Below are 556,114 nucleotides of genomic sequence, written 5' to 3' on the forward strand. Positions count from 1 at the left end.
TCATTGAGTCAACTGGCATGGTTTTGATTCCCAGGTTGTACGTGACAAGGAGTGGGGTCGCCTGTCCAACCTCGTGGGTTTACTCTGGGTCCTCCAGTTTCCTCCCACTGCTAAAGACCCCTACGCACAAACGAATTATTGAAATAAAATCACACCATATGTTAGTCCCGAAATTACCTAATTTGTGTCGAGTGGACGCTAAACCCAATTTTTCTCTCTCTCTTTTCTTGAATTGGGGGGGGGGGGGTGTGTGTGTAGGTGCTCTAGTGGTTTAACGCGTGCGTATAAAATCACAAGGTCTGTCATCGAGTCAAGTGGCATGGTTTCGAATCCCTGCTTGAATGTGACAAGGAGTAGGGTTGCCTTTCCAACCTCGTGGGTTTTCTCTGGTTACTCCAGTTTCTTCCAACGTGCAAGCAAATTATTGAAATAAAATTAAACCATATATATATATGTTAGTCCCAAAATGATCTAGTACTAGTCTGTGTCAAGTGGATGTTAAACCCCATTTCTCTCTCTCTCTCTCTCTTGAATTTCAGCAACCCTGATGTGACTATATTGAAAAAAAAAAAAAATCAATTCAAATTGTAATAGCTCTTTAATACCAATGCAATCGAATAACATGCATGCAGCTGTTAAAAAAAACCCAACCTTAATCAATCATGTGCTATCAACACATATAACCTTAAATTAATCGAACAAGCGGAAATTCTCTGTGTATTAAGTATTTCTCTCTCTCTCTATCTGAATAAATATTTAATAGTAAATGTATTACCAAGAGAATAGGCTCAAGTCTGGAACAAATAGTCTCAGGATAGAGTATTGATTTGGTATTACCACTGATGACATAGTTATTTAAACCTTAAACACGTTTTTTCTGAAGATTAAGAAAAAAATTTAATTTTAAAAACTGGCAATTCATGACTTATATATATTACAGACAGGTTTTATATATTTTTTTACTGACATGTCTATTATAAGTTGAAATGAAATGAAATGGGGTTTAACGTCCGCACCGATTAGGTTAATGAAAACAGACATACATCATACAGTGTTCCTTTATTAAACATGCATTATATGCAAGAGCTAAATCTCCCTATTGCATGTCTTTCTTTAGGCCTGAAATATTACCTAAATTATTAATTAGACATTAATTAACTTATCCAGACCATAATCAACAATCCATGGCCGATTTTCATTGGATAAGAATCCGATCTGCAGTTTAACGTAAAAATGGATATTCGAGATTTTGTTAATTATTGTGACAGCGGCAATAATAACAATCGAGGCTACAGAGATTTTAAAATAAGGTTATCTCAACTTAGAGTGAAGCAATTTGACTGAAATTTTCCGCATAATCCATTTACATCTAGTTTTTATCTATTGTAGTGAGAACTGTCAGCTCTTTATCTAATCTTCCATAATGTATCTTTAATTAAAATTATCATCTTTTGACATTAATACATGAATTTATTGTTCATTTGTACATTAACACTGGATTTAGTATTGTTTAAGTTTTATTTAATCTATGAATAAAATATTTCATTAAATTCAAGTTGTATCTGTAATTGTAAATACCATTCACAAAAAGATCATATGAAAAACCAATGTAAACATGGTGTTAAACATACTACTTTTCATGCACCACCCTATGTTCCTGAAGCAACGACCCAAGTTTTACAACATCTAGTTGTTGCTAGATTAGTCAGAAATTCCCGAACTTATACGTACGTTATCTCCCAATCAAGTGCCCAATCATGCAGAGGCCAATCAAACATGGGGACCTCCACAGAAACCTTGACTTGAACGAACCTTGAACTTTGCAACTCAATTATCACAGGTAGACATTTTAGCTGGAAACTGCAAGACTTGGTACCGGTAATCGAGATGACATTTTCTATCAAGGAATCTGGGAGGTACCCAGCCGGGTGAGTAGCCAATTGAAATTAGAGACGAAATATGCAGGGTATTACGTGAAGGGTTTGATAAGATGTTCGGAGTTAAAATGAGATCAATCCTTCGATTGAAAATGGCACCACCTGGTGGGCTAATGGGACGTACCCTTCATTGAATTCGTACAGTCTAAGTTTCGTTTACATGCAGGGCAATTTTCATATCATCCGAACAACTAAAACCTATCCCTTTCCGGTCCATCCTGGCCCACTGACATGGGGGAAACCATGCCAGTAAATCTCAAGAAATTTTCTTGGTCAACACCAGGATTAAACTTGGGGCATCTTGGTTACCGGTACTAAACCAGCACCTTTTATCACTAAGCCACTACGGCTGAATATTCACAAAAGGTTTAGGGGAAGATAGGTAATTTACAACGACACGTATCTTAAAAACAGCATTCATTTGGCAGTCTGAAGGATCTCGGTGAATAGCTATGAACTATATGACGGCAGATGGAATTCAATATAAGAGTAGGCCCTAGGCCATAGCACCGCTGTCCAGGCAAAATTTCCCTCATGGCGTATTACTTCATTAGTCCAGTCAGAGCAGAAGGACGTTAAGCCCCATTTCATTTCATTTCCTATACTAACTAGTTCTGTAATTGTGGCAAACATATAGGCTACTGGCCCACAACCTTCTTTTCTTTTTTCTTAAGGGGTCTGACACCTCTGGAAAATATGGACTTTGGGGGAAGAGAAATGGACTCAAAGACACCTTGTGTGTTATCCTTCGGATTATAATTGATTTTTTTTTTAGCTGTGGGATTTATCGTAATCTGTAACTCACTTAGTTGTTTTACACGAGTTACCTTGAAAAACATAACTAGCCTAGCATTTTTTAGTTTAAAAAATGTGCAGGATACTGTCTGGTATAAGGGAAATAACTCTGTTTTGTGTCTGATCCAGTAAGACCGGATAATCTAGTATTAAATGGGGTGTGGTGAAGTTGTGTTTGAGAAGAGAAGCTGTCTAATCTTATTGGTAAACACTGACACGCTTCAGGTAAATATAATCACTGTTTACCTTTACCTTTGTGTTTGTCTAAATAAGACAGTGGCATGTCGACTCGACCTCAAATATGGTAGTTATCTGACATTTCTGACGCTTTCTACTGCTTTTCACACTTCTAATTCTAATCATTCTGATTTCTGTAAATGATCATATTATCTATAATTTAATATTTTTTGGCATTGGCAGTTCATTTGTAACTAAATAATTACAATTATAGATTAATGCTATTAAATTTGATAATACACCAAAATTATATTAGATATTAGCCCTTTGGAGGTTGGGAAGACTGACCTGATCTGACTTTAACTTTAGAGGTTTATACTGCTCCAGTGATTTGGCAATGACTAAAAAAAGTTCTAAGCCTATATACATCAGATGCAGAATTTTTGGATAAAACAATAAACTGAAACACATAGCCCACTATATTAACTATATATAAATATAAAGTGAATGGATGTAACTGTTGGGCTCATGCCGAGTCCACTTTGTCCACACAGATTGGACCCTGTATACTCCGATTGTAATCTGCACCTATCAAGCTGGTGTGCAGATCGTCAACTTTGCACTGATTATTACTCGATGGTTTAAGGATCAAAGTAGGATGTTAGATATCTGTCCTCTATCGACTTTGTCTGTAATGATTTTTCAAATAATTTTCAATATCACTGCATAATTAACGTGTGTGCTAAGAATAAGATTTCAGTTTGAGTCTACAGATAATCTTTGCTATATGTCAACTGTCCAAAAATATTTGCGGTAATGACCGTAAACTTCAGTGTTATTTTTGTATAAGTGAGATAAATACATTTATAACAAACAGTTGACAGATTTTTAAATATTTTATTAAGTGCAATGTAGGCTACGTGTTTCTGAATTCTCACTACTGCTTTCCTTTAAGGTAATTCAACTGTGCGATCATACTTTTCTTTCCATTCCTTCGGATTGTGAGCAGCCAAAAATTGGTCAGTTCCCACTAAAATATATTATTGTGTGCAACTCCACATAAATACCGTTCGAAGATTTTGATAAAATCAATGGTTGTTTCGGGCAGTGGCATGCTAGCAATAAAAAAATAGATTCGTCTTCCTTTAAGATAATGAACTATGCGTTCATACTTAACTTTTCCCATCACCTTGCTTGTACTTGTACATGTACCATTAAACTGACTGTCACAAAATTCATTAAACGAATAAAACTAACGCAGTGATCCATGGTGTGTGAAATAGCTTTATTTAACGTCCATTTCCACCTAAGTGATCATGATATTGCAGACAATTAATTACATGTTAATATACAAAATAAAATCTTTACAAGATGATTGGTGAAAAATTGTATCATAAGGTCTGTCATTGAATCAACTGACGTGGCTTCAATTCCCCGGTTGTACGTGACAAGGAGTAGGGTCGTCTGTCCAACCTCATGGGTTTTCTCCGGGTCCTCCAGTTTTCTCCCACTGCTAAAGACCCCTACGCTAGCGAATTATTGAAATAAAATCGAACCATGTGCTAGTCCCAAAATGACCTAGTTTGTGTCGAGTGGACATTAAACTCTCTCTCTCTCTCCCTCTCTCTTTAAGTGTATGGTATGTCAGCCGAGCTTAAAGTTCATTGACAAATATCATCATTATTTTACCAATGATCAAATGACCATGTGGTAAGAATGTGAACTATGCGAGGTATTACATGTGTGTATTCTATGTCTGCCCACAGCTATCATTTGAAAGTTGGTATTTTAATAAACTTAAGTCTGTGATATGAAATAGGGTCAATCTCCAAACCCATACAAAATATTCCATAATATTCCATAATGTAAAAATTTGACCAACAGTTAGATTTATAGATCTGGAGTGTAAAAACATGATAAAATATATTAAGAAAATTGGAATAAAATTTGAATTCTTTGGAAAAAGTATCTTGCTGATTAAGGTACCAGTAATTTAAAACACTGGTCTTGGGCCAAGACTTCTCTTTAAATTAATTTTTATATGACTAGACATTCATTATTTATATAAAAACATGTACAATGTACCTACAGGTAAATTATTCAGGTAGATTACTGTGATGAGAAATTTCTCATAAAGTTTTTGCATGTTGTTTGGGTGTTTTACCATATAAGGACATGTCTTCTGTTGCATTGATAAACAATAGGTTAAAAGACAAGATAGATTTGTGTAACTGTCTTCTACCTGTTGTTTATCTTATAATATACCTGTACTATCCTCATTGTGTGTGACTCATCATTAACTCAAACACCTTGTTAAACAGGTAGGGTTTCTTGTTCAGATATATATTATTATATACCTGTATAATTATTTTGACGTTACGAATAAAGGTAAATTCTTGCTCCCAGTTTGTAGTAGTCTATATTACTTATTTTCTGATTGTCGATTGTGTGTTTTTGATTATTTGAATCACTGTGTTGAATACCGGTAATAGGAATAATAGATAAATTTGACTTCCCAGTTTGTAGTTGATGGCCTACTACCTTATTGTCATTTTACTTGTATTATAGTACAGGCTGTAAGTTGGTCTTCTATTGTTTGGTTTTTGGTATGTGCTTTTGAATATACATATACTGTGCATTTTAATTATTTTGACGTCTGGTTACGAAAATTCTGCTTCCCAGTTTGTGGTATATTACTTATTTCTTGCTCTACCATATTTTGTGTTATCGGACATACTGTAAGCTTGTGTTTTTGGTATTTGAATTTCAGTATGTGCTAATAGTTTTGTCTATATATATATAATAATATTGCTTCACATTTTGTTGTATTGTATTAGCTTGATAACTGAGAGATTACTCTTCTAAACGTCGCCTAAATAAATCAGTAGCTGTTTATCCATAAGTATGTGTTATAGTTTATTTATCTACCCAGTTACTAAGTGCCACTTAAAGAATATAATATGCATGTTGTTTTTATTATTTTAATCGCTGAATGTGCTTATATTATTCAAGTTGTATTTTTACTTATGTTTAGGAATAAAGGTAAATTCTACTTCCCAGTATGTCGTATTATATTACTTATTTCCTGGTTTACTGTACAGTTTATTAAAATTTTTTCAGTGTATATCTATATATATGCATTATTATATTTATGACTGTCTACATAGGAAATAGGATAAATTCTACATCCCAGTATGTGGTATAAATATAGGTTTATTATTATTTTTATTGTATCTTTTATTATTTAAATCCCAGTATTTGCTTATATCTCGGGATCACGTGGCTAATTGGGTAAGATGCTGGCACGCTAGCCTGGAGGTCGGGTGTTCGTTCCCTGCATCGGCCGAGAAAGTTCATCCAGATTTTCCGCCGTAGTTTCCCCTTGTCAGTGATGCAGGATGGAGGGCTTGACAAGGACAGCTGTCTAGTCATTCGTAAAAGATCCCTGGGCAGTTGGAATTCGATATAAGAGTAGGCCATAGCGCCGCTGCCCGGGCAAAATTTCCCTCATAGCACACTGTATGGCGTATGCCCGTCTTCATTAGCCCAGTTTAGGAGCAGAACAGTGGGACGTTAAACCCCATTTCATTTCATTTCAGTGCTTATATCTATACAAAGTGCATGCAATAACAACATTTTTCATAATTTGGAAATTTAGACATTTTGTCGTTATAATGTTGTGGTGCTACACAGGTATTTTTTTACTTTTTATTACTCATTATAGGCCAGGAGCCCCAGTGGCTAAGTGAGTAAGACGCTGGTTTGCAAGCCTGGAGGTCGCAAGTTCGATCACGGTCTTGGCTGAGAAAGTTCTTCATGATTTTCCGGCGTGGTTTTCCCTTGTTAGTGGTGCAGGATGGAGGGCTTGACAAGGACAGCTGTCTAGTACATGTAGTTCAGAAAGGATGAAAAACACAGAGGTCCTGTGTACACATTGACGTGCACGTAAAAGATCCTTTCCCAGTTGGAATTCGATATAAGAGTAGGCTGTAGCACCACTGCCTGGGCAAAATTTCCCTCATAGCACACTGTATGGCATATGCCCGTCTTTTCACTCATATAGCACACTACACAGAATGTGTCTATTTTCATTATATTGGTGTGATCGTAGGTTATGATATTTCCAGCATAAAACAGTATTTATCTTGGATTATAGAGGCTATAGTCTACAGCTGTACAGGTCATAAAGTTATGATTGACTTGCTTGATATCAGGTTTGATATTTGTTTAAGAGGAAATACCTAAGGGAAATTTTAAACTTTTTGATCTCTTCGAAAAAACACAAAGGGGAGAAATACATTCCACAGTTTTGTCAAACTCAAAACCACCCTACATTTAGTTACAAGTATGGAATGCTGTAGCAGACAAAATGATAATACTGCATTGTATTTCATATATTATTTAACACTTTGCATTTTGATCACTACTGCAATCAATACCAATAAATCTGGTGTTATTTGGTGTGACATACATGTAAAATGCCTAAAATTTACAATGATAATATAATGTAAAATATTATGAAATTACACTGATTTTTTTTTAAGAAAATTACAATAATATGATAGAAAATTGAAATATTATAAAATTTGACTAAATCATATTTCAAAAATTTGTTGATTGTTAATGTGACGTAAAAGATATTATCAAATTGCCTTAAATCTTGTTTTAAAAATTACAATTATAATTTGATACAAAATATTATCAAATATTACTGAATCCTATTTAAAATATTTTTTTTAATTGTTAAATTAGTGCTAGATACACAAGATTAAATAATACCTGGGTTAAACAGTGATTATATACCATTGATATTCTGGTTTTGTCTTGTTAAACATACATTATGCATTATGTAATAGCTAAGTCTGCCTATTGCACGTCTTTCTTCACGTTTTAAATGTTCTATTAATTAGACATTTATTGACATGACAACAAGACCATAATCAACTCTTGATGCCATTGGATGGGTCCGATTTTAAGCAGACTAGAATGGTTCGGTCATTTAATGATTTAATTTAAAAATGGAGAAGCGAGGCTAAGACTCGAATGACCAGTAAAGTGGTTACGATCAATGCACACATCTTGTCAGCACTACAACCATTGAAAAATTCGCTCAAAATAATGTAATTTGAATGAAATTTTCATTTTATTCATTTAGCATTATCTATTTTTGAAATAGCTCGTTATTTAATATTCCATAATGCCCCTTTAAAGGGGCATTATGGAAGATTAAATAAAGAGCAGGCAGTTCTCACTATAATAGTTAATAACTAGATAATGTAAAGAGAATATACTGAACATTTCAGTCAAATTGCTCCACTTTGAACTGAGATATTAGCTATTGAATTTTAGGCCTAGCCTCTATCATCATTACTAAAGTCGTACGATAAAAAGCATAGTCTCGATTTTCGATTTTTGCATTTAATCATCAATGAGCATTAAAGATGAAGACCAACGATTTTCAATAAGGTTTCCATAAATAATAAATATATATTTAGAAATAATCCCTCCTATAACATATGCAAAAAATAATTTGCAAGCGAGAAATTAATTTTTATTAATACCGGAAGTGACGTAGTTGGTTCGACACGCTCACTGGTCACTATAGTAAACATACAAGTTTGGAGCAAGTTTAGCGCTGTATTTTGTGATCGTTTCGCCGTTTGGCAGAAAATCTGATGAAAGGTAATCTTTATTAGGATATTAAGAACAAGAACTTACGGTGTTTTGAAGGTATAATATACAACGCGTTTGTGTAAATTAAGTTTCTAAACTGGACACTGTGACACAATTTAAGCCACATGGCTAATTGTTTACATCACGTGATAGCTGGCACGTGACAGATATTAACTGAACACAAATTGGCGACCTATTCGGCTAGCGACCTATTCGACCGATCCAGCTGGCAACCTGTTCGTTGGCAACCTATTCAGAATGAGAGCGCACCCCTTTAATATGATTGTGCCAACTTTTACTAATAATATTTCGAAAGCTTATTTAATCAGCTTTCGGAATATATTTAGTTGGATGTCCAGAATTTTGTAAGATAATGCGAAATTACATCTCTATTCTGAGCTAAAGGAATGGATAAATGATAATATATTCTACTTTCATTTGATAGACGTTACGTTGGATTTTATTGGTTGATAAAAATAGATGAGTTTGGGCGACTGTTGAATTTATTCTGAATAGGTTGCCAACAAACAGGTTGCCAGCTGGATCGGTCGAAAAGGTCGCTAGCCGAATAGGTCGCCAATTTGTGTTCGGTTAATATCTGTCACGTGCCAGCTATCACGTGATGTAAACAATTAGCCATGTGGCTTAAATTGTGTCACAGTGTCCGGTTTAGAAACTTAATTTACACAAACGCGTTGTATATTATACTTTCAAAATACCGTAAGTTCTTGTTCTTAATATCCTAATAAAGATTACCTTTCATCAGATTTTCTGCCAAACGGCGAAACGATCACAAAATACAGCTCTAAACTTACTCCAAATTTGTATGTTTACTATAGTGACCAGTGAGCGTGTCGAACCAACTACGTCACTTCCAGTATCAATAAAAATTAATTTCTCACTTACAATTTATTTTTTGCATATGTTATAGGAGGGATTATTTCTAAATATATATTTATTATTTATGGAAACCTTATTGAAAATCGTTGGTCTTCCCCTTTAAGCAGCAGATCGGATTCAAATCCAGTGAAAATCGAACACATAAGGTGGCAGCAAGAGTTGATAAAGGTCTTCTCATGTTAATAAATATCTAATTGATAGTTTATATAACATTTCAGGCCCAAAGAAAGATCTGCAATAGGCAGATTTAGTTCTTGCATAATGTATGTTTAATATAATATAAAAATATGAAATTTTACTAAATCTTATTTCTATAATTTGTTGATTGTTAATATGATGTAAAAAATATAAAATTTTACTAAATCTTGATTTAAAATCTTTGATTGTTGCAATTGTTCAAACTTTCAGTACAGAAGTTATGTAGGATATGTTTGGTTTAATATTTACCCAGACACCTCAGTTAAAATCTTCACACGATCCTATCAAGTGTGTTTTTTACCCTTGAAGCTTTTCTCTAGACAGACACTGTATCGTATCTATTGTTTGTGAACAGATTATTGAAACACAACTTACTAAGTTTTATTCTGTGACTTGAATTTTGTCTTGAATCCGACTGTGAATGCATTCAATATTTTAGTGCATTCTCCTCCTTCTGTTTCGAATGTGGGGTTCATACACAACCGAATTTAAAAGGGATAGACATTTTTGAAAGGAACACATGTTTAACAAAGTCTGTGCAAATGCAGCTTGACATTTGGAGTTTTTTGACAGCAGAAGTGTAAATGATGTTTGTATCTTCTACAGTTACCTCAAGATGTTGTCGCTTCTGGGGCAGTATTCACAAAAGTTCAAACTAAAATATTTTAAGGATTTGGAAATTTGACTGGCTGAAAGTTAAAAACTTGTACAAGTTTTAGCTCTTGACACGGCATACGATGTAACCATGATTTGGGTCTCGAAAGCAATGGAAGAAAAGTATTAAATGGACTTAAATTTATTTCCTTTCTTTTTTTCAGGCTAAAAGATGAGTGTAGAGGTCGAAGTAGTAGACGGCTCCGCATTTAAGGAAGCACTTCATTCTGTGAGATCAGACAATACTTCCGATACATACGTGATCGTTGGTCATGTGGACGGAGATCAAAATCGGATAAATGTGGTGACAGTGGGACAGGATAATAACGAGATAGCTTCCTACATGGATGATTGCCAGATGATGTATGTTCTTGCCAGATACGAAACTAAATTTGATATGTCACTGACTATTAAATTTGTTTATTTTCGATGGTAAGTAGATATATATTTTTGTTTGTTTATGCGTCATTTACTTTCTATTTGTAAATCTTACTGATTGTTGTTATATTATATAAGGATTGAACTAAATGAGTTGTTATATTTTGCAAGGATTGAACTAAATGAGTTGTTATATTTTGCAAGGATTGAACTAAATGAGTATTTATATTTATTTTATAAGGATTGAACTAAATGATGGTTGATATGTTTTATAAGCATTGAACTAAATGTTTGTTATCTTTTATAATAATTGAACTTATTTTATAAGGATTGAACTAAATGTTTGTTGTAATATTTTATAAGGAATCAACCAATGGTACATGTAAATGGTTGTTATATTTTATAAGGATTGAACTAAATGATGGTTGATATATTTTAATAAGGATTGAACTAAATGATGGTTGATATATTTTTAAAAGATTGAACTAAATGGTGATTATATTTTAAAAGGATTGAATTAGATGATAATTTTGTTATCCGAATTGAACTTATTAGCTAGAAGATTATTGTTATGTTTTATACTAGGTGATTATAAAGATTGTGTCAGAATTGAATTGCTAATTATATGGTTATTATATTTTATAATGATTGAACTGAACTTACATGTACTATTGAGATAGTTGTTATATTTTAGAATGATTAATAAAATTGTTATTATATGTTAGAATGATTAAACTTACTTACGAGGTGGTTGATATATATTACTAATAAGGTGGGGGGGGGTGGCTGAATGGTTAGCGTGCGTGCGCTGTATCATAAAGCCTATCATTGAGTCAACTGGCATGGTTTGACAGGCTTTATGATACAGCGCGCGCACGCTAACCATTCATCCTGTCATTGAGTCAACTGGCGTGGTTTCGAATCCCCGGTTGTACGTGACAAGGAGTAGGGTCGCCTGTCCGGCCTCGTGGGTTTTTTTCTGGGTCCTCCGGTTTCCTCCCACTGCTAAAGACCCCTATGCGTAAGCGAATTATTAAATAAAAATAAACCATATGTTAGTCTCGAAATGACCTTGTTTGTGTAAAGTGTTCGTTAAACCCCATTTCTCTCTCTCTCTCTCTTACTAATAAGATGGTTGTTATATTTTATAAGGATTGAACTGACTGAAAAGATGGTTGTTATATTTTACAAGGACTGAGCTTACTAATAAGATGGTTGTTATATTTTATAAGGACTGAACTTACTAATAAGATGGCTGTTATATTTGGTTACGGTACAAGGACTGAACTTACTATAAGATGGTTGTTATATTTTATAAGGATTGAACTTACTATAAGATGGTTGTTATAGTTTCTAAGGATTGAACTTACTAATTATATGGTTATTATATTATATTAAACTAATTGTTGTTATATTTTATAAGGATTGGAGATAAAGTACCTATACAGAAGAAAGGAAGATTTGGTGTTGTAAAAGGAAGTGTTGAAAAACATTTTAATCCTTATCACATGTTATTAGAAATAAGCTCTGTCGAAGATTTTAATACAGAAAAAATACTTCATCAGGTAACTATCTTATGATTTCAACTATATATAATGAGGTGGAGGTTCTGGCCCCTGTTTTAGTTGGCTATTGGGCAGAGCAATATATAAACAGCCATCATCGCCATTTTGTTACCATTTAGAAACATTAGAACAAAACAAATATATAATAATAATTGTCAGTGAAAATAGAGAGAGAGTGAAATGGGGTTTAACATCCATTCGACAGAAACTAGGTCATTTCGGGACTTACATATGGTTCAATTTTATTTCAATAATTGGCTTGTGCATAGGGGTCTTTAGCAGTGGGAGGAAACCAGGTGCCTTTTAGATAAGGCAGACAAGAGTAGTAGTGATGCCAGAAGATGCACATTGGCAGGCAACTGGAATCACATCGTCAATAGAAGGCTTGATCTCACGTAATACCATGCATATTTCGTCACTAATTTCAATTGGGTAAAAGCCCAGCGTGTGAGCCTATCAGATTCCTTGATCGTCGCGAATACCAAGTCTCGCACTTTCAAGCTAAAATGTCTACCTAGATGCAAAATTCAAGGTTCGTTTAATGTCAAGGTTTCCGTGGAGGTCACTATATGTCACAACCTCTGATTGGACACTACTGTTTACGTGTCTGTGGATAACGTAGCTATAATTTCAGGAATTGTGAAGTAATCTAGAAACATCCAGATGTAGGGTCTCAGTCGTTGCTTCAGGAACATGCTGGAGTCAGTGAAAATAAACGGAATGATACTTCTGCATAAAATGTAGTGAGTCAGAGGCAGGAACTGTGTAAAAATCTGTTATTGTATAACACCAGAGGAATTGTACCTGAAGGAAACTAATTTTGTGCCAGGCATTGTCTGTGATAGGTGTCTTATTTTCAGGCATGCTCTAATTGAGCAAGATGAAAAAATTCACAGAGAATATTTGTGAACATCATTCTCTGATTGCTGAACAAACATTTACCTCAAATTTACATAACTATTCCTTTTACAGTAATTGAGTTCATGGGTTTGATTATGATTAACATCATTATCAATCTCTTGTTTCTCCATTTCGTCTCTCAGTGGAACAGAACAGAGCACACTGTGTAAATAAATTATAGAAACCATTTTTCCCCCTGTTATCACCAAATTTTGTTGAGTGGAACTTTAAATTCAATTTTTTCTCCTTTCAATCTCATGGTCTTGGGGTTTTGAATGCAACCTACAATAATATAATATTTGCTGGAGATCTTATTTTCACAGTTTTGTTACTCATTTCAGAATCTCAGCTCAATATGAAACGATATATTTAATTAAAAATTGGAGGTTGGGTGGGTGAATGATCTAAGTGTGCGCTTTAGATCATGAGGTCTGTCATTAAGTCAAGTAACTTAGTTTCAATCTCAGGTTTGTATGTGACAAAGAATAAGGTCGCCTGCGTCTAACCTTGTGGATTTTCTCTGGGTCCTCTGGATATCTCGAAGTACGAGTGAATTAAAATTTGTATCATATGTTAAGACTTCTAAAGACCTATTTTGTGTCGAGTGGACGTTAAACACCCAGTCTCTCTCTCTAGCAATTAAAAATCTTATCTATTTCTTATAAAACTTCAAACTGGTTATTTTTTTTGGCATTTACAAATTTTACTGTAAATTATAATTGTTACATAAACAGCTTGAAGAAACATCAGGAACTAAATCAAAGGTTATCGAAACAACGGAAGGACGACAGGAACGAGGCTTCACCCAGACACAACTACCAAAACGTAATCAAGGAGCCAAGTTTGGTGTCAATGAGATATCAAAGACAGGAGCTAATCTTGAAATAGATCCAGGTTTGAATTTTAATCTTCATATTGATATGTCTGTATACAGTAAACCCCTACTTGGTAACAACCACACTGATCCACAGTGAATATTCGCTAGGCTGAAACTATCACTGATAAGGATGACATCGATGCGACTTAATGAGCCACAAATATTAACTTTTTTCCTCAGACAAATTAAATTTAAAAATTTTTTTTTTATTTATTTAAAAAAAAAAACAAAGACGTTTGACGTATTTGTAGGTAAAAATTATTTCCTATTTAGTGTAAATGGGTATTAAAAAAAGTAAAAGGCTCCATTTCGCCCGAACCAGTAAGGTCTTATGTAAACAATGCACGTGCCATTGAGCCAATGATAGGGAACAGGGCTAGTCAGTATTTATATGTACATGTAGCAGCAGGTAGTGAAAGATTAAACATACATTATGCAAGAGCTAAATTTGCCTATTGCAGGTCTTTCTTTAGGCCTGAAATGTTATATAAAGTATCAATTAGACATTTATTAACATGAAAAGACCTTAATCAACTCTCGATGCCATCTTATGTGTTCGATTTTCACTAGATTTGAATCCGATCAGCTGCTCAATGCTCATTGATGATTAAATGCAAAAATGGATAATCAAGACTATGTTATATTCTTGATTGTTTTTCAATTTTGAGTGAAGTCCCCCTGCACTTACTATTAGAGTGTTGTGTGGACAAATAATCAAATGCTTTAGATCATTGGTGCGCAAGTTTAGTGTCATTTCGATTGCATACTTAAGTTTAAAAGAGGAGTAGGATTACCTCCAAGGCTTCACTTCAAAATCTTACCAGACTTAAAAGGTTTTTGACTCTTCTTGTTTACTTGCCTAACCTTGTGAACCCTAAAGTTTCCTCCCACTGCTAAAGCTACCTGTATGCAAACATATTATTGAAATAAAAGAATACCATATGTTAGTCCCAAAATGACCTGGTTAGTTTCACAGCTATAATTACCTGTAATATGGTTTTTATTTCATATTTATATTACAGGTGTACGAGAATATATCAGTTTAGTTCAAGATAACGAGGATCCTACATCATGGCTTCTAGCCTGTTATCAAGATAATAATCCCAAGATGCCAATTATAGTAGCTGGTAAAGGGGAGGGAACTGTAGATGAACTGAGAGAGAATTTAGTAGACGATCAAGTTATGTATGGTTTATACAGAGTTACTGATAAAATTGATGATATTACTACTGTTAAATTTGTTTATATAATATGGTAAGTACATGTATATTTTGACTTTGATATCTTATTTGTTGCTTGTAAAGGCATTTTGAATCCGCCGTGGTTAAGTGGGTAAGACAATGGCTCATTAGCCTGGAGGTCAGGTGTTCGATTCTGCATTGACCGAGAAAGTTCATTATGTTTTTCTGACGTGGTTTCCCTTGTCAGTGATGCAAGACGGAGGACCTGATAAGGACAGCTGTCTAGTCGTTCGGATGGAACGAAAAACTGAGGTCCCGTGTATACATTGGCATGCATGTAAAAGATCCCTTGGCAGTTGGAATTCCATATAAGAGTAGGCCATCTTCATTATCACAGTATAGTAGGATGTTAAACCCCATTTCATTTCATTTTGTAAAGGCATTTAAAATTGTTGTTAGGAAAACATTGAAATAATACAAAAAACAAAGCTTGTATAATAATATCTTTCCATTGTTCTCTTATTGTTAGCCATAAATCAATCTGGCAGTCAGAGCATCATCCTGGCCCCGAGTTCACAAAGCATTCTCAGACTTAAGTTAAGAATTTACTCAAAATTGTTCGCCTTATTTTAACTGAAATATAGCCCTTTATAAAACTTTTGTTGTTTTAATGTATCAAATACATCAATAAGAAACTATGTGCAAAGTTTTGTGTTTCTGGATCAACGATATTTCTCATAAACAGTGATTGAAAGTTGAGTAAATTCTTAACTTAAGTCTGAGAATGCTTTGTGAACTTGAAGCCAGATTCTATACAGTATTTAATATTAGAGTAAGCAAAGTGTAGGGTCGTCTGTCCAACCTCGTGGGTTTTTCTCCTGGTCCTACGATTTCCTCCCACTGCTAAAGACCCTCACGTGCAAGCAAATTATTGAAATAAAATTGAACCATATGACCTAGTTTGTGTCGAGTAAGTAGGATGTTTTGATCTCCAGACAGTATTTGATAATGGTATAAATGGGATGATTTGATCTTTGACAGTATTTGATATTAGAATAAATGGGTGGGATGATTTGATCTTGGACAGTATTTGATAATGGTATAAATGGGATGATTTGATCTTTGACAGTATTTGATATTAGAGTAAATGGGATGATTGATTCTCGGGCAGTACTTGATAAATGAGTCTGTTGGATCAAGTAATTATAAGTGTGCTTATTTTACCTCAAACATTATTTGATATTTTACAGGGTTGGAACTAAAGTAAAACCAATGACAAGGGCTAAAATTTCAACACATCGTGGAACAATGGATGAGTTATTTGGACCAGCTCATGTCAATATATTTGCCAATGAATTATCAGATATTACTGAAGAACTTGTTTTAGAAAAGGTAAAACTTTCTTTTTCTGTTTTACTATGATGACCACACAACACCAATCTACAACGTGGCCAAGAAAGTTCCTCACAATTTTCCGACGAGGTTTCCCCTTATCAGTGGTGATGGGCCTGACCAGGACAGTTTTCTAGTCGTTCAGATGGGATGAAAAACCGACGTTCCATATACACATGATGTGCATGTAAAAGAACCCTTGACAGTTGTAAATCGATATAAGAGTAGGATGTAGAGATGCTGTCCAGGCAAAATTGCCCTCATAGCACACTGTATGGTGTAAGCCTCTCTTCAGTAAGCCAGCTGGTACAGAACAGTAGGACGTTAAACCCCATTTTATTTCTGTGAATGTAATGTTGACTATCTAACTAGAATGTGATGGGTTCGATTCCGGTGTTGGCCGAGATTTTCCATTCACCTATTTGTTTTTTCACCTTTACCAGGGTACAGGGGGGTTCGGTGGCTAGATGGTATAATGTGCAGAAAAGTAATTCATCCAACCCCAACTTGTATGTGACAAGGAGTAGGGTCACAGGTCCTCCAGTTTCCTCCCACTGCTAAAGACCCCTACGCACACATGAATTATTGAAATAAAATTGAACCATGTGTTAGTCCCAAAATGACCCAGTTTGTTTGTTGAATGAATGTTAAACCCTCTCTTTTATAAAAGACCACAGGGATCCACTGCTTAGGCCTATGGATTAACAAAAACCACAGAACACACCATGGCATATATATGAGATTCCAGCTTCCACAATTGTTGGCATTTAAAATATACAGGAATAAAGCTGATCCGTGAAAATTCTTCTTCATGCTTTCTTCAAATTCTTTTATTTTTATAAAGCATAATTATGAAATTAATCTTCTTTTGCAGGTGACTTTTGCATCTGGTACAAGATCCCATGTTAAATAATTACGATGACTATGTGTAAAGGAGTTCACTGTATATAGAAAGGAAGTGATGATGTTCAACATTTTAACCAAGATCGACCACCAGAAACTGCTTGACTCATTTATTTTTCGCAGATGATCAAATTATTGTTTTTGTTCAGTCCCAAGCATGCAGATAATAAAATGATTCTCTATCGTTCAACCCTTTAGCTCTCTGGTACTTATATTTACTGGCAGTGTCTGCTTTAAATCGGGGGTTGGATGGCCGTATGGTTAGCACTCGTGCGCTGTATCATACGGTCTGTCATTGAGTCAACTGGCGAGGTTTCGATTCAACGGTTGTACGTGACAAGGAGTAGGGTCGCCCATCCAACCTCGTGGGTTGTCTCCGGGTCCTCCGGTTTCCTCCCACTGCTAAAGACCCCTACGCGCATGCGAATTATTGAAATAAAATTGAACCATGTGTTAGTCCCGAAATGACCTAGTTTGTGTCGAGTGGACGTTAAACCCCATTTCTCTCTCTCTCTGCTTTAAATCGTAATGTCTGACATTGAGTCAAGTTGCAGGGTTTCGATCCATAGCATGTATGTGACAAGGAGTAGAGTTGCTTGCCCAACCTTTTGGTGTTTTTTTTTAGGGTCCTCCAATTTCCTCTCACTGTTAAAGATCCTAATGCGCAAGCGAATTATTAAAATTAAATTGTACAATATATTAGTACCGAAATGACCTAGTTTGTGTCGAGTAGATGTTAAATTAAACCTCATTTCTATTCCATAAGAAATTATACATAGTTGATCTTTTTTACATTTTTAAGCTCATATTTTAACAAATCTAAACCTGCATCCCCCTTGACCTCCCCAAACCACCCAAGTCAAAGAAGTAGTATTCAGTTCTTTAACAGTTCACAGCTATTAATATGACTCACTGTGCAAGACGAAACAGGCCCCTAGTTCATAAAGCATTCTCAGACTTTAAGTTAGGAAATACTCATTGTTCACCTTTATAAAACTTTGTTGTTTTAATATATCAAATACATCAATACATCAATAGTTCATAAAGCATTCTCAGACTTAAGTTAGGAAATACTCATTGTTCACCTTTATAAAACTTTGTTGTTTTAATATATCAAATACATCAATAACAAGCTATGTACAAAATTTTGTGTTTCTGGATCAAAGATATTTCTCATAAACAGTGATTGAAAGTTAAGTAAATTCTTAAGCCTGAGAATTCTTTGTGAACTCAGGCCAAATGTTTCAGGCAGTTTTATACAATCCAGATGCTAAAGGGTTAAACTAAAGAGACATTTTAACTGAAATAAAAATACTTTAAATTAGTACCAGGCAATGATTCTGTGTCTTACGCTGTAGGACACCTTAACAGAACACAATGTTTATGGGGAACAGTCACTGGTATTATCCTTTTATCATTATTGTTTGTGATTGTTATCCATAAAAATTGTGTTTCTCTATGGCTAAATGCCACTTAAAGATTATGTAGGCTGCTACCTCTATATATTCAACATTAAATCATATGATTATAAATATATTGACCACTATACAACGAGATCTGAGTGTCGTTTAACAAACTTTTTATTTTAACTTATATTATTTTTATATTTCTTTTCTTTTTTCTATTTTGTTTTATTGTAAGGGTTTTATTGCCCGTGCAGAGTTAAGTAATATTTCTCATTAGTGGCATACTCATATTTTTCAACACTTTTGTACTATTTCTTGGTATTCATATCGGCTCATATTCCTGAAGCAGTGGTAACAAGCACTGTTAGCTCATTAACCATATGTCGGTTTGGTGGTCATGTGGTCTAATGCATGCACTTTAGTTCAAAAGGTCTGTCACTGAATCCAATCTCGAGTGGCATGGTTACGGTGCCAAGCTTGCATATTAAGGGTCACCTACTGGATACTAGTGCTTGATGGTTTTCTCTGGATCCTACAGTCCTTCTCCCCCCCCCCCCCCACACACACACACATCACTACTGCAAAAGACACCTGAAATGATCTAGTATTTTTTTGAATGGACATTAAACCCCTATTTCTCTTTTTTTTTCTCTGGGTCAATCCAGAAACCAGCCCCAGGGGAAGTTAACTCTTTATAAAAACATTTTATTAAAAAAAATAACTAATCAGGGGGGATAACTAATAAGGGAAACCACTGTAGATGTTGCTGTGGTTAATTTGCTGATAATGCTTGTAACCACGGATACAGGAATATGATTGTTTTTCATTCAACTTCATCAATATTTTTTTTTTGTTTTGCTCATATTGATAAACATTCACTGGTTAAGGTGATTTCTTGTTGAATTGGAATTGAACTCGGATCTGATAATCAAATTTATAAAGAATATGCAACATACAAACCATTTCATCAGTCCACATTATATATTTGTTTTTATTTGACCAAATTTAAACATTTCCAATAATTATATTTTGAATTCCAACTTTGGTTATTTTTAAAGTTTTTGATATATATTTGTAATTTGTCTGTTATATTATTGTTATTAGACAGTTTATTAAACTGTTAAGTTTGTAAAGATGTTTGATAATCTTGTTTAAAAGAGCTGAACCTCTTTGATTCTAAGTCAGCATTAAGTATTGAATGGGGTGAATCTGATGTTTTATTTCGATAATGATGGGACAATGCTATGCGATTAAATTGTTGTTTTGAAAGATGAAAATGAACTCAGCTTGGTTTGTTTACTAATTCAGTTTCATATTTTAGCCTATTGTTTTGATGCAGAAACACAACAAATGTTTGACAGGAAAACCCCACAGGGGCCTGTAATGTGGAAAATCTCTTTCAATATTAAACTGTGATTAACTGTGTGAGATTATAAAATAACTGGTCTGAATCCGATTCAGGGGCAAATAATCCGTTTTAAGTGATTCTCCATGTTACAGGTGCCTGTGGAAAGCCCCTGGTGAATAGCATTATATTTAATGATTTATCTTAAATTTCAACAGATTTCCTATTGTATTTTTGGTCAGTAATGGTGCTACTTATTTTGCACATTGTATCATTATTTATTCTAGAATTTTCTTGCCATTCTTCTATAACTGTAATCTACTTAAAGATACATTATATAAGAGCTAAATCTTCCCATTGCAAGTCTTCCTTTGGGCCTTAAATGTTATATAAATTATTAATTAGATATTTATTAATATGAAAAGACCATAATCAACTCTCGATGCCATCGGATGGCTCCGATTTTAAGTAGATCTAAAACGGTTCGTCCATTTATTGATTTAATTTAAAAATGGAGAAGCGAGGCTAAGGTTCAAATGACCAGTAGAGTTGTTACAATCAATACACTACAACACTACAACCATTGATAACTTTGCTCAAAATAATGCAATTTGAATTTATTTATTTTGCATTATCTATTTTTGAAATATTATAGCGAGAACAGTCATCTCTTTATCTAAATCTTACAAAATGCCCCTTTAAATAATTTTTCAGGGAATTCACGTAGGCAATACAAAAAAATATTCTAGTTCTCAGACAATTCCTACTATAAAATCTGACGCGGGAGAGAAGTTTTTATTTTAACGCGCAAGGCACTATATTCATCTTATCAGGAATGTGTGATTATTCAGTATCATTTATGATTGTCAGTATCATTTAACTGGGTTGTGTACTTGATAAAAATGAGCCTTTGCCACATTTCAGGATTTATTCAAATTAATTTTTTGGTAGAGCTACTTCCTGTATTTTTTAAAATAAAAACGGGTCATGCGTTGAGACTAGAATATTTTTTTTTTATATGGCTTTAGCAATCTTTTTTAAATTAACAAATTCTGTATGCTATGTGTAGGGTGAGATAATTTAAATAAAAATGATAACATGTATATACTTTTAAATTTTGTACAGAACATGTATTAAACATATTATTATGCAAGAGCTACATCTGCCTATTGCAGGTCTTTCGTCTGGCTTCAAAGGCTATATAAATTATTAATTAAACATTAATTCACTAGATAAACCTATAATCAACTCTCTAGAACATCAGATGGTTGTGATTTTGTACTGATTGAAACAAGCTCGGCATTTAATACTTTTATTTAAAAATGGATAATCAAGACTTTGTCTATTATGTAACAACGGTAGCAATGCAAAATCGGGACCTTGCTATTTTTCAAACAGTCATTACTTCCCTCAGCATGAAGTAATTTGACTGAAATTTTCAATATAATCCTTTTTCATTATCTATTTTTAAACTACTATAGCAAGAACGACCAGCTCTTTGTCTAAATTTTACATAATGCATCTTTGAAAATATCAATAAAAACACAAAAATAGACAAATCGGTGTCGGACAAAATGACACAAGAGATTTCGACAAAATGACCCAAGAGGGATTTCAACAAAATGATACAAGAGGGATTTCAACTGACAAAGCCTGAATTTCTGCCTGAGAATGTCTGTGACGGGTGCATTATTTCCAGGCTTGTAATTAGTTTCTGAATTTTACAGAAAGTTGGTTAATATATGGACCTTATAAGGCCCATGGTTAATATATGATTCAACAGCATTATAGTGGACTCTCCTTGTGTTTTATATATAAGTATGGGTTTCCCTATAGTGATTGTGTTGTCTGATGACCACGACATCTGTACATTAGTGAAGTCCTATAAAAGGGTCTCGCTATAACATTGACGTAGTGTGAAGACCCATTATAATGAAACCCTACAGATATTATTGAGAATTATTAAAAGAAATGGTGCTCATTTGTAATTATTATTATTTGAAATGATAATAAATCATATTTTTTATCAAAATGTAAATAGAAAATAAGATGCTACACCTTGCAAACACGCATTAGTAACTGAATCACTTTTGAATAAAATTTGTCTTTTTCTTTCAAATATAAGCTTAGGAATTTCCAAACCCAGAAAACCCCAGATGTTATTAAAATGTTTAACAAGTTACCATTATCTTTACGATGCAGTATAAATAGCCACATGTCTCTCCGAAAGTTATACGTCTGGGGTAGTTGAGGTTGCTGGAATCCCATTTACCCCCCACCCCCCAGTAAGCCTGCTTTTTCAAATGAGAGGTCTTTTTGCATGAAACAAAGTTTATTGTATTCAATGTTATGAGTTGGAACAATGTTAAATAATTATCTAGATGTAACGATTTGTTTAAAATATTAAACAGCATGTATTTTATCATTAGAAAAAGAACATTATGTTTGACCTCTGTATTTCAAGGATACTGTACCCTTTGATCGATTTACTTTAGTTCTCTAAGGAACCGTAGTAAGTCTATGGTTAGATCTAAATATTAAGGCCATCTGCATATTTTGTCAAGGTCACGAGATGGAAACAGGGCTAGGTTTGAATCCCACCCTAGGTCCAGAAGAATCTTCTGACAAGAAAAGTGTGCCTAGTTGTTCAAGTGGGATGGAAAATGGAGATCCACCCATGTAGACACTGGCATGCACATAAAACAAATGGCAGAAACGACACTGTCAGGGCAAAATTGTCGCCCTTGCATTGCGCACATACGCATAGAAATGAAAATTGCTATATGTTAGTCTTAAAATGACCGACATATTTTGTTGACAAACTTTCAACATCATTCCATTCTAACATATCTAGTGAACGTCAAGCGACCAGCCTATTCATCTAGATCTAGTAATATATTATTATTCATAAAACAAAATGTAGTGTTAAAACAGAAAAATATAATGTAGTGTTAAAATATAGAGATTATAATGTAGTGTTAAAACAGAGAAATGATAATGTAGTGTTAAAACAGAGAAATGATAATATAGTGTTAAAACAGATAAAAGATAATGTAGTTTTAAAACAGAGAATGATAATGTAGTGTTAAAACAAAGAAAAAATAATATAGTGTTAAAACAGAGAAAAGATAATATAGTGTTAAAACAGAAATAATAATAGAGTGTTGAAACAGAGAAATAATAATATAGCCTTAAAATATAGGGATAATAATCTATTGCTAAGGGTTAATACAGAGAAAAGATAATGTAGTTTTAAAACAGAAAATTTAGAATTGTGACTTTAGCTAAAGTAATAATTGAAAATCTGCGTGTGCAAACCATACAAATGATTTTAACAATTTGACTATAGCTTTATATTATATATATATATTATTAACACGACAAATTTGAATGTAAGTATGAGAACTAGTGCTAAAATATGTTTGAATATAATTACAAGAACTAGTGTTAATCTTCGTGTAATTTCAAGAATTACTGTTAAACTAACTTCTAATGTAATGACCAGAACTAGTGCTAAACTAACTTCTAATGTAATGACCAGAACTAGTGCTAAACTAACTTCTAATGTAATGACCAGAACTAGTGCTAAACTAACTTCTAATGTAATGACCAGAACTAGTGCTAAGCTAAATTAACTTTTAATGTAATCAGGACAACTAGTTCTAAACTAAATTTAAATCTAACTACGAGAACCTAAGATAAATTCACTGTTATTCCTACAACTAGTGCTAAAAGTATTTTTTAATGTAATTTCGAGAACTAATGCTAAGCTAAATTTCATTGTTACTGCGAACACTAGTGCTAAGCTAAATTTCATTGTTACTGCGTACACTAGTGCTAAGCTAAATTTCATTGTTACTGCGTACACTAGTGCTAAGCTAAATTTCATTGTTACTGCGTACACTAGTGCTAAGCTAAATTTACTGTAATTATGAGAACTAATGCTAAACTAACTTATAATGTAATTTCCAGAACTAATGCTAAGCTCATTTCAATGTAATTACGAACACTAGGCTAAGCTCATTTCAATGTAATTACGAACACTAGGCTAAGCTAAATTTCAATGTAATTACGAACACTAGGCTAAGCTAAATTTCAATGTAATTACGGGCACTAGGCTAAGCTAAATTTCAATGTAATTACGAACACTAGGCTAAGCTCATTTCAATGTAATTACGTGCAATATTGCTAAGGTAAATTTTCAAGTGATACTGGCAATTGTCTTGAAAAGGCTCTTATATTTTAATGCACATGTCCCCATTTGTTATTTTTTAAACTTTCTTTTGTAACATCCATGAAACTATTGTTATTATTACACAATATGTATTGAGAATGCAAAAAAAGCAAATCCTGTGTACACTTTTTATTTGGGCATGTTGTCGTGTACTTTCATCAAGTCATTGATAAATATTCTGGTCATTTGTAGGTACGTACGTCTATGGAATCATATATTTTAATAGATACATGATGATAGTTTCTAAACAGAAATAAAATCTGTTGGTTTTGCTTATTATATCAATATATACTATGACAATGTTGTATGCATGTGATTTCAACAGTTAATTAAAGTTTATATAGTTTTACTTGGAGTTTGGTGTTTTAATATGATGGCTAGAAACTGGGGGCCGAGTTCACAAAGCATTCTCAGACTTAAAGTTAAGAATTTACTCAAAATTGTTCGCCTTGTTTTAACAAAAATATAGCCTTTATAAAACTTTTATTGTTTTAATCCAGTGATTCTCAACCAGTGTGCCGCGGCACACCTGTGTGCCGCGAGATCTTCCTAAGTGTGCCGCGAAATTTTGAACGGCACACTAAGAATGCGAAAAGCCACTTAATCCCAATAGAGTATTCAGTGGTGTCGACTGGTAAGTTCGTAGCTGTGTATTTCTTTTTTTTATCCTGTTTCTCTGATTAGTCTGTGTCTACGATTGTATACCGTCTATGACATGCCCTGTTTTAATTTTGCAAAATTCAGATATTTTTCATATTTAGCCAGGTGCGCCGCTTTTTTTTCAAAGGTTGAGAACCACTGTTTAATGTATCAAATACATCAATAAGAAACTGTGTGCAAAGTTTGTGTTTCTGGATCAAAGATATTTTTCATAAACAGTGATTGGAAGTTGAGTAAATTCTTAACTTAAGTCTGAGAATGCTTTGTGAACTCGGGACTGGGTGTAAGCCGCATTAGCTAGTGGGTAAGGGCGCTAACTAGCTCACTAACCATGAGATCCGGGGTACGATCCATTTGTTGGCAGAGAAAGTTCCACGGGATTTTCCAGCATGGTTTCCCCTTGTCAGTGCTGCTAGGCGTGTGGCTTGGCAAGGACAGCGTCAAGTCGTTCGGACGAGACGAAAACCGATGTCCTGTGCACATAAAATAACAATCTAAATAAGATTATAGACCGTGGTGCTGCTGTTCTGGCAAAATTCACCCATAGAACATTAGTCCAGTCGGTGAAGACATGTGGGATGTTAAACCCCATTTCATTTAGAATCTGGCTGGGTGTACAAAAAATGTCTTCCTTACACTGCCATCTTCAAACCCCTCTCTCTCCCTCTCTCTCTCTCTCTCTCACACACACACACCCACACAAACTTTATGAGAAAATCCATGTATGAGAAAGTGGTACCAAATTTTTTTTATAAAGGCTGAACATACCTTGGCCCATTTGGAAAGTGGTGACAATGTGTTCTAGAAAGGCTAAACATATCTCCTGTCACTCGATTAAATATTACTGTTTTCTCCGGTGTTGAGAATGATTTATTATACATTTAATAAACTGGTAAATGGTATGACAAGAGCGAAAGGTATGGGAATGATATAATGGATAGCAATTCAATAATATCTTATCTATCTGCTACATGATTTATTGCATCTATGATTAAATCACTATATTATCTTAGTTTATTATCAACCTGAGTAACTGAGTTGTCAGAGAAGGACTGTTAAACGTAAATCAGATTTTATGATGGGCACCTTGTTTGCTCCAGATTGTGCAACACGTTTAATGTTGTCAATACAGTATTTGTTAATCTGATACTTTTATCCAGTGTAGTGTATATCATGTCTTTCCTGTCTCCATTAGCCCAGTAGGACGTTGAACCCTATTTCATTTCCTTTCATTTCATTTCATTTCATTCCATGTCTTTGCTTCTGTATTATTTGTGTAGTCGACTGTTCTTACTTTTGATATTCCATGGTCTTCAATTGTATATCCATAACCTAAACATAGCTATTTCCCTGCTTTACTTTTTATTAAACATATATTATGCAAGAGCTAAATATGCCTTTCTTTAGGCCTGAAATGTTATCTAAATTATTAATTAGACATGAATTAACCTATCCAGATCATAATCACCTCTCGATGGCATCGATGGCCTGCGATGTCTATTGGATTAGGTTCCGATTTCCTGTTCGACTTCCATTCATAATTCAATCATTAAATGGATAATCGAGACTATGTTTTATTCTACCGACTTTAGTAATGCCGATCGAGGCTAGGCCGAAAATTCAATCACTAAAATCTTGGTTCATAGTGAATCCATATGACTGAAATTTTCAGCAAATTGCCTTTACATTATCTAGTTTTTAACTATTATAGTGGGAACTACCAGCTCTTTATCTAATCTCCCATAATGAATATTGAATTAATAATAATATGAACGTTTATATCGCACATATAAGGGCATGCTATTGTGTATTCTAAATTCAAACTTCACTTTCTGTATTCATTGTACTTTGTGTATTTGCTGTCCTTATCGTGTATATTCTCTACCGTGTCCTTATCTTGTATATTCTCTACCGTGTCCTTATCTTGTATATTCTGTACCGTGTCCTTATCTTGTATATTCTGTACCGTGCCCTTATCTTGTATATTCTGTACCGTGTCCTTAACTTTTATATTCTCTTCTGTGTCCTTATCTTGTATATTCTGTACTGTGTCCTGATCTTGTATATTCTTTACTGTGTCCTGATCTTGTATAATTCTCTACTGTGTCCTAATCTTGTATATTCTATACTGTGCCCTGATCTTGTATATACTATACTGTGTCCTGATCTCTTGTATATACTATACTGTGTCCTGATCTCTTGTATATACTCTACCGTGTCATGATCTTGCGTATTTATTGTCCTTATGATATATCCAGACCTTACTCTGTATATTCCCTGTCGTGTTCCTAACTTGTGTATTTGCTGCCCATGCCTTGTGTTTTCCACAGCCCGCCCTCGTGTTTCTCTGTCCTCCATCTGTATACTATGTGTCCTTACCCATGTATTTGGTCCTTAGTATGTACATTCTACGACCTTACCTTCTGTAATCCCCAACCACGCCATATAATACTTGTCAGTAGGCCTGCCCTTCAACTTCAAAAGAGCTAAACCCCTAAAGCCTAAAACTTGAATATAAATCATAATTATTTACATTCATATTACACTAATACATGCTTTTAGTCCCACTTTCGTCTAATTTAAGGTTCCAACGAATAGTGACGTATGTTTTCCGAAGGGACAGCAAAGGGACACACAATCCTATTTCATTTCGTTTGTTTTATAGTTCAAAATTTTGTTTTACTTGTCTTTACTACACCAGGATATTCTGGAAGAGTGTATGGCGTATGCCCGTCTTCATTAGCCCAGGTTAGGAGCAGAACAGTAGGACGTTAAACTACATTTCATTTCATTTCATTTCTGGAAGAGTTGTTATATAACCCACGTTCTGGATGATGTGAGGGATTAGCCAATGAAACTGTCTGTTATGGCGAGTGTTTGGCGTGATGTGCACGGAACTGTAGGTAACCCACTAGAAACATCAACGCTGATTGGTTAATCAAATGTTTGACGTCAGATCTTCATGTAGTGTAGGCCATCAAAAGTATAAAAAAAAACGACACGAAATATAGATCTGTATTTTAATAAGATTGTGGGATACAGGACGCCTGGCGCAATTTTCATTCTTCCATGAAAACACTGTGTAATAATAAATGAAATGGAGTTTAACCTCCTACTGTTCTGCTCCTAACCTGGGCTAATGAAGACGGGCATACGCCATACAGTGTGCTATGAGAGAAATTTTGCCCGGACAGCGGCACTACGGCCTACTCTTATATCGAATTCCAACTGCCAAGGGATCTTTAACGTGCATGCCAATGTGTACACGGGACCTCGGTTTTTCGTCCCATCCGAACGACTAGACAGCTTTCCTTGTCAGCCCCTCCGTCCTGCATCACTGACAAGGGAGAACCACGCCGGAAAATCTGGATGAACACCCGACCTCCAGGCTAGCGAGCTAGCGTCTTACCCACTTAGCCACGTGATCCCCGTGTAATAATAAAGTATATTTGATGTGTGTTGTGTTGTTCGTAAAGAGGTGAGGGTTGGCGGCTTCAAACTCAAGTCCCGGCTCTTTTCTATCATTTCATTACCGTCATATAAAGGATAAGTCTGAAAGAAAACTAATAAATACCACTTGAAATTTAGTTCGATCCCTCAATACTGGCTGTTAATATATTGAAAATGAGAAGACTCACATGTTATCTGTAAAGGTGGTTGTTAGGTTGCCTATTATGTTGTTATTAACACAACACTTTATATAAGTTAAGAATGTTGTAATATGTAAAATATAATAATATACTAGACTACTGTATTGGTTACCTAAAGCATAACAAGAGTTATCTCATTTACTTTCAGTATAATAATATTGGTAATATATTAAATGGCAGTGACCGATTTAAAAACAAACCACAACATTCCGCGCTCTTGTTTACAAAAAAACTAATTCTAAAGGAGCTAAATCGCTATCTCAATATTTTCTGTAATAGTCGAAATTAAAATCATGATTGGCCAATTTCAATTAATATTGATGTTGTTATCCTGCTGTAAAAATACAGGATCCTAATATCCAATATTTAAGACACAATTAACATTTGTAATCAGTACACGAGTCGTGCATTCTATGGTTTTAGTTGCCATTTTGTAATGAACAAATGAAAACATGTCCTGCAAGACAATGTGGAAGTAATAAGTAAAGGCTGATTCACAAAACGATAAAATAAAAATAAATAAATGTGTAGAAAGGACTACGCAGGCGTAAACGACTGTCGTTCAATTTGAACTATTCGTGTATTTCACCGAACATAATTGATTAGAAATTACAATATTTTTTTTCAAAAATTGAGATAAATTACTTTACATACATATTTACATTAATATGTGCTTTTAGAATCATTTTTGTCTATTTAAAGTTTCCAAAAATAGAGCAATACGCCCTTTAATTTTTTTCCATCGAAACACAAAAATTTAAATTATTAACTCGCATGAGACACAACTACTTTAATAGGTTGATATGTGTACAAAGTTTCCAAAAGATATCTTGAACGATTTATATAAAATCCCCGACCCATGCAATCACTTGGGATAATTATTAGCCTATTAAAGAAATTGTGCTGATTTGAACTTATACTAAAATCTGAGTATGATTTCCAACCAGTAGCCGTGGACTTGCAATGATGCACTTCAGACTACCTCTTGACATCTATCAATATCCTTAAAAAGAAACAGAGAACTTTAAAAACCTGGAAATAGACAATTAATATTATTACTGGTGATTAGACTTTCTCTATTAAACATACATGTAGATATTCCATCGGTTTAGTGACATTCATGTATCTAAATGTCAACGATCCTCCTTTTGGTCGTAATGAAAATACGACGAATTCTACTAAACTTTGAATGATATTAATGATCATTCTGCACACAGAGGACTATCTTCTTCGTGAATAGATCTCTGCCCTGAATGGCAGTATACTATATTGAAACGCGGTTCTAATCCATTTCACATCTGTCCTACCCATAAAGACTAAATAAAAAATTTAAATTTAATTAAATGTCAGCGGAATAAATACTTCTCAAAATTCTCGAAGTATACTTAGTTTTTTTCGGCTAAAATCATCGATTTATAAATTAAAATGTCGGTTTGCTAGCTTGGTGTTTGGTCTCAAGCAGGGCTAATTGTCGACAAACAGCGTAGGTTAGTATAGTTAATAATAAATAATTTTTATTTTCAAACAGAGGCGCTGGTCGAGTTGCGGGGTTGTCGATGCAACTGGACATATGTAAGTAACTTTACTATACTCGCATAAAAATACATGTTTCAAAATATAGAGGCTTAACTGTTCCTGAGAACAGTGCAAATGGAAGTAACCTGTACAGACTCTTTGAATCCTCGATATAACGCGAATCTATTTTCTAGATAACGAGGTTTAATTGTAATCATGTATACATGTATAAACATAAAGTATAATTTTCGTAAATATACTCAAAAAGAAAACTACTCTATGGAACATAATTTAAATGAGCAGACCCTTTGAATTTTTGACATAACGAGAATTTCGAGATAACGAGGTTTAACTGTAGTCGTGTACATAAAATATAATCTTTTTAAATATACTCACATAGAATAATACACTATAGAACACAAGCTTTAGTTTATCTTGGGGTAATTGTATCCGCGAAACCCTTGTTTAACACCTTGGTAAATAAACCACCCAATGACAAAACCCCTTTATTTAGACTATCAATATTATAACTGTATGGGGGAAATGAGAGAGAAAATGAGCCCCTCTATTGAAGACTATCATTCCTTGTTACAACAACAAAAAGCACGAAGCTATTCAAATTGAAACATAACTTATCTACCTTAAGACAGACGACAAGGGATATAATTGAAAATGGAGGGTTTGTATTGTGCCGTTTATCCTATTGATTTCAAGACGAATTATCTTCTGCTTCGAGTTTTATGATCCGGCTATTTTGCCAATGGACACAAAATATATTTTGTTGGTGAATTCCCGACATCGATAAAAAGATTGATTTTTGATTTGACGTATTCAGTGAGGCAGATTTAACGAGCTTACAAATTGGTGTTTGGGATTTTGTGCGGGTCGATCAGCTGTTAGGAGCTTGTAGTGAAGAAAGAGTTTGTCTCTGTCAAGAGGCGATTGGTTTGATATATGACGGTGTTTATTTGAGAGATCAGCTGAATATAGATTATACAATAAGAAAGATAGCATTACAGTATGTCATTTAGCTGATATTTGAGAAACTAGAAGGAAAAAATAGACAAAAGGCAAGTACCTGTTGTTTTTAATTTTTCGATATACCCTGTCAAAAAACACCAAAAAACTCCTGTTTTTTTATAATTCATATTCAAAACTCAGTTATTTTTTTTTCTTTATTAGATAATACACAAACTATTTTTATTATTTTTCCCGTTATGATCTAGTAGAATAATATATAGTCTTATACGGATAAAAATAAATAAACAGAAGGCAAATACCTGGTTTGTTCTCGAAATACAGCCCCACCCACCCCACCCTCCAAAAATCTTTTTGTTTCATATTCAAAACTCAGTTATTAATTACATGTTTCAAAACTAGTTATTAATTACATGTTTCAAAACTCAGTCATTAATTACATGTTTCAAATCATTTATTAGAAAACACACAAACTATATTTTCTTTTCTTAGATAATACACAAACTGAAGTTTTATTTTTCCATTAAAAATTTATTAGGATAATATAGGCTATAAACTGTGAGGATTTACCATTAAATCGACTTACCCTGTCCAAAAAAACCCCTTTTTTTTCAAATTCAAAACTCGGTTATTATTTTATACGGATGCGTATAGGGGTCATGAAAAATTTTGTAGAAGGTCTCGAGATCCTGTGATCCAGTTATTTGCTCGAGATCTCAATTTAATGTTCTTGAGATTCCCTAATACTTTCCCTGGGTTTACGATTTGATTAAAAAGAAATACCCCAAAAATACCCTAGCATTTGTTAAATGAATAACCGGACAATCGATGGTGTTTATCCATTCTCTTATGGTCCTAATGCTTTACACTAAATTAAAAAAAAAATGATTAAAATCGATAGGATTCATCGTCTTATGGCCCCAGTGCTTCATACCAAATATGAAAATCAAAAAACTACCGCGTTAGCTTTGAATGTGTGAAGCTCTGATTCACAGACTTGCTTGTTCAATTATTTCAATTTAATGTATGAGCGACGTTTTATCGAAAATGTTATTTTTTGCATGGTTTTCAGGTCACATTTCTTTTAGAATAAAGCTAGAGACATGGTGTATTGTCTTGTGGATCAAATGCTTCACGGCAGACTTTAAAATGAAAATCTTGAAAAATTGGGGCTCTATCGCGTTCACCATCTTTAAGGGAAAATATAATAACGTCATAACGAAAAGTCAGGGAGCGCTGCAAATCAATAAGGCTCATTCTCTAGTTGCAACAATCCTTTCAGAAATCTAGCTTCCACCCTGTCACAAGGATAAATCCCACGGAACGCCGAGGGCTCATGACACCAATGCTTCAAAAGAAATTTGATATAAAGTGTATGGAAATAAGCTCACACAGCATCTATGTCTCTACAGCATATCATCCGAAAGAAAAACATAGAGGTTGAATAAATTGAATAAGGATCTAGCATCCTTCAAGAAATCTAATCTCTATCTGTTCACGTGTTTGTTATATGTCTGTGACAGAAATCCTTACATTGCTGAAATGCAACAGGGGCCATCCTTTTTGCGAAACACTGAATATCGAAAATCCGTTAAAAACATAAGACTCTATCGCATTAACAAGGTTTTCAAGGAACGTCTATATGACGTTAACAAGGCTTTCGGGGAGAGGGTGTGTGGTATCTTAAGGAACAGAAGGTCACAGAATGCTGAGTATCGATAGAATTCGTCCTCTCATCGTCCTTTATTTGAAAAAAAATACGGACAAAGAGCGTAACTCTGAAACAGAAGTTTGCGGAGTACCGAAAATCGAAAGGCCCCAGTGCTTCACACCACATTTGAAAAACAAAATCTGTTAAAAACTGTAGAGTCTATTGCGTTAACAAGGTTTTTTGAAAAGGGGGTTAACTCCAGAACGATGCGGAACGCTGAAATTCGGGAGTATAAAAATACTCAAGATCTCGAGAAAATTTGCACAAGATCCCGAGAATAGTAACTTGAATTCTCGAGATCGTTAACATAGGATGGAGGAATCTCGAGAACATTGAATTGGGATCTCGAGAAAGTATCACAGGACCACAGGATCTCGAGGTCTTCTACAAAATTTTGCATGACCCCTACATGTTTTTGTTTTTTTATATTTTGTATGACCCCTATACGCTTCCGTACTTAGATAATACAAAAACTATAATTTTATGTTTTCCATAAAACTTTATTGGGATAATATAGACAACAAACAGCGTGGAGATTTATCATTAAATAAATGGATTAAACTTTAACCAAAATAAGCTACTATAGGGAAGGGAGGCACCACAGACCTTTTCCAAGTACCGGGTTTACCACATCTTCAATAGAAGGCTTGATGCAGATAATGTTAACTAAACACAGTGGACTAAAATCAAGTAAAAAATGAAAGCACATTCTGCCAATCACCAATCATATCATTGGGTGTCTTGCAAACCGGATTAATCTGCAGTTGTGTGAAGTTTTGCTTTGCCATGAGAAAATATAAATTTTAATTTCGGCAAATTTTTTTTTTATTCTTTTGGAAGATAAAGTTTTATTTTAGAGTTTAATGTCGTTTTTATGTTAGATTACATATATATTATATTTTATGCGTTTGGGCCTCGAAAGGTCTTTAAAACGGCCCTGGCTGCAAAGTTATACATGTATTTGAAATGGGTTAGTTCAATTTTTGTGAACTTTTGAATAAGCAAGATTGTTCAAAACTGGTAGCTGAGATACTTATAACTACATTCTAAACATAAGAGACAAGCCACCTGCGAAGAAAACACGGCTAGCGATATTACCAGTGGCGGCGCCAGCCGTCGGTGATTGGAGGGGTAAAGCTGGGGCAAAGTCCAAGGTTAAGGGGCAAAGGCACGAGTTTAAACTAGGGGTAGGGGACCTCCCCCAGAAAATTTTGAAAAACAGGTTGCCGGAAATGCAGTCTGGCAGTATTTCAGGCACTGATCGATGAGGTAAAGTGTCAAACGAACGGACTTGCGAATCACGACGAAGCCCACTCAAGAGCGTCAAAGTAGGGAGTCCTCCCCGAGAAAATTTTGAAAAATAGACTGCCGGAAATGCTGTCTTACAGTATTCTGTCAGGCACCGATCGTCGAGATAAATAGATCTGACCAGATACCGTCCGTCGCCTGATCACTAGTAATTATCCGACTAGAGAACAGAATGTCAAACGAACGGACTTGCGAACCTCAACGAATTCCCCTTGTGAGCGCCAAAGTAGCGATTCCATTGGGGACCTCGCCACGAAAATTTTGAAAAATAGACTGTCGGAAATGCTCTACAACATGCAAGTTTATGACTGAGTGGGGATGTGGGATTTATTCACCGTAGAAGGTATTGATTACCGAAGCGTATCACAAATACTTTTTTTTTATTTTCTAAAATTATTGGGGGGGGGGGGCAAACAGCGGGCAGACCAGATTAATGAAGGGGGGGGGGTAAATGCCCCCCCCCCCCCCCGCCCCTGGTGCCGCCACTGGATATTACGTATGTCATAATTAAAACTGAATTTTCACAAACGTTCACTTTGATCTTTTCATACAACGAACAACTTATTTCTATGGTTATGGCTACATTGCGAATAGTGTTTTGCCCGGATAGTGGCGCTTTAGCCTACTCTTCGAATTCCAGCAGCCAGGGAATTCGTATATGTGTACTATCAACATGTATACGAGGATTTGGGGTTGGATCCCATTTCCTATCAATCAGAGTTAAGACGACACGACCATCAAATCTCCCTTGTTTAGGAGATCTTTAAGGAGAGTCATTTCAATAAATTCAAAGTACAACATGTTTTATCACACGTGTTGACAACAACTATATACTCCGTGACTATTTACTACAGACAACTCGTGCAAAACACTTCCAGAGCTCATAGCTACAATACAGCTTGTTCAATTAATGAACATAACATTTATGTTTCCCCATTTGATCATATAACTCAAATAGACTAAGCTTTATACTGTCCATGTTTCAGTAGTCTCCACACAACGAATGAGTGTGTTATTTAATTTTTGACACTCAATTATAGGGGAATGATAAATCGCTTGGCTCCTGGACGGTTCAAAATTAGCTGTAGTTGAACGCGTTCTTTACTATAGAAGCCAATAAGTAGCTCTACCTCAGTGGAAGAGCGTCGGGACCATTAGAACAAACAGGGTTAAGGACACACGCAGCAATGCTTAGGGCCAGTGTTAAATGTTGGCTACTGAAAGTAACAGCTAGCACCCATTACAATATTATTACTGTCTAGAAGGGGATAATAGTAACGAAATAATTAGACCTATAAGAAGGTAAACGCCGTTCGGTAAATTTATGACATCCATCATATGGACATAAGGCCCACTTTTCAGAATATGCATATCTTATGGTATGTCGCGTATGTTTTAGGCTCGGTTTTTTTTTTGTGTGGATTTATCTCGACTGTCCCTGGATTTAAAGCTTCCATGTGCGTGGTGGACCTATGTTTCGCTAGGGTTAGAGCTAAGTTCTTGTAAACTGACTCCATAATGAAAAAAAAAATCCGTGTTGGCCTTCATGTCCCTATGATGGAGGTCATAAATTTACCAGTAATAATATTGGATCGGGTGCAGCTAGGGCCTGTGCACGAAAATTAAACTAAGATATTTTAAGACTGAAATCATAGCACAAATATTAGCTCTTGGTCAATGAAAAAGGGCAGCATTCTTATAATATTTGTGTTTAAATTTTCTTGAATTTGGTCCCCGTTATGCTTTTCCTGCCCCGGCATCACCTCGGAATTTACTTTGAGATGTACGGCATTAGCCGTGTTAGGTTCATTCGTTGACTTTGACCGATTATTTTTTCAGAGTACCAGTTGGTTGATAAGTCCAACAGGTGTATTTAATACAGACGTGTTTGTGATGCATAGTCTACGTATTCGAACTCACTTTGTACCTAAAAACTAATTGCTAATGGCAGAACATTATGTGAAAACTGAAGTTAATGAAAACGGTAGCGTTCCTCCATCCTCCGGAACAACGCCAGCCAGTCATGAATCTCCCGAAGACTCTTCTGCTGGTAGTTTAATGGACGAAGTTGCCGAGCAACGACTGTACGTCATCAGTCGATCTGGTAGTGGAGAGGCCATGTATTTGGTTCTGGAGGAAGATTTAACGGATTTTGTTTCTTATAAAGTTAAAATAGAACATTGGACTCAGATCAAAGATTTGGTGGATTTTGGTGTAGCGGTTGTGAGGAATAATGTTTATATTATCGGCGGGTATGATAGCGTTAATGCTAAACACACTAACAAAGTTCATAGGTGAGTTCAAATATTACTGAATTGGGATTTTATTTGGTTAGATCTATTTGATAAGGCCAACTTCAAGTTTGGTCAAAGGTCACGACATGTAGGTCCTAAACAGAACTAGCGCTAATCCCAATCCTAACCCTAACCCTGGGCCTAACCCCAATGCTTACCCTTACCCTAACCTACAATCTCGCCAACAATCACGTGCACCAACCTTATTTACATCTTAGCGACCATGACGAAATTGAGCTGGCCTTAACAAATAGATTTAGCCGATTTAGCGGTAGTTGGTGGTATTTGGAAGCCGTGTATAAAATGAAATCGTAACCAGTCTAGTGAAGATGCTAATGTTTGGATGGTATTTCAGATACTCTATTGTAAATATAAAAGATTCTCCAGTTTACCGTACAGTGCTAATTGATATTGAAATAATTGAGGGTTCCCTCAGTTTTTGATAATATTGAGATAGTTTGTGAGAGTATGTTTTTAATATTAGTTTATATTCGTTAATATTTGGTAAGTATTATTGGGTAAATCACACTGCAGAAAAGACAGAATTTGATCATTGGCTATATGAGAGGTCGGGTAAGGACACTGTTAAGTTTTACCAATGTACGTCAAAAGATTTCCCCCGTTTTCATTAGCTCGGTTCGGAGCAGAACAGTAGGACTTAAACCCCATTTCATTTCATTTCTAAAGATTTCTAGGAGATAGCCAATACATGCGTTCTGTGCTGTTATGATCTACTGAAGCAATCCAGCTACGGACAAACCACAGTCAACTGATTCATCGCTAGAAATTGTTTCAATGGCATTTAGTAATTGAACTGGAATATACAGGTCACAATTCTATGGAATACAATTAATTACTGCTTATTACTGAGCGACATTTCGACCAGGCTTCTCAGTTATAAGCAGTAATTGTATTCCATAGAATTGTGACCCGTATCATCGCTAGAAGGTTGAAGCGCCTTCTGAACATACACTCGTCCGCAGGTTAACAAGACTAAAACACTTAATACTGGTATGTAAAAAAAAAATTTCCATCGGGACATACAACCGCCCGCCTATACTGATAAGTAATTAAAATATGTTTCAGATACGATGTTTCAGAATTACGCTGGTCGGAATGTTCACCGATGCATTATGGCCGCTCAAAGTTTGGTGTTGGTGTCGTGGATGACTGCATTTATATTTCAGGTGAATAATGTTTATCTGATCAACATTTCCCAGGCATTGGGTACAACCTCTTTACACGAAAAAGATTGGCGTGTTCGGCTCCATGATACTTCAATGCTTAAATAAAAGGATGTCAGTGGTGCTGGACGGAGGGTCTTGCAATGAACCCAATAAACTCTGTCTTCATTAGCCCAGTTGATGCAGAAAAGTAAGACGTTAAACCCCATTTCATTTAACAAAAGATACGAGGACAAACCGACATTTTGGATGAAAAGAAAACATGGAACAGATGAATCCAGATTGAAAGGTGTGATCGAGATTACTAGAGTTCTTCTCTCTTTTTTTGGGGGGGTGGGGGGTGGGGGTGGGTTGGATGGCTGAATGGTTAGCGTGCGCGCGCTGTATCATAAAGTTTGTCATTGAGTCGACTGGCGTGGTTTCGAATCCCCGGTTGTACGTGACAAGGAGTAGGGTCGCCTGTCCAACCTCGTGGGTTTTCTCCGGGTCCTCCGGTTTCCTCCCACTGCTAAAGACCCCTATGCGCAAGCGAATTATTGAAATAAAATTAAACCATATGTTAGTCCCGAAATGACCTAGTTGTGTCGAGTGGACGTTAAACCCCATGTCTCTCTCTCTCTCTCTCTCTCTCTCTCTCTCTCTCTCTCTCTCTCTATTTTTTGTTAAGCGCATCCGTGTTTCTTTGGTTTGTGGGTCTTTATACTAAATGGGGGGAAACAAACATTTTATCTCGATTAATCTTATGTTCAACACCATTCTGTTAATAGGTGGCGAGCGAAATGGTGGCAAAGTAACTGGTAGTTGTGAAATGTACAATATGAATACTGGTGTCTGGATGAAAGCTGGGATGTTGATATCACCAAGGTTCAACCATTCCTGTACTGTTGATGGAAACGAGGTCTACTGTGCTGGAGGTTTCCATGGTAACCAAAGTAACAGTAACCTATGGTTAGCAATTCTCATTTTATTCTCTGGGAAGATGTTTTGTAAAAAATAAAGGCAACATTCTGACAATAAAGATTTCAGAATAATATCATATTAACACGGGATTCATGGGCGCGGGCTGACTACCCAGGGAATCCGGGATTCCCAGAAATTTACCCGGGATTTTCCAACGTAGTTTGTGATTTTCCAGCGTGGTTTCCCATACCAGGGGTCAGTTGGAGATCCGGACAAGATTTCCCTCTTTACACACTGTATGGCGTATGTCGGTCTGTATTAGCAATGTCAACACAGCCGAAACAAACATTTGACTAACGATTTCATCTGGACAACAGTTCTTATGATTTGGTTCTTATCCGCGATATTACCGAGACAATTGCTGAGAAAATGATGAGTCGTTGCCTGATGTATACATGTTTTCATAACCTATACCGTTTGTGCCTTTCTGTTTAAGTTCCCAATTTAGTGATATAATTTCATATTTATCAAAGAAACTGACACTTTATTGCAGGGTTTATGAGGAGTATAAATGGAGCGAATTAGATCGGGACTACCCTCACAAACTACCAGTACCCTTAGACAGATTTTGTGCCATAACTGTGGGTGGTACCTTTTACTTTATAGGAGGTCAGTATGATTTATCTTGAGCAACGGTGTACAGAGAATTAGTGCCACCGGGGCCAAATCCTTGATTTTATGCAGGGACGTAACTAGCTCAGAACAACGAGGGGGGCGGGAAGTGTTTTAAGGGGTGCTGTAAATTTGACGGACAATGTATATCTATGGTCAACAATATTTTCACGAGTAGGGGGGGGGGGGGGAACAAAACATTTTGCAGAGGGGAGCGGGGGTTGCCTGATTGTATGCCCCCAAGACTCAAATAACCCACAAATATGAGAAACGAAAACATTTTAAATATGTCAAAACAGATAAAACCTAGAAAATACGATACATACTCTTTGATTAGATGTGTCCCCACCTCCGAAATGGATGCCCCGGACCGTCAACCACCCTCCCACACCTTTGACACCCCTTCCCCCACTGCACACCACCATTCGCCAATGGGTAGATCGCAACAGTTCAGATGTCGAGTCCTAAGATTATTAATTACTCCACATATCTAAAAATTTCGCTCTACGTTTGTATTAAAATAACTTGGCTGAAAATCCCGAGGTGGTTACTCTACCCGCTAAATTTAACTGGTGACCATGCTAGTGTTGGATGCTAAGGCCCAATAACCATTCAACTATGACCTTACCTCAGGCAAAAGTCAAGAAATGTTTACTTTTTCTAGAAATTCGATACCGCTGTCCAATCCAACAACATCGGATATTAATTAATCCACATATCTAACAATTTCGCTCTACTATTCTATTAAAAAAAACTTGGCTAGTGCTGGTTGCTACGGCATGGCAGTCGGAATTCCATATAAGTGTAGGCCATAGTGCCGTTGCCCGGGCAAAATTTCCCTCATTGCACAATGTATGGCGTATGCCCGTCTTCATTAGCCCAGTCGGAGCAGAACAGTAGGAAGTTAAACCCCATTTCATTTTATTTCATTTCTAAAATACAAGTCAAGATAACCATACAGCTATGACCTTGCATCAAGCACCAGGCAAGAAATCCTTACGCTTTCTAGAAATCCGACACACCCTCCAATCAGACAGCACACAATTTCTGTTGTAATATTAACAGTTTTTCTTAACAACATTATTGTATCAGAACGTTCGAATCCGTATTAATGTCAAGGCTTTTGCCTTTTATCTAGGTGTGAGTTGCAGGGTTTCCACAAGAACTGGTAAAGCCAGACTCTTCACCCAGTCGGACATGTTCTCCTACACATCTTCAATATCTATAGACCAGGATATAACAGAAGCATCGGATATGTTGAGTCCCTGGAATTACAGACTCCCTTCATTACATCATGCACGACACAGCGCTGGTGCAGTATTAATAGGTAAATAACTTTTAGGAAATATACTTGTCATCAGCTTTACAGGGTGCAGTGTCGTGCAGGGAGGTTAGCGAGAGTATCATGGAGTTGGCTCCGGGCATCACCAAACCTTTGCACGCCCCTGATTGGGTGTAATCGTCTGATTGAATATCGTCGTCAAAAATATAATTCAAAGTATTTCCTAACCACCACTATAATATTCAATTCAAAACCTAGTTGTGGGTATCGTCAATGCTTTATTAATGAAGTTGAAACAATTGGTTCTAATGGGGATGCATTGCTTCATCTGCATAAACAGCAGTCGTCCAATCTGGACACAACACCATCTGCCTCTGCTGCTAATATTTCACCCTATCTGTAGTTACCGGTTACCTTCATAAACATTATCCCAGTAGCAGTTTCCCAAATTTCGTTTAACGAAGAACCTTCTGACATTATTTTGAAATACGTGGAACCCAACCTATATGAATATTAAGAACCACAAAATGTGAGAGAAAGAGTGAACTTTTTAAAAAATTATAAATGATTTAACAGAATAAAAAGATTGCTTTTAGGCTCCAGTATCTTCTGGAAATGTGGTTTAATGTTGGATAATTGAATATGTTGTATCAAATTTTAGCTTGCGGAACCCCTGACATTTCCTCAGAACCCCTGTGTTCGGGGAACAGGCTTTGGGAACCACTGCTATAATACCTAATATGTTTTAATTTATAGGTAAGAAGATCTATGTTATAGGCGGGTCTAATTTAGATACTGAGCAATCCGTCAGAATGGTCGAATGTTTTGATCTCAAGAGAAGACGTTGGAAAGAAGACTTCAGATTTCGAAAAGGTAAAGCCGAGACATAGGTTTGAAACTACTCGCCTTCCTTACTGCCAGCTGCTGATGGCTAATTGGCTATGTCCACCTGTTATTAAAGAGTTTTTGACATGGTGTTGGTAGATGAACATCGACAAATAAACCCAGTTTGTAGATTTGCCAATCTCATTAAATTACAGATCTATGTTTCGTTTCGTTTTTTTATACTTTCGGTAGCCTACACTACATGAAGATCTGACCGGTTGTACTGGAAGGTCGCATCAGGGGTCGTACGAGCGATTTTTGCCCCTATGGCGTTAGGCATTGATTCATCAATCAGCGTTGACGTATCTAGTGGTTTACCCACAGTTCCGTGCATCGGAAGGCAATAACTCGCCAAGAACTCACTTCAACTTGAACGCCTGTAATATAACAACTCTTCCAGATCCTTGTGTAGTAAAGACAAGTAAAACGAAATTTTAAACTATAGAAAACGAAACGAAATAGGATCTGTGTTTTAATCAGATTGTAGATTTGTTGAACTTAAATTGTTGTACAAGCTGCCCTACTTAAAGGGGCGTTAAGGAAGATTAGTTAAATTGCTGGCAGTTCATGCTATAATAGTGAAACAATAGATAACGTAAAGAGAATATGCTGAAAATTTCACTCAAATTACTTCACTGTGAGCCGAGAAAACCGCATAGCCTCGTTTGTCATTGTTACCGTTGTTTACGATAATAAACAAAGTCTCGATTATCCAGTTTTACGGTTAATCATGAACAGCCGTTGAATCGGAGATCAGATTCAAATCTGTTTAAAATTGTACCCATAAGATGGCATCGGGAGTTGATTATGGTCTTCTCCTTCTCATGTTAATAACAGCCCCCCCCCCCCCGCCCTGTGAAAAAATTATCGACCATAAAAACAATTGATGTACAGCACCCCTGAGAACACTTTCCGCCCCCCAGCACCCTCGTTGCTCTGAGCTAGTTACGGCCCTGGATAATAAATGTCTAAATTATAAGGTCCACGGTTTAATTTGAATGAAAAGTGTATTTCATCTGTTTTGACAAACATGTATTTAAAATTTCATATTTCTGAGTACTATGCCATATACAAGAATCTCTCTTGGGGGCATACACTTAAGATATTGGCCCCGAACATCACCACTGAATAAAAATTTTAATATGCTATATTTTTCAGGTGATGTATCTAATGTTGTCTGTGCTATATTAAAAGTCCCAAATATTCCAGAAAGTGAAAGGCAATTGACTTACAAACTAAAATGGGTGATGTGGTGATATTGCCACGTTTAATGCCAAAATGCCATTTTAATAGGACACGTTTGTCTCGTTCGTGTAAATAGTAGTTTGGTTGCCACCATACTCTGTTCTATACAGAGTTATCTTTTCCTGGAAAAGTTAAGGGCTCCTTGCCTGGGCACTACTTTATTGACAATTACTTTTGATAGGTACTCAGTGCTAAACGGTCGAGTTTAATTCTCGGGATTACAGTCAACAGTACCTATTGATGACTCTTATGGTCTCAAAACAGAAAATTGAAACTAACTGTACTACTAATATATGATAGCTATGTTATTAAATTTAATTGGCAGTTGTTTATCAGTAGGCTAACACTAACCTAGTTACCCCCCCTTTTTTACAAACTGTTGGCATTTGGCTGCAAGAGCAAATATTTTCACAACTTCACAACACTACCTTTCGAATCTGAATCACCCTGGAGAGCGCCCCATTTGGTAGGCGTGATATGGGGGCAATGCCCTTGAGATAAATGACTATATGTGTGTGTGCGTGATGTGGAGCACTGCTGTTTGGGGGGCATTAATTATTGGCTCCATTTAGTAGTGCAATCTCGGTGAACTTGGTGCCAAACTTGGACTGAATGGTAAGATGACCAGGCCCGTAGCTAGCCCAAAATTGTTGGGGGTCAAAGGCTTCTGGGGGCGCCGAAGTACCTACACTTGACGGTCCATGGTGAAGGGTACCGTGGATACGCCTCCCTTCAACCAATCATAATCGGCATTATGCATGGCCTGAAAATCATATATTGTCATCATAAGGCGCCCCACCAATCATGTCATTAAGGACGCCCCACGTATCAAGCCGTTTTGGGCACCCCATCAGTTGTGGTGTTAATCATGTGAGTCATTATGAGGCACCTCACCATTTGGGGGGGGGGGGGAGTGCCTCATACATAACGACATGTTTGGCGAGGCGCCCATAAAACCAAGTGAAATTGGTTGGGCACCCATCAATCTCGTCGTGGGCGCCCAACCAATTGCACTCGGCTTTATGTGGTGTCCATACTGATATGATCACATTGGTCGTTGGCTTCATATTGCGTCCAATGGAAAGGGCACCTGCATTGGGGGAGTTGATTTTTCTCCAATAGCAAAGGGAGCCTTCGGCATTATAGTGGTGGCTGTCATATAGAGTGGTTCTTTCTAAAATCATGTGAATATTGATCCCGTAATCTAATTATTTTCTACAGATATAAATTTCAGACATCCAAAACCTCCGTGAATAATGTCCATTCTGACCACAGCTATATGTGGGTTATTAAGATTTCCCATGTAATATACAAGTACTGTTATGTATATTGTTATAATTGACTACCAAAAAATCAAAGATAGGTTGCCAGGCAAAGAAACATGCACACACAGCAGCTAAGTCGTCTGGCAGTCAACAAGAGTTGTCACATATTTTTTCTATTTTCGGTAATAAACCATTTATAATACACTAAACTCTGATTATGTGTAACAACTCATTGAGTAATTATCAGAGTATCATTAGAATTTGTTTGGCTTTTAATTCTGCCCCAATCAGATATTAACTTCAAAGTGATCAAGGGCCATAACTCTGGCAGTAATTACCGGAAATTGTTGAAAATCAATAGGCTTCTTCGTCTCATGTGTATAAATTTAATGTCAATCGGATATTAAGTTTAGCTTCTAGAGCGTCCACAAGCAATTGTGGACGACGGACAGATGGATGGGGTTGACAACAATATACGACCACATTTCAAGGTGGGCGTATAACAAAAACTCAAACTATTAGATTCTTATGCATAAAAGATTTTACTTTACAATTGGATGCTGATGCAAAACAAAAAAAAATATTAACTGTACAAAAAACAGATTTTATAATATTTACCGCCAGATACATGTCTATATATAAATAGCCACACATTATCCGCCTCTATAATAATAATAAAGTTTATCAAATTATTATAAATGATGATATACAATATCAATACATAAAATAAATTACTTTGGCAAGCCTACTACTAATATTCAGGGGAGGCTGAAATCTTAAACAAAGGCATTATCTTGGGGTTTTATATTCAAAACAAACTAAAACAAAAATCGTTGGGTATTCAGTGGCAGAAAATGTTTTTTTCTTGATCCAAAAAATTAATGAAAACCATCAAATAAAAAATAAAGTTCAGCTAATTATAATTAGCAATACATCAAGGGAAGCAACTCTTGCTTTGCTTTTAATAATAAACCGGTGCCTCAAAAACAACAAAATCAAAGTGTCCCAAAATTCACAACACTGACTTAGTTTTGCCATTAATTATTTATGCATATGTATAGAACCTGGTGCAGCATTGTGATTTAGTCTGTGTAACTCCTGTTACTAGCATATATCTTTGGTATATTATTTATATTATTCATTTATTTATGTGCATTTCATCTATTTAATATAGATTTACTTTGTTAGACACCAAAGAATTAATAAATATTTAATACTAGAATACTTGGTATTGATACAATCACTATCTTTATTACACTGTAATATTTCTCAAGTTGTTTTTAAGCAAAATACAATTACTTTGTTTATTACACCGCAAAGTGTTAACATTAGGTTTTAGTTTGAAAATGGCTTGTGAAATCTGAGTGTAATAAGTGTAGTTTGATGGACGAGTGTGAGACATTAAGTAATAAATTGATATTGCACAGGTGCGTTTAGCACGAGGGCTATATCTATATATTACACAATGTCTTGCACAAGACCATTAAACAACTTAAAATACAGACAATATCCAGCACCTGTATTTCAATGAAATACGTCACACGGGTCCAAAATTTCAACTATAATGTACGCTTGGCACATTGCCCGTACCATTATGAGAAATAATGGTTCGCCAACATCAAATTATGTCACATCTGTATTTTAAACCTAGTGATTGTATCCATACCAAGTATTCAAGTGTTATATTATAAGCCAATTGTAAAATCCTCTAAAGGATTATATTTAAGTTACAAAAAAGAAAAATCTGCATTTTGCATCTTTAACTTGGTATGTACACTATCATGACAAAACCTAAAATATTTTAGAAAGTTGCCACTTTTACAAAAAATTTAATTAAAAAAATGGAATCAAATAAACTTTGATCAAACATTTAAGAAAAAAAAATATCACTATTTACCTTAAATAGTTATTATAATAAAATCTGTCCTAATTCACTAAATAATATCTTATCAAATTAAAAGAAAAAAATTGTACAAATTATAAATTATTACAGAAAAATGAAATAAATTGAGAAGAAAAGGTTGAGTTTTGATTGAGTTGAGTAAATATTTTACCAGTATTTATTATATGATTTATATTATAAGCTAACAAATTTTTAGACTTCTCTATATAAGCAAATTAGTTTGTATGTTTTTAAATATTGATTGAAGGAACCAAGAGTTGTCTGCCCATGTGTCATATTGATAAAGTAGTGCACTGACGCCTCTTAGACATGAAACTTCAACTGCCCTGATTAGAAACTTTTGGAATGTATTAAAATACTGTTAAATCTTTCATTATCAATTTTTATCTTTCTTACTGTCTTAAGAACTAACAGGTTAAGAGTACTTTTAGTAATTCTAAAATCTTCTTAATAATTAGAGAAGTCATCATTTTATTTTAAAATCTACATGCATGCACTTATCCATAATATCCAGAAAAGATTTATTTTAACCAGTTTCTCTTTAACAGGTACACATTTGTTGTTTTTTTTCATATGGGACTTTGTACCTTAATTCGGTCACTAACCATGATGTCCATCAAACATTTATTTCAACCAAAATCTCTCTTAAGTGCACATTTTTCTTTCCCTTTGGGACTTTGTACCTTAATTCGTATACTATCCATAATGTCTATCAAAAGATTTATTTGAACCAAAATAAGTGCACGATTGTTTTCCATCTGGGAGTTGGTACCTTAATTAATTTGTCAAAAAACCATGGGAAGACAACTCACTGATATCCTTCTTTATACAATTAGAATATTTCATTTCTTTTATCATAATATACACTATACAAAAAAAAAAAAAATCTTTATATACAAAATGGTAAACGTTACAGTACGTCGTGCAATGAAATTATGCCGATTATATTTACATATGATAAAGATAGGTTGCCTGGCACTGAAACATATGCCCACAGCAGCTAAGTTGTCCGGCAGACAACAGGGGTTGACACATATGTTTTTTCTTTTGTCGGTAATGAAAACATTTACAGCACACTAAAATCTGAGTACTGGTAACAACCCATTAAGTAATTATTAGAAATCATAAGGATTTGTTCCGCTTCTAGTTCTGCCCTATACTAACGTTTAGTACACAAAACAATTAATATTAAGAGCCATAACTCTGGAAGTAATAATCTGAAATCGTTGAAAATTAATAGGCCTCTTTGTTTCATGACCTTAAACACTGTGTATAAATTTAAAAGACAATCAAATATTAACTTTGGCCTCTAGAGTGTTCACATAATTTTTCAAAGTGACCAAGGACCATAACTCTGGCAGCAATTATCTGAAATGAATGAAAATCAATAGGTTTTCTCTGCATCTCATGACCTGAAACACTGTTTATAAATTTAAAGTCAATAGGATATAAACTTTAATCTGTAAAGCGTCCATAAGCAATTGAGGACGTCAGACGGACAGACAGGAGCGATGACAATATACAACCACATTTCAATATGGGCGTATAAAAACCAAGCTGAGAGCTGATCGCAACTAGTACACAAAGAGATGAACAAAAGACTTCTGCTGGAAAATGATTCACTGGTAACATCACAGGGGCTATGTATGCAGCAACATAGTCAAATTAGGATGCTACAGGTGATGGGAGGACCTGGCTTAAATAAATAGAGTGTGCCACAAAGTGGGGGTTTCAGCTTGTAGACTGAGCTACTTCCCTATCATCATAGGAGCATTTTGGTAACCTTGTAACCAAATTGGGGTGCTCAAGAATCTTATTTAGACAGTTGTGTCACTCCCTCAACAGGACAAATGCATGAACCAAAAGCCCTTGTAAATTGTACAGTGCAGTATACTAATAACAAAACTTTTGCAGCAAGCCAAATATATATCTGCTTGAAGCTGTTTAAATCACAGGGGTATGACACTATACACTGTCAGGCCCCTGTGGTTTCAATAATTAATAAATGAGCAAAACTAAATAAAATTGACCACCTTGACTGATTAAATCATTATCTAAAGATACCGGAGACCAAAGCTCAATTATTACACATAGCTGCTTAAATTAAGGAGATCATGTGCTTTATATATTCTTTAAGAGGATTCCTTCAAGTGCAGAACATACAAACTGAAATATTTATACATTAAAGGTTCAGTATCTCTTTATTTCAGGTTACTATAACAATATAACGAAATGAATTGATTTCATCTGCATTTCAATTTGCCCTTAATAAAATCAACATTTCTATATTTCACCCATTATCAAAGGAATCATTTCCTTATAAGAGCTTTGAGATCAACCCTTGCATTTGCGTCAATAAACTATCTTTGAAAATATATGCAAATTAGATTTATTTTCGACATAAACTATGAGCAGAGAAACTAGTGAGCATTAAATAGAGAAATGGTACAGAAATAAATCATAAACAAACCTTAATATATAGACAGATATATCTCAATGGACACTTAGACTATGTAGCGCCTTGAGCATGCATACTAGCATGGAACTGTGCATGGTATAAATGTACATATTATTATTATTATAATAGCCATTATTTTATAAATAGACTGCAAAATTTTGTCCTGGAATCTAATTTACAAGGCAGATGCTAATTATTCTAATTTGCTAGCCATCTTATGTCTGACTTCAGCAAATATTTTGGAAGTGTTAATGTTTTAAGTCTAAATGAAATATTGATACTATATTGACATACCTTGAGCACTACCAAGAAACCATTAAAATAGAAATTGATCAAATACTATCTATCCTGTTAACAGTTTAACATAATCTGCACGGATATTTGACTATTTATATAATGTAGAAACCACTTAATATCACTATGTAATTTGTATAATTATTAAATATAAAATCAATAAATGATAAATAAAGACACAATTCTATTGGTCACAACTAATGGATTTATTCAAATCGTTGTCTCATCATTTAATTTATAAAGATATCAGAATAAACTTAAAAAAAAACACCTTTCAATCAACCATTAGTGTAATTTTTGTCCGACCATCCAACTAGCGACTCTGTTGATGATTACTCCTGGGGTTATCATAAACCCTGTAGTAGATTTAGTTTCTGAAAATCATGTCCAACCTTTTGCTCCCATGTAATGATGGATGTCGTACAGTTAATAAAGCTTCTCACAAACTTGTGTTGTATATTTTGTATAGAATAGTGTCTTGTAATAATTAACTAGAGTAGTTAATAAAGCGTCTCACAAACTTGTGTTATATATTTGTATAGAATAGTGTCTTGTAATAATTAACTAGAGTAGTTAATAAAGCTTCTCACAAACTCTTGTTGTACATTTGTATAGAATAGTGTCTTGTAATAATTAAATAGAACAGTTAATAAAGCGTCTCACAAACTCTTGTATATTTTGTATAGAATCATGTCTTGTAATAATTAACTAGAGTAGTTAATAAAGCTTCTCACGCAAACTTGTATTGTATATTTGTATTAAATATGTAGATATTATAATTTGTTACTATATACCATATATTATAATCAGTTATCATTTAAATCACACAAGTTATCAGATCATTATATAATTACTTTATAATATACAATAAGGCATCAAAAATATATAAACATTTACTGCAGGAATAAGCTTATATAGTCTATTATAAATATATATCTTCCCATTCAATCACTCACTCACAGATATTCCCCTATTTGTTACAGCTTCATTGGCTACGACAATAATTAACTTACATATCCTTTTAGCTTCATTGAGTTTACAATCTCATTGTAAAAGATGGCGCCTGTGGAATGAATTACGCTTTTTTTTAAAGAATAATCTTCGTAACTTGTTAGTTCAGTATTCTTGATCATCCAAATCCTTACCGTCACTACCAGAGTATATTTTTGATTGTCTGGATTGTCAAGAATAGCAGACTACCTCCCACTGAATTGCTATACTAGCCCTATTTTTTTACATAATACACATCATTTCCCACACACACACATTTATTATCAAGTCATACACTAAGCTCGCACTACAAAAATACGCAACGTGACAATGCTCTCAGCTGAGTCAACTTTACCCATAGATGTGCGGATAGTTCAGAAAATCTACTTCTGTCAGTTTGGATGACAGAAAATTCAAATATTTAAGTAAATTACAATCTAATTACTTAGAAAGTGCAAAATATACAATCAATCTTATCTATATTCTTATCCTTGTTATTTAGTTTAAGTAATATATTTCAAGAACAAATTTTAAGATTTGAATATTGTGGATGTAAGACAAGTAAAAATATCTGGTGGGCAGAATTCAGAATTAAGAGCGAGTGTAATCAAGATTTTAGATATGTGTAGATTAAATCTAGTTACAAATACATATATACACGTAAATTAATAGAATATGTATATATATAGTCATAGATATATAAATAGGTGTTTCTAATGGCAAAATGTTGGATTATCTGAGTAAAAATGACAACCACAAACTTGCTAGTTTTAATATTACATACAGTACATAATAGATAGTTTAAAGTATTGGAAAAAGGAGTCATGCTTTATATTTAGAGTGTTTCTTTCTTCTTTTTTTATGGTTTCATATTCTCCATAAACCAATATTTTGACAACACACAATTATATGAACTATTCATTCTCGTTTCAATGTAGTTATCTTATGTAATTTAACACCCCTTTTAAGGTATCCTTTTAATCGTAGTGTTGGTTATCAATGCCATTGGCGCTTCCTTGTTTTCATTAGTATTAAGTACTATTAGGTGCTGTTGAGCCATCAAAAATATTACATAGTCATATCCAATTATAATTGTTCCCCGCCTAAACAGAGATTTCTTACCTTAATCAACAAATTTAAACCACACATCCTGCTTTTGCCTACATTAATAATTTCAAAGTTTGGTTTGTTCTTTTTAACCTTTGCTCAATTTCAGGAGTGCACAATTGTATAATAATGGTTTGGTCAAACCATTTTCTTAATACATCAATATAATTTAATTATAGATCAATGTACTTAATCATAAATCAATGCACTGTTTCAATCACGATGAGATATTTTGTAGAAATTATCTTTTTTTCTTAATAAACAATTAATGAGCAATGAGCAACACACACTAATAATAAAGAAAAGATTATGAATTTACAAATTAATTAACACATACATGTAATGCTTGCTGGTTGAAAATATGAAGCAAAAAGCATGTTAAACAATACATAATTTAATTCTAATGAAAAAGAAATAGTATTTACATGGTTTTTCAGTTCTACTTATGCCATTATTCTTATTCACAAGATAAAATAAAATATTATCTGATGGATCTTTGCCTTATATTTTCTACAAGTAATGGTTTGTTTTTTCAAGTAGACATATCAGAAAATGGTCAACATTCATAGTGATTTAGAATCATTATTCTATTTAATTCTCGAATTAAATATTCTGAATATTTCAATAAATAAATTCTATCTATAATAGCTCATGATGGCTGTATAAGAAATATTGTCGTTAAGTTTACAGATAAATAATAATAATAATAATAATATATTGAGCAAACTAAACTGATGTATGGATAAATAACTGGGATCTTATTCATGAAAATGTAAATATTTTAAGAATACTGATTGTTCATTGGATGAGCACTAAAATCATAGCACAAATAAAAGCTTACAGCCAATGAAACAGCTGCATTCCAAAAATATTTTAGTTTAAATTTTTGATAATAAGGTCCTAGAGCTATTATTTGAATAAATTTAATCAGTCACTGACCAGCTTGTAACAAAAATGTCTGTCAGTCTAAATTCATATCCAGTATTTTAATATACAGACAATAACTCTTAATCGTCTCTGAAGTTAAATTTCAATTTTTATACAAAAAATCTTATTTTTTATCCAAAAATGTTAAGTGTTAAATATGTAGTTCAAATATAACCTGCATTTATTACAATTTCACATATTTCAATACACTGGATTTTCCTTCAAGAAATTGTATCCACCAACAATGTGCCCCAGTGATGAAAGCCTTTTTTGGGGGGTAAATTTGTGGCTTGTTTCGTTAAACCGAATATGATCAAGTGAATATTAAAGAATAAAAGTTAACTGTATATTTGGAAGATGTACAGAAATACTTCTGATGCAATAACATAACCAATAAGATAAACATACATAAAGTTTAAAACTTCTTAAAAATTAGTAGTATATACGTCTTTACTTCGTAGCTTTGTGAGATATTTGAAGCTGAGGAGAGACTCCATTTTAGTTTGAATGATATTGACACTATGGCTAGGTTTGACACAAGAAAGTTTGAAATAAAATGAATGAGTTTGACGACGATAATGTTTTTTGATAAACAGGAAGTTAATGATTTTCCGCATTTCTGGAGGGGGAGGGGGGATTTAGTCATCTTCTATGACATACGCTAGTGGGAAATATCCAGACTGAAATGAGAAGAAAAAATATTAATTGAATACAAAATATTGTGAATTTTCTTGTCAGATTATTAATTTTGTTTCAAAGACGTTAAAAAAATAAGGTGTCACGGTCGTAAGTCCACAGACAGAATTACAATTAAATAAATCAGAATCGAGTTCAGAGTTTAAAATCAACTCACCCTTCCAGAAGTTAAGTTTTTGCCCTTCCACCATCCTTTATCGTTTCCATTTTTGCTGGTTACGGCTATTCGATCACCCGCAGCCAATGAAACTTGCGAAGTTGATGTAGCAGCATAGTCATACTGCACCCTCGCATAACATATAACTCTTTGACCTGCAAAATAACAATACAAATGTAACAAACTTTCTATTCTTCTTTCTAAATCCACTTTCAATTTGTATAGTAGTTTGGTAAAATGCTTTCAATATGATTCTCAATCTACTAGTAATGTCTAAAGTGGTGTTTAGATTATTTAACCTATCCTTACAAACAACTGTCGGATGCAACCGTTGCATCCGACCAAACCAACTCATACGGTGTATGATGTCATATCTGACTTTGCAATGAGAATTCCTGCTAATTTTCTTAAAGATATGGATTTTCTTGTTGCTTCAACATTCTCTAAAATTGATCTGTGATGGAATTAGAGTATAATAACTCTGTATAGGGAACATCAAATTTTGAGGAACCGGCGGCATCAAAATTACTCTTTTCAAACATTCTAGATCAAATGTCACCAGTGCGTTTGGAGCATTAGAACTATTGTATCGTGTAAACACCCTTCCGATATGTTGCTTTCAACTGTTGTATGAATTGTTTGTATCATGTAAACACAGCTTAAGACTAGAGCTATCCAAATACTAAACTACCAACTGAAAGAAGCAGTTATCATGTCAAATGTAATCAGGTAGTGAGAGAGAGAGAAATGGGGTTTAACGTCCACTCGACACAAACTAGGTCATTTCGGGACTAACATATGGTTTAATTTTATTTACATAATCCGCTTGCGAGTAGGGGTCTTTAGCAGTGAGAGGAAACCTGAGGACCCGGAGAAAACCCACGAGGTTGGACAGGCAACCCTTAATCAGGTAGTAGATCCTGACAATCACTGGAGGGTTGGATTATTGTGAATAGATTTCTATACATTTTTCTCTATTAAAAAGTTCCTCGTCAAGAATGGGGATAGATCAAAGATCCTGGTGAAGCCTGCAACCTGTCACAAGAAAGGATCTGCAGTGAATTTTCACTTGGTTTCTACAATCACTTCAAGGGATGGAGTAGAGCCAAACAATATTAACTTCTATTTGATAATAGTTCAAACAATGAGAAATGAAATGGGGTTTCATGTCATATTCTTCTTCCTGATTGACATAATGAAGATAAATTACTATATCACAGAAAACATATTTACAAACATATAACAGTAAACATGGAAAATTACTTTGCCCCTCCCCCCTATCAGCTCCAGCACACCTTAAGATGTTGATAGTTCTGATACACAATCCCGGCAATGGCAATACAACTGTGTCTGTAACCACGGCACAAGATACAGCTGTTACAGTATGCATCTGATTGCTCTTCATATTTTCGGTGCGTTATTTGCAATTTTTTGGGAAAATACGAAATTTTCCAGGCTAAAATGTACTTAAACTAATGATTCAAAATTTAATGAAACAAAAACAATATTGAAATATCAACAGTAGACAATAATAACCTTAGCCTTGATTCACTTTTATCAAGCATATATTCGTGCACAGGGAAATAAAATAGAAAACTTTCTTCGATAACTTATTTTTACCCAACGTCATGGTAACATGATTGGCTAAATTACCAACTGAAGGACAGAGGGTATTCTCTATTTTGCTTTATTAGGTACAAGCAAACAGACAAACATAAAAACATTCAGCCAAGCTTTAACATTACAACATACCATACACATAGCACCCCTATTCTAATGCATTTCTGACTAAAATTATTCTGATAGATGAAACTAAATAGTTAAGAATAATGTGGTATTTAAAACAGAGGGGAATAAAAATGATAATGAAACAAGAATGGTCATTTGAAAAATTATTTCACATGTTGGAAAATTTGAGAAAAAAGGAGATATTTAAATAGATTGTCCAGAATTTCTACAATATAAGCTAATATAGATGAAACTATATACAATAAGAATCATGTGGAATTTAAAACAGAGGGGGATAAAATGATTAAGAAACAAAAGTGGTCATTCATAAAATTAATTCACATGTTTGAGAAAAAAAAGAGATATTTGAATAGATTTTCCAGAATTTCTACAAAATTAGGTAATATAGATGAACCTAAATACAGTAGGAATTTGTGGAATTTAAAACAGAGATAAAAAAAGGATTAAAGGGGCATTATAGGACATTTCTTGTTAAAGTAGGTAAAAAATAGATAATAAACACAGAATATTAGAGATTCAATTTAAGGCTAGCCTCGAATCTCTTTACTATCACCGGTACGATAATAAACAAAGTCTCGAATATCCATTTTTACATTAAATCATCCATCACAAACCGTATTCAAATCAACTAAATATCTTAGGTTAACGATGGCATCAAGAGTTGATTATGGCCTTGATAAGTTAACATCTAATTAATAATTTAGATAACATTTCAGGCCAAAAAAGACATGCAATAGGCAGATTTAGCTCTTGCATAATGTATGTTTAAGAAACAGGATTGGTCATTCGAATAATAATGCTGGAAAGTTAGAGAAAAAAGAAACATTGGACTTAAATTTAGAAAAAAGAAACATTGGACTTAAATTTAGAAAAAACTTGGATGTTTTTAGATGACAGACAAGATAAATGACAACAATATGCAACAATAAGGGACGAATAAAAAGAAATTATCTATATGTCGGTTATGTAAATATTCAATCCATACATAGGCTAGTTATATATACAACAAGCTATATAGTTAATACACATATCTTACCTGTTGTTTGTGCACATGGATTATCATCTGAATAGAAAATGAAGAGGGGGTGCAGAAGCAAAATAATAATATTCTGATTATGGTTTGCATTTAGTATATGACCAAGTATTGATTGAATTATATATCAGAGTGTATTTTATATATCAGAGTGTATCAGAGTATATTGAGCATAATATATCAGAGTGCATTGTGCGTAATATATCAGAGTGCATTGTGTGTAATATATCAGAGTGTATTGTGTATGATATATCAGTGTATTGTGTATAATATATCAGAGTGTACTGTGTGAAATATATCAGTGTTTTGTGTATAATATATCAGGGTGTCCTGTGTGTAATATATCAAGCAATGAATATACATTATCTGTGTCTATTAGGTATCACAGTGTAGTGTTCATACTTTACTGTATCACAGTAATAAATTGTTTTAAAGATAAAATTTGCTTGGTGAGGAAATAACCCAAGCTATAAAATATCTATTAAAGAAGTCATATTTGTGTTACGTGATATGGCTGTCGCAATACCTAGGAACAGGTGTGAAGCTGGAGGAGAATTCATTGTATATAAAAGACAATGCTGTTCGGCTGCCAATTAGTGACGCCCTCTCATTTTTGTCCTGTGCACGTTCCATGGGTGTTTTTCAAGGAATCCAGTATTTTTCTAGTAAGATTGGGTGTCTCTACTTTCAATTCATACTAATATTGCCTTACTTTTATTGGAAATAACCACCCGATAAATACTTTAATGGGGAAATATCTTTAATGGCATTTATTAATCGAACTGGACATACACTGCTTGATAAAGACTAGAAAATCTTAGTTGAAACTTGGCTCAGTAATAGACAGTAATAGTATTCTACAGAATTGTGTCCTATGTACTGGTGTATCAAATATTATTAGCATTTATTGTGTATAACATTACAAAGTGTACAGTGCATAACATATCAGAATTGTGTCCTGTGTACTGGTATATCAAATATTATTATTGTGTATAACATTACAAAGTGTACAGTGCATAATATATCAGAGTTTAAACACAAGAGTCTACGCCACTGTAAAAGATATGAGAGCCAATCTCAGAAAAAAAACTGTGATACTAATATAGGTGTAAAAGTGAAGCCCATGTATTCATATATTGATAAGGAATAATAATGGGATATTTCAGGAACATTAAAGCCAGCATTGATGGTGAATTTCAAAACTAATTTCACAAACAAGCTATATTGGCAGTCAAAATAAAATACTATTTGACTTACTTGTTGCTATATCTTTATATGGAAACCTTAGTGTTGTGTTCACATCAGGAAAACTATCTGCTAAAGTAGTGTTTTGATAATATTCTACCAATCTCTGAAAAATCAATGAAAAATATTTGTCTTCTTTGTCTACAAATATTTGATCAGGTGGTCTTTCCCTCAAGAGGAAACCTTTTCCACTGTGTGCAGTATTGGAGAAACTTGATAACGTAAGAAAGACGACCAAAAAACATTTCACTGAGACCTTTATCTCTGGATTTTTCAGCGTGATTTTCCCCTGTCACTTGTTTAGGAAGCAGGGCCTTGCATTGCCTGGCAAGGAACAGCATGTAGTTGTTCAGATGGGATGAAAAATTGGTGTGCACGTACTAAACCCTTGCCAGTTGTAAATCAATGAAGAGTAGGCCGAAATGCTGCTGTCTGGGCAAAATTTTCTCTCATACAATAGGCTGGATTGATTAGGTCATTATATGATCAACGTATTTACCAAGTTTTACCGTCTATACACCTACCTTGATTAACTACTTAATCTGCCTTGATTGGCTGACTTATTAATACTTTGTTGAACAAATCATCAATCTAATCTTTAACAGAAGTCATTGCTTCTCTTTTGTCGAACTATGTATCAATCCAATAAGAGTGATTATAAACCTAATCTACGTGATTACCTTGTGATTTCTCTATTTTTTGGACAATTAGATCTTATCGATGTCCGCTGACAGCATATAAAAACTAGTCATAGATGTCACACATCCTAATAGTATATAACACCCCAAATCAAAGGACATGCCTGCAATATCACCCATTATAACTTTCAAAAAGCTCTGATTCTTATCTACTGCCTAGTCCTCTACCAAGAAAACGTGACGATGCTACGTGGTTCCACCTGACAACACATTTGCCATTACACACTATTTTCCATTCACAGTAGTTTGAATATGTATCAAACTCAGAGAGAGAGAGAGAAGAGATAGAGAGGGAGAGATTAATGCCCATTCGACACAAACTAGGTCATTTCGGGACTAACATATGGTTCAATTCTATTATAATAATTCGCTTGTGTGAAGGTGTCTTTAGCAGTGGGAGGAGACTGGAGGACCCGGACAAAGCCCACAAGGTTCGACAGACGACCCTACTCCTTGTCACATACATCCGGGGATTCGAAACCACGCCAGTTGACTCAATGACAGGCTTTATGATACAGCACGAACAAGCTAACCATTTGGCCATCCAACCCCCCAGGTTGTAAGAATTACCACATTAAAGGGGAAGTTACTTTTAACAGTAACTGAAAATAATGTACTTACCGGAACCGAATCAAATAGTTTATTTTCAACTAAGTAGAATTTTCCTTTATTTTCATTGAGTTTTATGTGACGCACTGCATTCGCATATCTGAAATAACCAAATAAATATCATTTAATCAAAAATCAAAATACACAGGAATCAGGCCTGGAAATAACGGTTTTAGATATATATATACCTGACAAAATGTCAAGCACTAATGAAATAGTACCTGACATTTTCAACTTAGTGCTGGACATGTATTAATAATATCAATAAACCAGCGACTGCCAGGCAGGATACGCCCACATTTTCGAGAGATGGATAGAGAACAAGCTAAAAAGAAAGTGATTTTTCCTACAATCCAGGGCCACAATTCAGGAAATTACAATTCGATATGCGCAAATATCGAAAGGAACCAAGATCTTTGTGTTATAAACTTACATTTCAAGTTTCAACAAAATCAGATCAGAATTGTGACCTCCATAGGATCGACAACCTTGATATACCATATTTTTACGCTACTTGAGAACGAACGGCGGCCATTTTGTCTGTCAATTTTGGGGCGATTTTCACAAAATTCAAACTCAACTGTCCTTAGGGTGGAACGGTAATATTATGACCTCTAATGGGTCCACAAGCTAAAAACATGATTTTTCGTACAATCAGGGGCCATAATTCAGGAAGTTATGGTCCGATATGGGCAAATATTGAAAGGAACCGAGATCTTTGGGTTATAAACTTATATTTCAAGTTTCAACAAAATCGGATAAAAATTGTGACCTCTATAGGGTCCACAACCTTGATATACCATATTTTTACGCTATTTGAGAATGAACGGCGGCCATTTTGTCTGTCAATTTTGGGCTGATTTTCATGAAATTCAAACTCAGTCATCCTTAGGGTGTAACGGTGATATAATAATACGTTTTTTTAAATCGGATAAAAATTATGACCTCTATAGGGTCCACAAGCTAAAAACACGATTTTTCGTACAATCAGGGGCCATAATTCAGGAAATTACGGTCCGATATGCGCGAATATCGAAAGGAACCGAGATCTTTGGGTTATAGACTTACAATCCATGAAGTTTCGATCCGATACATGCCAATATCGAAAGCAGCAGAGATCTTTTGGAGATAAACCTATATTTCAAGTTTCGTCAACATCGGATAAGAATTGTGACCTGTAGAGTGACGGATGTCCGGACGGACAGGAGCGACGACAATATACGTCCACATGAAAATGTGGGCGTATAAAAAGACAAATAAGTGCCAGACAAAATGACAGGCACCAGAGATTTAGTGCCTGACAAAGCCTGAATCTGTGCCTGACATTGTCTGTGAAAGGTGCCTTATTTCTAGGAATAGGTTTTATTTCATTTTACAATTATAAGGCTACACTTACTTAATACTTAGTGATAGTAGACCATTCCTTGCTGGGTTAATACTTTTTCTGATGAGAAATGCACCATCTTGGCAACCATCGAGATTAGCATGGGCAATATCACGTTCCATTGCGTCAACATACCTAAAAGTCAATCATTTTTTTAAACAAAAATCAGAATTCCATAAGGTTGATTTCAACTCTGGAGCCACCGTAAAAAATAAAACAAGGCCAATTAAATCAATTAAATCTTTAATCTATTCACGACATATGCAGATTAAGATATATATTTTCTTTTTAGATCAGTTGAGTTTTGCAAAATTTATTTGTATTTTGGGGTTGTGTTTTTTATGACAAAGAACTGCATGAGTCTGAATCATTGTATCAAACTACGCTTTTTTCTTAACATTTTTTTATAATTAAATACCTAATTCACAAACTCATTTACGATAATCCTATCATCAAGTTGCATTAAAATCTGACTTTCACTTATTTAAAGAAACATTATGGAAGATTAGATAAAGAGCTGGCAGTTCTCACTATAATAGTTAAAAACTAGATACTGTAAATGGAATATACTGAAAATTTCAGTCAAATTGATCCACTCTGAACCAAGATTTTAGTGATTGAATTTTCAGATTAGCCTCTATCATCATTACTAAAGTCGGTATGATAAAAAAAACATAGTCTCTATTATCCATTTCAAGATTAAATCATGAATGAAAGTTGAGCAGCAAATCAGATCCTAATCCAGTAAATATTGCAGGCCAGCAATGAAATTGAGTTGTTGATTATGGTCTGGATAAGTTAACTAATGTTTAATTAATAATTTATATAACATTTAAGGCCTAAAGAAAGACCTGTAATGGGCAGATTTAGCTCTTGCCTAATGTATAATGTATGTTTAAACTATAAGTGTGTAAACGTTTACTGAAAACACAACTAGTTCTCCGTCTGCCAGTGATGTCACAAACTTAATCATTAATTTAATGTGGCATGAACATGTGGACATACAAAAAGTTTTTTTAAAAGTCAGTTCCATTGAAAAAAGGTGGACTATCTGGTCTATCTCCTTCAAGAAGGAAGCTAAATAAATAAATATGTTATCTAAAATAATCTTAAATATTTTAAGGAATATTGCTAAAAAGATGAATCTGCAATGAAGTAGGGTATTATAAATAGATAAAAAAAAACTAAAGACATCACTCACTACATGCTGAACAGCAGGTAGAAGGAGTGAAAATCAAAAATCAAAAACTGCAAACGATCCATGCTTTGGAATTCGATAATAATACAAAAGAACAATGTCTAGATGTTTTTTTTACAAAATAAAGTAAAATCACTTTCTCATTTGATATATTTTTAATAGGAAAAGATAGGATAAATCGGATTCATCACACAAGTTAATGATAAAGTAAAATCACATTCTCATTTGAAATATTTTTAATAGGAAAAGATAGGATAAATCGGATTCATCACACACTTTAATGATAAAATAAAATCACATTCTCATTTGAAATATTTTTAATAGGAAAAGATAGGATAAATCGGATTCATCACACACTTTAATGATAAAGTAAAATCACATTCTCATTTGAAATATTTTTAATAGGAAAAGATAGGATAAATCGGATTCATCACACAAGTTAATGATAAAGTAAAATCACATTCTCATTTGAAATGTAGGATAAAAGATAGGGTAAATCATCACACACTTTAATGATAAGGGGAACACACAAAGGTTAGAAAATAGAAATAAAAAATCTTTTTCTAAGATTTTTTACAAGATAAAACATAAAAAAATGAAAAAAATTACTCTTTTGAATTTTTCTTAATAAAGAATAAATACTATTAGTTGTTATGTATCAATCTGACCAGCATTAGATATCAATTTAACAAAAAAAACTAAAAAAATCAAACAAAACATCAACTCCTTATCCCTGCCCCTTTCCAAACAAAAGAAGAAAAAAAAAAAGGTCTGCCACTTTAAGATCATCTGTGGCCAGTAATTCTACTGTGTTGCTATAGAGAGAGAGGAGAGAGAGAGAGAGAGATGGGGTTTAAGGTCATTTCGGGACTAACATCTGGTTCCAATTCTATTTCAATACTTCTCTTGCACGTAGGGGTCTTTAGCAGTGGGAGGAAACTGTATGACCCAGACAAAACCCACGAGGTTGAACAGGCGACCCTACTTCCTGTCATGTACAACTGGGGAATCGAAACCAGGCCAGTCAGTTGACTCAATGACAGACTTTTTTTATTTAACGTGCACGCACTAAAAATTTGGTCATCCAACCCCCGCCCCCCTGCCTATTCAGTTGGTATTCAACAGTGATGTGTTGCTATGCAACAGTGATTGGGGGGTGAATAAGAGAAACATGTGAACGTACCAAGGATATGTTTCTAAAGCTTTTGAGGGGGTGCTAGAGCCATTATGAGAGGCAGTTGATTCTTGTCGATCGAACATCATGAATCCCCCGTTACTTGCACCCGAACTCTTCACATCAATGTAGGAGGCTTTCCGCGTCTGAAACAAAATCTATGCTAGTCACACCAAAATGCACCAGAAAAATAAAGCAAGGCTATTGCTTGGTCAGATAACAATTGAATTCGTTAATTTTGGATGTATCCCGATATATGTTAATAACTTTGTGTATCGAAATTCAATTAAGTTCAAATATAATATCAAATAAATGCAAAGATTTTCAAAGTCATTGACGATGATTTAAGAGATTTTGAATTCATTTTAAACTACCATAATGTGAAAGTTGAATCTTTAAAAGGAATATCAAGTATTATTGTTACCATAATTCAATTCAAAACGACATCCAAAAGTATAAAATTGTTATTTGATCAATGAGGGTTAGTATTTGAGCATAACATGTAACAGAAAACCATATATGGGTATATTTTTTATATTGGGTTGTCTTATTACCATGGATACAATGATAAATCTGATGAGGTTATATTACTCCGATTTGGTACAATCTCTGTTTTCTTATCTTTTATTGTTGCTTGTTCGTATTTCTGTGAGCTGGCAGTATCCGTTGAATTCTGATTAAAATATCTAGATTAGACTTGCACTTTATCTCATTATTAAAATCATATTTCAATTCATTCTAATCGTTGTTATCTCCCTTGATACTACAGTACGAAAGAGGGAGAAATGGGGTTTAACATCCACTTGACACAAATTAGGTCATTTTGGGACCAACATATGGTTCAATTTTATTTCAATGATTCGCTTGTGTGTAGGGGAAACAGAGAAAACCTATGAGGTTGGACAGGCAACCCTACTCCTTGTCACGTACAACCAGGGAATCGAAACCACGCCAGTTGAGTCAATGACAGACCTTATGATACACAGCGCATGTGCTAATCATTCGGCTATCCAACACCCCTACTACAGTACAATCTAACAACATCTTTAAGAAATTTGTGTTCAACAGACCTTAATTGATCCCTCAAATAGCCAATGAAAGGATGTTTTTCTGTTAGCAAACATGGTTTTAGCCAATCCTAGCATCTCAAATCTGACTTCAACAAAAACAGATATAGCAAGATCTGTTTTAAAGTAAATTTAACAACATATCCAAGTTGGAACGATAAAAATAAAAATGAAATGGGGTGTAACGTCCTACTGTTCTGCTCCGACCATGTATAAGCCTGGAGAAACCCTCACTGTTAGGTAGGCAACCCTACTCCCAACCATGTACAAGTCTGGAGAAACCCACACTGGTATCTAGGCAACCCTAATCCTGGTCATGTACAAGCCTGGAGAAACCCACACTGTTAGGTAGGCAACCATACTCCTGATCATGTACAAGAAACCCATATTGTAACAACCCTAGACTGTACTGCAATAAACATAAACCTATTCTTCTTTCAAACTTACCACTGTTTTTGTAAGGTCTACACAATCTGCCAAAAAATGCCCTTCTTCACCACGGAAACGACCCTATAATAGTTAATGATCGTATTATAAACAACATTTTTAAATTCATTCTATAAATATCTAATCAATTTGTCATGGTATATCAATCACAAAAAAGATCAAAATCACACTTAAAGTTTTCAAATTCACGCACTTCATCTCAATGTATCTATAAATAATAGCGATCATATCAAATGCTGATTTTACATTTCAAATATCAGCATTTGTGTGAGCTCATGACCTGTAAATGTGCAATAAAATGGTCATTACTGCTGACTTGTATCCATGTGTTTCTTAGAAACATGTGTGATAAGAGGCTATATTGTGTTGTCTGGGAAAATTTTTTTTATTCCTGTGTCTTAGTCATCGCCTAGGTTCGCTATTGATATGTCAGGCCAAAGTCATCATCTGACTACCATTCAAATCTATGATTCAAGTATAAAATATGATACGACATGATACCTAAAAAAAAAACCCAAAAAACATAAACAACAAATCCCAGATGATTATTGTTATCAGATCAAGGTCCACAAATACCGGCAATACTATATACCGGAAAACAACCGGAAAACACCATTTTATAGCGAATACCGGAAAACACCGGAAAAACACTAAATACCGGAAAACACACTAGATACCAGAAAATACCCTAAATAGGTCACCCGGAGACTGGCACCCTAAATAGGTAACAGGGAGCCTGGGTTAGGGTTAGGGTTAGTTTCCGGTTTATAGTATAGCCCTTCTCAAGGTTACCTATTTAGGGTGGTTTCCGGTATTTAGTGTGTTTTCCAGTATTTAGTGTTTTTCCGGTATTCAGTATAACATGGTGTTTTCCGGTAGTTTTCCAGTGTTTTCCGGTATATAGTATAGCCCCACAAATACCCTGAAAGAATGCAACATCGGTAATGGAAAAAATGCAAAAAAATCAATATAAAATTGCTGTACCTTCCAAAACATTTGATTACTTCTATCAAGAATTTCTATTACATCGTTAACGTTAAATTTCAATGCTTTGTGACCATTGGGTGGTGGCTGACCGGTATATGCTTTACGGGCTTTAGCTTTTTGAACAGTAACTGAAATAAATCAGAATAATAACATTTCATACCCCTTTAACAAGCTATTGCATGCTTTCAAACGAAATGAAATTGGTTTTGATGTTTTATTTTTCTGCAGGGACGGAGGGCCTGACAAGGACAGCTATCTAGTTTTTCGAATGGTACGAAAAACCGAGGTCCTGTGTACACATTGGCGTGCACGTAAAAGATCCCTTGACAGTTGGAATTCAATATAAGAGTAGGCAGTGGAGGCACTGTCCGGGCAAAATTTCCCACACTATATGGCGTATGCCAGTCTTCATTAGCCCAGTTCGGAGCAAAATGGTGGGACGTTAAACCTCATTTCATTTTTCTGCAGACGTGCTATGTAGTTTTGCCGTGATAGTGATGTTACAGTGTACTCCTATTTTGATTTCCATCCGTTGGGAGATGTTAATGTAATGTAAACAATACACACAGGGATCTAGATTTTTCAGGACCACATGCGATACCCAGTGACAACTGAGAACTGGGCTTGAATAATCCTGATGGATCTTCTTTGCATCACTACTCAACCCCTGTGCCCCCCCCCCCTTCCCCTCCCCCGACTACCAAAGAAATTGACCAGTTAATAAATTTTTACATGATATACATGACATAAAGCAGTGATATAAATAATACAATCCACGATGATTCAATTAGGTTTTTTTTTAGCAAATACACGTAAAAATAGTCCTCTTCTCTGTAACGATGAATTAATTATGTGAAAAACTAAATGACTATTGAAATTGATATCTTTACCTGTCAATTCAATAGATATAAGAATATAAAGCATTTTAATGTTGTTTTCCAATTAATTATAAAATGTTCCACTAACATTTCTGTTATAGGATTAAAGATGACCCTAAAAAGGTATATAGTACTTGAACCTATCTTGGAGAATATTTCTACCTCCAAAACTATGTCTATATTCTTATTAAAACTTGTAGATTTTTTAAAGAAACAAGCAATAGCTACATTTATGTCTTCTAACTAAGTAAAATGAACTGAAACTTTACCTTGCCCCTTCTCTGATCTCGGTGGCCTAGCTGGCGCTGTAAATAAATTAATGATAGCAGAAGATAAAAATACTTCCACCAAATGCAAGCCTACACCAGCACACGAAATTATTACTTCACGTCAACCCATCAGAAGGAGAGAGAAAGAAATGGGGTTTAACGTCCACTCGACACAAGCTAGGTCATTTCCGGACTGACATACAGTTCAATTTTATTTCAATAATTCACTTGCTCGTAGGGGTCGTAGCAGTGAGAGGAAACCAGAGAACCTGGAGTAAACCCACAAGGTTAGGCAGACGACCCTACTCCTGGTCACGTACAAGCAGGGAATCAAAACCATGCCACTTGACACAATAACAGACCTTATGATCCAACGTGCTTAAAATTTTAAAACCCAGTTCCTACCCGCACCTCATTTGACCCAATTCTGGCCGGTTCTTTTCAAATTGGATTAAGAAACCTGCGTTATACCATTCGGACATCCAACCCCTCTTCTAGGTGAGAGTTCTCCCAGTGCCCCGACTGATCGCCTCTCCCCACCCCACCAATTTTAGGATTTATGGGTTAATCACTCTCCTTCTTTATTTCGTTGGGTCATAATAATTTCTTGATTTAAAGTGTATCTAATATTAGTTTTCTACATCTAAAGGCAATTTCTTCATCTTTCTCTGGAGTTTAAGGTGATATCACAGAAAAATCTTGCCAAAACAGGACAGGATAGTTGAGGCAATGTAAAAAGGAAATTGTTGTCCAGATAAAAATAAATAAGGAACAGTCAACAGGAATCTAACAATGAATATAACCATATCAGGACACTGGAGATGGTTGTAAGTTGGGGAGGGAGAGGGAGAGGGAGAGAGAGAGAAAGTGACTTCAGGACTAACATATGTTCAATTCGCATGCGCATAGGGGCTTTGGCGACCCTACTCCTTGACATGTATAACCAGGGAATAGAAACCACGCTAGTTGACTCAGTGACATAGGCCATCCAACCACCTGTGGCAAGTAGGTGCTGGCTAATCAATGCTGCCAATAGTGGGACAACACGTTTCTTGGCTTTATATTCGAACATTTCCTTGTCATTGTCACCTTTGCAGACATCTTGGATAGTAGCTCTGCTCACTAGCTAGCTATACTTGAACGCTACTTGGACATTGTTGCCTTAGCCAATGGCTTACTAATACATTCTTGAAAATAATTGCTGTTGATTTTTATCTAGGCTATTAGAAAGGCTAAATCTATCTATATTAGGCGTACAACACTTAGCCTGTACAAAGCACAGATACGTAAATTGTAAACAAAAATATTTCTTAAAATTCTACCAAAAATAATTCTAGCAGCTAATGATCAATACTGTTATAAGCTTAACATTTGTCAAAAAGGCTAAATCGAGATTCTTTGCAATGAAAGTCTAAAAATCTTTCCAACTTGTGACAAAAGTCCTAAAAAAATATTCTAATATCTTTAACTATATCTACAAAGCAAACTTACGTTTAATTTGTGATTCTTTCCCGATACATTCTTTATGAACTGCTTTTTTTGAATCTGAAATGAATTTTCATCAAAACACAAAATACAGATTTGAGGGATTTTTATTGCTTGAAAAATACTATGTTAAACATACATTATGCAAGAGCTAAATCTGCCTATTGCAGGTCTTTCTTTAGGCCTGAAATGTTATCTTAATTATTAATTAGACATTAATTAACTTATCCAGACCATAATAAACTCTCAATGTCATCGCTAGCGTGCAATATTTACTAGATTAGGATCCGTTTTGCTGCTCAACTTTCATTCATGATTTAATCATAAAAAGGATAATCGAGACTATGTTTTTTATCTTACTGACTTTAGTAATGATGATCGAGGCTAGGCCAAAAATTCCATCGTTAAATTCTCGGTTCAGGGTGGATCAATTTGACTGAAATTTTCAGCAAATTCCCTTTACATTATCTAGTTTTTAACTATTATAGTGAAAAGTGCCAGCTCTTTATTCAATTTCCCATAATATATCTTTAAGAAAGTTGAATCTCAGTTTAAAATGGTTCAACTCTACTCAGTATTTACAAAGGTTATAATACATTTAAAGTGAATTTACCTTGACACAGATAGCCTTGGAAGAAAATACCCCTGTAAAAAAAAAAAAAAATTCATATTATATTATCATATACAAAATTAAGGGGTAGGAGTTTTATTGTATATATTGTATATAATGCCTTACTCTAAGGAGGAGTAATAATCACTTATAGTGGGGGGATTATGACTAAATAATGACCTAAGTTACAGTATATAACATAGAGTAGGAGGATCATGACTAAAAGACTTAGGTTACAGTGGAGAAGTAGGAAGATCATGAATAAATGACTTAAGTTACAGTATATAAGGAGGATCATGACTCAGTAATGACTTAGGTTACAGTATATAAGGAGTAGTAGGATGATCATGACTCAGAAATGACTTAGGATACAGTATATAAGGAGTAGTAGGATGATCATGAATAAATAATGACTTAGGTTACAGTGGAGTGGGAGGATCATAAATAAATGACTTAAGTTACAGTATGCAAGGAGGAGTAGGAGGATCATGACTATATAATGACTTAAGTTACAGTATATAAGGAGGAATAGGAAGATCATGACTATATAATGACTTAAGTTACAGTATATAAGGAGGAGTAGGAGGGTCATGACTATATAATGACTTAAGTTACAGTATATAAGGAGGAGTAGGAGGATCATGACTATATAATGACTTAAGTTACAGTATATAAGGAGGAGTAGGAGGGTCAGGACTATATAATGACTTAAGTTACAGTATATAAGGAGGAGTAGAAGGATCATGACTATATAATGACTTAAGTTACAGTATATAAGGAGGAGTAGGAGGATCATGAATAAATAATGACTTAGGTTGCAGTATATTATAAGGAGGAGTAGAAGTGGTTCTGTAAAAACTTAACTTACCTAAGTAGTTTACCACAAACATCACATTCTCTGGGTTTTTCAAATGTATACATAATAAAATTCTGGCCTGCTGCTGGTTGTGTATTGTCTCTGTATACAGAAAAATTTAAGAAAATTGGTGGTGTTTTACAAAGAGTGAAAACTGCACAGAAAACATCAAGATTGTGATTGCAAAGATTGCAACGATGGCTTTTACTTCAAAATGTTGCCAAATTAAACAGATTTCTACAAACAATTAATCATCATCTTTTTTTGGGACATAAAAAATCTGATTTTCAACCTCGGACCTTTTATTTGAACAGGAAACCTAATTGTGTTTACTTACAGCGCCATCTGGATTGAATCCAACCATTTCTGTCTTGATTCTTCTGTTTTGGCAAAAAATGTATAAGCTGTTCCTTGACATTTTTGAAATAATATAAAGGGCCAGTTCCACTGAAATAAAATGAAATAGGGATTTAATGTCCAAGTATTCTGCTAAGGAGGACAGTAATCAGCCATTCAGTGTTCTATGAGGGAAAGTTTGCCTCGCCAGCTGCATTTTCTCACCAACTGTTAAGGGTTCTTGAACTTGTACCTTGAACCTCAGTTCTTCATCCCAATCAAATGACTGACAAGGAGACTCAATATCATACTGAGAATTCCCAAAGAACTATCTCAGCCAAAACCGGCATTGATCCAGGGACCATAAGGTCTACGCAACCTAAATCAGGATTCAAACCAAGACATTCTATATTCTTCATAGGAGGTCAATTTTCATAACCTTACATCCACAGCTGCACTCAGCGAATGGCAAACTTACATTTTTAGAACTTTTACTCTGATTATCATTTTTAGGTTGACTGTCATCTACTTTAAATTCACCGAGTACAATCGCATCTTTAAAACTGTATGTTTCACTCTGAAGGAGAAAAATAAAAAAAAACTTTTAAAAAAAACTTTTAAAAAGAAACATAAAAATTTATTTGTCCCCAAAACAGTCAAATGATTTCTAAGAATGGAATAATTTCTCGAACTCGGAATGAGCACATGGTTCTCATTTCTACCATAGGTTACACAGAAGCAAATCCTTTTTGATTACGGTTAAAATAAAATTTAATTCATCATATCTTTGTAAATACTGTACGGAATTGAACCATTTTTGGACTGATATTCCTGTTAGAGATTCCACTTTCACAATATTATACCATGCAAGGGATTCATCCTCAATCCCTCAAATGATGTTAAGAGGCTTTAATTGATTTAACAGATCAAGATCAGACCGATACAGTTTCTTCTGATCTAAATCAGAGATAGCTATCTCCTGCGACATTATCATGTCTAAGGGCCTAGGTTTTCAAAATTATAACATTCTGAGAAATTTTCTTTGACTGCTCTTTAACCCAAAGATAGAATCATATAGAAATTTGTGAGTTGCAATATAAATTGGACATACAATATTTGGATTTGTGCACTTTGAAAACTGCGTTATTTCTACAAAAATCGAACAAAAAATGTTTTTCTAATTTCAAACTTTCGATAATACAAGATTCATGGTGAATTCTAAATTCTAAAATCTTACTCTATCAAGTCCACAAGCAACTACATAGATCATTTATTAAAATTTTGTGCCAGAATTTAATTCATCAAGAAGCTACAATAAGGTGTAAAACCTGTATAATTTAACCCGAATATCACATTATCTTATCTTCTTCTAAAATTATTGGATTGAATTTCGATCGTGATTTATACATGCATGTATTATTGTAATTAGAAAGGGTTATATTGTCAAGATACAAGGTGTGTCTATTGTAGGGAAATTAGAAACATTCATTTTTTTTCCATGCAATTAAAGATTTAATGTTATATTGTTATTTTATATCAGGGTGTTTTATTGCATGCCAATAGGCCTTCAATGAAACTTCAGTCTATAAAATAGTATAATTATCTCCCCTAGCATGGGATATAATGGATGCTTGACTGTCAGTCTGGAATTCAGTAATGTCACAGTTCTTCCATTTCCGACAATGAAGGTGTTGTGAGTAGAATTGTGACATAATTAAACACAACAAAATTTTCAGCTGTAGGTTGGTTGAGATATATTCTTATTCACTCTGCGCATACGTTGTGGCCCGAATTCCCCCTTTTCACTCGATTGTCACGATTTTGGGGGTTTGGAGAATTCAATTCAAGAACACTTTGAGGAAATCTTTGCTGGACTCTGGTAAAACGGGCTACTCAAATTTCAACTGCTAAGGCTTCTTTTAGGTGCATGCCTATGTACACACAGGACATCGGTTTTCGTGCCATCCAAACCACACCGGAAAATCCTGATGAACTTTCACGGTCAACATAGGGATCAAATACAGGACCTCCAGGTTGTATATGTCCCCCTAAAGCGTCTTTATTTTGTCACTGGGTTATATTTGGCAAATATGTCCCCCTAAAGCGTCTTTATTTTGTCACTGGGGTAAGGCAATTCTTCATATGAATAAATTTCATGGTTGAAACTATTTCAGTAATTCTGAACAAGTCGAATAATTATTTTTGTGTCAGATGGACGGATGGACAGAATAAAATAATAAAACATCCATAATTTTAATGAATAGAAAATTACGGATGGTAGCAACCTGGTAACAGAAAAAAACAAAACATAGTCTTCTTTTACAGGACAGAAGTTTCCATGAGAAGATGATGACGAGAAGAAGAGAAATGATGGATAGATGAAAGTTACAATTAGAAATGAACAAGCCTGGAAATAAGCCACCTGTCACCAAAAATTTCTTTGGAGCCTTACATGTTGCTAGACACAAATTTCCATCTATCATTTGTTCATTTTGATGGATTTAAAGCATGTCTGGCAAAAAGCTATAATTCATTCAAAAGTAGTCATTTCCAGACTTGTATTATAGAGAGATCTATGTTCTAGACATGTACATGCTATATATAGACAGACACCTGCTTGATATACTTATTACACATTTTATAACCTGACTATAAATAACAAAACAGATATTTATGTCTTTGTTCTTTTCATTAACCGGTAATTAAATAGCTTATTTTACACCTAGCATTTTACATATAGAATTTTACATGTAGCATCTTACATCTAGGATTTTACATACAGATTTTACGTGTAGCATCTTACATCTAGCATCTTACATATAGTTTTACGTGTAGCAACTTACACCTAGCAGTTTACATATTGATTTTAGGTGCAGCAACTTGCACCTAGCATCTTACATATAGATTTTACGTTTAGCATCTTACATATAGATTTTACATCTAGCATCTTACATATAGATTTTACATCTAGCAACTTACACCTAGCATCTTACATATAGATTTTACGTATAGCATCTAACATAGATTTTATATGTAGCATATTACATATAGATTTTAAATGTAGCACCTTACATCTAGCATATTACATATAGATTTTACGTGTAGCACCTTACATATAGATTTTACGTGTAGCACCTTAATTACATCTAGCATATTACATATAGCATCTTACGTATAGCATCTTACATATAGCATCTTACATATAGATTTTACATCTAGCATCTTACATATAGATTTTACGTGTAGCACCTTACACCTAGCATCTTACATATAGATTTTACATCTAGCATCTTACATATAGATTTTACGTGTAGCACCTTACATATAGATTTTACGTGTAGCACCTTAATTACATCTAGCATATTACATATAGTATCTTACGTATAGCATCTTACATATAGATTTTACATCTAGCAACTTACACCTAGCATCTTACATATAGATTTTACGTATAGCATCTTACATATAGATTTTATGTGTATCATCTTACACCTAGCATTTTACATATAGATTTTACTTGCAGCATCTTTTACATATTATTTATTTTACGTGTAGCATCTTACACTTAGCATTTTACATGTTGCATTTTACTCATAGATTTTGAATGAAACGTTATGGTGTTTAAGTGATACTTTACACCCTACATTTTACACAAAGATTTTACATCCACAATTGTCCGCCCAATAAGTGCTATCCCTGGTATTCTCGTTGGTTAACGTCAGGGTTGGAAAATATTATATTCCAGTTGAGAGTCCACTGCCCTAGCTGCTCGACTACCATGGCTCGCTCCATCATGTGATTGGTGGAATTTTGAATTCACAATGGACCAATGAAGATGATTTGTAAAGCAAGCCAAAAAGGAGGGAATAAGCAATGACAGTTCTGCTAATAATCAGCCAACCCATCACAAATGCGATTTAACAGCCATAATAGGTCATTTCTGAACTTGCTCTTTGGGTTCTTTATAAATGGAAGGAAACCCAGAAGACCCAAAAGAAAACCCTGATCTTCACATACAAGCCTGGGATCAATGACAGGCCTTATAATCTAAAGTGCATGCAATAGTCAACTGTAGACTACGATAGACAACCCGTAACCATTTACAGCTGGGTATCGTAGACATAGTTGATATGGCAAGATAAATGAAGACGGGTTATGGCTTGATAAGCAGATGATCAGTTGATCGCGAGCAGGACAAGACAATGTAGATGAACGGCATACTATTATCTCTAAATAAATTCTTGTCATTTTCTTGAGGTGAATCAATTTTAATAAATCTTTTCATGCAGTTAAAGTACATATAAAATCATTACAATAAAAAAGCTACTAAAGTATTTGTAAATTCTGCTGCTTGATTTCATTATAAACATAAAAAATAATTTTAACAATCAACCAAATATGCAGATGATAAATATGAACAGGTATTCAAGCAGGCGCAAACCAAATTAGGATTTCAAATTATAAATTAATGTTACATATATATATATATATATGAGTTATTTATTATAATTATATATATTTTATTACATTTAATATTAATAAAACATTGTAGGATTCTATCAAAGCCTAAATAATACTAATAAGCCAAAAATTAAAAAAATGTTTCTAAAAATCAATGTTTTATCAATATAACAACAAACAAAGATGGCTGCTATGTGAGGGGGAAAGGGTGGTAACTCTGTGCTAAATATGATGCAAAAGATGGAGGAAGAATGATGCTGAAATAAAGAATAGGCTGTTTGGAGAATTTCTAATCTCATCGACCAGAGGTTTTATTAACAATGACTCTTGTCTTTTAATTTTTGACTTTTCTCAGTTCTGTTTTTTTTTTAATGAAAATTTAGAGTATTTCCATCATTCATGAATCATGTTATACAAAAATGTAGGAAATTTGTTAAGTTGTGTAAATATCATACATAACATTGAATTTAAATCTGAATAAAAATCCTTAAATTTTGTACTTGTTGCATGCAAATAGGCACTCCCAAAAACACAAACAAATGTACTCTAAGAGCTAAACTTTTAAACCCATTTCATGCACAATCGACCAATCAAGAATTGGCAATAACATTCGTGATCATCCAAAAAAAAACACACACTGTGTACGTATGGTAACTGCTGGAAACAAAAGAGCATGCAACCTATCCCAAGAGCCACTGTTAATATAAAAACATCAAGTCGTTTTGAGGTAATCTCGTATTATGTGCTGAAACGTCTAATTTCTTACCCAAAGGATTTTATCCACCATCTAATAAATGGGAGGCAGAAAAAAGAAAAATGTGAACAAAAGCAGTTGGTAAATAAATACAGAAATGTAGTTAAAACTGGTGAGTTTTTAAGGGGAGGTAAACGTGTTTTCAAACACTGCCTGCCAGACTGTGTTAGCTTTTTTAATAAAGTAATGATGCGTCATTTACATTTTTCGCTAAATTATGAAATTTGTCAAGGATTTATATTCCACACTAATATGTTCTAACATTGAATCAATCTGATTAAAACATAGATCCTATTTCGTTTTGTTTTTTTTATAGTTCAAAATTTCGTTTTACTTGTCTTTACTACACTAGGATCTGGAAGAGTTGTTATATAAATCGCGTTCTGCTTGGTATGAGGGATGAGCCAATGAAACGGTCTGTTGCAGTGATGCACGGAACTGTGGGTATTCCACTAGAAACATCAACGATGATTGGTTAATCAAATGTCTGACGTCATAGTGACAAAAGTCGCTTATGACACCTGACCAGACCTCCCACTACAATTGGTCTGATCTTCATGTAGTAGAGGCCATCGAAAGTATAAAAAAACGAAACGAAATATAGATCTGTATATTAATCAGATTGAACATTGATTAATTAACATGTGCTTGCCTCTATGTTTGTAAAATACTGAATGAAGTTAAACCATTGTTGGGCCGATACTCCTATTAGGGATTCAACTTTCACATTGTAGATTGCAAGTGATTCCCATAGCGTAAAATGACGCATCTAAACTTTAAGCGCAAGTTATATTGTCACGGTGCTATCATGATTGGCTTGGCCCCAGATTAAAGTTTGCTTATAGATCTGCATACACTGGTTTACAAATCGCAATTTTGCTTGTGCCCTCAAACTACATATCCTTATTTATCCAACATGTATGTTCACTTCCTAATCAGCATAATAATAGGATTTTGCTTGAAACCCACTAGCGAAATCTCAAGAACACTAACCAAGTTTCCTCTTATCTTTATTATATTTCCAATCGCTAAATGGCCCTAAGGTTTACAGAAATCTTAATGAAACATGTAATAAAGCAAAGCAGGTATTTGATTCAAGGATTATAATAAAACATTTCTAAAATGAGTAAAATCGTACGTCTGAAAAAAAAAAGAGGATTACTTCAAGGAATTTTTTTATTTCCAATTAGAAGAAGTGAAATTGCGCTTTGTAACCAATGGTGGATAGACTCCAGGTTTATTGAGTTTCAATGCTATTTGGTTCTATACACCTCACTGAAAGCACTTTGTTTTTCAAAAACCTACTGTCTTCTGTTAACTCATCGACTTTCACTTTTTTCTTAACTTCTGTACAGTAAGGAATTAATTGGAATAGTCCAATAATAATGGATTGTCGTTAATGCCTATGTTTAATTTTTATTTTTTATAGAGGCCTTTGCATTGATTTCTAAAAAAAGTTCTTCTGAAGCCTTTTTTAAGAACACTTAAAACTAAAATAATTTAACTGGTTAGGGTTAAAAAGTTTATCGATGAAGCCTTTTCACAAGTTATGTTAAAAATCCTCGACATTAGAGATTTCAGCTCTTGGTCAATGAAAAAGACAGTATTCACAAAATATCAAAGTTAAATATAGCTACTGCTCTAACAATGAAAGTTTTAAACATTTTTATACTATCAGTTATCTATAGATATTGTTGTCTTTTAATAAGTTTTTCAGAGGATTTTAACCATAATTGAGTAACAATTCTTTATTTAGGGAGATTTATATTTCTTTAATCAACATAATTGATATTTCCTGATACAATCTAACGAGAATAATTGTATTTCAATGAATGAAATGGGGTTTAACATCCTACTTTTCTGCCTAATAGTATTGCAATGAGTATTACAGGTATTTTTAACCATGGTCGTACAACAAATCTTTACTTAAGGCATTTTTTTTCCCCCCATTAATTTTCGTAAACCACAATTATAGTATTGTACGAATTGTTAATCTAGAGGGATTTTTTTCCATTAATCTTAATGAAATCTAACCACAATGATTTTTTTGACCACCTTCAATTTAAATGATATTGTATTTAATACATGATGCGAATGGCATTAGTTAAGAACGAAAACGAACTAGTAATTCCGATATAACATATGCAAGATATAAAACTAACAGACCTATTCTAAACCTATTTATAAAAAAAAAACATATTCAAAAACTATATATAAAAACATGACACTGTATTTTAAAGATTTAATAGCAAACGATATCCGAATATAAAAACTATTATTGTTAGTTTTTAGATGGAATATGCACAATTTATTTTGACCTATGACTACAACTAAAAGAATTAGTTTTGGATACGAAAAGTCCAGAAATAAATGTTTGTAAAAATTGAGGCTGAGTCGATGAGCTTATAACTGGGTCATATTCAATAAAACAAACATTTATTTTCAGGCTTATTTACCATCCATCTTGATAAATTCATAAAAATTAGTTGTAGCAGGCAGTGGTGAAAATGTGACGTGACGTGACGTGACATGATGTATGACGTGACAAGTGACAGTCAATCACTGAGACAACCAATTTTGTCACAATAACGGAACTAATAACTGGGTTCACTACAAAGGACTAATTATGCGATCAACATTTGAGACAAAAAATTAAAACGGTTCCAAATTTGATTCTGCAAAATTTGGTTTAAAAATAAACTATTGTTTTTAATTGTATAAAAATATCATCGAATTAACTGAGCTAATAATAGCCAATTTTAAATTTCAAGAATAAAATCATACTTCACAAAAGTTGATCTTTTTGAAATATTGAATTACAAAGTTCACAAATACGTAACTAAAATATACTATAAGATATACTCTATAGGTACATATAGGAAATTGAATATGGAGACAATAATAGAGTCTATAATAATACCAGTTTATAGTACTGTTATATACCAAACTATATAATATACTAGGGCTTCACTATAAACACTGATCCTTGGGGCCAATCAATGACTGAATGTCAAGGTTTCCGTGGAGGTCGCCATGTTTGAATTGAGTGTGTTTGTGTCACAACCTCTGATTGGACGCTATCATTCACGCGGTAAAGGGAGATAACGCCATGTTTGATTTGAGTGTGTTTGTGTCACAACCTCTGATTGGACGCTATCATTCACGCGGTAAAGGGAGATAACGTAGCTATAAGTTCGGGAATTGCAAACCAGTGCAGCAATGTCTAGATGGTGTAAAACTTGCGGTTGTTGCTTCAGGAACATGAATATACACAGGCACAGTGAGGTGTCCCTCCCCCTCCACCATAAACACTACAGATAAGGGCTTCACTATAAAACAATTGGCAGCCATATTTGTACCCATTGGATAGTGAACAAGGGGTCTTATTTGATAAAACACTTCAGCTAACATATTTTAAGGAAACCGACTGCTCTTCAGCTCAGCACTAGTTTCAAAACAAGGCTTCAATTCTAAAAATATTCTGATAAAGTTTTCTTGAATAAGGATCCTGTGCCATAGTCAGGTCCTAGCGTATATTACGCTAGCAGTATATTCTAGAAAGAAGTGTATATTATAATGAAATATGATATAATGGATGATGATGAAATTAACAAAAGCCGTTACCATTAAAACATAATAATAATCACAAAATCAGCGTCTGATTACAAATTAACGTTCATTTTATTTTATTACATTAAGATGGTCGTCTGTCACGTACACCTTTGTTGTACAAATAGTTTTAAAAATTATTTCGGTAATTTCTGTTCTGTTAATAAGCCAACTATATCTAATAGCTCTCATCAAGAGCAGAAGGGCTGATCGCAAACATTTTATGCTTCCATGAATAACAGGCTTTTGTATGCTAATCAGTGAAATAATTAACGTGAAGTAAAACTTGTGATGGGTTGAAAATAGAAAATGGATATATTTGTGAGGCTAAAATAAATTTCAAAATATGTTTTAAAATGGAAAAAATAAAAGTAGAATATTTACCCGAGCCCTGCACATTAACATAACTTTATCAAACAGAAAGATATGTCTGAAAAATATAATAATGATAATAAATGCGAGGTAGGATACTTTTGCCTCCACGGCTACTCTTTTGCCTATTCTTCTTCCAACTGACCAGGGTTATTTTACATACACACTAATATACTAATGTCCAAAAGAAAGTATACACTGTGCATTTTGTGTTGCATCAACCAAAGTCGTTTTTCCATGGTATACGGTATTTGGGTAGAATGTCAATTTGTTTCACATTTTTATTTTACTTAGAAATGTTGAGTTTGGATGCAAGAGACAAACTCAGTAATGCTTTATCAAATGTTTTTAATCTAAACAAAAATTAGTCATACTTTTAGTGTGTATACTTTCTTTTGGACATCAGTATATGTAACCCATCACATCGAAATGTGTAGTAAGTCGCACAGTTCTCTATTGTGCTAGAACTCGTAATAAAAATTTATGTAAATTTTCGTCAGCTCTCAGATCTTCACAAAACCAGCAGCTGCCAGGCAAGATACGCCCACATTTTGCAAGAGATGGATAGAGAACAAGCTTAACAAAAAGCGACTTTTTGTACAATCAAGGCCATAATTCAGGAAGTTACAATCCGATTTTGTCAGGCAATTTTGGTCTCAACTATCATTAGGGTGTAAATCTGATAAAAATTGTGACCTCTATAGGGACCACAAGCTAAAAACGTGATTTTTCGTACAATCAAGGGCTATAATTCAGGAAGTTACAATCCTATATGTGCAAATATCAACAGGAACCAAGATCTTTGGGTTATAAATATGCATTTCAAGTTTCATCAAAAACGGATCAAAATTGTGTCCTCTAGAGGGTCCACAAAGGTGACATATTCAAACGTTTTTTTTAAAACAGATATCAATTGTGACCTCTAGAAGGACCAAAAGCTAAAAATGTGATTTTTCGTACTATCAGGGGCTATAATTCAGGAAGTTACGATCCGATATGCGCAAATAAAGACAGGAACCATGATCTTTTAGTTATAAACATGCATTTCAAGTTTCATCAAAATCAGATGAAAATTGTGACCTCCAGTGGGTCGACAAGCTAAAAACGTGATTTTTCGTACAATCTGAGGCCATAATCCATGAAGTTATGGTCCGAAACTTGCCAAAATCGAAAAGAATAGAGATCTTTGGTAGATAGACCTATATTTTTAAGTTTCGTCAAAATCGAATAAAAATTTTGACCTTTAGAGTGTCCACAAACAAATTGTGGATGGACGTCCGGATGGATATGGGCGACAACAGTATACGTCCACATGAAAATGTGGGCCTATAAAAATGTTTCACAAATGTTTATTTATATACTCTAAGAAAGGGTTTGCTAAGGCATTTTATCTTTCAATAACTCATTTTTAACCTTGATTTTCTCAAAACTTTGGTTTTGAAATTCTCTCCAATTGACCTGGATGTATTCGGTGATATCTCGACCACCGAACATGACACAGAACCAGGAATGGTACCAAAATGAAGCGTGGAACGCAAGTAATGTGATAATGTGCATAACTCAATATGGCCAATTTACTACCCATTTTGATGTGATGGGTCACAGATGTACATGGCTCGACTTCACTTTTTTTGTCTCATCCAAATGACTAGGTACAATATTTTTGTCAAACCATGGATGTTACCCATGACAAGAGACAGCCATGCTTGAAGGTTCTCCTTGGTCCATGCAGAGATTTTAGTGAGGAAGTTTGACCTCCATTTGACACAATTTAATTTTAATAATTTGCTTGCAATGGGAGTAAACCTAGGAGGTTAGGCAGGCACCTAGTCATGTGCCTGGGATAGAAACAACGCCATTTGACTTGATAGGCTACTCTATGTATTTTTTTTTTTTAAATGTATACAGTTCTTGAAATGTTGAACAACACACATACTTGTATAAATATAATACATAAAAGATATTTTATATCAATTACAATCCATGCAAATAAAAGGAAAAAAGTAAGAAAATTCAACATTTGAATTCAATTTGTTTAGATTTTTGGATCCTATTCTTGAATGTGTACCGTGATGAAATATTATAATCAATACATGAATTAATAGATTGCAGACATTCAGACGGATTTTAAAAATTAAAAAAAAGCTACGCTAAGAATTCAAATAGAAATAATACTATTAAAAAATTCATTAATTCAAATTAAGGAATACTAAAAGCTAAATAAAAATTTAAAAACTAACTGCGAACTCGTAAATAAAAAATGACAAAAAAAAAAAAAAAATCAGTTAAATAAATTAGACTAAAGGTAAAGATAAGTAATAAACAAAAAGCAAAAATCCAAAACTTAGAAATAATAAAAGCAGGCAATGATTATGATATTAAAACCAAAAATAAAAGATATGAAATAAAATTTAATGGCACAAGAAATTAATAAAGGAATTTATAACCATGTATATTATAAAATAAGTATCATGATGATGTTATTTAGAATCCCTTGCAAACTACAATATAACCCGACATTTTGTTTTTCTTTTCTTTAATAATTAATAAATAATCATTGTGCATCCATAGTGGATGAATTCATGAAAAATTAGATATATTCCAAGGATGAAACACGGTATTTAGAAGTTATTCTTCGTAAATAAATGGTAAATAATCATTGTGCATCCATGGTGGATGAAGCCATGAAAAATTAGATATTTTCCAAACGATGTAACCTGGTATTTAGTTTTTATTCTTTGTAAATAAATGATAAATAATAGTTCATTTTAATGTAGTTAAAGCCATGAAAATTTAGATATTGTCCGAATTTGCAAGATTTTGACTTTTGACTATCTGCCGCCAATATAATGCAATTCTTTATATACTGTGGTATATTTATCCATGATACGATGGTTAATTTCATGAGATGGCATGCCGGATTTGGTAAAAAAAAAACCACATTAATTCTAAGTTTAAATTAGTTTAGATGTCTATGTTTATAATATTAAATGTTTGATTGTGATGAAATTATGATAAATTGGGGGGAAAACCCACATTAAATTTAGTTTAATAAAGATGTCTATTTATGATACTAAATGTTATATTAGGATGAAATGATGATAAATTAGGGGAAAACCCACATTAAATTTAGTTTAATAAAGATGTCTATTTATGACACTAAATGTTATATTAGGATGAAATGATGATAAATTAGGGGAAAACCCACAATTGTTTTTAGTTTTTCTTTATTCCAATTTAGATGAAATGATGGACTCGATTGCTCCAGCCGAAATGTCTCAGTTACAACTAAAGCAAATATCGTTCTGGACAAACAGCAGTGTCAAAAGTAGTACAGAGATTTTCATCGATCAGGACAAACAGCAGTGTCAAAAGCAGTACAGAGCTTTTCATCGATCAGGACAAAGAGCAGTGTCAAAAGTAGTACAGAGCTTTTCATCGATCAGAGTCAAAAGTAGTACAGAGCTGATCGATCGGTTGAGAGGAATGGATTGGGATTACGTAGAATGTATTATTAATAGGTTGAATGATAGATCGAAATGGATTTTAATGTCCACTCGACACAAACTAGGTCATTATTAGACTAACACTATGGTACCATTCTATGGATGGATCTATAGCAGTGGGAGGAAACAGGAAGACCCGGAGAAAACCCACAAGGTTAGGCAGGTGACCTTACTCCTTGTCACATACAAGCATGAGATTGCAACCATAACACTTGACTCAATGGCAGCCCTTATGAATTAAATTGCAACCGTAAGACCACTCCCCCCCCACCGTCCGGTTGAATGAGATAACATTTCTGATCTTCACAGTCGAAGGGGAGACAATTTGAGCTGTAGCAATCAAGACCAATGAAATGGTTAACTATATATATATGTATATATAAAGAAATTGAGGGAGTTAAAAATGCATGATCTAGTTTCAGAAATTTGTCAAAAATATGATGAGATAATACAACTTGATCAAATTTTGTGTTCTTCTGCTGATCAGATGCCAAGCGGAATCCATGTTGAATTTTTCTTACCTCTTTTCTGACGCCTTCGGATCTAATCTAGAGTAATTGAATAATACATATAGTAAATTGCAAGTCAGAATTCATCTCCCATCTTCCAACGTTTGTTTTGTAAAACAAAAATCTAACAATCGCTCTCAAACTACAAATTGTTTTTAATTTCTTTCCCATATTACAACGTGATTAAAATAGAAGTCTATATTTCGTTTCGTTTTATTATACTTTCGATGACCTACACTACATGAAGATCTGACAAGTTGTACAGGAAGGTCGTGTCAGGGGTCATATGAGCGGCTTTTGACCCTATGATGTCAGACATTGATTAATCAATCAGCGTTGATGTTTCTAGTGGTTTAAACACAGTTCCATGCAGGGCACACCAGGAAGTTGCAGTAACATACAGTTTCATTGGCTAATCCCTCACTTTACCCAAAAGGCCGGTAATATAACAACTCTTCCAGATCCTAATGTAGTTTATTTTATGATCAGTAGTGGAATACCGCGTTTTATCAGTGAAATAAAAGTGTTATTCCACTGGCTAGTTGTTTTTACCTAAAATGATTGTAAAATCATAAAATAAATAGAACATTTGTCGTTTTGTCGTAAATAACATATTTTATTTCATCTCTAAGCAAGAAAACGTTTATATTTTCACTCATGCTACGCATTCGTGAAAATATAAGTTTTCTTGCTTCTCGATGAAATAAAATATGTTATTCACTCTAAAACGAAAAATATCCTCTATGTATTAAAAATGAAACGAAATAGGATCTGTGTTTTAATCAGATTGACCATGTCATAAACACAGGGTGCAACTGTTGACTCTTTCAGAAGATTACAAGAGGGAGAGAGAGATGGGTTCAATATGCCCTTAACACAAACTAGGTTATTTCAGGATATAAAATCAAAAATGATTCTGATGTCTTACACAAACTAGAGAAAAGTATATAGACACATACTATTGGAAAAAACCCATCAATGTTTAAATTTATTGAAGTGTTAAATAATGAAAATAATATTGTGTTAAATAATTTAGGAAAATTTGTACATTTTGCGCTGAAATCTCATTTACAGAGAGAGAGAGATAAATGGGGTTTAACGTCCACTTGACACAAACTAGGTCATTTCGGGACTAAAACATGGTTCAATTTTATTTCAATAATTCGCTTGCGCATAGGTTTTTTTAGCAGTGGGAGGAAACCGGAGGACATGGAGAAAATCCATGAGGTTGGACAGGCGACCCTACTCCTTGTCATGTACAACCAGGGAATCATGCCAGTTGCTTCAATGACAGACCTTATGATACAGCGCGCATGTGCTAACCATTTGATCATCCATCCCCCCTCCTTTATAGAGCTATCCTACATAATTGTACATCTCCACCATCACTACTTTATTGTTTTCTAAAACCCTATATACTGTGTATTTGGCAATAAACAATTACAATTACACATAAAAAATCTAATATTGGAAATCCACAGTTTTTTTATATTAAAGATTGTCACATTTGTAATCTGAGAGCAATGGTCGAATTTCACGTTTACAAAACATTTGACAGATTAATTCTTAATGAATCCAAACGGTCTTGTAATGTATAAGCAAAACAAAAAAAAGCAAACTAAAAAAGAAATCAATCAAAAGAAAAGAGAATAAATTGCAATGTAGTGCAAAATTTGTACTTAAATAAATCATGAATATCTAACATTAATTAAACATAAATGGGGTCCAAGGCAGCTCACTTGGTTTTCTTTGATACCATAAATTAGACATTATGTCATTAAATCAGACACCCCTTACACCCATAAATCAGTCATACATGTGTGCCTTTAAATTAGACATCCCTCAAGCCAATAAATCAGATATACCCTATGCCCATAAATCAGCCATACCCTATGCCCATAAATCAGACATCCATTACGCCCAAAAACCAGACATCCTTTATCCCAATAACTCAAGACATTCATGATGCCCATAAATTAAGACTTCAATTATGTATGCCCATAAATCAGTCATACCTTATGCCCCATAAATCAGACATCCATTATGCCCAAAAAACAGACATCCTTTATCTCAATAACTCAGACATCCATGATGCCCATAAATTAGACTTCCCTCATGTATGCTCATAAATCAGACATCCATTATGCCCATAAATCAGACACCAATTATGCCCATAGATCAGACATGCCTTATACCCCTAAATCATACATTCTTTTAATGGCAATAATTTAGACACCTCTTATGCCCATAAATCAGACATCCATTATGGCAATAATCTAGACATCCTGTATGCCCAAGACATTACTCTTCTTGGTATTGTAAGATTTTAATTGCTAGAATATTACACTTATTACCCAATCTACAGTCAAAACAATCTACAGGGTCATGGTTTGGGGGGATGTTTATCTAGAAAGCATGTAGCGGAGACGACTGACATAAAAAAAAAGAAAAAGAAAAAATTGCTACAATATGCCCAAAGGAAATAAGAATATGGACTACTACAACTGCTGCTAACATTGTTATGTTAACATATACACAGGGTCATGATTTTTGGGGGAATTTATCTGGAACAATGTTAGCAAAGATGATTGACATAATGAACCTCGCCATATTCAAACAAACAAGAGAGAGAGAAGGAGAGGGAAGGAGGTAGGGAAGGGGTTTAACGTGGGGTCTTTAATAGTGGGAGGAAACCGGAGGACCAGGTGGAAACCCACAAGCTTGGACAGGCAACCCTACACCTTGCTATGTATAACCGAGGAATCGAAACAAACAGACAAGGGAAATATGCCCAAAGGAAATAAGAATATAAACAATGGAATCCAACCACTACTACAACTAATATTAACATACCTGTTTCTGACTTTTGACTCCATATGAGATAAAACCTTAAGTTCACCATCTTTCTGAAACCTGCCATAATCACGCAAAGATGTGTTCGCTGGCTGCAAATTTCAAACAGAAATAGAATTAAAAATTTTAATTTTCATTGGAATATTAAAGTAAATGGTTGCAAAGCAAACGGAACTAATACTTGCAGATAAATAAAACATCCAATAAGCTGTTGGTTATATGTCTTATTTTCATTTGTTAATGTCTGCATTGTGCATTGTTATTTGTTGACAGTATGTCTTATTGTTATTTGTTTATAGGGCCTATATACAGTAGAGGTTATCTTGAGTTCTGTATAAAAGAAGCTCTGGTTAATGTATTGATGTCGTTTGCTAGTACCATGACGAGAACTAGGTTAACAAGGACAATTCTGGTAGTTTAAAATCAGGCAATGACATCATAGTCTGCTAATTCAAAGATGGTAATCCCATGCTTTAGACATGCGGGCAACTGTCCTCCTTGTGCCCATATTAGTACAATGAGTTTAAATCCAGGGTAGTGTCTGTGCAGCTGACCAATCCGATAAAAGCAGTACCTAGTCAATTTCCCAATACATGACTCATGCACGGATCATCTTTATATTATAAGAGTGGGGTAAATTTCCCTTCAGGTATCTTTGCTGACAGTATGTCTTATTGTTATTTGCTGACAGTATGTTATATTGTTATTTGCTGACAGTATGTCTTATTGTTATTTGCTGACAGTATGTCTTATTGTTATTTGCTGACAGTATGTCTTATTGTTATTTGCTGACAGTATGTCTTATTGTTATTTGCTGACAGTATGTTATATTGTTATTTGCTGACAGTATGTTATATTGGTATTTGCTGACAGTATGTCTTATTATTTGCTGACAGTATATTATATTATTATTTGCTGACAGTATGTCTTATTATTTGCTGACAGTTATTATATTGTTAATTTGCTGACAGTATGTCTTGTTATTTGCTGACAGTATATTATATTATTATTTGCTGACAGTATGTCTTATTATTTGCTGACAGTTATTATATTGTTATTTGATGACAGTATGTCTTATTGTTATGTGTGTAGTGTGCATCATAATTTTTGGACAATGTCTCTTAATTTTGTTTGTTAATCTGTGCATCATCTTAATTTTATTTGCTCATGTGTGTAGAATGCATCGTTATTTGTTGACTGCTTTATATGCAATGGCAGCTGTATTTTAAACTACCAATTTAAACGATTCGAACCGCAGCTTATACTGTTTCAATTTTAGATAGACACATTCAGGAATCATTGGTTTACATTATTATTAAAATAAAATCTCACCATTTTAAGATCCACAATGCTGAAATATATAAGAATAAAAATTTTAACATAAATAAATCACTCAAAAAAGATTTTAAAAGACCTGTGATTGCTTCTTCAGGATATTTTGAATAACAGCGGTGAAAATTCTATGCAGAATCATTTGCAGAGTTTAGCGTCAACTCAACAATATCCTAAGAGTGGGATACATACCAAAAATGAACTGGTGATGTTAATATGGTTCTTCATCTCATGAAAAAAAACACTGTGTATAAATTTGAAGCCAGCAGATATAACCTTAGCCTCTAGAGCATCCACAACATTTTCCAAATTGATCATGGGGCCTTCAGTCAGGCAGTAATTATCAGAAATTATTGAAAATCAATAGGATTCTTCCTCTCATGACAATTTCAGCCTCTTTGTCTCATGCACATAAACACACTGTATAAAATTAAAGTCAATCAGCTGATAACTTTAGCCAAGTAATTGTGGACGCCGGTCGGATGGAAAAGGTTGACAGCAATAATTGTCATAAAACATAAATTCTGACTGACCTTGTTTGAATTTCTTCTATTAACTGTAAGGCTTCATTGTCTCTTTTAACTTCATTAACATATAGTGATAAATCCTAGATATAATAACAGAGAGAGAAATGGGGTTTAACATCTACTCAACTAGGTCATTTTGAGACTAACATATGGTAGGATTTTATTTCAATAATTAAGTTTGCTTGGATTCAATCAGATTAAAAAGAGGCCCATCAAAAGATTTTACTCAATACTTATAGGTGGCAATGGCTTGTTTACACTGTAACCCAGGTATCATTTAATCTTGTGTATCTAGCACTAATTTCTTTCACATTTGTTTAATATCAGATCTTTGTTTAAAGGTTCAATACCACTCTTGTTGTAACTAAATAATATGTCCCAATCTTTATTCTAGTCAACAAATTGTACTACTTTACAATATTCCAATTAATTGATGATACAAATTTCATCTTAACACGCCTAATTTAAAAAATTTGAAAAATTCAACTAAATGATTTGAAAAGCCTGACGTAAAGCTTTTCAAATGTGACTTGGATTTAAAAATATTTTTGAACCCTTTGGATAAGTAAAATAGGATTTAATGGATAATTTACACAACAGGTAGGACACTAACACATCTAGTACTTAGAATAAGGCTATTTTTTATTTTCTGGAGCTGTCAAGTCAGCAAGAGTGTTATTGTCCCTTTAAAAAATTTGTAAAAATCATTTAAAATCACCAAAAATCATTTAATTTGTACTTGTGTCCAGTTTAAAGCTGACTGATTAATTTTGATAATGAGTGTCCAATTTACAAGTATTTAATTTCCTGACCACTGTTCAAATATTAATCATTATACATCATTAATCAATTGGCATGGGTTGTTTATTTTTCAACAGTGATTGAGAAATTAAACACTTGTAAATTGGACACTCATTATCAAAATTGAATGGTCAGCTTTAAACTGGACACAAGTACAAATTAGATGATTTATGGTGATTTTAAATGTTTTTTACAAATTTTAAACAAAAATTTGATATTAAACATATGTGAAAGAAATTAGTGCTAGATACACAAGATTAAATGATACCTGGGTTACAGTGTTATATCATGCCATTTTTAGACCAATATTACTTTTTAGAGATTCAACTTTCACCATATCATATTTTAACTTCCCTTAGCGTAAGATCAGAGGCTCTAATTTGGGTAAATAAAAGTAAAAACTAACCTGCATGGCTTCTAGAGCATTCTCTAATGGCTGTCGTTCAGGATGCGTTTTGTCTGTATTTCTGATTAATTCCTTTAAAAAAACATTCGATGGAATAAATATTTCTCTAAATATCTGGTTAACAAAAACAGGCATAAGCTATCCAGTGTGCTACAAGGCAAGTTTTGCCTGAACTTATATTAAGCTTTAATTCATATTTTTAATGTTGAAGAGTAAGGACAATATTGAATCAAAGGTTTAGCGCTATCCTTTAACAATAAGAGTACATTTTATTTATAAATTATCCCCGGCGCCACCACATCTACACCAAATTCGTGTTGCCAGACTGAGATGTATAACTGACAAGACTTCTTAAGATGGGGCTAAAAATCCAACCAACACAACCCAGACTTTAGTGTATTACTAATTTCCAATGGAGCCATGCCTTGAACCATTACATTCCACTCCTCCAGACCTGACCCAACCCTGCATTTCTAACATGTACCTACCCTTAATAACAGATAATATTTGGGGTATTACATATATCCAATGGAGCCATGCCTTGAACCATTACATTCCATTTATTCAGACCCGACCCAACCCTGCATGTCTAACATGTACCTACCCTTAATAACAGATGATATTTTAACACTCTCTGCATGGGTACTGATAATAAATCTCTCAGATGGAATTTACCTTCATTTGCCTGTCTTTCACATTCCTGAAATAATCACAAAAGATTAACAAAAATCTTTTAGAACAAGTTCGATAACATTCAGAAGAAACCTGTGGATTCCAACGAGTATCATCAAGTTGCATTCATTAACAGTTGATTGTGGTCATATACAAGTCATCTCTAAGAAGACAAGAGAACATATGAAGCTAGCAGCATGGGATAAAAAAAATCAAAAAATCAAGGGGAGGTAACTCTTCCTCTGTGACCCAATATACATATTATCTCCCCTTTGACTACACCCATAAAGCAAACAGTAATACAAATTTATTCTTCAATTTCCTGATGTCTCTTGCAAGACTTCAGGAAATTCAGCTGTCAGCAATGATTACTTTCAGCAATCAAATTTTCAAATCCAGATAATTTAAAAAATTGTAGACGGATAATGTGGGCGTATAAAAAAAACCTTACTTGTATCTTCTGTCGATGCATCTCGCTTTCACAAAGTTTATCTATTCTTTCCTGGGCAATAGGCAAGTTAGAGCAATATGCACCATATAAAATAAGTTCAGATTTATAACGAATAAAAATATCTGCTATTTTGGGGTTTGCTGATAACACTGTTTCATACAAGTCATCATACATTCTCCTGTGAATATCATGAAGTTTCTGAAAAAAATGAAAATATATACACTGTATGACTACACTACTATGCATTGAAATGAAAGAGAAAAATAAATTGAGTTTAACATCCACTTGACACAAACGAGGTCTAACATATGGTTCAATTTTATTTCAATAATTTGCTTACGCGTAGGGGTCTTTAGCAGTGGGAGGAAACCAAAGGATCCGGAGAAAACCCACGAGGTTGGACAGGCGATCCTACACCCTGTCACGTACAACCAGGGAATCGAAACCCCACCAGTTGACTCAATGACAGACCTTACGATACAACGTGTACACGTTAACCATTCGGCCATCCAACCCTCCGCATAGAAATGGAATGGATTTTAAATTTGTACTATTCTGCAGCAACTGCACTAATTTACAAAGACGGCATGAAGTGTGCTATGAGAGAAATTTTGCCATGACAGCGACGGTTGTGCCTACTCTTTTTTGAATGGGACTTCATTGGTAATGAGGATGTTTCCTACTCACTTTGCCACTTTGACTCCTCCCATTATATTGGAAAACAGTTCTTTAAATATACATACCTCTATATTAAGGAACATAATCTCTCTATCTTGAAGTGACAAGGAATTTGTTAACTTTTTAATAAAATGCTGAAAAATGTTTTTTAAAAATATTTAGAATTTTAATAAAATGCTGAAATTTTTAATAAAATGCTGAAATTTTTTAATAAAATGCTGAAATTTTTAAAATAAAATGCTGAATTTCTTTTGTTTAATAAAATGCTGAAAAATATGTACATGTATGTAATGGCTGGAGTTGTCTATTTGACAAGAAATCTCAGATATATTTTGGTAAATAGAATTGATTATTTAGGGATTATTCTAGTTCTGAACAACTATCTGAATCTCTGTAAAATGTTTTATAAGAAATACTTATTTTAACAAACTTTGTTCTCAGGAACTCTGTGATAACCAGAATTTTTTCTTCTAAAGATTGTAAATGGACCCACTAGAGTATGATTTTCAGCCCCAAATGGACAATTAGTGAGAAACCTTTGAAGTCCGGAAACACACTTGGAATAACTTACCACCACTATCATCTCCAATGCATCAACATAATTTTTCTCGGTGTCGATTAACTCTTTTACACAATGTTCCCTTTTACATGTCGGAGGTGGTAGGCCCAACGATCGCTGAAAAATTATAAAATTAAATAAACCATAAATTTTTCACAGGAATCAGATATAGACTCTTCAGTTTATTGCTATATCTTGCATAATGTGTTTTTTGGGGCTTTTTCAGCCTTCTGTCTATTGAACTGTTTCATCAGTATCTTGTATACTCAACTTTTTCAGTTTGTTTTGTTTCAATATCTTGTATACTCAACTTTTCAGTTTGTTTCGATATCTTGTATATAGAACATTTTGGTCTGTTTCAGTGTTCAGTTTTTTGTATATTATCAATGCAGATAGATGAACGATGGGATGACTTATGCCTGGGCAATAATCTGATCAAATTCAAACCTGCTTTTAATCTTTTACTGAATACACAAGACCTTACTAAGCTTTCTAGTCTTAGCTAAATAAGAATATATAATTTCCGAGTCAACACAAAACTTCAGTTCTTTTAAGACTTATATATACAGTTATTCTTCTTTGGCCTTGTGTACAATGCAGGGAGGAGAAATTGGTCCAAACAGTGGCATTTTCGCATACTCTTCGAGTAGGAACGGGGCTTGAAGAATCACAAGATTCTCCTTGACCTACTCCATGATTCGAACCCAAGACGTTCTAGTTGAGAGTCCAGTACCATTACCGGTTGACTACTGTCAGTTCAGAAAGGCATCTTCCCTTGATCAGAGGTAATTTGGACCCAAGTTGAGTCCAACATGGCCATCATATATAATTACTATTTGACTAGGGTTAGGAACCCTAACCCTAGCGACGGCCATGTTGGACTCAACTTGTGTCCAATTTACTTCCGACCATTTTCCCTTATCACAAGGCATCTTGCATCTTACTTTGATATCACTTGGAATTAAGAGTCTTGCTTATTGGAAACAAATCTGTGAGTAACAGAGCCTGAATATTAAGTCTGAAGATGAAAGTGACATGCCTACACTGACAGATTTTGAGTAGCATACGTACTTCAGAGGATCGTCTGTTGTGGCCTTGTAATTGCATGATATCATTATAAATATCATCTGTATCATCTTGGTCGGGACTAACAATATCATAAATATCTTCTTGGTCTACAAGTTCATTCTCACTTAAATAGATTAAACAATGATAGATTAATATCATCATTTAAATGAGAAGATTTATAAAAAATGATAACTTTTCTTGACAGTCATGATTCTGAATACGTAACTCATCATTTAAATATGAAGATTTATAAAAATAATATCTTTTCACGACGGCCATGATCCTGAATACCTAACTTAGAAAATTTTCTGAGGAAATTAAAATAATTCTGTTACAAAAACATATTTTACACTTCAAAGACAATGAATTGAAGAGATGAAAACTAACACCACTTGACAAAATGGTTGAATTCCATTCAGTGTTTTACAGATATAACAAGGTGAAAAGCGCCACCTATGATTTTGATGGGCATCCTTTTACTTCAATTGAATCCAAGCGGAGAGGTTATCTACTGGTTTAAACAGGCTTGCAATGAAGAAAATGATGGCAAACAAGTAAGCATTTGCACAAAATTAACCTTGCGCGAGAATGGTGATTGATTAATTTTACGTGAGCAATAGGCTCAACTGGAACCGCAAATTCAACTTGATTTCAAGTTTAAACCAAATATCAGAAATGTACATATGTTTTATAAAATCAAAAAGAAAAAGTCTATTAAGTTATACATATCAAAGTTTGATATTTCTTTTATTTATCAATTTAGACCGGCGTAAGTCTGGAATCCCCTTGTAGCCCATGGCTAAAAACAAAACAGTTACCTCCCTAACATCGCTTGCTGACAAAATCTGACGTGTTGTCATTGGTCAATACGGATTAGAAAGTAACATAATTGTGATGTACAACATGCTAATTGATAGCATTGGAATCTGTGTCCGACGTGGGGGTACAATGGCTGTTACAATCTTTCAGTTTTACAGCGTCCATTTTGTAAAAACAATAAATATTGACCCAAATAGCAACGGGTTTGGTAACAACTATCCATTGAACGATGTGTGCAAGTGACTATCTCCTCACGCAAAAACAAGTTTGCATGAGTTTTGCATACGTGCGAGTGCTTGCTCGCATCTCGTGGCAAGCCCTGTTTATATATTAATTTTGTTTTCTTAATTAAATGTTAAATAATCAATCCGACTACATTTAAGCGTGGCTTGATCCAAGGAAAATTTGATATTTGGTCATAAACACATCAGATAAAAGTAAGTTTATAACTAAGATTCCATTCATTATATATACCAGTCAGATGTGAAGATATAGTGAATGAAATAAAACAGGTAGCCATCCCAGATTTCTCTCATAAAGCTAATAATTTCGTTCTTATACGAAATAAATAATTAAAATTTTTATTTAACCTTGAAGATCAAATTTCATGAGATAATAATTTATCTGACTGATTTGCATTCCAAATACACATGACGGTCTAAGGTATCCATATCTTAACACATCACAGGGTGTTATACTTTCTATAGACCAGTTTTCTTCCTTTAATTAAATTGGATTTAAATTTACTCATCCAAATGGTGCACTTTTTGGACAATATCCAACATTTCATGACTTAATCCACACAGAAATGTAATCAAATTTATTATGTAACATTTAATTAAGAGAAAAAAAACCCAATAGAACACCTTGTAATTCTATGATTATTTTTTGGAGAGAAAGAGATAGATATGGGGTTTAACGTCCACTCGACACAAACTAGGTCATTTCGGGACTAACATATGGTTTAATTTTAATTCAATAATTCGCTTGCGCGTAGGGGTCTTTAGCAGTGGGAGGAAACCGGAGGACCTGGAGAAAACCCACGAGGCTGGACAGGCGACCCTACTCCTTGTCACGTACAACCGGGGAATCGAAACCACGCCAGTTGACTCAATGACAGACCTTACGATACAACGTGTACACGCTAACCATTCAGCCATCCAACCCCCCATTATTTTGGGGGTAAGTCCAGTTATGTTCAAACTATTCGTAGAATAACAGCATTCACAATCTCTACTCATGACAAAAGTATGGTTATCTAAAACTATATGACACATATTCACGATCAAGAGATATTTATTATTAGTAATAAAAACAATTGTGTTAATTAACTCTTCAGCTATTCTATTACAACATTTAGGACATAATATATTATTTACAACATTTATGATGGGATATTAATAACGATTATGTTACTTACTTGGCTAAGTCCTGAAGATTACCGTAAATATCTTCATCGTCATGTTCGCCATAGTTATCAGGAGGGAAACCACTACAACCAAACACAATTCATTCAAATAACATGGCAACATCAAAACTTTTAAAATCTCAACATAATCACAGAACTTCTGTTTCAATATCAGAGATTATCTTTTTTTTTCATATTCTCATATTAATACAAGTGTGGATTAAAGCCAGAATTCCAATCGGAAAAAAGTTTTTTTTTTTATAATTTAATCTTTTGATGTCCAAAAGAGAGATCTCTGTACCTGTCATTTTAAACAGTTTGTCTGACATGACCGGATTGTTTGATCAACACAAAAACTCTAATCAAAACATTAAACAGATACAAATTCTGTCAGGTCAAACAGATTTTGTGTTAAACACTCAAGATAAAAATTTCAGTGTAAAACTCAAGATAAAAATTTCAGTGTAAAATTCAGATCAACCCAATTCCACATCCTATCACAGAAAACCCAATTGATTCAGCTTTTTGAAGTTACATGTACATGTATCATTTCTAACAGTATCGAAAGATGTGGTAGATTTTACGGAAAAGCTGATTTTAAGAAATTTCCTTACAATACATCTTTAGGTCAGTCATGTGGCCAATTCTAACCACAGCAAATGTTTTTATATCGCTAAATTTACATTTGTAAATACTGACAGAATCCAATGCAAATCATGCAATTTTGCCACATGAAGTGATGCTGAAATCAATGTTTGATACAGGGAATTTTTCTTTTATAACAGGTGTTTCAAAAGACAGATAATTGAAACTTATTGGTTCTGTATGTGACGTAAAAATAATCTTGTGGTCTATGATGATGCTAAGATACATGCTGTTAGTTCTTGTTATCTATCATTCAAGTCAACATAGTGGACTGGTGGAGTGGTGCAATTCTTGATCTGTGAATATTGCTAACCATTATAGCTGGATTTCGAATTTTGCGTAAACTGAATTGAAATGAAATGAAATGGAGTTTAACGTCCTACTGTCCTGCTCCTAACCTGGGCTAATGAAGACGGGCATATGCCATACAGTGTGCTATGAGGGAAATTTTGCCCGGACAGCGGCACTACGGCCTACTCTTATATCGAATTCCAACTGCCAAGGGATCTTTTACTCCTTGTCAGCCCCTCCGAAACTGAATTGAACTTTAACCTACATTTACATAGCTCCTCAATAACCCACTGTACTGTGGCCATATTTTTCTTAAATTGCCGAGTAACTAATAAATCCTAAGAAGAGACATTTCATTTCCAATTACGGAAACGAAGATTTTTCACTTCAAAAATATCAATGAACCTAGCATTAAATCTGTTCATATCTTGTATATATATTATAAATAAAATACAATGTTTCAAAGAGCTATTTTAATAGGTACTTTATCTATCATTTAACATAGAATATAATGGATGAAAATTTAAATTAATAAAAGATTAGGAACTCTCTTGATTTGTTTATGATATGATTATATCGAAGAAGGGTTGGGGTGGGGCGGAATTTAACATTTTGTCAACACAATACTTTGGTCATTTTCAGACATTCATGTTGTTTTCTAAGATCACATAAGTGTTAGAGACTTGACTGTATTGGTCAGTCTTCATCAAATTCCAACAATCAGGAGTTCTCTATCATGTTTTTTTTATACCATCCAAAGGACTAGGTTTAAGCTTTGGAGATTTTCAATCCAGATAATATAATAAAATCATTTTTTTTTTTACAAATCAAGAAAGTTCTAGTGATTCTGAAAAATCAAAAATGTGGTTTATTAATACGTGTAATAACAAATTAATCAATTCAAAAATCTTAATTAACTACCCATATCCGACCGAATCAGCAACTAAAACATGTACGCAAATCTGGAAGTCATCTGTGGTGATAGACAATATCAGACAAAAATGAAAAAATATGGGGTTTAATGTCCTACTTTTCTGCACCGTCTGGGGTAATTAAGTCAGCAAAAATTAAGATGTTGTTACCTACAATTTCCCTCGTTCCCATCATTTTGTTTTGTACAAGACGACAGGAACGAGAACGAGGCCAGAAATACGAACAATGCTCTCGTGCCCTACTTCGATAAAACTATGGAAGTCCTAAGTGGTAACTCTACTATCCTTAGACATCATGCAGAGTGACTGGGTCCTTAATTTGGTTATTTAAAATATAGTTAATAATAACTCAAACGTATATGCCATGCAGTGTGATATGAGTGGAATTTTGCCCAGGAAGTTATGTTTACTTCCTGCTCTTCATCAAATTCCATATGTCAAGTGTTTTTTCATATTTAATATATGCACAGCCATTCTGCACACATCTACTCCATACTTCGAGAATAGATCTCGGCCCTAAATGGCCTACATATCCAAAGATAGGTTGCCAGGCAACGAAACATACGCCCACAGCAGCTAAATCGTCCGGGGAGTCAACAAGAGTTGTCGCATATTTTTACTTTTTTCGGTAATTAAACATTTATAATACATTAAAATCTGATTAAGAGTAACAACTAATTAAGTAATTATCAGAAAACCATTAGAATTTGTTTGGTTTTTATAAAGTTCTGCCCCATGCTAATGTTTAGTATACGAAACTTTTAACATCATGGATTTAGTTGTTCAACTCATAAAAATTCATTGGAAATCAATATACTTGTTCGTCTCAAGACCTTAAACTCTGTGTATTAATCTGAAGTCAATCAGATGATAACTTTAGCCTCTAGAGCGTCACAAGATTTTTCAAAGTGATCAAGGACCATAACCTCAAACATAAATTTAAAGTCAATCGGATATATACTGTAGCCTCTAAAGCATTTACAAGATTTTTTGAAGTGATCAAGGGCCATAACTCTAGCAGTAATTATCGGAAAATCAATAGGCTTCTTCGTCTCATGACCTTAAACACTGTGTATAAATTTAAAGTCAATCGGATATTAACTTTAGCCTCTAGAGCGTCCACAAGCAATTGTGGACGCCGGACCGACGGACGGGGGTGACGACAATATACAACCACATTTCAATGTGGGCGTATAAAAATTAGTATATGATTTTGTATGCAGTTCTACTCCGTTTCACATCTGCCATACACACAAAGACTAAATAAACTTTATCAATTTTATTAAATGGAACTGGAATAAATACTTAATAAAATTCTCAAAGTATACTTAGTGTTTTCGACTAAAATCGTCAATTTAGGTCTTAAAATGTCAGTCAACTAGCTTAGTGTGAGTGTCTGTTCTCAAACAGATCTAATTGTAGACATACAGCCTAATTTAGTATAATGTACGACATAAAGCTAAAAATGTCTGAAACACCTTTTTTTTTTCAGTCGAATAAGGTATGTTAATAAAATCAACAATGTACATTTCATTTATAAAATTAGAACATTAAGGTTAGGATGCAGCAAATACAGTGCAAGCCATAAAAATTCAGTTTGGAAAGGGTGGGGAAATTTACATGAACACAAAGCAAGCCAGTGATTTGGGTTTTCATTTGCAGACTTACTCAGCCAGTAGCTCCAAATCGTTATAATATGGATGCTCAAGTGTTTCTTTACTAGCTTCACGCGGAAAGCCTCTAAAAACAAAAAATTAATTGCAAAAAAAAAGAAGGAGATTTAGAAAAGCAATTGAAGTCAATGTTAAACTCAGGAACAAAGAGGATTCAGTATAGAATCTGTGCCACATTTCCAGATTTCTGTTAATTTTCAAGTGATTTGAGAATATATATATTTACATGTAGGGTTTAACGTCCTACTTTTCTGCTCTGACCAAACTAACGAAAACTGACTTACACCATGCTCTACCGGTCATGCTACAGCTACAGCCTACTTCAAATTGGAACTGACAAAGGTTCTTTTATGTACACACCAATGTATGTTCGTAATAACTAGATGCTGTTCATTGCCAGATTCTCTGACAAAGGGGAAACCCCAACAGGGGAACTTTCTCAGCCAATACCGGGATTAAATCCTGGACCTACTGGTTAGTGAGAGAGTACCTTACTCACTGAGACACTGTGGCTCACAGACCAATTTCATCAATAGCTAGTGTAATGCATGGAACTTTTATGAATTTCTTTTCACAATCAACAATGGCTTGGATAGATACAGTGTAAATAACCAAAGAATTTGGTTTTAATTTTCTATCTGAAACTAACTTAAAAGGAGAGAGAGAGAGAGAGAGAGAGAGAGAGAGAGAGAGAGAGAAATGGGGTTTAACGTCCACTCGACACAAACTAGGTCATTTCGGGACTAACATATGGTTTTAATTTTATTTCAATAATTTGCTTGCGCGTAGGGGTCTTTAGCAGTGGGAGGAAACCGGAGGACCCGGAGAAAACCCACGAGGTTGGACAGGTGACCCTACTCCTTGTCACGTACAACCAGGGATTCGAAACCACGCGTGCTAACCATTCGGCCATCCAACCCCCCTAACTTAAAAGGACAATGTATTTTCATGTGGCTGTTTTTGAGTGAAGCCACATCATCTGACAATAAAAAATATATTCTTTTAAATGTGGCCTTGATTTCATGTATTTTAGGATTTGTGACAAATAAATAGTATTTATTATTATAAAGAAATTCTGGAAATGCGACACAGATAATATAAATAAATCACATTAAATTCTGTTTGAAACATGCAAATTAAATAAAATTCACAAATTATGAAAAATGAGCTGAGAATTATTTTGATGTAAGCTTATAGTGTTGTTACTTTTGTGCAGACAATTCATTACGCTAGTTTTGATTCACATTTTTATCACAAATATGTGTTTCAATCGTGAAGATATCAAGTTTCTTTCAAGCCTTAAGACACAGGATCAATCTGATTAAAACGCAAATCCAATTTCGTTTCGTTTTTATAGTTTAAAATTTCAATTTTACTTGTCTTTACTACACTTGGATCTGGAAGCGTTGTTATTTAACTCGTGTTCTGCTTGAAATGAGGGGTCAGCCAATCAAATGGTCTGTCAAATCAAGCTTTTTTGAGTAGAACTTTGGGTAGATATTAGCGGCAATAGAAATCAAAACAAAGCAAAGGTAGATAAAAAATACACAGGGGTCCTTAATTGGTTAATCGAATGACTGACGTAATCGGGTCAAATGTCGCTTGCTTGGTACCTGACGTCATAGAACGTGAACTCCCACTATAACTTGTTAGATCTACATGTAGTGTAGGCCATCGAAAGTATAAAAAAAACAAACGAAATATAGATCTATATTTTAATTAGATTGGACACAGGATCTAAAATTCCATTCATGTCGAAAGTCACTGATCTTATGTTCCTTTCAAGCTTTAAGAAACAGGAACTAAAATTCCATTCGTGTCGAAAGCCACTGATATTAAGTTCCTCTCAAGAATGAAGACACATGATCTAAAAAATTTTCAAATCTAAAGGCACTGATCTTAAGTTCCTTTCAAGAATGAAGACACAGGAATAACATGATCTAAAAAAAAATTCTAATCAAAAAGTATACTATTCAAAAAAAGTAGGGGATATTTGATTTTTAAGTGTTATTAAAGTCACCTAATGAAACTGACGAAGAAACAAATGACAAAATGAAATGAAGTTCACATTCATCGATTTATTCCAAATGATCGTTAGACTAAGTAAGGCACAGACTGACCATTATAAGGGTAAAATGATACCCGGGGTCAAACAGCAAAGTTACCACAGCATCACAACCAAGTCAGTAACGGGTAAATCCTCCTCTCTTTGCCAAACAAGCATTGATCCGACGTGGCATACTCCTAATGAGACGTCTAAGGTCATTTTGGTCCAGATTGTCCCATTCCTGTTGCAACGCAGCAGCAAGTTCTTGGACATTGGCAGGACGTTGTTGACGTTGACGTAACCTCTGTATAAGCATGTCCCAGACATGCTAGATGGGGGAGAGGTCGGGACTCAGTGCTGGCCAAGGTAATGTGGTGATGTTCTGTTGTTGGAGGTAACCTGTAACGATCCTGGCCCTGTGACATCTTGCGTTGTCATCCTGGAAGATGAAACGGCGGCCATGACGTCGTGCGAACGGCACAACATGGACTGCCAAGATGTTGTCCCGGTAGTACTGGCCTGTAACACGCCCTGCAACAACATGTAAAGCCGTTCTTCCAGCAACAGTGATGCCTCCCCACACCATAACAGAACCACCCCCAAATCGATCATGTCTCATGACGTTAACGTCTTGGAAGCGCTCGTTTCGACGACGCCACACCCTCCTACGTCTGTCCAAAAAATCAACAGTGAACCTTGACTCATCTGAAAACATCACATTGCTCCAGCGTCGATTATCCCAGTGTTGACGATCCCTACACCAACGACGTCTTGCCTGAATGTGATGATCTCTCAAACAAGGGATCACGCGAGGACGTCGGGCGCGAAGGTGACCCCTATGCAGTCGATTCCGAATCGTCTGGCCACTCACTCTCACACCAGTGTCTGTTTGAAGACGAGCGCTGATCTGATTTGCTGTGATGACACGATTTCTCAAGGCCAAGGTACGGATAAATCGATCCTGGGCTTGAGTTGTCGCCCTTGGTCGACCTGAGCGTGGTCTGTCCTGTACAGATTGTGTATCACGGTATCTGGACCATAGCCTGCTTATGACAGACTGAGAAACATTCATCGTCCGCGCCACAACCGCCTGTGTTGTGCCGATCCGTAGCATGCCAAGGGCACGTAACCTTTCATTTTGGGTAAGCCAACGCATATCAAAATTTGTTTTCTGGTCACTAAAACAATTAAACTGATGTTTCCACCCTGGAATTCAATGCCACAATGACTGTAACATTCAAAGTCAGAGTCGTGCAAATCTTGGGTTGGACCCCCATGATGATCCCAAGCATCACCTGCATTCCATGCGGTAGCTATTGGTGCGTTTGGGCGTCACATGTAACTGGAAATGTTTCTTCTGTTAGGTTCTATAGTGACTTTTTTCGTAGTCATTTGCATATTTTAGTATTATGCCCCCAAAATCAAATATCCCCTACTTTTTTTGAATAGTATACTTAATTATCGGAAGGTCCTTTCACACTGATCTCATTTTCCTTTAGATTCACTGATCTAAAGTTCCTTTAAAGGATACAGACAATTAAATTTCTATCATATTGACCATGACGTAACTTTTTGAATATTCAAATATTTGTGTGATCACAATTAAAAAGGTTGAGAAAAACAAACAATATGGCGAGTGACTCTGACAAGCAGCAGAAGTATACTGTAAAATATACATACCTGAATTTACTGATGGCAATATCTGTTTTTGATAATTTGGAAAGGGTTTCAATAACCTGTAAACAAAATTTAAAAGTATTTTCATTAAAAATTACAATATGGTAACCAGGTCAGTTTGGCACTAACCTATGGTACAATTTTATTAAAGTAAGTAGTTTGCATGTAGGGGTCTTTAGCAGTAGGAGGAAAATAGGAGACCCAGAGGAACAACCATGAGTTAGGCATACATGTACTCCTTGCCATATAAAAGCTTGGGATAGAAACCTTGCCACTGGACTTATAATGATGATCTAAAGTGGAGGCGTTACACCACCCAACCACCCAACCCCCATCTGTCAGTGGAATACTGGCTAGCCTTAATTAAAAGTCACTTGAAACGCTTAAAATTTTTTTCAAATAATGCAATTATGTCGACATATCCTTTCCATAAGCATAACACGAACCCGAATGTCAATATTACCTGCAAAAGGTAAATTTCAATGTTAGTAATTTCCGCCGTTCTCCGTGAGTAGTCATAACTTTCCGTCAATAAACAATCTGTGATGTCATTTTAGTCCTGCTCGTGTTATACTTATGGAAAGGATATGTTGACATAATTCCTTGCAATATTAAAAAAAGAATTTTTAAGTTATTCCAGTGACCTTTAAAGCCAAAAAGCTATACCGATACTTCCTGGATTCATTGTATACTGTTAACTGATTGCTGGAGAAACTCTCAGTGTCCATATGAATGGTTGGTGGTTGGTGACAGGTGGTCTGCACAAGACAGAGTAGGCTTACTAAACAGGGCTGCCAACAACCAATATCACAGCGCAATTTGCGATACATATTTTGTCCCTTGCTAATCAAAAATTAAAATCGAACGTTTTTTGATTCGCAGTAACTGCCAAACATTGATACGTCTGTCATTTTGGATATTGACACAAAGATTTATCCACATTTTGAAGACTAGAAGGCTTTCTCAACACTTTCAACGTGTATAAAATATGTCAAATAAAATTTTATAAAGAAAACTGAATTCTCTGTGTGACATGTTCTTCTCGAACTATCCAGACACAATTCATTGTTCTATATAATACAGGGATATAACTCTATGAATAGTGACTATAAAACCGGAAATGAGGAATCAAGTAGTACCACTCATGCGGCAAGACATGTCAATTTCGTTCGAGTAATTATATCAGTATTACCATTTGAAAAAAAAATAAATCCAGTGTATCCCCCACGTATTGTAAACAAAATATCAAAAAAATAAATACATGTTAACGTATCTTGTAAAATGAGAAATGAGAAATCAAAGTAAGAATTCCCGTAAAATATCATTGTTTATATCACGTGAGTCTATATAGTTAATCGAGTTTATTCGTTAATTCTGCGTGTGTTCGATTGAACAAAAATGTTTTATGTTGAAACTGAAAAACTGCTAACCAAATTTGGTAAAATTGGACTTTTTGATTAGCAGTGCTGTTAATCAAATGTGAAAAATTACCAACAGCCCTGTTACTAAATACTATCTAATTCTCTTTGATGAAATTTATAATACACATGTACATACCTTTCGGAAGTTTTTCACATCAAATAAATCCAATGGTTGAAATAGATCCTTATCCTGCAAACCAAATGTCTTTTTACATGTCTGTAGAAATGTCCTTATATTTTTCATGCACAGGAACTGAAAAATATTTTTAAAAATAACATAAATAAAGATCTATTATAAAATTAATAACAATACATGTAAAAGAGAGAGAGAGAGAGAGAGAGAGAGAGAGAGAGATTCGGTTTAATGGACACACAGTCATAAATTCTGGATGAATGACAAAATTTTTGAAATAAAATCAAATTAAATGGAGTTTAACGTCCTACTGTTCTGCTCCTACTGGGCTAACGAAGGCGGACATACACGACACCATACAGTGTGTCCTGAGAGAAATTTTTCCCGGACAGTGGCAAAATCTTTGATACACCTACGTTGTAGAAGTACTGAAAATCAGATTGGTTTTGTTTATGACCTGATAAATACGATGCTCAAATTAACTCTGATGAATCTATAAAGAAAATTATTGCTGCCACACAAAAGAAATGAAATGGGTTTAACGTCCTACTGTTTTGTTCTGAAGTGGGCTAATGAAGACGGGCATACGCCATACAGTGTGCTATGAGGGAAATTTTGCCTGGACAGCAGCACTACGGCCTACTCTTATATCAAATTCCAACTGTCAAGGGATCTTTTACGTGCACGCCAATGTGTACACGGGACCTCGGTTTTTCGTCTCATCCAAATGACTAGACAGTTGTCCTTGTCAGGCCCTCCGTCCTGCATCACTGACAAGGGGGGAACAACGCCGGAAAATCTGGTGAACTTTCTCGGCCAATGCAGGGATGGAAGCCACACAAAAGAACATTTTATCTATATTATAACATGAGAATGAGAGTAATGAATAATGGTATTAAAAGTCTGGAGTCCAAAATAATTTATTGATTTCATTGAATCTTATATGTTTTGGGGTTTGTTTTTTTTTAATTCGTGGAGAGACAATCTGTATTCAATGAAAATATTACATCTATGTTCAGATTTTGTGTTCTACCATAGTCAGAGAGAGCAAAATTTAAACATACATTATGCAAGAGCTAAATCTGTCTATTGCAGGTCTTTCTTTAGGCTTGAAATGTTATCTAAATTATTAATTAGACATTACTTTCTTAACCTATCCAGACCATAATCAACTCTAGATGGCATCGCTAGCCTGAGATCTTAAGTGGAATATGAGCCGATTTACTGCATAACTTTCCTTCCTGATTTAACGATTAAATGGATAATTGAGACTATGCTGTTTATCATACTGACTTTAGTAATGATGATCAAGGCTAGCCGGAAATTTCAACCGCTTAATTAGTTCTTGGTTCATAGTTAATCAATTTGAATGAAATTTTGAGCAAATTGCCTTTACATTATCTAGTTTTTAACTATTATTTTGAGAACTGCCAACTCGTTATCGAATCTCCCATAATGTATCTTTAAACTAAAATTAAAGTCAACTTGCACTTTAATCTTTCAAAACAAAAATTTAAACATGCATACAATATCCTTAAATGACATTTAGAAGTAGAGGTACAATATTCATAATAACACAACTTTATGGATTTACTGTAAGAGTATTGAAACGTTGCATGTAATAAACCAAGAAGTAGTAAATCCATAAAGTTGTGTTATTATGAATGCATACAATACATGTACATACATGTACATGCACTATGATGCATGTAGAGCACACTTTTTGAAGCACACACTTCAGCTCAATCCAATTAAATTCCTTATTTTGATTGAGACTTGGCCCTTAAAGTTTTTCGGGTTCATATACAATGTATGTGTAAATTGTTCAATTTTGAAAACAGACAGGCATACCGATACATGTATTTAGAAGTCTTGGTTTTATAAAGCATATGGGTATAGTAAACATTCTTAACATTCCTGTAACCCCCAAAACCTAATCTTTAACAGGATTCTAAACAGCAAAACTTTGACTTAGTTACTCCAACAAAACAAAAATAGTCTAAATACACTGGCAGTATAATTCAATCTTGCCATAAAAATAAATGGCATAATTTAAAACATAATTAAAGTTGTCTCTTTTTTAATTAAATGTCTTGAGATGGAAAACAAAGTAAATATTCTTAATAAGCATTCCTGAGAATGAAATATTTATGTATTTCTTAAAAAAAAGAGAGTAATATCCATGCATAACCAGGAACTAGTTTAGTGAGAACATAAATTGATTATTATTGAAGCATACATGTAGTCTAACAAACCTGTGACATTTGCGGTCGAGGACTGAAATCTTTTAGTTCGACACATCCTGGACTTAGCTGATTTAGTAGATGACATATTAATACTCCATCTCGAAGGGCTTGTGCTATATCAAAAGCATTGGCATTTGCTTGATTGGCTTTGTGATCTTCTGGTAATATCTGACATCTTACGAGCCATTCGGCGCACATACGCCACTCGTCCGTCGCCATTATTATTTTCTTCCTAGTTCCTGGCTGAGCTTTAATACGATCGAAACTAATTTTTACAAATCATTACACAACTTGTTTCCTTATCCTGAAATTAAATGCAAAAACGTGTTCAATATTATCTATTAACAAAAAAATAAACACTGTATTTCTTTATTTTGAAATTAACGCGACAGTCTTTATTATTATTTTTCTTCTACGAAACTAATAGATAACCTAGTAGTGTCAGCTCTGGTAACAGGTGCCTGATTTCCGGTTGAGGCGGTTTCCAGGCAAATTCATCAAACTGATGATATTTTGGGTGGAAATTGAAATGAAATTAGGTTCGTATTGGTTATTACATATATTATATCGTATAAGGGATTATTGAACTTAAGTTTTCTATTCCCAACTTGCCAATTTCGGTGAAATAACAGTCAGACTAACTGCTGACATCACGTGTTGCTTACTCAAAAACAGGCTTCCTTTTCTCAGTTTCAATCGTCATTTTTAGCATGTAAACAAATAATGAAAGGGTGGGGTTGACTGAATTTTAAATGCAGATTTTAGAGGAGAATTAATGCTTTTTGTTGCCCGTTGTTAATATATTTTCAATTTGTCATAATTTCATTATGTTTTATAGCTTTTAGAGAAACATTATCAATCGGATCAATCACACGAAGGAAATAAAAATTATGAATGAAAATATGAATAAAAAAGCATATTCAGAGTGATATATTGAGATACTGCAACGTTGGATTGGGTATAGTTTATCCTAGTACTTGTAGCCATAATTCAGCGTGAGATCTGTTGGAGTTAATACTGTCAACTTTTTCTTCAAAACTACGATTCATTATTGTTGTTTATTAAATATTAACCACGTCCAGTTGCAATTAACAGGGATGTAGCCAAGCCGGGCGGCACTATTTTTTGCTGCCCAACACAAAGAAAAATCGAAGAAAGCCGCACAGTCGTATTTAAACCCCTTCATCCTTCTCTGTACACAAACTCAGAGCTTGATATTTACCACGGCAAACGGCAAAGCCATTGTAAAAGTCGACACAAACCATGTCTGCCACGGCCTAATTTATTTTTGTGTGCCGTAGTAGACCCTATCATCCCAAATTAGTTTAAAGAAAGAAGTATTGATATTTTGTTTATTTATATTTAGAAGTTGTGTAGGTCTATTCATTTTACAATTCTACGGTCTCTAAATTTGTATATTTGCCGTAAATAGCTCACCCAGACCAATTTACAGCACTCCAATGTTACAGGTTTGGATGTCGCAAATGGTGTTGTAATTTGTGAGACACAAGTCAAATAAAACAATGTGTTTTAGTTATCAATATCTACCTGTTGTCATAATTTGTTGTACTCAAATAAAACACAAACACCATTTTAAGAATCATTTTAATTTTTAATCTCAAAGTAATATTTGAAAAAAAACCCAGAAAAACTGAGAAACAGAGTGGGGTGGGGCAATTTTATGCTTGGTTGGTTGGTGTCAAAATGTTTTTAGATCCCTGGCAGAGTCTCTGTATCATTGATAAAAATTAAGTGAATTTGGTAAAAATTTGAATATATAAATGGAAATTTGATTTGCACTGAAGCAAATACAAAAGGCAGCAGATGCTCTGAAAATACACCAAGAAGGGTTGAATTTTCATAAAAGACCACGCCCCCCTCCCAAAAAAAAAATACTTCCCTTGCTCCACTCGCTACCTATTTTTTCCACTACTCAGCAAATCATGGCTACATCCCTGAATCAAGCATATATATGGTCATAACGGACGATTACATGACATAAAACAAAAGACACAGTCATGGGCACAATCATATTTTTTAAAATCTAAGCAATCAGTCGGTTACTATGCAGGTATTTGTCATTTCAAGTCAAGACTGAAAGGTTTGACGAAGGCTAGACTTTGACAAATGAAAATTGCAATAATATTTATTATTAATACTATGGCCTCTGCATGTTCTATTCGCGAATCTTTTTGGAAAAAAAAATTCAATTACAACATTAACATTGAATTAAAAGTGGACTTGGGAATCATTTTAGACCTAATAATAAATGACAATAAGAAAATAGGTCAATGAATTAAGCATGGTCGACAAAATACCCAAAGAGACCAAATTGAATGACAGTCTTTGGCATCTGGTTATTGCAGTCTACACCTGTAGTATTCTGTGGGGTATGTTTAGCCTCGTTCATCTCGTTGCTTCATTACAAATGGCGCTCAAAAGCATTCTGGCCCGGGATTCATTTGCCAATTTTAAAATTTACAAATTTGCTTTAACTAATGACATCAGAAGCCCATCTTTTCACGGTAAGATAACAACATCAATGTTTGTTTAAAGGCTCAATACCACTCTTGTTGTAACTGAATAATATGTCCCAATCTTTATTTTGGTCAAGAAATTGTTCTATTTTACAATATTCCAATTAATTGATGATACAAATTTTATCTTATCACACCTAATTTAAACAATTAGAAAAATTCAACTAAATGATTTGAAAAGCCTGACGTAAAGCTTTTCAAATGTGACTTGGATTTAAAAATATTTTTGAACCCTCTGGACAAGTAAAATAGGATTTAATGGATAATTTATACAACAGGTAGGACACTAACACATCTAGTACTTAGAATAAGGCTATTTTTTATTTTCTGGAGCTGTCAAGCCAGCAAGAGTGTTATTGTCCCTTTAAATTGACCAATAAGTTGTGTTTGCAATGTCGAAGACTATGGATGATATTGGATATTTCAGAAGCCCATCTTTTCACAGTAAGATAGCAACATCAATGTTGATTTAAATTGACCAATAAGTCGTGTTTGCCATGTCGAAGACTATGGATGATATTGATCTGATTTGTACATGTAAATTGTTTCTAACACATGACACAATTAATACAAGTTACTTGAAGGGTTTATTTCAGCGACATTTCGACAATGGTTCTCCCGTCTGTATTAAAGATACATTATGGGAGATTAGATAAAGAACTGACAGTTCTCACTATAATACACAGTAGTTGAAAACTAGATAATGTAAAGGGAATTTGCTGAAAATTTCAGTGAAATTGATCCACTATGAGCCGAGAATTAAGCGATTGAATTTTAGGCCTAGCCTCCATCATCATTACTAAAGTTGGTAAGATGAAAAACATTGTCTTGATTATCCATTTCATGATTAAATTATGAATGGAAGTCGAACAGCAAATCGGAACCTAATACAATAAACATCGCAGGCTAGCGATGCCATCGAGAGTTGATTATGGTCTGGATAAGTTAATTAATGTCTAATTAATAATTTAGATAATATTTCAGGCCTAAAGAAAGACCCGCGATAGGCAGATTTAGCTCTTGCATAATGTATGTTTAAGCAAAGACTGACAACCATAGTACAATGAAGATACATGTATACAAAATATGGAACAATGACAAACATTTATATACAATCAGAGATAATCATTGTTATCCAGTTACTAAATGCCACTTAAAGTTGCAATTGCAAATTTTCAAGTTATATTTTTAAAATGTATTAAAATAAAGCCTTAAAATAGATGGTATAGTCCTACCTTGTTAAAGAATAATCCTATTATTCCTATAATTCGCTATTGCCAGCTGAGAAATTGGCAAAAATATCATTTTTAACTTCAAATTCCAACGTTGGAAAATGGCTGTATTGTGTTGTTATTTCCTGTGTCATAGATTTTTAAGGGTGGGAAATAATGCCCATGATCGTATAATAGTGATTTGATAACCTATTGAGCAAAAGACATAAAAATAATTATGTTTTGACTTTCTTAGAAAATTTGAAATTCTCGCTTTAAACGATCAACATTGTTGAATAATTTCTTGATAAGTTTAATCTCTTCATATTAACTGGGGGTTCTGTAATACTATATTAGGTAAGAATAAAATCTTTCTCAAAAGTTACCAGGTACCATATTTATTTAAGCTTGTATTGGCCAGTTGAGGTTGTGAACTATAAATAGTTCTAAATCTATTTACTTTAGACTTTCTTGACATGTCTTATGTAAGCCTCGAGCCTCTCAACCCAACAGTAAAATCTGTTGAAAGGTCAGAAGACAAGATTGAATTGTACATCATCTTCTCCGCTATAACTTTCATATTGCTCAGTGTGGTTCTAAATCTCAATTAAATTTCTGGCTTCCTGGATGAGGTTGGAGTTCAATTAATGGACTTGCAAACATTTCCCATAATAAATTTGTGCCATAGGTTTCCAAATTAATTAGGTTTGAGGTCTGGTTTTAACTACATGTAATTAATTAAAGGTTGTTTTTTTCATTAGCCCAAAGTGAAAATTATTAGTCTAAAATTTGAGATATAAGTTGAAATGTATAAAAACACACATTTTACATGTAAGCAAAATATGTCTATATAGACCAGTGGTTCTCAATCTTTTTTGCCAATGGCACACCTTGGAACACATGAAAAAATAGCGACACACCTGGCTAAATATATATGAAAAATATTTGAATTTTGCAGAATAAAAACACGGCAATTCATAGACGGCATGCAGCCGTAGACACAGACTAGTCATAGACACATAGAATGACTCAAACTAATTAAAGAAAAACACAGAGCTATGATCTTACCAGTAGACACCAGTGAATACTCAAATAGGGTCACATGGTTTTTTATACGCCCACATTGAAATGTGGTCGTATATTGTCGGCGGTCCGGCGTCCGCAATTGCTTTTGGACGCTCTAGAGGCTAAAGTTAATATCCGATTGACTTTAAATTTATATACAGTGTTTAAGCCCATGAGACGAAGATGCCTATTGATTTTCAGCGATTTCCGATAATTACTGCCAGAGTTATGGCCCTTGATCACTTCAAAAAATCTTGTGGACGCTCTAGAGGCCAAAGTTAATATCCGATTGACTTTAAATTTAAACACAGTGTTTAAGGTCATAAGACAAAGAAGTCTATTGTTTTTAAGCAATTTCCGATAATTACTGCCAGAGTTATGGCCCTTGATCACTTCAAAAAATCTTGTGGACGATCTAGAGGCCAAAGTTAATATCCGATTGACTTTAAATTTATACACAGTGTTTAATGTAATGAGACGAAGAAGCCTATTCATTTTCAGCGATTTCCGATTATTACTGCCAGAGTTATGGCCCTTGATCACTTCAAAAAATCTTGTGGACGCTCTGGAGGCCAAAGTTAATATCTGATTGACTTTAAATTTATACACAGTGTTTAAGGTCATGAGACGATAAAGCCTTTTGATTTGTTGCTCTTAATCAGATTTAAGTGTATTATAAATGTTTCATTACCGAAAGTAAAAATATGCGACAACTCTTGTTGACTGCCCGGACGATTTAGCTGGTGTGGCCTTTTTTTCGTTGTCTGGCAACCTATCTTTCGCGGCACACTGTTTGAGAATCACTGATGTAGAGTATAAATACTGAACATTTTGATAACTCTGTAAAAGATTATTGTTCTGTTGTCAGTTATATGTACAGTTTAATTGGGTCGCCTTCCAAACCTCATGGGTTTTATCCACTGTGTTGTCAGCGGCACATTTTGTAAGAATATACAAGTACATGTCACGTATACTGTATACCTGGTATTTTAGCAAATAGATAAGGAGCTGACCGTTCTTGCTATAAAAAATCAAAAATAGATAATGCAAAACGAATATATTGAAAATATCATTCAAATTGCTTGAATCTGAGCCAAGTTATCACTGTTTATAGTCTTGACAAGATGTGTGCATTGATTGTTTATTGTCGTAACCACAATACTGAGACTTACACTTGCTCCGCCATTTTTAAATTAAATCTTTATATGAGCGTACCGTTCTAAATTAGTTAAATTCTCAAGCCTGTTAATGGTCTTGTCATGTTAAAGGGACAATAACACTCTTGCTGGCTTGACAGCTCCAGAAAATAAAAATTAGCCTTATTCTAAGTAAGGATGTAACGAGTCAAAAAAAATTGAACCGGTTAACCGATGGGCAAAAAACCGACCGTGACCGGTCAACCGATTCACTTTTTAGTTGCGGAGTTATTAATCGCCGGACCGTACGCAGGATTAAAGTTTACTTTTTCACACTGTTTAACTTCGTTTTGAATATAAGAAGAGTTTATTTATTGCAGCTTATTTTGTTTTTCATTCAAATTTCTCGGAAGGAAACATTGCGTCGTCTAACAGTCAAAAAGGTCATGGTCTCACGTGGTCGTCACTCGCCCAGTAGCACATGCCGTTGTGTGACAGATCGGAAAATTGATACAATATTATTAGTGTTCGACCCGTTATAAATATAGGAATATTCTATGGCCCCACCTACCTCCATCTCAATGTGCAATGTTATAATGTAATCCATTAATAAAATATTTAATTCGACATCTTTATTCGCCCGCACGGCATTACTTTCATTTTCATACGCATTTAATAGTCAACCTGTAGTCAAGATTACCCAGCCCGAAGATACAACGCAATAAGTCGCTCTTTTCTGGAGAGTCTTAGATCACGGTCAAAACATTATTATAACTTACATAATTTATATTTATAAATATTGCCGTATTAAAAGCTAATACTATAAAATTTGTATGTTTACCACACGTGACTGAACATGTGACCCCATCGAGCCAATGAAATGACGAAAAGATTATACCATTTGGCCACATGCCAGAGGGACGAAAGATACTTTGTTTACGGCATAATTTTTCTACTACGTTTTCGAGCAGCGAACACGACCGTTTTATTACCGGGAAATTTTTGTATCAACGTGTAATATGAACAAGAGAGCCTGGGCTAATGCTAGTTTACTACTAGGTCGATATACACTGACATTGTTATATAGAACGAATAACGGTCACAGGAATATCGAACCGGTCTGGTTGCAGAACCGAACCGTAACCGGTCAACCGAGTAACCGTTTACATCCTTAATTCTAAGTACTAGATGTGTTAGTGTCCTACCTGTTGTGTAAATTATCCATTAAATCCTATTTTACTTGTCCAAAGGGTTCAAAAATATTTTTAAATCCAAGTCACATTTGAAAAGCTTTTCATTTAGTTGAATTTTTCCAATTTTTTTTATATTAGGTGTGTTAAGATGAAATTTGTATCATCAGTTAATTGGAATATTGTAAAATAGTACAATTTGTTGACCAGAATAAAGATTAGGACATATTATTCAGTTACAACAAGAGTGGTATTGAGCCTTTAATATATGTCTATTTACTAATTTACATGTATAACATTTAAGGCCTAAAGAAAGACCTGTAATAGGCAAATTTAGCTCTTGAATATATGTACCTTTATGAGTATAAAATCTAGACAGTTCTTTTGAATATAATATTTTTCAAAATTATATTCATTGTCTTGGTGCGTGTGCTAATACTTCCTTAAAGTCACCAGCTATAATTAAACCCTAGAATACCAATACTGTCTTCCATTATCCAGTAGTTTCAACTTCCTCATATTGTATATAGTTTTACTAATGTGAATTATGATCATGTACGTATGAGTAATAAGATGAATGTTAAAAGAATTCTAGAAGTTTTATTAGTTTAATAGAATAAACAGAATCAGACAGTGCTACAGTAATTATTGTTATTTAGATAGAGCATTAAAGAGCCAGAAGGGGATGGTTGAATGGTTAGCATGTGAGCGCTGTATCATAAGGTCTGTCATTGAGTCAAGTGGCGTGGTTTTAATTCCCTGCTTGTATGTGACAAGGAGTAGGGTCGCCTGTCCAACCTCATGGGTTTTCTCCGGTTCCTCCGGTTTCCTCCCACTGCTAAAGACCCCTACGCACAAGGGAATTATTGAAATAAAATTGAACCATGTGTTAGTCCCGAAATGACCTAGTTTGTGTTGAGTGGACTTTAAACCCCATTTCTCACTCTCTCTCTCTTTAAAGAGCCAGAAGGCCTAGAAATTTTTTCCCTATTGAAAGTCTGTGAACGTCATTTGCAGGATATAGGAAATCCTTTGCAAACTACAATATTGTCTTAAGATGAATCTCTAAAAGAAATGTCAGACCAAAAATGATTCATTTCCTTTCAAGGAGGGTTGGGTGTCATGAAGTCAAGTGGCATGGTTTCAATTCCCTGCTTATACCTGACAAGGAGGTAGGGTTGCCTAACCATCCTCAGGGGTTTTCTCCGTGTTCTGCAGTTGCCTCCCACAGGTAAAGACTCCTACACGGCACCAGTGAATTATTGACATGAGAATTGAAATGTATGTAAGTTCCAAAATGACCTAGTTTGTGTCATGTGGACGTTAAACCCCATTTCTCTCTCTTTTCCTTTCAATATTTACAAGTATCACAAAATGAAATTTTGCCAACATTCATCATCTTATACATAGAGTTGACCGAAAAAGTTCATTCGGATTTTCCGGCATGGTTTCCCCTTGTCATTGGTGCAGGACAGGAGGGTCTGACAAGGGCCCATGGAATTCAATGTAAGAGTAGGCTGTAGCTCCGCTGTCTGGTTTTCCATTATAGCACACTGTATGGTATATGCCCGTCTTCATTAGCCCAGTCGGCGTAGAACAGTAAGATGTTAAACTCCATTTCATTTTCATTTCTTTGGCATAGGGAGAGAGAAATGGGGTTTAACGTCCACTTGACACAAACTATGTCATTTCGGGACTAACATATGGTTCAATTTTATTTCCATAATTCGCTTGCGCGTAGGGGTCTTTAGCAGTGAGAGGAAACCGGAGGACCCGTAGAAAACCCATGAGGTTGGACAGGCAACCCTAACTCAATGACAGACTTTATGATACAGGGCGCACATGCTAACCATTCAGCCATCCAACCCCCCCTTTGGCATAGAATATAAATAGGATATAATAGGATTAAACAGGATATAAATAGGATATAAACAGGATATTGTTAGAAACCAGCACCATTAACAATCTTTGAAGCATTCTTTTGATGGCTTCTCTTTAATCTGATTGAATCCAAACCTTAGATATTTTGATTTTGTTTCCTTATTTGAATGTTAAAAACTTAAGGGCGTTGCCATGTCTAACCTATGGTAACTTCGCCATTAATTTTATGTTATTTTTCAAACTCTGTTCCACATAAATTTAGTATGATCGTTAAATAGACATCTGACGCTGTGATTCAAGTCATAGTTTGGGCACATATCTTTTGTGGTTTTAAAGATATTAAATTTTGAAATCAGCTTAAATATGATCAATTTTTGTCATAAATCTAAAAAGTTCTCAGTCTTGCCTGATCCGAATTAAATAATTTTTGGCATGCAAATAGCTAAGCTAGTGTTTAATAAAATTACGGGAGTTTTTTTTTTCATGGTGCCAATAATAATGCCAAAATTCTAGAAAATCAAAAGATTTCATAGGTCGTTAAATAAACTGATCTGAAATAAAATCTATTACATATAATCACAATTGGTCCCATAGAAATGTTCCTCCGAATGTAAGCTTCAATTTGATGCCAAGTTTGTTAAAATCGGTTGAGTAGAACTTGTATTTTCTTCATTGTTTTCCTTGGTTACAAAAATGGTCCGTTCGAATGTGACGTATTCGTGTAATAATTAATGCTATTTGTAAAAAATTTGACAAAATATCATGAATTAGCAATGAGTAGACTTTGCCGCTCCTGTCTGTGTAGTTTATGAAAAATAATATGATATCTTCGTCCCACAAAACAAAGAAAACGAATGGAGCCATTTTTTCGTTATTGGCAGTTGTCAGAAAGACTGGTTATCCGAGATCGAATGAATTCCCCCTATTCTAGTTTTTGTGTATCAGAAATGACCAAAACCAGGCTACAGAAGCATATTTCTATGCACAAACAAGAAATACAAGCTACTATACTTATCGTAACGTTCAAAACAAATTCGGATACTATTTTTAGATCAACCAAGGTCAGGGATTCCCTCCCTTTGACCGACAACCCTGACCTATCCAGCGAAGTAAAAGTTTCTTTCTGTTGACAATTTAGGTTTTTAGGGGAAAAGGAGACAGGTACATGTACTAAAGTATCACCAAGAAATAGTTTGAAAAGTTAGTGCGAATCTTAGACATGGCAACGCCCTTAAATAATCAGTTAAGATTACATCTAAGAGAAACAACAAGATGGCAGCCTGATTAAAGGAGCTGAATTAATTACATGAATATATTGTACGCATGCATTGTTATTGTTAATTATTTAATGTAATAAAATTTTGAAAGTACAGAAAGGTTTATCATTTTTAAAGGGAATAGCATTCTGGTGATTCGAAGCTACAATATAAAAATACTTCCGGTTTTCGAAGTTACAGTATTTCTGGTTTTGGAGAAAGCTTGGTATTCCGACACGCTGTGTGATCCGAAATATTGTAACGATCCCGTACGATGTCGGATGTGACAGAGTCCACTGTAGTATGCTTTTTGTCCAATTTGATTAAAACACAAATCCAACTTTGTTGCAATTTGTTTTCTTCAAATGTTTGATTTTTATTTCCAATAGTAATATTCGGTAGAGTGCACAAGACTTCAGTTTTTTATCCCATCCAAACAACTAGACACTGTTCCTTATCAGGCCCACAATCCTGTATCGCTGATCAGGGGAAACCATGCTGAAATATCCCAAGGAAATTTCTCAGCCACCACAGGGATAAAAACTGGGATCGTCAGGTCATAGTGCGTGGGCTATAGCTATACACACTGAGCCACTATGGTTCACCTTTAAGTACATGTAAGAGATAAATGTATACAAATAACTTTCTTGTTTTTAAAGTCATTAACATAATTAGCTCATCTAATTACAAACAGATGGAGAACATCTGAAACTAGATCTGTTTAAACCATTTGCTTCTGAAGTAGGTAGTATCAACAGAGATATACATCTCTGTAATAGTACCATGTGGCTAATAGTGCTGGGAGGTTGGGGGTGGCTAAATGGTTAATGCGTTTGATCACATAGTCTGTCATTGAGTCAAGTGGTGTGGTTTTGATTCCCCACCTGTACGTAACAAGGAGTAGGATCGCTGTCCAACCCCAACTCGTGGGTTTTCTGCAGGTTCTCAGGTTTCCTCCCACTGCTAAAGACGCCTATGCGCAAGTGTACTATCGACATAAAATTGAACCATATTTTAGTCCCAAAATGACCTAGTTTGTGTAGAGTGGATTGTTAAACTCTCTCTCTCTCTCTCTCTCTCTCTCTCTCTCTCTCTCTCTCTCTCTCTCTCTCTGTATTGAGAAATGTTGATGTTTGTACATGTAAGATTCAATAAATTTGTTGATGCCCATAATATTTGTTTTAACTCTATGCATAGACTAGACCTTGTTGTCTTTTTATAAATTAATGCTTGGTACATTAGAAGAAATACCCATGTTTTCACCGACCGACCGCAGGGACATGTTAATACTTTAAGTTAATTGGAATGTTTATGTTTGTTTAATCTGTAATAATCCTGTCAGTCAGCCTGTTGATCCCACCAAATGACCTCTCAAGGCTATTTTCTAATGTCTTGTCTCTAAATTGAAACACTTCATTCTATTACTACTGTAAATAATTGTATAGCCTTGAACCCTATATCATGTCACAGTCTATAGCCCTACATTAATAGCAGGAACTCATATTTGTATATGTATTGTACATTAACCAGCAGTTGCTAGGCAAGATACGCCCACATTTAGCAAGAGAGGGATAGAGAACAAGCTAAAAAAAAAAAGCTATTTTTCGTACAACCAGGGCCCACAATCTAGGAAGTTATTGTCTGAAATGCACGAATATCGAAATGGACTGAGATATTTGGGATATAAAGATAAATTTTAAGTTTCATCAAAATCGGACTCAACTGTCATTAGGGTGTACCGGTGATACATTTAAACGTTTTTGAAAATTGGATAAAGATTGTGACCTCTAGAGTGTCCACACAAGCTAAAAATGTGATTTTTCAGAAAAATCAGGGGCCATAATCCAAGAAGTTTCGATCTGATAAATGCCAAAATTGAAAGGAACCAAGATCTTTTAGAGATAAACCTACATTTCTCAAGTTTCGTCAAAATCGGATAAAAATTGTGTCCTGTTAAGTGTCTACCATTGTGGACGGACGGATGGATAGGGGCAATGACAATATACACCACATGAAAATGGGGGCGATAGTCCATTATATCCAAATTAATTATTTAACATTTAATTAAAGGCTTGATGTGTCATTTAGCGTCATCGGAATCGCTAGAAAACTACAATAGTACTATGAATGTTTAATCTGTAATTGGGTAAAGGGGGCCAAATGGTTAATGCATGCGTGTTGCATCATAAGGTCTGTCATTGAATAAAGTGGCTTGGTTTCATTCCAACACTTGTTTGTATAATATGATGGTTTCCTTCCTTGAAATTATTACTTTATAGAAAAGAATTTTCTCTTTTTCTTATCTACTTTTTACTACAGATCGCATTTTGAATTTGATACACTTCTATAAGAACCGACCTACAAGTATATACATGTACATTGTATATATATATAAAACCTTTTAGAGGCATTTCGGGGGTTGGATGACCGAATGGTTATTACATGCGTGCTGTATCATAAGATCTGTCATTGAGTCAACTGGCGTGGTTTCGATTCCCCGCTTGTACGTGACAAGGAATAGGGTCGCCTGTCCAACCCTTTGGGTTTTCTCCAGGTCCTCTGGTTTCCTGCCACTGCTCAAGATCCTTACGCGCAAGCGAATTATTGAAATAAAATTGAACCATGACCGAAATGACCTAGTTTGTGTTGAGTGGACATTAAATCCCATTTTTCTCCCTCTCTTTAGAGGCATTTAGTAACTGGATTGAGCAATAAACTAAATCAGTATTTAAATTGTTCTTCCATATATATAACTGTAATGAATAATAGTGAATCTTTTATCGAAAGAAAAACTTGATCAAAAATAAAACTGAATGAAGTTATATTATTTATCTCACCTGGTGCTTGATTTTATATCTGGGTGGTGATCATGTCAGCGACGTATTGAAACCAGGTCATGTGTTAAACTGACAGGATGATTGATACATTTGATTGACAGCTAGGTCAGATTGATTGGTGAGAGGTGAACATAACTTGACAAACTTATACAAAAGTAACCTATTTAATTAGGTATGATTAGTACAAATTAACTTTTAAAAGACCAGAGGCCTTATTTTTTTTAGAATGCAGTATTTTTTTGGGTTAAAATCTATAATTCATAATAAGATTTTAACCCTAAACCAAGAACATCAGCCAATAAAAAGGCCACATACTTAAAACATTTTAGTTTGAATAAAAAAAGGAAAAGAAAGTTGGTTATTTTAAAAGATGAATCAAGCTGGCTTTAATATCAAATTAAAAAATAATCCATTACATAGTACATGTAACTTCTTTGATAGGCATTTAGTCATTGAACATATTAACATAAGGTTCAAGTTTATGGATACACTACAATTGCTGAGTTTAATACTATGCACGTTTTGATGAGGATATTCTTATCTTTATCAAGCAAATGATACAAATATGTGAATACATGTAGTAGACAGATATACACAGAATACATGTATGCAACAGAAATAACAATCAGATACAATTAAACAGTAAAATTTACAATCTGGCCCCAAGGCCCAAGTTCACAAAGGCATTCTTAGACTTAAGAATTTTCTCAACTTTCAATCACTGTTTATGAGAAATATCATCAAAACAGGATTTTATTCTACTTTCAATTTCATTTTTAGTTGCACTTCATTAGTTAATCTGTTTCATACAGGTATTGCGAATTCCTTCCTTTTATAACTCTGTATAAGATGTTTGACCTTCATAAAGGTCATACGCATTCTACATGTGATGTCACATCACATAACGTTGATTATTTTTCTAGTGCCTCCAAAAAATGTTCTAGAATTTGATTTACAAAAGGAAAAAGGTTAATCTTGCGAGCTCATTAAATGGTACTAATTTTGCAGTGTAAATCTTCAATAAAACTAAAGACTGGGACTATCCTTGAGACTATTTATTACCGGAAAACATTTAACATCATATATGGAGAACAGCACGTCTGACAAGCAGAGTAACTGTCCTGGAAACGGGATGAAACCTAGAACCCCATTTAAATGTACAAATCGGTATTTATAATAAAATAGTATCTAAGGAATTAACAATATACCCCAGCTATACTAATAACAATTAAAGAGGAAAGATTAAAATATAAAAGACATTGCAATAACATAAAACAATAAGGTAGTATTTAAACTCATTAATGTGTCCGCTGTCAACCGTCTGTCAATATATTAGTAGCTCAAGGTCTAATTAAAATGAGGGATTAACAGAAATGTAAGAATAATAGAAACATTTAATTGAATGAATGAAAAATGAACAAAGGAATTATTGAAAGAATAAAATAGAAACAGTTCATAAATTTATCACTTTTATACTAATGTCATCCCTCTCAGTGATATTAGCGGCATAGCAAATATTCACAGTTGATCAGTGTGTTCAATAGTGTGAGATATATGGCTGTTGCTACATTACTTTTGTTGTCAATATAATAAACATCTCCAGAAATAAACTTTAAGTGACTTGTATTCCATATAATTGTGTCATGTGTTATAGACAAAATAATATTAAAAATGAAAGTATAAATTAATTCTAGAATTTGGTTAGCACAGATTAGTGATTTTGATAAGTAATATGACAAGATCTAGGGGCCTACAATTAGATTTATGTTTTGTTCTGAAGTTGAATTGTTCACTAATTTTAGTTTCGTTTTTGGCCTAAACTGTAAAAAGTTAAACTCCACAAATACAGGTTATATATGTATCTCAATATTGACACAATCTGTGGACATACTGCACTAACTGCAGAATAAATGTGGCTCATTTTTATGTCTAAACAAAATTGGTGAGGTTTCACCTACATGTACCTTGACCGTGTAGATATAATTGTTTTTTAAAAATATCATATGGAAATAAGCATGTGTGTTTTCATAAAACCTCATTAAAATGTATTGTGGTCACCCCTGTCGATTGATTAATTCTCCCCATCTGTCTGTGGACGTTTTTAGAGGCTCAAGCTCTATCCAATTCAGTTTAAGTACACGCAACGATGAAGCCTATTGATTTAACTTGCCAGAGTTATGTCCCTTGATCACATTGAAAAATCTGGCAACCTATATTTATCAGATTAGATTGTTTCTTTAACTTCGAAATTTTGGATAATTAGCTACACTACATCTAAGCTCAAAGTTATTTTAATTATTATTTAGTTTGAAATTAATTACATTTATTGAAAGTGCAATTGCCTCTTTAAAACAACATTTTCGGATAAATTTTGTGTCATTGTATTTGATGACATAACAAAGTCACTGTATACAAATATCTGACAAGTTTTAAAATGTGTCAGGGTTTTTAAAGTTCCTGTCTATTGTTGATTTCTATGCTGACACATAACAATTCTTTTGATCATTACAATGTTAGGGCTTTTGTCATGTCTATAAATGGTCAATGAAAAATCCATATTTAGTTCAGATTTATTCAAGAAAAATGTGGGGAACAATGCAGAATGACCAATGCAAACTTTGTTACTTTCCTTTCCAAATAAGGTATACCGGTACATAATATCTGAAGATTTCCTGTGATTTGATCGTCATTGAATTGATACTAGCTAATCTTTAATAATCAGAAGTCTGAATCCTATTTACATAGGGGGTCGTGGTGGCTTAGTGAGTAAGACCACTGGCTTGGTAATCAGAAGGTCTTGTGTTTGCTCCCGGTGTTGGCTGGAGAAATTCCTCAGGTTTCCCCTTGTCAGTGATGGAGGACGGAGGACCTGGAAAGGTCAATGTCGAAAAACTGGGGTCCTGTGTGCACATTGGCTTAAATGTAAAAGATCCCTTGACAGTTGGAATTTGAAATAAGAGTAGGTGGTAGTGCCACTTTTTGTGCAAATTTTATCCCATAGCACACTGAAATGAAATGAAATGAAATGGGGTTTAACGTCCTACTCTTCTGCACCTAACCTGGGCTAATTGAAGACGGGCATACGCCATACAGTGTGCTATGAGGGAAATTTTGCCCGGGCAGCGGCGCTACGGCCTACTCTTATATCGAATTCCAACTGCCAAGGGATCTTTTACGTGCACGCCAATGTGTACACGCGACCTCGGTTTTTCGTCCCATCCGAACGACTAGGCAGCTGTCCTTGTCAGGCCCTCCGTTCTGCATCAGTGACAAGGGGAAACCACGCCGGAAAATCGAGATGAACTTTCTCGGCCAATGCAGGGATCGAACACCCGACCTCCAGGCTAGCGAGCCAGCGCCTTACCCACTTAGCCACGTGATCCCCCCATAGCACACTGTATAATTAGAATGTACATGTCAAGTCTGTCTTAATTAAGGGGTAGATGGCCAAATGGTTAAGCAAGTGCGCGCTGTATCATAAAGCCTGTCATTGTGTCAGCTGGCGTGGTTTCGAATCCCCGGATGTACGTGCAAGGAGTAGGGTCGCCTGTCCAACCATGTGGGTTTTCTCCGGGTCCTCCGGTTTCCTCCCACTACTAAAGACCTCTACGCACAAGCGAATTATTGAAATAAAACTAAACAATATGTTAGTCCCGAAATTACCTTGTTTGTGTCGAGTGGACAATAAACCCCATTTCTCTCTCTCTCTGTTTTAATTAGCCCAGTCGGTACAGAAAAGTAGGACGTTGAACTTAATTTCATTTCATATTTACATAAACACTATACATCACACTAATATGAGCAATCATATCCATGTATATGATATGAGTGTACAATGTATTATGTTTTTTTCCTGGTTTAAAATATCTCTATGTTCAATACTTTTCAATGAAAGACCATTTCTCCAGGAAAAAACCCAGAAGTTTTGTAAATGCTAATATAACTAGAATGACAAAATATTTCTGTCATCCAAACCTACGAGTATTGTACAAGACACCTGTAATACCCCCCCTTATTGAAGAAAGATAACCTTAAGCCTAACATTTTGAAGAATTATTCACCAGTCTCGAACCTTCCTTTCATCTCCAAAATAATTGAGAGAGCCGTAAATAAGCAACTTATTAATCACTTAAACATGGTGTGCCACGAGGCACTGTATTGGGACCAGTGTTGTTTGTTCTCTATACTGAATTTGTATCTAACATCATTCACTAGATCATCACGCATATGCAGATGACACTCAGATAATTGGAAGGTTTGAGCCATTGACATCTTATCAGAAATTCGAAAAAATAACTGCATGTACCAAGTCAATAAAGTCATGACCACATGCTGAAACTTAATGATGACAAGACTAAGGTGGTTTTAATAGACACTAAACATCTGTGGTCAAAGTTAACGTACATTGTACATGAGCAATCCATAATGATCAAAGACTCAGATATGAAGCTGCTTATTCATTAGTTCGTGCCTTGATCCTTTCCTGACTTGATTATTACTATCATTTTCTGTTGGGTGTTCCACTTATTATTGGTTTATATTTTTAGATGTACAAGTCATGACATCATCATATTGGTCACTTTAATTTGATCGGCAACTCTTTGCAAAATTTAAAAAAAATAAATTTATTGTTGTTTTATATTTTTAGATAGATTGAAGTTAACGAGAATGTGTAATTAGAGAGGTACAAGTCGTGACATCATCATCCTTCCATATGAGCAGATCTCCGAAACACACCGAAAATGTGTACATTTACAGACGGTACGAAGACGTGGCACTAGTCATATTTCAACAACAACAGAAAAAGAAAGATTTATATTCCAAACATGGACAACCAGGACATTACAAACCATACAACGATGTACAAGTTTATGGACATACATCCGATTCAAATTACGGAGCAACTGCGCTTCCGCCGTCTAGCTATGAATACGACCATCCTGTCAATGTAGACGTCAGAGCGAAAAGCAAAAGTCGTCAGGTGTCGAAAACAGACGTCAGTAGAGTAGAAAGTAGGATTTGTAGTTTAATGTGACAATAGCATAACCTAGGCATTTACATGTAGATAATTAATTAATAAATTAATATCACACATTTTAATTAATTACTTTAGAGATATTTAGCCTTTATTTACATATGATTTAGATCTAATTGTCTTGTGATATTTCAAGTTTTTATCAATCAGTTTAACTATTTTGTGAATTATTAATACTACATTTTAAATTTAAGAGATATATTTTTGTTATTGAGCTATAATAACTTATAATATCATTTGTATTTTAAATTTAATTTTTTCCTTTATCTATTGTTTTGTTTTAAGAGCTTAATTTGTAATTAATTTGTATCCGTTTATTGTTTTGTTTAAAGAGCTTGATTTGCAATTACATATCTGTCTCTTTGCATTTATTTTAGGATTAGCGATTGGCTAAGCCGACACAATTTACATAATACTAATCCCAGTCGTCAAGACTTGATAATATAAGTGCTAATTAACTATATACCCAATTAAACTGTAAGCATAGTCATCCAATCAAAATCAGATTAGAAGCCAGCTTTTCACTTGAGCCAAAAGATCAAAATTTGTAGCAGAAATCTCAAAAAGTAACCTCAGCAGGCTAAGATACAAGCTCAAAGCAATAAAATGGAGCTTCATCCTATCCTAGAAAAAGATACTCAGCCAAATTCAGGATTATGGTATGTGTTATCTGCCCTTGGAGATTCTCCGACAATGCGTGTTGGTCACACATGCACCTACATCAAGGGTCCAGATGAGAGTTCGAAGGGAAGAGTCTACGTTATTGGTGGAGCGAATCCTAGTGGATCTTTTGGAGACGTTTATGTCCTTGACCTCGAAAACTTACGATGGGACACCATGGATACGCCAGGATTTAAATCACGTTATGAACATGTAGCCTTCGTACCAGAAATCCATCCTAATAAGATTTACATATTTGGAGGAGCAGACCAGACAGGGAATCTGAATGATATTCAAGTGTTAGACATTACAACAAACAATTGGTCAAATTTGACTGTTCAGGGCACCCCTCCCTCTCCTCGCACACATCATACCACTGCTGTGGTCGGAAATAAAATGGTGGTATACAGTGGTGGCCACAGTGGTGCTGATCCTGTTGGAGATCGCAAAGTTCATGTTTTTGATGTTTCAACTTCCACCTGGTCACAACCGTCAATTAAAGGAGATCCACCAAAACCTAGACATGGTCATGTGATGCTGTCACTAGGGAACAAAATCTACGTTCACGGTGGAATGGTGAACGCAACATTTTATGATGATCTTCACGTCCTGGATTTGGCCAAAGAAAGTTGGACGAGTATAAAAAAGAAGAAGACTAGTCCATCTTCCCGTGCAGCTCATGGTGGTGTTGTACATGGAACAAACCTGTATATTTTTGGTGGAATGAACAAAGATGGCGCCCTTGATGATATGTATAAATTAGATACAGGTAAGAAATTTTTTATATTCAATCTGATTAAAACACAGATCCTATTTCGTTTCGTTTTTATAGTTCAAAATTTCGTTTTACTTGTCTTTACTACACTAGGATCTTTAAGAGTTGTTATCATTGACGTGTTCTGAATGATGTGAGGGATTAGCCAATAAAATGGTCCGTTACGGCAAGCTTTAAGCGTGTTTTGCACGGAACTGTGGGTAATCCACTAGTAACATCAATGCTGATTTTTAATCAAATGTCTGACATCATAGGGTCAAAAGCCACTCGTGTGACCTCTGACACGACCCATCGCTTCAACTGGTCAGGTCTTCATGTAGTGTAAACCATCGAAAGTATAAAAAAACAGAAACGAAATATAGATCTGTATTTTTATCAGACTGAAATATATTGAATAAATAAATAGTTTACATAACATTTCAGGCCTTACGGAAGACTTGCAGTATACATATTTAGCTCTTGCATAATATATGTTTAATATTTTCATTGATGGAGCAATCATTACGATTATAATCGGTTTATCTTATTTATGTAATAACTTTGGATCCAGTCCTGTCCTTTTGATTTAAAAGAAAAGGGATGTCTAATTGTGCTTATTAAATAAAATGAATTGGGGTTGAATGCCATGCAATGTGCTGTCAGAGAAATTTTGCCTGGACAGCGGCACTTTTGCCAACTTGGGCAATTTATCAAATAGCAAAAACTGAAGTTCCATAATAGAACGAGGGGTGATTGATGGTGTGCCCCTCTGATATTATAGCCCTTTAAGTTATGAAGCTGAAATTTGTTCAATCTATGTGGAAAACGCTAGTGGATTTTCTTTGGGCCCTCCAGTTTCTTCCCACTGATGTAGACCCCTATGCGCATGCAAATTATTGAAATAAAATTGAATCATATGTTAGTCCTGAAATGACCCATTTTGTGTCAACTGGACAATAAATCCCATCTCTCTCTCTCTCTCTCTCTCTCTCTCTCTCTCTCTCTCTCTTACATGCATATAAGATAGAGTTGTATAGTTTATACAACTACAAGTCAGTAGTAAAATCGTTAAACTTGTAACCAATCTTTAAAAACAATTTTCAAGTGTGGGTTATAGATTGTGCTGCTTGGTTCTGTAATCAGTTTAAGAGGCAAGCCAGCTAATAAATAGTTAAAATTATCTAAACACGATGTGATTAAAGATTAAAGCATTAACATCTGTCTTAGTAGTATCTAAATTTATCAACGTCCTAACTTTACTTATCTTTCTAATGTTCAATAACAATGTTTTATGAAGATTATTAACCAGACATTCCATATTCATATTCTTATCTATTATGGCACCAATATTAGGGGCAGATGATGTTGAAAAAATGGGTGGGGTGGTGGATGGCTGAATGGTTAGCGTGTGCACGCTGTATCATAAAGTCTGTCATTGAGTCAACTGGTGTGGTTTCGAATCCCCGGTTGTGTGTGACAAGGAGTAGGGTCGCCTGTCCAAACTCATGGGTTTTCTCCGGGTCCTCCGGTTTCCTCCCACTGCTAAAGACCCCTACACGCAAGCGAATTAATGAAATAAAATTAAACCATATGTTAGTCCCGAAATGACCTAGTTTGTGTCAAGTGGACGTTAAACTCTCTCTCTCTCTCTCTCTGTTGAAAATTTTTTGCCATTACTGTCAACAAAAACGGAATCACACTTTAGTTGTCTTTGAATGGCTTTGGTCTGTTAATTAGTTTGTTGTTAACCGTTTGTATAAAGCCTTCTGTAACATGTTAGATTGTATCATTGCATGATAACGGTGACAGTACCCTCATTAAAATGTTGCAGTTAATAAACCTAGTGAATGTTATCCATACAGCTGTCTGTTATTATACATTTTAATTTGACAACTGATTATTATTTGCCGAATTATGCAGCACCTTGTATGGGCATAAGTTACTGGACTTAATGTGTACGTTGAATTTTGTATGCCCATTTTCATGTGGATGTATATATATTGTCATCGCCCATTATTATTCGCTCCATTATGCAGCACCTTGTATGGACATAAGTTACTGGACTTAATATGTACGTTGAACTTTGTACGCCCATATTTTCATCTGGATGTATATATATTGTCATCGCCCATGTCCTTTGGGATGTCTGTCCATCCACAATTTTTATCTGTTTTTTTGACGAAACTTGAAATATAGGGTTATCTTCCAAAGATCTTGGTTTCTTTCTATATTCGCGTAAATTAGACCGTAATTTTATGTATAATGGCCCCTGGTGGTACGAAAAATCACATTTTTAGCTTGTGAACCCTCTAGAGGTCGTAATTTTATCTGATTTTAATGTAACTTAAAAAAATAAGTTTATATCCCAAAGGTCTTGGTTGCTTTTGATATTGTTGCATGTCGGACTGTAACATTCTGGATTATAGCCCCTGATTGTATGAAAAATCACTTTGTTTTGTAGCTTGTTCTCTGTCCATCTCTTGCAAAATGTGGGTTTATCTTGCATGGCAGCCGCTTGTTTTTTTCTAACACTATTAATTTAATTAATTTACATATTATAAAGATATAATTAAAGCATCTGAAAACAAGCCGGAGCTTATAGGATCTGAAAAATAAGTGGTATGAAATTATTTACATAAATGAAAAGTACAATCATAAATCATACACTAGTATCAGAAAGGAAGAGATGATTAATCTTAATTATTTAATTAAACAGTTATATTGGATACATATCAAATCAGTTAATATACATGTACAGAAGGTACAGGGTGACCCCAAAAAAAACAGAACCCATAAAAATGTTATTAAATCCTACAAAAGTCCTGCAAATTTCAAGAAATGTCTTTTCCTTGGTTGACCAAGACATGTTGGGGAAGGCTATTGTTCCAATATTTCATGCACAAAGTCGACTTGTACATTGTATACCCTAAAAAGAAAAGAAGAAAAAATTAAAATTAACAGTTTTATTCAAAGATTAGGCCGTAACGCCACTGTATGGGCAAATTTTCCTTCATAGCACACTGTATGACATATGTGTCTGTCTTCATTAGCCCAGTTGGAGTATAACAGAAGGACATAAAACCCCATTTCATTTCATTTTGTGGGTTCTGTTTTAGTTTTTTTTGGTCACCCTGTATATGTATTATGGTTAGTGAAACGATTATCTGATGTTTGTACTATGGAAGACGTACATTCAACATTGAATTAACAGGTACATGTATATATATATATATAGATATCTGATTTACTTGTATCTAAAGAGAATTATCCCTGGTCAGTGGAAATAGAAATTTGGTTACATAAGCTTATACATGTAGATTACAATGTTGTCAAAAAAATTGCGAAACAAATTTGCATTTTTTTGACAACTGTGAAACAATTTGCATTTTTTTGACAACTGTGAAACAATTTGCATTTTTTTGACAACTGTGAAACAAATTTGCATTTTTTTGACAACCGTGAAACAGATTTGCATTTTTTTGACAATATCTCACTTTTCAGGGCTTAATCAAAATTAAAATGTTGTCAAATTAATTGTGCAAAATTTATATCTTCTAAACTATGGATATACTATTTAAGTATAGAAATACGATGGAACATTTAATCAGTATATTTTTTTCCCTACATCAATGATCATGAACATGTATTTGATTTTATTCTGGCTGGTTGTCCCTACAGTTATTTTACTATATCCGAGGTATAGAGTGGTAATAATAGAATAGAAGCATGTGTCATGAACATTTCTTTTGTTTGCTGGCTGACGGTGAGTCAGAAATCGAGGTCTCTATCTCTTCAAGAATATAATCAACGATGCTTGATTCATCTTTTTTTACTGTCACCTACTTCGTCTACTATCAGATCAATGGCGCTTAAACTTTCTTTGTTCCCAATATTCCTTAAAGACAAAAGAGTTAATTAGACTCCTTTGATTCACAGAACCTTGTATTACCTAATTTGGCATTGATCTTGAATAAGCCTTCTTCTAAGGAATGAATTTGACGGCGAACTTTGAAGGATGTTTTGTTGTTGGTTATAATTTCGTTAAAACTTTTTTAAAAACTATAAACTTTAAAGGCTTGATGCATTATTAACGCTATATATAGTAATCCCTTACAGTAACATTGTGAAAATAAACTATCAGTCCAAAAATGATTTAATTCCGTTTACCATTTACAAATTTATGATAAATTAAAATTTTATTGATCTATGTTCCTCGAGCGTGACATGACGCCACCAGCTTTTATTGGTAGCGGAGAAACGTAAGGGCCAAATTTAAAGTCAATTGAATTCAAGCCGGGACATTATCTGACATTGGTACATATTTAGTGTGCATTAATCCGTGAGGATGAAGCCTTTAAGTACACTGTAAATTGATACCCGCCAAAAGATTCAAATCTCACTTGGTAATACAATAGATATAAAGAATTTGTGTCTGAAAGATGCATTATGTAAGATTTAGATAAAGAGCTGACAGTTCGCGCTATAATAGTTTAAAGAGAGATAATGAAATGGGAATATATTGAAATTTTCAATCCAATTACTTGATTTTGTGTGAAGTTATGAATATTCGAAGTTTTGATACGAATAGCATTGTCTCTATTTTCTATGCTACAATTGTTACAATAATAAACAAAGTCTTGATTATCCGTTTTTAAATTGAATTATTAAATGACGATCGTGCTTCAATCCATGAAAAATCATGACCATTCGATGGTCTAAACTCTGAAGGGTTGATTATTGGCTTGACATCTGAAAAAATGTCAAATTAATAGTTTAGATAAGATTTAAAGACAAAATAAATATCTTCAATATGCAGATTCAACTCTTACATAATGCATCTTTAACAATCTGCGTTTGACATAAATTCTTTGTTCAAGGTCGTGGTTTCGAATCCCCGGTTGTACGTGACAAGGAGTAGGGTTGCCTGTCCAACCTCGTGGGTTTTCTCCGGGTCCTCCGGTTTCCTCCCACTGCTAAAGACCCCTATGCGCAAGCGAATTATTGAAATAAAATTAAACCATATGTTAGTCCCGAAATGACCTAGTTGTGTCGAGTGGACGTTAAACCCTATTTCTCTCTCTCTCTCTCTAAAAAAATGTCAAATTAATAGTTTAGATAAGATTTAAAGCCAAAATAAAGACCTTTAATAGACAGATTTAACTCTTACATAATGCATCTATAACTATCAATATCTGCGTTTGACATAAATTCTTTGTTCAAGGTACATGTTGACATAGATTCTTTGTTCAAGGTAACCTGATGATATCAGTTGAAAGTTTATACTTACTACCGGTATATAAGTTTTATTCACTATCTTTATTTTTATAGGGGAATCCCCTTGATTGCTCTTAGATCAAAGGTTGATGTACATTGTATAAATATGGTAAACATGTACTTGAGATAATAAAATAACAAAATCACCAGGCTTAGAGAAATACTAGGATTTAAAGGGATTAGGCTGCTTTTAAAAAATAAACAAAAAAATCAAAATATTTGTTTTGACAACACAATAAAAAGGAATATATGAGATACACCAGAGTGGTGGTGGGTGGGGGTATTGTTTGTCCGTTCTTCAATCCTCGTGGACATAGACATTTGTACTCATTGAAATGCATTTTGATTTCGCAATGTGCGTTGATACTACCGTACTGAACTAGTACCTCGTATTTTAAACTTTGTTCTGGATTAAGTAATGTCAATAAAAACACAAAAAATAAAAAGGCAAATAGGCAATGAGTGTTTGCACCTAAGATTAGTATAAAATACACATCTTGGCTTACCTAGTAAGTAGTGAACAGGTACTGATATTTTTACAACATATTAAATTGCATATTTTATATAAATACAGTCTCGTATTGATAATTTCAAGAGTTTTCTGGACAAATTGTAATTGGAGGGCAAAGGTACATGTAGCTTAGTGCTATTAAAAACATTATTAGGCTTATTAAATACTGGCAATCACAATTGGATGTAAACACAATTAAGGGCAGAGTCACACTGGTAGATTTTTCTTTGAGTTAATACAACTGTATTTGTATAGAACAAATATAGATTCTATATTATATTTGCCCCTTAGGTACATCCTAAAATATAGAAAAATGACTAATTCAAGTAGAAATTGATATGAACTGATCAGCACATATTCCTAAAATAGCTGACCTCAAATGGACTGAAACCGAGACTCATTGCCATATTTGGGGACTCTAGTCAGCCTTTAGGTTTAATTACTGCACTCCTGAGACATAAAACCTGGGCCTTGTTTCTCGAAATCTTAACTAAAGATGAAATACAATTTTAGTAGATACTTAAATTTTGATTGGCTAAGCACTAAAATCAATCTAATATTATCCTATCAAATTTACTAAAATTTGGATTTTATCTCAGTTAAAATTTCGTTAAACAGGCATCTGGATTGTCCTTTAAGATTTTTATTAGGATATGTTTTAAAGGACCAATCCACTGAAATGAAATGAAATGGGGTTTAACGTCCTACTGTTTTGCTCCGAACTGGGCTAATGAAGACGGGAAAGAAGCGCGCATCGACCGGGTCACTTGTTTGACACCTGCCTTATAACTAATACAAACAAAAAGTATTTGTGTTACTGATATTGTGTTTGAATAAAATATTAATTCGTTATGTAATAACAAGGATGTACATGTATGTGTGTTTTATTGTCGGCTAATCAGAAGGAAGAGACACACCCATGTTTTTTTTAACCCAGTGTGTAAGGTGTGCACAGATCTGTGTAATTATCCATTATATGTTGACACAGAGATGGTATGATAAAATACAGAGATTTATATGTAATACAGTACAAGAGAGAGAAAGGGGGTTTAACGTCTACTCGACACAAACTAAATCATTTCGGGACTAACATATGGTTCAATTTTATTTCAATACGTAGGGGTCTGTAGCAGAGGGAGGGAATTGGCGGACCCAGAGAAATCCCACGAGGTTAGACAGGCAACCCTACTCCTTGTCATGTACAACCGGGGAATTGAAACCACGCCAGTTGACGAAATGACAGACCTTATTATACAGCGTGCACATGCTAACCATTCGGCCATCCAACCCCGCTACCACATGGGATATCACAGAGGGATAATGGCGTGCATCAGTACCGAGGTCCCGTGTACACATTGGCGTGCACGTAAAAGATCCCTTGGCAGTTGGAATTCGATATAAGAGTAGGCCATAGTGCAGCTGTCCAGGCAAAATTTCCCTCATAGCACACTGTATGGCGTATGCCCGTCTTCATTAGCCCAGGTGAGGAGCAGAACAGTAGGACGTTAAACTCCATTTCATTTCATTTCATTTTTGCATCGGAACCAGGTTCGACTGAACCAGAAAATAAGTAACAATCATCCGATGCAAAATAGGGTCTCCTGTTCAACCTTGTGGGTTTTCTCCGTGTCCTCCAGTTTCCTCCCACTGCTAAAAACTCCTACGCGCAAGCGAATTATTGAAATAAAATTAAACCATATGTTAGTCCCGAAATGACCTAGTTTGTGTCGAGTGGACGTTAAACCCCATTTCTCTCTCTCTCTCCGATGCAAGATGGAATAAGGTTTGCACGCTAACCTGGAGGTCCGGGGGTTGGCACTGTTTCCCCCTTGTCAGAGGTACAGAACAGAAGGCCTGGCAAGGAACAGCAGCTAGTTTCTGTGTAACCAATGGAAACCTGTCTCCACAAATTGTCTTAATAACATCAGCCATTATAAGTGGATATATGGATTTGATAGTTGATGAGGTCATACCAATTTAATTTTTTGTTCTTATGCCTAGGGCAGACGAGCGTATTTATTCGCCCAATCGCCCCAAATTTTAAAATCACTTGAAAATATTGCCCATGTGCCCATTCACTGTGACAACAATTCTGCTCGATGATCCATTTGCCCGGCCGATTGCCCGTATCTGGCATGTTAGATATTTTGGGCAGAATATTTTACGCCAGTGATCGATTGGTCGGCATATCCGCTCGTCTGACGTGTCCAGCATAGATTGTCGGTCGAATCATTTTAATAAGCCAATCGGAGACATCATTGATATCACATGATCTCAAAATGTTCGCCACCTGTGCCGAAGCGTGGAGTCTGATGAAAGACGAAGAATTAGTGATTCTTTGGTCAGAAAGGCCTTGCCTGTTTGACGTCACGATTTCAGAGTTTCAATACCAAATAAATAGCAGCTACCACAGCAGGCTTACGTTTGGTCAATGTAGTTTACATGGCCATTCCTCGGACGCAAATAGTGTAAAAGTTTGTATTACCAAGGTTATGGATTCTTCTAGAGGTCAGAATTTTTATATGATTTTGATGAAACTTGAAATATAGGTTTATATTCGTGCATATTGGTCACAATTTTTATCTGATTATAAAAAAAAAAACGTTTTAATTTATCACTGTTTCACCATTATGACGGTTGAGTCAGAATTTCATGAAAATTGGACCAATACTTTCCATCAAAATGGCCAATTCTCGCACTCATATCATATAAAAGCTTGTAATTGTAATACTTAATACCAAGGTTGTGAACCTTCTAGAGACCACTATTTTATCCAATTCTGGTTAATCTTGAAATATAGGTTTATACCCTAAAGATCTCGGTTCCTATCGATATTGGCATGTATTGGATCCTAACTTCATGGATTATGGTCCCTGATTGTATGAAATTTCATCTCATTGTCTTTCTAGTGGACACTCTAGAGGTCACAATTTTTATCCGATTTTGATTAAACTTAAAATGTATATTTATATCCCAAAGATTTTAGTTCTTTTTTAAATTGACGGCCTGACAAGGACAGCAGCTGTCTAGTCATTTCATTCGAATGGTACGAAAACCGAGGTCCCGTATACACATTGGTGTGCACATAAAAGATCTCTTGACAGGTGGAATTCGATATAAGAGTGGGCCTTAGTGCCGCTGTCCGGGCAAAATTTCCTTCATAGCACACTGCATGGCATATGCCCGTCTTCATTAGCCAAGTTCAGAGCAGAACAGTAGGATTTTAAACCCCATTTCATTTCATTCATTTTTCTGTCCATCTCTTACAAAATGTGGTCCTATCTTGCATTGCATCTGAAATATTTCGAACTAAAAGCATTGAAGAAAGCAATTAATTGTGTCTTCATTAGCCCAGTCGAAGTAGGACGTTAAACCCCATTTCATTTCATTTAAATTAATTTCTGAAGAAATAGGTTTTCCCGAAGAACAGACATTGAATTTGTGTGGCCTTACCTAGATAGATGATTTAAGGCTATAGGTAATAGATACCGGTATATATAATTACAGTTTTAGTGGAATATTAAAGATAAACGGTTATTACCAATGAAGTAGGCCTATATATACATGTACATATATCCAGTATCACACTAAAAAATAATTTAAATTAACAATTACTGGTTTATTAACATGCATCGTTATGTCCAAGATACTCTCCTCTTTATGATGCAAATGCCAAAAGCATCATCGTCGAAACTTTACATGTTAATAAACCAGTAATTGTTATTCCATAAATAGTTTTTAGTGTGTTACTGTTTAATTAGTAAATGCCACTCAAAGAAGTAATTTACATACTAAAAATCTATTAAAAAAGATAAAATGAGGTTTGGTTTCATAAACAGGAAGTTCTATATATTCCAACTGCAAATTTTGGCACCGTTTAAAACCAACTGACAGGAAATATCAGACTGTGTTTAGTAGCTGACAGTATATAAACAAATTCCATTTCCTGCATATCATAATAAATATTGACTTATCAAAGATATAGTTACTTCCTGTAGGAAGATAGCAAGTTGTGGGTCGGGTTAAGATCATTCATTAGAAATGAAATGAGGTTTAAAAAAACATCCTTTAGATTAAAAATGAAATGAACTGAAATGAGGTTTAAAAAATCATTTGATAGATTATAAATGAAATGAGGTTTTAAAAATCCTCCTATAAATTATAAATGAAATTAAATGAGGTTTATAAAATCATCCTATAGATTATAAGTGAAATGAAATGGGGTTTATAATATCATCCTATAGATTATAAGTGAAATGAGATGGGGTTTATAATATCATCCTATAGATTATAAGTGAAATGAAATGAGGTTTATAAAATCATCCTATAGATTATAAGTGAAATGAGATGGGGTTTGTAAAATCATCCTATAGATTATAAGTGAAATGAAATGGGGTTTATAAAATCATCCTATAGATTATAAGTGAATCCTATAGATTATAAGTGAAATGAGATGGGGTTTATAAAATCATCCTATAGATTATAAGTGAAATGAAATGGGGTTTATAATATCATCCTATAGATTATAAGTGAAATGAGATGGGGTTAAGGTCTGAACCAATTATCTTAATCGGCTGAAGTTCAATCAAGCCGATTGTTACAACAATGAACCAGCCACTATGGTATAATAAATCAATCTACTTTACAACGGGTTAATTATTACTTGTAATTAATTATATATAAGTAGTCAATCAACTTGGTTCTCGGCTACAATAACAGTCATACCTTAGTGAGAATCGGTCACGTGGTTCATAATCCGAGTAATTAGAATGAGTAACAGTAATTTTGATATTCTGGTCAAAAAAACAAAACAAGCTTGCTGATTATTCATGACAGGTCCAGTAAGTTGCCTTTGAGGAAATAAGCCACGTGACAATCGAAGGAGGACGATCTCGGCATGGATTGTGCCGTATGAATTCCAGGTGTACTGGTAGATATTAAAATAATAATTAGATCATAATTTAATGGTTTCACTGACCAGTTGAATATAATCCTCGGATAGAACGCTGAATACACCGAGAAACCGTCATTATATTATGAATCTCCAATGCCGATGACACATGACATCGGTTGGAATTAGGTCAATAAACCAGCAATGCTAGTTTTAGTTTTAAATAGCGTTTACCATTATGATGTTTTATTTTATACACAGGCTGACAGAGGCTTAATTCTTAAAATGTTGTCGTTATTATTATTGAAAGCTATATGGCATGGTCATATGGAATTTAATTTTAAAGCAATTTCAATTATGGTTGTCACATGATCACTGTGTCGTGTGTCTATCATGGACAAATAAATAAAAACATTTGCAGGTTACCTGATAGAAAAAATTACGCTACTAATTGTGTTATAAAGAAATACCACGGGGCTGTATCAGCTTATACCTGTAATGGGGATATAATTCGTGCATTTATTAATTCATTCCTTTATTAATTCATTCATTTAATGTCCAATGTGTTGTTTTAATAATTTATTTAAATTTCAATAGATTTCTTTTGATACCGATTATACCTGAAGCCATTAATCTTGTAACTTGGTAACCGATGGTGGACAGCCAACTCTAGGATGAAACCTAGAATCTTGAATGAATGTACAATTCGGTATTTAAAGAAGCTTGTATCTAAGGATTAATTAAATATACACAGTTAACGAAGACACTAATTACATATAATAGAAATAATAAGGAGTGAGCTTATCATATAGTCTAAACTATTAATGAATTGGCTGTCCACCATCGGTTACCTTAGTTACAAGATTAATGGTTTCAGGTATAATCGGTATTAAAAGAAATCTGTTGAAATTTAAATAAGTTATTAAAACAACACATTGGACATTAAATGAATGAATTAATAAAGGAACGAATTAATAAATGCACGAATTATATCCCCATTACATATCCATAAAAAAAAAACGAATACAGTAATTTATTCAGGAATACGTGAATTAGATATGGAAAATATTCGGAACTTTGTACCTCTTTGTCGTTATTTTTGTGGTAATGACATGTAGTAGAATACAACATTTCTTATAACAAATTACCAAGAATTATTTTTGTTAAAGTCTGGTTATAGTAAAGGCAATGGAAGCTTAAAATTTTAAAACCTCATTTGACCCAATTCTGGCCGGTTCGTTTCAAAATGGATTAAGAACCCTGGTGTGAACCAACAAGGCTAATAAAGACAGCCTGGACAGTCGCACAACAGCCTTATGTTATTGACAGGACCATGTTTTTATACGCCCACATTTTCATGTGGACGTATTATGCCGTCCCCCCTGTTCGTCCGGACGTCCGTCCGGACGTCCACAGTTTGTTGGTGAACACTCTACAGGTCACAATTCTTATCCGATTTTGACGAAACTTGAAATATAGGTTTATCTCCAAAAGATCTTGGCTGTTTTCGATATTGGCATGTATTGGATCGAAACTTCATGGATTATGGCCCCTGTTTGTACGAAAAAGCACGTTTTTAGCTTGTGGACCCTATAGAGGTCACAATTTTTATCCGATTTTGTTGAAACTTGAAATGTAAGTTTATAACCCAAAGATCTCGGTTCCTTTAGATATTCGCGCATATCGGACCGTAACTTCCTGAATTATGGCCCCTGATTGTACGAAAAATCGCGTTTTTAGCTTGTGGACCCTATAGAGGTCATAATTTTTATCCAATTTAAAAAAAACGTATTATTATATCACCGTTACACCCTAAGGACGACTGAGTTCGAATTTCGTGAAAATCGGCCCAAAATTGACAGACAAAATGGTTGCCGTTCGTTCTCAAATAGCGTAAAAATATGGTATATCAAGGTTGTGGACCCTATAGAGGTCACAATTTTTATCCAATTTTGGTGAAACTTGAAATGTAAGTTTATAACCCAAAGATCTTGGTTCCTTTCGATATTCGCGCATATCGGACGGTAACTTCCTGAATTATGGCCCTTGATTGTAGGAAAAATCACTTTCTTGTTAGGTTGTTCTCTATCCATCTCTCGAAAATGTGGGCGTATCCTGCCTGGCAGCCGCTGGTTTGTTCTATCGGGGGGTTGGATGGCTGAATGGTTAGCAAGTGCGCGCTTTATCATAAAGCCTGTTATTGAGTCAACTGGCATGGTTTCGAATCCCCGGTTGTACGTGACAAGGAGTAGGGTCGCCTGTCCAACCTCGTGCAGGGCTTGCCACGAGCAAATTGGAGGCGAGTAGATGACTACTCACGCAAATATAGACTTGCGCGAGCGAGGCGAGTACATGTATTTACTCACGCAGAATGATGTGCGTGAGTAGCCATTTAAATTTCATGTGCCTAATGGCAATGCTCTTGTCACTTCGGTGGAAGCGGACGTTGAATAAAGCTATTTCACACACAATGACAATGCTTACTCTTTTATTTCCTTGGCAGTAATATTATCTGTAAATCGTCTTCCCATGACAAGAACGTTGCAAGAGAAACTGGGCTTCCCTTTGCCATCGTTGGCGTGCTGAGGGGATTCGGGTAAAGCTTAGAAAGGTAAAAGAACAGGCAAATCAATTTCAATCCCATCAATTTGCAGAAAAGATGCGGGATCGAAAGAATTGCTATTAATAGAAACTACAACATCCGCTCAATGTTTGATTATCCAGACACGGCAAAGGACATCCGCTTAAAAAACGCCTGGCAGTACGCGTCTCAAAGTATTTTTAGTAACAACAGTTGGCACTGGAAAGACACGCCGCGTGCGCAATAGTGCATCGATATGAAGGCATACAAATTGTTTACGGCTTTTTATATTACGATATTCAATTATTTCTGATTAAATTATTTTTTATATTTGCGCGAGTACTTAATCACTCACGTAAATTTGGTTTTACGCGAGCGTAGCGTGCGCGCGAGTAATTATTCGCGTCTCGTGGCAAGCCCTGTCGTGGGTTTTCTCCGGGTTTCCTCCCGCTGCTAAAGACCCCTACGCGCAAGCGAAGTATTGAAATAAAATTAAACCATATTTTAGTCCCGAAATGACCTAGTTTGTGTTGAGTGGACGTTAAACCCCATTTCTCTCTCTCTCTCTCTCTCTTTTTTTGTTCTATCCAAACAACTAGACACTGTTCTTTTCCAGTGTTCTGTGTGTTAGAATATTACATTAGAATAACAGCAATTTGTACCATGATAGATTCTGTGTAAAAGAGGAGTGGGGGTGTGGATGGCCGAATGGTTAGCATGCGCTCACTGTATCATACAGTCTGTCATTGAGTCAACTGGCAGGGTTTTGATTCCCCGGTTGTAGGTGACAAGGAGTAGGGTCGCCTGTCCAACCTCGTGGGTTTTCTCCGGGTCCTCCGGTTTCCTCCCACTGCTAAAGACCCCAGCACGTAAGCGGATTATTGAAATAAAATTGAACCATGTGTTAGTCCCGGAAAGGACCTAGTTTGAGTCGAGTGGACGTTAAACCCCATTTCTCTCTCTCTCTCTCTCTCTCTCTGTGTAAAAGGCCTTATATTAGGCATAACTTAAGAGAGTCAGACCCAGTAACAGAATATAGTATCATATAGTACCAAGTACTAGAATATGAACAGCTTTCAGCATTGTTATATATTTTGTATTGGAATGCTGCCATCAGGAAATAACCATTCAAGTTTTCATAAACCTAATTTCTTTTAAGCTGTTTATTTACGTATATATTATATTTAATGTCCTAGTAAACCCCAGGATCCAACCACAAGTTCTATTTTTAAAGTGGCAGTATGACTTCAACCATAAAAATAACCCGAATTAATTTTGAATATCATATTTGGTGTTATCGCAGATTATTAAAAATCCATGCACTATTAAGTAAGTTGATAAATCACAACTAGGTATTCGTTAAACTCATTGAACAACGAAAAAATGTTTACAATTTGTAAACTGAAATTTATGATATGTAAATCACATCTATGGCATGGAAGATGTCAACTTTTGCACATATAATTAATTGGAGTACATTTCACTGTAGATTAGGGGATCTCGTGGCTAAGTGGGTAAGACGCTGGCTCGTTAGCCTGAAGGTCGGGTGTTCGATCCCTGCATTGACGGAGAAAGTTCATCCAGATTTTCCGGCGAGGTTCCCCCTTGTCAGTGATGTAGGACGGAGGGCCTGACGAGGACAGCTGTCTAGTCCTTAGGATGAGACAAAAAAACGAGGTCCCGTGTATACATTGGAATGCCCGTAAAAGATCCCTTGGCAGTTGGAATTCGATATAAGAGTAGGTGATAGTGCCGCTGCCCGGGCAAAATTTCCCTCATAGCACACTGTATGGCATATGCCCGTCTTCATTAGCCCAGCATAGGAGCAGAACAGTAGGACGTTAAACCCCATTTCATTTCATTTCATTTCACTGTAGATTAGTTCGTGAACTAATTTAGATTTTGTCCGAAAAATGCAAAATATGATAAGAATCTTTAAAGGTTTTTTTTTGTGTTTTTAATTCCAGGAATTTTGCATAATTTAGTTCATTTCAGTGTCGACTTGTCTGTGAAAATACAAATGAAATGAAATGAAATGAAATGGGTTTAACGTCCTACTGTTCTTCTCCGTACTGGGCTAATGAAGACGGGCATACGCCATACATTGTGCTATGATGGAAATTTTGCCCGGACAGCGACACTACGACCTACTCTTATATCGAATTCCTACTGTCATGGGATCTTTTATGTGCAAGCCAATGTGTACACGGGACCTCGGTTTTTCGTCCAATCCGAACAACTAGACAGCTGTCGTTGTCAGGCCCTCTTTCCTGTTTCACTGACAAGGGGGAACCACGCCGGAAAATCTGGATGAACTTTCTCAGCCAATGCAGGGATCGAACACCCGACCTCCATGCTGGTGAGCCAGCGTCTTACCCACCGTGATCCACGAAAATACAAATGACTATCAGCATCTTTAATTGTTTTTGAGTAATGTTTTTAATTCCCATACTCGTCCGAATCGCTAATGATATTGTTATCAAGATGATGCAAGTTTTATTGCGTCTTTAAGATTTCGCCCTTTGAAATATTCCTGTGAAGTTGTGTACATGTAAACTGTAGAGTTGCCAGTGTTTATTTCCAATTGGTTATATCAATATACCTACTAGTTTACCTACAAGTAAACTTAAAGAGAGAGAATTGAACTCTGGGTTAAATCAAATAATAATTATCTGCTGTCTGACTCCGACAGTTACTACATGTGTTAACCATTAAACAATCTTTAATAAATTAGTTGCACATTGGATAAGTCAATACAGACACCATTCATTATCTCTCTCAAAGATGGTTTAAAGTTGCATTATGTCAGGGTTCCCGCGGTCCTTGAAAATCCTTGAATATCCTTAAATTTAAAATTTCATTTTCAAGGTCTTGAATATCCTTGAATTTCGCGGAAATAGGAAAATATCCTTGAATTTCAGTTGAGATCCTTAATTTTGTTTCAAATGTCTTCAATTCCTTTTAAATATGAGATTATAACAATAGTTGGTAATGTTTCGGTTATTTTTAAGATGAAAAATTGTAACTTTAGGCTAAAAAATGCAGTGTAGATCATTTGCTACCGTAGCAATGGTGCTGGAAGACTAAGTCTCAATTATCCATTTTATTGTTAAATTTAAAATCTGGCCTATGTTCAAATCCGTTTAAATCTCGGCCATCCAATGGTTTAGAGAGTTGATTATGGTCTTGACATTTGAATGAATTTCTACATTATAATTTATGTATGATTTAAAGTCAGAAAAAAGACCTGAATTAGGCAGATTTAGCTCTGGTGTCATAGAACGGGTAGACCAAAATCGTTAGTTTAGAGATACTTTCCCAAAAAGTATTTATCGTGTCCCAAAAATTTTGGTACATGTATACATTGTATGGAAATTAGAGACACCCAGTCTTACTTCTGTAGAAAAATACTGGATTCCTTGAAAAATGCCCATGGAGCACGCACAGGGCAAAAATGAGAGGGTGTCACTAATTTGCAGCCTGATGATTAAGGGCTGTTTGCTCGAGTGACGTCAAAGGTTGCACGCATTGATTGTCTGACCTCTTTACGTTAAGGAGCGCTTGATGCATATATACACTTGATGGTGAGCGGACGTAAAAAGAGTGAGACAACAGTTTTTGAGACATGGGCACTGGATAAGCTGAGAATTTACTATGGTAAATGGACAGCGATCGGCTCGGCACCCATTGCTAGTCACCGCGACCGCTAAGTACCGTGACAGAAACATGACTTCTTTTTATAGCTTGGAGTATTTTTTCGTAATACAATGTTTGAAGAAGGATTATAGCAAATGTTTGATAGATTGATTAGTTTGAATCTGTTTTTAGTTCAAATATATCATCAATACATGGGAAGGTATCTTTAATATCTAAGTAATGAGTTCATTGATTGACATAGAATTAATACATTTAATTCAAAGATGCACTTAAAGTCTGGTCTTATAAATTGGGTAGAGCTTTAATAATCTGGGATGGGGCAAATGGTTAATGCATGCATGTTCGATCAGAAGGTCTGTGATTGAGTCAAGTGGTGTGGTTTCAACTGAAGGTGACAAGGAGTAGGGTCGCCTGTCCAACCTGGTTTCACCCCACTGCTAAAGACCCTATGCACAAGCAAATTATTAAAATAAATTTGAACTACATGTATATGTTAGTCCCAAAATGACACAGTTTGTGGCGAGTGGATGTTAAACCCTCTCTCTCTCTCTCTCTCTCTCTCTCTCTCTCAATGATCTATATTATGTTATGTGGCCCTCTATCTTATACATAAGTTATTTTAAAAAGTGTAAAGTACACTATGTTTGATAACTCTGAGCCAACCAATGACAAGATGTTTTTATACTTGTAGTATATACTTCCTCAATAGAATCAGGCTGACATTGTTAATATATATTTTTTTATATGAATTAAATAGTGATGAGATATCTGATATCTGTCCTACAGTGATAAATGGCTAATAGATTATAGTTTTACAGCCCAATGATTCATCATATTTATAGATGCCTCAAGCTTTATGGATTAAAGGAGCTGTCCTAGATGTGGGGTGGTGAGGTGGGGCAGATGCCTCAAGCTCTGTGGATTAAAGGAGCTGTCCTAGATAGGGGGTGGGGGTGATGCCTCAAGCTCTGTGCATTAAAGGAGCTGTCCTAGATGGTGGGGTGTGTGGGGGTGGGGTGGGGAAGATGCCTCAAGCTCTATAGATTAAAGGAGCTATCCTAGATGGTGGGGTGGGGAGATGCCTCAAGCTCTATGGATTAAAGGAGCTGTCCTAGATGGTTTGGGCGTGGGGGGAGATGCCTCAAGCTTTATGGATTAAAGGAGCTGTCCTAGATGGTTGGGGGGGGGATGCCTCCAGCTTTATGGATTAAAGGAGCTGTCTTAGATGGTGGGGGGAGGGTGATGCCTCAAGCTTTATGGATTAAAGGAGCTGTCCTAGATGGTGGGGGGGGGGGCGCTTTAAGCTCCATGGATTAAAGGAGCTGTCCTAGATGGTTGGGGGGGGGCAGAGATGCCTCAAGCTTTATGGATTAAAGGAGCTGTCCTAGATGGTGGGGGGATGCCTCAAGATCTATAGATTAAAGGACCTGTCCCAGATGGGGGGGGGGGGAAGTGATGCCTAAGGCTCTATGGATTAAAGGACCTGTCCCAGATTGTAGGGGGGGGGGGATATAATCTTTCCTCAATTATTTTTTAACCCCAGAGGATGGAGTTGGCTATGGTAGTGTGGTAGCATGTCTTGTTATAGTGTTTTTTCGTCTGAATGTAAATTTAATAAAATAAAACCAAGTACGAACGATCCAAACCATAAGACAGAATTCAAAGTCTATACAATGTAGATTGATAAAAAAAAAGTCCCATATATAAACCTTTTTCCTGTTTATTATTAAGTTTGGTATAAGATTTCATGTTGCTCACCTTATGGGTGTGTTTTAGGTCATGAGGTCTGAAATATTCGTGTAGCCTGTTCAACCGTGTATTTTGATATCTTCAAAATGCATATAAAACCTATTTATAGGGTAGTTATTTCCAATAATAGTACGACGAATGGTTATAGCGTGCACGTTGGATCATAAGGTGAATAGTTTAATCGTATGGTCTGTCCTTCAGTCAAGTTGCAAGGTTTTGATTTCCCGCTAGTATATGATACGGAGTAGAGTCACCTGTCCAACCTCGTGGGTTTTCCCCAACTCCTCCAGTTCCCCCCCAATGCTAAAGACCCCTAAGTGCAAGTTTGTATTGAGTGGAAGTTAAACCTCATTTCTCTTTCTCTCTTGTAGGTTTTATCTGGGTTCTAAGTCCCTTAGTGCTATCAAATTTTTACAAAAAAGAAACGAAAAGAAAGTCCTGAAATGACATAATCTTGTTTGTTTGAATGGAGTAAATGTTAAACCCTAGTTCTGTCTCTTTCTTTGTCTGAAAATTTTCATTAAAGCATCTTGAGCTGTTTGGAAATAATTGACAGATTTATTTATAAGAGTTAGGCCCACGTAACGCATATAAAAAAATCAGATTACATAATGATTATAGACATGCTTATCCTGACTCTGTTGCTGTTTTCACCACGAAAGACCCCTATGCACAAGCGAATCATTGGAATAAAATTGAACCATATTTAAGTCCCAAAATGACCTAGTTTGTGTTGAGTGGACATTAAATCCCATCTCTCTCTCTCTCTCTCTCTCTCTCTCTCTCTCTCTCTGCTGTCAGCAATAACTGAGGACCTGTGCACACATCAGCATGCACAGAAAAGAACCCTGGCCTTGACATTTGAGTACAAAATAAGAGTAGGCCATAGCAAGGATGTCCAGGCAAAGTATCCCTCACAGCACACTTCATGGGGTATGCCCGTCTTCATTAGCAGAAAAGTAGGACGATAAACCCCATTTCATTTCATTGGTGAAATATATCTGGGACATAACCTTTAACTGTGTATACACATATTATAAAGCCATCCATCCATCTTGTAATTTAGTAGTAGTTAGAACCAACCTTCAGGCACTAATAGCTTTTCTATTTAAAGATATTTTCACACTTTATTAATTTGTTGAGTAGATTAGATATATTTCATAATGTCGAGAACATCCTGGCATTCTTCATGCAACATTACCAGTTACAACAACTATTATTACAGGATCTATTACCATCTATTAAGTTCAGATGGTTCAGCCAAGTTTGTTTAAGATAAATTATTTTTTTTTTAAGCTGGGTTATCGTGGCCTGGGAGGCTTGGATGGCCAAATGGTTAACACTGCGCGCTGTATCATGAAGTCTGTCATTGAGTCAACTAGCGTGGTTTCGATTCCCTGGTTGTACGTGACAAGGAGTGAGGTCGTCTGTGCAACCTCATGGGTTTTATTTTTCTCTGGGTCCTCCAGTTTCCTCCCACTGCTAAAGACCCCTCTCTCTCTCTCTCTCTCTCTCTCTCTCTCTGCCTGGCAAGAATCAGCTTCTAGTCCTGATTTCCTCTGTACAAATTGATGTGCACATGAAAGGACCCTTGACAGTTGCAATTGTAGGTGGAAATGCTATTGCTGTCCTTATATATGGTATACATGTATGTCCCCTGTCCAACTTTTTTCAGGGTCCTCTGGTTTCCTCCCAATGCTAAAGACCCCTATGCCCACGCAAATTATTGAAATAAAATTGAACTGTATGTTAGTCCCAAAATGACCCAGTTTGTGTTGAGTGGACATTAAATCCCATTTCTCTCACCCTCTCCCATTTGATTTCTAATATGTACTTAACAAACTTCTGTTGATCTTTTGTGTACTGGTATTGTTGATATGGTCCTTACATAATTCCAGCTGTCTCTACCGTACTTGAGTCTATACCATACTTCACTCAATAAACTAGAAATGTTATTAATATTATCTAAAGAAAGGGCCTTTAAATTCCATTCTTTCACACTGATGTAGTCAGTGGATCCCTGTGTATTTTTTTTTACAAGGAATGTAATACCTTTCTTTTTTACTACCATTAAATAACTCGTATAAATACTTTCATGAGCATGTATCTTTAATATAATCTATTAATGTTAATTATTCCTTTGATTGAAAACTATATCCAACGTACGTGATTGTTGCTGAAAACACCATATGTTACGGGCTATGATTAAGGGATCCTATCATCTTTCATATCTATAAATACTGTGATTAAAACGCACGAGATATACACGAGGTTTAATATTCACAAACCATGTCATTTCAGGACTAACATTTTAATTTTATTTAAACATGTACGTGATTGTTGCTGAAAATACGATGTTACGAGCTATGATTAAGGGATCCTATCATCTTTCATATCTATAAACACCGTGATTAAAACGCACGAGTTATACACGAGGTTTAACATTCACAAACCATGTCATTTCAGGACTAACATGGTATAATTTTATTTAAACATGTACGTGATTGTTGCTGAAAATACGATATGTTACGAGTTATTATTAAGGGATCCTATCATCTTTCATATTTATAAATACCATGATTAAAATGCACGAGATATACATCTGAGGTTTAACATTCATAAACCATGTCACTTCGGGACTAACATGTACAATTTTATTTCAATAATATGCGTGTGCGTAAGGGTCTTTAGCAGTGGGAGGAAACCGGAGGACTTGGAGAAAAGTGAATAGTTTGAGCAGGTGACACTTTTGTCCAGGGATGCTATTTCGCCCGTATATTCCGGACATGTCCTACACGATTTTCCCAAAATCCGACTAGGAATATGCCCAATCGGACATCAAGATTTGGTGAATAATATTCAAAATTCCAAAATATATTGACTGTAGTGATTGTATAACTACTTGTAATCTCGATTACTATTGATAAAAGGCTGGATTATAATAAATAATAATAATGACTTTATTTAAGAAGGGTTGAAGATTAGGCTATAATAGCCTTTCTAACATCCTGTCCTTCGTAGAAAATATAATACAAAAGATATAGCTAATAAATTGAATAACACATGACAATAATTTACAATAGAGAAAAAAAAAAAAATATACAGATCAGTTAAAAGATTAATTTAAGTACATGTATATGTGGGTCATATAACAGAAACTTTGAATACATTTAGATATAACATGTATTAACCAATATACAATATGTACATGTTTATAATATGGTAATTAGGTGGTCACATCATCCAGTAAATGAAGGGGAAAACTGTACTACATGTACAATATAGCTTAAACAGCCCTGACCTTTGACCAGCATGAACAGTCATATGACAAACTTTATTTATTTTTAGCGTGTGCGCGCTGTATCATAAGGTCTGTCATTGAGTCGACTGGCGTGGTTTCGAATCCCCGGTTGTACATGACAAGGAGTAGGTTCACCGGTCCAACCTCGTGGGTTTTCTCCGGGTCCTCCAGTTTCCTCCCACTGGTAAAGACCTCTATGCGCAAGCAAATTATTGAAATAAAATTAAACCATATTTTAGTCCCGAAATGACCTAGTTGTGTCGAGTGGACGTTAAACCCCATTTCTCTCTCTTATTGATTTATTGTGAGCTTTGCTGATCACTTTCCATATTGCTAGAGGAAATAAGATAATTCCACTTATATCTGGGGTTTTTTTTATATATATTTTCAGTTAGTATGACATGGAGTGAAATAAAACTTGATGGTCCACCGCCCTCCAGTAGGTTGGATTTTGGGATGTGTATCATAGATATATACAGATCATCATCAACAAACAACAACGACCAGTCATCATCGTCCATTAACGAACTTCGCCAAAACACAACACATTTATTAGAGAAAGATTTAGAGGTCACAGGTTCAGTTCCTACTCAAACCACAGGTATGTATTTCCTGCTGCATGGTAAAAAAATAAAGGTACACGTAAAAACCGCACAAGTCGAAAAATTACAAATAAGGTTTAGTTGACCCTCATCCTTCCAAAAATAATTAAAATGTATGATCATTAGTTGAATATCGAATGAAGTGGGTAGAAAGTCAATCTGATTATAAACACAGAACTTATTTCGTTTCGTTTTTAATAGTTCCAAATTTCTTTTTGATAGTTCAAAATTTCGTTTTACTTGTCTTTACTAGAATCTGAAAGAGTTGTTATATTACCAGAGTGTTCTGGTTGAAGCGAGTTCTTGGCATTTCATGCTGCTCATATAACCTCTGACATGACCTTCCAGTACAACCGGTCAGATCTTCATGTAGTGTAAGCCATCGAAAGTATAAAAAACGAAACAAAATACAGATCTGTTATTTAATCACGTTGGTATAACGTAGAGTGCTGTTGTTTCGTTTAAAATCAAAATATTCACTTGTGTATCCAATTTGTCAAACATTTGAAAATCAAATGCCTTTCTTTGTTTTCTGTATTTGGTTAGTGAGCTGAAAAAAAATCTCCCATTAGTCATGCTCCTTTAACAGCTCTCTGCTGAGCGATTTGATACCATATTAGGAAGATTTAGCATCTGTTTAACCAGGACTTCGATCTTAGTGGCATACAAAATTACACATTGACTTTTGATCATGTAGCTCCATTTCTGTGATGGTTAAATATGGCACCTTATATATTGGAAAATATCTAATAGTATGTACAGGAAGACCACACTACACACAAAACAAAACTGACAAACCTGCGGATAGGAGAAATTACATTGCAAGAAATAAACATATATCAAATCACCCAAAAAAATTCTGGTGATGTCATTTCTGATTAGCCAGGTAGCTGTCTAGTTGTACGGATGGGACAAAAAACCGAGGACCTGTGTACACATTGGCGTGCGCGTAAAAGATCCCTTGACAGTTGGAATTTGATATAAGAGTAGGCTGTAGTGCTGCTGTCCATGCAAAATTTCCCTCTTAGCACACTGTATGGTGTATGCCCGTCTTCTTTAGCCCAATTCGGAGCAGAACAGTAGGACGTTAAACCCCAATTTTATTACATTTTCAGAAGTGACAGCAGAAACGGAGACAGAAAAATTGACAGATTCGGTTGGAGCTTGTAATATAGTCGACGTGACAGATAGTTTCACATCTCCAGATAAGGCAAAGAATGTTACAACAAACGATTCAACCACAGGAGATGCACCCGTCACATCACAAGCGGACATGAAAACTTACACGCTATGTTTAATAAATGGTGGTATGGACACAGTTGGAGAAATATTCGATGATACTTTAGTTATGTTACTGGAATGAAAATACTACAATATTCCTTACAACTGTCGAAAATATCCCCAAAATTATAATCCCTCCCCCCTCCAAAAAAAAAAAAAAATTTTTTTTAACAAAAGTGTAACTCAAACAAAAAGCCCATGTCATCAACATGCCAAATGCCAAAACCTAAGTCAAATTGAAACACATGTAACCATTAAATCTGAAACATTTCTAATTAGCAAAGTTTCATAAAGATATCTTTAATGGGTTATTAGATATGCTTCGGAAAAAAACCCTGAGAAAAGACGAAAAACATGACCCATTTCAATATCCATCCCTTAACATTGGTCGGTGCTCGATGGTAAAACTTATTTTTGATCAAAGTTTGTGCAGTATTTTAGCAGATTTTGAGTAGATTTTTTTAAACTTTGTATAACATCTTATAATGGCTTGTCTAAATGGTTATGGTGATTAAAAATAGACAAAATAATTGATTAGAAAATAATTGATGAAATATATTCATTGAGTAATTTATTGATGAAATTGATGAAAATTGTTTGTTGTATTTTAAAAGGGATCAAATTTTTTAATTTTTTTTTTAATCATCACCATCTTAATGGACATCATATCATCAGCATTATTTAATTACTGGTTTCATCAGTTCATTGGTGGAAGTGGATGTTAAATAAAGCTATATCAAACACAGGGCTCATCATAAACTCTAGCAGTAATTGGTAAAACTCAGTTTGATCCATGGCTCTTGTTTCAGTCATATCTGCCAGTCTTTACTGACCAGGCAGTGAAATTGACCAACTGTAGAACTTATCTGTCAGTCATTTTAGCATTAGAATTTCAAAGAAATTTAACCATAAAGGAGCTAAATCTCTATTCTTTGTCACCTAGAAATGGACACAAATGTGTATAATAATGTATTATGAATGTATATAAATTGATTTACATTCAATATTACTGTGATTTCTAATCAGTTATGTTCGGCAAAATATGCAAAGAGTCCCAATTAAATGGCAGTCTTTGGCGACTGGTTATTCCAGTCTACACCGGTAGTATTCTGTGGGGTATGTTTAGCCTTGTTCATCAAGTCGCTTAATTACAAATGGCACTCTAAAGCATTCTGGCATGCGATTTGTGTGCCAATTTTAAAATGTTCATTTTGTCTTAAATATTGGATATCAGAAGCCCATCTTTACATGTTAAGATAACAACACCAATGTTGATTTAAATTGACAATAAGTCGTGTTTGCAATGTCGAAGACTGTGGATGATATTTGATATTTCAGAAGCCCATCTTTTCATGGTAAATAAAACAACAATGTTGATTTAAATTGACCAATAAGTCGTGTTTTCAATGTCGAAGACTGTGAATGATATCGAGTTAGCGACTTGCCTCCTCTAAAACACTTGAAAATATATTTAATAAATGGAATAATACTAAAAGTTATCATATTCTTTGGAAAAAAAATATCCTACTTATCCACAGTAAACAAAATTTGTAAATAAAGAGCTTGCTGAAATCCCTGGTATCATTTCTTTTGGACCTTGCTCCCTGCTTCTAAAATGGTAATATATTTCATTTTTTTGAAGATATAAGGTGTACATTTTATTGTTAATTGTTATACTAATTTGGTGTTAGCATTATAATTTTGTATTTATTATTTAAGATGATGTTGGATTTTATTGTTCAAATAATATTATTTGTTTCTATGCTTGATTATGTATGTTGTGAGAAATTAGCTAAAATTTAGGCCAAGTCAGTTTGATTTTTAGTTCTTCAGCATAGACGTAGGAGCTCAAAGTAATTCAGGGGGGCATAAGAGAAAATTGCCCGAAATCAATACCTTTTTTCGGGCATACCTATCATAAGAGAGCTTCGGGCATATTTTCGGGCATGCAGTGGACAAGAAAAAGACGAGAAAATACTTTTCGGGCAGTGTGGATCTCATAGAAATAAGTTAGTTATATTTTTTCTCTAAACGTTAATAGAAAAATAAGGTCGTCGAATTTTTCATTGCCCGAAAATAAATTTTGGGGGGGGGGCAAATGCTCCCGCACAATTTTATAAACATGAAGCACTGGTTCTTTAGGATCTTGATGATTTGGGAGGTTGGATGGCCGAATGATTAACGCATGCGCGTTGGATCAGAAGGTCTGTCATTGAGTCAAGTGGCGTGGTTTTGATTGTCCACTTGTACGTTATGAGGAGTAGGGTTGCGTGTCCAACCTCATGCTGTTTTCTCCCGATCCCCCCGTTTCCTCTCACTGCTAAAAGACCCCTACTCACAAACGAATTACATGTATTGAAATGACCTAGTTTGTGTGGAGTGGAGTTAAACACACCTCTCTCTCTCTCTCTCTCTCTCTCCAAAAAGAATAACACACAAAATTTTTACTGGATTTTTTTGAAGAACACAAATTAAAATTGATTTGGCCTAAGATAATATTTGTTGTAACATATTTAGTAGGACCGTATTTAGCATAGGTTATATAGTTTATAAAATTATAAAATTATAGATTTACAAATAAATAGGCATTACTTTTCTAACCCTTTGAATTCAAAGCTTCTGAATTTTAAATATCCATGATCCAGGAGAATCAGGAACACTCCACTTGTTAACCCCGTTAAAGGAATGCAAACTTATCAACCCTATGTCCCGAAGCTAATAACGACTTATGGTGAACTAATTCTGACCTTTGTTCACTCCAAAAATGTCCTAACACATAAGATTTTTGAACAGCAACTCATGTTCTAAGAGTAATGCTTAATTTGAATAAGTTCAATATGTAAGATCCATTCTCATTGGTCAGTCTCTTCCTCTTATTTCAAACTCTGAAGCTTGCACAGCTCGCGATCGAGGGATCAGTGCCAGGCAGGCATACAATGGGAGCTCGGTTCAGCCACAAATTAGCCGTCGCAAGGAATTACCACCTGACCGTCTCTCCCCAATATATCTCTTGACCTCCGAGACCGCCATTTGTCCCGTGCTCTCAAGACAGCCACAAATACAAAACCACATCATATTGGTCAATGTGCATGTGCTAACAATGCCAATTACTGGACAACGTTATATTGAGAAAAAAATGGATTGAAGGGTTAGCTGATCTAGCGAAATCAATATATACATACTGTATGCTACCAAATTGTTATGCAAATTTGTAAATACATGTATTTTAGATTTTGTACATTTCTATGAATGGTACTAATTAGGTATTAAGTAATAGATTTAGAGTTAAAAAAAGCTTTAATATTGATAGTTGTTTCATCACAATGGGATCATGTGATATGAAATTATACAAACTGTGTCGAGCCAGGGGAAGGCCAACCTGTTACATTGTGTGTGCCAAACACTATCGCTGAGACTTCAAAAGATTAATTTAAGAAAAAATGTTTACATACATAGAAATGAAATGAAATACGGTTTAGCATGTACTATGAGGGAAATTATGCCTGGATCGCGGAACAACGGCTTCAAACTCCAGCTGTCAAGAGTTCTTTTACCTCTGTGCCAAACCTTGGTTTATCGAATAGACACGGATCCTTGCCAGGTCCTCCATCATATACATCTGTCAAGTGGAATTCACATTGGAAAATCCTGAGGAACTTACTCAAAATCAGCTCCTTCTGATTGGTGGGCCAGCACCTTGGCACCTTACAGAGATAGAAACATTCATTTACCTTAATTTTAACATATGTGTCTCACTGGTCTTATTTATATTAGATCATGAGGACCAATGTGGTACCCCTTCTTGATTAGTCCGGGGGTCATGATGGCTAAATGGGTAAGACGCTGGCTCGCTAGCCTGGAGGTCGGGTGTTCGATTCCTGCATTGGCTGAGAAAGTTCATTCAGATTTTCCGGCGTTGTGCCCCCTTGTCAGTGATGCAGGACAGAGGGCCTGACAAGGACAGCTGTCAGTCGTTCAGATGGGACGAAAAACAGAGGTCCCTTGTACAAATTGGCGTGGGTGTAAAAGATCCCTTGACAGTTGGAATTCAATATAAGAGTAGGCCGTAGTGCCGCTGTTCGGGGAAAATTTCCCTCATAGCACACTGTATTGGATATGCCCGTCTTCATTAGCCCAGTTCGGAGCAGAACAGTAGGATGTTAAACCCCATTTCATTTCATTTCTTGATTAGTCCAGTCGGTGCAAAAAACCCAAAGGACATTGAACTCAATTTCATTCGAATGGCTACTTGTGATATAGGTTGGCCACCCCTGGTCTTGTGTGTACAATAAGTGATGGTCAGATTTGTAATTTCACTGCACCCTTAAAGTAATATGAATGCTTACATGTCAATGTCCTTACCCAAGAATCATAGAAATTTGCTTTCTCATAAGAATATATTATGGTGAAACTTAAGGGAGAAACCTCTTTGATTTAAGTCAAACTAAAATATTGAAATTGTTTTAATTTGAAGAATTATTTTTATTAATGAAGGGACAAAATTATATAATTAGTTATACATGTATCTTTTATTTTTTGTCGTATAAACGAAGACACGTTTTTTAGGAATATTACTGACAGCTTTGATTTCCTATCGTATGAACGAAAACATATATTTTTTTAGGAATATTACTGACATGACTTAGAATCCTGTATGGAATATTATCCTATAAACGAATCCTGTATGGAATATTATCCTATAAACGAAAACACATATTTTTTAGGAATATTACTGACATGAATTAGAATCCTCTACAGGAATTTAATATGTTAAATAGCAAAATGCACCTGTTTTTTGTACTATTATTCAGGACACGATATGCTACATAACATAAAAAATATTTGTAATTTGTTGTTAAAGTCTATTAAAGGGAATGGAAGCTTATTGACTCTTTTTCCTAAAATTGACAACTTCTGTTGACCTGATTCTGCCCTCTTTATTTAACCTCAACTAAAAATGTCTGAGGAGCAAAATTTTGAAATGACACCCCCCTGATGTCAACACTAGATGGAGGTAAAAGTTTCAGTTAAGTCAACAGCAAAAAAATCAGTGAAATCAAAAAATTTTGACCCAAATCAAAGAGATCTTTTCATTTTAAGTTTTATCAGGAGAGCCTAATGCATACAATACTAACCCAAACTTAGAATTATATAATTCATCCCATCTGTGTTATTTTGTATGGTAAATCTATGCATATCATAAGCAAAAGCTCAATTCTAATTGGCTTTAATTTCTTTATGCATGTATAAATAATCTAATATCATTCAGATATTTTGAAAAGTTATCGTTTTTTTTTTCTCTTTCATTAATTGAATTTTGTGTACATCTTTCATATAACCAATAAACGAATGTCGCAAGTCAAATCTATGGATATGGAATAAAATGTGTAACGGAAAACTATTGCAGCGTAATTTGTTGTTTTTCTGAAAGGGAGTGTTCAGGGTAATATGCCTGTATTAACCTTCTCAAACTGGTCAATAGTGGAATTTCACTTGACCGTTAAATAAAATGTGTAACGGAAAACTATTGCGACGTAATTTGTTGTTTCTCTGAAAGGGAATGTTCAGGGTATAGTAATATGCCTATATTAGCCTTCTCAAACTGGTCAATAATAATAATAATAATGATGATATTTGTATCTTGCAACTATTCAATCCACTAGGGAATGCACTAGGCACTAGAAAATGTTCTCACTTTGGAGTATTAATGATAGTGACTAAATAACAAAGTTTTCACTTTGGATTTAATAACTGACACAGAATCACATAGTCGGATATTTCTTGGGAGTGTTTTTCACACAATTGATGCACTATATCGAAAAGGTCTGGATCCAAATGATTTCAAATTATGGGTAGGTACATCAAGTGGAATTTCACTTGACCATTACATAAAATGGTGTTTAACTTCCTACTTTTTTTTCTTTGTCAACTGGGCTAACGAAGATATGCATATGCTATGCAGTGTGTTATGATGGAAATATTGTCCCAGAGAGCAGTGCTACGGCCAACTGTTATTTCGAATTTGAACTGTCAAGCGATTCTATTTTGTGCACGCTGTGTACACAGGAACTCGTTTTAGCTTCCCATCTGAATGACTAGACACTATTCCTTGCCCTGCACCACTGACAAGGAGAAACCACACTGGAAATCCCAGTGAAATTTCTCAGCCAACATCGGGATCAAACCCCAGACCTGGTTAGTGAGCAACACAGATCCCTGTTTCACACAAGATATTGTGGACGTAAGGGAAACTACTGGTTAATCCAGGGTGAGAGTGACGTATCATAAAAGTTACATGTAATTGTAAATAGAGAAAAGGAGAGATGGGCTTTAATGTCCACTTGACTCAAACTAGGTCTTTTTGGAACTAACATGGGTTAATTTTATTTCAATAATTTGTTGCGCATATGGATCTATAGCAATGGAAGGTAACCAGAAGACCGAGAGAAAACCCACACGGTTAGACTGGTAACCAAACTCTTGTCACATACAACCTGGGAATCGAATCCACGCCAGTTGACTCAATGACAGACCTTAAGATACAATTTGACCACCCAACCCCCATTCTTCTTCAGTAGCACGTACAGTTGCTGCAGAAGAGACATTAAACCGCATTTCTCTATCAACACCGGGATCTGACCCATGGCCCTCCAGGTTAGTTAGCTAGCACCTTCCTCACTGAGCCACAACTCAATAATAAACAACCAGATTTTAATATTTTCCATATAATTTATTTTCAACATCAAATAAAGAGAAACATGAAGGAATCATTAATAATCATCACCATGACTATTTCACATTCAAATTTAATTTGTTATCCTTAAAATAATCTTTAATATACACAATCATTTAACAATAATAATAATAATAATAATAGCACTTACATTAAACTCACATGTGATAGCAAAATGTGTCGAAAGTCATTCAATACTGACATTCTTTAAATGACATCTAGAAGCACGGTTAACTATTCATAACAAAACAAAACACAAGGTATATATGGATATAACTACTTCTCTATTATTTAATAACCACGTTTCGTAACACATACAGGTCACGTTTTCAAGTAACAAGGTTTCGTAACACATTCAAGTCATGTTTTCAAGTATGTGTTACGAAACGTCGTTATTAAATAATAGAGAAGTATCCATATATACCTTGTGTTGTGTTTTGTTATGAAAATGTCGAAATAGGCTAAAAAAATCTTTTTTGTTGGATCATATCCTTAAATAACATTTAAAAGTAGAGGTATGATATTCATAATAACACAACTTTATAGATTTACTACTTCTTGGTTTATTACATGTAACGTTTCAATACTTTTGGTTTGCTTTTATTCATTAAATATAACTTTCAATTTTGAAATCATGTTACATCTTTAAAACTAAAAAAAAAAAAGAAATTTTAGCCGCCAATTTTGATATACAACAATGACTTGTGATTTTCTACTCATTTTGCTGTCACAAGTCAAATATTTGATAAGGACAGTAGGTTGTCACAAACAAAAAAACATATTTATCCGAGAGTGGGTTCGATTGCTGACTATCCATCTGGATAAGAATTAATTCAACCTTTGTCTACTATATTTCTGGGCGATATTCACAAAACCTTAACATCAAAATATTTTTAAGAAGCAGCCTTTTTGTTGGCTATAAAATAAAAAGGCTACATCTTTAATATATTTTAACTAAAATTCTCATTAACATGGCTCCTAGTCAATTCTGAAAATTTGAAGAATGTCAACTATTATGTTGGAGCTTGATCCAAATATGAAAGATATCACTATTCTAAAGATATCAATACAAATCAAGATATTTTTTTTCATGAAAGAAGCAGCAAGTTTGGTCCGTCATTGATATGATTATTTTACTGCCCAAAAATTGACCTTTTTGTTTCAGATTTAACGAACCAATGAAACTCCTGTAATAATTATAAATATTGCCCTATTTGATATTGCTAATGGAGACATTTTCTTGGTAGGATAAACAATATCTTACTATTGCCATTTATACTATGATCATGAGCAAAAAACACAAAAATATTTCTTTTTTGACCCAAGATTTGTTTTGGGTGGACATGATTATGACTACATAATTTACAGTTATTTTTTTTTTTTTTAAAAAGAAACATAGTGAAACAGAAGTAACAGAAGTATTTACAACATCTTATGACATGGATGACAGACTGCAATAGCACTATCAATAGACTATAAAGATAGGTTGCCATGCAACAAAACATACACCCACAGCAGTCCAATGGTTGTCGCATATCTATTCTAATGTAGGTAATGAGAGATAGAGAGAAATGGGTTTAATGTCCACTTGACACAGACTAGGTCATTTCAGGAGTAACATGTGGTTAATTTTATTTCAATAATTCGCTTGCACGTTCAGGTTTTTAGCAGTGGGAGGAAACCAGAGGACAGGCAACCCTACTCCTTGTCACATACAAGCGGGGAATCAAATTTAGGTAATCAAATCAAATGTGTCTGTAAATTACAATGAATAGAGTATGTTAATTTCAATAAAACATGGTAATGATTAATGTGGGTTAATTAACTGTGTAGGTTTGAAAGTAAATGAGAGCCACCTCTGTGTAAATATTAACATTCTCTAAGAGATTAGGTTCTGGCCACTGATGAGACAAATTTAGTAGAGGTAGACAAATATATATATGAAATGACAAATGAACAAATGGACAATATTTATAAGATGCATAAGAAGATTCCACAGAAGTGTGTGTGGCTTACTATTTATTATTTGACACAGTGATTCTCAACCAGTGTGCCGCGATATACAGGTGTGTCGCGAGATCTTCCTAAGTGTGCCGCGAAGTTTTGAACGGCACACTTAGCAAATTTCTCACTTAAGAAGTCAGCTATGTGACTGATGAAATTTGAAACACTGCAGTAAAATTAAGTTCATAGCTGTGTTTTTGTTTTATTTAATTTGAGTCATTCTATGTGTCTATGGCTATTCTGTGTCTACAGTTGTATGCCGTCTATGACTTGCCGTGTTTTTATTCTGCAAAATTAAAATATTTCTCATATATATTTAGCCAGGTGTGCTGTTACTTTTTCACGTGTTCCAATGTGTGCCACTGGCAAAAAAAGGTTGAGAACCACTGATTTAACATAATAATACTTAAAACTTTCCAGGTGATATTTAATTATTAGAATGGCCTATACTAGAAATCTGCAGAGTGTGCTAATAACTGGTAAAGAAAGGGTTAAATATTCTAGAAGAGCATTCATCTCAATGTACGAGACACTAACACAGTCAAGGTATACACTCGACAGTGATACTATCATTAATACTAGAACATGGATCTTCTATGCAATGGAAGTGATGCAAAACGTTTAATATGAATATGAAATATTTCGACAATAATATATTTACATATAAATACAGGATTATCTGAATAAAAATAAATTATATACAATTTATACAATAATATGTTGAATGTACTCTTAAACCCATGAAATGGGGAAACTAATAGTTTCTGTGTAAATTCAGTGAAGTTTAAATACAAAACTAAATCCATAAAGGACTGATTTGTCCTACAATTATAACTCAATCAAAATTCATGAAACATTAACCACACAATCTTATTAAAATACAGACCTTATTTCATTTAATTTGTCCTTAATGCAGTAGGATAAGGGACCCTAACTAAAATATTTTAAGAATAAAGCCTCTTCATTGGTCAAATGCTAAACTATTTTAAGAATGCAGCCTCTTCATTTGCCTAATTCTAAACTACTTTAAGAATGCAGGCTTTTCATTGGCTAAATGCTAAACTATGTACTATGATTTTAGTGCACATCCAATGAACCGTCAGTATTCTTAAAATATCTAAGTTTAAGTTTTCATGATTAAAACCCCTGGAAAGATTTTTATGTAAACTATGTTCTGTTTGATGTAAGGGAATGGCCAATAAAATACATCTGTTTAAGTCAACCACAACACAAAGTGTTCCTTGAATTCTGGAAGATACTTCTGACTGGTTTAGAAATAATACTAGAAACAGAGATGCTGATTGGTTAAAAAAATACTTACATTCACCTATATTCAGTCAAGGTTCACCTACACAAATCACTCTCAGATCTCCAATGACAACCGATGAGAGATCATCGAAGCTAAATGAGAACCAAATGAAATTTGGGCTGTGTATTTTAATAAGATTGTAACTCGATGTGTGAAATACCATCACATGAAATGATTATTATCTGAATATAATAATGAGTGTCTATATTATAATCATTTATTAAATTTAAGTCACCTACAATGCCTTGTGAAATACCATCACATCAAATGATTAATATACTTAGTAATGGACGTCTATAATATAATCATTTATTCAATTTAAGTCACCTACGATACCTTGTCATTCATCTATAATAATATGAATTAACCAATAATTTAGTAACCGGGCTTCGAGTTAACAAAGCATTCTCAGACTTAAGTTAAGAATTTACTCAAAATTGTTGGCCTTATTTTTACTAAAACATAGCCCTTTATAAAACTTTTTCTCGTTTTAATGTATCAAAAACTATGTGCAATGTTTTGTGTTTCTGGATCATAGATATTTCTCATAAACAGTGATTGAAAGTTGAGTAAATTCTTAACTTAAGTCTGAGAATGCTTTGTGAACTCGGCCACAGATGTTATTTAGAAATTTTGAATCTGATCAGTTATGGGTTAATCTATAAATTCTTTGCTTTACCCAAGTTGTCAAATAATAAATTATTAAATTTGTAAAGAACAAAATATTAAGTTAACTTATTAATAGTTAGTTAACCCTTTATAACTTGCTATATGTAAATATTGACTACCCCCGGCCCCGAGTTCACAAAGCATTCTCAGCTTTATTATCGTACCAACATTATTAATGATGATCAAGGGTAGCCTGAAATTGAATCGCTAATATCTTGGTTCAGAGTGAAGCAATTTGACTGAAATTTTCAGCATATTTGGTTTTCATTATCCATTTTTTAACTATTATAACGAGAACTGTCAGCCCTTTATCTACTCTTAATTAATGCCCCTTTAAGTCTGAGAATCAATCAACACAGAATTTGTATAGCGCAAACAATACTTCGATAATTTTTCTAATGAGCTTTTAAGTTTATGTGGATTATGTTAGTGTTTATTTTCGTAAAATAGATGTGTCTTCAAACGTGACTTGGAAATGTCTTAGAGTTTTTGATTATTTGATGTCTAAGGGTAGAGAATTCCAGAGAAAAGGTGCTGCAAAATGAATGCTTTGTGAACTCAGGCCAGGTTCCCTGAAAATATCACTAAAGGGTTAATTATCTTTCATTAAATAACCCAAACATAATTACTAATAAATAAGAACAGAAATATTTCCCAAATCTTAATTAATAATAATTTAAATAAATTTCTATATTAATTATAAATCATCTTTCATTAAATAACCCAAACATAATTGCTAGTAAACAAAGGACAGAAATAAATCCCAAATCGTAATTATAAATTTTAAAAAATTTCTATAATAATTATAAATTATCTTTCATTAAACATGCATTATGCAAGAGCTAAATCTGTCTATTGCAGGTCTTTCTTTATGCCTGAAATGTTTTCTAAAGTATTAATTAGACATTAATTAACTGACCCAGGCCTTAATCAACTCTCGATGGCATCAGATTTCTACGATATTAAATAGATTAGAACGGTTCAGCGATACTTTGATTTAATCAAATATGGAGGGCCGAGACTTAGCTTCGATCAATCAGTATGGTGGTTGAAATTATTGCACACATCTGTCAAACCTTCAAAGGCTAATATCTTCGCTTGCAATAGAGTAAGTTGAATGAAATTTTCAAATTATTCATTTTACATCATCTACTTTCAAACTATTATAGCAAGAATGGCTAGCTCTTTATCTAAATCTTACATAATGTATCTTTAAATAACCAAAACATTATTGCTAGTAAACAAAGAACAGAAATAATTCCCAAATCGTAATAATAAATTTAAATAAATTTCTATAATAATAATAAATTATCTAATTTGTAATGAGTGAAATTTTAACTTATTACTCTTTCATTAAATGGCCCACTAACAATCAATAGTAAACAAGGAACAGAAATAATTCCAAAATCTTAATAAATGATAATTTAAATAAAATTGTATAATATGGATACTGGATTGTAAAGATCTTAAAATATAATACATTATATATCTCTCCTAAGGTCACCAAATCCAGCAAATCCTCCCCACCCCCAGCCCCATTTACAAAGACTGTTTATTTGTATAAATTTTAATAGTTCCTACTTTATAAACAAACAAATAAAAATGAAACCTATATTAGTATACATATAAACAAACAATTATTTGCCATTGTAAAATTTGAAATGAAATATTTATATCACATAACATTTTGCTCTCTTTTATAATAAAGTTACAGAAATTGTATCTCCATATCAAAGGGCTGTACATTACATATAATACCTTGACAGAGTTGGCTGACATTATTAAAGGAGATAGTCCATCTGTTTCTATATTTTAAAATTAGTATGAGTGTTCTATATGGACCAGTCACTGAGCCAGCTTGAAATTGTGACATCATTTGTAAATTGGAAGCCTGTCAATTGACGCATAATTGTCCAAGGAACAAGCACGGCAAGTTTCATGTTAGTCCAAAAATTCTAGGTGCTCGTGTTCAAGCACTATCCTTAATTATAGAATGTGTTAGTCACTTATACAGCCCAATAAAAACTTAGAACAAACCGTACCTGAATACTGTTCTTCAACGTAAACTTAGAACAAGTGAAGCCTGCATCGTACTGTCCAACCAACATGCAGCCTGTATGGCACCGCCCATCCAACATAAAGTTAGAACAAATGAACCCTTTGTAATTAAGTAAGTATTTATGTTGAATATTTACAGATGTGTGAATGACATCAATATGATGTATGGTATATATAAACCATGATATATGATGAGGCACTGTGTGTTGTTTCTATATAGGGTGTAATGAAAGACATGGTGGTTGATAATCCTCTCTCTATATAATATACTATACTAGTTCTAAAACCTGAAAATATATAAAACAATAACTATTATACTCCTCTCTTACTTATCTGAAACAGGACTAACATATGGTTCAATTTTATTTCAATAATTCGCTTGCGCATAGGGGTCTTTAGCAGTGGGAGTAAACTGGACAATGCACACGCACTAACCATTCGGCCATCCAACCAGCCACAATGGGGGATTAATGTCCACTCAGTACAAACTAGGTCATATGGTACAATCTTTATTTCAATAATTTGATTGAGGTGAAATTAGAGGTCACGGAAAATCCCATGAGGTTGGGTTGGGAAGCCGACCCTACTTCTCATCATCAAAAAGCTGTGAAAGAAACCATGCCACTTGATTCAATGACAGATCTTATGATCTGAATTGCATGTGTTGGACCACTCGACTACACAACCCCCTCGGGGAATAACAAGGGATTTATTGAAATTAAATCTATCCTGAGGATATCTGTAATCACCACATGACACTAACACATCTTGAATCTTAAATAAACAATAAAACTTACTTTGACTGTGCCTTGACTGTTAGCAGCTACAACAACATTTGAACTCTGAAATACAAATCAAAACAATTAAATCTTCAAACAACTGCCCCTTTCCATTAAACAAAGTTGGTCTGTCTCATGTTTTAAGAAGAATCTCAGAACACACTATTTTAATATGGCTTTTAATCAGTGATTTAAATATGTTTACAGTACTGTTAATCATTAACCTTTTAAACTCAGTTTTACTTTTAAATTTTAAGGAGTGTTTTAAGTGATTTTCAACATTAATTTGTGCGTCACTGAGCAGTTTTACTGAATGTACCAATCGCTATGCAAGAAGGATTATTATTATTATTAACATTAGAAATAGGCAGCACCATAAAACAAAGAACAGATAACATATGACTTATGGATACACTACTTCTCTGTATAACAGAGAGAGAGAGAGACACACACACACACACACAAACTAGGTCATTTTGGGACTAACATATGGTTCAATTTTATTTCAATAAATCGGTTGCATGTAGGGGTCTTTAGCAGTGGGAGGAAACCGGAGGACCTGGAGAAATCCAACCAGGTTGGACAGGTGACCCTACTCCTTGTTACGTACAACCGGGGAATCGAAACCACGCCAGTCGACTCAATGATAGACCTTATGATACAGCGCGCACATGCTAACCATTCGGCCATCCAACCCCCTTCTCTGTATCAGAACATACAATGCCTCATTATCAAGTATCAATAAATGAATTGTGACTAACAAGTAACGAAATGAAACTGTAATCTATTACCAATTAGATTACTATGTATTTGGTTGCATCTAAAGACATGTCCTGAGTCTTGGACAATGGTAAAAAACACATTTGAATTTCACTTGGCACTCAATAAAATGTTTGATAATGATTGATTTGGAGTTGACCAATCACAATCTGTCCAATCTTCAACACATCCTACACAGAAAAATAGAACCAGAACAAATTTTTTGTACAATTTACCACGAAACATAGATTTACTTACCGGTCTCCAGGTAACGGCACTAACAAATTCATTTTGATCCTCATCTTTACGATTATTCTCCTGAAAAACAATAAATATTTCATATACAATTGTATTAAAATATTTTCTTTTCAAAGGAGAGAATTCAACAGAATTAGAATCGTAAAATTAATTGTCTGTTATACGGCTATTGTGGAACCTTGAGTAAGCTGATATATATTATGTATGTAAACCGCAGTTTAGCCGTTTCCTCAATAAAGAGAGAGAGAGAGAGAAATGGGGTTTAACATCCACTCGACACAAACTAGGTCATTTCGAGACCAACACATGGTTTAATAATATTTCAATAATTCGCTTGCGAATAGAGGTCTTGAATAGAGGTCTTTAGCAGAGGGAGGAAACCGGAGGACCCGACGTAAAACCCACGAGGTTGGACAGGCAACCCTACTACTTGTCACGTACAACCGGGGAATCGAAACCACGTCAGTTGATCCAATGACAAACCTTATGATACAGCGCGCACATGCTATCCATTGCTCTGAAGATAATAGCTGTGCTATATAATAACACTAATTATCAGTAGATTGTACTTTGCTCTGTAAGCTAATGGTCGTGCTATAAGATTAATTAAAATGTTATATAAATTAACTTACGAGAACACTTCTAGCTGTATCAAACTTATATGTCATCAGTTGTTTAGCTAAGCCCTTATAGTAGATATATAGGGAATTATTCTCACTACCTATAAAATATAAACATTATACAGGTGATTATTCTTACTACCTATAAAATATAAACATTATACAGGTGATTATTCTTACTACCTATAAAATATAAACATTATACAGGTGATTATTCTCACTACCTATAAAATATAAACATTATACAGGGAATTATTCTCACTACCTATAAAATATAAACATTATACAGGTGATTATTCTCACTACCTATAAAATATAAACATTATACAGGGCATTATTCTCACTACCTATAAAATATAAACATTATACAGGGAATTATTCTCACTACCTATAAAATATAAACATTATACAGGGAATTATTCTCACTACCTATAAAATATAAACATTATACAGGGAATTATTCTCACTACCTATAAAATATAAACATAAATAGTATAAACCTTAACGATACTTTCCCGTATACAAACTGTGTGATTTGATGATATATTTGGACTAAAAACATATTCAAAATAATTCATCTATCAAAAAATTGCTTCAAATCCCTCTCAAGACTTTGTATTCATCAGGAGATACCGAAAGCTATAAATAAACTATTGTTAGACGCCATGTCAGTCAGCTCAATTCATTGAGGGAGGGTCCATTTTTCAGAATGTATTTTTTGTTATATTACTTACTGTCCATTTATTATACATATTGAGGCCTAAGTAAATTCTACCTTTTCCACTGTTTAATTGCAGAGTCTTTTGAACGGTGACACCCATAAATGTTTCCAAAACTGTCTAACCTTTTGATCAAGATATAAAAACCGCTCCCTCAGTCAAGCTAGCACACAATAAGCTGGCAGACAACAGTCGGGTGCCAGTTAGGGAAACCCTGACATTTTTGCCCAGTGCTTGCCCCATAGATGTTTTTCAGGTAATCTGTTATTTTTCTAGTAAGATTATAGGTCTATACTTTCCATATATACCAAATTTGCCATACTTGTATTGGATATAACCACCCAATAAATACTTTTGGGACAATGTATCTTTAAACCGTATATGTCTATTTCATTTTTTTTGTATTCCCACTACAAATGGTTAGCATATTTTTTTTTGTTTCTAGGAATAATAAAACTTACCACAAGCCACGTAATCGCCATCTGTTGATAAACCCACAAAATTCTTCTCATTAGTATGACCTTGAAACGTTCGTACAGAATTTGGTCGATTTAGATCCCATAGTTTTAACTGACTGTCTGTTGACCTGTCAATATATAGAAATATAAAATATAATATCGATTTTCTCGAAATAAACTGAACTTGTTGTCTACAGCAGGACATAACATTCGCCAAACTTTTCTTTTTCTTTAAAGACTCAAGTTAACCCTTTTGCATTTGGGGCTCAGTCATCCAAACACAAGAAAGGTCAAGTTAACCCTTTTCGTCATTTGGGGTGGAGTAATCCAAACATTGTTGCCATACTGTGGAACGATAAGAGGATATTCGGAACAATAAGAGGATACTTGTCAAAATGTCATGCTTTTAGAATAAAACTAGTGATTATTTCCAATAAAAACTGTGTTCTGTAAAGGTGTTTCCCGATCGCTAAATGCCACTCAAAGATTAAGAGAATACTTGTCGAAACGCTGTGCTATATGTGTACCAACCAGTGAATGTTTTCCATATAACCTGTTTTGTATTTTTCATTTTGCTCAATCGCTAAATGCTACTCAAGAATTACATACTGTGGGAGTTTAACAGTTCCAAGTAGCCCTATATTACTCAGAGTTATATCCCCTTGAAAATCACTGTTTTTGACAAAATAAAAAAAATCTTAATTTTTCTTTACAAAAAGGGATAAATATTATCGAATACATAACAAAGGTAGGCACTAGTATCATGAAGATAGGTCCTTAATTTATATCAGAGGTTTGGAGGCAAGGAATATGAGTATCGATGTTAGTTGTCAATGCATGATGACTTTTACCTGATAGCAGTACACACAACACAGCAAGCCAGAGAGAGAGAGACAGAGAGAGACAGAGGGTTTAAGTCCACTGGACGCAAACTAGGTCATTTCGGGACTAACATATGGTTCAATTTTATTTCAGTAATTCGCTTGCTCGGAGGGGTCTTTACAAACAAAGTCCACTGGACACTAACTAAGTCTTTTCGGGACAACATATGGTTCAATTTTATTTCAGTAATTCGCTTGCACGTAGGGGTCTTTACAAAATAAGTGCACTGGACACAAACTAGGTCATTTCGAGACCAACATATGGTTCAATTTTATTTCAGTAATTCGCTTGCGTGTAGGGGTCTTTATAAAATAATGGACGAAAATAGACAAAAAGCTAAGCCTTTCTACATGATGAAATAAGATAAAAAGCTAGCTTCGCTTGTGCGTAGGGATCTTTAGCAGTGGGAGGAAACCGGAGGACCCGGTGAAAACCCACGAGGTTGGACAGGCGACCCTACTCCTTGTCATGTACAACCAGGGAATCAAAACCACACCAGTTGACCCAATGGCTGACCTTATGATACAGCACGCACACGCTAATCATTCGGCCATCCAACCCCACTTGATGCCAAGGGGTAGCAAATATACTCTACGGATCCCATATTCATCTCAAAAGATACATTTACAGACCAGATTTCTTGAAAGTGACTTACGCTGAGACTATTTCTGTACTGTTTAGAAATTTAACATATGATACAGCTTTACGATGTCCTCTAAATACAGTTACAGCTTGTTTGGTATTACGTAGATCATAGTAATGTACACAGTGATCTAAAAATAAAACACAAGACATAATATTATCAAATCACTTTATTTAACATTTGCTTGGACAAAAACTTTATCCAACATATTTATTGTTTTTATAGCAAAATCCTTGTACATAGTATATGTGACAATTACATAACTGACTGACCCAATCCACCCACAAAACTGCTTTTTTTATCTTCAAATCTTCTTATAAACAGGAGAAATAAAATAACAAATTAAAAACAATTCAGTCTTGTCTTTTTAACCCAACATATTACATATTACTTATTACAACGGCATTTAGTAATTGAACTGGAAATACACAATACATAATATTTACCATTTCCAAATACTCCTGGCTGGGATCAAACCCGGTACCTTCTGTCTGGCTTGTGAGTTAGCTAATGGCATACTCAATGAGCCACCGCAGATTAGAAAAAATATAATACTGAATGAAAACTAGTTACATACCTGCTGAGCCATACGCTAAATGATATCTACTCTGAGGATTAAATTTAACACAACAAACATTTGCTTTAGCTTCTAGACTTGCTATAGAATGATCAGCATTTGTCGACCAGAGTTTCACTAAAACAAAATAAAATATGTCACATTTTTAGACTAGAGTATCACTAAAACAAAGCAACCATTTCACATTTGTAGACCAGAACTTCACTAAAATATGATAAAACATTTCACATTTGTAGACCAGAATTTCACTAAAATATCACATTTCAAATTTGTAGACCAGAATTTTACTAAAATATAATAAGAATTTTTACATTTGTAGACCAGAATTTCACTAAAATATATAACATTTCACATTTGTAGACCAGAATTTCATTAAAACATGATAAAACATTTCACATTTGTAGACCAGAATTTCACTAAAACATTTCACATTAAAATTAGGGTTTCAATAAAACATACAATTGTACACCAGAGTTTCCTGAAAACAGTAAAATATTCCACATTTTAGTATTATTATTTATACATTTTTTTTCCTTTTCCAAATTATCTTTTTTCTGGGACACTAAAGAAATGAAATGAAATGGGGTTTAACTCCTACTGTTCTGCTCCAAACTGGGCTAATAAAGACGGGGTAAAGAAATGAATATCAACTAACCTTTAGCATCATCAGAACCTGAGGCTATGAGTTTAGGATCCATTCTGTTAAAATCTACACTCCAACATCTCTTCTCATGTTCCTACAAAATAAACAGATTAACATTTCAAAATTTTTCAAATCATGTCTTGTCAATCAGTAATGCTCTTGTATGCATTAGTGAATTTTAGAAAGAGGTAGAGAGAGGGGGAGAGAGAGAGAGAGAGAGAGAGAGAGAGAGAGAGAGAGAGAGAGAGATGGGGTTTAAGGTCCACTCGGTCATTTCAGAACTAACATATGTTTCAATTTTATTTCAATAATTCTTTAGCAGTGGGAGGAAACCGGAGGACCCGGAGAAAACCCATGAGGTTGGACAGGCGGCCCTACTCCTTGTCACATACAACCACTCGCTCACCATTCGGCCCTCCAACCCTCTAATGAATTTTATAAGATAATAAGTTAATTTCAATGTTCATATGCACATCTTATTTCTATTTTTTTTTTTGTGTACCATATTTTGTAAAGCACTGGTGAGTACTTAACTGTGCACTATAAAAATGTACAATAATAACTATAAATAAAAAATCAACCCACCTGAAATGTTTTTGATTTTTGACCCGTTGAAGCATCCCACAACGTAACAGTTCCTTCATAATCCGAGCTAGCTAACATGTTTTTATGATAAGCACTCCACGTAACACAACTATAATAATATAAATAAATCACAATCATCAAGTATGAAATAAAACGAAATGGATTAACATCCTAATATCCTGCAACAAGGGGGGCTAATCACGACTGGCATACCCTATACAGTGTGGAAATTTTTCTCAGACAGTGGCATCTCTGCCAACCCTTAAAATTCTTTTATTTGCTCACGAGCGAGCGTGTACACACAACCCTTTTTTTTTTGCCCCATCTCCACGTTCTTAGAAGGATGACACCAATCCTGAGGAACTTTTTCGGCCGACACCAGAATGGAACTGGGGCCTCCTGGTTAGTGAGCCAGCATCTTACTCAACTTTGGTCATTTTGAGACTAACATATGGTCAGATACTTCAAACAATATAATTGTAACCTAAAAACCATTGTATTAATAGGGCTAAATCTATTTGTTAAGTCCAGCTCAATTTCCATTAAGGTTGCTGAGATGTGGTTAGGGCATGTGATTCTTGGTGAGATTGTATTTTAGGTCCAGGGTTAGGGTTGGGGTTAGTGCTAGCCCTGTATACATCTCTTGGCCTTTGACCAAACTTGAAGCTGGCCATATCAAATAGATCTAACCATATTAATAGGGTTCGTTGTGAAAAACACTTAAAAACTGATTTAGAAACTGAAATAATGTTAAAAATTGGTCTAAAGATGCTAACCAACTTTATCATATACTGGCTAATTACTATAATAGACTATACCTTATTTTAGAATTACAGACCATCTCTAATGTAGGATAATGTATATCTACAGCATCTTTTATCACCATATTATATTCGTATACCTTTATCTTCTTCGTTACACCAGCTATAGCAAAATAATCACAGTCTCTATCAAACTCAATACTGAAAAACAACGAAAAAAAAATGATCACAGTCTCTATCAAACTCAATACTGAAAAACAACGAAAAATGAAATAATCTCAGTCTCTATCAAACTCAATACTGAAAAACAACGAAAAATAAAATAATCTCAGTCTCTATCAAACTCAATACTGAAAAACAACGGAAAATAAAATAATCACAGTCTCTATCAAACTCAATACTGAAAAACAATGGAAAATAAAATAATCACAGTCTCTATCAAACTCAATACTGAAAAACAATGGAAAATAAAATAATCACAGTCTCTATCTGATACTGAAAAAAACAACAAAAAGTAAAATGAACTATCAGATTGGCTAGTATATGGCTTTGTTCTAGAAAATTCTTAAACACAGCAGAAAATGACTAACAATGGAGAAAGAGAGAGAAATGGGGTTTAACATCCACTTGACACAAACTAGGTCATTTCGGGACTAACATATGTTTGAATTTTATTTCAATAACAGGCTTGCACGTAGGGGGTCTTTAGCAGTTGGAGGAAACCGGAGGAATCGGAGAAGACCCACGAGGTTGGACAGGCGACGACTAACAATGGAGACCGCTTCTCGCCATTGATAAGATTCCCACCTGACAATTATTGTTCTGCTATAAGACATTCATCATAAATTATCTTCTGTTGACAATTATGTATACAACTCATAACACCAATCATGAGATTAAGTGGCTTCTATATGTGTGCATTATTCTGTACAGGCCACTGAATTTTATATTAACATGGCGGAGGTTGATCATTGCCATGTAGAAAATTGGGTTTTCATAGCCCTCAGTCATGAACGGCATATCATATGGCCAACAATGAACTACCTGATTGGCCAGAATACTGTAGGCAAAGTTATAATTAAGACAAAAAAATAATAGCTTAGTACAGCAGTGTAGGGGGGGGGGGATAAAATGAAAGACCATGAAGTGTTTACAAAGAAACTGACCTAGAAACAATACTTGATCCACCACTTAATAAATCTACAGCATAGCTTAAAGTAGCTAATGGTCGACATGAGGTAAAGCGGGAAAACTTGGATAAACTATTTGTAAATTCTTCTAAACCTTCTTTAGAATCGTTATCAACTGAAAATAAACAAATATATAAATTATTTACACCTCAGAAATATAAACTTAACTATATTTCTTAAGTTTTAAGATTAATGATGCATTATGTAAGATTTAGATAAAGGGCTGGCCATTCTTGTTATAAATGTTAAAAAATAGATAATGAAAAATTAATATATTGAAAATTTCCTTCAGATTACTTTATTTTGGGTGAAATTATGACTGTTTAAAGATGTAGCTTAGATTGGTACTTGACAATCGAGAATAATCCTCAATTGTTCATTTCATCTTTAAATTTTTAAATCTTGCGAGTGTTCAAATTCATTTAGATCTTGGCCATCCTATAATCTATGAGTTGTTCCTAGGCTTGTCATGTAAATAAAGATCTAAATAATAGTTTACATAATATATGAAGCTAAAAAAGAGGCATGCAATATGCTGATTTAGCTCTTACATAATGCATCCTTATGATTTAGTTCTTTGAAATTCTAATTTTATGGTATTTATATTGACAGACCGGTTAATTCTTCAGTCAAAACTGAAAAATATAATTGAAATGAGAGCCCTGATCCAAGGTGGATTTCACTCACCGCCATTTACACCTTTGACCCGTACAGAAAAATAACATTGTTCTAAGTCTTCAAAATGTTGACTAATTTTCTTTCTTCTAGCTGCCATTGAATTCTGTAATAGTGGTTTACCAACCTGAAGAAAAAGATCAAATTGTTACAAAATGAAATGAAACAATTTGAAATGAAATTTAACAATCTACTGTTCTGCTCCGACTGGGCTAATGAAGATGGGCATACAGTGTGCTATGAGGAAAATTTTCCCCGGAAAGCGGCAGTACAGCCTACTCTTATATTGAATTCCAACTGCCGAGGGATCATTTACGTGCTTACTAATGTGTACATTGGACCTCGGTTTTTCGTCCGATCCACACAACTATCAAATTGTTATAAACAAACCAAGCTCAGTATGTATATAATTCTTCAAGAAATGTATTGATGAGCCTCATTTTGTGAATATCTAGATGCAGTCCCAATCTGATTATAATACAGATCTATATTTCGTTTCGTTTTTTTATACTTTCGATGGCCTACACTACATGAAGATCTGACCGGTTGTAGCGAATGGTCGCATGAGAGGTCATACAAGTGGCTTTTGACCTATGATGTCAGACATTTGATTAAACAATCAGCATTGATGTTACTAGTCGATTACCCACAGTTCCGTGCAAAACATGCCTAAAGCTCGCCGTAACAGACCGTTTCATTGGCTAATACCTCACACCATCCAGAACACATCAATGATAACAACTCTTCCAGATCCTAGTGTAGTAAAGACAAGTTAAACGAAATTTTGCTAGTTTAAGAACATGAGTTTTCCAACATTGTATTTGAAAAATATTGAAGTCTGTAAGAATCCAGATGAACATAAACTAGCATGTTTTAACTCCAAGCAAACACTGGAATTGTTTGTTTTTATAAAATATTGCTACTTTAAAAACTTACATTTTTACTTCCGTTAAAACCATCTTGACTAGTGGCTTCAGCAAACGCCCTGGCTGCATCAAAACCACTTGGTACTAGATGATCCTAGAAAATATAACCAAAGTAAGAGATAATGCTGAGTAAACACAAGTTTTCTAATACCAACCAAGAATAATTACTTGGATCGTCGACGGCGTGAGTCTGCATTTGCAACATGGCCAATTCTCACAAAGGTATGACCGTTAAAGATTAGTTGCCAAGTTGATTAACTGTAAGTAATAATTCAGTTAAAAGTAGATTGACTTTTTCTATCATAGTTGTAGGTTCATTGTTTTAATATTGCCCAAGGAACAAGTATGTCAAGTTTAATTTCGACTGTACTTGAACTGGTGGAGCCTCAGGCTTTTTAAAAAGATGAAATGAAATGGGGTTTAACATCCTACTCCAACTGGGCTAATGAAGATGGGCATACATGTACGTCATGCAGTGTGCTATGATAAGGGAAATTTTGCCCGTCAGCGTCGCTATGGCCTACTCTTATATCGAATTCCAACTGAGAGGCATCTTTTACGTGCGTGCCAATGTGTACACAGGTCCTTGGTTTTTCGTTCCATCCGAATGACTAGACAGCCGTTCTTGTCAGGCCCTCTGCTTTTTTTGAAAGAGCATCGTTCTTAAAAAGAAGAACAACAGTTGAGCAGGTCTTGGGGCCCAGTTCCTGGTCAATATGTTTTCATCTAATCCAAGACGAGAATATTTCGTACTTACTGGACAGTGATTGTATTTACTGTTATATTCATGTATCAAATCCTACAAATAACAAAACAGAATTCAAGTTAGTATAAAATAAGTTGATCTATGCTTGAAACCAGTCTTCAGTCGATATTATTGTTGAATTGATGTATCGTTTGAAACTAGTATTCAGTCGATATATTATTGAATTGGTGTATGGTTTGAAACTAGTGTTCAGTCGATATATTTTTGAATCGACGTATCATGATTCACCTTTCCGCACCACACTGTATTGCATCGGGAGGTGCAAATCATAATAGTTGACACATATCTGTTTTAATACGAGTTATTTTAGACATATTGGTTTAACACGACTCAAAGATTGAAATATATAGTCAATATACACCAGATTTCTGCGTCCACTCAACTCAAACAAGGTCATTTCAGGAATAACATATGGTACAATTTTATTTCAATAATTCGCTTGCTCGTAGAGGTGGTTAGCAGAGGAAGGAAATACCATCAGATTAAGTAGGCAAACCTACTCCTTTCACGTAAAAGTGTGAGATGGAAACCATGCCACTTAATTCAATGGGAGACCGTATCATGATCGAGACAGCAGCATTAGACAACCCAACCCCCACTATCATTATATAACACAGCAAACTTACGTCAACTTTTTGTATATCTGTTTCTAATACACTGATCTGTCGATTTAGTTGTTCTAATTGCTGAAAACAGAAATAAAACAAGAATTCTTTCAGTCATATTGGGCCTTTATGAAGAGTTCTTTCAATAACAGGTTAAGTTCTTTGCTAGGTTTGAGTAAAAAATCTGATTTTTTTATGTTTGAAAATACCCAAGATAAAATGTTGAATTCATATACATACCAATGATCTTAAAGCAATATTTCTACTGTTGTTTTCGTGTACATGCCTAGGTGTACATAGGTTGCACAAATCAACGCTGTTCCTTGCCACGTCAACATAAAGGTGCATGGGGTATTGTCTTACTATTGAAACATTAGATATCATTAAGAAATTTACCTCTTGTTTTCGTTGTTTAACTTGTTGTAGAAATTCTTTCAATATAAATGTTTCTGCTAATTTACCATCCTACAAAAATAATGGACGAAAATAGATAAAAAGCTAAAACCTTTCTTCTATCCTCTACATGATGAAATAAGATAAAAAGCTAGTCTTTCTTCGATCCTCTACTTTTAATATAATAAACATTCCACCATTGGGGGGGGGGGGAGGGGGAGAGAGAGAGAGAGTTTAACTCCACTCGACACAAACTAGGTCATTTCAGGACTAACATATGGTTCAATTTTATTTCAATAATTCGCTTGTGCGTAGGGGTCTTTAGCAGTGGGAGGAAACAGGACCCAGAGAAAACCCATGAGGTTGGACAGGCGATCCTACTCCTTGTCACGTACAACCGGGCAATCAAAACCACGGCAGTTGACTCAATGACAGACCTTATGATACAGCACTCAAGTGCTAACCAATCGTCCATACAACCCCCTCCACCATTAGGAAACTGTTAATGTCATATTTATGATACAATTACTTACTGCTTCTAATTGTTGTTTTTTCTGTAGTAACATTTCTAATAGATTATTGACGTTTGATAGATCTAGATTATCTTCTGATACTAATTCTTGTATATCTAATAAACTAGATGATGGTGGTGTCTGCAACATAAAATTTACATTTCATGGATACATGTACGTATATGATTCACAAACTGCTCATTTAGAAAAAATATAAACATATTAAAACACACTGTTAATCACAAACTAATTTTATAAACTTGGGTCAGTTTTTACCCCATGGTGACATGAAGAAAGGTTCTTCAGTTAGAATGCTGATTTATGGTATAGTTCTGAGGAAACGTTAAGACTAGTTATATTATATGAATAGTGTCAGTTTTTACCCCATGGTGATATGAATAAAGGTTCTTCAGTTAGAATGCTGATTTATGGTATAGTTCTGAGGAAACGTTAAGACTAGTTATATTATATGAATAGTGTCAGTTTTTACCCCATGGTGATATGAAGAAAGGTTCTTCAGTTAGAATGCTGATTTATGGTATAGTTCTGAGGAAACGTTAAGACTAGTTATATTATATGAATAGTGTCAGTTTTTACCCCATGGTGATATGAATAAAGGTTCTTCAGTTAGAATGCTGATTTATGGTATAGTTCTGAGGAAACGTTAAGACTAGTTATATTATATGAATAGTGTCAGTTTTTACCCCATGGTGATATGAAGAAAGGTTCTTCAGTTAGAATGCTGATTTATGGTATAGTTCTGAGGAAACGTTAAGACTAGTTATATTATATGAATAGTGTCAGTTTTTACCCCATGGTGATATGAAGAAAGGTTCTTCAGTTAGAATGCTGATTTATGGTATAGTTCTGAGGAAACGTTAAGACTAGTTATATTATATGAATAGTGTCAGTTTTTACCCCATGGTGATATGAATAAAGGTTCTTCAGTTAGAATGCTGATTTATGGTATAGTTCTGAGGAAACGTTAAGACTAGTTATATTATATGAATAGTGTCAGTTTTTACCCCATGGTGATATGAATAAAGGTTCTTCAGTTAGAATGCTGATTTATGGTATAGTTCTGAGGAAACGTTAAGACTAGTTATATTATATGAATAGTGTCAGTTTTTACCCCATGGTGATATGAATAAAGGTTCTTCAGTTAGAATGCTGATTTATGGTATAGTTCTGAGAAAACATTAGACTAGTTATATTCTACAAATAGGAAGATGTTGGGCTTGTTATATTCTACGAATCTCAGTCACAATCTCTCTCTGGTATATGTCATTTCGTCCAGCAACGACTTGGCTTTTTTTTGTGTTTTATTTGTATACAATCTCTTGTATGGTAGCTGCTATGTCTTTTCTATGTGTTTTTATTTGTATCATTAAAGGGCATATGGCTCTATTTTTTGGAATCATAAATGGGTCTAAAAGCACATATTAATGTAATATAAGTGTATATGAAGTTATTTATATTTCTTTTTTTTTTTTTTAAATTGTAATTTCTAATCAATCATTATTGCCACATTGTAATTTAGGATATGTTTTTCTTTTTTCATTGGTTTTGCGCCCGAAACAACTCATGAACCATATTTTAAAACGTTCACTGTGTCTTAAATATTGGATATTAGGATCCCACATTTTCTGTGACAGGTGCCTTATGCCTAGGCTTGGCTATATCTCCCAGTATTTTGAATATAATTATCTATATATCGATCTAATTCAAACCTACCCCTTGTTCTGTTTTGATTTTCTTCTCTGATAATTTCCCTTTAAACTTCAATATTAATTCATTTACTGAAAACAAAATAAATATATTGATTTCTAATTAATCAATTCAAACAAAATATACATATTTAAAACAATACAGATCTATATTTCATTTTGGTTTTTTTCTTACTTTCGATGGCCTACACTAAATGAAGATCTGTATGGAAGGGTCTTGAAGACATTATTGAGGGAAGCATCAACCATAGTACAGTGGTCCAACTATAATGCCAGTTTGTTTAATTAAACATACATTATGTAAGATTTAGATAAAGAGCTGACCATTCTTGCTATAATAGCTCAAAAATAGATAATATAAAATGAAAATTTCATTCAAATTACTTCACTTTGAGCCAATTTATCACTGTTTGTAGTTTTGACAAGATGTGTGTGCAGTGGTAACCAGGGCACTGGTATATTCAAGACTTAGCCCTGCTTCCCCATTTTTAAATTAAATTTTTAAATGGCAAACCGTTCTAATTTAGTTAAAATCCTGAGTATCCGATGCCATTGAGAGTTGATTATGATCTTGTTTTGTTAATAAATGTCTAATTAATACATTAAATTTAATGTTTCTTACTATTCAATCCATTTTACTCATCAATGATCAACCCTGATATAAGAGGCATCATCACATTCAGCAATAAAATAATTTTAAATTTGTTTTTATCAAATCCAAAATAACACTAGATTCACTCAATTATTCAAAATCCGAGCCTAATTAGAGCAAAACATTTTGTACAAGTGTAAATAACATACTAATAGATCTATCCTAATAGGTCTATCTAATTGGGGGAAAACCTAAAATATGTAAATTTAAAATAAGCAAAGCACTGATCTCTTTTTAAAATATGAGTCACCACAGCTCCTATTATTATGTGATAAGTAATAATACAGTATTAATTAAATCACAAGGGTGTTAAAACCAACACTAGTATTATACATCACTGTCAGTAGTCAGTAGATCCTGGCCAGTAGTAGGTGTTAAGTCACAAAGGTGTGAAAATCACTGCTGTTAATTACCACTACTAATAATATACATCACTGTCAGTAGATCCTGGCCAGTAGTAGGTGTTAAGTCACAAAGGTGTGAAAATCACCACATTTAATGTTGTTAGTTAGTTGTATTTTACGTCCGCTTCCACCGAGGTGATATCGCAGACAAAAATTATCACTACTAGTCATATACATCACTGTCAGTAGAGCTTGGCTAGTGATTATACAGTAGTCGTTAACAAATATATATATATACATTACTATGGGTGAAGTTTGTGAATTTAAAAGTGATGTATTGAGATTATTGCATTGTTAATCGATATCAGTTACTCTTTACTAATAGCCATACATGTACAGTCAGACAGCAAAGTTTTCATTATCAGGGGAAGTAACTCTTCATAAAATTGATGGGCAAGTCTTTACTTTGACTAGGACAAACAATCATATCAAGTGGTGGAAGAGTGTTTACAAAGTTTTGACGACAGTATCAATGACTTAAAGCACTGGCCTGAATTTCAGTAGGATTCCTTGAAACAAAATATGTCAAAAAATCTGATCTGTTTAGCGCTTACCAGGTTTCAATGACAGGGGCAGTAACTCTGGAGAGAAAAAAAACATTGCACGAATTTCAATAAGGACTACTTAATAGAATTGAGGACAGGCAATAATAATACTCTCAAATGAATCGTGGGTGTATCAAAATTATTGCAAAGATAATTTGACTTACAAGTAAAATTTGGAAATATTTGTCCATTGTTCTCTATGGCACAATTACATTTTGGACATCTGTTGCTTCTTTCAAGACTCAGTTTTATACATTTGTGGCTGAAAAAAACAAAAAATTCAATTCAGTGTTGTTTAATATTTCCTTTTAAAACCTCAATAAATAAGGTCTGAAACATGGTTACAGAGGTTTAATGCTCACTGGACAAAATCAAGGTCATTTCGCATTTCGGGACTAACATATGGTTAAATTTTATTTCAATAATATGATTCCTTGTGGGGTGGGAAGAAACCAGTGAATGTGGAGAAAATTCATGAGGTTGGACAGACGACCCTACTAAAAATCACGCCACTTGACCTAATGATGGACCTTATGATCTAAAGCACACATGTTACACCATTCGGCCAATCAACCCCGCTAACATTTTAAGATAGAAAATGAAATATGAAATAAAAAATCAAAATTGCTTAACCAGGCGTTACTCTCTGTAGGGCGGGGATCACATGGCAAAGTTCATCCCCTTGTCAGTTATGCAGGACGGAGGGCCTGACAAGGACAGCTGTCTAGTCCTTCGGATAACATGAAAAACCGAGGTCCCATGTATATATTGGAATGCACGTAAAAGATCCCCTGGCAGTTGGAATTCGATATAAGAGTAGGCGATAGTGCCGCTGCCCGGGCAAAATTTCCCTCAAAGCACACTGTATGGCGTATGCCCGTCTTCATTAGCCCAGTATAGGAGCAGAACAGTAGAACGTTAAACCCCATTTCATTTCATTCTCTGTAGGATCAATAAGCTTTGTAGGTCTATTTATAGCTCACAGCGTCACTCAATGACAAAGCTGCCTAATTGACGTCGCTTGACCTCCAGGCTAGTGAGCAAGCGTCTTACCCACTTAGCCACTGTGACCCCTTTGTGTTAAGGATTGCTAAAAGAAGAAATTGGAAATCATTTTTAGTGCCGTTGTATATGTAATACAATGGTACTAAAACTGATTTCCAGTAATACAATTGTCCTATTTTTTCTAAAAATAAGTGTCATGTTATACATTAAGTCAGTGATGAGTCATAATCAGCATCATATCAGATTCATATTTATGACTAATATACCCAAACAATCAATATTTTTACACTATACTACACCTACGTGTTTGTGTCGAATAACGTATTACTTTTATATTCTACCTGTGTCAATAGTGAAAAATAAATGTTACAACCAAAGTCGAAAATATTGTTCCAGGAAACATATATCATTGCAAGGCTAAAAAATAAAGCACCTGTCAATGTCATTCGCATTGTCACAAAAAGTTAACACCTGTCATTTTAACCAGGGTTGAAATGTCTTTTTTTTGTTTGGAGTTTTTAATGATATTTAAAATACAGATGGAAGTCATCCTTTGATGTTGTACGGGCAACTTGCCAAGCGTACATTATTTATACTAGTTATTTGCAACATTGACGCGTTTGACGTATGAAATTGAAATGAACATTCTGGATAGTGTCTATATCTTAAGTTGTTTAATGGTCTTGTGCAAGACATGGTGTAATATATTGATATTGCCCTGTGCTAAACACACCTGTGCAATATCAATATATTACTATTATACATTTCCTGCACAAAGTTTCATATCATTACTGCCTGACATATTTTACATGAACAGGTAATATGAATGTTTCCTGACCTGACTCTTTGGAGAAAATATCAACTAAAAATAAACTTACCAAAATGAATGTCCGCATTTAGTCATGTGAGCTTCATCAATTATATTAAAACAAATTGGGCTGAAAGAACAAAAATTAACTCTTATTAACCAATAATTTATATGAAAAATCAATGCTCCAGTCATAAAAGCAGTACTTAATACGCTCACCATAACGTAGTTTTGCAGACAGGAGAGTTTATTTTAAGGAAATTTTCTTGGGAGTTCCACGTTTTCTGCTGTATCTCATCAACCCATACCTTTGATAAAAGGGATTAACTAAAAACCCTGCAGTCTACTATGTTTTTATGACAAAGTTTGTTGAATTTTAGGCTACGTGTAATGTGGTCAATTCTTATCAGGTGTGGTTATTGACCAGTCTGCAGAGTATGTCCAGTGCATGCTGTAATAAGATTAATTGTGTATCCATAAAATTGTACCTTGTGTTAATATGTTCAATTACTAAATGCCAATCAGAGAAGAAAAAGATTAATAGAATTTTTGCTCTTCAACTTAATAATTTAGCATCATATTAAAGAAGTCATATATCATGCACTCAAGATCTGGTTGACACATAAAAGATTTATAAACCCAAAACATACATGTACTTGGTTCTGTGTGAAAACAAAATATCACCAGATTACTTATGGTAGGAAATTACCATTGCATTATTTGGCTGAAGTAACTAATAATTATAATTAATTACGTCATATTTGAACAATTAGACAATTGAAAGCCAAAACCCAAGGGTAGAAAACCATGGAAGCTCTGGTCAATCGACAGACATCCACTAAATTTGAGAGAGACCGCCGAGGTTCAACAGACACAAGCTGGATTGAGTAGACCCTGTTGATTTGTAGGAGAGAGAGCCATATGATGTAGGCATTCCGTCAGTAAACTCAATCTGCATATTAGGGAGAGAGAGAGAAAAATGGGGTTTAACGTCCACTCGACACAAACTAGGTCATTTCGGGACTAAGGCATGGTTCAATTTTATTTCAATCATTTGCTTGCATGTAGGGGTCTTTAGCAGTGGGAGGAAACCGGAGGACCAGTAGAAAACCCACGAGGCTGGACAGGCAACCCTACTCCTTGTCACGTAAAACCAGGGAATCGAAACCATGGCAGTTGACTCAATGACAGACCTTATGATACAGCGCACCCGCGCTAACCATTCGGCCATCCAACCCCCCGGGGGTGGAGAGAAAAGACATGCTAATCTTAAGTATTGTAATGTAACCTAAGCTTATAACCTACAGTATGTATCCAGTGCTTGACATACAACTATGGAAACGAATTGATGCATTGTTATTCCTGGTAGACAAATGTTAAGATAAAAATATATACACGTATTACACAACATGAGTCCTAAGAAGAGAATAAGAAACAAATATAACCAGTGACAATACTAGACGATCTGAAGCTATCAAAATATGTGTCAAAAGAGAGTATGCGTCACACGTTGGATGTGGGGATTATTCAGTTTATTTTTTTTCAGAAATCGGGTGGCACATTTTAATCTGTACACATTGTCATGTCTTTAGTAATCTATTGTTGATCCACAATTATAGTGATAATACTCAGCCTTTTTCAATGGAGAAAACTACCATAACTGTAAGTAGTGACTCAGTGAATGGGTTAATATTGACCCCATTGAGCTGTCGTGTATGGCTCATGTTTATGTACTGTGCAGTTGTTGCTACAAATTTGAATTTCAGTGGAACTTTTTTGAAATTACATGCCAGGCAAAAATAGACTATTTTATCACATATGGATTTATTTCCTTCACACTTGAAGTTTAATGTTGCATGCTGGAAAATTAAGCATTTTCATTGCGCGCACGAGATCTCGTTGAAATCGGATACATGTACCCTGCAGACTGGGTTATTGAGAAGATGAGGATAGCAAATGGACAGGGCTAAGAAGAGCTATAAAAAGCTCTACCAAATCTAATTTCAGTCCTGAGAGCAATTACTCAGTTTCATTTCAATGGTTCATGAAGTGTAAAATTTATTAAATATGCAATAATGATTGAATGCTGAAGGCACCTTTTTTGGTGATACCATACCTTAAAGGTCACCGGAAATTAAGCTTCAAATTTTTTTTTAATAATGCAAGTAATTATGTCAACATATCCTTTCCATAAGTATAACACGAACCCAAATGTCAATATTACCTGCAACAGGTATATTTTAACGTTAATAATTTCTGCCGTTCTCTGTGGGTAGTCGTAACTTTTCGTTAATAAACAATCCGTTACGTCATTTTAGTCATTCTATTCACAGAATCATAGACCAGAATTAGAATATGAGTAGAAGGATTAAAATTGGTTCTTGATGGAAAGTTACGACTACTCACGGTGTAAATCCAAAAGATGAATGATAATCTTTCAATTTCGGATCATATTTACAGCTAGATAATGCTTTAGATCAAAGTAATTAATTTATTTGTTACTTTATCTGGTTTCCTATTACATGTATTTATTTAACAATAAGTGAATACAGCCATTGAATAATCTACATGTATGGTTGTATTCAATGGCTTGGACAGGTACTACTTTTGTCCAGAATGACTTCACTTTACGCCAAACTGTAATGACGTCACCACTGGGCAACCCCAATTTTTGTAAAAAAGAAAGAAAAAAAAGCGGAACCTATGATGAATTCTAACATTTATATTGGTGATGATTCTTTTTTGATAATCTGGATAGAACAGTGTATTTTGAGATTTGCATGTAGTTATAGAATAAAAACAGAACTTAATGATGAATAGGGGTATTCAATGGTTCACTCAAGTGCATCCCTGCCGCATTCCACTCGCTATCGCTCATGGAGGCAGTGGAATACTTGCACAGTGTTACATTCTCTTGAACCATTGAATAACCTGAGCGGTATTCTCAATGGTCATTGAGATCTATCTATTTATTTAACACTAAGTACAACTCAGTTAAATAACTATTTTTAATAACAAGGCGGGATGAAACAGCCTGATAAAAAAGAAGGTGAAACCGTCGTGGGATGAACTGACCCGCATCATTCTGCTGGCATCCAGATAATATTTGATGTATTAATATTATGACTGACTGAACATTATGACTTTGACTGCACTTGCTGACTTATTCAATTATTACTGTACCGTAATCAAATATTTACCAGACATAGTCGTTGTCTTTATCTTCATAGGTCCCACAAATTCCACCATAAACGGGTGCATGTGGTCTCTTTCTCCGGCGAGGCTGCTGTGCTCGTCCTGCCATCGTCAATACTCGGAATACGTCCAGTGTGCGGATTCACAGTTCTCTGTAGGCCTAGTGAGTTACCTGTCTGAGGCTGTCACTCAGTCACAGTGTAACATGCACGTGCAAATATAATGCAAATTATTGAGCCATAACGGACATAAATTATTCTGCTCAGTGTTGCACTTTGGTGACAAATGATCAGTTTATAATTCAGCAGACAAACAGGTCCCTGCAACTTCCATTATTTGCAGAAATTCTACAAAACAATACGTAAGGATCCTTTGATGAAAACAACGTAATGTAACCGGAAGTGTTCTATTGACGCAACCTTCTTCTATTCATGCGCAGACGTGCTATTACTGTCTGGAATGTGATGTCAGTTAGGTGCAAGTTGTTATTAAATACGCCCTTTTGACACCATGAACTAAATTGTATGGTATATTTTGACGAAATATGCGATGAATCTATCCGTAGCTGTTCATATTGATTGAGAATATTTACTGGGATACGATGTCGAAGTCTGAAACAGGCGCTCAGGTGCATTTTCCGATTTTGCTCTACTTTCGTTTTTATTATATTCGTTTTCTGCTATGATCAGTCAAAATAAACGTCATACCTGCTATAGAATAACATACTAACCCACTAACCCAATTGCAGCTATCATTTACACCAATAAATAGTTTTAAACAGGATCGGTGAATAGATAAATTCTGGGTATAATTATGGCATTAGTTCTCTGCTCTTTTGGTTCATATAATAATAGGCTCTATTATCATTTATAAGCAGTGACGCCAGTGAGCCTATAATTATCTTGCTTCCAATAGGCTACGAGGCTGGAGAATTTGGATCCCAATGAATTAAAATAAAACAACCTATAATTAAAATATATCTAATTTTCCATAGCTTAAACATATATTATGCAAGAGCTAAATCTGCCTTGCAGGTCTTTCTTTAGGCCCGAAATGTTATATAAGCTAAGAATTAGACAGTTATCAGGAAAACAAGACCATAATCAGCTCTCAAGATTTTAACTAGATTAAAACAGTTCGCCAATTAAAAATTTAATTTAAAAATAGGAAAGCGAAGCTAAGTCTCGAATATACCAGTGCCCTGGTTACCACAATGCACACATCTTGTCAAAACTACAAACAGTGATAACTTGGCTCAGAATGAAGTAATTTGAATGACATTTTCATTTTACATTATCTATTTTTGAACTATTATAGCAAGAATGGTCAGCTGTTTATCTAAATCCTACATAATGTATCTTTGATAGAAGCTAAAATGTACTCCAAGTGATTATGTATAATTTTATTATGAAAACGAAATCAAGATAACAATGGTAGATAATTCAGTTGGATTGAAAAGATGTACTAACATCATTGCTAAATACCCAATTAGTCAGTGAAGTGTCAAAAGGGTGTATCTAAGAATTTCTAAACATTAAGAAATAGAACTTTTTGCATTTCAAAATTTCCACAAATCAAGATACAACATTTGGACACATGATACCCAGAACAGTTCTAATTGGCGTAGAGATACACAGGTTAGATAGAAATGTGCATATTAATTGGGAGAGTTTAAAAATGCAAAAAAGTGTATTTGACTAATTTCCCGAGATACACCCCTTTGACACTTCACCGACGAATTATTGTGTTTGTTCATGAGCATTTTATACTCGGGTTAGGCAGAGTGATAGGCTTGATATACTTTATAAAAAGAAATGAAATGGGGTTTAACATCCCACTGTTCTGCTCCGACTGGGCTAATGAAGACGGGCATACGCCATACAATGTGCTATGAGGGAAATTTTGCCCAGACAGCGACGCTAAGGCTTACTCTTATATCAAATTCCAACTGCCAAGGGATCTTTTAGGTGCACGCCAATGTGTAAATGCGACCTCAGTTTTTCATCCCCTCCGAATGAATAGACAGCTGTCCTTATCAGGGGGGGTGGATGGCCGAATGGTTAGCGCGAATGCGCTGTATCATAAGGACTGTCATTGAGTCAACTGGCGTGGTTTCGATTCCCCGGTTGTACGTGACAAGGAGTAGGGTCGCCTGTCCAACCTCGTGGGTTTTCTCCAGGTCCTCCGGTTTCCTCCCACTACTAAAGACCCCTACGCGCATGCGAATTATGGAAATAAAATTGAACCATATGTTAGTCCCGAAATAACCTAGTTTGTGTCGAGTGGACGTTAAACCACATTTCTCTCTGTGTCCTTATCAGATAATCTGTCCTGCACCACTGACAAGGGGAAACCATGCTGGAAAATCACGATAGGTCATTTTGGGACTAACATTGTGCAATTGTATCTCAATAATTTGCTTTCGTATAGGGGTCCTCTCAAGAAGTGAGAAGAAACCAGAAAGCCGGGAAAAAACAACTCATGTCATGCGTATGACTGTCTTCATTAACCCAGTTCATGCAGAAAGGGAGAGAGAGAGAAATGGGGTTTAACGTCCACTCAACACAAACCAGGCTACCTTGGGACTAACATATGGTTTTTAATTTTTTTTTTCAATAATTCGCTTGCGCGTAGGGGTCTTTAACAGTGGGAGGAAACCGGAGGACCCGGAGAAAACCCATGAGGACCTGGGGAATCGAAACCCCGCCAGTTGACTCAATGACAGACCGTATGATACAGCGCGCGCGTGCTAAACATTCGGCCATCCAACCCCCCCAGTTGATGCAGAAATGTAGGATGTTAAACTCCATTTTGTTTTCTAGGCTGGACATGCATGTTTCACCAGACTACTAAACTGTTTTCTGTTTTCAGTTATTAGCAAGACTTGGGGGCAGACCAACATTACAAGGTTTGGAGGAAGACCTCTTCAATAAAGATGGACCTAAGGGTGGTGATGTGTTTGAATTCTATGGGGAAGAGGGTGTTGGCAAGACAGAGCTGTTTCTTCATTTCGTGACGAAAGTGATTTTACCCCAAAATTGGAATCATTTTGAAATTGGAGGATTTGGTGGCAAAATAATTTACATTGACACAGATTATAAATTTAGCGTACTCAGACTTGCCAAAATTTTAAACAACCGTATTCGAGTCATAGTGAATGGTGTTACCATGGCAACAGATAAAAAACAAGATTTTAAAAAAGCCACTGAGGAAGACATAGATTCCTTTGTTAAAAATTGTTTACAGAATGTTAAATTGGTTCGATGTTCATCTAGTCATCAGTTAATATGTACCTTACACAGTCTGGAAAATCAAGTCTGTGAATGTCCAGAAATTGGACTGATCATGTTGGACAGTATATCTACATTTTACTGGATAGACAAGGCTAGCAATATGCTTGATTATTATGTTAATCAGATCAAATATATTTTAAACAAATTAGTTACTGATTACAATCTAGTTTTATTCATAACCAAGGCAGCACTTGTTAAAAAGAAAACTAAAGATCTCTCAAGGGTAGAAAACTCATTCGACATGGGTGACAAGTCCAGTAAAAGCGAAGATATGTATCAATATGCTGAATTCCTTGGCAACACATGGCACAATTTTATACAGAAAAGATTTATAATGATAAAGGAAGTATCTCAGAACCAATCAAAACTCAGTTTACATTGCAAACAATCAAAACTTACCAAGACTTTTACAATTTCAGATAATGGAGTTCAATTCTCATAGTTAACATTTTTCAAATTTGTTAATTAGAATAATTTGTTATTTTTTAGTAAATTTATTCCTTTGTTATCTTTTTTGTTTTTTGATAATGGATGGGATAGAAATGGTAACCAAATGGTCTGTGAACTCAGAACTGAAGCATCAGCATTTTCTGCATGACATCTGAGCAAATCATGATAGGTGTCCCATGATTTGAAGTGACAAAGAGTAGGGTCGAAAAGGTTCTATTGTTTCTTTCGAGATTTAAGGAGCCTTTTACGTAAGCAAATTATTGAAATCAGAATACAGTCGCTAAGGGACAGTCGCAAAATTTCGTTTTTTCGTCCCATCCGAATGACTAACCATGCTTCTTCTCAGACTATACCAGGATTCTTACAGTTTGACTACTGGGACCTCAGGTCATTTAGAGACCATCAACACTTGCATCCAAAATATTATCCTGTAAAGTTGCCCAGGATTTATCCACATGGTGCAGGAAGGATGGCATTGCAAGGAAACGCTTCTAGTCATTCAGATGGGACAAACAAATGAAATGAAATGAGAGAGAGAAATGGGGTTTAACGTCCACTCTACACAAACTAGGTTATTTCGGGACTGACATGGTTCAATTTTATTTCCATAATTCGCTTGTGCGTAGGGGTCTTTAGCAGTGGGAGGAAACCGGAGGACCCAGAGAAGATGCACAAGTTGGACAGGCGATCCTACTCCTTGTCACGTACATCCAGGGAATCGAAACCACGCCAGTTGACTCAATGACAGACTTTATGATACAGCGTGCACGTACTAACCATTCAGCCATTCAACCCCACTGAAATTAAACGGGGTTTAACGTCCTACTGTTCTGCTATGAGGGAAATTTTGCTCGGGCAGTGGCACTACGGCCTACTCTTATATCAAATTCCAACTGCCAAGGGATCTTTTACGTGCATGCCAATACACGGGACCTCAGTTTTCTGTCCCATCCAAACGACTAGACAGCTAACACATGACACAATTATATGGCAAAAGTTACTTAAAGGATTTATTTCAGCGACGTTTTTAACGAATGTCTCCCGTCTTTATCAAGCAAAGAATGACAGCCATAGTACAAATGAAGATATATATAAAAAATATGGAAAAAAGAAAAACATTAATATACACTGACAAGGATCGAATGCAGGGATCGAACACCCGACCTCCAGGCTAGTGAGCCACCGACTTACCCACTTAGCTGACTTGAGTCCTGGGACAAACAAATAAGGTTCTATGTTAAGGTTGGCGTGCACGTAAAAGAATCCTTGGCAGTAGGGGTGAAACGCAGCTGTGTGGGCAAAAATTCCCTCATAGCACACTGCATGAAGCATGCACATTTTCATCAACATGGTTGGTGCAGAAATATAGGAAGTTAAAATCCCATTTCATTTACTTTGATCCATCCAAACGACTTGACACTGTTCGTTGCCAGGCCCTCCATCCTGCACCACTGACAAGTGGTGGAAAACATTCTTATGAACTTCTTGGCCATCACCTAGAGCGAACACCATGCCCTCCATCGTGCACCACCGGCCAGGTCAAACCACACTGGAAAATTTAAGGAACTTACTTTGCCAACACCTGGAGTGAACATCCCCACGTCCTGTTAGGCAAACCAGCTGCCTTACACACTGTGCCAATCTGAGACCTTGGGTTTTCGTCCCTTCCGATCGACTCAGCACTGTTCCTTACCAAAGCCTCTCTAATACACCTATGACAAGGGGAAACTCTTCTGGGAAATCCTGAAATTTCTTGGTCAACACTGGGATTGAACACCTCAACCTCCTGGTTAGTAAGCCAGATGCCATGCTCACTGAGCCCTTGGTTTTTCATCTCTTTCCCATGACCCTTGCCAGGCCTTCCGTACTGCACCACTGACAACAGGAAACCACTGGAGCGAACACCAGGCACTTTATCCTGCAGCCCTGACAAGGCGAAAAATCTTGAAGTCTTTTGCCCGATGCTCACTGAGCCCTTGGTTTTTCATCTCTTTCCCATGACCCTTGCCAGGCCTTCCGTACTGCACCACTGACAACAGGAAACCACTGGAGCGAACACCAGGCACTTTATCCTGCAGCCCTGACAAGGCGAAAAATCTTGAAGTCTTTTGCCCGATGCTTGGAGCGAACACTTATTACACTATGACCTCATGCTTAACAAGCTGTCGCCTCACTGAGCCATGGTGATTCCCACGCAAGAAGGAAAACAAGACTCTTTTTCTAGCTGGCCTAAAAAGGGGAAAGCATGGAGAAAAATCATAAGGAAGTCTTTTGCCCAATGCTTAGAGCGAATACTTTGACCGCATACTTAACAAGCCATCGCCTCACTGAGCCGTGTTGATTCCCACACAACAAGGTTCTTTATCCTGCTGGCCTAACCATGGATTAAAATTGTAAGGAAGTCTTTTGCATGACGCTTAGAGCGAACACTTCGACCGCTTGCTTAACAAGCCATCGGCTGAGCCATGGTGATTCCCATACAAAAAGGAAAACAAGGTTCTTTTTCCTGCTGGACTAACAAGGAGAAACCATGGAGGAAAATATTGAGAAAGTCTTTTGCCAGATGCTTGGAGCAAACACTTTGACCACCTGCTTAACAAGCCATCACCTCACTGAGCCATGGTGATTCCCACACAAGAAGGAAAACAAGTATTATTTTGTTATGTTTATTGATTAGAGAGGAAGAAAACAAGATCTTCCCTACAAAAAGCACTGACTAGAATATGTACTATATATAATATATATAAAATATTAACAATAATAATAATAGACCATCGCATTATCATCAACAGTATAATATTATCACTAAAACGCTTGCTTTATTTACAGCCAACTCTCACTCACTAGTTGCTTGTCGCTTGCACTATGTACAAAAATGAAAATATACAAATAAACTATACAAAATATTTAAATAAAAACTCAACATTATGCCATCCGTCTTTATTATCCAGCCGTTCACCTCATTCTTTTTTATCCAGTCGACATTTTTTTAATTCAATTTCAGACAAGTGCTCATTATGAAATTATTTGTCTGAGTCATTTCAATTTTTTTAACATTTGACAAAACGCAAAAGAGAAACGGCCTGAACGAGACAAATATGTCTATCCTGCCTTCTGACAAATGCAGGCTTGATTGAACACATGGATCCAAATTTTAAAATCTGACAAAATATTCTGGAACCGACTGTTAACAAGAAAGATGACATTGTGTCTGATTCCAAGAACAGACACATTAAAATAAGAGGCTATCGGAACTTTGACCTCACCTGTATCACATTATCACAGATACAACTTACTTATATAACAAAACATTTTTATCGAAAAACAATTGCTTAGAGGTAGTTGTATGGGAAGAAATATCCACCAAAATGTTCAACTTGGTTAATACCATGTAAGAAATCATTGAAACATTTTTTTGCTATATTTCTCTCCATAAAACCCATTTAAAACAAATGCTTAAAGGTATGGGAAGAAATATCCATCAAAATGTTCTATTTGGTTAATACTATGCACAAAAACATTGACACATTTTGGTCATATTTCTCAACATAAAACCCATTCAAAGCAATTTGTAATTTCGGCAAAAACATATTATTATAAAATACATGAGACAAACTAAAATATATATATATCTCTATATATGTACATGAATCAATCTATATATCATTATAAATAAAACTGATTGATAAACAATATCTCTTCATATCAAAATATTAAAATTGCGTAACTATATTCCGCAGCAGTTCTTATATTATTATGTAACCTTTTCCCTGTTTATACGATATGCATGTTTCAACAATAAGAAATATGTACAAAAAGTTACAAAAATATAGAGATTACAAAATAGTAACAGATCCCTTTAGGTTAAGACAAGATATAGACAGCCCCATTTGGCTTAACATCGAGACAAGCTTGTAAAAAGTACAAATTTATATTCATTCTTTGTACATATTAAAATATTCATCAAGAAATATGAAAGCTTTTTTACATTTTATTTACATATTCAACTTCAACCATTCATTTGGTTTCACAGTCAAAGGTCATTTTATTTACATATTTCATAATCATAGACCTTTCAACTTTGACCTTTTATTTGGTTTCGGGGTCAAAGGTCATTTAATATACAATAAATAGTTAATATTATTCATAAATATACAGAATATATACACATAAATATCATATTCAATATTGCATAAAATAAATTATACACATTCAAATTCTGCCATTATTTTCCATCACTTTGTAGACTACATTTTACTTATTTATTATGCATTGCACAGTGTGGCCTTCTAGAGGGGGGAACAATTTGTGAAGAAACATCACAAAATCGAATCATTCTATGTCTATAAACCAAATCATTCATGATGAAGTGTCCGCAAAAACCATATACGACACAACTTCCCAATCATAACTCATTAAGCTGGAATCAATTCCATACTACTAAGCAGACAAGATCTTTGGAAAAATATATTATGATTTGAATTCTAGACAAAAGTCTAAGTCATGAAATAAAGAACAGCAAACAAATCACGGTTCCATTTAATTATATAACAACAAAAATTATAGTAAATCGTCAGGATAAATAATAAAGCTTATAATATTAATAAAAAATTATAAAAATCCAAAAATTATTTTAACAAAAAAAAAAAAAAATCGACTACAAATACCCATTTACAATTATGTCGAACACATAAATCTATTAAAGAGAATATATGGAAAATTGACAAACAAAAAAATATGACAAATTCACAGAACACAATGAAGAACGAGAGTGAAATAAAGTATTAAGTATAGACAGAAAGATTCTGTGAAATTTATTACAAAGCTTTCATTTCAAAATGTTGCCAGTTGGTCAATTTTTGACATAGATTCTTGATATCGGATATTTTTTCCAAAGAATGCGACATTTTTTTTTAGCATAATCCCAATTTTACATAAATATTTCTATTTTTGAAGTGTTTTTACAAAATTAAAACTATACATTTAACTGTATTGTCGTGTTTTAAGCTTACATTATTTAGAATTTTAATTTTAAGGTATTCAAATTGACTGGAAGGTAATTTCACTAGTCAGTCAATTTGACAGTAAGTCAGTCAAAACTGGCAAATATGAATAAAACGAGACCCCTGATGATTAAGGATATCGTTATGATTATCAATAATTTTTGAAATGGTTATTACTTTAAATTTAAATCGTATTCTCAATGTTTCAATAATTTATTTTAATCAAAATTGCCGTATTCTCAATGTTTCAATAATTTATTTTAATCAAAATTGCCGAAATGAGACTAAGGAGGAGTTGCTGTAATTTTAAATAGCTATTTACACATTTTTTATTATTCAATGTGCAGTATCTCTCTGGATCCTATTGGATTTCCTCGATAAAGGTTTAACGAAAAATGAAGAAATCAACTGGAATGAGAGAAGGTGCACAAAATATAAATAACGCAAAATATTTATTTATAAAAGGGTTCAAATATGGGCTATTATATAACAACAAAAAAATATCATGGTAAAGTTACAGAGTTAAAATGTAATATAGTATAAATGGCTTTGGTATTCAGATATGTAATAAAATAGAATTTTCAGAGGGAATATAGCTTTAGATATAATTCAATCAGTATTCATGCAAACAGTACTTTGTGAAAGGAATATTGTTTTTTCAAAATGTTTGGGGAGAGAGAGAAAAATAATGCAAAATCGTTTATTGAGACTTAAGTATATTGTGTATCTCTTCCAGAAACATAAAAATAGAAATTAAAACATCCAATGTCCATTTATATTTTTCACAAGCTATCATCATATTTCTTAAGCAAACAAATTATCCCATTTAACAGGGTTAAAAGGGTTGGCGGAAAACAAAATTTAAATTAAATTTGAGCTACACTTCTCTTCGTTCCATTGATTTCGGTGCATTTTTCAAAATATTTAATGTAAAAAATAAACCCATTTTAATTATTTTTGTTAAGGTACGATATCAGGAGTTTATTTTTTAAAGGCAAACCACCAAACAGAAACTAAGTGAATTTCAAGACAAGTCACCAAAATATTGTAATATTCTTAGAATTTTAAGACAAGTCACCTGAACAATATTCTGCGACTACAAAACCCTTAAAAATTGCATTTAATAATCCTGAGTTTATGTGGAAGACCATTTATTACCAGTTATTATAAGATCTACAAAAGGACCATCAGCAGTTTGAAATTATCTCAAAGAAGTTTAAAATATTCTCAGATATTTGAACTATAAGATCTACAAGTGGACTATCAGCAGTTTGAAATTATCCCAAAGAAGTTGAAACTATCACAAAGAAGTTTAAAATGTTCTTTCTCCATTAATGAATTATCTCTCAGCACTGCACATCAAATCTGCTTTTCATTTCCATGCATACAAGTACATACAATTTTATGTATCTTAACCCATCTTCTGGATGCTGCATCATTTCCCCCCTGCCGATCTGTTGACGTAATTAATGTTCCAATGTCTTCTGCGCAGACGTAAAATCGTAGCAGCCAATTTTATTGGCTCATGTTCAATCTCTTCATACTGATAACGGAACTGTCACTACTTCCAGGAGATGACATCAACGATAATCGTCTCATGTAGTTAGGCATCTTGGCGATTTTTGTATGAGGGCAAATTTCTAAAATAGGTTCATTCGTCCACATCATCTGTAAAATATAAATAAAACAGTGGTTATACCAAGGATAAAAACTTTCTATTGTTGATGATAAATGAGGTGATCTGTGGCCGTGTCTAGGACTGGCAATTCAAGTGAGAAGCTCTCATTAAGAAATATAAGTGACATCTGTTTAAATTTTTGACGTTGTTTGAAAAGCCTTAGGTTAAAGCTGAAATAACCGAGCTACTGGAGACATTTTAATTACACATGTACAGGTGAAAAAGAATGTGTTTGAACCTTGAGACATTCGCAATATTAACATTAATATTAATATTATCAGGCCTGCAATAATTTCATGTTTTACATGACAGATAAAGATACGGAAAGGGATCTTGAGACATTCGCAATATATATGATGGATAAAGATTTATCAACCTACCTCATTTGCTTCTTTCCTCCATTTTAAAACAGCTTCATCGTCGCCATAGGAACCAGACATGCTCAGCATAATGGGATCAGCTTGAGACCTATAATGAAGAACATATTTTATGGTTTTAAAATATGTACAATTGGCCAAAACAAGTGGATCAAGAAATTCCAATCCGTTAATATTTGGGCTGAGATGACTTTAAATAGGTTTTTTGTTTTATTTCTTATAACATTCTGATTATCTGTAAGTGCAGATACATGAAATTTGAAAACGGGAGAGGTCACACCATAGAAAAGATGGCGGACATTTATAAAAGATACAAAAGTAAACAGGATCCGCCTTTGATTTGAAATGGAATTTAATGTGATTAAATGTCTCATCAATACTTCGGTCATTTTGAGAATAAATTAATTTTTTTTTTACAACATCTGTACAATGTGAGGTGAGGCAGGTAAATTTAGTCTGGACAGCTACGAGATTCAACTAAAAGGATTATTTCTAGGCCTGAAAATGTTTTTTTTTTTATACTTACGTGTCTTTGAGCAAGCATTTGACTGGTTTATCTGAAATCTTGACTTTAGCCTGGAGACAAAGGTCGGCAGAGTAGAGAGATTCTGACATGGTAGTAGCAGAGATGATGCTAGTGGCAGCACTGATGTTACTCTGAATGGAGTTTACTCGTAACATATTGGGACGCGCACTCTTGGCACTAACCGAATCTACATCCACTCTCGACGGGGTGGAGATTTCATCATAACTTGACCACGTCTGATTACTCTTTGGTGTTCCGAAGCAGCCATTGTTGTTGTAAAGCTGCATTAGTTTGTCCTCTGTGTTGTCTAAAGATGAAATATCGAAGTCTGCTGGGAAAATTAAACTTGCAGGATCGATTCCTGACAGGCCGTTCTTGTGGTGCAAGAATTCCTCTACCTGTTTGTAATCTGCTTCCGAGCTCAAAGATCCATGAAGCGAGAAAGAGACGTTACTTTCAACATCTGTATCCACTTGAATGTTGGTGAAGTCAATTCGGTATTGAGCTTCTCGATTTTTGGGTTGGAACTTTTCTGGCACGGTGGAGGAAGATTCAAGTCTTGAACGATCACTCAAAAGAGATGATGAACTGCTTCTGTTGGGTGTGAGTTGTTCCCTAGCACTCTTCAAACTATACACACTACTTTCACTTTCTGAATCCTGGTTGCCAAGGAAACTATCAGCCATTGTGATCTGCCTGGTTGGTGTGGTTGCTTCTTCATCCTGTTCACTCACAGCTAGTGTAGATCGTGAATGAAATGGACTCTCCTTAGCATCAGTAAAAACCTCATCCTGATCCACTTCCGAATCTGTACTTTGGGGAACGTGTGAGTCTTCTGAGTGCGTGCTGAGTTTATTTACAGAAGTATTACGCGAGGTTCCACAAGACGATGTTCCAGTGGAATTAAAATTACTGCAAATATTACCATTTTTACAATTTTCACAATTAGCACATCTTTTATTATTGTCTGATTTATTTTTGTAACAGTCACATGACTGAGATTTGCATGTCACACAATCCAAGTCTTGCACAGTTTTCTGTAATGAAATAAAATTGTCCACGCGTCCGTTTGACCTCGTTTTATTGCATGTACAAATTATGTCCGATCTCAAAGTTAAACTATTGTCCGTGCACTTGACACACTTGTTGTTCAACTGATTGGAAACACTGTAAGTGTCTTTATTAGCACTGTTAGATTTAGGAGAGTTATTTGTAGTTGCCACACTGTCGCTGATATCACTGACGTGACCTGAGTCACCGGCAAAGCCAGATGTCACACCTGTTGACAGTTCCGTGTCCGTTATATCTGTCTTATTAGCTTCATTAATAGCATTAACGATGCTTTCATTGTCTAATTTTCCCGTTCTAGATTTTTCATTATTTTCTTTTTCAACTGCTTCTCCGGAATGTTCTGAGTCAATCACAACCAAACTTGAATTAGCACTTTCTGGCATTTCTACGACGTCAAAACTGTGAGACTTGTGTTCACCACTGCTGATAACTTCTGTTGATTCTGTGATCAGGTTGTCTCCCTTTTTCTTTTCTTTCATTTTCTGATGAACGCTTCTACTCTGAGCCAGGACGTATCGTGAAAGAAGATCGTTCTTACTTGGAATGTGTCCATCTGGAAAGACATCTTTGGTTGTTTTTGAATCATCTGTGTCATCGTTAACAGTACCAGTGCTACCCTCGGATTCTTCCATCAAATGACCATTACACAATTCACTTGAATGTGAATCATCAAAAAGCTTGCGTCTGCCTTTAGTGGTGTCTCCATCTTCATTTGAATTCCCGCCATGTTGACAATGATGAGAAAAGCTATCACCACAACTATCAAACCAGAAACTACCCTGAGACGAGTGAAATTCTGATTCTGTTTCCTTGGTAACATTTCCTCTGTCTTTCAGTCTCTTATCTGGAGAATTCAAAGGTGTGGAGGACAGAAATTTATTCTTTACAGAAATTGATTCTTCGACATTGCCAACAAAGATCGTACTTCCAACTGACATGGCCACCATGTTGTCCGACGCTTTCCCTGTTATATTAATTGGGGATGATGGAGTCGTGGCCACCTGACTGTCCTGTTTAACGGGAGACAGACTGATACCTTCATTTAGTTTCCGATAATACATATCCCGAACTTTCTCCTCCACTTTTCGAATCGGATCATTTTCGTCAGTAACCAGACAAAGGTTTTCCGCCAAGCTTCCTGTAAACGACTGTTCTGATGGTGTTTTACATGCTCCCGTTTCTATCACGTCGTAGATCATCAAATTTCCCTCTCCTGTTCCGACCCAAACTGTGTTCTCGTATGACATTATGGAAGTGATTCGAGCTCTATTGAAGTAGGCATCGTCTTCCTGAAATTCAAAAATTGCACTTTGTAAGTAAAATCAAGATCTGTTTATCTTTTCATTTCTAAATGAATCAATTATAAAGGAATTTATTTCTTTTCAAGTTAGCACCTGGAACATTGAGATTCTTAATTCTAGACTATCCTCAGAAACATGTCTCATATCAACCACTACATGGGAAATGAAAAGATTAGGTAAATTTTGTCCGGACAGTAGTATTTCTGCTCACTCTTCATCAAAGGTGCTTTTGTGTACATAGGAGCTTAGTTTTTCGTTCCATCTGAACAACTAGATACTGTTCCTTACCAGGCCCCCAATTCTGCCCCACTGACAAAAAAAATCCATGCTGAAAATTCCTGAGGAACTTTCTTGGCCAGTGTAACACTAGGAGCAATACGGGCGACAACACAGAGAATAATCATGGGATCTACTGGTTAGTGAGCCAGAGCTGGTGCACAGAGAGGATAAGGGCTTAGATCTAAAGGCAATACCATCTGGACAAAAAATACACAGAGAGGATAAGAGGATAGATTTAGAGGCAATACCATCTGGACAAAAACTAAAAGTCTACCAATTTACTTAGCAAATAACCAAAAATAGACAACTAGCAATGACTTTAACAATGCTTCCAATTTTCTCAAAAACGATACTGTCTAGTTTCAAAACTAATGAACAAACTTGTTCTTACCTTTCTCAGATTTGGGTATCGACAAGATCTAGTGTCATACAGCATCTTACAGCTAAGAGTTTGAGGATCCCATAATTCTAAGATGGAGGAGCCACGAACTGAGATAAACACGCCAGTCATACTTGGCTCCAGTGACAAAATATGGTCATAAGGATTACTCGAAACAGTGAAATTATCCATGGCATCCAGAGTACTGCAGATAAATAATAAAAATATTTCTTTAAATATATATGATTTGAAATCAATAGCAGTTAACTTTCTTAACATTGCTATGCCAGAAAAACATGGATTTGTGTAGATCAGAAAATTATTTCAAACTATCTAAAATGGATTCAAATGATTTACAGTGAATTCAAATGATCTATAATGAACTCAAATGATCTATAATGAATTCAAATGATCTATAATGAATTCAAATGATCTATAATGAACTCATGTGATCTATAATGAACTCATATGATCTATAATGAACTCAAACAATTATATAGAGGACTCAAATGATCTATATTAGATTCAAATGATCTATAATGGACTCAAATGATCTATATTGGATTCACAGGATCTATAGTAGACTCAAATGATCTATAGTGGATTAAAATGCATCAAGAAATCACATCAAGGTATCACAGGTACCAAGAACTTTAATAATGCACCTCATGCTTTGTTTTGTTTAATATTAGTGTGTCAAGGGAGATAATTTGTTATTTTATGAGATTCACACATTCTATAGTTTGTTTGGCATTTAGATAAGCAAAACACTTTCAGGACATATTCCTTTTAAATGCATTATATATAAAAAATATACCATCAATTAAACATTTGTAATATATTCCCGGAATATCAACAATTGATTCTTTTCTTTACAATATGGTAAATAGTCAAGAGTAGGCCTACATTTTTATCTTGGATTGAACTTTGGATAATTTGATGTTTCCGCAAAATGCAAATGAAGCACAGAGACATTAATCATTAGATATGAAATAATTTGATAACTTACCCAGCATGTATAACATGTACAGTATTACCACAGGCACACCATAGTTGTTTACCTATTACCATAACACAGGTAACAGGTGATTGACCAACAGGTATATACATAACATCTATAGGAGCTATAGCACTCTCTCCATTCTATAAAACAAATAAATATACACAAAATTACAAGCTAGAGTCTTTACCTATTTGATTTATCACTCCTTCATATGTAAATAATTTAAACATAATATGCAAGAGCTAAATCTGTCCATTGAAGGTCTAACTTTAGGCCTGAAATGTTATCTAAATTATTAATTAATTAAGTTATCCAGACCATAATCAACTCTCGTTGTCATCGCTTGCCTACGATATTTACTGGATTAGGATCCGATTTGCTGCTCAACTTTCATTCATGATTAAATCATTAAATGGATAATCGAGACTATGTTTTTTTATCATACCGACTTTAGTAATGATGATCAAGACTAGAACGGAAAATTCAATCGCTAATTTCTCGGTTCAGAGTGAATCAATTTGACTGAAATTTTCAGCAAATTCCCTTGGCATACTTGATCATCAATTGACATGAAACTTGGCATGCTTGATCATCAATTGACAGACTTTGTTTTTTGATATGATGTCACAATTTCAAGATGGCTGCGATAAAGTAATGGTCGGCTAGTGGTTCATATAGCATTATCGTATTCTTTGAATGGCATTTAGTAATACTTGTTTAATTAAATCATATTTAACGGTTAGAATTAAAATATCTGTACAAAGTCAGGGCACATTGTACTGTAAATACTTTATAAACAGATGCTTCATTTCTACATCCCATAATATTTACCTCAATAATGGCAACTGTACCGTCTGCTAATCCTGCAAATATTCTAAACTGATGATCATCTTCAGAATATGAACAAACTGAGAGAACGGCATCATGGAGTCTAATATGCCATCTTTCTTTTCTAAAATTAACAAAATAATTTTTAATGACAGAAGTAACAAAATTTTAATGACAGAAGTAAAATATTTTTTAATGATAGACAAAATGTTAATGACAGAAATAAAATAATATTTAATGATGGACAGAAATAAAATAATTTTTGATGATATAAAAACAATAATTTTGGATGACAGAAATAAAACTAACATACATCAAAAGAAACTAATCTATAGGAAACTAAAAACTTAGGCAACTCAATATAAAAAAAGCTAATTAGAGGAATGCCTTTGACTTGGATAACATTAATAGCCAGATTGGTCACTTTATATCATAAGGTCTGTGATTGAGTCAAGTGGTGTGGTTTCGATCCCTAGCTTGTTCGTGGCTAGGGGTGGGTTTCCTCTGGTTTCCTTCAACTGCTATAGACCCCTATGTGCAAACAAATTATTGAAATGTTTGTCCAAAATTGACCTAGTGGATAATTAACCCCATTTCTCGCTCAATCTAACTTTTTTATTCAAATAAATATTTGATATCCCAATAAAAAATAAAACTTACTTTTGCTGCATATCATAGGAATAAAGCAGCCATGACAGAGAGCCATAGAAGACAATGTTGTTAGGTAAAGCCAACATGGACATCATCTTCGAATCAAACTAAAAACAAATAAAATAAATCAAAAAATAAATTAAAAAATAAAGAAAGAAAAAGAAAGTTTTATTTTGTTTTGAAAACGAGTAAATAAAAATCCAAATACTCTGAGAAACACTGAAACTGATGATGCATTTATTCAAATAAATGTTATTTTCATGAATATTTAGCAGAATCATTTAAACAGTTCAAAACAAATATATTTTCTTATTTATTAATTCTTTATTTTAGAAATGAACATTAAAAGATGAACATACAAATTTTTAATTTCTAATTATTATTAGTCTGTAGAATTAAATCCATATAGCTAAGAATGATTTAAATTTATGAAATAAAACACAAAAATCAAGTAAATTATTACCTCCAAGGATATATCTAGCATGACCCCCTCATAACAATTAACACGACACACATGTGACTGATTCTGTTCTCCGTAACACAACCAAATCTCACCTGAAAATATCAACACATATATAAAATATATTGTTTAAATTGAATTGAATTAACTAACAATGGGATGGGATGGGATGGGATGGGATGGGATGGGATGGGATGGGATGGGATGGGATGGGATGGGATAGGATGGAATAGGAGTGGGATAGGAATGGCATGGGAATGGTGTAGGATAGGATAGGATAGGAATGAAATTGAAATGGGATAGAAATGGAATGGGATGGGATGGGATGGGATAGGAATGAAATGGGAATGAGATAGGAATGTACATGGGTTAATATCTTGTCAATACAATACTTCAATCACCAACCCATGGTTACATGTGGAACACCAGGTAGGAGAATTTTACCTGGTCACTACATGGGTGGACCTCAGCTTACCATCCCATCTGAAGAACTATGCATACTTTCCTTGTCAGACTCAAAGGCATGACCCCTGACAAGTGAAGGCCGGGCTTCAAAAAATCATGAAGGTTCTTTTCGGTTTACACTGGGAATCAAGTCAATAAGACTTGAAAATCTAATGGGGAAATCATAATGATGACGGACATTCACTTTTGTTTTTTCTAATTTGACATTTTTTTCATCAGGCAATATAATGTTCCAATCATTGTTTTTAAGATTCTGTTACAATGGGAAAGATTATAAATGTCTTAATTCTAAACTAACTTTTCTCTCAGTACAACCTAATACTTCAAACAAAACAAAAACTTGTAATATCATTTTGGATTATGAGATTAAAATTAGTCTTTAATTCATTAAGAACAATACCTAATAATTTAAACAGAAGAGAAACTTGGATTATGAGATTAAAACTAACCTTTAATTCATTAAGAACAATACCTAATATTTTAAACAGAAGAGAAACTTGTAATATCATTTTGGATTATGGGATTAAAATTAATCTTTAATTCATTAAGAACAAAACCTAATACTTTAAACAGAAGAGAACCTTGTAATATCATTTGGGATTATGGGATTAAAACTAATATTTTAATTCACTGAGACAATAACAAAACTTAATACAAAAACAGAAACTTTTGGGGGATTAAGATCAAAGTCTTAACAGAAAACAATCTGAAAAGAAATAATAACCATTTGCATGTCTTTCAATATCAAATCCTGTTATATAACATATTAGAACTCACACGGTTATCTTTTTAAAAAGGTGATTTTCAACAAAGACTACATTAATTATCAAGGTCATAGGTGTCTCTTAACTAAATCTGTAGCCCCAATTAAATGGACATTATACAAAGCTAAAAGAGACCGAGAGATAACCCTCAATAGCTTTTTTGATCTTGGCATTCCCTTCATGAACAAAGACATTTCTCAGGTCCAGTCACATTAAAATCTTTTTTTGTAGCTGTTAATGTTTATTTTATTAGGGCCAAAACAATTTACTTTTTACTTCATTGGTTTTGATAATAAATGAACAGACTCTTGGGTCTTGTGAGTGATGTTTGTTTCAAATTTGTTTCAAGTTTTGAAATTTAAAAGTTTGGAAGTATAAGCTTTTGAGAAGAGCTAACAATTCTTTTTAAGTTATTTTTAAATTAATAGGAAGCAGAATTTTTACAGGTCTGGGAGCCACACTGGCTCTGTGAGTAAGACGTTGGGTCGCTAACCAGGAGGTCCCGTGTTCGATCCCTGCATTGGCCGAGAAAGTTCATTGGGAGTGTCTGGCGTAGGACCAGGGCCTGGCAAGGGACAACATATAGTTGCTCGGATGGGATGAAAAACCGTGGTCATGTGTACACATTGGCATGCATGTTAAAGATCCCCTGGCAGTAGTGCCAATATCTGGGTAAAATTTCCCTCATAGTACACAGTAACCCAGTCGAAGCAGAACAGTAGGACGTTAAACCTCATTTCAATTCATTTAGTGTTCTTCCCGAAGAACTAATAATCAGATTGGTGTGGCCAGAAGGTTATTTTGGATTTGGACATAAAGGCATATTTTCAATTAGCCAGAAGATATATATAACAATTACAGATAAATTGGTAATTAATGATATATTTGAATATAATCCCTATGGTGTTCATATCTCACTATGATATAATATTGATAAGAGATATCTAATTACAGGGGTGTTAATAATAACCATCTAATCAATCAATATCTAACAAGTCTATTAATTAACATGTGACATAACTTTAATCTTTTTATCACAGACTATAAACAGACTAATTACATTAATAGCTTATTAAATGACAGATTTTACCCACAACATACCCTGTACACAGTAGACATGAATTAATATAAAACCTGTTTTTGTTGTTGTTAATTGAAACCATATTCACAATGATTTTGATTCAATCGTCATGTTTCTCAAAAGATTATTTAGAGCTGAGTTATCATATTTTTATTAAAGAAAAATTGACATTATATGAATATATTTTGGACATTTTGACTAAATTATGGTCATTTTGACTAAATTATGGTCATTTTCAATAAAGTTAATTTTGTTAATGGCTATGACCACACCATGAAAGGTTCCATGACTGGATTAACCACAATTCTGTAAATGGGGTTAATAAGATCAAAACATACCTGAAGGACTTGTGGTGCAGCATTCAAAAGACAGGAAACTTCCAGCTTCAGCTTCCAGTGCCATAAACTGAAACATACAGAAATCATTTATAGAGAGACAGACAGAAGAAACGATTTTATAAAATAGTGTAGAATGGATAAAGACTTTTCCGTAAAAAAGACTTTGGCATCAATATTCCTCAGATACCAAAAATAAATCATTGAAATTTAAAAAATTTCTATTTAAAAAAACAGGGCACAATTACTATAATAGGTTGATGTGTGTACAAAGTTTCAAAAAGATATTGTAAATGATTTCTGAGATATGCTCTGGAAAGAAAACAGGTGAAAAGCACTTTTCAATATGGCCTGTCATAATTCCGTTTGGCACAGAATAATTAAAAACAATACACGATTTTCTTCATACTTTTTTCTTCTGTTCTTTTTGATTTTTGGAGTTGTTCTTCAGTCGTCTCAGCCATTTTGTGATCATGTCAATGATTGAAGACATTTTGTTCACTTTGATGTTGATTAATAATAAATTATATCCCAGATGCTGATGAATTTTAATCCATGTTCAATCTGGACTGGTTATTATTTCATTTTCCCATATACAACCTCTTAATAAATGAACATTACTCCAATCCCAAATTCAAAATCTATCAATTGCTTTCACTCCAAACAACAACTCTCTAAGACTGAATCTATCATTTCAATCAGTTTGTTGTGCTTTCACATTTCATATTCCGAATATTATTTTAGATCAATTTGTTCTGTTTCCAGTATAAGCTACAACTCCCTGACTGAATATGTCATCTCAATCAGTTTGTTCTGCTTCCACACTCACAGAAGTTATCATTTGAGATGAATTTGGTCTGCTTCTGCTCAAACTCATGTACTGAATAAATATCCATCCAACAAATATATACAATTGATTTAAAGTTCATAGTTCCTCCATTTTAGCATATAACTGCTAATGTAGTGAAATGGCTGTTGAATAATATATCTATGACCATATACATTAAAGTCACCTTCCAATAAACATTATGATGTAATTAAGTTGACCCTTAGATGTATTAAGTCATCACAAGGGATGCAAAATGGACAATCTGACCTCGTGGTGAACATGTGAATGACCAAAATTTTGCACACATTCTGTCATCAATTTCAACCAACCAATAGGATTTCATAACCTACAGATCAATCAACCTTTGACCCCCATGATGTCATCAGAGGTGTAAAGAATCAATCAAAATGGAACACAAGGCTTACATAAACAATGGCTGTCCCCCCTCAAGGCCCAAGAAATCACACCCTACTTTGGTTTGCTGTAAAAGTGTCAATTAAATCTATCTATCAATTCAAAAATAATCACTGTTGAGATCATCTCTTAGTTGACATAATCTAATTAAGGCATTAAGTTGATATTTGGATAGACAGTTAAAAATAACAGAAGACAGTGATAATGAAATGCAAACAAAAAACAAATTGACTAATGCAAACTAAGGTCTCTGCTGAAAGTCCCAATTCATAAAAATAAAATAAATGTCATTTCTGTTTGTCTTTTTTTATTATTAAGATTTTCAAAAAATTTGACAGAAATAATAAATACATTTTGATTTTTCAGTTTTAAAGATTATTTCTTTAATTTAAATCTGATCATTTGTTTTAATAATAAATAAAATATTTGAAAGTTATATATAAAATATTTGAAAGTTATATGTAAAAAAAAATAAGTTTTAAAAATAAAATTGTGGAAATAAGTTCGAGCATTTCATACTTTATAATAGCAAGTCTTTCAAAATATAAATTTGATATGTAAAATCTGATTTTGATTAAATGAATGAGCAACATTTGACATTTAAAACAGTCTTTTTGAACAAGTGAAAGATTGCATGTTTCATTTTTTAAAGATGGACATTTTTTATGTGAATTCATTCCTTTATAACCAGCATTTAGACAAATGGCAGTGAATGTACTGGTAAGTATAAGTGAGTATTTGAAATGGACATATCACACTTTTCCCTTTCATTAGAAATACTGTATATAAAAATAAAATTTATGACCTAAATACAGGCATGCATCTTTAGGATAGTATTTGGAAACCAATTTACTGGTAAGCATTGTTGAGTATTTGAAAAACTGAAATGGACATACTTTTCCTTATGGTATATTTCATAACATAAATATGCCCATAAAGCATGTATCTTTAAGTTTATATTTAGAGAAATAGAATTTACCGGTAAGGATTGATGGGTATATAAAATGGACATATTATACTTTTCCCTTTCATTATAGAAATATATAAAAAATAAAATTTATTCTTAAGTTTTATCAAGATAAATGTCATCGAAGGCAGTGAATAGATTGGTAAGGATTGATGGGTATATAAAATGGACATATACTTTTCCCTTTCATTATAGAAATATATAAAAAGTAAAATTTATTCTTAAGTTTCTATAAAAATAAATGTCATCCATGGCAGTGAATAGATTGGTAAGGATTGATGGGTATATAAAATGGACATATACTTTTCCCTTCATTGGAAATATATAAAATATAAAATTTATTCTTAAGTTTCTATTAAGATAAAGTCGTCGAAGGCAGTGAATATATCGGTAAGGATTGATAGGTATATTGGACATATTATTTATCTATCTAGACTCACCATATGCTCTCGTTCAGCAAAGGCCATTTTCTGTAATTCCCTTCGTTTGTATTTCTCTTTTAATGAAGTCAGATAAAACGCCTGTTTACTTTTAATGGCCTGACGATGTGGGAAGGGTTTCAGATCTTCAAACGCTATCTGAAATAAAATCAAACAGATATTTTAAAACATTCAACCACAGCATCCTGTTTTTCTACATCAATCCAGGACTACCAAAGATAGGCTCAGAGGGAAATTTTGCCAGGACAGTGGTGCTACAGCCTACTTGATTTCACTTTCTAACTGTAAGGGGAATACGTTACTGCCAATGGAATACATGTTACCATAGTTTCTGGTCCCATCCAAACGAATACGGTAGTCATTTTCACAAGGGGAAACCAGGTTAAAAAATCTTAAGGAACATTCTCAGCCTATACCACAAATGGCAACCTCCTAGTTAATGAGGAAGCAGACTCCAAGTTCACAAAGCATTCTCAGATTTAAGTTAAGAATTTACTCAACTTCCAATCACTGTTAATGAGAAATGTCTTTGATCCAGAAACACAAAACTTTGCACATAGTTTCTTATTGATGTATTTGATACATTAAAACAACAAAAGTTTTATAAAGTGCTATATTTTAGTTGAAATAAGGCGAATAATTTTGAGTATATTCTTAAGTCGGAGAATGCTTTGTGAACTCGGGGTCTGGTCTGTCACTAAGCCACCATGGTCTCGGTTTCAGTTTGATGTGGTACTTCCTGATTTTTTTATATTCAAATTTATGAATTACATGAAATTTTGCATTTCATTGACTGGTGAATCCTGCACTCCCATAGATTTTGACCACAAGAGCCAAAATTTGCCAATATTGTACATGTAAAAAAAGAAATATACCTTTACTAAGCCTTCAACATCATAAGTCATTTTAGCACAGGATTTCAAATGTCGCATCACACTAATTGTGTCGTTCTTCATCAGAATCTCTCTTTCGTTCATCTTCAAAATGGCCAGACAAAATCGAAACAAAACCTTTGGACCTTCAAGTAAGAAGCAATCCCATATTCTCAGTAATGTCTGAAAGAATAAAATATACACTGGTCATTAAACAGAGACATGAACGACACGACAGGTCAATCTGTCTAAAATAAAATTCCAAACCTAAAAGAACAAAAGTGAAATAATAAAGCTGACATTTGTAATTAATTGAAATACCATTTCAGCGTCTGTAACAACTTGAAAATTGATCAACCAAATAGAAGCATATTTATAACATAACAAGCTTGGGATTGAAATCATGCAGGTGGGTTGGATGGGCGAATGGCTAGCATGTGCACGCTGTATGATAAGGTCTTGTCATTGAGTCAACTGGTGTGATTTCGATTCCCCGGTTGTGCGTGACAAGGAGTAGGGGCGCCTGTCCAACCTTGTGAGTTTTCTCCGGGTCCTCCAGTTTCCTCCCACTGCTAAAGACCCCTACGCACAAGCGAACTATTGAAATAAAATTGAACCATGTGTTAGTCCCGAAATGACTTAGTTTGTGTTGAGTGGATGTTAAACCCCATTTCTCTCTCGATCGGAATCATGCTACTTGACACATCTTATGATCTAAAGTGCACAAATTAGATCACTTTACTCCCCCCTGATGTGTTAGGACTGGTAATTATCACGGAAATAAGAGGCCTGGTAGTGAGCCATATGTCCGTATGAGATTGACTATGTGTAGTTATTGTAAACTGTATATAGACTAAAGATTAAACAGATGGCCATCTACCAGTCTATATTATTATATTGTTTATATATTATTAGTATTCAACAGGGTTTCCGGGCTATATTATCTTTACATCAATAAAATTATCATACATAAAGCTTTAATACGCCAGAAGACAAATAATGATTTTCTGTATTTAAAGTGTCTGTGCGTCATATGTGCATTTATTTTTGTTTTTTATGTTGTTTCATATAGTCTATGTATCTTGTATGTATTTATTTATTTATTCTTCAAGTAAAGGTTACAACATGACAACAATAAATATATAGATATGTATATGAAATAAGAACTATGTGCTGCATTGTATGATTGAGAAAGTCACATGAGAAGAGAATGGAGAAGTATGATAGGTATGGTGTCATGAAGAGACCTTTACTTAGGATAGCCCATAAACCTTGACATATATAACATCATTGCTTATTTCCAATGGGGTACTTTGTTTGCATTATCTCACTGAATTTGTGCCTGAGTAAAATTTTTGTACTTTTATTTTTCACCTTTAGATATTGTATGCCACCCTGAAAGGGCATTTCAATGCAATAAAAAAAAAAATATCTATTCAACATTTTACCGGAAAATATGAAATTTTCCATGGCTTAATCTACGCTTAATATGTACTCAAATTGATTATTTAACTTTTAATTAATAAATCAAAATCAACAGTAGATAAGCTCCCCCGGTTGGGTTCAATCAAGTTTGAGAATGATCAAATCCAAGTAGTACACAGTTTAGAGTAACTACAGGATTTCTAGTTTGTTCAAACTACAAACCCTGTAGTCACTCCAAAAATTTGCAAAAAAACTCAGTTCACTATAAAGTAATAGATTAAGTTTTTCACTTATTTAAAAATATTCTAATGGGAGAGGTACAACTTGCTTAAAGTATATCACAAGAAACTGTCTCTTTAAAAGGGGGGGGGGGGGTAACTACAGGAGTTAATAAATTGCTAATTGTTTATTTATTAGACGTAATCTGAGTGTTTATATTATTATAATGATTCCCAATTAAATACAGTTATCACTGATAGATAAAGTTTGGTATAAAAGAAATATTTGACTGTTTGATGTGAATGAGAATCTATGTCAGGAAGATATACAGATGCAGAAGAAGATGGGATGGTTTAATGGAGCTGCAGGGTCTGAGTGCTAAAGACATTCGGTAGGGACAAAAGCCCAAGGTCCCGTTAATTTCGACGAAGGCGTACACCGGCACAATTATGATTTTAATATTTGACTTGATGAATGACTTTAATCTGGAAGATTATCTACCATTGATATTCTTGTTTTGTTTTCTTAATTGAGGGAGATGCTAATTGTAGGCCGGTTGGGGAGGTTCGGGTGTTTCCGGAATCCAAAATGGCTGCTTTTTATAAATGAGTATTTTGGGGAATACTAACCCGAACCCTAACCCTTTTAAGAGGGGTAAACGTTAAATTAGATCCAAGTTCATCCTTCTAAAAAGGGTTAGGGTTAGGATTAGGGTTATTATTCCAAAAAAAATTCATTTATATAAAGCGGCCATTTTGGATTCCGGAAACACCCGAACCTCCCCAACCGGCCTACAATTAGCATTTCCCAATCAAATCAAAGCTATGAAAAATCAGAAATTGTCCAGAAAATACTCGATCAGTGATTTTGTCACAATTATATTTTTACAGTGTTAGTCATTATATAATGATTAAGGTGTTCTACTCTAGTCATTTTACAATTAGTTTATTTACCCATTTGGATCCCCCAAACTTATGTTAACAGTTTATCAACTGCAGTTGGAGGTCGTGAATATTTTCTACTGAGCTACTTTCGTTTGATGCTTTCCTTATAATTCTATTTACCTCCCACTAACTTACATCTGGCCTCCATACTTTATAAATATGAAATTTATTAACGTGGAAATTATTCCGGCTGTTCAGGTATAATGTTTGTAAAAACAATGATGTTATCACTTTACTACTGTCTTGATGCAGTCGTTAGAGAAATAGATATGAAACGGAATGGACTTTTAACATCCCTTGAGAAAAAAAAATGCAAAAATGAAATCCAGAATGATTTAATGTTGTGTCATCAATTTAGTAAGAAAAAAGACACAAACTAGGTCATTTTGGTGGAGAGAGAGAGAGTAAGAGAGAGAGAGAGAGTGGGTTTAACGTCCACGAAAAACAAACTAGGCCATTTCAGGACAAATATATGATAGAATTTTATTTCTATAATTTGTTTGCGTGTAGAGTGTTAAGCAGTGGGAGGAAATCAGAGGACCAAATAAACCCATGTGGTCAGACAGCCATTGAAGCCACGCCACTTGACTCTATGAAAGACTTTATGATATAAAGTGAACATGTTAAGATATTTTTTTGTTTTTCCTCTGTCATATTATCATGGTGATTTGAAGGAAGTGAATTTTGTCATGACAGCTGCATTTCAAAGAATTCAACCTCGAAACTCAATACATTCAGTTCATTTTATAGTAAAATAAAATTGGGAAATTGGGAGTATGCTTAAACTGCATATTCTATCTGAAGTAAACAAAACATGTCCAAAAAAAAAATGACCCGACTGACAAAATTTTGAAATGTAAGCCCTGAGCCCTGATTTAGCCACCATATTTCTAAGATTGACATTCTTGTCCAGATCTCCACCAGATGTAAAATATCCTTCATAGTGACCAGAGTGTACCCCGTGAAATTTGAAACTTCAATACTGGTATTGGTTATTTAATAACCTACGTACTGCTGATCCGTCCACTCAATGAAAACAATTGTATATTTAGGATTAGAATCTATAAACAAAATCTGTTTTATATAAATCACTATGCATTTTAAACCTTTAAATAAACATAAGATCAAGTATTTAATGTAAACTTTTGGAATCTTTTGTTTTTATAGATCTGATGTCTTAAAACTGTTTTCACATGCATTAACTTCCAGCCAGCAAAAAAAAAATTCAAATTCAAAAATCCCCTAGATGACTTGATGAGAGAGAGAGAGAGAGAGAGAGAGAGAGGGAGAGAGAGAGAGATGAGTTTAACAGCCACTCATCACAATTTAGGTCATTATGGACCTAACTTATGGTTCAATTTTTGTTTCAATAATTTGTTTGTGCATAGAGGTTGTTAGCATGAGGTTGGATAGACGACCCTACAAGAACAAGCCTTGGGTTAAGAAACAACTTCAATGATAGACTTTAAGATCGAAAGCACACACGTTTGAGCCCATCCCCCTACAAGAACAAGCCTTGGGTTAAGAAACAACTTCAATGATAGACTTTAAGATCGAAAGCACACACGTTTGAGCCCATCCCCCACAACTATAATGCTGTTGATGTCCTGTTAAACTCTAGTCTTATAACTTTATACCAACTTTTAGCGAGGTCTTAACATTCATATTGGAGGGCCTGACAAGGACAAGTGAATAGTCGTTTGGATGGGGCTAAAAAAACAAGGACCCGTGTATACATTGGTGTGCACGTAAAAAAAACCCTTATTGTTGGAATTCAATACAAGAAGAGGCCATAGTGCCACTGCCCTGGCAAAATTTCCCTCATAGTACACTGTATGGAGTATGCCCATCTTCATTAGCCCAGTCGGAGCAGAACAGTAGAACGTTATACCCCATTTCATTTCATTTCATTTAACATTCATATACTGCATTATTAGTGTTTTGGGTTGTTTGTGTTATAATTAACCTAATTTTGAGATTAACACAGGGGAATAACTGCTCAGGAGATCGTCGCACTATTTGTACCACCGAACCTGCTGCTCATCTGCTAAAAGTTATAAACATCGTAAAATCTTAACCCCTGTACTTGTCATCTGACATTTATTCATCATGGGCAGAAATATTATCAAAATTCCACGGAGCATGCCTGTGAAATATCAAAAGTTAAGATGATATTTATGTAGTGAAAATTTCATCCGACAATGGCAGACGGACGATCTGACATTACCACTTCCTCCTGTATCGGTAAAAGGTACGATTGTCTATTCTCACGTACTGTGACCAGATGTCGACACAAAAATATGAACTATATGTGAAGTCATTCATAACTTTGAGTATTTACGACGACTGGTGCAAGTTAGGGAGACAAGTATGTTTATGGTAGAACCACAGCTAGGGAGGAAGAAATGGTGCTTAACAGGTCATTTTGGGACTAACATAGAGTATATTTTTCCCTTAAAAAAATTTGGTCGTGTCCAGAAGTGTCAGGAAACTGGAGTACCCGCAGTAAACCCACAAGGACAGGTACATGTTCCTACTCCTCGTCACGAACAAACCCAGGATTCAACCCCTTATGCTTGTCAACCCCTCAGAATCATCACTAGTATACCCTGGGGTTGAATGTTGGAATTGACCCAGAAGAACAATTAGAATCTTTTCTTATATAACACATGTACAGTGCCTACCTTGGCAAAATTCTACCCTATATTGCATACACACCCCAACAAAAATAAATCACCATGTAAGTCTCAAAATGAATTTTACTGCATTAAGACATTAAATCAATTTCCCTTGATTTCGAAATATAGTGGAGGTACCAACTGTTTATTAACTTTCTGGAACCAATTGTTGTTTTTGCATGGTCAAAATCTACAAAGAGTCTCATAACGTTCTTCTCAACCAAACATCAAGCTACTTTTTCATTTAATTTCTTAAACATTAAAATCTAAAATTTTTGTTTACACTCAATATTCAACCACCAAATGTTCCATTTTATAAACTTTTTCATTTAATTCTTCTAAGATTCCAAGATTTCTAAAAACTCAAATCCCAAATTTTAGTTTACCCTCTGGATTCAATTGTTTAATAACATAAAATACTGCACTAATGTCGCCGCCATTTTTAATAAATCTACATAAACTAGGTCTAATTGTTTTCAATGTCTACCACCTGTAACACAGCCTCATATATATATATATATATATATATATATATATATATATATATATATATATATATATATATATATATATGTTTATTATGTGAAATCTGTAAAACAATTTATGGTGTAGCTACCATATCTTTCACAATTAGTGCATTAACCCTTTCGCACCTGGTATGTGTAACTATTGACTACCTTTTGGTAGTTCATTCTAGAATCCGTCAGAAACTACTGCTCTCTGGTTCCCTCTTGTTAGATGTGCAAGACGAAGGGCCTGGCAAGGGACAATGTATAGTCGTTCGGTTGGGACAACAAAAAAAAAGTTAAAAAGCTATTAATAGACTTGTCAAATTTCTGTGCTTAGATTTTTACCTATCTGAGATTGGTGAAACAGGTGCTAATATGGCATATGGGTTTTTGAATTTCTAAAGCCTTGAGGTTTATATATCTCTTGTGCAGGTCTATCATTACAATAAAAACATGTTCTATTTTACATGGACACTTTGATTGACCAGAAGTCATATACTTGTCTACATAAACCAACCAAAATAAACACTCACCATATAAGACATGTGACACCATTCATGTCAAAGGTCAAACATTTACAGTGTTTGTTTATTTAGAAATAGATAGTCTTTGATGCTAATTTACCCTTTAAGCAAAAGTGTTTGATACCTTGATACATCAGAAGAAATCAAACATTTCCTAGTCATTTGTTTTAACTTCCGTACTCTGACACCTATTATTAGCTTTTTTTCATCTACCTCTTTCAGATAATATTTTTTTCAAAACTTTTAAACTGATCTCCTACATTTTTGACATTTAAATTTAGTGCTTACAACTGTCGTTTTGGGTGCCATTGGTTATGCACTTGATGACCCGTTTAGTGCACCAATCTGGCTAATGAAGATCGGAATAGGGAGAAAGAGAGAGAAACTAGGTCATTTTGGGACTAACATGCGGTTCAATTTTATTTCAGTAATTATCTCAAGTCTAGGGGTCTTTAGGAGTGGGAGGAAACCGGAAATGAAATGAAATGGGGTTTAACGTCCTACTCCTAAACTGGGCTAATGAAGACGGGCATACGCCATACAGTGCGCTATGAGGGAAATTTTGCCAGGCAGCGGCACTATCGCCTACTCTTATATCGAATTCCAACTGCCAGGTGATCTTTTACGTGCATTCCAATGTATACTCTGGACCTCGGTTTTTCGTCTCATCCGAATGACCTGGGAAAAACCCATTAGTGGGTAAAATAGGAGACCCTACTCCTTGTCATGTACAACCAGGGAATCGAAACCATGGCACTTGACTCAATGACAGACCTTATGATACAATGCCAATCGTTCTTGTTTTGGTCCATTTGCCAGTCCTCATTGCTATTACCAGCTGTCAATGGTTCCTTTAGATGTGCAACAACATGCACTTACTTTTTTTTGTACCATCCAAATGACTAGATCCAGTAGATGATGCTCCTTTGCAAGCCCCTATTCCTATAATCCCGACAGAAGGAAACCACACTGAGGAACTTTCTCAACCAATACCGTGATTGAACCTAGGACCTGGTTAGCATGCCAGTGTCTTACTAACTGAATCACCTGGGCAACCTTACATGCTTTCAGGTAATATTTCTCTAAAAGGAGTCCCTTTAATATCCATGTACAGTTGATTAGATTCAAGTGATAAGTTACTGGATTATACATTATCAAATAAATTTGACGATATATAGACACCTGCATTTCATTAAAAAAAAATTCTAAAAACTTCTTCAATAAAAAAAAAAGATAAGCAATAAAAGTATGTTACAAGTTGCTGCATTACGATTTATATAGAAGATAAGTCTGTTGACCATGCTATTAACTTAATCTCCCCCATAACTAATGAAATGAACTTTTCCTACTAGTAAAGTCAACAACACCTTAGGCAGAAAAAGGGGGGTAACAGGTTATACATCTTGAGCCGTCTGCTGTCATATCAAGCACCATGTGCGTTTAGTCGGACTTCCAGTATACCGGTATTCATTTCCCATTGATGTTACACAACAAGGCAAATGATGGAGGGAGTTACAAAAATACATTTTTAAATATCTTTCATCAAGAAACCAGTATTATTACAGGAATATAATTTTAAATATGTGTTGATTAATTCGTGAAATGTAAGATTTTTACAAAAGAAAAGAGGAATTACCCGGTACCATTAAGATGCCTCGACAATTTGTGTTTTTCGTGTTTATTTTGGAATTTTTCATCTTGACAGATGGACTTTTTTTCTCTAAAGTTCAAAGAGGGGATATCACAGAGACCGAATCAAAAGAGGAAATCTACAAAAAGACGGAGTTAAGTTTGGAAAAAAACATGAAATTTAACGATAAAAAAGATACAGTAAAGGATTCAAATGTTGGATTCAGTGAAAGGGAAAATGATCCGACGCTATCGAGCCTGCCACCAGTGAGTACGGGATTATACGCAACCATTCAAAAATTACAAGAACAAGTATTAAATTTACATCAGCTACATGACAAAGAACGGTGAGTGAATATATCCTAATATCAGTTTTTATTTAATCATTTCAAATTTAACCAAAAAATAGTTTTTTTTTAAAAAGTCATCATTTTGATATGGTTCCATTTGATCTGCCAGTTGAGAAGATAAAACTTTAAACCAACGAATTTAATGTAATTTGTAAATGTAAAACACATATTTATAAGGAATTATGCATGGTAGCTCAAAGGGTAAGGTCTAAATATTAAGGTCATCTGCAGATTTTGTCAAGGTAGCGAGACGTAAATAGGGTTAGGGCACATGATTGTTGATGAGATTGTGGGTTTAGGGCAAGAGTTAGGATTAGCACTAGTCCTGTTTACATCTCATGACCTTGACGAAATCTGAAGGTGGCCTTAATATTTAGACCCTAACTTAGCTCAGAGAGTAAGATAACAGGAATGATTCTGGGTTTAGATTGAGGAAGTTCCTCATGATTTTTAAATAATAGATAAATAAATAAACCCCAACCCCATCCTTCCACCCCAATATTACATCTGTCTGTTTTAACTGGGATCTTCTACAATTGACTTTATTCATTCATTTATTAAACAAAATCTTTTGAACGTTTGAAATCAAAGACCTTTTAGTTTTACCATGTTTTAAAACATATGTTTTCTATTGTTTATATTTAAAAATATTCCCATTCCATTGATCAAATTTCCTTGAACTTATTTTACTAAGGTTTTTTTTTATTACCACCCACTTTAATGACTTAAAGATGCATTATGTGATGAAATGAAATGAAATGGGGTTTAACGTCCTACTTTTCTGCTTCGACTGGGCTAATAAAGACAACAATACACCATACAGTGTGCTATGACAGCCTACTCTTAAATCAAATTCTAAACCATGTGATCTTTTATGTGCACTCCAATGTGTACATGGGATCTCGTTTTTTTTGTACCATCCGAATGACTAGACAGTTGTCCTTGTCAGGCCCTCTATCCTGCACTACTGACAAGGGAAATCCACGCCGGAAAATCTCGGCCAACGCCGGTAGCGAACCTGTGACCTCCAGGTTAGCGAGCCAGCGTCTTACCCACTTAGCCAACGTGGCTCCAGATGCATTATGTAAGATTTAGAGAGCTGGTCGTTCTTGCTATAATAGTTCAAACATAGAACTTCAGTCAAATTATGTTATTCAGGGCAAAGTTATGACTGTTTGAAGATATAGCACAATCGTTTATTATCATAGCAACGCTACTTGACAACTGAGGCTAAGCTTCGATTATCCATTTTATGGTTAATTTTTAAACCTTGCGACTTGACATTCTGATCCAACGTGCACATGTTAACAATTCAGCCACCCAACCCCCCTCTCCCTCTTTTCTCTTTTACAGCAGCTCTATGGCCTACTTTTATTTCGAATTTCAACTGTCAAGGGTTCTTTTGTGTGCACGCCAATGTCGCTTTTTCATCCAATCCGAATGACTATACATTGTCCATTGCCAGGCCCTCCTTTCCTACACCACTGGCAAGGGGGGGGGGCCACGTCGGAAAATCCTGATGTTCTTTCTCGACCAACACAGGGATTAAACACGGGACCTCCAGGTTAGCGCACCAACATCCTACTCACTGAGCCACCATGGCTCCCATAAAACTTACAAACCCAAAAGATATAATTTATCTTTACAAGATGGAAATGTTAAGATACCGGTCAATTCACTCATTCACCCTGCTTCAAGTTTTAGCTCCAGGTGGCAATCAGGTATCCTATAGGTCAAAGGTCATACAGGATTAAGTTTGTCTAGTTGATATAGAAATGATTCCATACACATTGTTAACACATTCACAAAACTAACAAGAGGGATGCTATAACTTTCATTCTTAACAGGGATAAATAGACACAAGCTGTAAAAAAGTGAATGGAGCAATTAGAAGGTTTAAACCTTCATTCAACCCAACATTGATTGAATCACTTGGACACAAAAATGGTGTTCAGATTTCTTTTACCGTACAATTATGTTTAAAACTTATGCCTGCATTAAAATATAGCTTAATATGGTCATACATGTATAAAATATTAAAATATTGACAATTTCATCAATAATTAATATGACATTGTAAGATTTAAAATTAGAGATTCTAAAGCATAACTATGTGAAACGTTTGTTATGGCTTCCATATTCTTGATTACACTTTTAGTTGCGCTATTTGTACTACTACTGCTACTATTACTGTTACTACTACTACTGCTACTATTACTACTACTCCTGCTGCTACTATTACTAATATTACTCCTGCTGCTACTATTACTAATACTACTCCTACTGCTACTATTACTACTACTCCTACTGCTACTATTACTAATACTACTCCTACTGCTACTATTACTACTGCTGCTACTATTACTATTACTAATACTACTCCTACTGCTACTATTACTACTACTACTGCTACTATTACTAATACTACTCCTACTGCTACTATTACTACTACTCCTACTATTACTCCTACTATTACTATTACTACTACTCCTGCTGCTACTATTACTAATACTACTCCTACTGCTACTATTACTAATACTACTCCTACTGCTACTATTACTACTACTCCTACTGCTACTATTACTACTGCTGCTACTATTACTAATACTACTCCTACTGCTACTATTACTACTGCTGCTGCTATTACTACTGCTACTACTCCTATTGCCACTATTACTACTACTGCCACAGCTGCACAACCCTTAGATACATCACTATTGAAATTTTTACATTTTAGTAATTGTATTGAAATATATCAATTACAAGGAGATGAATTTAAATAAAATTTGACTTGTTTTCAAATCCATATCATATATATACTCATGTCATCCCCGTAATAAAATATTGTTTTAACCAGATTTCAGATTGGAGGCTTCTTGTCTCTTTAAAATGTGCAGTTAGTTTTCCATTCCTAATTTTATATCTCAAAATAACCTTGACTTTTTTTTAACACACGCTGCATCAACATGTCTGTCTATAAAACTTGATGAACTTTATATTATTACTATTTTTTGTTTGACAACAAAAAGAAAACATGTGAATCCGGACAACATTAAAACAATCTACATATGTCTGTAAGAATTATGGTGTAAAATTACCTAAAATTTATCCAATTATTCTGATAAAAAATCAGAACAAAAACAGCAAAAAAACGTATTCTTATATATCAACTTACTACAGAAAAAGAAAATCTTCTTCTTTTAAAGAGTCTGAAGCCATTGTGTCTCAGAGAGTATGAGCCTAACGCACTATTAGCCTCAAGGTTCGATCCATGTTTTTCCAGCGTGGTTTCCCCTTGCTAGTGGTGCTGGCTAGAGGGCCTGGCAACAAAAAGTGTCTGGTCAATCAGATGGGACAAAACAAGCCCCTGAGGTTCCAAGTTTTTCATCGGCAGAACATTAAATATCCCCTGACAGGTGGGAAATTAAATTAGAGTGGGCTCTAGTGCCACTGTCAAGACAGCATGTCCTTCTTATCACATTATATGTAGTATGCCCATCTTCATTAGCCCAGTTGTTCCAGAAAGTGGGAATCGAAACGTCACTAGACTCAATGACAGACTTTGTGATCCAACCCACACACGAGTTAACCATTCGGCCACCCAACCCTCCTGTCTATTTCAAAACCAAAATTCGTCAACTAGAAAGTGAGAAGTGAAACACCATTCTATTTTGTTTTCAGATGGTTTTCAGATGATGGTGGAGTAGCTATGTCAATGGAAGACACAGGTCTTTGTTACCCTTTTTTTTTCTATTTCAGAACCAAGATTCGTCGACTAGAAAGACGAGTACGAGAATGTAAAGATGGCGTCGCCGTTACCAAATCAGACATGGTCCAGCTTAAACAGAGTGTGCGTGAAATGACCAGTGGTTATAGTGAAATACAGGAGTCATTTCAAGATATCAAATTACAAACTTCTGGCATAGGTCTCAAACTCGACCAGAAACAAAAGGATTACAGAAAACTTCACATTCTAGCCACATCAAATGCTGAGTCTCTGAATAATTTATGGAATAATTTTACAGAATTATCTAATTCCAAAAATACTGACATTCAATATCCAAAGAATATCAAAAAGGATGTGAAAATTTTGTCTGCACGACAACGCCAACAATCCAATGAAATTGCTCAATTGCAAAGCATCATGGACAATCTCGTAACAGTGTCAATTAATAAAACAAAAACCACTGTCATCGTTAATTTATCGAATGGCACGAATATAACAAAGAACATTTTGGAAGAAATCGATAATTGGGACGGCGGGTCAGGGGATGTCGAGAAGGAATATATTGTTGTCGGGGATCGGGAAGGTTCCAGTGGAGAGGAGGAAGACGTCCTGGGATTCAGTGGCGATGGGGAACTCCCTGACCTTTTTCCAGACTATGAAGACCTGGATTATCTGGATAATGTCATTGATTTAAGAGACAATATATCGAACATTGAGAGCAGTTTACAAAATCTAGAAAATCAAGTTCAAGAATCGGTTTCTTCGAACATTATGGAAAGGGTGACATTAGAAGTTAAGAATCTAATACAGAAAGAAAGAGAATCGATTGATATAATGGCCGACGACCGCGACGAAGCATTTGCTCAATTACAGGAACAGTACAACAACATGGTGGACAAAATCAATGTCATCGATGAAAAGATTCAGTCCATACAGTTGGGTGATTTCATGCAAAATCTACAAGAATCCTTGATCAATTTTACTCAGAATGTTATAACTTTGGACCAATGGAAAACAGCCAGTAGTCAAATTATTAACTCCACACAATACAATCAGTACCAAATCATGCAGCTTAAAGGGGAGATAATTAACACTACCAACATCATCAGTAAATTAAAATGGAGGACGTCGAACCGTCAAGATAAAGTCGATCAGCAGTATCGAGTTCTTCAGATGCACATTATAAACCTTAACAACAGCATGCAGGATCTTCGAGAACATGTGACTTATATCGCCACCATGCAATCATCCAGAAGACCAAGAATGGAAACCAATGGCAACACAAGATACCTGCCTCCGTCAACGGATGTTCTCAGCCGATTGGAGGATTTAGGATTACAGATTACCTACAACGAAAACAGAATCGCCAAAATGGAGACGAGGGTTCTTAATCAAAGTCTTTATGAATGTCAGAAGGCAAACAACGACCTATTTCAAGACTCCAAACTACTTCAACTCGATCATGATATCCGTGAATCCAAAACATCAGTGACCATTATGAAAGGAATGTTAAAAAGATTGGACAGGGCGATATATCGAGTCCACAGCTATGCTAAAAATAGCTCAGATGTCATCAATATGTTACAGTCCAAGTTTTTCTCGTGGGATGTTTATATACCCATAATACAGTTGTTACGACAGGAAGTTAGCAATCTACTATATACACTTCCTATTGGTAAGATTTAATTACAATCAAATCACATAAATTACCATTTTTTAGTAAAATTTCAAATTCTGATGAGACTTAATTTCTAATGAATTATAAAAACTATTTTCGTCTGAAGATTAAAATGCTGTAGGTCATTTTGAGACTAACATATGGTTCAATTTTATTTAAATAATTTGCATGTGAATAGGGGTCTTTAGCAATGGGAGGAAACCGGACCCGGAGAAAACCCACAAGGTTGGAAAGGCGACCCTATTCCTTGTCACATACAAGAAGGGAGTCGAAAACATGCCACTTGGCTCAAAAAGGCAACCCAACCCTCCCACAAACAAATCTTAAATTTATTAGACACTGGACATCACTGGATTTAATAAAAATAATTTTACGATGGAATTTGTAACCATGTCCCTTCAAAATCCAAAATAATGATAAATATTTTATAAAATATTTCAGATTGCAATTCTTACTATAGACGAGGTTATACAGACGATGGTATTTACGTTATATTCCCACCGTCTGCCTTACAGTCCATTAAAATACCGTGTATAATGGACCAAGACGGCGGCTGGACAGTCATACAGCGCAGAATTAACGGAGCTACGAAGTTTGCGAGAAGTTGGTCAGAATATGCTGTTGGATTTGGTAATCCGATGACCGAATTTTGGATTGGAAATGAATTTATACACCTGCTTACATCAAGGAAGAATTACTCGCTACAAATCGAAATGTTGGATATATTTGACAGTTATTGGATAGTTGATTACGATTATTTTAACCTCGCAAGCAAGGAGGACCAGTACCGCCTCAGTGTTGACGGATTTTCAGGGAACGCCACCGATGGAATGGCGTATTCAAACGATATGACTTTTAGCACTCAGGATAAAGACAATGATCTGAGTAGTACCCATTGTGCAAAGTATTATACAGCAGGATGGTGGTACCGTCATTGTCAATATTCAAATCTAAATGGCCGCTTTGACGCCGGGATTGTGTGGTTCAATAAAGATTGGCAAGACTGGATACAGCTCAAGGCCACTGTCATGAAAATTCGGCCACAGATTTCCGATAAATCGTACTCTTGACAATAGTGTAGTTTTGTATAGGTGTATATCATTCAAACTAAATTCTCTAGACAATTCCCTGGACGATTCTCTAGACAATTCCCTAGACAATTCAATGTGCTGTGGTTTTCAGGAATACGACAGTTGCAGTAGTAGGACATAATAGTCATATCAAATGCCAAATTTATTATTAAAATAATTTAAGTTTGTATTTCAATGATATTCGCTTCAGTGGATTTCAAGTGAGAATTTGAATAGTATTCACTTCAGATGATATCATAGGTGTATTTGAATAGTATTCACTTCAGTTGATATTATGTGAGTATTCGAATGATATTCACTTCAGATGACTCCAAGTATTTGAATGGTATTCAATTCAGTGGATTTCAAGTGAGTATCTGAACGATATTCACTTCAGAATGTTATTTGAATATTCTCTAAAGTTCAAATGATTTATTGTACATGGATAATATATGCGACCTGTGAGAGCAAAATGAGTCAGAAGTCCATATGAACATAAAGTATCGAATTAGACTAAAAATATCTGCTTTTTTAATTCTGCCTTATTTGTTAAATTTAAAGTTATTTCAATAATTTGTTCATATGTAAAACAATGACTTGAGACTTCCAATTCAGGGGCCACAATTGATCATTTTACATGATCTGTTTTTTTGGGACCACCAAAAAGTTTTGTTTATACTGTCACTAAGACACATAGACAATTGTTTTAATGTTACCTTGATATCTATGTATCAAACCCTGTGTACTGTTTTATCATTTCAAAATAGTTTAACCATGGGTGGCCACTTGTAACAAAATAAAGATATCCTCTATTCTCACAAAAATTTTATCAACAATTGTCATTCGAGTATAGTTAATTAATGTCCCTTCTATTGTACTTCTTATCTAATGGGGGACAAGTGTTCACGAAAACACAGATAAAATACCGATCTACGGTGGACTTGAAGGATGCTTGACCCCCACTTGATAAAAACTGACCATTGGATATTTATTTATTATTTGACTTTAGTATTAAAACCTCCTTAAAGATAAACCAAGTGCCTGTATACTCTGTTACTGAAGGACATTGTAACAAGTCAATAACAACCCTATTCACAGTTAGTTATAATGTATCTAGAAAATCCAGGAGAACTTTCTCGGCCAACATCCGGATAAACCCTGATTGCTTGGTTAGTAAGGCAGCACCTAACAAAAAGTGCAAACTGATTTCTTATCCAGTTGTTATATCGAATGCCAATTTTACTATTCAAATATTCTAATATTAAGTGCAGAGGTACAAATGCTACTGATTCAATTAAAATAATCCACTTTGGGGCCATGTTTTAAGCATTTTCAAATTTCTAAATAATATAAATTTTTCAATCAATATATTTTCTTTTAATTCATGTTTGTTTATTTTTGAAAATTGGTTAATTTTATTTTCAGTTCAAATAGCCTTGAAGAACTATTTGAATTCAAATATTTGTGAGAACACTTTCAGTGAAAGTTTTATCTATTCAAAATGTTTGTTAAAGAAACAACCCTGATCAATCAGTAGGGGTGTGTTCAGAGTTTTTCATCAATCCAAATACCTCATTATATGCAGACCTCATTGCTATACTCCAGTAGTTTCATGATTTTGTATCTATTATCATTAATGTGATTTTATCAAAACATTTAGTGCTGTCTTCAGCGAAGGGGAAAGCACCAGTACATTCATTATTTCATGGGCGGATTCTATCTGAAATCAGTGTAGGTGCTTTGCATACATTTCATCAAACACCTGTACATTCATTATTTCATGGGTGGGTTCTATCTGAGATTAGTGAAGGTACCGGTCACATGAAATACCATGTATGGTACACTACATAAAACCATTAATAGATAAACAATGTACCAGTAGAAATTCCACAAGCTCAATTAAAGATAACCCTTTGACTTCAGAGAGAGAGAGAGAGAGAGATAGATACGTTAAATTAATGTAGAGGACAAAGGTTTCTGGGTTTGTTTTTATTTGTGTGTCTGATAAAGGGTCCATATTGCGTTTTATAACATTATATTTTTAAAGAACAGTGTATTTTTCTTGTACATAAAAAATATCATATCCTTTTTTGTGTGTTGGATAAAGCCGTCCATATTGTGTTTTATATAATAGCATTTAATTTTACTTGAAAATAGAAAATATTATTTTCTTTTTTCCTGTCTGATAAAGTAGTCCATATTGGGATTTCATATTTTGAAAATACAATGTTTAACTTTACTTGTATATAGTAAACATTATTTCTTTGTTTAGTGCTCTGATTTAGACTTTACTTGTATATAGTAAACATTATTTCTTTGTTTAGTGCTCTGATTTAGACTTTACTTGTATATAGTAAATATTATTTCTTTGTTTAGTGCTCTGATTTAGACTTTACTTGTATATAGTAAATATAATTTCTTTTTTAGTGCTCTGATAAAGAAATCTATATCCTGTTTTATGACAGAGTTTAATTTTACATGTATATAGAAAATAAATAAATAAATTGATTTATAAATAAAACATTTTGTGGTTTTATCTATTAAGGTTTCAAAGCTTGGTCGGACTGTGGGTGATATTACAGTTTGCATAGCTGAACTAAAAAACATTAGCCTATTGTACAACCGACCCTTGGATCTATTCGCTTGATTTAGTAATACTGTTATTGTTTACTTCTTGTAATTTCCAGAGAGAGAGAGATGGGGTTTAATGTCCGCACGACATTTCGGCACTAACATATGGCTTAATTTTATTTCAATAATTCGCTTGTGCGTAGGGGTCTTTAGCAGTGGGATCTGGAGAAAACCCACGAGGTCGGACATGCGGCCCTACTCCTTGTCACATACAAGTGGGGAATCCAAACCATGCCACTTGACTCAATGACAGACCTTTTGACGTAATGCACCCACACTAACCATTCGGTCATCCACACTGGATTGGAGAACCGTCTTCATTAACTCAGTCAGTGCAGAACAGCAAGACGTCAAACCCCATTTCATTTCATGATTGGAGAGTTGTATTTTGCTTTTTATGTCTGTGTGTGTTATATCTTTGTTATCAGGTTTTCTTGTGGGGTTCCATTGCACTAGCTATTAAAAAACTTAAAATAATCCAAACTTACCATAAACGGAACGGCATCAAAATAAATCGCCAGGAACCAGTTGAGTGTGACCGTTGATATTTCTATATCTATGGCATCTAGATGTTTGGCAGTAACAGAGAGTTTTTCAAAAACGATATCTTTGAGCACTTGTTGATCCGCTTGAGCTCCAACTAGATTATGATCAAAATAATTGCTGGAAAAATATCTTTCTGTCGTAGCTACCAAGGTCCTGTTGATAGGAGATAAATAAAATATAACTAAATATTTAGAAAATTGGAATAATGCTAATGATTGTCATATTCTTTTTAAACAATATCTTGCTAATACAGTGAGAGAGAGAGAGAGAGAGAGAGAAATGGGGTTTAACGTCCACTCGACACAAACTAGGTCATTTCTCATTTCGGGACTAACACATGGTTCAATTTTACTTCAATAATTTGCTTGCGCGTAGGGGTCTTTAGCAGTGGGAGGAAACCAGAGGACACAGAGAAAACCTTCGAGGTTGGACAGGTAACCCTACTCCTTGTCACGTCAAACCAGAGAATCGAAACCCCGCCAGTTGAGTCAATGACAGACCTTATGATACAGTGAGCACGTGCTAACAATTCAGCCATCCAACCCCCCTGGCTAATACGAAGTAAAAAATAAAATATGTCTAAAATTGACATTCTGGAAAACTATGTAGGTGTAAGCTCTGCATTTAACACAAACATAATTTTCTTGTGTGTGTAGGATCTTTCAACAGCAAGAGTGAGAAACTGGAGAAAAACACATAAAGATAAGACAGGTGATATTACAGGTGTCATGTTAAAGCCTGGGTTTGAAACCACGACACTTGCATCAGTGACAGACGTTATCATCTAAAACACATATAAAGTTAGCACATGTTTTTACAATAACAGCGAGAAACCAGAAAAAAACACAAAGATAAGACAGGTGACATTACTCTAGGTCATGTAAAAGCTTGGGTTTGAAACCATGACACTTGCATCAGTGACAGACGTTATCATCTATAACACAAATAAGGTCAGCACATGTTTTTACAATAAGGTTCTATATGCCAACATACCAAAAAGCATCTTGGGCATCCATAAATAATAAAGCCATTCCAACTATAAAGTTCATCCCCTGACAGTAACCAATATCAGGACTGTGAATACAGAAAGCTAGTAACACATCTTGTAAATCCATTATCTGAAATATATAACATACAAACATTAATTATGGTCGACTTCGATAGACAATTATCAAATCCATGTATGCACTCTCCATTTTATTAATGTTCAAATTATTGGTTTTATTTTATTGGTGATTTTATGTTAGGAATGTTAAAATTAATTGATGTATTTTAAATATTAATGAAATTTTTTGGTTTCAACAGACTTTAAAATTTTGTATTAACATTTGTAGTAATACATGTATTACTTAAGTACAATTTCATAAAAAAATTACATATAACTACAAAATATACAAATTCATTACTGAATAAATCAGTCAATTATATCTTATTAACTATAGCATTTAGAATGATATGTCTAAATTTCTGACCACAGGTGATGATAAAAATGATTTAATAGTAAACAGAGAGAGAGAATTGGAGGATACCAGAGAAATCTGAGGTATCCTGGGCAATCCTACTGCTGGTCAGGTACAAAAAATGAAATGAAATGGGGTTTAACGTCTAACTCCGACTGGGCTAATAAAGACGGGGTCAGGTACAAGCTTGGGAAAGAAAACGTCCCACTCGAGTCTATGACAAACCTTATGATCTAAATCGCACATCTTATACCATTCAACCATCCTCTCCCATTCCTTTTTTTTAATAAACAATATTTTTATGCAGTCAATCTGAATTTGGAATGGGAAAAGGCTGTGCCTATGTATAAAACCTTCTAATAATAGTAAAAGAGTGTAGACTTACCCCTCTAGAACCTGCTGTAGCAAATTTAACATTACTTGGCATAGTTCTCATCAGATCTAAAGATATCTGTTTTCTGTATCTAGCTGCTAACTGTAAAGTACAACAGATATTTCAATTTTATTTCATGGACATTTTTACACTTCAAAATCAGATATTCCATTAGTAACCATATTCCATATACAGGGCATTGACAAATTATTTTTGCTATATTTTTGTTGTGGTAATCATAAATATTAGCTTATTCAGCATACGATACGCTACACAAACCTCTGGCCAGTTTATTTCGAAATGGATTAAGACCCCTGATTCACTGACAATGGCAACATTAAAAAAAAAAAAAAAAAATAATTGATTAAAGATTATGCTCCATTTACTAAATGCCATGGACAGAAATTACAAAAAGATCGGATTTAAGATCACTTACAGGTGAATCAGGAACCATGTTGCATAAATTTCTGTAATAATGAGGACCTTTCTCTGTGATAACATCTTGAACCCGACTGTGGACTAACTGACGCCATACTTGTTTTCTGTACTGATCTGGTATTCCACCCCTCACTAACTGTTTTAATACTCCTCGCTGAAATAAACAAAAAATATGTGTCCGTAAAAGGTTTGGAATTGTTAAGATAAAAATAAGCAAATTTACGCAATATTAGTTTCAGAAAATTTTGTAATTCTTCATACAAACATAAAATAAAATTACGATTGTCGTTCCAATCCAAATTACTAGATGGTTGTCCTTGCCAGGCACTCAGTAATACACTGCTGGCAAGCAAACCCCAGAATGGAAAATCCACAAGAAAACAGTATTATGTTTATAAAAGAGACATTTTCAAATAGAATGCAAAAAAAAATCATATTTTTGGGGGGCAAAGGCAATGAAAACAAAATTTAATTTAAAATTAAATTAAGATAGGGAATTCAATGAGTAATTTTGATATAAGTTCAAAGTAAGATTTCTACAGTAATCAGGACCATAATTTATATAAACAGGACTTAATTTATGGAATACAATTACAGTTTATTACTGAGCGATGTTTTGACTAAGCTTCTCTACTTTTTAACAAGCATCGATTGCCAAAGACTAGAGAAGCCTAGTTGAAATGACACTCAGTGATTGTATTCAATAGAATTGTGTCCTGTTTATAGAAGTTCAAGTACTAAATGCCAATGTGAAACAATTCATAAAACTTACATCTTTAAAAACTGATTTACTGTTTTGTCTAAGGTACAACATCCATTTTTTCTGATGTTCTTCATATGAACCAGCTTGTGTGATAAAATGTTGACTCAATTCTTGACATAAATAATGTAATAAGAGACCATTATCCTCAAAACTATGTTTAAAACCATAGGCATCAACATGTACTTCTTTATTTGCAAGTCTGAAAAAACAATCAAAATAAACAAAATTTGTTCTGTACAGAAACTTATAACCTCCAGGTAAGTTAATAATGAAAAAAACCCAAACAAATTATAAAAGGTACATGCATTATTAACCGGGCTTAGAATATCCAATAAAAGCTAAAAATAAAACAGTGAATGTCTTAAAAATATGAGCATAAAATTTAAGTTCATTGAATTTTATTTGAATTAGAGTTGTCTCCCTTGACACATTATCAGACATTATAATGTTAATTTTTTATGATATGAACAGCTTGACTTTAATCAAATGGAGTTATTCAACTACATTTATGCACAATCTTAATATACAAATATAGTCCAATATCATAACTTTGCAAATAAATTGATCAGCTTTCATTTTATGACTTAGTGTTCATTTATCTAGAGTTATGTCCCTTGAATAATAAAATGTCAGCTCATACCTTTCATACGTGGGTAAACTTGGATTTAATTTTCTGGCTTCATCTAATAAACTTAAAACACGCTTTTTATGCTAAAATACAAAGGAACAAATACCCTTTAATGCAACAGAAAAGAAAATATTGTAAACGTATAAAAAATATGAATAAAAAAAAATAAAATAAAAAAAAAACATGTTTAAAAAATGTTGAATGTGACAGATTTTCAGTTTCATTTACCAATTCCAGACAAATTTTATATACAATCTATATTTTTTTTCTTCTAAATCTATCATATCTCTTTAAAAAAAACCTGTTCTATGTCCGAGCAAAAATTTAAAAGAACAAAAGGGATATTTACCCTATCACCACCAAATAGAATTAATTCAGCATCGTCCATGCTATCTGTACCAGAGAAGCGAATACTAGACTGTATCAGAGAAACATAATCATATTTCCATTTCTCTATCTCTCCTTCTAATGATGATAAATGTCTGACAAATAAAATGAAAACAATCTTTACTATTCCTTCATAATTTAATAATATTATAAGGTAACATGTACACAGTATTTAAAATATTTATTCATTTTTTAAAGTCCTTCAATTATTCATTTATTGTAAAACATCAACAAATGTTCATGGTTTAAGACCCAAATTGTATTTATTTATCGGTATTGAATCATCCATAAAAAATATATTATTACATATAAGGCCATATCAATTTGAATTTTTGTTCTTTAGGAAAATCTATCAAAATTTTGATTTCTAATTCTTCAGGAAAAGAACTAAATTTAAAAACAAATAATATGGTAGTTGGTTGTTCTTCTCAAAAACTTCTAGTTTCCAATTTTTAGTTTTTAAATACTGACTTAAGTGGTTATTTTTCTATCAAGACCCTAAAGAACTAAAAATTGGACTTCTATTGAAATTGCTCGACTTGTCTCGCTGACGAGTGTATTTTGTTACTTACAGATCTTGATCCGTAAATCTGTTGGCATCAGTACCACGTAATTTGGCCAATCTGCGAACTTCTTCATTTAAAAACCGATTTTGGTTTTGTAGTACCCGTACTCTTTCATGAAGTTCTGAGGAAGCCACAGCTCTAAAAATAAATCAAAAATGCGTTTAATTTAGCTTTTTGTTATGAATAGGTGAAATTCTATGATAGCTGCTTTCTAGACAAAAATTATTTTACAATTTACAAATACAAATATCCTAAAGCCTCTTATGATAAGATAGTACCATAATGAAACTGCTAACTAACTTACTTGACACGTTTTTTACTGTCATAAGGTTGATCATTGGGACTGACTTTACTGAGTTTGTCGTCAAGGTCACTGATAATCTCATCCTTCTGTTTCAAGATCTCATTAAAACACGTCTGTTTGTTCATCACTCGCGCTAATTCACATTTTGTAGCACTGCAAATAAAAGAGAAGAAGCTTTTATCAAAATGAAACACAGCAGGCTCCGAGTTCACAAAGCATTCTCAGACTTAAAAATTTACTCAACTTTCAATCACTGTTTATGAGAAATATCAAAAAGTGAAAATGTCCAGATATTATCTCTCAGTAGTTATTATCTATTTAGACGAGTCATGAATCTATTTGCATTGGTTTTAGGAAATATGTACAATTATCATGGGATGACCATAGAAACATAATGTAAAATATCCCCTCCCCAACTTGTAATTCTTATTTTACATATCCAGCTAAATTGACCAAAATGCCTGTGTCAATAAACTAAAAACAATTTGCCCATTATTGCATTTCAATCTATTGAATATTTCACCCATCTAGCAATACAATAAGCAGAAGTGTTATATGAAAAGATACAGCCTTTCCACAAATTCTAAACCTTGATTTTGAACACATTCCATACTAATCCATTTCAAGTTGAACAAAAACATTCTCGTGACAAAAACAGTAAGTAAACCTTCAATACAGATTTCCATATTCAATATAGATTCTGGCTTATAAACATTGAAAATATCAATACATGGCACATGGCTTTAAAATAAACACACTTAAACATGTTTACTTTATTATAGTATATAAAGCTTCTGATGGTCAATTGAGGGATTTTTAATCCCTTGAAGCTACAAGACTGTGAAAGTTGAATCTCTGAGAGAGAGAAAAAGAAAGAGAGAGAGACAGATAGGGAGAGGGGGGAGGGGGGTAAGTCCACTCAACACAAATTTGGTCATTTAGGGACTAACACATGGTTCAATTTCTTTTCAATAATTCGCTAGCGCGTAGGTGTCTTTGGCGGTGGGAGGAAACCGGAGGACCTGGAGAAAACCAACGAGGTTAGACAGACGACCCTACATCTTGGAAAGGAATATCAGTTCAAGAATGGTTCAGTTCCTTTCAGTATGTACAAAGATCTGATGAATTGAATTTTTCGCTCCATTATTCTCTGCATATAATATAAACAATCCAGTGCCACCTATAAGTGCCTGGTAAAAAGTACATGCCAGAACAATATAGGGAAAGTTGATCTGCTCAGGTGTTCAGAAAATAAACACAGATTTTGAGCTAATGACAACATGCACATTCCCTGTTCCATTGTTAGAATATGAATACAAAAGTACAAAAAAAGAAAAGAAAACAACAATAAACTAGACAAATTTATATAAAAAAATCAAGTGGACTTACTTATTATATCTGTCATAACATGACTTGAATATGTACACCATTGTGTATGATATCGAGAGCAACATGGTAGCGTCATATATTTTAACAAATTCATAGACCTTTATCAAAAAACAATTCCAAAATGCTGCCAAATTAACGAAGTCTGAATTTCTGGAATTTGGCGACAACAACAGTTCCTCAGATGTACAATCTAAAATTGCCTCAAATTAACTCAATAAGGTTAATGTAAAAGAAATAACATGTAGAATTTATAAGAATTGTTCAGGTCTACACACAAGAGATGTACTGTACATCAATGGAAGAAGAAAGTGTAATGACAGCAAAATGACAGGAAAGATATTTATTGAAGTAAGTTTAAGATATGCTCAACTTGAAGTCAAAGCCACCAGTTTGATTGTTTGATTGGAAAAGAGATTAACTTAAAGTCAAAGCTACCCATTTGATTGTTTGATTGGTAAAGAGATTATCAAATAGGTGTTGTGCTTTCCTTAATCTATCTAATCAGGTGCTAATCCAAACAACAGCCATATTATCTATTCCTTTATGACATTTAGGAGCAGAGGTATAACTTTAATAACAACACCAAAGCTTTACGGTTCTACTTGGTTTATTACATGCAATGTTTCAATAACCTTACAGGTATTTTTATTTAGCCCCTTATCCTCGTGTGGTACCACATTCCATAATATTTTCAATTTAAAATATTTTTGATAAAGTGTTTTTAGTCTGTGGTGTTTTGGACTTAAATAAAATTTCAATTTATGATATTAAACACCATTTAATTATTATTGCACTTGCATTTCAACTAAGACTTTACAGACTAGAATACAAAAAACATAACATCCTGGATCAGATAACATATTTTTTATGTAATGATGGTTGTCTATGTTTTTATTTGTATAAATTACAGCCTTCTCCTGTGCCATGAATAAAGTTTAATGTTTCATGAAGCTATATTTTGCTCTTCAATTTTTAGAAAAAATTTTTTATTTAATTTTGATGTGAATGATATTACGATATAAAGTATAGATAAAGAGGCTTGTAGAATTTCATGACATCAGGACATTTTACTTTTGATCAACAGCTAGAATGAAATGTGGGTGTTTTAACGTACTGCTTTTCTGCAGCTAGGATAATGAAGGCGGGCATACATTGTGTAGTCTGCCATGAGAGGATTATTGCTCGGACAGCAGTGTTGCTGCCTACTTTTTGTTGAATTCTCCACGTGTTAACGACACCATCCGACTTAACGTTGTACCTGACTGTCTTAATTTTGTGCTAGACATGGATTACAAATATTAATAAAAAACGTTAAATAATCACAAATCAGTGCTGTCCAAAAAAGACAGACACCAGAGGGATTGTGCCTGAATTTGTGCATGATATTATCTGTGACAGGGGCCTTATTTTAGGCTTAATTACGAGACAAAGATACTTTAAAGGTATTCCATAAAGTTATGTGTGTATTTTTAACCAGTGAGGTATTCCATAAAATTATGATTTGGTTTTATAATTAAGTCTGGTGTTAATCCAAACAACAGCCATATTGTTTATCTTTGATTCATGTATACAGGTATATAATAACAGATCAATATGTTAAAACAACAAGGTAATTAACTCAGGTGCTTAAATTAGATTAATAAAACTGTCAACAGGTATTCCAGCAATCAACAATCTAACACCTCACTCCTCTTTCTCAACAATTTTAAATCCTATTTAACTATTTCTAGATTTTTAATTCCTATTTGACTATTCCTAGGGTTTTTTTTAACTCTTATTTGACTATTTTTTTTACCATTTCTAGTTTTTTAAACCCCTATTTGACTATTTTTTTTTTAACCATTTCTAGTTTTTTAAACCCCTATTTGACTATTTTTTTTAACCATTTCTAGTTTTTTAACTCCTATTTTTGAACAATTTCTAGTTTTTTAACTTCTATCTTTGAACCATTTCTAGTTTTTTTAAACTCCTATTTGACTATTTTTTAACCATTTCTAGTTTTTTAACTCCTATTTTTGAACAATTTCTAGTTTTTTAACTTCTATCTTTGAACCATTTCTAGTTTTTTTAAACTCCTATTTTACTATTTTTGTACCATTTCTAGTTTTTTAACTCCTATTTGACTATATTATATTTGAACCATTTTAACTTTACTGAACCATTTCTTGACTTTTCTAATTATTTTTTAAAGAGACAGAATTATCATTCTCACCAAGACAATAAATGTAATTAATTTTATTTAATATTCAAAATAAATTTAAATTACAAGCACTGGCCTAATCAAAAACACCAATTAGGGTCAGGGCTCAACTGGCTAAGTGAAGGGGATACAAGACCAACTTTGTGTCATGGGGTTTAGATTTTTTAGCGGCTCCTGTCAGATGGCAAAAAATTGTGATGTAACCAGAATATAGACAGCTGCACCACTGACAAGGGGAAACCACCTTGGAAAATCTCAATGAACTCTGTTGGTCAATGCAGGGATCGAACACTCGACCTCCAGAGTCCTACCCACTTAGTCACCGTGCCCCGACCAAAATATATTTATCTGTATATTATTATGATGATTAATCTGTATGACCAATACAATATTCAGTAGAACATGAGTCATAAACATATGTTGATAAGTAAAAACTTCAAATATAGATGTATGTATGTCAAGCTGCCTGTACCAATAAGTACATATTGATTTATACAATATACAGTAGTTTTCATCTTATATAGTTTACCATATATATATCTACCATATTCAAAATATAAAACAGAACATGTCTAAAAAGATAGACCAAAGTTGGGATTTAACAAGCCTGGAAATGAGGTACCTGTCACAGACAATGTCAGGCACAGATTCATCAGGCTTTGTTAGGCCCAAAACCTCTGGTGCCTGTCATTTTGTCAGGCACTGATTTATCTTTTTATTGATATTATAAACACATGTCCGGCACTAAGTTGAAAATGTCGTACTATTTCATTAGTGCCTGACATTTTGTCTGATACATCTAAAACCGTTATTTCCAGGCCTGGATTTCAAGAAATAATCACACATATATATCTGAGAGAGAGAGAGAGAGAGAGTGAGAGAGAGAGAAATGGGGTTTAACGTCCACTCGACACAAACTAGGTCATTTCGGGAATAACATATGGTTTAATTTTATTTCAATAATTCGCTTGCGCGTAGGGGTCTTTAGCAGTGGGAGGAAACTGGAACATATATATCTAATTCAGAACTTGTCTAAAAATATATAGACAAAAATTGGGATTTAAAGAAGCAATCATAGATATATATACTAATGTCCAAAAGAAAGTATACACCGTGCATTTTGTGCTGCATCAACCAAAGTCGTTTTTCCATGGTATACGGTATTAGGGTAGAATGTCAATTTGTTTCACATTTTTATTTTGCTTAGAAATGTTAAGCTTGGACGCAAGAGACAAACTCAGTAATGCTTTATCAAATGTTTTTAATCTAAACAAAACTTAGTCATACTTTTAGTGTGTATACTTTCTTTTGGACGTCAGTATATATTAGTGAATAAACCTGGTTGATTTAGAGTTAAAGTTTTAATTGACAGATTGCCCTGGTCCCAGTTTCACAAAACATTCTCAGACTCAAGTTAAGAATTCGCTCCAATGTGTTCACCTTATTCTAACTAAAATATAACCCTTTATAAAACTTTTGTTGTTTTAATTATAGCCCTTTATAAAACGTTTGTTGTTTTAATGTATCAAATACATTTGTGTTTCTGGATCAAAGATATTTTTCATAAACAGTGATTGAAAGTTGAATAAATTCTTAACTAAGTCTGAGAATGCTTCCTTAAACAACCAGGGGCCTGGTCCTGCACAATAATCTGAAATGATATAAGATTTAATGTCTTACTATTCTGAACTCACTGAGCTAATAATAAAGACAGATATACACCATGAAGTGTTGCTATGAAGGAAATTTTGCCAGGACAGAGGTGCCTCTGCCTACTCTTCTTCCAATTTCAACAGCCAAGGGTTAATTTACAAGCACGCTAATGTGTACATGTTTTTTTTTTTGTTCCATTTGAATAACTGACACTTTCCCTTGTCAGGCTCTCCATCATGCACAACTGACAAGGGGAAACCTGGCTGGCAAATACAGAGGAACTTTCTCAGTCAAAAAGGGGTGAAGCCCAGACCTAAAGATTAAACCTGGCTTACAACCCACACGCCGTAAGGCTACTACGGGTTGTCTACAGAAAAATCTTTAGTAAACCTGTGCGCAAGAAGATCGTAGACCAGCCGTAGAGACTTTTGGTCCTGCATATACAAAATTTTAACCCGGATTCTTGCGGCTTGTCTCCGAGCTACCAAATCCAAGACCTGTGCGTGTCGTGAGCTAGGGTTTAGTGAGCCAGCATCATTCTCCATTGGATCTCGAATGAACAATTTAAGTGACAAAAATCTGATCCGTCCATTTCTTATCTTATCAAAAACTCTCCACTGACTTGATAGAGAATATGCAATAAAAAAACCAATAGTTACAAGAATGCTGTAATAAAAACCTTTGTTGTGTAAATTATACATTTCAAAATCACAACTTACCTCATAAATGAAAATGGTGGACAAAACATATTTCAAATAGAGCATACAGTATTCAGATAGAATATTAATCCAATTTCAACATACAGTATTCATATAGAATACTAGTCCAAATAGAGCATACAGTATTCACATAGAATACTAGTCCAAGTTGAGCAAACAGTATTCAGATAGAATATTAATCCAATTTCAACATACAGTATTCACATAGAATACTAGTCCAAATAGAGCATACAGTATTCAGATAGAATATTAATCCAATTTCAACATACAGTATTCACCTAGAATACTAGTCCAAATAGAGCATACAGTATTCACATAGAATACTAGTCCAAGTTGAGCAAACAGTATTCAGATAGAATATTAATCCAATTTCAACATACAGTATTCACATAGAATACTAGTCCAAATAGAGCATACAGTATTCAGATAGAATATTTATCCAATTTCAACATACAGTATTCATATAGAATACTAGTCCAAATAGAGCATACAGTATTCAGATAGAATATTTATCCAATTTCAACATACAGTATTCATATAGAATACTAGTCCAAATAGAGCATACAGTATTCAGATAGAATATTTATCCAATTTCAACATACAGTATTCATATAGAATACTAGTCCAAATAGAGCATACAGTATTCAGATAGAATATTTATCCAATTTCAACATACAGTTTTCACATAGAATACTAGTCCAAGTTGAGCATACAGTATTCAGATAGAATATTTATCCAATTTCAACATACAGTATTCATATAGAATACTAGTCCAAATAGAGCATACAGTATTCAGATAGAATATTAGTCAAACTTCAACATACAGTATTCACATAAAGTATTTAAATAAAATATTAGCCAAACTTCAACATACAGTATTCACATAGAATATTAGTCCAAACTGAGCATACAGTATTCAAATAGAATACTAATCCAACTTCAACATACAGTATTCACAAATGATATTCAAATAGAATATTAGTCAAACTTCAACATACAGTATTCACACACTATATTTCCATATGGAATTCAAATAGAATATTAGTCCAAATTCACATGTAGTATTGAATTAGAATACTGGACCAAATTTAACATACAGTGTTCATTATAGACAACTAGTCCAAATTTAACAAAAGTGTTCAAATAGAATATTAGTCCAAATTCAACATACAGTATACAAACAGAATACTAATACTAATCCTAATTTGACATACAGTGTTCAAATAGATTGCTAATTCAAATAGAATACCAGTCCAATTTTAACATACACTGTTCACGTACAGTATTCAAATAGAATACTAGTCCAAATTTAACATTCAATATTTACATCTTGCTGCAAACTTAGCATCTGCTGCCAGTAATCCATTTTAAAAGCATTCAAGTACTTGGTAACTGAACGTATATCATTAAAAATTCAAGTACTATTATGATTATAATAAATTCAGCATTAATATCAACACTGAAAAAAAGAAATGATCATAAATTGCAATGACCATAAGACTAAATCAATATAAATAGTCACGACGTGACTCTCAAGAAAGTTTTGTTTAATATATAAAATTTGAATGTAAAATTAAGTAACCAAGTACTTTTTGTATTTTTTAATTAGTTTTCTTTCCTGAAGAAATAAGAAGCAACATTAAGAGAGAGAGAGAGAGAGAGAGAGAGAGAGAGGAGGGTTTAACATCCACTGGACACAATGTAGATCATTTTTGGACTCACATATGGTTCAGTTTTATATTGAAAATGGAGAACCTTGACAAAAAGGCAGGAGGTTGGACAGGCGCCCTTGCCACTCCTTGTCACGTACAACCAGGGAATTGAAACCATGCCACTTGACTCAATGACAGACCTTATGATACAATGCGGGCGCTAACCACTCGCTCCCCCCCCTCCCAAATGCTATTGAAAAAAACTCATTGAAACTAATGGAAGTATTCCGAATTTACATAAAATGTGGCATATTTAGGTTTGTGGAGGGGGCACCACTCAGCTATGCTTCCTCCATCTCCCCCCATATCCCTCCTTTAAACTAAGTTCAGTTCCCTGACCATTCAACTACTGTGACCCAGTGATGGGATTTTGCCCGTATATTCTGGACTTGTCCAAATCTTTTTTCCAAACGCCCAAAATTGTTCGATCGGGAATATGCCCAATCGGACATCAAGACATGGTGAATAATATTCAAAATTCCGAAATTAATATAGTTTACTGAGTGTATAACTACCACTCAACCCGATTATCGTCGATAATACGCTGGGTTTATTAGGTAATTAAGTGATCAACGTATTTATCGTGTTATACCGTCTATGTATAAACCTACCTTGATTTAACTACTTAATCTGCCTTGATTGACTGACTTAATCCTTTGTCGGACAATTCATCAATCTAATCTTAAACAGAAGTCATTGCTTTCCTTTTGTCGGACTATTCATCAATTCAACAAGAATGATTATAATTTTAATCCACCCGTTTGCCTCATGGTTTCTCATTTGTCGGGCATCTTAATCACATTGATGTGAGCCGACATCATCTATAATAAACTAATCATAGATGTCACATATCGTAAGAGTAAATAACACCCTAAATCAATGGACAGTCATTTTGTCTACGATATCTTTTACGTCTTTTAAGAATCCATATAGAAATTCTCATCCACAGTGGCACTTTCCCTTGATCTCAAGCGCGGCACGAATATTGCTTAACATATTATTAGGCAGATGCCGAAGCAGGATCGGCAAGCTTTCATTCAACATATTAAGAAAATGCTTAATTTTGTAGGACATTTACTGACATAAATTTGAATGCCGTACGGGAATTAAATGTGAAAAATAGCGAGGTCACAATTTTTATTATGTACGGGATTTGAATATTTTGTTGACATGTGGTTTTTAATTGTGGTATGAATTGAATACTGTACGGGAATTAAATATGAAAAATAGCGAGGTTCACCTATTTTTATTACGTACGGGATTTGAATATTTTGACATGTGACTTTTGTGGTACGAATTCGTCTGCTTAAATAACGATAAGAGTTATGCCCCTTTATTTTCGGTAAAATGTCCGACAAGAAAAATTTTGAAATCCCATCACTGCTGTGACCCCATCACATAACAGATCACACAGTCTAATAAATTTGAACAAGTACAAGCCTATATTGATGCAATCTGATTAAATTACGGATCTATATTTTTTTTTTTTTTTTTTTATACTTTCGATAGCCCACACTACATGAAGATTTGACCTGTTGTAGCGATAAGTCTCATCAGAGGTCACACAAGTGGTTTTTGACCCTATGATGTAACAGATCGCTTCATTGCCTAAGCCCTCATACCATTCAGAACACATCAATGATAACAACTCTTCCAGATCCAAGTGTAGTAAAAACAAGTAAAACGAAATTTTTAACTATAAAAACGAAACGATATAGGATCTGTGTTTTAATCAGATTGACATTGGCGGAACCTTACGCGTCGCTACCAGTTCCATGTCCATAAATCAATCTCGACACGGTCCTTTAAATGAATAATATATGATCGAACAGCTTGTTAATATAGATATAATAACTAGACAACATTAATCATGTAATTATTCAACTAAAATATGATAATATCCTAGATGAAAATCGTATTTATTCATGTCTAACACTCGTGACAACAACATGAAACTAAAATATGATAATATCCGAGATAAAAATCATATTTATTCATGTATAGCACTCGTGACAACAACATGAAACGTATTAGTCCACGCCAGACATAACAAAAACATTTGGTTCTGCATAATGAATTTATATTATGTTTAGTTTTCTGAATATCATATCATTCGTATAATAAATTATTGAGGTCAATTATTCTTCACATTTAATATATCCTTGTCAGTTTACGTGCAATAAAAGTTGACAAATGCACACACATATTTTAAGAAGAAGAAGAACTTATTATTTATTTAGTTTGCAAAAAAAACTAATCTTCCATAAGTCCATCCTAAGCTACAAAGACATATATACATGCACCCTGTAGCTAAAATTTATACCATGCCTTCAGTGATCAGCCAATGAAAAGGCTGAATTCTTGAAGTATTTTAGTTTAACTGATCTGTAAAACCATTATGTCAGAGTAAATGATAACGTATTTGATAGTAGCGTGGCAATGAGGAATTATGTACAACTCAGCCATCCTAAGCTCAAGCCTAATGGTAAGGGGATATGCTAATTGTAGGCCAGTTCATGGGGAGGTTCAGGTCTTTCTAAAGTCCAAAATAGCTGCTTTATAGAAATGAGTATTTTGTCATCTTATCACTATTTCAAGGTCAGAGGTTAAGGACAGAAACTGATGAAATGATTGTTTAAAATATGCATGCTGTACCAATTAATTCAACATATGATCTAGATGTGAACAAAATCTAGTAACCCTTACAGCACCTGGTAAAGGGAAATACTATATTAATTATCCAGGTTCTCTAAAACAATTAAAGAAATGTGAGTTTTATAGCTCATTTTTTAAACCTTTTGAAACTAATGCTCCTTAGGCTGCCACAAACTGTCTGAGGCAAATATCTAGTATAAGATCTGTAAAGAGTCTACAGTTATTCACACGACATCTCCGATTTGAGGTTCTAAAAGGAACAGTAGTTTTGGGAGGTCTATATAGGTACCAAAGGGTTAAGCTTCACATAGAAAACATTCCATATTTGTATTTGAAATATTTGTAATAAAATAAAAAGTTAAATTATACAATTTCTAAGGAAGGATGCCACCACAGCTAATTAAAAAAAAATACAATTTGAATCTAAGAAATATGGGAATGAAAGAAATCATGCAATCGTGCAAACCTAACGATAGCCCAAATAATAATCCAAACCAGAAATTTCAGATTTAAAAGTATTGACTGGAGTGTCTTTCTCAAAGCAATAATTTTATATCAATATTTTGACTACAGTCAGGTCACTTTTGGGGAAGTCTGCTAAATATTGCTCTCAGCCCAATAGAAATGATTGGTGAAATATATGATCCCAAACCACAGCTTCTTCTAGAAGAGAGTTTGCTAAGGGTTTACCTTCACAAGTCATGACTCGGCTGGGTCAGGGTTGGTCATGCCCATGATAGCAGTCAATTACACTATGATCAGTAGTCTGAGTCAGGATGGGGGTTGGATGGCCGAATGGTTAGCACGTGCGAGCTACGGCGTATCATATGGTCGGCCATTTAGTCAACTGGCATGGTTTCGATTCCGCGGTTGTACGTGACAAGGAGTAGTAGGTTCGCCTGTCCAACTTCGTGGGTTTTCTCCGGATCCTCAGGTTTCCTCCCACCGCTAAAGACCCCTACGCGCAAGCGAATTATTTAAATAAAATTGAACCATGTGTTAGTCCTGAAATGACCTAGTTTGTGTTGAGTGGACGTTAAACCCCATTTCTCTCTCTCTCTCTGAGTCAGGATGGCCTCAGTACATTATTCTGTACTATTCTACTAGTTAATCTCATTGTAAAACTTACATTAATTCTTTCTCCAGGTCGAGCACACGTCCGTTTTGTTCTGGAGAAGTTGCCTCCCCTTTGTCTATGGCTGAATCACTAGACAACGAGACGGATAATGAACTGTAACATAAAAATCTCGGAATAATAACAGGAATAAAAATAAAAATAAAATAGCAGGGATCCAAAACACCATCGAATAATAATTTGTATCTATTGATCCAGATCAACCCAGTAGCATGTCTGGATTCAACTGTTGGTTAATTAGAGATATGGGCAAAGCATGGAGATATGCCCACACAGCAGCTATGTCTTGACAGCAGCTAATTCGAAAGGAAAACTTGGATGTTGACCAAATTTGATGAGAATCCTGATCAATAATATCATGTTCACAAGATTGAAAAAATCCACTAAGAACTGTAAAACCTATCACGCTCGCAAGGTTTTCAGAAAAGGGGAAGTAACTAAGAAACTGAAGGCTGCGATGTTAAACATTTATAGGGTTCGTCCTTGCCGACCTCAAATCTCTTAAAGTCTGTCATTTTCTCTGTGAATATCAATAAGGCTCATCCTCTTATGCCCCTAATAATGCTTTACACTAAATGTTTTAAAAAATCTGTTTCAAACTATAGTCTCTATTGTGTTAACAAGGTTTTCAGAAAAGAGGGGATAACTCCAGAATGGAAGTTCAGAGAATGCTAAATATCCACCGAGTTCATCCTCTCATGATCAAAATGCTTCACACAAAATAAATTTGAAAAAAAATCTGTTAAATATTGTAGTCTCTATCTATTGTACAAGGAGCGGAAGATTGTGGAACATAGAATATCCGTAGGGTTTGTCCTTTCATGAACCAAATGCTTCACACCAAATTTGAATAAAATTGTTAAAAACTGTAGCCTTCATTGCATTAAAAAGGTTTCGGAAAACAGTTCATCGGCTCATACAGACCGATGTACAGGGGTGACAACATAATACGCTCACAGTTGATAGCTATATGCTATGGAGCATTAAAAAGGTTTCGGAAAACAGTTCATCCGCTCATACAGACCGATGTACAGGGGTGACAACATAATACACCCACAGTTGATAGCTATATGTTATGGAGCAAAAAGCTAAATCTTAAGCGACGGAATAAAATCAGAATACCATCTGAACAGAATTGAATGGAATGTGACTGTTAACATCTGGTCTACACTTTATGTAAGTCATTTTGGTACTGATAATCTTTATTTCTACAGTTATATCTACATGGTAGCACGATTAACCCAAACCCACCCAAATCTACCATTATTTCAACTTTAAAGACCATAATTTATATTGATATACCATTCTTTATGCCAAATGTTTCCGTATCAACATGTCCCACAAAATGCAATTTCCAAGCAAGTTTGGAAGTTGTAACCAAATCCACCATTATTTTAACGCATGACAATAATGTATATCGATATTCAATAATATACCGTTCTTTATGCTAAATTGTCATTTTTAATTAAAAATCGTAGCGTTTTTGCATCAAAAATCACCTCAAAATGTGCTATCCAAGCAAGTTTTGAACGTGTAACCAAGGAACATAACCTGTGTATTGCACAAAATCGCTGGCTTGGAAATTGCCTTTTGAGGGGCATTTTTGAAACAAAAACGTTAAAATTTTAAATTAAAATGACAATTTGGCATAAAGAACAGTATATCATCAAATATAGATATAAATTATTTTAATAGTAGTAGAAATAATGGTGAATTTGGGTAGGTTTGAGTAAATCATGCTACTACATGTATATGTACAATGTAAAGTGGAGAATCTGGCACAAACAGCAGCATTTCAAATGTCAAGTATCTTTAGCAGTGGTGCCTGGTCATCACAGACTACCTTACCATTCTATACTTAGTTTTGGTCAAATTAACCAGTCTCTAATGAAGGACTGACATAAAGTGTCGATAAGATGTTAAATTCAAAATAAAGACAATAAAATTAAAAGAATGTTTATCCCCAAGTCATATTGATGTGCAATGTTTTCATAAAAGAGAAACCATGCCATTTCAGAGAAAAGAACCATTTTACCCATGCTACAGTTATCCATAAGGTTGGAGTCAATGATCGCCATTTATTTATCTAGGACAATATCTAATTTTTCATGACTTCTTCCAAGCTGTACTTAGAATGTTGACAAAATTCCAATGTATCATATCTTTGTAATTACCACTGGAGGCGGGAACAAATTGCGGGACCTTGAGCCTGAGTAGAGTCCCAAGTCCCTGCTCGTCAAGTCCCAAGTCACTGCACGTCCAGTACCAAGTCCATGACTTTAGTACTGAGTAGAGTCCCGAGTTGCTGCACGTCGAGTCCCGAGTCCATGACTTTAGTACCGAGTCCAGTCCCAAGTCACTGACTTTAGTCGAGTAGAGTCCCAAATCGTCACAAAGCTCAAGTCTTGTTCAAGTCGGCAGTTCATCAAAGCAGTCAGCAAGTCATGGCAAATATAAGGCAAGTTAGTGTTATGCCCTGAGTCCTAAGAGCTCTTTCAAATTGCAAATCAAGTCTTGAGTAGCAATAAACATTTCAAGTCGAGTCGCAAGTCAGTAACTGACGCAATTTAAGTTCCCACCTCTGGTAATTACTGGATTGAATTTAATTATTATTACTATACTGTAGAGTCCACAGATTATCCATCCTTAAAATGACGATCAGAGACATTAAGAAATAGAATTATGGGATGAAAAAAAAAACAAAATCATTTTAAATATTTCAACTCTTCTCTGAAGATCTAATACTTTAAATAATAACTTTCTCTAGATCCTATCTGAAGTAACTTTACAGGTTTAAATATTGTCCAATTTCCTTCGTAGGGAGAAACAGTGGATCGGTGATGGCCGAGAATGTTCAACAGGACTTTTCAAACACATTTCCCCTTGTCAGAGTGTCCGATCGTTTGGATGGAACAAAAAACCAAGACCCCTCGGATACAATTGGCTGCATGTCAAAGATATATTAAGATGGCAAACAATTACACTAACATCTTTCCCCAGAGTACCCGATCGTTTGGATGGAACAAAAAACCAACATCCCTCGGATAAAAATCTGCTGCATGTCAAAGATATTTTCAGATGACAAACAATTACACTTACCTTCGTCTGTGGATTGAAGATTCTTCATTATGTTTGTCTTTTTCTCGATCATCTTCCAAGTTCAATTTACGTAGAATTTTTGTTCTCCAGCTCTCCTCCTTGGGGACATTGTGCTGACTTTCTTCTCCAAACACTTCGTCGCTATCTCCCGTACTTCCACTACTCGAATTACTACAAGCATTCACTTGTGTTCTCTTGTTTTGGAGGTAGAGTTGCATGCCAGACGCATGTTCCACGCTGACAGAAAGCTGACGATTGTAAGGCTGACTGGAATTTTTTGGTGCAACTTCTGAAAACATACAAATATCAAGAATTCGATACATGACAAATGTTTGATTGTTAAGTCAATGCCAAAATATATTAAATTCTGAAAATAAATAACGTGAGCATGATATTCCACAATTTAGTCAATTCAAAAGAATTATTCAGTTCTGAAAATAAACATCGAGCGCATGATATATATTCCACACACATTTCAAAAATAAAATTTACTGGATTACACCATGATTCGAACCAAGACCAGTATTCTAACTACACAACCACCACGGACAAGGGATGAGAGAGAGAGAGAGAGACGGACCTTATGATCCAAATTACAAGCGTTAACCATTGGCTACACAGCCACCACTGACAAGGGGTGAGAGAGAGAGAGAGAGAGACGGACCTTATGATCCAAATTACAAGCGTTAACCATTGGCTACACACCCACCACTGACAAGGGGTGAGAGAGAGAGAGAGAGAGAGACGGACCTTATGATCCAAATTACAAGCGTTAACCATCGGCTACACAGCCACCACGGACAAGGGGTGAGAGAGAGAGAGAGAGACGGACCTTATGATCCAACTTACAAGCGTTAACCATTGGTTACACAGCCACCACGGACAAGGGGTGAGAGAGAGACAGACCTCATGATCCAATGCACAAGTGTTAACCAATTGGCTACACAAACACCACGGACAAGGGAAGAGGGAGACAGACCTTATGATCCAACCCACAAGCATTAACCATTCAGCTACTAACCACCAAGGACAAGGGGAAAACGAGACTGGAAGATGTTTTGGAACTTCTTTGGCTAACACCAGAATTCAACCCAGGACATCCAATCTGATTACAGAACGGATCCATTCCTTCATTCGTTCCTGGGGTTTAACGTCCATTTACACCTAGGGTGATATCGCAGACAAGCACACAGAGATCCAATTCTGTTTTTGTTTTTATAGTGCCAAATTTCCTGTTACTAGGATCTAGAAGAGTTTTATAATTATCCTGCATTCTGGTTTGATGTGAGGGAATAGTTCCTTATTCATGTATTAGATACATTATTAAATTAGGAGAGAGGTCATATAGGCTATGCCTGTTCGTCAATCCCTTTCAATTTCTGAATAAAATATTGTTTAAAAAAAAAAAAAAGAAAATAACAAAAGTTTTATAAAGGGCAATATTTTAGATAAAATAAGGCAAACAAATAAATTATTATCTTAAGTCTGAGAATGCTTTGTGAACTATGGACCTTCTTTTCAATCATACTAGCCATATATTTCAAAATTAAATTTACTGGGTTACATACTTTTTAAATACACTCGTTTTTCTCGTCGTAGTTTTAAGACTGTACAAAAATCATCAAAGAATCCAGAATCCTGATTGCTGAAGCTAACACTACTCCGGCTAGCCATCTTAGACAATTTGGAACAGTACAATTAATTTAAAGTTCGAAATTCATCAAATATAATATTTCTTGTAAATTTCAACACTTTTCACTTCCATCAAACAATATTCATAGCACACTGTTTCATCAAGAAATCCAAAACGAATAAAATCAAGTTCTAGCAATCTCTGATTGCATTTAACAACAAATGATGTCTATCTGCACTCTTTCTTCATTTAGTTTCTTAGATCAACAAATCAAGACTTGTTGAAATTCAACAATGGAGTCTTAAAGTCTTTTTTTTGCTTTTGAGACATGACTTGTCCAAATTTATCACTGTTTGATGAAGTCTCTCTTGCTCGAAATCCATTTACTTCAAGATGAGAATATACTTGCGTAACTTTCTATATGTTCGATGAATTTTTTTTTATCCCATTTAACATATAAAGTTGATAGACCTAGAACTTTTCCTATTTATGAGTTTCATAAGAACAAATAAACAAAACCAATATCAGCAGTTTTAAGATCTGCATTCTACCAATATGTATGCAGAATTTAACTCAAAGGAGTCAGCTTCACAGATCACATCCTGCACAAAATTGACTGCAACACTCCTTGCACAGCACTGTGTATTCTACTTTCAATTTGAAAATCTGAGGTTCTATGAGAAGTCATTGCTAAGAACTGATCAAAACCTGTGAGATGACTAGCCTCCAGCACCAAGGTATAACCTACCTTTTAAACTTATAAAAATATATATATTGGATATATATACAAAATGACACCAGACAAATGAAACAGGTGCATTGTAAATACAAACATTGATTAAAAACTGATATAGCTGACACTAACTAAATACTAATATAATGTTTATTACAAGTAGTGCTATATTTAATTCCTTGATAAGTATGTAATTATCAGATTAATCAAATAACTGTTGTATATTTCACAAGGTAATCATATGTTAAAATCATCAATAAAAATTTAAAACACATTGGCCTATAGCAATCGTAAAATAAATATATCAAACTTCAAACAAAGTTTTGTCAACAATTAATTTTAGAGTTTTCATTTTAAATCTAGATATGTGTTTCCTATATACCGGTACTCAAAATAGTTTACCAAGAATTTTGTCAAGTTTTTATAGATCTTTAAATAATATAAGACAGAATCAAATTTTTGTCAACATTTTCTTCACAGATTTCATTTTGAATCTCAAAATATGTTTACTATAATACATGAAATTCCAACAGTTTACCAAGAATTTGTGTAATTTATACCAAAGTGTTAACAAAACAAAATTGTCAACATTTTTTCCCAGTTTTAATTTTGAATCTAAATCTATGTTTCCTATACTTCCAACAGTCTACCAAGAATCTTGTGAATTACTGGATATTTCTAAAAACTTTTTTGAATTTAACAGTTACACAGAGCCTTAAAGAACATCATATAAACCCAACTCGAAGCAAAACTGAAAAAAGTCGTCAAATCTGAAAAAACTCAAACTCAAACCATAGATGATGTGAGGTTAAATAAATTTTCCCACGAACAAACTTTGTGAACATCGTATGCGGTCAATTAAACAATTCCAACTGATGAACCAGTCATAGTTAAACAAACTAATATAATATCAAACTGGAGAAACATATTTTGTATATGTACCGGTACAATAAAATTAATTCAGTCAGTAGACTGTTAACCTAGTTTAGATTGAACATCATGTTAAAAGTAATTTGAACCTAGTGTTGATGTAATAAATATTATAGAGATAATGATCTGACACTGTGGCTTATACCTTCACAACCATATTAACATCATAGGCTATTGCCACCTTGGTACCTCACTGACATCAAGAGAGAGAGAGAGAGAGAGAGAGAGAGAGAGAGAGAGAAATGGGGTTTAACATCCACTTGACACAAACTAGGTCATTTCGGGACTAACATATGGTTTAATTTTATTTCAATAATTCGCTTGCGCGTAGGGTTCTTTAGCAGTGAGAGGAAACTGGAGGACCCGGAGAAAACCCACGAGGTTGGACAGGCGACCCTACTCCTTGTTGACTCAATGACAGACTTTATGGTACAGCGCGCACATGCCATCCAACCCTCCTCCCGGACATCAAAGTCAGTCTTCTGACCCAATATTACCAATAGTATGTTAATAATAATAATATGTCCATTTATAATATGTCCATTTATATATAGGGAGTCACGGTGGCTAACTTGGTAAGATGCTGGCTTGCTTTTAAAAAAAAAAAAAGAAAAAAAAAAGATGCTGGCTCACTAGGCTGGAGGTCGCGTGTTCAATCTCTGCATTGGCCGAGAATGTTCATCAGGATTTTTTGACGTGGTTTCCCCATATTAGTGGTGCAGGATGGATGACAAGGACAGCTGTCTAGTCTTTCGGAAGGGCCAAAAAAGGAGGTCCTGTGTACACATTGGCATGCACATGAAAGATCCACTGGCAGTTGGAATACGATATCAGAATAGGCCATAGTGCTGCTGCCCGGGCAAAATTTCCCTCATAGCACACTGTATGGCGTGTGCCCATCTTCATAAGCCCAGTCGGAGCAGAACAGTAGGACAACAAATCCAATTTCATTTCCCATTGATATAGTGTCAAATACAAAAAAAACCATGCTCATAGGGGATACAATACTATATAAAAAAGTTAATTACCGGTACCCCACTGACATATCAATGTCAAAGGCTATTGACCTGATATTACCAACGGTACTGTTAATTATCGGTATCGTACTGACACTATGACTGAGTGATACCTTTATAACCATATAAACATCATCGGCTATTGACCTGATACTTCCAATAGTACCATTAATTACCAGTACCTCACTGACACTTAATCATATTAATGTCACAATAATACCATTAGTTACCGGTCTCTCACTGACTTATCAGGGGGATTGGTGGCTGACTGGTCTGATGCATGCATTTTAGAAGATATGGTCTGTCATTGAGTCAAGTGGTGTGGTTTTCAGCTCAAGATTGATTGTGACAAGGAGTAAGACCACTTGTTAAACCTCATCAGTTTTCTTCAGTTTCCTCCAACTTCCCTACAGGGAAGCCAATTATTGAACAAAAATGGAACCACATGTCAGTTAAACCCAGTATCTCTCTCTTTCTCAGTAAAATATATCTATATTAATCATATTCTTTTTTTTTTTAAACAATATTTTATTCGGAAATTGAAAGTGATTGAGAAACAGGCATAGCCTATATGACCTCTCTTCTAAATACAAGAATTAATATGGACATGTAAAAGAAATAAGTGAGTAACCAACAAAACAATAAAATGAATACTTCATCAATAACATTTTGTATTTACATATTTACAAATTGGCTACACAGTTGTTCATGTTCGCATATCCTTGACACAGTCACCATGTTGTTCAGATGGAGGTTAACAACCTCCATGTTGTGACAAACTGATACCCTGATAATCATATTAATACAACACAAGGATATTGAACTGATATCACTAATAGTACGGTTGATTACCTCACTGACATATATCTATTATATATTTTATTTTATTTATTAAATTTTTTAATTATAGGATGAAATAAAAATATATTCACATGAGATAAAATTGAATTTCACATTGAAATGAATTAAAGGTGACATCAGAATGAATTAAGTTCACATTGGAATGAATTAATGTTCACATTGTAATGAATTAACAGTCACATTGGAATAAATTAAAGTTTACATTCGACTGAATCAAGAGAGAGAGAGAGAGAAATGGGGTTTAACGTCCACTCGACACAAACTAGGTCATTTCGGGACTAACATATGGTTTAATTTTATTTACATAATTCGCTTGCACGTAGGGGTCTTTAGCAGTGGGAGGAAACCGAAGGACCCAGAGAAAACCCACGAGGTTGGACAGGCGACCCTACTCCTTGCCACGTACAACCGGGGATTCGAAACCACGCCAGTCGACTCAAAGACAGACTTTATGATACAGCGCGCGCACGCTAACCATTCAGCCATCCAACCCCCCCGACTGAATCAAATCAAAGTACACAAGAATAAAATCCATGGGAATGATATTAAAAAAAATATACAAATATTGGAAACTCAGACTGGAGAGAGAGAGAGAGAGAGAGAGAGAGAGATTTTAATGTTCACTCAACACAAACTAGGCCATTTTGGGACTAGCATATTGTTCTATTTTATTTCAATAATTCGCTTGCGCATTGGGGTCTTTAGCAGTGGGAGGAAACTGGAGGCTCCAGAGAAAAACCCACAAGGTTGGACTGATGACCCTACTCAGAGTGGAGTTGGAATAAAAGATCAATATTCAGTCTTGTCATAAATGAACAATTGACAATCATTAGTTAATAACAAAGAAATCAATTGCTGTATAGAGTTGCAATGTTACTTTAATTAAAATGTTTTGAAAATAATTTCTTTTGCTGTTTTTCAATCCTTATATTATGTGATTGAAAATTTGGTATATTATGCATGTTTGTTTGTTTATTCATTAATTGTTTATGTTGTTTATCTTTTGTATATATTGTATTTTTTATTCGTCATTTATGAATAATTAAATGACCATTTTCAGATCATCTATCATCCTTTGCCTTATTATTTACTTGTCGGGTGCTTGGGGGGGGGAATGGGTTCCACCCAACGTCAGTCGATAAACATTGTTTTTCATCCCCAAAAATCAATACGAAACAAAGGCCGGAGAATATAATGTCTTAATCTATTTTCTGATCAATGAATATGGCTGAAAGATAGTTATCTTGGAAATAAATCTTGTCACGATTTAGAAAAATCAATCAATTAGATCTTATTTTACTTGATATAAATTAATATTACAAAATCTTTGCTAAACTTATTTAATACTATTTGTAATTCAATGTCACTCAAATAAATTTTTAAAGAATGTAAATTAGATATTATTTTATTTGATATTAATTAATATTACAAAATCTTTGCTAAACTCCTTTAATACTGTTTGTAATTTAATGTCACTCAAATAAATTTTGAAAGAATATAAATGCCCCCTGAATTTAGATTAAGTACGTTTAAATTTGACATAAATTAATTTTTAGAAATCTTTCCCGATACTTGACTTTATTTATGATCAAATGTCCAAATAGGAAACGAAATGGGGTTTAATGTCCAACTGTCAACGGATCTTATATGTGCACACCAATGTGTACACGGGCCTCGATTTTTTGTCCCATCCAAACAACTAGACAGCTGTCCTTGTCAGGCCCTCCGTCCTGCATCACTGACAAGGGGGAACTACGCCGGAAAATCTGGATGAACATCCAAATAGGATTACATATCATATATAAAATAAATATTAAAAGAATGTAAATGTCCCCAATTTTAAATCTCGTTGTTCTAAACAACACAAAAGATCTTAATGATTAACACATGGTCTATTGAGTCATTTACCCACACAAAAGAAACAATATTGTCTTCGTAACCCTGATCTATTGCTACTGTCAAAATTATGCAAATCATATTGAGAACAAATGACACTCTTACCTTATATAGACGTCAGAACAGTCGCGAACTAATAAAAATTATAATTTTTCAGAGGAAAGTCAACAATTACAAATATTGATTAAACCAATGTATGGTAAATAAACTCAAAATAAACACAAAATCAATCTTCCTTATTACCTACAAGGTCTTACTTATGATATCATCATGCCTTAGAAAACTTTCCGTGCAAATCTGGGCCAGCCAAAGCAATATTTATCTTGAAACTTATCCGAGAATTATTTTGTAATTTCAGATATTAAAAAATCAACAAAAGATTTCTAGTTGAGCAGCTGTTGTAAAATCAATATGGATATATTAAACGACGTGGTCGTATATAGAATTTATATTTTATTTATAAACATCTATATAGAAAAAAATCTACCAATTAATCTCAAGAATAACAAATTTAAAAAGACATTGTCCCATCTCTTATCAACATCTACCATATATAGAAAAAATCTACCAATCAATCTCAAGAATAATAAATTTAAAGAGACATTGTCCCATCTCTTATCAACATCTACCATATATAGAAAAAATCAACCAATTAATCTTGAGAATAACAAACTTAAAGGGACATTATCCCATCTCACTTAGAAAATGTTCCATATTGCTTAGAATTTTTTTTTATACATCAGATAGAATATATTTCTTGTAAACGAAATAATGAAATGAAATTTAACGTCCTACTGTTCTCTGACTGGGTTAATGAAGACGGGCTTACGCATAGTGTGCTATGAGAGAAATTTTGAACAGGCAGCAGAACTATGGCCTACTGTTATAATGAATTCCAGGGATCTTTTACGTGCATGCCAATATATACACAGGACCTCGGTTTTTCGTAACATCCGAACGACTAGACAGCTGCCGTTGCCAGGCCCTCAGTCCTGCACCACTGACAAGGGGAAACCACGTTTGAAAATCCCGGTGAACTTTCTCTGCCAATGCAGAGATCGAACACCTGACCTCCAGACTAGTGAGCCCGCATCATACCCACTTAGCCACCATGGCTCCCCTTCTTGTAAACATCTGGAGAATAACAACTTTAAAGATGCATTGTCCCATCTCACTTCCAAAATATCTGCGCACATCAGATGGAATATATTTCTTGTAAACATTTACATACAAAAATATAGCTTGAGAATATACAAATTTAAACAGGCATTGTTTCATCTCAATTAGATATAACTCTGCCTGATAATAATTTTTTTTTCCATTTCTATGTAGAGTTCAAGAGGAATTTCACGACCAGATCAGTAGTAGGTCAGAGCTTGTGGACTTTTTATGATTAAACTACAATGAGTTATATAGTCTTGATCATTCAGTCTTGTAATATGTCATCATTATAAATTATGAATCAAGTAGAGTTATCTCTGCTTATTATATGATATCAAGTCGTATTCATAATTTATAATGACGACGTATTACAAGACAAGACTGAATAATCAAGACTAGTAACTCATTGTAGTTCAAGCATAAAAAGTCAAAGCACTGAACTTACTACATAGAACCAGGAATTTTTACAAAAGCCCTCATATAACTCCATAAAAAACACAAAGGAATATTTGTTTTAAGGCCTGACTAGACTTTTGTGATCATAATGTGTTTACCAAAATGTGTGCAAAGTACTGCTGCTGAACTTTACTATTTGTTGGCAATTATAAACCCTTCCGCTATATCTGGCTGTCAAATGACCAAAATAACTCTTGTTTATCATGTGCAGAGAGAGAGAGAGAGAAATTGGGTTTAATGTCCACTCGACACAAACTAGGCCATTTCTGAACTAACATATGGTTCAATTTTATTTCAATAATTCGCTTGCGTGTAGGGGTCTTTAGCAGTGGGACGAAACCAGTGGACTTGGAGAAAACCCATGAGGATAAATCTAACAAGCCAGCACTACATATAAATGTTGGGTTAATATTCTAGCTTGTGAATTATCTACCCAGGGCTAGAAATTCACATGAATCTCCGAATCTAATTTGTGCAAGGATTCTCGCAAGAGCTTGCATTGTGAATCTATAAGGATTCGCATAAAATTTTTGTGTAAAAAAAAAAAAAAAAAAAAAAAAATCTTGGTTTACTGTCAAGTCCGAATATTGAATGTCAGTCTGGATATTTTGAATCAAATTTTTATGATTTACTTTATAGGATACTACATGTATAATAAAATGATAAATAAAATATTTGTTGTGTATTTGTTTTACTGTTTACTTTTAACTTATAATTTTGATGAGTTTCTGGCTGGCATTGTCTTTTGCTTTTGTGTTTATGTTATGTAATGAATTGTGTGAAAATAGTCCCCAATCATGTCACGGCGTCTTGTAGAAGTAGAGCACTGAAAGGAATCTGTATTATACCGGTGCAACTCCATTTACATTTGTATTTATGCATTGTATTTCAGTATTTCTGTCACTGTCAATGTCGGTCACCTGTTGTTTTTTTTTTTCACTTTCGTTTGTGCGGACATAAACTATATTCCTTTATTATAACACTCTGTGCTGTTATCAATTGAATTTTTCGGAAATTGACATGACTTCCGGAAGCAAAATTAAAGCTGCATCTAAAGAAAAATAACAATCAAATTCAATTAAAGCTTAACACCTTTGATTAAGCTTTAATTGTATTTGATTTTTATTTATTTTGCATATTCTGTATATATTTGCCTACTATTCACATACCTGTAACATTTGCTTGATAAAGACGAGATTATCCTCGTTGAAACGTCGCTTAGTATTAAACTCAGTAATTGTGTATCCATAAAATTGTACCTTGTGTGATTAAAGGATAGTTTAAGTGATTTACTACTATTCGTTATTCAACATGGTCACATCCAATGACAGTGATCATTTCACCAAAAATTAATCTTGACGTAGAATATTCGAATAGTATATGTGATAAGTCTTTATCTATTTGTATTTGATGTGATAAGCATTTCTCTTTGGCCCCATCCAATCGCAAGTCTTAAGCCTGTTTTCCATGTGCTGGTTTTCGCAGTGCTCCTGTGCAATTTTTGGGCGGTTACATAGAAGCATTCCCATTACTTTTTCGTCACTGAAAACATGTACAGAAATGCTGCGAAAACGTGTACATGGAAAGCGTAGCTAAAATTGTTGTTTGAAGATTCTTATTACAGCCAAGGGTGAGTAAGCGGTTGTACTTCAAAACTGAATACATGAAATCAAGATCACCACCATTAAATAGCTGTAAAATCAATAACTACCAAATTAAATAAATTTCATACACTTGTAAAAAAAAAAACAACAAAGCAATGAAAATAAAAAAAAATCACCAATTTTCCACTATCTATTCTACAGTAGGAGATCGAAGTCCAAGGATCACCAGTCTAATCTATTATGATGAATTTGATCTTAATTTTATTTTGAGCTTTGAAACATTTGACGAATTTGTTCTTCATTAAATGGGAGCCACGGTGGCTCAGTGGGTAGGGTGCTGGTTCACTTATAAGGAGGTCATGGTTCAATCAGATTAACATACAGATCTATATTTCGTTTCATTGTCTTATACTTTTGATGGCCTACAATACATGAAGATCTGACAAGTTGTACTCGAAGATTGTCTCAGGGGTTGTAAAGGTGGCTTTTGACCCTATGATGTCAGACATTGATTACTCAATCAGCATTGACGTTTACCCACAGTTCCATGCATGGCACGCCAAGAACTCGCTGTAACAGACCGTTTCATTGGCTTATCACAGACTTCAACCCAAACGCTGGTAATATAACAACACTTCCAGATCCTAGTGTAGTAAAGACAAGTAAAACGAAATTTTGAACTATAAAAAACGAAACGAAATAGGATCTGTGTTTTAATCAGATTGTTCATGGGTTTGATCACAGCATAGGCTGAGAAAGTTCATCATCTGTCAAGGGTTCTTTTAAAGATGCATTATATAAGATTTAGATAAAGAGCTGGCCGTTCTTGATGTAACAGTTCAAAAATAGATAATGCAAAATGAATATATTGAAAATTTCATGCAAATTACTTTATTCTGCGCAAAGTTATCTCTGTAGATTTGACAAGGTGTGTGCATTGATTGTTTAATATTATGTAACCACGGTACTGGTTATTCAAAACTTAGCCTCGCTTCTCCATTTTTGTATTAAATCATTAAATGGCCAAACCGTTCTAACCTACTTAAAATCAGAGCCATCTGATGGCCTAGCGAGTTGATCATGGTTTTTTCAGGTTGATAAATGCCTAATTAATCCTTTATATAATATTTAAGGCCTAAAGAAAGACCTGCAATAGGCAGATTTAGCTCTTACATAATGCACCTTTAAATAAATGGGTTATTTTACGGGCTCGCCAACGTGTACATGGAGGGAGCTTATTTTTTTTTCCATCCAAACAACTAGACACTGTTTTTTCCCAGGCCCTCCTCCATCCTTCACAACTAACACCATGTCGGAAAATCATGCAGTACGCCAACCCTCAGATCGAACTCCAAACCCTCTAGCTAAAAAACCAGCACATTACTCACTGAATCACTGTTGCTCCGTTTTTCAATGAATGGATACACGTGTAAATTTTATCATGCGTAATTAGAGCTACAGACTTCTATTTCCTGTCGGACATTCAAAGCCATGTTTAAAATCATTCTTATGTTTCTTCTAAACTTTCCTCACACAGAGGGCAGCAATTACAATGTAAATTAAGATCAACGCAAAACAAAATTAAGATGATTTGAGTCGATTGACTCAACGATAAAAGAAAAAGGCCAGGATTCTACTTTCATTTTTTTACTACTTTCATTTTGTTACCTTCAAATACAGGTGGAAGAGATCTAGAGCGATCTCCCTTCTCAAAATATGCTTGAAGAGAAAAAAATAGTGGAGGAAAATAAGAGATTAGTATACTATTATTAATAAACCACAGAAAATCTGAGCAAACTGTTCTTTTCTGTGCACAAAACTTGAATTCACTGACCTATATTCGTAATAGTCCCGAAATTACCTAGTTTGTGCATGTTAAACCCTATTTCTCTCTCTATATATTCGTAAATTTGCTTTAGTTGAATTTTCTGACCTTTCTCCATACCTTTTCCATATTGGATTATTTGTAACCATCAAATATTGGCTGACATTCAAATAAAATGGGGGGTGGGGACCTTTAATGTCCTACTTCTCTGCACCAACAGAGCTAATAAAGACAATCGTGTGTAGTCTGGTATGAGGGAAATTTTGCACATACAACACAGATAGAGAAATGGGTTTTAATGGCCATTCAACACAAGGTCAATTCGAGACTAACATTATGGTTTAGTTTTATTCCAATAATTCGCTTGAGCGGTAGGAGGAAATTGGAAGACCCAGAGAAATCCACGACGTTGGACAGGCAACTCTACTCCTTGTCACGTTCAAGTGGAGAATCGAAACCACATCACTTGATTCAATGACAGACATTGTGATTTCACACGCACACGTTAAACTGCTAGACCCCTTACCTCCCAGCACATACAGCAGTGTTTCCGCCTAATAGAATTTCAAATGCTATGGCACTATAATGCGTACATTAATGTGCAAATATAGAACCTTGAATTTTCGATTCATCAGAAGGACTAAACACAGTGGAAGAAAACAGAGGATTCAAAGAACCCAACAAGATTGGGCAGGTGATCTTACTTCTTGTCACGTATAAGCTTGGTATCGAAACCATGCTAGTTGACTATATTTAATGAAAGGTGTCATGTAGAAGACAGACCATGATTACTATGTTTATAAACACTTTATATCACTTCCCATTCTGAAGAAAAGAGAACAGTTTGCTCAGGTTTTAAAACATAGTCATTATAAACATTCTATAATATGCAAGCAAGTTTTTCTTTCCAAATATTAGAAATTCATCTTACTTATAAATTATCTACTAGAGTAGGCAGTTAGGCATTTTGTTAATTGTTAGTTCCAACAAAAGCAAAAAAAAATCCCCATGATAACGCCAACTAAGCTCCAGGACAGTCTAATAATAACATCTAGTAAGCCCCAGGTTTCCGATAGGGACAATTAATAATAACATCTAGTAAGCCCCAGGTTTCTGGTAGGGACAATAAATAATAACACCTAGTAACCTCTAGGTTCCCGATTGGGACAGTCTAATAACAATGCTTAGTAACCTCTAGGTTCCCGATTGGGACAGTCTAATAATAACCTCTAGGTTCCTGATTGGGACAGTCTAATAATAACACCTAGTAACCTCTAGGTTCCCGATTGGGACAGTCTAATAATAATGCCTAGTAACCTCTAGGTTCACGATTGGGACAGTCCAATAATAACCTCTAGGTTCCCTATTGAGACAGTCTAATAATAACCTCTAGTAACCTTTAAGTTCCCGATTGGGACAGTCTAATAAAAATGTCTAGTAATGTGTAGGTTCCTGATTGGGACAGTCTAATAATAACGTCTAGGTTCCCGATTGGAACAGTCTAATAATAGTCTCTAGGTTCCTGATTGAGACAGTCTAATAACCTCTAGGTTCCTGATTGGAAGAGTCCAATAACAACGTCTAGTTTCCCAATTGGGACAGTCTAATAATAACCTCTAGGTTCCCGATTGGGAAGTCTAATAATAACCTCTAGGTTCCTGATTGGGACTGTCCAATAATGACGCCTAGTAAGCCTCAGATTTCCGATAGGGAAAATTTAATAATAATGCCTAGTAACCTCTAGGTTTCCGATTTGGAAAGTCCAATAATAACCTCTAGGTTCCTGATTGGGACAGTCCACTAATAACACCTAGTAAGCTCCAGATTCCTGATTGGGACAGTCCAATAATTAGCAATATGAAAGGGGTCTAAGATTTATATTTGGTTTGTGTGTGTTCTTCAATACGAGGACGGGATGGGAATGATACTGGTGGCAAAGACTTCTTGCTATTTTGTAGCTAAACACGTTAAACACGTTCCAAATATAATTTTAACACAGAGATCACTTCTACGATAGATGCGTAGTGAAGGTTTCTACAAAAGCAAAATATGAGTTATCCTTCTATATAACTGACTAAAGTGATGAGTGATAACAGATCCATGGGCGAATTTCTGTTATCACTCTTCACCTCAGGCAGTCATGTTTTCTGTTTACTTTCATCACTTCCATTTGTTGTAACCTTGATAACGCATCTATCGTAGCAATGATTTCTGTGTTAAAATTATATTTAGAATGTGTTTAACCAGTTCTATCACATATGTGATAATGACTGACACCAATATTGTCCTTTAAGAAGGTTTGTGGGGAGACCTATTACTCTCCTATAAAAATTATGGTGAGGTTGACGTAACAAATTATGGAAAATATTGGAAAGTTATTTTGTGGCTTTATTTTGGGTGCCGGAGGAATCATTTGGAAAGAAAAGCACCAAATAAAAAATAGCAATTGGGGTAGGGGTGGGGAAACCTGAAAATAACCAAGAGGTAATTTATGCATGCGATAATATTTCTAGCAAAATACATGGCTTGTTTTGATACTACATGTTAAGGATACATAATACATTTCTACTTGGTACCTGCTCAGTCTTTTGGTTATTTTTTCAATCCTTGGGTTACATGATCAGTCATTAATTTATATTTTTTAAAGACCTGCGAGCACCCACATTAATACATTATTTTTATGCAAAGGGCGTAATTTTTTATAAAATTTTCATTTGATTCACCATGACTTAATGTCCTGTTGGCCATATTTGCTTAGACTTTTACCAGTTTATGTAGAAAAATATCTGGCATATATATATATATATATACAGAGCAAAACAGAATCCCAACTTCCAACCCTATTTAAAGTTACCATTAAAATAAATGTTTCCAAGACCAGACAGCTCACTATGCTGGACAGTCATTATCCAGCTAGCATTGAAAAAATGTCTTCCTAAAAAATGGTCTGTCAGTTTGCATGCTAAGAAGTTCCAATATATTTCTAAGGTATATTTTTAGATTTCAATGTCTTAATTATTGTAACATGAATAAAATGCCTAGCTGACAAATTTGGAAGTATGAGTCTTGGAGGGAAGGTATTACTCAGGAATGGTTTAGGGTCGGTCTGTTAAATTGACAGGTCTTTATTCCACATGCTGCCATCACCACAATGCTATGGTCAAAACAAGGGTAGAATTTAACAGAAATCATATTTTATTTTTTTGCTATCTGTCTCTTGACACTCACCTTTTTTTATTTTTGTTGCTAATGATGTGTCGATTGATTCACCAATTTTATTGAGTTGGTATCGTCTCCAATCTGATTCTTCTGGTTCATCTCCTCCTGTCAACGCTTGGGGTAATGGTTTACCAACATTAGAATGTAACGATTTTGTAGCGCACAAAGTTCTGTGACTACGCATCACTTGTGGGGAGTGAGACAAGTCAGATGAACTCTAAAATATATAAAACAACGGTCTGGTTAACAGGATACTCTTGACAAATTTTTTAATTGTCCCATTTTCAATATGCGAGTGCAAAAACTATAAATCAAACTGATTTTTTTGTAATGAAAGGTTAAATTCTTTGAAATTAAAATTTCATGGCATTAAAAATGACTGACAGGTAATTTCTCCAGACCGTCAATTTCGCTGCCAGTCAGTCAAGACTCATAGATATATATGAAACAAGAGCCACGGACTCAACCTAGGTGTGATCAGATAGAGAATGAAGAGAAATATTTTTGTTTCCTTTCTCTCAACGTAAAAGATCCCTTGGCCATTGGAATTTAATATAAGAGTAGGCTGTGCCGCTGTCCAGGCAAAACTTCCCTCAAAGCATACTGTATGGTATATGCCTGTCTTCATTAGCCCAGTCAGAGCAGAATAGTAGTATGTTTAACCCCATTTCATTTCTTTCTAAAATAGAGAATGGTATTATAATGGTCTTTATTGTCAATTCCACCTCACTGCCGTTTATTATATTGTATTTCATTTATTAAAGTCGATTTTCAGGAGAATTTTGGGGACATATGAACATATTATTTGCTATTAATTTACATACAGATGTCATTCTGAAATTATATTTAAAGGTAATGATACTATACACAGAAGCTAAAAGCAGAATCAATGTGTTTACACTGGCAAGACTGCCGAGGAAGCTTGTCCATGACTGTTGAACAAAATGGTGTAATCATTTTTTCAGGCCTTGGCAATGGAAATGCTCTTACTTGGCTTTACATATGTGTTAGCATTTGTTACCAAGGCTTTAATACATCTCGCATGTCCTGACTTTGCCTTTTTTACTCAGACTAAAGATTAATTGTCTGTCCTTATTTCACTAGATAGTGAATATGGGTAACATCAGTAGTACCTGGAGAGGGTAAACATCTGTACAAAAGGGTAAAATGTTACACTAAAATAAACAATCTGAGAAAATCAGGAATGAGATTTATCAATGGAGGCTCATTCAGCCATGAAACTGTGTCAAAGCTGCTTTTTTGGGGGAAATTTTCAAGGCATTTGTATATATTCTTTGAGTGGCATTTAGCAATTTAGTAATAAACACAAAACCATAATATGGAAAACAATTACTCTTTAAATTAAAGCAACGTGTTCCATGGTTTTGTGTTTATTTCATTTGTATATACTGTATATGCTATGCGCCATGAGCATGTATTGTGGATACAGCGCTTTATAAATGGACATATTATTATTATTAATATATTTTACCAGATATTACACGGCTACAGTAGAAAGCATGGCATAGTATGGTAAAAATATTAGGCATGTTTCTGATAATAAAAGAAATACTATAGGCTGCTATGCATGATGTTATTACATTAATCTTATAGCCTAATATGTTATTACATTAATCTTATAGCCTAATATGTTATTACATTAATCTTATAGCCTAATATGTTATTACATTAATTCTATACACTAATATATTATTCTTTCTTATTCTATCTATCTTAAAATTCTTAAAAATAAGGCATTAACTAAGTGAGTGAGCGTACCTACCTTCTCCTTTTTGTGTTATTAACAAATATTCTTAATTTGATTTTAATTAGAACAAATCATGCGCATTCATAATTCTTTTTACACAATTAAACAAAATATAAAACCATGAATAATGAGTTAAAACTAAACATAACTAGAAAAATTATAACTAAAAATAATAGGCTAAACTCTGGAGTGTACCTTCCTTGCCGAAACTTTTTTTTTCTTTAAAAAACAAAAAGAAAGAATTAAAGAGAAACTAAAATTATGAATCGTGAGTAAAAACTAAACATGATAAGATATTATACAACTAAAAGAACACAAACATTGTCATAAAAACTTACATAAACAAGGCTTTTCTTCTGAAAGGGGTTAAAAAATCTTTCTCAATGTCAACAAAATACTAACAGATATTGTTCATACTTGAAGCAGATTACCATATGCAGACCAGAATATGTGATGAGTTTCTAATTCGCAAAGCCGCGTGTAAATCTAGATCAGATTTGAACCTGCCACATATAGCAAAGGTTAGTATAATCTAAGCATCGTCTTTGTGAAGAAAAATAGGATTTTGGTGCAGCATATTAAACCTCCATTCATTTCATTTCTAATCTAAACAGATCCTTTTAGAAAGCTTAAGACAGTTTTCTAGAAGGCTAGAGTACTTCAATATGTCAACTCCCCAACATATCACAGATTATCAGGATTTACTTCATCCATTCTTCATTAGTCCACTGGGTCCAGAAAAGTAGGATATTAAACCTCCTTACACTTCATTTCCAATCTGAATATATCTTTTTTACCAATCATAAAACCACTGCACCAATTCTCAGAAAAAACAAGCACAGCTTAAACTGTTCTTGTTTAAGGTATAAGGAAATGTAGATCTGCCCAGGAAAACATCCAAAGTAAAGAATTTTATTTTCTCCAAGGGATTAAAAAAATGTCAATAAATTGTAGAAAAAAAAAAAGATTTAAATAAAACATTATTGATCAATCTCTTTAATCCATAAATAAAACACTCACTCTAATTCTTTGATCCATATCATCTGCTTCTAACGTTGTATCTTCAGATTCGGTCGTTCTTTTTGAAAAATGGTCTCTTTTGGCCTAAACCAAAAAATATTATACTTTAATCAATAAGCTGTTATGATATAGCACATGAACGCTCAATAGTAAGCAATAAACTAATAGAAAACATTTGAACAGCTTAATCAAATTATTTTATGGGTTTGCTCGAATCACATCTGGTGGGATAACTTATTAAATGCGCTGTGCTTGGGACCCATCTGTCAATTTACATGATGTAAAACTTGCATATTTCCCCATCCCAGTATCATGTTTTCCCATCCTACTGGCATGTTTTCCTATCCCACTGGCATGTTTTCCTATCCCACTGGCATGTTTTCCCATCCCAGTGCCATGTTTCCCATCCCAGTGGCATATTTCTCCATCCCAGTGGTATATTTCTCCCATCCCATTTTTGAACCTGTCACTGATCAATCTCTGCCACATCAACAGCCAGTATAGATAAGTGCATATGTACAGAAGACTTATCAACTTCTTATTTTGACTCAATATGACCATCTTGGCGCAGTGTTGTCAGTATATTTAGTAGTATTGGTTTCTTTGTTATATTTTGAACTATCATTTCTTAATTTTAAATTAATATTGACTGTGTATGTTTGTTCTTTCTGTGTTTTATTGCATAGTTTTCCTGGAAGGTTTATTAGAATTTAGTGTTACTCACCTGTAGAGCCATTAGCCATATCATCATAGATTCATGATTTTCTGCTGTTAAAAAATGGTCTTTACCATCAACACTAGAAAATAACCAAGAGGGATAATCAAACTCAGAGAGAAATAGAGAATAGGATCGGGGGAGAGAAAGAGAGAAATGGGGTTTAAAGTCCACTCCACACAAACTAGGCTATTTCGGGACTAACATATGGTTCAATTTTATTTCCATAATTCGCTTGTGTTTAGGGGTCTTTAGCAGCAGGAGGAAACCAGAGGACCCGAGAAAACCTTCTATGGTTGGACAGGCGACTGTACTCCTTTCCTGTTCAACCAGGGAATCGAAACCACACCAGTTGACAAAATGACAGATCGTTCGGCCATCCAACCCCCCGAATAGGATCGGAATGTTGTTTAATGTCTTATCAACACAATACATCAGTCATTTTGGCATAACACACGGTTATTTTTTATTTCAGCGTGCAATGCTAACGAGTCTTGTCCAGACAAGTCTTCATTAAATTCCACCTTTATTTAACATACAATACGTCAGTCATTTTGGCATACATTTATTTTTTATTTCAGTGTGCAATGCTACAAATTCTTGTATGGACAGCAGCAAGCAGCATTAAGGCCTAGTCTTCATCAAATTTCACTGTTATTTTACCTATGCACAGTTTGCACGTGGACGGACCTCAGTTTTGCGTCCCATCCAACTGACTTGGCAACACTTTCCCGGTCATTTCCTGAAAAGTGGGTACCATGCTTGACAAACCCCCAGGTTCTTCTCACAACATGTTTTGAATTGAACCAATGACATTCTTGTCAAGAGTCCAATACCTTTACTGCTCAAATTCTGCAGTCCCAGCAGAGATAGAGTATCTAATTTACCATCCACTAAACACAAACTAGGTCATTTTGGGACTAACATACAGTACACTTTTGCTTCAACAATTGGTTTGTAGCAAGGTTCTTTAGAATTTGGAAGAAGCCAGTGTACTGGGCTGGTAATTCTGCTGGGGATCTTGTCCTATCACATTGGCTTAGCACATGGCTATTATATCTTTATTGGGATTCCATGCTACGAAGCTGGTGTTCATTGAAATGGTATCTGTGAAAATTTCATAAGATTCCATTGACTTATAGTAGAATGACATAATGTTCAAATTGTGGTCATCACTTCAAAATTTTGCACATACATCAATTTTGTGTGTACCATATATGCATATATATCAAATAAGCCAAAATGTTGTTCCATATGAACATTTCAAGCATAAGTCAAATCTAAAATTATCTAAGGCTTTTAAACTGCCAGACTGGTCAAATCCTCAGTTAAGTCATGTCCACTGCTTGTTCTGAACTAGCAAAAACCGCCAAAAGGTGGATCAAAGACCGACAGAGAACATATGCGAGAGAGAGAGAAATGGGGTTTAACGTCCACTCGACACAAACTAGGTCATTTCGGGACTAACATATGGTTTAATTTTATTTCAATAATTTGCTTGCGCGTAGGGTTATTTAGCAATGGGAGGAAACTGGAGGACCCGGAGAAAACCCACGAGGTGAGAACATATGCACCAAGCATGCTAATTAGCATAAAGTCAAATAAAATGTAAATAATTAAAAACTTTTAAATAATTTAGAAATGATTAATGATGACTTACATGATGATGAATTGGTTTTGATTATCTAGGTCGAGTGTAATGGCTGCCCCCTTGAGATTAATTAATCCTTGGGGCTGTTTACGACCTGCATCGTCTTCTGTTTTAAAATAAAGTAACTGACATTGACTTTCTTCTAAAGTAAACCACATCTTTTTCTTGGCCTTTAAACGACCCAATGCTGTAATAATATTTTATAATATTAATTAATTAATACCCCTCCAAACATTCAAAAGATTATTTTTACATTTAGTGAAAACATTTATCATGAAATAGTAATTGGAGGTGCTAGTGCAATAAGGTGGACAAGTGCCATTGTTTTTTTAAATAAGATCATTTGATTTTTTAAAATAGACAGTAAAAAGAATAGACAAAGAAGACAGTACACAGGACAGAGTGTCATGGAATACAATTGAGGATGCTAGTGCACAATAAAGTTGTCAATGCCATTGTTTTTAAATAAGATCAATTGATTTTTTTCAAATAAATCCATTTTTAGCAGATTTCTTAACAACTTGTTCAGTTTTATCACAGGATATATGTCAATTTTAGTGTTCTGGTTTAAAAATATACAAAAATACTATTTTTGGCAGATTGTGTGAAATGGCCATTGTCCAACTTATTGCACACTAGCATCCTCAATTCATTCTCCAAAAACAAAAATTCGTAAATTATTTTCCATTTTTAACCCTTTAGGACTTGATTCATGTAAATATTGCCCAGGATTCCCTGAAAAATTAAGAGAAAATTTGAAGTTGAACTTGAATGCTGCTCTCTTGACCACGATAAAACAGTCGTGTAACAGATCAAGTATATCGTCTTTAATGGCCAATTCAGCGCTTTATTTGTCTTTAACCAAGTAAGAAATTTTGACGATAAAAGCTATTTAAATAGCCAAAAGGAAATATTTCATTAATAAATAATTATTATAAATCCTACTATCTCTTACACCATACTGACAAAACATGTGAATTCACGATACCCTACCATAAATAAAAACCATGAAATATGAATTTAATTTGCAAAGTGTTCGTGCATTATCAAAAATGACCGGCAGTGAAAATTTTGAAGCGGAAGCCCTGGTTCACAACTAATTACTTTTGAATTGTTTCGGGAGGTCCAAATGTTAAACGGGTAAAAAAAAAAAAGATTTTTACTTTAAGTGATACATTTATGTAATGATGAATCATTAAAACTAATCAATATTGTACCGCATGTTTAAAAGATATTTTAAAAAAATTAGTAATTGTGACAGATTGGTTTAGTCTTGATTTAAGAGATCCTGCAATATTGAATCATAGAAATGAATCACATCCCAGCTACACAATATAGCGCTATGTTTTTGTATCCGTAAATTGATCTGTATCAAGGTTGGGTTCCGAAAGTATATTGTATAGGGGCTTCAGTATAACATTGGCATAGAGGTCTGTGGTAACTTGATCTGTAATCACACAATTTTAGGATTGATCCACTGCTGTATGTTGATTCCTTGGCTCCATGAATATTATTTGGGTAAAATCGAATACACGTTCTCAAAATCCATATATTACAGGCACACATGTTGAAAATCCATATTACAGCAAATATGTTCAAAATCCACATTGCTGAAAACGTTCAAAATCCATATCAGAGTAAAAAAAAAGAGTCCAAAATCCACATCAGAGAAAACATCTTCAAAATCCACATCACAGAAAACATGTTCAGAATCCAGATCACAGAAAACATATTCAAAATCCATTGTACAGAAAACATGTTTAAAATCCAGTGTACAGAAAACATGTTTAAAATCCGTTTTACAGAAAACATGTTTAAAATCCACATCACAGAAAACATGTTCAAAATCCACATCACAGAAAACATGTTCAAAATCCACATCACAGAAAACATGTTTAAGATATAAATCACAGGAAACATGCTATAAATCCATATTGCAGAAAATGCACTAAAAATCCACATCACAGAAAACATGTTCAAAACCTACTTCACACAAAACATGCCCAAAATCCATATTACAGAAATCATGTTCAATATCCATACTATAGGACACATAGCCCAAAAATCATTACACAAAACTTATTCCAGGTCCATATTACTGTTTTAAAAATCCATATTATAACATAAATCGGGGTAAGTTTATCGACGGATGACACAAAGCCTTAAGTTTAAACAGTAATCCAGTTTCCAAGCCAGCCAACATACATGTACCGGTAAGCTCCGTCCACCTTTCATAAAATTTGCATTTCACATTTGAAATGCTACATTCCGTTATCATATTTAAAGATACATTATGGAAGATTAAAGAGCTGGCAGTTCTCATTATAATAGTTAAAACTAGATGATGTAAATGGAATATACTGAAAATTTCAGTCAAATTGGTTTACTCTAAGCCGAAAATACCTTATTTAAAAAAATCACTGTAGCCTCGATTGTCATTGTTACCAATGTCATGATAACGATAATTAACAAAGTCTTGATTATCCATTTTTGTGTTTAATCATCAACAGACATTGAACAGCAGATCGGATTCAAATCTGTTTAAAATCGTACCCATCAGATGGCATCGAAAGTTGATTATGGTCATTCCATGTTAATTAATGTCTAATTAATAATTTAGATAACATTTCAGGCCTAAAGAAAGACCAGCAATAAACAAAATTAGCTCTTGCATAATGCATTTTTAACAGATTGAAGTATCCATACAAGATGATTATAATTATTCGTTATAACAGTAATTATATATGTTACGATTCCCAAAAGAAAAAAAATATAGCCTGAATGTGAAAGTTTGGGGTTGGTTAAAATTTTTAGTCACTCAGCAGTTTACAAATGTTTATAAATTGTTTCAATGGTATTTAATAATTAAACATTTAATACACCAGACACCATTCTCTGGAATACAATTACTATTTATAACTGAGCAATGTTTCGACTTTAGATTCTCTGGTCTTTTCTACTTGATAAAGACTAAGAGAATCATAGTCAAAACATCGCTTAAAAATAAAAACAGAAATTGTGTCACCCTGTATAATTGTTTACAGGTCTTCTTTAAAGTAATCAGTTTTTCTATAAAAAGTTCAAATTTCCAATAATTACTATTGTTTATATCTTTATCATATTCATATCTATAATTATATAAACAGGTGTTCCCATTACCTCCCTTTGATGTAGTAATTATTACCTGTTTATCACATGATCGATATCACATGACTTATATATAACAATTAAACAATAATAAATATCTGGTATTACTTATATATCACAAATCGATATATATAATATTCATCACAATTTGTAAATGTGTGTTTCAGCGTGTTGCACTACAAAGAGGTCGAAATATTGTACATGTACTTTTAAAAAAAAATCCCAATATCTAATAATTCCAAATAACAAAGCGGTCACTTTAAAAAAAAAATCTGTCATACAAACAACGACTAAATGGAAGCAGAATAAATATTTAGTAAAATTCTTGAAGTGTACTTGGTGTTTTCAATTAAAATTGTCGATTTAGGACCTAAAATGTCGGTCAACTAGCTTAGTGTCTGTATTCAAGAGAAGCTGATTGTAGACAGACAGCCTAAGTTTAGTATGGTTATTATATTATTCCTCACTGTTATAGTTCTAGGGAACAAAGGGTGTTTTTTGAGATCTAGTTTTTTACTTATACCGGTAGTTCCTGGTAACAAAATACTGTTTTTTTACTTATAGTTCCAGGTAACAAAATGCTGTTTTGTACTTATAGTTCCAGGTAACAAAATACTGTTTTTACTTATAGTTCCAGGTAACAAAATACTGTTTTTAATTATAGTTTCAGGTAACAAAATGCTATTTTTACTTATAGTTCCAGGTAACAAAGTGTGTTTTTTGAGATCATAGAATATAAGCACACTTGAGTCCCACTACAGCGACTTTCATAGTTAACTGGGATTTTATTTTCCTTCAGTGGGAAGCTTAATACCATATCTATTGTCCATCTTTAATGAATCAGGACTAAAGCAGTATGTTATTCAAGTTACGATGAAGAATCCCGTTAACGCAATCACTGCCTAGTTGATGATAAAAATCTGTAAAGACACATTCTTTTTCGCACAAAATATACCCAACCCATTCTTTCCATCACAATATCTCTGCACTTTTGATGATCAAATTATTTAGACAACACACTGATTCCTTGCATTCTATCCATTTTTCCAGATCAGGAATGTTCATATTGACTTTCATGTACATATGATAAAATAAGCTTCATTCTTGAAATCACATTTTTTTTTTTTTTCAGAATGGTCATCACAAACATTCCACAGTCTATATCAGAACATACAGAAATCGTCGAGTTTGCTGCAAGTGTATGATGATGATGGTGATGATGATGATATCCAAAATTCCACATTCTAAGTCACAACATATAGAAACAGGTAAGATTGATGCAAACTGGATTATGATGATGATGATGATGATGACAATGATGATATTTCAGAATGGTCATCATAAAATTTCACAGCCCATTCACAACATACAGAAATAGATGATGATGATGATGATGATGATGGTATCTAAAACTATACTTACTAAATGTGGTAGTACTTCCGCCAGGTTTGTAATGAAGATATCCCGACAAACTTGTCCAACCTGCCATGGTGATAATACAGGTGGATTACCTCCCTTGTTCATTCACATTGGTTATTACAACTGCTTTTTAAATCTATGTAATTCATGTAGCACCTGGATTCTACATGTATATCTAGGAACTTTATAATCCTCCCATTCTTTTATTTACCTACAAGAGAAAGACAAAATGGTTAAATAAGTAATTATTTGAATTCATGCCAAAAATGTTGATTGCAGAATTAGGTTTCCGTAATTTGAAGCATATTTGGGATACCTATCGTTAAAAACCAACACTTCTAACGTCTATACATGTGTACAAAGAAAATTCTGTAGATCAATGCGTCCTGTAAATAGGTTTAAAGAAATCAATTGTGTGACTGCTGAATTCCAGCATTTACTACCAGACCAGGCAGCTTTCACGTACAACAAGCAGGGAATCAGAACCACGCCATTTGACTTAAATGACAGACCTTCTGATCCAATTCACAGGCCACCCAACGCCCCTGTTTAGAGGGTGCCCCTTAGAAAGTTAATCAGCGATATCATGCTAAGCTTGAAAACAACAATAACAACAAAAAACATAAACTTTAACCAATTCGAAATCTACAGCATTGAAAACAAAACAAAAACAAGATAAAAGATTTCTTCAGTAATAAAACACCTGCACATTAACAGGTAGCTCTAAGGTAGTTCAAGGCCAAACTAAATTAATGTTTAGTTATACAGGATATTGATAAATAAATAAACCACTTTATTCCGGAGACCAATATGTTTGTTTCAAATTCTAAAACTTAAAGGGGCATTAGGTAAGATTAGATAACTGTCTCGATTATCCATTTTTACGTCAAATCATCCATCACAAAACATATTAAAATCCACTAAAAATCGCAGGCTATCGATGGTATCGAGAGTTGATTATGGTCTTGATTAATTAATTAATTAATGTCTAATTAATAATTTAGATAACATATAGAAAGAACTGCAATAGGCAGATTTAGTTCAGGCATAATGTATGTTTAAAAATGTGGAACTAAAAACCAAGACATGATAAGTACACTTATTGTTTTTAATCCCTGACTCTCCATCAGAACGAAGAAGTAAGCACAATTTTTAATATTCAAATTGATGTGGCCTTATACGCAGCAAAACAATTCCATAAATTATCACTGGATATTTATAAGTATATTGTTGAACATGAAACAAGTGCTCTAGATCATCTACCTGCACTGTATACACCCACTACTCATGAGACAAATTATGTACTTGTGAATAAAAATGTTTTACTTTATTATTGACTGCTGGCGTTCTGGAAAAAAGAGTCTTTGTGGCCTACACATAAAAACACATCCTGAATATGTGCTTGACTGATGAATTATTTCTACATTCAAATTTCAATTTCATTCTGAGAGAGCTACATCCACATGACACTAGCTAGGTCATTTCAGAGAGAGAATGAGAAAGAAATGGGGTTTAACGTCCACTCGACACAAACTAGGTCATTTCAGGACTAACATAGGGTTCAAATTTATTTCAATAATTCGCTTACACGTAGGGGTCTTTAGCAGTGGGAGGAAACCGGAGGACCCGGATAAAACCCACGAGGTTGGACAGATGACCAGGTAATCAAAACCAAGCCAGCAGATTCAATGACAGACCTTATGATAAAGCATGCATGTGCTAACCATTCGGCCATCCAACCCCACTTGGTCATTTCAGGGCTAACGCATGATATCTTTATTTCACTAATTTGTTTCTATGTAGGGGTCTTTAGCAGTAGGATGAAACCAAAAGAATTAATTGAAATATTACCATTAACATATATTCTTATTAGACTATGCTCTAAGATGTTATATCAGTGTTAAGATAACCCATAATTAATTCAACCATAGAAAGATAATTATAAGGTCCCGACAGACCGTGGTGACATTAGTGAGCCAACATCTTACTGAGCCATCATGGCTCCCCTAAACCAAAGGATGAGAACAGATATATGACTTCACAAACATTACCAGTAAAATGCAATATTCAGACCACAGTAATTAGAACATTTAAAGTGGGAAATGAAATGGGGTTTAAAGTCCTACTCCTAAACTGGGCTAATGAAGACGGGCATATGCCATACAGTGTGCTATGAGGGAAATTTTGCCCGGACAGCGGCGCTACGGCCTACTCTTATATTAAATTCCAACTGCCAAAGGATCTTTTACACGCACACCAATATGTACACGGGACCTCGGTTTTTCGTCCCATCCAAATGACTAGACAGCTGTTCTTCTCAGGCCCTCAGTCCTGCATCACTGACACGCCAGACAATCTGGATGAACTTTCTCGGCCAATGCAGGGATCGAACACCCGACCATTTAAAGTGGGAACACATTAAATTTTTTTGATAACGCCTAGTCAAAACGTCACTCAGATAATAAGCAGTAATTGTATTCCATAGAATTGTTACCTGTATATTCCATTTTAATTACAAAACACCTTTAAAACAATCTATGGGAAATAATTCACCTACAATGTTTTGATCAGCTTACAACTACTAGTATCCAAATTGTCAAAAGAAAAAAAAAAAAAGCTTAAAAGAAAAAAAACACACACACAGGCACTGACATCATAATGAAATATAATCCTTAAAATAGAAATTAACAACAGTTCACCTAAGGTGCCACGGTGGTTAGGTGGTTAAGACGCTGGCTAGGTAGCCTGGAGGTCGGGTGTTCGATCCCTGCATTGGCCGAGAAAGTTCATCAGGATTTTCCGACGTGGTTTCCACTTGTCAGTGGTGCAGAACGGAGGGCCTGACAAGGACAGCTGTCTAGTCCTTCGGATGAGACGAAAAACCGAGGTCCCGTGTATACATTGAAATGCACGTAAAACATCCTGTGGCAGTTGGAATTTGATATATAAGAGTAGGCGATAGTGCCACTGCCTGGGCAAAATTTCTCTCATAGCACACTGTATGGCGTATGCCCGTTTTCATAAGCCCAGTATAGGAGCAGAACAGTAGGACGTTAAACCCCATTTTTATTTCATTTCACAGTTCACCTATTATATATGTTTTGTTGAGTTTATAACTACCAGTTAACAAATTCACAAAACTTCCCACAGAATATGATCCTTAGAGTAACAATAAACAGCTCCAACTATTAAAGGTAATTAGAATCCCCCTATTACATTTGTTTTGTTCAGTCTACAAGCACATCATCACCAGTATGCAAAAACCCTTCAAAAAATTTAAAACAAACAAAAAACACTCTTTATATCAAAATATAATCCTTAAACACAACCAACATACAGGTGATCACTGTTGTACAGGTAGATATAATTAATCCAGGTAAGCACATGAGATAAAATCACCTGTAAATCACTATAAACAGCTACATAATATAATTACTTATAGATAATCACAGGTATAGGGATTACACACAGGTATAGCGTTTTCACTAATGCAAAATTTAAACATCCACTAAATAAAAATAGGTATAGGTATAAACAGGTATAGGTGTTACACATACATAGGCATTGCCTATATCCAAATTCAGATATCTACCTATAAAATGTTGTTTACCAAAAAACCCCACAAAAAACAGGTTTATACTATATAGTTACTTATAAATGGTGTTATATATAGGTATATAGAATGTTCTTCAATCGAAATTCTGGTTTCTACTGAATAAACATATTGTTTACCAACAAAACAACTCCAAATTAAACAGGTATATATTATATATAATCACATGTAATTAGTTATGAATATACTCCAAGAAGACAGGTATTGGGGTTACACACAGGTATGGAGTGTTACCTTGTCCAAATACTGAATAAAAATATTGTTTACAAAAACTACAACCAAAAACAATAATTTAAGAAAATACCTGTAACATGTAAATATGCATGTGCAAAAACACATATAATAAATCTTTAAACCGACAAAAACTAGATATATACCTGCTTAAAATTCAGGTAAACCTATAATGACTTATACATATACAGGTATCTAATATATAATCCAAGAGGACACCTCTGACATGGTAAATATGCACTAGCAATAACACTGCATGATAAATATTTGAACCAAAGAATAAAACAAAAACTATATACCTGCTTAAAAATCAGGTGACTAGTTTGAGTAATAGAAACATTTACCTCTACGCAACAACTATACAGGTAGGTAATAAAAATAAACTGAATAACCTCTAGGCTAGAGAAGTCTCAACTTCACTTGGATCGTACATCAACATTTCATAAAGCTCATTTGATTGACACCTGTCAATTATGTCTGTATATAAGTTATAGATCACTGTTCAATAAGACCCGACCAGCCTCCAATAAATAAATATAATCACTCCCACGATATATACAGGATAGACACCTCTTATATAATGTACTTAATCCACTAATTCATGTCCTGTAAAATTTGTTCTGATAATTAATAATTATGTTAATCATTTATCAAACAGGAATGTGAGATTTGAAGAGAGAGAGAGAGAGAGAGAGAGAGAGAGAGAGAGAGGGGTTTTAGTCCACTTGGCATAGGACTAACACATGGTTCAATTTTAGCAGTGGGAGGAAACCGGAGGACCTGGAGAAAACCCAAGAGGTTGGACAGGCGACCCTACTCTATGTCACATACAACTGGGGAATCGAAACCACACCAGTTGACTCAATGACAGTCATATGCATTTTTGCTCAAACATAATTCATGATTATGTTGAGGGGTTAACAAAAAGGGTATAGAGACCCGAAAAGTTATAATTAAATTACCATCGATCCTCTTTTCTACCTGATTTTGGTTAGTACTTTTGTGGAAAATGGATTATTCCTTGCTGATAATTAATGATTATGTCGCACAATGACCAAAAGGGTTGTAATACCCAAACCGCTATGATTAAATTACCACTCTATTCTTCATGAAGTCAGTACTTTTTTGAGCGAGTATTATTCCATGTTCTAACAAATGATATCCTAAAAGATGTGCAAACTCGCTGATAATCCATATTATGTTAATCAATTATCAAAACAATACTTAACTTATTTTATAAATTTATCTACTTCTTCTGTAAATATTTAATCTGTAGAATTAATATTATGTAAATCGAATCGACAGTCGACATGATTAGAATGAAATGAATTTTAACCTCTTACATCTCTCTACTGACTGCACTATATGAAATGGAGTTTAACGTCCTGCTGTTCTGCTCCGACTGGGCCACTGAAGACAGCATATGCTAGTGTGCTCTGAGGGAAATTTTGCCCGGCCTACTCTTTTATTGAATTCCAATTGCCATGGGATCTGTTACGTGCACACCAATGTCACACACGGGTCCTTGGTTTTTTCGTCACATCCAAACGACTAGACAGCTGTCTTTTCACGCCCTCCGTCCTGCACCACTGACAAAGGGAAACCACGTCGGAAAATCCTGTGAACTTTCTCTGCCATTGCAGGGATCAAACATGGACCTCCAGACTAGCAAGCCAGCGTCTTACCCACTTAGCCACTAATTGCACTAACATAACCATTTCATATAGATGAGAGACACAAACTAAGTCATTTTGGGACTAACATGACTCAATCTGAATTCAATAATTCGCTTTCGTGGGAGAAAACACATGAAGTTGGACAGGTGTTAACCATTCGGCCATCCAACCACCCAATATAGATTATAATTAATGCACATGTTATAGGATTTTTATAATAATAATAATATTCTAAATAGGATGGATAAACCCTTAGTTAATTGCTATGATGTAAATCAAGTCATTATCCAAAAGATAATTCGCATCACCTATATTGAAAATAAAATCAAATATTATCCACCTCTTTGAAGTATCTCAATTCTTTTATAAATTCAATATTTCATCATTTCATTCATAATATATTCTACGAAAAATGAAAAATTAAATTTTAGCCTCCCCTTTGAAGTATTTCAATTCTTTTTATAAATTCAATATTTCACGATTTATTTTATAATATATTCTGAAAAAATTGAGCAATTCAATTTTATCTTCCTCTTTGAGGTATCTCAATTCTTTTTATAAATTCAATATGTCATAATTTCTTTCATAATATATTCTCAATAAAATGGGCAATTCAAGCAATTATCCAAAACATAGTTCACATAATCTATATTTCAATTATATTCAGAATATTTCAACCACCCTGCTGTAACTAAGAAATGTAACTCCGAACTGGAGTATTGTGTGCTACGAGGTGAAATTTTGCCCTGACAGCGGCACTACGGCCTACTCTTATATCGAATTCCAACTGTCAAGGGTTCTTTTACGTGCATGCCAATGTGTACACAGGACCTCAGTTTGTCATCCCATCCGAATGACTAGACAGCTATCCTTGTCAGGCCCTCCGTCCTGCATCACTGACATGGGGGAACCATGCCGGAAAATCTGGATGAACTTTCTTGGCCAATGCAGGTATCGAACACCCGACCTCCAGGCTAGCGAGACAGCGTCTTACCCACTTAGCCACCGTGACCCCCCTGTAACTAAGTTTTTTTTTTTATAAATTCAATAATTCAATGTTTGTCGCATCTAGTTTTTAATATACTTAACATGAAAGGCAAACTCTCGTAAAATTATTGTTATTCAAATCATATCTATAAAATAACTCAATTCTTTATTAAACTTATATAAATTCAAAATTTTATTCATACTTTGGATGTTCTTTTTTGTCTAAAATATAGTGGAGACATAAATTTTGCATGTAAAAAAAAAAAAGAATCTTGTAGTTATTTTGTATACAACATACTTAAAACAATTTGAGTTCTTTTTTCTAAAATATGGTGGTGATAAAAATTTGCATATTAAAGTAAAAAAAAAAAAACCCAACAAAGAATGTTGTAGTAAATTCATATACTAAATGTATAAAAAGAAATTGAGTTTTTTTTCTCTAAAATAAAGTGGCGATAAAAATTACATTAAAAAATCCCCAAAACGCACTAGTATATTTATATACTAAATATATAAAATTCAACACAGTAGTAAATGTTATACTGAATACACAAAAAGGTAAGTCAACATATCCTCCAACACATAAATCAATACATAAATTAAAAGGTTGTTTCTATCACTCTAGAGTTATAATTCTTTCTCTTATTCATAAATACAGATAAGTACAATGTAAATTCTATTCATAATATTAAGAATTACGTAAACAAATTTGATGAACTTGGTGAGTAATAATTTTTATCTTTCAGTAAAAAAGAGCCCACTTTGTAGTAAATCTTAAATACATATGACACTTTTCAAGTGTGTGTGAAATTGCTTCTATTTAAGTGATATCACCAGCACTTTTCAAGTTTTTTTCTCTAACATATGGTGAAGATTTATTATAGTAAAAATACACTTTGTTATAAGTTTAAAATACTTAGGAACTAAAATATGGTTATTGTGTAATTGTTTTGCTACCATAACAAATATTTATAGTAAATTTTGACTTTTTTCTCTTAAACTATGTTGAAGTTATAGTTATTAGATTACGGTACAAAACAAAAGATAGGTTGCTAGGCAACAAAACATATGCCCACAGCAACTAAATGTCACTCGGCTTTATGTGGTGCCCATACGGATATATGTCATGTTGGTCATTGGCTTTGTATGGCTACCAATGGAAAGGGTGCTAGCTACAGGCCTGATTTTCTCACATTTCCATATGGGCGTATAAAAATGAAGTAAACAATTAAAGCACTACCACATCCAGTGATTGGATCAGAAATGAAATGAAATGAAATGGGGTTTAACGTCCTACTGTTCTGCTCCTATACTGGGCTAATGAAGACGGGCATATGCCATACAGTGTGCTATGAGGGAAATTTTGCCCGGGCAGCGGCACTATCGCCTACTCTTATATCGAATTCCAACTGCCAAGGGATCTTTTACGTGCATTCCAATGTTTACACGGGACCTCGGTTTTTCGTCTCATCCGAAGGACTAGGCAGCTGTCCTTGTCAGGCCCTCCGTCCTGCATCACTGACAATGGGAAACCACGTCGGAAAATCGGGATGAACTTTCTCGGCCAATGCAGGGATCGAACACCCGACCTCCAGACTAGCGAGCCAGCGCCTTACCAACCTAGCCACCGTGGCTCCGATTGGATCAGAGGACCTGTATGTAGTATCACCTACGTTTTGTATATAGTCTTGGGCCTGCAGTAAGAGAGGGAGAAACCGTAACCAAGACTAATTTTTTTAATCGAATAGTAAATAAACTTTCTGATATCTCCAAATTTATACCGTCATTATATTTATTTATTTCTTATACAATTGTTAAATGCTGACTTAAATAGGTGTCTTGAGGTAATAAATATTATCATGAAGAACATCAAAGGTAAAAAATCTTCGACTCAACTTAAAGACAATAAATCTGTCAGAAAATACTTGAAGCTGTATTTCAAACTGACATGTACTCCAACTCTTTTGATATTATACAACAACAAATGAATACATGTATTTATTAATGCCAATGGCCTCTGACTGCATATTTGCATCACATTTTTAAGAATTTTTATTCATAAAGCATTTTGAAAGCCTCTGTGAAACTAAATAAAATTAATCGGGTATAACTTCCTACTGTTCTGCACCAACTGGGCTAATAGGGGTGTTGGATGGCCAAATGGCTAATGTGTGCGCATTGAATCAGAAGGTCTGTCATTGAGTCAAGCGGTGTAGGGTCACCTGTCCAAACTCTGGTTTCGCCCCACTGCTAATGACCACTACGCGCACCTGAATTATTGAAATATAATGACCTAGTTTGTGTTGAGTGGATGTTAAACCCCATTTCTCTCTCTCCCTCATGCATGACACTTGTGGCTCCGTTTCCAGGCACTTATCAGTGACAACTTGTAACTATGGTTACATTGAACCTCACTCATAGACTTGTCATAATTTTGTTCCTGTCCCAGAGAGTAAGCATACAATTCCTCATGCATGACACTTAATCTGTAACTATGGTTATATCAGCCTCACCTAAAAGAATTTTGTTCCTGTTCCAGACAGCATACTATTCCTCATGCATGACACTTATCAATCACAATCTTTAACTATGGTTACATCGGACCTCACCCAAATAGAGACTTGCCGTAATTTTGTTCCAGTTCCAGATAGTAAGCCTACTATTCCTCATGCATGACACTCGTCACAACTTCTAACTATGGGTTACATAAACTTATCCCTTCTGCGATCACCCCTAAGCCAGTAATAATTTTAATCTGTCATACATGTAGATTCAAGTTCTATTAATGTAAAGATAAACAAAATAAACGTTATATAGATAAGCAAAGGTTATATCACTTAAGTCTTCTTACCTTGAAGATATACTTGTGTACTTTTAAAAAAAAAGTTCTTTTTTTAACTCAAAAAAAAAAAAAATCTATTTCAAAATGAAATCAAGGAGACAAATTTGTTTCCATGGCAACATAAAGGTGACCAAATGTGAGAACATGTTAAGACACGCTTTAATTTAATCAGCATTGTGTGGTCCACATTCAAATTTCAAAGCGAACATAACAAAATTGAAAATTATACATCTCAGCAACTCTTTATCACAATTATCAGGTCCGGTTGCAAATGTCATCTACATTTGTATCACCATGAAACTGCACTTATCTCAATCAAATTATTTTCAATTATTATAAAATATATTTGGTTCTGTGGCTCAAGTTTGACCAAATTCTGGTATGAATAATTTGAATGAAAACATTTGTGCTTTTTGTACTTAGTAAAAAATCTGTAAATAGGCGAAAAGCCTTTCCAGATATCTCAACTCAGGAAGCTTCTAGTTTCGTTCTATTCCAACTCTCCCCCACTTTATTGTTTACTCTTTTTTTTACTTAATCAAATTGTTTCCATCTATCATAATGAAAAGAGTTTGATCCAATTTTAATAGTTTCTGGTATTAATTATACAAATGAAAAAATCTTTGCTTTTTTTTACTTGATCAAATTGCTGCCATCTACCATAAAGAAAACGGATCAAGTTTTAACCATTTCTCAAAATAAACATTGTCTGTAAGCACTAAATATGCCGTCTATTGCAGGTCTTTATTTTGTCTTTCTAAGGTTATAGAGTGAGAGAGAGAGAGAGAGAAATGGGGTTTAATATCCACTTGACACAAACTACGTCATTTCGCGTAGGGGTCTTTAACAGTGGGAGGAAATCAGAGGACACGGAAAAAACACACGAGGTTGGATCTGAGGTTAAATAATTATTTAGACCTCTATTCACATGGCAAGCTTATAATCAACTCGCTAGATTGCAGAGATTTAAATGGATTAGGAAGCCGCAAGATGTACAAATAAAACAGATAATCAAGACTTAAGCCCATTTGTCCAGTACCTTTACTACGATAATAAACAATCTACGCTACATCTTCCTACACTCATAACTTTGCTCAGAATAAAGTAATTTGACTGAAATTTTCAATATATTAATTTTTTATTATTTATTTTTGGATCGAGGCCAGCTCTTTATCTAACTCTTACATAATGCATCGTTAATTATTCAAAAAAAAAAAAAAAAACGTTTTGCTTACCAATTCTGATCAGATACTAAATCCAACCTGAACAAACCTGAATCCCACTTGACATGGATCAGAAACTGAGTAACAACGGAAGTCAGTTAAAATGTCAAAATATGACGGTTTTACGACCTCAACTCAAGCAGACACAAAACATATTATTGTGTCATAATATGCATGTGGTTGTCATCCTAAACACATCCCATAGTCCTGTCTAAAACATTTGTTTGGTTTTAAGAGCTGACATGGTGGAACACTGATGGCCCAAGTTGTAAATCAACAACTTTATTTGTAAGATGTTCAGACATTCCTCTCTCTATTGTTAAAGCCATGTTTCAATGTCATGTTCATTTACATGTCCTTACTGATCTGACATATCAACAAAAAAAATTTCTATCCATTAAAGTGGCTGATCAATATTTGAAATAGTGCTGGCATGATATAATATATATCGATGTATCGCAGTTCACCTTCTCACGATTTGCATATTAAATTGCAAGACGTGAATCGATGTATCGTGATTCTTTTTTTTTATGATTTTTTGTCGCTTCAGTAAATAATCTGTCACTTTTAATTATTCCAGTCAGACAGAATCCATAGGTACACAAACACTCTTAAATTATTTTGATCCTTATTTTGATCCACATCAATATCATGATATAAAACAGTTTTATTACTTCGACATCGACAGGGCTAAACATGTCAATTATTCATTTATCCTGTTGTTTTCTTGGTAAATATTGACCTGGTTATGAATCGTGATACGAATCGTACAGTAGCACCTGAATCGCAATACATATCGTATCATGAATGCAGTGGCAATACTCAGCAATAACTTGAAAGATTTAAAATTAGCACCCCTTGCAAACTGCAATATCGTTAAGCCTGGACTTAAACATACATTATGCAAGCGCTAAATCTGCCTATTAAATTGCAGGTCTTTCTTTAGGCCTGAAATGTTTTCTAAATTATTAATTCGACATTAATTAACATATCCAAACCATAATCAACTCTCGATGTCAACACTAGCCTGCGATGTTTACTGGATTATAATCAGATTTGCTGCTCAACTTTTATTCATGAAATGGATAATCGAGACTATGTTTTTTTATTGTACTAACTTTAGTAATGATGATCGAGGCTAGGCCGAAAATTCAATCGCTAAAAGCTTGGTTCAGGGGGGATCAATTTGACTGAAATTTTCAGCAAATTCGCTATACATTATCTAATCTAATCTCCCATAATGTATCTTTAAGACACCCGTCACAGACTTTATCAAATACAAATTATCACACAATGCTTTTATTATAATATATACCTTGTAAACTTATGATATATGTCTGACAAAGTCTATGACAGATTTCTTATATCCAGACTTATATATATTACCTTGTGTAATAATTTGTACTTGAAAAAGTCCAAGACGGGTGCCTTAATGTCCAGGCTTAAATATCGTGACAGCTGAATCTCTAAAAGAAATATCAGTCCAAAAACGGTTCGATTCCCTGTGGAATTGTGAAAACAGAAAAAGTCTACTTTCTAAGTCTGTGAGAGATGCCTTATGTCCAGGCTTAAATATCGTGACAGTGGAATCTATAAAAGAAATATCAGTTCAATTGTGAAATCAGAGAAAGTCTACTTTCTAATTCAAAATCAAATCATGGTTTCTATATCATTTTTTTTCTTTTTTAACATGTTTGAACAAGATATTGTAGAATTGACAATAATTAAGGGGGTTGTTGGTTTATATAACAATAGAACAAGATGGTATCATAGTCTGCCTTGTACAAGATAATCTGTTACCAAGGTATCTAAATACAAATAAGGTAATATGAACATTCTAAATAAATAAATATCATCAAGTAACTGTGCGAGATTAGATTTGTGTTATAAACTAACATTTCAAGTTTCAACAAAATCGGATAAAAATTGTGACCTCTATAGGGTCCACAACCTTGATATACCATATTTTTACGCTATTTGAGAACGAAGGGCGGCCAGTTTGTCTGTCAGTTTTGGGCCGATTTTCACGAAATTCGAATTCAGCCATCCTTAGAGTGTAACGGTGATATATTAACATGGTTTTTTAAATCGGATAAAAATTATGACCTCTATAAGGTCCACAAGCCAAAAAACGCGTTTTTGCGTACAATCAGGGGCCATAATTCATGAAGTTACACTCCGATATGCGCGAATATCGAAAGGAACCGAGATCTTTGTGTTATAAACTTACATTTCAAGTTTCAACAAAATCGGATAAAAATTGTGACCTCTATAGGGTCCACAACCTTGATATACCATATTTTTACGCTATTTGAGAATGAACGGGGGCCATGTCTGTCAGTTTTGGGCCGATTTCCATGAAATTCGAACTCGACCATCCTTAGGGTTTAACGGTGATATAATAATACGTTTTTTTTAAATCGGATAAAAATTATGACCTCTATAGGGTCCACAAGCCAAAAAACGCGTTTTTACGTACAATCAGGGGCCATAATTCAGGAATTACGGTCCGATATGCACGAATATCGAAAGGAACCGAGATCTTTTGGTTATAAACTTACATTTCAAGTTTCAACAAAATCGGATAAAAATTGTGACCTCTACAGTGTTCACAAGCCAAAAACCCAATTTTTTTCGTGCAATCAGGGACCATAATCCATGAAGTTACGGTCCGATAGATGCCAATATCGAAAGGAACCGAGATCTGAGGGTGATAAACCTATATTTCTAGTTTCATTGAAATCGGATAAAAATTGTGACCTGTAGACTGTTCACAAACAATTGTGGACGGACGGACGGACAGGGGTGTATTTCATGTGGACGTATAAAAAACGAATACATTGAAAATTTCATTCAAATTACGCCATTTGGAGCGAAGATATTAGCCTTGTCATGTTAATAAATGTCTAATAGTTTATAGACAGATTTAGCTCTTGCATAATGTAAGTTTAAGCAAACAAATATCCAAATATCAATGTTAGATAGTCTCCTGGCTTGGATTCAACTGGATTAAAAACAGGCCCATCAATGGAATCAGGGAAATTTCAGTTCATCATATCTTTGAATAAAACTGAACTATTTTTTGACCAATATTCCTGTTAGAGATTCACCATTTACAATATTTTAGTTTGCAAGGGTTTCCTGTATCATTCAAATCATGCTCAGAGTCTTTAAATGCTATTCAAATGAAACTCTTGAATAGACAGATTCTTTACACCATCTCAGTTGGAGCAGAACAGTAGGACGTTAAACCCTATTTCACTTCATTTCTTTACAACATTGACTTCTGCTGCTTAAACTATATAAATGAAATGAAATGGGTTTTAACATCCTACTGTTCTGCTCTGACTGGGCTAATGAAGACGGGCATATGCCATACAGTGTGCTAGGAGGGATATCAAATTCCAACTGACATGGGATGTTTACACACGCCAATTTGTACATAGGTCCTCATTATTTTGTTCCATCTAAACAACTAGACAAGCAGACAAGGGGAAACCACACCGGAAAATTCTGATAATCTGATAAACTTTCTCAGCTAAGCACGTGATCGGTGCCCATGACCTCCAAGCTAGTGAGCCAGCGCCTAACTCACATCGCCACCATGGAACGAGATCGGTGCCTGCGACCTCCAGCCTAGCGAGCCAGCGCCTTACTCCCTTCGCCACCGTGACTCCCCCTTGAACTATATAACTTGTTTTAATAATACAATATAAAAAATGGTTCGTCTCATTCCATTGATGTGGAAAACAAAAACATAAAATTATGCATGAATTTCTGGTCTTTGACATTTCCGTCGAACTGATAACTTTCGCACCCACAAGAACTTTACGATATTCCTATGATATATAACTTAGGAAAAATCTATCACAACTGACATGTGATGGCTAGGGCTTGAGCCTATAAAACTTCAATCAGAATCAAATTTCTTTCTCCATTTCCTTAAAGACATTAAAGTCACAATATCTTTGATGAATTCATATAATCCTGGCAAAATCAATTCTGATTTCCTGCATTTCTGACAATCGGATTGACAGACGAGTAAAACAGATTCACCTCTTTTTTTATCTCTTTAAATGACAGATTGATCGATCAACTTGATACCATTCAATTTCAATACAAATTTAGCAAAACCTTCCCCTGATGCTTCAGGCCATTGTACCCTACAAAACCATCCCCTTACGCTTCAGGTCATTAAACCCTACAAAAGACATTATTCAATGATATTTGAATCAGAATATACTGAAAATAGAGTTCACACTGAAAACTGGGTTTATATTGAAAATTAAGTTTACAACTGACTTCACACTAAAACAGAGTTCACACAGTAAACAAAGTGTACACATTTAAGTCAGAACATATTGTAAACCGAGTTCACACTGAAAACTGAGTGCACAAAGAAACGAGTTCATATTGAAAACTGAGTTCACGTTGTAAACAGGGCTTGATTATACAAAAATCTACTTTTTAAAATCAAAAAACATTATCAATTACTTTACAAAAAGCTGTTAACTCTTCCAAATGAGTAACATTTCATCCTAAATTCTTATTTTTTGATTAGAAAGTTTCTACAGAATTTGGGGATCTCTTACAAGAATTGTTTCAAATTTAATCATTTATATAAATATTGCGCATGAAATATTGAAATAAATTTTTAATTTCAAGCTCCAAAAAGATTTATAAATATGACGATGAAAACGGTAAACTAATAAAATCCACATGTAAAATTAGTCAATTATATTTGACTTTTATGGTATAATTTTATGTGCTACAAACAACTTAAATACAAATTATTCTTGGCATAATTCAGACACAAACAAAATTAAAATAAATGATGAAAAATTGTGAAACTTGTTGCCCATGAACTGTTTAAGCTCATTCTTATTTTATCATATCCATTCATTTAAAGGAGGTAAATCTCTATTCTTTTGCACCTAGAAATGGACACAAAAGATCGCAAGGCATATAATAATGTAATATGAATGTATATAAACTGATTTACATTAAATTGTTTCTGTCATTTCTAATCAGTTATGTTCGGTGAAATACGCAAAGAGTCCAAATTGAATGGCAGTCTTTGGTGTCTGGTTATTCCAGTCTCTACCGGTAGTATTCTCCTGTGGGTAATGTTTAGCCTCGTTCATATCAAGTCACTTCATTACAAATGGCGCTCGAAAGCATTCTGGCATGCGATTCGTGTGCCAATTTTAAAATGTTTATTTTGTCTTAAATATTGGATACCAGAAGAAGCCCATCTTTTCACGGTAAGATAACAACATCAATGTTCATTTAAATTGCCCAATAAGTCGTATTTGCAATGTCGAAGACTGTGAATATGATACTGAGTTAGCAACTTGACTCCTTTAAGACAAACAATTATCAGAAAATTAAAAACTTTTAAAACTTATATAATAAAATTTTTTGGCTTAGAATGGCTAAAATTCATTCTTATCTAATTTTAGTCTACACATATACGCAAGACAAATCATTAATCAGAAAATCAAATAAATTTTGAAAAATTACGTAATAAAAATAATCATCCTCGAGTGGCTAAAAATCATCCATATTTGATTTTACCATGCTTATATGGTTCGTGCTAAATGATAAGGCCAGCTAAATTTTTCGTCATAGGTCACGAGATGTAAACAGGGCTAGCGCTAATTCCAACCCTAACCCTAACCCTGGACCTAGCTCCATTGCTCACCCTATCGCTAAAATCATGTGCCCTAATCTTCTTTACATTTCAGCATCCGTGACAAAAATTGAGCTGGCCTTAACAAATAGATATAGCCATGCTCATATGCTCAAGACAAACCATTATGATAAAATCATATAAATTTGGAGATAATTGCCCCTGAGTGGCTAAATTTCTCTCATATCTGATTTTTGTTTGCCATTATACTCAAAACAAACTAATATCAGAAAATTATATAAATTTGAAAAGTTATGTAATAAAACTGATTGCCCCTGAGTAGCTTAAATTCATCCTTATCTGATTAAACCTGCTCTTAATCCTCACACTCAAATAATTTGATGAAATCCGTAACGTGAGAGTTATTCATTATTGAACTCCCATTTATAATACACATCACGATTTCTCCAGCCCCTCCCTAAAAATGTATTGCAATGCACATCCATGACTACATATAGTTCAAAATACAAATAAAAATGTTATTTAAAGATACATTAGTTAAGAGTTTAAAATAATGAAAATAATGATAATTTCAGTAGTAAAATTACTTCATTTTGAGCCAAAATATTACTGTCTCTAGTTTTGACAACATGTGTGCCTAGTGGTAACTAGGTCACTGGTATATTCGCGACTTAGCCTCGCTTTCCCATTTTTAAATTAAATTTTTAAATGCGAACCGTTCTGATCTAGTTAAAATCTTGAGTATCTGGTGCCATCGAGAGTTGATTATGGTCTTGTTTTGTTAATAAATGTCTAATTAATAATTTAGATAACATTTCAGGCCTAAAGAAAGACCTGCAATAGGCAGATTTAGCTCTTGCATAATGTATGTTTAAAGGGACAATTAACATACAAAATAAATATCATTCACAAACAAAATGTATATTTCGCACATGTGGTTATGTAACTTTCTTCTCCGTTATTCAAAAACATGTCGTAATGAAATGAAATGAAATGGGGTTTAACGTCCTACTGTTCTGCTCCAGCTGGGCTAATGAAAACGGGCATACACCATACAGTGTCGAGCTATGTGGGAAATTTTCGCCGAGCAGCTGCACTGTGCCCTATTCTTATATCAAATTCCAACTGCCAAGGGATCTTTTACGTGCATGCCAATGTATACACGAGACCTCTGTTTTTCATCCCATCCGAATGACTAGACAGCTGTCCTAATCGGGCCCTCCATCCTGCACCACTGACAAGAAGAAACCACATAAAAAAATCCCAATAAACTTTCTCGGTCAATGCAGGGATCGAACACGCGACCTCCAGGTTAGCAAGCCAGCGTTTTACCAAATTAGCCAATGTGGCCCGTCAAAAGCGTTTCGTAACACATACAAGTTACAATGCTTTCAAAGTACTTGAAAACATTTTGTGACATTTTTAAAAGTAGGTGCAAATGTCATTTTCTGAGCAACACTTCCCTCATGGCGCACCGCATGGCTGTTTTATGCAATTCTTCATTAGTCCGACCAGATGGTGCAGAAAAGTAGGACATCGAACTCCATTGACTTTCAGTTATTATTACAATATTGTTTATTTCTGTGCTAGAGAAATAACAGTTTGGTGTGTTTCATTGAACTAAATCGAAGACGATATGGAAGATAATATTTTATCTAAAAACAAATAACTGCGAGTCAGCTAGTGTCTCTTTAAAACACTCAGCCATAACAAACCCACTGGGTGTGTCTGAATCGTGTCCCTTAAGTAAAATAATCTTAGGGAGGATATTTCTAAATAAAAGGGGCAATTTACTATATCAATTAAAGTGTAGTGAACTGTAAAAGTTAGTGAGGTTTTTGGCCATTCATTCATTATTTTGTTAATCCCCACCAAAGACTGAAATACAAGTTCATCTTTCATTATTAGTGGATACATCAATATTATGTTAAATACATATCCATTGTTTTGTTTGTTCTTTTTAGTGCTGGTGAAAAGGAATGAGTACATATTGGAAAACACAACTCTACTAAACTAAATAAACTACATTTTAAACAGAAGTTCTCCCCACATTATCCTGAACCATCTCAATGAGTGAGGTATTTGCGGCAAGAAACAAACCAACCATGAATATTACATCATATGCCTTTGACTGATCTTAATCTTAATTTTTATTAAGATATTTGGTCTTTATAATTAATCAGATCTTGATATAGACTGAATTTAATTAAGGAATACCTTTAATATTATAATTGATGTCCCTTTAATTAAATTTACAAGTGGCTCTTTAAACTGTTAAAAGTATTCACAGAACAGGTCAACATATCTTTCAAGCTGAACTTTCACCAATTTTGCAATCTACAGTAGGATGATCAGCCATTACTAGTTTGTTTAATAGTCAGATGATGTCATGATATTAAAACACAGATGCTGCCATCTTAAAGTGTTTGTGAAATTGATGGGCCCATTTTAAAATCTGATTGAATCCAAGGACGGAGATTAACTAGCTTTGATATTCTGATTTTCTTAAAAATATAATTAAAGATACATTATGCAAGAGATAATATTGCAGGTCATTCTTTAGGTCTGAAATGTTTTCTAAATTATTAATTAGACATTAATTAACTTATCCAGGCCATAATCAACTCTCGATGGCATCGGATTTCTCCGATATCAAATAGATTAGAACAGTTCAGCCATATTTTGATTTAAGCTAAATATGGAGGAGCAAGACTTGGCTTCGAACAACCAGTACGGTGGTTCAAATTATTACACACATCTTGTCAAACCTTCAAATGCTAATATCTTCGATTGCAATAGAGTAATTTTAATGAAATTTTCCAATTATTCATTTTACATTATCTTTTTTCAAACTATTATAGCAAGAATGGCTAGCTCTTTATCTAAATCTTACATAAATCTAACTACATATCCTCTAGATTGAAAAATTTGCTATTTACCCAAAAATGCAAATCATGCAGTGTTACTTTAAGACTTGCCCAGTGTGACCTGTCCATATAGAATATGATATTCCCCTGGGTGTATACACACATATAAGGGCCATTACACAATATAGGTATATGTGTAGCCTATATTTGAATATTAAGTGAACAAAACCGTAGAAAGATATCTATCACGATTTATCTATAACTGTCACCATCAAAGCACGAACTCTCGACAGTTATAGACACCAACCTTGTATTTACGTCATACATTCATATCTCTGTGTTTATAATGGGGGAGGGATAAGGAACCATGTAACAACTTAATCTTCATACCGATTAAAAAAAAGATTATGTGTATAAAACAAACATATAAGACTGTGAGTGAAGGGAGCTGTTATAATAGGGGAGGGATAAGAAACCATATATCAACTTAATCTTTATTCAGATAAAAAAAAAATTAAGTATATAAAACACTTCTCAATTGCAGTGACATATTATTTATTTTTAAATTTGAAATAAATGCTGTTGTGATGTGTTTAGCCTGTTCTACTTAATTTGAAAAAAAAGTTTTCACATATCTAAAATATCTTACTTGATCACTAAAAGGCTCAGATACTCGAGTCTTGGGGACATACACAAATAAAGGAGTTGACCCAAAACCTCTACACACCATATATATATATATATATATATATATATATATAATAAATATGATATTTATGATATTTATGATATTTCATATAAATTGTTCTTTATCATTTTAATGTGCTCAATCCCTAAAGGTCACTCAACTTCTACTTCAACATTTTATTTGCATATTACGTCCATTAAGAACAGTATACAAAACATACACATACATCAATATACAAAATTATACATGTATACAAAAATATATTTTATATGAAATAATATATTGGAATAACATGATATAATAAAATTAAAATATAATAAGATATATACATGTACCATTGGGATGATACAATGAAAATATAACAAATACATTAAGAACAGTATACAAAACATACACATACATCAATATACAAAATTATACATGTATACAAAAATATATTTTATATGGAATAATATATTGGAATAACATGATATAATAAAATTAAAATATAATGAGATGAAATATACATGTACCATTGGGATGATACAATGAAAATATAGCAATCAAGGATGCCTATTTTCTTTTTGTGTATAAAATGCTGGTTGAAACGTCGTGTTATATTGTATTCCATATAAATGGTCCTTAATGGTGTTTAATGTTATCAATCGTTAAAAGCCACTTTATAAAATTGTATACAGATAAAATTAATTTTTTTAATTACTAAAAGCCATGTATGGATCAGGGGAGTTGGATGGCCGAATAGTTAGAGCGTGCAAGCTGTATCATAAGGTTTGTCATTGAGTCAACTGGCGGGGTTTTGATTCCCCGGCTGTACGTGACAAGGAGTAGGGACGCCTGTATAGCCCAGTGGGTTTTCTCCGGGTCCTCCCACTTCTAAAGACCCCTACGTGCAAGCGAATTATTGAAATAAAATTGAACCATTATGTTAGTCCCAAATAGACCTAGTTTGTATCGAGTGGTCGTTAAACCCCATTTCTCTCCCCTAACCATGTATGGATCATAACAGTAAAAAATATATACTTTTTTTCCTTTAGGTATATAAAATTTTATAACAGGTCTAACAAAAAAAAATCATTCAAACTATTCAGATAAATAATCTTTATCTGGATGAAAAGAATTATCTTGTTTTTAAGTATATAATTTATTGATGTCAAGTTTCAGATCGTACCATAAAAATATCAACAGAAATTTATTCTGATTTGAAAACACTGTCATTTTTATTCTCTGATGCACTTGATGATATACACAAAATTTATATTAAATATTTTAATTTTTTTATACATATTCTGTAGCCTACATATAAATTTATTACTATGACATTTTAATTAAATTTATTCATAGCAGGACTTTGATTTCAAGATTTTGCCAGTCGTCAGTTTGTGGGTTTATTTTGTAGAAATCAGAGAGAGAGAGAGAGAGAGAGAGAGAGAGGGGTTTAATGTCCACTCAACACAAATTATGTCATTTCAGGACGAACAAAATATGGTTCAATTTTATTTCAATAATTCGCTTGCGCATAGGCATCTCTAGCCGTGGGAGCAGACGAGAGGGCCTGCAGAAAACCCACGAGGTTGGACAGGTGAGCCTACTCCTTGTCACGTACAAGCAGGGAATCAAAACCTCACCACTTGACACAATGACAAATCTTATAATTTCAAATTTTCCATAACTTAATCCATACTGATTATTTAACATTTTATTAAGAAAACAAAATCTAAGCTTGATCATCTCCAGGCTAATATTAAAGACACATTATGTAAGATTTAGATAAAGAACTAGCCATTCTGGCTATAATAGTTCGAAAGTAGATGATGTAAAATGAATAATTTGAAAATTTCATTCAAATTACACTATTGCAAGCGAAGATATTAGCCTTTGAAGGTTTGACAGACGTGTGCAATTATTTCAACCACCGTACTGGTTGATCGAAGCTAAGTCTCGGTCCTCCATATTTGATTAAATCAAAGTATCGCTGAACCATTCTAATCTATTTAATATCGGAGAAATCTGATGCCATCGAGAGTTGATTAAGGTCGGCAATAGGCAGATTTACCTCTTGCATAATGTATGTTTAATGACTGCAGTGGATGAAGAATTTTAAACATTTTTCGGTTCCACATGATCTTTGTAAACATTGAACGGAATTGAACCACTTTTGGATTGATATTCCTTTTGGGTATTCAACTTTCACAATATTGTAGTTTGCAAGATATTCCTCAATCACTCAAATGACATTCAAAGACTTTAAGAACCGGAAAATATAAATGAATGGAATTATCTGGAGCAAATAACCAAACAAGAATCATGCTGGAAAAACGAGCATTTATTTAAATGTCGAATCCCCCCCACAGACCTGGCCTGTTCCTCAATTCTTTATGTGAATAAAATACTGGGTTTTATTTTTTAGAAAAAAAACCATTCATTTGTTCCCCGGTCTACCAGAACACGAGAGCAAATTACAAAATTAATTTCAACATAAATTAAAAATTTGCTTCAGCAAACATTTATAGTCATATTTTCATGTCATCCATAAAACAGTATAGCAGTAAATATTCATGTGACAGAAATATTATGACAATCGCAGAACATAACTTGACGTGTAGCAGATGTCTTTTGTAGTTTAAACTTGGTTACATGTCGAACTATAAATAAATTATTTATTACATAGTCAATACAATAACACTTGCTCTAAATGGACAGACAGTTTTGTAAACACATTACTTGTCATCATGCAACTAACATATATTATTCATATTTACTATGGTAATAAGTGCAATGCTTACGACAGTGGCATTTATCGTTTCCAATCCCAATAATTACACTTTAAAACAACACACAGCCATCTGATCTGTGTTCAATCATCATTTATTAAATGAAAATGAAATGAAATAGGGTTAAACGTCCTACTGTTTTGCTAAAACTGGGATAATGAAGACAGGCATACACCATACAGTGTGCTATAAGAGAAATGTTTTGACCGGACAGTGGCAGTATGGCCTACCCTTATATCGAATTCCAACTGTAAAGGGTTCTTTTGCGTGCATGCCAATATGTACACAGGACCTTGGTTTTTTTTTTGTCCCATCTCAACGACTACACATCCCCTGCCAGACTCTCAATCCTACATCACTGACAAAGGGGAACCACATTTGTTGGAAAATCCAGATGAACTTTCTCGGCCCAATGCAGGGATCGAACATGGGACATCCGGGTCAGCGAACCAACTTCTTTCTCACTGAGCCATCGTGGTTTCCGTTTATCACATGAATATAAATGTTATTAAAATCATAGAAAAACACTAACATGAATTTTCAATAACCTTCATTACATCGATTTCTGATACAATAAAAACAAACATATCTATCAATCAAATAAATATCCTAAATAAATAAAATTAATTCAGCTTTTGGATATTTTACGAGTTATTCAGGTTATAGAACATCTAGTTGTGTCTATTTAGTATTGATCAGTTATTACCAATAACTTCAAATATAAATTTGATATAATTGTAAAATTAATCCATTTTTGAGAGAGGTATTCAGGTTATAGAACATGTATCTATCAGTAATTACCAATAACTTGAGATATAAATTTTATATAATATAAGATGATATTTGTTTAAACTAGTATAACAGATTGAGTGTGTTATTTGACGTAAGTCACCCGATAAAACTTGATCCAATCTAAATAACTCTAAATTGATTTATTTCTTATTTATTCCCTCGGTTTTATCAGTACAAAATATATGTTACAACATAAAACCTAAATGAAACATAAAATTTGAATTTACATGATGTTTTTATGTTAATCAACAACTTAATGATTAGTCACACAAATATATTGCTTTTAATAATAAAATGTTTTACAAGTACTGGCGTTTTGTTTACAACTGGGGGCTTGGTTGGCTGAATGATTTGAAGTGTGCACGTTAAATCATAAGGTCTGTTATTGAGTCAAGTGACGTGGTTTCGATTCCCCGGTTGTACCTGACAAGAAGTATAGGGTCACCTGTCCAACCTTGTGGGTTTTCCCCATTTCATTTCATTTCGCTTACAACTGATGGGAATATATCCTAGTTTTGTCAGCCCCCTTCTCGAAATAAACATCATCACAAGCATTTCGTCATCAAACTCGCAAAATCAATTTTAATCCATTTTAATATTTTTTAAAAAATATTTTTTCTGTGGTCAGGAGGTCACGTATAATAATGATAGAATTATAGGAATTTACATTAGAATAATTGCTGACCAGTCAGCGAACTAAATCAATTAATTAAAGAGTAATTTGGATTAGAATATTATTTTATTCAATAAACTGAATCGGATTGAACAACTGACAAATGCCTATATAATTTCTCTCAAAAAATACAAAATAGTTAAATTATTTAAGACAATCATGACCACCAGTCATCAAAATAAACAGATTATATATAAACTGATAGTAATTACATTAGGACAATAGCTGACTAGTCAGCAAAATGATAGAATTGCAGGAATTTAAAAGAGAACATGAATAGCTGACCAGTCAGCAATTTAAACAGGTTAGTTAATTGAGGGTAATTCAGATTAATGACTAGACAATGGTAAAATTTAAATTAGGTCAGCTAAATTAAACACATTGATTGAGAGTGATTTAGTTTAATGACACAATTTAGATCAAGACAATAGGTGACCAGTTAGCAAAATAATAGAATCATAGAAATTTGCTGACCACTGAGATGTCAGCAAGATTAAACAGATTAATGGAGGGTAATTTCAAGTTAAATGACTGAACATATCGAGTATAATTAGAGCAAAAAATATAATCAATAAATTAATCAACTTATAGGTGTCGAGCGGTGCTAATGTGTGTGCTTTAGATTATAAGGCCTGTCACTGGATTGTAACAAGGAGTAGGGTCCCCTGGGTTATCTCTGAGCCCTTCAATTTCCTCCATCTATGGACCCCTACGCTCAAGCAAATAATTGAAATAAAATGGTACCATGCATTAGTCTGAAAATGACCTAGTTTGTGGGTATTCTCTGGGCCCTTCAGTTTCCTTCCACTGAAAGAATTATTGAAAAAAAAAGATGCCATATGTTAGTCCCAAAATGACCTAATTTGCGTCAAGCTCTCTTTCTCTCTATTTAAAACAGTGATTAATGTTTTATTGAATCTATTCAAAAATATTAATAAACATATATCGCTAAAAGCTATTAATCATTTCAAACAGTTCTTACGCTTAATAACACATATATTTAATGAATTCATCATGACAAGTGCATGACATCAACTTCAGGAATAAAACACACCATTTTGTCATCAAGGGACTACGCGCCATTTTCTCGTAAATATAAGTCATTGGTTCTAATTCAATTTTAATGGCCCAATGAGTCTTTATTACAATCCTACTAGTCAAAATTTACTTATAAATAAATATTAAGCTTGAATCACACCTGTTTCAACCGACACAAACAATGACCCGAGTTCACCGGTTGATATCCAGTGAGTCATTAAAAAGGTCAACCAACTCTTATTTATTTTTCATTCCAATAAATTTCTTTTTTGAAGAAATTCAATATTTCATTTTATTCTATTTGAATATACTTCAGATAAGTTAGTGGGTTTTTTTTGCACACAACATGTTGTGAGAAGTTCATTCATAAAATCAATCAAATAAAAATGAACGGGTTCAGTTTCCAATTTCAGTAGTTCTACAGATGATGAAGCTGATCATTTTGAGATGGGAGCCACGGTGGCTCAGTGAGCAGGAAGTTGGCTCACTAACCTGGGGGGCCTGTGTTTGATCCCAGTGTTGGTTGATAAAGATCATTGGAATTGTCAGTGGTGAAGGACAGAGGGCCTGGCAAGAGACAATGTATAGTCATTCAGATGGTACAAAAAACAGAGATCCTCTGGACAGACGGAATTCGAAATAACAGTAGGCCATAGCACCGCTGTCTGGGCAAAATTTCCCTGATGGCACCACTACATATACATGTATGCCCATCTTCATTAGCCCGGTAGGAGCAGAACAGAAAAAGGCTATACCCAATTTGATTTCATTTTGAGATGAACACATGCTTTTTTAACAGTTAAATGTGTTTAATGCTGGGTGTTTGTCTGCACTTCTTCTAATTTCAACTGTCAATGGACATAAATTTAATGTCGAAATGAAATGAAATGGGGTTTAACGTCCTACTGTTCTGCTCCTATGCTGGGCTAATGAAGACGGGCATACGCCATACAGTGTGCTATGAGGGAAATTTTGCCCTAGCAGCGGCGCTATCGCCTACTCTTATATCGATTTCCAACTGCCAAGGGATCTTTTACGTGCATTCCAATGTATACACGGGACCTTGGTTTTTTGTCTCATCCGAAGGACTAGACAGCTGTCCTTGTCAGGCCCTCCGTACTGCATCACTGACAAGGGGGAACCACGCCGGAAAATCTTGATGAACTTTCTCGGCCAATGCAGGGATCGAACATCCGACCTCCAGGCTAGCGAGCCAGCGTCTTACCCACGTGATCGCCAAATTTAGTGTCAGATATACATAAATTTATTATTGTATATTTATCATCATATGTACATTAATTTATTGATTTATCGTCAGATATACACATTTTTCATTAAATATACATCTGATATACATTTATCATCAGGTTCCACAAGGATCGGTATTAAGCCCTCTACTTATAATGATTGAACATATCATTAGCAATTATATGGTCTTCAACATCAAATGTATGCTAATGACATCCAACTGTTTATAGAAATTGATTCCAGTGATTATAACCTTGATGTGTCTGGGGTGTGTAGGTAGGCAAATTTCCATCTGCATAAAATCGATAAAATCAGAAACTGTCTAGACAAGTCAATTACTGATAAATGCGTTTGTAACATCTACTCTTGATTACTGCAATTCATTGTTATACAATTTACCTGACTGTCATATCAATCAAACCACAGAAAATAAAGAACAAAGTGGCAAGGATGATCTGTCGAACAAAAGTGAGGCATCATATGCATCTTCAGTCCTTTCTGAGTTACACTGGCTACCTTTTAAATATCGTATAGCCTTCAAAATAAATATGCTCACTTTTAACTGCCTCAACAATCCCAATTCACCAGCATATCTCACGGAACTTATACATCCACACAACCCTTCCTGAAAGCTCAGACCATCAACTCTGCCCCATGACCAGAAATGGTTTTGGAGAACGAGTGTTTAAGTATGCCTCTCTTTGTGAATGGAACAAACTGCCTCATGGTGTAAAAGAAAGCCCCAATATCCCAGTTTTTAAATCTAGATTAAAAACACATTTCCTCAAACTTGCAATTCGTTTGTAACTTTACTATTAGTTTATACTTTTATATGAATTCAGGGAGATCACGGTGGCAAAGTGGGTAAGACACTGGCTCCCTGTCCTGTAAGTCGGGTGTTCGATCCCTGGACTGGCCGAGAAAGTTCATCCAGATTTTCCCCCTGTCAGTGATGCAGGATGGATGTGACGAAAAACCGAGGTCCCTTGTACACATTGGCATGCACTTAAAAGATTCCTTGACAGTTGGAATTCGATATAAGATTAGGCCGTAGTGCCACTGTCCGGGCAAAACTTCCTTCATAGCATACTGTACGGCGTAGACCCGTCTTCATTAGCAAAGTTCGGAGCAGAACAGTAGGACGTTAAACCCCTTTTCATTTCATTTCATTTATATGGATTCAGTCATAATTTTATTCCTATGTTAACTTATGAACAATTTACGTGAAGCGTCACAGAGCAGTATTACGTACTGGAGGTCACACCGCTATTACAAGAAGATTATTTTATTATTATTATTATTATAATAATTTTACCTTGACATCAAACCAAGATTGTTGAACTAAACCAAATCAAGCAATACACAAACTACATTTTAACGACAAATCCATATTCCCAGTTTCACTCAAATAAAATACCAAACACAAAATGATTTATTCAAAATTTCTGGTCTATTTAATGTAATTGTCAATAAAGATAACATTAATCAAATGGATATATTTTACAACTGAGGTGTCAATTATCCACCGGTTCATTCACAAAATGTTTTCATTTGAAACTGAGTTTAAAATTACAACAGATCAATTTTTTAAATTATATCAATTCTTCCTGACTTATAAGCACTCATATTCCTGTATATCATTTACAACTTAGACGATCAATTGAATGTCTGTCAAATAAATATGTCAATAAATTCTGTACTTGTCATTTGGTTCAACAAAACAACCAATTTGGACAAGTTAGATTATGCAATTCAAAATTTGTTTTTCACAAGCCTAGAAAAAAAGCAACCGCCACAGACATGGCCAGGCCCAAATTCAAGCTATGGGGGCTGTCACTACGTGTATGTCCAGCATGGATATGTCTTTTTTCAGTGTTTTTTTATATTTGTGACTAGCAGGATACCAGGTTTTGCCTGGGGCCCAAATTCGCTTGGGGTCTACATTCTGCCAGGATCCAAATTCACCTGGTACCTAAATTTGCCCAGGGTCCTAATCCGATGGTCAAAAACATTTCAAGGGGGCATGCTGGTTAATTTGATACCACATGTGTGGTGGTGGAGAGTGGCGACAAAGTGTAATTCACCTGGGTCCCAGGCCCAATTCGCCCGGGGCCAAAATTTCATCAAATTGATAATTGAGACTATGTTTTTTTTATTGTACCGACTTTAGTAATGATGATCGAGGCTAGGCCCAAAATCCAATCGCTAAATACACGGTTCAGGGTGGATCAATTTAACTGAAATTTTCAGCAAATTCCCTTTACATTATCTAGTTGTTAACTATTATAGTGAGAACTACCACCTCTTTATCTAATCTCCCATAATGTATCTTTAAGAGAACGTTAGAGATATAGTGTTTATTGTCCTCTCAACATAAACTAGAAGGTCAGTTTGGGACTAACATATGGCATAGTTTAAGCATTTTGAAACAGGGATCGCCTTTGGTTATAAAATCTTATCCTAGTTTTGAGTTAGTTGTTATCTCCTCGGATTACTCTTAATCTTATAAAAACTGTTTGTTCTGTTAATCTGCTGATCCCAGTCTTTGATATTAATATTGACTGATGATTATATTGCATTTAATATATATACTAAAAGAATTAACAGTGTTGAATTATAAGCTAATACTAATGTTTATTTTGTATATCTAGAATTACAATAGTTAGTGGTTATTATATCGATATAATCTGTTTTGATATACTGGTATATACATGTTGAAGGAGCCAAGATGGCCTAGTAAGTAAGGCACTGGCTCACGAACCTGGAAATTGGTTGGCCGAGAAAGTTTGCTGAGATTTTGAAGCTTGGTACAGAATGGAGGGCCTTGTTTAGTAACAACATCTAGATATTTTAATGGGACTAAAAACACTGTTCCCAAATGTAATTATCATATAGTAAAAAGCCGCAAACTGTAGTATAATAGTCCAACCAGAACATAAAAACTTGTCACCAGTTAATCAATTACGAATGCATCTATAAGGACCTATGGCGCGATTTTCAGGAATATTTATTAGACCGGATATAAACAATAGCCACTATCATTTAAATGATGACTGCATTTCAGGTAACAGCGTAACTCACCCTATTTAAAAGATACTCTATTTTAACCAAAAGTTGTGAACTGTTAACTCAGAGCTGTACAGTACACGTCAATTTAATAAATTAAGTAGAATTTACACCATGCTCATGAATAAAGATAGGTTGCCAGGCAACGAAAAATACGCCCACAGCAGCAATTGTGGACCCCGGACTGACGGACGGACGGGGGCGACGACAATATAAGACCACATTTCAATGTGGGCGTATAAAAAACATGACATAGTTTCAAAGAGTAGTGATAGATGTACTCTGAGAAAAGGTTTGCATAAATATTAATCAGTAAAAATGTCCGACCGATAAAATTTTGAGGGAGAGAAATAGACACAAACTAGGTCATTTCACGACTAACATGGTTTAGTTTTATTTTAATAATTTACTTGCGCGTTCGGGTCTTTAGCAGTGGGACGAAACCGGACGACTCAGAGTAAACCCATGGGTGTTGGACAGGCACCCCTATTCCTTGGTCATGGACAAATAGGGACACAATGACAGTACAGACCTTATGATCTAATCTGCACACATTAACCCATTCGGCCACCAAACGCCCAACATAAATATTCATCAGTAAAAATGGCCCACCGGCAAAATGTTGAAACAGAGAGTCTGTAACACACCTACAAGGTTTATAAATTGTATAATATATCTTCACACAATCCAATACAATGTTATTTGTAATTGAACCCATAATCAGACTTTTTTTTATCTTTAAATAGCCAAGTCTCTAATGCAATATCGTCCAAAATCTTTGACATTTAAAACACAAATTATTTATCAGTTAAGATCAACATCGATGTTGTGATCTTACTGGGAAAAGATGGGCTCCTGATATCCAATATTTAAGACAAAATAAATATTTTACCCTTGGTACATGAATTGTATACCATAGGTAAACATTTTACCATTGGTACACGAATTGTATACCATAATGCATTTCAGCGCCATTTGTAACAAGTGACTCGAAGAACGACATATTCCACAAGCCATGTAAAACGGTGGCGCCATATTCTTATCTGAAGAGCATGCGTAATAAATAATACCAGTGTAATTATTAGTGATTTAGCTCCTTTAAATACAATTTGTATCATTATCATACACATTTTGGGTCATTTGCCAGCATAAATGTTCACCATATATGATAAGCTCCGTGTAGCTTGGATTCAGATACCTCGTTAACTCTAAAATTACAATTTTTCAGGAGAAGAATAAAACTGTCTAAATAGTGCAACTTATAAACTATCTGAATCCATGTGGTGTCCTGGTAGTGACAGTATTAATGGATCTAATATTTTGACACATTTTGCAAATTTGTCTTTAAAATTCAGACCAAATACCAACTTTTAACACCGTTTAAATCATGTGTAACACCATAGGATTAAAGGTCTCATTAAGTGACCGAGTCACTCCCCAACATAAATCACGTCAACGTTAAACTAGCATACTAATTATTGACTTAAGGTAAACAACAGATGACAAAATTTCACGATGAGATGAAAAGTCAAGTCAAAACTAGCCGTTAGAATTTGCCCGTTACTTTAATTAATCAACGTGTAATCTAAGAGTCAATATTTCATGATCTAAACAAATTCCCAAATATACAGGAACAGTATAATGTTCTATTGCACGAACCTCAAGTTTACCATATTAATAGGGGGGTGGATGTCCGAAAGGTTAGCATGTTCGTGCTGTATCATAAGGTCTGAAATTGAGTCAACTGGCGTGGTTTTGATTCCCCGGTTGTGTGTGACAAGAAATAGTGTTGCCTGTCCAACCTTGTGGGATTTCTCCTGGTCCTTCCGGTTTCCTCCACTTCTAAAGACCCATACATGTTTAAATAATATCAATAAAAAACACACTTTTTTCATTAATCACCCCAAAATTCTAAAAACAAAAGTCAATTCCTCGAATCAACAAGTCTAAATTTCATCATGTTCCTTATAATATATGTTTTGATTTAGCTGTGATGGACATGTCTCAGTTTCAAGTGAGGCACTATCTCTGTAAAGGTCATTAGGTCGTCATCAACTATAAAATAATAATCATTTAATTTAATGTTTTTAAATGCTACTATAACTTGCTGGCTGTTCTACACGAATTTCTACCTTTTGTACTTTAAGTTCAGTTAGAGTAATATAGTTCCAGTAGGGTACAGTTAGAATAGTGTAAGTTCAGCCCCCTACCTGACACCTACCTATACCTGGGATAGATTAGACTAACAAACTAACCTGTATTTTAGAACTACGAAGATCAATCAGAAAATGGTTCATAAAACACCAACGTTATCCAAACAAAAATATTCTACCATTTCACACGCAAAATATTAAATCCAAGTGTCTTCTCAGATCAATTGATGATCAATTTTCAAATTTACGAAAAATTCAATATCTAAATCCAAAAGTTGTCTTACACTACTTTACAGCCCAAAAGGTAAATTCAAATGTGACATGTCTCTTTCAGTGACTAACTGTCGAAATGTATTATTCATCTATTGCCATACCCTTGTATGACCAGCGTGCAATCCGATTTATGTTTATAATATATGAATACTGTGTAATTAGTCATCAATATTTGTTGTATTATATCATGAGTTATTTATCTGTAGAAAATATCACCCAACAGATGGTACAAAATATTATCATTTTAACGTTGTTGTTAAAGATGTGGACTTTTGATAAACCAATAAACTCGACAATCAATGTTATCGTAATTTCTGGATAAGAATTTAGGTAAAATCAATGTCAGAAGTGTCTTTGGTGCACTGGCAAATCGATCTCAAGTAAATGTCAATGAGAAGTGGCTTTGGTGCATCCAGTAAATCAATCTCAAGTAAATGTCGATGACAAGTGGCATTAAATTTGGTGCACCGGTAAATCGATGTCAAATAAACTGCATTGACAAGCTGCTTTAGTGCCTGGCTAAAATGGATGTCAAATAAACTGCATTGACAAGCTGCTTTGGTGCCCAGCTTAAATGGATGTCAACTTAACCTCATTCACAAGTTGCTTTGGTACACACGTAAAGTTATTGTCAATGAACACACAATCACAAGCTGCTTTGGTGCACAATTAAAACTGATGTCAAGTAAACGTTCATGATGAGCGGCTTTGGGGCACGGCTAAAATCGATGTCAATGAGCCCACAATCACGAGTTTCTTTAGTGCACAGGTAAAATTGATGTCAACTAAACCACAAACACAGGTGGCTTTGGCGTATGGGTCAAATCGATGTCATCGAAAAGTGGCTCTGGTGCACGCGTAAACTGCAATCAATAGTGGCTTTGGAGCATGGGGAAAATCAAAGCCAACTAAACGTTAATGTGGCTTTGGTGCACAGAAGGTACCGGTGGTGATTATTTACATGTCGTTTAGGTAATTTGCTTACAACTGATGACCTGATGACAATACTGAATATATGTACAGCAAAATACATACAAAGAATGGAAGCAATCGTTCCGTTTTTATAGTTTAAAATTTCGTTTTACTTGTCAGATCTTCATGCAGTGTAGGCCATCGAAAGTATAAAAAAATGAAACGAAATATAGATCTGTATTATAATCAGATTGGAATGGAAGGAAAACTGATAAAAAAAACGAATGAAAAATCAAAAGTTCAATTGGCATGTTTATGATATCTGCAGAGGATAGCAAAAGCTGAAAAGTTTTTAATTTAACAAACATACTACATGGATGTACCGTTTTATTAATTGATATTCACAATATTACAGATTGCATATGATTCAAAATTCTGCAAATGACGATAAGCGGAATTAATCAAAATGTATATCGCATATTGTAAACAGGATAACAATAAAATAATCAATGAGGCGATAATCCAGGTTCTCTTTTTTATAATTAATTTTATATTAAATTCTTCACTATTCAGTTAGAATAGACATTTCCAATGCTTCATGAATTATTTCCAATGCTGACATGACTTGTTTATTATGCGTTTCCACCCTCTATTCTATAAACCAGTCATTCAAGTTTAATAAATGGCTTACATAATTTCAAAAATGAATCAGCTGACTTGAAACAGGTGTGAATTTCATTTCAATCAATCATAATAATTATTTGATGAGAATTTCTGCTGTAATGTAAGTAACTAACAGTATATGAACATTTAACGCTGTCCATCATAGAGATAGTGAAATGGGGTTTAATGTCCAATTGTCCATTCAATACAAACTAGGTTATTTCAGGACTAACAAATTGTATTTCAATATTTCGATTGTGCTCGATGGTCTTACCAGTGGTAAGATTATCCTATTCCTTTCCAGTGGTAAGATTATCCTATTCCTTTCCAGTGGTAAGATTATCCTATTCCTTTCCAGTGGTAAGATTATTCTATTCCTTTCCAGTGGTAAGATTATCCTATTCCTTTCCAGTGGTAAGATTATCCTATTCCTTTCCAGTGGTAAGATTATTCTATTCCTTTCCAGTGGTAAGATTATCCTATTCCTTTCCAGTGGTAAGATTATCCTATTCCTTTCCAGTGGTAAGATTATCCTATTCCTTTCCAGTGGTAAGATTATCCTATTCCTTTCCAGTTCGAAACTGCAAAACTTAAATTAAAAAGCTACCTTCCGACCTACCTAAAGAATGCAGAAAGGGTTACACAACTATCTAATCCCCAGAGTAACCAAATATATGAATATATAAGTTATAAGTTATATTCAGCTAAAGGGTTACCCAAATATCTAATCCCCAGAGTAACAAAATATATGAACATATAAGTTATAAGTTATATTCAGCTAAAGGTATATGAAAACTCAGATAAAGGTATAAGTTATATAAACATTCAACTAAAGTCATAAAATACTTAGCTAAGTTATATGAATGTTCAGCTAAAGGTATAAGTTATATGAACACTTAGCTAAATTATATGAATGTTCAGCTAAAGGTACATATGAACATTCTGCTAAAGGTATAAGTTATATGGACATTTAGCTAAATTTCTTAATTTGCTTGATCATCGAGGTCTTTAGCAGTGAGAGGAAACGGGAGAAAACTGGGGGACACAGAAAAGGTTTGTTACAGACGACCCTACTCCCTATCACATACAAGCAGGGAATTGAAACCTCGCCATTTGACTCAATGATAGACCTTATAACCCAAAGCCCACACACACTAAGCCATTTGGCCACACAATCTCTTGTTAAAGTTACAAGTTACATGAACATTCAGCTAATTACAGGATCGTTTAACCAAAATTACACTATAACACAAAGGAGGATCTAAAGATACGACATCCAACCCATAGCATCCGATATCAATGTCACATTAAATATAATTTTTCACATCCCAAAATCATCCTTATATTATGAGTCATGCATAATATTCTTTAAAACAAAAGATGTTTATGTTTGTTTCATATGAGTATATATTTTTGTATATAGAATTCACCCATCACAAAATATACCGTTATTCCAGACTTCAAAGAGAATTGTTAGGATGTTGTTCTAGAAACAGTAGGAATATCCTGCCTGGTGCATGACAATCTTCCATGTGGATTTGTAATTTCAACAATTATGGTCCACATCAATTGATTAAAATGTCTTCCAAATCTGATATTCTCCTACATTGTTTTGTCAAAAAGTCCAAGTTTTATAAAGTAGAAAATACATTTTAATAAAACACCTTAATATAATTAATCAATAATAATAAAAGCCTGCAGTCATATTCAAAATGGAAAAGGTTATCAGAAAGTATAAAATAAATTAAAAAATTTACTTACATATTTACAAAAAAAGCACAAGTCCTATTCCTTTATTAGTCACTTCCTTACGAATGTTTCACATGTGTGGCACTACAGATTATAGTGTTCTATGGGACGTCTGTGTAATTTTTGGACTATGAGTAAGACAAACCCAGTTACCTGTAATTTACTGGAGTTCAGGTAAAGCTGAAGGTAAATGCTGAGTGTCGTTGTTTACGATATATATAAGTATTGATTACTGTTAATATCAATATCTATAGAGAACGGCCGGCTGTTCGCGAGGCATGAATCATAAATGTATATACATACATAGACCTACACCTGAACAAAAAAATATAACAGTGTTTTTATAATGCAAATGTTTATTAAAATTAATTGGTAGGTTAATTTTGTATCTTAAAATATAAATATAATTTGCGATTATAGATTTGCAAACATGCATATTTATAAGAGATAGAGAAATGGAGTTTAACGTCCACTCGACACAAACTAGGTCATTTTGGGACTAACATATGGTTCAATTTTACTTCAATAATTCACTTGTGTGTAGGGGTCTTTAGTAGTGGGAGGAAACCAGAGGACCCAGAGAAAACCCACAAGGTTGGATAGGCGACCCTACTCCTTGTCACGTACAAGCGGGGAATTGAAACCATGCCAGTTGACTCAATGACAGCCCTAATGATACAGCGCGCACATGCTAATCATTCGGCCATCCACCCCCGCTATCTATAAAAGAGAGAATTAGGGTTTAATATTCACTCAACACAAACTAGGTTGTTTTGGGACTAACATGAAGCATTTTTAGAAATGTCAATAATTATTTGTTTTTGAACAGTGATGTTTCTGCCTACTCTTCAGGAAGACCCCGGCTCACAGCATGGAGGTTGCGGGTTTGCTCCCATGTTGGACGAGAAAGTTCCTTGGGATTTTCCGGGGTGGACTCCCCTTATCAGTGGTGCAGGACAGAGGACCTGACAAGTACAGCTGTCTAGTCATTTGGATGGGATGAAAAACCGAGGTCCCTTGTAGACACTGGCATGCACATAAAAGATTCACTGGCAGTCGGAATTCAATATAAGAGTAGGCCGCATGGCAAAATTTACCTCATAGCACACTGTATGTCTCATTTCATTTGATTTCATTTTGCCTACTCTGCAAGGGTATATGCACACTAATTGTGTACACAGGACCTTGGTTTTTCTAAGATGAAAAAAGACCCGACAACGTTCCTTGTGGAAGTTTGTTTTTGGTAAAATGATGCCATGTGCGTCTGTGCAATGGTAAAAATTGGATTCAGATTTTGCAACTCAAATTTTGCATAAAAGAACCTTGGTTTTTGTCCCATCCAAAAAGACTTCACAATGTTCCTTGTGGAGGTTTCTTTTTGGTAAAATGACTCCTTGTGTGCATGTGCCACTGTAAAAATAGGATTCAGATTTCGCAACACAAATTTTGCATTAAAGAACTTTTCGCTATTTAAAGAAACAAAAACATTAAATTATATTCTCCATTATTCGACAGGGTTGAGGAAATGCAAGTCAGAGAACAACTCTCAAGAAACGATAAAATGACATTACCTTTTAAAGAAAACGACAATAAAGTAAGTCATTATTTCTATAAGCCTTTTCATAGTGGAAAATACTTTGAGATACCACGCACTGGTCGATAAAGAACTGGCTTTCAACTTAAAAACAATAGAATTAAAATCTTCACCTTAGTTGCCTAGATACATCAAAGCATTCGATTGAGTACTCCATCAGTACTCCTTTCTGAATAAAAATATTAAATATTAAAGCATTTACTTAAACTCAAGAGTTATTATCATGAAACTTGCCATGAGGTAATAATGTGTAGTCTGCTATAAATATCTTATTGAAAATCTATACTGACATCAGAGACGGTTAAACACATAAAAGTGTTATTAAAGTAAACTAAAGACTACTAGAGAACAATCTAAGTGTGGTTTTGTGGTTTTATAAATATTAAGTCTGAAAACTTGAAACCAAGATCATATGTGGGTACTGGTACATAGCTAACAAAGCAACTAATGGGTACTGACTGACACATAGCTAACAAGGCAACCAATGGGTACTGACACATAGCTAACAATGCAACCAATGGGTACTAACATATAGCTAACAAGGCAACCAATGGGTACTGACACATAGCTAACAAGGCAACCAATGGGTACTGACACATAGCTAACAAGGCAACCAATGGGTACTGGTACATGGCTAACAAGGCAACCAATGGGTACTGACACATAGCTAAAAATGCAAAACATTTGCAGTTGACCATACTCCTTGAAACATTCAGGCTTGAGATCAAAAATCCATGCCACATCAATCAAAGACAGATCTGATTAAAAGCACAGGCCATGGCATCTTCCCTTCATTCCTGAAATATTCAAGAAAAATTTACCTGATCTGGAGTTTTTTAAACATTGTCAACATCAAGTGTTAGGCGTCCTTACATGTTTATAGATCAGTTGTATCGTTTGTAAACAAAAACCTGCCACAACTTAATGAAAACAAGTCATTTTCTATTATACTTTATTCTATTATTAATTGAACTAGCTACATCAAGCGAGTCAATTCATTGATTTTGTTTCAAGGTCAGGTTGAAAAGTTGACCAGCAGAAACCATTAACCTGCATTATATAAAGATATTGTTTCTGCTTGCTTGGATATTCTCAAGTCATTAAATCAAATACACTTAAGATCAAGAAGGGGCTATACTATATACCAGAAAACACTGGAAAAAAACCGAAAAAAACGGGAAAACACTGGAAAACTACCGGAAAACACCATGTTATACTGAATACCGGAAAACACCGGAAAAACACTAAATACCGGAAAACACACTAAATACCAGAAACCACCCTAAATAGGTAACCCGGAGAAGGGTTATACTATAAACCGGAATCTAAACCCTAACCCTAACCCAGGCACACAGAGGACCAGGGTGCCAGTCTCCGGGTTACCTATTTTGTGTGTTTTCCGGTATTTAGTGTGTTTTCCGGTATTTAGTGTTTTTCCAGTGTTTTCCGGTATTCAGTATAAAATGGTGTTTTCGGGTGTTTTTCGGTTGTTTTCCGGTATATAGTATTGCCGATCAAGAAGTGGCGGAGAAATTTGATTTTTCCAGAGTTTTCACACAAGGAATCAAAAAACTGAATAAAAAACAAAATGAAATTGGGTTTAGCATCCTAATCTACTGCACCAACTGGGATAATGACAATGGGCATATACCATGCAGTGTGCACTGAGGAGAATTTTGCCTCGGCAGCTATGTTTTTGCCACTCTCCATTGAATTCTAGCTGCCAAGGGATCTTTATTTTCTTGGATGCCGTATTGGCTCCATGAGTAAGTTGCTGACTCACTAACCAGCTCTCGGGTTTGCTATCGGTGGTTGGCTGAGAAGAGTTTCTGGCATTGTTTTTCCTTGTCAGTGGTGAAGGATAGAGGTCCTGGCAAGACAGTGTCTAGTCATTCGGAAGGGACAAAAAACTGAAGTTCTGTGTACACATTGAGGTATACATAAAAGAACCTTCACCAATTCAAAATACAAGTAGGCTGTAGCGCAGCTGCCTGGGCAAAATATTCCTCATAAACAAGTGCATGGCGTATGGCCTTCTTCATTTGCCCATTCTTTACAGAAAAGTAGGATACTTAACCCCCTTTGTGCCACCTTGGTAATAATGTTTATATCAAATATCAGAAGTTTTTGAGTTCATTCAAATATGGTGGATTAAATAATTATATATTATTTAGTGAAAATACATAGTTTCTGCATTCTAGAGCGGTTTCAATACAGAATAAACTAATATCAATTTAAAAAACTATAAAATCAACATTAGTCAATTTGTATTTCCTGTGAAAACTGCCACACAATCACCGCACAGTATGGAAATCAATAGAAATTCTGAAGGTAGAAATACAAATAAATATGTTATTAATACCGTGGATATGACCTAGAAAAAAAAAAAAATCTTACACAAAAAAGAAATCTATATAATAAGTAACTTGAGAATATATGTTGGTGGGGAAGGTCGCCAAAGTCGCAATTTGCGATAAAAATATGAAAGTGGTGATTTTAATTTGATTTTGGTGGTAATTTTGGCGATAACATTTTGCGGTACTGGCGATTCTTTTTGGGAAATGGCGGAAAAAAATCTTAAAATTCTAATGGTATCCTAGATTAACCATTACAAGGAGTCTCAATCATATGGCGTCCAAACTATAAATTAATGAACTCGCTGATAATCTGTATCGTGTCAATAAGTAATACTTACCAATTGTCTCCGATTAATGATTAGTTAATTGATAATTCCCTAATGTAAAGCCTATCTCAGGTCAATATTTAGGTGTTTAACCAAGCGATGATTATTTGATGTTTCGTTTCATCTTAAAGAAAAATGACCGACAGTTCGTTTTGAAGAGAATTAAATATCTTGAAAGTTGAATTCATAGGGCATGTAAAATATAGAAACATGCATAATCGGATATTTTCATTTCAGTTTATATTATAACCATTGGTCAGAAACATAATCGGATTCTCAAGTGAGAAAACGGACCGACATTTGCTTCATATTACCACCGCCAAAATGCTCTAAAGTGAACGATGAGTATAATGGAAGTATCTGTTACAAATAAAATTGAAATTTATGTCATTCTGTTGGGGATTCAGATTCTGATACATGTACCTTTAAGGTACCTGAAACTGGCTGAAAATAACAATAGGACTATTGTACATGCAAAACATAAATTTATAGAAAATTAGCTGTCCTTGGATGAGATTTGACGTGTAAATACTGAAAATATATTGTGCAATATGGTGTGCAAATAGACTAAAATCAACCCCCAAAAAAACTGATCTTAGTAAATTGACTCAAAAACTGGGCTTATGTATTGTGTAAAGACTAAAGACAAAGACGAATGTTTTCAGTTCTTGTATATTGTAATTATATCGGTAATTATTTTTAATAGGTCTGCCTGAGAAATAAAAATGTTTGTCTTTTTTTTATCACACATTTTTGGCAGATAAAATATTCCAGTTGGCGGGAAGGGGATCACGTGGCTAAGTGGGTAAGACGCTAGCTCGCTAGCCTGGAGGTCGGGTGTTCGATCCCTGCATTGGCCGAGAAAGTTCATCCAGATTTTCCGGCGTGGTTCTCCCTTGTCAGTGATGCAGGACGGAGGGGCTGACAAGGAAAGCTGTCTAGTCGTTCGGATGGGACGAAAAACCGAGGTCCCGTGTACACATTGGCGTGCACGTAAAAGATCCCTTGGCAGTTGGAATTCGATATAAGAGTAGGCCGTAGTGCCGCTGTCCGGGCAAAATTTCCCTCATAGCACACTGTATGGCGTATGCCCGTCTTCATTAGCCCAGGTTAGGAGCAGAACAGTAGGACGTTAAACCCCATTTCATTTCATTTTCATTTCATTTCAGTTGGCGGGAAAAAAAAATATGAACATTTTTAGTACATAAAAATTATCATGCATTTTGGCGGGAAAAAATTGAAAGCCAGTGGAAAGTTACAATAAACTGTTGGTAATTTTCTAAGAGTTTAAAATTAATCAAATGAAATGGGCCACCAGCTCCTACACTCACATATGTCTATCAGGAGTAACTGGAATCTCCAATAGAATGTCCCACCTTCGAACCCCACTCAACTCTGCAATCACAAAAGTCTATCAGAAGTAATTGGAATCTCCAATAGAAATATTTCAGGTTTAAACCCCACTCAACTCTGCACCCACAAAAGTCTATCAGAAGTAACCAGACTTTCCAATAGAATGTTTCAGGTTTGAACCCCACTCAACTCCGCACTCACAAAAGTCTATCAGAAATAACTGGAATCTCCACTAGAATTTCCAACCTTCAAACCCCACTCGGCTCGCATTCACAAAAGTAACCAGGGTCGCACTTATCACACTGGAATCTCAATTTAGAGTGGTCCGGGGTCGAATCCCACTTAGATCATTTTCGAAAATCTATAGCAACTATCTCTGCCAACACTGGAATTGAACTCGAGACCCTATACGATTCACAAATATTTCCAAATCAGATTATGTATACTCAAATTAAAAATATGGAACTGCCAGATTCAAACCTTAGACATTCAAGCTGAGAATCAAGTCTTTTGAGATCATGTAATCTGAGCTCATGATCTGAATTGGTTCCAACCTTTTTTACATAACCATGAATCTCTCATTCATGGGGTGGACCCTAAAGACATGTGATTACTAAGTATATTAGTAAAATCTTCTGTGCGCTTGTTGTTTTTGTGTGTGCTTTTTGTCTCATCCATGGGACCCCATGGCATGTGAATACTAAGTGTATACGTTCAATCGGCTATTTTGCAACTTGTTGTTTTTCTGTGTACTAATTGTCTCATCCATGGGACCACACATCTTCAATAGAAGGCTTGATCTTGCCTTAACTACAAACATCTTATCAAGCTAGATGCTAGATGTTGTAAAACTCACAGTCATTGCTTCGGGAACATGCGGTCTTCATGGCACATGATTACTATGCATAGTAGTTAAACTGGGTATGTTGTTTTGTGTGTGTGGGGTCACGATGGCTAGGTGGGTAAGACGCTGGCTCGCTAGCCTTGAGGTCAGGTGTTCGATCATTGCCGATAAAGTTCATCCAGATTTTCCGACATGGTTTCCCCCTTGTCAGTGATGCAGGACAGCTCTCTAGTCTTTCAGATGGGACAAAAAAAACCCCACGGTCCCGTGTACACATTGGCATGCACGTAAAAGATCCCTTGACAGTTGGAATTCGATATAAGAGTAGGCCGTAGTGCCGCTGTTCGGGCAAAATTTCCCTCATAGCATACTGTATGGTGTATGTCTGTCTTCATTAGCCCAGTTCGGAGCAGAACAGTAGGACGTTAAACCCCATTTTATTTCATTTCAGTTGTTTTGTGTGTACTTTTAGTCGTATCCTGTATCGATATTCCCCATCGGTGTTATCATTAGCCAAGCACAGTGTCCCATGTGTGTTATCATTAGCCACCATTACTCGTTTGAAGCATTTTACATCCGTTAACAATGAAAAAATGATATCCGCACAACTATGGTGTAATTATCAATATTTACATCCCCTACATCCTCTGTTATTTTACCTCACTCAAACAATATCCATTAAGTACAATTTAAAGGGATCGAAAGAGCAGGAGATAAATGGGGTGAACAGGATCGGGTTATTTCATCACCAACATATACAAAAATTTTCAGATTTTTTATTTCATTCATTGGATTGTGATTAAAGGTCACCGGAAAAGCTTCATAAATTTTTTAAATAATGCAAGTAATTAAGTCAAAATGATGTTACAGATTGTTTATTGACAGAAAGTTACGACTAATCACGGAGAAATGCGGAAATTACTAACATTGAAATTTACCTGTTGCAGGTAATATTGACATTTGGGTTTGTGTTATACTTTTGTAAAGGATATGTTGACATAATTACTTGCATTATTTTTAAAAAAATTGAATCTTTTCCGGTGACCTTTAAGATCTGTAGAAGTTGGAGGAAACTAGAATACATTTACACAACACATGCATGCCTTATCATGTACATGTATAAGATCGAAGATTACAACATTTGATTCTAAATCAATGGCAGACATTTGATCTGTAGGCTGTAGCACAAGCATTAAGACTTCGATCTCAAGCTCTTTCACCCAACCATGTAATTTAAAGGGAAACCTTGACAAGGGTGCAGTGTGCCATTAGCTCTACCTTTTCTAGAAACAAATGAAGCATGGTTTTTTGCAGTCAGTGGGGAAGGAAGGAAACTTAGCAAGGAATAGATTCAAGTTATTCACATGGAGTATATGCCCATCTTCATTAGCTCAAATGATGATAAAAAGTAGCATGTTAAACCCCATTGCATTTTAGTTCAGCTGGTTTTTCCTGCCACACTCGACACTCCTCTCTTTTATTGAGAGAGAGAGAAATGGTGTTTAATGTCCACTCGACACAAACTAGGTCATTTTGAGACTAACATTGTTCAATTTTATTTCAATAATTTGCTTGCACGTAGGGGTCTTTAGCAGTGGGAGGAAACCAAAGGACCAGGAAAAAACACACGATGCTTGACAGGCAACTATATTCCTTGTCACGCAGAACGGGGAAATCAAAACCACGCCAGTTGACTCAATGACAGACCTTATGATGCAACGCACACGCGCTAACCATTCAGCGCTATAGAAAACGATTATCATTATTATCCAATCCCCCCCATCTTTATCATTAAAAACACTATCCAAAATATTTAATAACAATATTTGATGAAAGCTCAATCTAATGGTGTTATATATAGTTGTAACCACAATATACCAATCAATCATAGCACAAAATATCGATAACAACATACTCTAATGGCATGATCACTGCTTTTATTGATAATCTGATATTGCTAAAGCTATAATTTGATCCTTTGGGAAATAATGACTTGGAATCTGTATATATTTACAGTACACTTCTCTTTCTTCAAGCTACATTCAAAACGATAATCAGTAATTTGCGAACATCAAAGAAACGCAATTAACCTATTTTATTATTGTTTTATACGCCAACTTGTAGACAAAGTAATGGAATATGTCCACATAATTAAAGAGAGATTTTATCTCAATAATTTGCTTGCACCCTACTTCTTGTCAGAAATAGCTGTGGGACCAAAACAAGCCACATGTCTCAATGAAAGATCTTATGTTCTAAAGCGCATGTTCTAACTGTACTGTCCCTACTGTATTATTTGTTCTGTCTTTTTTTTGCAGAGGGGGGAGGGGATGGCCAAACGGTTAGGATGTGCTTGCTGTATCATAAGGTCTGTCATTGAGTCAACTGGCTTGGTTTCAATTCCCCAGTTGTATGTGGCAAGGAGTAGGGTCGCCTGTCCAACCTTGTGGGTTTTCTCCGGGTTCTCTGGTTTCCTCCCACTGCTAAAGACCCATATGTGCAAGTGAATTATTTGTGTCAATTGGACATTAAACCCCATTTCTCTCTCTCTCTCTCTGTTTTGCTGTACAGCTATCTTACATTGTTTATATATTAAAATTAAGTTCTGATTTCAGTTCTAGCTGTATTGAAGGACTAGCAATGAAACTGACTGTTTGGTAAGTTACCTGTCAGTCAATTATTTACATACCATAAAATTAGAATTTCAAAGAATTTAAAGGGCCATTATGTAAGATTTAGATAAACAGTTGACTGTTTTCGCTATAATATTTCAACAGTAGATAATACAAAATGAATATATTGAAAATTTCGCTCAAATTACTTTATTTTGAGCCAAGTTATTAATGGTAGTGTGCATTGATCGTAATACTGGTCATTCAAGTCTTAGCCTTGCTTTATAACCCACTTTAATATAATAATTATTATGATCTGTTCAGTATATAATTGTTCTGTGTTGCGTAATTAATATAATAATAGGATCTATTCAGCATGTAATTGTTCTGTATTTCATAACCAATTTTAATATAATAATTATTATGATCTGTTCAGTATGCAATTGTTATATGTTATAACCCACTTTAATATAATAATTATTAGGATCTATTCAGTATGCAATTGTTACACTTTAATATAATAATTATTAGGATCTATTCAGTATGTAATTGTTATATAATATAATAATTATTAGGATCTATTCAGTATGTAATTGTTCTGTATTTTATAACCCACTTTACTCTAATAAATATTAGGATCTATTCAGTATGTAATTGTTATATAATATAATAATTATTAGGATCTATTCAGTATGTAATTGTTCTGTATTTTATAACCCACTTTAATCTAATAAATATTAGGATCTATTCAGTATATATATATATATATAATCGTTATATATATGTTTTATAACCTACTTTTAATATACCAACAGCTGACACTCAACTGAAATAATCAAAACTTGTGTCAAACATTTCACTTTAATAATGAATCATCGATAATAGTGCTGGGTGTCCTAGTAATAACTTTGTAGGTAGATCCAGAACTTAGGAATTGAATTCATTATGAGTTGGGTGAGAATACTCTTTTGAAGAAGATATCAGTGGTTCCGAAGACCTTATTGCTGGTTGTGTAGGTCCCCCATAACAGTTCAAACTTTAAGGTCTCCAAAAAATAGGTCTGTCAGTGTGTTTGTATGAAAAGTAAAACTATATGGAATTGAACCATTGTCCTCAGGCCTTTCAACTACTCCATATGCAAAATCGATCACAATCAATGGATTTTACATGCAATTTGACTATAGCCCTTAAATTACCATTCAAATCCAAGTAAAATCAGATGGTTTTCAAATAAGTTTCGTTCATTGAGTACAACAATGGAATTGAATGCTAAGTCTCGCCTTGTCAATGAAGAAGAGTTTGAAAAGGAAAGTGTCTAGTTGTTCAGATGGGACAAAAAACAATTTAACCCACCATTAAGAACTCTAGTTTTTATTGCATTCAAAAGATTTCCTAGATTTGAACCTAAACAGGGGGAATAATCCTAAGCTTTACGATTGATAAAGTCTGATAGTCCAATTTGAACAAATTCTAAAAGAGCTCTAATTTGTGAAATGAAATGAAATGAAATGAAATGGGGTTTAACGTCCTACTGTTCTGCTCCTAACCTGGGCTAATGAAGACGGTCATAAGCCATACAGTGTGCTCTGAGGAAAATTTTGCCCGGGCAGTGGCACTACGGCCTACTCTTACATCGAATTCCAACTGCCAAGGGATCTTTTACGTGCACGTCAATGTGTACACGGGACCTCAGTTTTTCGTTCCATCCAAATGACTAGACAGCTGTCCTTGTCAGGCCCTCCGTCCTGCATCACTGACAAGGGGAAACCACGCTGGAAAATCTGGATGCACTTTCTCGACCAATGCAGGGATCGAACACCCGACCTCCAGGCCAGCGAGCCAGCGTCTTACCCACTTAGCCACCCGGTCTAATTTGTAGTGCGGTCACAGGAACGCAGGATGAACTACACACCAATAGATATCCACATGCTTGGTTCAATTTATATTCTATACTTCTCAATGAATCTGAAAAAATCCTTAATGAACTCCAATCTGTAGTGCGGTCACTAACTATGGATGAAGTAGACAAAATTAATACGTGAGCAATTAATAAAAAAAACCTTGGTGCATTACTTTACCACTTTACAAACATTTCAACACATACCTTATATACAAATTATCCACCATATACAAATGAATCTGTTCATTTACTTTAAATCCTGTACCCAATGGTGATAGATGTCCAATTTAAAGTCAAAGCACGAAAAAAACTAAAACCAACACAGGTTTTTTTTATCACGATTTTCAATTATCATAAGTACCAGTGTAGTGAGATAAAGATAATTGTAAGTGTTGTACAACTACAGATGAGAGACAAGCAAATAGATCCAGTCCAAATAAATCATCAATCGCTTTTATATTTACTTTCAAGGTTTAGAGAAAGCAGGCATTAATTTGAAGCAGGACAAACACCAAATCGAGAAAGTTTTTGTGAGAACTTGCTGACACATGCGTGAATGTCTGAGCCCATCCACGTTAAGCCGTAATGTCAAATCCCTCGATATTGTTTTGATTTAACGGGCAGTCTTAAACAAATAATTTTCCACCTACAGACCTACATATATCAATAGAGGAGTTAAATATAGCCTCTTGTGAAAACATGGTAGTATTAATAGGCACGTTGTACATATAAAACCCATGTTTGTTAAGATATTTTCAAGTACCGCTAAATCGCACGATATTGATCTCCTATTACCTAATCGCATGGTACGAGACAGGAGACAGATCAACTAATTGAACCAATTTTTGGCCAGACTGAATTAATATGCTCAAAAGTACAATCTACAAAAATAATTGCTGATTTTACAAAAATGACGCTATGTCAATGGCAATCTGATAAAAATAAAGATCTATTTATGCTTTCGATGGCCTCTACTACATGAAGATCTGAAAGATTGTAGTGGAAGGTCATGTCATGGGTCATACAAGTTGCTTTTGACCCTATGACATCAGACATTTGATTAACCAATCAAAAGCTTGCCCTAACAGACTGTTTCATTAGCTAATCCCTCACATCATCCAGAACGTGGGTTACATAACAACTCTTCCAGATCCTAGTGTAGTAAAGACAAGTAAAACGAAATTTTGAACTATAAAAAACGAAATGAAATAGGATCTGTTTTCTAATCAGATTGTGTCTATGGGGGGGGGGGGGTCTCACAAGTACGTTTGGTCTGCTTAATTTTATTCTTCACTTCCCAAACCTGACCCCAGGTTCACAAAACATTCTCAGCCTTATTTTAACTAAAATATAGCCCTTTATAAAACTTTTGTTGATTTAATGTATCAAATACATCAATAAAAAAACATGTGAAAATTTGTGTGTTTCTGGATCAAAGATATTTCTCATAAACAGTGATTGAAAGTTGAGTAAATTCTTAACTTAAGTCTGAGAATGCTTTGTGAACTCGGGGCCTGGAAGTTGGCAAGGAAAGGCGTGTATTCATTCAGATGGTTCAAAAAGACATGGTTCACTAATTTGGAGGTCTTGGTGCTGGTCAAAAAAGTTCCTTGTGATTTTCTCGCCTGGTTCCCTCTTGTCTTTGGTACAGATTAAATGGCCTGGCAAGGAGATGCATCTAGTCATTCGGATGGGTCGAAAAAAAAAATCTTTCTTCCATGATTAAAATGCTTCTCACCAAATTTGACAGAAATATGTTAAAAACTTTAGCCTCTACTACTTTCACATTAAAGATCCTGACAGTTGGGAATCAAAATAAGAGTAGCTTGTCCATAATAGATAAGTGTATATAAGATGCCCAGGTTCACTAGCCCAGTCGGTGCAGAAGTGTAAGGCTATTAACCCCATTGCATTAGATTTTATGTTTTGATCAATGTTTGAGAAAATCTACTATGTCAAATTATAAGCGTGGTATATAATGCATGCTCTTAATATCATAAGGTCTGACATGGTTTTGATCCCATAGTTCTACGCATAAAAGCAATATTATAATTTCAAATTATAGTACATGCTCTTTATATCATAAGGGTTAATGCAGTTTGTTTAAAATAACTGAAATGTTTTCGTAGACCCATGACAAAATCAGTGTCAAGATAACTTATAATCATGTTTTTGTCTATGGCCATTTTTTTTCTTAAAACAAGTTCAATCTTGCTGTAACTGATGTGTTCAAGCTCTGTTAACTTTTAGAAGTACATATATTAAAAAAAAGATCTATCTATCTAATTTCGTTGTACCCAGTATACAACTTAAAGGCTCAATACCACTCTTGTTGTAACTGAATAATATGTCCCAATCTTTATTCTGGTCAACAAATTGCACTATTTTACAATATTCCAATTAATTGATGATACAAATTTCATCTTAACACACCTAATTTAAAAAATTGGAAAAATTCAACTAAATGATTTGACAAGCCTGACGTAAAGCTTTTCAAATGTGACTTGGATTTAAAAATATTTTTGAACCCTCTGGATAAGTAAAATAGGATTTAATCGATAATTTACAAAACAGGTAGGACACTAACACATCTAGTACTTAGAATAAGGCTATTTTTTATTTTCTGGAGCTGTCAACCCTTTAAAGAGAAATAGAAATGATGCGCATGAAATCATAAGGTCTGTCATGAAGTCTAATGGCAAGGAGGTTTTAACTCCCTCCTTGTACGTGACAATGAGCAGGGTCGTATGTCTAATCTTGTGGGGGTTTCTCCGAGTCCTCCGGTTTCCTCCCACTGCTAAAAACCTCAATGTGCAAGCAAATTATTGAAATAAACTTGAACCACATGTTAGTCCCTAAATGACCTAGTTTGTGTCAACTGGACATTAAACCCATTTCTCTCTCTCTCTCTCTCTCTCTCTCTCTCTCATACACACACACACTAGCCCAGTTCGTGCAAAAGAGTAAGGCCATTAACCCCATTGCATTTCATTTTATATTTTGATCAATGTTTGAGAAAATGTACGACCTCAAACTATAAGCGTGGTATAATGCACGCTCTTTATATCATAAGATCTGACATTGTTTTGATCCCATATTCAACGCATAAAAGCAGTAGGGTTGTAGTTTGTTTAAAATAGCAGAAATGTGTTCATAGACCCATGACAAAATCCGTGTTAGTATGACTTGATAACCATCTTTTGTCTACAACCATTTTTTTTTAAAATCTTGTTTTGACTGGTGTGTTCATGCTTTGTTAATTTTTAGAATAATTGAAAGAAAGATTAAACTAATTTAACATGTACCCAGTATAAAAATAATACAACTTAAAGATACATTATGGGAGATTAGATAAAGAGCTAACAGTTCTCGCTATAATAGTTAAATAATAGATACTGTAAAGGTAATTTGCTGAAAATTTCAGTTAAATCGATTCACTCTGAGCCGAAAACGAAGCGGGTGAAATTTTTGCATAGTCTCGGTCATCATTACTAAAATCATTAATATAAACAGCATAGTCTTGATCATCCACTGTTTTGATTTAATTATCAATGGCCGTTAAGCGGCATATCGGAATCTAATCCAGCCAACAACGAAGGCTAGCCTTGACATCGAGAGTTTATTATGGTCTGGATAAGTTAATTAATGTCTAATTGATAATTTAGATAACATTTCAGGCCTAAAGAAAGACTTGTAATAAGCAGATTTAGCTCTTGCATAATGCATGTTTAAAGAGGAATTATAATAATCTATATAGCACATATCATTTCAATCTAAAATCTGCTCTGTATTGCTATAACAATAAATGAAATGAAATGGTGTTTAATACCCATTCTTCTGGCATCAACCAAGCCACTGAAGATGGATATATGTGCCATGTAAAAAAAAAACATATGAAAAAAATGCCACTGTCCGTACAAAATTTCCATCATAGCACACAGCACAAAATACTCATATCCATTAGCCCAGTTGGTGCCAATCTAATTAAAAAACAGATCTATATTTTGTTTCGTTTTTTTATACTTTCGATGGCCTACACTACATGAAGATCTGACAAGTTATAGCCATAGGTCACGTCAGGGGTCAAAACACCGACTTATGACCTATGACGTCAGACATTTGATTAACTAATCAGCATTGATGTTACTAGTGGATTACCCACAGTTCCGTGCAAAACACGCCTAAAGCTCGCCGTAACAGACCGTTTCATTGGCTTATCCCTGACACCATTCAGAACACAATTTAAATAACAACTCGTCCAGATCCAAGTGTAGTAAAAACAAGTAAAACGAAATTTTGAACTATAAAAACAAAATGAAATAGGATCTGTGTTTTAACCAGATTGAGTTGGTGCAGAAAAGTAAACCCTATTTCCTTCATTTTTGTCTCTTCAAATAAAGGTTACAGTATAATATTGAAACTTGTTCTTAGTGCAGTCACGACAATTACACATAAACTTTAATAATAATACATTGGGGAAACTCCCTCTTTTGTGTACAATATGAAGGTAGATGAAGTAAAAGCATAACCTATATACCTATTATAATATATATTTACATATATTTGCCAAGATTGAATAAGAAATCAAATTATACTACTGCAGCCTGGTTTATTCAATAGACGGTTCACGTTCGGTTAAAAGCTATAATTTGTTTTTCAAGGCTGTTTTTATAAGCTTTTACCAAAAGAAATTTCTAATCCTTAGTAAAATTTGTGTAGCATGTTAATAAATTCAGAAGTAGTATATCCATATAAGTGTTTTTAATTTGTGAAATCTATCTCTATATGTCTTATAAGGACTATTTTAAGTAGTGTCTGATTTCTATAAAGTAGGGTCTAAAATAAAATCCCAATAAAAGAAAAATGAATATAATAACTAAGTTTTTATTAGATTTTTTTATAAAAATATACAGAGGTTAACGCTCACCTGAATGGATATTAAGATAACTATTTTGCGTATGTTATTCATTAGGTGTCATCCAATTAAAACGTAAGACACCATCTCTACATTGCAATGGACGCCTACGGCTGCCCCCACAAATCCATTTACCCTTTGATTTGATATTAGTTGTTTATTTCTTGCAGTGTCCATAGGTTTGTCTTGTCTGGTTTGTTTTGAGTTTTATAATATAAATGTTCAAGTTACATCAAGATATATCAGTACAAAATGAAATGAAATGGGGTTTAACGTCCTACTGTTCTGCTCCTATGCTGGGCTAATGAAGACAGGCATACGACATACAGTGTGCTATGAGGGAAATTTTGCCCGGGCAGCGGCACTATCGCCTACTCTTATATCGAATTCCAACTGCCAAGGGATCTTTTACGTGCATTCTAATGTATACACGGGACCTCGGTTTTTCGTATCATCCGAAGGACTAGACAGCTGTCCTTGTCAGGCCCTCTGTCCTGCATCACTGACAAGGGGGAACCACGCCGGAAAATCTGGATGAACTTTCTCGGCCAATGCAGGGATCGAACACCCAGCCTCCAGGCTAGCGAGCCAGCGTCTTACCCACTTAGCCAAGTGATCCCCTAGTTAAGTACAAATACCCCCCAAAATTGTTAGATATACTCTCTAATACAACAAATAAAATGTCAATGTCACTGACATCCGATGCGTATATACTGGTACCTTAGAGTAAACAATTCTTTGTTGGTGAATAAAGAATGCTTGTACTTGAGATTTCATGACGCTTATCCCGTAGTATTAAAATATGTCCATACCTACATTGTATACTGGAGATTTAAAGGATGCTTATACTAAGATGTAAAGGGTGCTTATACTAAGATGTAAAGGATGTTTATACTAAGATGTAAAGGGTGCTTATACTTGAGATGTAAAGGGTGCTTATACCCATACTTTTTCTCGACTCTTTGATGAAAATGGGAGGGTATACACCGATACACGGCCACTTTTCAACTGATACACGGCCACTTGTGTATCAGTTGAAACGGGACAAAAATAACAAAATCATGATTTACATATTTATTTGAACATCTACAACCCGTTTTGAACATGTTATCATTTTCAACTGTCTCAGCACTTTTCGAATGTGCATCACTCTCAGTCATAATCTTACATTTTGTCTCACATTTCTTTACATTTTGATATCTAGTTGCACTTTTACATTTTGTCGCACTTTCACATTTTGTCACGGCTTATGCTCATCCGCAGCACATAATCCAAATATTTTACTATTATAAATTAATCTCTTGGCATTTTCAACACTAAAAACTTTCACATTTTGTCGCGGTTTATGCTCACCCGCAGCACGTAATCCAAATATATTACTAGTATAAATAATTCCATTGGCATTTTCTACACTACAAACTTGAGAACTCTACAATTCCAACTCGTCTTCATTTAATGGCTGTTTTTGTCGTCAGTGGATGTCGCGAAGTTAATGAATTGATCTGTGCGGAAATTAGCAAATGTACCTTACTTATCAAAAAAGTTAAAATCCAATCTTTTGTACTGATCTCGAAGTGTCACCATGTTCCTATGCAATTGGTATTTTTCCTCGTGTTTGGCGGAATTCGATTCACCTGCATGGCTTTAATTTCTTGTTCTGTGAAGGATCGGGCTTCTAAATCTTCGCGGTCATTGGAATCTCTCGCAGAACTGATATTCTCGGTCTTAGAAATATATATCTGTGACATTATAAAGTAGGATTCTTCGACGAATTCCCGCATTCATTTCTGCTATCCACTACAATCGATGCAGCCAGGATGTTGGCAAAACAACAAGAAATGGCTATTGTTCAAAATGATTGGATGCTTATACTGGAGATTTAAAAGATGGTTATACTGGAATTTAAAGGATGTTTATACTGGAGATGAAAGGATGTTTATACTGGAGATGAAAGGATGCTTGTACTGGAGATGAAAGGATGCTTTTTTAATTATACAGGCAATTTCAAGGATCCCATACTGATGATTACATGACACATAGACTGTCTATAGTAGAGAATAAAAAGATTATATACCATTCCCAGGTACTACAATATATCTATATATACAGGGTCTCTATTCAGGAGATAAATAAACAAAACTTTACAGATAAATCACAATTATCTTAACTATTCAGTTCCCATGCTTAGATTCAAGGTCCATTTTCCTGTATTATACATGATAAAGAACTAAAACAAACTGGTATTCACCACTGCCATGAACAAAACAACAAACTAAAAGATTAATTATCCTTTCTTCAAGGCTGCATTATTAGCATATTTCTCTTTCTGGGGGGTTTGGATGGCCGAATGGTTAGCACGTGCATGCTGTTTCATAATTAAAGGTCTGTCAATCAGTCAACTGTTGTGGTTTCGAATCCCTACGTTGGCCGAGAAAGTTCATCAGGAACAGAGCGACTGGCAATGGACAATGCAAAGTCATTCGGATGGGATGAAAACCTGAGGTCCCACGTACATATTGGCATGCACACAGCTGTAATTCGATATGAGTAGGCCACAGTGCCACTGTCTGGGCAAAATTTCCCTCATAGTACACTCACTACAGTGTATGGCGTATGCCAATCTTTATTAGGCCAGTTAGAGTAGAACAGTAAGATGTAAAACTTCATTTCATTTCATTTCTATCTTATCTTAAAGTCATTATCAGTCTTGACAATTATTACACTGTCGGCCTCATAGATCTAATTATTGTAGTAGTAAATAATAAATAACCTGATCTACAATAACGACAATAATAACTTCTGTTGATTTCACATAAATAAAGTCTGATCGTTAAATAACTACTAGGTGTCATGTCGGTCATCTACTATATCAAGTTAGTCAGGATAATAGTTTACACATAGATTTACCTTATCTTTACGGACAGTTTGCACACAGTCAAAATTACTTGAATCCTTTGGAAACTAGGGATAGAGAGAGAGAGAGAGAGAGAGAGAGAGAGAGATGGGGTTTAACAGCCACTCGACACAAACTAGGTCATTTCAGGACTAACATATGGTTCAATTTCATTTCAATAATTCACTTACGTGTAGGGGTCTTTAGCAGAGGGAACCGGAGGTTGGATAGGCAACCCTACTTCTTGTCATGTACAACCGGGGAATCGAAACCAAGCCAGTTGACTCAATGACACACTTTATGATACAGCGCACACATGCTAACCATTCGGCCATCCAACTCCCACCCTTGAAAACTAAAATTGAGGGATTTTGAATACCCCTCTGAATTGAACGTCCAAAAATAGTTCATTTTTGTTCAGTATTTAAATGCTATGCCCACCTCCGCCCATAAACCTGTAGGAACCTCAACAACCTTTGTCAAGACATACAGTTTGTCACTACTTGAACCATATATCCAGGGCTCCTGGGTGGTTTCCCCTTGTCAGTGGTGCAGGACGGAGGGTCTGACAAAGACAGCTGTCTAGTCAATTGAATGGGATGAAAAACCCGAGGTTCTGCTTACAAATTGGTATGCACGTAAAAAATCCATTGGCATTAGAAATTCGATATAAGAGTTGGCCATAGTGCCGCTGTCCGGGCAAAATTTCCCTCATAGCACATTGCATGGCATATGCCTATCTTCATTAGCCTAGCCGGAGCAGAACAGTAGGACGTTAAACCCCATTTCATTTCATTTTTCTCAAAATTACTAAAAGTCGCTGATAGTTATTTGGAGGATTTTTTAATTCCTTAAAATCTACAATTGACCTTGGTTTTTCGTCCGAGCCAAAACACTTTGTTTTTAAAAAAAAAAATTTCTAAAAAGCTAAGATGTTCTAAAAAATAATTATTACTGTATATTAATTAAGTGCACTCCAACTTCTACAGGACCTTGGTTTTTAGTCCGATCCAAACGACTAGATGCTGTATATGGATGTATATTTTTTTTCTGGACAGCAATTACATTCCAACTGTCAATGGTTCTTTAATTAAGTGCACTCCAACATCAACAGACCTTGGTTTTTAGTCCCATCCCAACGACTAGATGCTGTCCTTGCCAGTTCTCTGTCCTGCACCCTGACAGCAGAGAACCACACCTCACAATCCTGATGAAGTTTCTCAGTCAAAATCAGGAACGAACACACAATATCCAGTTTATTAGATTAGTTTTTCTTCTGAAGAAATATGATGCAAATTTTTGAATAGGTTTTCTAAACATTCAATTTTGTATGGCATGATCATAAAATAAAAACAGACTAGCAGATGACCTGGCGCTGCACTGGTTGAAAGTAGTATAACGCTGAAACCGGAAGCGGTAGGCCAACGCCACCAGAATGTTACTCCCCAGTCCGAGCGAGCTCTATACACCAAATTTCAACCTGGGGACAGCCCTAGTATATCCACCAACCCTGAACAGACAGACGAACAGACAGACAGACAGACAACAGTCACAAATATGATTATAGATAATGTTTATATATCTTCCTTTTTGTGTTTTTTTCCAATCTTTTCATAAATATAAAAGCGATAATAATATTATGAATAATGACTTGATCTATTCATCTTGTTTTAACAAACCTGTTTTGCAAGATAAATCTGTTTACCGGTATACATATATATATAAACATATTGTATTGAGTGTAATCATTTGAATTAGTATGAAAAGAAAACCAGTCTAGCAAATCTAATACTCGAGTTTATTTTCTCATAACAAATTAAATATAACAAGTTCATAAAATCAGCCATGCTAAATCAGTTTATGGAGGATTAAACTCTTGGGCAGGTTTTTCCATGTCTGATCATCTGTCATGATATGTCTTAATCCTGTTATTTAATTACAAAAAATAAACCAACAAAAACCTACAAAAGCAATATTGCTTATAGTTATTGAGAGGATTCAAGTCATGACCTTGTGTGAAAAATGTACATGCTACTCAATCCACCATAAATGGAATGAAATGATGACAATTTAGATTAAAATATTAAAAGAATACAAGGAAGATTATAGCCATAGAAATTAGGCTTATAAGATAAACTCTATACATGGATTAAAATATTACAATTAACATACATTATCCCATTAAGTCTCATTCTTATGATGAGGAGAGAGAGAAATGGGGTCAAACTAGGTCATTTTGGGACCAACATATGGTTCAATTTTATTTCAATAATTCGCTTGTGCCTAGGGGTCTTTTAGCAGTGGGAGGAAATTGGAGGACCCAGAGAAAACCCACGAGGTTGGACAGGCGACCCTACTCCTTGTCACTACAACCGAGGATTTGAAACCACGCCAGCTGACTCAATGACAGACCTTATGATACAGCACACATGCTAACCATTCGGACATCTCCCCCATCATGAGGACTACGTCCTAAGATGTTTTATCAGTATTAAGGTAACCCATAAAGCATGTTTAATTAGACCATAGAAAGTAATTATAAGGTCTTGACACGACCATTGTGACAATGCCATGCACTGTGCCATGGAGGGACCTCGGTTTTTCTTCCCATCCGAATGAATAGACCCTCCATTCTGCATCCTTGACAAGGGGAAACCATGCAGTCAGCCATAAGAATGTCATACTGGCTGAATGTCAATAGAGTACAAACTACACACAATATTACTTATTGTTGTGACAGGTTACATCAGGATTCAATCCAATGATCTCTCCAGTTAGCCATGAGGACTCCCTACTGGCTAAATTCCAATATGTTGTGACAGGTATAGGATTCAATCCCATGACCGTGTGTGGAGGATGTACCTACTATCCAGTCAGCCATGAGGGTGCCCTACTGGCCAAATTCCTATATCCTATACATTATATTGGTGTGACAGATATAGAATTCAAACCCATGACCATGTGTGGAGGATGTCAGCCATAAGGGCACTGAATGCCAATATTAAACACTCAGCCCTCTTTACAATCACAAAACATGACAAGCGTGACTGTGATCATCAATGTGATGATCAGATAAAGAATGATTTGAAAGGCAAACTTTTGAAATTATAAAGTGCACAGTCAGCATAGCTTTATTTCAACAACCTGCTATTGAAAGAGAGAGAGAGAGAGAGAGAGAGAGAGACTATTTGCACTTTTTTTTAAAATGTCCTATTTTTAAAAAAAATGAAGGTGTGTGGTACCTGGTGTTCTGTGAGAGAAAGAGAGAGAGAGAAATGGGGTTTAACATCCACTCGACACAAATTAGGTCATTTCGGGACTAACATATGGATCAATTTTATTTCAATAATTTGCTTGTGTGTAGGAGTCTTTAGCTGTGGGAGGAAACCGGAGAACCCGGAGTAAGCCCACAAGGTAGAACAGGCGACCCTACTCCTTGTCACATACAATCAGGGAATTGAAACCACGCCAGTTGACTCAATGACAGACCTTATGATACAGCACGCATATGCTAACCATTTGGCCCCCCCCCCCCCCAACCTGCTATTGACTTCAGGTGATATCCACAAAACATGACATGACTATATCATTTAATGCAATGATGATGTGATGTAGATATAATGGTAAGCTTTTAATAGTACCCTTTTGAGAGAGAGAGAGAGAGAGAGAGAGAGAGAGAGAGTGAGGAATGGGGGGGGGGAGAGACATGCAAAATGGGCTTCCACCACAATAGGTTTGTAGAGAAAACCTACCACTTATCAGTACAAGCTTTTTACTCAAGAGATGTCAGTTCATTTTGCTCTCTCTCTCTCTCTCTCTCTCTCTCTCTCTCTCTCTCTCTCTCTCTCACACACACACAGTTGAGTCAACTGGCATGGTTTCTTTGATTCCGTGGTTGTAGGTAACAAGGAGTAGGGTCACCTGTCCAACCTCATTGGTTTTCTCCGGGTCCTCCCACTGCTAAAGACCCCTATAAAACTGAACCATGTGTTAGTCCCGAAATGACCTAGTTTGTGTCGAGTGGACGTTAAACCCCATTTCTCTCTCTCTCTTTCTCTCACAGAACACCAGGTACCACACACCTTCATTTTTTTTAAAAATAGGACATTTTAAAAAAAAGTGCAAATAGTCAAAGCAGTTGTGTTTTAATAAAATAAAATAAAGTCTTACCAGATAGATTGAGATTGTGGTATTTGGTTGTATATATAGTATGTTATAATTGCTGAGTCTAGTTGTGTATATTATATGTTATTGTACGTATTCCAGTTGAACTATTTTACAGTTCTCATCCTGTTTACATGATAGCAGATGGATTTACTCCGAGATAGTCACATGACCTTCAATCTACAATTAAAGGGCAAATACCAGATGTTTCAACTGTATTTAATGCCTTTTAATTTACTATAGTCCAAAGATAAAGTAAATATAATGAACTGCCAATGTCGCCCCGATTAGCTAATTTTCGGAGTGAGTGCTGAAATACACATGGCAGGGTATAAATGCCAAATGATTCAGCTATGTTCAATTTGTCTGCGATATCACCTTGGTGGAAGCGGACATTAAATAAAGCTATTTCACACACACACGTGTTCAATGCCTTAAAGTAGCTAAGTCTCTAACTCAATATCATCCAAAATCTTCAACATTGAAAACACAAATTATTTGTCAATTTAAATCAACATTGATGTTGTGATCTTACCGGAAAAAGATGGGCTTCTGATATCCAATATTTAAGACAAAATAAACATTTTGCCATTGGTACACGAATCGTGTATCATAATGTGTTTCAGCCCCAGTTCTAGCAAGAGACTTGAGGAACGAGGCTAGACATATTGCACCAAACCAAACGGCGTATGTAGACTGGAATAACCAGGCGCTAGAAATTTGCATTCGATTGAGACTGCGGGCTTATTTCGCGGAACATAACTGATTTGAAATTAGAGTAAAAACGGAAACCATTGAATGTATATCAGTTTATATACATTCATATTACAGTATTATATGAGTTGCGACCCACTTGTGTCAATTTCTAGGTCCCAAATGTTAGCGATTTAGCTCCTTTAATTTTACTATAGTCAAGAAAAAAAAAGCCTGACATAAGTAAGTGCCAATACTGCACCAATTAGCTAATATAGGCACTTATACTTATGTGGAATTTTAGGACTTACACTTTTGAGTGAAGCCTGTATTATTACTGTACAACACAGTGTATGCTTACAGCTGGCCTCCCAGATCCATTCACTTGATTTGATATTTGTTGTTTTTTTTTTGCTATGTCTGCATAGTTTGTCTGCAGGATTATCCTATCAGTTTTGTTTTATGTGTAGTGCATTTTTTCCTGCACTTACTATAAACAGAGAAATCTAAATGTACCACATATACCATTAGATAGTCTAATCTCTATGCTGCAGATCTCTGTGTTATACAGACTTCCAAGCATATTTTCCCACCCCACGAATGTTACGATGTGATGGTCGCTAAAATAGCTTTTATCGATCCAAAGACTTTCTAATTATCAATAAAATTGTGGAAATGTAAGTTTACCTGAGGTTTTTATATACTAGGATAAATGTTTGCATTCTAAATTACGCTTTAATTCGGCCTTTAAAACACGTTTCTATACCCCTCGTATTCAACAATGTGGAGGGGCCATTAAAATCTACCAACAGACTGTTTAATTATCAACAAAACTATGGAAGTGTAAGTTTACACAAGCCTTCTATATATACTAGGAAATGAAATGAAATGAAATGGGGTTTAACGTCCTACTGTTCTGCTCCGACTGGGCTAATGAAGACGGGTTTACGAAATACAGTATGCTATGAGGGAAATTTTACCCGGGCAGTGGCACTATGGCCTACTATACCGAATTCCAACTGCCAATGGATCTTCTACGTGCATGTCAATGTATACACGGGACCTTGATTTTTTCGGGCCATCCGAATGACCAGACAGCTGTCCTTGTCAGGCCCTCTGCACCACTGACATGGGGAAACCACAGAAAATCCTGATGAACTTTATCGCCCAATGCAGGGAACAAACATGCGACTCTATATACTAGGATAAATGTTTGCAAACTGAATTAAATTCAAATTCGGCCTCTGCATTTTACTTGTACACATTTTTAAACACATTTCCATACCCCTCGTATTCTCAATATGGTGGCCACTAAAATCAATCAACTGTCTTGTTATGGATAAAACTGTGGGATATGTACATTTACATCAGTTTTCTATATATACTAGAATGTATGCATTAATTGATCCTCAATTAAACTTAAATTGGACCTCTATTAGTGACTTTAAATATATTTTCCTACCCCTTATTCTACGATGTGATGGTCGCAAAAATCAATCAACAGACCATCTAATTATTGGAAAAACTGAGATAAATGTATCCATTAATTGATCCTGAATTAAACTTAAATTCAACCTCTACATGTGTGACTTAAACATGTTTTCCTGCCCTTTGTATTCTACGATGCGATGGCTGCTAAAATCGATCAACAAACTGTTTTGTTATCATTAAAACTGTACATTTGCATAGGACCCTTCTTCTATATATATATACATGTATACTGTGATAAATGTTTGCATTAATGGATCTTGAATTAAACTTAAATTGGACCTCTACGATGTGATGGCTGCTAAAATCGATCAACAGGATCCACCGTCTAATTATTAGAAAAACTGTACATTTACATCAGGCTTCTATACTGAGATAAATGTATGCATTAATTGATTCTGAATTAAACTTAAATTTGACCTTTACATGTGTGACTTTTAGACATATTTTCCTGCCCTTTGTATTCACGATGTGATGGCCGCTAAAATCGATCAACAGACTGTCTAATTATTGATAAAACTGTGGGAATATAAGTTTACCTGAAGGCTTCTATATATATATATAGTAGGCCCTATTCTACTATAGACTAAAGATATAGGTTATTTAAACACTTCTATAAATCTACATCAATAGAAGGTTTGCACTTATTCTACCTCTTATATATACCTATTCTATTTAAACAAAAAAAATGTTAAAAGAATCTTTTTAAGTCACTCTTGCGTGTTTAAGATGTTTTAAGTCCCAATCAACAAGCCGAGTACAATACTAGATAAATAATACAGCGGAGAAACTCAGGCCTTTTGTTTTATTAGGCTCAAGGCTTTTATCTATACAACAAGCTTTCATCGTAACGACAAACATGGACAGTGGATTAAACTTGAATACCGCATGTCTTGTGTATTTAGAAAATGTTTAAAGCCAGTACAGATAGGTTTTTGAGAAAAGCCAATGCCATCATGTATAAAATGAAATGAAATGGGGTTCAATGTGCTACTTTTCTGCTCCAACTGGGTTAATGAAGACGGGCTTACGCCATACAGTTTACTATGAGGGAAATTTTGCCCGGGCAGCGGCACTACGGCCTACTCTTATATCAAATTCCAACTGCCAAGGGATCTTTTATGTGCACACCAATGCGTACATGGAACCTCATTGTTTTTTTGTCCCATCCGAACTATACATTGTTCCTTGCCAGGCCCTCTGTCCTGTACCAATGACAAGGGGGAACCATGACGGAAAATTGCAATGAAATGTCTTGGCCAATGAACATGTGAACTCCAGGTTAGTGAGCCTATGTCTTACTCATTGAGCCAAATAACCATTTACCATCTTCAAATAATTCAGTTGTTATCATTGTACTAGGATTCTTCCAACCTTGTGGGTTTTCTCTGGGTCCTCCGATTTCCTCCCACTGCTAAAGACACCTACGTGCAAGCGAATTATTGAAATAAAATTAAACCATATTTTAGTCCCAAAATGACCTAGTTTGTGTCAAGTGGACGTTAAACCCTATTTCTCTCTCTCTTACTAGGATTCTCTTGTCTTTATCAATATGAGAGAGAGAGAGAGAGAAAATAGGAGATGGGGTTTAAGTCCACTCGACACAATTTAGGTCATTTTGGGACTACGTGGATTTTCTCTGGGTCCTCCAGTTTCCTCCCACTGCTAAATACTCAAATGCGCAAGTGAATTGTTGTAATAAAATTAAACCATATTTTAGTCCCAAAATGACCTAGTTTGTGTCAAGTGGACTTTAAACCCTATTTCTCTCTCTCTTACTAGGATTCTCTTGTCTTTATCAATATGAGAGAGAGAGAGAGAGAGAGAGAAAATAGGAGATGGGGTTTAAGTCCACTCGACACAATTTAGGTCATTTTGGGACTACATGGTTCAATTTTATTTCAATAACTCCTGGGCTTGTAGGGGTCTATAGTAGTGGGAGGAAATAGAAATTCTCAGAGAAAACCCACAAGGTTGGACAGACGATCAAACTCCTTGTCATGTACAAGTGGGGGAATTAAAACTAAGCCAGTGGACTCAATGACAGACCTTGTGATTTCATGTGCACTTGTTAAACCACTAGATCATCCAAAACCCCCACAATGTACAAAGAAGCATTTTGTGCCGCAGTATACCTCGGAAATCATGCCAATGCCCCAGAGTTTTCTATACAGTACGGTATTGTGAATTTCCGTGTCAATATTGGAGCTAAGAAATAAAATATTAGTAGGGCCTATGATAATTATTTATCAATGAAATAGTCTCTTTTGGCTATTCAAATAGGTATTATTATCAAAATTTCTTCTTTGGTTAAAAAGATAAAAAAGAGTTCAATTGGCTGTAGGAAAATCATTCCAACATTGCTTACACGTATATACCCCTTTTCAGATACATGTATCTCATATTTGCTTTGTAAAATGGCACACATGCATGGTCAAGAATTTATTTCATTCCAGTGCTGTTAATATCATCAAAGATTTCAAAGAGAAAACCAATATTTATTTTGAGATTACTTATATCTTTCAAATCCAATTCACAATTGAAAAACATATATGTTTTATTTGCCGGATATCAAACATAGTCTTCCAATTACTTTCTTAAATAAATAAAATTTATTGAAAAGATTATTTTACTAAGTATATTCAATTAAATCCAAAAGAACAAAGGTTGAACAATAATAAAAACTTTGATGAAATTGCGTAATCATTTATTCTATATATCGGGTGGCCTATAAAAAAAACGAGTACATCATTTAAAGTAGAGTAATTCAAGAGAGAGAAAGAGAGAGAGAGGGAGAGAGAGAAATGGGGTTTAACGTCCACTTGACACAAACTAGGTCATTTTGGGACTAACATATGCTTCAATTTTATTACAATAATTCACTTGCACATACGAGCCTTTAGCAGTGGGAGGAAACTGAAGGATGCAGAGAAAATCCACAGGGTTGGACAGGCGACCCTACTCCTTGTCCCGTACAACCGGGGAATCGAAACCATGACAGACCTGATGAAACAACGCGCACGCACTAGGCATTCGGCCATCCACCCCCCCACGCTAATAATTCAAGAGGTACTGAACCTATGATTAACATTCATGTGGTACAGTATGGATGTTTGACAACTTCACTCGAAATTTATGGGTCCGTTACTCAAATAATTTTAACTTTGCACAAATAGTATATAGTAAAAGTTAACATTATTTGAGCGATGGCCCTATAATTTCGAATGAATTTATCAAACAACCATATTGTACCACATGTGAAACATTAATCATAGTTAAAGCACCTCTTAAATAATTGGGGGGTTTGATGGCTGAATGGTTAGCATGCGCGCGCTGTATCATAAAGTCTGTCATTGAGTCAACTGGCGTGGTTTCGAATCCCCAATGTACATGACAAGGAGTAGGGTCGCCCGTCCATTCTCGTGGGTTTTCTCCGGCTTCCTCTCACTGCTAAAGAAACCTACACGCAAGCGAATTATTTAAATAAAATTGAACCATGTGTTAGTCCTGAAATTACCTAGTTTGTGTTGAGTCCTGAAATGACCTAGTTTGTGTCGAGTGGACGTTAAACCCCATTTCTATCTTTCTTTCTTTCTTGAATAATTTATTCCACTTTAGATTGTGTACTCACGTTTCAATTTACTCTTCTTAGATTTTTATCGGTTTTAAATAGACGTCCACTCAACACATAATATGTCATTTCAGGACTACCATATGGTATATTTTTTTTTACAATAATTTGCCTGCATGTACAGCTATTGAGCAGTAGGATGAAAGCATAGGACCCAGAGAAAAGCATGAGGTTAGAGAGAGAGACAGAGAGAGAGAGAGAGAGAGAGAGTTTAAGTTCACTCAACACAAACTAGGTCATTTGGGGACTAACAAATGGTTCAATTTTATTTCAATAATTTGCTTGTGCGTAGGGGTCTTTAGCAGTGGGAGGAATCCAGATGACCAGGAGAAAACCCACGAGGCTGGACAGGCGACCCTACTCCTTGTCACGTACAACCAGCGAATTGAAACCATGCCAGCTGACTCAGTGACACCCCTTACGATACAGCGCACACATGCTAACCATTCAGCCATCCCCCCCCCAGAGGTTGGACAGGCGACCTTACTCAATGTCAGACCTTATGATATACAGCACACACGTTAAACTGCTTGAGCCTTCCCACAACCCCTCATCCAATTCCTTGAAACAAGAACGTGTAGTTATGTTAGATGTTAGTCACGAAACAATATAGCTCTCCCTCTTACAATTCCGATATACGCAATTAATATGTTTATAAGTTTCAAAGTTTACAATTACAATGTGTGCATGTTTAAGTCGATACAAAAAATAAAAACCTTGAAAGACATATGGATTGTTGACAACAATAACGTCTCTGTCCCAATTTACTTTCCATTTCGCAAAATGTCAAGGTAAAAAATTTGAAAGTTTTGAATGTTTATTGCATGTTGAAATAATGCATGAAAAGTTTTCATCAATAATTTCATCTACCTTGACCTAAAATACCAAGAGTCAAACATCTGGTACTTCATCATATTCATAACAAATATATAGGTATATATATAAATATTGACTGAGGTGAGTTGAGAAGTAAATAAAGGAAAATAATCAAGATTAGTAGAGGGGTTGTAAGGGGGGGAGAGGGGGGGAATGATTTAAGGTGCATCTGTTATATTCTAAGATCTGTTATCGAGTCAAGTGGCGTGGTTTTGATTTCCAGCTTGACAAGGAGTAGGATTACCTGTCCAACTGTGTGTGTTTGCACAAGCAAATTTGTAATAAGACTGAATCATATGTTAGTCCCAAAATGACCTAGTTTGTATCAAGTGGATTTTAAACCTCTCTCTCTCTCTCTCTAGACCTATGCAAATATCCCAGTCTGTTCACAGCTGTTATGAAAAAACAAAACAGATCACAGCCTAAATATAGTCATCATACCAGTTGATCTAGCTTAGGCTACAGTTTACAAGCTAGTTGGTCTAGCTTAAAGTCTACAAGCTACTGTTTTTGAACATTTTGTCACTTTAGAACAAATCCTGATACCTTTGTTAGAAATCTCGATTTACCAAATGCAATAATTCACATTACTTGTTTTGCACATATTTTTGTTAAAGGGAATGGAAGTTATATGAATCCATTTTATGGCGACCATAAATATTATTCAAGCTTTAAAGCAAACTAAGAAGTGTCTTTTTTTTTGGGAAGTCTGTTAAAAGACACTGGAAGCTGATTGAACCCATTTCATGAACTTGTCAACTTGGCTTTAAGTGACAAAATTCTATCCTCTGAAACCCTGGTCTGGAAGCAAGTTTTGTCTTATCTACCCAGAGGTATGTCGTCACAGATAGAGCACATCTGTCAATCATACACTGTCACCATGGTAACATGCTAATTTAAATATGCCATAAAATGAACTACATTTTCTTATCAAATGGATGTACTGTTACATATATTTACAGTCAATTAATGTCAATGACCCACCACGGTTGAATGAACTGTTTTCACTAAAATTTATTTTGTTTATGACAAAATTTAAATGTCTTGTATCATAACAAATTCAAGTACATGTCACATTCACCTACATCTTTGGTCACACAAACTTGAACTTCAGTTCTTTGTTAACATGGTTTCGAATCCCCGGTTGTACGTGACAAGGAGTAGGGTCGCCTGTCCAACCTCGTGGGTTTTCTCCGGGTCCTCGGGTTTCCTCCCACTGCTAAAGACCCCTACGCTCAAGCGAATTATGTAAATAAAATTAAACCATATGTTAGTCCCAAAATGACCTAGTTTGTGTCGAGTGGACGTTAAACCTCATTTCTCTCTCTCTCTCTTTGTGGGGGGTTGGATGGCTGAATGGTTAGCACAAGCGTGATGTATCATAAAGCCTGTCATTGAGTCAACTGGCGTGGTTTCGAATCTCCGGTTGTACGTGACAAGGAGTATAGGGTCGCCTGTCTAACCTCGTGGGTTTTCTCCGGGTCCCCTCCCACTGCTAAAGACCCCTACACTCAAGCGAATTATGTAAATAAAATTAAACCATATGTTAGTCCCGAAATGACCTAGTTTGTGTCGAGTGGACGTTAAACCATGTTCCTACTTTTGATCTTCACCATATTCCTAACCTTATCTTCACCATGTGAAAACCTATAATTCTTAATCATGCTCCTAATCTGATTATTTACCACGATCCTAGGAATCCATCAGGTTCACAATAATCTTAATCTAAATTATACAATTTTTCTGATCCTTGATCTTCTCCATCTGTCTACCCTTTATCATGTTCCTTCCCATGATCTTTACCATGCTCCAACCCTTGATCTTCACGATGTTCCTACCCTTGATCTTTACCATGTTCCTTCCCATGATCTTCACCATGTTCCTACCCTTGATATTTTCGTCCTTGATCTATTGTCCCTGTCCTTGATTTTCATCATGTTGCTACCCTTGATCTTTACCATGTTCTTATCCTTGATCTTCACCACACTTCCTTGATCTGTATCATGTTCCCTCTCTTGATCTTTATCGTGGCCCTACTCGTGATCTTTATCATGGTCCTACTTGCGATCTTTATCATGGTCCCTCCCTTGATCTGTATCATAGTCCTACTCGTGATCTGTATCATGTTCCTACTCTTGATCTGTGTCATCAAGTTTGTACTCTTGATCTTCAGTCTTCACCCTATTACCGGTTCTATTTATGATTTCCAACTATTACTATCCATGGTCTAATTTTGAAACATAATATGGATTACACTGGGTCTTTTAGTAATGACCTTTTTGTCATTAAATGATATGTTTTTGTTTTGTTTTTTGTTTTTTTAAAAAAAAGTTTATACAAAAGTCATAGATATGTTTTTGTTTTTTTTAAAAAAAAAAAAAATAGTTGATACAAAAGTCATAGATACACTCATTGATATAAGTGATCATTATTCTAAACTAGTGTTAAGTATGTATAGAAAGTGGTTATTATACAGTTGTTATTAATTAGCAGGTGTAAAAGTGTGATTATTTATAACAGCCATCACTATTGAATATACAAACCTGGACAATAGTAATTGTATATCATTCAAAAGTCATGGTTTTAACACCTTAGTGACATAACACCTACTTAATGACTTCTGCCTGATTACTACCAATTTTAATGAACTAATAAACCAATTTTAACTAACTAATAAACATTATGTGTATAAAATGACATCTTTGATCTGCTAGAGTCACATATATTCTTTAAAGGGACTATCCCGATTTTAACAGAGTCTCAAAAATAAAAGTCTGAGTACGTATGAAATTTAAACGCCAAAATATAGAGGAATGATGCATTTACCCCGTCTCAAAATTTTAGCTCAAAATACTGAGTTGTTTGAACGAGAACATCAAAACTGCTTAACCGGGTACGTAACCCTTTTAAGATTTCGGATAAATTTTTTCGATGGGTGACCTGATAATCGATTCCCGTTCCTTTTGAGGTTTATACAGTGAATGACCCATGTGCTATACTTGATAACGAAAGGTAAATTTCACCGACACATTATTTTTATAAAATAAAAGTCTAGTTTTATCCAGACACCGCATAATACAGCTTGGGACACCGGTCTCCATTTCCAGATGAAGACTGACGGGGTTTAAGTTGTTTGAAAACGTATCACATATATTGAGTTAGTTTCTGGGCCCTAATGTAGAGGATTTTAAGGGATTTTAATACAAAATTAAGCAGTTTTATTCTCCAAAATATTATCGGGATTGGCCCTTTAATAAAAGTTATTTGTTGCTTAGTCAATGATATCAACTTTATGGTGTTATACATGTACACTAACAATAGGACTGTTACCTAACAAATTATCTTGTTTCGGTTTTACTGTAAAATTATTTGGCAACTTCTATTTTACGCCTTGCTTTTCTTTCTAAGAATGGTTTCATGGATATTTCTTCATTTCCTAATCATTATTCAAGGCAACTCTTTCAACCAACAAATATTTTAAAAAATTCTATGTGTTAAATTAAACATTAATGGGGAGGTGTAAAATATTGTACAATTCACTGTCAGTTCATTACATAAGATGACAATAGAATGTGTTGTTGACAGTAAGGAGGTTAGTGTACTATCTTAATTCAATGTAAAGGTAAGTAAATAGTAAGCGTTGCAATTTATTTAACCTTTTTTTTTAAAGTAAAGGTTATGTCGACTCCCATTTTCTTCAATTTACATGTGTGAAGGAAGAATAGAGAGAAAATTAGAAGAAGCATTGATACTGACACATCTCAACTGGCTGTCTACCCACTTTAGTGGTACAATCTGAATACACGAAACAGGCTATAAGCCTTTTAAGTCCCGCTCAATGAAAAACTGGAGGCGAATTATCTCCTATGTTTTAAACCTTATTTGTTGAGAATCGGTGAAAACTAAGGACTTTTCCTTAATGTCCTATATGTAAGAAGCTAAGGATTTCTAAACTGATACATGTCTTATGGGCGAGACACAATTAAAGGACTTGTCCTTTAAACTAATACATGTCTTATAGGTGAGGACGGCCCAGAGTACTTGTCCTTTAAACTGATACACGTCTTTAGGTGAGACACAGAGGACTTGTCTTTTAAACTGATACACATCTTATAGGTGAGGCAGAGAGGACTTGTCTTTTAAACTGATACACGTCTTATATAGGTGAGGCACAGAGGGACCGGACTTGTCTTTTAAACTGATTTAAACTGATACATATCTATATTTGTGGCACAAATTGATACAGGTGAGTCACAGAGGACTTGTCCTTTAAACTGATACATGTCGTATAGGTGAAACATAGAGGACTGGTCCCTTAAACTGATACATATCTTATATTTGTGGCACAAAGGACAGATGAGGCACTCTAGGTGAGGCGATAGTATACCACATTCTCTATAACAAATTCCCAAGAATTCTTTTTGTTGAAGTCTGATTATATTAAAGGGAATGGAAGCTTATAATTAACCCATTTCCTACCAGGACCTCATTTGATCCAATTCTGGCCGGTTCGTTTCAAAATGGATTCATACCCTGCCCGATACATGTCCTATTATGATACACAAAGGATTTGTACGTCCTTTAAACTGATATATGTCTTATATGTGAGACACAGGGGCCTTGTCCTTTAAACTAATAAATGTTGTATATATGAGACACTTAGTACTTCCCCTTTAAACTAACACACTTCTGAGACAGTCGATTTATTTTTTATTTAATGCATTGATCTTTTTATCAGTGAGCTTGTTATAGCGACAGAAACACTTACATTAATACCTGCAAATAAAGTTTTGTGTAAACAAGTCCATTACATTGACTTATGACCTCAAGTTGAAGGCAAGACTCGTTAGCAACTCCACCCAAGTATCTTAGCTATCATACGCGGTGTATTCTATCTTCAGATTTTGTGTAATGTAGTTAGCTACCACATCCAATACAATCTCTTTGGATTTTTCAGTAATGAATTTAGCTATCCAAAACAGTCTCGTCAGGCCCCAAGTTGACAAAGCATTTTCAGGCTTAAGTTAAGAATTTACTCAAAATTGTTCGCCTTATTTGAACTAAAATATAGCCCTTTATAAAATTGTTGTTGTTTTAATGTATCAAATACATCAATAAAAAACTATGTGCAAAGTTTGGTGTTTCTGGATCAAAGATATTTCTCATGATTGAAAGTTGAGTAAATTTTTAACTTAAGTCTGAGAATGTTTTGCCAGATTCGCTATTTGCTCCTGACCGGGCTAATGATGACAGACAGAGGCACTACAGCAGGCACTACGGCCTACTCTTATATTGAATTCTAACTGCCAAGTGATCTTTTACATGCACGCTAATGTATGTGCACGGGACCTTGATTTTTCATCCCATCTGAATGACTATACATTGTCCCTTGCTACACTCTCTGTTCTGTACCACTGACAAGGGCGAACCACGCCGAAAAATCTGGATGAACTTTCTTGGTCCAATGCAGGGACTGAACACCTGACCTCCAGGTTAGCAAGTCAACGTTTTACACGCCTAGCCACCGTGGCTCCCCACTGCTACTGGAAGAAGAAGAAGAGGAAGAAGAGAGTCCTTAGTGAGCATCTTTAATCAAACCAACAACAATTGATAGCTAATGTAAACTCAAACATGAAGTGACATTAGATGTTCTAGAAAGAGTAGGCATCCATTACAATCTTGAATAACACCAATCCTACACACCAACAATTGTTGAATAAATGAAATGAAATGGGGTTTAACGTCCTACTGTTCAACTCCGAATGAGTTAATGAAGATGTGCACATGGCATACAGTGTGCTATGAGAGAAATTTTGTCCTGACAGCGCAACGGCCTACTCTTATATTGAATTCCAACTGCCAAGGGATCTTTTATGTGTACGCCATGTTGACACGGGACCTCAGTTTTTTGTCCCATCCAAACGACTAGACAGCTGTCCTTGTCAGGCCCCCTTGTCCTGCACCAATGACAAGGGGAAACCCCACCGGAAAAACCAGATGAACTTGCTAGGTCAACACCAACAATTGTTGAATAATAAATCAGAAGTGATATCTAATGTTCTAACAGAGTAAGCACAAACTCCATCTTGCACAAAACCTGCTACTTCATGCAAGATCCATACATCACTAGAGCCAATTCATTCATCTATAAATCAAATGAAGCCAAAACGTTTTTAAGCTGCTAATCATCAGCAAAGTGATTTTTAATTCCTTGCTAACACCAATATTGTCATTGCTACTGTTCAGTTTTATTTCAATAATTCACTTGCACATAGGGGAATTTAGCAGTGGGAGGAAACCAGAGGACCTGAAGAAAACCCACAAGGTTGGACAGGCGACCTTACTAGTCACGTTCAAGCAGGGAATTGAAACCACACAACTTAACTAAATGACAGACCTTGTGAGATGGGATTCAAAACCCTCTAACACAAACTAGGTCATTTCAGGACTAACATAGGTTTCGATTTTTTTAATAATTCGCTTACGAGTTGGGAACTATCGCAGTGGGAGGAAACCTGAGGACCCAGAGAAAATGCACAAGGTTGGACAGGCGACCCTACTCCTTGTCATGTACAAGCACGGAATCGAAACCACGCCAAATTACTCAATGACAAACCTTGTGATCCACCCAACCCCACTAAATGTCACTGAACTTCATCATTAACAAATGAATGTGTTTTCTGTCCAATAAAAACAACAGCACTGAATCGATTCAGTATGCATGTACCAATTCGTTATTATAATTTCTTTAAGAGGATGCCTGGTAGACTTGTTAAAAGGTCATATTTAAATGCGTATTTAGTCGTAAACATATAAATGTACTGGTATATAAAGTAAATATATTTTAATATCATTAAATTGAGCTTGAGGGTTCTTGTATCTGATGATATTAAAGATCTAACATTTTCTTATTTATATAACAGGTTTTTCACGAAGGTAAGTAGGACAAGGCTATAGAGAGAGACACAGAGAGTTGAAACATACAACAGCCATGAACTTTAACATAATATTGTTTAAACAATCTATGTCAATATTTAGAATCAATTATTAAGGTTTTGGAATTGTTGAATTCGGCCACTTGATAATTAACTGCTCAAGTTACTTCGAGATTATTTCCAGTTGGTGCTAAGGCAATGATGGAAGCCATGATCAGTCCTAGTAATAATGATTTTACCTGTTCCTGACATTTACCTGTTCCTGACAAATCTTAAAGAGGCATTATTCAAGAGCTAAATCTGCCTATTGCAGGTCTTCCTTTAGGTCTTAAATGTTATATAAATGATTAATTAGACCTTAATTAACTTATCCAGATCATAATCATCTCTCGATGTCATCAGATGGCTCTGATTTTAAGTAGATTAGAATGGTTTGGCCATTTAATGATTTAATTTAAAAATGGAGATGTATTTCGGGACTAACATATGGTTCAATTTCATTTCAATAATTCACTTGCACGTACGGGTCTTTAGCGGTGGGAGGAAACCAGAGGACCCGGAGAAAACCTACGAGGTTGGACAGGTAACCCTACTCCTTGTCACTTACAACCGGGGAACCGAAACAACGCCAGCTGACTCAATGACAGATCTTATGATACAACGTGCACACGCTAACCATTAGGCCATCCACCCCAACCTACCCCCCTCCTTTTTTCAGTATTAATAATTGTAATTTTAGCATCTCAATTCAGTGGGCTTTAATTGAATAGAAATATACAAAACACACAGTAACTGTATGTTTGACATCCTAGCAAATTTAATAGTTTTGTTTTTCGCAAAAAAACACAGATTAATCATAAAATTTGATCATTTTAAAACAGTTTTTACATCAATTAATCACCTGCATGTACAAAGATCAACAAATGTTTTACCTATATCAAAAGATGAAACAAACTCTTCAAAAAGGCGTATTGACCTGAAGTTACATAAACTGTTGAGAGGCTCACTTGAGTCAATTTCGTTTAGATATGATTAATGGGTACACAGAGCGTAAGGCTAATACGTCAGTATTTTTACCTACCAAACAGGTGATTTATGATTATTGAACAATATACAGGTTTCTAGTACATTAATGTAAATGAAAATAAATCTTTTTTTTTTTGACAAGTCAAATGTATAAATATCATAAAACTCAGATTACCAGTTGATATATTGTATTGACAAAATAAGTTTGACATTTTTATGAGGGTTTCAACAAATCTTTTTTTTTTTTGCTCTCGAAAATTGATGAATTTAATTTTTTTTTTTGCTCTCGAAAATTGATTACCAGTTGATATATTGTATTGACAAAATAAGTTTGACATTTTTATGAGGGTTTCAACAAATCTTTTTTTTTTTTGCTCTCGAAAATTGATGAATCTGATTACTATTTAATTTCGTGAGTCAATCACCTTAAATACGTAAGAACCATTTAATTATTCTCATCTTAAAGGCCAAGCCAATTAATTTTGAGTTCTTCAAGATCTTGTGAGCGATGTTTTGTTAAAAATAGATTACACGCCATATGACAGAGTTAGGGACAAGTCACAGGAACTCGAGTCCGAGTCGAGTCCCAAGTTGCAGCACCTCGAGTTCTAGTTGAGTCGAGTCTCAAGTCTTCACAAAACGTGAGTCCTTTCAAGTTGGCAGTTCATCAAATGAGTCAGCAATTCATAGCAAATAAGGTAATTTAAGTTATGCCCCCTCACCACGACTCGAGTTCTAAGTTCTTTCCCAAATCTTCACTAAGCCCACGCCCTGTTCAAGTTGCCAGTTAATCAAATGAGTCAGCAATTCATGGTGAATATGGTAAGTTAGATTTATGCCCCCTCGCATTTACTCGAGCCTAAGCTCTTTCCGATGCGACTTAAGTCAGATTCGGGTCTGAGTTGAGGGACTCATGTTTCTCTGCGTTATGATCCAACTCACAATTAATCAGTGGACCCAAGACCAGTTAAACCCATTAGACTAGTTGGTAGAGCTGGGTGACTCAAATCCCCAACAAATCACAATTATAACAATCATTTATAACAAGATCTACTGATGAAGTCATTGCGTTATACTTCATATTATTGCATAGCTGCCTACAACAGATGTACCATACAAATCAGTCTATAGATTTATATATTATATATAAACACATACTTTTAGACATATTATTACTCTTAATAAACAGTTGGGGTGGTCAAGTACAAAGCTTTAAACTCAAAGGTACCGTAATGCTGATAAAAAAATGATTAAAAACAAAATGTTTTAACTACTGGGAAGAAAGTCAGTATGATTAAAACTTGCCCAATGGTGTGACATTGTCAATAAGTCTCTCAGGCATCTCACAACAGAGAGAGAGGGAGAGAGGAGTGGTTTAAGTCCACTCAACACAAACTAGGTCATTCCAGGACTAACACATGGTTTAATTTTATTTCAATAATTCACTTACGTGTAGGGGTCTTTAGCAGTGGGAGGAAACCGGAGGACCCAGAGAAAACCCACGAAGTTGGACAGGCGACCCTACTCTATTTCATGTACAATCGGGGAATCGAAACCCTGCCAGCAGACTCAATGGCAGACCTTATGATACAGCACGCACATACTAACCATTTGGCCATCCACCCCCCACCCCCATCTCACAATAAGAGTTGTCAATCATTTACTGATACATTCTTGTTACCTCCCTTCATATGAGTGTGTTATTAAGTCCATTACCTTTTGGCAACATCAATTCAGCATATAACCCCCGCAGGGGTTTGGTTGGCCGAATAGTTAAGGCTTGCGTGTTAGATTGGAAGGTTTGTCATTGAGTCAAGTGGGTATCTGGCAGTTTATTACCATGAAATGTTTTGGTCCACTAAAACTCAATTAATTATGAAATTGCCCTGAACCTACTTTGGTCTTCTGGCAATTGATGTTTTAAATTGCTTTAAAGAGACATTAGTGATTGAAGATCATGAAGATCATGAAAAGAGAAAGAGAGAAAGAGAGAGAGAGAGAGAGAGAGAGTATGGCAGTAAGCTGAGAGAGAGAGAGAGGGAATGAGATTAACACCCACTCAACACAAACTAGGTCATTTCGGGACAATTAAACAATTGGTTCAATTTTATTTCAGCAATTCTCTGGCACCAAGTAAAAAATATCAGGTGCTAATTGAATAGTGGAGGACATTATGTCCATAATTAACAAGTGACAATCATTATTTTCCCCAAGGTCTTATAAATGCCCGTTTAAAATGAAACATACCTTGTTTACATCCAAACCTAAAAGTCAACACTTATAATTGAACAAGAATTATTGTCAATAATATTATATTTTATAAAAGAAATGTTATTGATTTCGAATAACTAGGCTAATCAAAAATACTTATAAATAAGGTTGATCAATGGTCTAAAATATCTGACCTCTTATGGCCTCTTGATAAATACTTTCCACATGGCACAAGAGACGCCGAGGGCCGAGTTCTTGCCCGACATCTTTCACAAAATGTTACCTGTATTAGGAGTACTCGAGAGGCCTGATATTTCGAACTTTCGGTGGATCCGAAAAGGGGATGACACAAAATATATAAAGTGCCTACCTTTATAAAATAAAAACGTACAAATTATCTGGCCTGCTCCCAGCGGTATCACATTCAACTGTCTATAGCCAATGTTGTTATTTTCCTTTTAATAATTAACTTGCATTCATTATAGATTTCTTTTTTTTAAATTTCTGTGTTCAGTCTCCTGTATTTGTAAGTTTTATCTGACACCGCCGGAATATCTCTCAGGAAATCAACGCCACCTGTCAATCTCTATAATCACCAGTCAGCTGATTCTCTACTTTTATTTTCAGTCACGTGCGCTAAAGAACGTGTTTCGTGTAAAGCAGGAATTGACGGAACTTTAATAGTTTGAACCAGTTATTACTTATATGTATGTATGTATGTCAAGTTATTAATATTTAAAATGACCAACAGATGGTGGACTGGTTTTATTTTCTGGATAAAAATATTTATTTGGGAAATGTTTATGAAGGGAGGCAAATCTAAAATTAAAAGCTGGTTGGCACCAGACAGAATAAATGATACACAAAAATGACAGGCGTATTACATAGATATGACCCAAAAATAAATCTCTGGACAGGGAAAAATACAGATGAAAAATCTGGATAAAGATGTAACATATATCTTTATTTCATTTGTGCAAAGTCGAAACCCATCAGATTCGCAAAGTCTCCAACTTCCTGATATACATGTAAACGAAATTTAACATCATATTATACTTTTCTACACCAACTGGGCTTATGAAGACAGGCATACGCCATGCAGTGTTCTACGAGGGACATTTTGCCAGGACAGCCTTTGGTATTATTTCCATTTCCAGGGATCTTTAAAGGTAGGCTACTGCCAATGGTGTACGTTTAGAGGCCTTTGGTTTTTGTACCATCCATATGACTAGACACTTAATTTTTCTTGCCAGGGCCTCAATCAATGGGAATGGACAAATTCTTCATCCTAATGGGAATTAAGAGGAAAGAGTTGAATATCTTGAGACCATAGATATGTATTTTCTACTGAAAATATTTTCCATCTATACTTGTCTTCATTGCCTTGGAAAGCCATAGTGGCTCAGTAAGACGTTGGTTCGGTTGCTAACCTGGATGTCACATGTTTATCTTTGTATTGGGCGAGAAAGTTCATCAATTTTTTTTTGGCATGGTTCTTCCTTGTCAGTGGTCCAGGATCGAGGGCCTGGCACAGCACAACCTATATTCATTTGGATGGGACAAAAAAAACCCCAAGGTCCTGTTACTCATTGCCATGCACGTAAAAGATCCTGCTGCAGTTAAAATTCAGAGTAAGAGTAAGCTGTAGCGCCACTGTCCAGGCAAAATTTCCCTTATAGCACACTGTATGGCATATGCATGGGCGTCACACATGGGGGGGGGGGGAGGTCCGACCCCCCCCAACTGATTTTCTGGGGGGGAGGGGGGTCTGAATATACTTGGACCCCCCCAAAATTTTAATAGTAGTTCCAAACTTCTACTATTAAAATTAGTTAACATTCTATGTGTATAAAACCTGTACATATCCCAATAAGGTTTACATTGCTAAAATAAAACAGAGAGAGAATCATCCTGGAAACATGTGTGAAGTGAAAAGTACCTGTGTTCCATAAAATTGTGTCTAGTTAGCCTGTCAGTAATATTTTGTTAACTTTTTTCTGCCACTTATCAGAGTGAATCGCATGTAGGTACCCAAAAACATTATCGCCTAAACCAAATATTTATCGCCCACTCAGCCACCCACGTAATAATAATACTTTGTACGCGGTGTCTGGGCCAATGAGCAAACGAGTTGTGTAGACAGCATGGCCACATGGTGTTTGTTTATATTTTTTAGGGGTTTTAAAAAAGGGTTAGGGTTGCCCCCCCCCCCCAATATATATTTCACGGCTACGCCTCTGGGCGTATGCCCGTCTTCATTAGCACAGTGCCTTGGTATGTTTGCTTGCACCCTACCCCCGACTAGTGACTATAGGGATAAGATACTTTGGTTCTTTTCAGACTTATGTAGGGATGTTTTATTTTTTCTATGGTAACCTATAGACACTACCCCGGACAAGCTCACACAGGGACATTCCAACTGGGAGTCTAGCAATCTCATCGCTCAACCACCATGGCTCATATGTTTCAGACCATTCACTAACCCAAACCTCTATTTAACCAGAGTATCATTGCCAACAACAAACGACCAGAACTGTGTCTACGATATTTAATAACACAACCATCAACATGATTTTATAAAAAATGATTTCATAGCAAAATGATAAAGCAATAATTTGAATAATAACAATAACACCGAGGTTTTATGGCATGGCTTCACTTCAATTTTCGACATCAGATCAGCAAGCATTATTTTGCAAAAATGAAATGAAATGAAATGAAATGGGGTTTAACGTCCTACTGTTCTGCTCTGAACTGGGCTAATGAAGATGGGCATACGCCGCACAGTGTGCTATGAGGGAAATTTTGCCCGGGCAGCGGCACTATGGCCTACTCTTATATCGAATTCCAACTGCCAAGGGATCTTTTACGTGCACGCCAATGTGTACACGGGACCTCGATTTTTCGTCCCATCCGAACGACTAGACAGCTGTCCTTGTCAGGCCCTCCGTCCTGCATCACTGACAAGGGGAAATCACGCCGGAAAATCTGGATGAATTATTTTGCAAAGAATTTGACAATATTTAGCATTATCTCCTTTTTTTTTTAAAATAAAAATTATTCAGTACATTTACAGATAAACTTATGAACTAAGGTTAAATTCTTTGAAATATCTAATTTTATAACAAGTTTATAAATTGACTGACAGGTAATTTTTCAACCCGTTAATTACACTGTCATCTAGGTGTACATTGCACACTGACTACACCCACATTACAGTGAGTCCCTTGTATATTACACAAGGGTTTAATTATAACACGGATCAGGAACAATGCCAATCCCCTTCTCTTAACAAACAGCACTAAGGTGAAGTTACTGTGTATTTACAATAAAAAGATATTTTGTTAAAAAAAAAAAAAAGAAAACACTACATACATTTGCTCCGATCAATCATCGTAAGTTTTAAAGACATGCCCTGTGTTTATACGAGAATGACATCTTTCGAGGGATTGAGAAAATTCAATTCAAGAAAGTTCAATTGAAAACCAGATCCGCGTAGTGTTTTTAAACACAATTTGAAATGGTGAATGAAATGAATAGGGTTGAATGTCCTGCTCCAACTGGGCTAATGAAGACGGGCAATTTGAAATGGTGATCTTAATCATAATTTCATCAACACAAATAATAAGAATACAATGTAAAAGTTCCTGACAATGGTTTCCATGATACAAGAGAGTGAAATGGGGTTAATGTCCACTTGACACAAACTAGGTCATTTTGGGACAAATATATGGTTTAATTTTATTTCAATAATTCGCTTGTGTGTAGAGGAAACCGGGGGACCCAGGGATTCGAACCCATGTCAGTTGACTCAATGACAGGCCTTATGATCAAGCGCTCACATGCTAACCATTTGGCCACTAACCCCCCCCCCCCCCCCACATGTGCTTCAAAATCAAATTCTTCTGATTTTAATATTTCTCATAAGATCTTTGAAGGTTATTGATATAAATTTGAATTGTAATGTAAAATGTGTGACAGACATGATCAAATACAAACAATTTACAGTAACATTTTACTACATTTATATCAGAACATGGAAACTGATTTTTAAATATTTACATCAACAAATATCCAAACTTTTGTGAATTTTTGGCTTACTCAAAGAACCCTAAAACTAAGAGACATAAAATGCAATTTTAACAATTAAAATATGCCCTTTAAGGATATGGATAGAAGTACAACACATAAATCTAATACCCTCCTCTATATCCACCCCCACCCCCATAACCCCCTCCCCCATAACCCCCTCTGCCCCCACTCCCATAACCACCTCCTCCACGGCCTCTATAACCCCCTCCACCACCCCCATACCCTCCTCGGTATCCACCTCCTCCTCCCCCATATCCACCACGAAATCCCCCTCCCCGTCCACCGTATCCTCCACTACCTCCTCCTCGGTCGCCGTATCCTCCCATTCTTGGTACTTTCGCCCCACGGCCCTGATTTGGATTATAGCTGAAAAAGAAATAAATGATATTAGATATGTCGTCATAGTATTGAATTTTCTCTTTGTCCAAGTACAAAGCTGTCCACACAATCACGCAGGGCTGCCGACAACCAGTATCACAGCGCAATTTGCGATACATATTTTGTCCGTTGCTATACAAAAATTAAAATCTAACGTTTTTGATTTGCAGTAACTGCGAATCATTAATATGCCTGTCATTTTGGATATTGACACAAAGATTTATCCACATTTCTCGACACTTTCAACGTGTGTAAAATACCAATTAAATTTTATAAGCAAAACTTTCTTGTCGAACTACCCAGACTCAATTCATTATAATATATAATACAGGGACATAACTCTATGAATTGGGACTATTAAACCGGAACTAGGGAATCAAGTAGTACCACTCAAGTTGCAAGACATGACAATTTCAAGTAATTATATCAGTATTCAATTTGAACAATATAAATTCAGTGTATTCCCCAAGTATTGTCAATAAAATATAAAAAAAAAATACATGTAAACGTATCGTAAAATGAGAAATCAAAGTAAGAATTCCCGTAAAATATTATTGTTTATATCCCGTGCGTCTAGTTAATCGAGATTATTCGTATAAAACTGTGTGCGTCCGATTGAAAAAAAATAGTAACACACGATAAAAAGCAGACAAAATTGTTTTCTAACGAAGAAATAAGAATTAAAATGAGTGGGACTTCAGAAGCCACTGCCAAGAATTGGCTTCAGACATAACCAAAAGTCTACATTCAGAAATGTTCACAGCTACCTGTAGCAGTGCTACAATTCTAAAAAATCTTAAGAATGAAATCTAATCATTTTTTATAAATTAAAGTAATCTTGTTATTTAGGTGTTTTATGTTGAAACCGAAAAACTGCTAATCAATTTTTAAATTTGCTAGTCAAATCTGGCAAAATTTGACTTTCTGATTAGCAGTGCTGCTGATCATCTGTACAAAATTACCGACAGCCCTGCAATCACGCAGTACAAATTTCAAATAAATTATCAAGTGTCAACAAAGATTCGACACAAATGAAATGGGGTTTAGTGTCCTACTTTCTGCACCAACTGGGCTAATGATTTGTCACAAAGGCAGAACTCTGAAAATCAATTTCAGAAATCGCTGAAAATAAATAGGCCAGGCTCTTTTCTTCACATAGTTAATAGCCACCCGGTAAAACTGAGAAAATATCAGATATTTGTAGTCCCTAGCTAAAGTTTTGAACACTTAGCACTTTGACCACCCAAAACTTGTGCTCCTTCGAGTCTGGTAAACAATGGTCAGATCTAAATATTAAGGCCACCTGTAGATTGTCAAGGTCACGAGGTGTACACAGGCATGTAATTGTTGCCCAGGATTGTGGGTTTGGGTTAGGTCTAGGGTTAGAGTTAATGCTAGACCTGTATACATCTTGTGACCTTGACAAAATCTGCTGGTGGCCTTAATATTTAGACCTGACCCCTCAAACCACCTGATTCCTACAATTTGGAAAATTATTTCTATGACTAGGGTGGTTTCAGACAGACAAGGGAGTAATAGTTTGGGATAGTTTTGACCAATTGGGGAATATACCGGTATGATATGTTAACTTTTCCTTAATTATTTTTAAGGAACCTGGTCGGAGACGTTAATATTGACATGTATCAATTGCTAAATAAGGGTAAATAAGAAACTGTAGACAGAGAGGGTAGATAGCAATACAGTGGACTCTGTCAAATCCGACATCGTACGGGATCGTTACAATGTGTCGGATTACGCCGAGTGTCGGAATATCCAGTTTTCTCAAAACTTAGAAAACCAGAAGTATTATTATAATGTAGCTTCGAATCACCAGAATGTCATTCCCTTTAAAAGTGATAAACCTTTCTGTACATTCAAAATTTTATAACATTAATTTTTATTTCATTTAACATGCGTAGGCATTTTGAATAGGTCAAGTCTGTCGTTAATTTATCTTCTTTGCCGTCTTCAGTTGATTGCACTCTTGTCTTTGCTATCACGTGTTCATTGATAATGGGCGTACTCGATTGAACGATCCGGAATTAAATTCTCTCAATCCCAAAAATAGTGACAATCGACTGACAGAACTGTGACAGGACTGAATTCCGCGTCTCTCAATTGCAATTCTGTCAATTCGGGGCGCTCCGGACTGTGAATTGAGCATCCTCAGGTCGTCGTCATAGGTTCGAAGAGATCCGTAGGGTGACCAAACTTACAGGTTATTCAGGTTCAATCGGCATGCGCAACGAATATTTCCAACAGGTGCTAGGAATATTTTTACGACTGAATTCGGGGCAAAATTCGTGGATATTCTTGAGTATTTGTCACAACTGTCGTACAAGAGATTAAAATTATCAAAGTAATCAACAAAGACCCACGGTAGCGAGTTTTAATCTCACAGATAATTGATTGGTGATTGCTTGTTAATCTTTTGTGATTTCACGCCCATCGAGTTTTAATCTCACCGATAATTGATTGGTGAGTGTTTGCTTCACACCTACCGATTGAAGGCCGGATTATACGGTGTCAATTCAATGGAAATCATATGACGGGACGGCTGATTGATGTCGTAATCTGGAATATCAGAGGTCGAATTACCCAGAGATTTTTTGGATGAAGTAATAAGGAAATAAATCGGGACATGAAATGGTGTCAGATTTCACAGAGTGCCGGAGTTATTAGAGGTCGGATGTGACAGAGTGCACTGTATATGACCTGCGTTAAAATACGTACCCCTCATTTTGAAGACCAAATCTACCAGCATTGGGCCTGGATAATACCCGTACAATTCCTAACAGAGATTCTTCCTGTTCACCAGGTTCATTGATTCCCTCGGGTTCCTTTGTAGCTCGAACAATCAAAGCCTCTAATGCTGGTCGTAAAGCTACCACCTTTGCTGCCAGATTAAAATCCATCTTTAAATTTATCCTGATTGAAAGAGAGAAAACAGATTATTAAGCACTGTGAATAGAAGCCATTTGAGAGAGAGAGAGAAATGGGGTTTAACGTCCACTCGACACAAACTAGGTCATTTCGGGACTAACACATGGTTTTTAATTTTATTTCAATAATTCGCTTGCGCGTAGGTGTCTTTAGCAGTGGGAGGAAACCGGAGGACCCGGAGAAAACCCATGAGGTTAGACAGGCGACCCTACTCCTTGTCACGTACAACCAGGGATTCGAAACCACGAGAAGCCATTTGAAGAGCTCAGGGGAAGAACGATCTACATGTAAGTCAATTTTTGTCTTTTAGCATAAAACGCAAAACAAACTTTTGCATGAGAATGCTTGACACGAACAGAACGACGAGTGGGTTTAATAACAACTTCAAAATGATGTTTAATACGACCCATAATTACCAGAATAGCTGACTTCCAACATTTCAGTCTAATTTAGGTGAAATAAAAGGTATCATGGATATGTATTTGACCTGGGGGCCATTTCAGAAGGGCCCTGGTTTGATGTTACTCAGATCGTTTTTATCTGAAGTCGATTGTTCCATGGAAAGCTTATACAAATTGCTACAACTGAGGTTCATGGAAAAAGTGACTAAGATCATTCTTTCCCTGGGCTCTTCATTTGTTTCTGTTAATAAAATGAGATTTAACATAAGATTTTCCATAATGCACCACGCTAGCTAATGAAGACTGGCATATGCCATGCAGTGTGCTTTCAGCGAAATTTTACATTTTCATCAAATTCCAACATGTCAGAGTATACAGGCAATCCAGGTTTTTTTGTTGCATCCTGCACCACTGACAAATGAAACCAAGTTAGCTCGGATTTATAAATCAAGGTTTTAGGCAATAGGCCAAATAAACCTATGAGTTTACTTCCGTTAGAACCACCATGGTTACACCAACTGGGATAATGAAGATGGGAAAACACCTACACTTTAACGAATTTAAACTGACAAGGGATCTTTTTATATGCATAAACCTATGAATGACAAGAACAGTGTTCTTCAGCCGAGCCATCTGTCACTGATATTAGAAGACCACATGATGGAATCCCAGAAGTGACGCCAATGTGTTACTCCATGAGACAAGGTGGATCTTTTAAAGTTTGCTATAAATGAAACATACCAGCCATCAAGGACAATAAGTTCATTTTGAGATGTAACATTTCTAGCACCAAATAATAACAACTGTAATGGTGTAACCATTGTCATCTGTTTACATGATACGGCTCTTGTTCTTATCTATATCAGAAAAAAAATATAAATACCAGACAATTTTAGAACATACAATAACTCGTTACCGAATCTCCCATAATGTATCTTTAATTAATGTCTAATTTATAATTTAGATAACATTTCGGGCCTAAAGAAAGACCTGAAATAGGCAGATTTAGCTCTTGAATAATGCATGTTTAACTGATCCAGGACATAATCAACTCTCAATGGCATCAGATTTCTCTGATATTAAATAGATTAGAACGGTTCAGCCATATTTTGATTTAATTTAAAATGGAGGAGTGAGACTTAGCTCTGAATAACCAGTATGGTGGTTGAAATTATTGCACACGTCTTGTCAAACCTTCAAAGGCTAATATCTTTGCTCGCAATAATTTGAATAAAATGTTCAAATTATTCATTTTACATTTACGATTAATATGGATTAAAACAATGTTGCTATTTGAACTACTGTTCTAGAATCATGTGCAATAAATATATCATATGCATATGGTAGCCCCATTTATAGTATAGGAAGTGATGTCGCGTTACTGCAAGTAGAATGTTCATGCCCCTTTCCAAGCCAGCACATAAGGCACCGGTGCAGGTTTGAAAATTAAATTAAATGAAATGGGGTTTAACATCCTACTGTTCTGCTCCGAACTGGGCTAATGAAGACAGGCATACGCCATACGGTGTGCTCTAGATGAGGGAAATTTGCCCGGACAGCGGCACTACGGCCTACTCTTACATCGAATTCCAACTGTCAAGGGATTTTTTACGTGCAAAGTGTGTACAAGGGACCTCATTTTTCCGTTCCATGCGAATAACTAGAGAGCTGTCCTTGTCAGGCCTTCCATCCTGTATCACTGACAAAGGGGGAACCATGCCGGAATATCTGGATGAACTTTTCAGTCAATGTGTCCAGGTTTGTATAATATATGTGCCTAATGTCCAGACCTTGTTCTCCTGAATGAAACACCATAATTAACACCCGATCTGATAACTACTGTCTTTATAGTCATCATTATAACAATGTGCTACGTCTTACATATATACAAAATATATTGAATTACCTTTTCTCCAAAAATAAAGAAGGGTGATGGAAATTTGATATCTTGATTACTACAGTTAACAGATGATTTGTTGACTAAAGCAGCTTTAGATTCTTGTGTTAAAACTTTTCTCTTTTCTTTATGATAGCAGACATTAGGATACAGACCCATTGCTAATAATGTTATCACCTAAAAAATTAAATAAAATTAACATGTTGTGAAGTCTCCTTGAATTACATATGGTAGTAAGCAGAGAGAGAGAGGGAGTAAGCTGAGTGGGAGTAAGAGTTTAACGCCCACTGGACACAAACTAGGTCATTTCAGGACTAACAAATGGTTCAATTTTATTTCAATAATTTGCTTGCACCTAGGAGTCTTCAGCAGTGAGAGAGAGAAATGGGGTTTAACATCCACTGGACACAAACTAGGTCATTTCGGGACTAACATATGCTTCAATTTCATTACAATAATTCACTTGCGCATTCAAGTTTTTAGCAGTGGGAGGAAACCAGAGGACCCGGAGAAAACCCACGAGGCTGGACAGGCGACCCTACTCCTTGTCACGTACAACCAGGGATTCGAAACCACGCCAGTTGACTCAATGACAGGCCTTATGATACAGCACGCACATGCTAACCATTCGACCCCCCCCCCCCCTTCAGCAGTGACAGGAAACCGAAGGACCCTGAGAAAACGCACGGTTAGACAAACAACCCTACTCCTTGTCACATACAAACGGAGGCCTAGATAACAGGCCTTATCACTGACACTGTATCTGATATCTTAACCAAGATTCCCAGCTATATAAAGGTGGTTACAGATGATGTGTATGAGCTTAGATACACAGATCCACAATACTTTTCTATCAAATTTGACAAGCCCTTCATATAATATCATTTCTTATTTCTGCTGAAAGGCGCACACATTAAAGTGCGTACAGTTTTGTTCCGAAAAAGTTAAGGACAAAAACAAAAACTCTTGAAACACAAATGACGGATTAAGGTGTAGAAGATGGTAATACTTACAACATCAAGTCTATTATCAGGACCAGTAAAATTAAATGGTTGAGCTAACAAAGAATCTTCAGGGAAACCAACATTAATTAAAATATCACGTAACTGATTCTGAAAAACATAAACAAATATACATAGAGTTATTAACATCAGGTCCGTAGCTAGCGGGGAGGGGGGCAGCTGGAAAAAATTGGCAGCTTCAGCGAGTGCCGAATGCGCCCTTTCCACAAAGCCAATGACCAACGTGCCCATAAAGCTGAGGGACATTTGCTGGGCGCCCACGACGAGATGTTGTTATATATTTTCAAAACTTTCTGGGAGAGAACACCCTGGACCCTTCTCTGAAGGGAGGTGTGTCCACTGTGCTGTTCGCCGTGGACCGTCAAGTGTAGGTACATTGGCACCCCCAGAAGCCCTTGACCCCTAACATTTTTGGGCTAGCTACAGGCCTGTTAACATTCATGTAGGTACATCAGCACCCCCAGAAGCCCTTGAGGCCCTAACATTTTTGGGCTAGCTACGGCCTGTTAACATTCATCACGTCTACAAGCGGAAAGATCAACAATTTTTATTTCCAACTGTCAACTCGATACAAATGTATCAAGTATGTTTCTGGTATATTTACAACCTGCTAATATAAGCAGTAGATAAGATGGTGTACCTTAGCTTCACAGGTCATACGTAATGTTGTCATAGAAAGAGATTTCTGATCACAGAAATACATTTCACTGTCTTCACCTCCACATCTACAATATAATAATATAATATACAAATACACGTAAAATTTGATACAAGTTTTTTTTATCCCGAAACGTTAAGATGAATAAACCACCTTATTTCAACCTAGAATCTGTTTTTGTACTGATGTTGTGCAGAGCTTTTTTAAATACAGTAAACTTTGCATAAGTCGGATCTAAATGACCTGACCAATTTTATCTGAGTTACGCGAAGATCCGAATTAGCTGAAATCCTAGTTCAGCTCTGAACGTAGGTCTCATTAGCGCCCTGTACGTTCAGTAACCGTCCTATTGAATCCTTGTCGAAATAAAATCGGTTCCAAGTCAATTTTACTGGGCAAGTTTTTACTGCTGAACGTACGGATTAACGTGGCTTGGCTATATAAGACGAAACGAAATTTAAGTAAGCTGGGGTGGGGAAAAATTAGAATTGTTGAAAAGCTGAGAAAATTCAGTCAATTATTGCTTTGCCTAGCCCAATTAGAACCGATTTCGTTTCGTCTTATATGGTCGAGTTGCGCAAATTTGGGCGCTGCCCTGTATTTGGATTTCAATGGTGTTAGCCAGGCTGTATTTTTAACAGCATGTTGTGAACATACTGCCGATCTGACTTAGGCGAAGGAAAAAAGCCAGTATTAGATCAAATGGACTGAACATTTTGATCCGAGTTAAGCAAAGATTCGACTTACGCACAGAAATTTAATAAGAAAAACGTGCAGGATCAAAGGGTCCAAACGATTTTATCTGAGTTGAGCGAAGATCCGACTTATACAAATCCGACTTATGCAAGGTTTACTGTATCTATTATAGTCTGCCCTCATTATTTGATCCAGCAGCTACACAGATCTGCTGGCCTGTCCAGCCTCTGCTACTCTTTTAAGGCAGTTTTGTCACCCTCCACTCCCCTCTTTTAACATATTAATTAAAGGAATGGCCAACTTGTTAAGTGCAGCCTAGAGCTTTGAGCACTAGCTGGCTGGTTAGCTCTGGCTTGCGGTCATGGTTTTGATCCCCTGGTGCCAGCTCAACCTCGTGGGTTTACTCTGGGTACTCCAGTTTCTTCCCACTAAGCATAATAAAATAAGACAACCTGTTTGCGATATCATCATCGATGAAAGCGGACATTAAACACTAATAGATGAAGGCAACATGTTTTTCCTCTAATACTAACAAACTGGCAGCTTTTCTTGCCAGAAAAATCCTGAGGATTTAATCTGGGACCTTCAGGTTAGTATTCCAGAGCCTTACCCACTGAGTTACTGAGACCCCAGAATCTTAACAACGAAAGTCTTACCTGGCCTCTTCCCACATGTTAAAAGCATTTAACAAAGCTACATGATCACTGGACCGACTACCAGCCAAATTCTTGTGAACCCAGCCTAATCTTCGTCTATCCATCTGAGTAACAAATGGTTCTGGAAAGGTTGTACTAGCGGCTATGGTACACATAGCATCACCCACACTGTAAATATATCAAACATCTATCTAGCATGACATTATAAAGCAACAAAGAATTCAAGATGGTTAGAATCATGATGTCATATCAAAATTCAAAGTCAGTCAATCAATATGCAATTGTCCATGGAAATGAAATGAAATGGGGGTTTAACGTCCTACTGTTCTGCTCCTATACTGGGCTAATGAAGACAGGCATACGCCATACAGTGTGCTGTGAGGGAAATTTTGCACAGGCAGTGGCACTATGGCCTACACTTATATCAAATTCCAACTGCCAAGAGATCTTTTACATGCACGCCAATGTATACTAGACAGCTGTCCTTGTTGGGCCCTCCGTCCTTCACCACTGACAAGGAAAACCACGTTGGAAAATTCTGATGAACTTTCTCGGCCAATGGAGGGATCGAACACACAACCTCCAGGCTAGTGAGCCAGCTTCTTACCTACTTAGCCACTATGGCTCCTGCAATTATCCTAGGTACAAGCATGCTAAATTTCATGACCATCGTATTTGAATTGACTGAGCCTTACGCTTTTTTCGAAGAGCATCGCCCCAAGATGAGTAGCGTTTGGGACCAGTTCCTGTTACATGTGGCTTGATTGACTTCTGGCAATGTCCTGTTTCAAAGTTCATCTGAGGTTGACCATACAATGCTCATCTGAGGTTGACCATACATATTTTGAGATACACAAATTCGAGATAACATACTATTAAACAGAGAGAGAGAGAGAGAAATGGGGTTTAATGTCCACTCGACACAAACTAGGTCAGTTGGGGACTAACATATGGTTCAATTTTATTTCCACAATTCACTTGCGCGTAGGGGTCTTTAGCAGTGGGAGGAAACCGGAGAACCCGGAGAAAACCCCACGAGGTTGGACAGGCGACCCTACTCCTTGTCACGTACATCCAGGGAATCAAAACCACGCCAGTTGACTCAATGACAGACTTTCTGATACAGCGTGCACGTGATAACCATTCAGCCATCCAATCCCCCCACTATTTAACATGTAAATATCTGCAGTACATATCAGTAAAAACAACCATCCAAATCACTGAATGTCAATTGTAGTGAATTTAACTGTCAGTGGCAGATTACAATTCTAAATGGATGATCAAACACAATTCCTTTACCAAATATCAAGTCTCTATATCTGATTTACTGAGTATAATTTATATAAAACACTTACTAGAATATACATCCATAGATGATCATTTTACCCAGTCTGGGTTCTATAGGCATTCTAGCTAATATTCTACCTAATGGTGTTAATTCATCATTACTATCTAATGCTCTCATTTCTGTAATACATAGATATACATCTCTATTAAACATACATTATACAAGAGCTAAATCTGCCTATTGTAGGTCTTTCTTAAGGCCTCAAATGTTATCTAAATTATTAATTAGACATTAAACATACATTATGTACTCCTCTGCCTGTTGCAGGTCTTTCTTTACGCCTTAAATGTTATCTAAATTATTAATTAGACATTAACTTATCCAGACCATAATCAACTCTTGATGCCATTTACTGGATTTGAATAATTTTGTGAAGGATGATTTAACATCAAAATGGATAATCGAGACTTTGTTTTTTATCGTACCAACTTTAGTAATGATGATCGAGGCTAGGCTTAAAATTCAATTTTGGTTCAGAGTGGAGCAATTTGAAATTTTCATTAGATTCTCTTTACATTATCTATTTTCTAACTATTATAGCGAGAAGTGTCAGCTCTTTATCTAATCTCTCATAATGAGCCTTTAAACTGTTGTACATTAGAGTTATAAGTGTAGAATTAACGCATCTGACTTACAAACTACAATAATGTAAAAGTTGAATCTCTCAAAGAAATATCAGTCCAAAAATGGCTCAATTCCATTCAGTAGTTATAAGATCTCTTGACCGTGATTTTTTAAATTCTGTGTTAATTAATCTAAGTACATTTTAGAATGGATTAAGCCAAGAAAAACTAGATATCGTCTGATATGGGATAAAATGAAAGTAAACTCAGGTCTAAATACAGCTTGTGGTTGAATAAAATGAAAGTAAACTCGGGTCTAAGTTTAGCATGTGCTTGAATAAAATGAAAGTAAACTTACGTCTAAGTATAGCTTGTGCTTCAATAACAGCATCTAATGGTGGAGGTTCTACAGCTTTAGCAAGGAAGGTTCCAATCTCACCAAGTCTCAGTAGTTTAATAGATAAAGCACACTCATGTAGAGGTGTACGGAATATCTCTGGGGTTGTGTGTTGATCTAATCTATAAGAAAATATCAATAATATGAACAATTTTACACCATTTATTTTAAACACCAGATATTGTCAATATGTTAATCATAGTCTGACAGTTATATAAATAAATGAATCAAGATTTAATAATATCCTACTCTTCGGAACCAACCAGACAAGAAAAGACGTACATATGCCTTGCAGTGAGTGTGCTACGAGGTTAATTTTGAGCAGAAAAGTGAAAGTAGTGCCACAGCCTATAGCTACACATATTGAAATTCCATCTGCCAAAGTTTTCTTGATGTACATGGCAATATGTATACGACATCTCAATTTTTCTTTTTACCCCATCTGAATGACTACACGCCTTTCCTTGCCAGGCCCTTGAGGAGCTCCTGGCACCCATTTCACAAAGCATTCTCAGACTTACATGTAACTTTAGAAAAATTTATTCAACTTTCAATCAATGTTTATGAAAAATATCTATGATCCAGAAACACAAAAATGTGCACATAGATTGGATATATTAAAACGACAAAAGTTTGATAAATAAGAAACTATGTGCTAATTTTTGTGTTTCTGGATCAAAGATATTTCTCATAAACAGTGAAATGAAATGAAATGAAATGGGGTGTAACGTCCTACTGTTCTGCTCCTAACCTGGGCTAATGAAGACGGGCATACGCCATACAGTGTGCTATGAGGGAAATTTTGCCCGGGCAGCGGCACTACGGCCTACTCTTATATCGAATTCCAACTGCCAAGGGATCTTTTACGTGCATGCCAATGTGTACACGGGACCTCGGTTTTTCGTCCCATCCGAACGACTAGACAGCTTTCCTTGTCAGCCCCTCTGTCCTGCATCACTGACAAGGGAGAACCACGCCGGAAAATCTGGATGAACTTTCTCGGCCAATGCAGGGATCGAACACCCGACCTCCTCTCATAAACAGTAATTGAAAGTTGAATAAATTCTGAATGCTTTGAGAACTCGGGGCCTGGTCAATGAGCAAGCTTCACACTCATGAGTAACTTTCACATTCAAATTGGCAACTCATCATTTTCATATTACCAAATAAATAAACTTACTTTTCATATCTAGGTCTACTACACAGATGAAAACAGAAACCTGGTCGAACACGACCTGCACGTCCTCGTCTTTGTTCCAAGTTGGTCTTGGATGCCCAGACTGTAGCATAATTTGTCATGTTATTGTGGGATGTAAAAAGCTTCATTTTGGCTCTAAAAAAGGAGAATTATATATATCAAATAAAGAAAATATAATCCCTATCATATTCTTATATTCTTCGTAATACACAGTAAGATATCCACTCTGGAAAGAGAATTTAGCGATTGAATTTTCGGCCTAGCCTTGATCATCATTACTAAAGTCGGTACGATAAAAAACAGTTTTGATTCTCCATTTCATGATAAAATGGAAATTTTGCCCGGACATCGACGCTACAGCCTACTCTTATATCAAATCCCAAGTGCCAAGGGATCTTTTACTAACACTCCAATGTGTACATGAGACCTCGGTTTTTCATTCCATCCTTGTTAGGCCCACTGTCCTGCACCACTAACAAGGGGAAACCACGCTGAAAAAGCTCAATGAACTTTTTGGGCTAATGAGCCAGTGTCTTACCCACTTAGCCATCGTGGCTCAAATACCAAATAGGCTTGGCTAATATGTGTATTGTCACCGTAAAGAGTTAATTCTACGCAATCTTGGATATCATTTTAAGATTTTACTTACTTGCAGGAATCAATGACATACACAACATCATTAATAGTGACACTTGTTTCAGCTATATTAGTGGATAAAATAATCTACAATAGATAAAAAATATAACATCAATCAAAATCAAAACATGGTTTGTTACTACAGCTTCTAATAGGATTTCTTTTAAAGAGCTGAGAGGAAGTGGTTTCGTTTTGAATAGATCACAAAAATCAGAATCATGAAATTTTTGTCGAATTTGGCATAAACTGATTACCAGCTACCATAATCTTAGAGTGAAACGTTGTCAGAGGTTTTATTCAGAAAAACTTAAATTGAACAATTTGAAGGGAGAGAGAGAGAAATGGGGTTTAACATCCACTCGACACAAACTAGGTCATTTCGGGACTAACATATGGTTTAATTTTATTTCAATAATTCGCTTGAGTAAGGAGTCTTTAGCAGTGGGAGGAAACCGGAGGACCCGGAGAAAACCCACGAGGTTGGACAGGCGACCCTACTTCTTGCCACGTACAACCGGGGATTCGAAACCACGCCAGTTGACTCAATGACAGACTTTATGGTACAGCGCGCACGTGCTAACCATTCAGCCATCCAACCCCCCACAATTTGAAGGATGCCGCCTTTTCATTGGTTGAGTATAAATAAAATCTTAGTAAATTTTTTAGATTTTAGCTAATGAAAAGGCTGCATCTTTCAAATAGTTTAGTTTAAGCTTTTGTGAGAGAGAGAAAGAGAGATGGGATTTGATGTCCACTTGACACAAACTAGATCATTTCGGGACTAGACAGGCGATCTCTTCTCCTTGTGACGTACAAGCGGGGAATCAAAACCACACCATTTTACTCAATGACAGACCTAATAATGCAACGCAGACACATTAACCCATCGTGAATAAGACCTCAGGACACTTTAACAACATTATGTCATGTAGAGGTAATTAAAACAATACCTTAGTAACATCTGGAGGTACAGGGTCAAATACACGTCTTTGATCTTCTCGTGGAATCTGTGAGTGTAGGGGTAATACCCTGTATTTCTTCTGACCTAAAATACATTTATCATTTAAAAATATGTTCCTTTATGGCTTATTAGTTCAATTATTACGTCCGTTCAAAATAAAATTACAGGCTGACAGTAATGAAAAAGTTTACAGAAAACATATTGTCAACCAGTCGATCTGACAAAAAAGAACACAGAGCCCATTACACTTCGATTTTTATAGTTCAAATTTCATTTTATTTTTCTTCACTACAGTCGGATCTGGAAGAGTTTTATATTAACCACATTCTATTAGATGAAATGTTCGGTTTAGTTAAGATGTTTTTAGTTAATTATTAAATTGTCTGCTTCGTCAAGTAAAAGCTGTGCACTAAATTATGAAAGACACTTATATAGATCGACAGACAATAAATCAAAAGTTAAAATATAAATAGTTTTCACCATTCAGTCGATGTTCACCTTCACGATCTTTGACGGGAACCCCCCCCCACCCAATTTATTCAGAACTATTTAGAGTGAAAAATAAAATTAAGATCCATGTTTTAATCAGATCGTCAATCAGTAGATATGACTAGTATGGATAACTGTATGTCCGAGACCAAGAAAACAATTCCCAGTTGTTGTTAGAACAATTTTCCCCATAAGAGTTAAACTAAGTCAAAATTTCTAGTCAAATTAAATATTTTTTTATTTTTGAGAGAGAGAGAAATGGGGTTTAACGTCCACTCGACACAAAATAGGTCATTTCGGGACTAACATATGGTTTAATTTTATTTACATAATTCGCTTGTGCGTAGGGGTCTTTAGCAGTGGGAGGAAACCGGAGGACCCGGAGAAAACCCACGAGGTTTTTATTTTTGAAATCACAAAGAAGGTAAAAGCTGTGTAAAACAAGCAGTAAATAAAAATATTTATTTTGAGATATTTACCAAATTCTGGACTCATCTCTAGATATTTCTGTAATGCCATGATTAAATTCCATCCTGGCAGGAAAATCAACACAGCACCAGGAATATTCAGTTGTTTAATATATTTCAATAAAGCCTGAAAATAAAAACCATTTATAATAATTAATACAACAATTTACTTACAAGAGAGAGATAGGTTTAATAACTAATCAGCACTTATGCTAAATCATCAATACACTTGTACATGTTTAGAATATTTTTAACTAGTTTCATCCTTATATTCAAATTTATTAGAAACCTTTTTTTTTTTGATTGCTTTACCTCAATAAGTTCAAAAGACATTTCTTTTTCATTTAACATTTCCATGGCAGCTCTTGTAGAGGCTGAATAGTCACTGCTGATCTGTGTATTACAATTCTCCTAAACAAAAAAAAAAAAAACAAAAATGAAAATAGAAATTCAAGAACATATGATTAACAGCAATCGTTTGTGAACACTTCATCACAGCTCGTAAGTCTATCCATAACCGTGGACCATATACATTAAAAGCTTTATCACCAAATGATTTTAAACTTATTGGTGGCATAGTGATAGTTGTTAATGAATGAAATGGGGTTTAAGTCCAACACTTCTGTACTGATTGGCCTAATGTAAACAGGTTCTCTGAACTGAGGGATTTATTCTGTACGGTTTCAGAAGACAATAATGTTCTAATAATCAGGATTCAATTTCCACTTGACACAAACTAGGTCATATAGGGACTAACATATGGTTCAATTTTATTTCAATAATTCGCTTGTGCGTATGAGTCTTTAGCAGTGGGTGGAAACTGGTGGACCCATAGAAAACCCATGAGGTGGGACAGGCAATCCTACCTCTGGTCACGTACAAGCAGGGAATCGAAACCACGTCACTTGACTCAATGACAGACCGTCTGATACAATGCGCACACGTTAACCATTCGGCCACCCACCCACATGTTTTGTTTAAAAATTCAGAACTCAAAGTTTTTGAGAGGAGCAACCAAATACTGTTTATTTTCTACCCACCTCTTTTTCTCCATCATCTGGCAGATCTGATGAATCTCCTCCCCCACCTTTCTTACGTTTTCTATCCGGGGGAGGAGGGACAAAGTTCAACATCTGAACACAATCTTCTAGGAAATAATCTACAAATATAAACGAACCCAAGCTGTAAATTTCTAACCCGAAGAAAACCCATGAGGTTGGAAAGACAACCCTACTCCTTGTCATGTACAAGCAGGGAATCGAAACCATGTCAGTTGACTCAATGACAGACCTTATGATACAGTGCGCACATGCTAACCATTCGGCCATATAACCGCCCAATTTTTAACATTTATCACAATATTATCATTACCAGAAATCCTACATATGTCAGGTACTTTTCTCTCCAAAAAGAGGCCATGAATGGTTCTGGTTTCTGGTTGGACTTGAAGTGACAACATTTTGTGCATTTGGCATAGGGAGGGAGAACAATGGTGTTTAACCGTTTAACAACCAAGCAACACTAACAAGGTCATTTTGGGACTAAATATCTAAACTATCCAGGGACATGTTGAGACAACGCCCGCGAATTTGATAAAATCAGAAACCTTTGAGACAATATTTTTGCTCATTTAGGTGCATACATGTATAGAATTACAGTGGAGTAAGCCAAAACGGCCGAAATACTTTGCACTTTAGTTTGTTTTTATTTTATGTTGTTTCCATGAATCTAGGAGAGAAAAATATGCTATGCGTTTGCAGGGGCGCGCCTGGACACCATAGACCCCCTCCCACTTCTGGACATGCGCCTGACAATTTGAAATTTATGCTGGACATGTGTCAATAAAAACACCAAAAAATAAAGACAAACAATTCCAAACAAATGACAAGAGGGACTGTGCCTGACAAGGAATCAAATTGTGTCTGCCTATGTCTGTCACTGATGCCTTATTTCCAGACTAGAATACTTGATGGAATGAATTACCTTGAACTGGATGAGCTCTACCATAAACCTCCACAACATCACAATTACCGAAATATTCGGCAAACAAAGATGTATCAACTGTAGCAGACATGAGAACTACTCTCAGTTGTGGGAAAGCAAAAACCATGTCACGTAACATCACCAATAAGAAATCAGTCTGTAAGAGAAAGCAAACATTGAAAATCCAGGTTGCCGACATCTTCGTCAAATTGAGTAAAAAAAATTCCTGAGAGGAAGAAATTCAAATGGCCAGCAAAAGGCCTGGGTGTGATAGTTCTTTTTACTAGCAATTAGCGGCAATGAAATGTCCATCCATACACGGTCAAGCTTGTCAAAGTTCAAAAGTACACGAGTTGTGAAAGACAGATTATGGAATACATTAAAGATATATTATGGGAGATTAGATAAAGAGCTGGCAGTTCTCACTATAATGGTTAAATATTAGATAATGTAAAGGGAATTTGCTGAAAATTTCAGTCAAATTGATCCACTCTGAATCGAGAATTTAGTGATTGAATTTTGGGCCTAGCCTCGATCATCAATACTAAAGTCGGTACGATAAAAAACATAGTCTCGATTATCCATTTTTTGATTTAATCATGAATGAGCATTGAGCAGCAGATCGGATTATAATCCAGTAATTATCGCAGGCTAGCGATGACATCGAGAGTTGATTATGGTCTGGATAAGTTAATTGTCTAATTAATAATTTAGATAACATTTCAGGCCTAAGAAAGAGCGAGAGAGAGAAATGGGGTTTAACGTCCACACGACACAGACTAGGTCATTTCGGGACTAACATATGGTTTAATTTTATTTCAATAATTCGCTTGCAGGTAGGGGTCTTTAGCAGATGGAGGAAACCGGAGGACCCGGAGAAAACCCACTCAGGCCTAAAGAAAGACCTGCAATTGGCAGATTTAGCTCTTGCATAATATATGTTTAAATAAAGCTAGTTATTTCATGTATATAAACGTAAATTATAAAATGTAACATTTAAATGAGAGTGAATTTATGAAAATGGCTTTTCGATAAATGAAATGAAATGGGGTTTAACGTCCTACTGTTCTGCTCCTATACTGGGCTAATGAAGATGGGCATACGCCATACAGTGTGCTATGAGGAAAATTTTGCCTGAGCAGCGGCACTATCGCCTACTCTTATATCGAATTCCAACTGCCAGGGGGTCTTTTACATGCATTCCAATATATACACGGGACCTCGGTTTTTCGTCCCATCCGAACGACTAGACAGCTGTCCTTGTCAGGCCCTCTGTCCTGCATCACTGACAAGGGGGAACCACGCCGGAAAATCTGGATGAACTTTCTCCGCTAATGCAGGGATCGAACAGGCTTTTCGATAATCTGCCACAATTTTGTTACTCACATTCAGATCTCGCTCATGAATTTCATCAACAATAACATGAGATATTCCTCTTAATCCATTCTCTAATCTTCGTAATAAAGTTCCTGGAATATGGAAGAAATTAATTGGGTTTATTTAACAACCTACTTGTCTACAACATCCAGGCTCATAAAGACAGGTATAAACTGTGTGAGTGAGAAATGGGGTTTAACATCCACTCAACACAAACAACGTAAGTCAGGGAATAACACTGTAAAAAAATTTTTCAACAATTCGCTCTAGGATAGGGGTCTTTGGTAGTGGGAGGAAACCAGAGGACCTGGAAAAAACCCCACAAGGATGGGTAGTTAACAATACTCCTTTCACATACAAGCTTTGAATCGAAACCAAGCCACAAGGCTCAATGATACATTATGTAAGATTTAGATAAAGAGCTGGTCGTTTTTGCTATAATAGTTAAAGATACATTATGTAAGATTTAGATAAAGAGCTGACCTTTCTTGCTATAATAATTTAAAAATAGATAATACAAAATGAATATATTGAAAATGTCATTCAAATTACATTATTCTGAGCAAAGTTATCACTGTTTATAGTTTTGACAAGATGTGTGCATTGATTGTGTATTATCATAACCAATGTACCAGTATATTCGAGGCTTAGCCTCACTTCCCAATTTTTAAATTAAATCATTAAATGGCCAAACCGTTCTAATCTAGTTAAAATCTTGTGTATACGATGGCACGATAATTGATTATGGTCTTGTTATGTTAATAAACTAATGTCTAATTAATAATTTATAAAACATCTAAAGCCTAAAGAAAGACCTGCAATAGGCAGATTTAGCTCTTGAATAATGTATCCTCAAATGATCTTAAATTGACATGTTAGACCTCTCAACCTCCGAACATCACACAAATGCAATAGAACATTACAGGATAATCTTGTCTACTTACCAACAGTACAGTACATAATGGAACCATACGGTCTGGGTATAACTGTCTCAAATCTAACGCTGTAGCCAGTCGATAAACCCAGATTTTCAGCTCTTTCACTGGCAACTCTCTCAGCTATAGACACAGCACTAATTCTTCTAGGCTGAATTAAGAAAACAAAATTTACCTGTAAACTGGGAACCTATGGTATCAACTTTACTTTGTTAACCTATGGTATCAACTTTACTTTGTTAACCTATGGTATCAACTTTACTTTGTTAACCTATGGTATCAACTTTACCTTGTTAACCTATGGTATCAACTTTACCTTGTTAACCTATGGTATCAACTTTACTTTGTTAACCTATGGTATCATTTAATGGTCCTTGCAACTAGTTAATTATAATTATTATTCTGGTTAATTATTACTCTTTAGTTACAATGTTTTTTTTTTAGTATCTCAATTATCTTGTCATTTTTCGTGGGCTCTTATACCGTTTTTACTTTTTCTTATTGTGACCTCACGTTTGCTAATTGTCATTGTGCTTAATAATGAAGAGAAGATACTTGTCGAAATGTCATGCTTTTAGAATAAAACCAATGATTGATATCCCTCCCTTGACTTCCTTTATTGTGGGATAAAAGGGTACTATCAAAACAATTTTGTCTTGAAAGAGCTTCTTTGAGAAACAATTTTCAGCCACTTTGCGGATATATCAAAAAAATCGTACTGCAAATTACATAATATCAATTGTGCTCGTTTGACAACTATATTACCTGTTTGACAACAATATTACCTGTGTGACAATTATATTACAATCTGATCCACGTCCTTGATTTATCATCTGATCCAATATAAACTGGGGTATCTGGAAAAAAACCAACAAAACGATATGATTAACAAAACATAATCTAATGTATCCAGGGTAGGATAGGTGTATAATGTCCACTAAAAACAAACTACGTCATCGAGTCATTTTGGGACTAACATATGGTTCAATTTTTATTTCACAAATTGGCTTGTATGCAGTTTTCTTTAGCAGTCGGAGGAAACCAAAGGATCAGGGACATATATTAGCACATTCTGATCTAAAGTGCATGCATTACATTACTAGGACCCCCACCCCCGGACTAATAAGAATGATATATATAATACTGGGTTGGAAACTAATTAGAAAGTGCAAGCATTACACCACAAGACCCCCCCCCCCCCCCCACGGTACCAATAAGAATGACATATACAATACTGGGTTGGAAACTAATAAGAAGGTGCAAGCATTACACCACTAGACCCCCCACCCCCGGTTCTAATAAGAATGATATATATAATACTGGGTTCGAAACTAATTAGAAAGTGCAAGCATTACACCACCATACAAACCCCCCCCCCACCCCCGGTTCTAATAAGAATGACATATATAATACTGGGTTGAAAACTAATTAGAAAGTGCAAGCATTACACCACTAGACACCCCCCCCCCCCACGGTACCAATAAGAATGACATATATAATACTGGGTTGAAAACTAATTAGAAAGTGCAAGCATTACACCACTAGACCCCCCCTCCCCCCACGGTACTAATAAGAATGACATATATAATACTGGGTTAGAAAGTGATATTACCTGTGTAGTTTTACCACATCCTGTTTCACCTCGTATAATAACAACAGGTGATTTATTGATAGCTTGTAATATATGATCATGTGTATTAGATACAGGTAATTTTCCTCTCTCTTCCATCATCTACAATTATATAACAACATACATATTTAAACATACAGTGGGAGGAAAACTGAGGACCCAGAGAAAACCCATAAGGCGGGACAATCGACTCTACTACTTGTCACATTCGAGCTGGGAATCGAAACCACTCAAATGACATCCCCCCCACCCCACACCTGGTGGACGTAAAACTCCAGGAATGAACGAGAGAGAGAAATGGGGTTTAACGTCCACTCGACACAAACTAGGTCATTTCAGGACTAACACATGGTTCAATTTTATTTCAATAATTCACTTGCACGTAGGGGTCTTTAGCAGTGGGAGGAAACTGGAGGACCCGGAGAAAACCCATGAGGCGGGACAAGCGACTCTACTATTTGTCACGTTCAAGCTGGGAATTGAAATCACTCAATGACCCCCCCCCCCCACACACACACACCTGGTGGAAGTGGAAGTAAAAATCCAGGAACGAACAAACGGAATATAATGTAAGAGGTTTCAGAAGAATCAGCCGTCAAGCAAGGACAAGTTTCAATCATGAAAGGAACCAGTAGAGTGAAATTAGTAAATGATACTAGTGAATTTAATATTTTTATGTTAAACTATATTTTCTTGTACCTTTTGTAAAACCGAATCTTCATTTTTCTGTCTTTCTAAGTTGTTGTACAAGTCTTCGCTTATCTGCTCCATTGATGCCTGAAATATAGTTTCATTCATTCCCAATCTGATCAAAACACAGATCCTATTTCGTTTCATTTTTTTTATAGTTTAAAATTTCGTTTTACTTGTCTTTACTACACTAGGTTCTGGAAGAGTTGTTATATTACCACCGTTTCGGTTGATGTGACGGATTAGCCAAGGAAACGGTCTGTTGCAGCAAGTTCTTGACGTGCGATGCACAGAACTGTGGGTATCCTACTAGAAACATCAACGCTGATTGGTTAATCTAATGTCTGACATCATAGGGTCAAAAGCCCCTCATATGACCCCTGACACGACCTCCCAATACAACTGGTCAGATCATCATGTAGTAGAGGCTATCGAAAGTATAAAAAAAACTAAACAAATATAAATCTGTATTTCAATCAGATTGCATGATTCCGTGACTTATCTCTAATATAACTTTTTCATCTTCAGACATATTGAAAACTAATTATTGGAGATATAATTTTTACAATTTGTTACTGTCCACTCTGCAGAGCTCATTTTTAGTAGAAGGAGGAACTGAAGGCATCCCATCAGTTTAGGTAGTTAAGCATGTTCTCTGTCACCTACAACCATGAGATTTACACTCACATTATATTTACAAAATATGGTTATTTCAAAATTTGTAAAATTTCAACCTCTATTGCAGATGATTTTTCAAATATGTCTGCATAAGATTATCTACTGATGATGTTTCGATTTTGTTGCCTTAATTGAATGATAAATGAACAATTCAAGGACATGGATCAAGCCATGGAATGTCAATTCTTTCTGAAAGATACAAATAATGACTCACACTGTCACAGTGAATTAACCCTTCATGAGCTATTCCCGACAAATGCTGGTATTATTTTATAGCCTGTCAGAGCGGCTTCTGACAATAGTCTGGAAGTTTATTTAACCTTGTTTACTCCCCTGCACAAGAATGGTTTTAAGCTTAGATTGTCTATAGTTATAATACAAGTCATTATTACGAGGGAGGGTATCTTACTCACCGATGCTAGAGGACCTTCATCAATGTTACAGTTAGTCCAAGGATTCCAATTGGGTTGAGGGGGTGACCAAGAGACAACACCTGATCCCCCTCGTTTTGGAGCTGGTTCAAATTCATCTAAAGAAAGAGGACACAAGAGAGACATTCCTGTTCCTTCCTCATTATTACCATGTCCCTGCTAATATATCAAATAAGAAAGATAAATAAACTATAAACATACTTATGGAAAACAGCTACTGATTTATTTATCAAAACAGACAAAAACAAAAATGAAATATAATTAAAACAAGTTAATATGCGAATGACAGTTTAAATGAAATGAAATGGGATTTAACGTCCTACTGTTCTGCTCCGAACTGGGCTAATGAAGACAGGCATACGTCATAGTGTGCTATTTGCCCGGATAGCGGCACTACAGCCTACTCTTATATCGAATTCCAACTGTCAAGGAATCTTTAACGGGCACACCTAGGGCTGGGTAAAATATCGATATAAATCGATAGTATCGATTGGACGGCCCAGAAAAGCACTATCGATAGCGGTGGGTTACTCTCGATTATCGCTCTTCGTCTATTTTTCTTTGCGTCTGAAATGTCAATGTTAATCATAATACACCGCTCACTTTAATTACTATCAAGTATCAATGTAACACATAACAAAATTGTGACTGGTTATTAAACAGCCGTTTTCATAAATTCACTCTCATTGAAACGTTACTTTAGTTTTGAAGAAATTATTGTTGAATATCGCTAAATCGGAGATACCCGGATGTGTAAACAAAGTTAGAGTTATTTCCCTTTGCAAGCTTCAGAATTCGTCTGCCATATTGATATTTTCGCACGCACGTACGAAATGTTTTGAATCGGAACATGTTCATTTTGGTCCCTTAACATAATTATTTACGATATTTCTTCATTCGGAACCACAGCTGCATTATTTTAATAATAAACAACATCAATTTACGTATATATACGTGATATAACAAGTTTTATTAATGTTTTCCAAATAAATCTCCTTAGACAGGAGCAAACGATCTTTCGCAACTTCGTATGGTTTTGAACTTTGAGCTTACACTGTCACTGTATCCAGTCTTGATGACGACCGTGAAAATAAGTTTGTTTTCGATACTATCGATTATCGACCAACATTTCATTGCCGATTATCGATAGTAAAAATCACTATCGATACCCAGCCCTAGGCACACCAATGTGTACATGGGACCTTGGTTTTTCTTACCATACAAACGACTAGACAGCTGTCCTTGTCAAGCCCTCCGTCCTCCATCGAATGACAGTTTAAAAAAAATGAAATCAACTTTAATGGTGCTCTGCACCACTGAGTTAATAAAGAAAGATATAATGTCATGCCGTGTATTCTGAGATAAATATTACTCACACAGTGTCGCTACGATCTACTATATTACTATTTACAACTTTAGCCAGGGGATCAAGAGGTTTAACATCCACGCGACACAAACTAGGTCATTTCAGGACTAACATATGGTTCAATTTTTATTTGAATAATTCACTTGGTTGAACAGGTGACCCTACCCCTTGACATGTTCAATGACAGACCATAACCATTTGGCCACCTAACTCCCCTAGGGGATCAAGAAGCTATTTCGTGGTAGAAGACACCAGGTGTCTGTTTTAACGAACCTGTGTCGTTGGATCTATACTCCATTTTCTTAAAACTTCATCCACTTGTTGTTCTAATTCCTCTGTTGACACAACTTCATATGGTGGAATCTAAAAGATAATAAATCACTTGATACAATTCCATATGGTGGAATCTAAAATTAAATTAATCACTTGATATAACTTAAAATTTTTCTTTCCAATTTTTCTAAAAGTACTGGTTTGCTTTTCTCAAATGCGTTTAACGTCACATGCTCCACGTTGTGTTTGCTGCTTGTTGTGATTGCTCCATGTTGTGTAGACACTTATGTACAAACTATCTTACTATAGTCAATGAAATGAAATGGAGTTTAACGTCCTACTGTTCTGCTCCGAACTGGGCTAATGAAAACGGGCATACGCCATACAGTGTTCTATGAGGGAAATTTTGCCCGGACAGCTGCACTACTGTCTACTCTTATACTGAATTCCAACTGTCAAGGGATCTTTTACGTGCACAGCAATGTGTACACGAGACCTCGGTTTTTCACCCCATCCAAACGACTAGACAGCTGTCCTTGTCAGGCCCTCCGTCCTGCATCACTGACAAGGGAGAACCATGCCAGAAAATCTGGATGAACTTTCTCGGCCAATGCAGGGATCGAACATACGACCTCCAGGCTAGCGAGCCAGCGTCTTATCCACTTAGACACAGTGATCCCCCCTATAGTCAATGGCAGGAGTTTATATAAATACATCATGATTTTAAGTATATAAATGTATCTTTTACCTGTTCTGCATCTTTCTTTCGTTTCTCCCCTGTATAAGCTTCTATAACTTTCATATGATACAGTTGTCTAACTAGTGACAGAGCACATGACTTGGATGCTACTTGTTTATTTGAACCATGTTCTTTAGAATGAATATCTACAATATATAAATATATATATAGAGAAATGGGGTTCAACATCTACTCGACACAAACTAGGTTATTTCGGGATTAACATACAATCTGGGAAGCAAAACCTCCCCCTTTGACCCAATGACTTATCTAACAGGCAGTTAGATACAAAATAGGTCATTTCGGGAATAACATATGGTTCACTTTTATTTCAATAATTTCCTTGCACATAGAGGTCTGTACCAGTGGGAGAAAACCAGAGGACCCTACTCCTTGTCACGTACAACCAGGGAATCGAAACCACGCCAGTTGACTCGATGACAGACCTTATGATTCAGCGCGCACACGCTAACCATTGCGCCATCCAAGCCCCCTGTACTGGACACTCCAATTTCACCAAAGAATCAAGGTTGCATGTATGTTACAAGAAAGGTATGGAGGGAGTAAAACAAAGAAAAACCTACAGACAAGTGAAAGAACCTACATTCTCTTAACCCTTTAGATCTCAAACCATTTGAATTATGTGAATATTAGTGAACTATTTATGGACGGTTTCGAAAATGAGCTACGAAAATTAATGTACAAGTGTCAATTTCAACTAGCGGGAAAGTAATGATTTACAAAGATACCAAGTGCTAAAAGTTTACATATTATTATTAAACAATGAATTTAAAGTAAAATCTCCAATTTTCCAAATTATTTCAGAGAAGTTGAAAAGATTTACAAAATGATTACACTTACTTTGTCGTAACTTCTTCACAAAAAAACTCATTTCACACAAAAAACTCCTGCAATAAAACAAAGTAAAATAACGTCAGAATCACAAAAAAATAGGAATACAAGTGTAAGGGATTTTAGGTCTTGTCAAGTGGGCTCACATTATTTTTTTGAATTTGAATAATTCTTAAAGGTTATTTGGACTGATATTTTATTTTCTGATTTCAAATAAATGTATGGGAATTTTTGTTTCCTAAGAAAACCGAGGTCCTGTGTACAAATGAATTGTCCTACTGTTCTGCTCCGAACTGGACTAATGAAGACGGGCATATGCCATACAGTGATCTTTGACGGAAATCTTGCCTGGACAGCTGCACTACGACCTACTGTCATATCGAATTCCAACTGCCAAGGTAGATAAAAAGAATTGCATATTCACTTCTTCCATCGTTACATGGAATTTTGCCATGGCAGCTGTTTCTCTACATACTCCATCTTATTAGAGTTCAACTGCAAAGTAATCTATTAAGTGCAATTTAGCAAACATTTTTATATAATTTATAACATATCACTTTAAAATAATGTTAATAACAGAAATCTACCAGACAGAGCTATAAAAGATGAATATTACCATAAATGCAATACTAACTTTGTACACAGTTTCTTACCTTCGCTTCCCGATTCAGGGATGGCTTCCAGATGGAACCAAAATCTTTCTGTAGACAAACATCCCGAGATTTCAAAGTCAACATTTTCTGTTCACAAAATCCACCATAACTTCTTTAGTGATTTCACTAAAAAGGGTATGTATTGTTTCTCACAAGTTTTATTGCTAGGTTTGTACTTAGTTTGTTCCAATCGAAATTCTAATTTGCTATTTAAATGTAAACATTTGATTTACGCTTTTTGAAAATGTTCAACTCAAGAAGATATTTGTTCAAATATTTTAAATTGGCTACCATTCAGGGATTTTGGTAATTTTGGGATTGAATACATTTGTCCTTGTCTGTTGAGTTAGGAATCTATTCGACTTTGTGAAAATGTTGACAATCTATATTATTTTCATGATGGAAGATTGTTCGGATATTTTAACAATCCTTTCATCATTTCAAGATGTCTGTCTACAAACAAGATATTCTGGTTGTGTTTTGTTCATTAAAATCATTTCTCTTTCAAATAATAATACTTTTTTGTTTCAAATGGCTATAATATCTCTAACAGAATCATGTATATAAACAGAATTTCTGGCTAAATCAATTCTTTTCAAGTCATTTGATGCGAAATGAAAACTTGAACTTATCTATCAAAAGAATTGTCCTTTCTTTTCAAGATATTAAAACAATTGTTAGCATATCTCACTAATAAATTTTTTAGCATTAATGTAAAGTAAATCTGAAGAAATACTACTATTTGAAAGAGCCTTGGATAATGCAACATTTCTCGAACCAAAACCAGTTTTAAAAACTTTTCAAAACCAGTTTAGGTTCCTTGGCAAAATAGACCATAAAAATAATGTAAAATTTAAACTGAATTCATATCTATATGAAGAACTGAAGACAGTTTCAACTAAAATAAAGCTAATACATATTGAATGATGAAATTAATCTATATTTCAAGGATCTATGTCCATTTCCAAGCCTGGAAAAAAAGGAACCTGTAGTACGTCCTGTCACATTTTACACTGTATATCTGGCACATCAACAACAGAAAGCAACCACATACGAAAATAAAATAATAATAACAAACAATGAATTAAAAAAGCAAGTCTTTAAAAACGTTTCTATAAAACTTGGCATGGATCAAAAAGTTTAAAAGGAGTGTTGTACACAAATGACATGGTACACATCTGGAATTAACTGGGATTAAATTTAACTTAAATTGGAAGAAACTCTGTGTTGGTCCAAGTTTATAATGTAACTTGTGGGATTAAGGTACCTGAAACTTGCAATATTGTGAAAGTTGAATCTCTTAAATTTTGTATACAAAGATTTGCTGAATTGAAAATTTGTTAACATTCTGTATCCTTGATTACATGTCACCTGTAATCCTAGCTAAAATCTTTTGATGTGCGTTTTTTTAAAAAATCTAACTGAATTCAAGTTTACTGTTAATATATTGATTGCATTTGAGTACTCTTTAGTATAGATGAAGCTGTGTAAAATTTTACACTTTTCCCCCTCCCCAAAAAAGCAAATGCCACACACAAACTTTCAAAGTTAGTGAAGCATAGTTTCTTTTTTTACTGAACATGAAAAACAATGTGTCTTTGTGCAAAAACAAACTGTATGTTGTATAATCTATAAATAGCTTTCATCATGATGACTAATAGGAATTTCCTCCTTTATGTAGACCAACATAAATTGCACCCTATGTAGGCGTAACATAATTTGTACCCTACATGTATATGCCTACTAACATGAATTAACTGCACCCTATATGCCGACTAACATGAATTAAAATACAGATGTAACGTCATCCTTTGATGTTGGCGTACCATTATTTCCAATAATGTACAGGCAACTTGCCAATTGTACATCATCTATACTAGATGAAGTATTGGACTCGCGTGACGTATTTCATTGAAAAGCATGTGTGGGATAGTGTCTGTATTTTAAGTTGTTTAATGGTCTGGAGCTAACGAGATAGCGTAATATATTGAAACAACACTCGGCCGACGCCTCGTCCAATATCAATATATTACTTAATGTCTTGCTCTCGACCATGAAACCATACTTAGTTGCACCCTATATAGATTAAAATGAAATGAAGCCTATATGTATACCTGTTATGATCGGGTCCAACAACGCTGTATTTATAATCAGACTGAATTTTATTCATCTGCATAAATTGATGAAGGCGACTTTTAGCATTTTCTAACGTCCAATTTCCATGCAGGTCAGCATTTAAATCTACATCTTCAGACTGAAACAAATAATCAGATTATAAACAACTTTATTACACAAACTAGAGTTTAAACAATGTGACCATAAACAACTATATTATATAAACTAAAGTTAAAACAATGCGACCATAAATAACTTTATTATATAAAGTTAATACAATGCGACCATAAATAATGTTATTACATAAACTAAAGTTAAAACAATGTGACCATAAACAATTTTATTACATAAACTAAAGTTAAAACAATGCGAGCATAAACAACTTTATTACATAAACTAGAGTTTAAGCAATGTGACCATAAACAACTTTATTACATAAACTAAAGTTAAAACAATGCGACCATAAACAACTTTATTACATAAACTCAAGTTTAAACAAGGTGACCATAAACAACTTTATTACATAAACTCAAGTTCAAACAAATGGAAAGAGGTTTAAAGGGACATTATGTAAGATTAGATAAAGAGCCGACAGTTCTCGCTATAATGGTGAAAAAATAGATAATGAAAAGGGGAATATGATGAAAATTTCAGTCATATTACTTCACTCTGAGCCATGTTATCGCCGATACAATTAGTGTTGCGTCAATTGTCATTACTGATAATAAACAAAGTCTTGATTATCTATTTTTATGTTAAATCATCAACCGCAAATCGTATTTAAATCCATTAAAAATATAAAGTATCGGATGGCATCGAGAGTTGATTATAGTCTTGTTTTGTTAATTAATATCTAATTATCAATTCATATAACATTTCAGACCTAAAAAAAGACCTGCAATAGGCAGATTTAGCTCTTGTATAATGCCTGTTTAATATGTTGTTCACACCATAATTCAGTCTTTATAAACAGAATAGGCAGATTTAGCTCTTGTATAATGCCTGTTTAATGTGTCGTTCACACAATAATTCAGTCTTTATAAACAGAAAAGGGTTTAATGTTTCATCTACACAATAATTCACCGACTGGGCTAATGAGAGAGAGAGAGAAATGGGGTTTAACGTCCACTTGACACAAACTATGTCATTTCGGGACTAACATATGGTTTAATTTTATTTACATAATTCACGAGGTTGGACAGGCGACCCTACTCCTTGCCACGTACAACTGGGGATTCGAAACCACGCCAGTCGACTCAATGACAGACTTTATGATACAGCGCGCGCACGCTAACCATTCAGCCATCCAACCCCCTCTGGGCTAATGAAGACGGATGTATGCAACACAGTGTGCTATGACGAAATTTTGCCTGGACAGTGGCCTACTCTTATATCAAATTCCATCTTTTACATGCTCGCCAAAGGGATCTAGGTTTTTCGTTCAATCCGAACGATTTGATGTATACATTAGTGTTGAAACTACTATTCGAATATTCGTTAACGGATACAAAATAAGGGTTATCCGAATCATTTTACTATCCGTTTACTATTCGTTACAATATATTCTGACATTCCGTATGCTCTATATTTAGCCATTTTTACGTCTGATCACTTTGAAATTTTCCCCAATGCAATTGATCACGTACACAGCTCCATGAGCATAAATGTCAACATTATGCGTATTATTTAGTGATAGTAACTAATAAAATTATTAATGCAGTGCAACGAAAACAGTAGTCTAAATAAAAAAAAATATTCATTCATTCCCTGCGCTAGTTTACGGCATACGAGTTTAGACTGTGTTTTGACTTCCCACAATGAAAAGTATTCATTACGACCTAGGTCACGTATATTCCCACTCACTGATTGGTTCAATAGTAGTAGATTATCAGAATGAGGCAAATGACCTTGCCGGAATAAATGGCACATGGGTTTATTTTACTTTTTTCATTCGTGTTGATTGAGCAAAATGATAAGTGGGAGGGTGCGGATAACAGGAGTAGTTATACTATACAAATTCCTTCACCTCATTGATTTTTTGGGATGTCAGACCGGTGTCATAGATAGTCTTAATAATTACGGCTAAAGGTAGGCACGTTTTTTTCTTCGCGGCTCAAACAATTTGCAAATCGAAAGTACGATTTCATACTCGGCATACAGACACTCATAAACATTGAAACAAGTAAGAAATTATGAGTACCGGTATATGAACTTTTGATGTAATTGTGTTCAAGAATTTCACGTCTCCAAATAGTATTCGGATAGCCAACAAAAGTATTCGGATCACAAATCTCGATCCGATTTTCAACACTAGTATACATACAATGTACTATAATCAATTACCTCTGCTACTCTTCTTTCATCAGCCAAGCGATCAAGGTATTCTTGAGGTGGGCCACGTTCATATCGTGGGAATTCTCTTGGCGGTCCTGGTGGGGCTTCAGATGATTGACCACCTGAAATTCATTCCAAAAATTAACTTGATGCAGAGTAATCGGAGAAATGGGGTTTAAGGTACAGGCTTAACACAGACTAACACATGGTTCAATTTTATTTCAATAATTCGCTTGCACATAGAGGTCTTTGGCAGAGAGAGGAAACCGGACAAAACCCACGAGGTTGGACAGGCAACTCCATTCCTTGTCATGTACAAGCGGAGAATCAAAATCACGCCACTTGACTCAACGACAGACCATTCAGCCAAGGGTATATTGGTAACACATCAATTAATAAAAATAAGCGCAGGAAATCTACCAGATGATTAAAAGAAAATGAAATGGAGTTTGTTGACACTCAAATCACTGATTACTAAACTGTTTTATTAACTAATAATACAGAGAGGTCGATGCCATATTCTCTTCCCAAATCCTCTAGGTGGAAGTGTCTCTTCCCGCCCTGAACACTGTGCATGTACAAATACATATTTATATAAGGTTAGTAACAGTAAATATTATGATTATGAATACAATAAAGGCTAACAGGGTTTATTCTCTTATTTGTCTGCGCAAACCTGACTAATGGAGATGGGCATATATACACATTAAGGTTTGTTATGAGAGAAATTTTGCTAGGACAGCAACAATATGGCCAGTTCATAATTATCATTTTCAACTGTCACACGATCCAATTGTAAACAAAGGACTTTGCTTTTTCCAAACGACAGCAGATATGCAAAAAAAAAATCAAAAAAAATCATGAATGGTGAGACACCATATTCAGTAAGCCATATTGGTGGCTCTGTCATTAAAAAAAAACAGAGCTATAAAATACCTACCTAAACCAAGACCAATATGTGGTGCTTGCCTTCCACCGGGTAGTGGTGCTGCTTCTCCCCTACTCGCTCGAGGATCAGCACCCATCAAACTTGGAGGCTGTAAGTAAACAAAAAAAAAAAAAAAAAATTATACTGAGAGTTATAGAACTAACACTGCTTGCAAACTCTGCTCTTTAGCACAGAGGAAGAAATAGAAAAGTAGTCTAAGAAAACCCTCCCAAAGTATTTAATTGGGGATCTTATAGCAAAAGTTTGTATATTCTCTTTCAGGGAATTATTAGAACAAATAATCTTAAGTAGCATTCTTTCGAAAACGTACCAAACTGTCTGGTATTTCTGAAGCAGCCATTTGCCCTTGCCGTACAAGATGCTGGCAAAAATCTTTTGCAGAATTGGCCTGAGCATCTTTCTTGTTGGTGGAATTACCAACTCCGACATAGTCCAATCCTTCCACTCTTACCTAAAATACAAATGAAATGAGGTTTAATGAACAAGAAATAGAATAAAAATGAAATGACTAGCTACTGTTCATTGACTGGCCTACTATCCTACACAATTGACAAGGGGAAACCATGTCGGAAAACCCAGATGGACTTTCTCTGCCATCACTAAGAGTGAACACAAAACCTTCTGCTTAATGCCTTGCTCCTTGAGCTACCGCATCTCACGGTATCAAGAATTTATAAACGGTGCTTACAGAAACATGACAACTATACTAATGTCCAAAAGAAAGTATACACTGTGCATTTTGTGCTGCATCAACCAAAGTAGTTTTTCCATGGTATCGGTATTAGGGTAGAATGTCAATTTGTTTCACATTTTTATTTTGCTCAGAAATGTTGAGTTTGGACGCAAGAGACAAACTCAGTAATGCTTTATCAAATGTTTTTAATCTAAACAAAACTTAGTCATACTTTTAGTGTGTATACTTTCTTTTGGACATCAGTATATATAAATATATTCGTACCTCACACTTGAATCGCTGTTTGTGTTTAGGGCCAACACAACTAAATTCATATTCAGGAACGCATTTTTTCTTTCCACACCAAGCATATAAAACATTTTTAATGTCTGTCATTTCACAGCTGAAGAAATGAACACAGATATAATATTAATAGATGTCCAGTCATCATTAGCTCAGTCAGAGCTACATGTAAACCCCATTTCACACATAAATGTCTATGTCTGTTGAAATCTTTATTAAATTACAAAATGAAATGGGGATATCCTACATTTCAGCACCAACTGGTCTATTAGAGACGGGTATACGCCATGCAGCGCACTATAAAAGAAACTGACACTCTTTGTCTAATTCCAAGGTTTCTTCAAATGCACAAAAATCTGTTCACAGGATGTCAATTTATCCATGGACCTTATAATATTCATCATCACAGTGTCCATAGTTTATTGTTGTCCTGATTGCCTAATTTAAAGTAGAATTTTGCTATTAAAAACACATTGTGGTCTGCACGATTACATATTATTTCGGTCTCGTCTCATTTCGGACTTACAACATTTCGGACTAAAAAAAAATTATGGCCTCGACTTTTCGGACTCGGGCAGGTGACATTTCGGACTCGGGAATAAGTTGGAAGGAAAGTTTGAACACAACTGTCAAATCAATCTATAATAAATTAAAAGCAGGTAAAGTTGACCGCTCGCAATCAAGTACAGCACGTAGATCTCTCAAGAAAACACAAAATTTTCAATGTTGAATGTTTATCTGTAACATGTATATAAAAAGTAATTGATGAATACATGTATATTAGAAATAGGCCAATTCAAAACACGAAAGAAAATATTACCATGAAACGCGGTTATTAAAAGACTCTACCAAATGAGAAGACATAGTTGCACTTACGGTTCTTTATCATCATTTCCCGTAAAAAAAAAAATTTTTTAAAAAAGAATAATATGCTGTAGAATTTATTTCAAAATGACCTACACAAAAAACAAATGTAAATATTTACTCGACATGCACTGTTTTTACAAGCCCCTAGAATTGTTTAACAATAATCCGTAAGCTACATGTACACGTTGACATGCATTCCTGGAAAGCTTGCCATAGATAGCAGTACCAATTGATAAATTAGTGCTTACAAAGAAAACTCTTTTTTGAAAATATTAGAAATGGCAATGATAAGTGGATAATTAAAGCTGATTAACTGATAATCCCTATATGTCATTGTAGTATGTGCAAATAAACCTTACAGTTCTTTCGTGGACAAGGAAAAATGTGAGTTGCCAATCGGTGCTAAAGGCGGCCGTTTGTTGATTCGATTATTCTGACTCGCGTAAAAGACATTTAGGCTTTCAACAATATTTTATTGTCAAGTTCAATACTCGCCGATGAAACAAAACAAAATGGAACAAGCAGTGTAAAATCAGTGTTATCTTTTTATTAGCTGTCTCAGGAATCGACGATCAATTAAATAATACAAAACAAGTATCAGACTCACATAAAACGAAAAAAAAAGAAAACAGCGGTTACAAATATAGCACATAAATTTTTAACAGTCTTTTAATTATTCATCAGAGTCCGAAACGTCGCCAGACCAAGTCCGAAAAGTCCTCAAGTAAGTCCGAACCATCGTCAAACTGAGTCTGAAAGGTCGTCTGTGTTGCGTCCGAAATGATGCGGGACCCAAATGACGTGAGGATCAGTTCAAATGTATTTTCAATTGAAAATTCTACTTTATAATAGTGTTGAATTATTATATTATAAATTTGTGTCAGATGTGGCGAAAAATGATTCCTTATGGCGAACAAAGACTAAAAATAAACACGGTGAAAAATAAATTTGTGTTAGATGTGGCGAGAAATGATTCCTTTTGGCGAGAGAGAGAGAGAAATGGGGTTTGACGTCCACTCGACACAAACTAGGTCATTTCGGGACTTACGTATGGTTTTTAATTTTATTTACATAATTCGCTTGCGCGTAGGGGTCTTTAGCAGTGGGAGGAAACCGGAGGACCCGGAGAAAACCCACAAGGTTGGACAGGCGACCCTACTCCTTGCCAGGTACAACCGGGGATTCGAAACCACGCCAGTCGACTCAATGACAGACTTTACGATACAGCGCGCGCACGCTAACCATTCAGCCATCCAACCCCCCTCCTTTTGGCGAACAAAGACTAAAAATAAACACGGTGAAAAATAATTTGTGTCAGATGTGGAGAGAAGAGAGAGAGAGAGAAATGGGGTTAAACGTCCACTTGACACAAACTAGGTCATTTCGGGACTAACATATGGTTTAATTTTATTTACATGATTCGCTTGCACGTAGGGGATCTTTAGCAGTGGGAGGAAACCGGAGAACCCGGAGAAAACCCACGAGGTTGGACAGGCGACCCAACTCCTTGCCATGTACAACCGGGGATTCGAAACCACGCCAGTCGACTCAATGACAGACTTTATGATACAGCGCGCGCACGCTAACCATTCAGCCATCCAACCCCCCTATGTGTCGAGAAATGATTCCTTTTGGCGAACAAAGACTAAAAATAAATACGGTGAAAAATAATTTGTCAGGATTCGAAAATAGCCTTAGAACAGGGGTGGGAAAGAGTGGTATTTTCATAATAAGGGATGGATAGGAACAGTCACTGAGTCAGCGGACATTCACATTGTCCTCTGAAATGCACGGCTAAAAACCTTTTGCGAACAAAGAGGCATTCATTACGGCCAAAAATAGACGGTAGTTGGTGAGGATTCGAAATCAGAATAGAGAGGTAAAGCCATATTTTCAGATTACAGCTTAATTGGGATGAATAAGAACGGTCAGAGGACAGCGTCCGATCAGAGATCGTACCAACAACAAGTCTTGACTTTTTTTTTCAATTTTGTCTTTTCAAAAACTGGTCCAAATATTCTACTGACTACTCAGACAGAAGCCTACATTTCTGCACCCTAAGTTCCGTTTGGTAAAAAACTTTACCTTTGCTTAATAAGGTTTAATTGATATTTCGCATCTAATATTATTACAAAATTATATTTTCTTGAGACACCTGCTTTGCATTCGCGTTATCAAAAACACCGGAAATGACTATATCGACCGCACGAGAGCGCAGCACAATTAAGCTTCAACCCGAATAACTCACGCCGCTTTTAGCCAGTCGACATAGGCGACCTGTTTCGTATTGAGGTTTATGGTGGCTGATTGGTATCATGTCGGGATGCACACAGCTCACAGATCAGCAGTGAATATTCGCTAGGCCGCGACAATCACTGATAATGATGACATCGATGCGACTTAATGAGCCACAAATATTAACTTTTTTCCTCAGACAAATTAAATTCTAAAACATTTTTTTATGTATTAGAAAAATAAATAAAGACGTTTGAAGTATTTGTAGTTAAAAAATATTTCCTATTTTAGTGTAAATGGGTATTAAAATGAGTAAAAGGCGCCATTCTGCTCGAATCTGTAACTCTTATGTAAACAATGATTGACGCCGCGTGATATGACGTCATTTGTTGAAGGCAGTCATCTTTTACATAGATATTAGAAGACTTTCCTAATACTCTGTGAAATTGATTGGTCGGGATGTCGTAGTGTCACCCTTCATAAGTCATAAGGTGACAACCCGACATCACGACATTTTAACCCGACATCACGACACCACGACACCACGACATTTTAACCCGACAATACGACATTTTCACCCGACACCACGACATTAAAAATGTCGTATTGTCGGGTTGAAATGTTGTGATGTCGGGATTTCGAGTTGTCGTGATGTCGGGTTGTCGTGGTGTCTATGGCTATCGGTCATATTCCTTTCACTGTGAATGTTCCCCGGGATTTTACAGCGCGGTTTCCCTATGTCGGTAGTGCAGGACAACGGTCCTGGCAAAGAGCAGTGTCTAGTATTGTCGATAGGACAACCCCCACCCCCACCCCCAAAAAACAAAACAACCTCCTGTGTAGGACTACACATTGGCGTGCACATAAAAGAATCCTTCACAGTTGAAATTCGATAAAGAAATGCCACGGTCCATTGGAATGTTCGTCACACCACTCTGCATAGCGTATGCCTATCTTCAATAGTCCGCTTGGTTCGGAAAAGTAGAAAAATGAAATGAAATGAAATGGGATTTAATGTCCAACTGTTCTTCTCCGAGAGTCCCAATGGCAAAGTGAGTAAGACGCTGTCTCGCTAGCCTGGAAGTCGCGGGTTCGCGCCCGGTGTTGGCCGAGAAAGTTCATCAATATTTTCCGGCGTGGTGTCCTCTTGTCAGGGGTGCAGAAAGGAGGGCCTGACAAGGACAGCTGTGTAGTCGTTCGGATGGGACAAAATACCGAGGTCCCGTTTATACACTGGCGTGCACGTGAAAGATCCATTGGCAATTGGAATTCGATATAAGAGTAGGCCGTAGCGCCGCTGTCCTGGCAAAAAAAATAAAAAAATAAAAAAAAATAATAAAAAATAAAAAAAAGCAGGGGATTATCACTTTTTGGGAAATAATATTTAATCTTGGTTCAGGTGAGATTTTTTAAAATACTTTCCAAATGCAGACAAAACACATTATACAAATATTGTCGGTTATATTTATTCAGTACTATCCAAGATAACAACATGACATTAATTGTTTGTGTCTCTTAAAACGCGAGCCCAGTGCCACATACAAGTGTTGGATAAATTATGTGGATATAAATGAGTCTCTATTCAATCCGATTGAAGACAAGTCGGGAGACTATCCAATCTGATTAAAACACAGATCCTATTTCGTTTCTTTTTTTTCTATAGTTCAAAATTTTGTTTTACTTGTCTTTACTACACTAGGATCTGGAAGAGTTGTTATATAACCCGCGTTCTGCTGGATGCTGTGAGAGATTAGCCAATGAAACGGTCTGTTACGGCGAGTTTTTGGCGTGAGGTGCACGGAACTGTGGGTAACCCAGTTGAGACACCAACACTGATTGGTTTATCAAATGTCTGACGTCATAGGGTCAAAAGCCGCCCGTATGACCCCTGACGCGACCTTTCACTACAACCAGTCAGGTCTTTATATGATGTAATAGAGGTCATCGAAAGTATAAAAAAACGAAACGAATTATAGAACCGTATTTTAATCAGATTGGGAGACTATCTTGATATTTTGGTTTTAATAAATGTTGAATAATCAATAAATGTGTATTTTAGCGTGGATAAAAGCGTTAACGGGACAATGGGCAACTTTATCGCATTATGCACTACAGCGTAATTATTTTCGACTGAATAAACCGATAAGAAAAATTCAGGGTATCTATTGTCTTTATTTCCTTCTAAACCTTCATTGCAAGCAAACTTTTTTTGTAGTTACTAACAGTAAAACACATAAGTAGGCGCAATATTCATATGAGATACGACACAGCAACCAGAAGATTGTCAAACAAAAGGTAAAACGAAGTAATTCAAAGTCTGTTGAACATGAAGAAATGGTGTGTTTTGATTGGCGGTTTTTTAATTCAACTGTGTGTTGGAATACCATATCTATTTGGTAAGTGTCACCAAAGTTAGTTTGATTATTTTAAAATAAATGTAAACCCCACGGCACTGAGTCGGATACAGGCCATGTTTACACATAAAGAACGAAACAATTGCATACTTCAGGTTTTAGAAAACTTATCTATATTTTGATATATTATAGAGCAAAAATTAATAGTTTTTATCTTCTCATTGAAATATTTTCCCTGAATACAGGACACTTTTATTTAAGGTTAAAATAAAGGGCAAATTTTATTTAAGGTTAAAATAAAGGACAAATTTTATTTAAGGTTAAAATAAAGGACAAATTTATTAAGGACAAATTTTATTTAAGGTTGAAATAAAGGACAAATTTTATTTAAGGTTAAAATAAAGGACACATTTATTTAAGGTTAAAATAAAGGCCAACTTTTATCTAAGGTTAAAAAAGGGGTAGTTTTATTTAAGGTTAAGATAAGGACAATTTTATTTTAAGGTTAAAATAAAGGACTATTTCATTCAAGGATAAAATACAGGACGGTTTAATTAAGGTTAATATAAAGGACAGTTTTATTTAAGGTTAAAAAAAGGACAGTTTTATTTAAGGTTAAAATACAGGAAAGTTTAATTACGGTTAATATAAATAGCAGTTTTATTTAAGGTTAAATAAAGGACAATTTTATTTAAGGATGAAATGAAAGAAAATTTTATTTAAGGTTAAAGTAAAGGACAATTTTATTTAAGGTTAAATGAAGGACAATTTTATTTAAGGTTAAAATAAAACACAACTTTATTTAAACATGCATTATACAAGAGCTACATCTGCCTATTGCATGTCTTTCTATAGGCATTAAATGCTATCTAAATTATCTAAATTATTAATTAGACATTAATTAACTTATCAAAACCATAATCAACTCTCGATGACATCGTCTGTGAAATTTATTGGATTTGAAGACTTTTTGCGGTGGATGAAATAACCGTTAAAATGGACAATCGAGACTTTTTTTATTATCGTACCAACGTTAGTAATGACGATCGAGACTAGCCTAAAATTGAATCGCTAATATCTCTTGGTTCAGAGTGAAGCAATCTGACAGAAATTTTCAGCATATTCTTTACCTATTTTTTTAAGTATTATAGTGAGAACTGTCAGCCCTTTATCTAATCTTACCTAATGCCCCTATAAACTGATGTACATCTGGGCAGGGCATTATATATAGTTATATATGTAGAGTTACATGGGCAATTTCATTTCAGATTAAAGTATAGGAAATAAAGGACATATCTTTACAGATATAACAAGTTTTAAACGAGGCACCATTATTTACTGAAATCGAAAAAAACCCTGAAATTATTACATTTTATTTTATATTTTAGGTAATTTTATTACATATATAAGTTCATATATGCACCATCGTGGGTTTTATAATAAGGACAATATTGGTGATGAACAATGGATAATAAGTCCGTTCATGACAGGATCAATAATAGCGATGACCATTACACGGAGCATTATTAAACGTTTAGGTGTGAGACTCGCACTTTTCATGGCAAGTGCGTTGTTTACGTAAGTAGTTTAGAACATGACATTGTAATATCTAATATAACATTGTACAGCGTTTGGGTCGTATTCATTATCCTGGCTGGTACAGAAGTCAGACCAGGGCCCGGTTCCTAGAAAATTCTTAGAGTAAGCACAAAGTCATGCTTTACTTTTTCTTAAGTAAGAAACTTATAAAAATACCGTCCCTGGAAAATTCTCAAGACAATTCTTACGTAAGCACAAGTCAAGTATAAGTCTAAGCACATTGTGACTGGTAAAGTTTACCATAAACTTAGACTACGATGCTCTTTAACGCCATAAAAACAACTTTGGTATGCGAATTACGTCATAAATTTGTCGTCTGCTTCATTGACGTCATAAATATATGGTTGATTTCTAGATGCATTTGACATGTCCCCTATACACATATAAAATGTGCCACAAGATAAAAAAACGCAGACACATACAAACTAACTGAATAATTGTGAGAGCGGCTGATCTTAAAAGTAGCCTGTGTGTTTGTAGAATATTGTTTACTAATTGGCAAATAAATAAAATGGTTTCAGGGTAGAAGCGAAATTTCTATAGGGCCCTAGCCTAGCATTCTTAATTTCTTCTGGAGAAGGATTTCTCTGTCTTGTAATTGTCTCTTTGGTATCAAAAGGTGTCGGAAATGCCGTCGAATAACTCTACGGTCAGCCATCTTTTTGAAGCCGTATACCTTGCTTGGGACTTGTGCTTAGATTGACTATGTTTAAGAACGAAGTTGTGCTTAAGTTTTTTCTTGGAACCCATAATAACGTTCTTGTGCTTACAATGAAGTCTACTTAAAATCTAAGCACAAGAACGTTCTTAAGAATTTTCTGGGCACACAAAATAAGGTAAGTTTACTTAAATGCAAAGTCTACTTAAAATCTAAGCACAAGAACGTGCTTAAGAATTTTCTAGGAATCGGTCCCAGACGTTAAACATCTATTCAAAAATATTGTATCATTCGAGAAACTCAAAACGAAGGTAATGTTACCCAAACAATAAATTGAAACTGCCATTACCAATGCCAGACAAAATGCTTTTAATATATTGTGGGTTTATAATGGCATTATCATTAGATTTAAAATAATTTTTGTGGGTCGAATAGATGACCTAATTATTGTTGAAAGAATACACCTTTCAGTTAAAAGCTATGGGGTGAAAAACTATGTTGGAAATGTAGACATCGAAATTAGACTTGTGTTCAATATTTAAATTTATATTTTAATTACCTTTCAGTGGTGGTCATTTACTGACCTATTTGGCTGTACAGCATTCTATTTGGTCAACTGTTATAACTTATGGTGTTATTTGTGGACTTGGTGCTGGAGTGTCTTATGTAACAACGATTGAATTAGCAACCCAGGTAAATCGACCATAGCCAGTTGTCAAACAACAATGGACGAATTAACCAGAAAGTCCCGCAGATTTAGAAGAACCGGGTGCTGGCGGAGAAACTTCCTCGGGATTTGCTAGCCTGTTTTCCCCTTTTGCAGTGATGGAAGGCCTAGCAAGGGAAAGCGTTAAGACATTCGGAAAAGTAAACAAGAAAAATGCGCCGTTAAATGACATGAAATGGGGTTTAACGTCCTATTGTTCTGCTCCGACTAGGGTATGAAGACGGGCATACGCCATACAGTGTGCTATGAGGGAAATTTTGCCCGGATAGCGGCGCTACGGCCTACTCTTTGTCGAATTCCAACTGCCAAGGTATATTGTACGTGCACGCCAATGTGTACCCGGGACTATACGTTTTCCCTTGCCACGTCCTCGATCCTTCACCACCGGCAAAGGACATTCGAATGAGCCACCATTGCTTCCACGTCATTAAAGGACGTATGTCCTTTGCCAGTGGTGAAATTTCCCTCATAGCACACTGTATGGCGTATGCCCGTCTTCATTAGCCCAGTTCGGAGCAGAATAGTAGGACGTTAAACCCCATTCTTGCATTTTTCTCTTAGTCTAATTGTTCTAGTTTTTTAATTTTATGTCATAAAATAAAAGATTATCAATATATTCGTCAAATTTCAGTGGTTTCCATCCAATGTAGCAACTGCTACTTCCATGGTAACAGCTGGTTTTAGTTTTGGTGGATTGGTGTTCAACTACATGGTTTCTTTTTATGTTAACCCAGGGAACCTGTCACCAGACATTCAACTTGGTTCATTAAGGTAATAAAAATATTTGACCACCGATCATGCAATATTTAGACATAAAGGGGGTCAAACCTTAGATGTGTTCACAGTGGAGCCGTGTGACCCCTTAGCGAGAGAAAAAGAAATAGGGTTTAACGTCCACTCGACACAAACTATGTCATTTCGGGACTAAAATATGGTTCAATTTTATTTCAATAGTTCGCTTGCGCGTAAGGGTCTTTAGCAGTGGGAGGAAACCGGAGGACTCAGAGAAACCTCACGAGGTTGGACAGGCGACCCTATTCCTTGTCACATACAATCGGGGAATCGAAACCACGCCAGATGACTCAATAACAGACCTTACCTTATGATACAACGCGCACGCGCTAACTATTCGGCCATCCAACCCCCTGTGACCCCTTAGCACAGCAGGACTGATCACTTCAACTTGGCAAGTATCAACAAAACACATACTTATGGAAAACAGCTACTAGTTTATTTAAAGTGGGGGGGGGGGGGGTGAAATTGACAAAAATGGTAATGAAGGCACATATTAATGTGATATGAATGTATGTAAAGTGGTTTATATTCAGTTTTTGAAAGATTGAACTTGGTGCATTCTACACGATTTTTAAATTATTATTTTGTTGTTTGTGATCAGTTTTACCAATTAGTTGCACATTGTGTTATAGGGTATGTTTTTATTTGTTCATTACAAAATGGCACCCGAAACCATAGGGTACACGACTCGTGTACTGATTATAAAATGTTAATTGTGTCTTAAATATTGGATATTAGGATTCTATAGATCCACAGCAAGATAACAACATCAATATTGATTGAAATTGATCAATATTGAATTCTAATTCGTGTTTTTAATTTCGAATATTATGGAAATTACTGAGCAGGAGACTTAGCACATTTAAGGCCGCGTTTCGAGGAGTATTGTTTCAATGCCATTAAGCTAATACAGTAATGTTGTTTTCCACAAGTATGTGTTTTGTTGTTACCCAGTTACCAAATGCCATTCAAAGATTATTTGGGGGGGGGGGGGCAAATGGTAAACGCGTGTGCATGATATCACAAGGTCTGTCATGGAGGGAGTATGTCTATTCTTCCTGTTCAATCAAATCTCTCATAAGTACAGCAACATGACAGCCCTTCGTTTAATCTGGGGTTTCCCTAAAACTTTGGACAGTGATTTAAGGTATTAAAAACGGTGAAAGTATTGTTCGTCTCCAAACAGTATTGTTTACATTGTACAATATTCTGCTATGCACTGGTTAATTGTGGGTAAAAATTTCGTGAGTCATGACGTAACGTTATGTGAACAATGTGGGACTCTGTTTAAACCCGGATGACATTGTTACGCAGTTAGGCATTGGTTGTTAATCGGACTATTGACCAGTCCTAATTTGGAACAGAAATTTGCTTTCATTACGGCAGTGCTTGAGTGGGATTAGGTCTTATCAAACGAAATACTGCGAGGAGTATTGCATGCTATAAACAATAGCAAATCAGCGGCAACACAAGCAGACTGCTTTTCTTGTAACAACAAACTATTAGCAAAGTTCATATTCTATGATTTTTAAACGATTTTGTCGTTGGCAGTCGACCAATAATCAACCTGGTTACAAAACAGATCTGTATTTCTTTTCGTTTTTATACTTTCGATGGCCTCTAATACACGAAGATCTGACCGGTTGTAGTGGGAGGTCGCGTCTGGGGTCATACCAGCGGCTTTTAATGTTTCTAGTAGGATATCAACAGTTCCGTGCATCCCACGCCAAGATCTCGCTGCAACAGACCGTTTCACTGGCTAATCTCTCACATCAACCAGAACGCGGGTTATATAAGAACTCGAACTCTTCCAGATCCTAGTGTAGTAAAGACAAGTAAAACGGAAAAAAACTATAAAAAAAAAAAAAAACGAAATAGGTTCCATGTTTGAATCAGTTTGCTCATTAATGTTCGTTGTAATTCTTGAAACAAATAGTTGTCTTTTGTCTGTAATTGGCTATAATTAGAATGCTTGTTCTGATGAACATTATTATTTTGAATGCTAAAGTTTCTGTTTGATTCTCCTATCATTTCAGTTTGTTTAACCAAACAAGTTTAGTAGAAAAAGTCCCCAGTGTATTTCCACTGCTTGGAATAACAATATTTATTTTACAACTTATTGGTATTGGACTCTCTTTTAGTCCACCTGATTTGAGTTATGTAAGTATATTGTTTCGGATGCCCCTTAAAATATAGAATATTACCGTGAGACATTTTGTAGAAATGTTCATTTATGATATATGGAGGCAAATGGAACACCCAGACATCGGTCAAATGATATGTCCATTTTGCATCATTATGTTGTAGTATGTATTGGGAGTGGCGTGGTAGTGGTCGGTATTGGGTAAATCGTCCCACCCAAGCGAGAGGGATAATTTTACCCTTTGTACACCAAAGACTGTCATTAGATAGAAACATGTCTCATTAGATGAGTCATGTCTAGCACATCATTAGCTAACCATGTCATTTTTTTAAAAAAAAAGTAATGTTGTAATTCATTGACGTAAAAAACAGCTCTTTATCTAAATCTTACATAATGGATCTTTAAATAAAGAATTCAAATTAATGTGACACGATATCTTATTTGCAGGAAGAGTTTGGAAATGATATTAATGATAATGACCCGCCATCTAAAACTTCAAATAAAAGGTATGTATTATATGAAGACTTTTGCAACAGAACATGCAGGGTTAGGGATGGGGATAAAATTAATCACTGCCAAACATGTCTGTATGTATTATATGAAGCATTGACTTTTGGGAGCAGAACTTATGATATCTACTGGGCTTTTTGCAACAGAACAGGGTTTGGGATGGGGATATAATTATTCATTGTCAAATTAAAGAGATTAAAAATATTACATAACAAAATGGCCGCTTTTGGACGCAAATGGTGTAAAAGTATGTAATACGAAGGTTGTGGACCCTTTAGAGGTCGCCATTTTTGTCCGATTTTGATGAAACTCAAAAGATTTGTTTATATCCCAAAGATCTCAGTTCCTTCGTTATCAGCTCATTTCAGACCATAACTTCCTGGATTATGGCCCCTGTTTGTACGAAAATTACGGTGAATTGTTTTAGCTTGTACTCTATCCATCTGTTGCAAAATGTGGGCGTATCTAGTTTATCCCTGATTTTAGATTGTGGGCCGCAAGTTTTATCCGATTTTACAAATCGTTCAAACGTTTAAACATACTGATGATGGTTGAGTTCGAATTTCGTAATTATCTAACCGAAACTGCGCGACAAAATGGTCGCTGCTTGAACTCAAATAGTGTAAAAGTATTTTAATACGAAGGTTGTGGGCCCTTTAGAAGTCACAATTTTTTTCCGATTTTGATGTAACTTAAAAATATATGTTTATATTCCAAAAATCACAGCACCTGTCGATATTCGTGCATTTCAAACCATAACTTCCTGGATTATGGCCCCTGTTTGTACGAAAAGGGTTACACAATGGCTGATGTTATGGATACGTTATGACACATGAAAGCGGATTTGATTAAAATATCCTTATGTCGGTTATTGTCATCTATGGTTGTCTAGATGGCACTCATAAGTCATTGCCATAATATAAACTTATGGCTGGCCTGTATTAGGTAATGCCTTTTGTCTTGTAAAGCAATCTGTGCTGAACGCTTACTCTGTTATGATGCAATAGCTAGATGGGTAATCTTGTGAGATCCTTTGTCTAGAAGGGGTATTATTCAGTCAAGGCGAGGGCGTCTACAGTTAAGACAGGAGAGCGGCCATGTAAGTTATTTAGGAGTTGGCACCCTAGGGTGCCAAGCCAAGCTAGGACCATGGCTTCCTCAATACAAGCTAATTACGTAGTCTTTAATTGTAAGAAGTTTGAAGACCGATAAAGGTATCATATGAAGTTACCGGACTTAAAGAACGAATACTGTACCAAAGATCACGGTTTTTTTCAGCTTGTTCTCTATCCATCTGTTGCAAACTGTTGCAAAATGTGGGCGTATCTTGCATGGCAACCGCTGGTTTATCCCACATACAGTTTTCATTTTACTTAAACATACATTATGCAAGAGCTAAATCTTCCTATTACCGGTCTTTCTTTAGGCCTGAAATGTTATCTAAATTATTAATTAGACATTAATTAACTTATCCAGACCATAATAAACTATAGATGTCATCGCTAGCTGTGATGTTTATAGGATTTGGTTACGATTTGATGTTCGACTTCCATTCATGATTTAATCATGAAATGGATAATCGAGACTATGTTTTTTTATCGTACCGACTTAAGTAATGATGATCGAGGCTACGCCGAAAATTCAATCGCAAAAATCTCGGTTCAGAGTGGATCAATTCCCTTTACATTATCTAGTTTTTAACTATTATAGTGAGAACTGTCAACTCTTTATCTAATCTCCCATAATGTATCGAGACTATGTTTTTTTTATCGTACCGACTTTAGTAATGATGATCGAGGCTACGCCGAAAATTCAATCGCAAAAATCTCGGTTCAGAGTGGATCAATTCCCTTTACAGTATCTAGTTTTTAACTATTATAGTGAGAACTGCCAGCTCTTTATCTAATCTCCCATAATGTATCTTTACTACAATCTGCTTGTCCGTCGGCCTGTCAGACCGTTTGGAAGAAAACTTTTGCGTGAGAGTGTTTTGTTTCATTAGATCAGCAAGGCGGGGCGAGGGTTATGGGTTACAAAGCTGCCAACGAGATTAAAGGTAGATGGCATGGTAACAGAAGTGTAAACATTTATTACAGTATATATGTAGCTCAAAGAAGCTTTACACCTTACGAAGTATTAACAGACCCAGGGGCCTATGTCCAATGGTTCTCCATGTTATGTTTATGTACATCATATTATGAAATTGGATTTCTGTACAAGGTAATGCAATTTTTCACAATGTTGATAGTAAACGTTTCTGCGCCAAATTTTGACTACCCTTTGAACCCGAGGTACTATTTCGGCAAACGCATGGATCGGACCTAGGGAGGGCGTTGGGGTTTCTGTTAAGTGGTAAACTGAGACGTTTTGTTTGAACTGCATGTACCCGAGAGACAGTCTGTTTAACTACATGTACAGTTTGTTTAACTACATGTACAGTTTGTTTAACTACATATACATTTTGTTTTATTAAATACACAGTTTGTTTAATTACATGTACAGTTTGTGTTAATGTAGATTTTGTGTTAACTACATGTACGTACAGTTTGTTTAACTACACGTACCGGAACAACATATCATTCTAACAGGTTCTAGTATGTTTTGCTCTAATTTACCTTTTCGCGTGTGTATAAAATGCAATTTTAAAAATCAACGAATGTTGATATATTATATTCTAATCCTTTCCACAATTAAATATTAAGCACAATGGGGCTCCTGTTCTTTCAGAATTTTGGCCAGGTTTTTATTTTTGATGACCAGTTTCTATCCAGTGTTGGAGCAATAGCAGCACTGTCTACCTCAGTTTATAGAATTGTAATATCAGTTCTGGCTGATAAATACAGTGCGAAGGTAAATATATGGCGGTTTTCAGTAGATTTCAATAAAAAGCGTCTTCAGTTTTTGGAATTTATTCCCGGACATCAGGTGGGTGTACGGGTTCATCCAGAAAGAAGGAGAGAATAATGTCTGGATAATAATTAAGGCTCTGTATGGGGGTCGCTAAACTCTCGATTAAAATGTTCCGGATTCGGAAAATGTACCCAATTCACACCCGAAAGACTAGACACTGACAATTAACGAATCGAAAGGAACTTTTTCGTCCACGTGTTAGTGACTTATTAGTACGGTGGTCCATTTAAGCGGTTTTGCAGTTAACACCCACACAAACATATCAAATGTTTAAACTGAAATTTTCAGATGAGGTGAATAGACCATATATTTACCTTTGTTTAAGATAAATACTGTGGCTCCTTAAAATATGATTTTAGGTGGAAGTAAAATATCATATTGCAACTAACAGCAACTAATGTAAACTATGCAAGCTATAATAAGAGTTGTTTGTTTGTTTGAGTATAATCTTGATTTTTAAAACTATGATTTATATTTTCCAGATAACATATGTCGTCAGTGTCGCTTTTGGTACTCTACCTTTGTTCAGTTTTTACCAAACAAAATACCTTGGAAAATATTGGTTCTTTTTCTGGGTGTGTGGTCTGACCTGTACAACATCAGCAGCGATAATCTTTCCCGCGTGCATAGTGCGATACATGTACGGTCCTGAATACTTTACTACCAACTTTTCCATCATCTTCTCTTCAGTTGTGAGTCTGTCTTAATCCTATCCAGAAACACAGAGAGAGAGAGAGAGAGAGAGAGAGAGAGAGAGAGTTTAACGTCCACTCGACACAAACTAGGTCATTTCGGGGCTAACACATGGTTCCTTTTTATTTCAATAATTCGCTTGCGCGTAGGGGTCTTTAGCAGTGGGAGGAAACTGGGGGACCTGGAGAAAACTCACGAGGTAGGGCAGACAACCGTACTCCTTGTCCAGTACAACCGGGAAATCGAAACCACGCCATTAGGCCATCCACTCATATCCAGTAAAGATCTCTAACGAATTATACGCTACCATAAAAATTGATGGGAATCGATAGTTGTCGCTTACTCCGCATTGATAGTGAAAATTTGTATTTCTTCGTTAAAGTGTCATCGAGTTTCAGATTATTGAACATGACTAGGATAAACAGCGTACGCCACTCTGCGAGTAAATTACGTCGATCACGAGATTTGAATAAAATGACGAATCGCCTAAAATGTAAGCTTGCTATGGTATAGCTGCTATTTATTTGCTTCTAAACCCTGGAATCGTGACGTCAAAAGGGCAAGTCCTATCTGACAAAGAATCACCAACTCTTCTTCTTTCGCCAGACCCAGCGCTTCGACAGTGGAGGAAGACATTTTGAGATCATGTGATAATAATAATGTCACCGATTGGCTTATGAAAATGGTTCGCCCGACAATATACGCTGGACGCGGGCAGATGAGCGGATATGCTGGCAAATCGATTGCCGGTGTAAATATTCGGCAGAAAATATCTAACATGCTACATACGGGCGATCGGTCAGGCGAATGGTTCGGAGAGCAGAGTCGGTGTCGTTGCGAACGGACACACAGGCGATTTTGTTCGAGCTATTTTAAAAATCGCCTCGATCGGGTGAAAAAGTACACTAGCCTGTCCTAGGCATTACGGAGAGACTTTCCTACGTACGTGTGATGGACCACGCGGTTCATTTGTAGTTAAGTCGACACTGTAATACACTACGTATCTCATAGCTATGTGTGGCGATAATGTATTTCTGAATAAAGCTAATATGTATTTTCTTTTGTGATTGACAGGCTGTAGCAAACTTCGTGTCACCATTATTTGTCGGGTTTTCATTGGAGTATATTGGGTGGCAGAATGTAATATTGACTTTAGGGGCTATACACACCGCGGGTACGTATTTCCCCTGGCAATTAACTGAAACTGATCATTTATCGATAGCAAGATCAGATTAAATATATAGTGTAATGGTTCCGAATGATCATCAATGATAGTTTTATTGGGTGACATTACTTAGGTAATCTCTCTAACGATTGCCCCAATCACTAATCTAAATAACAGTTCAATCAATAATCTAATAAAAGGAGTTTAGCTAGGATCTGGAAGAGTTGTAACATAACCGGCCTTCTGGATGATGTGAGGGATTAGCCAATGAAATGGTCTGTTATGGCGAGTTTTGCACGGAACTGTGGGTAACCGACTAGAAACACCAACGTTAATCAAATGTCTGACAGAGAGAGAGAGAAATGGGGTTTAACGTCCACTCGACACAAACTAGGTCATTTCGGGACTAACAAATGTCTGACACCATAGGGTCAAAAGCCTATTTTGATTATTTATACATAGTGTGCTTGATAACATAATACTACTCTTTACATTAAATAGTACATGTGTTTGACAGTTGTAATATATGTCAGCTACCTATCTAGGTTGTTTTCTTTTCTATTGTTTTCTATTTTAGGTGTAATATTGGTGTTCTTTATAAGGATACCATATTTTCCAAATAGGAAAATAGACCCAGCAGATATGAATAAATAACATTGGGATTTTGTCAGACAATTATGTGAATAAATAAATAAAATGTTTATAACAAAATTACTAATTTTCTTGTTGATGGACACGGCTCCTTTCGTTAATTTTCTGGGACCACGATAGTTCAACGGTAGAACACTGGTGTCTTGGCTAGAACGTCCAAATTTCGAATACTGGTGTGGATCGATGGCACTCGATCGGATTTCGACAACGCAACTTGTGGTGACTGCGAGACTGACAAGTGTGCCTAGTCGCTCGGATGGGACTACAAACCGAGGTAAACATTGAGGTATATGTATAAGAAAACTTGGCTTATGGACTTCGAAGAAAGGATAGCTTATATGCTGCTTAAAGTCGGATCACCCACCCAGGCATCTCCTCTGTATGGTTGATCCGATTATATACAGATTGTAGTGAACAAAGTGATCAAGATCTGCCAGACTTGTCAGATGATCAGACAAAATGCAATGAGTACTGATATGCTGATAATTTGTCTCCACCCTGCATATCTTGATGGTATAAATACAGAGTATACTAGGAGAGATCACAACAGTATACATATAATATATTTCATTCCTTGTCAAAAGGTAAAAGCATGCTTGCTATCAACCTGTACCTTCTTGATGCTTTTCCTTTAATAGTCGTGTCTCACCTAAGGGTTAAGGTAGCAGCCTGATCATCCCCTGCCAGTATATCTGTTACAAACTACTGAGCCCTACCAGTAAATTCTGTAAATGAGTGAAGGATTTTTCCTCCTAACGTAAAGCAATTTTAATTGGGAATTTATTTCAGGGCCACCTGTAGAAAATACATGGATTACATGTGACATTCTAGAGAGGTATGTCATGGGTACCCTACCGCAGAAACTGGCAGCGGTCACTCATGATCCCTGTGGTGGTGCTGAACCTTCCAAGCAGTTTTAGGTGGTACGGACTTCAGCTAATCAAGCCTAGTTCGGGGCTTGGAATTTTGGGCGTGGATACCACACCCACCATCAGATACCCGGCAGATATGAGAAAATTCGTACACCTTTGTCATCTACACGACGCATTTCTTAACGGATCATCTTGAAACTTTGCATACACATTGCTTATACCCTAAGGATCCCCCTTTTGATGCATGCCCAACCCCCAGGGCAGAGCCACGCCCATTTTCTCTATGTGGTCTGTGTCTCGCCGCAATTCTTAATGGATCGCTCTGAAAACTTTTCATACGTATTCCTTATACCCTAAGGATGACCTCTATAATTTTTGGTGCATACCAAACTCCCCTGAGACAGTTCCATGCCCAATTTTTGGTGTGTCTTTGTGTCGCCTACAGGTCGCAATTCTGAACAGATCCGTTTGAAACTTTGCATACCTATGCCTTATACCCTAAGGATGACCCCTATTGTTCTTGGTGAATAATGCCAGACCCCCAGGGGCTGAGTCACACCCATTTTTTCTTTGTGTGTCTGTATGTTGCTTACAGGTAACAATTTTTAATATGTGGTCTCGGAACTTGGTATATGTATTCTCGTTATCCTGAGGACGGCAACTATTGGTGCATGTCCCGACTTCTAGAGGCAGAGCCACGTCCATTTTTTGTATGTATCGTATACTGGTCGCAATTCTAAAAGGATCATCTTCAAACTTGGCATATATATGCCTTATAGACTAAGGGGGGGGGGGGGCAACTTTTGATTTTGGTGCAGAGTCACGCCCAATGTGTTTGTTTAGCGTCTGAAGGCCACAATTCCGAATGGATTATCTTGGAACTTGGTATGCGTATTCCTTATACCCTAAGGACGACAACTATAAATTTTGTTTTATGATACTGGACAGTGCGCTATTAAGGTTAAGGATGAAGCAATTGTATACTTCGTGTAAAAGACGGTGCTGGTGTACCACGTGGCTATCTTTTAGAACATATATCTTTATTTTGACATACACGATACGGTAAACACAAATGAAATTATTGTCCAGCCCTAATGCACGATATGGTAAACAATAATATATTATATCTTGATTACGAAACATTTTCTTTTAATTCTGGATAGTTTTGATCGAGGTTAAAATAAAGGAGATAATTTGGACTTAGTAATAGACCAAGCTCTAAACGAAGCAACCATTACTAAAGTAACAGACTTAATTAGCCAGTCCAAGTTTTTTGCACCCAATAAATTATTTATTTTATATTTTAGGTAATTTGATAACATATATAACGGCGTATATGCACAATGTTGGGTTTTATAATAAGGACCATATTGATGATGAGCACGAAGCATTATTAAACGTTTAGGTTTGAGACTCACGCGTTTCATGTCGTTGTTTGCGCAAGTAACTCGATTTTCAACCAAATTTGAAAAGAAAAATCTATTAAAACCTATAGCCGCTATCGCGTTCACGTAGTTTTCGGGAAAGAAGGGATAACTACGGTACGCAATTCACAGAGCGCTGGAAATAAATGCTTCACACCAAATTTGACAAGAATCCGTCGAAAGCTATAGCCTCTATTGCGTTAACAAGCCATTTGTTGACCGACGGGCCGACTGACCGGTTGACGACATATTATACAGCCATGTTAGCATAGAAAATGACAATTATCCTTAACAAACGAGATGTGCACATTGCCGTGCACGTAAAAACCCATTTCAGATGATTTCGACAATATATTCAAACTACCGTCCAAAGACAGGATATATTTTACGATATGATCAAAAGAAGTTAAATTTACTAAGTAATACACATGTAGGACGATGAATGAATGGACACGTCATGGATTGGGCTAATGTAAATTAGTCGTATAATTTCATTGTCATTGGACACATCAAGTTTTAGATTAAAACTAATTTCGTGTGTCTTTTGTTAAAAGTCACCGGGTGCAAAAATACGATTTGTTATATGTGATTTATTTTTTAAATTTGAATTATTGATGTTGTGCGCGCTGCTCTATTTAATTTGAAGAAAAGTGTATTTCTTCTGTTTTTAAATGTCTTTCTCACATTACGCAGTACTAGGTCTTTTACATTGGTCTTGGAAACATACAATTTAGGATGATGCCCCGGGTATCACCAAACCCGTGCACGACCCTGCGATATTAGACTTATTCTAAGTATATAAAATTGCCTTTGAATTACCTTTCAGTGGTGGCCATTTACTGACCTGTTCAGCTGTATTACATTATATTTGGTCAACTCTTATAACATATGGTCTCATTTGTGGACTTGGTGCTGGAGTGTCCTATGTAACAACTATTGAATTAGCATCCCTGGTAAATCGATCCTAACCAATTAATTATCGGTGGACGGATTCGGCAAAATAAGCGTAATATATAAGAACAGCCATTGATAGATCGAGGGGCCAAGGTAGCTCATGTATGGCGACAGGTCACTATCCAGGGGGTCTCGGCTTTGATCCAGTAGTTAGCTTCAACCAATTTTCAGTGGTGCGGGGAAAGCGCCGATCCATTAACCAGTAGCCCCCCACCCCGGTTTCGATCCCGGTGTTGTTGAATCGCGAAAACCCTTCGAGATTTTTCAACCTCAGCATGTTTTTTCCTTTCTAGTCGTGGGAGTTCTAGCAGGGCCTAGCATAAGGTGCCTTGGAAAACGAACGTGCTTCGAAATGAAAAAATGTAGTACCCTTGTTACTGATAGAATTTTAGTTCTGATGTTGATGTGATGATAGAATTTGAATTATAATTCAAATATTATCGTAACAAAAGTGGTGTATTTTTTGCGCATAGCCAAAAAATTCCTATGTAAACTGCGCCAGAATAGTCCACATGTGCCGTTTTTCAGCTTTGAATTTTCAAAGAAACCGTGCTACGAGAATTTAACCTTATTTTAGGCCATGAGTTCTAGCATGGGACAGCTGCTAGTCATTCTGGAAAGTATGTCAGATGAATGAGTTGTTTCATTTCACTTCCCAAGCGCGACACCATCACTGCTGGATGTTATAGTATAGATAATAAACAAAGGTATTGAACATGGATATGCAAATGCCGAAATAGCGGTCATTTGTTTACACGCCACATTTTATAGACCATTGCCACTTGATTTTCACAAAGTCAATATGATAAAAAAATTAATAATAATAATACACTTGGATAGGTCAATCGCTGAATAAAATTCATTTATTCAGTTTTTTTCGATTTATAATTTTCCTAGTGGTATCGCGAAATCTAATTCCGATATATAATATACTAAACAGCCAAAAAAAAAACAAAAAAAAAAAACGCCTGTACGATTTCAAAATCAGAGAGGCACTTTAATCAAATCATTCTAGAAAGTAACTTATTAAATGAATCAAAGCCATTTTTATGCGAACAGTATGTTGACACATAAGTGATTAATTCATCACAATTCCAAGACATGACGAGAAGGTTTAGAGTCTGTACAGTCCCAATCATGTTCATTCGGGTTTAAGTCCCGGACTAAGGGCTGTATCGGTATTGATAGGTCTTTCGTGTGTTCTCACTGTCTGACGTGTTGTCACAGATGCTTGTCTGAGGGGATTCTGCACGTGCTGTCGCACAACATGGCGGTCTTGTCGCCTTGTGGTAACCCTTGGTCTACCAGTTCGGGGTTGATCATCCGTGGTGTTGCTGATCCGAAAGGGTTGCTAAGGCCTGTAGATGGTCCGAACATTGGCCTGGAAATGATTGGCAACGGCTTGGGCAGTGTGGCCAGCGTCTAGTCTTCCAAGCGCCTGGTTCCTCTGAGCTGTCGTGAGTCGTGGCATGCTGCTGACTTTGTAGTGTGAATGATTCAACCAGGTAAGGGGATGCATTTTATAGGGCTGGTCCTGAACAGCACGTGCAGCATGAGTTACATGAAAATCATGGAGAAAACATTACCATCTCAGAAGTCAGGTTGCGTTTTTGAGAACATTTCCTGGATTCAGTTCTGTGTTTGATAAGAAGCCTTTATTGCTCAGGTAAAGTTGGGGATACTATTTTGCCTTATTACACTATTTTGCCTATACCGTTTTTATAGGACTTCGAATTTGTCTTATGGTTTGGATTGTTCGTACTTGGTTTTATTTTATTTATACAATAAAAACATTTGGCAAGTTTTATGCAATGCGTCTATTCAGAGTAACATACCAACTTGACGTTTCTTTTGCTTCTTAGTATATAATAAATAATTATAAAAGACCGTTGTTAGCAAAGTGAACTCCTCAAGCGAACATACTGTCATCAGAATACATAATTTTTTAACTACTTACCTAGTGGGCCGGACTGATAACAAATAGTGTTTTTTTCTTACCAGCAAAAGATACCAGAAATGAATGGCTAATGTTTATAAGGTAAAGGCAAAAGTAATTGCTATAAAACATATAAACACCCTGTTTGCTTTTCTTACCTTTCAGAGCAAATATCATAAAAAAAATGTCCAGCCGCCGCGGCGCTTTTAAGACCCTACGTCTCACTTGTACTTAGTGATAATGGGGTACGGTTGTAGCTACAAAAGAGGTGCCTACCACAGCGATATTTTTTTTTTTTGGGGGGGGGGGGGGAGGGGGGCTGTAACTCTAGATATGTAGTAGTATATTATTTCTAAAGACATCCACCAGGTAGCATGGAAAATTAAGATTTATCAATTTGAAATCCACATTAAACCAGAACGAACCGATATGAGCACATCACACCAGTGCTGAAAGATTTACACTGGCTTCCTATCCATCAACGCATTAATTACAAAATACTTTTAATAACTTACAAATGTTTACAGCCAAACACAACCTCTGCTACCTACCTTCAGAATCTACTTCACATAAAAAATCACAAAGAGAAACCCGTTCTTCAAATAAAATTCAATTAGAAATTGAAACTGCTCATAAACTGTTGAACACGCTATCATCATATATAAAAGATGCCAAATCGCTGTGTACATTCAAATCCTTGCTAAAAAAACACACCTATTTATGTGACAGACTAACTCAGCGCCAGTGAGTAAACAAATCCATTATTATTATTATTTATTATTATTTATATAACATGTCTTTCAGTCTACTGAACTCCCACCAAACTCTCCTAAAAAAGATACATGGTATCTGATCTTTAAAGAATCCAATGCGTGTCTGCTCTTCGGTCTCTGGTTTGGACCTTTTTTATAGGGCCCACTAAGGAAAATGGCATTGAGAGTCAATGAGAGATGTCATGCTCAGATCTTACTTAGATATCTGCTATTAATTATTCAATTGATCAAATAAATGTAATTAATTATGTGATTAATTACTTATGCCTAAGGATGTAATTAGTGATAAACCCGCGATATTCTGACAATGAAAAAGACAAATGACAGGTGTGTTTATTAAATTATATCTTATGACTGTTGGTGTCAGGCCCGTAGCCAGCTTGCTAGCTTCGGAGGGGCAGTGAATTTTTTAGGGGGGGGGGGCACAGTCTACAGTAGGTATTTTAGAGCTATGATCGGCAATTTATTTTTCGGGGGGGGGGGCAAAACATTTTTTCGGGGGGGCATTGACCCCCCCCCCCGGCCCCCCTCTGGCTATGGGCCTGGTTGGTGTATTTATATCTAACTGGTTTATGTCCAAGCCATACAATTATTATACATCTCCCAATATTATAACACTGCTCTAATTCCCGGAATTTTAAAAGTATCAGGCAGATCTGCAGTAAATATTCGCTCTACCGTTACTATCAATGATAGGGGTTAAATATAGCTAAATCAATGGGACGTCAATATTAAATTTCAGGTCTATGCCCATACAATTCCAATACTAAATTTTTAATTATTTAAAGAAATCAATTAGACTATTAGATATATAGGACAGATCACCACAATAAATATTCGCTCTGTCGTTACTATCACTGATAGAGTTTATATATAGCTACGTTAATGAGGCGTTGTATTAAATTTCAGTTCTATGCCGTAAAACGTTTAAAATCACCTTCTTAATCATTTAACAGATTAATTATATTTCTAAAAGTGTAACCAGGGGCGTAAATGTGGGTGTGTGTGTGTGCCCCCCCCCCCCCAGGAAAAAAAATAGTCGGTCGCAAAATAAGAGCAGTCGGTATCAAAATAAGTCTCACTGCACACGTCACGCTACTCACGCAAAACTTTAGTATAAAATAACCTTGTCAACTTATCATGTTTGAAAAAATGATGGGTTTCACTCTTATTCTGTTGAGTATGTAGGTCTAAGAACAAAATTTCCCCCAGGGAGAAAAATAGTCGGTCTCAAAATAAGTGCAGTCACTCATGCATCGCCGTCTTAATGAATTAACGAGGTAAACAAATAATGCCAGAATAGATCCCAAATACTAGTCGGTCGCAAAATCAGTGCAGTCGGTCGTAAGATATGAGCAGTCGGTATCAAAATAAATGCTCACTGCACACGTCACTCTAGCCTACTCACGCAAAACTTTAGTATAAAATAACCTTGTCGACTTATCATGTTTGAAAAAAATGTTTTTCACCCCATGGCAAAAAAATAGCCTTTCTCAAAAAAAAGTGCTCAGCGCAGTCGGTCTCAGACTAAATGAATTAATGGGGTGTTTTCTGACCATCAGAACTCTGCAAAATCCCTCCCCAAAGTCCAGGGCATTTCAGAGACCAAGTAAGCGCCCCATTGAGGTAAAGTGTCCTCAGGCTCAGTCCTCAAAAATTAAAAGCTCAGTTACATATCGGCGCTCAATTCCATTATGCCATCATTCTTCAACTCCTTCTCTGTCTTATACTATCTCATCACTATAATATTCACACTTACAGTGAATCGACCAGTTAGTAGTACCACTAGTGAGTGAGTCGTGGGTCAAAAGACTGTAGAATTGTTAGTCCTACCTCTCACAAAACAGGCGACATTGACAGATAGGCCTCAAGATTCTGTCTCATTTCTTATCCTCTCGTTAACAAGAATTTGGATCCATTTGCCATGACATTGACTAAAATTGTCAGGCCCAGTCCCAAAAATTAAAAGCTCGGTTACACATCTGAAATTTTTTCGTGGCTGCGGCGCTCGATTCCATTATAACATCATTCTTCCACTCCTCTGTTGTCTTATACTGTCTCAGCACTATCGTATTCACGGTTATACTGAATTGTCTAGTTATGTTAGTAGTACCACTGGCACTGGTGTGTGGGTCGTGGGGCGTCAGAATATACAAAAGTTTTGTCAACTCTTGCAAAACAGGCGGAATTGACAGGGGCAGATCTCGAGATTTTAGGCGTTTTTGTGAACCGATTAGATTAGACCGATTAGCTATTATACGCATTTGTGAACCAAGTTGATTATGCTAATCGTTACATTTGTGAGACGATTTAACTCAACTGATTAGGCAAATCGACCTAATCGTCCCAGGAGGTGTTTAGGCGATTAGATTTGACGTTTTCAAAATGGCGGAATGTTCGACATCGTAAGTAATTTTTAATGCTTATTGTTGTTTTTCTCCATAAAAAATGTTTTTTTAAAACACATTTGATGTGTTTAAAGTAGCTAAGTCTCTAACTCAATATCATCCAAAATCTTCAACATTGAAAACACGATTTATTTGTCAAATTATATCAACATTCATGTTGTGATCTTAACGGGAAAAGATGGGCTTTTGATATCCAATATTTAAGACAAAATAAACATTTTACCATTGGTACACCAATCGTGTACCATAATGCGCTTCAGACCCAGTTGTATCAAGAGACTCGAGGGACGAGGCTAGACCCATTGCACCAAATCAAACGGCGTATGTAAACTGGAATAACCAGACGTGACGCTAGAAATTTGCACTCGCTTGAGACTGCTGGCTTATTTCGCCGAACATAACGGATTTGAAATTGGAGTAAAAACGGAAACCATTGAATGTAAATCAGTTTATATACATTCATATTACAGTATTATATGCATTGCGACCCACATTTGTCAATTTCTAGGTCCCAAATGTTAGCGATTTAGCTCCTTTAATGTTAACTTTATAGTCCACAAGAATGTTAGATCACCTCTGGCTCTAAGCAATTTTAGGCCCTCTGGGTGCCAGCAGTGTCACTGTAATCTGTAGGTAACTTGGACTACACGTGAAACACACGCCCCCCTCGTGTTAGCAGAGACGATTTTTTTTCTGATCGGTGTCCGTGATGGCAGCCATCTTACCAAATCGTAATTATCAAATTTCACATTTGTGGACCATAGCTAATCAAATCGAAATCATACCAAATCGTACTAGCAAATCAAAACCTAATCTAATCGACTCACAAAAACGCCTTTTGTCTAATTGACTCACTTTAGAGTAACCAGTCCATTTAAGTATAGGAAAGTTGGTCGGGGTTTTCCAGAGCACAAACTTTCACAGAGGAAGAGTCTATAGACTTGGTTTACTGTTTTTACTTTCAGCGCATAAAAATAAATAATATAGCTTGCAATAGTTGCAATTGTCGGAATTATTTTACCTGCACTCTCGATCGCTGTAGTAGGCCTAACTTCCACTGTTTCACGGTATAAGGGCATGTTCCAAGTTCACCTAATAAGACATTCTCTTCAGGTATAATAATAATAATAATAATAATTAAATAATAATGATAAAACATAAGCGGTGAATATGTTATGTATCAAATTTTTAAAAAAGCTTATAAATTCCGCTAGCATATTTTTTTTTATTTTTTTTTTGCCCACAATGGAATGAAAGTCATGACTCAACTCAATGTATACAAACTCGCAATTTTTGGGTCAGATTCAGGCTTTTAGATTTATGTTTCTGGATCCGCTCCAGGCATTTGACAACTGACAATTTCCCGCAGAGCACATGGCGTATGTCGTCTTCGTTAGGCTAGTTGTTGTAGAATAGAGAGACATTTAACTCCGTTTCATTTCATTTTTATAAATCTGTCTGTGACATGGAGGATTAGTATTATGGTGGCAGAACCGTCCTGAAAGTACTGGAATGAGTTATTCGGGTAAAATATATACATATCCCAGCAGGGGGGCGTATTCCTTCTGTTTCCGGTTATATATTTCCGGTTGGAAAGCTGTCGACGTTTTATTTATTATGATTGTAATATTTAATTGAAAATCAAAATGATCCATAGCCTGTTTGTCATAAATAATACAGGGTATGTAAAACTAGTATTTCAAATTCATAATTTCTTAAAAAAAGAGAAAGAATGAGCTGTATGGATACATTTGTAATATGTAACAGGCATTGCCTGAGTAGAGCGAAGCTGATTATTGTCAAATATAAAACCTTCAAAATTAATTTTCTCAAGTGATACAAAAAATGTTAAATAATTTAGTTTTTCCAAATTGATTTTCATTTAGATCTAAATTGTATACATTAATTTTGTTTTTTAAAAAAGAACAAAAAAGTGTGAGAATTATTTTCATTGACGTCAAAAATATGTGACGTCATTGATTAGACGCGTCATAGAAATAGTTCTATGAGGCGCGTAATCTCGCTTGTGCGAGATTTGGTAAGTTGACATGCGCATTGCCTGTTTTGCCCAGTGTATCCGGTTCCGGTCTGAATTTTTTTTTAATCAACAGTCTGTGGGTGACAATTTCAGTCACGCTCCTGTGTTACCGGAAAAGAGCTTTGCTCAAGCACCGCGCTTCGCGCGATGCTGTAGAGCTTCGCTCTATATTACCACATCCATCCTGAGCATCATCGACTGTCAGCTTAGGTTTTAGTTTGTTCCTTCAGTGTTGTCTTGTGATCAGTATGCTCTTATTTACTTTTTTACTAGGTTTTCCTTTTCAGTTCATTATGTTAACAGTCTCCACTATTGGGTGTGTAAAAATGGGAGGGGTGGTAGAATAGACATTTGGTAAACTGCTTGATAATAGAAAAGCAAGAATTTAATTAATTTAATAGAAGCAGAAAAACTAGTTAAAGATACATTATGGGAGATTAGATAAGGAGCTGGCAGTTCTCACTATAATAGTTAAAAACTAGATAATGTAAAGGGAATTTGCTGAAAATTCAGTCAAATTGATCCACTCTGAACCGAAATTTTAGCGATTGAATTTTCGGCCTAGCCTCGATCATCATTACTAAAGTCAGCACGATAAAAAACATAGTCTAGATTATCCATTTCATGATTAAATCATGAATGGAAGTCGAACACCAAATCGGAACCTAATCCATTAAACATAGCAGACTAGCGATGACATTGAGAGTTGATTATGGTCTGGATAAGTTTATTAATGTCTAATTAATAATTTAGATAATATTTAAGGCCCAAATAAAGACCTGCAATAGGCAGATTTAGCTCTTGCATAATGTATTTTTAATTAAACAGCCCGCTTAGTAATCGTCCACCACTGTCGTAATAATGGCATCCCCAGTAAATGCCAATTATCTATATGTTCTTATATCTATTTTCAGGGATGTGTTTATGGAGAAACACTGGAAAAGTGTCATAAATAAATCTATTTGTGATTATTTCTTTGAGGCCCAAGGAAAGGTAAGTTAATGCCCAATATAAAATCGTCCGTTACAATAGTCCGAATCAGTATTGTTTTTGTGAACCTTACTCAGTAATTAAGCTAAAAGTTCTTGGAAGTAGATAATAAACATGTACATGTACTGTATTTAAAATGATATGACAAAGGTTATAGATTGAATTCAAGTATTAATGCAGTTCATTATAAAAAATTAATCTGTCAGTTCCGTTATTTCCTATTTAATCTTACCCCACAAACCCCACAGGGAAATATAAATGAAAAAATTAAAAATATTCTCCAGCTGTCTTACCCTGTTCCTTTGTGTGTGTGTGTGGGGGGGGGGAGTAGGGAGGCAAGTAACTGTAAACACGGGTAGGCTCTATTATGATTTTTGACCTAAATGAAAAAAAATTTGAACAAATAATAAAAGCCACTACTGACCATTGCGACTTTGTGTCTAAGAATGTATTGATTAGAAATACATGTAGCAGTAAGGCCATTAAATCCAGAAAGTACAAACATATTTTATGTGCTTATTCTAAAAAATGAAATGAAATGGGATTTAACATCCTACTGTTCTGCTCCTAAACTGGGCTAATGAAGACGGGCATACGCCATACAGTGTGCTATGGGGGAAATTTTGCTACGGCCTACTCTTATATCGAATTCCAACTGCCAAGGGACTAGACTAGACAGCTGTCCTTGTCGAACACCCGACCTCCAGGCTAGCGAGCCAGCGCCTTACCCACTTAGCCACGTGAACCCCTTATTCTAAAAAAGATATAACCTTTTCTAGATAGGGTTCATACAGCTACCCTATCTTTTATCCTGGTCAAGAAAATATAGTTACACTGTATTCTGCGTCATACAAATAGTTGTTATATTTAGAAACTTCCTTGTATTCTTTTTTTTCCAACCTCAGAAGACTGAGAATGATCTACATTTATGTACCAGGTTGTGCCTATTCCATAATTAGTTTATTGCATGTTTTATTTTTAGTCTTTGAGAGGCATTTAGCAATTGACTTATAATAGTAAAATTAGTATACTAGAATACTTATTAGTTATTTTATGTTATTTTTAGGCGTCCACTCCTGAAGATGTGTTTTATGTTAAAATTATATTTTTATTTTTAGGCGTCCTGTCCTGAAAATGTATTTTTGTTAAAATAAGTTTATTTTATGTTACTTTTAAGTGTCCTGTCCTGAAAATGTATTTTGTGTTAAAATTAGTTTACTGCTTACTGTATCTTACTTTTAAGTATCCTGTCCAGAAAATGTGTTTTGTGTTAAAATTAGTTTATTGTATGTTATTTTTAAGTGTCCTGTCCTGAAGATGTGTTTTATGTTAAGATTTTTTAATTTTATTTTTAGGCATCCTGTCCTGAAGATGTCTGCCCTGTTATTAATACTCCACATCATTATCTGATCAATATTTACAGAAACTCTCTGTATTTTGTTGCTGTTGTCACAACCGAAGGTAGGCAATGTTTGTTTTTAGGTACATGTATAGTCACCATTCACAATTATGAAATTTATGGACAATGTTTAGTTAGTTTTTTTTACAGATACTTTAATTTGGTCACCAAATCCTTGCAAAAATGAAATGAAGCGGGTTTTAATGAAATAGTCATATGCCCTGACAGCAAAGCTACACTCTTCCTCGGGGGATCACGTGGCTAAGTGGGTAAGACGCTGGCTCGCTAGTCTGGAGGTCGGGTGTTCGATCCCTGCATTGGCCGAGAAAGTTCATCCAGATTTTCTGGCGTGGTTCCCCCTTGTCAGTGATGCAGGGTGGAGGGTCTGACAAGGACAGCTGTCTAGTAGTTCGGATGAGACGAAAAACCGAGGTCCCGTGTACACATTGGCGCGCACGTAAAAGATCCCTTGACAGTTGGAATTTGATATAAGAGTAGGTCGTAGTTCCATTGTCCGGGCAAAATTTCCCTCATAGCACACTGTATGGCGTATGCCCGTCTTCATTAGCCCAGTTTAGGAGCAGAACAGTAGGACGTTAAACCCCATTTCATTTCATTACACTCTACTCAGGACAAAACTGGGGGGGATGACCTGGTGGTCAGAGTGTTGTGCTTCAAGCTCTAGCTGGGCGGTCACCTCTTGTGTGCGGTCATGGTTTCGATTCCTGGTGTGATTGTATATATCTTGGAAATAGGGACGCCTTCTCAACCTCTTGGGTTTACTCTGGGTACTCTGGTTTCTTCCCACAGGAAAGACCCCTGCGTGTGTGTTACACTAGGAACAACAGCACAAAGCTGCCATTGATCCTGTCATTGGTTTTCGTGGTAACATACATGTAGCTTATAATTTCTTCAGTTCCTCGCTTGTTCGTGCTGCAAGGGATTCTTCCACAGAATCTGATGATACCATATCCCTTTGATGTCAAATTTCAGTTCCTCCATTGTTTGTACTGAGTTCCTCCACAGAATCTGATAGCATACCCCATTCTTTCTAATTTCAGTTCCTCCATTGTTTGTACTGGAGGGGGGTTGGATGGCTGAATGGTTAGCGTGCGCGCTGTATCATAAAGCCTGTCATTGAGTCGACTGGCGTGGTTTCGAATCCCCGGTTGTACGTGACAAGGAGTAGGGTCGCCTGTCCAACCTCGTGGGTTTTCTCCGGGTCCTCCGGTTTCCTCCCACTGCTAAAGACCCCTACGCGCAAGCGAATTATTGAAATAAAATTAAACCATATGTAAGTCCCGAAATGACCTAGTTTGTGTCGAGTGGACATTAAACCCCATTTCTCTCTCTCTCTCTCTCTCTCTCTTGTACTGGAGTTCCTCCACAGAATCTGATAGCATACCCCATTCTTTCTAATTTCAGTTCCTCCATTGTTTGTACTGAGTTCCTCCACCGAATCTGATAACATACCCCATTCTTTCTAATTTCAGTTCCTCCATTGTTTGTACTGAGTTCCTCCACCGAATCTGATAACATACCCCATTCTTTCTTATTTCAGTTCCTCCATTGTTTGTACTGGAGTTCCTCCACAGAATCTGATAGCATACTCCATTCTTGCTAATTTCAATTCCTCCATTGTTTGTTCTGGAGTTCCTCCACCAAATCTGATACCATACCCCATTTTTTCTAATTTCAGTTCCTCCATTGTTTGTACTGGAGTTCCTCCACCGAATCTGATAGCATACTCCATTCTTGCTAATTTCAGTTCCTCCATTGTTTGTTCTGGAGTTCCTCCACCAAATATGATACCATACCCCATTTTTTCTAATTTCAGCTCCTCCATTGTTTGTACTGGAGTTCCTCCACCGAATCTGGTAACATACTCCATTCTTTCTAATTTCAGTTCCTCCATTGTTTGTACTGGAGTTCCTCCACCGAATCTGTGATACATTTGAAGATTATTTTAATGAATGTAATGAATCCATTTTAAAGGAGCATTATGTCATAGTTTATGAGGTGAGTTAAATTTTAATGTCATCCACATTACACAAGGCGGGGTATGCCTATTGATTGGGAATTACATTTAAAAGTCGAGAGCTGGACATTAAATAATTGGTGGATGCTGCACGAAGGCATTAGTATGAGTGTTATATTGTGTCAATGTATTACATCTTTAAACAAAGTCTGATACGGATCACTCTTTCACACATATGGATTTTTGGGGGGGGGGGGCGTGAATGGTTAATACAAGGTCTGTCATTGGGTCAGGTCTAACCCTCCCTCTCTCTCTAGAAGCCAAACAAATTCTAATGATTTCCGATGATAACTTAGTGTCTTACAAATGTTTTCATTACTGACAGAAGTAAAAAAATATGTGACAACCCTTATTGACAACTTTGCTGCGGTGGGCGTATGTTTGATTGCCTGGCAACCATTTTTTTTTTATTTTTTGTAGATATTAGATGAAATGTTGGATAATGGCTTCCCTCTTGCTGTAGAATCTAATGTACTAAAGGAATTGATTAAACCTCCAAACTTCCTTCGAACAATAACAGACACAGTTACAGGAAAATCTACTGGGTAAGCACATTTTATAATTCTTCATTAATTAAAGAAGCCAAATCCCTATTCTTTGGCACCTAGAAATGGATACAAATGGATAGCAACACGTATAATAATGTAATATGAATGCATATATATATATTGATTTACATTCAATCATTTCTGTTTTTACTGTAATTTCTAATCAGTATTGTTTGGCGAAATGTGCAAAGAGTCCAAATTGAATGGCAATCTTTGGCATTGGGTTATTCCAGTCTACACCAGTGGTTGGTGACACTTTAGATCAAAAGGCCTGTCATTGAGTCAAGTGGTGTGATTTTGACCCCAAGCTTGTACATGACAAGGAGTAGGGTCGTCTGCCCAATCACATGGTTTTTTCAAGTTTCCTTCCACGGCTTTGTACAAGTGAATTATTTCAATAAAATCGTTTCATGTCAGTGCCAAAATGACCTAGGTTGTGTTGAGCGGACGCTGAACTCCATTTCTATCTCTCTCTATAAATATTTTGATGTAATAAAAAGTTACATTGGTTATAGAATGGTCAATGATGACAGATTTGCTACTTTAAAGCTTCTAATTATCATTTTCCAGCCTTGTGGGTTTTCTCCGGGTCCTCTGGTTTCCTCCCACTGCTAAAGACCCCTACGAGCAAGCGAATTATTGAAATAAAATTAAAACCATATGTTAGTCCCGAAATGACCTAGTTTGTGTCGAGTGGAGTTAAACCCCATTTCTCTCTCTCTCTCTCTCTCTCTCTCTCTCTAATCATCATTTCTTGCTTTACAGCTGCTAATCATCATTTGTTACTTTAAAGTTGCTAATCATTATTTGTTACTTTAAAGTTGCTAATCATTATTTGTTACTTTAAAGTTGCTAATCATCATTTGTTACTTTAAAGTTGCTAATCATCATTTGTTACTTTAAAGTTGCTAATCATTATTTGTTACTTTAAAGTTGCTAATCATTATTTGTTACTTTAAAGTTGCTAATCATCATTTGTTACTTTAAAGTTGCTAATCATCATTTGTTACTTTAAAGTTGCTAATCATCATTTGTTACTTTAAAGTTGCTAATCATCATTTGTTGCTTTAAAGTTGCTAATCATTATTTGTTGGGTTTTTTTTTCAGACAATATTTTATATTTAAATATCAATGGTAGAAAGTCAGTCGACTTGGATAACTTCAGTTTGCAATTTTAAATGATCTTTTAACAATAACTACACATTTAGATCCTGAGTTCACAAAGCATTCTCAAACTTGAGTTAAGAATTTACTCAAAATTGTTTGCCTTATTCTAACGAAAATATAGCCCTTTATAGAACTTTTGTTGTTTTAATGTCTCAAATACATCAATAAGAAACTATGTGATAAATTTTGTGTTTCTGGGTCAAACATATTTCTCATAAACAGTGATTAAAAGTTGTGTAAATTCTTAACTAAGTCTGAGAACTTAGGGCCAGATCGCCCTTCATAATTTTGTTTTACTGTGTAATTAATGTAGCTGGATATATATTATTATTATTCTAGTGTAAGTGGTATATTACCTACTGGTCAACTATCTAATATACCCTGGAGAAGAACTGGTGTTAAATATGCAAATAATGAGGCTTATTTTGATATAATAGAAGAAATTGATGCCATTATTGATAAATCAGGCACAACTGTCACAGCAGAAACACAGGGATATGTAAGTTGTTTATTTTTTCAGTTATAGAGATGTTTGGGATAATAACTAGTTTTAAAATAGGACGTTGAATCATATTTCCTTTTTGTATACCTTATTTGTAATGAGAGACCTGTATTAAATATTCGTACATTGTTATTTAAAGTGAATTTTTGTTTATTTTATTACATTGATTGTTTAATCAAGTCAAAATAAAGTTTACATAATCCGCCATGACAGCTCTGTATAAGACATATAAACCTTTTTGTGTAAAATTCAATTTTTTAAAATAATTTGATTAAAATTGTTTAAATTATTTTGTTTAAAAAAATTTGATTAAAATTATTTTGTTTAAAATTAATATGATTAAAATTATTTTGATTAAAATAATTTGCTTGAATTTCTTTAGGTTGATTATTTAATAGAATTTAGTTTAATTTTTTTTTAGATTCATTGATGTTTTATTTTTCTTCTTTTATTAGATTGATTGTTTAATAAAGTTAAGTGGTATGCCTGATCTAACTTTAACGTTTGTAAATGCTCGATTATTAGATGATGTCAGTTTTCATCCATGTGTTCGTTTTAAAAGATGGGAGGTAAGTTAAAAATTTGTATTCATTTATACTGATTAGAAATTTGGTAATTTTGAACTGTATTCTGAAAGTGCCTGCGGAGGTTGGGTTTCTGAATAGTTAATGCATAAAATCTGTCATTTGGTCAAGTAGCCTTTCGATTCCCCGCTTGTATGTGACAAGGAGTAGCATCGCCGTCGCCTGTCTAAGCTCGAGGATTTTTCCCAGGTCCCCCGGTTTCCTCTCACTGCTAAAGACTACTAGTGGATTGTCCACAGGTCATCCCTATGCGGAAACTAATTAATGAAATAAAACTGAACCATGTGTTAGTCCTAAAATGACCTAGTTTGTGTCGAGTGGATGTTAATCCCCATTTCTCTCTCTCTTTCTCTCTTAAAGTGCCAGTATACTCCCTGGTACATGTAAATATTGACTACACCAGATCCAAGAAAAAAAAAGATCTTTCAATCAATCAATCAATCAAATATTTATTTAGTATTTAAGGCCTCTGGCCCCTAGGACATAACAGTGCAGTATAATAAAATATATCAACTATATAAAACATAATTATATTATCAACTAGTTCTTATGTTGTTAGCCTTAAATATATATTCTGCTACATTATTTACAATGTTTATATCTGACATCGCTTTTATATACAAGTAAATGTTATTACAATAGGATGAGTTGATCCATGGCATAAGTTGTGATCTAAGGTCTTTGTACATGTGACAAGATACATTGAAATGAATTCAAACTTCGATAGTCGAGCAGCCTAGATTATCCAGACAATATTTATATATTCTGCCTGGAGGTCGGGTGTTCGATCCCTGCATTGGCCGAGAAAGTTCATCCAGATTTTCCGGCGTGGTTTCCCCTTGTCAGTGATGCAGGACAGAGGGCCTGACAAGGACAGCTGTCTAGTCGTTCGGATGTGACGAAAAACTGAGGTCCCGTGTAATCATTGGCGTGCACGTAAAAGATCCCTTGGCAGGTGGAATTCGATATAAGAGTAGGCCATAGTGCCACTGCCCGGGCAAAATTTCCCTCATAGCACACTGTATGGTGTATGCCCGTCTTCATTAGCCCAGTTTAGGAGCAGAACAGTAGGACGTTAAACCTCATTTCATTTCATTTCACGGCTACCCAGATTGTCTCAAACTGACTTAGTGACAGCATTGGTATACAGTCCCTAATTAGTTCAAAGCTATTCATATGACTCTACAGTTTGATGCACTGGAGGGAATCTCAGATGGTCAAGATGTTAAGGGATTAACTCTAAACATCATTTAGATTGTAATTTTAAAATTGAATGAATTGATAGATTTTCCTGAAATTGTGTTCACAATTTAATTCTATAGTATAAAATCATGTCCGAAATATCTGTTTTACTAACTAGTGCAGACCTACAAAATGATTGTTTCTCTTTAAGGTTAAAATATGATTTATTAATATATTTACAGAATGAAAAAATCCTGTCTTTCGTCCCACCAGATGGTCATTTTAGATTGATGTCATATCATATAGGTGCTCAAAAGTAAGTTCATTCATTTTTTAATTGTAAGAGTTTTTGCCAATTAACATCTTCTGCTAATTTTGTTGTCGTGGCCTTTCACACGGTTCACCATTGTTAGGTACCCTTGATATTGATCGTTATGGAGACATGTCTCAGGTATGATATTTCATTGGTTTTAGACCGGAAGTGGTATACATGTATGATATGGTTATGTTTGCGTGATGTTTGGTCTCTAAGTCTCTATAGTCTAAGGATGATGGTACTGACCTCTAGAATATCTCAAGTTCAAATCCCTGTATATATGTGGGTCGAGACAAATGTTGAAAATTGAATCTCTAAGAAGAATGTCAGTACAGATGTGGTTCAGTTCAGTTCAGTATATCTCCAAAGATATGACGAATTGAAATTTTTTTTAACAATATTCGGCATCCTCTCCCGATGTTGAAAACAAGCAAGCGGCACGTACATGGTAACATTTATTGATCAGTCTCTTTTTAATCGATTGATTCCAATCCACGAGATTATCTACAAAAACATTTTGGCTTGGTTTTCTTAATTGATATAAAGTAATCAATTTGAATACATTTTAGTCCTGGACTAAACTGTGGAAAATTTGATATTGTTCAAAGATGCACGCTATAGATTGGAAACTTTAATTTACATTTTTTTTTTAATCTTTCAGTATGGTAGCCATACCAGTGTATTTACGTCATACAATAAATTATAGAGAGGGCAGTGGTGGGAGATTTGATGTTACAGTTGGACCTAAACAAACAATGGGAAAAACTGTAAGTATAATTGTAACATGTTCTTTTCATTGAATAAGCAGATTGTTTTCCCTCTAATAGATTGGGTGGAGCTTAACCGTGCAATAATTAGACATTTTCAATGTTATTGCACACTTTTGCTGGTTTACACTAGTTTTAGTAGAAATCATATAGAGAAGTGGGGTGGGTTTTCTGTGCAATAACAACAAGCACGATGAGCAGGTGTCAGTGTTACAAGTCATTTATAGCACGCTTTATTCGTGCCTTAGGCTGAGGTGTTAAACCTGTTAACTCATGAAAGCCGTGTTATAAACTATCTCTGATCTATGTATTAAAACAATAGCGGTTGTTATACAAGAAATCTTTATTTTTCTAACATTGAATAGATGTATAATTTATCATAAACTCTGATTTTTATCAAATAAATTTAGTTATTTTTATCCTTTTCATTAATGTGGTCTACATCTGTGGTTCCCAACCAGTATTATACGCCCACATTTTCATGTGACTGTATTATGCCGTCGCCTCTGTCCGTCCTCAATTTATGAGACGAAGAAGCTTATTGATTTTCAACTATGTTTGAGAAATTACACGCTTGTAAATTGGACACTCATTATCGAAATTGAATGGTCAGCTTAAAACTGGACACAAGTAAAAATTGTATGATTTTTGGTGAATTTTAAACAAAGATTCGATATTGAATGAATGTGAAAGAAATTAGTGCTGAATACACAAGATTAAATGATACCCGGGTTACAGTGTCACATGATGTATTTTGGAGAGAGATAATGTCACACATATGAAGGTTAAAATTAAGAGAGATTGCAGCGTGTACTGCACTGCACATGCAGATCATGGCCTGTCTCCAGTGCGCATGTCCAGTAATGCACACACATAGGGATGGTTGACCAGCAGATGATAAAAGTCAATGTTTATATTTTAACATTATTTGTCATAAAAAGTTTTGACTATTGTGTATTTCAGGTAGAAAATGTTGTTTTAGAAGTCCCTTTTCCTAAAACTGTTTTAAATGTCACGTTAACAGCAAGTCAGGGGAAATATAGCTTTGATCCGGTGTCGAAAATGATGACATGGGACGTTGGAAAGATTGATACAGCTAAATTACCAAATATTAGAGGCAATGTAAGTCTATTTTATATTTAATGTCGATGTTCTCAGGGGCCACACCAGATTCTTGTTTAAAATGTTTTATCTGCCTTTTTTTCTGTTTCCATTTTTTTTTGTGCTCTGTCTAATGTTAGGGGTTGGGTTGTAGAGTGTTCTAACACATGCACTTTAGATCAGAAATTCTTTCATGGGCTGTCATTGAGTCAAGTGGTGTAGTTTTGATTCCCCGCTTGTACATGACAAGAAGAACGGCCTCCCCCACCTAGTGGATTGTCCACAGGTCATCCCTATGCGGAAACTAATTAAAGAACTAAAATTGAACCATATATTAGTCCTGAAATGACCTAGTTTGTGTTGAGTGGATGTTAAACCCCATTTCTCTCTCTCTCTATTCCTAAGGACTATGGTATCCTGTCTAATCTCATGGGTTTACTCTGTGTTAAGGATATACACAAATTATGCACAAGTAATTATTATTTTGGAGTTAATTACACTCCAGTATTACTTTGAAGTTGGAGACACAGTAAGACGCTGGCCCGCTAGCCTGGAGGTCGCGTGTTTGATCCCTGCATTGTCCAAGAAAATCCGATTTGTTTTCATCTTGTCAGTGGTGCAGGAAGGAGGGCCTGACAAGGACAGCTGGCAAAATTTCCTTCATAGCATACCGTATGGTGTATGCACGTCTTCATTAGCCCAGTCGGAGCAGAATAGTAGGACGTTAAACCCTGTTTCATTTAATCTATTTTAAAGTTAATATCCCAACACAGTATTATTTCGGTTGATTAATTAAGTTATTGTGTTTGTCTGATAGTACTAATGAGCCAAAGAATGGGGCCATGCTTACCGTCCTTAAATAGGTATACTAATCAACCACGGTAGAAGACTATAATGTTACAACTGGTCCAATAAAATCAATGCTTTTATAAATTTAGAAATGTTTTTCTTTTATTTTATTTGATAGATCACAATCCAGACAGGTTCACCTATTCCAGAATCTAACCCAGTTATAAACGTAAGATATTTTATTATTGTAAAAAGAAATCCACTTAAATATATAATAAGTTCAGGAGGACTACACTACATGCAAACAAAAGTGAAGAGACAAACCTCGGGACAAGGCACAAACTACACAGATATTGTAAAAAAAATAAACTACAACAACGAACATCATTTGAGGGTAACACAAAGTTAAGGATTACATGCAATGTTTCAATAGGTATCTTTATCGAGCATGATAAAACTCTTACAGGTATCTTTATCGAGCATGATAAAACTCTTACAGGTATCTTTATCGAGCATGATAAAACTCTTACAGGTATCTTTATCGAGCATGATAAAACTCTTACAGGTATCTTTATCGAGCAATGATAAAACTCTTACAGAGTATCTTTATCAAAACTCTTACAGGTATCTTTATCAAGCATGATAAAACTCTTACAGAGTATCTTTATCAAAACTCTTACAGGTATCTTTATCAAGCAATGACAAAACTCTTACAGAGTATTGAAACATTGCATGTAATAAACTAAGAAGTAGCAAATCCATAAACTTGTGTTATTATGAATATAATACCTCTCCTTCTAAATGCTTGTGTGTGAAATCATAAGGTCTCTCATTGTGTGAAGTGGCGTGGTTTTCCCAGGTCCTCCGGTTTCCTCTCACTGCTACTAAAGACCCCTATGAATTATTAAAATAAAGTTGAAACATATGTTAGTTTGTGTTGTGGATGTTGAGGTATATATTGTTATTATTGCAGGTACAGTTTACTATAAGTCAGATGGCAGTATCTGGTATTAAAGTTAATAGATTAGATATGTATGGAGAGGTAGGCATTAATATTTTTATAAACCCACATTATAATTAATGAAACTTCCAATCAATAGAAACTTGCAATGTAAACCATTAACAGAAAAATTGATGATATCAAATTTAAGCGCCAAAATATAGAGGAATGGTGTATTTACCTTGTCTCAAAATTTCAGCTCAAAATATTGAGTCGTTTGGACGTGAACATCAAAACTGTTTATCCGGACACGTAAACCTTTTAAGATTTTGGGTCAATTTTTTCGTTGAGTGACCTGATAATCGATTCCCATGTAGAGGTCTATACAATGAATGACCCATGTGCTGTACTTGATAATGAAAGGTAAATTACCGCATAATACAGCTTGGGGCACCGGTCTCCAATTCCAGATGAAGAATGACAGGTTTAAGTTGTTTGAAAACATATCACGTATATTGAGTTAGTTGCTCAGCCCTAAGGAAGGGGATTTTAACTCAAAATTAAGCAGTTTTATTCTCCAAAATATTATCGGGTTTGACCCTTTAAAGATACATTATGGGAGATTAGATAAAGAGCTGGCAGTTCTCACTATAATAGTTAAAAACTGGATAATGTAAAGGGAATTTGCTGAAAATTTCAGTCAAATTGATCCACCCTGAACCAAGATTTTAGCGATTGAATTTTCAGCCTAGCCTCGATCATCATTACTTAAGTCTATACGATAAAAAATATAGTCTCGATTATCCATTTAATGATTAAATTATGAATGGAAGTCGAACAGGAAATCAGAACCTCACCCAATAAACATCGCAGGCTATCGATGCCATCGAGAGTTGATTATGGTCTGGATAAGTTAATTAATGTCTAATTAATAATTTAGATAACATGTCAGGCCTAAAGAAAGACCTCCAATTGGCAGATTTGGCTCTTGCATAATGTATGATTAAGGAATTAAATTTATTTCATTATAATTACAGAAATATAAACCATTTAAAGGGGTGAAGTATATTACAAGAGCTGGAAAATTTCAAGTCAGAACATGATGAGGATAAAATAACCAAGTTAATTTATATTGAAATGAAGTCATTGGTATCAATTATAGATATATGTCATCGGGTCCTACAAGATATGTTGAAATTTTCACATTTGTACAACAGAGTTATCACTGTTGACTGTTTTATAGATGGTTCATTATTTTCATGAATACTAAGATATATTCGAAGGATATATTGATTTCATTGGCTGAGAGTAAAAAGAAATAACACATATTTTTATCTACCAACCAATGAAATCATTAGAGATATGTAAGTTGTTTGTGATTATGGTCAAAATTTGTACATACATTCATCAGTGCTAACATATAGTCCTCAGCTTGCATACTAAACTTAGGCTGTCTGTCTACAATTAGCTCTGTTTGAGAACAGACACTAAGCTAGTTGACTGACATTTAAGTTCTAAATCAACGATTTTAGTCGAAAGCACTAAGCATTTTTTTTTTGGAGAATTTTTAGACATATTTATTCTGCTTGCATTTAATTAAATCATAAAGGTTTAACTACCTTTGTGTGCATGGGAGATGTAAAACCAGGTAGAACCGCATTACAAAACAGTATACTAATTTTTGGAAAAGGCAGTCATTTAGGTCAGAGATCTATTCTCAAAGTAAATAGTTCTCGGTGTGCTCAGATTGTCATTATGAGAAACAGTTGTATTGCAGTCAAGGGTCAATACTGTTTAGTGTTTTTCACACACTTGAAAACATGAAGATGGATGATGTGAGTAATGAATATATACTGTAAAGCATTGTACCATGACATTTAGTATATTTTAAAAATTGATGGCTTCAAAGTTCAAATTAATCTCTGTATATGGTTATTATTGTGTCATTAAATTATTGTGGATGATTTTATGAAATTACCACATATCGGCCTGGGGTCAAATTACTGTGTATCTGCCTGGAGTCATGTATCAATCTAAGGTCAAGTTAGTGATCATTATAAAAATACTGTGTATCATCCTGGGGTCAAATTAATAACAGTATCATCCTGAGGTCAAATTACGGTGTATCAACTGGGGGTTAATTTACTGTATATCAACTTGAGGGTCAAATTACTGTGCTATCAGCCTGGGGTCAAATCACTGTGTATCAACTGGGGGTCGGCCTTCCAATGATAGTAATGTAAACAGACCACAAGCAATGTAATATTTAAGCATTAATATCATATTGTATAATGAATTTATGAACTGGTACAAAATGGTTGTACTTATATAATTCCACCATCTTTAAATTATACATATATGTATATATAGTTGTATATTTATTGTTGTTAAAATATGTTGTGAAGAGATTTGAATCCAAATCATTCCCTGCAGACCAGTTTATTAAAGGAGCTAAACCTCTCTTCTTTAGAATCTAAAATTGTTTTTGCCTCATTCATCAAAGTGTCTGATAACAAATAGTGCTTGAGAAAATAGAAAAAACAATGTGGCTCGCGAATTTTAGAAGTTCAGTGTGTCTTAAATATTGGATATCAGGAGCCTATATTTTCACAGTAAGATAACAACATTAATGTTGATTTAAATGGACCAATATTCAAATCGAATTGGTGTTTTTTATGTTGAAGATTCTGGATAGTATTGAGTTAAGAGGTTTAGCACCTTTAAATGTCAGATATAGCATTTCATAGTCCACCTCCACTCCATTGCATACTTACCGATAGATATTTATAGCTTCAAGAAATTTTCATTGTGTTATATGGCTATTTGTAGTTTAATACCCAAATACCAAAGGGGAACTACTCTCTTCATTCTTATTTTGAATGATGTATATTTGAATCATTTTTTTTTAAAATTTATTTTGAGATCATTATCACACCAGTCAAGTACTGAAATTGTTTTTGTTTTCTTGTAAATCCAAAGACCAAGAACTTTATCATTAACCAAAAAAAGCCAAACCAATTTGAATTTTTGTTCTTCCAGAACACCTATTTAAAATTTTGCGTCCTATTTCTTTGGGGGGGGGGGGGGGCACGGTGGCTCACTGAGTAAGACGTTGGATTTTCCGGCCTAGTTCCCCTTTGTCAGTGATTTAGGACGGAGGGCCTGGCAAGGGGCAATGTATTGGCATACACGTAAAAGAACCCTTGGCAGTTGCAATTCGATATAAGAGTAGGCCATAGTGCCGCTGTCCGGTCAAATTTCCCCCATAGCACACTACATGGCGTATGTCCAGCTTCATTAGCCCAGTAGGATGTTAAACCCCATTTCATTTCATTTATTTCTTTGGGGAAATAATTTGAAAAGACATGTTTCTGGTTCCTTTTCTCAAAATCTTTTAATTCCAATGTTTCAAAATTTTAAGCAAGATATCTGGGATTATTTATCAAAACCCTGAAGAACTAAAAATTAAATTTGATTGACCTGAGTAATAGAGAATAAAAATTCTAACAGGTTCATGTCTGTAGGAATAATGTAGGCCTATGTTTATTATTCATGTAGGCCTATTTATATTATTCATATTATTCATGTACAAATAATGAAATAAACAATACATAAAGGGTCATCTTTTGTTTTCAAGCTCAAATACAACTGAGTTTCCTTAAGGGGACGGGCTGTGATAGTCCAGCTGTTAAGGCAGTGGACTGTCAGTGTCGAATTCCATTGTGGACAGAGAAGAACCCTTTAGGATTTTTCAAGCCTGGGCCGAGTCCACAAAACATTCTCAGACTTTAAGAATTTACTTAACTTTCAATTACTGTTTATGAGAAATCTCTTTGATCCAGAAACAAAAAACTTTGCACATAGTTTCATATTAATGTATTTGAAACATTAAAACAACAAAAAATTTATAAAGGGCTATATATTAGTTAAAATAAGGCGAAAAATTTAGAGTGAATTCTTATCTTAAATCTGAGAATGCTTTGTGAAAGCAGAACAAGTTAGTCAGCTGGTGACCATAGTGGCCAGCAGCATAAGGGTTCATTCCCCCCTGTTGACAAAATAATAAGTTGTTGTTGTTGTTAGTGTTTAATGTCCGCTTCCACCGAAGGTGATATCGCAGACAAGTTGTCTTTTTTTTTTTATTTTCATGATCTTAGCGCACGCGCAGGGGTCTTTCGTGTGGGAGGAAACCGGAGTACCCGGAGTAAACCCACGAGGTTGAGAAGGCGCCCCTATCTCCATGCCACATACGCTCACACCAGGGATTGAAACCACAGCCGCAAGCCAGAGGTGACCGGCCAGCTAGAGGTCGAAGCGTGACACTCTAGACCACTAGGCCATCCCAACCCCCCCGAAAAAATAATAAGTAACTATGTATGTTCATTTATAACCTTTGTAGATCACATGATCATGTGCACCAATCCTCAGCATGTCAATTCCTTCAGCTTCTAGAAGTATTAAGCATTGGGGAGCATAATGCGATAGATCCGAATGCATGAGGACCAACACAACTGAAGATCGTGGGTGGGGAAATCGACTAAAAAAAGAGGAACATGTGTGTACATATCCTAATGTCCGCCTGTACAACTGACTACCGCTCTCGCTGTCTCCAGTTGACTCAATGACAGACCGTATGATACAGCGCGTGCATGCTAACCATTCGGCCATCCACCCACCCCAGCTTTTATCAGACTAAAAGATCAAATTAAAGTGAGTACTATAAAAATTAATATGAAGTAATATTTTATTATTTTCAATAGATAATATATGTGACAAGAAATAATAAGTACAGATGCATGAAATGACATGTAACACACTTACATAACATGTATTACACATAAATAACATGTAATACACACAAATAACAATAACTTGTAATACACATAAATTACATGTTATACATATAACTAACATGTAATACACATAAATAACATGTAATACATGATACTAACATGTAATACACAAAAATAACATGTAATACACATAAATAACATGTAATACACATAAATAACATGTAATACACATAAATAACAAATTTAACTGATTTATAAAATATTTGCTATAATGAATCCACATTGTTCTGGTTTCTATAAGAACACTGACTTACAAACACTTTAACCCTTTAGCAACCGACCCACCTGAAACTACTGCTACCTGTAGTGCATCAAACTGTGCGAGTCACATGAATAAATGTGAACTAATTAAGAACTGAATACTGGTTCTGTGGCACGGTCCGTTCAAGGCATTTAGAGAGCACTATTTTCAAGCTGTTTTGAAAAGATGCTACATAAATGGTAACTTTTCTATTGTTTTCATTTGGGAATTGGGGTAGTCAATATTTCCATGTACCAAGTGTTACAGGATTAATTAAAAAAAAGTTACTATACAATATGGAATTTACATGTACATAAATTTATATAGGCCAGAGAAATGCTAGATACTTAGTCCTTACATGCTGGATTATGAAACAGGCTAAAGAAATGCTAGCTATCCTTGTTACTTAAGGAATTATAATTCTTCCTTCCAGAAATTGTATTTCATGAACAAATTTGGACTTTTTTTTTTAATATTCATTTTCCATTCTTAGATTAAATAATTATTAATAGCCTAAAGGTTTACTTAGTATTACAAAAAAAATAATTTATTTCCATCATCAGGGTTTGTAATTTAATCTGAAAAGGAGGTACAACCCTTATAAACAAATAACCTGATCTGACATTTTGTAAGTTACAGATTTATGATGTTCAACTCTGACATCCATGTTAATTCTGACATCCACGATTTTTTAGTAGTCCACGAGATGAATTGAACATGACCAAAACATTGTATGTAGGCTCTTGTATATTATAAATTGCTTATTTTTTATTGCTCAAATTCACAGAAGCAGCATGGTTTTCAGTTTCTCATCACCAATTATATGATTTGTCATTTTGTTTTGAAGCAAATCAATTTCACACTTCATTTATCATCAGCCTCTCTGTCAATGTGATCTCAGAATTGTTCATGGCTTCTTTTTACCCTATCAGACACTGTGACCCTAAAATTGTTAACGACTTCTTGGACTTTAATTCTCCTACATTTTCTTACACTTTTCAACTTGAATGTAGCTCATAGTTCCATGCAAAATTCTTTCACTTTCTTTTGATTCTCTATAACCACCGTAACCTCTAAGCTGTTTTCAACGATCTAACAATGCACATTAACCAGTACACAGATTCCGGGCCATATAAAAACTATCCTGGAACTCAGATACTGCTGTATATGCAATGAAAACATGCTAATTCTTGATCAACTATTAATAAGCCTGGGAAATCATCTAAGCTGTTTTCAATGATCTCACAAAGGGAATAAACAAATACACAGGCCATATAAAATATATTCTGGTTCTCAGATACTGCCTTATATGCAATCTCTATGAAGACATACCAATTCTCGATCAACTATTATTAGGCCTTATAGATCGTATGTGCAAAAGATTACTTGAATCAATTTCAAATTTTACATTTGTACAAATATTCTGTGATCTTACTGTTGTCAGTGTACCATGAGATTTTTTGCGCATACTGACGAATAAAATTCAGAGGTAACAACGTCTGGGACCTATTTAAGATAATATGTTCTAAATCCATTCTGGTGTCTGAAATCACACCAACGTCAAACTTGTTATATTCCAGAACCATTCTCCCCAAAATTATTGGAAACTAAATCCCATTCTGTCTCTTACTATGACACATGCATAACATCTTGAGGTCAAAGGTCAATACTGAACACTTCACAACTTTCTGGAGCACCCTTGACTTCAGCGCCTGTTTCTGTGACCAGTAGTTCCATTCCATCTCTCTGTTTATTTTTAAAAGCTTCCGCTATCATTTTAGCAGCCTCCGTATGATTTAACCCCATCACAGATTGTCCATTAACCTCCAAAATCACATGACCAACTTTTATTTTACCCGATTCAAAAGCAGATCCCCCGGGCTGAAAAGAGAAGATAAATCAGTTGAAAGAAGTTATTTGTCAAACAAAAAAAATGAATGGGGGATACCCAAGTTGAGATTTTGTAGTTGATACCATACGGTTGAAAGGTTTTTAATCTAATAATCCAATGAAGTTCGATGGTGCGTCTATTGGTAGTAGATTTTTTGAGATCAGGGTTTGTGCCAAGTTGTTTAATTATTTGATAGTCAAAGTTGCGACTGGGGTGTCTCTCTTGTGGGTAATGTCAGCATAATGTCCCTTCAGCGTAATCTGGAACCTACTTTTGGTTTCACCTACATATTGTTTATGGCATAGATTACAGGTAAGAAGGTATATTACATTCTTGTTGTGAGAGGTCCAGTTGTTATTTGTCATTTTAAAACTCAATGAAATCAACCATTTCCTAGGTTGAGGATTCGATCCCGGTGGTGGCCGAGAAAGTTCATCTGGATTTTCGAGCATGGTTTCCCCTTGTTGGTGGTGCAGAATCGAGGGCCTGACAAGGACAGCTGTCTAGTCATTCGGATAGGATGAAAAACTGAGGTCCCCTGTACACACTTAAAATTTAACCATGAGTAGGTGTATGCCCATCTTCATTTTCCCAGTTAGTGCAGATCAGTAGGACGTTAAAACCCCATTTCATTTCTTTACAGTCTAAGGTTACATTTACATATCTAAGGTAACCCACCATAAATAAATATCTCCAAATATCTCAACAATTACACCACAATATTTGTATATATACAAAGCCTTAAATCAGTTTCACACATTTATAGTCACTAAATAAACGGTCATGTGATACTTAATAAGCTTTGACCATTTAACCATCTATAAATGAAAGATGGTTATGAGTGTCGGCCATAACATCTGGGCACTTGTGAGTAAAAAATAGGTTACATGCCCTTGTTTTGAAACATAACAGTGAGCTGGAACAAGAAATTGAATTTAGAAAAACGCACGTTAGGCAACCCAACAATTGTTTTAAGAACCTTGTAAAAGTAAAATGAAACTACTGCTAGTGTCATGTTCTTGCCTAACGAAAGTGTTTCTGAGATATTATTTGTACTAAACTAAAAGATGCTGCTCCTGCTTTTCATTTTCGTCAACAATAGATTTTTAACGGCTGTAATAGTTGATAGATGTGTAGAGAATTTCACGTGCGATGGCTATTTATAGTCTCATAGAATCTAGTGCTGAGTATTATCATACTGTGTGGTGAAACAGAAATCACTTCGAGACAAGTCACTGAAGCATGCACATTCGCCATGTCGGGACCAACTTCTGTAGAGAAATTTTCACTCTACGGGTCACCCTAACATATCCAGCTGCTTAGATATTACTCTACTTGACGCTTGTTTCATGTCTTAAAATCAACCAGAAATGTTACCTGCACGTTTATAATTCTAGGTATTGGTTGTCTAGTATTAGCTCCGCCTTCTATAGCCAGACCTAACGTTGGTTTACTTCTGTATACACATATTATATCTAAACTAATATCACCATATCTCTCTCTAGCTTCTTCTAACCTCTCTTCTTCCTAAATAAAATATATATATATAATACAGTTAAACCTCTGCATAGAGACTGTCTAACTCTTCTTAAACAAAATATATACAGTTAAACCTGTACATTGAGACCTTCTAAATAAGTGGTCCTAATATATAATACATTTAAATCTGTACATAGAGACTTTCTAAATAATTGGTCCTAATATATAGTATAGTTAACTTAAACAAAATATATAAGGGGCTGCCTTAATTATATCAAGACTATTATTAACAACCTGCGTAATAATCGTAAATATGGGAGCCTTAAGATGCCGACTCACTAACCAGGAGGTCCCATTGTTTGCAGAGAAAGTTCCTCTGGTTTCCACATGTCTGCAGTGGAGGAAGGCACAGGCTCTAGTCTTTGGGATGGGACTCAAAATATGTTGGAAATTGATGAAGGATACACCCTAACTGGGCAAAATTTCCCTCATAGCACAATACTTGGAAAAATATGCCCGTCTTCAGTAGCCCGGTTGATGCAAAAAATTGAATGTTAAATCCTTTTTCATTCTATTTCATTTCTGTTGAGTCAAGTGGTGTAGTTTTGATCCCAGGCTTATTGATTAGTTGTTTTGGAGTGGACATTAAATCTCATTTTAATTCACACAGTAGCACAAACACCACAGTATAATCATTTAATGTATTAACTATCCAAGAAATATTCCTGAAAACCATAAAATCACGCTGAAATAATGACAAAAAGTTTTGACAACTACTGTTGAGCAGACATTTAACGCCTTATTTCAGCACTCCTCACCCAATCCTAAATATATTCATATAGTACATAACAACAGTAATACAAGAGAACAACATTTCTTAAACAAAAATAGTATTTCTCACAACCTATGAATGAATTGAGTGAACATTATCCCCACAAACACATACGCCTCCAAAATCCTCTATCTTTATTTAAAATGTGACGTCATCCTTTAATATTGGCATACCATTATTTCAAATAATGGTACGGGCAATGTGCCAAGCCTACATGGTTTATACTTATTGAAATATTGGACCTGTGTGACGTATTTCATTGCAAAGCATGTGTGAGTGTCTGTATCTTAAGTTGTTTAATGGTCTCGAGCTTAAGACATTGCTAATATATTGAAACAGCAACCTGGGACTAATGTATCTTGTGTTGTTTCAACATATTATTTAATGCCTCGCTCTCGACTATTAAACCACACTTAATTCATTGCACAGAAATACACTAAAATATTAAATTTTAAATGGAAATAATCCAACAACCACCCTCATAGCACAGAAATAACAAATATACACCACAAAATGACAATAATACCACAAACATCTTTGATAACCTATCTGTAGAATACATACATTGGGTTCTGACTGAAACTGTGGGCGGGGCAAGCGAAATGGTTGGACACACAAACAACCATCCATAGTCTTCGAACTTAGTCTGAGGAACATCAAAAATAACACATACACAATAGAGTCGGAATTTAAATAATGACACTCGTCAGTAAATTCTATTAGATTGTTTTTTAGATTGTTTTTTTATTTCAATGGTGTGAGCTGCCCTGACTCAGTGAGGTGAGACTTTGGCTCGCATGATTCTCCTTTGTCAGTGATGCAGGATGGAGGGCCTGTCCAGTAGGACGTTAAACTCCATTTCATTTCATTTCATTTCTGGAGGGCCTGTCAAGTTGGAATTCAAAATAAGAGTACGTGTAGCTCATTTTGGGATTAACATATCGTTCAATTTTTTTTCAATAATTCGTTTGCACATAGGGAACTTCAGCAATGGAAGGAAACCAGAGGACCCAGAGAAAACCCATGCGACTGGACAGGAGATGCTACTCCATGTCATGTATAAGCAGGGAATTGAAAACACGCCTCTGCTCAGTAATAAACTGTGATTGTATTCCATAGAATTGTGTCCTGTACAGCTTAGTATTGTACTAATTGTCATAGCTGTATTTAGCTTAGGCTTTAGATGCATTATGTAAGAGCTAAATCTGCCTATTGCAGGTCTGCCAATTGCAGGTCTTCAAATTTTATATAAATTTATTCACACGACAAGCCTATAATCAAGTCTCTAAGCCATCTGATAATCTCCCTGCATGGATTCAATCGATTCTAAAATAAAATCTCATGAAAAGATTTTCCCAAAGGTGGTGCTAGCTTGTTTATATCGCTTGTTGGAAGATGCTGAATATTACGAAATTTTCAAGTCATCATATCTATGTATATATACTGACAGACTTTCACTATTTTTGGATTGATATTCCTTTAGTGATTCAAGTTTCACAATAGTGTAGTTTGAACGAATGGAAGAATGAATGAACTGGGGTTTAATATCCTACTGTTCTCCTCCAACTGAGCCATGAGGGAAGTTATGATCAGACAGACTACTCTTATTTTGAATTTCAACTGCCAAGGGTTCTATTACATCCACGGCAATGCATACACAGGACTTTGGCTTTTTCGTCCCATCTAGTCGACTATACGTTGTCCCTTGCAGGCCCCCGTCATGCTAGTGTAGTATGCAAGGATTACATTAAATCCTTCAAATCACAATCAACAAGTTTAATTTTACGATTCGGTGTTTCCCAAAAGACCAGGCCTCGAGTTCACAAAGCATTCTCAGAATTAAGTTAAGAATTTACTCACTTTCAATCAATGTTTATGAGAAATAACTTTCACCCAGAAACACAAAATGTTGCACATAGTTTCTTATTGATGTATTTGATATATTAAAACAACAATGGTTTTATAAAGGGCTATATTTTAGTTAAAAAAGGCGAACAATTTTGATAAAATTCTTAACTTAAGTCTGAGAATGCTTTGTAAACTCGGGGCCAAGTTATTTTAGGTTATTTTATTTTGTCATTAATGTGTCTGTTTCTTAGAAATATTTTAGATATATATCATTAAAATAAAATCCCTCAAATCAGTGGGTTCGGTTCAAATTTACCATTAGAAACCTCCAACAAGATCAAGGTATACCACTCACCTCCTAACTTTCAAGTTATACCAATATTAATTAGGCAAATGACCGCTGTATACTTATGTTTGTCCAATAACTATTAGGTAGGCAAATGACCGTTGTACAAGAGTAAATATATCCTCCTACATGTTTTATACCCTGGTTTGGGAAATAAGGGACTTAATATCGATTACTGTAATCAGTCCATTAATAAAATATACAATCCTAGTTGTCCATTAAGGATTTAATATTGATTTGAGATCTCAGTCTGGTGCCAAACTAGCCACAGAGTATCAATTAGCAGCTGTCTGATTAATACCTAGTTTATTAACAGGTTTCCATTAAACGTGACACATCGGTACTACAATAATCAACAAATAATTAAAGTACAATAGCTATTACCTATATATACTTAGAATATACTCGGGGATCCTAGTCTGTTAATCATGGTAGCTCAGGACGGAAATGAAATGAAATGAAATGGGGTTTAACGTCCTACTGTTCTGCTCCTAAACTGGGCTAATGAAGACGGGCATACGCCATACAGTGTGCTATGAGGGAAATTTTGCCCAGACAGCGGCACTACGGCCTACTCTTATATCGAATTCCAACTGCCAAGGGATCTTTTACGTGCACGCCAATGTGTACACGGGACCTCGGTTTTTCGTACCATGTGTTAGTCCCAAAATGACCTAGTTTGTGTTGAGTGGTTCTTAAACTCTCTCTCTCTCTTTTTTAAAATATACTATTCAAAAAAAGTAGGGGATATTTGATTTTGGGGGCATAATACTAAAATATGCAAATGACTACGAAAAAAGTCACTATAGAACCTAACAGAAGAAACATTTCCAGTTACATGTGACGCCCAAACGCACCAATAGCTACCGCATGGAATGCATGTGATGCTTGGGATCATCATGGGGGTCCAACCCAAGATTTGCACGACTCTGACTTTGAATGTTACAGTCATTGTGGCATTGAATTCCAGGGTGGAAACATCAGTTTAATTGTTTTAGTGACCAGAAAACAAATTTTGATATGCGTCGGCTTACCCAAAATGAAAGGTTACGTGCCCTTGGCATGCTACAGATCGGCACAACACAGGCGGTTGTGGCGCGGACGATGAATGTTTCTCAGTCTGTCATAAGCAGGCTATGGTCCAGATACCGTGATACACAATCTGTACAGGACAGACCACGCTCAGGTCGACCAAGGGCAACAACTCAAGCCCAGGATCGATTTATCCGTACCTTGGCCTTGAGAAATCGTGTCATCACAGCAAATCAGATCAGCGCTCGTCTTCAAACAGACACTGGTGTGAGAGTGAGTGGCCAGACGATTCGGAATCAACTGCATAGGGGTCACCTTCGCGCCCGAAGTCCTCACGTGATCCCTTGTTTGAGAGATCATCACATTCAGGCAAGACGTCGTTGGTGTAGGGATCGTCAACACTGGGATAATCGACGCTGGAGCAATGTGATGTTTTCAGATGAGTCAAGGTTCACTGTTGATTTTTTGGACAGACGTAGGAGGGTGTGGCGTCGTCGAAACGAGCGCTTCCAAGACATGATCGATTTGGGGGTGGTTCTGTTATGGTGTGGGGAGGCATCACTGTTGCTGGAAGAACGGCTTTACATGTTGTTGCAGGGCGTGTTACAGGCCAGTACTACTGGGACAACATCTTGGCAGTCCATGTTGTGCCGTTCGCACGACGTCATGGCCGCTGTTTCATCTTCCAGGATGACAACGCAAGATGTCACAGGGCCAGGATCGTTACAGGTTACATTCAACAACAGAACATCACCACATTACATTGGCCAGCACTGAGTCCCGACCTCACCCCCATCGAGCATGTCTGGGACATGCTTGGACAGAGGTTACATCAACGTCAACAACGTCCTGCCAATGTCCAAGAACTTGCTGCTGCGTTGCAACAGGAATGGGACAATCTGGACCAAAATGACCTTAGACGTCTCATTAGGAGTATGCCACGTCGGATCAATGCTTGTTTGGCAAACAGAGGAGGATTTACCCGTTACTGACTTGGTTGTGATGCTGTGGTAACTTTGCTGTTTGACCCCGGGTATCATTTTACCCTTATAATGGTCAGTCTGTGCCTTACTTAGTCTAACGATCATTTGGAATAAATCGATGAATGTGAACTTCATTTCATTTTGTCATTTGTTTCTTCGTCAGTTTCATTAGGTGACTTTAATAACACTTAAAAATCAAATATCCCCTACTTTTTTTGAATAGTATATTAATGACATTAAGCTTACCATGTTTGTTCTAGTATAAATATGTCAGGTGGCTACAAACAAAACCTGTCCTTATATCAATTAACCAATACATTAATGAAACCTGTGCTTATATAAATAAGACCACAAACCATCCTCTATCAACGTGTGAAAATCTTTATACATATTTTGTAAATCAATAACTCATTAGCCTGCAGAGTTCTCCATTATTTGTGATTTCTCATTATTACAAATTAATCTATACACTTTGATACACATCACTCTAGCTATTTTAAATGATATTGCTATGGTAACCATTTCTACCTTGATATAGAAACTGACTGTTTACTTACGTTTTAACTACAGTCAAAAAGGTTGTTGATGTATCAACAGAATTTTTTATTTTTCTAATAGGAGAGAGAGAGGGAGAGAGAGAGAGAGAGAGAGTGAGAGAGACTAACACATGGTTCAATTTTATTTCAATAATTCGCTTGAACGTAAACACACTGTAGACATAATACAGAAAGAGAGAGAAAAATGGGGTTTAATGTCCACTGAACACAAACTAGGTGATTTCTGGACTAACATATGGTTTCAGTTTTATTTCGATAATTAGCTTGTGCATAGTGGTCTTTAATAGTGGAAGGAAACTGGAGCACTCAGAGAAAACCCACGAGGTTGGACAGGCGACCCTACTCCTTGTCATATACAACCGGGGAATCGAAACCACGCCAGTTTTTTCTAATACGATATAAATGGGATCCGGACACGTTCTCTCTGGACGAAGACAAAATGTCACAGGCAAGTAATATCGCAGGACATCTCACAATATTAATATCGTATTTTACAGGGTTTAAGTCGATATGAAGTATAATTCGAATCATCATATTTAACTGTTTTTCCGACCTCCGTCCATATATAAGTCAAAGTGATATATAAGACGAATGCTTTTCAACACCACAGTATCAATCTAATATTGAGTTTCGGGATTGTTATCCTAGTCTAATACCCAGTGTATGCCAAGAAAAATTGGCCCATAATATTAATTAATATAAAATAATTAGATTATAATATAGTACTAACTTGATTAATATTCTAAGTTGTGTGAAAGATGCGTGAAATTATGAGAAATGGAAATGTGACAACTTTGACGAAAGATTCTATTTTGATGGCATATTCTCGGTTGATGTTAATATTTTAAAAGAGGGGGGTATGTTTTTAAATAAAGAAATAAACAAGCTAAGAAATGTTGACAAATATATCAATTACAATAGTGTAAGTAGTTTTGTTTCAAATGTTACTGACAATTTTTTTTTCAAGATGTCATTTTTTACCTTCATCCAAATATAAGTCAAATCGGAGTATAAGACAACGGATGGACTTCAGCGGAAAAAAGTATCGACTTATACCCCGAAAAATACGGTGATGGGCAAAATGTCACAATCATTTTTAAACTTAATTTGTCAATACAGTATAAGAAAATCATTGTAATCATTTTACTTGACATTATGTCCCTGACTCATAAATCTGAACATAAATGAGTGGATAACTCTGTTATAAACAACTCAAAGAGTCTGAATTTCAAATGGGTTCAAATCACCTCATTTATTTAATGATAAAGTTATTTGTATAAATGTAGTAAGAATGCATAGTATATTTGCACTACTTTCCGTCGTCTTCTGTCACCTCTTACATAGCACGCCACCTTTTTAGTCCGGATTAACCAGCCGGAACTATTTCACCATACACGACACAGTATTCCTATAGATTTCAACACAGTAAGAAGTATTTCTCGTATCAATGACAATCGCCCCGCCTAGATCACGACTTAACTAGAACTCATTATGTAACATAGTAATTTGAAATGAGAAATTAATTGCTGATAATTAACGACTAGGGGTGTTATTTGTGTTGTAATGTTATGACATACATGCTTATGAGATAAATATTAGGCTAATTGAGGGTTGATATGTGAAATAACCTAAGGGTGAAGGCCATGGGTTATTTCACATATTGACCGAGGGTATTAGGGTAATATTTGTCTTGCATACCGACATCAATGTTAAATCTGTCTTAATTGATTTCCCCTATAAGACAATGGTTTAGCCCATATCAGCCCTGCGACTGATATGACAAAATTAAGTTAACAAGTTGTAAGTTACACATGCATTTGATTTTAGTAACTGTGTGTTCACAAACTGGCATTCATTTTGCTCATCAATGTTGTCAAACAATTCTGACGACGAACTGATATGAGGCCCCGTCTATACATTGGCGTGCATGTAAAAGATCTCTTGGCAATTGGAATTCGATATAAAAGTAGGCCATAGTGCCTGACATTGGCAAGATATTTTCAGGCTTGTATTATTAATCATAGCTACATCGTCATTACAGAATCTGTTTATATATGATTAATGATTAGATAGCAACAGACACATCAATTAAACATCAAATTACTAGGCAGTATAGATTAGTTACAGATTGTTTTATTTGTCAGCTATGACAGAGATTATAGACAATAGTAGTAATGAGATAATCCATCTATAAACATTTCATAATCAAGGCCCCAAGTGAGAGAGAGAGAGAGAAATGGGGTTTAACGTCCATCGACACAAACAAGGTAATTTCGGGACTAACATATGGTTAATTTTATTTCAGAAATTTGCTTGCGCGTAGGGGGCTTTAGCAGTGGGAGGAGAAACCCACGAGGAGTTGACTCAATGACAGACCTTATGATACAGCGCGCATGTGCTAACCATTCCGCCACCCAAGCCCCCAAGTAACTGGTTGTATTAAATACTACCTGGTCATATACATATGACACAGGATGAACAGACAGAGTAATATTAACAATAGATCCAATTACTCCATATTACAATAAAACATGAGACATCATCCTTTGATGTTGGCATAACATTATTTGACGTAATGTTATAGGTGCGGTGTCAATCATACATTATTATACAAAATATGACAGAATCTAATCACACCATGTCCGTTAGTGGGACTGACAGAACTCATTTCTGTATCAGTATCATTCTACTGCAATTCTATTAGACTGGGACCTACAAGAACTACACATTAGGGTGGACACACAACAAGACCTACTTGGTAGGGTGGACACACAACCAGACCTACTTGTTAGGGTGTGCACACAACCAGACCTACTCATTAGGGTGGACACACAACAAGACCTACTTGGTAGGGTGGACACACAACCAGACCTATTTGTTAGGGTGGGCACACAACCAGACCTACCCATTAGGTGGACACACAAATCAAGCATTAGGGTGGACACACAAACAGGCCTACACATTAGGTGGACACACAACTCATTTCTGTATCAATATCACACTATTGCAATTCTATAAGACTGGGACCTACTCATTAGGGTTTACACTCAACCAAACCTACTCATTAGGGTGGACACACAACCAAACCTACTCATTAGGGTGGGCACAAAACCAGACCTACTCATTACGGTGGACACACAACCAAACTTACTAATTAGGGTGGACACACAACCAAGCATCTCTCCACATCAATACAAAACATATTTTTATTAATTCTAACAGAAATATGAAACACAGACAATATCAATAAACAAACACAATAAACATCACCACAACAAATCAACAATCTTGTATAGTGCTTACATGTACAGAAAAAAACACTTGTTAGAGCGTGAAAAATATGCAAAAGTTGTTGCCATGCAAGAAAAGCCATCATTTTGCAAGACATGGATGGATAACAGAGACAATCATTAACCATACATTATGCAAGAGCTAAATCTGCCAATTGCAGGTCTTTCTTTAGGCCTGAAATGTTATCTAAATTATTAATTAGACATTAACTAACTTATCCCGACCATAATCGCTAGCCTGTGATATTTACTGGATTAGAACCTGGTCTGCTGCTTCTGATTAAATCAAAAAATGGATAATCGAGACTTTGGTTTTTATCGTACTGACTTTAGTAATGATGATCGAGGCCAGGCCCAAAAATTCAATCGCTAAATATTTGATTCAGAGTGGATCAATTTGATTGAAATTTTCAGCAAACTCCCTTTACATTATCTAGTTTTTAACTAATTATAGTGAGAACTACCAGCTCTTTATCTAATCTCCCGTAATGTATCTTTAATGCTTGTCCCTGTAAAGTGTTGATTAAAATAATGTGAATGGATGTCCGGACGGACAGGGGCAACAACATCATGCAAATACAAAATGTACAATATACTTACTGGACTAAGATAATTTGATTGGTTGCTACTAGGTGCTGCAGTGGCTTCATTTGTATTCTGTTTCCCTATATGATTGTTGATTGGTTGCTCTGCTAGAACATGGTTGATATCTACAGGCGTTGACGGAGAAATCGTAACCCTAAAAAACACAACATTCTATGTATGATAAAAGATTTTCTTTTTAGGACTTATAAGGTAAAATTGACTTCTTTCAGCTGAACACTTGCATTCATGAGTTAATTTTGTTTGAACTGCTGACTGGATGGCGATCACTATGTGATAACCAATCAAGAGCCTAGCTGCAATGTAAATAACCATAGTCGACTGATTGGTGGATTGATTGATTGATTAATTAATTGATGATAATGATGGTTGATGATCGATGATGATGCTGTTGATGTGTTGAAATTGTCGATGATGATGTTTTTTATATCGCTGATGTTGATGCTGTTGATGATCGGTGATCAATGATGATGACTGTTGATGATTGAGCTGTGATAACCAATCAAAAGTCATAAATAACCATAATCGATTGATTAATTGGGGATGATGATGTTGTTGACAATGATGATCAATGATGATGTTGATGTGGTTGATGATGATGATGATCAATGATGATTGAGCTGATTGCTGATGACAATGATATAGAAAAGAGTTAAAATTCCATCTGCAAGTGGTTGTGAGTGATGTGAAATTACAGAAATGTTCTTGAACGTAGAAGTTTAAAAAACATGACATTTTGTGCTGCAAATTCCATAATTTTGTGTCAGTTTCATACAGTATGAATAACATAAATCAAATTTGAACATAATAACATAAATAAGGACATTGGTATAAGCTACGAGATTTAGTATTATCCAGGTTTCCAACAACTAAAAATAAAGTATTTCTAAACGGTGTACTGTAGGGCTACCACTAAACTCTAGATGTTACCCAATGAAAAGAGAAAACCCTTTAGCACTTGAGACTGCCCGAAGCTAACTCCCTGGAGCTATAACCGGCCCAAGTCACGCAAACAGTTAATTGTGGTTCCCCCAAGAACTACTATACTGTCCTACAATATGGAGTGCTATTCACACGATTCTGGCTGTTTGATGCTGTCTAGGAAGCAATTGTTTCCAAAGATTTCGGGTTGTCCAGCGATATACCAACTATATCAATTTTCTCTACCGTTTTTTTCAGGGTAGGTAACCAGGAACTGGGGCCAAACAAATACTCATCTTGTTTTTGGGTGGCTAAGTGGGTAAGACGCTGATTCGCTAGCCTGTAGGTCGCGTGTTCGATCTCAGCATTGGTTGAGAAAAAGTTCATTGGGATTTTCTGACGTGGTTTCCCCTTGTCAGTGGTGCAGGATGGAGGGCCTAACAAGGACAGCTGTCTAGTCATTTGAAAGGTATGAAAAACCGAGGTTCCATGTATACATTGGTGTGCACATAAAAGATCCCTTGACAGTTGGAATTCGATATATAAAGTAGGCCATAGTGCCGCTGCCCGGGCAAAATTTATCTCATGGCACACTATGCCCGTCTTCATTAGCCCAGTCTTGTAGGGCGACATGCTTCGAAAAAAGCCCAAGGCTCCTCAAATTCATGTACAATCGACATGAAACTTGGCATGCTTGTTCCTTGGACAATCTTGCATCCAATGACAGACTTCGATTTTGATATGACATCACAAGTCCAAGATGGCTGCAATGCTGTCATACTTGGTCCCTGGTCCATAGTACCTGTTACATACCATGTGCTAAAGGGTTTAATTTAAGAAAAATAGGCTTGGTAAGGAAATTAGGGTTCTTATTCTCAAAAAAATCAAAATCAAAAACAGTCTAAGTATATTGCCTTTTCATTGGTAGAATCTGTACAAATTTTAAATTTTAACCAATGAAAAAGCATTATCATTAAAATATTCGAAAAGAGGGCTCCTTAAGAAAAAAAAAGTGTCAAATAATTGAGGTGAAAAATTGGGAAACAGTTGAAAAACTGACCTTTTATTCGATCCTCTATTTGACTTTCTGATTGTAAAGAAATAATTTGAAATATATTCATCTTGATTGAACATTAAAGTTAGTCCAGTAAAGTACCAGAAAAGGACAATCATATTAAAATAAAGATCTATATTTTGTTTGTTTTTTTTTATACTTTCGATGGCCTACACTACATGAAGATCTGACTAGTTGTAGTGGCGGGTTGTGTCAGAGGTCATACGAGTGGCTTTTGACTCTATGATGTCAGACATTTGATTAACCAATCTGCGTTGATGTTTCTAGTGTGTTACCCATAGTTCATTGCAGCTCATGCCAAAAACTCGCCGTAACAAAACATTTCATTGGCTAATCCCTCACATCATCCAGAACACGGGTTATATAACAATGCTTACTGATCCTAGTGTAGTAAAGACAAGTAAAACGAAATTTGGAACTATAAAAACAAAACGAAATAGGATCTGTATTTTAATCAGATTGAGTAAAGGAGTCATATTATTGTTAACTAACTTGATCTGCTTACTTGCCATCTTCCTTTCATACACCCTTTCCGCTAGCTTACATCATCCATTATGATTATTAAACTTAATCAGCATAATAAACAGAGTTGCCTCCCATTAGCCATTAATTGTAGTAAAAAAAAGTTTGGCTGTATAAGCACAGTCAAGCACTGATTTTTGGCTTAGTTAAACTAATAAATGATCTTGAACTTCATAAATCATAGCCTAAAACATTCACAGGGTCATGCTGCTTAATTTGATACACATATGTTTTTCCGTCTCATTCACCAGTCCTTTTAGACTAAAACGACATGGCCCATCAATTTTCTATTTTCTACAACTTTGCTAACTTCTACAATCAACTTTTAAAACCTATCTAGACAAGTCCATTCAAACAATAAACTAAGTTTAATGACTGCATTCACGGCACCACAAGTGAAGTCAAAACTAGCAAATAAACTAGCAATTGGAAAGGACTATTTTAGGCAGCAATACAAATATTCACTATAAATAACCTGAAGACTAAAGGGGGCTAACTCTTAAAAAAATATTATTTTGAAACTGTAAAATGGACACAGGACACAATTAATTCCTACATCTGGTCACCAACGAATGAAGTGCGAAGTTATTAATAGTCGTCCTCTCCCTTTCCATTTCACCCCATTTTGTATGGTGATTTTTGTTGACTTTTCGATGTAGAATCGAAGAAAGGGTTTTCTGTCAGGTTTTGCGGCAGACAGATAAGATATTTAAGAGGTTTATTCTGTTGAAATGTATAGCTGATAGTTGCATTTTTACTAGTCTGCTACTTCCAGTTTGTGTATCTAAAGATTTGCATGGTGAATCTCATACTTGCTTTTGAGTAAGAGGTTGCGACATGTTGCTTCATCTGTGCTAGAAAGCGCTCAACCAAATGAAAATTTGGGAAAAAGTTAGGCCCGCTCAAAGACACAAGAATTAATATTAATGTCAATGGGGTTATTTTTGGTGTACTGTGGCCAGTTGCAGGTAAAAAAGCAGAGAGAAGCAGCAGGGTTATGAAATAACAAGCAAGCATTCAAACTAAATTTAGCTGAGCCAAAATGAATTCAGGTTCTGCATTAAAAGCATTGTCATATATTGCGTGGATTAAAAGCAATTGAAGAAAAGAGGAATTAACTCTTTTACTACATCAGTAAAGGGGCGACATTGATTTCAGCAAAATATAATAAATTGCAGTAGAGCAATGAGAGAGGGAGAGAGAGAGATGGGGTGTAGCATCCACTTGACACAAACTAGGGATTAACATTTGGTTCAATTTTATTTCAATAATTCGCTACCACGTAGGGGTCTTTCGCAGTGGGAGGAAACTGGAGGACCCGGAGAAAACCCACGAGGTTGGATAGATGACCCAATTTCTTGTCACATATATGCAATATTTATATTGCATCAGTCCCAGATTTTATAGGGTATACATCAGTTTCAGTATACAAATTAAACATCTAAATGTGACGAGAGGAACCCATGTTCTGTAAGAACAAAGCTAAGTAGTTAAATAATGTAGGATTTTTTGCTCACCTGTCGAAGGTTTGTAGTTGTTGTACCATCTGTGTGAGGTGACCATTACTCTCTACACCACTATCATCACTAGGTAAATCATCTCCCTAGCAACATAAAATACACATATAGACCAAAAATACATAACAATCATTCTGCAAGTCTCTGAACGTCATTTCAGGGTTTGTTAATCCCTTACAAATTACAATAATGTGAAAGCTAAATATCTAAATATGATATCAGTTTAAAAATGGTTCAATTCTGTTAATTATTTACAAAGATATGATCAATTAAAAATTATTCAGAGCTAGGAGTAAGTGACCACTCACTCTGAGCACTATTTTAAAAAATGGTGCCATCTCCATTATTTTTTAAACACTGTTTATAGCATTGCCTTGGACGAATTACTTCATATAACTAATACCTCCTTGTGTCTTACTTTTTAAAAACAAATAAAAACCTATAATGAATTTATGTGCCTTTTTTATGTGGTCGTTCCCAATAACTTTTGGGGGGGTTGGGTGGCTGAATGGTTAATGTATTCATGTTAAGGTAGTGTTCCAACGTGCATGTTGAATCTCATAAGGTCTGTCATTGAGTCAAGTGGCATGGTTTCGAGTCCCAGCTTGTACGTGACAAAGAGTAGGGTTCTCCAGTTTTCTCAAGCGAATTAATGAAATAAAATTGAACCATATGTTAGTCCCGAAATGACCTAGTTTGTGTCGAGTGGATGTTAAACCCCATTTCTCTCTCTTCCTCTACTTGACTTAGTCCCTGATTTGGTGAATCTTGCCAAATTACTTGTCTACAGTATTCACGACTAAATAGTCTGATTACGAAATTCTATTTACCCTTTTAATGGTTGTTTGATGAACGTCTGCCTTTACCATGAAACCTGATGATGTAATACCACTAGAGGTTGATGGGATTGGTTCTGGTGTATTAATATTTAATCGTGATCGTGACTTTGTCCGACTTCTGCTACTGACAGGGAACGACAGATCACTATATGATTTACTTCTGGCTTTTAAATGACCTTCCTTGATATTAAATGAAAAGAACAATTTTATTTCATGTAGTAGGAGAGTAAATATGGAGTGTGTATATCTGCAGACGTCTATAGGTTGCTAGGGGGTTGGGAGGCCGAATGGTTAACGCATGCGCATTGCATCATAAGGTCTGTCATTAAGTCAAGTGGTGTGGTTTTGATTCCCACTGCCAGAGCCCCCTACGCGCAAGTGAATTGTTGAAAAAAAATGGAACCATATGTTAGTACCAAAATGACCTAGTTTGTGTTGCGTGGATGTTAAACCCCACTTCTCTCTCTCTCTCTCTCTCTCTCTCTCTCTATAGGTTGCTTGGTCCTACAGACTTGATCGTGAAAAATTTCCAGGTTTCGATTCCAGAGTTGGTCATTAAAGTTCCTTAGGATTTTCCAACCTGGTTCTGATTACCCCTTGTCAGTGGTGCAGGATGGAAGGACTGGCAAGGATAAGTGTCTAATCATTTGGATAGAACAAAAAAACAAAGTCCACCATGGTGTGTATGTTAAAGATCTACTGACAGTTAGAATTCTAAAGGAGAGTAGGTGGATATCTGATCAATTACCTTCTCAAAAGCTAAAGAGTTCAAATTGTGACAAAACTTGTAGCTTACTGAGAGAAATCTGGGAAGGGTGTTTGCCACTCAACTAATTTCTGATTTCTTCTAAAAAAACATGGTTTAAACATGCATTAAGCTAAATTTGCCTATTGCAGGTTTTTTCTTTAGGTCTTAAATGTTATTTAAACTATTAGTTAGATATTTATCAACATAATCAACTCTCGATGCCATCATTAGCTCGGGATATTTAGTGGATTTGAATAGCTTTTGTGATGGATGATTTAACGTCAAAATGGATATCGAGACTTTGTTTATTATCGCAATGACGATCGAGGCTAGTCTAAAATTGAATGGCTAATATCTTGGTTCGGAGTGAAGCAATTTGACTGATATTTACATCATATTCGGTTTTCATTATCTTATTTTTTAACTATTATAACGAGAACCGTTGGCTCTTTATCTAATCTTACCTAATGCCCCTTTAACTATAAGCCACCACTTGGGTTAGATAAAATTCTTACATACAGTAGAACAATAATGAATAGTTTCTTTGAATGGCATTTAGTAATTGGAACATAATCAAAAACACACTTTTATGGATAACAATTACTATGGTTTATTTCACTGCGACGTTTCAACAAGGTTTCACAAGTCGTTATCAAGCATATACACAAATAAATAAAATATGAGAAAGATATGAATATAAATATACAAACATCAGTGCGAACTATCCAATGGAATGCAAGGTGAGTGAGCATGATTAGTTATAACAAGCTATTGATGTAACAAAGGTGCATAATCGTATATATATCGTATATGAAACATTGTTGAAACGTCGCAGTGAAATAAACCATAGTAATTGTTATCCATAAAAGTGTGTTTTTGATTTGAATAATGAATAGTGTACCTGTTTATCTATACGCTGTGATATATAATTCCCACTCTCCTGTATTTGTTCTATAGCATCACGTAATGACTGGAGATCTCGTGACGTAAATCCCTGGCAAATATTAAAAAAAATAATTCTGATTAAAAACTCATAATTTCATTTTCTTTGAAACCACACTATTAAGAATGAAAAGATATGAATGAAAAGATAAGAATGAAAAGATAAGAAACCCTTGGAAAACCAATTTATTGAGATTGAAAAGATACAAGGAACATGAAAAAACTTTTGAAAACCAATTTATTGAGATTGAAAAGATAAGAAGGAAAATAAAAAAAACCTTGGAAAACCAATTTATGGAGACGGAAAAATAAAAAAAAACATTTGAAAACCAATTTATTGAGGCGGAAAAATAAAAAAAAACTTTTGAAAACCAATTTATTGAGAACGAAAAGATAAGAAGGAACATGAAAAAAACTTTTGAAAACCAGTCTTATAAATATTGAAAAGATAGCAGGAAAATGGATTATCTTTTTGAAAACCAGTCTTATTCATTTCTTACGTGATTAGAAGGAAAATGAAACATCTTTTGAAACCAGTCTATGAAGACTAAAATGATTAGAAGGCAAACGTCTGACCTGGGAATATAGCCAATCGGACATGGAGATATGGTAAATCATAGTAAAAATTCCAAGAGATATTTACTGTACTAAAGGTGTAACTATTACTAATCTCGATTGTCATTGATAATAGGTGGGATTGTTTAAACAGATATTTACTATACTAAGGGCATAACTCATGTTCCTGAAGCATTGAGTGCGAGTTTTACAACATCTGGACGTTGCTAGATTGCTTCACAATTCCCGAACTTATAGCTACGTTATCTGCAGATACGTGAACAGTAGCGTACAATCAGAGGTTGTGACATAGCGACCTCCATGGAAACCTTGACACTGAACAAACCTTGAACTTTGCAACTCGATTATCACAGATAGACATTTTAGCTTAAAAGCGCGAGACTTGGTATTCGCGACGATCAAGGAATCTGATAGGCTCACAAGCTGGGCTTGTACCCAATCGAAATTAGTGCCGTAATATGCAGGTATTACATGAAGGCCTTGATAAGATGTACGGAATTAAAGGGAGATCAAGCCTTCTATTAAAGATGGGTATAACTATGCTACAAAACATAAAAAATATTTGTATTTGAAGTCAGGGAATGGAAGCTTTTTGACTCTGTTTCTTGAAGCTGACCACGACTTCTAGTGACCTAATTCTAGCCTCCATCAACCCCAACTAAAAATGTCCTACGAGCAAAATTTTGAAACAGCATTCCTGGTTTGCAGTCTATTTACTAAGAATGAGATAATGAGATGGAAGAAACTTTTGTTCATTTGATTCTCTTGTTTTTCATACAAAATAATTACAATATTGAAGCATTTACTCACATTATTATTGTTAGAATGTAAAACTGGATTCATTAAAAATACTTGATTACCATTTCTATTTTTATTCTGGAAAAAAAACCAAAACACACAGAATATTTATACTATGAAATATCTGAATATCCTTTAACATATTTGTACCAGGACTGATCTTGGAGCCACAATGGTTCAGTTAGTATGGTACCGATTCAATAACCAGAAATGATCTTGTAGCCACAATGGTTCAGTTAGTAAGGTACCGATTCAATAACCAGGATTGATCTTGGAACCACGATGGCTTGGTGAGTATGGCACCAATTCAATAACCAAAAATGATCTTGGAACCACCCTGGCTTGGTGTTTAAGGCACTGATTCGATAACCAGGACTGATTTCGGAACCACAACGGCTCGGTGAGTATGGCACTGATTCGATTACCAGAAGGTCCCATCTGAACAACAAGGCACACTTTCCTTGTCATTCCTGCAGATGAAACCCCTGACCAGTATGAAAAATCATGTAGGTCCTTCCTGGCACATGCCAGGATTTCGAACCCGGAACATTTTTTGTTCCACCTGAATGAATAGATGCTGTTCCTTGCCAGGCCCTCCATCTTGCACAGGGGGAGATAACTCCAGATAATCTTGAGGAACTTTCCTAGCCAACACTGGGATCAAACCCGGGTCCTCATGAAGTCACCGCAACTCCGCCACAAATTGATACAATTGAGCATATGTGAGATTAGGAAATAGGTTGTTTCTGTCACACAGTCTTTTAATCCTAACATCTTTATGACCAAAAGGGGATCACATGGCTAAGTGGGTAAGACGCTGGCTCACTAGCCTGGAGGTCGGGTGTTCGATCGCTGCATTGGCCGAGAAAATTCATCCAGATTTTCCAGCGTGGTTTCCCCTTCTCAGTGATGCAGGACGGAGGGTCTGACAAGGACAGCTGTCTAGTCGTTCGGATGAGACAAAAAACCGAGGTCCCGTGTACACATTGCCGTGCACGTAAAAGATCCCTTGGCAGTTGGAATTCGATATAAGAGTAGGCTGTAGCGTCGCTGCCCGGGCAAATTTCCCTCATAGCACACTGTATGGCGTATGCCCGTCTTCATTAGCCCAGGTAAGGAGCAGAACAGTAGGACGTTAAACCCCATTTCATTTCATTTCATTTTATGACCAAAACGTCCGTCGTTAGAATCTTACCATGGCAGAAGAGAATAAAGTTCTTTTATTTTGTTGTTCAAGGTGTAGATCTGTACTATCATAAGACATGAGAGAAAATGAATCAGGAACCAGAGATGATTGTCTTCCTAACTGTAAACAACCAAAAAAAATACATTAACATGGTACAAGTTTTACACCAGTAAACATCCATTTATTAAAAGTATGAAGACTAAAGGGAACTAACTCGTTATGTTTACCTATCCATTTGAAGAGTCCAGGAGAAGAAAGATCTAAATCACATTTTTGTCTTTTCGCATAAAAGGCAAAACAGACTTTTGGACGAGAATGCTTGACACGAACAGAACAACGAGCAGGTTTAATTACAACTTCGAAATAATGTTTAATATGAATCATAATTACCAGTACAACAACTGACTTCCACTTTTCAGCCAAATTAAGGTCAAATAAATACGATGGATTTGTATTTGTCCGGGAGGCCATTTCAGAAGGGCCTTGGTTCGATGTGACTCCGATCGTTTTACCCCAAAATTGATTGTTCCACTGAAAGCTTATACAATTTGCTACTAGATGGTGCCATTAACTGGGGTTCGTTTAAAAAGTGATTTAGATCGTTCTTCCCCAGGGCTCTTCATTTATTAAAAGTCTGAAGACTAAAGGGAGATAACTCATTATGTTAACCTATACAATTCCCTTTCAGTAATAATAATAATGCATTTAAAGATCATGTCAATTCCACCTTGAGTTCAATTCCACCTTGAGTTCAATTCCACCTTGAGTTCCTCTGGTGATCATTCTCTACTTGTCTGGAATAATACGTACGATGGATGTGCTATATAAAGGATTTTATAATAATAAAAATATAAACCTACCCCATGAACTTCAGCCTCTTTTTGAAGAACAAGATGATCAAATTGATCCAAATCTCTGGGATTTAATAAAGGACGGATTTCACCAACCAGTGTTAACTATAATAACAAACATTTATAAATATCTAATGATTTATTATTGATTAACTATAGTAACAAACATTTATAAATATCTAATATCTAATACTTTATTATTGATTACTAGTATAAACTATAATAACAAACATTTATAAATATCAAATATCTAATGGTTTATTATTGATTACTGGGGTCACTTGCCAATCGGTGGGGTTGGGTGGGTGGCAGCGGTTGAGAGGACGAGTGGTTTAACATGTGCGGGTTAGATCATATGGTCTGTCATTGAGTCAAGTGGCATGGTTTCAACTCCCCACATGTACATGACAAGAAATAAAGTTGCCTGTACAATCTTCTAAGTGAATTATTGAAATAAAATTAAACCATATGTTAGTCCTGAACTGCAATGGGGTTTTACACCCTACTTTTCTACACCGATTGGGCTAAAGAAGATGTGTATACACAATGGATGTAGGGTGCAACGAGGGAAATTTTGCCTGGACAGAAGTTTTTTGCCTACTCTTCATAGGCCACAGGTTCTTTTATGTTTTTAATCCCATTTGAAAAACTAGTCACTGTGCCTTGCCAGGACCTCCTCCATCCTACACAACTGACAAGGAAAACCAATGCTGGAAAATCTCAAGGTACTTTCCCAACCAAGACAGAACCTGGGCACCCCTACCAAAAAACAATTGAGACCCTTTAATTATACTTGTAACATGGACGGGAAATCTTCCTTTGTTCTTTTCGTTGAATAAGCAGATTGTTTTCCGTCTAGTAGATTGGGTGGAGCTTAACCGTGCAATAACGATGTTTACTTCAACCTTGATGTTTAAACCTTTTAACTCGTGAAAGCAGTGCTATAAATATAACTTATATGAACATATTTTGAAGGATAATTACAAACAACTGATCTATTTAATTACCTTAGCTTGTGTATTGAGAAGTTCGAACAAAGCGAAGACGAGGCCATCAATCATAATACTACTACGTTGATATTCGGTGAGATAATATCGTAATGTTGCCTGTTCGTGTTCATTTAATAATATTCTAGCTTGTTCTTCGATCATATCCCACTGTTGTCTGGACATAGAATTTAACATCAGCTGGGATCCAGCTCCTCGAGAAAATCCTATTCTTTTAGAAGACTGAAAAACAAAAGACATCAGTTTTTTAAAACAATATTTTATTCTGATTTGCATTGAGGAACAGGCATTGCCTATATTAAACCCCTCCAAACTTTCATACTGCCAACAGAAAAAATGTCATAGGATATAACACCCACGGACAAATTGTCATGGTATATAACACCCACAGACAAAATGTTATAGTATAATGCCCACTGACAAAATATCAAAGTATAATGCCCACAGATAAAATGTTATAGTATAATGCCCACAGACAAAATGTCATAGTATAATGGCCACAAACAAAATGTCCTAGCATAATGGCCACAAACAAAATGTCCTAGCATAATGCCCACAGACAAAATGTTATAGTATAATGCCCACAGACAAAATGGCATAGTATATATAACACCCACAAACAAAATGTCACTGTCACAATATATAACACACAGACAAAATGTCGCAGGGAAGTAATGTCACATGATAGAATGTCACAATCATATTTTTACTATATTTTTCACTTCAATTATTGAGTTGGGGTTAAGGTTAGCTATACTCATTGATAATGGCATGATATATCATTGACTTGGGTTTAGCTATACTCTATTGTATGGAATCACAGATAGTAAACCACAACACTTGATTACTTGATTGGGTTAGGTTTAGTGTTAGCTATATTCCATAGTATGGAATCACAGGTTCTGAACCACGATACTTTATTGGGTTCGGGTTATCCTGCAGTTTTGGTAATACTTGCATGTATTCGAAAACCAGAATCTCTAGTTCCAGCAACAACCACAATATATAAAGTTAATTACCTTTGGAATCAGTTCTAAATTAGATAAACTTGCTGATAATCTAAAACAAAGACGAATCATCATATTATTAAAAAAAAACAAAAATATTTTCAACTGATAGATTGTGCAGAATGGTGAAAACTAATTACCATCTTAAAGGACAATATGTGATATAACTGGTTAAACACATACCAAATATCATTTTTTAACACATTAAATTATCAAACCCTGAAGAATTAAATATAAAATTGCTTTGGGCTAAACTCAGGCCTAGAAATATTGTCTGACATTTTTAACTTGTGGTGAATATGTATTAAAAATACACAGAAAATAGAAAAATCTATCCCAGATGTAGCTGGAACTGTGCCTGAAAAAGCTTGTGTCTGACACGGTCTGTGACAGAAGCCTTAATTTATTTCCAGACTTGGTCTAAACATTTATTAAGACCACAAAGAACTTATTATTAAAATGCTTTGGCCTAAAGCAGGCCTTGAAATTGTACCTGGCATTTTTAACTTGCACTGGACATGTATTAATAATATCAATAAAAACACAGAAAATAAACAAGCACTGGCGGAATTGTGCCTGACAAATTGTGACCGGTACCTAAACATTTTGTTGTAAATGAGGGGTTTTATAAAGGTCACGTGATTAGTGTGATGTAACTGATATTAATCGAGTCACTTATTATACAGCTACCAAACTATCAACACGTCACTACTACAACTTGGTGGTTTAACAAAGTCTTAAGTCTAGAAATATTACAATTTCACATTCTCAGTTTTTATATATATTCTGATCTATCTATACAAACCTTCCATTGATAGAATGAGATGATCGTGGCATCTGGTCTTTATCTATCCACTGTGTTTTATCGATGGTAGTTTTAGCAAATGGTAATTTACCAACATCTTTTACCGTTATTACCATGTGGCGACCAACCTTTAATAATTTCACGGCTCTGGAATGACTGATGTCTAAAAAACTGTGACCATTAATATCCAAAATTTGATCTCCTACCTGAAAAATGCATCAGAATCTCAATAGATTTGCATTCGGGTCAGAAGTTTGATTAAACCAAGACTGTCATTTATTACGGCCCCAGTTTCACAAAGCATTCCCATTGTAACTAAAATATAGCCCTTTATAAAAGTTTTGTTGTTTTAATGTATCAAATACATCAATAAGAAACTTTGCAAAGTTTTGTGTATCTGGATCAAAGATATTTCTCATTAACAGTGATTGAAAATTGAATAAATTCCTGACTAATGACCAGTACTTGAAGACAGTATGTGAATTAAATTTTGTAAATGTCCAACATTATCAAGAACTATTTTTGTTTAGAAGTCTGGTTATATTAAAGTGACTGGGAGCTTATTGACCCTATTTCCTACAATTTGCAACAACTTCTATTGACCTAATTCTGGCACCTGGTCTGGTCAGATTCTTTTAAAAATGGATTAGAATTCTTGAACAGGAAACGATATACCATTTGAGGAGCTCAAATAGTTAACGAAATACAATGAAATGGGGTTTAACGTCCTACTGTTCTGCTCTGAACTGGGCTAATGAAGACGGGCAAACACCATACAGTGTGCTATGAGGGAAATTTTTAGCCAGGACAGCAGCACTAGGACCTACTCTTATATCGAATTCCAACTGTCAAGGGATCTTTTACGTGAACCCCAATGTGTACATGGGACCTCAGTTTTTCATCCCATCCAAATGACTAGACATCTGTCCTTATCAGGCTCTCCGTCCTTCATCACTGACAAGGGGGAACCACACGGACAATGCAGGGATCGAACACTCAACCTTCAGGCTAGCAAGTCAACGCGTCACCCACTTAGCCACTAAATAGTTAACAATTTTGGTTATACTTTTTGAATAAAGAAAAACTCACCTTCAGCCCGGCCATTTCTGCTACAGAATAATGATCAACACCAGAAACATAAATACCCAGACCAAATTCACGTCCACCTCTCACCATCAGCCCTAAACTCTTTCCTCGTGGCACTTTTACATTTACCTACAAACATAACATGATAATATATATCTATCAAAAATCATCAATATCAGAATATTCGTTTATAACCATGTAGCAGGAATAATCCAGATATCCCAGACTGTGGTTGCATTCCAATACTGAAATCTGTTTGTTAAATTATTTAATGTAAATATTAACCCCAACTAAAAATGTCTGATGAGTAAAATTTTGAAGCAGTACTAGATGATTAGTGTAAGACATTATGTCAGGTGCTAGTTGATCAGTGTAAGACATTATGTTAGGTGCTAGTTGATCAATGTAAGACATTATGTCAGCTGGTTGATCAGTGTAAGACATTATGTTAGGTGCTAGTTGATCAGTGTAAGACATTATGTCAGCTGGTTGATCAGTGTAAGACACTATGTCAGTTACAACTAAAATCATTACTTCCAGTTCTGTGAATAAAAGCGAGAGAGAGAAACAGGTTTTAATGTTCACTGCCACTCGACACAAACAAGGCCATTTCAAGCCTAATATATGGTTCCATTTTATTTCTATAATTCGCTTGTGCATGGGGGTCTTTAGCAGTAGGAGAAATTTGGAGGGCCCGGAGAAAACCCATGAGATTTGGGCAGGCAAGGGACAGCGTATAGTACAAACTGGCATGCACAGTAAAATATTTCCCCAATAGCACACTTTATGGCATATGCTCGTCTTCATTAGCCCAGTCAGAGCAGAACAATAGGACGTTCATTTTGTTTTGTTTTATATTTTGTGAGGAGGTGTTGGGTGGTTGAGTGGTTTAACACACAAGCTTTAGATTATAAGGTCTAAAAAGGTCTGACAATTGGATGTTAAACATGTTAAACACTATTTCTATGGTTTCCATCTTCACAATTTTATTTAACCCAAAATGTTTTCTGTTATGTTCAAAATAATATATATACATATACATTTTCAAAATAATCGTAATCTTGTTATTTTCATTTTAATCTATAAAAATGGACTACATAATTCATATCTAACAAATTTTATTGAAGGACAATCTTAAGGAGCTATAACGCTTATCAAGTCGGTCAATATGTCAAAAGAATAGGGAAACTTTTATCACTGAGAGGACATAAAATATTTTTATCCACTTCTATAGGCGAGTATTGCCTTTCATACGAGAAATAAAATGAATTTGGGTTTAATATCTTACTATTCTGCAACAATGTGAGCTAGTAAAGTTAGGCATACGCAATGCCGTTTTCTATGACTGAAATTTTCGGACTACTCTTATTTCAATTATCTCAGCGTTTTTTTTCTCAGAGCCACTGTGGCCCTCTCTATGAAACTTTTGCTGAAAATACCTGCTTATAAAAATACTTATTTTGCACTGAAAAACATATCTTTGGACACATTTGTTCTAGGCTGTAAGCCCTCTTGACCACTCTTCCTACGCAGGTTACACTTGTAACTGTAAAGATTATGATCTGTGATAATGGCTTATTTGCTTTGAAAACCGTATCTTTCTAAACACTTGCAGAGGGCTGTAGCATATAGTAGTCCCACTTGGGGGAGTTGGATGGCCAAATGGTTAGCATGTGTGCGCTGTATCTTAAAGCCTGTCAGTGAGTCAACTGGAGTGGTTTCGAATCCCCGGTTGTATGTGACAAGGAGTACGGTCGCATGTCCAACCTCGTGGGTTTTCTCCGGGTCCTCCGGTTTCTTCCCACTGCTAAAGACCCCTAAGTGCAAGCGAATTATTGAAATAAAATTAAACCATGTTTTAGTCCCGAAATAACCTAGTTTGTGTCGAGTGGACATTAAACCACATTTCTCTCTGTCACTCCCTTTCCTTCTTCCTCCGTACTCAATACGCCTACTAAGGTCAAACACATCAACACAAACATATGACTGTAAAAGTCTAAGTCGTATATACAATCTGTGATAGGTGCTAAGACAAGGCGTAAAAATCAGACATCAATTATTAAAAGCAGTGAGTATAATTCAGCTTGACGACCAATCAATAATTAAAACCAATCAATTCTCGTCGTAGATTCTTGGCTAGAAATTTGATATGATCAGATTCATGATCTCTTAATTAAAATCAACAATGTTTCTGATTTGTTTATTGTTTCATCCTTTACAAACCTTGTCATAAGTGAGAGGTTATTTTTAGTCTATATAACTAGGTTTTTCGGGACTAACATATGGTACAATTTTATTTCAAATCATTGGCTTATAGGTTTTCAGATGTGGGAGGAAACTAGAGAATGCATGTGTTGTGTAGGTGATTGTCTTATATATATTGTTCTGATTTTGATTTATGAATATACTAAATAAAAGTGTTCCTAAAGGTGTGGATGGTATGTTTTAAAATATTTTCATAGACACTTTGGCTCTGTCAGGCACAAAATGGGACGCTGTCAGTATTGTCTTAAATTATCAGTGTAAATAACAATCTGATTAAAATACAGATCTATATTTCGTTTCGTTTTTTTATACTTTCGATGGCCTACACTACATGAAGATCTGACCAGTTGTAGCGATGGGTCGTGTCAGAGGTAATACGAGCAGCTTTTGACCCTATGACATCAGACATTTGATTATCCAATCATCATTGATGTTACTAGTGGATTACCCACAGTTCCGTGCAAAACACACCTAAAGCTCGCCATAACAGACTATTTCATTGGCTAACCGCTCACATCATTCAGAACACATCAATGATAACAACTCTTCCAGATCCTAGTGTACTAAAGACAAGTAAAACAAAATTTTGAACTATAAAAACGAAATGAAATAGGATCTGTGTTTTAATCAGATTGTGTAAAAATAGTATGGTGAGAGATAAATGAGGTTTAGCGTCCACTCAACGCAAACTAGGTCATTTTGGGACTAACATATGATTCAATTTTATTTCAATAATTCATGTGTGCGTATGGATCTCTATCAGTGGGTGGAATCTTGAGGATCCAGATAAAACCCACAAGTATAGTGAGAGAGAGTAATGGGGTTTAGCGTCAACTCGACACAAACTAGGTTATTTTGGGTATAACATATGGTACAATTTTATTTCAATAATTTGCTTGCATGTACAAATGTAGAGGTCTTTAACAGTAGGATGAACCGATGAAACCTGGAGAACCCAGAGAAAACCTATGAGATTGGGCAGGCTACACTACTCCTTGTTACATACAAGCTTGGGATCGAAATCATGCCACATGACTCGATGACAAATGACAGACTTTATGATCTAAAGTGCACAACTTTAGACCACTCGGCCTTCCCCCAACCCTCCCTGCTATATAGTATGGTAGTGAACTGACAGAATTTTCATGCAATAAAGTCATTAAAGTTATTAATTAAATATTAATTAGCCACATTCCTTACCTTACGTTCATCACTAGCTTTCAGTAACGATAATCCAGATCTATTTCTGTGTTCCAGGGGTTCTGTTGGATGAAGTTGTTCTAGTTCTGGAGGAGGGGAGACTGGCCTCCCCTTGGGATCTATCCACCTGTACGTCTGATGAACTACATGTGTACCTGGGATTTTTCCGATTCGACATAACGTCAACTCTAACTTTCTTGCTGCCTTAATTATCTGCAAAAAATATTTTACATTCATAATTATTTTCAGGTGCTTGTTTATTGTCCCAGCCACACAACTAGAGACAATGCCTTAGCTGCAATTTTTAGCCGTGATAATTCTTATCTATGGCTGCAATTGATACACTATTTGAAGCTTTGAGCAAGTAAAATTAGGTTCAACTGCAAAATTTCAACACATATCTTCACAGTTTGCATGGAAATAATTAAATATGTTACAAATAGTGAAGAGTGGAACACTGAAATCATAATCTTATCTTACTGAACAGTTTTTCGAGTGACACGACACTGTATGTACAATACAGTTTGGGGTCAGTGTTATTGGAAATTAAGGGAGTTATAGGCCATTAACTTTTTTTAGTCAATTGACTACAAAACTTGCTCAAATGAAGGCCTTAGGACGGTCCACTACTGTGGCTGGAGCAAGACGGACGACATCAGTAGTGGAACCATTTCTAACAAAGCTTATGTCAGCCAAAGTGTCTTTACTTCTGACAATATAGCAGGTAAATGTAAATTATGGTATAAAGACATAAGACTCCACTTCAAAAGGAGATCATTATGGACATTGACAAAAAAATAATCGAAAATTATATCTGCATTTATTCACTCTGGATGTCTGTGTTTTTCTTGTCAATAATATAACGAGAGAAATGGCGTTTAACGTCTACTCGACACAGACTAGTTCATTTCAGGTTTAACATATGGTTCAATTTTATTTCAATCATCCACTTGCGTGTAGGGGTCTTTAGCAGTGGGAGGAAACCCGAGGACCAGGAGAAAACCCACAAGGTTGGACAGGCAAAACTACTCCTTATCACGTACAAGCGGGGAATCAAAACCATGCCACTTAACTCAATGACAGACCTCATGAATTCATGCGCATGCATTAAACCACTTGAACCACCCGACCCTTCCTCATCAATAATAAAACCACTAACTACATTCGATTTCCCGGTTGTACATGACAAGGAGTAGGGTCACCTGTCCAACCTCATGGGTTTTCTCCATGTCTTACAGTTTCCTCCCACTGCTAAAAGATCCCTATGCGTAAGTGAATTATAGAAATAAGACTGAGCCATATGCCCTTTAAACATATATTATGCAAGAGCTAAATCTGCCTACTGCAGGTCTTTCTTTAGGCCTGAAATTTATCTAAATTATTAATTAGACATTAATTAACTTATCCAGACCATAATCAACTCTCGATGTCATCGCTAGCCTGCGATGTTTATTGGATTTGCTGTTTATTGGATTTTCCGATTTGTTGTTCGACTTCCATTCATGATTTAATCATGAAATGGATAATCGAGACTATGTTTTTTATTCTACCAACTTCAGTAATGATGATCGAGGCTAGGCCGAAAATTCAATCACTAAAATCTTGGTTCAGAGTGGATCAATTTGACTGAAATTTTCAGCAAATTCCCTTTACAGTATCTAATTTTTAACTATTTAACTCTCATCTAATCTCCCATAAGGCTGACCTTGAAAATATCTTTGTTTCACCAAACCCGACCCACAATCGAGGAGAATGGTCGGTAGGTCGGGGTTTTTTTCAGATTTTTTTTTAAGAGCTAATTTGACAGCTTGATAATTTTCCGGGTGCAAACATTCGTCTTCTTTTATTGTCAAACAAATCAATGACATCGGGATTTTTCGTGATGCATGACTCACACACGAATTGCCAGAAACTGACGTTTGAAACTCCCTCAACATGTTTTTTAACGATCGTGCGGGTTGTGCCTTCATTTTTCTCGAAAACGGATATTCAATATCCGTTTTCGAGAAAAATAGAGGCAGAATCATTTCGTGGGAATGGACGTGCTTTCGTCTACAACCATTTTGTTGAGAAGCGACACCTATGATGCTTTCGTCTTGATCAACCAGTTTCAATAATGAATCAAACCATAGCCATAGTAAAGGGAAATAACTCTTGTGATATATTTCAGGTTGACACACAAAATAAAATAAAAAGATCGCGGAAAAGTGCAATAAAATAATTTAAGTCGGGGGTGGTTTTAGTTAGTCGGTCGCGTTAGGCGAAACAAAGATATTTTTAAGGTCAGCCTAATGTATCTTTACATACACCTAATATGAAATGGTCAAACCAAGCCCACATACAGCATGTTTCACATTAGATCAATATATTGTATATAAGAGAATTTATGACATGTGTATCTATTTATAAATCTATCTCTTGGTATTTATTTATGTAGGAAACAGATGTTTTTAATACTCACTGTAAATATTTCAATTGAATACAAGATGTTAAATACATCACAATGTACAACTGATTTCCAATATGATATAAAATCCAACAATCAAAAGCGGTGGACACACTGACTAGCTGAAAGATTTGGCTGAATCAATCGGCATTGAAATTCGCCTAGTGTGTCCATTGTTATTTGACCGAATGATTCGTTTGAATCAAACATGTTTGATACATTTGGCCGAATAGAATTATATTCGTCTAGTTTGTCCACCTCGCCGAAGCATTCGCCTGATTGAAAAATTCATTAGCCAATCACCACTCATATTGAGAAGTCATGTGATTGTTTGAAGACATGGTCACTGCCATGTACAGGTGAATCGGGCGTAAGATTAACCTAGTGTGTCCACTCATTCGGCAGTAGTTTGGCCGAATCATTCGGCTAGTGTGTCCACCGCTAAACATTCTCCCAAACAACTATTATTCCTTTAACGCCAATGATTCTCTAACAGATCTTCCTAAGTGTGCCACGAAATTTTGAATGGCCCACTAAGGAAATGTGAAAAACCATGTGATCCCAATTGAGTATTTACTGGTGTCTAATGATAATTTCAAAGCTGTGCTTTTCTTTATTTAGTTTGAGTCATTCTATGTGTCTATGACTAGTCTCTGTCTACGGTTGTATTCCGTCTGACTTACCATGTTTTTATTTTGCAAAATTCAAATATTTTTCATATAAATTTAGCCAGGTGTGCCGCAAGTTTTTCATGTGTTCCAAGGTGTGCTGTTGGCAAAACAAAAGGTTGAGAAAGCACTGCCTTACGCCCATGTCACTTAAACATTTATTATGCAAGAGCTAAATCTGGCAATTGCAGGTCTTTCTTTAGGCCTGAAATGTTATCTAAATTATTAATTAGACATTAATTAACTTATCCAGACCATAATCAACTCTCGATAGCATCGCTAGCCTGCAATATTTACTGGATTATGATCCCATTTGCTGCTCGACATCCATTCATAATTTAATCATGAATTGGATGATCAAGACTTTGTTTTTTATCGTACAGACTTTAGTAATGATGATCGAGGCTAGGCCGAAATTTCAATTGCTTAATTCTCAGTTCATAGGGGATCAATTTGACTGAAATTTTCAGCAGATTGCTTTTACATTATCTATTTTTTAACTATTATAGTGAGAACTGCCAGCTCTTTATCTAATCTCCCATAATGTATCTTTAAGTTGAAATAGCAGATTTGTGATCATGGCTTTTCTTTGGATAATGGTTCCCCCTTGTCAGTGATGCAGGACGGAGGGCTGACAAGGACAGCTGTCTAGTCCTTCGAATGGGGCGAAAAACTGAGGTCCCGTGTATACATTGGAATGCACGTAAAAGATCCCTTGGTAGTTGGAATTCGATATAAGAGTAGGCGATAGTGCCACTGCTCGTGCAAAATTTCCCTCATAGCACACTGTATGGCGTATGCCCGTCTTCATTAGCCCAGTTTAGGAGCAGAACAGTTGGACGTAAAACCCCATTTCATTTCATTTCTTTGGATAATATTAAATATTTCATGGCCTAATCTATACTAAACTGACTATTTTAATATTTAATTATGAAAACAAAGCTAAAATATCAACAACAGATAATCGCCTGACTTGGATACAACTGGATTAAAAAGAGGCCCATCAAAAAATCTTCCCCAACACATGTAGGTGATGCTGGCTTGTTTATGTGAATGCCGAATGTTAACAAATTTACAATTCATCAGTTCTTTGTAAACACTTAATCAGCTTGAACTATTTTTAACCTGCAATTGTTGTTTGCAAGGGATTCTGGGTCCCTTAATATAAAGGAGCCATGGTGGATTGGTATTCGCGACGATTGTGGAATCTGATAGGCTCTCAAGCTGGGTGAATACCCAATCGAAATTAGTGCCGAAATATGCAGGGTACGGATAAGATGTACGTAGTTAAAGCGAGATCAAGTCTTTTATTGAAGATGATGGTGACCATCCTTTTAATGTCTATGCACCTATTTTATAGAATAGGTTGCCTGTCGACTTGAGGCCCATGGAAATTTTTAATTCTTTTAAATCTGCACTTAAAGCAGATATTTAGATACATGCTTTTGTCATTATATCTGTATGGATCTACAACACACTGTAGACATAACACTGGGGTTTAATGTCCACTCAACACAAACTAGGTAATTTGGGGACTAACATGGTTTCAATTTTATTTCGATAATTAGCTTGTGCGTAGTGGTCTTTAGCAGAGGGGAGACTGGATGACCCGGAGAAAACCCATGAGGTTGGACAGGCGATCTTACTCCTTGTCACATACAATCAGGGGAAATACATCCAGTATCTTACCTTTGCAGCTTCAATATGAGAAATCTTCTTAAATGAAATATCATTGGCTTCTACGATTAAATCTCCAGGCTGGAGTCCTTGAAGCTCACCAACACCTCCTGGATCAACTGATGACACATACACACCTAATCCATACTCGGTACCTCCACGGATACTAAATCCAAAACTTTCCTCAGGATTCATCGAGGGACGTAGATATAACTTAAACACTTCTCCTGAATCGCCTATCGTGGACGGAGGGATGGAATAACCATTGGTCAGAGTGTATGATCGACTGTCACGACTCGATGATTTTGAACGCTGTTTTCTTTGACTGCGAATTGTACCGTTTGGCCCGTAATTAGCTACGTTTAACTCTGGTCTCCTTTTTCTGTGACGACGACCAAAAGTTGTATCTGTACGAAGAGTGTGAAATTGATCCTCAGCATGTAAATCGGGAACCTTATCCAAAGTATGCGTCTTATATAAATTAACCCGTGGGGCAGTTCCGTAAGATTTTCCGCCCTTCGTCAACAGTTCAAATGAATCAATGTCTTTTCGCGGTATGACACGTTTCACCAGGGGAAATAACTGTCTTTTTGTCGGACTATTAAGTATCTTTTTCAGACTGTTCACAAATTCAAAAACATCTCGTTCCGAATCATAAGTATGTAAAGCGTCTATAAAACCCGAAGTCTCCTCGTCATCCAGATAAACAGAAAGTGCTTCCTGCAGACGTCGTACGTTGAGAGAAAGAGTCCTGTGTCTGGGCTGTAACTCACCCAGTTGCATTTTATTGGACAGCATCTTGGAAGTCTTGTTTTTAAACAACGCACCACTCATATTTGCATTTATCACCACCAGCGGCAGCTGTGACCAGACGTCTTACTTATTCAATGGTGACTAAGATGTAGCCTATTACAATTGATTGTATTCTGCTGCAGAGCGATAAACTGACCTTTTGTTCTCTTGAAATGACCTCATAATTTTAGTATCAGAACACCTGGGAAAATAAAATAAATAAATATTGAAAATATGTTCGATAATTGATTGACTTAGTTCTAGTAAATCTACAAACAGATGACAGCTACAACAATAGAACTGTACATATTAAAATGGCTAGAAATGAAATGGGGTTGAAGCAGTGAATTAAATATACTGGATGTACAATACACAATAAACCAAGCCATCAAACAAACAGAGAGAGAGAGAGAGAGAGAGAGAGAGAGAGAGAGGGAGGTTTACTGTCCACGGGACACAATCTAGGTCATTTCGGGACTAACATAAGGTTTAATTTTATTTCAATAACTTGTTTGCGCGTAGGGGTCTTTCTTTAGCAGTGGGAGGAAACCAGAGGACCCGGAGAAAACCCACGAGGTTGGACAGGCGACCCTACTCCTTGTCAAGTACAACCGGGGATTCGAAACCACGCCAGTTGACACAATGACAGACCTTATGATACAGCGTGCACGTGCTAACTATTCGGCCATCCAACCCCCCACCCATCAAACAGGGAATGTTTCCTCTAATATATAGGGGAGCTGCTAACTGCAGGCCAGTTGGGAAGGCTCAGGAATTTCCGGTATTTTGGAGAATACTAACCCTAACACGTTTCAGAAGACTGAACTGGGATCTAATATTATTTTTTACCCCTCTTAAAAGGGTTAGGGTTAGTATCCCCAAAATGCTCATTTATATAAAGTGGCCATTGTGGACTCCAGAAATTCCCGAACCTTCCCAAGTGGCCTACAAATTAGCATTCACCAATATTTTGCAGTCAGTCTGAAAAATCACATGATATGAATATGTGATCAGGTGACAAAAGTAGGCTATGTGTGCAAGATATTTGTACAGATGTAAGAGTGAAATTAGTCAATCTTCGCAAATAAAAAGGGTTCATACTACACATTCACAACTTAGAGGGAATAGTGAAGAGAACTAAGTCAAAACTTGACACCAGTTATTACAGGTACTGTTTTGGAATTTCACCATCTTGGAATAATTAACCAAGATGAATTGTTGGTATATTAGTCAGATGATATAATAATTACACAGGTAGTGAAGTATGAAGTTAATTAAATTACTAGTAATCACAGTCACCATATGAATCATTAATTATCACCTGTACTTCTTAACCACATGTTTGTTAATAAACACCACATGTTTCTATAGAATACAAACTTTAGTTATATTTATGTTTTCTGTACAGTACAAGCATTTATTCATTAATTTGTTTTATATAATAAATAAAAATACATTATGGGAGATTAGATAAAGAGCTGGCCATTCTCACTATAATAGTTAATAACTAGATAATGTAAAGGGAATTTGCTAAAAATTTCACATAAATTGATCTACTCTGACTGAACCAAGATTTTAGCAATTGAATTTTCGGCCTAGCCTCGATCATCATTACTAAAGTCGGTAATATAAAAAACATAGTCTCAATTATCCATTAATTTGATTTTTATGGTTATAAGGTTATAATAATTTTTCTAAAAGATATAATTATTATGGGATTTTTGGTTATGATAATTTTTTAAATCGCACAATTATTTTCTTTTTTATGGTTATAATTAATTCATTTAAAAGATACAATTATTTGCTATTTTGGGGGTTGGGTGGGGGAGGGGGGGAGGATACAATAATTTTTTTTAAAACACATAATCATTTTCATCTGTAACATTTTTTATACTCTTATGTGGAATTCCAACTGTCAAGAGTTCTTTCATGTGCTTGGCAATGTGTACAGTGGACCTCGGTTATCCGTTCCATCCGAATGATTATACGTATTCCTAACCAGGCCCTACTCCTTGTCATGTACAAGCGGGGAATCAAAACCATGCCACTTGACTCAATGACAGACATGGAAAGAGAACTGAGAAGACAAACACAAAGCTGCGGACAAGACATTAACAACACAGACATGGTAAGCAACAAGGGCATGGATTTGTCATAACTTTTGGGGGGGACGGACGAACCCTGGAACCTTTCATTACCAAACCAAAATAATAATTACGAACAGTTTACCTGTGCTATTTCGATGAAAGCTGTAACTAGGGGTAATATGATGACGATCGTGGTGATAATATCGTGAAGATGAATTACTGTGGCGTGGCGAGACCCAAGGCAGTGGTTAGATAGCCTTCAGAACAGGACATTCATGTGGATATAAACCTGAAAATCTGTCCTGGTGATCAAAATCACGGGGGGGACAGAGACCCATATTCTTCCCCCCCTTCGGATTCTAAGGGGGGACCCGTCCCCCCTAAATCCACGCCCATGGTAAGAGAGAGAGAGAGAAATGGGGCTTAACATCCACTCGACACAAACTAGGTCATTTCGGGACTAACATATGGTTTAATTTTATTTCAATAATTCGCTTGCGCATAGGGGTCTTTAGCAGTGGGAGGAAACCGGAGGACCCGGAGAAAACCCACGAGGTTGGACAGGCGACCCTACTCCTTGTCACGTACAACCGGGGATTCGAAACCACGCCAGTCGACTCAATGACAGACTTTATGATACAGCGCGCACGCTAACCATTCAGCCATCCAACCCCCCACGCCCATGGTAAGCAATAAACAACAAATAAATATATCAAATCATGGGACAGATTTTTATTAAATATTTTCCTATGTTTATAGTTTACTATCTTTTATTTTCAACACAGGTGGATAAGAAAGGGAGCCTGAATTGTTTTTAAGGGGGAAGAACCTGACCTCTTGTCAACCGACCTTAGGTCTGCCCGTAACAAATACTATCAAATCTTGAGAGTTGATTCTAAAAAAAATAACTGTGTCAAAAACAACACAAAGATATCAGTTACATTGCTATCCATTTTTCTTGATAAACACAGTTGGTGGTCCCAACCCTGTCTGACATATATGTGAACTAAAAAAATCCAGCATCTGTTTTGATAAGGTCATGTTGAAAACATAATATCTTAAAATATCTCAAAATATTGTTATCATTTATCTCAGACATATAAAGGGGTGGGGGAGGTTTAAGGGTAGTAATTTCTGTGATGAAAGTATCTCCCCCCTCCAAAAAAAAAAATGTAAATTTACAATTATGTGTAATGTAATCAACCGATTGTTTCTAAAAAAAAAAAAAAAGATATATTCACAGTTTTAATCCTAGCTCTCCTCACCCCATATTTCCCTCCCCAATTATTCTTTCTAATATCTTTGCTGACAATCAACAACAACAAAAGAATTCTACTTTTTTTTTTCAACTTAATGGGAAAAATGGAAAAAATTACAATTTGAATCCTTCCTAGCCTACCCCCCCATCCCCTCCTCTCCTGTTAGTTTTGGCTTGCCTAATATCTGTGCAGACAATCAACAACAACTAAAAACTTCCCTAATTTGTTCAACTTGGACTCCCTTCCAAATACAAATCATATCCTCCGGATGTAATAATGCCACTTGTCAGTTACTTGTAGGCAGTAGAGTTGATAGAAGTTTTAAAGTAACTTACCTAACAAATGAGCATGCTGATATTAAACCACGCTGTTCTATCAAATACTAGAATAACTTATCATATCAAATAAGAAAAAAAAAACCTTGATAAATTATTAGAGATGCTGTTTAAAACTAGCCTAGCCTATGGCTAAAGTGCTAAATCCAGGCAGATGTCCTAATTAATAAACAACTCGACAAAAGCCACCTATATCGATAAATTATACAGTTCTAAAGCACACCAGTCGTTGTTCTAGGTATAGACCATCTGATACATATTGTATGAAGTCAGAATAACTTTATATTGATTTTACACATGCAATCCTTTCTGTAATCATATACTTACAGTGTATAGACCGCCATTCTTTAAGCTAGGTTTTCCCGCGTTTTCCTTGGCTCCTGGACACGTGGACGTCTTTCCATAATTTGTAAGAAAATAGTTTTGAGACAAATGGCCAGTTCTGGAATAAGAAAAATTAAAACGTGCCTATGGCACCACGGGTGTGCGGGGAAGGGGGTGGGGGCAGTTTTGTAGTTACCTATACAGTCTATAATAGGTATTCTGCTGTATTCTGCAGACCACCATTCTATACGCTAGTGTTCCCCGCGTATTAATTGGGCCGGGCACGTGGTTGTCTCCATTACATGAAAGAAAATAGTTTGATCACAAATAACCCAATCTGATGAAAATACAGATCTATATTTCGTTTTTTTTATATACTTTCGATGGTCTACACTACATGAAGATCTGACAAGTTATAGTGGGAGTTCACGTCAGGGGCCAAACGAGCGGCTTTTGATCTATGACGTCAGACATTGATTAATCAATCAGCGTGCCGTGCATAAAAGGGCCAAGAACTCGCCGTAACAGACCGTTCCATTGGCTAATTCCTCACAACAAGTAGAACGCCTGTTATATAATTAACAACTCGAGATCTTCCAGACAGATAAAACGATCCGAGGTGGGGGGGGGGGTGTCTCCCCACAGGAAAATTTTGAAAATTGACAACCGCAAACCCATTTTCCAAGCATTTCAGACCAAAGCAGAAGAAGGCAAATGTTTGATTTCCTGATACAATTAGATAACAGAATGACCTAAGAACCTAAGAGAGACCTAGATGAATTTGAGAATTCTAGTACACTTCTTTTTTTGTGTTGTTTGTCATTTATTTCCTATCTTTTCTTTCTCCTGTCCTGTCTCCTGTCCTCTCCTTCCTTCTTTCTTTTCTTTCCTCCCCTCTCCTTTCTTTCTATTTTCTTTCTCGTTTTTCCTTTTTCTTTATAGGCTTAGTCCCACTTTTTTTTAATGAGCTTAGGCCCACCTGTCACGGACAGGTGGACAGGTTGGCCCAGTCCGGCACTGATTGTCAGCACATTGTTTTATTTGGTGTAAGTGACCACAAAAAAAGGTGAAGCGCACTGAATACCCCCCTTCCCCATCCCCCACCAAAAAAAGCCCCAAGAAACAAACAAAAACACATACTCAGAGGAGATATCTGAAATAGGAAATACAATCTTGTTATCGCCATATATCGGTTAGCGCAGTGATTCTCGACCAGTGTGGCGTAAGATCTTCCAAAGTGTGCCGCCGAATTTTGAACGACACACTTAAAAAAATTCTCACAAACTCGAAAGACTGCAGTAAAAGTAAGTTCATAGCTGTGTTTTTCTTTATTTAGTTTGAGTCATTCTATGTGTCTATGACTATTCTGACGGTTGTATGCCATATTTTTATTTTGCAAAATTCAAATATTTTTCATAATGTTATATATTTACCCAGGTGTGCCGCTATTTTTTCATGTGTTCCAAGGTGCGCCGTTGGCAAAAAAGGGTTGAGAACCACAAAAGTTATCGCAATTATCAGATAATGTATAATCAATAGGCCATATTCGTAAATTCTTTTGTTACGTGAAATGAAATGGGTTTGAAATGAAATGAAATTGGGTTTAACGTCTTACTGTTCTCATGGAGACGAGCAGGTGCCATTTATGTGGATCGAATTGCCGCGTCAAAGTTTATTTTATGTGCACACTAAATTGCATGTGCACGAGACCTTGGTTTTTCGTCCCATCTGAGAGATACTGTTGCTTGCCAGGACACTTTTCCTTGGTTTAGAGCAGTGGTTCTCAACCTTTTTTTTGCCAGCGGCACACCTTGGAACACATGAAAAAATAACAGCACACCTGGCTAAATTTTGCAAAATAAAAACATGGTAAGTCAGACGGCATATAAACGTAGACAGAGACTAGTCATAGACAGATAGAATGACATGAATTAAATAAAGAAAAACACAGCTAGGAACTTATCAGTAGACACCAGTGAATACTCATTTGGGATCACGTGTTTTTCACATTTTCTTAGTGTGCCGTTCAAAATTTCGCAGCACATTTATCAAGATCTCGCGGCACACTGGTTGAGAATCACTGGTTTAGAGAATCTGAATTTAATAAGTTCATTTGCAGGTACGTGTGTACGGAAATAAGTTCGCACGTACCCATGCGACTGCACCATATCAGTCTAGTGGCTATAATCTCGAACGATCTAGTATCGAGAGATAAAACGAAAATAGCCCACGAATGCACGATCCGAAGGCCTGAAATAAAACTTGTGTGGTTCTATAAATGCTGCTGATTAAGGCTTATAATACATCAATACTGATTATGCAAAGAAAATCGAAAGAATTTTGGGGGGTTGGATGGTCGAGTGGTTTAACGCGTGTGCGTGAAATCATAAGGTCTATCATTGAGTCAAGTGGCGTGGTGTCGACTCCCCCAGTAGGGACGCCTGTCCAACCTCATGGATTTTCTCGAGGTCCTTCTGCTACATACCACTGCTAAAGATCCTTACGCACAACCAAATTATTGAAATAAAATTAACCAGATGTTAGTCCCAAAATGACCTACCTACCTCCCTCCCTCCCCCCCCCCCTCTCTCTCTCTCTTTCAAGGAATTTAATTTTACTATTGATTTGTTAAAGTATTGTGAAACTGCTGTCTGTTAGGTAGGTGTCTCTTAATTTTTAATAAGCATGTCGTCAAATTCCATCCTTATGGGGGTGGGGGTAGAGGTAGAAATAAATTCTTGAAAAATGCACGACAAATTCCTGCCTTATTAGGGGTGGCGGAAGGGGGGTAGCAAGAAATTCCCCGAAAAAAAGATAATTTAAAAAAATTTTTTTTACGGAACTGGGGGGTGGGGTGGGGCTTTTGGGATATCTTGTAATTCGCTGTTGATTTGGGTTTTGGACTGCAGTGACCGGGTATTTATGTCTACTTAATATTCTTTGTTGCCTAAGCTAGCAGGGTTTTTTTTCTCAGAAACCGTAGCTGTATCTCGACAAGATGTCAATTCTGAGAGCTCAAATTTTCATATTTTGTCGGCTCATAACTCTTATCATGCTCTACATGCACTACTGGAAGGCCACGCAGCCTTGCGGCATAATTTGTATGATCAGTCTCAGGGAATCTCTGTATAGAATAAATTTGTACGATCCCGATAAGTCTCGGGGCGTCTCTGCCATGGCTACAATAAATTATTTATTGGGTTTTATTACATTATTTAGTGCCACTTTTCATATTAATAGACATATTTTATTATATATTTAGGGGTCCATGTGGACGTATATTGTCGTCGCCCCTGTCCGTCCGTCCGTCCGTCCAAAATTGTTTGTGAACACTCTACCAGTCGCAATTTTTATCCGATTTCAATGAAACTTGAAATATAGGTTTATCACCCTAAGATCTCGGTTCCTGTCGATATTGGCAGGTATCGAACTGTAACTTCGTGGATTATTGCCCCTGATTGTACGAAAAATCACGTTTTTAGCTTGTGAACACTGTAAAGGTCGCAATTTTTATCCGATTTTTTTAAAACTTGACGTGTATGTTTATAACCCACAGATCTCTGTTCCTTTCGATGTTCGCGCATATCGGAGACTATAACTTCCTGAATTATGACCCCTGATTGTACGAAAAATCGCGTTTTTAGCTTGTGGGCCCTATAGAGATCACAATTTTTATCCGATTTAAAAAAAAGCGTTTGAATATATCACCATTACACCCTAAGGATTGTTAAATTCGAATTTAATAAAAATCGGACCGAAACTGACGGACAAAATGGCCGCCCCTCGATCGCAAATAGTGTCAAAATATTGTGTATCAGGGTTGTGGACAATCTGGAGGTCACAATTTTCATCTGATTTTGATGAAACTTGGAATGCATGTTTATAACCCAAATATCTTTGTTCCTGTTCATTTTCGTACATATAGAAACGTAACTTCTTGAATTATGCGCCCTGATTGTACGTAAAATCACGTTTTTAGCTTGTGGTCCCTCTAAAGTCACAATTATTATCGGATTTAAAAAAAAACGTTCGAATATATCATCGTTACACCGTAATTTTGTCTGAATTTGAATTTCATGAAAATCGGACCAAAACTGCCGGACAAAATGGCTGCCCCTCATACGCAAATAAGTGTAAACATCTTGTATATCAAAGTTGTGGATCCTCTAGAGGCCACAATTTTGACTGATTTTGATGAAACTTGAAATGCAAGTTTATAACCCAAAGATCTCGGTTCTTTATTTCAATATTCTCGCATATAGGATCGTAACTTCCTGAATTATGGCCCCTGGCTGTATGAAAAATTGCGTTTTTAGCTTGTGGTCCCTCTAGAGATCACAATTTTTTATCCAATTTAAAAAAAAAACGTCCAGATAATATATCACCGTTACACCGTAATGTTTGTTGAGTTCCAATTTCGTGAAAATCGGGCAAAAATGGACGCCCCTCGTACGCAAATAGTGTAAACATCTGGTTAAAAGGTTGCGGACATGTTTATAACCCAAAGATATTGGTTCCTTTCGATATTTGAGCATATCGGATCGTAACTTCCTGAATTATGGCCCTTGATTGAACAAAAAATCACGTTTTTAGCTTGTGGTCCCTGAAAGAGGTCACAATTTTTATCCGATTAAAAAAAAAACGTGTGAATATATCACCATTACACACTAAGATCTTGGTTCCTTTTGATAATTGCGGATACCCAAACTTATAACTTCCTGGATTATAGCCCCTGATTGTTCGAAAAATCGCATTAATTTAGCTTGTGGATTCTCTAGAGGTCACATTTTTTTTTCCGATTTTAAAAACCGTTTAAATACATCACCATTCCGCCATAATGAAGGTTGAATTCGAATTTCGGAAAAATCGAAATGAAACTGCCCGACAAAATGGCCGCTCTTTGTATGCAAATTGTGTAGAAGTATGTGGACCCTCTAGAGGTCACAATTTTTATCCTATTTGATGAAACTTAAAACATATCTTTATATCCCAAAGATCTCAGTCTCTTTTGATATTTGTACATTTCAGGCCATAACTTTCTGCATTATTGCCCCTGAGTGTACAAAAAATTGCGTTTGTTTTTAGCTTGTTCTCTATCCATCTCTTGGAAAATGTATGGGCGTATCCTGCCTGGCAGCCGCCACTGGTTAAAGTTAAACTATTGTTTCTGTTACTTTTAGGTTATAAGCTATAGCACACGGAGTCTGAATAAGTATTCACCGATTTGGTATAATCTTAGATCTGCCTTTTTGGTGCTTGTTGTTCTCCATAATCAACACCGGTTATTTCTGGCTAATCTGCAGGTGTTCTTAATAATTAGATCTGACCGTTGTGGCTGGGCTTCCGTAAACTACCCAAACTAGAAGTGCCCTTGAAGACAACGCAAACACCGAGCCTCGTACATTTTTCGTCGATAAATTTATTTGATCGGGAGAGACAATTTTACATTTTTTACGAAACTATTCAAATAACAGAGCCGTGCCCCACAGAGTAAACAAGAAAATGGCGTCAAGCCGAAATGAACCAAGTGAACGGAGTAGTCCTCGTCTAAATGGTTTGGACAGAATCCCCAAGCCGTTTTTAATCGGCGTTGCTGGGGGAACGGCTTCTGGAAAGGTCTGTGTTTTATATTTTTATGCAATTTTTGGTTTACATTACTTATATTGTGAAGAAACAGACAATTCTCTTTTTTCACATTTTGCATTATTTTGTTTACACTTTTTTTTTTGTGTCAAACGATCACTAGTGTTCATGGAAGTGATCACATAATATTGTCACAGTCACTTCAGTAGGCTAGATCTTGAACACTGCAAAACGTTTTAACATTTATTCAATCTGAATTGTCAGATCTTTACCTGAACTAGTTTTTTTAATAGCTAGGTCTACCGACTAGTACCGTCATTTTTTTTCAAATGAAATGAAATGAAATGGGGTTTATCTAGAAATGGTTCCACTACTGATGTCTTCCGCCTTACTCCAGCCACAGTAGTATCTCGTCCTACAGAGTTCCTTTGCGCAAGTTAATTTACACATAAACTGACCCAAAACAGTACTGCACCTAACTTAACATGTAATAAATCAATTCCTATTGAAATAAAGGTGAAGCCTTACCGCATAATTATATGATTTGATGAAACCCAACTGCTACGCGAAATTTCAACTGGCTGGTGTCATGGCGGCTTGTGTGTAATACATCATTACAAGAAACATCGCTATGCAAATGTAGAACGCATAACCACAAAGAAAAACTGTTCGGTAACTATTTTAGTGGTCCAGTCTTCACTATTTGTCATAGAATTATTTATTCCAATACAAACTGTAATGATATGTGTTGACAATTGTGCGTTTGAACCTATTTGAACTTGCGTAAGGATTCTTAGACTGTATCAATTGTAACGTTAAACACACAGTTTAACGTTACAAGTATAGTAACTAGGGTTTATCCTGCTCCATCTCCGGCTGGGCTAACGAAAACGGGCATACACATCATACAGTCTGCTATGAGAGAAATTTTGCCGGACAGCGGCGGCCTACTATTATATCGAATTTCAACTGTCAAGGGATCTTTTATGTGCATGCCAGTGTGTAGGTCACGTGACCTCAGGTTTTTTTTTGTCCCATCTGAATGACTATACGTTGTCCCTTGCCAGGCCTTCTATCCTGCACCACTGACAAGGTGGAACCACGCTGGAAAATCCCTATGAACTTTCTCAGCCAATGCTGGGATCGAACCTGGGACCTCTGGCAGGTTAGCGAGCAAACGTCTTACTCACTTAGACACGAACTGGTGTAAAAAAAGACATCCATATTTGGTCAGTCATGGTTGTGACATTTTTGAAGAATATACTCACACTTGTTTACACTGAGACTGAATAATCCAGCCACTGATAGATCCCATTCACTGATATGTTGCTTCCATAGACGAGACGGGAGTCAGTAATGACAGTTACATATCGAAATCGGACAATTCGGCATGCATGTAGGCCTGTATTATAGGTAATGTCTGTCTTGAGTCAAGTGGTTTCGGTTCACTGCTTATACTTGACAAGTAGTGGGGTCCATTGTCCAACCGTATGTTCATCCCGAAATGGCCTAGATTGTGTCGAGTTGACGTTAAACACCATTTCTCTCTCTCAAACTGGCAGAAGGCGTCAATTTGTACCAGGATTGTAACCCTCAACAAATGAAAATAGCTGTGTATCCTTTATATGTTTACTTTTAATGTAATAAAATTTTATTTTAGTCATCAGTATGTGCGAAAATTATGGATCAGTTGGGTCAGGCCGGAGTGGATCACAGACAAAGACAGGTGGTTATTATCAGTCAAGATGCTTTCTATAAAAACCTCACACCGGAACAAGATGTCCGAGCTAAACGAGGAGAATTTAATTTTGATCATCCAGGTATGAGTGATTTCAGATTATAAACCTACCCAATTTTCCATTCAGTAATGGTAACCCTAATCCCTGTTTGTTGTTGTGTATACATTTGTAATTTATACACATAATTGTTGGTGACAGGTGGACTGATGTAAACCTGGAAATAAGTCACCTGTTTTGAGTTGACGACACATTAAAATAAACCCATTACATTCCATTCTTTCTATTTTTATACGCCCACATTTTCATGTGGACTTATATTGTTGCCATCCCGGTCCGCAAACATCTTGTTTGTGGACACTCTACAGGTCACAATTTTTATCCGATTTTGGCCGATCTTGAAATATATGTTTATATCCCAAAGATCTTGGTTCCTTTTGATATTGGCATGTATGAGACCATACCTTTGTGGATTATAGCCCATGATTTTACAGAAAATCATGTATTAAGCTTGTGGAACCCTCTAGAGGTCACAATTATTATTCGATTTTGATGAAACTTAAAATGTATGTTTAGTTTATAACCCAGTGATCTTGGTTCCTTTCAATACTGTCACTTGCCAGATCGTAACATCCAGGTTTATGGACCCTTATTTTTCGCCCACTGAAACTACTGCTCAAAAAACCTTCTGATATTCTATGAAATACAATTACTGCTTATACTGAGCGACGTTTCGACTAGGCTTCTCTAGTCATTATCATCGAATAGGCTTCTCTGGTCATTATTGTTTGATAATGACTAGAGAAACCTAGACAAAATGTCAGTAATAAGCAGTAATTGTATTCCATAGAATTGTAACCTGGATATTCCAGTTCAATTACTAAATGCCATTGAAACATTTTAAACCTCCTGAGTCACAGAAATGATATGCGCTCCAGGGTCCTAAATTAATTTACAATTACTTACATGACTGAACAGTATGAGGTGCTGTTAAATGGAGCAGTACTTTTGGGTACTCCAGGTGCTAAGGGGTTCAAGAATGAAGTATTAAAGATGCATTATGCAAGTGCTAAATCTGCCTATAGCAGATATTTCTTTAGTCCCGAAATGTTATAAATGTTATAAATTAGACATTAATTAACTTATCCAGACCATAATCAACTCTTGATGCCATTGTTAGCTTGCGATATTTAATGGCTTTGAAAAAGTTTTGTGATAGATGAAATAACCGTAGAAATGGATAATCAAGATGTTGTTTATTGTCATAACAACGATAGTAAAGACGATCGAGGCTACCCTAAAATTGAATCACTAATATGTAGGTTTAGAGTGAAGCAATTTGACTGAAATTTTGAGCATATTCTCTTTTCATTATCTATTTTTTAACTATTATAGCGAGAACTGTCAGCTCTTTATCTAATCTTACCTAATGCCCCTTTAATATTTTTTTTCTTGTTGTAGAGGCATTTGATTTTGATGCGATGGCACAGGCGCTGAAAGATATTGCTGCTGGTAAAATCGTTGAAATACCAGAATATGATTATGTTCACAACTGCAGGTAATTTGATTTATGTTAATGCCTGGATGCACAAAATATTTTTTGGCGCAAACAATCTGATTTGTCAGACAAAAACATTGAGTGTACATCATACCAATTTCTTGTTACAGATTTCTTGTCACAAACATTTGTTGGCGAATGCTTGTCAGTCACCAGAATATCCAATTGCTTTCAAGATTACACAGGGATGTTTATTCAAGCACCTATACAGTGATAGGTTTATTTATATATAGCAACATCCAGGGATGTGCCCAAGGATTTGCTGAGTGGTGGAAAAAATAGCTTCGGAGCGGAGCGAGGCAAAAAATGTTTTTGGAGGGGGGGGGGGCGTGGTCTTTTATAAAAATTCAACCCTTCTTGGTGTATTTTCAGAGCATCTGCTGCGTTTTGTATTTGCTTCAGTGCAAACCAAATTTCCATTTATACAGTGGACTCTGTCACATCCGATGTCCGATCACTCCGGATTGCTGTGACATCCGACATGATTTTCATGTCCCGATTTATTTCCTTATTACTTCAGCCAAAAAATTGCTGGTAAATCCGGATTTTGTATGTTCCAGATTCCGACATTAATCAGCCGTCCCGTCACATAATTTCCATTGAATCGACACCGTATAATCCGTACTTCAAACGGTGGGTGTGAAGCATCCAATTATCGGTGAGATTAAAACTCAATGGGTGTGAAGCCAGAAAAGATTAACAAGCAATCACCAATCAATTATCGGTGAGATTAAAACTCGCAAGCGCCGGTCTGTGTTGATTACTTTGATGATATTATAAATTCTTTGTTGATTATTTTACAATTTATAATCTCTTGTAAGAGTGCGCTTGGTATTTGATTTTAGTCACACATGTCAAATACCGCGACATTATATAAAAATTGCCGCGATTGAAGAATCATTATACATTATTGTATTCAAAATGTCTGAACGTCCTGCAAAGCGTGCCCGAACAGATTTGACATTAGATGTAAGCGGCAACTTATAGCAGATTTTGAGGAAGTTCCACGACCTGCGCTAAAGGAATTAGCCGTTAAGTATTCAATTGTCCGAGCTACAGTGTCAGACATATTAAAGCGTAAAGATGAATTTAAACAGAAGTTTAAATATATTGTACACATATATTGTTATTGTTAATTATTTAATGTAATAAAATTTTGAAAGTACAGAAAGGTTTATCATTTTTAAAGGGAATAGCATTCTGGTGATTCGAAGCTACAATATAAAAATACTTCCGGTTTTCGAAGTTACAGTATTTCCGGTTTTGGAGAAAGCTCGGTATTCCGACACGCTGTGTGATCCGAAATATTGTAACGATCTCGTACAATGTCGGATGTGACAGAGTCCACTGTATATTCAAATTTTTACCAAATTCACTTAATTTTCATCAATGATACAGAGACTCTGACAGGGAGTAGCAGAATTGAACTGCGACGGTACCACAGCATTCTTTTGTACCGGTACATAAAAATAAAGTTTTCAAAATTTATTTATTGTAGATATGCTAAACAAAACTAATGTAAGTGGTATTTTATATACCATTATAGTTATTATTACTTACTATAGTTTACAATATACATGTACTGCAAATTAATTTACAGTAATTAATTGTAAATTGCCCGGTGTGGGCACATCCCTGAACATGAAATGAAATGAAATGAAATGGAGTTTAACGTCCTACTGTTCTGCTCCTAACCTGGGCTAATGAAGACGGGCATACGCCATACAGTGTGCTATGAGGGAAATTTTGCCCGGACAGCGGCACTACGGCCTACTCTTATATCGAATTCCAACTGTCAAGGGATCTTTTACGTGCACGCCAATGTGTACACGGGACCTCGGTTTTTCGTCCCATCCGAACGACTAGACAGCTTTCCTTGTCAGCCCCTCCGTCCTGCATCACTGACAAGGGAGAACCACGCCGGAAAATCTGTCCCTGAACATCCTTTGAAGACTAAAACAAATAATCTCTATATAAAAGCGTGTATTTGACTTATCAGTAGATTGTATCACGTCAATGCATTTTATCAGCAATGGATTATCTGTCAGTAATGCATATTAACCAATAAATTGTCAGGAACAATCTGCCAGGCTGACAAATAATCCATTGTGTGCCCAGGTATTCAGATATGAACCATTGTTTATTTCTATCTTATTAAAGGGCAGTCCCAGATTCCACTTAATATCCAAGATAAAATCATGTTTAATTATAAGTTTGAAGGTTAAATATGAAAATGTGAAGACATAGTCTCAACAACTTGTCTGAAACTTGTGGAAGTAACTGCATTCTTTTGAATTGTACAAGTGACTTGGAAATTTAAATAGATATTTTTGAATGAAACAACTCTTATCTTAAGTATAGTCGCTATCCTTAGATACACAATTTTAACAGTTAAACATACATTATGCATGAGCTAAATCTGCCTATTGCAGGTCTTTCTTAAGGCCTGAAATGTTATGTTAACTATTTATTAAACTTTTATTAACATGACAAGACCACAATCAACTCTCGATGTCATCAGATATCTCCGATATTAAGTCGATTAGAACGGTTCAGCCATATTTTGATTTAATCTAAAAATGGTGAAGCGAGGCTAAGCTTCGAACAACCAGTGCGGGGGTTGCAATTAATGCACACATCTTGTCAAACCTTCAAAAGCTAATATCTTCGATGGAGTAATTTCAATGAAATTTTCAATAAATTAATTTTGCAGTATCTATTTTCGAACTATTATAGTAAGAATGGCCAGCTCTTTATCTAAATCTTACATAATGTATTTTTAAGGAATTAAGAAATGATGTCTCTGAATTGAAGTGATTAATTTTATAATAATGTTTTTGCAGGAAGGACAATGGTATGAAGATCTATCCTGTTGATGTTGTATTATTTGAGGGAATTCTAGTCTTTTATTTTAAAGAATTACGTGAAATGTTCCACATGAAATTATTTGTAGATACAGACCCTGATACCAGATTATCCCGGAGAGGTAAGATCATTGTTACCATAGTTACTAAATGCCTATCAAAGAAGTAATATGTAGCACCATGAGCCTTCTGTCTGACGTGGAGAGCGTCTATGGGAAACCGGTCGCCACATCCTACATACGACCCATGCATCTTTTCTTACTACATATTTCTGTAGCCTTGTGATCGTCTAGAATTTGTCTCTAGCTGTCTTTACTTCTGCTTCACGTTGTGTATTTACTTCTTCCAGTTTCTTAAGACGTTTGTCTTACCAGGAATAATAATGCATAGTTCGCTTCTACATTTTATATAGCATATAACTGAATGCAGGTATACAAGCATAATAGATAACAATACTAGTTAAAACCATTTCTCTACCCTAGCCAGCCTCGCGGCTGTCTAGGAACTCAGATGTAAGCCCTCTGGAACCTAATAGAAGTCTGACTTACAGGGTTCCCCGGTTTCTTTTAAAGGTAAATGAATATCATGCACAATAACGCGTGATCATAGCCCTGAACTTGTGTTATTAACAAAATGATGGGTTACTTTAAATCAAATGATGCAATTAGAATAATTCCACTCACGTGTAATTCTGGTGGTAAATGAGTGACATATGTTTTCGATAAAGAGCTCTTTTTTATATGTCAACTGTCAATTACAGACTAAGTTGATTTAGTGCACACTATATATGTGAATATGTTTGAAATTACTAACTTACCAAAGATATTAATTAATGAAATATAAAGGCATCTTATTTCAAGAGCAAAAATTCTAGCAATATTATTACAAAAGATGTTTGATGTATGACAACTTTGTCTACTACGATATGGCTAGGGGGGGTTGGGTGACTGAATGGTTAGCACCTGCGCACTGTATCATACGGTCTGTCATTGAGTCAACTAGCGGGGTTTCGATTCCCCGGTTGTACTTGACAAGGAGTAGGGTCGCCTGTCCAACCTTGTGGGTTTTCTCCGGGTCCTCCGGTTTCCTCCCATGTGTTAGTCCTGAAATGACCTCTCTCTCTCTCTCTCTCTCTCTCTCTCTCACTATATGGCTGATCTATCAATTTCCTTTCAGTGTTAAGAGATATAAAGGAAAGGGGAAGAACTCTAGAGAAAATTCTACATCAATACACTACTCTTGTAAAACCTGCATTTGAAGAATTCTGTCTACCTGTAAGTAAGAATTAAAATGTCATATTTCAAGGCCAACAAAAGAATTACTATAAATAATGTTTTACAGGACCATATTCATAATAACATTACATTTGCCTAATTAATAATGTGAATAATTTTATGCTTAAGGATGCATTATTCAAGAACTAAATCTGTCTATTGCAGATATTTCTTTAACCTAGTAACTCATTTTATATACCCATTTACACTAAATAGGAAATGTTTTTTATATGCCCACATTTTCATGTGGACGTATTATGCCGTCACCCCTGTCCGTCCGGATGTCCACAGTTTGTTTGTGGACACTCTACAGGTCACAATTCTTATCCGATTTTGACGAAACTTGAAATATAGGTTTATCTCCAAAAGATCTCGGTTCATTTCGATATTGGCATGTATCGGATTGAAACTTCATGGATTATGGCCCCTGTTTGTACGAAAAATCACGTTTTTAGCTTGTGGACACAATTTTTATCCGATTTTGTTGAAACTTGAAATCTAAGTTGATAATCCAAAGATCTCGGTTCCTTTCGATATTCGCGCATATCGGACCGTAACTTCCTGAATTATGGCCCCTGATTGTACCAAAAATCGTGTTTTTAGCTTGTGGACCCTCTAGAGGTCATAATTTTTATTCGATTTAAAAAACCGTTTAATTATATCACCGTTACACCCTAAGGATGGCTGAGTTCGAATTTTGTGAAAATCGGCCCGAAATTGTCAGACAAAATGGCCGCCGTCTGTTCTCAAATAGTGTAAAAATATGGTATATCAAGGTTGTGGACACTATAGAGGTCACAATTTTTATCCGATTTTGTTGAAACTTGAAATCTAAGTTGATAATCCAAAGATCTCCGTTCCTTTCGATATTCGCGCATATCGGACCGTAACTTCCTGAATTATGGCCCCTGATTGTACCAAAAATCGTGTTTTTAGCTTGTGGACCCTATAGAGGTCATAATTTTTATCCGGTTTAAAAAACCGTTTAATTATATCACCGTTACACCCTAAGGATGGCTGAGTTCGAATTTTGTGAAAATCGGCCCGAAATTGACAGACAAAATGGCCGCCGTTCGTTTTCAAATAGCGTAAAAATATGGTATATCAAGGTTGTGGACACTATAGAGGTCACAATTTTTATCCGATTTTGTTGAAACTTGAAATCTAAGTTGATAATCCAAAGATCTCGGCTCCTTTCAATATTCGCGCATATCGGACCGTAACTTCCTGAATTATGGCCCCTGATTGTACCAAAAATCGTGTTTTTAGCTTGTGGACCCTATAGAGGTCATAATTTTTATCCGATTTAAAAAAAACGTTCAATTATATCACCGTTACACCCTAAGGAAGGCTGAGTTCGAATTTCGTGAAAATCGGCCTGAAATTGACAGACAAAATGGCCGCCGTTTGTTCTCAAATAGCGTAAAAATATGGTATATCAAGGTTGTGGACACTATAGAGGTCACAATTTTTATCTGATTTTATTGAAACTTGAAATCTAAGTTGATAATCCAAAGATCTCGGTTCCTTTCGATATTCGCACATATCGGACCGTAACTTCCTGAATTATGGCCCCTGATTGTACCAAAAATCGCGTTTTTAGCTTGTGGACCCTATAGAGGTCATAATTTTTATCCGATTTAAAAAACGTATTATTATATCACCGTTACACCGTAAGGACTGCTAAGTTCGAATTTCGTGAAAATCGGCCCAAAATTGACAGACAAAATGGCCGCCGTTCGTTCTCAAATAGCGTAAAAGTACAGTATATAAAGGTGGTGGTCACTATAGAGGTCACAATTTTTATCTGATTTTGTTGAAACTTGAAATGTAAGTTTATAACCCAAAAATCTTTGTTCCTTTCGATATTCGCGCATATCGGACCGTAACTTCCTGAATTATGGCCCCTGATTGTACGAAAAATCGCGTTTTTAGCTTGTAGACCCTATAGAGGTCCTCATTTTTATCCAATTTAAAAAAATCGGCCCAAAATTGACAGACAAAATGGCTGCCGTTCTTTCTCAAATATGGTAAAGTATATCAAGGTTGTGGACCCTATAGAGGTCACAATTTTTATCCGATTTTGTTGAAACTTGAAATGTAAGTTTATAACCCAAAGATCTCGGTTCCTTTCGATATTCACGCATATCGAATTGTAATTTCCTGAATTATGGCCCTTGATTGTAGGAAAAATCACTTTCTTGTTAGCTTGTTCTCTATCCATCTCTCGAAAATGTGGGCGTATCCTGCCTGGCAGCCGCTGGTTTTATCTAGATATACTTCACACACCTTTTTTTATTGTCCCCCGCCTTTCGAAGAAAGCAGGGGACTATTAAAATGGGTTCGTCCGTCTGTCTGTCCGTCTGTCTGTTTGTCTGTCTGTCCGTCTGTCCGTCCGTCTGTCCGTCTGTCTGTCCGTCACACTTTTTGGGACACAATAACTCTCTTCCTAATTGAGCTAGAATATTCAAACTTGGTGTATGTGTTTATTAGGTCAATGCCTTGATGAAGTTCGAAGATGAGCATTATCCGCTTAGGGTAAGCAGAGATAAGCAATTTGATTGGTTGATGCTTTGGGACACGATAACTCTCTTCCTAATTGGGCTAGAATGTTCAAACTTGGTGTATGTGTTGATTAGGTCAATGCCTTGATGGAGTTCGAAGATGAGCATTTTCCGCTTAGGGTAAGCAGAGATAAGCAATTTGATTGGTTGATGCTTTGGGACACGATAACTTTTAATTGAGCTAGAATGTTCAAACTTGGTGTATGTGTTTATTAGGTCAATGCCTTGATGGAGTTCGAAGATGAGCATCTTCCGCTTAGGGTAAGCAGAGATAAGCAATTTGATTGGTTGATACTTTGGGGCACGATAACTCTCTTCCTAATTGAGCTAGAATGTTCAAACTTGGTGTATGTGTTGATTAGGTCAATGCCTTGATGGAGTTCGAAGATGAGCATTTTCCGCTTAGGGTAAGCAGAGATAAGCAATTTGATTGGTTGATGCTTTGGGACACGATAACTTTAGTTCTAATTAAGTGAGATTGATGAAACTTGGTGTATAGTTTCATTACAGTAATACCTTGACTAAGTTTGATAATGAGCATTTTCTGCTCAGGGTAAGCAGAGCGATACGCAATTTGATTGGTCGAGACTTTGGAAAACAATAACTCTCCTACTTTGATTGTTAGACTATAAGTAAAGATATACTGTTTGATTGTTCAATACTTTGTAAAAGATAATTTGTGATAAATTTATATGTGTCCTCTAATTATTTTCCTATTTTGGCGGGGGACATCAGCCTCACTGTTGGCTTGTTTTCCTAATACTTCAAAAAATGTTCAAGAATTAAATTTGCAGAAGGAAAAAAGTTAATATTGTGAGCTAATTAACCTGCATCAATGTCATCTCTCTCAGTGATTGTAGCGAAATAGCAAATATTTACTGCTGATCAGTGTGCTTCTTTAAGTGACATGGTGATGAGATACAATCAGGAAAGTCTAGTTACATGGGAGATAACTTCCTTCAGCCTTCATTGTATTGACTATAAGAATTCTACCTATAATCTATTTTGAATGCTAACTGATGTGAATATTTTTTTTTCTTCAGACCAAGAAATATGCTGATGTTATTATACCTAGAGGAGCAGATAATACAGGTAGTTTTATGGAATAGCTAATTTAGAAAAACAACTTCAGAAGAAAAAAAACGTAGTTTGCTTCCTAATTTTATATGATTCTTGCAATATGACAAGCAGTAAGCTTGCCTGTGAAACATTGTATGGTCTCAATGATTTTCTTTGTACGAGCCACGCTTCCCTGTTGAAAATACTGCTGTGGACCAAGAAAAACCTTCCGTATTTTCAAGTCTGGGCTTCGCTTGTCCGGGGTGGTACCTGTGGAGCTAACAAGACGATTCAATTTTATTGGACAGGCAACCTTACTCCTTGTCCCGTAGAATTGGGGAATCGAAACTACGCCACTTGACTCAATGACAAACCTAATGATCCAATGCTCACTCATTAAACCCCCCTTGACAGTTGAAATTTAAAACAAGGGTAGGCCTATCCTGTTGTTCTGCCATCCCACTGCTTATTATATTTCATATTCATTTTATTTCACGACATTTAAAGAATTTTTCTTTCTTTGTAGTTGCTATCGATCTGATTGTTCAACATATTCAAGAATTATTACGACCAACCAAAACTAACAAGAGAACAAGGCACAACTCTGATTCGTTCGTTGGTAGACCACACTAACCAGTGATGAAAAATATTGGTTTATTTCATGAAAGTATTATCAACTACCAATTTCCGTACTGGAAAATAGAATTTATTAGGACCTTGCTTTACCCTGCATACAGAAATTAAACATTCATAAAAGATTTATTTGGAATGGAAAAGAAAACAAGGTCCACTATATAATAAATATTTTTTGTGTACTAATAGTATTAAAAAAGACAGAGAGGCTGCTGTTCAGGCCAAATTCTCCAAATTATTTGTGGATGTAAAAGATCCCTTATAAGAAGAGGCTATTTTTCTAACAAAATTCTCATCTTGACATTGGATATGTAACCAAAATTACTGTGTTAGTCTCATAATGGACAGAATAATCTGTTAAACAGATATTTAGATCCATTCATTTCCTCATATACTTAGTATTGATCTACAACTATTTCAAAATTTAGTGGTGACATATATACTGGGACGAATATCTCAAGTCAACAATAAACCAAAGACAGAATTTAACAGAAAAAGCTTCAAAGTATTCTGTTGATTATATTGTGATTTTTACAGTAGAAAATTATGCAGTAATCATTTTTACTTTCTGATATCTTTTTGTTTTGTTTTGAACAAGGACCAAGACTGCTCATGGAAAAGATTTGAAGTTTTTTTTTTGTCGCAATCTGGTTAAAACACAGATCCTATTTCGTTTTGATTTTATAGTACAAAATTTCGTTTAACTTGTCTCTACTACACTTGGATCTGGAAGAGTTGTTATTTAACTCGTGTTCTGAATGGTGTCAGGGATAAGCCAATGAAACAGTCTGTTACGGCGAGCTTTAGGCATGTTTTGCACAGAACTGTGGGTAATCCACTAGTAACATCAATGCTGATTGGTTAATCAAATGTCTGACATCATAGGGTCATAAGTCAGTCTTTTGACCCCTGACATGACCTATCGCTATAACTTGTCAGATCTTCATGTAGTGTAGGCCATCGAAAGTATAAAAAACCGAAACGAAGTATAGATCTGTATTTTAATCAGATTGTTTTTGTCGGTAGCACATATTTTTCTGTTCTTGTTTTAAATGCCCTCTATTTTTATTGTCTCCTTGTTAAGTAAACCATCAATGTATTGTGTTCATTTCTGTAATTGAAACACCCCTGTTACGGACGGAAAAATGAGCTGCCCTAGAAAGTTATTGCACATTTTATTTTATATTTCAATGTTAAACCAAAGCTGCGAAATTGTCAGACTACGATTTTAAACACGTCATGTAAATAGTGTTTTTATAGACTGTTCATATTAGTGTGTATCGGGTTTTTAGGGAAAATTGTTGTTTTTTTCACATTTATGTATTATTAAAACTATATTTCTGGAAACCCGACCCATTGTCTCTTGGTCTCAGACAGCATGAAATTTTCTTTTTAATTCAGACTTATGATGTAAAAATCTATTCCCAGTAAAATATTACTCTTTCTCTTTCTTTGATCGAATTCATAAAACAAGTATATTCCAGACATTTGTTAAGAATTACCTCGTATAAATGCACGTATACACTAGATCCAAGATAATCCGTTAACCTCGATGTCGGTATAGCAAGGGTAAAATACAAAATACTCCCTTTTCATCAGTGTGTTCAGCATGGCATCCACTTTAAAACTATGACTATACCGCACATAAGCTTGGCAAATTAATTTATTGACATCATTAGAATGTTTAAATCAATCTAAACAGCAGATTTGGTTATTAAAAATAGTCTTATCTATAATATAACTAATATCTCTTATGTATAAAGGCAATAGGAGAAAAATATTTGTTTTATCCTATGAATGTTTTATCCTATTTGCGGTTAGACTTCTTCCAATCTAGGTCGACTGGCTTGTCCGGCATATATGGACAAAACTGAATCGGGACGAGAGACAATGGGCTTTCCCAGAATTCCTGTGTATATGCATGTATATACTTGAAGTGTGTTTTAATCTTGTGTCATAAATAATTCAGATGTTTCTCGGAGAAAACAAAATTGGTTTTAACAGCCACTCAACACAAACTGGGTTATTTTGGGACTTACATATTGTTTAATTTTATTTCGCGTAGGGTGATTTGTGGGCAAGGAGCAAACCCATGAGGTTAGGCATGCCATCCTACTCTTTGTCATGTAAAAGTGTGGGATCGGAACCACGTCACCTGACTCAATGACAGACATTATGAGCTAAAGTGCACGTGTTAACTCATTCTGCCAAACAATCCCCAAAATGTTACTCAGTGTTTACCTTTGGGTACAGTGGGTGCTCAGAGGCATATATTTTACCCATAACCTCCGTCATGTTTCGAAACCTGGAACTCACTAGTCAAAGTCGGACAAGGAAAATGTGCCTGGTTGTTCGGATCGAATGAAAAATAAAACTGATTGTACAAGCAACCATAGTAATTGATGAAAGTTTCCATATGATAGTCTCAAATGACAAGATGTTAAAACCTAACCCATTCCATACTCTTGTGTTTCTCAGTGAAATCAAGTTTAACTCATGACTTGGATGAACAGAGAACATAAAGCTAGACCAATTTTATACCAAAGCACCAGCGCTTTCTTAATTGTATGTGATAAGAAATAAGGTCGCCTTTTTAACCTTGTGGGTTTTGTCTGGGTTTCCTCCCACTGCTAAAGACCCCTACACGCAAGTGAGTCATTGAAATAAAATTGAACCATATGTTAGTCCCGATTTAAGGTCTGTCATTCAGTCAAATGGTGTCATTTCGATTCCCCGCTTGTATGTTTTCTCCGGACCCTCCAGTTTCCTCCCACTGCTAAAGACCCCTGCACTCAAGCAAATTATTGAAATAAAATTGAACCATGTTAGTTCCAAGGTGACCAAGTTTGCGTGGAGTAGACATTAAACAATATTTCTGTCTCTCTCTCTCGTTTTCTTAATAAAGTCAAGATATATTGATAACATATCATTTTATAGATGATTTATAATGGTTTATTTCTAGATTTTCATGAAATTACTGTAAATATCTTGTCAGCTTTCACAGTAGATAATTAAGGTTGAGTAACATCTGAATTTAAATGAAATGTTTTATATACTTTTTAGTTTGGATTTACAAAAACAAAATAATTCATAATTAATTAATTAAATAGATTGTATATAGTTTTGCATAGTTTTATAAATTCATGTAGATCATGTGAAATTTCAAGTTTTAGTCCGATTTACTTACCAAATCAGGTTTAATTTTAGTGTTACTTTTAGTACCGGTATGTGTTATGTTGAAATGTGAAGCTTTTCTTACATTTGCTATGGTATATTGTTTAATACTAAATGTCCTTACTTTTGCTATGATATGTTGAAATGCAAAATGTTCTTACTTTTGCTAAAGTATGTTGAAATGCAAAATGTTCTTACTTTTGCTAAAGTAAGTTGAAATGTGAAGCAATCTTACTTTTGCTTTAGTATGTTGAAATGTGAAACTGTTCTTACTTTTGCTAAAATATGTTGATATGTGAAGCAATCTTACTTTTGCTATGGTATGTTGAAATGTGAAGCAATCTTACTTTAGCTAAAGTAAGTTGAAATGTGAAGCAATCTTACTTTTGCTTTGGTATGTTGAAATGTGAAATGTTCTTACTTTTTGCTAAAGTGTTTTTAAATGTGAACAGTTCTTACTTCAGCTAAAGTATGTTGAAATGTGAAGCATTGTTACTTTTGCTATATTGAAATGTGAAATGTTCTTACTTTTACCAAGGTTGTATTTTGTAGTAAGATGAAGACAACTGGTAATGTTGAACATATGGACTATTAGACTATAATTATTCTTGTCAAAAAAAATAAATCATATGTAAATACATGTATAAAATTAGACAGGCCTTTTTTAATATATTTTTTAAAGAAACATTGTTAGGATTCTCCTGACCAGGCTTCTTGTTTCAGTCATATTTTCTAGCCTTGACTGACGGTCAGTGAAATTAGACAGACAGGAGAATTTGACAGTCACTCAGTTTACATACCATAGTTAATGTAGGTTTTCTTGTGTAAAGATGCTTATTAATGTATATAAAATTGTTCAGCCTGATACTTATTTAATATACTCAGTTAATTAATGAGTTAGGGTGTTTTACCCAATACGGACCAAACACCTCCAAATACTACTTCATAATTGTGAAAAACTGCTTCAATTACCGGTAACACAAGTGAGTTAGTTCACAGTTCACTGTATGCCTTTTTCTAATTGCTAGGAATATTGATATTGATATTACCGGCAGCACAAGTTTCCCATGCACCTGTTTCTAATTCCTAGGAATAAACTCATTGATATTGATATTACCGGTAACACAAGTTAGATAATTCACAGTTTCCCCATATACACCTGTTTCTAATTCCTAGAATAAACTCATTGATATTGATATTACCGGTAACACAAGTGAGTTAAATTCACAGTTTCCCATGCACCTGTTTCTAAGTCCTAGGAATAAACTCATTGATATTGATATTACCAGTAACACAAGTGAGTTAATTCACAGTTTCCCATGCACCTGTTTCTAAGTCCTAGGAATAAACTCATTGATATTGATATTACCGGTAACACAAGTGAGTTAAATTCAGTTTCCCATGCACCTGTTTCTAAGTCCTAGGAATAAACTCATTGATATTGATATTACCGGTAACACAAGTGAGTTAAATCACAGTTTCCCATGCACCTGTTTCTAAGTCCTAGGAATAAACTCATTGATATTGATATTACCGGTAACACAAGTGAGTTAAATTCACAGTTTCCCACGCACCTGTTTGTAATTCCTGGAAATAAACTCATTGATATTGAAATGATTTATGTATTCTGTCTGTTTGAAATCATAATCAGGTAGTATGTTGTGGTAATGGGTAGTGCAATGATAGTCATGCATTTGTACTGCTCTTGAGTGTTCCAGCTGATAACCTGCTCCAGGGCAATCAGGTATTATTATGTATTATTAGGTAGTATTGGGTAAATTATCCAGCGAAACTGTATGTTATTTCTTTTTAATTTGTTTGGAGGACTTTTTGGGCATTTCAAATTTTATTTATTGTTTTAAAGAAATATAGGTCCTATAAGCCATGCATTGTTAATGTAAATATGTTGTTACTTGTATTATAGGAGCTAAGCCTCTTTGATTTAGGACAAAATAAAGTATCTATTGGGACAAATCTGATATGTTATTTTGATTAGGGATTGGACAAGTTCTTTAAAGGTCACCGTAAAAGCTTCATAGATTTTTTAAATAATGCAAGGAATTATGTCAACATAGCATGATCCCGAATGTCAATGTCTCCTGCCACAGATAAATTTCAACAGGTAGATTTCTGCTGTTCTCTGTGAGTAGTCATAACTTTCCACCAATAAACAATCTGTGACGTCATTTTAATCCTTCTGCTCATATTCTTGTCTATATTTCTATAAGCAGGACTAAAATGAGGTCACGGCTTGTGTATGGGCGAAAAAAGTTACGACTACTCACGGAGAATGACAGAAATCGCTAACGCTGAAATTTACCTGTGGCAGGTAACATTGACATTTGGGATCGTGTTATCTTTATGGAAAGGATATGTTGACATAATTACTTGCATTATTTGAAAAGAATTATGAAGCTTTTCCGATGACCTTTAATGTTTTGTTTTGAAAGATTAAGCAGAAGTCATTTTTAGTTTTATTTTTGGCTTAAGCCTGGGACATGTGAGCGTATTTTTTCGCCTGAATGTGCCGATTAAAATTCACCAGCAATTTTTTTACAAACGAGCACACGTAGCGATTATCTAGAGAGTGTAAACCACTCTGTGAGTGAATTACATCGATCATGTGACTTAAGTGGAAGGCAATTTGAGCTCATGTCATATCAATGATTTCATATCAATAGTTTGCTTGACAGTATATGCTGCATTTTCGGCTGTAAAATTTTTGGTTGAAAATATATAATATGCTAGATACGGGCGATCAATCGGGCGAATAAGTTTTGGCATATACTTTAAATTGCTGTTTTGAAAAGGCTCCAAACATTGAATGACCCCCAAGGTTTAAATCCAGCTCTGCATAGAAACGAACCTAACCTTGGTTGCATTTCAATATTGGCTTTGTAGACTTACAATTTTGAATGAAGACGTATTATGATCCTGCAAGCCAACACATAACATTCAATGGTATCAACAATAACTTTTTTTTTGACCCAAATCAAAGAGGGCTAACCATATTAAGAAATCCAGTTTTAGATTTAATCCTTTAGTGGCATTATCTTGACCTTTCACATTGGTCATCTATTACCCTATGTACCATTGATAAGGATACTAGTAGCCAGCTCCATGGTTCCCGTTTCATTCATATTTGTCGGTCTTCACTGATTGGTTGTGAAATTGACGTGTTTATATGACATCAATTTAAAGATTTCTAAAAATTTAACCCGAAAACAATGAATACAATTAAATTTATACTTTTTAGGTGTCAAAACACTTAAAAAATATCTTTATATATTGAAAAATGCTTTAATAGTTTATATCAGTATTAGTTCTTAACTCTTTTTACACTTTACTACACTTACCAGTAACTCTTTGTACACTTCACTCTTTTCTACACTGATCACGTTTCTACACTTAACTCTCTCACTTAACTCGTTTCTACACTTAACTCTTTAACTTAACTCGTTTCTACACTTAACTCATTTCTACACTTAACTGTTTTCTACACATTTCTAAACTTAACTCTTTTCTACACTTAACTCTTTCCTACACTTTCTACATTTAACTCTTTTCTACACTTAACTCACTCTTTTTCTACACTTAACTACTTTCTAAACTTAAATATTTTATGCATTTAACTCTATTACACTTAGGTCATTTCTGCACTTAACTAGTTAACTCTTTTTACATTTCTGCACTTTAACTTATTTCTATACTTAACTCATTTTAGCCCTTAACTCGTTTCTACCCTTTACTCAATTTTACTTGTTTCTGAACTAAATTTAAGTAATTTTTTGTGTTTAGACTGATATTTCTTTAAAAGAGAATCAAATATCGCAATATTTCTAGTTTGCAAGGAATTAATAATTCCTCAAATGACAATTAGAGACTTTAAATGAGACCTACATTTGTGAGTCAGTTGGGTAAAAGAAACAAAGGTTTATGGGACTCTCTGGGTATTCTTTTATATTTTATTACATTCTATTTTATAGATTTTATGTCAATCGGGTGTGTGTAAAGCAAAGTAATTTGTAATGAAATACTTAATAGGGGATCATATAAAATATGTTAAGAATGCTGCCTTTCACATATTCTAGCTCTTTTCCAGTGAAAAGGCAGAATTCTTAAAAAAAATTTAGTTTAAGTTTGCTTAAATAAGGACCCAGATTATTAAAGAATGACACATTTTCTAATTTCGAAAGATTTATAATTTGAAAACATGTTGAAATTTAAAAGTAGAGTGAATTTGACCTCAAATCTTATGTATAATTTCATTTCTAAAATGTGAATTATTTTTCATTTATCCTTTTTAAATCCTTAATATGTATTTGGTTGTGTTACTCTTCTTTTTGTTATTTTATTTTTTGGTATTTTAAAAATTTAAAAATCATTAAATTAATAAGAATTTTATATAGACTTTTTGAAACCCATTACTGTGTGAGAAGTCTCTTCCCCTTGACAAAGCTCTGTAATCTTCATAAACAGCAATTTTAAATGTTTGTAAATGTCGAAATATGATTATTTCATCTTTGTTACTGTCGGAACAAACCCGTATGAAGACAGCTGTAGAAAAGTACATGTAACTTGGTATGTGTTAATTCCATTAGCAATGTGGGTGATAAGGGAAGTGTCTATAGCGAATTTGGGTCAGAATTTCATGAGATGCCATTTTTGTATTACTAAATCCCTTGACAGTTGCATTTTGAAGAGTATTGGGAAAGTGAAGTAGTGTAGAGCATAAAGTTCAATAAACTGCCGTTTCTAGAAAATTAACCATAGAAATTAGTAAATATCATTACTTTAATCCAATTAAGTGAGGGGGGTTGGATGGCTGAATGGTTAGCGCCTGAGCGTTCCATCATAAGGTCTGTCACTGAGTCAACTGGCATGGTTTCGATTCCCTGGTTGTACGTGACAAGGAGTAGGATCGCCTGTCCAACCTGGTGGTTTTTCTCTGGGTCCTCCGGTTTCCTCCCACTGCAAAAGACCCCTACGCGCAGGCGAATTATTGAAATAAAATTGAACTATTTGTAGTCCCGAAGACCTAGTTTGTGTTGAGTGGACATTTCTCTCTCTCTAATAAAGTGATGTTGAGGTGACTTCATCTTTTGATGTTGCTATGTACCATTATTACTTGTTACATGGACGGGAAATCTTCTTTCCTTCTTTTCATTGAATAAGCAGATTGTTTTCCCTCTAGTAGATTGGGTGGAGCTTAACCGTGCAATTACTAGACATGTTCAATGTTATTGCACTCTTTTGCTGGTTTACACTAGTTTTAGTAGAAATCATATAGAGAAGTGGGTTGGGTTTTCTGTGCAATAACAACAAGCATGTTGAGCAGGTGTCAATGTTACAAGTCATTTATAGCAAGCTTCATTCGTTAACAGGTTTAACATCTCGACCTACGGTCTCGATGTTTCAACTGTTAACTCATAAAAGCTGTGCTATAAATATAACTTAATGTCTCGCTATCCTCCATTTAACTCCTGTCCTTGCTTATTCCTTCTTTCCTTAACAAGAGATGAACCAATGGACCTCTTTTTTAGCTGCCAAGTTGCAGTATGTCTGTTGTAAATTGCTGAGTACACCCACCCTTCCCCTAGTCTAACTAGACCCCTTTCTATCAAGTGTTGTGCTTACAAGACTTTAAACTCCCTTACATTGTACGTTTTTTGTGTGAAGGTGCGGGGTTGTTACAAGTCTCTGTAACACATCTAACCTCTTTGACAGGGTTCTTTAGTATCCAAGTGAATTATTGAACACATTGTAATGCAAATGAAATGGGGTTTAACATCCTACTGTTCTGTACCGACTGGACTAATGAAGACAGGCATACACCATACAGTGTGCTATAAGGGACATTTTGCCTGGACAGCGGCACTACAGCCTACTGTTATTTCAAATTCCAACTCTGTTTTTCAACCCATCCGATTGACTATACATTGTCCCTTGCCAGGCCTTTCATCCTACTCTTAACTTTCTCAGCAATCGGGACATCCAGGTTAGCGAACCAACATTTCCTTTTTAACCCCCTTCAGATGCCATACTTGAAAAATCCTGACAGTTGTTTACAAATTTATAAACAGATGCCAACCATAAAAAAAAACCCTTAAATATACTGAATAACACATTTATCACGTATATAATTCAACTACAATTTTCTAAACAAATAAAAAAGAATGAAATGTTTGTCCCGTAAATAATTCAAATACAATCTTCTAAACAAATTTTCAACTAAAAAAAAAAAAAGAAAAAAGAGAATAAAATGTTTATCACAATTAATTAACTCCACTACAATTTTCTAAACTAATAAAAAAGCAACCTGCACATACTGAGGTTGTATTGTATTTTCTAAACAAAATACCACAACATCAATAAGGATTTCATTCCAGATTAATTTTTAACAAAACTAAAAACAAAAATCATACCCGAATATAATGTATGGAATATTAGAAGTAAAAACAAAATCGAAATGCAACTGTATGTATTATGGAGAGGATATCACTCTCGAACAATTACGATCACAGATTTCCATTTTGTTGAAAAATCTGAGGAAAGTTTTTTTAAACAAAGATCAAACATGTTTCATCAATAATTTTCAACAATTTGATCCACAGTTGATTCATCAAGAAAACTTAAACATTTCAAGAAATCAGCCATTTCATTGGCTAAGAGCTATGAACAATCAGTTTAAATTTTCATTAATGGGACTTGAGAAAAATGGCAAGTATAAAATTCAAAATATTTTCAATTTTGTTTACATCTTCCATTTTTTTTAATGAAAGAAATCACATATGCTTTCTATGCTTAAATATAAATCGGTTGAATTGAGCAAAATATCCCAATAAAACTAGGGCCTGTATCACCAAATTTGAATTGAGATAAAATCCAAATTTTAGTAATTTGATTGGATAATATTAGATTAATTTTAGTGCTTAGCCAATCAAAATTGAAATATCTACTGGTACTAAAATTTGGATTTTATCTTTAGTTAAGATTTCGAGAAACAGGGCCCTGTAATTGTGCCATTTATTTTTTGTTTAAGAAATATGATTTTAGCAACTGGAACTATGCATTTAAAATCAAGTAAAATACAGGATCTACAGAAAAACATACATTGTCTATACTGTAATATAAATAGGTTAGCTAATTAAGCAAGTACCATTTATTTTTGTTTAAAATCATATAGATTTAGCAACTGCAAGCATAAATACATAAGATTATCTAAAATACATATACACTTCTATGCATTAATATAAATGGGTTGACCATTTTGTGAATTATGCTAAATATTTCAATAAAATGTACCATTTATGTTTGTTGTTTAAAAATATAATTTTCCAGATTGGAAGCACCCATTTAAGTTTATCTAAAATACATAAACAATTCTTAAGCCTAGCTTATGTCGCCCTATGATGCAACGAGACTGAGAGCTTATGTCGCAATGACTGGACTGGATGCAACCACAAGCAATCAGTTGACCATAGTCGTAAGATCAGTTGCGGAATTGGAGCCACAACTGATCACATGACTGTCATGTAATAATCTTCAAAATGGCTATGGCCATGCTGAAAGAGATTGAGTTCCACATCATGCACTATTATTGCTGAAAAAAAAAGGCTGAGGCTTGTCCTACTTTTCATTTATCCGTATGTTGCGTGGTATTGGCCTGTTTTTTTCTTAGACAAATGGGTTTTTAAGCTAATCAAATTAGTAATGCCTGAGAAAAAAAACAATCAAATACCGCACACTGTTTACAACATAGATTAGTGGTAACCTGACCCGAGTCTATTGTACTAACATATAATGAGGGGCGTTTCTGCCACAACTTCGTCTGCCTTATTCCACTTGTCTGCCATGTTTGTTTCTTTTCCCTGTTGTACCATTTGACTAAATAACTGATTGTTATTGCCTACCTCAGCGAGTCGCTGATTCAAGGTAGACGGAGGGGCGTTAATGTAGATTGCGACTAGGGAAAACTATTTGTCTCTAGTCGTAGAATATGTGTGCCTCAGAGCAACTGGTCGCCGTCCAACGTAGACCAGTTGTAAGAGCACTCAGGTCGCCCAGGTAGTTACGATAGACCAGTTCCACTTGATCGCAACCAGTCGCCGATTTCAAGTTGCCGTCAGTTAAATCGGGCCGTTGGGCGACATAAGCTAGGCTTAAACTGTCATATAAATGGGTTTAGTCATAGCCATTTTCTGAATTGAGCTAATTATTTTAATAAATGTACCATTATCTAAAATAGATATACAATTCTAAAATGTATCATTATCTAAAATACATATACAATTCTAAAATGTACCATTATCTAAAATACATATACAATTCTAAACTGTTATATAAATGGGTTAGCCATTTTGTGAATTGAGCTAAATATTGTAATAAATGTACCATTATATTTTCTTAATAAAATATAAATTTGGCTGCTGGAACTATATACATCTAAAAGACATGAATGTATGAAAAAATATACACGTAACAACAAAACAGCATGCTACAATAACACCTTGGAAAAATCCGTATGAGAACCAGTCTTGTTTTTTTTTATGCCGACTAATTTTCATATTGTGGAAAATCCAAAGTGACGATTTGTACTAAATAAATAGATGTTTCTTATCGTATCTTTGGTTTAAAATATATAGGGCAAGGCTACTACACCAATTTGAACTTTTACTCTTTAGGAACATCTAGAAAAATATTGTTTCGTCTTTTTAAAAAAACAAAAAACAAAAGAAATACTTGGTCGCTCTTTTGAAATGCTTTTAGTTTAAAATTTAAGTTTTGAAATTTTAAACAGAAATTTTTTCTTTGGGAGTCAAGTTGCTATTTATGTGTCAAGACACCGTAGAACTTAAAATTCAACTGCTTTGGCCTCAAGTAAGCATATAAAACATAACACATATTATTATATTGCTATGAAATCATTAATATAAATAAATTCATTTAAAATTTAATATAAATTGACTTACATGTGTTAAATATTTCACATTTTATGTTTATTTTTAATGTTCAAATACGATAATACCGATAATACCGTGGACGACACGTCATATCAAAAATTGGAACCTGTCAATTGATGCACAATTTTCAAAGGAACAAACAAGCCAAATTTAATTTGCTTTTAGTGTAAAAGTATAATAATATTAAATGGACCAGGAACCGTGCAAGATACCATCTTGAAATTGTGAAATCATATCAAAAATCAAAATCCATCAGTCCATGCACAATTTTCAAAGGTACAAGAATGCCAAATTTAAATCATGTCGATTGTAATCTAATTTACAGAGCCTTAGTATTTTTTGAAGAGCGTCACCCTTCAAGAAAAACAACAACAACATGATGACTAATGCTTGGAGATCAGTTACTTGTCCATAATGAATATCAATCGACATGTAATTTGTGCTAAAATTATTTTACGTTAAGTTTACATTTTTTAAAATTTGTAGTGATATTACATTAATTGATGGTTAAAAATAAATATAAAGATACTTGTTACATATGCTAAAAATATTTTACATTAAAGCTTTTGTATTTTCATAGTTTTGAAATGACTTAAAATTAATTGTTAGTGCATGAACTAATTAGAAAAAAAAACACAATTCAAATAAAAAAAGTATCACATCATACATGCATTAAAAACTATTATACAAATTGGTTCACGTCAATTAATAAAAGCTGAGAAATATGTGAAAAGCATATTAAAATACTATTATACAAATAGATCAATTCAATTAATAAAAACTAGGAAAAATGTGAAAAGTATATTAAAATACTATTATACAAATTGATTCAATTTAATTAAAAAAGAAAACCTGGAAAATACTTAAACAGTATATAAAAATTATAGTCATGACAAAACTTTATAATCACAGGTCGGTAGTCACTTTTATAGTTGTAACTTTATCCTTTTAAGAGATTTTATGCTAAAACTATTTCCAATTTAACGATCTTCTAAAGACAGTAAGTTTATTTACTGTTGTATTAAATGTTTAAAATGTATAAAAGAATCGTTCGGGATCTTAAATTTAACCTGAAAGTAGGGTAAATTAATCTTTTAAAAATACTTGAAGTCAAATCCCTGTAAACAGTTATAAAAATGCTGCCTAATTTCTCCTCTTTCGTTTAAAGATGACATTTTCTAGCCCCATCATAGGTGATTCAAACATCAATGATAGAACAAACGCCAACATATAAGCTGCTACCAAATGTGCAAAAAAGTAATAAACCTGAAAAGAAAAAGGAATAATAAATTAAAAACATGTTGCAATGACTCTTATCATACAACTTACACCTACCCACAGCCATCTTAAGTTGATACAACCACGCTCAGCCATCTAGAGTTGATACAACTACCCATTGTCCACTAGAGTTGATAAACTATCCATAGTCATCTAGAGTTGATACAACTACCCTCAGCCATCTAGAGTTGATACAACTACCCACAGCCATCTAGAGTTGATACATCTACCCACAGCCATATAGAGTTGATACAACTACCCACACGCATCTAGAGTTAATACAACTACCCGCAATCATCTAGAGTTGATACAACTACCCACAGTCATCTAGAGTTGATACAACTACCCGTAGCCATCTAGAGTTGATACAAATACCCTCAGCCATCTAGAGTTGATACAACTACCCGCAGCCATCTAAAGTTGATACAACTACCCATTGTCCACTAGAGATGACAGAACTACCCACACTCAACTAGAGTTGATACAACTACCCACAGCCAACTTGTGTTGATACAACTACCCACAGTCATCTAGAGTTAATGCAACAACCAACATGGGGTTTAACATCCACTCAACACAACTAGGTCATTTCTGAATTAACACGCGATTCAATTTTATTCTGATAATTCACTTGCACGTAGGGGTCTTTAGCAGTGGGAGGAAACCAGACTCCATGGAGAGGCAAGCCTACTCCTTGTCACGTGGAAATAAAACCATACCACTTGACTCAATGACAGACTTTCACCCCTGTTCCCAATAAGAAAAGAGTTAAGCATTACTTACAAAGAGAGAATCTGTAAATGCTATGGGTTTTATCTGAGCGTAATAAACAGCATACATAATAATAGGATGTATCAGGTAAGCACAGTATGTTAATCTACTCAATGGTATCAATGCTTTCCATGATAATATCACATTCACTGGACCTGTAATACACAAATTCAAAGTAAATCAATAAATGAATGAATGAATGAAAAGGCGTTTAATATCTTACTTTTCTGCAGCGACCGGGCAAATGAAGACTGGCATATGCCATACAATATGCTATGACGGGAAATTTGTCCGGACAGCACTTGAATTCCAACTCTCAGTGTATGCCAATGTGTACACAGGACCTTGTTTTTTTTGTCTCATTCGAACTACTAGTCACTGCTAGGACCTCCAGGTTAGTGAGCTAGCACCTTACTCTCTGAGCCACCGCTGATCCCACATTTAGATAGGAGAGAAATGGAGTTTAACGTCCACTCGACACAAACTAGGTCATTTTGGGACTAACATATGGTTCAATTTCATTTCAACAATTCGCTTGGGCGTAGGGGTCTTTAGCAGTGGGAATTAACCGGAGAAAACACATGTAGTTGAACAGGTGACACTACTCCTTGTCATGTACAAGGAATCAAAACCATGCCAGTTGACTCAATGAAAGATCTTATCATATAAAACGCATGCGCTAAACATTCGGCCACCCAAACCCCCAGAAAGGGAATAAACAAACATATTCATTAATATGACATTAATACACAGACGGAATAAACAAGTATATTCATTTACATAATTACACAATTACAAAACGAAATGGGATTTAAGGTTTCTGTTCCATCTGGGCTATTGAAGATGGACATACATCATATTATAGTGTGTGCAATGAGAGAAATTTGCCTGGACTGCAGGACTATGGTCTACTATTATTTTCGAATTCCAACTGACAAGGGTTATTTTCCATCAGCGCCAATGTGTATACGGGACCTCAGATTTCTGTCCCATCCTAATGACTAGACAGGTTTCGTTGTCAGGTCCTCCGTCTTGCAACATTGTACATTCACAGGAACTTTCTTGGCCAACGTCAAGATCGAATTTGCCCCCTCCCCTCCCCTCACACACTGTTAGGAAGCCAGTGCCTTACTCACTGAGCCAGTGAGGCTCATATGTAATACACGTTTAAGTGAAAGCCCTTACCTAGATCCTTTGTTACCAGATGGGAGAGAGAAGGGGGTTTAAAGTGTACTCGACATAGACTATTTCATTTAAGGACTAACATATGGTTCAATTTTATTTCCATAATTGGTTGGTGCGTAGCGGCCTTTAGCTGTGGAAGGAAATTGGAGGACCCGGAGAAAACTCACAAGGTTACCAGATTGTGTGAATATGTTACTTACCTCCATATCCCCCAACACAAGCTACAATAACCCAACATACACATGCACCCCATACAGTACGATTTACAGCATTATAAAATGCAGCTGTATCCACGGATATAGGATGACCTTGAGCAGTGTCATAGAGACCATAAAGAACAGCTAAAGCAGAAGCTGTGGAGACTGCCCAACCAGCAGCAACAAAAAGCTGTAATAAAATTGGAAATATATAACAAGGATAAACAAAGTTAAGAGAAAAAGTGCTTCATTTCTGATTGAAGAGGTTTGATAGAACACCTTTATGTCACAGAAGAGGTTTGATAGAACACCTTTATGTCACAGAAGAGGTTTGATAGAACACCTTTATGTCACAGAAGAGGTCTGATAGAACACCAATATTTGACTGATGAGGTTTGATAGAACACCAATATTTGACTGATGAGGTTTGATAGAACACCAATATCTGACCAATGAGGTTTGATAGAACACCAATATCTGACAGATGAAGTTTGATAGAACCTATATGACAGATAAGGTTTGATAGAACACCAATATCTGACCGATGAGGTTTGATAGAACACCAATATCTGAGAGATGAGGTTTGATAGAACACCAATATCTGAGAGATGAGGTTTGATAAAATACCAAGATTTAAACATGTCAACAGATAATTTGTCCCTTTTGTAAACAATCACTATTGCAAAGCATGATTCAAACCCAAGAATTTAAATTATTCTGGAAACGGCATATTTTTTTTATTTTACATTAGATCTGGAAATCAAGAATTCCTTAAGGATTTAAATAAACAGAGCTCTTTTTAAACCATTTTAAAGAGACAATTTTTAGGTTTACAAACTATTGATGATTTCGTGTTCCCTTTAAGACCTGTAGCAGCCATATTTTAGGTTTTTCATGCTATAATATAATATACAATAATACCTTGTTCCATCTGAAACGTAATTCTGTAACATAGAGATAATAACCAACCATGATGCCAATTATATATGGTCCCATTCTACACCATGGTGTAATATAGTACTTCAAGAAAAAGTCCATTGATGCTCTGAAAATAACCAAAGTAAAAAAACCTCATAGAAATATTGGTAATATGTATTAAAATGAAACAAGGCTTAATGTCCGACTCGGCTATTCGAGACGGCATACGCAATACAGTGTTCTATGAGGGAAATTTTGCCCGGACAGCGTCACTGGTCCATGGGGCCTACTCTTATTGTTAATTCCACTGCCAAGGGGTTTTTTTTTACGTTCACACAAATGTGTACATGGAACCTTGGTTTTTCGTATTATGTGAATGAAAATAAGTTGTACCATGCCAGGTCCCAAGTCCTGCACCACTGACAAGGGGGAACCACGCCGGAAAATCCTGATGAACTTTCTCTGTCAGTGAGCGATCGTCTTACTCACTGAGCCACTGTGGCCCCAATATTGGTAACAGCATCTTGCACTCGGCAAACCTCGGCAGATTCCGTTACTCCACATTTAGCCTCGGCTGTATGACGGTAAATGATATGTACCTACGCCTATACAATTGTGATGCGGCAACGGTTTACCTATTAGAAAAACTTGACCCTTTTAAAAAGAAATTATCAAAATTCTGTTGTTCGCATCTTCAATAGAAGGCTTGATCTCGCTTTAATTACGTATATCTTATCAAGGCCTTCACGTAATACCCTACATATTTCAGCACTAATTTCGATTGGGTACAAGCCCAACTTGTGAGCCTATCAGATTCCTCGATCGTCGTGAATACCAAGTCTCAGTGTTTCAAGCTAAAATGTCTACCTGTGATTATCGAGTTGCAAAGTTCAAGGTTCATTCAATGTCCAGGTTTCCGCTGAGGTCGCGATGTCACAACCTCTGATTGGACGCTACCGCTAACGTGTTTGTAGATAACATAGCTATAAGTTCGGGAATTGTGAAGTAAACAAGCAACAGCCAGATGTTGTGAAACTCGCAGTCGTTGCTTCAGGAACATGCGTCATTCGAAGCATGTGAAGAATTTTCAGTGCAAAGTTGTGATTGTTGGAAGAAAATCGGATAAACTTGAAAGAAAAACAGTTTCAGACTTTGAAATATTTGTATGATAAAACATTCTTAAAAGGCGTCGTTATCGGCAACGCCGTTGGTAATTCGGGAACTTGAAAGTAGTTCCAATGGCGGACTTCGTAATACAGTCGAGGCTAGATATAGGGTACTGGAATCTGCCGAGTGAGCATCATGGTTTTATGGAAATTTCACTTGAAGCTTACTAGGTTTATATTTTGAAGACGGGGTGACAACAATGTTGGCAAACAAGAATGGAATATTAAAATTTTTCAACTTACGGAGACGCTGTGGCGTTAGTACTAGTATTAGTACCTCCCATAGCCATAGGGGTTGCTGCCAAACCTGGAGCCATAGAATATGCTGCAGAAACAGCTCCAGCAGTAATGGTGGTGGTCAGCAAAAATACCGTTGATACCGCAAATCCTATGAATTTAGAACTAAAAAAGAAGGAGAAATGGGATTTAACTCAAACAACAAAGTACATGTCGTATGACTTTATGTTATGGGGGGGGGGGGGGGTGGCAAACAGTTAATGAGCGTGCAGGTTTGATCATAAGGACTGTCATTGAGTCAAGTGGCGTGACAAAGAGTATGGTCGCCTGTCCAACCTTGTGGGCTTTCTCCGGGTCCTCTGGTTTCCTCTCCCTGCTATAGATCTCCACGTACTAGCGGATTTTTGAAATAAAATTGATCCATGTTAATCAGAAATGTACTAGCCAGTGTCAAGTGGATGCTCTCTCTCTCTCTCTCTCTCTCTCTCTCTCCGGTCGCACATGAGATAAAATAGGAAGATAAGAAAGAAAACACACCCTCAACTTTTACACTTACACTTGTGTTAACAAAATCACACTTACATAAAAGACAGCTTACCTACAGCTCACTCGATACCCTTACAGATGGTAGCAATTTTTGGATTGTGAGAATTCAAATCTGGAAAATTCACTCATGTATCCAAGTATATACTTACTAGAAAAATGGAACAATCAACAATGGACATAATATATAAAACTGCATGTCATTGGCCAGATACCAGGACCATCCCATACACTACAAATAAACATTAGATTATAATCATTTGGAAAGTATTTCAATAAATGGATTCACAATTTAACAAGTTTTGCTATGGATGGCTCAACGATAAGATTTTGTCCCGAAATGTCCCCTGTGCCAACCTTCTTTGTTTACAGCTGATAAAGACAGCTGCTTGAATCCCTGACCAGGTAGTCCCGGGTTCAATCCCGAGGATTTTGAAGTCTGGTTTACCCTGAAAAGCATCTGAATACCACAGAAAAATTTGAAAATCTAGTCGTTCAGATGGGCAAAGGGAGACTCACAAACTAGGTCATTATGGGACTAACATGATTCAATCTTATTTCAATAATTCTCTTTGCATGTACGGGTCTTTAGCTGTGGGAGGAAACGAGGTTGGACAGATGACCCTACTCTTTGCCATGTACAAGCAGGTCATCGAAACCACACCACTTGACTCAATGACAGACCAAGAGAGAGAGAGAGAGACGGAGAGAGAGAAGGAGAGAGAGAGGGTTTAATGTCCACTCGACACAAACCAGGTCATTTCAGGACTAACACATTGTTCAATTTTATTACAATAAATCGCTTGCACGTAGGGGTCTTTAGCAGTGTGAGGAAACCCGGGGAAAACCCATGAGGTTGGACAGGATCAGGATCGAAGATAGGGCTTCCTGGTTAGTGAGCCAGTACCATACATGTATTGACATGGAATTGTAGAATATATAAAATTCAGATATTTCAAAAGAAAAGGAACAGAATCTAATATATCCAATCTACAAGTAATTAAATATAATCTTTTACTTTTTCTTACAATCCAAATGATAACAAGGGCCATAACACTAACAATAATTAACAGAAATTGTTGAAATTACATAGGTGTCTTCTTTTCACCAATTTGAACAATACACATATTTTATACACCCAACCCGGAAGGAAGCAAATTAATATAAGCCTACTTTGCTTGTTTTTTTTGTATCCTATTCTTTAGGCCTTTCAATTATACAATATTTTCGAAATATATAGTGTTTAAACGAAATTCCAAGAAGATCAGGTGAAAAGTGTTTAAAAGCAATATCTGAATATGTGCATTTAAAAAAGCTTTAAAAAAAGTCAAGATGGAGTAAAAAAACATACAGACATGAAAAGACATTGCATAAAAGTGAAATCAAGTGAATGGATCCGGGGACCGGCATCCATTGTGCTGTGCAATTGCTTAGTACCAGAACACAGCAGTAATTCCAGAAATTACTTACTACCACAACCCACAAAGTAATTCCAGAAATTACTGAGTACGACAACTCAAGTAGTCATTTCAGCAATTACTTAGTACCGCAACTCAAGTAGTAATTCCTGCAATTACTCAGTACCACAACTCAAACAGCAATTCCTGAAATTACTTAGTACGACAACCTAAGTAGTAATTTCTGCAATTACTTAGTACAACAACCCAAGTAGTAATTCCTGAAATTACTTAGTATGACAACCTAAGTAGTAATTACTGCAATTACTTAGTACCACAACACAAACAGCAATTTCATAAATCACTTAGTACCACAATTCAAGCAGTAATTCCTGCCATTACTTAGTACCACAACACAAGCAGTAATTTCAGAAATTACTTATGCTAAGTTCCCACTGTCGTGTGATGAATTACGATAGATTGTCACTATCAAGTCCACGATCTGGTACGTGCAGATACGTTTCGATACAATCAACACAATTGCGACGAGTGACCTCAATATATGATTAGACCCGATAGGATCACCACGATTACTCTGTGAATAAAACCACGATTTCAATCGCAGCATAGATCGTGATAGTGGGAACCTAGTATTAGTAGCACAACCAGCAGTAATTACAATTATTTAAGTAAGAATAGGAATTGCTCAGTACCACAACCCATGTAGTAATTGCAATTAAGTAACAAGCATGTAAGAACAGCAACATATTAGAAGCACATTCCACACAAAACTACAATTACACATTATGCTTTTATCTATGTAGTTACCACAACCCATGCAGTAAAACAGTAACTACTTAGTACAGTAACTACTTAGTACTACAATAGCTCATGCAGTAAAAAGAGAACTTAGTACTACAATAGCTCATGCAGTAAAAAGAGTACTTAGTACTACAATACTGCAGTAACAACAGTAACTACTCAGTACTACAATAGCCCATGCAGTAACAACAGTAACTACTTAGTACTACAATAGCTCATGCAGTAAAAACAGTAACTACTTAGTACTACAATAGCTCATGCAGTAAAAAGAGTACTTAGTACTACAATAGCTCATGCAGTAAAAAGAGTACTTAGTACTAAAATAGCTCATGCAGTAACAACAGTAACTACTCAGTACTACAATAGCCCATGCAGTAACAACAGTAACTACTCAGTACTACAATAGCCCATGCAGTAACAACAGTAACTACTCAGTACTACAATAGCCCATGCAGTAAAAAGAGTAACTACTTAGTACTACAATAGCTCATGCAGTAACAACAGTAACTACTCAGTACTACAATAGCTTATGCAGTAACAACAGTAACTACTCAGTACTACAATAGCTCATGCAGTAACAACAGTAACTACTCAGTACTACAATAGCTCATGCAGTAACAACAGTAACTACTCAGTACTACAATAGCTCATGCAGTAAAAACAGTAACTACTTAGTACTACAACAGCTCATGCAGTAACAACAGTAACTCCTTAGTACTACAACAGCTCATGCAGTAACAACAGTAACTACAATAGCTCTCACAGTAAAAACAGTAACTACTTAGTACTACAATAGCTCGTGCAGTAATTACTTACACCTTCTTTTACTTTAACCAAATTATTGACATAAAGTAAATTTGTCCACCAGGATTCACAGTGGTTGGGTTCTATTCCCTGTTGTGGCCATGCTGGTCCGTTTGCCAGATACGGAAATAGTGGAACGTACAGCAACAGTAATAACATGTAGGGAGGAGTCAACCTAGAACAATAAGCCAGTCAAACTTACAATTTCATTAGTTTTTACTATATTATTGACATAGAGAAGATTGGTCCACCATCCTTCACACTGGTTTATTTCCACGCCTTTTTGGGGCCATGATGGTCCATTGGTAAAATAGGGGAATAAAGGTACATACAACAACATCAAGAACATATAGGGCGGGGTCAACCTAAAATATAATCATTTATACAGTTTAAAATTACTTTTTTTTATTTCAATAGGCCATTAACGAGCTACTAGTCTCAATCATTTAGCCATGTAGTCCAGTTTGTCATTATAGACCAACTACTGAAATTTAATTTCATAATTCATATAAATGAAATAGGGTTTAACGTCCTACTTTCCTGCACCGACTGGGCTAATGAAGTCTGACATACACCAAGCAGTGTGCTATGAGGGAATTAAAGAGCTACTAGTCTCAATCATTTAGCCTTGTAGTCCAGTATGTCATTACAGATCAACTACTGAAATTTTATTTCATAATTCATATAAATGAAATGGGGTTCAACGTCCTACTTTCCTGCACCGACTGGGCTAATGAAGTCAGACATACACCATGCAGTGTGCTATGGGGGGAATTTTGCCTGGACAGCGGCACTACAACCTACTCTTATATCGCAGTCCAACTGCCATGGGTTATTTGCATCAATAAAGTGCTTGATCAATCAAAATGTACGAAACAAACCTCCAGTATCTGTGAAAATAAAACATAAACCAATTTAGTTTTCCTTCAGTTTTCTTCAGTTCTTTTAATGTTAAATACGATATCAACAAACCACTGAAAATAAATAAATTAAAATCTCTTCATGTGTCCAAGGTGAAGTGGGAAAGAAATGGGGTTTACGTCCACTATACAAACTAATTCTGGACTAAAATATGGATGAATTGTATTTCAATAGAGGTCTTTAACAATGGAGTACCACAAGGTTGGACAAGCGACCCTATTTCTTGCCACCTACAATGTACAAGTGGGGAGTCGAAAGAACACCAATTGACTCAATGACAGACCATGTCCAGTATGTAAATGAAATAAATCAGGGTTTAACATCCTACTTATCTGCACCAACTGGGCTAATGAAGATGGGCATGCACATTGCAGTATTTTATTAGCAAACTTTGCCCAGACATCGGAACTATGTCCTTCTCGTATTTCAAATTTAAACTGTCCAAAGGGTTCTTTTACATACATGTCAATGTGTACATTGGATCTCAGTTTTTCTTACCAATCCGGACGACTAGACATCGTTCCCAACCAGAACCTGATCTACAGCACTGTGGGGAAACCACAGAAAAGAATCACGAGGAGCTTTCATGGCTAATACAAGGACTGAACCTAAAGCTAACAATGCAAGTTCTTCAGACAGAACAGTAAACTCAGGAAATTTCAAGAATATTAGCAGAAACATAGCTGTTCTCATAAAATTCCATATTCTTTGATTGCCAATGTCATCATAAAATGTTATTTATTTATGAAAACCATGAAGAATAAGTGAAAATTTTACCTCAAGGTAAAGAAAGTATCAACAGAAACAGTTGCATTACTGATAGCTTGAAATGTAAATCTCTTCAACAGTGGTGGAAAATAAGTTGCAAAGTTCTCTGCAAAAAAATTACCAATATTTGTGAGAAATACAATATTCAAAGTATCAATTAAAAACTTTTTTTAGTGCCAAGAATGATTTAATTGATCGACAATGGGTCAAAGTATCAATAAAAACTATTTTTTGTGCCAAGAAAAATTTGATTGATTACAGAAATTAATTTTACCTATCATTGAAGAAGGCAACTACATCTGATTATGATTTTGAAAGAAAGATTTTTTTCAAACAAAAACATTTTGATAAGTTTCTCTCTAGTAATCTACGTTATTGAGTACTGATGACTACAAGTCGGGTATCGTGTACTCCTGTTGTTTTTGCGGGACTGTCTGTATTTAATGTTTAGAAGCCCATTGTTTTCCCGCTAGTTATTGTCATGAGTTAGTATCCAAATACAGCCTACTTCATCCACTACAAGTCAGGTATCATGTACTTTTGTTGTTTTAGCGGGACTTTCTGTATTTAATGTTTACAAGATATTGTCAGAGTTAGTATCCATATACAGCCTCCTTCATCCACTACAAGTTGGGTATTGTGTACTCTTGCTATTTTGGCGGGACTTTCTGTATCTAATGTTTAGTTTCATACCACTGTTGGAAAATTGCTAAAATTTATTAAGAATAAATGAAAAATGTTGGATTTCTATTGTCCTGTAATTTAAAATGCTCCATCTAGATTAAATAATGAGTGTCAGGTTTACGAGCGCTTACTTTCCCAGGCATTGTCGAGTAATTAACAGACTAATTAGTAATCTAAGATGTTTAATTAGCAGGTGAATCATGATTAGATTTATCCAATGATTGATTTAGCTGAAATCACTAATATTTATGGGTTTAATATTTTGATTATCTTGCCTAGTTTTAGAAAATGTGACGAGCTTTAGATTTTGCAATACAGATCTGAATTCTCTACTAAATTTGTAGATTTATTAATTACGCTCCTGTTCTCGAATGAATCCTGCAATGTTGTTATGAATTCTATATTATTAACCCTTTGCGTTATTCCCTATTGATTGTGTTGATTGTAGTGGATGAAGGAGGCTGTATTTGCATAATAACTCTAACAATAGCTGGCAGAAATCAATAGGATTCTTTTCGCACAATCACAAACACTGCATATAAATTTCAGTCAATCGAAGAAGAACTTTGGCATCTACGGTGCTGGGTGAAGACAATATATGAACAAAACTTTGACGTAGAAGAACAATGAAAAAGTAATTTACCAAGGTTTCCAATAGCAAAGACTAAAGTGTGTCCGAGAATAACCCATGTCATTGAGAAGAAACGGATTCCGTGAATACATTGTAAGCTTCCTTTAGGTTGTTTTGTACTTAATATCTTCAAACCATTGGAATAAGCAGAGAATGATAATAAAGCTTTCCCACATATTCCTGAAACAAACAAAAAATAATTTGATTGATAATATTCAAATAGGTTGTTGCTGTTCTTGGTGTTTAATGTCTTCCACCGAGGGTGATGTATCGCAGTCAATTCTTATTTTTATTGTCTTAGCGCACACGCAAGAATCTTTCCTGTTGAAGAGAGAGAAATGGGGTTTAATGTCCACTTGACACAAACCAGGTCATTTCGGGACTAACACACGGTTCAATTTTATTTCAATAATTCACTTGCGCGTAGGGGGTCTTAAGCAGTGGGAGGAAACCAGAGGACCAGGAGAAAACCCACGAGGATGGACAGGTGACCCTACTGCTTGTTACGTACTACCGGGGAATCGAAATCACGCCAGTTGACTCAATGACAAACCTTATGATACAGTGTGCACATGCTAACCATTCGGCCATCCAACCCCCCATTCGATATAAGATTCTCCCTGTTAGACCAGTCAGTGCAGAACAGTAGGATGTTAAACCCCATTTCATTCCATTAATATAATTTTGACACAAAACTTTGTTTGGCTTTCTAAAAAAAAATATGGAAGAGCATTGACCTACCAGGCTCCATCGAATTATTGTCTATGGAAGTTTTTGTTTCTCCGATTAACGGAGTATTTTCATCTGAGTGGCGATGATATTTGATATTCATTGAACCATTGGCTTCCTGGTTGGAATTCAAATTGCCATCATCCTCATCAGCTGACTGCGACCATTTTGGCATCTGTACAAACATGAAGTCGTACAGGGTGCCAATCACAAGCAACAAACCGAAAATAGTTCCGACAACACTGTAAAAAGAAAACGAATACGGTACAGTTCTGACAACACTGTAAAATAAAGAAAACGAATATAGTTCCAACAGAACACTGTAGAAAAAAAACAAACCAAATATAGTTCCGACAACACTGTAAAATCAACAAAACTATAAAATTTTTTAAAAAAAATATAGTTCCAACAACAGCCTAATATAAACAAACTGAATATAGTTCCGACAACACTGTAAAAAAAAAATCAAAAACTAATATAGTTCCAACAACACAACAATGTAAAATAAAGAAACAGAATATAGTTGCGACAAAACTGTAAAAAAATAAAAAAAACAAATATAGTTCCAACAACGCTGTAATATAAACAAACTGAATATAGTTCCGACAACACTGTACAAAAAAAAAATGAATATAGTTCCAACAACACTGTACCGAAAACAAAAAAGAAACGAATATAGTTCTGAGAACACTGTAAAAAAAAAAAACCCAAAAAACGAATTTAGTTCTGACAACACTGTAAAATAAACAAACCAAATATAGTTTTGACAACACTGTAAAATAAACAAGGACAACTAATATGTTGAAATTTCACTGAAATTAGTTTATTCTGAGCCAAGTTATTTTTAATTCTTTTGATCCGTGAATATGGTCCTGGCTCAATAAACACTAAGTCCCAGCCCCAGGTTACTAGTGATGGCTGCAAAAGTTCCTTAGTCTTTAGGCTCACTAACACAAGGCCCAAAGTTTCTAGTGATGGCTGCAAAAATTCCCTAGTCCTCAGGCTCATTAACACAACACAAGGTTCCTGTCCCAGGTTCCTGGTGATGGATGAGAAAATCCCTTAGACTCACTAAACACAAGGTTCCAGGCCCAGGTTTCTGGCGATGGCTAATCCTAATGACTAGATTACACCACTGACAAAAGGAAACCACGTCGGAAAATCCCAATGAACTTTCTCAGCCAACACTTGGATTGAACCTGCGATCTCCAGGCTAGCGAGCTAGCATCTTACTCAATTAGCCACCGTGGCTTCCTAGGCTGGTTGGTGCAGAAAAGTAGGATTCCATTTCATTTTATATAATTAGTGTAAGGGAAAGCATCTAGTCCAACCGTGTGCTTGTTGCCAGGCACATAAAAGGTCCATTCATAGTTGAAATTTCATGAAAAGTAGTCAAAAATTTCATGAAAGCACATGGCGTGCCATATGCCAGTCTTCATTAGCTCGATTGGTACACCCTATTTCATGACATCCTAAATCTAGGATATACAAATATACTACCAATACTTACATGGCTGCTATAGCTTTTGAGTCATATTCTAAATCTTCATTCTGACATCTTGATGTTAAATTACTGAATTGAAAACCAATCTTTAAACCAGTGATATTAACTAGTTCATGCAGAGCTGAAACCAAAAATATATACTGGTCACTAGAAATATAAACAGGATATGGTCCCCAACACTAATCATTGATCTGTCTATAGAGGGTTATAAATAGCACAAACAAGAGATGTTCCCAACACTAGTCATTAACCAGGCTGGAAAAAGCAAACACATGAGATGGTCCCCAATAATAATCACCTAACTGAGAGAGAGAGAGAGATGAGAGAGAGAGATGAGAGAGAGAGAGAGAGAGAGATGGGGTTTACATTTTGGGACTGACATATGGTTCAATTCCATTTCAATCATTTGCACGTGCATAGGGGTCCTTAGCACTGGGAGGAAACCGAAGGATCCGGAAAAAAAACTCACGAGGTTGGACAGGCGACCCTATTCCTTCTTGCCACATACAAGCAGGGATTTGAATCCATGCCACTCGACCAAATGACAGACCTTATGATTTCATGCGCATGCGTTTTTAAAAACCACTAGACCACCCAATCCCCCAATCATTGAACCATCTAGATGCTTAGAAATACGATAAACAGGATGGAAGCTGATGAGGAGTATGAGGAGTACCTCAGTCAGGGCAAAACATTGTGAGCACAAAAAAACAGTTGTATGTTCAATCTGATTAAAACACAGATCCTATTTCGTTTCATTTTTACAGTTCAAAATTTTGTTTTACTTGTCTTTACTACACCAGGATCTAGAAGAGTTGTTATATTACTGGCGTTTTGGTTGAAGTGAGGAATTAGCCAAAGAAACGATCTGTTATGGTGAGTTCTTAGCCTTTTGATGCACGGAACTGTGGGTAAACTACTAGAAACGTCAACACTGATTGATTAATCAATGTCTGATGTCATAGTGTCAAAAGTCGCTCATTTGACCCCAGACGTGAACTCCCACTATAACATGTCAGATCTTTATGTAGTGTAGGCCATCGATAAATATAAAAAATGAAACGAAATATAGATCTGTATTTTAATCAGATAGACGTATGTTAGTACGAAAATGACAAACGTATTCTGCTGACAAGGTATATAACTCCCTTCCTATCCTATAAAAAGTTACCTACCATCGTTAAGTAGAAGAACCATATCTTTGGCTGAACACGAGTTTGGGAGACATATTCCTAGTTGTACACCTACTGATGGCATGGGAGAAGCTGGCTGAAAATGTAAACCATAATTGGTATTCATTAGCGTTCAAATAACTGTTCTTCTCCGACTGGGCTAATGAAGACGGGCATTCGCCATGCAGTGTGCTATGAGGGAAATTTTGCCCGGACAGTGGCACGAAGGCCTACTTTTATATCGAATTCCAACTGCCAAGGGATCTTTTACCTGCATGCCAATATGTACACAGGACCTCGTTTTTTTTTGTGCCATCCGAAAGACTAGACAGCTGTCCTTGGTCAACAATGGGATTGACTCCAATATCTCCTGGTTAGTGAGCAGCGGCATATTTGATCTGGATTCTGGACACCGATATTCGATCTGGACACCTATATTTGACTGGACACCTGTATTTATTCAGTAAACTATATTAATTTTGGAAATTTGAATATTATTCACCATGTCTTGATGTTCGATTGGGCATATTCCTGGTCGGACAATCCCATCCCTTAATCAGTACACATATATTTGTTCTGGACACCTATGTTCGACTGGACACTTGTATTTATTCTGGATATAACTTACCGTAGCTGATGTTTCTGGTGTAAAAGGTAAAACTGCCGTACAATATTGTCCCTTAAACTGTATTTCCCCTGTGTCCGTAGTCTGGTTGACCTCTGTGTAAGGTGCCCGGATAGCAATACACTCATCATAAGATCCAACCCAATTCAACTCAAACTGTAAAATACCAGACGAAGGCTTCCCAAACGAATCAAACACTGAAAAAATAAAATATGGCAAAATAAATAAATGATCAACCTCTTTGAGTAAGGTAAAAATAAAGTATTGAATTGGGTTTATCTGATGTGTTGTTTCAATTAAAGGAGTCACGATGGTTAGCCAAGGCTAACGTCTGCTCACAAAATAGAAAATCTCTGGTTTGATCCCTGAGAGACTTGATTGGATGATAAAAATAGACACGCTCCGTCAAAAACCAAAGTTTTTGCTCTCACTACGGAAAAGGCAAGAGAAGGATTTCTTGGGACCATTGCTTCTCGGAAAATGCCACAATAGCAATGGATTTAGAAAAAAAATGGATAAAGAACCACAATAAACCAAGGGTCTTCCATTTTTCACATTTATTGGCATAAGATACATGTATGTACATGTAGGAATGGAAGATTGAATGATCCTATCATGATGAGCCTTCAAAAAGTAAATAATAGGTTGCCAAGAATTCCATTAAAGCCATCGCAATGTAAATAATAAACAGAAATAAGCTCACTTAAACATACATTATGCAAGAGCTAAATCTGCCTTTTGCTGGTCTTTCTTTAGGCCTGAAATGTTATCTAAATTATTAATTAGACATTAATTAACTTATCCAGACCATATTCAACTCTGGATTGCATCGATTAGGTTCCGATTTCCTGTTCGACTTTCATTAATAATTAAATCAAGAAATGGATAATCGAGACTATGTTTTTTATCGTACTGACTTTAGTAATGATGATCAAGACTATGCTGAAAATTCAATCGCTAAAATCTTGGTTCAGAGTGGATCAATTTGACTGAAATTTTCAGCAAATTCCCATTACATTATCTAGTTTTTAACTATTATAGTTAGAACTGCCAGCTCTTTATCTAATCTCCCATAATGTATCTTTAAATTATGAATTGAAACAGGTCAGATACATTGGGGTTTGTGCTACTACTTTTCACATAAATCTGGACCACCTTAAGAAAAATTCGGATAGAAAAAGTGTGAGCCTACATATACATGTATGATCATCTTCACTGGCTAAGGCTTATGATTCGCTTTTCTTCAACTTCACCCTTGGCAGATCTTAATAAACATTTTGAGGATTCACGGTTCAAGATTTCATTGGTTATAGCTATCAGTAGCGGCATCAAATCAGAAGACGTTTTACGCAGAGCACATGTATATCGGAGAAATGTAAACAAACATGGCAGCGGACACAGGGTCTTATTGCCTAAACAACACAGAAGAACCATATTTTCTGTCTGTCAAAGCAGTTAAACTTTTCACCTGGTTGACAGTTAGTCCTAAATTAAATTTATGACATCAATTTTTCTGTACTTGGCCCGGCCATTTTCAACTCTCAAACATACGCATAACAAAACGATTTTGATTGGCTAGCGATGATGTCTATGTAATGGGTGTAACTTCGATATATCACCAGGTGGCACTGCGCGAAGACCAAAATGTATTCGAGATCTGCCAAGGGTGAAGTTGAAGAGAAGCGAAACGCAACTCTTGGCCAGTGAAGATGACATATGATATATATGTACCCACAGCAAAATGATTGACATCCATTTCTTTTAATATGACCGGAAAAATAATTTCATGCACAATTTTACTTGGGACATTGTGGACCCCTAAGGGAATTCGAGGACTTCAGTTTGGAAAACACTTGTAGCGTCCTTCCACTTTTATCAGTTATTATTTGCACGAATAATTCATGTACAGACATACACGGTAACATAATATGTTTTTTTTATAGTTTTCTATAATGTTTGCTAAAAAAAGGCATGTGATTAAATGTCAATATATAGGACTGAGACCCATCCTATTTTATAACAACAATACATTGAGGGCAGTCAAGTTCATCTGATATTAAACAAAGTTATCATGCAAACATGAATGATGATTATTTATAGCTATGATATGGTATAGGCCTATCAAGAGTACATGTTATAGGCCTATATAGAGGACATTGCATTTTGTATTATCAATATTTAGGTTTATCTGATTAAATGAAAGTACAAATGGTAGACTGATTTTGTCAGGAGTGGCAGTCAATAGTTTACCAGTTCATGGCTTAATTATTGCTATCACTCTTTACTATGTAATATACATGTAACTGTCATTACTTCTGTATGACTTCTTACATTATTCCTAGCCATTGTACGACTTCTCGCATCATTTCTATTCAATGAATGGATTCTTGCATCATTTCTACTCTATGATGTCTTGCATCATTCGTACGCTATGAATGACTTCTCGCATCATTCCTACATTATGAATGACTTACCGCACCATTCCTACTCTATGTATGACTTCTCGCATCATTCCTACTCAACTTCTCGCATCATTCCTACTCTATGTATGACTTCTCGCATCACTTCTATTCTATGAATGACTTGTCGCATCACTTCTACTCTATGAATGACTTGTCGCATCATTCCTACTCTAGTATGAATGACTTTCCGCATCATTCCTACTCGACTTCTCACATCATTCCTACTCTATGTATGACGTCTTACATCATTTCTACTCTATGAATGACTTCTCACACCATTCTTACTCTATGAATGACTCCTATCTATGAATGACTTCTTGCATCATTCCTACTCGACTTCTCACATCATTCCTACTCTATGTATGATGTCTTACATCATTTCTACTCTATGAATGACTTCTCACACCATTCTTACTCTATGAATGACTCCTATCTATGAATGACTCCTCACTTCGGTTCTACCCTATGAGTGGCATTTGACATTATTTCTAACCTATGAACGACTTCACACATCATTTCTGCTCTATGAATGTCATCAGTTCCATTTCCTGAAAGGAAATGGGGTCTAAGGTCCTAGTTTTCTGCACAAACTCAGTTAATGTAGTGTGTGTTTAAGCCTACTCTTTCTCAGATTCCAACTGATACAAAGTTTATATACTAATATCTCCCCCCACCTTGCTTTATATAACATTGTTCATATAAGATTTAACTCTATCATTATACTATAAGATTACATCAAGTGCCGGTAGTCTACAGTACAGATTTAAGAAACTATAGGTTGTCAGCGTTGTTAATCCACTCGTTTTACAATGAGCACAAAATAAATGAAATGGAATAGGGTTTCATGACCTACACTTATGCATTAAATGAAATGGAATAGGGTTTCATGACCTACACTTATGCATCAACAGGGCTAATGAAAACGGGTACCAGGGCTGCCGAAAACCAGTAGCGCAGCACAATTTGCGATACATATCTTGTCCGTTGCTAATCAAAAATTATAATCTAACGCTTTTGATTCGCAGTAACCACAAATGATTAATATGCCTGTCATTTTGTGATCTTGCCACGAAGATTCATTCACATTTTGAAGACTAGAAGGCTTTCTCAACACTTTCAATGTGTATAAAATGACAAATAAAATTTTATAAACAAAACTGAATTCTCCATCTGACAGTCTCTTCTCGAACTAACCAGACACAATTCATTATGCTATATAATACAGGGACATAACTCTATGAATAGAGACCATAGATATACTATATATCTTCATAGGATATCTATGATAGGGACTATTAAACCGGAAATAGGGAATCAAGTAGTACCACTCATGTTGCGAGACATGTCAATTTCGAGTAATTATATCAGTATTCAATTTGAAAAAAATAAATCTAGAGTATTCCCCACATATTGTAAATAAAATGTAAAAAAATAAATACATGTAAACAAACATATTGTAAAATTAGAAATCAAAGTAAGAATTCACGTAAAATATTATTGTTTATATCGTGTGTGTCTATATTAATCAAGTTTATTGGTTAATTTCCTTGTGTGTCCAATTGAACAAAAATAGTAACACACCATAAAAAGCCCTCAAAATTTTTTTCAGACGAAGAAATGCCAATTAAAATGAGTGGTGCTTCGGAAGCCACTGCAAGAATTGGTTTCAGACAAACACCTAACCAAAAGTCAACATCACATTCACAAACTGTCACAGCTACCTGTAGCAGTGCTAAAAAAATTTAAGAATGAAATCTAATCATTTTTATGAATTAAAGTAATATCTTGTTATTTACTTGTTGTATGTTGAAACTGAAAAACTGCTAATCAAATTTGGCAAAATTGGACTTTTTGATTAGCAGTACTGCTAATCAACTGTGAAAAATTACCGACAGCCCTAACGGGTACCGGTATGCGCAATACAGCGTGTTATGAGTGAAAATTTTGTTCGAACAGCGGCACTTTCGCCTACCCTTATATCAAAATTCCAACTACCAAGGGTTCCCATATGTGCACGCCAATGTGTAATTAAACTATTAGGTACTAAATTAACCTGAACCTAAATATATTACACCAAAACCTTATTACATTATTATGGAATCAACGACAAATCTAAACTTGGGAAGCCCAACCCTTTTTTTTTTAAATACTTAGACATTTTTATTTGCCAATACATTTTTATCAGGCAGAGAAACAGAATGTGCCAAAATCATCTTGAAACAAGTCCATATTTACATATGAACAAATATTTTGAGCATATACTATTGTCACAGGAATAAAATGGTGCACCTGCTGACTGCTAAGGGAAGATTAGAATGACAGCAACCATTACAAAAAATCCTGAGTTACAGTCCTAGATATTGGCCTTTGGTATTCTAATTTTATCCTGGGAGCTACTGTAGCGTAGCCTATATAGAAGGAAAATGAAAATGAAATGGGGTTTAACGTCCTACTGTTCTGCTCCTAAACTGGGCTAATGAAGACGGGCATACGCCATACAGTGTGCTATGAGGGAAATTTTGCCCGGGCAGCGGCGCTACGGCCTACTCTTATATCGAATTCCAACTGCCAAGGGATATTTTACGTGCACGCCAATATGTATACGGGACCATGTTTTTTCGTCCCATCCGAACGACTAGACAGCTGTCCTTGTCAGGCCCTCCGTCCTGCATCACTGACAAAGGGGAAACCACGCCAGAAAATCTGTATGAACTTTCTCGGCCAATGCAGGGATCGAACACCCGACCTCCAGACTAGCGAGCCAGCATCTGACCCACTTAGCCACGTGATCCCCCCTATATAAAAGGAACTGTACATGATTTCATAAAAAAAAACATGAACATGGAATGGATTTTTGTATCTCAATCAAGTTTAAAATCATATTTCAAATCAAAATAATCAAAATGACTCACCACTCTCACTTTGACAAGTACTTTATATATAAACAAGGTTATCCAGGCACTTACAAAATATGGAATTTGGGAACTTATCTCCCGACTGAAAGTTTGTATTTTTGTTCAAAAAAGTACCACAAAGACTCAGATAAAAACACTATTATTGTTGAGTATATTGTACCACCTCTACTGTATCTTGCAATAACCATACTGTAAATTGCAACAACCCCTTACTACATGTATATTGCAACAACCCTTACTACATGTATATTGCAACAACTCCTTACTGTATATTGCAATAACCCTACTGTATATTGCAACAACAGTACTGTATATTGCAACAACTCTACTGTATACTGTACCACCCCCTACTGTATATTGTAACAACCCTACTGTATATTGTAACAACCCTACTGTATATTGCAACAACCCTACTGTACATGTATATTGTACCACCCCCTACAGTATATTGTAACAACCCTACTGTACATGTATATTGCAACAACCCCTTACTGTATATTGTAACAACCCTACTGTATATTGTACCACCGCTACTGTATATTGCAACAACCCTACTGTATATTGTTAGGCACCACCCCTACTGTATATTTTAACAAACCTACTGTATAGTGAGTGAATGCCCACCCTTAACTGTACCAGTATATTGTAACATCCCCTTGCTGTACATTGTAACATCCCTTAATGTATATAGCACCACCCCTATTGTATTTTGTCATTTTGTGTATAGTGTATCTCCCCCCCCCCCTGTATATTGTAACAACCCCTTTTGTATATTGTAACAACTCATGAAATCAAGGTTTTCCTCTTGGCAAATTCACATTGCCAGTACTGGTACGTGTATGTTTTAATAAATATCTGCTAGAAGAGAGGAGGGTTAGATGGCCGAATTGTTAGCATGCAAGGTCAGCCACTGAGTAAACTGGCGTGGTTTCAATTCCCGGGTTGTATGTGACAAAGAGTAGGGTTGCCTATCCAACATCATGGGTTTTCTCCAGGTCCTCTGGTTTCCTCCATATGCTAAGGACCCCTACGTGCAAGCGAATTATTGTAATAAAATTGAACCATATGTTAGTCCTGAAATGACCTAGTTTGTGTATTAAACACCTCTCTCTCTCTTTCTCTCCCCTACAACAGGTGAAGCATGTAGCTATCATTCTACCAGATAACACACGATTTATTTCTAAGTAATACACTTATGTAACCCATCACCTCTTAATGTTTACCTAAACTGATCTGTAGATATTGACTTTAATATCTTGGATTATGGCCTTGATAATGGTTTAACATGCTAAATCTGCCTATTGCAGGTCTTTCTTTAGGCCTGAAATTGTTATATACCTGTAAATTATTAATTAGACATTTATTAACAAGCAAGTCTCGAAGTCATCGGATGGGTCTGATTTTCCACAGATTTGAATTCTATCTGTAGTTGATGATTAACCGTAAAAATGGATAACCTAGACTTTGTTTATTATCGTTAGAGTGAAGTAATTTGATTGCAATTTTCAGCATATCCCGCTTACATTATCTATTTTTCAACTATTTAGTGAGAACTGTCAGCTCTTTATCTAATCTTCCACAATGCTGCTTTAATTTAGATTGAAAATTGCTATTAAACATAGCTGGACAAGGTCTTTTAATTTTCATTAAAACAACATCTCTTTTATATATGAGATTATGGCCAGAAAAATAGCTAATCTTGAATGAAAATTGCTAATTATCATTTGACCAAAACAAAATCTCTTTAGCCACAATTTGTGGGTTTATGCACGAACCGACGAATCTGCTGTACTTTATCCACAATTTGTGGGTTTATTCACGAACCGACGAATCTGCTGTACTTTAGATACAGCAGATTCGTCAGTTCAGAGGGCCGCAACTCCTCGTGATCCTGTGCCTTATATGTATATAATATGCCTCTTACGCTACTGTTGAAGTATGAACAGAAATAGGTAAAATAAACAGTTTATTTATATAGTAGATATATCCAAGCATCACAGTGCATTATATAGGCGATATACCATACTGTGCATTACCGTATATAGAAATGGGTGCATTATATAGGCCATATACCATACTTTGCATTACAGTAGCCTACATGTATATAGAAATGGGTTGAGTTATAAAACGGGTCAAATTGAGCTCAATAGAAGAATATAAATAAACTTATAATAAACTATTATGTGTCTAGCTAGCACTTGATTGATCATTAATGTATTCTACTGGTTGTTATTATTAAAAGTCCTATCTTTTAACCTTGGGTTTTGTTTTTTTTTCGTTTGAAATGAAATGGGGTTTAATAACGTAATTTACTGCACCATACATATTGCAAAAATGAAATGAAATGGCTTTAACGTCCTACTGTTCTGCTCCGACTGGGCTAATGAAGACGCCATACAGTGTGCTATGAGGGTAATTTTGCCCAGACAGCGTCACTACAGCCTACTCTTACATCGAATTCCAACTGCCAAAGGATCTTTTACGTGCACGCCAATGTATACACAGGCCCTCCGTTTTTCATCCCATCTGAACATCTAGACAGCTGTCCTTGTCATGTCCTCAATCCAGCACCACTGACAAGGTGAAACCCATGCTGGAAAATCCTGATCAACTTTCTCGGCTAATGCAGGGATCAAACATGCAATCTCCAGACTAGCGAGCCAGCGTCAAACCCACTTAACCACCGTGGCTCCACATGTTGCAGCTTCAAGAATATTCAATAACACAAAAGAATAAAATACTTGTCTATTTATATTTGAATGAAAATTATATCAACATTTATCAATAAAATCACGATCCTCAGATACATTTATTTGTAATTTTTGTATGTTTTGGAAACACATTTGTAATTTTTGTATGTTTTGGAAACACATATTGGTTGGAAAGAATGAGTAGATATTTTTGGGGAGAATGTTCAACCATACAGTGCAGGCTTTTCAATTTACGTCCCTGTTGAATTCCAACTGGCAGGTTCTGATATAATGTCTGCAAGCCATTTAATTAGGTTTACCAATTTGATCATCAACTTAATTCAAATTTAATATTTAATAAGAGAGAGAGATAGAGAGAGAGAGAGAGAGAGAGAGATAGAGAGAGAGAGAGGGGGGGGGGGTTAAGGTCCACTGGACTATAATATAATAAGTAAACGAGAGCTCAAGGTGTTATAGCAGGCTTTGCTGTAAAAGAAGGTAACAATACATAACTACCCTGAACAAAAAAACACCACAGCATTGAAACCTGTTGGCAATAACTGACCTCTCACTCTGGGTCAAAAGGTTACAATTCTATACACTTAACATATTAAAATAAACTGCTGAAATGATTGATCTGCTATGAAATGAGTAATGAGACGTTCAGATGTCTCTACTATAAGATCAAATGTTCATTTTGTTAGATTTAACGGAAGTCATTTTGTGTATGAGTTTATTTTGACTTTGGACCATATAATAGGTTATATAATCTATGGTAGGAAATGAAATGGAGTTTAATGTCCTACTGTTCTTCTTTTTCAAGTAGGAATATCATTAATTTTTTAAAAAATCAACCACTGACATCCAGTCACTGAAACACACTAATTTATCGTCATCCACTGACATCCAGTCACTGAAACACACTATATTTTCGTCATCTACAGGCATATTGAACTTTACATCGAAGTCTGACGCTGAAGAAATAGTTGGCAACCAAAGTTTGTTTACAGTAAGTGACGTTATGGAGCTAGAGATGGAGTTTAACATCTACTAGGCCATTTTGGGACTAACTAACATATGGTTTATTTCTCTAATTCACTTACGTGTAGCAGGGGTCTTCAGTAGTGGGAGGAAACAAGAGCCACCGAAGAAAACCCATGAGGTTGGACAGATAACCCTACTGCATATCACATACAAGTGGGGAATCATAACCACGTCACTTGACTCATTGACAGACCTTTTTGTTTGATGCGCACATGTTAAATCTCTAGACAACCCAAACCCCCACTTTAATATAGACAGAGTTTTATCTTCAAAAACAAATCAAACTGACAATATTTTTTAGGGGACAAAAGTTAGGTTGAATCTGCATCCATTTAAGATACGCTCCACGCTTTACATCACACATGGTATGTTGAACATAATACATGTAGTATCAACATTTATTACTTATTAAACATACATTACGCAGGAGCTAAATCTGCCTATTGCTGGTCTTTCTTTAGGCTTGAAATGCAGGCCTGGAAATAACGGTTTTAGATGTACATGTATCTGACAAAATGTCAGGCCCTAATAAAATAGTCATGACATTTTCAACTTAGTACCAGACATGTGTTAATAATAGCAATAAAAAAGACAAATCAGTGCCGGACAAAATGACAGGCACCAGTGGTTTTGTGCCTGACAAAGCCTGAAGCTGTGTCTGACATTGTCTGTGACAGGTGCCTTATTTCCAGGCTTGCTGAAATGTTATCTAAATTATTAATCAGACCATAATCAACTCTCGATGCCATCTTATGTGTCCGATTTTCTTTGGATATGAATCCGATTTTGATTAAAAGCTAAAATGGATAATCAAGACTTTGATTATTATCGTAACAGCAGTAAAGATGGCAATCGGGGCTACAGAGATTTTAAAATAAGGTTTTCTTGGCTTAGAGTGAAGCAATTTGACTGAAATTTGCAGCATAATCCATTTACATCATCTAGTTTTTATCTATTATATTGAGAACTGTCAGTTCTTTATCTGATCTTCCCATAATGTATCTTTAATACTGGTTAGCAGGGCAAGCTGACCCTAGATTTCACACAAAAAAATGATATTTAAAATATTGTGGAGAGAGGGGAGACGGGGGTTGGGGGTGGGGGCTTGGTGGATCTGTGTGGAAAATCTTAAAGTTGATTTAAAGCACAGAATTGAGCCATGGTGAGTGAGAGTTGATCAAGTGATTCCACATCTGTAGTAACTTAATTTTCTAGAACAGATAAGGCAATTAAGCATTAAAAAAAAAAGCGAGCGGGGGTGGGGGTGGGCACAAAAATTCTAGATTTATCACCACTATAAGTATAAGTTATAATGAAAGTTGCAAACAAAAAGCTCAATCCTAACTTCATAAAAACAGTGGCGGACCCAGGATTTATTCCAGGGGGGTGGGGACTAAAAGAGGTCAGGGGTGAAGGGGGGGGGGGGGGCATAGGGTGTCCAAAGGGGTTAAAACTATTTTGTGCTATCTGAGGTATCTTCTGGGCAATAGTTCTCAAAGAAAAAAAACCCCAAAAACTTGTCCAATTTTGCGTCTTTTAAAACTCTCAGGGGGGGTGACTAGTCACCCTAGTCACCTCCCCTGGATCCGCCACTGAAAAACTGATTAATGTTAACGTTTAAAGTGTTATATTTGGGGGAGGGGGTCCAAAGATAGTGCCCTTACCTGGATCATATATAAAGCCCCTACAAAAGGCTCTACATGTTTCATAGGAAAAGAGTATTATGTTATTTATTTATACTATTATTATGCTGGGACTGGGGGTGGGGGTGGGCAACTATATTATATGATAGTGACTGGCCACTATATAGATAGATAAGATTTAGATAAGATGTTTATTGCATCAAAACGTCCATTTATAATTAACTTTATAATTAACGGCATGCACTGATTGTGATTTACAGTTTAAATACTCACTTCTTAAAGCCCATTGCTGTCCCAAGATGATTGAGGTTAGGAAATAGGTAGTGTCGTTTATACACTGTTTTGAGACAGTTACATTGGCATCAGCTCCTAATTTTACACCCGTCCTTAATAACTCCGAAGACTCCAGGAGCCGTTGGGCATAATCTTGTAATTTGTCTAATGATAACGGTTTAGCTGATTCCTGGATTGTCTTGATTTCTTCGGCGTAATCTTCTTTCTGTGATTCTAAAATCTGTGATCGGGATCCAAGAGTGGAAATCATATGGACATAAGACCATGGTTGTTGGGACAAAACACAGTTTAAATCACACAGAAGTAAACAAACAAACACGATGTTGCGGATCATGATTGTGGTGGTAGATGTGAATAAATGAATTGATATTCCAGCAGCAAGTGTTTTCTATGTTCTCGATATAATTATTATCTATTGAACAATGATTTTATCACGTCGCCATCACGGTCACTCTCTCTCTCTCCAAATGTTGTTACCCTATCGCGTTCACCTACCACAGTAACAAGATATTTCGGTCGATGACCTTACAGACGTAAAACTGTCTGGATAATCAAGTTTAGTTTTTGTTGCACGAGTTACCTCTTTGTGTTGACGATTGTATTCTGGATAACGGAGACCACTTAATAATAATTATGACCTCAGAGCTATATATATAGAAACATAACTCTATGATTATGACTAGGTTAAAACCGTTTATTGCACAAGAAAGTTACAAAATCCTTAATCTGGTTAAACTAAAAGGCTATACATGAAATGCAGATAACGAAAATAAACCGAAGTCAAAAATTAGAACTCTCATAACAGGCCTAAATACTGACTGGGATTTATAGTGTAGCTTATTTTAATATTTAATTATGAAAATAAAATATCTCGCAGAACAAAAACATACAATATAATAAAATCTCTTTTAAAGTATGCTATAAGTAATTAAGAAGAAATAGAAGTTGCTAGTTGTTTTTAAGTTAGGCCTATAATAAAAATATTTTCCAGAACAATTTTTTTTTTCACCAATCAAATTATACTGTGATGGTTGTACAGTGAATTCGAACTAATGTGGTTATAAATGCATAGAAGTCCTCTTGCTCATTCATGTTGGTTATGCCTACAAGTATTTCATTGAAATGTATTCTACCTCTACTCGTTTCATTTAACACCAGGAAACATTTTTTTTTTTTTTTTTTTTGTTGGTTTTTCCTCTTCTTATCCAAGCGAGCATGTGTTATATATCTGAGATTTCCTACAAATACAAATTTAATAATCTCTTTTAACCCACCAAAATCGATTGCCAAGGCAGTGGCTTTATATGTGTTTTTGGCTTGTGATAAGAGATCTAAATCAAATTTTGTGATAACACCTACATGTAACTGAAACCCCCTTAAAGTTATACCTTGTGTATAAATGTATGTGTTGCCTTGCCTATGTAGTAGCCTAGCTATGTATTATTAAATGTATATGACTATGTCTAAGTGTACATGTATATTGTTCTTAATGGACGTAATATATGCAAATAAAAAAGTTGAAGTTGTATCCATGCTGTCCATAATGGACGTTTTGGTGCAATAAACATCTTATCCTATCTTATTTACGGTTACAGTGTGTGTACTTTTTAAATTTTTGACCCTCACCTTTTGAAGAAAGCAGGGGACTATTAAAATGGGTTCTTTCATGTGTCTGCCCGTCTGTCTGTCCATCACACATTTTGGGACACAATTACTTTCCTTCTAATTGAGCTACAATGTTCAAACTTGGTGTAGGTATTTATTAGGTCAATGCCTTGATGGAGTTCGAAAATGAGCATTTTCTGCTTAGGGTAAGCATACATAAGCAATTTGATTGGTCGATGCTTTGGGACGCGATGACATTAATTTTAATTAAGTGAAAGTGAGGACACTTGGTGTATAGTTTTACGATCAATACTTTGACTAAGTTCGATAATGAACATTTTCTGCCCAGGGTAAGCAGAGCGATAAGCAATTTGATTGGTCGATACTTTGGAACACAATAACTCTCCTTCTAATTGAGGTAAAATGTTTAAACTTGGTGTAGGCGTTCACCAATGTTTCTAAATCCCTTATGCAAACACATTCGATGGTGGCTTCCTGTGATGCTGAACTTGACAAATAAATGCATAATAATTCCAAGGTTGTGGACGCTCTAGAGGTCACAATGTATGTTTATAAACGAAAGATCTCGACATGTTTGGCTTGTGGACCCTCTAGTTTCGGGTAAACGGGTAAAGTGAAAACAAAAATTAATATTTCATCTAGTTGGCAAAATTAAAGTGCCTGAAATCTAATAACACACTAATTTTACTTTTCTTTTAATTGAATACCACGAATTTGTACTGAATTGACTATAGATTGTCTGGCATCGATTATGTTTTGTGAATGCTGCTGCAATTGAAAAAAAGTCTGATGGGATGGTTGGAATTCGGGTCGGCATAAGGGTGGGATTTAGATCAAAAACCGATTGGAAACTTTGAAGTTGCTTAAACATAGGCTAAATCTGCCTATTGCAAGTCTTTACTTAGGCTTCAGATGTTATAGAAATTATTAATCAGACCTTTATTTACACGACAAGCTCAAAATCACAACTCTGTAGACACACGGATGGCTTGGATTCAGTTTGGATTTAAACAGTCGTCTATTTAAAATTAAATCAATAAATAGCGGGCCAAGCTAACGTTTATCGTTAGTCGCCGATGCCATTAACGGAAACTGGCGATAAAAGGCCTGCTAAGCGAGGCTACCATAGCCATTGAGCATGTTACTTGATAATCGAGAATATGTGAGTGGAGTTATCGTCTGTCAATCAAACGATCGCCAATTCTCATAGACGGTGCAGACACAATTGATGCCTATTTCTAGTCCAAACTTCCAACAGCGACAATTCCATTCAGAACAAAGTAATTTGACTTAAATTTTCAATATTTTCTTTTTTAATCATCTATTTTTGAATTATTATAGCAAGGATGGCCAACTCTTTAGAACACCCTTAACTAATGTATCTTTAATTCACGGGCTAGAAGCGCAGAAAAATGTATTTGCGGCGGTTAAATTTTCAAAATTTTCTCGAGGAGCGCGAGGCCCCCATCCGTGTACCCCGCATCGAATGATTGTTTTTGGGGATTGGGGATTTAGGTAAATCACCTAAGGTAGACTATATTGGACCACTCCGCCGGGCCTGTAAAACTGACTTACATTTGAAATCAGATATCTTCATTGCCCCAGTATATAATATTCCACCACAATACTCCCCAACATGGAGTAAAAGACAGTATGATTCTTTTGATGAATTGGTGAATGGCATATTACGTTTCAAAAGCCAAGGTGAAATAATTCTAGGTGGTGATTTTAATTCCAGAACTCGTGTTTTAAGGGATGTTTATTTTCCTGATTCTGATAATTGTAGCATAAATATGCCATATTCACAGTTGCTTAATGACATAGGCCTACCTGATAATGAATTTTTAAAGTAAGAAACAACCAAGACCTGAAAATTAATAACTGGGGTACATCGGGGAGCTTATTCAGATTTGTAACAATACAGACATCTGTATTCTTAATGACAGGTGTCTTGGGGATATTCTTGGTTCGTACACTAGTATCAACTACAATGGTCAGAGAGAGTACTGTGGACCAAATTTCTACTAGCCTCTCTCTATTTGAGGATGTCCAACTATTTAAAGTGTTTCCGTTAAACTACATGATTGACCACCCATGTTAAATGTTCTGCTAAAATGTCCTTTCCATTTATTATATGTAAAAAGTAGAGTGTACAAAGTCCTGATTCCGGTAAGTTAAAATACCTCGAAGGGCAAAGTTAAATGTAAAACGTCAAATGCAATGTGTCAAATGTCAAATGTTTTATTGGAAAATGCTGTTTTTGCCGTGTCTACGTGTCTCCATATTGTTGGTACATGTACTCCATAAAATAATACATGTAAGATCCCAATCTCATCTTATCTCTTATAAAACGGATAGTACTACTAGATTAAAGCAAGGAAATTTATTTGGAAACCAGACCCCGATCATTAAAAACGAAACCGAAAGCGAAACTTTTACTTTCGTAAAGCGCTAAAAATATCGATGTTTTTCTATATTTTTGCCAATAGCGGACCCTTTCCGACCAATAACAGCGAGTTTTTTGGGTTTTTTTTTTCCATTTGACTGCTTGCTTAAATCTTCCTGTCAAAATCGTGTACTTCTTATTATTATTACACCAGTAAAACTAAAACGTAGTACATGCATTTGCATGTTCCTGAAGCTTAACAACTGCGAGTTTTACAACATCTGGCCGTTGCTTGTTTACTTCACAATTCCCGAACTTATATGTTCTCAACAGACACGTGAGCAGTAGCGTCCAGTCAGAGGTTGTGACATCGCGACCTCCGCGAAAACCTTGACATTAAATGAACCTTGAACTTTGCAACTCGATTATCACAGGTAGACATTTTAGCTTAAGAAAGCGCAAAACTTGGTATTCGCGACGATCGAGGAATCTGATGGGCTCACAAGCTAGGCTTGTACCAAATCGAAATTAGTGCCGCAATATGCAGGGTATTACATAAAGGCCTTGATAAGATGTACGTAGTTAAAGCGAGATCAAGCCTTCTATATTGAAGATGATGTATTTGGTATTTCATTTTGTAGTGTAAAATCTCAGTTTCTGTGTTTTGGTAAAGTAACCTCCAGTTACCCAGGCTATATACGCCAAAATGATGCTGGAGGCCATATGTATCTTTCGGAATTTTTTTGAGCCAAACCGGAAGGAGACCCCCCCCCCCGAAACACACACCAAGACCCCCTCCCCTGGATCCCCTCGCCGACTTGCTCGTCCCAGGGCCTATATATTATTATATATTTAGCATATGTAATCCATTTTAATGTAAACAAGTTTTATTAGATAAGACATTATGCAATGCTACGGAAATAGATTATACGTTATTGTGACCCATAACTGGCTAGTACCGCCATTTGCTTTCTGGTTATTAAAACACACACCATATCCAAATTTGGTAATAATCGCTGCTACTTTGCGAGGAATGGGCATGTCCATATTAAAGGAGCTAAATCGCTTATATTTGGGACCTAAAAAATTGACCCAAATGGGTCGCAACGCATATAATAATGTAATCTGATTGTATATAAACTGATTTACATTCAATTGTTTCCGTTTTGACTTTTAATTTCAAATCAGTTATGTCCAGCGAAATACGGCCTGTGTCTCAAGTTCTCAACCCTATAGCAATTTCTAGCGTCTGGTTATTCCAGTCTATTGAGCAGGTTCTACAGTTGAATATGTCCTGCCTCGTTCTTTCTGGTCACTTGTTGTAAATGACGCTAAAATGTTTATTTTGTCTTGAATATTGGATATCAAAAGCCTGTCTTTTCCTGGTAAGATCACAACATCAATGTTGATTTGAATTGACTTTGGATGATATTGAGTTAGAGACTTAGCTACTTTAAATAAGAGCATCGCTAACGCTGCAATATACGTCCACATTCCTGCTTTGATTGATACGGTACTTTTTAAAATGAAGAGAATGAAATATGAAATGGCTGCAATGACAAGAGACAAAGAAGGCCAGGCGTTGGGTTTGTTTTGCCAAGTTTACAAACTACATATTAACAAAATAGTGGGTTGACACCACCACAGGGCGTCGGGGCACGCACCAAAATAGATAGTTGCTGTCTTTACGGTATAAGGAATAAATATGCAAAGTTTCAAGATGATCCATTCAGAATTGCAGTCTGTAGACGATAAATGCAAAAATTGGGCGTGGCTCTGCTCCTGGGGTTTGGATATGCAACAATATGCTGAATTTGAACAAAATCGGTTAATTATTGCATCCTGTAGAGTATTTACAGGTAAAAAATTTAAAAAAAACGTGGGTGTGGTACCACACTCCTGGGGGTCGGGACATGCACCAAAAATAAATAGTTGCTATCCTTACAGTGTAAGGAATAAATATGCCAAGTTCCAAGATGATCCATTCAAAATACCAGCCTGTAGACAAGAAAACAAAAAACAAAAAGAAAAAAAAAATTGGAAATGGACCAATATATAGATACAACACTGTGATGGATCATTCCGATATTGGATTCAAATCTGTTAATAATTGCAGCATGTATATCATTTACAGACAAAATAATGACAAAAAATGGGTGCGGCACCGGCCAAAAGGGGGGGGGGGGTGCACAAAAAACTATAGTGGCCGTCCTTAGGGTATAAGGAATACGTATACTAAATTAAAAATTGTTGCCCGTAGGCAACACACGGACAAAGAAAAAATGGATGGGATAGGCATCATACTGAGGGTATAAGGAATAGGTATGCAGAGTTTCAAAAGGATCTGTTAAGAATTGCGACCTGTAGGCGACACAAAGACACACACAAAAAATGGGCGTGGAACTGTCATGAAAAGTTTTCAAGACGATTCATTAAGAATTGCGGCCTGTAGGTGACACACAAAGAGAGAATGTGCGTGGCTCTGCCCATGGGGGTCGCGCATGTATATGTCATGTAATGTATATACATTATTGTATGCAGTGTGTGACACTATAATGATAAACAAATTACTTACTGCTTACTTATTTACTATTCTTGAAAATGGGGAGTTTTGTGACTAACAATTTACCCTGATCCAAAGGCGAGACCACAATTTACAATTTAATCACTGATTGAGAGGAGGACGGGGGTTAGGGGTTAATGTCTACCCGACAAAAAAAAAGGTAATTTCGAGACAAAATGTAGTTCACTTCTATCTTAATAATTCGCTTGCACTTTGGGGTCTTTAGCTTGGTTGGACTATGCCTATTTTTGGTGTGATTAAACAGATGAATACCATTTTATAATCCGGGTCATGTGTGGTAAGGTATTAAGAGAACAACCTTTTGAGGTACTGCAGTATTTGTTTTATCCTTGTCATGAAGTAAAGAAATTTGGAGCATTTGGTTGTGAAAATGAAATAATCGATATATTTCAGATATTAATCCGTATAGTAATAGAAGAGTTATTGCCCTTTCTTACGAAAGTCTCATATTGCTATTATAATTAGTAGTTTATGCTTTGACAAGAAAGACTAGTTTTGGACCACTGCTGAGCTATAGTACAGTGGTTAGATCGAAATATTAAAGGAGCTAAATCCATATTAAAATAAACACAACAGTTCTATGGATAACAATTACTATATTTAATTAAAGCTACGTTTCAACAGACGTTCGTTCGTTCTTGGTGTTTAACGTCTGCTTCCACATAAGTGATATCGCAGACAAGACATAGGAGAGCCGAAGCTGATTCCTGTTTTTTAGAATATGATTTTGCAATCTTTCCATTTGGCCTTAAACCATGGATTTGGTTTAGTGGGAACTTCTTCCCTTTATTTAATATAAAACATATCGTTTGGTAGATGATTACGTCTGCTTCTGGATTGGTAGATGTCATCGTTTTAGTGTTTAGGTGGAGGCCCGTCTTATCGTGGCCTCCCCTTACTCCACTAACTGATACAGACAGAAGGAGTGAAATATATATACTATGTACAATCCAAACATTTAATGAAACCATAAATTAGGAGAACAGTGACCTTTGATCATGATAATGAGAGAGAGAGAGAGAGAAATGGGGTTTAACGTCCACTCGACACAAACTAGGTCATTTCGGGACTAACATATGGTTTTAATTTTATTTCAATAATTCGCTTGCGCGTAGGGGTCTTTAGCAGTGGGAGGAAACCGGAGGACCCGGAGAAAACCCACGAGGTTGGACAGGCGACCCTACTCCTTGTCACGTACAACCGGGGATTCGAAACCACGCCAGTTGACTCAATGACAGACTTTATGATACAGCGCGCGCACGCTAACCATTCAGCCATCCAACCCCCCCGATCATGATAATGAAACCATATGCAAAATATAAACCTCTAATCGTAATGTACACATGGATGGAAACCACTTAATTAATATGAGGTCATAACCCTGGATGAAATTATTATCCATAGAACTGTTATCCATACAATTGTTGTGTGTTGTGTTTATTTTAATGTGTTCAATTACTAAATGCCATTCAAACAGTAAATCCATATTCTTTGGGTAGCAACACGCATAGGCGTAGGAGCCGGGGGGGGGGGGGATCCACCCCCCCTCCCCAAAATTTATTTTCGGGCAATGAAAAATTCGACGACCTTTTTTTTCTATTAACGTTTAGAGAAAAAATATAACTAACTTATTTCTATGAGATCCACACTGCCCGAAAAGTATTTTCTCGTCTTTTTCTTGTCCACTGCATATGCCCGAAGCTCTCTTATAATAGGTATGCCCGAAAAAACGGTATTGTTCGAAAATAGGTATTGCCCGAAAAACGGGCATCGGGCCGGAAAGCGGCAGAGGAAACTAGCAGTAAAACGCGTTTGCGACCGTCAAATATTCCAAAATTTTCTTGGCAGGTCATTCGTCTCTCAAAGAAAACCGGCGCCGCTGTCTATAAATCCGAAATGTTTCGGGCATTTCTAGTTTTGCTTCCCTAACTGTCATCGAGCCCTAATAAAACACTAATTTTACTTTTCTTGTAATTGAATATCACTATGGATTAAAACATTTTGTCTGGAGCCACTCTACTTTGTGCGACATTTTTCAGGCATCGATTATTATTTGTGAATGCAGATGCAACAGTCTGATTGGATGGTTAGAATTCAGAGTGGGATTTCAGTTACAAAACCATTGGATACTTTTGGAATTGCTTACACGGGCTAGAATAGCAGAAAACGCATTTACGGTGATTAAATTTTCAAATTTTTCTCCGGGAGGGTGAGGCCTCCATACCGCACGACGATTGATTGATTGTTTGGAATTCGGGTCACAGACTGGAATAGAAAACGCGTTTGCGGCAGTTACATTTTCAAAATTTTCTCCCAACGGTCCCGTCTTCGTTGACTGTAAACGATTGATTGGAATTCGAGTCAGCCACCTTAAAGATGGGTTCCCGCGTATAAACTGGGTGATTTAATGGTATATATGGACCAAAAACATATTTCAAACTAATTAATTTGTCATAATTATGTTTCAAATTCTTCACAAACATTGTAATTGCGAAGGAATGCCCTGCTATTAAAATTCGATCAAACCAGGTCATGTTTACGTCACGTCTTGGGAGTCAGAGGAGAAATCATTGCATACACAAGATGATGTTGTCTTTAATCGCTTACTATTTATTACAAATATCGAATCCTAATCAAATTCTCGGATTATCCACTATATACCCGCGTCTTTTTCCGTCATTTTTATCTCAGAAAGTATTGTACGTCTAACTCTTCATAAAGTTTATCAACTTGTACATCAAGCGCTCAATGTTCGCTTGTGACCTTTGACATCGTGCGTGCAAAAGGTCATAATCGTCGGGCTGTTGATTAGGGGAACCCTTACATTTTTGTCCTGTATACGCTCCATGAGTGTTTTTTGGGGAATCCAGTATTTTTCTAGTAAGATTGGATATCTCTACTTTCCATACCAAAATTGCCATACTTTGATTGCAAATAACCACCCGATAAATACTTTTCTGGGAACTCATCTTTAATAAGGCTATAATATATATTCGACCACTTTGAAGTTGTTTTGTTCACCGGCTGAAATAGCAGGAAAACGCGTTTTCGACAGTTAAATTTTCAAAATTTTCTCCTAACGGTCCCGTCTTCGAGGACTGTAAACGATTGATTGGAATTCGAGTCAGCCACCTTAATTAGGCTATATTAGACCACTTGAAGTTGCTTTGTTCACTGGCTGAAATATCGGGAAAACGCGTTTGCGGCAGTTAAATTTTCAAAATTTACTCCTAACGGTCCCGTCTTCGAGGACTGTAAACGATTGATTGGAATTCCGAGTCAGCCACCTTAATTAGGCTATATTAGACCACTTTGAAGTTGCTTTGTTCAACGGCTGCAATAGCAGGAAAACGTGTTTGCAGCCGTCAAATATTCCAAAATTGTCTTTGGGGGAGGGGGGGTATACAAGGTCGCTGCTGTCTGTAAACCCGAAATTTTTTCGGGCATTTCGGGTTCTGCCCCCCTAACTGTCATCGAGCCCCTACGCCTATGGCAACACGTATAATAATGTAATGTAATACGCGATTCGTATGCAAATTTTTAAAATTTCATTTTGTCGTAAATATTTGATATCAGAAGAAGCCCGTCTTTTCACGGTAAGAAAGCAGCATCAATGTTGATTTAAAGTGACCGATACGTCGTGTTTGAAATGTCGAAGACTGTGGATGAGTTAGCGACTTGCGCCTCCTTTATAAGGTCACCTGCAGATTTCGTCAGGTGACGAGATGTAAACTATCATGCGCACGATTACACTCCGCAACATCTTGCATCAGTGACGGGAACGGGAGAAAGGGCATTTTCTAGACTCACGCCGGGATCGAACCCCGACATCCAGGTTAGTGAGACTGCGATTACACACTGAGCTGCCGTGACTTCCTAAAATTATGACATATTAGATTATCCCAAAGTCGTTGCCATGGTAAATAGGCTAATAGAATAGCTAGATTAACTGTTACAAAGACCAACACAAAATTAATGACGATATATAGTGAGAATCAAGCGGTTGTCATGCAGGATAGGCCTACGTCCATTTTTTGCAATAGGATAAAATAAAAATTGTGACCTGTAGAGTGTCCACAAACAGAGAGAGAAAGAGAGAGATGGGGTTTAACGTCAACTCGACACAAACTAGGTCATTTCGGGACTAACCAGGGGCGGATTAGGGCCGGGAACCAGCCCGGGCTCCCGTGTCGGAGCGGCCCCTTTTACTGACCGCGGAGCCCGGACGCGGGCCGGGTGCTCTCCCCTGGGAAAATTTTGAAAAATGAACCCCAAATATGCGATTTGGTAACATATCCGATTATAATCTCTGTCAAATGATATATCTCATAAATTGATTAATTTAGGCCAAAACCCCGACCTGCAAGTAATTTGCAACCATCAACCAGCTATCATCAAATTTTGCTGAGGCCTTAACATTTGTGTTGGAGTTACGAACCATTGGCAGACGTTTTTGGCGTATCCCCACAAACAGGGTGCAGCTGACTTAATAATTGTAAATTTGCGGGCGACACTGACGGGTGAATCCGATGAAATTTTCGGATGAAATTCCGAATCCCAATTGCAGGATTCCGAATTCCGGCCCACACCAAGCACACCCGGCCCAGAAAGTCTATTATACCAGCCCATTCCAGACTCCAGTGATCTTGAAAGCCACCGGCCACATACAACATGATCATCATCGCTCCATGGCTGGTCCAATACCCCCCCCCCCCATATAATGTTCAGCAGAAAAAGTTTTTTTTAGACTAATTGGATAAAATTATTTTTTTCATTTTTTGTCCGACCGGATCGCCCGATGGCCCAATCCGCCCCTGGGACTAACGCATGGTTCAATTTCATTTCAACGATTCGCTTGCGCGTAGGGGTCTTTAGCAGGGGGGGGGGGGAATCTGGAGGACCCGGAGAAAACCCACGAGGGTGGACAGGCGTCCCTACTCCTTGTCGCGTACAACCGGGGAATCGAAACCACGCCAGTTGACTCAATGATAGACCTTATGTCCACAAACAAGATGCGCTCACTTTTTGCAATAATTAAAAAATTGTGACCTGTAGGGTGTCCACAAACAAATGTGAACGGACGTCCGGACACATGGTCGGACAGTATAATACGTAAACATGAATATTTAGGCGTATAAAAAGGAGTAGCGTTGATCAGAAAAGTAGAATCCGGTGATTAAAGGGAAGTAATTCGAATCTCGAGCATTAAAACCTGTAGTTGTCTCCCATTGATAAACTTTCGATATCTTTTTGGATGGTTGTGAATTTTCCACACACGTAATTTCCATCCCGGTTACTACTCGACAGCGTCAAGCATATACTGTGGGTCAGATATGCTATAATCGACTCTAACATGTTCCAAACGGCCCAATATTACTCGACGTATACGACACTGGGAGCTGCATACCCCCCCCCCCCCCCACACACACACACACCCCACACATATATAAATATTGTTTTGTGGGGGCCCGGACGGGATCTTGTTCCACATGCAAAATCATGGGTCACCACGCCCAGCCCGTACGGTAATACGATTTTTATTGTGATTTGGTTTCCAGGTTTATAGACACAAACTAGGTAATTTCGGGACTAACATGTTGTTCAATTTTATTTCAATAAATCGCTTGCGCGCTGGGCTCTTTAGATATGAGAGGAAACTGGAGGACTCGGAGAAAACCCACGGAGGTTTGACAGTCGACCCTACTCCTTGTCAAGTATAAGTGTGGCAGTCTTTGGCGCCTGGTTATTCCACTCTACAGCGTATAGTCTACACCGGTAGTATTCAACTGTGGGATATGTTTAGCCTCGTTCATTGATTCGCTTCTTTACAAACAGCACTCGAAAGCATTTTTGAACGCGATTCGTGTGTCAATTTTAAAATTTCCATTTTGTCTTAAATATTGGATACTAGCAGGATACCCGGCTTCGCTCGGGGGTCATAACTCCGAAACCGGAAGTGGTAGATTAACGCCACCTGGCCTATGTTACTCCCCGGTCCGAGCTACCCCTATACCCCAAATTTCAGACTCGGGGCAGACCTAGTGTAGCCGCCATACCCGAACAGACCGGCTTCGCTCGAAGGTCATAACTCCGAAACCGGAAGTGGTAGACTAACTCCACCTGGCCTATGTTACTCCCCGGTCCGAGCTACACCTATACCCCAAATTTCAGACTCGGGGCAGACCTAGTGTAGCCGCCAACCCCGAACAGGCAGACAAACAGACAGACAAACGACAGTCACAAATATTAGTATAGATTAGAAGCCCAACTGTTCACGGTAAGATTTAAACTGACCAGTAAGTTGCGTTTGCAATTTCGAAGACTGGATGATGTTGAGTTAGAAACTTGCCTCCTTTAATATTATTTTTATAACCAGGTCACAGTCTCCGTCCTCGAAAAAAAATGGGTTGAACAACCGTTATAACATATGTTCCCATGTAATTATACCTTTTAGCTTCATCTGATGACAAAATTACTTTACATTTTAAAATAATTTATAACAATGGTATCCATGAGGGTAATTTACCGTTAAAAAAAGATGTGAATAATGTGAATAATTATACGTGAATACTGAGTGCGAATAATATAATATGTGAATGAATAAGTTAAGCTTAACTGGCAATGATAATGATAGCAATTATTGTGTCGTGACTATAAGCTCATTTAACGAGAGAGAGAGAGAAAAGAGGCGGGGGGGGGGGGGAAGAGAGAATTTTTAAACCTCCACTAGACACAAACTAGGTAATTTCAGGACTAATGTACATGTATTTCAATAAATCACTTGCGCAGTAATTGGGGTCTTTGGAAATGGTTCGCATGCGTGTAAGGGTCTGTGGAAGGTACGCAGAGAATTTAGAAACTTCACTAGGTTTTGTAAGCAACCCTACTCCTTGGTCCGTATAAGCTTCACGTACTAGGTTTTGCAAGAAACCCTACTCCTTGGCTCGTACATGCTTGGGATCGAAACCACACCCTCTCCATCCAAAAAGAGACCATAATGATTCCAATTTACTCATTCTACAGACGAGTGTGTCCAAGCTTAATGACGTATATATTCTAGCGCTTTTTTGGGCAAGCAACTATGGTATTTGATATGACAGGCCTATTTGTTAATATTGCGAACTCATTAACCCGCACCGATGCGCCCATGTTCTCCTTCACGGCGACGACGATTCTGCATGGCGAACTATTCGCCCGATCAATCGCTCGTATCTAGCATGTTTCATATTATCTGCCAAATATTTTTCGCCGGCGATCAAATTTGCCCGTGTCCAGTGCATATTGTCAATGTGTGCATTGATTGTGTCAATTTTGAGAAATCAGGAATTCACGTTGTTGATAAAGGCCAAAGAGGTAGCAGGAACTCGACATCAAACCTTCTATTAAAGATAGGTTAGTTAAGATTAAGATAAAAGAGCTTGTCGTTCTTGATATAATGCAAAATGAATATATTGAAAATTTCATTCAATTACTTGATTCTGAGCCAAGTTATCACTGTTTGTAGTTTTGACAAGATTTGTGCATTGATTGTGTATTATCGTAACGACCGTACTGGTATATTTGATACATATCCTCGCTTCAAATCATTAAATCTAGTTAAAATCTCGAGTATCCGATGGCATCGAGAATTTATTATGGTCTTGTCATGTTAATAATGTCTAATTAATAATTTATATAACATTTAATGCCTAAATAAAGGCCTGCAATAGGAAGATTTAGCTCTTTAATAATGTATCTTTAAAGATGGGTGGTTACTCACCCCCCCCCCCTCTCTCGCTCGCCCTCTCTCTCTCTCTCAAGTTCAAATTGAATAACCTTTTGAAATTGTTATGTTTATATTTTATATTGACGTTATGATGCTCGCCTTATGTCAGTCTGTTCTTTTTGGTACACGAGACAGGCGTTTCAACTTGGCCTTGAACACACGTGTTCAGCCGCTAGAATGTAAACAAAGATCCAAGTAAGAAATGAGACGACCTCGTGCTTTACGCGTGATATGTAAACGCGATTCTTCTTCTATAATATATGTATCTGCATACTTTTTATTGGGCTGATCTATTCAGCACTTTCACTTTTTGTGCATGTTTACCGCCTATACGAAGTACGAAAATAAAGTGCTAAGCGAAAATAGGTAACCAAATAGATCTTGATAAATTTATTTTGAGGTGTAGGCAAAATGTGGGTCATTTTTATAAAAACAAACGTACCGGTAAAGGTAAAGTTTGAAAAAGATATTATGAATTTTTAATGAAATTTTCAATGTATTATATAGATTTATAACCCAATAAGAAGTAGGCCTATATGCAAAAGCCAAAACAATTAAAATTCTCAATGTCTTTTCAGTCATCATGTAAAATGTCATGTTAACAGTATAACGGAAAGGACAAACATTCAAATTCATTAATTGGACTCCAGTTTTGTAAATAAATGTTTGAATACCATTAAAAAACATAAAAAGCGATTATGCAATGTAATTTTATCAAAGTACCCTTTGTTTTCTCTATCCCGATAGAGAATTTCTTTTCTGTTTACCATTAGGCCTAATTAATAACGGAAAAGACATAAGCATACTTTAGCTGTCTGTACTCCTTAACACTGCATTGGCAGTCGTGACACCTTATTTCCTACTTTTGTAAGGATCACTTTTTTGACATATGTAACACATGGTAACAAATGTATAAATGAAATTAATATTGCTGGGTAACTGGCACCGGAAGTGACATAAGTTCAAGGGTAATGTGGCACCGGTGAAACCCGTTATTTTGCATCGCAGTTCTAGTTTCCTTTTGTTTTTAGTTTAATAACCTGAAACAGACGAACAGAAGACATTATACTTTGTGCGACATCCATGTGCGTTTCATATATTTGTTTCGATTTTCCTTTCTATAAATATTTCCTTTGTAACATGTGGAAAAGTTTTCCTGCTTGACCTTCATCCTGTCTGTGATTTTTATATTATAATAGTGACACACAGTGACGTCTATAAATATTTATAGACGTCATTGGTGACACCAAGTGAAGGACTGGGGTGGTTCACTAGCAAAGCATTAACGGGAAAGACAAATTGTTTTCAAAATTTTGGCAGAAACAATATTTGATATTGCTAATAGAACGATTTGTTCAGCTTTGTTGGATGGCCAATTGAAAAACAATGCAATGTTTACTGACCTTTCCATTTTAACAGGAGTTTTTCAAGTTAAAATTAGCCCGGTTGATACAGAACGAGTTAAACCCCATTTCTTTTCATTGCATTTTCATTTAAATTTAAATGAAATGGGGTTTAACGTCTGACCTAATGAAGACGAGCTTCCGCCATACAGTTTGCTATGAGGGAAGTTTTGCCTGGACAACGTCACTACGGCCTATACGTACGCTTATATCAAATTCCAACTGCCAATGGATCAATTATATTACGTGTACGTCAATGTGTACGGAACCTCGGTTTTTTCGTCCCATCCGAAGGACTACACAACTGTCCTTCTCAGGCTCCCCCGCCCTGCATCACTAACATATACATTTACTAACATGATGCAATAATGGTGTGTTGTTATGCAATCTATAATGTAGATGTCAGGTAAAAATATATGTCATTGATTCGTGTGGGGGGGGGGCGAATATTAAGCGTGTGCGGGCAATATCATAAGGTCTGTCATTGAGTCAACTGGCGTGGTTTCGATTCCCCGGTTGTACGTGAGAATGAGTAGGGTCACCTGTCCAACCTTAATTGTGGGTTTTCTCCGGATCCTACGATTTCCTCCCACTGCTAAAGCCCCCTACGCGAAAGCGAATTATTGAAATGAAATTGAACCATATGCTAGTCCCGAAATGACCTAGTTTTGTCGAGTGGATGTTAAACCCCATTTCTCTCTCTCTCTCTCTCTCTCTGAATTCCTTCACTGACCAAACACAGTCGGAGTGAGACGTACGTTAAACCTCATTTCATTTCAGTTCACTCACCTCTTCTCTCTGCCAAGAAAAACATATCACGCCCCTTGCGCATGATATGCAGTATTGAAACTAATATAGGCTAGGGTTACTCAGTTTGTGCAATGGATAGTAAGCAGAGTTTATAACAGCAGTTGTATTGTAACGTATTATATTACACAATAATATTATAGGTCATGAGAATAATATGCACGCACTTGTGTTGGCGCGCGTTATCGTTATCTATACTAATATTTGTGACTGTCGTCTGTCTGTCTGTTCGGGGTTTGGCGGCTACACTAGGTCTGCCCCGAGTCTGAAATTTGGAGTATAGGGGTAGCTCGGACCGGGGAGTAACATAGACCAGGTGGCGTTAGTCTACCACTTCCGGTTTCGGAGTTATGACCCCCGAGCGAAGCCGGTCTGTTCGGGGTTGGCGGCTACACTAGGTCTGCCCCGAGTCTGAAATTTGTTGTATTGGGGTAGCTCGGACCGGGGAGTAACATAGGCCAGGTGGCGTTAGTCTACCACTTCCGGTTTCGGAGTTATGAACCCCGAGCGAAGTCTGTCTGTTCGGTGTTGGCGGCTACGTCTGCCCCGAGTCTGAAATTTGGGGTATAGGGGTAGCTCGGACCGGGGAATAACATAGACTAGGTGGCGTTAGTCTACCACTTCCGGTTTCTTCGGAGTTATGACCCCCGAGCGAAGCCGGTCTGTTCGGGGTTGGCGGCTACACTAGGTCTGCCCCGAGTCTGAAATTTGGGGTATAGGGGTAGTTCGGACGGGGGAGTAACATAGGCCAGGTGGCGTTAGTCTACCACTTCCGGTTTCGGAGTTATGACCCCCGAGCGAAGCCGGTCTGTTCGGGGTTGGCGGCTACACTAGGTCTGCCCCGAGTCTGAAATTTGGGGTATAGGGGTAGCTCGGACCGGGGAGTAACATAGGCCAGGTGGCGTTAGTCTACCACTTCCGGTTTCGGAGTTATGAACCCCGAGCGAAGTCTGTCTGTTCGGGGTTAGCGGCTACATCTGCCCCGAGTCTGAAATTTGGGGTATAGGGGCAGCTCGGACCGGGGAATAACATAGACCAGGTGGCGTTAGTCTACCACTTCCGGTTTCGGAGTTATGACCCCCGAGGGAAGCCGGTCTGTTCGGGGTTGGCGGCTACACTAGGTCTGCCCCGAGTCTGAAATTTGGAGTATAGGGGTAGCTCGGACCGGGGAGTAACATAGGCCTGGTGGGGTTAGTCTACCACTTCCGGTTTCGGAGTTATGACCCCCGAGCGAAGTCTGTCTGTTCGGGGTTGGCGGCTACACTAGGTCTGCCCCGAGTCTGAAATTTGGGGTATAGGGGTAGCTCGGATCGGGGAGTAACATAGGCCAGGTGGCGTTAGTCTACCACTTCCGGTTTCGGAGTTATGACCCCCGAGCGAAGCCGGTCTGTTCGGGGTTGGCAGCTACACTAGGTCTGCCCCGAGTCTGAAATTTGGGGTATAGGGGTAGCTCGGACCGGGGAGTAACATAGGCCAGGTGGCGTTAATCTACCACTTCTGGTTTCGGAGTTATGACCCCCGAGCGAAGCCGGGTATCCTGCTAGTAAATGATATTTGCAAGGAAAACATAGAAAGTGTTGTTTATCTTTCGGAGTACTCTTTCTGTAAATAACACTGCAAATACCGATCATTCATTCAACACAAATTATTTCTAAATATGTGTACTTTTAACTAAAAATACGTGAATGTTTGGGGGGTTGGATGACTGAATGGTTAGCACGTGCGCGCTTTATCGTAAAGCCTGTCATTGAGTCAACTGGCGTGGTTTCGAATCCCCAGTTGTACGTGACAAGGAGTAGGGTCGCCTGTCCAACCTCGTGGGTTTTCTCCGGGTCCTCCGGTTTCCTCCCACTGCTAAAGACCCCTACGCGCAAGCGAATTATTTAAATAAAAAATTAAACCATATGTTAGTCCCGAAATGACCTAGTTTGTGTCAACTGGACGTTAAACCCCATCTCTCTCTCTCTCCCTTGATGTAGGAATCCCGATCATCGAGTCGAATTATCCCTACCGACGGCAGTGGTGTCCTATTCGGTTTCGTTTTCATTTGGTCGTATTTTCGCATGTCATCGCTACCCCCACCCTTAAAATTGTAGTGGTGTCGAATGCCCTAACTGTTTATTATTATTTTTTATCTGGATAGTGTGGGGAGTTATACTTCAGAGAAATTTTGTCAAACAACGGTGCTAAGGCCTTTTCTTATATCGAATTCAGACTGTCAGTGGTTCATTTATCTGCACGCCAATGTGTACACAGGGCCTCGGTTTTTCGTCCCATTTGAACGACTAAACGTTGTCCCTCGCCAGGCATAAATGTTACGTTAATATAATATATTATATTTTTTTTTGAGAAAAAAAAAGAGGCAAATAAAAAAAGGGTTACCAATTTCAAAACAGATTGCGAGTTAAACGACCCGAGACAATTTAATTATCAAAGAAAACAATTTCTATGGAAGTCTTGAAGTTGCACGTTTATTGCACGTTGTGTTCACGAGCAAGCCATGTACTTTAACAATCGTAGACTCACCCAATCAATGACGTTGACATCATCACCACCCTGATATCAAAATTGATAAATATCGTCTATAAACATAAAACTATAAATCTTTGTACCTCACTTCTTACAAGAATAAAACTCGATGTTCTAAGGTTGAAAAAGACACCGTAAAACGCGATTCCCAGTTCTTAAAAAGAATGCTGGTCTGTGGTCTGATTGGAGATTTAAGGATAATAATAATAATAATAAAAAAAATAGAACAGTTGTTTACCATTAACGCAAAGTATTCACTATTTAAAGAATACAGGTCTCAAATCTGAGCTGGATGACATCATAACATTGACTCGCGATTTGGATATATTTTGGAATAATCTGATGTGAATTTCATTACCAGGGAATTATAACGAATATTTCATTCCAATAAATCCAGAATTGGATTAAGAAACCAAATATTATATGTTTTGTTATATATCTGTGTTTTGACCACTAATGTAAGTTGGAGATGTATATGTGCGTCTAATAAATATGTTTTAACTAAATATGTGTGTGATCTGTATTTCTTAGAATTTCTTGGATTGGATATATAACCAATGGAGTAACATAGATCTGGATTGGAGTAATATCGTATTGTTATAAATATTTTGTTTCAATGGCATTTAGTAATTGAACTAGAGTATACAGGTCACAATTCTATAGAATACAATTACGGCTTATTACTGAGCGACGTTTCGACTAGGCCTCTCTAGTCATTCATTATCAAGCAATGATAATGACTAGAGAAGCCTAGTCGAAACGTTGATCAGTAATAAGCAGTAATTGTAATCAATAGAATTGTGACCTGTTATAAATATTCTCTTCTTGTTTCTCTTCCCTTGTAGGGGCCTGGGCCCTGTTTCTCGAAATCTTAACTAAAGATAAAATCCAAATTTTAGTACATACTTCAATTTTGAATGGCTAAGCACTAAAATCAATCTTATATTATCCAATCAAATTACTAAAATGTGGATTTTATCTTAGTTAAAATTTCGTGAAACAGGCCCCAGTTCGTTTGTGACCAGCATTAGTCGTTCATAAACGCAACTTGACGAAGTTCGGCGGAAAACATCGGATGGGGATGTTCTAGACAGAACTTTATAATCCAACCGGCGGTAAGGGAGATTGGCGAAAACATCCGGGTGGGGTTAATTGGATTAAATTTAATGTTACCATACTTGTTTTGCGAGATGGATATCGTAAAGCCCGCCAGTATAAGAATGGTCTATCCACACTTTCCAATGCAAGTTAGAAACACAACGAACAATCTGATTGCACAACCAAATACAACAAATGCGAGTAAGAATGGTTTTATCCCCTGGGCCCTGTTTCTCGAAATCTTAACTAAAAATAAAATCCAAATTTTAGTAGATACTTCAATTTTGATTGGCTAAGCACTAAAATCAATCTAATATTATCCAATCAAAGTACAAAAATTTGGATTTTATCTTAGTTAAACAGGCCCCAGGTTATTTACATCCGTGTCGCAGCTAGGGTAATGAATTGAGGCGATCAGAGGGCTTTCATAAAATCTACATGGCTATCCTTATTTCAGATTTCGGTGGAAGGGCGGAGGGGGCGCATTGAGTCAACTGGCGTGGTTTCGATTCCCCGGTTGTACGTGACAAGGAGTAGGGTCGCCTGTCCAACCTCGTGGGTTTTCTTTCCGGGTCCTCCGGTTTCCTCCTACTGCTAAAGATCCCTGCGCGCAAGCGAATTATTGAAATAAAATTGAACCATGTGCTAGACCTAGGTTGTGTCGAGTGGACGTTAAACCCCATGTGTCTCTGGCACAATGTAACATTTTGGCCAGTTTTTGCAACTGGCAACTTTGACTTGGTCAGATTTCGCGCTTAAGGATGTGTCGTTTAAGTCAATTTTCGCGCTTCGAGATGTGACGTTTTAATCAATTTTCGCACCCGAGGATGTAGTTTTAGTCAATTTTCGCGTTTGAGAGTGTGTTGTTTTACTCAATTTTCGCGTTTCAGGATGTGACGTACCGGGTTTCGTCCACGAAACTGTGACGTTTTAGGTCAGTATTCATGTTATTAACCTTTCACATATCTGTGTATCCGCACAAAAGCCTGATGTTCAATATTACCTAAAATATTCAAACATCTTTACGTTTGAGCGTCATTTTCTCGGTTATAAGTGTTTCTAGATTATCTGTAAGGAGAGTGCTAGATCGGAGACTGTTCGTGCACATATGACGTCATATGTGGATTGTGCGTTAGGGTTAGGTGAAGGGTTAGGCTTTGCCCAGGGTTAGGGGAAGGGTTAGCCCTGTTTCCATCTCGAGATTTTGACGAAATCTGCAGGTCCTTACCCTAACCCTAACCCACATATGACGTCTTATGTGATAAAATGTGCAGGACAGTCGCCGATATAGCGTTCTCCTATCTGCAATATGTATTTAAATGCACAGATTTGAGATTGAGACGTTTTAGTCATTTTTCGCTCATGAGACTCGGTCGTCATAATATGAGAATGTGATATTTTTGTCGGTTTTAGGTCATGAGAATGTGATAGTTTTGTCGGTTTTTGCTCTTTAGAATGTTGTTTTAGGTCATTCACCACACTTATTGTACTTTTTAGGGCATTCATAATATTTGTGATGTTCTTATTTAAGAATGCGATGTTACATGTATATTTATATTTTTATTTACATTTAAGAATGCGACATTACATGTATATTCATATTTTTATTTACATTTAAGAATGCGACGTCAGTTATAGTCTTTTTTTTTACATTTAAGAATTCGACGTTATAGTCATTTTTCTTTTTTTTACACTGGAGAATGCGACATCAGGTACCTGTATAGTAGAGATTTGTTGGATTGTATGTCCTTGACAGTATATCGGGTATAATTGGCCCACTAAACTAGTTGTATTAACTTTTAGGTGTGTAGCCTAATTGATATAGTACATGTCTTTAAAATTTACAGTGTCACGACAAAGGCCTTTCATATCAGATAATCTTTTGCTAATGCCTATCAGTCTACTATACCTATTGTTAAAAGATCATTTCTATCAATGCTCCAAAGACCCTTTAGGTGCGTTCTTTACAACTGGTTTTCCTGCAAGCGTTCCAAGAATGTTTTTTTCTCAAAGCACCTTTATTACGCTGTGTAGTGGAACAAAGCCCTTTTTAGAAACAATTTAGATGCATTATATAAGGAGTTAAATCTGACCAGAACATGTCTATATTTTAATTTCAAATGTTAAATAAACTATAACTTTATTCACATGACTAACCCCTAATGAGTTCTCTAGGTAATCGGATGGCCAAGATTTAAATGGATTAAATTTAACGTTAAAATGGATAATTGAGACAAAGTCTCGATTGTCAAGTACCATTGTTATGATAATAAACAATCTACGCTACATCTTTAAAATGTCATAACTTCGCTCAGAATAATAATTTAAATGAAATTTTCAATATAATCATTTTTCATTATCTATCTTACAAAATGAAATGAAATAAAATGGGGTTTAACGTCCTAATGTTCTGCTCCGACTGGGCTAACGAAAACGGGCATACGCCATACATTGTGCTATGAGGGAAATTTTGCCCGGGCAACTGCACTATGGCTTACTCTTATATTAAATTCCAACTGCCAAGGGATATTTTACGTGCATGTCAATGTATACACGTGACCTCGGTTTTTCTTCCCATCCGAACGACTAGACAGCTGTCCTTGTCATACCCTCGGTCCTTCACTACTGAGAAGGGGAAACCACGCCGGAAAATCCGGATGAACATCTATCTTACATATACACCGTAAACTATTAACGATTTGCTTGTATTGTTTTCATTTTGAGTATTATTTTACTGCGATATTAATATATACTATCTTCTGTCTACCTGGGTACATTGTTACGTGTAAGTTGTGCTATAAAAATTGTAGACCTGAGCACGAGGCAGGATGTGCTAGCTTTCCAAATCTCCGGACATTCTATATTTATATTGATATAGTTATATTAACCTAGCTAGGTAGGTGTTCAGCCGATGTAGGGCACGATATCACCCTTGGTGAAATTGGAGGTAAAACGCCAGGAACGAACGAACGAGTCGATGTAGGGGGCATGGATGAAAACCATTCTGCAATTTGCTATGCTAGAAGGTTAGTGCTATATGATAAGGCCAGGTCAATTTTTCGTCATAGGTCACGAGATGTAAACGGGGTTAACGCTAATCCCAACCCTAACCCTAACTCTGGACCTAGCCCCAATGCTTACCCTTACCCAAACCTACAATCTCGCCAACAATCACGCGCCCTAACCTTATTTATATCTCAACGACCTTGACAAAAATTGAGCTGACCATAACAATAGATTTCGCGATGCTAGAAGGACTCCTGACCATGCAACGTTCCTCGCGACCGCTTAACTAGTCCAGATTATATCTCATTATATAAACATATATATTATAATTACGTATTCCCCCAAGACACTGTCACAAAAAAAATCTATATTTAGCCCTAAATCAATAAAACTTAAAACCATTTTGTATTTTAATCTTCCAAGGTCTAACACAACCAGATAGTGAGAGACATCGACCTCGTGTTCTACTAACCTACTACTCAATAAACTGGTTTACAAAAACGCAATTCAGACATCTTGACACCTTTTTGCTTACCAATTGTGGCTCTGTGAGTTTGACGCTGGCTCATTAACTAGGAAGTGTCGGGTTCGATCCTTTATATCGACCGATAAAGTGCCTCAGGATGTTCAAAGTTTAAAATTGAAATGGGCAATTATGCATGGATTTTTACATTGTTCCTCTTAAGCTTATATAAGTTCCTACAAAAGTTTCCGCTTGAGCGCAAGCTGCTAGTGAATCATCTCATCTAGATATGACAAGTGTCAATAACGGTCTCGCTCCAGCACATTTTTTTCCTCTCAAGGGGCCTGGTACTGAATGTGTGATTTTTCAGTCTGGCTTCCCCTGGTGTCAGTGGTACAGGACGGACGGTCTGGCAATGCCACGTGCCTTGGCGTTTGGATGGGGGGTAGGGTAGATGCCCGAATTGTTAGTGCGTGTGCGCTGTATCAAAAGATCTGTCATTTAGTCAACTGGCGTGGTTTCGATTCCCCGGTTGTACGTGACAAGGAGTAGGGTCGCCTGCCAAACCTCGTGGGTTTTCTCCGGTTTCCTCCCACTGCTAAAGACCCCGACGCGCAAGCGAATTATTGAAATAAAATTGAACCATATGTTAGTCCCAAAATGACCTAGTTTGTTTCGAGTGGACGTTAAACGTAAAAAGTTAAACCCAATTCTATTTTCGTTTACCCTTTTTCTTCACAACTTATATATATATACTCTTCAAAGAAAGTAGGGGATATTCAGAAACAATACAAAACTGCGGAAATGCACTGCTGCTTTTATTAGAGGTAACCAGTATATGTTAATAACAGGCCAATTGCCTACACATGAACATAAACAGTTCATATGGGCGGCTTATCTGACGGCCCCATTTCACTCGCAAAGAGATATACTGTCAAAAGTGAAAATGGACGTTTTTGATTTTTGTCTTAATAATGAGTAATTGCTCCACGAATCCTCAGATATTCGACAATTCGTTGTGGCACGCTCTTAAAAGGGCAATGACACTCTTGCTGGCTTGAAAGCCCCAGAAAACAAATAATATCTCTATCTAAGTACTAGATGTTTAAGTGTCCTACATGTTGTGTAAATTATCCATTACATCCAATTTTACTTGTCCAGAGGGTTCAAAAATATTTTTAAAATGAAGTTTCATTTGAAAAGGTCTACGTTAGATGTTTCAAACCATTATGTTGAATTTTTCAAAATTTTTAAATATGGTGTGTTAAGATGAAATTTGTATCATCAATTAATTGAAATATTCTAAAATAGTACAATTTGTTGACCAGAATAAAGATTGGGACATATTATTCAGTTACAACAAGAGTGGTATTGAGCCTTTAATCAACCGTCCAATCACGATTTGGGACAATCTGACCCACTCCTCTTGCAGTGCCACCGCCAATTCTTGCAGTGTTGTCGGTTGACGTTGACGTCGACGAACACGTTCCCGATCAAATTAAACTAAAGCAAAGATACGCTAAACAGTAAATCTTATGCAAGAACCGATAGGAAAGCAAACATAGATAGGATAAACCAGCAAGCGGCAGTTTTCATCAACCCTTCCTTGAAGTGTCAAATTTGACAATGAACCCCTCCCACGTGTATGGCGCTATTGCGTGTCGCACATGCAGCTCAGTGGTTCTGTTGGGGCGATAAGTTCTTGATCTGTAAATATACTCTCAAAGCATGTCAAGTGCCCATGACTATTTATCATATCACAACCTGTATAGGTATTTGCATTTTTTTGAAGAGTTTATATTTGGGCGTATTTCAGTTATCGTTGTTTTTCTAGTATGTCTATCATTTTGTACTTTGGAATCTTTTATCAGTATTGCTCATGCATTATTTGCTTGTCGTCTCCATTTTTTGAATGTTCAGAGCATTAACTTATCTTTGACCTTAATGTTTGTCTGTATAAATGCGCAGTAATCACAGATATGAAAACTCAGATGTAGGTAATAAGTATAAAAAACATATGCACCCGCATTAGTCCGAAGTGTCTATATTATAACTCTTTTACTGGCGGTGTGGATGGGGGTGGAGTGTTAACGTGTGCGCTTGAAGTTATAAGGTCTGTCATAAAGTCAAGTGGCGTGGTTTCGATTTCTCCGCTTGAACGTGACAAGGAGTAGGTTCGTCTGTCCAATCTCTCTCTCTCTCACTCTCTCGCTTGTCATTTCATGTTAATTTCCGGGTTTCGAAAGGAAAACGTCCTACTTTTCTGTACCAACCGGGAACAAACAGAAGGCATGGGTGACATTTTGCCCGAACAGCGGCGTTACCGCCTACTCTTCGTCAAGTTCTAATTTCCCTTTTACAGAACTAGTAACCAGGAGATAGCCATGACAATAAGTCACTCTTTCGTGTAAGCTCTCGGGGTTTTGAGGGTTAACATCTTGTTTGTTTGTAGCAACCGGGCTAACAAAAAAGGTATACGTCATGCAGTGTGAGAGAGAAATGGGATTTAATGTCCACTCGACACAAACTATGTCATTTCGGGACTAACATATGGTTCAATTTTATTTCAATAATTCGCTTGCGCGTATAGGGGTCTTTAGCAATGGGAGGAAACAGGAGGACTCGGAGAAAACCCACGAGGTTGGATAGCTAGGCGAACCCAATCTGTTTCATAGAGGATTACGAAAGTCTTCTAGTAAATGATGACTGCTTTCACCACGTGACGTCACATAACGCGGCGCCAATCATTGACTCAATGGGGCGTACACATATAAGACGTTACTGGATCAGGTAGAATGGTGCCTGTTGAACAGTGTGAGGCGACCCTTGCCAAACGCGCACACGTTAACTACCCCCCCTCCTTGATTTGAGGTTTTGCTAAATGCGAGCTGGGGGGTCGACATTTATAAATTTGGAAATTTGGTTTTAGAGTTGCTAAATATCCAAATTGCCACTTCAAATTATTCACATGCCCCGAAGGAACGTCGGATTTTAAAAGGAACCCAGTTTTCACGATAACATGTTGTCCTGGGGTAACCCTTCATTTAAAATAACAAGTTTAAGATCACATCATTCCCTGAGTTAACTCCACATTTAAAGATACTTTCTTGAATACAAATTGGGTGATTTGATGATATATTTGGACTAAAAACATATTCAAACTAATTAATCTATCAAAAATTTGCTTCAATTCCCTCTCAAAACGTTGTATTCGCCGGGGATACCTATAGCTATATAAAAGAAAAACTGTTGTTTGACGCCATGTCTGTCACCCTAGCTTCAATGTGGGAGGGTACATTTTTCAAAATGTGTTTACCATTACTTACTGTACATTTACCATACATATTGAGGCCTAACTAAGTCTTTGTCAACTTCTTTCTTTTTCCACCGTTTAATTGCAGAGTCTTTTGTTCGTTGACACCCCTCAATATTCCCCAAAGATCAAGAAATAACAACCGCTTCTTCAGTCAAGTTAGAACACAATAAGCCAGTTAGTGATACTTTTTTGCCCATTGCTTGCCCCATGAGTGTCTTTCGGGTAATCCAGTATTTTTCTAGTAAGATTGGGTGTCTATACTTTCCATATATACCAAATTTGCCATACTTTTATTGGAAATAACCACCCGATAAATACTTTCGGCACAAAGTATCTTTAACACGACCCCATGTTTTAGATAACGCCATATCTTAATTGGAGTAACCGCATGGGGAAACTCCACATAAGATGATCCCAAGTTTAAGATAACGTCATGTTTTGGGGTATCCCCAGGGATTTAGGTAACGCAGTCACTAGCTCATCAGTCGTTTAAACATCTGACAAACAATTTGTAAACAGGATATTACAAATACGTTTAAACAATCTATAATATTATGTGTGATTGACAGATATGACTTTGTTGTCGTGACCTAAGGTTCAAAACCCGTTTACATAACATGATGCACCAGATGACACTCTTATGCTTGATCCGTTCTCATGCACCCAACATATCGTAGCTGTCAGTGGTGCAGGCAGGAGAATCTGGCAACGGATAACGTATAGTCATTCAGATGGGATAAAAAAAAAACCGAGGTTGCGTGTTCACATTGGTGTTTACTTGAAAGAACCACTGGCAGTTGGAATTCGAAATAACAGTAGGCCGTAGTTCCGCTGTCCGGGCAAAGTGCCCCCCATAGCATACTGTATGACGTATGTCTGTCTTCATTAGCCCAGTCGGAGCAGTAGGACAACAAACCCCATTTCATTTCATTTCTTGTCGTCAATCCAATCCAATGTGTCTCAGTTGTAGCTCCTTGTGGTCCTATTTGAATTCGTTGTTTTATTTTGATAACAATACCTCGTTTCCAATCGGGGGTTTGGTGTCACCCCCCACTCCCGGATCCGCGCCTGGATGTCCCAATGGTTAGCACGTGTGCGCTGTATAATACGATTTGCCATTGAGTCAACTGGCGGAGTTTCGATTCCCCGGTTGTACGTGACAAGGAGTAGGGCCGCCTGTCCATCCTCATGGGTTTCTCCGGGTCCCCCGGTTTCCTCCCACTGCTACAGACCGCTACGCGCAAACGAATTATTGAAATAAAATGCGTTAGTCCCGAAATGACCTAGTCTCTGTGGAGTGGACGTTAAACCCCATTTCTCTCTGTCTCTCTCTGTTTCCAATCTATGTAAATATCGGTTTCCAGGCAACGAAATGTGTCCCCATGACAGTCGCATGATGGTCAACATAGGTGTTTTATGTACTGGACAAGGTATTACTTTATGTCGTGGGATGAAATTGGGTTACCACAGTCCATAAAGGTTGCCAGAATAGTCTGTCGTATCTGAGAGCCAAGTCCGGCCAAGGGTGGGGATGGGTGGAACGAAAAAGAGAATTCGCAGTCCCGATCCCCGTAGTTGCAGACATATTCGTGACCTTGGATACAACAATTCTGCGGACAATATAAAAAGTGATAATCTTCTTGCTGTGAACCGCCTCCACATCGGGTGATATCACAAACAAGCATTATCACATCACCTTAATAAATACAAGGACTTATATGAAATACCGAGACTAGCATGAATTAAACAGGTGCAAAACGGATTAGAACCGCATTACAAAATAGAATACTATTTTTTTTTTTAATTTGTAATTTGTGAACGTGGTGGCGACCATCTTGGACAAGGATGTATTCGCAAAGTAAATAGTTCTCTTTATGTAGAATGAAAAAATCATGGGAAAAAAATAGCTTATATAATCACGCCTGAAATAACCAGTGAACCATGAAACAGGAGAGGGTTGGCTTCCTTGAGTGTGTCAAGGATATATATTTTGATCTTATTTACTGTTGCGGTTGCATGATTAAACAAAATGCATCAACAGAAAACGAGGAAATTCGTTTTCATGAAAATTGTGCGTCATAAAAGGGTAAGGTGCCCCAAGGCACATTGTGCTTCACCGCCACTTTAACTGTCATGACTGGCTGAAAACTTGTAGATTTATTTTCTTTTATTTATTTGCGCATCCAAAGAAATCCCCTTTAAAGATACATTATGTAAGAGCTAAATCTGCATAATGCAGTTCTTTATTTTGGCTTCAAATGTTATATAAACTAATATTTAGACATAACATGCCACGCCCATAATCTACTCTGTAGATCATCGTATATAGTTGATTAAAACACCCGCGAGATTTAATAATTTAATGATAAAATAGATAATCGAGACTTAGCCCCGATTGCCAAGTACCGTTGCTACGATAATATAGAATCTACGCACCATCTTCAGTCATAATTTAAAAAAAGTAATTTGAATGTACTTGTGAATATAGTCGTTTTTTATTACCTTTTTTTGAACTATAAATTCAAGAACTGTCATCTTCTTGGTCTTAATCTTAGGCTTACATATAATGCACCTTTAACAAGAGGGTTCGATGGTCAGTTGGTCTGACACTGCAGCGTGTGCGCTTTGCGTCATAAAGCTTGTCATTGACTCAAGTGAATTGGTTTGGATCCAAAGTTTGTATGTGAATTATAGGGCTAGGGCCGCCTGGTTTTCACCGGGTACTCCGGTTTTCCCCCATGGCTAAAGAGCCGGCTGACATTTGGTGTGGGGTCCTGGCTAGTCACCCTGAACATCCACTGAAAATTTCAAGTCTCTACGATCACGGGAACTGGTACTGAAATAGTACCAAGAGCCCTACGCGCAAGCAAATTATTGAAATAAAAGAAGTGACGAAGAAGTAGATCAAGGGCGAAATGTTTTATGCTAGCCAGGGTAATTTGAGAGCATGGTTGATCACAAGTGACATGTTTGTATTTGCTTATCGGTGGGTGAACCAAATGAATTAAATATAATTACCCAATTCTTAAACAAATTCAGTGTGCACTTATTTTCCCCCGAGATTTTCAAAGTTCTGTTGGACGAGCATCATGAAAGGATGTGTACCATTTTGAGACACTGCTTTATTTTATTTCCCCACGCCTTTTACGATCAATATAAAATGAAATGAAATGGGGTTTAACGTCCCACTGTTCTGCTCCTAACCTGGGCTAATAAAGACCGGCATACGCCATACAGTGTGCTATGAGGGAAATTTTGCGCGAACAACGGCAGTATGGCCACTCTTATATCGAATTCCAACTGTCATGGGATCTTTTACGTGCACACCAATGTGTACACGGGACGTCAGTTTTTCGTACCATCCAAACGACTAGACAGCTGTCCTTGGCAGGCCCTCGATCAATATAAAGCTTATATAACTACATGTATAGTCCTTCGGACGCGACGAAGCATCGTAGACCCTTAAATACGATGGCGTGCACGTAAAAGAACCATTGACAGTTGGAATTCATTTGGTGTCCGTTATCACTAGCCCGGTTGGTGTACAAAAATAAGACGTTAAACCCCATTTCATTCATACTTATATAATTAGTATAAGTAATTGGCAGCACTCTACAATTTTATCCTGCATAGAGACGTCTTTCATGGACTGTTTTCAAGTGGTGCTTATGACAGACAGGCAGCTTAAGTTTAGCATATGAGGCTCCCATAAAGACAAGTTATTACGAGGGCTGGATGAAAAGTTCTAAACATATCTGGTAAAGACATGTAGGCCTACAAAGTCAACGATAGCTTCGATTTATTTTTCTGCATAGTCCCCTTTGAGATAACACACTTTCGTCAACTTTATTGCAGGACCTTGATGCTGACCAGGAAAAAATTTTCTTCAGCCAACCACAAAACGTCGTTCATGGCTGATTTGTCGTCAACATTGCTAGGAAAATGATGACCGGCTAGTTCTTTCTTGTTTGGAAAGGGTCTCATCCATCGTACAAATCTGGCCAAAAATTATCAGGGTGTGCTTCAAAACGGTGAAGATTGTCACGGGACCTCAGGAATCTGGAACGTTTTTGATCCGCAGTCAAGAGCTTTGGCACCCATTTTGCAGGAACTTTTGTAACGGCCACTATAGCCATCCCATCTCAATATATAACAAGACATCAAAGGGAAAAGTGACAGACCTATTTTTGAGCCGAAAATGCAAGATACTGGCCCTTTTCCAGCTCCCACTAGAAACGTCATTGTTTTTCGCATGGGTTTTTCTGTCTGGTTTTTTTTTGGGGGGGGGGGGGGGTCGGGGTCAAAATGAAATTGCGGTGACAAAAACATGGACCTTATGTATTAAAAGGTTCATGGTGATGTCCATTCAGAGCTAGCAGAATGCAAGCTCCATCAGCCATGTGCTCTCGTTTCTGATGCTGCCAAGATGAAGTTATTTATGTTTCTTATCTAGGCCATACTCCAAATGGTGAATTCTTGACCTAGTCTATGTTGAGTGGACATTAAAATCCAATCTCTCTCTAGGCAGTCGAAGCAGAACAGTAGAATGTTAAACCCCATTTTATTTCATTTCTCTCTCTAGGCTTTAAGGTCTTTCAGTAATAAAGGGTACATGTCATTAAAGTCTGATTAAAATACACATCTATATTTCGTTTTGTTTTTATACTTTTTCATGGGCTCCACTACATGAAACCTAAGACAAGTAAAACGAAATATTGTACCATAAAAATCAAAACGAAATAGGATCTGTGTTTTAAACTGATTGATGTAATTATATTTTCCACATTAAAGTCCTGTGTATTTCCGGCTAACTGAATGCCACTGAAAAAGAGAAGACAGAGAAATGGGGTTTAGGTCAACACAAACTTATTCTTAATAATTCAGATTAGGCTTAGGGATTATACTTTAACAGTAAGAGAAAATCGGAGGACCCAGAGAATACAAGAGGTTGAGCGGGCAAACCCTACTCCTAGTCCCATATAAGATTGGTATGGAAACCTGGCCACTCAACTTGCTTAGGTAGGGTCTTTAACATGGAGAGAAAATCGGAGGACCTGAAGAAAACAAGAGGTTGATCATGTTCCTGAAGTAACGACTGTGAGTTTCACAACATCTGGCCATTGCTTGTTTACCTTACAATTCCCGAACTTATAGCTATGTTATCTACAGTCACATGAACAGTAGTGTCCAATCAGAGGTTGTGACATCGCGACCTCCACGGAAACCTTGACATTGAATGAACCTTGAACTTTGCAACTCGATTATCTCAGGTAGACATTTTAGCTTGAAAGCGCGAGACTTGGTATTCATGACAATCGAAGAATCTGATAGGCTAACAAGTTGGGCTTGTACCCAATCGAAATTAGTGCTGAAATATGTAGGATTACGTGATAAGATGTACTGATAAGATGTACGTAGTTAAAGCGAGATCAAGCCTTCTATTGAAGATGGAGGTTGATAGGAAAACTAGGCCACTTGACCACTTTAACCCCACCCTGTCAGTATGAAACAACTGAACATGAACATGTTTTTTTTATTTTATTAGGTTTTTTTTTAACATTTTAACAGAAAATATATGGCGACATATTATAACAATATGGTACATATTAGTATTCTCTAAATCTAGGTTTGTACAAAAATCAGATATAACAATATATTATATTTTATATAATTCAATATGAATATTCATCAAAATTAATATTGTATAATTAAAGGACCATTGTAAAGTGAGTTAAAATATTTGAAAAAAGAAATGTGATTCTTTTTACAAACTTAAAGATACATTATGTAAGATTTAGATAAAGAGCTAGCCATTCTTGCTATAATAGTTCGAAAATAGATAATGTAAAATGAATAAATGGAAAATTTCATTCAAATTACTCTATTACGAGCGAAGACATTAGCCTTTGAAGGTTTGACAAGACGTGTGCAATAATTTCAACCACCGTACTGGTTGTTCAAAGCTAAATCTCGCTCCTCCATTTTTAGCTTAAATCAAAATATGACTGATCTGTTCTAATCTATTTAATATCGGAGAAATACGATGCCAAGGAGAGTTGATTGTGGCCTGGATAAGTTAATTTATGTCTAATTAATAATTTAGAAAACATTTCAGGCCTAAAGAAAAACCTGCAATGGACAGATTTAGCTCTCGTATAATGCATCTTTAAAAGAATCTTAAAGATGCATTATGTAAAAGCTAAATCTGCTTATTGCAGGTCTTTCTTTTGGCTTCAAATGTTATATAAATTATTATTTAGACATTTATTCACATGACAAGCCTACATGAAAACAAACGAGATTAAAATATTTAATGATAAAATGAATAAATGAAATGAAATGGGGTTTAACTTCCTACTGTTCTGCTCCTAAACTGGGCTAATGAAGACGGGCATATGCCATACAGTGTGCTATGAGGGAAATTTGGCCCGGGCAGCGGCGCTCAGGCCTATTCTTATATCGAATTCCAACTGCTAAGGGATCTTTTACGTGCACGCCAATATGTACACAGGACCTTGGTTTTTCGTCTCATCCGAACAACTAGACAGCTGTCCTTGTCAGGCCCTCCGTCCTGCATCACTGTCAAGCGGAAACCACACCAGAAAATCTGGATGAACTTTCTCGGCCAATGCAGGGATCGAACACCTGACCTCCAGGTTGGCGAGTCAGCGTCTAACCCACTTAGCCACGTGATCCCCTAAAATGAATAACCTTATTCACGGTTGACAACTACAGTAGCTTTACTACGATATTAAACGATCTATGCTACATCTCCAAACAGTCATAACTTTGCCCAGAATAAAATAATTTGAAGGAAATTTCAATATATTCCGTTTTCATTATGGATTTTCAACTATTATAGGAAGAACGACCAGCTCTTTATCTAAATCTTTACATAATGCATCTTTAACTTTTGGAGAAATTTGCATAATGTATTTGACCCCCTCACATATTATAACAAAAATCATGAGAATGACATCCTCACAAAACCAAGGCCATTAAAACATTGAAGCTTTGGTGAATTTTATGTGTTACTTGTTGAATGACTGGATGTATTACTCAAATTCAAATTGTCATTCCTCACTCAATATCAATAATTCCTCTATGAATTCTACCATATTTGAATTTATACTCAGACAGAACAGTTTTCATGAATATGATCTCTGGTTTTGTGAGGATGCGAAAATGTGTAAATATATGATCCTTGAGCCTTAATTAATCAAGTCCCTCTTCAGGGCTCTTGTTTGTTGTATATTATACCCGTCTTGACTGACCAGCAAACAAATATGACCAGTATGAAATTGTAATTGTCCTATCAGGAGGAGATTGTTATAGATAGAGATGTAATCAATGTAAACTGGTTCAATTTAAAAATAAAATTGATAAGAATTGACAGCCTTGTTTTTGAAAAGCTCCTTTCAAGGTTTTGGCCATATACAGTATAGTATAAAGAACAGACCTCGAGTTCACGAAGCATTCTCAAACTTAAGTTAAGAATTTACTCAACTTTCAATCACTTGTCTATGAGAAATCTCTCTTATCCAGACACACAAAACTTTTCACATAGTTTCTTATGGATGTATTTAATACATTAAAACAACAAAAGTTTTATAAAGAGCTATATTTTAGTTAAAATAAGGCGAACAATTTAATACATTAAAACAACAAAAGTTTTATAAAGAGCTGTATTTTAGTTAAAATAAGGCGAACAATTTAATACATTAAAACAACAAAAGTTTTATAAAGAGCTATATTTTAGTTAAAATAAGGCGAACAATTTTGAGTAAATTATTAAGTCTGAGAATGCTTTGGGAACTCGGGGCCAGGAGTGTTCATGATAAATGATTAAGTAGTTAAAGCCACTGATCATCATTTGTCTAAATATGTAACATTTAATTAATATCAGTAGTAGATAATCTGACCTGGATTCACTGGGATAGGATTTTACCCAATACTTAAAGATGGCATTTTTAAAAAATTTTTATATGGTCTGCAAAATGTTACGAAATC

General features: G+C 35.5%; 12 protein-coding genes and 1 long non-coding RNA gene across 26 annotated transcripts; 7 read left to right on the plus strand and 6 right to left on the minus strand.

The window, feature by feature from the left end:
- Window positions 1–2,850: 2,850 nt before the first annotated feature.
- LOC126808659 (uncharacterized) lies at window positions 2,851–21,290 on the plus strand. Of its 6 annotated transcripts, none has more exons than XM_050533576.2 (7): window positions 2,851–2,957; window positions 10,499–10,766; window positions 12,136–12,277; window positions 13,912–14,071; window positions 15,077–15,308; window positions 16,486–16,627; window positions 17,502–21,290. In XM_050533576.2, the coding sequence occupies exons 2-7, from the start codon at window positions 10,507–10,509 to the stop codon at window positions 17,538–17,540; spliced, it is 975 nt and encodes a 324-aa protein (XP_050389533.1). In that variant the 5' UTR covers window positions 2,851–2,957; window positions 10,499–10,506; the 3' UTR covers window positions 17,541–21,290. The 6 variants fall into 6 exon arrangements, with proteins under 6 accessions (XP_050389533.1, XP_050389537.1, XP_050389539.1 ...); XM_050533580.2 differs by lacking the exon at window positions 2,851–2,957 and adding an exon at window positions 5,173–5,230; XM_050533582.2 differs by lacking the exon at window positions 2,851–2,957 and adding an exon at window positions 5,276–5,297.
- Window positions 21,291–36,334: 15,044 nt separating this feature from the next.
- Window positions 36,335–43,022, plus strand: LOC126808650 (kelch-like protein 31). The gene is made up of 7 exons (XM_056103424.1): window positions 36,335–36,631; window positions 37,718–37,818; window positions 38,583–38,763; window positions 39,269–39,384; window positions 40,526–40,714; window positions 41,426–41,542; window positions 42,713–43,022. The coding sequence occupies exons 1-7, from the start codon at window positions 36,396–36,398 to the stop codon at window positions 42,808–42,810; spliced, it is 1,038 nt and encodes a 345-aa protein (XP_055959399.1). The 5' UTR covers window positions 36,335–36,395; the 3' UTR covers window positions 42,811–43,022.
- Window positions 43,023–44,587: 1,565 nt separating this feature from the next.
- Window positions 44,588–104,725, minus strand: LOC126812117 (guanine nucleotide exchange factor VAV3). The gene is made up of 31 exons (XM_056103538.1): window positions 104,481–104,725; window positions 102,229–102,345; window positions 100,675–100,730; window positions 96,943–97,014; window positions 93,419–93,490; window positions 91,183–91,303; window positions 90,124–90,228; window positions 89,618–89,686; window positions 88,875–89,072; window positions 88,356–88,451; window positions 87,752–87,823; window positions 86,551–86,624; window positions 86,018–86,036; window positions 84,686–84,777; window positions 77,830–77,875; window positions 73,849–73,869; window positions 69,100–69,198; window positions 68,623–68,732; window positions 68,298–68,387; window positions 67,433–67,464; window positions 66,826–66,879; window positions 65,332–65,370; window positions 64,185–64,315; window positions 63,201–63,263; window positions 61,696–61,832; window positions 59,327–59,449; window positions 57,943–58,030; window positions 56,636–56,729; window positions 55,382–55,408; window positions 52,597–52,751; window positions 44,588–52,423 (listed from the first exon to the last, which is right to left on the minus strand). The coding sequence occupies exons 1-31, from the start codon at window positions 104,688–104,690 to the stop codon at window positions 52,382–52,384; spliced, it is 2,724 nt and encodes a 907-aa protein (XP_055959513.1). The 5' UTR covers window positions 104,691–104,725; the 3' UTR covers window positions 44,588–52,381.
- Window positions 104,726–104,897: 172 nt separating this feature from the next.
- On the plus strand, window positions 104,898–153,281 carry LOC126808644 (rab9 effector protein with kelch motifs). 2 transcript variants are annotated; one of them, XM_050533548.2, is made up of 5 exons: window positions 104,898–105,010; window positions 122,233–122,596; window positions 122,997–124,048; window positions 146,389–146,598; window positions 147,715–153,281. In XM_050533548.2, the coding sequence occupies exons 3-5, from the start codon at window positions 123,226–123,228 to the stop codon at window positions 147,960–147,962; spliced, it is 1,281 nt and encodes a 426-aa protein (XP_050389505.2). In that variant the 5' UTR covers window positions 104,898–105,010; window positions 122,233–122,596; window positions 122,997–123,225; the 3' UTR covers window positions 147,963–153,281. The 2 variants fall into 2 exon arrangements, with proteins under 2 accessions (XP_050389505.2, XP_050389504.2); XM_050533547.2 differs by having other exon boundaries at window positions 122,233–124,048.
- Window positions 153,282–159,959: 6,678 nt separating this feature from the next.
- Window positions 159,960–182,142, minus strand: LOC126808636 (E3 ubiquitin-protein ligase COP1). Its single transcript, XM_050533534.2, has 21 exons — window positions 181,746–182,142; window positions 178,616–178,675; window positions 176,897–176,994; window positions 175,139–175,203; window positions 173,426–173,545; window positions 172,896–172,964; window positions 172,521–172,580; window positions 171,886–171,927; window positions 171,139–171,222; window positions 170,215–170,329; window positions 169,504–169,642; window positions 168,395–168,538; window positions 167,577–167,685; window positions 167,004–167,085; window positions 166,349–166,465; window positions 165,784–165,901; window positions 164,250–164,374; window positions 163,082–163,170; window positions 162,450–162,509; window positions 161,451–161,495; window positions 159,960–160,940 (listed from the first exon to the last, which is right to left on the minus strand). Exons 1-21 carry the CDS (start codon window positions 181,847–181,849, stop codon window positions 160,923–160,925), a joined length of 1,863 nt encoding a protein of 620 aa, XP_050389491.1. The 5' UTR covers window positions 181,850–182,142; the 3' UTR covers window positions 159,960–160,922.
- Window positions 180,109–185,526, plus strand: LOC126808664 (DNA repair protein XRCC2). 2 transcript variants are annotated; one of them, XM_056099344.1, is made up of 2 exons: window positions 180,109–180,207; window positions 184,612–185,526. In XM_056099344.1, exons 1-2 carry the CDS (start codon window positions 180,187–180,189, stop codon window positions 185,473–185,475), a joined length of 885 nt encoding a protein of 294 aa, XP_055955319.1. In that variant the 5' UTR covers window positions 180,109–180,186; the 3' UTR covers window positions 185,476–185,526. The 2 variants fall into 2 exon arrangements, with proteins under 2 accessions (XP_055955319.1, XP_050389544.2); XM_050533587.2 differs by lacking the exon at window positions 180,109–180,207 and adding an exon at window positions 182,174–182,368.
- A 2,609-nt stretch (window positions 185,527–188,135) lies between these two features.
- On the minus strand, window positions 188,136–343,097 carry LOC126808623 (uncharacterized). Its single transcript, XM_050533506.2, has 29 exons — window positions 342,978–343,097; window positions 267,675–267,882; window positions 263,115–263,292; window positions 261,464–261,536; window positions 260,740–260,823; window positions 260,058–260,075; window positions 257,961–258,168; window positions 242,618–242,906; window positions 239,513–239,614; window positions 228,056–228,208; window positions 227,758–227,889; window positions 227,148–227,280; window positions 226,811–226,881; window positions 226,180–226,369; window positions 225,406–225,561; window positions 224,982–225,071; window positions 224,130–224,254; window positions 223,079–223,289; window positions 205,210–205,389; window positions 204,335–204,472; window positions 201,688–201,754; window positions 199,043–199,134; window positions 198,589–198,686; window positions 197,932–198,052; window positions 197,107–197,240; window positions 196,110–196,302; window positions 193,068–195,427; window positions 192,545–192,632; window positions 188,136–192,154 (listed from the first exon to the last, which is right to left on the minus strand). The coding sequence occupies exons 2-29, from the start codon at window positions 267,739–267,741 to the stop codon at window positions 192,002–192,004; spliced, it is 5,904 nt and encodes a 1,967-aa protein (XP_050389463.2). The 5' UTR covers window positions 267,742–267,882; window positions 342,978–343,097; the 3' UTR covers window positions 188,136–192,001.
- Window positions 343,098–345,139: 2,042 nt separating this feature from the next.
- LOC126808629 (ATP-dependent RNA helicase A) lies at window positions 345,140–382,436 on the minus strand. 5 transcript variants are annotated; one of them, XM_056100676.1, is made up of 31 exons: window positions 382,343–382,436; window positions 379,373–379,490; window positions 378,725–378,865; window positions 378,406–378,502; window positions 377,475–377,587; window positions 375,131–375,270; window positions 372,373–372,419; window positions 371,521–371,657; window positions 370,773–370,862; window positions 369,116–369,292; window positions 368,034–368,111; window positions 367,317–367,436; window positions 366,490–366,561; window positions 365,714–365,855; window positions 364,779–364,861; window positions 363,393–363,549; window positions 362,450–362,568; window positions 361,722–361,820; window positions 361,422–361,536; window positions 360,443–360,537; window positions 359,506–359,579; window positions 358,839–358,991; window positions 357,620–357,780; window positions 356,706–356,817; window positions 355,351–355,518; window positions 353,981–354,065; window positions 353,332–353,430; window positions 352,328–352,495; window positions 351,163–351,278; window positions 349,811–350,005; window positions 345,140–347,065 (listed from the first exon to the last, which is right to left on the minus strand). In XM_056100676.1, exons 2-31 carry the CDS (start codon window positions 379,481–379,483, stop codon window positions 346,801–346,803), a joined length of 3,729 nt encoding a protein of 1,242 aa, XP_055956651.1. In that variant the 5' UTR covers window positions 379,484–379,490; window positions 382,343–382,436; the 3' UTR covers window positions 345,140–346,800. The 5 variants fall into 5 exon arrangements, with proteins under 5 accessions (XP_055956651.1, XP_055956657.1, XP_055956654.1 ...); XM_056100682.1 differs by lacking the exons at window positions 377,475–377,587; window positions 378,406–378,502; window positions 378,725–378,865; window positions 379,373–379,490; window positions 382,343–382,436 and adding an exon at window positions 373,017–373,142 and having other exon boundaries at window positions 375,131–375,238; XM_056100679.1 differs by lacking the exons at window positions 377,475–377,587; window positions 378,406–378,502; window positions 378,725–378,865; window positions 379,373–379,490; window positions 382,343–382,436 and having other exon boundaries at window positions 372,373–373,142; window positions 375,131–375,238.
- Window positions 382,437–393,392: 10,956 nt separating this feature from the next.
- On the plus strand, window positions 393,393–396,338 carry LOC126808683 (uncharacterized). Its single transcript, XR_007674723.2, has 4 exons — window positions 393,393–393,498; window positions 394,006–394,128; window positions 394,671–394,880; window positions 395,956–396,338. It is a non-coding gene; the product is annotated as an uncharacterized LOC126808683 (long non-coding RNA).
- A 10,303-nt stretch (window positions 396,339–406,641) lies between these two features.
- On the plus strand, window positions 406,642–423,043 carry LOC126808646 (AP-3 complex subunit mu-1). The gene is made up of 13 exons (XM_050533549.2): window positions 406,642–406,745; window positions 408,017–408,095; window positions 409,448–409,553; window positions 411,398–411,510; window positions 411,950–412,074; window positions 413,584–413,743; window positions 414,202–414,315; window positions 415,755–415,828; window positions 416,490–416,595; window positions 417,559–417,717; window positions 418,664–418,714; window positions 419,459–419,527; window positions 420,463–423,043. Exons 1-13 carry the CDS (start codon window positions 406,711–406,713, stop codon window positions 420,526–420,528), a joined length of 1,257 nt encoding a protein of 418 aa, XP_050389506.1. The 5' UTR covers window positions 406,642–406,710; the 3' UTR covers window positions 420,529–423,043.
- A 1,159-nt stretch (window positions 423,044–424,202) lies between these two features.
- On the minus strand, window positions 424,203–464,196 carry LOC126808628 (whirlin). 2 transcript variants are annotated; one of them, XM_050533515.2, is made up of 17 exons: window positions 463,990–464,196; window positions 459,529–460,510; window positions 454,726–454,938; window positions 451,264–451,389; window positions 450,175–450,380; window positions 449,382–449,421; window positions 448,363–448,584; window positions 447,365–447,460; window positions 446,514–446,624; window positions 445,331–445,396; window positions 443,904–443,996; window positions 442,246–442,434; window positions 441,416–441,501; window positions 439,362–439,388; window positions 437,378–437,516; window positions 427,788–427,937; window positions 424,203–426,400 (listed from the first exon to the last, which is right to left on the minus strand). In XM_050533515.2, exons 2-17 carry the CDS (start codon window positions 460,348–460,350, stop codon window positions 426,176–426,178), a joined length of 2,811 nt encoding a protein of 936 aa, XP_050389472.1. In that variant the 5' UTR covers window positions 460,351–460,510; window positions 463,990–464,196; the 3' UTR covers window positions 424,203–426,175. The 2 variants fall into 2 exon arrangements, with proteins under 2 accessions (XP_050389472.1, XP_050389473.1); XM_050533516.2 differs by lacking the exon at window positions 439,362–439,388.
- A 5,416-nt stretch (window positions 464,197–469,612) lies between these two features.
- On the plus strand, window positions 469,613–485,656 carry LOC126808669 (uridine-cytidine kinase 2). The gene is made up of 7 exons (XM_050533593.2): window positions 469,613–469,929; window positions 471,557–471,716; window positions 473,094–473,190; window positions 476,034–476,176; window positions 477,231–477,328; window positions 480,936–480,984; window positions 481,478–485,656. Exons 1-7 carry the CDS (start codon window positions 469,816–469,818, stop codon window positions 481,582–481,584), a joined length of 768 nt encoding a protein of 255 aa, XP_050389550.1. The 5' UTR covers window positions 469,613–469,815; the 3' UTR covers window positions 481,585–485,656.
- Window positions 485,657–490,871: 5,215 nt separating this feature from the next.
- LOC126808631 (nose resistant to fluoxetine protein 6) lies at window positions 490,872–521,645 on the minus strand. Of its 2 annotated transcripts, none has more exons than XM_050533520.2 (15): window positions 521,101–521,645; window positions 510,077–510,270; window positions 509,452–509,545; window positions 508,283–508,397; window positions 506,785–507,014; window positions 506,056–506,223; window positions 504,738–504,834; window positions 503,921–504,013; window positions 503,242–503,404; window positions 500,169–500,248; window positions 499,480–499,638; window positions 498,074–498,197; window positions 497,156–497,342; window positions 495,783–495,925; window positions 490,872–494,987 (listed from the first exon to the last, which is right to left on the minus strand). In XM_050533520.2, the coding sequence occupies exons 1-15, from the start codon at window positions 521,453–521,455 to the stop codon at window positions 494,865–494,867; spliced, it is 2,325 nt and encodes a 774-aa protein (XP_050389477.1). In that variant the 5' UTR covers window positions 521,456–521,645; the 3' UTR covers window positions 490,872–494,864. The 2 variants fall into 2 exon arrangements, with proteins under 2 accessions (XP_050389477.1, XP_050389476.1); XM_050533519.2 differs by lacking the exon at window positions 503,242–503,404 and adding an exon at window positions 503,052–503,214 and having other exon boundaries at window positions 521,101–521,643.
- Between the last annotated feature and the right edge of the window lie 34,469 nt (window positions 521,646–556,114).

This window comes from Patella vulgata, chromosome 1, assembly GCF_932274485.2.
Source record: "Patella vulgata chromosome 1, xgPatVulg1.2, whole genome shotgun sequence".
NCBI classification, from domain to species: domain Eukaryota; kingdom Metazoa; phylum Mollusca; class Gastropoda; family Patellidae; genus Patella; species Patella vulgata.

Excerpts from the sequence above, each read along its gene's own strand:
- LOC126808646 (XM_050533549.2), top strand. The coding sequence starts at position 406,711 with ATGATCCATAGCCTGTTTGTCATAAATAATACAGG. Across the intron at positions 415,829-416,489 it reads TATCATATAGGTGCTCAAAA|TATGGTAGCCATACCAGTGT; the intron begins GTAAGTTCATTC and ends TTAATCTTTCAG. Across the intron at positions 416,596-417,558 it reads AACAAACAATGGGAAAAACT|GTAGAAAATGTTGTTTTAGA; the intron begins GTAAGTATAATT and ends TGTGTATTTCAG.
- LOC126808659 (XM_050533576.2), top strand. The coding sequence starts at position 10,507 with ATGAGTGTAGAGGTCGAAGTAGTAGACGGCTCCGCATTTAAGGAAGCA. Across the intron at positions 12,278-13,911 it reads CAGAAAAAATACTTCATCAG|CTTGAAGAAACATCAGGAAC; the intron begins GTAACTATCTTA and ends TTACATAAACAG. Across the intron at positions 16,628-17,501 it reads AAGAACTTGTTTTAGAAAAG|GTGACTTTTGCATCTGGTAC; the intron begins GTAAAACTTTCT and ends CTTCTTTTGCAG.
- LOC126808644 (XM_050533547.2), top strand. The coding sequence starts at position 123,226 with ATGGAGCTTCATCCTATCCTAGAAAAAGATACTCAGCCAAATTCAGGA. Across the intron at positions 124,049-146,388 it reads TATGTATAAATTAGATACAG|TTAGTATGACATGGAGTGAA; the intron begins GTAAGAAATTTT and ends ATATATTTTCAG. Across the intron at positions 146,599-147,714 it reads AGTTCCTACTCAAACCACAG|AAGTGACAGCAGAAACGGAG; the intron begins GTATGTATTTCC and ends TTACATTTTCAG.
- LOC126808623 (XM_050533506.2), bottom strand. The coding sequence starts at position 267,741 with ATGGCAGGTTGGACAAGTTTGTCGGGATATCTTCATTACAAACCTGGC. Across the intron at positions 226,370-226,810 it reads AGTTTACCCACGTATGAAAG|ACTTGCAAATAAAGAAGTAC; the intron begins GTATGAGCTGAC and ends TTGTTTTTTCAG. Across the intron at positions 199,135-201,687 it reads CTGCACCACAAGTCCTTCAG|GTGAGATTTGGTTGTGTTAC; the intron begins GTATGTTTTGAT and ends TGATATTTTCAG.
- LOC126812117 (XM_056103538.1), bottom strand. The coding sequence starts at position 104,690 with ATGGCGACGGACGAGTGGCGTATGTGCGCCGAATGGCTCGTAAGATGT. Across the intron at positions 93,491-96,942 it reads GATTTGGAGCTACTGGCTGA|TGGTTTCCCTCCTGATAACT; the intron begins GTAAGTCTGCAA and ends GTTTGGTTGTAG. Across the intron at positions 66,880-67,432 it reads CCAAGGCTATCTGTGTCAAG|ATTCAAAAAAAGCAGTTCAT; the intron begins GTAAATTCACTT and ends AATTCATTTCAG.
- LOC126808631 (XM_050533520.2), bottom strand. The coding sequence starts at position 521,455 with ATGATCCGCAACATCGTGTTTGTTTGTTTACTTCTGTGTGATTTAAAC. Across the intron at positions 498,198-499,479 it reads ACTAACGCCACAGCGTCTCC|AGCATCAATGGACTTTTTCT; the intron begins GTAAGTTGAAAA and ends GGTTATTTTCAG. Across the intron at positions 494,988-495,782 it reads CATTTACAGATTCTCTCTTT|GTTTATTACTTTTTTGCACA; the intron begins GTAAGTAATGCT and ends TTTTCTTTTCAG.
- LOC126808664 (XM_050533587.2), top strand. The coding sequence starts at position 182,342 with ATGTCGAAGTCTGAAACAGGCGCTCAG. Across the intron at positions 182,369-184,611 it reads AGTCTGAAACAGGCGCTCAG|TTATTAGCAAGACTTGGGGG; the intron begins GTGCATTTTCCG and ends TTCTGTTTTCAG.
- LOC126808629 (XM_056100676.1), bottom strand. The coding sequence starts at position 379,483 with ATGACAGACATTAAAAATGTTTTATATGCTTGGTGTGGAAAGAAAAAA. Across the intron at positions 372,420-375,130 it reads GTTGGACCCGATCATAACAG|GAGTTTTTTGTGTGAAATGA; the intron begins GTATACATATAG and ends GTTTTATTGCAG. Across the intron at positions 358,992-359,505 it reads TATGTCATTGATTCCTGCAA|AGCCAAAATGAAGCTTTTTA; the intron begins GTAAGTAAAATC and ends CTCCTTTTTTAG.
- LOC126808650 (XM_056103424.1), top strand. The coding sequence starts at position 36,396 with ATGGACGAAGTTGCCGAGCAACGACTGTACGTCATCAGTCGATCTGGT. Across the intron at positions 36,632-37,717 it reads CACACTAACAAAGTTCATAG|ATACGATGTTTCAGAATTAC; the intron begins GTGAGTTCAAAT and ends AATATGTTTCAG. Across the intron at positions 37,819-38,582 it reads TGACTGCATTTATATTTCAG|GTGGCGAGCGAAATGGTGGC; the intron begins GTGAATAATGTT and ends TTCTGTTAATAG.
- LOC126808628 (XM_050533515.2), bottom strand. The coding sequence starts at position 460,350 with ATGAGTGGTGCGTTGTTTAAAAACAAGACTTCCAAGATGCTGTCCAAT. Across the intron at positions 451,390-454,725 it reads AAGCTAGTGATGAACGTAAG|GTAAATGTAAAAGTGCCACG; the intron begins GTAAGGAATGTG and ends TTATGTTTGTAG. Across the intron at positions 446,625-447,364 it reads AAGAGGCTGAAGTTCATGGG|TTAGGAAGACAATCATCTCT; the intron begins GTAGGTTTATAT and ends GGTTGTTTACAG.
- LOC126808669 (XM_050533593.2), top strand. The coding sequence starts at position 469,816 with ATGGCGTCAAGCCGAAATGAACCAAGTGAACGGAGTAGTCCTCGTCTA. Across the intron at positions 471,717-473,093 it reads ATTTAATTTTGATCATCCAG|AGGCATTTGATTTTGATGCG; the intron begins GTATGAGTGATT and ends TTCTTGTTGTAG. Across the intron at positions 473,191-476,033 it reads GATTATGTTCACAACTGCAG|GAAGGACAATGGTATGAAGA; the intron begins GTAATTTGATTT and ends ATGTTTTTGCAG.
- LOC126808636 (XM_050533534.2), bottom strand. The coding sequence starts at position 181,849 with ATGGCAGGACGAGCACAGCAGCCTCGCCGGAGAAAGAGACCACATGCA. Across the intron at positions 178,676-181,745 it reads AAAGACAACGACTATGTCTG|CCCAATTTGTTTTAATATAA; the intron begins GTAAATATTTGA and ends TTGTTCTTTCAG. Across the intron at positions 165,902-166,348 it reads TTTAGCGTATGGCTCAGCAG|ATCACTGTGTACATTACTAT; the intron begins GTATGTAACTAG and ends TTTTATTTTTAG.